General features: G+C 43.2%; 1 protein-coding gene across 3 annotated transcripts; it reads right to left on the reverse strand.

Moving 5' to 3' along the window:
* Positions 1-48,979: 48,979 nt before the first annotated feature.
* Positions 48,980-436,682, reverse strand: PELI2 (pellino E3 ubiquitin protein ligase family member 2). Of its 3 annotated transcripts, XR_003856259.1 has the most exons (8): positions 436,408-436,682; positions 311,121-311,250; positions 276,524-276,565; positions 183,205-183,306; positions 154,891-155,088; positions 150,274-150,462; positions 142,264-143,238; positions 48,980-49,313 (listed from the first exon to the last, which is right to left on the reverse strand). XR_003856259.1 is itself a non-coding variant. In XM_029598250.1 (7 exons), the coding sequence occupies exons 1-7, from the start codon at positions 436,482-436,484 to the stop codon at positions 142,672-142,674; spliced, it is 1,305 nt and encodes a 434-aa protein (XP_029454110.1). In that variant the 5' UTR covers positions 436,485-436,682; the 3' UTR covers positions 140,456-142,671. The 3 variants fall into 3 exon arrangements, 2 of the variants coding, with proteins under 2 accessions (XP_029454110.1, XP_029454111.1); XM_029598250.1 differs by lacking the exon at positions 48,980-49,313 and having other exon boundaries at positions 140,456-143,238; XM_029598251.1 differs by lacking the exons at positions 48,980-49,313; positions 276,524-276,565 and having other exon boundaries at positions 140,456-143,238.
* Between the last annotated feature and the right edge of the window lie 140,034 nt (positions 436,683-576,716).

Consider the following 576,716-nt stretch of genomic DNA (forward strand, 5'->3'; position numbering starts at 1 on the left):
AAAAAAAACCCAAAAACAACACTGCAAATATTACTCCAGACCCTAAATACCAATACACCACCTATTAGGAAAACAGAACAAGCCAGGCTGCTATAGATCACTACAAAGAAACTATATGCTAGTAGAATACTTCACTTCAGTCACAAATGCAGGACACAGATAGACCCTCACCCAAATACAGAAATAAATGATCATAAAATATAAATAGAAATGTGCAGTTGGAAACTGCAACAAGCCAGACTCTGCATATCGTTCAAGAATTGAAAAACAAACATCACCATTTCTCACAAAAACAATAAGCCATGAAATATAAAACATTATCATAATAAAATACTAATAAAAAATAAAATTTCAAAACAGTTGACAAACAGAATAACATCCAATAATAAATAATTCATATTAACATTTTTTACATTTACCAAATCAATACAATATTTCAAAACAGCACACACAACAAATAATTAAAATAGGGCTAAAAATATCCCTCGCTCTCCGTACCTGGGAACTTATGATTTCCAGTCACCCTGAGATTGTTCTTGATTAGTCAGGAAGGAGGATACATAATTTGTCCTCTCTCTCTCTCTCATATACATACTCTCTCTAAAATATACATTAATTTGTTCTCTTTCACAGAGTCCACTCTCATGCATACTTCCTCTAACACACACTCCCTTTCTCACACTCACTAGTTCTCTCTCCCTCACTCTCACACAGACAGGCTCTCTCTCCCTGCTACTCTTAAACACACACACACAAGCTCTCTCTCTTACTCACTGGCACTCATTGTCTCTCACACACACACACACACACACACACAAGCTCTCTCTCTCTCTCTTACTCACTGGTACTCATTGTCTCACACACACACACAAGCTCTCTCTCTCTCTCTCTCTTACTCACTGGTACTCATTGTCTCACACACACACAAGCTCTCTCTCTCTCTCTCTTACTCACTGGTACTCATTGTCACACACACACACACACACACACACACAAGCTCTCTCTCTCTCTCTTACTCACTGGTACTCATTGTCTCACACACACACACAAGCTCTCTCTCTCTCTTACTCACTGGTACTCATTGTCTCACACACACACACACACACACACAAGCTCTCTCGCTCTCTCTCTCTTACTCACTGGTACTCATTGTCTTACACACACACACAAGCTCTCTCTCTCTTACTCACTGGTACTCATTGTCTCACACACACACACACACACACAAGCTCTCTCTCTCTCTTACTCACTGGTACTCTTTTTCTCACACATACACACACAAGCTCGCTCTCTCTCTTACTCGCTGGTACTCATTGTCTCACACACACACAAGCTCTCTCTCTCTCTCTTACTCACTGACACTATCTCCCTCATTCTTCATCGGGGCCTTCGGCACCTCTTCTCCTGTCCTGCCTGTGGTACATAAGAAAAGGCCCATCAGAGCCACTGGCACCTCTCCTACCAACCCACCCGCGGTACACAAGAAAAGGCCCATCAGGGCCACTGGCACCTCTCCTCCTATCCCACACATGGTACACTAGAAAAGGCCATCAGGGCTGCCGGCACCTCCCTTCTTGCCCTTGGATGAGAGGTGCTTGTGGCTCCGATGGGTCTTTTCTGGTGCACTGTGGGTGGGACAGGAGGAGAGGTACTGGAGCCCCCGATGGGCCTTTTCTGGTGTACTCCAGGTAGGGCAAGAGGAGAGGTGCCAGTGGCTGAAGGAGGAGACTCAGGGCATGGGCTTTTGCTGCAGGAGTGTAAGGTAGAGCACACAGGCAATTTCTCAATGGTAGAATAGTGCCACCATAGGTTGTGGAGAGAAACCACAGCTTCTTCAGGCTAGTTACGAGATGTGGATGTCAACGTAGCTGCCACACTGGACTGGAGGGTTAAAATCCAGACAATTTCAGGTCATTTTAGCCCTTCATCTGGCTAGTGACAGCGTGGAAAGTCAGTGGTGCACGGCACACCTTTTTGTAAAGTTGGTGATGTCTGTGCATCACTGTGCACTAGGGACGCTACACCCTTGCTCCCAACCAACAAGCCTTCCCCCCCCCCATGCCTTGCCAGCGTCAGACTGTCCCCAGTCATTTCCTCCCCATCAGCCAGCCAGCTAATTCCCTAGTTAGCCTTCCCCAAGTCCTGCTTGCCAGCACTTCCCAGCTAGCCAGCCAGTTTATAATCATGATCCCTCCTACAGCCAGACAGCCTCTCCCTCCCCAGCCTGTCTCCAGCCTTGGACCCCTCCCTCCCCACCTCAGCCAGACTCCAGCCTTGGAGCCTTCCTTCCTTTCTTTCTTCCCTCCTGTCCCAGCCTTGCACCCCAGCCTTGCACCCTTCCTTTCCTTCCTTTTTTCCTTCCTTCCCTCCCCCCACTTCTTTCCAGACTCAGACCCATCCTTCCCTCCATTTCTCCTTCTCCAGCTTCAGACATTTCCTTCCCTCTCCAGCCAGCCAAAAGCCTCAGAACCGACACCCCCAGTAGCTTCCCCCGTGGTGGGCAGTATCTCCTTCTGTCCTCAAAATGATCACTTCCTGCCTGCAGAGCGTGACTCTCTGCATGCTTGTGCGGCTCTCATGAGGCCTGCAGATCCGCGAGCAAAGCCTCCTGCTGACCTGCGTCTCTCACAAGACCAGCGTGTGAACATACAGAGAGCTGCGCAGAGCCGAGACAACAGCGAGAACTTCTGGGATGGCCTGCCCTGGAGGAAAGGTTGAACGGACCAGGGCCCTGGTGGCCCACCTCGTTTTGACACCTATGGGCAGGGTTGCTAGCTTTCTAGAAATATTACCACTATCCGCCACTTCCTCTGGGAACTCTGACCCCTGCTTACTCCCTTCTTCGGCATTTCAAATCACTGAAAGAGCCAGGCTCTAAGGGGGCCTCTCAATGATTTGACCTGTGCCCTGCCTTGTGCACATATGTGGGGGGGGGGGGGAGGGGAGACAGGGCCGGTGCAAGGGGATTTGGCGCCCTAGGCGAGCCTTCTCCCTTGTGCCCCTCCCCCCCCGGTTGCGCCGCCACCCCCCAGTCTTGGCCCCGATTCCTACCTCATTCTTGATCACGCCTGCTGACTGTGTGGTTTTCTGGGTCGCGAGCAGGTTGGGCACTGCTCGCGTGCCACCAAATCTCCACTCCTCTTTGCCACCACTTGCGGCCCCATATGACTCGCACCCAGTGGCGCACCAAGGGTCTCCGGCGCCCGGGGGCCAATGCATTTGTGTGCCTCTCCAGCACACCCCCCCCCCCTTAATCCTTCTTGTACTAATGTTTAAGGTCACAGAAAATCAGTGGCATCTCTAAACAGAAGAATTTGGGAGGGGTGGGGGGGGGGGGGTAGTCAAAATGACATTTCTTCATCACACCCACCTCTATAGCATGGATCCTGCTTTAAAATTGGTTATAAAAAAAAGTGTTAATAAAAAAGTCCAAAGGGTCTTCTGCGTAATTTTAAAAAGCTGGCCAATTTCACACTTCTAGTAAAACTACTATAAAATTATTTGATAGCCTCATTCAACTAATTACAGAAGCTATAGTTTGGTCTCTGGAAACTGTTACTGATGTAAAACCTGAAGCTTTTGATTGTTTACTTACTGTATAAACTGTTATATGTAAAGCCTGTTGCTAAGTTACTGTTTACTGTAAACCGAGGTGATGTATATCTATACATACCACGGTATATAAAAATCTCCAAATAAATAAATAAATAATTCTATATGGCTATGAGAGTGAAGTCTGGAATATATAGGAAGGGACAGAATGTCAATATAAATCCTGCACCTCCAGTTCTGTAACTCTGTGCATCCACTGAAATTCCCCCAAACAATGGAGCTTGAATGTTTCCCTTACAGCTCATCATACTAAAGATGTTTTCAAATTCTGGTGTCACCTCACAGTAACAGCAGCACAAACACCTTCCACTGCCAGGCACATTGTGAACGAACACAAAACCCCGCAAAAAAGACACTCAAAATCTATACTGCAATCCCATCATAACATAACAGTAATAACACCAAGGACTCAAACAACAATAACCCTACCTGTGAATAAGCAAGGGTAAATATTACACTGGGTCCTAGAATACCAATACACCAACTACTGAGGAAACAAAACAAACCCGATTGCTATAGATCCCTATACAGATACTACATGCTAGCAGAATCTCTCATCATGGTCACACACACAGAGCGGAGACAGACTCTCACCAAATACAGAATACAAAATAAAGGAGCACAAATTAGAAAAATCTGAAATGGAAACCCCAAGAAGCCAGACTCTGTGTATTAATAATGGAAAAACAGAACCACCATTCCTCATAAAACAATAAAATCAAGAAACATAAAGCATCAGTTATAATAGTAAAACCATACTAATAAAAGAATATTTTAAAACTACTGATAAATAGAATTTCTATTAATTAAAATCATATACATTTTTTACAATTTCCCAAACACCAATAAAATATTTCAAAACAGCACATATATCAAATAACATTCAATAATTAAAACTAATAAGGATTTTAAAAAAGCCCCTGCTGTCCATGCATGGAAGCTCTTGATTTCCAGTCAATAACTGTCACATACATACACATTCATGCTCTTATACCCACCATAACCTCTCGCTCTCACAGACACTGACACACACTCAGGTGTAAGACACTCTCTCCCCCAACACACACTCCCCCCCCCCCCCACACACACACTCTTACACCCCTGGATTTTCTCATACACACTCATGCTCTCACTGGCTCCCTCACATACACACAAACACACACACCCAGGCAAGCTCCCAATCATATTCTCACTGACCCCCAGGCAGGCTCCCATTCATTTTCACACCACTCCCTCCCCATCCCCCAGGCATGCACACATTCATTCTCACACACACAGACCCTCAGGCAGGCACCAATTCATTCACACACACACACATGCATCACACACAGGCAGGCACCTATTCTCACACATACAAACCCCGGGAAGACACCCATTCATTCTCATACACAGACACACCCTCAGGCAGGCACCTATGCATTCACACACATACACCCCCAGGCAGCTCCCATTCATACACATGCACACACTAAAGGCAGACCCCCTCTCTTTCTTTTGCCAGCAACCTCAGAGCCTCTCTCATTCCTCTGCTGCCACTGTCACTGCTGCTGCTGCATGGCTATTGGGGAGGCACTGATTGCTGCTACTGGCACTGAAGCCCATTCTGCTGCCTCCTCTGTGCAGGCCCCGTGGGCTTCCACTTCCTCCATGCTGATCTCCTACATTGTGAGATCCGCATAGAGAAAGTGCTGCTCTTGCACATTCCCAAAGATTACATGTGCCAATCAGTAAAAAATAATTTATTTTTTTTTACTTTGCTGTCTGATCTTAGTTTTCTAATCGGTTGGTCACAGGATTTTTTTTCCACCTTTCCTTTTTTTATTTTTTTTTGCCAATTCCTTTTATATTGTCTTTTTTTTCTCTTTCTCTCCGTCTTCTTCCCTCAAAATCAGTCAGGTTCTCATTCTCACATGCTTTCTCTCTCTCACACACACACACACAGGCTCTCACTGTCACATGTTCTCTCTCATACAATCATTCATACACACACACACACAGGCTCTCACTGGCACATGCTGTCTGACTCAGACACACAGGCTCTCTCACTCCCACATGCTGTCTTGCTCAAGCACAGGCTCTCACTGTCACATGAAGTCTCTCTCACACACACACAGAGGCTCTCACATGCTGTCTCTGCAAACATTCAGGTCCTCACTCCCACACACAGTCTCTCAACTCACTCTCACACAAATCTCTCAACTCATCTCATACATGCGCGCACACACACCCCCTCAGCCTCTCTCTCACCTCTGGGCCTCCTCTTCACGGGTTGCCGCAGGATGGGCTCTGCAGCGGCTCTGGTCTTCTCGGGCCGCCCGCAATGTGGGATTCGATGCGGCCCGTAAGCGCTGCTCCTCTTCTGCACGTGGCTGATGCTCCTCCTCCTTCCGGCACGCGGCTGATGCTCCTCCTCCTTTCGGCACACGGTTGATGCTCCTCCCCCTTCCTGCCCGTGCGGCTCCGGCAACATTTTTCTTCCGGGGCGCGGGGCAGGAAGGAGAAGGAGTATTTGCAGGCTTAGAGCGAAGTTTTTTTCCGGGCTGTGGTGACGTGAGGTCCACCATGGCCCTGCCGATCTTCGGCGGCTGTATGAGCCTTCTTATCGGCCACCAGCGGCTCGGCACCCCCTAATGCTATGCGCCCTAGGCGACCGCCTAGTGCTTCCACCGGCCCTGCTAATGACCACATCACCCCAACACTTATTTCACTTCATTGGCTACCAATAAGATATAAAGTCCTATCTATCCTACATAAAATTATATATGAAGAACAAGAAAATTGGCTAAGCCCCTACATACAACTATATACCCCAAGCAGAAACCTTAGAATCAGCAAATAAGGGACTCCTAAAAACACCACCAACGCACTCAAATCAACTCACCTCAACCCAAAAGAGAGCAATCTCCCTTGGTAGCCCAAAACTTTGGAACTCCCTACCAACTAAGCTCAGAACTCAAGAAAACCTAAAAACCTTCAAAAAGGAGTTAAAAATGTGGTTGTTCAACAAAGCATACCAACTCACCCAATGAATACCACAACATCATCGCCCTCCAATCCAACCTCATGAATAAATAAAATTCATCACATCTAGGTTTTCATAAATAAGAAATGAAACAAAAAACTGAACTAAATCCTTACACATTATCCCTTTGCTTAATAACAGTTTGTACTTTGCATCCCTTGTTTAAACCCCCCCCCCCCTTTTCCCTGTAACCTTATTTTGTAAACCATTATGATGGCATTATTTTGACGTTTCCGAATGACGGTATATAAAATTCATTAAATAAATAAAATAAATAAATGATCAAAATGAAACACAGGAAACTCAATAGAGATTGGGTGGGAAGAGTGATGCATGCATCATTTAACTCAAAAAGTCAGTGAGTGTTTATACTAATACATAAAGCCTTACCATTAACTTTTTCATGGATATTTTGTGATCCTGTTGATGGTCATTACATAATTGTTGAGGAGGTACTTTCTGGGGTAGAGATGTTATTTGTTAATGTTTATGGCCCCAATATTAATTTTGGAGATTTCTTCTCAGACCTTTTTGAAAGAATACAAGATTTTAAATACCTTTGCCTTGATCATAGGTGGGAACTGAAACATATGTTTAAATCCTAGATTGGGTAGGTCTCATCCGCCCAGATCATCACCCTAGAAGATTTATAAAATGCCATACAATTGTATAATCTTAGTGAGATGTAGAGGCGGTGGTTCCCCAGTAGTCAGGAATATACATTGTATTCTGCTAGACACTGTACATATAATAGAATATACTTTGTTTTTTGTAGTCAAAATCTTATGGGAAAAATTGAAGATTGTGGTATCCTTGCTTCTTGTCTCTCAGATCACCATCCTATCACAGTCTCAGTGGCGCTACTGGTTGGGGGGAGTGCCAAAAGTAGATGATACCTTAATTTGTCTTTTCGTAAAGATAATGACTTTACTGAGATGGTGAAAGCAACAGCATCATCCAGCTGAAAAGTATGATCTTAGACTTTGTTGGGAGACCTTAAAAATAGTTTTAAAAGTCCAAAATAATTTGCATTGCTAGCTCTAAAAAAAGATATACCTGGAGAGGCATAAGAACTTGTTACAGCATATAAAAAACCTTAAGAACAAATACAAGACTGATTGCTCTATTAAAACATATAAAACCTTGCAATTAGTTAGAGATGAATTAGCTAAAATACAGACTCCACAGATTGAAAAATATCTGCATTTCACTAAAAAGAATTATTAGGAAATAAATCTGGCACCTTGTTAGCCCAAATGATAATTGTTGTGTCTGTGGACCCTTGGACTGAGGCGAGATTGGCTCTACCTACAGAGAAGGTCTCTCTCTATTGATAACTGGAGATGTGGTCTGAGACCAGGTGAAAGTCGTAGGCAGGTGGCGAATAGACTTGTTGAGGTCCAGGCAAGGGTCAGAGACAGGTAGCTGTCAGGTGTACCAGAAGTCCATACAGGGATCAGAGGCAGGCAGCGGTCAGATATACCGAAGTCCAAGCAGATGTCAAACCAGGTATCCATCCAAAAGAAAGAGTGAGGGACAGATAGGCTGAGGCAGGCAGGCAACAGTTGGAACAAGTGGGCAATGAAGAATGACAAGACTGGAATGAAGATTGGAGACAGGTTGGAACAAAGGCAGGAATGCTGGTACACAACATGCACAAATAGAGAGAGCCCTTTATAAGAGGTGTGTGAGGTCATCAGGAGGCATTGCAGGGCTTTTCCCGCCATGGGCCTTTTAAATATAGTGACATCACTATAGCACTTAAGGAGGAGTAAGGTAGGTTGGGACTGACGGAGTCCTGCCATGAGGTGAGTGGCTATCATCTCACCACATCAGAGAGCGATGCCTCGCCACGTGGAGGGCCGGCGGCATTGGGAGCAGTGGAGATAGCCTGGCCAGTGAGTTGAATGTGGTGGTTCGCAGGAGCAGCCCATAGACCACCAAATGCAGTAATAAAAAGAGTCGTAATTCATCTATCTTTGTAAGCACATTGTGTGGACTAGCAGGTAAGCTTCTATGTTAACCACAGTAGATAGTTTATTTAAGGATCATTTTGAATGGTTGTACCTGGAGCTCAGTTTATCTGCTAAAGAAAAAAATTGAAAAATTTCTGGATTCAGTGCATTTGCTACAGATTCTTGATGTAGTGAAAAGTTTGTTTAATGCACCAATTACAGTATTGAAGGTTATGTAGGCTATAAATTCCTTGTTGTTGCAGAAAGGTCCAGGGCCAGATGGATAGATTATTAAAGTCATTTTAAATCTAATTTGTGCAAATTGTTTAATGTTTTGAGTAAACCCCTAGCTTTGATAGCGAATTTATTGGATGCTTTGATTATTCTAAGTCGCTACCCGGGAAGGGAACCTTTAGAGTATAATTCATATGAGCTCATTTCCCTTATTACTACAGATCTAAACATTATGGTAAAAGTTTTGCAGCTCTGTTTGGAGCTTATATTTGCAATTCTGATCAACCTGGACCAGACAGATTTTGTTAAAGGAAGATCTTATATTAATAACACAAGGTGCTTATTTAATATAATTCATTTGGAAAAGAGGCTGAGGGGATTCCTAGGGTGGTTCTTTCATTAACCTTTTAGGATCCTGCTCATTGAAGGAATTATTTCCTGATGCCTCTTTTTACACATCTTAGTTAACTAGACCCAAATATGGTATAAATATGGTATAAAAACATTTGCAAGTAATTAAAAGTATATGAAAAAATGTTCCACTTGTGGAATGTTGGTACCTAAAAGGTTAAATGACAATAAGGCTTTTGATAGGAATTATATGTTTCTTGTGCTTCATCGATTTGGTTCTCCTGAAGAATTTTTGCATTGGGTGACTGCCCTTTATAAGTCCCCCCAAGCTCAAATTATAGCTAATGGGTTGCTTTCTGAATCATTTGCTATCTCTAGGGGTGCATACTAGGAGTTACCACCCAAGAAAAAGTTCTAGGCATCATAGTGGATAATATATTAAAATTGCCCTCTCAGTGTGCTGCAGCGGTCTAAACAGCAATCAGACAGTTAGGAATTATTAGGAAGGGAATGGTGAATAAAACAGAGAATATCATAATGCTTCTGTATCGCTCCATGTTGAGACCGCACTATTCTGGTCACCGCATCTCAAAAAAGATATAGTCGCACTGGAGAAGGTACGAAGAAGGGTGACCAAAATGATAAGGGGTTAGAACAGCTCCCCTATGAGGAAAGGCTAAAGAGGTTAGGGTTGTTCAGCTTGGAGAAGAGACGGCTGAGAGGGGATATGATAGAGGTCTATAAAATCATGAGGACTAGAATGGGTAAATGTGAATCAGTTTTTTACTCTTTCAGATAATAGAAGGACTAAGGGGCAATCCAAGTAGCACATTTAAAATAAATCAGAGAAAATTCTTTTTCACTCAATGCACAATTAAGTTCTGGAATTTGTTGCCAGAGGATGTGGTTAGTGAAGTTAGTGTAGCTGGGTTTAAAAAAGGATTGGATAAGTTCCTAGAGGAGAAGCCATAAATTGCTATTAATCAAGTTGATTTAGGGAATAGCCACTGTTATTACTAGCATCAGTAGCATGGGATATACTTAGTTTTTGGGTACTTGCCAGGTACTTGTAACCTGGATTGGCCACTGTTGGAAACAGGATGCTGGGCTTGATGTACCCTTGGTCTGACCCAGTATGGCATGTTCTTATGTTCTTATGAGGCTGTGTCAAACAAAATTTATAACCTTGTTTTTCTGAAATGTTTGCATTTTACAAATCTTTTAAGGTGTAATGCAAAATTCAAAGTGTGCACGAGTCACGAGCCACCTGCACATGCGCGCCGGATTTTAAAATCCAGCACACATGTGCGAGTAGCCATCAGATTTTATAACATGCATATGTCAGCATGTGCATGTTATCAAATTGGCGCATCCATGTGCACACAATTGCAAAACCTCAATGCTGCTCGCACCCACGGTTTTTTCAACAAGTTATTCTTTTTAGACTCTCACAGTCTTTTGAGGCACCTCTCAAAAGACGCCAGCAAAGACTGAGAGAGTCTAAAAAGAATAACTTGTTGAAAAAACCGTGGGTGCGAGCAGCGTTGAAGTTTTGCAGTTGAGTTTGTGGCAATCACAATAGTAGAAAACCATCGAATATTAGGGGTGTGCATTCGGATTGACCGCATTAGTAAAACGCAACTCATATTTTTTTTTTACTTAAAAAATTGATTCGACATAAACGATCGGATTTCCCACATATCGAACATAGATATGTTCGATATGTGGGAAATCGCGATTGTTGAGCCAAAATAAAAATTTAAACCCCCTCACCCTCCTTAATCCCCCCCCCCCCAGACTTACCACAACTCCCTGGTGATCGAGCGAGGAGTGAGGACGCCATTTCTGCAATCCTTGGCGAGAAGCATGTGACGTCGGCGGCACGTCGAGTGACGCCGGCGTCACGTGATTCCCGGCGAGTTCGCGCCGGACGGCTCGTTCGGCCCAAAAAGAACTTTTGGCCAGCTTGGGGGGGGTCAGGAGGCCCCCCCAAGCTGGCCAAAAGTTCTTTTTGGGCCGAACGAGCCGTCCGGCGCGAACTTGCCGGGAATCACGTGACGCCGCGTCTGAGTGACGCGGCGCCACGTGATTCCCGGCAAGTTCGCGCCGGACGGCTCGTTCGGCCCAAAAAGAACTTTTGGCCAGCTTGGGGGGGCCTCCTGACCCCCCCAAGCTGGCCAAAAGTTCTTTTTGGGCCGAACGAGCCGTCCGGCGCGAACTCGCCGGGAATCACGTGACGCCGCGTCACTCGACGTGCCACCGACGTCACATGCTTCTCGCCAAGGATTGCAGAAATGACGTCCTCACTCCTCGCTCGATCACCAGGGAGTTGTGGTAAGTCTGGGGGGGGATTAAGGAGGGTGAGGGGGTTTAAATTTTTTTTTTGCACATATGTACATATACCCAACTCATTGGATTTTTTTTATGTCCATATTGGCCGCAAGTGGGACCCCCTTTCGGACATAAAAAATATGAACATAAAATTTTGCTCTGCACATCCCTACCGAATATAGTGTGCGATATCTTGTGACAGCTGGATACAACTTACAGTTATAAAATACGTCAGTAAAGACCGAGAAAGTTTTATAGAATAATTTGCCTAAAAAAACGTGGGTCTGAGTGGTGTTGAAGTGATGCGTTGGAGGCAGTGGTAGACACAATACATGAAATGAGATATACGTCATGCAGTGGACCAGTTTCATAGGAACACGTGCTAGATTCTATGAGCTAAGTCGTAAGTCAGGAAGCTTAAAACTATGATGTCCCTAAAGAAGCCCTAGATTTAGGGTGAAACGAGGCTTTCGTTGGACGAACACTTCTGGAACAGACTTGGATAATACATCAGGCTTTCAGGAGTAGAAGAGGATGATTGATAAGATTTAGATTTCTAGCATGAAAACAGAAATAGATGTGTAAAAAAACTGTGCTCTTTGAATGTAATATGCAAACAAGAGTTCATGTGGCTTAAATGCGTAAAAATGTGTATTGGTAGTGCCACAAGGCAAACTTTAAAACTTTGTACATTTTTATGTGATGGATGATTGAGGAATGAGACATGAATGTGATGTGTATGTTTGGAGTGTAGTTATTGAGGGGTAAAGCATGTTTGGGTAATTTTAATGGACACATTGAATATACAAATTTAGGATAGGGTCCCTGCATACAGTTAATGTTTTTGTAAAATTTGAAAATCATTGGAAATAAAAAGATAATATAAGCTTTAGCATGCAGCATGTAACAAAAGTTAAATTTGTTATTTGTTGCTTAATTTGTGCAGGCGTATAGACTGATTTGCCCACAAGCCAATCATGAGTATGTCTCAACAAACATGCCTGATTATATTTTTTTAGGTCTGGGAAAGCTAGCCCACCACATGAATATGGTTGAAACATTTTCTTAAGTGAAAGTCTTTTTTTTTTTTTACCTTGCCATAAAAATCTGCATATGGATTTATAAAACCTCTGTAGATCCCAAATAAATAATACTAAAGAAAGTGTTTGCAGCAAATATATCCATTTAGGCAAGAGTGAGATTTTGAACAACTGGTTGCTCCCTATTAGAGAAAGGGGCAAATTATGCCAGCCAGCGTACACTCTAGGGTTGAAAGCATAGGGACAGTATTTAAAGAGCACAAATAATTCAGATTACTAGCAATATAGATTCCTAAATACTTGATCTTCTCCACTGCCCATTTTAAGGGAAAGACTCTTTTCCATTTCTGTTACACCTTGCCAGTTAAGTCTGGAGCCTCTGATTTATGAAAATTAATTCTCAGGCATGAAGAGGATCCAAACTTGTCAATTAACTTCATTGCTACTGGCAATGAAGTCTCAGGCTTTGACATGAATAGGAATATGTCATCTGTAAACAGATTAATTTTGACGGTACTTCTCTATTGCAATCCCTTTATAATGCTTTGAGGCTTGAAGATTCTGAACCAGAGGTTCAAGGAATAGAATAAAAAGGTGACAAGGGCCAACCTTGTCTAGTTCCACGTAGCAATGAAAATGCCTCCGAAACTATTTATTTTATTTATTTAAAAATTATCAATCAAGTAACTGATAAATCTTTCTAGGCGATGTACAACATTAAAATGATCTATACAATAAAATAATATTCACCAACTAAAATAGCAAATCATTGACCAGTATCTTTGCCTTAGGATTCAGATACAAAAGTTATATTTTATCCTTAACCTGCTCTGAAAACTAAATTTACCAGGAACAAACCATAAATAAGGCCAGGATGCATAGTCAAAGGCCTTCTCTGCATCAATACTGACCACTAAAAGGGCACAGCATCAGCATTTGTCTTTTTTATTGCCTCTAAGAGCCTCCTAACATTGGTAACCGAGTGTCTGTCTCTCACAAAGCCTACTTGATTTTCAGATATCAGCAAAGGAACTACCTCTCCTATTCTCTTTGTCAAACCTTAGCGTGTATTTTAATATCTTGGTTAAGCAAAGATATTGGATGATAAGAACTTGCATCTTCTGGGTCTTTACCCCTTTCGGAGATTAGGGAAATAAATCCTTGATTGGAGAAAGGTCATGACTTTGCCTATTTTGATCCTAAATTATATAAAGTACACAAAGCAGCAGCTACTTTACTCTCAAGCACTTTATAAAATTCCGCTCCAAACCCATCTGGGGCCAGGCATTTTGAAATTTTTGAGTTGCCTAATCACTTGTTGAATCTTTCTGGAACAAAGGTGCACTTACTCTGTAGAAAGCTGAGGCAGGGTCAAATTAAAGAAGTCTTGCTGAGTCAAATTGTCAGGCTCTTTCCTAGCATACAAACCTGCATAAAACATTTTAAATACTTCACCTATTTGTTAATGCAAAGGGACATGTAGCCTCTGGGCATCTTTAATAACTTGTATAAATCTGCATTCATCCTGAGTGTGAACAGTCCTGTCCAGAAGCCTACCTGCTTTAGTCCCATAATGATATCACTTAATAGTATAACCGGTAGATGTAGTGTATTTGGATTTTCAGAAGGCGTTTGACAAAGTCCCTCATGAGAGGCTTCTATGAAAACTAAAAAGTCATGGGATAGGAGGCGATGTCCTTTCATGGATTACAAACTGGTTAAAAGGAAACAGAGTAGGATTAAATGGTCAGTTTTCTCAGTGGAAAAGTGTAAACAGTGGAGTGCCTCAGGGATGTGTACTTGGACCGGTACTTTTCAATATATATATATATAAATGATCTGGAAAGGAATACGAGTGAGGTTATCATATTTGTAAATGATACAAAATTATTCAGACTAGTTAAATCACAAGCAGACTGTGATACATTACAGGAGGATCTTACAAGACTGGAAGATTGGGCATCCAAATGGCAGATGAAATTTAATGTGGACAAGTGCAAGGAGTTGCATATAGGGAAAAATAACCCTTGCTGTACTTACATGATGTTAGGCTCCATATTAGGAGCTACCACCTAGGAAAAAGATCTAGGCATCATAGTGGATAATACTTTAAAATTGTCAGCTCAGTGTGCTGCAGCAGTCAAAAAAGCAAACAGAATGTTAGGAATTATTAGGAAGGGAATGGTTAATAGAACGGAAAATGTCATAATGCCTCTATATCGCTCCATGGTGAGACCGCACCTTGAATACTGTGTACAATTCTGGTCGCCGCATCTTAAAAAAGATATAGTTGCGATGGAAAAGGTACAGAGAAGGGCAACCAAAATGATAAAGGGGATGGAACAGCTCCTCTATGAGGAAAGGCTGAAGAGGTTAGGGCTGTTCAGCTTGGAGAAGAGACGGCTGAGAGGGGATATGATAGAGGTCTTTAAGATTATGAGAGGTCTTGAACGAGTAGATGTGACTCGGTTATTTACACTTTCAAATAATAGAAGGACTAGGGGGCATTCCATGAAGTTAGCAAGTAGCACATTTAAGACTAATCTGAGAAAATTCTTTTTCACTCAACGCACAATAAAGCTCTGGAATTTGTTGCCAGAGGATGTGGTTAGTGCAGTTAGTGTAGCTGGGTTCAAAAAAGGTTTGGATAAGTTCTTGGAGGAGAAGTCCATTAACGGCTATTAATCAAGTTTACTTAGGGAATAGCCACTGCTATTAATTGCATCAGTAGTATGGGTTCTTCTTAGAGTTTGGGTACTTGCCAGGTTCTTGTGGCCTGGTTTGGCCTCTGTTGGAAACAGGATGCTGGGCTGGATGGACCCTTGGTCTGACCCAGCATGGCAATTTCTTATGTTCTTATAGAATTTCGAACCCTTTTATGCAACAGTGCATTAAGCCCAGCACGAGAGACCACATAGGCCTCTTTGTTCCTTACAGATTGATCTGAGGCAAAGCAACTTTTTGTTTTTTTTTAGTTGTTCCTCTAAAGTTAAAATCTGTTTATCTATTTCCTTTCTCCTTTACAAACATAAGCTATCAACTCACCCCTGAGCACCACCTTAACCCGGTACTTTTCTGGGAATCGGCTAACACGATACTCTGCATTCCATTCTTCAGACTCCTCCCATTTCTTATGTAACATGTCTTGAAAAGTTGGGTCTGAATGCAGCTAGGATGGAAACCTCCACCATCTCCACCTGGTTCTCCTGTGGTCTTAATAAAATATCAGCCCAATCTGGCGCATGATCTGAAACTACTAGCACCTAGTGTTTTTGTAAAAAGCTTTTCAGATATCAGGATATTATCTATGTGAGACTAAGTTGAAAGTGCTCTAGAGGTATGAGTGTAGTCTCTGTCCGAAGGGTGTAAAGTTCTCCATATATCAATGAGAGAGAGATGTTTACAGAGAAATGGAATACCCTTGTTCCTATCTGTTCCTCCTATCCCAGCTTTATCTGATCTATCCATTGATGGATCTGCTACACAGTTAAGGTCACCTGCTAACAGAATCAGTGGGTGGTTACCCTCCATATTTTGCTCTAAGATGTTGGAGAAGAACCCATGGTTATAGGTATTAAAGGGCATAGGCACCGCAAAGTTTAAAACAGTCTCCAGCTATTTTCCCTTCCCATACAATATATCTCCCTGCCAGCTCACTCTTAATTTTCATGGTTTTAATTAGTAGCAATTTTCAGAAAAGAATGGCTACTCCTGACTTTCTTGTTCCAGAAGACGCAAAAAAGCAGTGCCCAACCCATTCTTTGTAGCTTTCTGTTCTCCTTATCATCTAAATAGGTTTCTTGAATAAGCGTAATTTTAGCACCATATCTTTTAAGGGCTAACAGCACCTTCTTTCTCTTTATTGGAGACTTCATGCCTCCTACATTCCAAGAAATCACTTCTAAGTTACACATTCAGGAGATCTGTTAATAAGCTGAAGAAAATTTTCAAAACAATATTTATGCTAAATTGATCAGTGTGTTTAAATGTGAAGGTGCTGTCAGTAAAGCATGTGGAAATCCCCAATATAAAATAAGCCATCTGTACATTGTTAGATAAATTCATACAACTAGCATCTATCATCCCCTTTCCCGCTTCTTCTCCCCTTCCCCCGCATCGTTCCTACCTCTAAGAAAATGTCACACTGTCTTAAACCTAAGAACTGGATGACGCTCTCTATTGGGTTCCTAGACCCACGGTCCCCCCTCCAAGAAACAAAAACAACACCTAAAATAATCATACATTAAAGTTGCAATATAACTTGCTCTTCAGAAAATCACAATAGGAACGCACAGATGGATCAGATTTAAAAAAAAACATCTTCTCCCCCCCCACCCCAGAAATAAAAATAATAATACAACCAGCACTTGTCCATTAGTTTCTCAAAACCTGAGAAAACAAACTTTGTGGATTACAATGAACCAAATAAAGACTGCCTAGAAGTCTCTAGAACCAATGGCCCTGTTAAACTTGTATTTGAAATGATTTACAAGAGATTTTAACCCCCAAGAGAGTTCTGAAGACTGAGTTAATTTTCATGTTAAACCATGTCAAATCTCATATATATAAGTACTCCCATACACGTTTGCTTACATATATACACACATTCACATACATCTATACACAAATACATATGTATGCACTCAAACATCCAAACACATGCACACACATATATAGACACTCACATATACAGGTATATGAATTCATACATATTTAACTAAATTATTTCAAACAGCAAAAAAATTAATATTGTTGAGAGAGAAACTCCATTTCAAAGCATTTTCCTTTGAGAAAGATCTGTCTGCCTTTTTTCTCTTATCAGATTTTTGTTATGGTTAGCATCAGTCTCGAGCAAGCACTCAAGGCTTGGCATACCAAGGCTCTCTAGGTAGAAGAGAAGTGAGGTGTGCCCTTGCGGTGGTGAAGACGGTCCAAGTCTTGGCCACTCTGCCGACCTACACGCCACGGGAGACCACAACATTATGGTGGTCTCTGAACAGTCCTCCAACCTTCCCAGCCCTTTTGGACCTGCCATAGGGAGCAGCAGAGGTGGCAGGCCGGACGGAGGTCAGGAAGGCACAGGACTGAAGCAGTCAAAGCAAGGTCTTGGAACTTGGAGCAAGGCACAGGGGAGTTCAGGACAAAGACAGGAACAAGAGGGATGAGCTGGACCCTCAGGCGCCCTACACAGCCCACCGTAAACAGGCAGACCCAATGGGCTGGTCACAGACCACACTATCTCCTACCACCCTACACAGCCAGGAGGCTGGTCGCAGACCACGAGAAGAGCGAGAGAAGCTCAGAAAGTCACTTAGCTCAGGGTAGTGGAAAACTCCTCGGATCCTCCAGAGTTGGAACTAGGCAAGGCAACAGGAATCTGCAGACTCAGAACACAGAAGAAGACTCTCGGAGGCACGGGTCCCACATTCTGGCATCTGGACCAGACACATCAGGAACACTGGAACACACAGGAAGTTCAAAGGAGACATAGCCTAGGTAGACTAGCCCCTTGCCAAAGCAAGGACTGAGAGAACAGGAAGTCCTTTTATAGGACAGGAAACAAGCAACTCCCTGGGAGGAGTTCAGATGGGCCACACCTGGCTGGCCCTATAACTGGAGAGAAGAGCTGCACGCCGACCCCTAGGGAGAAGGGTGGGTCCCAAACCAGGAAGTCCAGGCAAAGACTGAAGCAGGCCTCAGGCAGACCCTGAGGACGTCAAAGGCCTCCCAGGCCATGGAGCAAAACCTGGGCAACAAGATCAGGCGAGGCCCCGGCTTCGGAGCGGCCTCCAGAGAAAGGAGAGAGGCCTCCCATAGCTCCAGCAACGGGAGGAATCGTAACAATTTTCCTTCTTTTAGTGCAAACCTCAGACCAGTCAGGGCTTGCTGGATCTGGGTTTGCAGAGTCCGAGAGTGTGCCCACCAGCTTCATACGATCCTCTAAAATACTGAGGTTTCTACCATCTAGTTGGAAAGTGAGGAAGAAGGGAAATCTCTATCTGTTTCTTATACTTTTTCCCTCAGGATAGTAGTAAGTGGTTTAAAACTGCGCCTTTTTGCTAGAGTATGAAGCAAATTTTCAAGGATATACGTGCGTAGGGGGTTACGCATGCCGGGCCTATTTTCAAAAGACCCAGCAGTGCGCGTAAAGCCCCGGGATGCGTGTATGTCCCAGGGCTTTTCTGAATGGGCGGTCAGTGGGCGGGATGGAGGCGGGGCAGATGGTCCGGGAGCGTGGCGTGGCAGTCCGGGGGCGGTCCTGGAGGTGTGGCCGAGGACTCCGGCACAGCGGCCGGCGCGCACAAGTTACGCCTGCTTCTGGCAGGCGTAACTTCCAAAATAAAAGTACGAGGCGGGTTTCTTTAGGGCTGGGGGGCGGGACAGGGAGGGGAAGGTGGTAGGGGAAGGAAAGTTCCCTCTGAGGCCGCTTGGATTTCGGAGCGGCCTTGGAGGGAACGGGGAAAGCCAGCGGGACTCCCCGAGGGCTCGGCACAAGCAATTTGCACTAGTGTGCACCCCCTGATTTTTTAACATGCATATGGCTGCGCACGCATGTTATAAAATCGGGCATACATTTGTGCGCGCCGAGTTGCGCACACAAATGTAATCCTGCGCGTATGTTTTAAAATCTGCCCCTATATTGGGAGAGGCCTGGAAAAATTCTAATCTGCTGGCCTTTATTCAAGATGAATTCTCTCCCTTTCATGTTACTGATAAGTTTTGGCTTTTTACTGAACAGGTGGAAACATGCTCTGGTAGCGCTAGGTTTTATTAATCATAGTAGCTTCTCATCTCCAAGACCTGGGAGCCCTTTCCAGGTTCAAATTATGGGCGCTTTCTTTCCCCACCCTCTCATAATAGTTAAAGAAATCTAACATTCTTGCATTCCTCTTTCTGGCACTCCTAAGCTTCTGATATTGTCTGAATCATCACGGCGATCCTGAAGCTCTTTCCTTGCCTTTTCTAGAGATTTTATCTGAGAAGAGAATCCAGAAGCAAAGTCAATTTGCTCACTTATGCGCAATTCATTCACGGGAAATGTTCTGATCTCTACCCAATGCTAAAGCAATAATAAAGGACTGGAAAGAAAAAAGTAATAGTAATAAATCCTCCCCATTTTAATAAGGCCAAAAGCTCGATCCAAATGCTTGCGTCCAAGCAAGTGAAAGTCTCAGGAGCTTCCACATATGAAAGGAATATTTACTTTGTAACTCAAGGCAAACAAATTAACAAGAGTACTTGTAAGTCACTTACAAAATGTTTTTATTTCCCCTCTGATAGTCCATCTTCAGTGATTGATTCTAATTAGCAGAGATAACTAAGCAGCTGCTCAGGTTATATTCTGATCTCAGGGGCTTCAGATGCCTGGCACTGAATGACTGAGGTCAAAGAGACTTTACTTTCAGCACCGGGAGACTGAAGAATCCCTCAGATCACAGGAAAAATCATTCCTGCTCGTGGTGATGCCACACCTCCTCTGGGACTGTATTTTAAATGCATTTTCAAAATGTAGAAACATTTGATATACATAATTGTTTTGACCTATGATCATATCAATAGACATAAAGAGGCCAAATGTAAAACATTGCTTGTGCAAAAATGCCCACATATGCATGTAAGTTGGCCGTGTGCAAGCAATGCAGATTTTAAAAAGAGGCAAAATACGTGCAAATGTACCCATGCACACATGAGGAATAAGGGGCGGAAAATGGATGGGGAGCAGGCGTTCCAGAGTGGGGCCAAGCTTACGCGCGTAACTCAGAATTCAAAAATCAAAACCCGCAGCGCGCGCACGCACGCACGCTAGATATCCACATAACTTTACTGCTGCTCCCGATGAGGACCAAGCCTGTAGATCTCATTTTAGGGCTTATAGAACAAGGTGAGGGGTCCAGGTCAACTGGGCAGCATGCAACCTGAAGAACCAGAGAGGGTTTTAAGGCCTCGCTACTAACTGGACAAACTGGTGAACTAACTGGAAAACTGGGAATGTGCCCTCGCATAAGCGTGTTTTAATATTCACTGACATGGTCCTATTGAAGATACACGTGTACTAGCTGTGCTCAAGTGGCTTCTTAAAATTAGGGGCATACTTTGGCACGGTTGGCGCATTTTAACATATACACACGTAAGTACACACACAATTAAAAATGCTAGTGTATTCTCCCTCACATACCGATACATGTATGGGTGCACGCATTTTAAAATTGACCTCTTAGTCTAACATGAAAATCTATGTGGAAATACGTGTATCATATTTATAACGGTCAGTTTTATTTGATAATATTTATTACATGGCTCTGAATTGAAAAGGATCATTTATATTTTGAATGTTATACTGGTGTGTCACCAGTTGTAACAGTTAGAAAGTGACCTTTTATTAAAGTGTCATGAATTAGGTGATTTCTGCTTTTTAGGCAAAATATTTGCTGTAGGATTAAATTTTCCAAAGATCTTAATTTTGTCTAACGACAAAAAAGGTATTATAAATTCATTTTTTTTATTTGAATCTCAAATAGTAGTTTTATTTTACAACTTTTTCAGGTCATCTGTTAGGTTTATGATCCTGAGTTCCTTCCAGATCCTTTCAGCTTCCCCAGTTCATGACCTGCTTATATGCGGTGGTGATAAAAAAATAAAAAAAAAAAAGATTAAGACTGATCTGAAAATGAATGGAGTATAAAACAGGAAATATTATATTGCCTCTATATCATAAGAACATGCCATACTGGGTCAGACCAAGGGTCCATCAAGCCCAGCATCCTGTTTCCAACAGTGGCCAATCCAGGCCATAAGAACCTGGCAAGTACCCAAAAACTTAGTCTATTCCATGTTACCGTTGCCAGTAATAGCAGTGGCTATTTTCTAAGTCAACTTGATTAATAGCAGTTAATGGACTTCTCCAAGAACTTATCCAAACCTTTTTTAAACCCAGCTACACTAACTGCACTAACCACATCCTCTGGCAACAAATTCCAGAGCTTAATTGTGCGCTGAGTGAAAAAGAACTTTCTCTTGTTCCCTGCAGTGCTGCACCTGCAGACGGTCAGACACAGCCTACGCAGAAGCGGCACCGGAATCACTGACACAGCAGCAAAGATGCAGTTCTCGACTTCCAAGCGCTGCAGCCTCGGAAGGCCTGAGTCCACAGCTGCCACACCCTGGGGACAGAGACCCCATTCATTTGCAGGCATGGCATGTTCTTATTTCTACTGTCAGTAAACTTACCGGTGGTTATTAGCCCTGCTTCTATACCAAGCCTTCTGAAAGAAAAGCTTAGAAACATAGGGGGCCATTTTCAAAGGGATCTAGCCGGCTAAGTCAAAGACTCTGACAATTGTCTAGGGCTACAAGGCTAAATTTTAGCTTCCTAGATTCACTAGGCGGTTTAAGTCAGTCACGCTAAGATTTTTTTGGCGGCGGGGGGGGGGGAGGGCGTGGTGGTGGTTGGAGAAGACGTAGCCAGTTAATTCCGAGCCTGCTAATAGCAGCCCTAAATCTCCCCTGCCAAGTTTCTCTCTACTTCCCTGGCTCTCTGTACTTAGACAGCTATATTTAGCAGCTAGCTGGCTAAGTTGAGGTAGCCAAATATGAGCAGGCTAAATCTAGCCAGCTAGATTTTAATCTGATATATTTAGGATGATTTTCAGCCAAAAAGCTGGCCTGGGTTTAAATGAAAATCCTCTCAAATCTAACCGGCCAATATTTGGCCAGCAAAGAGAGGCACTCAGCTATGGCTGGAAATAGAGGCCACAGAAGCTGATAGCAAGTAAAACCCCTTTTGGGCTATTATCACAGCTGTGAGCTGAAGATGGTCCCTCCTTGGCATTTTAGCTGTGAAGTATTCCTCCATATGGGGGAGAGGGGGCAGGGGTTAATGTACTACCATATGATCCCACTGGGGGTATAAGAAGAAAACACTACAATCAGGGTCATGGCAGTAGGATTAAATCTCCTATTAAAACAATCAAAGTCTTGTCTACCCATTTTCCCTAGCTTAATTTAGTTTAGTTTATTGTTTTCTTAATTGCTTTCTAATTTGTAATGAAATTACCCTTTGGATTCCTTATCAGTAAGGCTCTAGTTAACTCCTGGAGCTAGGAAAGACAGGGCAGTGATGAAGGGAGGCATTAGTTGGAGGTAATGAGAGCAGCTCTCTCCCACAGAGACTGGGGCAGTGCTGCTTGATTTTTTGGAGTTAGAGGAAGTGCAGGAGCTCTTGCCTATTTTGGGGTTTGGGACCACCTCTGGATTCAGGAACCACCTGCTTGCACTCCTGGAGAAAATGTTGGGAAGCTGCTTTCCAGCCCTCTCTTGACTGGTAAAGTCTGTCCTTCCAGGTTGCTTTTTTTTGGGGTGGTGGGGGGGGGGGCTCCATTTTTATTATAAGAAGTCTTGCAAGTCCCCTGGTTTTTGGCCTGGAGGAAGATTATGGGAAAGTCTCCCTCTGGGGGGGGAGAGGGGGGCCAGGATAGGGAAGACCTGGAATGATGGTGACCTGTTGCACGTGTTCCTGGTGTTTGGAATCAGTTTTTTTTTGGGGAAAGATGTTTGCTTAGAAGACCTGGGAGGAAGGTTTTGCTGCTTCCAACATCCAAGAGAGCTGCAGTGTTCCTAGAAGGATCCTCTTTCCAGTGAAGAAGCCAGAGAGAAAGAGAGAATGACTGATACATTTTGGAGAATTGGGAATAAGACCAAATATGAGATGTTCTGAGGGCCCCCACCAGGAGTCTTCACCCTGGGGGAAGAGGTAATGTGGGGCGCTCTGCAAAGATTGTTGTACTGCTTTTCATACCAGTTATACAGGGTTTTTTTTCTCCTGCCCAAACAAGAATACCCCCTTTCACTTGGGAACCTTGCTTATCCAATCCCTGGAGGGCAACTGTTTTCCCTTCCCCTGATAAAGAGGTAGATCCTTGCGCCGATAGTAGAAATACTGAGACCTATACACATGCCATCTGTGGTGATAAGAACTGATGTAAACCCTGCCATTTATTCATGCCAGAACTTCTACAGTAAAGTTTATTTTTGAACACTTGTCCAGTGTCTCCTGTGCAGTTATTGGCACTCACATCCCTCAGAGGTGAACAAGAAGGTACACCTCTCCCAGGAAGAAGCTATAGTTTCATCCCTGCTACCCATGGTCTTGGAGAAGAAATTCTCACCCCCACCCCCCACCCCCCAGTAAAAATTAAAAAAAAAACCCAAACATGGGGTCAAAGAGACTTGAGAGAGAGAGTTTGGAGCTGGAATTGGCCCCAAGATATAGAAATTCTTTTATGGCACCATTGGTGTTTAATCATCAGCCAATTAAAGCGATATACAATATATAAAATTAAAAAGAAGTACAGGTGCAGAAAAAGCTAATACTATATCAATATCATTAAAAAAAACATTTTACATTAGAATAAATAGACAAAAGCATAAAAATGAATTAGAAAAATAAAATCTTGTAGTAAAATAAAACAACGGGAGCACAAATAAATTAAACCAAATGATAATTAAAAGAACTGGGTAATTAAACATATCTTAATTTGTTTCCTGATTTTAGGCTTTTGCTCTCAAAACAAACAAATAATGGTAAGCAATTCCATAGCAGAGGTGCCAGATACAAAAAAACTCATCTTGGGGTCCTTTCTAACTTGACCTCCTTGGCTGAGGGCAATCTTAATAGCTCTTTTTCAGGTCGATACAGCAAGGCCGCGTTAGAAAGAGTGCGGCAATGCCGGGCGCACCCTCGTTCCCCGCACGCACAGTCCTGCTCACATACCGCTCGATACTCTATTTAAATTGCTTGCAAATGCAAGCCGCGTCTGCGAAGTGTTAGGCGAAGGGTTAGGCCCGCGCAACCCATTTTACTGTATAGGCGCTTAATACAGTGCCTATACAGTATCCTGGGTGCGCTGGTACCTGTCATTTCAAATGTCATTTCAACTGACATTTGAAATGACAGGCACCAGGAAGTGGATGGTTCCCCCCCTCCCGAAGCAAGGCTCAGGCGAAAATTAAAACAAAAGTGTAAAAAACAAAAGTGTAAAAAAAGTTAACTTACTGGTGGGAGCCGGCGGGCGCGCGTTCGAGGTGGGAGCGAGTTCATCGAGGCGGTAGCCGGCGGGCGCGCGTTCATCCAGGCGCGGCGGGAGCCGGCGGGCGCGCGTTTATCCAGGCGGCAGCGGTGGGAGCCGGCGGGCGCACGTTCATCCGGCGGGCTGTCATTGAGGCGGGAGCCGGCGGGCGGGCATGCTGTCATTGAGGCGGGAGCCGGCGGGCGGGTGATTGCCAGCCCTCTCCCCTCCTCCCGAAGCAAGGCGCGAAAGCAGCCTTGCTCTGGGAGGAGGGGAGACAGGACTGGCAGTGTAAAGCAAAAAAAAAAGTAGCAAGAGCGAGGGGAGAGAGGACGGGCAATCCTACGCTCGGGATGGCCAGTCCCTCTCCCCTCCTCCTGAGGCAAGGCGCGAAAAGCAGCCTTGCTCCGGGAGGAGGGGAGAGAGACTGGCAGTGTGAAGCGACCAAGCGACTTACTTTTTTTTTGCAGCCCTCCGGAGGAGACGGCCATCAGCAGAAACGGATCGCTGCTCCTGGCGAAGATGGACGCCTGCACGGGGAAAAGCGGCCCCTGTGCGTGCAATTGGCCGCTCAAGACGTGACGTTGGCATCACGGCATGTGACGTCACGTCTTGAGCAGCCAATTGCACGCACAGGGGCCGCTTTCACCCGTGCAGGCGTCCATCTTCGCCGGGAGGCAGGGGAGGAGAGCCGCGATTCGTTTCTGCTGATGGCCGTCTCCTCCGGAGGGCTGCAAAAAAAAGTAAGTCGCTTGGTCGCTTCACACCGCCAGTCCTCTCTCCCCTCCTCCCGGAGCAAGGCTGCTTTTCGCGCCTTGCCTCAGGAGGAGGGGGGAGGGACTGGCCATCCCGAGCGTAGGATTGCCCGTCCTCTCCCCCCCTCTCTCTCTTGCAACTTTTTTTTTCGCTTTTTTTTGCTTTTGTTGCTTCGGGAGGAGGGAAGAGGACAGGGGCTGACCCGGAGACCAGCACCCATGGACGCAGCCAGGGCAGGAGAGCGGGGGCTGGGGGAAAGTTTGCCGCCTACCCTTTCCCCTGCCTCTAAAGCAGGGGTAAGGGTAGGCGGTAAGTTAGCAGGTTAAACGCGCGGCAAAACGGCAGGGTAAAATAGCGATAGTCGGGGTGCGCGTTACTGGATGGTAGGGAATAGCTAATTCGATCGTTTACATGCAATATACATGCTGCGTGCGGAAGGGGTTGCCCGGGGATTTTAGGACGCGGTAGGAGTAGGTTAAAGGGGATAGTGTATCGCAGGAAGGGCTAACGCAGCCGGAAAGTGAGTAGAACGCGAGTTAGGAGCGGGGTAAACGCGGCCGCACTTTACTGGATCGGTCTCAGGAATGCAGGGCACAAGTAGGTTGATAACGAATGAGTAAATTTGAAACATAGAAGGAATTCCCAGTGCAAGGCTTTAAAAGTAAGACAGAGAGCCTTAAATTGTATTCGACAAGCCACTGGCAGCTAAAGAAAACCATGCATTTGCTATTGCAGCACTATAAACCTTATTGCAAGGATGTCAAACTGCAATTATGCAGGGCCAAAATCCAGTCTGATTTTCAGGATACTCCTAGTATAAATGCATGATATACATTTACATTCAGTATAGGCAGTGCATGCAAATATATCTTATACATATATATATATATTATGGATATCCTGAAAACCTGACTGGTTTGTGACCCTCCAAGATTGTAGTTTGACACCCCTTCCCTACTAGATTTCTGACTTTACTCATGCTTTCCTACTACTCAGTATTGCGCATGTTTCTTCTATGTCCATATCATCTTTAAATTCAGCTGTTGCTGATAGGATTCTCGTCAGCCATTGCATGCAAGTAAACATTAGCCTCTCCCATATGAAGCTTGCATCTTGATTTAACTGCAGCTGTGAAGTCTAAATGCAGAGAACTGATTTCTCAGCTTTGAGTTTAGGTGAATAGGCTACAGTCCTTATCTCCACACTGAATCCCGGGAACCTCCAATTTGGAATCATTTCTCAATCTTACTTATCCCAAATGATCTATAAACATGCCTGCATACATTTATCAAAAGGTGCCAAGCATTACCTGCACCTTCTATAGGACTCTGCCCTCCCTTTAGTACCACAAATTGAGCACCAAAAATAAAAATGTAGTCACCAGTTGCCTTTTTCCCTGCTAGACAGCTCCACTTTTCATGTTGTGTTCCACAGTATGCAAAGCAAGACAGAGAAGCTCCCAGCAGTCATATAATTCTTGATCATCTTACTGGTCAACTAGACGACGTGAATTGTATGCAAAAATCTTGGCTGAATTCAGTACAGGTTGTACGACAACAGCTGCTGAAATCCCAGCCTCCCCCCACCTCCACAGCAAAAGGATGGATTTATTTTAAGAAAAATCTCTGCTACGCTGCATTTGGTATGTTTCTTGTTAATCCAACTGTACAGCCTCTGGATGAAAGTGCAATACAAATAAAAAAAAAAAAGCAGCCCCAAGCTGTACGCAACAATTGCTTTCACAGTTCATTCCTCTTTCCTCGGATTGCACAGAACGTTGCAATTCTGCTGGGAACTCAGTAATTAATGTGCTGTGCTTCACAACCTTAAGCTTCTGTTGCTACTAGTTGCTATTCCAAATAGTCTCCAGACAAGATCACTATTCTTCTGAAAGCAGCTGAGCAGCAATTGTCATTCAGAGACTAGTGGAAAGGGTAAGGGCGTAGCTCTTTCATACCAACCCCCACCTGCTTGCGAGATAATTTTGGCGGAGTCCATTAAAAAATCTATGTGTCTGGTCAGGATGGTAACTATCACCAAGCAAAGGATTGCATCCTTAACAATTATTCAAAATCAAATTTAAAAATAAAACTCCTCAGATGTGAGTGTCTAGAGAAATAGCATTTATAGCGTTTCCCAAAAATCCAAAAGAAAAATCAAGCATCACCAGAACAAAAGCTCCTGTAAGGCTCTTAGGCCTTTGCCATAAGCCAACATGAACATTTCCAGCAGGAGGTTTGGTAAGAGGAGTATAACTAACAGTGAGCGATGATTGACATGGTCCACACCGTTCCCCGAGACACACCAAGCAAGTGGGTCCCTTTCTCAAAATCTATATAGGTGTCTTCATGAGACACTGGAGGGAGTTTGATGTCCTAGGGGAGTGGGGAGAGGCAGCAAGGATGCTGGCCTGCTCGCTGGACAGGTTTCTCTGTCTCGCTTTTCCAATCGGTAGGCCACTTGCCTTTTCACAGAGACAACGTGGCCCTGTTGTGTTTCCCAGTGGTTTTTTTCCTACTGTTTTGTGGGAATGGGAGAGTTTTCTCTTTGCATTTTTCATTAAGGGAGGAAAGCTCAACCCTCTGCAAATTTTCTGTCCAAAGATCTCTAGTGAGGTGTTAGAAATCCACAGCTGTGAGATGTATTCTATTTTTGCCCATGAGAAGTTGGTGAAGACTCTCAGGCCAATGCAATGTGATATTTAAATGAGCAGTTGCATTAAGAAGGATGCACTAGGGAGAAATTATGCATCCCTAGTGCTCAAAAGCATCTGGCGCCCAGGAGCTGTGGATGTGCGCACGTCAGGAAAACGCTCATATTGAGCACCCATTGTCTCGTCCTGCAGTTGATATAAATTCACAGTATATACACACAATAGCATCACCTGGAGTTTGTATATTGTGTGTGCATATTGTGCATATTCTACTCATCAGTCCCCAGGAGAAGACTCTAGGGATCAGAACGAGCGATCAAAGCTTCGAACTCCACAGCCCCATCTCCCAGAGGCCACGCACCCCTTGCAGCAGAAGAGGACTGGAAAGCTCATCTGCATTTTCTACCCAGCAGCCCCTGGGTTTTGGATATTACAATTCTGCTGCTCCTATCCATGCCCCTGCCCTGCTAATGGCAGTCTTGGATGGCTCTTTTGTTTCACCTGCTCCAAAGCAAGAAGAAGAGAAACAGGTGGTGGTGGCACATGCTCTCCCAATTTTAATTTCTAATGGCTTAAGCCAGCTTCCACTCCCGGCTTTCTGAGGCTAAAAAGTCTCTTTTCAGTTTAGAGACAGGACTGCCTTTTTCACCTCACTGATGCTAATACTGTTATTGTACTTCTCACAGATTGGGCTAGCTCTGCAGCAACAGCCAATCCTCTGCCTTTGCCATTCCCTCCACTCCCTTTTCCTCATAGTGGCATGATGGAATTGGAAGTGGCTACTGGGGGTTTTGATGTTATAATATACTTTATTGATACTGTACCATTAACCAGTATCAGTGTAATACTAACTGAGCATCTCTCTGTCACACACAGTCCAAGTTTACAGACTGAGCTCACTTCAGTGCTTTGCAAGAACTGCCAATTTGCTGAGCGGAGTTTGCAATTTGACAGTGGTACAAACTCAGTTTTTCTAGGGCTATCTTTCAGTGTGTGGGAAAATGACTGTCTCACACACATATACACATTCACATACACGGACTACAAGTGTGACCTGCTGACTGACTCCTTTTGCACACACACACACACACACACAATCTGTCAAAAAAAGAGAATAAATTGAGAAGGCTGGCAAGGCTGCAGTTCTCTTCACTGCAGTCTGTTTGCAGATAACCAGTGTAGTGCACTGTGCAGAGTCAGGCAAATATAAAAAAAAAAATCAATGTTTACTGCTTCTTTACCTGCAATCTGTTACCCTGCCCAAGTGAACAGACAGCAATGCTTTGGTCTCTCTGTTACAGTGAGAGCACTGTGACTGCAACAATGAAGATCAGAAAAAGGCCTTTGTCATTGTCAAAATTCTTCTCTCTCACCTTATTTTTAAAGCTTTTCTTTGACTCTAAGGTAGCTTCTGAAAAGACAAGCTTTCTGTTAAGATGCAGCCTCATTCTACCCTGCTGCCTCCTGCTATGATACCTCCTCACCAGCAGATGACCCTTACAAACTTTGCTCTCAGCCATCAGAACCAGCCTGTGGTGCAGCCTTCTCTCCTCTAGGAGTCCTCAGCAGGCTTCTCCTTCCCGCCTGCACCACGTCCAGCTCCAGCTCTGTTTAGATGTACCTTGCCAGAACCTCCTTGCTGGTACATTGAGCTACTCTTGGCTCTCTGTCCTGGCATCTGTCCCTCATTCTGCTTTGAGGCCTACGAGCCTTTCCTGCCTTGTCTTGCAGCCTTAGGGCCTTCCTGCTCCCAGCCTTGCCCTCTGGGACCCCTTGCTTAGTGGCCTTTGAGCCTCCTAGCATTGCAGCCTTTGGACCTATATGTTCTTTGGTATTTGTGATCCCTGATGGTTTTCACCTTGTCTGCCTTGTCTAGCCCTGTCCCTGTCTGCCTCGTCTTAGTCCTGTCTGTGTCTGGTCTTTTCCTGTTCTGCCCTGTCCCTAGATTCCTGTCTTCAGCCTCCTGGCTGTCCCAATATCCAGCCTTACTCTGTCTCCATCTGCGCCAAGCCCTGCCTGCTTTGTCTGCCTTGTCCAGCCTGCCAAGCCTTGCCTTCAGCCTTGCCTTACACCAGCCGTCTCTAGTCCTGCCTCATCCAAGCCTTGCTGTCAGCCTTGTCTTAGCCAAGCACTACTTCCAGCCAGTGTCTACCCAGCCTGTCCAGTTAAGTCCTACTGGCCCCCAGAACCCAAGGGCTCACCTGCGAGGAAGGCAGAAAACAGATCAAGCTCCTGGCCCTGCTCCTGAGAGTTGATCCCTAAACCCCACTACCTCTAACACTTTCTTTGCAAAATCCAACAGAGAAAATGGTCAGACCTTTCAGTGGGAGGATATCAGCATCATTTGATCCAAATGCCAGCTATAGGATAATTTTAAAAAAGTGCTTCACCCTGATTGGTCCTCCATCCTGTCTACTCATCTACTTATTCCAGCTCAGTTCCAATCTGGCTGTTACCTCACACAAGCATTGGTTGGTTGTTCTAGTTACCAGTCTCAATGCAGCACTCTACAATGGGCCAGAGACTTGAAGGGGGAAACAAAAAAAATAAAACACAAAAATGTGTTTAAAATTGTAGGCATCCTCCATTCAATTTGGGGGTCCACAAAAGAAAAAAATGATCTCTTTCATTTCATTTTACCCATTCATTTCAAATGTGCAAATCCTGATTGTAAATGTCCTTCAAATCAATGTTCTGTAATTGCTAAAACGTGCTTTATAATCTGCCTTGAGGCCACTTGAGGAAAAAGACAGAATATCAAATGTTTATAAAGAAATAATAAATAGAGGACAGACTCTCCACTCTCATGGCTGGTGAATGAGGGCAGCGTGTTCACAGCAACATGAGAGCCAGGAAAAAGCCCTATGGAATGCCTACTGATGCTTCTTCTATCTTCCCCCAGTGATTGGCTCATTGTGCTTTGGAGAACCAATCTGCTGTGGAAGGAGGGGAAGCAGCAGCAGGAACAGCTCAAAAGGGCTTCCTCCGGCTGGGTTATATTTCCCTATATGCATCACCTTGCACTTGTCCGCATTATTGGCCAGATGATTTTAAATCACGTGCGCAGGTAAAAAAACAGGGGTTATGTGCATGGCCGGGCCTTGCACACACTGTGCGCATTTTCAAAGGGGCCCAGCCAAGCGCGTAACCCCCGTTACGCACCGAAGTGCCAACCCAAGATGCCTGGGAAGCACGCACAAGTTACTACTGCTGCAGAGGAGCTGCAACTTGAAAAATCTTTAAAAAAAAAAAAAAAAAAAAAGGTAAGGTAGGGTAGGTTTAGGGGTGGAGAGGAGAGGGGAAGGAAAGTTAGATAGGGGGGTAGGGAACTGGGAAAGGCTGGGATGCGTCACGCGTGAAATCTGCAGAATTCTACCCCCCCTGTGCACGCCGCGCGCACGGCCCAACGACTTTATAACATGTGCGAGCCGGCACGCGCATGTTATAAAATTGGTACATCTATGTGTGTGCACCAGGTAATGCGCGCGCATGGACGCACGCGCTTCTTTAAAAATCTACCCCTATATTTCATCTGCCATATGGTCACCCAATATTCCAGTCTCACAAAGTCCTCCTGCATTTTATCAAAATCCGCAGGCGATTTAACTACTCTGAATAATTTTGTGTCATCTGCAAATGTAATCACCTCACTCATCGCACCCCTTTCCAGATCATTTATAAATATATTAGCCGAATAAACACTTTTGAATATTGACCTCTATTTATTGTAAATTTGGCAATCCAACCATGGTGTATATTTTATAGCAAACAAACAGAGAACATAAGCTGCTATACAATACATATATAAATAGAAACAATACATATATAAATAGAAACAATACATATATAAATAGAAACTTTAAAATCACAATTCAGTATGCGCTCACCTGTTGATGGTGCACCAACATCATATAAACAGAGTCCCCTTATTTTTTTTGTTAAATTCCTGGTAAGTGCAGAATACATCTGGAGTATGAAGAAATACATTTACATATTTTAGCATGCAGTGTCTTGGGCCATAAGAGTGCTCAAAAGCTTTTTAGATAACTCTTAAATACAGTGTAAATCCAAACCAATCTTTAGTTCTTTTATCAGGTGCAACATGTAAAAAATTAAACTGCAGTGCTTACCATTTTCATTTCATTCCACAATCCCTGAAACAGAAAAGCAGAATATACCAAACATGAAGACTGCAAGCCCCCTATTTTAAGTCCCTTCTACTACACTGTAGACCCTATTACCTGTGCCTTTCAGAGAGTGAATATTGTTGATTTTGTTTTCTTTTCAGATAGTCCAAAATGTTTCTAGATCTGCACTTTTATGCCTTCATATTTACATCATCATTAATTATGTCATCACCTTATTTATGTTTGCTCTGTGGGATGAGATCTTGCACACTCCTATGCTTCTCAAGGGGACAGTAGTATGCAATGCAAGTGTGCATCCAGCATTTCCGCCTATTATAGTCTGGCATGTTTTTGTAAATTATCTCTCATCTCAGGCTGACAGAAAGCCTGAAGCAAGTTATTCCACAGCCTTGCCATGTTCACAACCAATTTCCAAGAATCCAGCATTATCTTGGAATTCTTCCAAGAAGGCTGCATTATCAAAATGACAAACAACCAAATGTCTCACTATTATTCTATCATGTTCCATGCTCTTAAATAGGAGAAATTATTAGCAACCTATATGGGGCATGTTGCTTTTCTGCTGGAACCTCTGAATCAGGTAAAGTATAAAATATTACATTTGCAGGTGGTAAAAAACACACTAGAATTGCTCTTCTTTTGTAGTTCATAATCTGAATTTTGACTCCTGCCCAACACTCCAGAAGTGCACATACTGAGAGGCACCTTCCTGTCATGTAAACACTGAAAATGTGATTTGAGATATGATAACGGTTAAAGGAAAATAACTAAAACCCATAAACTTCAGAGGCCTTCTGCAAGCAGAGGTTTCTTCTATTTTGTGACTGTGGGAAAGCATTTGGGGGTTCACTCAACCTTTGGAGCCCATTACCACCAGTTTCTAACTGATTCTATATAATGTGAGTGTAAATAACCACAAAATAGGGATGTGCTTTCTTTTGAAATAAAATGGAAATGAAAATGAAACAAAAACAAATGAAATATTGTTGGCTTCATTTTCAAATTGTTGCAGCCTTTCCCAGGCCCATCCCTCCAACCATTTACCCATCTGTGGATCTAAGTGGTAGGAGCGATCTCTCCCCAGTTGCTCCTGCTCCATGGGGTCTCTGTCTTAAAATAATACCAGCCAGCTCTGAGGCCAGCAGCATTTTGTTGTACAGAGATAGGGAGGTGCATAGATCCCTCTGTACAACAAAATGGTGACCTCCAACTGAGGATCTCTCCTGCCCCTTAGAGATTCTTAGATGGGGGTAAGTGGGTGGGGCGGATCCAGGATTGAGTGGGATTTTGGTGGCAGTGGGGAAGGGGACAGGGTGGTTTCCACCCTTGGAGTGAAATTGGACTAAAAAAATTTAATATGCAACAAATTTCCTTTTTGATTCACATTCCCTTCTTTATTCTTAGGAAATACCACCAGTTACAACATTTTTTGGAAACCCAGGACCTCCAAGTCTTAGCATGTGCCCTAATTTTATCTCAAGTACATTATTGTAACGTCTTGTACTAAGGTCTATTCCTGGCCCAAACTAAACATTTACAACTGTAGCAAGCTACTATAAATCAGGTTCCTTCCCCCAGAGCTTATCATGTGTTGAAGCCTTACAATGTGGACTGAACTGCATCTGGATTCTGAGTGCTGTGTTTTAGACCTGTCAAAAAAGGGTTTTCAACCCTGCAGAGACTGCAAGCTACTGAAGCAATGGTGAAGGAGTATAAAAATGTCAGAAAACCCGTGTGCACTCCTGTGAATGACAAATGTTTTTCAAGAACTAGCACTCACACATTGTTAACAAGTTGGGGAAAGGGCTGTATTGTTTAGCCTGTCCAGAGAATAGCACTAAATAGTCAGCAAAGAAAGAAGCCAAAGGAATGCTGGGAGACCATTTAAGGTAGAAAAGGCACAATTTTGCTGACTGTGTGTGGGGCAGGGATGGCCAGGATTTGGAGCCAGAAGCCAGAAAGAGAGGAGTGCTTCTGGTTGCCCTGCAATTAGTTCTTCTCCTGAAGAGCTAATTATTGAGAGGGAGAGAAAGAAGTCTGTGCTCTGAGGAAATATAGAGACAGACAGCTGTTCTTGTTTCATAGCCGAGACACATGTAAAATCCCAACGAAGGACAGAGCAGTCAGGTGTTAAGAGACAGAGACTGAGTGACCAAGAGACTGTTTTTCCATAGATATCTAGGCCCAGGACCACGTGGCAGGATTAGCATTCTAAAAGACTAAGGGGTAGATTTTAAAAGGTTGCATGCGCACGTCCATGTGGGCACGCTACCTGGCACACACACATGAATGCCTGATTTTATAACGTGTGCGCACTGGCCTGCGCATGTTATAAAATCGGGGGTTGGCATGTGCAAACGGGTGCACAATTGTGCAACTTGCATGTGGCAACACCCACGGCCTTCCCCTGTTCCCTCCCAGGCCGCTCCGATTTCCCAACCCCCTAACCCTCCCGCCCCTAGCCCTAATCTTGACCCCTCCATGGACCTTTGTCCTACCTGTTGCACCTGCCTGCCGGCACACAATCCCCCGGCACAGCAGCAAATGGCCACTGTGCCGGGAGCCTCTGACCCCGCCCCGCCCCTTTTTTGAAGTCCCGAAACATACACGGGTCCCTGGGGCTTTACACGCATCACCAGGTCTTTCTAAAATAGGCCCAGCGCGCATGGGCTTTTTAAAATCTACCCCTATATTAAGTGATCTAAACTTTGCATAGACAGTATCTTAGCAGAAGAGGGAGAAGGTTTATTTCCTGCCTTTTGTCACAAATTCAGTATCTCAACTTAACGGCTTCAGCCTTTCAGCCAAAGTCAAGCATAAACCCTTGCTGCTGGCAGGTACTGGAAAGAAAAACTGGTAGACAGTGGCCTTTCTGCAAGAGACTAAAACCAGGCCCACTTTCTGTGTAGTACCAAGTAAACCATTTGGGGAAGCTCCACAGGAGAGAAAGACCTTTCACACACTACAGTGCTCATCTATTTGCTTTGTCATCTAGCCAGCTTCACCATCAAGAGGGACTTCTTCATTTTCTTGATTGTTTTTTTCACACAATTTTGTGTTTGAGACTGTGTGCACCCTTTTCAAACTGGTGACATTAGGGTGAATCTGTCCCGTCCCCCCCCTTTCTTGAGTACCCAACTTTTCTCTATTAGCGTTCCTTTTTTTTTTCTTTTACTATCCATGAGCATCTTGGTTCCCCCAACTAACAGGCCATACTCAGTGTTTTTTGGCATTGCTTGATTCAAAATAAGAAAACTGCAAGTTTATATTATACTCCATATGATCATGCTTCTCTGCTGCTGCAGAATTCATTGGCTCACAGTTTTATGCAGAAGTAAATGCAAAATTCTGCTTTGATTTTTTGTTCTATTTATAGGGGTTTGCCATTGTATTTATCTGATTTATTAATTCCGTCTTGCCCCTCGATAATACTTCATTCCTAACAGGAGTTGCTGAGGATACTGCCTCCTTGAGCTATAAGATTAGAAATGTCATGTCAGACAACTTTTTCTTTACCAGGCACTAGGGATGTGAATCGTTTTTTGACGATTTAAAATATCGTCCGATATATTTTAAATTGTCAAAAATCGTTAGAGCCGCGATACAATAACAACTCCCCCGATTTATCGTCAAAAAATCGTAAATCGGGGGAAGGGGGAGGGGAAGGGGGAGGGCGGGAAAACCGGCACACTAAAACAACCCTAAAACACACCCCGACCCTTTAAAATAAATCCCCCACCCTCCCGAACCCCCCCCAAAATGCTTTAAATTACCTGGGGTCCAGAGGAAGGGTCCCGTTGTGATCTTTTACGCTCGGTCCTCCGTGCGTTGTAGAAATGGCGCCGGTGCTACCTTTGACCTGTCATATGACAGGTCAAAGGTAGCGCCGGCGCCATTTTGTTTTTTTGTCCCCCGACGTCAGGAGATTAGGAGATCGCTCCTGGACCCCCCCGCTGGACCCCCAGGGACTTTTGGCCAGCTTGGGGGGGCCTCCTGACCCCCACAAGACTTGCCAAAAGTCCAGCGGGGGTCCGGAACGACCTCCTGCAGTCGAATCGTTTTTCCATACAGCGGGTCCGCTGGACCCCGCTGGACTTTTGGCAAGTCTTGTGGGGGTCAGGAGGCCCCCCCAAGCTGGCCAAAAGTCCCTGGGGGTCCAGCGGGGGGGTCCAGGAGCGATCTCCTAATCTCCTGACGTCGGGGGACAAAAAAACAAAATGGCGCCGGCGCTACCTTTGACCTGTCATATGACAGGTCAAAGGTAGCACCGGCGCCATTTCTACAACGCATGGAGGACCGAGAGTAAAAGATCACAACGGGACCCTTCCTCTGGACCTCAGGTAATTTAATGCATTTGGGGGGGGGGTTCGGGAGGGTGGGGGATTTATTTTAAAGGGTCGGGGTGGGTTTTAGGGTTGTTTTAGTGTGCCGGTTTTCCCGCCCCCCCCCCCACTGGACCCAGGTAATTTAAGGCATTGGGGGGGGGGTTCGGGAGGGTGGGGGATTTATTTTTAAGGGTCGGGGTGGGTTTTAGGGATGTTTTAGGTTGCCGGTTTTCGATTTACACAATTTACACGATATTTTAAAAACCCAAACTGCGACGATCCGATTCCCTCCCCCTCCCAGCCGAAATCGATCGTTAAGACGATCGATCACACGATTCACATCTCTACCAGGCACCCACTTTCCAGAATGCATTACTTCTAGACGTATGTTTGGAAGTGAATTACTTGAAATTGAAGAAAGCTGTAAAGGCTTTAGCTATTTAACTGTTAGTGTTTGCTTGCAATTTTTTCACCGTGCTTGACCATGTGTTATAGGGTCAGGCTTGGGCGACTTCTCCTAGGAATTTATGCTGTATCTTGGTGGGAATTATTTTAATGTCTTATTGTTTTTATTCCTTTTCCCCGTTGTATTGGAGAAGGATTTTATTTTTTTGTGTTACATAATGGGTGTATATTTTTGTCTCTTTTTCCTTGATAATTATGTATGTTTTTAATAGTGTTAACTGCTTGGTTTATGTTTATATATGTTTATTAGGTGGTATTCTCCTCAATCCTCCCAGTTAAGGATCAAGGGCCCAGGCAGGAAAGCTTGCATTCTAGGGATGAATGAGTGGCTGCATAGATTGTTTCGACATGAGTGTTTTGACTTCCATGGGATAATATTTCAAGGATTGCTGAGCAAAGATGGGGTGCAGTATCTTTCAACACAGAATGGTAAACCTACTGAGGAGAGCTCTAAACTAGAAGCATCGGGAATGGGTGAATAAAACCCTAATGTAAGTAAATACTCATATAGAAATGGGGGGGGGGGGGGGGGGGGGGGGGGGGAAGCAATATTTGGAAAGCTATATACACTAATGCTCATAGTATGGGAAATAAGATCCCAGATCTAGAGGCAGTCTTAGAAGAAGCTGATTTAGAGGGGGGAAAGCTGACAGTCGCTCAGAAGCACATGGTTCAGAATGATGTATCTTTGAAGAATACTAAGGGGTAGATTAAAAAAAAACAAAACAAAGATGCGCACACATGGATGCGTGATTTTATAACATACATGTGCCGGTGCGCATGTTATCAAATTGTGGGTGGCGTGCACAAGGGTGGGCAGACATACGCAAAAATCACGTGGCGACGCATCGTCTGGCTTCCCCAGTTCCCTTCCAGTCCGATCCAATTAAGGAGTGGACTGGGAGGGAACTTCCCTATCCCTACCCTAACCTCCCTACCCTTCCCCTATCCTACCCACCCCCTATCCCTACCCTAGGTATCCCTATTTTTTTTTAATTATCTTTTGCTCCTCCAAAGGAGCAGTAGCAAGTTGCGAGCACCAGCACCCTGCTGGCGCGCGATCTCCTGGCACAGCGGCAAATGGCCGCTGTATCGGGCGCCCCCAGCCCCTCCCTGCCCCCCTGGACCGCCCCTTTGCCAAGGCCCAGCTCTTGTGCGCTTAACAGAGGTTATGCGCGTGGCTGGGCCCCTTTTAAAATGCGCGCACAAGGCCCGGCCACACGCGTAACCCCTGTCTTTTGCACGCACAGGCCATTAAAAATCAGGCCTTAAGAGAACAGGGAAAATAAGGCATCCCAGTAGAGAGGTTACAATAAATGCGAATGTGGAACAGGTGTCTTTAAGTAAAGTGCAGAAAGATTCCAAATTATCCCTGTCAAACAAAAAACACACTTTGAAATGTCTGTATACAAATACTAGAAGTCTAAAAAATAAAATGGGAGATTTAGAATGCATAGCACTGGATGAAGAGGTAGATATAATTGGCATCTTAGAGACCTGGTAGAAGGATGATAACCAATGGGATACAGCGGGGTCAATTTTAAAAGCAGCATGCGCACATGGACGCACCAATTTTATAACATGCACATGCCGACGCGTGCATGTTATAAAATCCAATGGCCACGCGCACCTTTGCGTGCGGCGCGTGCAGAGGGAGAATTTTCGCAAAATACGTGTGGTGACTCAATCAGGCCTCCCCCAGTTCCCTATCCCCCTATCTAACCTTCCTCCTCTTCCTCTCTTCTCCCCGTCTCCTAAACCTAACCTAACTGTTCCTAAATTTTTTATTTTGGTACTTACTTCTTCTCTGGAGCAGAAGTAATCCCTGTGCGCCAGCCGGCTGCCAGTGAGCACTTCCTCGGCACAGCATTGAATGGCGCTGTCCTGACCTGCCCCACCCAGACCATGCCCCCCCGGCCCTCCTCTTTCTTTGGGACCAGCACTTCTACGCATAACAGGGGTTATGTGCATGGCCGGGCCCATTGTAAAGTGCGCGCATAACAAACAAGGCCCAGCCATGGGCATAACCCCCGTAATTTACATGTGTGGCCCTTTAAAATCAGGCTGTGTAATACCAGGGTACAAATTATATTGAAATGATAGGATGGGTCAAATTGGTTATATGTTAAAGAGAGCCTTGAGTCAAATAGGATAAAAGTTCTGCAGGAAACAAAATGCAATGTTGAATTTTTTTAGATACAAATTCCAGATGAAAAAGGGATTAAAATAGAAGTGGGAATGTTTTATCGTCCACCTGGCCAGAATGAACTAACAGACAATGAAATGCTAAAAGATATTAGGGAAGCTAGCAAAATTAGCAGATTAGTAATAATGGATGATTTCAATTACTCCAGTATTGACTAGGTGAATGTTATATCAGGACATTATAGAGAAGTTCCTAGATGAAATAAATGACTGCTTCACGGAGCAGCTGGTACAAGAACCAACAAGAGAGAAAGCTATTTTCGACCTGGTCTTTATTGGAATACAGGATTTGGTGCGAGAGGTAACAGTGTTGGAGCCCCTAGGCAATAGTGATCACAACATTATCAAATTTGATTTAATAACTGGAGGGAACACTAAAAAAAATCTACTTCAACTATATTCAACTTTCAAAAAGGTGACTGATAAAATGAGGAAAATCGTTAGGAATAAACTGAAAGGAACAAGTGCAAATGTTACGAGTTTAGCTCAGGCATGGATGTTGTTTAAAAATTCTATCTTGGAAGTCCGGACCAGATGTATTCCACGCATTAGAAAAGGTGGAAGGGGACTTGGGGGGGATCCAAGATGACGTCTAGCACTGTGTGTTGGCCATCCCTTCTTTTTTGCTTTTATTTGTTAAATAAATATGCCTCATTCCAGCCACAAATGAAGGGCCAGGGAGAGGGAAGTCTTGGAGGCACCCTAGATGGCCCCCCGATTAGCCCAATGGATGCCCACATGCTATGTGGAATTGTTCAGCCAGGACGACAGTCGCTGGAGGTAGGATGTGAGGAAGAGATGCTCAACCCCCTCCAAGACTCCATAACATCCTTATTGCCGGCCTAACGAATGGCCCCTGTGAATCCCGCAGCTGCAAGTATCATCACACAATGACAGCACTCAATGCGTGCTAATGACGCGGAGTCTGAGATCCATCCCAAGACCGTGGTGCCTGTAACTGCCGCGTTGGAACCTGACCTTGTCAGCATCTCAGGGGAGATCCCCGCTAGAGAACTTTTACAGCTCTATGAAGAAGACTCTTCCCTGGGTAAAGCCGTCTCAGCAGAAATCTTTCAAACAAAGTCCTTTTCTATGGTAAGACCATCTGTTTCTCATTAGAATCATTCTAGGAAGCGATTGTTATTTTTAATACAAATATCACACTTCAGCTAAATCCTGTGGTTAAGAAAGTTAATGACAGAGATTCAAGTTAAATCTCTATAAGAGGAAAGTGTTAAAAATGTTTGGATTTGTGAGACTGTGAAACAAGACTTTGGGAATTTAAATGAGAAAAAATAGTTTTGATGAGAGAAAATCAATTTCTTACAAATAGGCTTGAAAACATAGAGAAGCAAATTCGTGGAAGGAATTTACAGTTAATAGACTTCCCTAAAGCTCCCCTTATATCGGCCAAGGAAATGTGGAAGAGATATGCCTTGGAGAGATATTAAAGCTCCCTGAGCAAACATTATCAACGATTGCAAAGATTTATTATTTACCACCTTTTGAGAGGAAATCTGCAGAGGAACAGAATATTCAGACCCTTTCACCTTTAGAAGTTTTAGAATCATCTGATATTGAGACTTTAATCTTATCTTTCCTACTTGAATAAGATAGAGATTGGATTCTTAGGATGTTTTTCAGACATCATTCAGAACATTTTCTTCATATGAAGGTTCAAGTGTTCCCAAACTTGGCAAAACAAACCCAGAAAAAGAGGAAACAGTTTCTTTTAATGAGACCAAGAGTATTGCAGATAGGTGCTTTTTTTCTTTTAAAATACCGAAGTAAATGTCTCATTAAATACAAAGACGTTTCATATATTTTCTTTAATCCATCTCAACTTTTAAAATTTCTTTCTGATAGAATTTCCTCTGTAAGTGAATTATCTCCTTCTGATGCTGTATAACATCATACTGAGGGATATTTCTTTCATATATATTAGATTCCATTATTGCTAGTATTTCTTGATTTGATTTCTTCTGGAATTGTGCTTGGACCCTTAGATTTTGAAGACTTGGATTTTGGCATTACTGTTAATTACTTTTTTTTTATTTTATTTCTGAAGGTTTATGTAATAGGCTTTTTTGCTATTACTTTGTAATGTCATTTTTTTTTTACTTTTTTTCAAGAATTTCTTGAATGTATTTAACAAAAATTGCAATAAATAAAAAAGAAAAAAATAAAAGGTGGAAGGAAGTCTAAACAACTAGCAGCATGGTTAAAAGGTTAGATAATATAATAATAGCTAAAAGAACATCTTTCAAGAAATGGAAAAGGGACCCAAATAAAGAAAACAGGAAATAGCATAAGCACCTGCAAGTCAAATGCAAAGCATTGATAAGAAAGGCAAAGAGAGAATTTGAAAAGAAGCTTGCTGTGAAAGTAAAAACTCATAATAAAAACTTTTTCAGGTACATTCGAGATAAAAAGCCTGTGAAAGAGTCAGTTGGACCATTAGATGATCATGGCATAAAAGGAGCACTTAGGAATGACAAAAGCCATGGCAGAGACTAAGGGGTAGATTTTTAAAGGGTTACGAGAGTAACCCTTTAAACCCCCCCCTGCGCCCAAGTCCCGGGACGCGCTTATGTCCCAGGGCTCGAAAAAGGGGGCGGGGCAGTCCAGGGATGGGGACGGAGCCTCTAGGCACAGTGGCCATTTGCCGCTGTGCCCAGGATCGCGGGCCGGCCATCGCTGGCACACGCATCTTACGCCTGCCAGAGGCAGGGACTCTCAGCTAATATTTTGAGATGAGCACTCTTTTTGAAATATATTGAATTTTGGATTGGGACTTGCGTGGATGCTTGCCATATGAAATGTTGTTCCCATGATTTATACAACTTGCATTTCATCAGCATACTGGGAAATTCTTATATTTTTACAAAAATTTAAAATTACAAAAAAATTAACAAAATGAAGTGGATTTAAAATAAAGCAAAGTGACCCTGTACCAAATGAGAGTTTGATTGACATACAGACTCTGAAAGTAAGGGTCCTTCAACATTTGATACTTTCACAAATTCCTTCTGTTGAGTATGGCTATTTGATATAATATAAAATATATACCAGTTAAACCATTGATTATTGTTTGTGTTAGCATATAGAGGTTTTCTGGAATACACATTGGGGCAGATTTGCAAAGGCTACGCGTGTAACATACATGCGTAACCCGAGAAAATCTGCCCCTGCTCGCATCGAGCCTAATTTGCATAGGCTCGGCGGCGCGCGCAAGCCCCGGGACGCGCGCATTTCCCAGGGCTTGCAAAAAGGGACGTTCCAGGGGCAGGGCCATGGGCGGGGCGCCGGCCCGGGGGCATGCTGGGGGCAGGACCGAGGCCTCCAGCACAGCCCCTGTGTCAAGGAATGGTGCGCCGGCGCGCACAAGTTACGCCTGCCCAGAGGCAAGCGTAACTTTCGAGATAAAGGTCAGGAGGGGGTTTTAGTTAGAGCTGGAGGTCGGGTTAGATAGGGGAAGGGAGGGGAAGGTGGGGGGTGGAGGAAACGGGGAACGCCATCTAGGGCTCGGCATGCGCAAGGTACACAAATGTGCACCCCCTTGCGTGCGCCGCGTGGCTCTGCGTGCATGTTTTAAAATCGGGCGTAGATTTGTTCGCGCCAGGCTGCGCGAACAAATCTACGCCCTCGCGCTGTTTTTAAAATGTGGCCCATTGTGTAATTTGGGTGGAGTTTTGTAATTTTAAACAATGTCCATGCCTCCTACAAGATTTTAACCTTGTGATTTGCTCCTTTTAGGTTTTTTCTAACAAATTTCCTCATTTAACATAGTCTCTCTATTTATAGATAAATGTTACTGCAGTAATTTTCCTTACTATTTGCCTCCAGTATTATATCAGATTTAATTACATTATGATCACTTGCAGATACAGCACCTTTAATTGTTGCACCAGGTCCTGAATTTCACTGAGAACTAGATCTAACATAGTTCCCCCTCCCATTGGTTCCATGAGAGGGAACTGCTTCATGACGTAGTCATTGATTGCATCTAGGAACTTTACCTCCCCCTTGCATGTCCTGATATGAATAATTGGTGTATCCAAAATGACTTGTGCTTTATTGGGTATTGAAAGTACCATTGTATTTATTATAAATTTGTATGTTGGTGATATTTCTGGATGCACCATGTATTTCAAGTGGTAGTGTTAATTGTATAACCTATTTTATTACTTTGGATAATTATGATAGTGTTCTAGGAATTATGGCAGGGTTTCCCAAACCTGTCCTGGGGGGCCTCACAGGTTTTCAGGATATCCACAATGAATATGCATGAGATACATTTGCATATCATGAAGACTCAGTATATGCAAATTTATCTCATGCATATTCATTGTGGATATCCTGAACCTGGGGGGCCCCCAGGACAGGTTTGGGAAGCCCTGCATTATGGAGTGAATTAAAGAGTTATGAGCATAAAAAATTAGCATATACACATATATGTAGCCTGTACCCCCGCAATCTGTATTTTATGGAAGTCAAAAGTACGTGCATACTTTGTTTCATGCACATACTTACAGTAAACATATAAAAAAGGGGTCAGTCTAGGGGTGTTCTGCAGAGGGGCCAAGAGTTAAGACATGCAAATATATTTGATAACTTATGTAATTATACACCTGCTAATTATCTGTCATAATTGATATTAGATTTATTTATTGTGTATTATTGGCTGGGTGGGATGTCTACATGAACTGGGGGGAGTTCAGGCTGAAGAACCAGGAAGGTCTTGATGATATGGAGAAGGACTGGGTGAACTGGTGGAGCAATTACTAAAATGGTTAATTTCAATTATGCTTGTATGTTTTCAAATATGCTGACGTGTACAAATCAGGTTTTATGAAAATAAATCCTACTTTATTTTTGCATGTAAAATATGTATGCATATATTAAAATAGATAGGAAAATTTTGTATTCAATGTATTAAAAAACTTGCTTTCAATGCATTTCATGTATTCGGGCATAAGCATACATACATGCATGCATATGTTCCAGAGTAAAGATATGTGTATTTTATAATACACATGTATAGGATATACTTGGGTTATAAATACTATCATAGATCTATGCATGGCCACATATGTACATAGTTTGAAAGTTACCCTCTATGCTTTTAATGTACATTGCCTACAGATTTAAGATGGGCAAGCAACAAATAATTAAATAAATAAATAAAACATTGGGATTTGGAGAAGAGAAAGGGCAAATGAAGGTTCCTATGATCAGAAATGCATGTGTAAGAGTAAAGAAGGGAGCTAGTTAAAACCCTGTGCTCCTGCAATGAAATAAAATATACTTATGCTGAATATAATTTCACTACAGCCACTATAAATTACTGTAATTACAATCAGTTATATAGTTATTGCTAAATCATTTGCATATTTTTTTTTTTTGTAGAGGAGAAATATATAATTTTCAAATCCTTTTCCTCCCTCCCATAAAAGTGTTTCTTTTTACAGAGACAATGATTGTGCTGTTTGTTGTGCATGAGTCTTAAAATTTGTATGCTGATGAAAAGGTCATTTGTGCTTTAAATCACGGGTTTATAATCAGTGTGTGCAATGTATCTTTTAATAGCATCTACAGTCTTTAGACGTTATAAGCAGTCTTTCATCCCGAATTCGATCAAAACACTTTCCACTCACAGTAGTTCTGAAACCCACATGCAGCCACCTCTCGGGAGAAGCCTGTTTAGCTTTCTCAGTTCAAGGACACCTTCTGAAGGCTAGAAGGAAGCAAGAACTATTATATTATAATAGTGGCGTGTTTAATCTCCATATATCAGAAATAAGGACTGATTTTAAAAGCCTCTCAATCTGCAAATCTAACCTGTGGATAGAGATCTTCATTTTCAGTTTTTATTTTTTCCTGGGTATTTCAATGTTATAATAAAAAAAAAATCAGTGGAAAAATTACTTTGTTATAACACAGGAAAAAAATCAATGGAAAAGTCAGCTTTCCACTGATTTTTTTTCCTTTTGCTCTTACCTTGAAATTCCTATGCAAAATAAAATCAAATCTGAAAACGAAGGTCCCTACCTGTGAATAACATTCAAGTTCTCTAATATGGAAGTTGTGCTATTAAATGGAAGATTGACAAACAGTGGTTGGATTCTTTTTTTTCATTTTTTTTAGGTTATCTGACCTACTGAATTCAATGAGAGAGAATCTGTCCACATTTCCTATCTATGGTCTGACTTTCAATAGCATCATAGCACTAACAGGGTCTTTTCTGACTTTTATGCAAGAGCGGCTTAAGAGTCACAGTTCAAGATCACTATCGGGCCGATACAGTAAAAACCGCGGGAGAGCCGGCGGTCTGAGGTGAGCTCCCGTGCTCCTGACGCGTGCCCAGGCCACTCTCCTGGGCACGCGATTGAGTATTTAAATGAGGGCCTGCGTTAAAAGGAGGCGCTAGGGACACTAGCACGTCCCTAGCGCCTTTTTGACAGAAGCGGCGGCTGTCAGTGGGTTTGACTGTCGACGCTCAATTTTACCGGCGTCAGTTCTCGAACCCGCTGACAGCCACGGGTTCGGAAAACGGACACCGGCTAAATTAAGCGTCCGTCTTCCAACCCGCGGGCAGATTTAAATTTTTTTTTTTTAATTTTAAATTTTGGGGCCTCCGACTTAATATCGCTATGATATTAAGTCGGAGGGTGTACAGAAAAGCAGTTTTTTCTGCTTTTCTGTACACTTTCCCTGTGCCGGCTGAAATTAACTTCTGCCTTTGGGCAGGCGTTAATTTCTGAAAGTAAAATGTGCGGCTTTGCTGCTTGACTACGGAGTTTCCTCTCCATGATGCCCTGCCTACTGGCTTCATACATTGACGTTGCAGATGTTTTCAGCAAAGAGAAAGCTGAAACCTTGCCCCTACACCAAGAGTATGATTGTCCAATAGACCTGATTCCCAGCATGATGCCTCCCCACTGTCAGCCCCAGAAACTGAAACCATGTCCCTTTTATATCCATGACAACCTAGCCAGGGGTTTCATTAGACCTCTCTCATCACCCGCAGGAGCGGGATTCTTTTTCGTGGGGAAAAAGGATGGCTCCTTGTACCCCATATCTATTACCAAGGACTTAATGCCATTACAAAGAAGAACTGATACTTCCTACCACTTATCACTGAGCTTTTCAATTGGCTCAAAGGGGCCAAGATCTTCATGAAACTGGTCCTGGAGGAGCGTACAATTTGATCCGTATCTGGACGGCAACGAATGGAAAATTGCTTTTAACAAATGGCATGAGCACTAATGGTATTTACTTATGCTTCTTCGAGCTATGTAATGCCCTGCAGTTTTCCAGGCCATGGTGAATGACATATTCCGTTACCTCTCATACTCAGTCATCGTATACTTGGACAACATCTTTGCGTTTTCCAGTAAGCAGTACCCAACATCAAAAACACATATGGCAGGTTCTGCAATGACTCCAGGAACATCAGCTTTATACCAAATCGGAAAAATGCTCTTTTCACCAAGGAAAACTACCCTTTTTAGGGTATATTATTGTTATAATTAGTGAGGTTTGGGTGGACCCTTGGACACTGTGGCAGCTGACCACACCCATGGGGGGAAGTCCTGTGACGGGCCACAGGTCAGGCTCAGCTTAGGACACACAAACACAGAGATTGATCTCTTATTAGACAATGTGATGAAGCCACCAGAGGTGGCAGTAGTGAGCAGCAGAAGTAGCCCGGCTGGGCTAGTATCCCTCAGGCGCTGGAACAGCGACTCCTCCGGTAGCAGTGCTGTAGTGGAAAGAACTCAGAATTATGAGTACAGTGGAATAAGCATAAAGCCCCAGTATGGAGCACTCTAGGATAGGGAGAGCAGGCCCTCGAGGAGCGAGTACCTGATCCCTGAGAGGCTTGAAGGTAATGTACTCACACAGCGGTTCCATGTAGGAGATGGCACTGGGGCTGGAACGGAGGCAGGCCCTCGAGGAGCGAGTACCTGGTTCCAGGGAACAGCTCTGAGGTGAAGATGGTAGTACTTGGTGTTGAAGATAGCGAATCCTTCCAGGCAGAAGAGAAGGTAGGAGCAGGCAGCGAGTCAGGGAACATGGGCCCTCGAGGAGTGAGAACCGGTTTCCTGATAGCAACCTGAAAAGCAAGTGAGGCCCCCGAGGAGCGGGTACCCAGTTAGCGTTAAGAGTCCAATGGAAGATTGGAGAGGCAGAGTAGCTGGGTACGGAGAGCGAATCCCATCCGTAAGATTCCCCCTTTCTAACTTAAAGGCTAGCAAACATCATAGGCTTTAAATATCTGGGCAGTGTGACGTCATCACAGGGGGACGCCCCTGAGGTTCGCGCCAAGTAGGAAATAAGAATGAGGGCCGCGAGGCGTGCGCACCCTAAGTTACCAGTGGAGCATGGCGGGAGGCAGCGCCCAAGCCGGTCCGAGGACACTGGAGAGGATGGCAGGCAGACGCTGCGGCAGCCAGGCGTCCATCCATAGCGAGAGGAGGTGCAAAGAAAGAAAGGTAGGTAGAGTGAAGCTGTTGGGAAGGGACGGTTGCAACAATTATTTCATGAACAGGATTGTGGATGGACCCTGATAAATTGAAGGCCATCCAAGAGTGGCCAAAACCGGTAGGGTTCAAGGCCATCCAATGATTCTTGGGCTTTGCTAACTATTACTGCCAATTTGTTCATGGATACTCCTCACTGGTGGCCCCACTTACAGCTCTAACCAGTAAAGGTGCATATGTCCGTAACTGGACACAGGAAGCAGTGCAGGTTTTTCAACAGCTAAAACAGGAATTCAACAAAGATTCATGTTTACAGCACCTGGACCCAACTCAGCTGCTTATCCTTGAGGTAGATGCTTCCACTTTTGGAGTGGGAGCTGTCCTCTTGAAACTCAGCGATGCTGGTAAACTAGTAACTTGTGCCTACTTCTCAAGAAGTTCTGCCCACTGGGAAAAAACTATATCATCGCAGACTGCAAACTTCTTGTTATCAAACTGGCCCTTGAAGAGTGGCACCATCTCTTGGAGGGAGCCAGACACATGGTGACATCTTTACCGATCATAAGAACCTAGAATATTTAGCGCATGCTCAATGCCTGAACCTACGCCAGGCTAGATGGTCCCTGTTTTTTGGTGGTTCGATTTTGACCTTCATTATCAGAACTGGTGGGTGGATGCCTTATCTAAGTCTTTCAATAGAAAAAGCTCCCAAGACCTGCCTCATCATGTTATTGACCTGACCAAGATCTCTATTGCTGCCGCCACCACCACCATACCTGTGGGGAAGACAGTCATTCTCCAACACCTGCAAGAATGAGTTCTTAGGTGGGCCCATGACTCTCCTTTGGCCAGACACTTGGTTATCCTGCACACTGCAGAACTCCTGACTCATTACTACTGGTGGACAGGCTGGAAACAGGACAAACAATAAGTGGACTCTTGCTTGCTGCGCATATAGGCCAAATGTCCCCAAACCAGACTGTGGAGCTTGCTACAACTGCTACCAGCCCCCGAAGAAACATGGACACATCTGGCCACCGACTTTGTGACCGACCTTCTCTCATCAGGGGGGTAACACCATGATTTGCATAATCGTGGACAGATTCTCCAAGATGGCCCATTTTGTCCCACTGCTATAACTCCCCTCGGCCCTGGAACTGGCTCACTTGTTTGTTCCAACCACAAAAAAAACAAAGTTTTTATAACATTTTATTTTTTACAAAGGTATACTAACACAGAATTTCAATAAAAACATATAAAAGGTTAATCACACAAAAGGATATCTGGATATTTATATATCATTCATACTCCCAAACATGCAACACCAATCACACAAAAACAATCACTCTTACACAATTCCTTAAAAAAACACCCAACATGTTTCGCTTCACAAAAAGCTTCTTTAGGGGACAATTCAATTTGTCATAAGATATCCCATCCAATTTTGCCCATGAATATATACAGACGTACATAGCTTTGAAGAAATCATGAACATATCAAGCTTTCAGGAGGAAGTTGTCTTTCATTGCGAAAAGAAGGATCTCATAAGAAGATCCAATTACAAAGTCCATCAACATGTTTAAAGCTTCCAGAAAAGATCCACATTCTTCTTATAGGGTTACATATAAGGGGGTTATATCCTTTTATCAATCAATCATTAAGAATCTGAAAAAAACAAAAAACAAACCAAAAGTGTTGCCAAACAACGTGGTGTCACACAAATACCATTTACGCAAATTCATGACGCTTAACACATATCACTTTTGAAACCAGCCGTCCTGTCCTGGCCATCAAGATCACCACCCAAGCCATTTTTATTGAAGAAAACACTCAATATGAAGTAGCAGAGATGCCAAGAGGATAAAGAAAACTTTTACATCTCCTTTCTTAGGATACGAGCAGAAAGAAAATGAATGGGAGATGCTGCTAACATCCAAGCTCCCCGATTGGTCCACAAATTTCATTAACAGTTCCCCTCCAAACCCAGGCCCAAAAAACTGGGGAGGGCCCCCCCCCCCCCCCCAGGCTCATGGCCCAAATGGTGGACTCATTGGCCACAGGTTCATGATCTAAGCACCAGATTCTCCCGGCCCCAAGCTGCAGCATTAGGACAAGACACTGCCATTGCACACCAATGAACAGATCCAGGCAACACATACGTTAGCCACGTGTGCAGGTACACGTAGAAATACATACCCTGTCACAAACACGCTGGAGGCGCCCCTCAATGATGTCATCCACCGGCCCCCCTTTGCCTTGGTAACAGGTCCTCAGAGTATCTTCCTCCTTAGTGCTAGTTGCTGCTCTTATTTGTCTCTGCTCCTATGGTGTCCTCCCTGTGTCCTTCTGTGCCTTCCCTGCCTCCTGCTCTCTTATCTGTTGTCTTGCTCTCCTGTCCATCCTGTTCATCTCCTATCTGCTCTTCTGGAGTTGAGCTCGGCCTGTACTTGGACTCCCTGGATTGCTGCCTGCACTTGGCTTGTACCTAGTACCTTCTCCTGCTACCTGCGTCAAACCTTGGCCTGGCTTCTGATTTTACCACCAGCCACCTGTCTTGACCCACAGACAGTACTTGGATTCCACTGTCTTCAGCCTGCCCTGGCCCTTCCTTGGAATGTGACTTGTGCTTCTCAGACTATCCCTGGGACCCACTTAAGCCCTGTCGGCTGTCAGACACCAAGGGCTCAACCTCCGGGGAAGACTGTTGGTATAGGTGAAGCTTCTGTCTGTCCCACCTTGGGGTACATTCACCTACTGCGGCACTTCCTACTGCGGCCCAAGGGTCCACGAAAACTAACATCCTCTGTCAACAAATTCCAGAGCTGAATTATGCGTTGAGTAAAACAAAAATTCTTATTAGTTTTAAATGTATTACCAAGTAACTTCATTGTGTTTCCCCCTAGTCTTTGTACTTTTTGAAAGAGTAAACAATTGATAACGTTTACTTGTTCCATTCCACTCATTTTATAAACCACTATATCTCCCCTCAGCCATCCCTTCTCCAAGCTAAAGAGTCCTAACCTCTTTAGCCTTTCCTCATAGGAGAATTGTTCCATCCCCTTTATCATTTTTGTCACCTTTCTCTTTCCTAATTCTGCTATATCTTTTTTGAGATGTGGTGAGCAGAACTGCACACAATGGGGTAGATTTTAAAAGGTGCGCACACATGTACGCCCGATTTTATAATATGCGTGCGCAGGCGAGCACATGTTATAAAATCAGGGGGGTCGGCGCACGCAAGGGGGTGCACAATTGTGCACCTTGCATGTGCCAAGCCACGCTGCCTTTCCCCGTTCCCTCCCAGGCCACTCCGAAATCAGAGTGGCCTGGGAGGGAACTTCCATTCCCCCTAACCTAAGCTTCCCACCCCTTCCCCTAACTTCCCCCCCCCCCAGCCCTGCTCTAACCCTCCCCAGTGGCCGTTGTGTCGGAGGCCTCTGGTCCTGCGCTTGCCCCGCCCCCAGACCGCCCCTTTTTGCAAGCCCAGGGGCCTTATGCACATCACTGGCCCTTTTTAAAATAGGCCCTGCACGTGTAAATCCTGAGGATTTACGCGTGAGGGCTTTTAAAATCTGGCCCACTACTCAAGTTGAGATTGAACCATGGAGCGATACAGAGACATTAAGATATAATCTGTTTTATTCTCCATTCCTTTTTCTAATCATCTATTTTCTTTCATGGCTGCTGCTGCACGTGGAGGAGAAGATTACAACATTATCAGTTATGACACTAGATCCTTTTCCTGAATGGTGACTCCTAATCTGGCACCTTGCATTGTGTAGTTATAATTTGGGCTACTCTTCCCTAAATGCATCACTTTGCATTTGTCCACATTAAACTTAATTTGCCATTTGCATGCCCAGTCTCCCAGTTTTGCAAGGTCCTCTTGCAATTTCTCACAATTCTCTTGTGATTTAACAACTTTGAATAATTTCGCATCATCAGCAGATTTGATCATCTCACTTGGTCCCATTTCCAGGACATTTAAAAATATAGGGTTAGATTTTAGAAGGGTGCGTGCAGGCGTACATGGGCAAGCGCTACCCGGCGTGCACCCATGTACACCCGATTTTATAACTTGCGCGTGGGCAAGGGGGTGCACAATTGTGTACCTTGCGAGTGCCGAGCCGCGCTGCCTTCCCCGTTCCCTTCCCCCTAGCCTGACCTTCCTCCTTCCCTTAACCTTGCCTCCCCCTAGCCCTACTCTAACCCCCCCGACCCTTGTCTTACCTTTTGCGCCTACCTCTGGGCAGGCGCAAGTTATGCACGCCGGCAGCCTGCCGGCACGCAATCCTCTGACACAGAGGCAATGGCCACTGTCTCAGAGGCCTCTGGCCCTGCCCTACCCCCTGCACCGCCCCTTTTTGCAAACCTCGGGACTTGCACACGTCCCGGGGCTTTACGTGCGTCGCCAAGCCTTTTTAAAATAGGCCCGGCGCGTAGGGTTTTTAAAATCCACCCCATATTGAAAAGCAGAACAGATCCCCGAGGTACTCCACTATTCACCTTTCTCCACTGGGAAAATTTACCATTTAGCCCTATTCTCTGTTTTCTATATTTTAACCAGTTGGTAATCCACAATAGTACACTGTCCCCTATCCCATGACATTTTATTTTCCTAAGATCTCTCTCATGAGGGACTTTATCAAATGCTTTTTGTAAATCAAGATACAGTATATCTTCTTTATCCACATGTTTATTTATGCCCTCAAAATAATTTTCACACATATATATATATATATATATATATATATATAATTTCTACTCAAGCTCTTTTACCTAATTTTTCTGTTAACTATATTTTTACACCTGTGTGATTTCGTAGGGTTGATTTAAAATAAAACATTATACTTTTCCCTAGAAATTAAGAAAAAGCATAGACTTGTTCACTAGACAATTAGTCTAAGCGCACATTTCTCAGAAGTCTGAAAACAATGTGGTCTGATAACAGTCTGAAATATACAGATAGGAAGTACCAGTAGAAAAAGGTTATATGGAACAAATTTCATTTTTAACAAAAATTATAGCAATACCACATTACTTTGAACTTATGGTTCTCAAAAACCTCTGCTGTGACATTGACAGAAAAAAAATAAAGAACATTTAGAAATGGGAACTGTATATCTGCAGAGCAAGAGACAGCTCTAGCAGACAATGTGTATGCGCACAGAATTATAGCCGTGTTACCCATGATCCATATCAGAAAAAGAAACTTTGCCAGCGGGGAGATTTAACAACCAGACAAAAGAGACTCATGACAAAAGAGACTCATGATGCCGAGACCACTGATGCCAGGTGGGGCTGGAACTCAGACAGAAGAGAGATAATAACCTGTGGGAACAGAAAAGATACTAATATTGGGGCAATTGTGGGTAGGATGAAAAAAACAGAACCAACTGTCATGATGCTGAGATGGTAAACAAAGAAAGAAATGTTCTATATAAGCAGCTAACGTGCAGGCAGAAAACTGAAGGAGCTCCAAAGGTGACTGTCAGGTCATTTGTCTCTCCTTCCCAGTACTCTGTCTTATTTTGCATACCAATAAATGCTTCTAACCTGACTGAGTACCAGGAGGCTGAATCAATACAGTGCGTTCAGACAGGCGCACTGTTTAACCCGTGGTTGGATGCAGGTTTTGGACATGCGTTCACAACCCCTTATTATACAAGGGGATTAGCGAGTCCAAAACGCACATCCAAGCCCCCCACGAAACTAATAGTGCTCATCACATGTAAAAGCATGTTGATGAGGCTATTAGCTATTCTCCTGAGATCCAAAGAAACATGTGCGCCGACCTGCACATTTTTATGCTGAAAATTAACACCTGAGTAGCCCAAAAAAGTGTACATAAAAGCTTGTTCATTGTAAGACATATGTTGTCATTGGTTACTACCTGTTGTAATGTAAACCGGAGTGATAAGTAACTCTGTTACCTGAACTTCGGTATAAAAAAAGTTATAAATAAAAATAAAAATAGTATCATGGCAGTACATTAAGTCGGAGGAACCAAAAGGTTTAAAAAAAAAATTTTTTTTTTTGAAAGTGTGCTGATGGTCAGGTTAGGAAAAAGGCTGCTCAAGTATCGAACGTCCATTTTCCTAACCCATGGCTGTGCACAGGTTAGGAAAAGGGACGCTCGTAAAATTGAGCGTCCGTTTTCCTAACCCACTGACAGCCACCTCTCCTGGGCGTCCTCTGCCAAGGAAGCGCTAGGGGCGCACATTTGTCCCTAGCGCCCTGATTTAAATATTCAATTGCACACCCAGGAGGGGGGGGGCCGGACGCACGTTAGGAAAGCTGTTTTCCGCGCTGATTTATTTCATCAGCCCTCAAAAGTCTGTATAAACAAGGGGATAAGCCCTGTAAGAAGCCTTCAGAACTTGTAAAATATTAAAATGGAGAATATTGGGCAAATTTCTCTCTAACAAACATTAAAAAGGAAAATTCTCCAAAGTTACCATAAACAAAATTTATTTTGAAAAGTTTGCAAACTAATTGCCCGATTCACTAAGGGGTAGATTTTCAAAGGGTTATGCGCATAACCCCCGAAAACCTACCCCAAATCCCGCCTGCGCGCGCCGAGCCTATCTTGCACAGGTTGCCAGCACGCGCAAAGCCCTGTAACGCGTGTAAGTCCTGGGGCTTTCCTGGAGGGGCGTGTCGTGGCTAGCGCATCACCGGGGACGTGTCACGGCCGGCACATCATCGGGGGTGTGGCCGCGGCCTCCGGACCAGCCCCCAGACCGGACTGGACCATGGCGTGCCGGCAGCCAGCCAGGCAGGCATAACTTGTGCAACAAAGGTAGAGGGGCGGTGGAAGGACAGATCCCTCCGAGGCCGCTCCGAAATCGGAGCAGCCTCGGAGGGAACGGAGGCAGGCTGCGTGGCTCGGCGCACGCAGGCTGCCAATTTTGGGCAGCCTTGCGTGCGCCGAGCCCGGATTTTAACGGCTACGTGCATATCTATTGAAATCCGGCGTACTTTTCTTTGCGCCTGTGCGCATAGTTTTATAAAATCTGTCCCCAGGGCTTTTCTCCCATTCTGTGTCTATGGGAAAACACTTTGATGAATCAGGCCCTAACAGTCTCATATACTAAGCATTTTTCCCTTAAACCCAGAATGGGAGAAAAGCCTTAATAAATCAGGCCCTAAAATTGTTATAACAAATAAATCTTTGTTTAGTAGAAAAGATATTAAAAGCAACAATAAATGTTAAAAGCAATGGCCATAGATTTATGTTTCAATAACGGATGAGATGCATCTTGCTAAAGGCCTCTTAATAAATGATTAATAGAAAGAATAAATATGCTGCAGCAATTGATATTACAGGGCTTTCTTTAAACAATGATTACAAAAGACATAATCGAGAGAGCTTAAGAACATAAGAAATTGCCATGCTGGGTCAGACCAAGGGTCCATCAAGCCCAGCATCCTGTTTCCAAAAGAGGCCAAACCAGGCCACAAGAACCTGGCAATTACCCAAACACCAAGAAGATCCCATGCTACTGATGCAATTAATATCAGTAGCTATTCCCTAAGTAAACTTGATTAATAGCCGTTAATGGACTTCTCCTCCAAGAACTTATCTGAACCTTTTTTGAACCCAGCTACACTAACTGCACTAACCACATCCTCTGGCAACAAATTCCAGAGCTTTATTGTGCGTTGAGTGAAAAAGAATTTTCTCCGATTAGTCTTAAATGTGCTACTTGCTAACTTCATGGAATGCCCCCTAGTCCTTCTATTATTCGAAAGTGTAAATAACCGAATCACATCTACTCGTGCAAGACCTCTCATGATCTTAAAGACCTCTATCATATCCCCCCTCAGCTGTCTCTTCTCCAAGCTGAACAGCCCTAACCTCTTCAGCCTCTCCTCATAGCTTAGATGCAACAAAACTTTAGATAGCTTATTTCAAAAACTGTTAAAGTATATCCTAGCATAAATTAATATAATTGAGTCTATATGACATCAGATTATATATATTTAAAAAAAATCAAAAGCAACACAAAGTATAATCCTTGATTCTTCCAGTTAATAATATGCAAACTGGAGGCACCAATTAATAATAGTAAAGATTATTATGGATGCCACCCAAGAGAAACTTGGCTTCACGAGACAAGAGAGAACTTTCTCCATTGCAGCTCCACAGTTCTGGAACTCCATACCTACAGAACTGAGGCTCGAGACAAATACTAAAACCTTCAGAGCCAGCTTAAGACCCAGTTGTTTAATTTGGCCTGTGCATGATTATGATGTCTTTAACAATTAATTTAAAGTTGATATGATGAGCAGTTTCCTTTAAAGTCGTTTTTCTTTAATTTATTTTGTCCTTGTACTATTGCAATTGTGTATGTTTTTATTGTAAATAGTCTAGAATCTTGTAGAATTTGGTGATTCATAAATTTTAATAAAAGCTTTATATTGGAACATCAATACTACGATCAGCTTCTTTATTGGTACTTGGAAGACCAGGATATACATAGCATCCAGGCCTTGGAGGTTAATCCTCCTTCCTGCCCCTCCCCCTCCCCCCCAATTTGGAACAGAGAGAAAGACCAGGACTTAGCCCTAGTACTGAATACAGGCCCTCATAAGCAGTTTTAAATTGTAATTATGCCAGCTTACATTTGGCAACTTATTAGTCAACTTATTAGTTGACAAGGTAAATCTTGGTCAACTAATGTTAACTATATTAAAATATTCCTTCCCCATTTGTATTTGTTCATGCCCTTCCACTAGGGATGTGCAGACCAAAAGTTTATGTTCATAAGTCCATAAGTCGAAAGGGGGTCCCATTTGCAGTCAATATGGACATATGGAGAATTCCATAAGTTGAGTCTATGTCCATACGTGCAAATAAAAATTTAAACCCCTCACCCGCCTTAATCCCGCCCCCCCCCCCCCCCCAAGACTTACCAAAACTCCCTGCTGGTCCAGCAGGGTCAGGACGCCATTCCTGAACTCCTTTGCAAGGAGCATGTGACGTCGGCGTCACGTCGGAGTGACGCGGCGTCACGTGATTCCCCTCGGGTTCTCTTCCGGACCCCTCGTTGGGCCCAAAAGGAACTTTTGGCCAGCTTGGAGGGGCCTCCTGACCCCCCCAAGCTGGCCAAAAGTGCCGTTTGGGTCCAACGAGGGGTCCGGGAGCGGAACCGCGATGGACCACGTGACGTCGGCGTCACGTCGGAGTGACGCGGACGTCACGTGATTCCCCACGCGTCCGCTCCCGGACCCTCACGGAACTTTTGGCCAGCTTGGGGAGTTTTGGTAAGTCTTGGGGGGGGGATTAAGGAGGGTGAGGGGTTTAAATTTTTATTTAGATCAACAATCGCGATTTCCAATGTATTCAACATAGCTATGTTGAATACGTTGGAAATCCGATCGTTTACGCCTCATCATTTTTTTAAGTTAAAAAAAAAAAAAATAAGTTGCGTTTTCCATTTAAGTTCAAAACGAATGCACACCCCTACCTTCCACTGAAACAGTGCTGTCTACTGAAAAGCTGGGGACTACTGAATGACTTTGTTACAACACAGGAGAAAAATGCTTTTCTTTTTTTTTTTTTTTTTTTTAGTTATAACATTGAAATTCCCAGGAAAAATAAAATAAAAACTGACAAAGAAGGTCCCTAATCATAATATAGTGAATCCCACAGAAACAGCAATAGTTTGGGTGGAGTGAAATTACTCTTGGCTGGAGCAAGAATAGACTGTTTCCTCATCAGAGAGATAAAAATTTTATATTCTTGTCGAATTGGAGTAAAATTTTATGGGTCCATGGGAGCCACCAGATGAGACAAAAGAAACCCAACTCCAGCTGTAAGAGCCGACTTTTATACCATTTCATATTCTGCTGCTGGTTCTGCTCTGGGGCACATTTTGTCACTGTGCGACAGTAAATTTGTTGTAGGTGACCTTTTGTTGATTCAGAATTGCCTGGTGCTGCTGTACTGCTTTCTCTGTCTCAGATCCCTTTTTATTCTTGTCTGTCTTCATTTTCTTAAGCAGGAAAAACAACCAGGTTACAAGGTTGGTTTTATTTTAAGCATTGTTTTGTTTTGTTTTTTTTTAAAACAAATAAACAAACAGGGAAGGACTAAGTTCCGCCATATTTCATTATGATCCATTTCAACTGAAAATAAACAACTTAATGTAACTTCGCCAGCTGTTGGAAAAGCAGCAACAGACAATGTTGTAGATTTGCTCAGACAGCATTTTTAAACAAATTATAACTTAATGTATTTTGGAGAGAAGATGGACTTGGTTTTAAAGATTTTAATTAAAAAATATCTATCTACAGAGATGCTGCGTTATTTCTGCCTGGCAATTTATCACTGCACAACATGAATTATTTATATAAAGGGCAATAAATATACGAAGCACTTGACTATAATTGCACTGAGGGGTTTCTGCCAGCATAGAGAGAACATCCAAACCAAAAGTCAAATGGTTTGTCAATGTCTCAGCATCTTAAAATGAAATTGCACCCTTATTCACTGCTATTCTATTTAGTTACTAGGACGCAGTGGATCTGATTGGAGGTCATAAAGTTTATAATGCAAATTCATGTTTAAACAGAATTGTTGGTTGAAAGATGGCAAAGATATCGTATGCACTCCTTTTCAAATGTCCATGAATGTGTATTTCATTATTTACAGTGGTCCAGAAAGAAGCCAAGAAAAAAAAAAGGCTCTTGAGGAATTTCAACCAGTTTATCCAGTATTTCACAGGTAAAAAGTTCTTTTCCAGAACCCACCCCCTGACTCAGTCCTAGCTGAACAAGTGTGCTCAAGACTTCTATGATTGATCTATTTACTGGGATCAACAGGGTGCTGGTGAGTTGCCAAGCCCAGTAAAGTGACTGGACCTTGGCTTCAATACAATACTAGTCTCAGTTCCTTCCCTTGAAGAAGAATGTTTCTCCTATCTGCAGTCCTCTCACACATTCCCTATCCATTACAAAGTTATGGGCTATTGTTGAAGTAACAAATAAGTAGGTATTTTGACTTTTGCACCTCAGTGGAACCACTGCATTGCAAGATTTGGCTGGTTCGTTTGGATTGTATCATTGGCCAGCACAGGAAAAGCAGCAGAAGGTATAATAATGCAGGTTTATTGAGGTGATTAAGACCTGCATATACTGCTCAGGTATATGGAAGGCGACCCGGCACGGATGAGCGGGCCACTGGGAATAACCGGGCGCCCACTGCATCTGTGGGGGCACCACCACCACCAGGCCCAGGCTTACCAGACACATGCAGAGGTGGGGATCCCTTCTCTCCACCTTCCACGAGCAACAACTGGCTACTTCTGTCGTGCTGGGGCGTTGCTTCCAAAGTCGCTCCCCCTGGTTGGTCCAGTGTCGGGGCACAGTGACATCATCAGAACGCGCCCGACACCGAGCTGTGCGATTGGCTTGGGGGGGGGGGGGTGACAATGACATCAGCCAAGGGGGAGGGACCAGTGGTTAACTTAAAACCCATCTACTCTCCTTTGTTCAACCTCTTCCTCCTTGACCCCGGCACAGCGCAATTCCCCACCCAACCAACCATAATATCATGGCCCATAGGTAGGTATTTGTATCCCTATGGTAGGCCCACCTAGTAACTCGAGGTGGGGATTAGGTAAGAGTGTAGGGGGTTAGGGGCCACTTTGACATTCTACTTGATACCTACGAACAGAACAGTGGTCTCTTGTGAAGATTTGCTGGCCTTCGGAGTGAGGAAACTCACTCCAAGATGAAATTTGGGCAAGGTTCTCTCAACCTAGCTTACATCAAGCTAGGTTGAGAGAACATTACATCAAGCTAGGTTGAGAGAACATTGCCCAAATCTCATCTTGGAGTGAGTTTCCTCACTCCGAAGGCCAGCAAATCTTCATGAGACCACTGTTCTGTTCGTAGGTATCACGTAGAATGTCAAAGTGGCCCCTAACCCCCTACACTCTTACCTAATCCCCACCTCGAGTTACTAGGTGGGCCTACCATAGGGATACAAATACCTACCTATGGGCCATGATATTATGGTGTCTCTCTCTCTCTCTCTCTCTCTTCAGCTGAAATCGGACTTACGGGAGACATCGCAAATGGCGATGAAACGTTACCGCACGGTCACAGCTGCTATCGCACAGCCTAACGCAATCGAAAGAGGTGTAGTTAAAATCTGCGTTATGGCTGTGCGATAGCTCTTCGCAGGCAGGCTAACCCAGCCCACTCTCCACCCCTAACTCCTCCTATTTTCGGAATTTGCATCGCACCATATGATATGGTGCGATCGCATGCGGTAAACACGTTTTCGCATGCGGTAAGGGCCTATCGCATGCATTAACGGGGCTTTTCACATGCGATAAGCCCTTAACGCATGCGAAAATGCCTTATTGCATTTTGAAAAATGACCCCCCTTGATTGTTCATTGTTATTCTGTTGCAGCAGCAGCGACTGAGTCCTGGAAAGATTATTGTAACACTGAGGGCTGTAAACAAAGCAGGGAGATGCCATTAAGGAAGACAGGGGCCTTGGGGCCACCACTCGACAATTGGCCACTAATGATGAATATTAGGGATGTGAATCGGGCTTCGGACGATTGAAAATATCGTCGATATTTTCAAAATAGTCAGAAATCGGGGGCTCCCCCAAAACGATAGGAAAACCCCATGATATTGATTGGGGGGGTTCTCTTATCGTTTGGGGGGAGGGCAGGAAAAACGGCACATAAAAATAACCCCTAAACCCACCCTGACCCTTTAAAACTAATCCCTTTGCTTCCCCCACACTCCCGACCCCCCCAAAAAACATTTTACAGGTACCTGGTGGTCCAGTGGGGGTCCCGGGAGCGATCTCCCACTCTCGGGCCGTCGGCTGCCACTAATCAAATTGGCGCCAATGGCCTTTGCCCTTACCATGTGACAGGGTATCTGTGCCATTGGCCAGCCCCTGTCACATGGAGGGAGCACTGGATGGCCGGTGCCATCTTTAAAAATGGCAAATCAGACCCAGCAAGCTACAAATTAGTCTCCAACCTCCCATTCTTAGCAAAAATTATCGAAAAAACAGTCAATCAACTTACAGAACACCTTGACGACCATAATATTCTCCAGCCAACACAACATGGCTTCAGAAAATTCTTCAGCACCGAAACCCTCCTCCTCGCCCTCACCGATACCATCCTCAGAGGTCACGACAGAGGCAAATCGTTCCTCCTGATACTTCTTGACATATCAGCCGCCTTTGACACCATCAACCACAGAACACTCCTCACCAGACTTAAAGAAATTGGTCTACGAGACACTACAATCAAATGGTTCAAATCCTACCTCTCAAACAGATCCTACATCGTCAAGGCAAACTCATCTGAATCCTCCCAAGTGCCCCTCACACATGGCGTCCCTCAAGGTTCTTCCCTATCCTCAACCCTCTTCAACATTTACCTCCTCCCACTATGCAAATACCCATCAGACGCAAACCTCACCTACTTCGTCTATGCAGATGACATACAAATATTACTCCCCATAAGCAAGTCCATTGAACTCACCATGGAAAGATGGAACAAACTCAGCTCAAAATTATCCCACCTGCTATCTCAACTATCACTCTGCCTCAACCAAGCTAAAACAGAAATCCTTCACATCCACGATGACCATCCCGCATCTCCCCTCAAGTGCACCCCCCCAAACAACCCAGCAAGCTCAAACAACCCGGGGGTACAAAACATCTCAAGAATCTCACTCACCCCATCCACAAGAAACCTGGGCGTAACAATTGACAGCCAGCTCAACTTTAAACGACACATCTCCAATACAATTAAGGATGGATTCTTCAAGCTCCAAACACTGAAAAAACTCAAACCCCTTCTCCAAGCGCATGATTTCCGAACAGTCCTTCAATCAATTATTTTCTCAAAACTCGACTACTACAACTCCCTCCTCCTTGGCCTCCCAGAAATCCACATCAAACCCCTACAAGTTCTACAAAACGCCGCCGCCAGAATCATCACTAACCACAGAAAATCCTCCCACATCACACCCACTCTCAAAGAACTCCACTGGCTGCCCATCACACAAAGAATCCAATATAAAACCCTCACCCTCATACACAAAAAAATAAAACACAACAAAATGAACTGGCTAAACAATGCAATACAACCATACCCCACACAAAGAAATCTCAGGTCTTCCAACACTGGCCTTCTTTCCATTCCCAATCTCAAAACTGCACACCTCAACACAACCCGCAAACGAGCCATAACAATAGCGGGCCCGACCCTATGGAACTCCCTCTCCCCCCATCTCAGAAATGAACCCTCATCACAAGTCTTTAAAAAACATCTCAAAACATGGCTGTTCTTAAAAGCTTTCCCACCTGACACTTAACCTGCCCGAATGCATCTCTCCCCCCTCCTCTTACCTCCCTACTTCCTATCCTCCCTCCCCCGACCCTCCCCCCCTGCCCACCCTCCCCTCTCTTCCTTCAATCAACCCTGATACCTAAACTATTTTATTATCAAGACATTATGTACATATGTTATATGCCATATTATTTTTTCCATATATTCCTGTTATAATTTTTTCAATGTTATATTTGTTATCATGGTATAATGTAAAATAGGGCACAACTCGCCCTATCCGCTCAGTTACCTGTAAACCGATGTGATATCTCGATTGAATGTCGGTATATAAAAGAAATAAAAATAAATAAATAAAAAATTGCTGCTTGGGCAGAAGGAAATGGAGATATCGGCACCTGCCCTGTGGTTGACATTAGGCAGTGGCGGCAGGACTCTGCGTCTAAATTAGACTCCCTGTTAGGGTAGTCTAATAAATGGCTGCGGCCATTTGCATCCCAGTTATGACTTAGATTTTCATTGTGTGTGTGTGTGTGTGTGTGTGTGATGTTTGGGTGTCCAGCCCAGATGGGAAGAAGTGGGATAGAACACAACGGATGTCTGGCCTGCCCAGTTATTATACAGACACAGAGCAGTGAAATCTTCTTGTAGAATAGCAGGCAAAGATAGATGAAGTGTGCACTCGGCTAAAATATATGGCACTGCCACTTAATTAGCTGGGCCAACAATTCACCTACAGTGATTAGCTATTCAGGGTAGGTATTATCTCTGCTGCCCTACCATATGTTTTTTGTCATATATCAAAGGTCAAACATTGAAAATAAATACAGTCCCTGCTGCAGCAGTGCTGCACAAGCTAAATGGACATTTTATGTATCAGGAAAAAAGTGTAGTTCAAAGAAATCACCACATTAGATTGGAATCTTAGCAAATTGAGCTTTCTTGCTCATTTGCTAAACATATCCATTCTCACATGGAAAGAAAATTGCAAAAAAAAAAAAAAAACCCAACAAAAAAAAAAACCACATGGTAATACTTAGAGATAGTAGCAAGTTAAAATTATTATTTTATGTTAGGAATGGACAACCTTTATTACTGCCTGATGCTGAGATATAAACAAGTACAAAGCTCTGAATTACTAGGAAATAGCATCACATTCATTGAACTTTATCCAGTAGAGAATCTGAGTTCTCATCTTGCTAAAGGGATCCGACGGTCTCTCTCTATTTTTCTGTCATGATCATACTAACTGATCAATGTCTGTCTGTGGCAGTGTTTCCCAACCAGTGTGTTAGGGCACACCGAAGTGCCTTCAGACCTGATCAGGTGTGCCATGGAAAAGACACCATTCCCTATTGCTCAGATCCATGACAGCACATGGACTCTGCCCTCAGAATCCCGAGACACCAGTAGTGGCTCTTGAACATACACAATCATGCATGCCTCTTCCTAGCTCCAGCATGAGCCCCGCAGTGAGGTAATTAATGGGCAGCAGGGCATGGATAGCTGGATCCCACTCTGTGAGGCATGCGTATTGCATACAACACCTCCCCCCTTCCTCCCCCTCAGCCTCTTCTTTTCAGTCTGGGTTTCTGACTTATCCCCAGGCTGAATGAGATGGTGCTGAGTGCTCACTGAGCACTGGATGTGATTTACACTTACAGATGAATTTTCAAAAGTTATGCATGTAAAAATTAGCAGTTATGCATTTAAAATTGCATATACACAAATATATGCTATTTTAGAAACCTCATCATAGACACATAAATCAGGGTCCAGGAGTAAATTTGCACATGCAATAAAGGGGCGGGTAAGGGACGTTCTGGGAAGGGGCCAACATTTACGCAAGTTGCTTTTTTTTTTATAAGCAATTGACGCATGTAAATTTGGCAGCTTACACACGTGTGTATACTCCTGTTCAATATCTGGAGCAAATGATCCTAAATGTCTTAAAAGTGAAATACTGACTGTGCGGGGAATCTGGGTGAACAGCCCGGAGGATCTCGAGGACCCGCAGACGGACTGCTTGCAGATAGAAATAAAATGGACACTTAGTGCCTTTGGGGACAGCAGCAGGGCTCTGTCCCAGCCAGGGGTTACATGTGCTTGCAGGAAAGACCAAGTAGCAAGAACATGGCTTTTCCTTTTTAAAATATTACATTTTGGGATAATTTTGCAATAAATTGGATCTACCTCAGTGGCTGCTTGTACCATATTGTAGAATATTTACCAGACATACAAGTGAAAGAGCCGTGGAGCTTTCAGTTGTATTATAGCAGACAAATTGAACTATTAATGCCACAGATCGGTGTTCCCTCATGTTTGCAGGAATCAATACCAACGAGTTACAGTCAGGTACAATAGGTACTGTATTTCTCTTTCCCCATAGGGCTTTCAAGCAGAGTTGTAGACAAAGCTACACATTTTTTTAAATAAATACGTTTGATTCTGAGTCAACAGAGGGCGAAGTGACTTGCCTAAGCTCACAAGGTGCATCAGTGGAATTTGAACACTGACTTCCCTGTTACTTAACCTGCTGCTCTAAACACCAGGCTAGTCTTTCAATGCTTCAAACTGTACAGTCCTCTTCTTTACAAAAAAAACAAAAAACAAAAAAAACTAGTGCTACAATCCAGTACATTATCTCTATAGAGGAAAATCTGTAACAAAAATATCACACATTTATATAAATATATACTGTGTGCCTGTGTATGTATGTATGTAATGGAGTGCACTGAACCTGTGTGGTCACTAGGTATGACCAGGACAGTGGCCACAGGAAAAGTAAGGTTTGTAAATAGACTAAAATGGAGGATGGGAGAGGAAAAACGTTGATGGATGATATAGTCATATTGGTTTAACACATAGACTTAACTAGACTTCATAAGTTATTCAGTGATAAAGCCTGATCATGCTAGTCAAATCACTATGAAAAAAGTGCCTGAGTGCGCAAAACCTGGATGGATCAATCAACGAGAGCACCAAGCTAGAGTATGCCAGTTTTCAAGAACCGTACATGACAGTTCCAGTGTAAATGAGCAGGAGCTATAGAAGCTTGTGTGAGCCTGGAAGTCAATCAGCAAAAGCCTTCTGACAGCAGTAGAAACCTTGAAAGTCCAGATATACCAGACACTAATGAACAATACAGCAAGATGTCGATCCAAATCAACCACTCAAACTGACTTGAAGGATGAGCTGCTAGAGGAGTTGTTAAGAAGGCTAGCAGACACTGCCTCAGAACACTAGGCATTACAAGTTAAATTGGGAAACAGATGCCCTCTCCCTCAGAGAATCCAACACTTTGGGGGGAAAATCCAAAGCAAGCATGCAAGAATTCCACTATCTGTGCTCGATTCCTTACACCTTCACAGAGCTGCATATCAGGACTTCATTTTGCTAGCATGATTGATTTGATTTGGGCTCTCATGGCAAATAACATCTTGACATGATCCACATATGTGCCACTTAAAATTGACAGAATGAAAGCTATTGACTACTAACATCACAAAGAGAAAAAAAAATGTAAAATGTAGGATAGTTGTGGATAAAAATAAAATGTGAAGGAAGAAGAAATGGGCTCCTTTCTCTGTTTTTTTTCCCCCCTGTTAAAGCAACATACAATAAATTCTGCTTAACAATCTACTTATCTTGAGCTGTTGGAACAGTTCTCTTCATATACACTACATGAGCCTGAGTTGCTAATTATTTATTGTTTCTGCTACATGATGGTCAAGTAGCTTTGGACAGAACATCTGTCTTTAGTATAAATATGTAAAGAAAAGACAAAATACCTCCTTGTTGGGACACCCTGTACCACAAGATATGCCCATGGGGATGCAGAGATGCTGGTATGGCTGTGGCAGCATAGTAGTGAAAGGTTTTGATGGGCCAGAGGCATCACTAAAGGAAAAGAATCCTGAAGATTTTGGGGTTTGTTTGTTTTTTTACTGTCTTTGTCTTGAGGTACTGGGCCAGAGAAGGGGATGCAGACAAGGAATTCTCCCACTCACTGGAGGATCATGTCTGGGTCATGTGCAGAAACGTGACAGAGAGCTGGTTCCGGAGCTTCTTCCATTCTCAGTGTAAGTGGCAGAAATCACTAGTCCATGCTAAAACTGGCTTTACATTTTAGCATGGGTTTTTCTTTGCGCCAGCAATAAAAAAAAATGGGGTCCCCATAGGATGCAGTAAGATAATAGCATACAAATGGCCCACAGGAATGTGTATTCATTTAAAACGAATGTGTAAAATATGAAAAGGGCCGATTTGTTTTTTTTGGAGACCCCAAAATGAATTGGGGACCCCCAAATGAAATGAACCCTATTTGTAATATTCATTTTAAACTTAATGCATCTGGCCTAGGCCTAAAGCAAGAGCCACAGCCTAAGCCCCAGCACAAAGCCAGGGTCTGATCCGGGGCTCACCCCGACGCTGGGTCTCAACTGAGACCCCTGAAATTAAACAAATAATAATAATGAACTTACCTGATCTGTCAGGTAAGTTCATTATTTGTCCATTACCTGCTATTAAGTTGACTTAGAAAATAGTCACTGCTATTACTAGCAACAGTAGCATGGGATAGACTTGGTTTTTGGGTACTTGCCAGGTTCTTATGGCCTGGATTGGCCACTGCTGGAAACAGGATGCTGGGCTTGATGGACCCTTGGTCTGACCCAGTATGGCATGTTCTTATGTTCTTATGTTCTTATATAGGTATCCAAAGAAAGCCAGATCTCTATACCTGAGCCTCAGCCTAGGCCAGAGCCTGGATCTAGGCCCTACGGTGCGACCTTGTCCACAGGCCAGGTCCTGAAGCCGGACCTGAGTCTCAATGCCTGGTACTTGACTTAAGCTTGGCCCAGGCCAGGTCCTGACACCTGGGCTTTGGCCTAAGCCAGAGCCCGGGCCCAGGCCCAATGTGGCGACCTGATCCGGAGGTTGGGTACCATAGAAACATAGAAATGACGGCAGAAGAAGACCAATCGGTCCATCCAGTCTGCCCAGCAAGCTTCACACTTCATTTTTCTCATACTTATCTGTTTCTCTTGGCTCTTAGTAACCTTAGGTTCTATTTCCCTTTCACCCCCACTATTAATGTAGAGAGCAGTGATGGAGCTGCTTCCAAGTGAAATATTAAGTTTGATTAGTTGGGTAAGCGGCAGCATAGCTCTCTGCCGTTGAAGCAGAGAGCAATGCTGGAGCCTAGGCATTGGCTCCAGGCCAAGGCCTAGGCCTTGGCCTGGAGCCCAGACCCAGGTCCAGGCCTGATGCCATGACCCGATCTGAAGGCCGGGTCCCAAATCCAGTGCCTTGGTCTAAACCCAGGCCTGATACTGGGACCCAACCCAGAGGCTGAGTCCCAACACCTGAGCTTCAGACCAGGCCTTGGAGTGCTCCTCTTCATCTTCTTTCTTTGGCTCTTCAAGCCAACTGATGCCATCCTCTGGGGTAAAACCAGAGTTAATTAACTCCGGTACAGTCACCCTAGGATAGTGCCATTTTGATGTATGGTATTGCCATACAATTCCATATATTAAAATTGCACTACCCAGGCATTGGGTCTGTGTCCAGGCTGAGGCCCTGGTGTCAGAACCTGGTCACGGCATCAGGCCTGGGTCTGGGCTCTAGCCTAGGTTGAGGTCAAGGCATCAGGACCAGGCTGGGTCGTGGCATTGGGCCTGGGTCCAAGCTTCAGCCTAGGCTGAGGCCCAGGCATTGGGACCTGGCCTTTGGGCCAGATCATGGCATCAGGCCTGATCCAGATTGAGGCCCTGGCATCAGGACCCAGCCTCTGGGCCAGGTCTCGGTGTCCAGGTTAGGCCAAGCCATTGGCTTTGTGTAGGCTGAGGTCGCATCAACCTATGGTGTCCTTGGCATACCTAAGGCCTCGGCTTTGGCCTGAGCTTAGGTCTTGCTGGCAGATCCTCTCCGGACCAGTTAAGTGGGGGCCAGGGCATCCTGATCCTGGCATTTTTCCAGGTGGGCAGGTGGCAGGGAAGCCTCAGGAGGCCTCGTTTTTGTGTTTTGGTCCTTTTGAGGGTTTTTTGTTTTATTATTATTTGATTCATTTTTGTCACATGAATCAAATGAATGAAACAATCCATAAACCAAAATTTGTGGGGGAAAAACACTCCCAAAAACGAAAAATTTATTTCCCCTGCATATCCCTAATGCCTTATGCGCAAGAAAAAAGTAAGTTAGAAGTAAAAAAAAAACATGCTTTGTTACTCAGAGTCTATTTGCTTGCCTATTAGAACTGCAAATCCATGCTAGCAGTGGAGGGAGGGCCGAGCAAAGCAGCTGGCTGTAGTGGGACCAATCGGCAGACAGTAAAGAAGGGAATAAATGAATATTAAATTGCCATGAGCAGACTCCCATCATCCTTAGAAAAGACAAAGGGCATACTAATTTAGGCAAGACCACCATAAACCAGGTGAGCGCCATATACTTGTGGGGATTCCATCCTGGGTTTTCTCTCCTGCAGTTGAATAGTGGGGAGCTTGTGATGGGGACCTAATGGTAACTTTAGCATGAGGGAGAGTCTCGTGGCTGAAAAAGAAAAACAAGAATGCTTACAGAACACCAGGGAAACAGAGCTCAGTTCCCTTGGGGTTTTAGAGGCCAGTTCACCTAATTTTAAAAATATCAAATAAAATGAGGAGTGGTCACCTGCAGCAGCGGGATGAAATTGGTGAGAGAGACCTTGGTTCGGAATATTTGGAATATTTAAACAGCACTATTTTTTTGTGACATCACAAGAGCAGGGATTTTCTGATGAAGAAACAGTTATAGTTTAGATGGTTGGTGGTAGAAACGGTTGGTTGGGGAAGCTGACAGAAGCTTTGATTATTAGCTCTGTCAGTATGTAAAACTTGTCTAAAATACCAACCTAATAAGGGAGAAACAGTTAAAAACACAAATGCATTCATATTTAGGTGTGATTTAATTTTGGAGTTTTACAACTTGTACTGGAAAAAGGTAAACGTTTACTTAAAAATAAGGGATGCAGGCTCTACTCCTGTTTATTAGGGATGTGAATCGTGTCCTCGATCGTCTTAACGATCGATTTCGGCTGGGAGGGGGAGGGAATCGTATTGTTGCCGTTTGGGGGGGTAAAATATCGTGAAAAATCGTTAAAAATCGTGAAAAATCGAAAAATCGAAAAACCGGCACATTAAAACCCCCTAAAACCCACCCCCGACCCTGTAAATTAAATCCCCCACCCTCCCGAACCCCCCCCAAATAACTTAAATAACCTGCGGGTCCAGCGGCGGTCCGGAACGGCAGCGGTCCGGAACGGGCTCCTGCTCTGAATCTTGTCGTCTTCAGCCGGCGCCATTTTCCAAAATGGCGCCGAAAAATGGCGGCGGCCATAGACGAAAAAGATTGGACGGCAGGAGGTCCTTCCGGACCCCCGCTGGACTTTTGGCAAGTCTCGTGGGGGTCAGGAGGCCCCCCACAAGCTGGCCAAAAGTTCCTGGAGGTCCAGCGGGGGTCAGGGAGCGATTTCCCGCCGCGAATCGTTTTCGTACGGAAAATGGCGCCGGCAGGAGATCGACTGCAGGAGGTCGTTCAGCGAGGCGCCGGAACCCTCGCTGAACGACCTCCTGCAGTCGATCTCCTGCCGGCGCCATTTTTCGTACGGAAAATGGCGCCGGCCATACGCGTATGGCCGGCGCCATTTTCCGTACGAAAACGATTCGCGGCGGGAAATCGCTCCCTGACCCCCGCTGGACCTCCAGGAACTTTTGGCCAGCTTGTGGGGGGCCTCCTGACCCCCACGAGACTTGCCAAAAGTCCAGTGGGGGTCCGGAAGGACCTCCTGCCGTCCAATCTTTTTCGTCTATGGCCGCCGCCATTTTTCGGCGCCATTTTGGAAAATGGCGCCGGCTGAAGACAAGATTCAGAGCAGGAGCCCGTTCCGGACCGCTGCCGTTCCGGACCGCCGCTGGACCCGCAGGTTATTTAAGTTATTTGGGGGGGGTTCGGGAGGGAGGGGGATTTAATTTAAAGGGTCGGGGGTGGGTTTTAGGGGGTTTTAGTGTGCCGGCTCACGATTCTAACGATTTATAACGATAAATCGTTAGAATCTGTATTGTATTGTGTTCCATAACGGTTTAAGACGATATTAAAATTATCGGACGATAATTTTAATCGTCCTAAAACGATTCACATCCCTACTGTTTATTTTTAGACTTTGAGCAAGTAAATTAAGACTGAAAGGATTGTTTTATGAGTGTAAACAAGGAGAACGTGATATGTTTGCCAGGTGCGCTGGCTTACCATAGCCGGCTGCACTCACCTCTGGCTTCCCCCGATGATGCCAAACTGGTGGACTAATTGGTAAATTTGTAAATCTAATTTGTGCACATGTTTTAAAATTGGCCATCCTATGCGAGTAAGCCCCACTTTACTTTCACATGTAAGATATACAAGTGTATAGTTTTAAAACAGATAGGAAAAGTATGCATGTTGAATACATTGATATACATATAGAAACATTGAAATGATGGCAGAAAAGGACCAAATGGTCCATCCAATCTGCCCAGCAAGTTTATGGTATCTGTTGTGCCATGCAAGCTACCCCTATGCTTATCTGTTTCCCAGACCATAAACATCAGGGCTCTCAGTGGTTGCTGTTTAAATCCAATTCCCTGTTACCCCCATGCTTATTAATTTCCCAGACCGTAGAAGTCAGGCCCTCATTGGTTGCTCTTCGAATCCAATTCCCCTTTCCCCCCTGCCATTGACACAGAGAGCCATGATGGAGTTGCATCAACAGTATGAAGGCTTATTGGTTAAGGGTAGTAACCACCGCACCAGCAAGTTACCCCCATGCATTCTTTTCTTCATTTCCATACTCTACCCTTTAGGAATCCAGGGTTTATCCCATGTCCTTTTCATTTTTTTACTGCTTTTTTCTTCACCACCTCCTCCTTAAGGGCATTCCAGGCATCCATCACCCTATTTGTGAAGAAATATTTCCTGAAGTTGGTGCTGAGTCGCCCTCCCTAGAGTTTCATTTCTTGACAGAAAAGGTTAGTCGAATGTGCATCATTAAAACCTTTCAGGTATCTGAAGGTCTGTATTATATCGCCCTTGCACTTCTTTTCTTCCACGGTGTACATACTCAGATCCTTCAGCCTCTCCTCATAGGTCTTTTCATATAGATCCCACACCATTTTGGTCACTCTCCATCCTGTCTTTATCCCTTTTGAGATATGGACTGCAGAACTGAACACATTACTCCAAATGAGACCTCACCAAGGACCTGTACAAGGGCATTATAACCTCTCTTTTTCTTACTGGTTATTCCTCTCTCTATTCAGCCCAGCATTCTTCCGGCTTTAGCTATCGCCTTGTCACATTGCTTTGCCATCTTCATCCCTCCAAGGGGCTATGCTCAAACAAAAGGTAATAGAACCCTTGAAGGAGTGTTTGATACTTGACCTAGTCCTCACCAATGGGTATAATGTCTCTAATGTTTAAGTAGGTGATCACCTGAGTACAAGTGATCATCGGATGGTATGGTTTGATATTGCAAATAAGATACAAAGAAGTCACACGAAGTCTCAGGTTTTGAATTTCAAAAATATGGACTTTAACAAATTGGGGATGTACCTGGAGGAAGAACTAGAAGACTGGGATAAAATGGGCAAGGTGGAACAACAGCGGGCTAAATTAAAAGGAGCTATTACGTAGGTAACAACTCTATATGTTAGAAAAGTAAACAAGAGTACAAGGAAAAATAAACCAATTTGGTTCTCAAAGGAGGTGGCTGCAAAAAAGAGATGTCAATCAATGGTCATCATTTACCGAGATATCCAAGCTGGAGGTGGAACACATGATAAAAAACAAACCCATTCCCACACATAATCAACCCAATACCAACTTTCGAACTTAAGAAAGCAGCTAACACAGTCTCCCATACATTAGCGAAGATCATAAACCCATCCCTAGAAGAAGGATCTATGCCAGATATACTGAAAGGAGCAATTATAAAACCAATAATAAAGAAAAAAAACAGTGACCCCCTGATCCTGAACAACTACCGCCCAGTATCAAATCTTCCCTTAATAGCTAAACTAATAGAAAAAACAGTACAGAAACAACTGGCTGAACACCTGGATGACAATAACATACTATATCCATCTCAACACTGTTTTCGAAAGCACTACAGCACCGAGACACTACTTCTCTCGCTAACAGATAACATTCTAAGAGGTTTTGATAGCGGTAAACACTGCATTCTAATAATGCTAGACTTATCAGCAGCTTTCGACACAGTAAACCATAAAATACTTCTAAATAGACTAAAAGAAATCAGATTACACGGCAAAACAATAAACTGGTTCAGTTCATACCTAAATAACAGGTTTTTCCAAGTTCAGATCAACAACACATTATCAGAAAAAATCAATCTCAAAACAGAAGTACCGCAGGGATCAGCCCGGTCTGCAACCCTCTTTAACATATACATGCTGCCCTTATGCCATCTGCTTGCAGGACTAGGAATCACACATTACGTTTAAGCAGACGATATTCAACTAATTCTATCTATAGAAGACACAGAGAAAACACTAAACCTGGCTTACCTAGACATTATAAGACAACTACTAAACCAAATGGAACTTGTGATTAATATTGATAAAACTGAATTTCTTCACTTAGAACAGAAAAATACCAAAATCAGCCAAACCCTCAATAACAACCAGACAATTGAACTAGCTGAAAAAGTACGAAACCTTGGAATAATAATGGACCCTGAAATCAATCTAAAACAGCACATATCACTGAAAGTAAAGGAAGGCTATGGTAAACTCATGGTACTCAGAAAACTAAAACCACTAACACTAACTAATTTCCAAACAGTTCTACAGGCACTACTTTTCTCCAGCACAGACTATTGTAATGCCCTTCTACTAGGACTCCCAAACACAACATTAAGACCACTTCAAATACTTCAAAACACAGCAGCTAGAATACTAACCGGAAAAAGGAGGAGGGACCATATAACTGAAACCCTGGCAGAACTACATTGGTTACCTATCGAACACAGAATTAAATACAAAACCCTATGTACCATACATAAACTAATACATGATGAGAAATCAGATTGGCTAAACATAGCATTAAGAGTACATGTCCCACACAGAAACCTTCGATCTGCAAATAAAGCACTCTTAATCATTCCTTCAGTAAAAACGGTAAGACTAACCCAAGTGAGAGAAAGGGTCTTATCACTAGCAGGCCCCATACTTTGGAACACAATGCCTCTAGAGATCAGATTGCAAAGAGATCTCAAAACATTTAAGAAAAGTTTAAAAACATGGCTTTTCAAACAAGCATTTTATAAAGAGATGGGAGAATAGAAAATATTTAGAAACAGGCAGAACACCACTGGCACACAGTACTTAGGAGTGTACAGTAGAGTGGTCCACAAAACTCTACATCACTATAAACATAATTGTAACATTTTGAATAGTGAATTTTACCCGTGAACAGTACCTTACTGGTACAATCGGTCATGACCTACTCCACTAAATAATTGTCTTTAATGATATATTGTAACTGAACCTTTAGCGGCACCTGTTAGAATGTACTAATGTACACCCTCACCTACATTAATTTATGTGCCTACATGTAAACCGTTGCAATGGTATTTGACTTAGCGACGGTATAGAAAAGATTTTAAATAAATAAATAAAATAAAGGCAAAAAAGATTAGCATTCAGGAAGTATAAAAGATCTCAACAAGAGGAACACAGGGAAAAATACCTGCTACAACTGAGGGAGAAGAAATAAATCAGAAAAGCTAAAGGTCAAGTAGAAGAAAGGATTGCCAAAGAGATAAAGAGAGGTGACAAAACATTTTTCAGATATATAAGAGAAAGAAGAAAGCCTAAAGTGGTATAGTGAAATTGAAGGTGATGAGGAGCAATGTGTCAAAACAGACAAGGAAATGGCAGAAATATTAAAGAAATACTTCAGTTCACTAAAAAAAGGCTTTGGAGAAGGACAGTTGCTGGTTGACAAGACTGCAGAAGGAATTGGAGGAGACAACTCCTTTTACAGAAAAGTATATATAGGAAGAGCTAGGAAAAATGAAAGTGGACAAGTCTATTGGGCCAGATAAAGAACATCCCAGGATACTATGAGAAATCAGAGATGTCCTGGCGGGTCTGCTAAATGACCTGTTCAATAGATCCCTGGAAACAGGAGTGGTGTTACGAGATTGAAAAGCAGTTATGGTCCCACTTCATAAGAGTGGTAGCGGAGAGGAGGCTGAAAATTACATTCTGGTTAACCTCATCTTGGTGGTAGGAAAATTAATGAAGACGCTGCTGAAAGAAAGGATACTGAACTATCTACAATCCGGTAAGTCGATGGATCCGAGGCAGCATGGATTCACCAAAGGAAGGTCCTGTCAAACAAATCTAATTGACTTTAGGGATGTGAATCATTTTTGGACGATTTAAAATATCGTCCAATATTTTTTAAATCGTCAAAAATCGTTAAAGAGTGCGATACAATAGAAATTCCCCCAATTTATCGTGAAAAATCATCGGGTTTGTGTCCACTAACGTGAGTTATTTGGGGGGAGGGCAGGAAAACCGGCACACCAAAACAACCCCTAAACCCACCCCGACCCTTTAAAACTAATCCCTTAGCTTCCCCCACCCTCCCAAACCCCCCCAAAACATTTTAAAATCACCTGGTAGTTCAGTGGAAGCCCCGGGACCGATCGCCTGCTCTCAGGCCGTCGGCTGCCACTAATAAAAATGGCGCCGATGGCCCAATAAAAAAAACCCACCCCAACCCTTTAAAACTGACCCCTTAGCCTCCCCCACCCTCCCGACCCCCCCCCCCCCCACAAAAGTTTTAAAATTACCTGGTGGTCCAGTGGGGGCGCCGGGAGCGATCTCCCGCTCTCGGGCTGTCGGCTGCCACTAATAAAAATGGCACCGATAGCCCTTTGCCCTTACCATGTGACAGGGTATCCGTGCCATTGGCCGGCCCCTGTCACATGGTAGGAGCACTGGATGACCGGCGCCATCTTTAAAGATGGTGCCGGCCATGCCAGTAAAAATGTTGCTAGCAGTAAATTTTTAATGGTTAGCATAAGGCTCTGGGATAACTGCACAGAGTAGCAGTTGCTACTCTGAAGAGAAACATGGGGTAACCTGCATAGCACAGCAGGTACTACCATAAGAAGGTACCCGTAATGGAGAAGGTTTTCATGGGTAATGATTCAGATGGACTGAATCAAATCACGGTGAACCTAGATGTGGTAGGCCTGATTGACAAACTGAAGAGTAGTAAATCACTTGGACCGGATGGTATACACCCCAGAGTTCTGAAGGAACTAAAAAATGAAATTTCAGACCTATTAGTAAAAATTTGTAACTTATTAAAATCATCCATTGTACCTGAAGACTGGAGGATAGCAAATGTAACCCCAATATTTAAAAAGGGCTCCAGGGGCGATCCGGGAAACTACAGACCGGTTAGCCTGACTTCAGTGCCAGGAAAAATAGTGGAAAGTGTTCTAAACATCAAAATCACAGAACATATAGAAAGACATGGTTTAATGGAACAAAGTCAGCATGGCTTTACCCAGGGCAAGTCTTGCCTCACAAATCTGCTTCACTTTTTTGAAGGAGTTAATAAACATGTGGATAAAGGTGAACCGGTAGATATAGTATACTTGGATTTTCAGAAGGCGTTTGACAAAGTTCCTCATGAGAGGCTTCTAGGAAAAGTAAAAAGTCATGGGATAGGTGGAGATGTCCTTTCGTGGATTGCAAACTGGCTAAAAGACAGGAAACAGAGAGTAGGATTAAATGGGCAATTTTCTCAGTGGAAGGGAGTGGACAGTGGAGTGCCTCAGGGATCTGTATTGGGACCCTTACTGTTCAATATATTTATAAATGATCTGGAAAGAAATACGACGAGTGAGAATCAAATTTGCAGATGACACAAAATTGTTCAGAGTAGTTAAATCACAAGCAGATTGTGATAAATTGCAGGAAGACCTTGTGAGACTGGAAAATTGGGCATCCAAATGGCAGATGAAATTTAATGTGGATAAGTGCAAGGTGATGCATATAGGGAAAAATAACCCATGCTATAATTACACGATGTTGGGTTCCATATTAGGTGCTACAACCCAAGAAAGAGATGTAGGTGTCATAGTGGATAACACATTGAAATCGTCTGTTCAGTGTGCTGCGGCAGTCAAAAAAGCAAACAGAATGTTGGGAATTATTAGAAAAGGAATGATGAATAAAACGGAAAATGTCATATTGCCTCTGTATCGCTCCATGGTGAGGCTGCACCTTGAATTCTGTGTACAATTCTGGTCGCCGCATCTCAAAAAAGATATAATTGCGATGGAGAAGATACAGAGAAGGGCTACCAAAATGATAAGGGGAATGGAACAACTCCCCTATGAGGAAAGACTAAAGAGGTTAGGACTTTTTAGCTTGGAGAAGAGACGACTGAGGGGGGATATGATAGAGGTGTTTAAAATCATGAGAGGTCTAGAACGGGTAGATGTGAATCTGTTATTTACTCTTTCGGATAGTAGAAAGACTAGGGGACACTCCATGAAGGTAGCATGGGGCACATTTAAAACTAATCGGAGAAAGTTCTTTTTTACTCAATGCACAATTAAACTCTGGAATTTGTTGCCAGAGAATGTGGTTCGTGCAGTTAGTGTAGCTGTGTTTAAAAAAGGATTGGATAAGTTCTTGGAGGAGAAGTCCATTACCTGCTATTAAGTTCACTTAGAGAATAGCCACTGCCATTGGCAATGGTTACATGGAATAGACTTAGTTTTTGGGTACTTGCCAGGTTCTTATGGCTTGGATTGGCCACTGTTGGAAACAGGATGCTGGGCTTGATGGACCCTTGGTCTGACCCAGTATGGCATTTTCTTATGTTCTTATAAGCTTGCGGGACTGGATGGACCATTTTGGTCCTTTTCCGCCATCATTTCTATGTTTCTATTTACTATTACCCCGAGATCTCTCTCGGTCTGTGCACATCAGTCTTTCACCCCCCATCACAGACAGCACTTTTGGATTACTGCACCCCAGATGCACAACTTGGCACTTCTTGGCATGGAATCCCAGCTGCCAAATCTTTGACCACTCTCCCAACTTTCTTAAATCTCTTTTCATTCTTTCTACTCCTTCAGCCATGTCCACTCTATTGCAGATCTTAGTTTCATCTGCAAATAACAAATTGTACTTTCTAATTTCTATCCCTCTCAATGTCACTCACAAAGATATTGAATATGGTTTCAATGCATTGCATGTATTTTTGCGGAAGCCTACATATGTGCATGTATTGCATGGTAGAGATATACATATTTTATAAAACATGTATTTCATAAGCATGGGTTATACAATACTTGCATAGTTCTGCTCATGGTCATGCACACACTTGTTTGAAAGTTATCCATTAGGAAGGTATCTTTCAAACAACTCTGCACAGACCTATATATCTGCATATATGGCCGCACAGAGACCTAGGAGAGTATTTTATAACCTACGCATGTGAAGTCCATGCAGATTATAAAATACGCGTTTGTCTACCCCCAAGCATAAGCACGTATTCCATGGTTATGCATGAATACCTGGAATGCTTTGAAAGCGCATATTTCAATGCATTGAAAGTACACACTTTTCCTACCTATTTTAAAAACACACGTATATTTTACACATGAAAAATATTGCCACTTGCTTGCATAAAAGCCAGTTTACATGCAGAAGTCAGTACATTTTAATACATGTGTGCATTGTTGAAGTCGCCATTTGCCGAAACCTCCTCCAATTCACCCCATCCTTCTCCAAGTCATCGAGGCTTCTGCTAGTTCTTCACTCTGAACTCCCTCCAGGTCAACCAGACCTCCTAACCAACCAATAGCAAGCAATAGACTAGCCTAATATCCATTTTGCAAGGTAATTAGCAGGTGTTAAAGTAAGCAAAGTAGACAAATGTACACATTTATTTCTCTCATAAAATAGCAACCTGCATGCACAGCTCTCAGCCCTGCCCTGGAAGAACATAAGAACATAAGAAATTGCCATGCTGGGTCAGACCAAGGGTCCATCAAGTCCAGCATCTAGTTTCCAGAGGCCAAACCAGGCCACAAGAACCTGGCAATTATCCAAACACTAAGAAGATCCCATGCTACTGATGCAATTAATAGCAGTGGCTATTCCCTAAGTAAACTTGATTAATAGCAGTTAATGGACTTCTCCAAGAACTTATCTGAACCTTTTTTTTTAACTCAACTACACTAACTGCACTAACCACATCCTCTGGCAACAAATTCCAGAGCTTTATTGTGCGTTGAGTGAAAGAATTTTCTACGATTAGTCTTAAATGTGCTACTTGCTAACTTCATGGAATGCCCCCTAGTCCTTCTATTATTCAAAAGTGTAAATAACCAAGTCACATTTACTCGTTCAAGACCTTTCATGATCTTAAAGACCTCTATCATATCCCCCCTCAGCCGTCTCTTCTCCAAGCTGAACAGCCCTAACCTCTTCAGCCTTTCCTCATAGGGGAGCTGTTCCATCCCCTTTATCATTTTGGTGGCCCTTCTCGGTACCTTCTCCATCGCAACTATATCTTTTTTGAGATGTGGCGACCAGAATTGTACACAGTAATCAAGGTGCGGTCTCACCATTGAGCAATACAGAGGCATTATGACATTTTCCGTTTTATTAACCATTCCCTTCCTAATAATTCTTAACATTCTATTTGCTTTTTTGACTGCTGCAGCACACTGAGCCGACGATTTTAAAGTATTATCCACTATGATGCCTAGATCTCTTTCCAGGGTGGTAGCTCCACCTCCTAATATGGAACCTAACATCGTGTAACTACAGCAAGTGTTATTTTTCCCTATATGCAACACTTTGCACTTGTCCACATTAAATTTCATCTGCCATTTGGATGCCCAATCTTCCAGTCTTGCAAGGTCCTCCTGTAATGTATCACAGTCTGCTTGTGATTTAACTACTCTGAATAATTTTGTATCATCTGCAAATTTGATAATCTCACTCATATTCCTTTCCAGATCATTTATATATATAGAAAAGCACCGGTCCAAGAACAGATCCCTGAGGCAATCCACTGTTTACCCTTTTCCACTGAGAAAATTGACCATTTAATCCTACTCTCTGTTTCCTGTCTTTTAACCAGTTTGTAATCCACGAAAGGACATCGTCTCCTATCCCATGACTTTTTAGTTTTCGTAGAAGCATGTCATGAGGGACTTTATCAAACACCTTCTGAAAATCCAAATACACTATATCTACCGATTCACCTTTATCCACATGTTTATTAACCCCTTCAAAAAAATGAAGCAGATTTGTTAGGCAAGACTTCCCTTGGGTAAATCCGTGTTGACTGTGTTCCATTAAATCATGTCTTTCTATATGCTCTACTATTTTGATCTTGAGAATAGTTTCCACTATTTTTCCCAGCACTGAAGTTAGGCTCACTGGTCTATAGTTACCCGGATCGCCTCTGGAGCCTTTTTTAAATATTGGGGTTACATTGTACCTGAAGACTGGAGGGTGGCCAATGGATGATTTTAATGATAGGTTACAAAATTTAACTAATAGATCAGAAATTTCATTTTTGAGTTCCTTCAGTACCCTAGGATGCATACCATCCTGTCCAGGAGATTTGCTACTCTTTAGTTTGTCAATCTGGCCTACTACATCTTCCAGGTTCACAGTGATTTCATTCAGTTCGTCTGACTCATCACCCCTGAAAACCATCTCTGGAACTGGTATCTCCCCAAGATCCTCATTAATAAACACGGAAGCAAAGAATTCATTTAGTTTTTCTGCAATGGCCTTATCTTCCCCTAAGAGCCCCTTTAACCCCTTGGTCATCTAATGGTCCAACCGACTCCCTCACAGGTTTCTTGCTTTGGATATATTTTTTAAAGTTTTTATTACGAGTTTTTGCCTCTATGGCCAACTTCATTTCAAATTCTCTCTTCACATGTCTTATCAATGTTTTACACTTAACTTGACAATGCTTATGTTTTATCCTATTTTCTTCAGATGGATCCTTCTTCCAATTTTTGAAGGATGGTTTTTTTGGCTAAAATAGCCTTTTATCACACCTAAATGTGCATGCAAGATCACAAATACATTCTTTTGGTATTTTTAAAACGTCAAGTGCATAAGTACATGCTACTTATGCACATATATTCTAATTTTGTGTGTGTAAATGTTTTGAAACTTCACCCCTGTGTCTGGCATGGACACTTTTTAAAACTCAAACTGTGGCTGTTTAATCAGACATTTAACATTGAAAATAGTCTCCATGCAGTGTTTAATAACTTTACTATGGTTCAGATACTGAAAGGTATAAATATAGGGCAGGGGTAGCCAACTCTGGTCCTTGAGAGCCACAAACAGGGCAGCTTTTCAGGAAATCCATAATGAATATGCAGGAGATAGATTTGCATATATTGGAGGTAGTGCATAGAAATCTCTCTCCTGCATATTCATGGACAATATCCTGAAAACCTAGCCTGTTTGTGGCTCTTGAGAACCAGAGTTGCCCACCCCTGATATAAGGGATTATTAAGAATTGATTACTCGTTATTGTATTTTTATTTTGTTTTATGAAATTATATTTGCTTTTTATGTATTATGAGACATGTTAAATTGATTATAGGCATTTTGTTGTGATTGAGAAATTTTTAAAGTAAAATAAAATATATGCAATAGCCCTAGAAGAGAGAGGCTTGAAACTTCAGGCTGGTTAGCCTTACACCTCAGTGGTGAGTTAATTAATGGAGACTCTGCTTAAGAAAAGGATAGTGAACTATTACAATCTAAGTGGATTCGAGACAACATGGTTTTACCAAAGGAAAGTTCTGTCAACCAAATCTGATTAATTTTTTTTTAGTTGAACGACTAGAGAAATAGATTAAGAAAGAGCACTTGATGTGGTTTGCTTGCATTTCAGCCCACAGAGGAGGCACATGATTAAAATGAGAAGCCTATGAGTGGGTCGCAAGGTGGTGGAATGGATTACAAATTGATTGCTTTACAGAAATCCAGGAGCAGTGGTAAATGGAACCTACTCTGAGGTAAAAACAGTGATAGGAGGAGTGCTCGCTTCTGGGGCCAGTTCTATTCAATAGCTTTGTGAGCAATACTGCTAAGGGGTTAGAAGGTAACATTTATCTTTTTGTGGATGATACATAGATCTGCAATAGAGTGGACATGCTTGAAGAAGAAAAGAGAATAAGAAATGATCTAAGAAATTTCAAGGAGTTATTGAAGGCTTGGCAGCTAAGACTCAATACCAAGAACTGCTGAGTAATGCATTTGGGTTATAGTGGGGTGTGATGAGCATAGACCAGGAGAAAGACCTCAGAGTGATAGTGTCCAATGATCTGAAGGTAGGAAATCAATGTAACAAGGTGGTAGCTAAGTCCATAGGGATGCTGTGTTGCATAGAGAGAGGTATAACCAGCAGGAAAAAGGAGGAGATAATGCCTTTGTAATGTCTTTGATGAGATCTCATCTGGAGTACTATGCTCAGTTCTGGAGACTGTATCTCAAAAAAGGACTGAGACAGAATGGAAGCAGTCCAGAGAAAGACAACCATAATGGCGTGGGGTCTATACGAAAAGCTTATAAAATGAGATTGGTGACCTAAATATATATACCCTGGAGGTGAGGAGAGGAAAGGCAGCAGAGATACGATACAGACTTTAAAATACCTGAATGGTATTAATGATGCACAAGAATTAAACCTTTTCCAATGGAAAAGAACATAAGAAATTGCCATATTGGGTTAGATCAAGGGTCCATCAAGTCCAGCATCCTGTTTCCAACAGTAGCCAATCCAGGTCACAGCAGTGGCTATTCTCTAAGTCAACTTGATTAATATCAGTTAATGTACTTCTCCAATAACTTATCCAAACCTTTTTAAACCCATCAAGCCTCTTGATACCTCCTCACCGTAGTCTGCAGCTGGGGTACATGCTTCCCCTTTCACTATGGCTGCAACTACATCTACTCCATGGCAGTGTACACTTAAAACTCCTGATCTGCAGTCTCCATGTGTGTGTCCTCTTGGAAGATCACTCATTTCCGAAGTCCACCAGCTCTGGCTCATCCTCAGGACTGCGACACTTCCATTTCCATCTCCTCTGTTTCTTCATCAGATTCTCATAGATCTCCTTCCTGTTCCTACCCTATCCCTCCTTCAAACTAGATCTCACCCTTCCTCCCACCATGCCTGGGCTTCTCTTGTCCTCTCAACTGGGCAAAGCCTGGAAAGCTCCTTCCCCACCACAACCCCTATGTCTTCTGGGAGTTGAAGTCCGCCTCCTAGACTGATTTATTTTATATACTGAATCTCCTTCCCAGGTTTTGCTTACAGCCCGCCTTCTTCTATTCACCAGGGGAATATAATGCTCATCACACTATGTTTTAAATTAGGGCCTTTACTCATGATTAAGGATGGGCATTTGGAAGAAACAAAATAGGAAGTGAGACAAAATTTCCTAATTCATTTTGGATCATTTTCAAAATGGAATGAGTTAAATTCCAATGAGATTGCACCAGTCAGGCCTAGGCCCAAAATTGGGCCTTGTCTAGGGAGTAGGCTGAAACCCAAAGCAGGGATCCTGGCCTATATGCCCGAGCATGACTCCAGTGCCTTGACCTAGGCTCAAAGCCTGGTCTCACCTAGCCATAGGCAGTGACCCAAAGGTTCTCGGGCTAAGCTGAGACCTAAGCAAAGGCCCAGGCCACATGCAAGTTATAAAATCCGGGGCCCACATGCACAAGGGGGTGCACACATGTGCACCTTGTGCAAACTGAGCCCAAGGGGAGCCCCAATGGCTTTCCCCGTTCCCTCCAGCCCCCCAACTTTCCCCTCCCTTCCCCTATCTAACCCACCGCCCAGCCCTAACTAAATCCCCCCCCCCCCCCCCCACCTTTGTTGAAAAAGTTACGCCTGCTTGCATGTGCCGGATTCGGCCCTGCCCCGGACCGCCCCCAAATCGCTGCCACACCCCCGGACCACCCATTTTTGAAAGCCCCGGGACATGCGCGCGCCACTGTGCCAATGCAAGATAGGCTCGGCGCGCACAGGGGCAGGCAGGGGCAGCTTTTCGGGGGTTACACGCATAACCCTTTGAAAATCTGCCCCTGTGTGTTTACTCCAAAGAAATTACAATTTCATGCTTAAACCTGGATTGAAGTCATATAGTGCATGATGAATGGGAAATCAAACTGGGGTCTCCAGATTTCCAACTCTATGCCTCAGACATTACACTGGCTCAGCCAACAATTGCAGACAACACATATAACTACTTAATGTGTTGTTCTAATTTAGGGCCTGCATTAAAGCAGATAATGCAATCAGAGCAGGATTAGTGAAGAGCATTCAAATCCACTTTACTGCAATGTATCCTCCCTTAACTATGAAAACTGCATTCTATCTTTATGTGCTGTGTTTGTTCATCTCATCGCTAGCTATCCTCCCTATACTATGAAATCAATGTACACTGTGCATTGCTAACTATATAGGTTTACCTTGTTCAGTTCCCAGTTTTATGTTCTTCTGTCCCCTCTCCCACTCCCAGCCACATGTACTGCAAGTCACATTTTTCTTTGTAATTCACCTTGTGCCTTTCTTAGGATATGGCAGAATATCAAATGAAAATAAACCATGTACCAGTTTCCCTTACTGACAATTGAAAATCTCCTTTATAATTGGAGCTATGGATAAGGAAATCTGAATAAATTATGCATGATGAAAGTGTTAAGAATTTTGCTAACAAAAAATATGGTTAGATATACTACAGCAATACTGTGTGTTACACTTTGCTCTGAATAACTCACTTTACAGATTCAAATACTTAATAAAAGAGTACAATTGATCAAGCGTGGGATCATAGCTATGAAATTGTTCAGTTGAGCTGTTTTAATACTGTATAGTTTTCACATTTAACAAGAATTATAAAATCTGTTCTTGGAATTCCAAAAAGAAAAAGGGAAAATATGTCATACTATTGTTCATTAAGGATGTGCAGCCAGAAATTTTTTTCTTTAGAATTTTTTTTAATTAGTTTACTTAAAATGTTCTTATTCATTACATTTTGTGGAGACATCTGATAGTGACCTGGTTAAACCATCAAAAGTCCTGAGACTTTTCTACAGCGTAAGGTTAAGGTGTTTCCTGATGTGGGGAGGCAGTCTCAGAAGAAGTGTAGACAATTGTTATCGATTAGACAGAAGGTTCAACAACTGAGAGCAATGTTTTTTCTTAAGTTTCCATGTAAATGTTATATTAAATTTAAGGATGGTTTGTTTGTTTTTTTAACCCAGTCATCTTGTTTCTTTAGTAATAATCTTGAGCAATCAAAAATGCTTGTATCATCTATTGTCTCAGCTTAACAAAACATTATCAATGGGGGGGGGGGGGGGGGGGAGGTTGGGGGAAATAGAGGAGCCACTGGTTAAGTATATCTTGGTTTATCTTGTTCTCAATGTTACCACATAACACTGTGGTTCATTGTTTATGCCTTTTTGTATGCTTGCTCCACTTTTGTAAACTAATATAAGTGTAAATTGAAAAAAACAAAAAACATTATCAATGAGCATTACTAACACCAAAGGGTAGCCTTTGGTTATTTTTCTCTTGATTGTAATTACTTCCTAGGGTTGGGTATTAAATCCACTTTACTTTGTGGACTTGGATTGAAATTGAGATATGTTTTTGTTATTTTCAGTTGATATTCTTTTGTGATCATTGTTCTACTCAATTTCTTGTTTTTCTCTTCAAGTTCTTGTCTTGAATGTATGTAAAATATGAGTTAAAAATTCTTATTCATTAAATCTTTGTTTCCATTTAATGTGCACTAAAATAAAACACAAATCTACTGAATGTACATTCCTATTGTTCATGCATGAAATTTGCTAATTTCGAATGGCGTTCAAGCTATAATGTTCAGCAGCAAGCTATAGTGCAGTACATCTGTCATTGACAATGCTAGTCAGGAATCAGAACAAACCTCAGGAGTCTTCTTTGTGCTTCAGTGATTTTATTTAGATCAAGGAGTTAATGTCTTCAAATGGTGAAAAGAGAACCCAACTAAACCTTTCCTTTCACCAATATTAATATGCTATATGGAATCATTGATTTGCTAGCTAAAGCTAATGTTGATGATGCCCAACAACATTAGGACTCCATCCTTATCCCTGGTACATCGTAAGAGACAGTACTCTAATGTTGAAGGGATTGAGAGATTGTTTTCTATGGCTATAAAGTATCTTAAACATATGATTTTATTTCTTTTCTTTTTTTTTTTTTTTTTTACAACCTCCTGTAGACAACTGCAAGAGTTCAAGAGAAGGCCAAGACCCTAGACAAGTGCACCTTAAATAATTATCAACCAAAAGCAACAAATGTCAAGACCACATCATGCAAAACAAAACAAGATATTCTAATATCAAAATGTGTGTAACATGGATAAGATTCACTGATCTCTTTTGCTGGCAGTCTCACCCAAGTAATGGTCACCAGGTGGTTCTCAGTGTCTGTTGAAATAATTTATATGGTCTGAAAAGCCCAGGTGCAACATCTTTGATCATTTTTATTTTGCGCCAATAAAAGTATAACAACCTGCAAAGAATTTCTAAAGGATCACGTAAGGCCATGAAACAGTACGATAAAGTTTAGAGGAGAGAAAACATGCAGTTCCTGTTTTGCATTAAGATTTAATTACAGTAGTAATATTCTCCTCTGAGAGACAGGAAAAAAGTGAATCAGATCCCAAACCTGACTTTTTGGGACACTGAAGGGACCCAAGCAGTTGAAGCCCTCACTAGTCACCATCACTGCCTTATACAGAAGAAAAACAACTTCTGGGAGCAATAGTTTGTTTCAGCTGCATAGCATCTTGGTGCTACAGACAATGAAGAATGAGCTACCCACTACTGTGGAAGAAAATATGATAGAGTCCCCTGATGCAGATTTGACATTCGAAACATGGGCCTATGTCTGGACTTTTTAAAATTATCCAGTACAAGATTTAAAAATTGGGGTTTTAAAGCCACTGAAGTTTGAATCTGAAATTGTGGTTTTACCTCAAAGGACTGTAAGGTAAGCACACTTAAAGACATATTGGCAGTTTTATTTGCAAAAACAAAAAGTTTAAAAATAGTGGTAAGTGTTGAAATTGGTACTTATTATTGATAAAGCAATACAGGTCTAACACCAGTAGTGCTTATTATGATGGTCCATTAATAATATATAGTTCTATAGGTTAAATTAATTTTTGTTTGCTTGTGATTGACAAAAGTTTTCATGACACCCTATTTATCATTTAGATATCAGATTTAGTAATAGCCACATGATTACAGACTACATTTTAATAAAGTAAGAGACATGCATCTCTTCCCTTTAGCCCATAAATTGTGACTTCCATAGTCATCATTCATGACAGACTCCCTTCTAGATTATTGGAGGAATGTATTTACCTTTATGGAAGGAAAGGGCTATGTCTTTCACAGGAATAGATTCTCAGACCATTGTCCTGCTGCCTTTCCTCTTCTTGATGCCGAAATTGTTACAGCTTTTTGTGATTGTCTCACATGGTGTACTACTATTCTTTTTTAATAAAAAGGACAATTTTTCTGTCTAAATGTGCTGATTGGAATTGGAACATAAGTTGAATATAAATTTCACTAGATTCCTCTTAGCTGAGAATGCTTCTTTGATAAAGGCAACAACAAAAGCATTTCCAATATTGCACCATTTATGTAACCTTCTTCCAGGGGTAGCGGAATATCTTTTTGGCATAGCTGGGGGGGGGGGTGGGGGGGGGGGTGGGGTGGAGGGAAACCAAGCTCTGCCCACATTCCCACTGTCAGTTTTTTACTTTACATTTACAGTTTGTTAATCTCTTGCATTCTTTGCATAAATCATATTCATTCTCAGAACAATTAAATGCTTGATGCTAGAAAACCAGACATAGTGGTAAAGGAAAAAATGACAAAGATAGCATTACCACTAGAAATGTCAGTACTAAGTGACTATTTATGATCACAGATCACCCCCAATACATACATCTGCCCCTTTAACATTGGAGGCAGAGTAGGATATTTTCCCCTACACCTCACCATGCAAAAATTCTGTTATCTAAGTAACAGAAAAACAAATTTCCTCCAACACCAGACATTGTGAAATGCAAAATCCTGGAGGAAAAAACAAACAAACAAACCAAACCTCTCAGCACATATGTAGCAAACCTGCCGTACTACAGCAGCACTAAGTCAAGACTCCAAAAGCAGCAACTCTACCTTTGATTAGGGAGTACTGCAAATATTACACCAGACCCTAGAATACCAATACACTTCCTGTTATGAAAACACAATGAACAAGACTGCTGTAGATCCCTACCCAGAAACTACATGCTAGCAGAATACCTCACCTTAGTCACATATGCAAAATGACCCTCAACAGGGGGCATTTGGAGAGAGAAGGTACAGCACAGCAGAGATCTTGCCGGAGGTGAACTCGCCCATTCCCAGTCTATTCAGCTGAGTGGGGGATCCTGATATCAGGATCTGATAATGACCTGGGTGAATAAGATCAGCATGGCAGTGGTATATAGCCAAAACTGCGTGCCAAAGGAGCATGCCCTTTGTACTTTTTTCCCAAAAGATTATAACTGTTTAGAAGTTTCCAATGGGAAGGAAGAGGAAGGGCAAAATTCTATGCTCATCTTCAGTCACCATTCAAGGTCCCATAGATCAACATGTACAAAGGCCGTCAGTGAATACTAGTTTGGACAGAAATAGTGAGGTGGCCCTGGCATCTCCTTGAGTCCAGGTATGAGTTTACTCCGCTGCAGCCACTTTCAGCTAGTACTGTGCCTAAGTCAACCAGCGGGAGAAGTTAGTATCGCTCCATGGTGAGACCGCACCTTGAATACTGTGTACAATTCTGGTCGCCGCATCTCAAAAAAGATATAATTGCGATGGAGAAGGTACAGAGAAGGGCAACCAAAATGATAAAGGGGATGGAACAGCTCCCCTATGAGGAAAAGCTGAAGAGGTTAGGGCTGTTCAGCTTGGAGAAGAGACGGCTGAGGGGGGATATGATAGAGGTCTTTAAGATCATGAGAGGTCTTGAACGAGTAGATGTGACTCGGTTATTTACACTTTCGAATAATAGAAGGACTAGGGGGCATTCCATGAAGTTAGCAAGTAACATTTAAGACTAATCGGAGAAAATTCTTTTTCACTCAATGCACAATAAAGCTCTGGAATTTGTTGCCAGAGGAGGTGGTTAGTGCAGTTAGTGTAGCTGGGTTAGAAAAAGGTTTGGATAAGTTCTTGGAGGAGAAGTCCATTAATGGCTATTAATCAATTATACTTAGGGAATAGCCACTGCTATTAATTGCATCAGTACTCCAACATGAACATGTAAGGGAATAATTGCTTGGTGGTAATCTTGTACGGAGGTGATCCTGTGAGGGTAACCGATTTGCAGTTATCCTCTCGTGGACCTCCGTCTATTATTCTTTTATTAATTTGACCGACATCTTTTTTATTTTTTTGGAATTTTCAATTTTTTAATTTTTACTAAAAATCCCTTCTCCCCTGCTGCTTTTCCGCCCCACTGGTATTTTATTTCATACTTATCAGGACGTCACCTCTGAAATGTCTCATGGGTACGGAGCTGCTTGTCCGACACGGGCCATGTTTCGGCATGGGGTGCCTGCTTCAGGGACTATGGGAGAATGAGCTGTGTCCAATACTGGGTTCACAGCGTGTGGAAAACCTTCAATATATGAAAAAGTTAATCTTGAATAGCAAAAGCCTTCTATAGCCTTTATTGCACATTTAATGACAATACTTAGCCTAAGACCCACCTTGCCTTTAAAAACTTACTGTTGTGCTGCTTTTCTTTGTCGTACGTGGGACGCCTGTAGTGCTTGTCTGGGCGTCAGCTCAGTTCTGACTGTTTATATAGACCTGCCTAAGGAGCCTACCTCCTACTCTCTGTCAGACCGAGGCTATCTCAGATGTAGGGAATTAAAATGATGCTTTGAATTTTCCGGCGGGAACGGACCTGACGGGGAACTGCTTAATTTCGTCTATGTGTTTCTGCCTTATAGAGCGGACCTGGTAGAGAACCGGTGCTCACCACGTCCGTTCAGAAGTTTTTTTTCCTTTTCAGAGGGCGGCATAAATTAAACCAGGGGCGTTTTCCAGGCGGGGCTAGCCACTCTTAATTTTTTCTTTTAGAGGGCGGGTTTGATTCAATAGAGGGCGTCTCACAGGCGGGGCTGACAGCCTAGCCCCGCCTGGAAAACGCCCCTGGTTTAATTTATGCCGCCCTCTGAAAAGGAAAAAAAAAACTTCTGAACGGACGTGGTGAGCACCGGTTCTCTACCAGGTCCGCTCTATAAGGCAGAAACACAGACGAAATTAAGCAGTTCCCCGTCAGGTCCGTTCCCGCCGGAAAATTCAAAGCATCATTTTAATTCCCTACATCTGAGATTACCTCCTACTCTCTGTCAGACCGAGGCTGACTCCTTAGGCAGGTCTATATAAACAGTCAGAATTGAGCTGACGCCCAGACAAGCACTACAGGCGTCCCACGTACGACAAAGAAAAGCAGCACAACAGTAAGTTTTTAAAGGCAAGGTGGGTCTTAGGCTAAGTATTGTCATTAAATGTGCAATAAAGGCTATAGAAGGCTTTTGCTATTCAAGATTAACTTTTTCATATAATGAAGGTTTTCCACACGCTGTGAACCCAGTATTGGACACAGCTCATTCTCCCATAGTCCCTGAAGCAGGCACCCCGTGCCGAAACATGGCCCGTGTCGGACAAGCAGCTCCGTACCCATGAGACATTTCAGAGGTGACGTCCTGATAAGTATGAAATAAAATACCAGTGGGGCGGAAAAGCAGCAGGGGAGAAGGGATTTTTAGTAAAAATTAAAAAATTGAAAATTCCAAAAAAATAAAAAAAGATGTCGGTCAAATTAATAAAAGAATAATAGACGGAGGTCCACGAGAGGATAACTGCAAATCGGTTACCCTCACAGGATCACCTCCGTACAAGATTACCACCAAGCAATTACTCCCTTACATGTTCATGTTGGAGTATTTTTGAAAAGGGAAAGAGGTTGGTTAGTGATTAATTGCATCAGTAGCATGGGATCTTCTTAGTGTTTGGGTAATTGTCAGGTTCTTGTGGCCTGGATTGGCCTCTGTTGGAAACAGGATGCTGGGCTTGATGGACCCTTGGTCTGACCCAGTATGGCAATTTCTTATGTTCTTATGTTCTTAGTTAGTCTCCTGAATGTGCAGGGCAATTCTAGGATCCAATTTAATGGAAATGTATTAAATAATTCTCCTGTCTCTTCATCTAACTCTGTCGCTGTTTTGAGGCCATCATTGACTGTAGAAGAACCATCTTCTTTCTCTTGTTAGAATAAGGAGGTAACTTCTCAACCTTTGCAGGCTTCTTTATCATTTATATTGATGCCTCTTGGATTGTCATGTGATCTCTCTGAAACTGCAATATCACAATGGTGGATATCTGGACAGTAGTCACTAAACTTTAAAAGAAACTATCCAGTTATTCTTCAATTAGCCAAGAATACTGATAGATATCTTGACTTTTATTCCTAATAAATGTACTGTTCTATCTAATCTATACTGTATTATCTACCTAAGCAAAGGAGAGTAACATCATCTGAAGAAGGAGTGATTGACTCTCTAAGGGGGTTATTCATCAAATCGTGTTAGGGTGAGATGCATGTTATAAAAAGATGAGATTTCTACAATGTACTCTTGACCTAGCTTGATGCATACTCTACCTAGCTGCTATCAAACTAGTTCGAGAGTACAATGTACAAATCTCATCTATGTATCTTTCATCACTCCAAATCACATATAATCTTCACTGATTTCTACTGTGCTGTTTGTACCTCTGACTGTGCATGTAAAACTGCCCCCCAAAACCTAGGCCACCACCAAAACCTTACCCCAAGTTACTAGTTGCCTTAGTTAAAGTGGTATAAATAGTTTACTTATATGAAAGCCTTATAAAAATTCTCTCTCCAGCAGCAGCACTTCCAATATGAAAATATAGCAGGTGTGATAAATTTGAGATAGCTGTATAATGCAGTATCAAGCAAATTATCCTAACCACGCCCCCCCCCTTTTTTTTTTTTTTTATTGTGCGAGCTATTTTTTGCAATTTTATAGCAAAATGATGAATCTAGGCCTAAGCGTGGAGAATCCTTCACTCTGATTTTTTGGAATCTTCTTTTGATAACATCTCATTAAGGGATACTTTATTAGTATCCTTTTTGTTGGAACAGGTTAAATTTGGAATTTTCAAAGTTTTACAAAAGTAAAGACAGTCAGCAGTTATATGTATTGCCAGATGTGTGTCTGATAACACAGGGTCATAGGAAGCAATTTTTATAATTGAAACATAAGGTTATTGATTTCGGAGGGTACCTTTTTTCCTAAATCCCATCTTAATATTTTGTTACCTATCAGAGAAATTGGTTTATATTTACTAATCCTATACACCTAGAGACATTTATTAATGATAAAGTTACTAGATAGATAAGTAACAATAAACTACCTGAACCTATGTTGTGTATAACCCCCTCCCCCACACACACTTTATTATGTGGATTATAATGTATTATATAGAGTGGTTTGATTTGAATTATTGCCTTTTTGATTTATATTACACACTATATTTGTTTTTTCTTATTTTCTATTATAAATGATTAAATCCAATAACATTTACATTTAAAAAATGACCTTCAACAAATACAAAATAAGTGATCACAAATTAAAAACAGTAATATGCAGACAAAAACTGGGAGAAGCCAGACTCTACATGCAATGCAGCATTGAAGCATTGGAAAGAGACATGCAATTCCTCCTAAACTAAACTAGACCCAGTCATTGTTCTTGTGGGGACTGAGGGCTATTATGTAACATAACACCCAGTGGCGGATTCCAGATGAAGACTGGCCCGGGGATTTGCCACCCAGGCTGGCCCAGGAGATACCACCTGGCCTGCCGAGCGCGGTTCTGTCACGGCTGTGCTCAGCAGACCACGTGACTAGCGCGACCGGCCCACCAGGGGATGCCCAATCCCCCGATAGGCCAATCCGTCCCTGATAACACCCCTCACAAGAAAAACAGCAAAGTCTTGGCAGCACCCACATAATATGGCATTATGTTGGGAGCACTGAGCCATTTTTGTTTTCTTGTGGGTAAGGTTGGGGGCAGGAAGGAGAGAGAGCAACAAGAGGAATGAGAACAGGGAGAGAGCAAGAGGAGGGTGGGTGGGAGCAGAGAGACTGAAAGGAGAAGAGGGGGTAGGACAAGAGGTGAGAGCAAAAGGGAGTGAAGATGGGAGAGGGATGTGGGGTGCTGAAAGTGAAGGGAAAAAGGGCAGTGACCTACCTATAATATTTGGCACCTGGGGTGAATACTTCCTTTGGCATCCCCATATATAATTTAAATACATCGAAAAATAGAAACATAGAAGTGACAGCAGAAAAGGACCTTATGGCTCATCCAGTCTGCCCAGCAAGCTACCATAGTTATCAGTTTTCCATAACTATCAGTTATTCAGACCGCCAAGGTGAGGGCTCTTGTTGGTTACTGTTTGAGTTTAAATTCCTCCCCCCCCCCCCCCCTCTCACCACCGCCATTGAAGCAGAAAGCAATGTTGGAGTTGCATCAGAAGGGTATCATCAGTTTTTTTGGTTAAGGGTAGTAACAGCCGCATCAAGCAAGTTACCTCCATGCCCACTTATTTTCTCAGACTGTACAGTTCAATGTCCTCATTGGTTGTCATCTGAATCCAATTCCTCTTTTCCCTCTGCTGTTGATGCAACGAGCGATGATGGAACTGCATCACAGTATGAAGGCCTATCTGTTAAGGGTAGTATCGGCCACAACAGCAAGTCACCCCCATGCCTCTTACCTCATTCCCCTCCCCCTTGCCTTTAGGGATCCACAGTGTTTATCCTATGCACTTTTGAAATCTTGCACCATTTTTGTCTTCACCATCTCCTCTGGCAGGGCATTCCAGGTGTCCACCACCCTCTCCATGAAGATTCTGAGTTGTCCCTCCCCCCCAGAGTTTCATTTTGTGACCCCTAGTTCTATTGCATTCTTTCCAGCGGAAAAGGTTTGTTGTTGATCGTGCATCATTAAAATAAAACCTTTCAAGTATCTGAAGGTCTGTATCATATCTCCTCTGCAAATCTTCTCCTCCAGGGAATACGTATTTAGGTCCTTCAACCTCTTCTCCTAAGTCATTTGATGGAAACCTCCCACCATTTTGGTCATCCTTCTCTGGACCACCTCCAACCTGTCTCTGTCCCTTTTGAGATACAGTCTCCAGAACTGAACACAGTACTCCAGATGAAGCCTCACCAAGGACCTGTACAAGGGGATTATCACTTCCTTTTTCTTACTAGATATGCCTCTCTCTATGCAGTCCAGCATTCTTCTAGCTTTAGCTATCGCCTTGTCACATTGCTTCACCATCTTTAGATCGCTAGACACCATCACCCCAAGGCCTCTCTCCTGTTACGAGCACAGCAGCACTTCACCCCCCTTCAGATTACCACATCCCAGATGCATGACTCTACACTTCTTGGCATTAAATCCCAGTTGCCATATCTTTGACCACTCTTCAAGCTTCCTTAAATCACGTCTCATTCTCTCCCTCTTTCCATCTTGTCCACTGCAGATCTTAGTATCACCCACAAATAGAAAAACTTTAGCTTCTATCCCTTCCGCAATGTCGCTCACAAAAACGTTGAACAGAACCAGTCCTAACACCGATCCCTGAGGCACTCCACTTAATATCGTTCTCTCTTCAGATTAGGTTCCATTTACTATCACACGCTGTCTTCTATCCGTCAACCAATTTGTAATCCACACCACCACCTTGGCGCTCATGCCCAAGCTTCTCATTTGGTTCATGAATCTTCTATGTGGGATTATATCAAAGGCTTTACTAAAATCCAAGTTAATCAAATCGTGCACTCTTCCCTGATCCAATTCTTTAGTCACCCAATCAAAGAAATAAATCAGATTCATCTGACAGGACCTTCCCCTGATGAATCTGTGCTGTCACGGATCAAGCAAGTCACCAGATTGTAGGTAGTTCACTATTCTTTCTTTCATCAGAGTCTCCATTAATTTTCCCATCATCAAGACGAGGCTAACCGGCCTGTAATTTCTAGCCTCCTCTCTGCTCCCACTCTTGTGAAACAGGACCACCACTCCCGTTTCCAGGGAGCTATTGAACAGGTCACTCAGCGGACCCCCCAGCATATCTCTGAGCTCCCTCAGTATCCTGGATGAATCTCATTAGGCCCCATGGCTTTGTTCGCTTTCAGTTCTCCTAGCTCTTCCCATACATTCTCTTCCGTAAACAAGGGTTTCGTCAAATCCACCCCCATCTGCAGTCTTGTTGACCAGTGACTATCCTTCTCCAGGGTCTTCTCCTTAGTTAACATCGAACTGAAGTATTTAATATTTTTGCCTTTTGTCTCTCCTTCCACACATTGATCCTTTTCACCTTTCAGTATATTATGTTTGCAGGTAGAATTTCAAATAGTACACTAAGAACAGTACTGTCATAAGCAAATTGTAAATATGAAAAATGCAGGACATTAATTCAATTAACAGGGATTACTGCACATGTACCTAAAATATTGTACAAAAGCTTTAAAAACTACATAGGTCCCTTTTTAATATGTCATTCGGAGACATTCATATCTAAAGATGGGTCCTACATTGTCTCAATAGCTCACATATAGTATTTTTGGATAGCATACAGTGCAATAAAAGCTATCACAGACTGCCAAGAATACAGTTTACCCAAGAGACAAATCTGCTGTATCAAACACCAACTCTCAGGTCTCAAACAGCAGCAACCCTACCCAGGAATGGTCAGTATTTCAAATATTACAACAGGTCCTAGAAGACCAATACATCTCCTATTGAAAACAAAACTATAGAGCCCTACACAGAAATTATACACTAGAAGAATCCCTCACTTTGGTCACACATACAGAACACTGAGGCCTGCTATTGGACAAGTTATCTGGCTAAAGTTATGTGTTTGAATTTAGCCGGGTAGGTTTTTTAGTTATCCGGCTTTGTGTGGAAGTGCCCGGAGCAAGGCAGAGGGTCACTTGCTCCCGGCTGAGAAGAAACAGGTATCGGTGGGGATGGGGAGGGGCAGAGGGATGGAGTGCAGGAGTGACACTTTTTCCTTGTGGGTGGTTGGGTTGGAAGAGAGGCAGGCAGGATGAGATCGTTTGGCAGGTAAAATCGGGATGGGGCCCAGGCTTACAATCCTGGGAAAATAGTTACTATTTAAAAAGGTTTGGTGGGAGTTAGGATACACAATATGACTTGTATTATGCTTTGGGATAGAGGGAGGGAGGGAAAGGGGCAGCTTATATTTTCTTTAGTTTTGTAGATGACAGTGCTACTTAGCCAGATAACTTTTAAGGGTGGAATTTAGTTTCATTTTTCCATTTTACTTTTGGGGGGGAATTTTTCCCCATGAATTTAATTTTGTGAAATGTTTGTTTTGTTTCAAAAAAACAAAAAACAAAAAACACTAAAAAAAAAAACGGGAAAAAAAAAAAAGAAAAAAAAGAAATGGGGCTTCCAGGGCCTTCCGTGTCCCCCACCCATCCCTCCCACCCAGAAAAATGCCAGGACCAGGATCCTACCCGGTCGTCACTTACCCAGTCCGGGGGGGGATGTGCCCCGGGGCCCTGTGTGGAGCCTAGCTGGTCCTGACACCTAGACCCACGCTAAAGCCTCAGCATTGCATGGGCCTAGGCTGCAGTACATCGCCACCACCTCAGCCTAGGCCCGATGCTGTGGCCCGCGCTGAGGCTGGGTCCTGATGTGAGGGCCCAGGCCCAATGCCGTGGCCCTGCCGGGAGCCCAGGACCTGATACCAAAGCCTCGTCCCGGACCCAGGCCTGACGACGAGGCTTGGCCTAGACTCCAGGTGCCAATGCCTGGGCCTTGGCCCAGGCTCCATGCTTCAGAGATCTTCTTTCTTCGCTCTTTGGTCTCTTGATATTTTTCCCAGGGATACTCTCTTTCTGCGAGTGGAATATTAGGCTTCCCAAGGTGAAATGGAATGGATCTCTTATCCTGCACAGAATTCCCCTACCAAATACTTGTGGTTCATAGATTGAATAAAAAATGTTTACAACCTCTCTTTGTCCTGTTTCTGGGAGCCCCAGGTTTCTCCTCTCTCCTCCAGACAGTGTTCTGTCATTCTCTTAGCCTCCTCGTAGAAGTCACTAGGATCCTTCGGATTGAATGATTCAAAATTAATATAAAAAAAGGAAAACATTTTTCTTCTTCACCCCTCTATCACAGGAAGAGTGAACAGAAAACTTCCTCCCAGATAAAATCTCTAGCTACAAAAATACTCACTCAAACACTCAAAGCATTGACTGAGGTCCACTCTCAAACCCAGTGGTTCTCAACCCTGTCCTGGGGACCCCCCCAGCCAGTCGGGTTTTCAGGATATCCACAATGAATATGCATGAGAGAAAATTTGCATACACTGCCTCCATAACATGCAAATTTTCTCTCGTGCATATTCATTGTGGATATCCTGAAAACCCGACTGGCTGGGGGGGTCCCCAGGACAGGGTTGAGAACCACTGCTCTAACCACTGGATGGAAGTCAGAATATGCGGGTTTCTTACTTCTTAACCTACATAGCAAAGGTTTGGGGCCAATTTTATACAGGAATGTCGGTATATAAAAGTTAAAAATAAATAAATAAATACCGGCAAAGCTAGGAAAACTACAAACATAGATCCTCTCACTTCAACGTCCAATTAAAAATGCCTCCAGTGGGGGTGCTGTGGCAAAATGGTACAGCCCTCCACTCCTACGCTGCTTGGTCCTAGCTCTAGGTCAAATTATCTCATGGGATCTTCACCTTTTTTATATGTTATTTTAGTGCAGAGTTCTAGTAGCCCTCTTGGCCTCAGACAAAGATAGATTCTTTGTAGTTTGTGATAGCTTTAATCGGACCAACATAAAAATAATCATTTTTATATTGCAGAAAAGATATGCAGCGGTCTCAATGGATATTTGCCTCTGGCCAACAGAAATTTGCCTTTGTTCAGAATGTTTTGGCAAACCTCCAAATTTCACAATATAGAGGCGACCGAGATCAAAAGGCTATGTTAAGTAGCAACCACACATAGAATATGATGGCTGATAAAGGCAACCAAGCTGTCTAGGCTGCCCATTTTCACATTCTGTTGCAATATCATAAACTATTTGATGGCCAAGTTTATCTGCACTCTCCCACTAACTATTCTCTATAATGGGAAAATAACCACCAACACTGTGGCCACAATAAAATCTTGAATCCATCTTCATTACCTGAGTTACAGAATTTTTTTCACTCACAGTTATTCATTATCTACTAGAAAGGATAGCTACACCACCTCACAATTAATTGTTAAATTGATACTCCCCACAGAGAGCTGGGACACAGTGTCTTTAGAAACCAGGTTGCTGACAGATGTAATTTTGCATTAACTGCTATAATAGCATGCTTGATGATTGTATTGAGACAGCAAATATAAACGAATGTAAGAATACACAAAATGATTAGCTGGAATGTAGATGCTGATCATTTTTTGACAGAGATTCAAGTTTTTGAGCAAATACCAATAAATCACTAATTGATGCAATGTAACAAATTGTTGATCACAGTTTATATTCTCCAGTAAAGTAGCATTGTAGTTTACACAAAGATCACTTGATATAGTATTATCACTGCCATGTAGTTCAGGAGGGGTCCCTAAACTACAGCCAGCTGGTAGGATCCATCCCGCAAAGCTCATTCAGCCGGCCCACGGAAGATTTTTTAACTCATGGCTGGTAGGGAGAAGATGGCTCAAGACCTGGGCCAGTGGAAGACACCGCTGACAGGGAGGCTAGACCCTGCCAGCAGGAGATTGCAGGGACCTAGTATTTGACCCTTTTCTTGTATCTCTCGCCCAGGGATAAAAAACATTTATGGACTTCTCCTTCATGAACTTGTTCAGTCCTCTATTAAACCCCCACTTTGTTGGTTCCATTGACCTTATTCTCCGATTCCATAGCTTGATTGTGTGCCGAGTGAAAAAAATATACTTCCTACAATTTATTTTAAATCTGCCCGTTGCTAGTTTTATATTTGTCCCCTAGTCCTAGTGTTTTAAAGGTTAAATAACTGTTCCCTATTTACCTGTTCCACCCCACTCATGATTTTATTAATCTCAATTACATCCCCTCTCAAGTTATCTCTTCTCTAAGATAGAATCATAATCTGCTTAGCGGTTTTCCATAAGGGAGCTTTTTCTTCCTCTATCATTTTTGTTGCCCTTCAATGTCCACTATGTATGTTTTGTTTTTTTTGAGATGGGGTTACCAGAACTGCGCACAATACTCAAGGCGCCGTCGCACCATGGATCTATACAAATGTATCATGATATTCTCAGTTTTGTTCTCTATTCCTTTCCTAATAATTTCTAACATTCAATTTGCCTTTTTGAACACTACTACACACTGAGCTAAAGATTTCAAGGAGTTGTCTACAAAGACTCAGAGGTCCTTTTCCTGGGTGATGATTCCTGAAACAGAACCTAGCATCATGTACCTGTAGTTGGGATTATTTTTCCTTACATCCAATATTTTGTACTCGTCTACATTAAATTGCATTTGCGATTTAGATGCACTTTCTCCTTTTCTCACAAAGCCCTTCCGTAGTTTTAATGACTCAAAACAATTTTGTGTCTTCTGCAAATTTGATCATCTCACTTGTTCCTTTCTCCATATATGAATTTGCTAAATAGCACAGGTCCCAGTATAGACCCCTGGGCACTCTACTAACAACCTTTCTCCATTTGCAAAATTAACCATTTAGTCCTATTTTGTTTCCTGCCTTTTATTCATTTACCAATTCACAATAGGACACTACCTCTGATCCCATGATCTCCCAGTTTTCTGAGGAATGTCTCATCAGGGACTTTGCCAAATGCCTTCTGAAAATCTAAATACTCTATATCAATTGGCTCACCTTCAAAAATATCTAATAAAGTGGTAAGGCAAGACTTCCCTTTGCAAAACCATGTTAACTCTCCGTCCCTTAAACTAGGTCTTTCTATGAGGTCAGTAACCTCAAAATCTATCAATATTATTCTAGAAATACTATTGGCGTGTTATATGGCACACGCCTGGTCGGATGATTTGCAGTTCCCTTCTTTTCCCAGTATTTCAAATCATCAAAGGTTCAGATATTACCATCTCCTCTCCCCCCTGCTCAAAAAAAAACTCCAAGGGGGTGGGAGGGTGGGTGGACACCTCCTTACCAGCCCTCTTCATGATTTAGCATTCCCCATACAGCCCTTTCCTTGATAAGTTTGGGAACCCCCGCACGACAGCATTTAGTTTATTCTACTTTTCAACACTGAAATAGTAACTAAACCGGTTAGACCCATAGTAGATCATGATCTTGACTAAAAAAGGCATCCTGCATTTAGTGAATCATGTAATCCGATGTCACATGGACATTCCTCCGAGCTGCTCCATGGCATCCAGTCTGTGGTATCTGGGTTCCACTGAATCCTGCCAAGATGCTCCCCCATCACTTAATTTCCCCAGTGATCAATGTTTCTTGGGATCAAGCAAAGCTGCCATCCCAGAAAGCAGCAGATAACTCCAAGCCATGAGAAAAAATGAGCCCCAGCATCTTGTCTTAAAAAAAACACTTGTGCCCAGCGGTAGTTACTGGGCTGAGTGACCGTTACTGCCTTTTTTTTTTTTTTTTTTAAAGATAGCTTCATTATACAATTGCATTTGTCTTGTAAGTACAATTCTGTATTTATTACAAAATTATTTTATAGGTTGCTTTAAGAATTAACTGATAACTTTTGAAAATTGTATTCATATGCAATGCTGTACTAAATTTTTTAAAAATTGTATGACAGATAAATTGCCTGTGGGGATCTGTCTTCCAGCATTAGCAACTACCTCCATTATTCTGCCACCATCATTTTTTATTTATTTATTTTTTTTTTAAACAAAGCTACCAAGCATTTTTATTTTTAAAAGGGGAACTTTCGCATGACATGCACATTTAATGTATTATAAGCTGCTGAGTATATTTGCTACTCTTCTCTTCCCCAGTCAGAATATATAAAACATAACTGCTGCTCCTCCCTTGGTTATCCTATTTATAGACTGAAGGCTGTCCAATTAAAAGAAAAAAGTCTAACAAACCAATTATTCCACAAATAGAATATTAGAAGCCTGGATACCCACTGGGGGTAGTGTATAGAGACAGCCACCTAGACAATGTTTAGATGAAGCAGTTACTGCACATTATGTATGCAATTTCAAGACTGTAAAAGGGTCTAAACTTGGCCCCATCATATCCTAATATTTGTATGCAAGCAGAATTAGATACACAAGATTTCTGGTTATAGCAAGATGATTTCAGTTTGGTTTTGCGATGCTGCTGATTTATTTAAATTTTGTTTTTGAATACTGCTATTCAATGATATCATAGTGGTTTAGAAGAAAACCAAACATAACAGTAAAATTACATAACAGTTAAAACACAAAATACAAATAATACAGAAAATAAAACATCTCTTATGCTCTCTGCTACATCACTGCTCATTATAGAACAGCACCTTCCATTGCAAACTCTTCTTTTTATAGCCAGGTGTTGGTGGTTCGTCTAATTACTGGCCACAATTAGCCAACCTCAGTTAGTGAAAGCACAGCCTCGGAGAAGGAAGATGTCTGTAAGCACCTGTTGCAAATGTGGTTATTTTTAGAGAGTCCTTTTTAGATGTTTCTGGGAACTGTGCAGGTACTAAAAATGCTTATGTGCTGAACCCATGAGAACTGTTAGCCCAAAGTGAGACCAGAAACCTGGGAGTAACACCGGGGTGGTGTGCGCTGCATTGGGATAAACAGAAGGAGGGAGGTGTCTCCGCTCCTGCATTTTTCAAGTTAGGATAAAAGTATGCAGGGCTGTGAGAACAGCAGAGAGCATCGCCTGTTACTTATTTCAGACTTCCGGAGCTGAAACGGATTTATTCTTGGGCCCATTCCATCTGTCATTGGGAACGTAAGATTTAATACCTTTCTAATTATTATTAGTATTATTTGCTTGCAATCACTTCTCCAGTGCTTGCTGTTTACAATTTGTGTTATTATCCTTTTGCTTAGTAAGTGCTCAAATAAACTTTCCAGCTAATAACTGGATCCGGGTGTACTGACTCAGTGTGTGTGTGCGTGCGCGCATGTTTGTTGGTGTATCGTAGAAGCTCCAAGGTATAAAGCCCCTCAGTATCTCCCTCTTTCCTGAGAATTAGGCCCGCGGTAGGGGGGGTTGTGTGTCCAGAACTCAGAACACCAAATAGTGAGGGCAAAAGTAGCACCGGCACCATTTTGAATATTGGCAATACGGCGTGAATGCAGGAGGTCGCTCCCGGACCCCCGCTGGACTTTTGACAAGTCTTGTGGGGGTCAAGAGGCCCCCCCAAGCTGGCCAAAAGTCCCTGGGGGTCCAGCGGGGGTCCAGGAGCGATCTCCTGCACTCGTGACATCGGGTGACAGGAACCAAAATGGCACCGGCGCTACCTTTGCCCTGTCATATGGTAAGGGCAAAGGGCCACCGGCGCCATTTCTATTAACGCAGCCGTGGCCCGAGAGCGGGAGATCGCACCGGGCCCCGGGCCCCGGGCCCCCCCCCCCCCGGACCCCAGGTAATTTAAAACATTTTGTGGGGGTTCGGGAGGGTGGGGGATTTGTTTTAAAGGGTCTGGGTGGGTTTTAGGGTTGTTTTGGTGTGCCGGTTTTCCCGCCCTCCCCCGATTTACGATTTTTTGACGATTTGTTATTGTATCGCGGCTCTAATGATTTTTGACGATTTAAAATATATCTGACGATTGTTTTAAATCGTCAAAAAACGATTCACATCCCTAATAAATATGTAGTCTGGAACCTACCCATGCAGTACTTGTATCATTTATCAATTTATGAATTAGTATGAGTGTCTTATATTTGATTCTCGCTCTAAGCGGGAGCCAGTGTGAATCAGCAAGCACAGGTGTGTGAGATGTGTTTCATGCTCTGAAACGAGCATGAGATGAATTTCATTTCCTTAATGGTATACCTCAGTGGATTTGACACCCCAATTACATTTGCAGGTGACTGTAGCAGATCACGGATTAACTGCCTGGATGTCACCTTGAGTAATAAGAATGGGCATAATGAGACCAGATTGTTCAGCAAAATGACAGATAAGAGCACAGAGCTTCTTCCTTCTATTCTTTAAAAAAAAAAAAAAAAAAGAACTTACCTTTTTCACAGTAATTAAGGGTTAAAAATATTGTCAGTGACCCTGACAAGCTAAGGAGATCATTACACAGTATGGTTGAGAGATTTCTGGAGTAAAAAAAAAATAGACTAAAATTTAGAAAAAGAATCAGCATGGAAACTGTTGAACAACAACGCGCTGTTGGATCAAAGTAGCAGAATTAGAAAAGATAATAGAACAGCATTTGTCTCCAAATATACTCCAACAGCTGTGTCAGGCAGGATGATTATGTTCATATTGGCATTCCATCCTACAAAATATTTCTAAGAATCTCCAGTTGTTTGTGTGCCAGAAAGGATAGTAATTGAGAACTGAAATTGTTGAGACGATGCCTAGGGGGAAAAATGATTTTCTTACCTTTTATAGTATTTTTATAAATTGTAATTTTTAAATAATTTGTATTCCATCTTTCATGGCACATCAAAGCAGGTTACATTCAGGTGCTGTTCTGTATTATCAGATCAGCAAATTACAACATCAGGTATGCACCTAATTTAATTCTATGATTATTTGAAGCTAGAAGTAGTGTGGTATGTTTGTTCCATTACTCTGGACCAGCACCTCTTTCCATTTTATTTCAGCCCTGTCAAAAGGAGGAATGACTGTGGCCCAGCTGAACCTATCCCTCTGTTTTAAAGCCAGAAACAGCTCTTGCTCCAGGGGGAAAAAAATTGAGTCAGAAAGACTATGGGGTAGATTTTAAAAGAGTATGCCCGATTTTATAACAAGCACGCACAATCCTTTGAAAATCCAGCTCTATGGTAGTATATCCCATGCATTATTACACTAGAAAGCCAGGTCTGTCTCAAACTAAACGTCCAGTGTTGTTCAGTTAGACATGTAACTCCAAGTACTCTCATGCATACACACAGCATTAGTTGCAGGAAAGCAGGTCCTTGATGCTACATTAAGGCTAAGGATTCAGGGGAAAAAAACACAGGAGACATATGGGGAAAGGGGATTGGGAAGCCATGACCTTGTCAAGGTAGGAGAATCGGGGTTGCTCACACTTCCCCAAGGTGTGACCCCAAGACTTACAGAACTAGGGCAGGGATATCTCACTACCCCCATATGGAGCAGTCAGGCCCGCCCAGTACCCCATAAAAGATATGTTGGCTGATGTTAATTAAACCACTAGCACCTACATTTTTTAAATTTATATTCCACCTTTCATGACACTTCAAAGCAGATTACATTCAGGCACTGAACTGTATTATCAGATCAGCAAATTACACTGTCAGGTATGTAAGCAATATAATTCTATGATTATTTAGAGTTTGAATTAGTGTTCCAATACACTGTACCAACACGTCTTTCTGATCTATTCCAGCAGCTGCCAAAGCCATCAGGTGGTATAATGGTAGCCAGTGAGATGGGGTTTTGTGATAGCTGGAGCAGAGAGGAGAAACGAGTAAGAGGGATTCTGCAGGATCAGGTGTAACAGAATGAGTGCATCCCCCACCACATAACAATGGCTAGAGAATGAGTGAATTGAAGAGGTTAGGGTAAAGTCTCTGCTAGGGGGATGTGCAGCCAGAAAGTATTCGTTGCATTCGGGATACGTATTCGTCGGGGGGGGGGGGGGGGGGGGCACATGCGTTGCATGCGTACAATGGCGCCCCGATACGTTGATACATGCATTCGTTTTCCAGTTCCCATTAAAGTCAATGGAGGAAGTATTTGCAGCCTATTTTTGGCTGCAGAATTGGGGTTTTCTTATCAATTTTGATGAAACTTTTGGGGAGCAATCATCACAACAACAAAACAGCTCCAAGGTACTTAGACTGTGGCAAAGTAGCACCAAAGTGGCATGAATAGCCCAAGGTACTTTAAGGGGGCAAAGGGGTACCAGGAGTGGCAAGAAGAGTGTTTTAATAGAGGCACAAAGCAGCAGTGAGTGTCAAAAACACACCACAGCTTCAAAAGAGCACTGATAAGAGATGCATGAACCCTCGAAGGCAGCACGACAGGCAAAGCGGCAAGACAAGTGGCATCGACATCCTACAACACAATGAAGGAGGAACATACATAGCAAGCAGAAAGACTAGCACCAACACACTGAGCAACCATGATAGTGGCCAGAACACCACAAGGAGTTGAGTGAGTCATCTGGTGTATGGCAGCAAGGCACAGAGGCAAAGGGTAGATACAGGCTGGCTACACCCGGGGAGAATTCCCTTTCCTTTGTGCAGGAAAGGGCTCCCTAGAATGGGTTCGCCCCTAGAGTGGGGTGTTTCCGTTGGCGTCTAGTGAGATCTCGCTGGTCTTTTAAAATCTTGTAGAGTTAGCAGATATACAAAAGAAAATTTTCAAGGCCGAGGAAGTTACCATGTAAACAGCGGTTCAACATGGGTCACAGGGTAGATACAGGCTGGCTACACCCGGGGAGAGTTCCCTTTCCTTTGAGCCGGGAAGGGCTCCCCAGAATGGGTTGACCCCTAGAGTAGAGCATGAGCCTTCAAAGCAAGGCAACCTGGAGCAGGGTCTCACTGTGAGCATGGTCTCACTGTGTTGTGTTTGCCACAGTCTAAGTACCTTGGAGATCTTTTCTTGTTCTGAACATGGGTCAACAGGTGGTAAGAGATAGGCTGCAACAACAGGAAGAGTTCCCGTTCCTTTGAGCAGGAAAGGGCTTCCTGGAATGGGTTGGCCCATGGAGTGTATAATGGTACAAATTGTTAGGATTTAAGCATTTGCAAACAGATCATGACTTCATAAGCAAGACGGAGGAAGTTCTCTTCTCTGCCCTGAAACTAAAGAAAACTGTTTGTTTTATTTAAGGATCCATGCTCTGAAGGATTACTAGTTTGAATTGCCAGAGACTGAGGTTTCCCTTTGCAATGAGGGTTCAGCCATTAGGACTGGACATAAGGCCTGGATGAACAGGCAAAGCAGTCGAGGACAGAGGTCAATCCCATTTAGGGACATAAGGCCTGGAAGGACAGGCACAGCAATACAGGACAGAGTCAAGCCCATGTAGGAACATAAGGCCTGGACAGACAGACACAGCATTCAAGGGCAGATGTCAAGCCCACATAGGGACATAAGCCCTGGATGATCAGGCAAAGCAATCGAGGTCAAACACTTGTAGGAACATAAGGCCTGAATTGACAGACACAGCATTCGAGGACAGAGGTGTATACCACCTAGGGACATAAGGCCTGGACAGACAGGCACAGCATTCGAGGACAGAGGTGTATCCCACCTAGGGACATAAGGCCTGGACAGACAGGCACAGCATTCGAAGACAGAGGTGTATCCCACCTAGGGACATAAGGCCTGGACTGACAGGCACAGCATTCGAGGACAGAGGTGTATCCCACCTAGGGACATAAGGCCTGGACAGACAGGCACAGCATTTGAGGACAGAGGTGTATCCCACCTAGGGACATAAGGCCTGACTGACAGGCAAAGTAATCAAGGTCAAACACTGGAAGGGACATAAGGCCTGGACGGAAAGGCACAACATTTGAGGACAGAGCCAATCCCACCTAGGGACATAAGGCCTGGATGGACAGGCACAGCAATCAAGGACAGAGGTGAATCCCAAGTAGGGACATAAGGCCTGGACGGACAGGCACAGTAATCAAGGTTAAACACTTGTAGGAACAAGTGGAAAGAGGATACCCAATGGGACAGTGCTATACCAGGGTACAAATTATATCGCAATGACAGAGAGGAGCACTCGGGAGGAGGTGTGGCACTTTATGTCCGGGATGGCATAGAGTCCAACAGGATAAACATCCTGCATGAGACTAAATACAAAATTGAATCTTTATGGGGTCGCCAATCCCTTGTGTGACAGGGAAGACTATAGTGATAGGGGTATACTATCGTCCACCTGGTCAAGATGGTGAGATGGACAGTGAAATGCTAAGAGAAATTAGGGAAGCTAACCAAATTGGTAGTGCAGTAATAATGGGAGACTTCAATTACCCCAATATAGACTGGGTAAATGTATCATCGGATCACTCTAGAGAGATAACGTTCCTGGATGGAATAAATGATAGCTTTATGGAGCAATTGGTTCAGGAACCGATGAGAGAGGGAGCAATTTTAGACCTAATTCTCAGTGGAGCACAGGACTTGGTGAGAGGGTTAACGGTGGTGGAGCTGCTTGGCAATAGTGATCATAATATGATCAAATTTGATTTAATGACTGGAAAGGAACAGTGTGCAAATCCAAGGCTCTCATGCTAAACTTTCAAAAGGGAAACTTTGATAAAATGAGAAAAATGGTTAGAAAAAAACTGAAAGGAGCAGCTACAAAAGTAAAAAATGTCCAAGAGGCGTGGTCATTGTTAAAAAAATACCATTCTAGAAGCACAGTCCAGATGTATTCCACACATTAAGAAAGGTGGAAAGAAGGCAAAACAATTACCGGCATGGTTAAAAGGGGAGGTGAAAGAAGCTATTTTAGCCAAAAGATCTTCATTCAAAAATTGGAAGAAGGATCCAACAGAAGAAAATAGGATAAAGCATAAACATTGGCAAGTTAAAATGTAAGACATTGATAAGGCAGGCTAAGAGAGAATTTGAAAAGAAGTTGGCTGTAGAGGCAAAAACTCACAGTAAAAACTTTTTTAAATATATCCGAAGCAGAAAGCCTGTGAGGGAGTCAGTTGGACCGTTAGATGATCGAGGGGTTAAAGGGGCACTTAGAGAAGATAAGGCCATCGTGGAAAGATTAAATGATTTCTTTGCTTCGGTGTTTACTAAAGAGGATGTTGGGGAGGTACCCGTAATGGAGAAGGTTTTCATGGGTAATGATTCAGATGGACTGAATCAAATCACGGTGAACCTAGAAGATGTGGTAGGCCTGATTGACAAACTGAAGAGTAGGAAATCACCTGGACCGGATGATATACAACTCAGAGTTCTGAAGGAACTAAAAAATGAAATTTCAGACCTATTAGTAAAAATTTGTAACTTATTAAAATCATCCATTGTACCTGAAGACTGGCGGATAGCAAATGTAACCCCAATATTTAAAGAGGGCTCCAGGGGCGATCTGGGAAACTACAGACCGGTTAGCCTGACTTCAGTGCCAGGAAAAATAGTGGAAAGTGTTTTAAACATCAAAATCACAGAACATATAGAAAGACATGGTTTAATGGAACAAAGGCAGCATGGCTTTACCCAGGGCAAGTCTTGCCTCACAAATCTGCTTCACTTTTTTTGAAGGAGTTAATAAACATGTGGATAAAGGTGAACCGGTAGATATAGTATACTTGGATTTTCAGAAGGCGTTTGACAAAGTTCCTCATGAGAGGCTTCTAGGAAAAGTAAAAAGTCATGGGATAGGTGGCGATGTCCTTTCGTGGATTGCAAACTGGCTAAAAGACAGGAAACAGAGAGTAGGATTAAATGGGCAATTTTCTCAGTGGAAGGGAGTGGACAGTGGAGTGCCTCAGGGATCTGTATTGGGACCCTTACTTTTCAATATATTTATAAATGATCTGGAAAGAAATAAGACGAGTGAGATAATCAAATTTGCAGATGACACAAAATTGTTCAGAGTAGTTAAATCACAAGCAGATTGTGATAAATTGCAGGAAGACCTTGTGAGACTGGAAAATTGGGCATCCAAATGGCAGATGAAATTTAATGTGGATAAGTGCAAGGTGATGCATATAGGGAAAAATAACCCATGCTATAATTACACAATGTTGGGTTCCATATTAGGTGCTACAACCCAAGAAAGATCTAGGTGTCATAGTGGATAACACATTGAAGTCATTGGTACAGTGTGCTGCAGCAGTCAAAAAAGCAAACAGAATGTTGGGAATTATTAGAAAGGGAATGGTGAATAAAACGGAAAATGTCATAATGCCTCTGTATCGCTCCATGGTGAGACCGCACCTTGAATACTGTGTACAATTCTGGTCACCGTATCTCAAAAAAGATATATTTGTGATGGAGAAGGTACAGAGAAGGGCTACCAAAATGATAAGGGGAATGGAACAACTCCCCTATGAGGAAAGACTAAAGAGGTTAGGACTTTTCAGCTTGGAGAAGAGACGACTGAGGGGGGATATGATAGAGGTGTTTAAAATCATGAGAGGTCTAGAAGGGGTAGATGTGAATCGGTTATTTTCTCTTTCGGATAGTAGAAAGACTAGGGGGCATTCCATGAAGTTAGCATGGGGCACATTTAAAACTAATCTGAGAAAGTTCTTTTTTACTCAACGCACAATTAAACTCTGGAATTTGTTGCCAGAGGATGTGGTTAGTGCAGTTAATATAGCTTTGTTTAAAAAAGGGATTGGATAAGTTCTTGGAGGAGAAGTCCATTACCTGCTATTAAGTTCACTTAGAGAATAGCCACTGCCATTAGCAATGGTTACATGGAATAGACTTAGTTTTTGGGTACTTGCCAGGTTCTTATGGCCTGGATTGGCCACTGTTGGAAACAGGATGCTGGGCTTGATGGACCCTTGGTCTGACCCAGTATGGCATTTTCTTATGTTCTTAACATAAGGCCTGGACAAACAGGCACAGCAATCGAGGTCAACCCCTTGTAGGAACATAAGGCCTGAATGAACAGGCAAAGCAGTCGAGGACAGAGGTCAAGCCCATGTAGGGACATAAGGCCTGGACGTACAGGCACAGCAATCGAGGTCAAACCCTTGTAGGGATGTACGGTGTACGGCCTGGACAGTAGACAGTCACACATCGTTTCAGGTCAGGCCCTTGTAGGGTCATACGGCCTGGACAGTGGACAGTCAGGCACAGCGTTTCAGGTCAGGTACATGTGCTGCAGTGCTTATATTATCTGGAGCATAGGAGGCAGTTGGAGCTGCTGCAAGATTTTATTCATCTTGCCATTCACAGGGAAAATTTGGAAACCCAAGCAAAGGCAGGTTTACTTTCAAAAACACTAGCATTTCCATCAACTCTGTGCCAGCCTTGAGTGGTGAGGGCTAATGATATCCCGTCATTGAAAAGACACGTTCACTGGGCACACTGGTTGGTGGACATGACAGATATTGCTGAGCCACTTTGGCTAGGTGTGGCCCAGACAGTGGACTTGTGTGCCCAATATGCCAGCGGATCTGTCTGCATGTTCTCTATCGGCTCTGAGAGATACCGTGTCACTGAAAGCTGTGCTGGTGTCTCCTTTGCTTTCTCTCTCGCCTGTCGCACAACAGATGAATCTTTATGGGCAACATGCCTTTGGCATTCTGAAGTGGAGGAGAGGAGGTACTGTCTGTCACTGATACAGTGCTGCTCCTGCTTGGGCTAGCAGCACAACTCTCTGAATTGCCCGCTGTTTCCACCTCTGCTTCACGCCTAATCTGTCTCTGCCTATGGTGCTCCTGTTCACGAACTTTTGCTAACAGCAGGTCCTTCACCAATAAGAGACAATCGTACTGTAGGGAGAGTTTCCCTTTCACACGGGGATCACAGACTGTGGCGAGCATGAATGTGCGGTCTTCTGTTAAAGGCCTTAATCTCTCTTTCACCTGCTGCTGCAAAATGTCCAGACAATGCAGCACCTCAACTGTCATTCCCTCTTCCTGTTTAAAGGCCTCCAAATGTTCATCCAGGAGATTAACTATAGGGATGATGTCAGCCAAGGTGGCACTTCTGGAACTTAGCTCCTCCGTGACATCCTTGAAGGGCTGCAGGATTTTTACCAGCTGACTCATGATACCCTAGGGGATTCTGCACACCTATGTCCATTGTACCAGAAAGTTCATGAAGGGGTGTCTGCAGCTCCTCTCTTTATGGTCCTTTTTCAGCGGTCTGATTTCAGACTCGCTGAAGGAGGACCATAAAGACACCATTTCTGATACCACTAAGGGAATATTGTGAACTCAAGGACTACCATTAAGAAGATGTGGAAAAGATGATTGCCCGCTGAAGCAGGACCGCGTGGTTCGAAACGCGATCGTGTCGGGGCTTTACGATGAGCTAAGTATTGCAGTTTTGCTGATTTCTATGAAGCTATACTTGAAGTGAATTTTCAATTGCAATATTTTTGAGTTCCCGTGGCAATAGGGATTCATTTTAGTCAATTATAAAATCCAAAAAAATAGTTGAAAGATATAATAAATAAAGTAATGTGACATTACCATGGTGGGTCTAATTGATATACAGACTCGTTGCGTATTGGTCCTATAAAACTAACATTCTTTGCATTGAATTGTGTTGATGTGGTGCATTGTAATAATAAGATTGACCAGGAAACCAGTTGTTTAATGTTTTGTACTTGTACTTAAGGTTTCTGGAGTACAGTGTGTTAGGGCCGATTTTGTTGTGAGGATATTCTCTCCCAGTGAAGTTGGTGGATATAAAAACTTGACACTTGACTTCACCCTCCATTACCTCAGGTACAAAACTTACAGGGTCATCCAACAAATCACATTAGGGCATTATCGTGGGCATTAGGGCCCTAATGCCCATGATAATGCCATAATGAATGCACTAAATATTTCATCGTCAAATGCATATACAAATTCAAAAAATATATTCAAGTGGGAGGAGTTTGGGCAGAGTAAATGGAAATGAGGGCTCTAATGTTGCATATGATACCATCATGCATGCTATTACGGGATTTAATGCCAGAAATATCTACCTTTTTTCCTGGTGTTATGCCTGCGATAGCTGTGCATTATGGCTGAAATGGGATTTGCAATATTTTTCGTAAATCCCGTTTCAGAAGGGGAGAGGGAGAGGAAGGGAGGAGAGAGAAAGAGAATCTCTGTGGAGGTTCACTGATTTGTGAACTTTTTATACCACTGTAAGAGGGGGCATTATGAACTCTGGGTGAGCTGGTTTTGGGGGACAGTTTAACATGCACGGTCACCCACATGAACAGCGCAGTTACCATCAGTGAAGATTTAATATGATTTGGAGTGATGAAATGTGAAAGAGTAGATTTGTACCATGTTCTCTCTACTTAGCTTGAATGCAGCTAGGTAGATAGTGCATCTATTTTATGAGCTTCTATAGAGCCAGTCTCTCTCTCTCTTTCTCCAGTAGCAGCTGGGCACTTCTCAGTTTGCGATGTGACCTCAGAGGAAAGGGAAATGTAATTTGCTTCAAAGTAGCTGAAAGGCAAAATCTAAAATAAATCAAAATCCAATCAAACTTTGTCTCAACTACATGACTTGAAAGAGCAGATTCGTTTTGAATTAGTTTGATTTTGTCCTAGGCAATTAAAGTGTAGGTAAGGTATTTACTCTTAAGTTTGCTAGGGATGCTTAGTAAATTTCTTAACATGATGTCACCATGAACACAAGTAAAATTTTATATCCTTAAGTAAATTGCAGTAGATATTTGTGGTTCATATTACCAGCATCTAGTATAATGTGAGTGGTAAGTAAATGGTCAGATGAGGCTCGGTCCTTCATTAGAAAAGATAGCTACGATTGGAGCAGAGCCCACTGGAAGAGTTGTGACAGCTGTTCTGTATTGCAAGTTTGCACCCATTTTAAGCAGAGAGTGGATTTTTTTCTTACTATTAGACAGAAATACATGACATGAAAAAGATATGCATATTTAAAAATCCACACTTCAAAATTAACAAATTTTTGTGCAATTTCCTAGAATAATGCAAGTCTAAAAATGCCAAATTATCATGCTGGCTTTCTGTTTTAATATCAAATATTTCAAATGAATTGTCATTTAAAAAAAATAAAACATTCAGTTTTTAGTCAAAGCTCTTGCATTACAGAGTAGGATGGGCAGAAGAAGTAGAAAGAGTACCACTATGAAAGAGGAGCTATGGTTACAGAACAATATTTATTTATTTTAACATTTTTGTATACCGATAGCCGTTTGCACATCGTACCAGTTTACAAAAAACAGGTGGAAGGCCACAGGAAGTAGGCACAACCTTTACATAGATCGCGTAACAGTAACAATTGAAAAAACCTTTAAGGAACATAGGATAAAAATATTTGATTTAGAGTAATATAAAAGTATGGATGAATATTATAAAAAAATATAACAATACATATTAGATAATGAATAATATAAAGGGATGAAAGTATAACAAATGATAGAATTTAACTTAGAACTGTGTTACAAAAGTAGACAGAATATATTTAAAATAAAAGGATAGATGCTGGCAAAAAAGGGGGGCAGGGGGAAATAGGGGGAGGAAATATGCTTAAGTAAGGAGGAGAGGGAAATGCAGGGGAAGAGGACGTATGTACAAGTAGGGGGAAGAATCTTATGTTTCATTCAGTCTAGGGAAGTAAGAGGGAGTAGTGCTTTAAAGACACAGGAGTGGGATCATGTGACGCTGTGAGGGAGAGCAGATGTGATTCTCCTTCTCGGACTCTCACCCGGCCTATCCAGCCCCATCCTTTACATTTAATATTTTTACAATACCAACAAACCTTGGTATTAAGACGGTGAGCTCTCTCTGTATTAATTGAGAGTAAAATGTCAACCCGTATGGCACGGAAAGATAAAGAAAAAAAGAGAAGGAAAAGGGAAGGCCTGCTGAGATGGCGTCTGATGAAGAGCTGGGGCTGTCTGAATCCCCGGTCCCCACAAACTGGGCAGATATCAAAGCGGCTGTGGTGGAGGCATTAGAACCAGAATTTAAGAAGCTATCCCACCAACTTGGAGACCTCACGGCTTCTATCGCAAGCTATGAAGCCCGATTCGGAGAGTTAGAGCACAGAGTTTCTGAGACAGAAGATGGCCTGCATACTGCACAGACAGAGCTAGCCTCTCTCAAAAAAGCCCTGGCATCCCAAACTGATCGTATTGAAGACCTAGAAAATAGATCCCGACGATCCAATCTTCGCTTTGTGGGATTGCCAGAATCACTTCCTGAGAGGGAATTATCATCTTGGCTGGAAGCCTGGCTCATTAAAGAACTTGCTTTAAATTTGCAGCATGGGCCCCTGAGAGTGGAAAGGGCCCACCGGCTGGGAATTAAAAAACCACAGCAGGACAGACCTAGAGTGGTCATAGCCAAAATATTGAATTATGCCCACAAAGAAGAGATTTTGCGAGCAGCAAGGGGTACTGGAGAACTAAGATATGAGGGTCAGAAGATCCTTATTTTTCAGGATTTTTTAGCGGCCCTCTCAGCCCAACGGCATACCCTGGCACTGTTATGTTCCCAGCTCCATAATCTTGGTCACCGAGCCCTGATTATTTATCCAGCACGAGTTTGAGTCACTACAGCGACCGGCTCCCGCTGGTTCTCCACTGTCGGGGAACTACAGGAGTTTATCAAAACACTTACCGTTTCGGAAGGGACCTCCAGGAAAACAACAAACAACCACAGTGCCTGATCTCCACATGGGCAAGATGGCCGCCAGCATTTCCCTGAGTCGACCTATGCAATGGTAATTAGAAATTCAAAACACAAAAAAAAAAAAGAAGGAGCCCAATTAACATTCTTAATTGTGACCCAGCTGCTCCACATACGACCCTGGGCTTGTTGTTTGTCCCCCGGAGCGCAAGGAGTCTGTTCAGGTAGGAGAAACTATTAAAAAAAAAAACCCCAAAAAAAACCCAAATCAGATGGACGAACACTTAATTGATACGGGGGTGTGCCTCTTGATTGCCCGAGTCCTGCGAGCAAAATCAGTGATAGCCTAACGAGGGGTGACTTGGTTGGGCTCGAGGAAAAAGGACTGCTGAAGACGAGTGGCTCGCACCTCCGTGCACGGTGAATATCGCTTTGATCCTGCCTGCCAGAATCAGCCTTTTAGCGACGATAAGATATCTTGCAATTGCGGGACTGTTCCTGAATTGACTGCGGGGGGAATGCCTGGGTCACTGGCTCCGGTTATGGGGTGCAGGGAAACCCACACATGGACGATACGGGAACCGGTGAAGCCACCTTCCAACTGAAAATGGTTTATATTGTTGTACTTTATGTGTGTTGTTCTTTCAACTTTATATTTCCTGTTTCTTAACTTAGGTGGAATTAATAAGGAAAAATTTCTGGGAAAACTATACCATGACAGAGCTTGTATAAGTTTGGAAGTCAAGCTTGGGGATCGAGTGGGCTGCTTATAGATAGGGGGAGCTCCGCTTGCAACTGGGGAAATGGAAAGAGCAGATAGGATAAGTGTTTTCCAGTTTATTATATTCTATCATATGGCAAGGCGAGTAGGGCTCTGACACCCGATTCAGCAATCGGTGGAGGCATGGGTTTTGCACTGCTCTATACCCAGCTCTGTTTCGCTGGGGATAACAAAAGCTGAACATGATATCATTGTTGGGGAATGTTCTGATCTGGGTGGGCTGGTGACGGGGTGAGAGTTGTAAGTGTTACGTCGTGATCTTGGAATTGGGGTTGATTAGGTTAATGTTTGGGGATTTAGGAATAGAAAGGAATGGGGGGGGGGGTGGTGTGGGAAGGTATTCACAAAAAAGTGCACTTCATGTTCTGATATATTAGATGTCGCACGAGTGGAACCCGCACGGTGGTTCAGGGGAGGGTCCTTGCTGGGACGGCCCTCTTGTTTTTGTTGGGTCATACACACATGGGAAAATTCGATTTTGGGTGTCCGATTATGGTTAAAACAGGACATAGGATAACATCCTGGAATGTCTGTGGCATCCATTCACCGGTTAAAAGACATAAAATCCTGCAGGCTCTAAAACGTAATTCCACAAACCTGGCGTTCCTGCAGGAAACTCACTTATCCGATTTAGAACATTTAAAGCTGCGCCAGGGATGGGTGGGAGAGGTATATTTTGCATCAGCTAGTTCCCGATCCGTGGGAGTAGCGATTTTGATAAAAAAGAATTTCCCTTTGCGGGTGTTGAACGAATTTAAAGATCCTGAGGGGAGGTACCTGATTTTGGAGGCCGAATTACAGCAGACTCCTATGGTGCTGTGCTGAGTTTATGCTCCTAATTCTCAGCAAGCGGGGTTCTACCGCAGACTCCAGCAAGCGCTCCTACCTTATCTAGATAAATATTTAGTAATAGGGGGAGATTTTAATGCCTTAAAAGACCCGGTCTGGGATAGACTGGCGGCTGGTCCGCTGGCTGGACGGCCTAGCAAGGAATTGCAGACCCTAGAGGCAACATTGCATTAAGTGGACTCGTGGCGGACACTGCATCCTTTTGAGAAAAGTTTCTCCCATCTCTCTCGAGCACATGCAACTCAATCTCGCACTGATTACTTTTTTGTAAGCACCTCCTACTTTTCACAAGTTACTGAAGCGGACATTGGTGATGTCCTCATTTCTGACCATGCGCCCATCTGGTTAGATTTGAAGACCAATCAAGTTCCACCAAAAGAGAGGCACTGGAGGGTACCCGTATTTTCTTGCGGAGGATTTGGCTTTTCAGCAGTACATCAGAGAGAGATGGGAGGAATTCGCCACGCTGAATGCACAGCATCTGGGGGACCCAGTTCTTTTCTGGAATACGGCCAAGGTGGTATTGAGAGGCGATATAATTTCATATATAGCTCACTGGAGGAAATCTGCCGATCAGAGATTGCTCCTTCTTAGTGCACAGTTAAAGGGTGTAAGGCAAGATCTTGTAGCGCAACAGTCGGGATCTCGGCGCGCTGCCTATCTGGCTTTGCAAACCACGATCAACTCCCTTTTACACCAAAGGGCCCTTAAAAGTATTCATTATTATAGATATAAATTATATCAATTCGGGAATAAATCAGGGAAGATGCTGGCGAATTTGTGCGCTCCGTGGGTGGCTCACGACATGTTACAGCGTTGCGAACCAATCGAGGGCAGATTGTTAATGATACCCCTGATATTTTAAAGGCCTTTCAAGAATATTACACTGAACTTTATAGGGCTGGGGGTTGGTCTCCTACAAAATGGGAATCGTTTTCTGCCCGTGTTAAGCTGCCCTCCATCACTGTGGCCCAGCAGCGGTGGTTAAATGAGCCGATTCGGGAGGAGGAGGTTAGTAAGGCCATTCGGGCCGCTAAAAAATTGAAGACACCTGGCCCGGATGGATATAGTGCGGAATTCTACCAGTGTTTAATAGAACCCATGAAGGGCCTTCTTCCCTTGGTGTTTCAGAGTTGGATTGCACAGGGCTTCCTTTCCTCTGCTGGGGTAACATGGCACACGTGACCCTAATCCCGAAACCAGGCAAGGATCCGTCGGAACCAACAGCGTATCGTCCCATTTCACTTTTGAATGTAGATCACAAATTCCTGGCCAAAATTCTAGCAGATCGCCTGGGTACCATTTTACCTCACCTCATCCGCCAAGGCCAGGTGGGATTTGTCCAAAAACGTTACGCCCTAACCAATATTAGGAACATAATGGCTGCAATGACATTGTGTGAACGAACTGATATCCCCTTTTTACTGGTCAGCCTAGACGCAGAAAAGGCGTTTGACCGGGTCGAATGGGGATATTTGTTCCAAGTACTCACTGAAATTGGGTTTCAAGGGTTTTTCTTGGAGGCAATTCAGTTGCTGTATTGTGACCCTCAAGCTAGATTGTTAGTTAATGGAGTGTTGTCTTCCCCTATCCCAATACAACGGGGAATGCGTCAAGGTTGTCCGTTATCTCCCCTTTTATTTTTACTGACGCTAGAACCGTTGCTCATAGCGCTGCAGGAAACTCCTTTGATACGAGGGGTGCAGTTTTACTCGGGTGCAACAAAAGAGATTTTTAAATAAGCCGCTTTTGCTGACGACATCTTGGTTTTCCTAACATCCCCAGCCTGCTCTTTACCGACACTACTAGCGCTCTTTAAAGCTTTTGGAGAGTTTTACGGACTCAGCATCAATTGGGATAAATCAGAGGCGTTGGGCTATCCTGCCACCTTGCGGGCGGGTTGGCAGGATCCATTTCCATTACACTGGGCCGAATCTGTGCTTAAATACTTGGGAGTTTATCTCTCTACAGATTTGCGATCCATTTACTCTCTTAATATTACCCGATTATTGAACTTGACGAAGGACAAACTAAGTCAATGGAGGGGGCTTCCGTTATCTTTGGGAGGGCACATTAACTTATTTAAATTAATTATCCTACCTAAATGGCTCTACGTGATACAGAATCTTCCGTTTTCCTTTAACCGGAAGGATATGGGGACTCTGGACAAATTACTTCGAACCTTCATATGGAAGGGGAAGAAAGCCCGTATCCCCCTGCGTTGGTTAAAAGTGAAATGGGGTGCGGGTGGTATGGGAGTACCGGATCTGACCAGTTATGTGGTGGCGGCAAATTCACGCCTGGTCCGAGATTGGATCTCGGGAGACTCTACCTTTCTTAACCTCGTGGCGGAGCAAACGTTGGTATACCCCATGGATATACGATTTATACTAATGTGTCCTAATAGGGAACTGACCTACGACATTAAACGAAACCCCCTTATAGTGCCTCTCCGACAAGCCTGGCAACATCTGACAAAATATCTTGGCCTTCCTGAATGTAATGCGTTTCTGATGCCTATTGGGGGTAATCCACATTTTACTCCAGGATCTCAGAATAGGGTGTTCCGGGAATGGCAGCAGAAAGGTATAACTATGTTGGGTCATGTCCCGGATGAATCCGGAGTCCTCTTTACTTTTGAGACCCTCCAAACTTTATATGGATTGCCGGATACTCATTTATTTGGTTACCTGCAGATCCGTCATTACTTTACCTCACTTCCTGCTTCTTGTAAGGTTCTGGGCCACCTCCAGGCTCTTGAGCGGTTTTTTCAGTTGGGTAAATCCCATGGCCCCTCACTTTCAGCATATTATCAGGTACTTACTACAAGTTTTGCCCCTGAAGCTTGTACTCACGCGACGGAGCGCTGGAATAGGGATGGGCTGTTTCAGGTACCTCCTGGTGTTTTTAAGGCTTCGATGCGAATGTCTATAACTGTCACCAGTAGTATGTATTATAGAGAAATGCAAGTCAAGCTTTTATATCGAGCATATATTACACCACAAATTGCCTTTCATGCGCACCTTGTGCAGAATGCATCCTGTCCAAAATGTTCATGTATTAAGGGGACTTTATCCCATGTTTTCTGGGAATGCCCGGGAATTCATTCGTATTGGGTGAAGATTGTACACTATCTGAGTGGGTTGTTGGATGTGAAATTGCCTATGTCCCCATATATGATCTTATTTGATTGTATCCCCCCGACCCTTGATTAAGGGCCAGGAACCTCGATGGTTTCTTCGCAAAGCCTTTGTGGTAGGGAAAAAAATTGTTCTATTTAATTGGAAGGAAATGACGAATCCCTCTTTCTGGATGTGGCGAATACATCTCCATCGCCTGATGCAACTTGAAAGCTTATCTTCCAAGACGGACCCGCAAAGGCGAAGACGCTTTCTTCGTATTTGGCAGGGCTATATCCAGGCCTTACCACATCGAGCTCGAAGTTTGATTCTTAACTGCTGAATGGACCAATAGACAAGACAGTAACCACTCGTGTGTTCATAACTGCGATATTAATTGACAAGAACTGGGACTTGTATAAGGGGGGTGGGTAATGGGGAAACCTCCAGAATATTCTGTTACTGTGGTTTGGAGTTGGGATATAGAAGAAACTACGTATCGCTAACTCCCGATGTATTGTTGAAACTTTTCCATAATAAAAATTATTTACAACAAAAGACACAGGAGTGGATTAATGGGGGGTTGAGATTATAGACTGTTTAGGTGAAGGCCTGTTGGAACAGCCATGTTTTTAGTTTTTTTTTTAAATTTGGGTGTGAAGACTTCTGTGCGGAGGTCATGAGCCATGGAGTTCCACAGGATTGGACCAGATAATGAAAATGCTCTTTTCATTGTGGAGGAAAGTTTAGTGGATTTATGGGAGGGGAGGTGTAGGGTACCTTGGTGGATGGTGTGAGTAGGTCTGTGGGAGGTGTGGAGTAGGAGGGGTGGTTTAAGCTAGTGTGTGTTTTCATTAATTATAGATTTGTGTATGAGGGATAAGGATTTGTACTGTATTCTTGAATTGATAGGTAGCCAGGTGTAATGTGGTCTCTTTTACGGGTGTTAGTTAGGACTCTGGCAGTGGCGTTCTGCAGGAGTTGTAGGGGCTTGGTGGTGGTGGAGGGGAGGCCGAGGAGCAGAGAGTTACAATAGTCGATTTTGGAAAAAATAATGGATTGGAGCACTGTGCGAAAGTCAGAGAAGTGTAGTAGAGGTCTGAGTTTCTTAACCGTGTGTAGTTTGTAATAGCAATCTTTTAGGATGGCTTTAATGAATGGTTTTAAAGAAAGTTGGTTGTCGATGGTGATTCTGAGGTTTCGAGTGTGTGGGGGAAATGTAATGAGGAGTGGGGGTTTGGCAGAGGGGGTGTGGTTGGTGGAGATAATGAGAAGTTCAGTTTTGTGGAGGTTAAGAGCAAGGTTCATGTCTGTAAGGAGATGATTGATCGAAGTAAGGCATGGGTCCCATGATTGCAGGGCTTTTTGAAGAGAGTCTGTGAAAGGGATGAGAATTTGAACATCATTTGCATAAATAAAATGGACGATTCCCAGGTTTGTGACGAGTTTGGCTAGGGGAAGCATGTAGATGTTGAACAGAGTGGAGGATAATGAGGAGCCTTGGGGGACACCCCGGTTGAGGTTGATAGGATTGGATTCGTGATTACCTAGGGTGACCATGTAGTGTCTATTTTGTAGATAAGATTGTAGCCAGGATAGTGCAGTTCCCGTGATGCCGATGCTCATGAGAAGATTTATTAGGATGTCATGGTTAACAGTATTGAATGCGGCTGAAATGTTTAACATGGCCAGAAGATAGGAATTGCCGCTGTCAACCCCTTTGATGAGTGCGTCAGTGATAGGAGTAGGGTTTCTGTGCTCAGGTGTTTTTGAAAGTCAAATTGTGATGGGGAGAGGATTTTATGTTGGTCAAGATAATCAGTAAGGTGGGAGTTGACTAGTCTTTCTAGTACCTTGGAAAGAAATGGTAGATTAGATTAGAGATGGGTCTAAAGTTGGAGAGGATTGAGGGATCAAGGTTGGGTTTTTTTGAGTATTGGTTTGACTATTGACTGTTTCAAAATGGATGGAACGGTGCCTTGTTCTAAGGAGCAATTTAATATATCTGATAGAGGTTTGGCAATTACCTTAGGGATGGACAGGAGGAGTTTAGGTGGAATGGTTTCCGCTGGGTGCGAGGAGGGTTTCATCTTCTTTAGGATATTTTCTATTTCTAGGGAAGATGTGGATTCTAGTGATGAGAGTGAGGTGGTGGGTTTAGTGAGATGAAAATTGGTATTATTGGAGTTCTGGGGGGCTAGGTCATCGCATTGGTTTTTGGTTCCTGCGTTTGGTGAATGAGAGGTTTGGTGAAGTTGGTGACAATAGCAAAGAGAGCCTTAGCGTTATATTGGAGGTTGTGTATTTTTTGGGCATAGTAGTCTCGTTTCGTTCATTGAATGGAAATCCTGTAGTTGTGCATCTGAAGGCAGTAAGATGCTTTCGTAGTCGGAGTGGGATGCTTACGCCATTGTCTTTCAGAGTTTCTGAGGAGATTCTTCTGTGATTTAAGTTCCAGGGAATATCAAGGTTTTTTGTTGGTTTGGGCAGGGTTGATGGTTTTTGAGGAGGTGGGGCAAATTTGGTTGGCGATGTTGATGACTTTGAACCAGGAAGAGATGGTGTTGTCAGCTGTTGTGAGATCAATTCAGTTAGGGATGTTGATGCAGGCTGGTATGAGGTTGTCTGTCGAGCAAGTTTTCTGGTATTTGAAAGTGTGCATTTGTGGTGGGGGCGGGGGGCGGGTATGCAGTTTGTTTTAAGGAGAGGGTAGTTTTTATGATGGTGTGGTTGGACCAGGGCACAGGGGTGCAGGTAGGGGAGTCTATGAGATGGAGGTCAGAGTTAATGAAAATGAGGTTGAGAGTATGGCCTGCATTGTGTGTGGGAGAGTGAATGATCTGAGTAAAGCCCATGGCTTCAAGGGAGGAAATGAAGGCTTCACAGGCTGTAGATTGTGGGTGTGAATCAACATGAAGATTAAAGTCACCAAGAAGAATAGTGGGGAGGTCGGGGGTTAGGGAATTGATGAAAAATTCAATTAGAGGAGAGGGGTCACTCTGTAGGAGCCCTGGGGGAGTGTATATGAGGCAGAGTTGGAGGAAATTTGATTTGAAAAAGCCAACTTCATATTTAGAGGGTGTGTTGACCTCTTGGGAAATTAATTTCAGTTCTTTTTTCACAGCGAGGAGGCTGCCTCCTCCTCTTTTCGAGGTATGGAGATAATAGGGATGTAATCATTTTTCTGACGATTGAAAATATCGTACCCCCTTGGTCATGCACCTTCGGCTCGTGACACCCCAGGTCAGCACTCACATTTAAATCCTTCTGCGATCGCGTGTCTGAAGTCAGCAGGAGCGGGATCAGAGGCAGAGCAGAGAGGAGGAGTAAAGCTGCAAAAACACGGTCGTAGGATCGAGTTATGGCGATGAGGCAGCTCGGAGGGGCTCAGGGACCCCGATGGGTCAATGGCGCTGGCTGCACTGAACCAGAGGATCGAGCGGTCACGGCAATGAGGACGACGCCCCAGGTCAGCACTCACATTTAAATCCTTCTGCGGTCGCATGTCTGAAGTCAGCAGGGGGCGGGATCAGAAGCCGAGCAGAGAGGAGTAAAGCCGCAAAATATCGTATGATATTTTCAAAGTCATCATAAATCGGGGGCTCCCTGAAACAGATAGGAAAACCCCACAAAATTGTTCGTGGGGTTCTCTTATCGTTTTGGGGGGAGGGCAGGAAAAACGGCATACAAAAACAACCCCTAAACCCACTCTGACCCTTTAAAACAGCTCCCTTAGCTTCCCCCACCCTCCCGACCCCCCCAAAACATTTTAAAATTACCTGGTGGTCCAGCAGGGGTCCCGGAAGCAATCTCCCACTCTCGGGCAGTCGGCTGCCACTAATAAAAATGGCGCCGATGGGCCTTTGACCTTACCATGTGACAGGGTATCCGTGCCATTGGCCGGCCCCTGTCACATGGTAGGAGCACTGGATGGCCTGTCCCCTCATAAGCTCCCTCTCTGAAACCCACTCAAGCATCCTGTGCACTCTCCCTCTTACCAAGCTGTCTCTCGCACGCCCCCACACCCCCTCTCCTCTCTCACCGGCATCCCCCTCTCCTCATATAGGCTCCCTCTCTCTGAAACCCACACTCCAGCATCCCCCCACCCACCCTCTCTTACCTCTCATGCTCTCTCTCTCACACCCTCCCCACCCCCTCAGCAACCATGCTCTCTGTCACCCCCCTCTCTCACACACATTCTCTCTCACTGACATGCTGCGGGACCTGTGCCGTTCGTGGCGAAGATGAAGGCCTGGCGCTCCGTTTGCGGCACACAGGGGCCTTCCATTTTCGCCTTGAGCAGAAAATAGTAGCGGAGACCCCCAGCATGCTGCGAATGGAGCGCGTCCTACGGCACATGCTCCGTTCGCAGCAAAGATGAAGGCCCAGGCACGCCAATTGTGGCACACGGGGGCCTTCCCTTTTTGGCACGAATGGTGGCCGGGCCTTCATCCTCACTGCGGAGTGTACCGCGGGACGCGCTCTGTTTGCGGCATGCCAGGGTCTCCTCTGCTATTTTCTGTCTGTCCCGCGATGGCCGCTGTCCTTCGTACCTCTGGCATATTTGAGTCTCCGAGGCAGCCAGGGAGCCGCCTGCGCCATTTATCGGCGGGCTGGGGAACACGCATGAGTACTGACACTACCAAGCCTGATATATTATGGATTATTCAATGCATAATTAAACTCTGGAATTCATTGCCAGAGGATGTGGTGAAAGCTCCAGGGTGGCCCATGGAAAAGTAGCCCGCCTCCAATCCACTGGTATTGGAGGCGGGCTACTTTTCCATGGGCCACCCTGTATTAGTGTAGCTGAGTTCAAAAAAAGGTTTTGACAGGTGGAGTTGTAGAAATCCACTGCTTATCTCAGGGATAAGCAGATTGGAATCTAACCAAACTCTTGGGATCCTGCCAAATACTTGTGACCTAGATTGGCTACTGTTGGTTACATGATACTGGACTTGATGGACCCTTGGTCTGACCAAATATGGCAAGTTTTATGTTCTTATGAACCTACTCAGTTTACTGTCGGGTGGGGGGAAAGGGCAGGAGAGAGCCCCTTGGAGTTGCTTGCTGAGAAGAGGTTGAAGAGGGAGACCATGTCTGGCCCTTTTGTTACTTTGAAATGTTGGGAAAAGGGTGAGGCAGGGGGCAGGGCTCCCAGGGGTGTGGCAGATTTTACTAATTATACTATTTTTAGATTTCTCCAAAGTTGGTAACCCTGCCCCAGCTCAGCAACCTTGCCTTCCCCTTTACCAATATATGTCCACCTAGGAAAGTAGAAAAGGGAGAGGGTGACTGGATGGTGGCATGTTGTGTAGGGTACTCGCTTTTTTACTTGCCCTCCCCCCCCCCCATGCATGCTCTCTCCTTCCTTTGCCTTTCTGATCCTTTCCTCACCCCTTTTTTCCCCCCTACTCACGCCTCTCTTGCAACACGCCAGGTTCATGTAAGGAAAACAACCCCCACCTCTGGAGACCCTAATTCAGGGACAGACACTTAGACTAGACTTGGGAGTTATGAGGATGTCTGCACACTAGGCCTCAAAGCCCACATTCGTAGGAGAGGATATCCATGCCCCCGTTGCCCCAGCTCTGCAGAGATGGCAGTGGTTGAGAGCTCCAGAACCTCCATCATCATCTGGCTTTCCCTGGCAGGCGCCACCCACAGCTCCGTTGCGCCAGTGCTTTCCTCCCCGAGGCCTGCACTGCCCTCCACAATGGCCAAAAATCACCTTATAGCTGTGTTGTAGGCTCGCTCACCCCCCCCCCCCCCCATCTTCAGCTCAAGTACCTCCAACCTGCACAAGCAGCAGTAACACCAGCAATGCAAAGCATAGCCAAATCAGTGGTGGCCTTGCCCCGGGCATGCCCCACCCACACCGCTCTGATGCGCTGCCACTTGTGCTTCTGTCTTCAAGCATTTGAGCTGGCGGTGGCAGTGGAATGGGTTGTTGCTGCTGCCGCCACTGCAGGCCAAATGAAACTCCTGTCGTCACTGCTACAGGCCGGGTCAAGCTCAGTCTTTCATTGCTACCAAGGGCTGGATGAAATTTGGCCAAGGGCTTCCTCCAGCCCTCAGGCCACAGTCTGTAGACCCCTGAGGTAGATGTGGATGGAAGGGGTTTAGAATCAGACTGATGGGTTCCACCTTGTTAAACACACACTTGTCTATGAAACTTAAAACATTCTGTGAAGAGTTAGGATGTTTCAGACAAGTGGATGTTAACAGGGTTGAATCCACCAATCGGAATCTAATCCCCTTCCATTTACACCTATAATAGGTACTCAACATAAGCTCTTCAAACACTTCAAATATAAGTGCTTCTTTTAAAGAAACATATCACACTTCTTCCAGTTTACATCGATGCTTCTTAGCATGTGCAGTTAACTCAGCAGAGAAATTAATTTTGCCTGGCTGGTCCACCGACTCATTGGCACTAATGTGCAATGCCAGACAGGAAATCCGGATTCAATTTCCAAGCCCATCTCCTTGGGCAATTGCTGGGTGCCACAGTCCCAATGGAAGTGGCTTCTGATTGAGTTAGAACCCCACAGGAATAGGAGGAACAGAATCAAGAAAAAAAAAAAAAGCTATTTACGTGTGCATAAAAACCCAATGGAATTTTAAAGAGAGAATTTCTATTTTTAACACATTTTTCTCTGTTAGTTCTTGAACTATTTATGCACTATGCAGTGGTTTCATTTGTGCTATTTATGAGAACCAGTGAATTATAGTTAAGGAATGACTCCATGTTCCTTTAAAGCAAGTTTAACTATATTTACATTTTAGTCAATAGCTGATTGTATGTTCTTTGTTAAACTGTATATAAGAGGTAAGCCAATTAGGGTTGCCAGCCGGCTCCAGTCCTGCTTTTACGCCTCTGCATGCAGGTACTTAGAGTCTTGCTTTTCTTAGGCAAGGGTCAAGTATAAATTACAACATATGGGTAATTTACAGGTATTGTTCATACATGAACAAACATAGAAACAGGTATATATTGTATTTCCAACAATATTTATTCCTTTATTACAAACATATCATTAAAAGCATTTACATATTTCACATCCACTCATACCACATTCATTCACCAACAACAATGCAATTCAATAATATTTATTGCACATATCCCTACATGCTAAAATATACAATGTTTATTTCACTTTTATATAATAACCAACAATTTCCTATTTAATCTGATTTTTTCATATGAACACATTTTATCAAAATCTTCCCTACTGCTATACAAAATTGATCCTGTTTTTCTAAGTTTACCCTATTTAACAAAGTTCCCTCCTAATTTTTCTTTATTCTTCAAAAACTCCCAACAAGAGACTCCTGTTCCACCCGATGGTTTCCTCAGGGGATCACAATATAACAATTATTTTTTCTTTCACTTTTAGGGAACATCCAATCAACCGATAGCCTCTGTTGTTCTTTGTGCACATACAGGGAACATTCAACTTCACTTCTTAATTGAACTGTCAATTTTCATCAACCTATTCTTTTCAACATCAACAAACTAATCACTATTAAACCCTTTAAAACATTTTACATATACCATATTTATATTAATATCCATTTTTTCAAAACACAATTTACCTAGTCGCCATTATTTATAATATCACTGCTACACGTTTCCAATATTTATTTCAAAAACAAACAGGACCATATAATAAATCAACACACTCACCTTTTTTAACTTCTGTTATCTTTTATATGCATCCTTTACAGCTCCTCTATTGCATGTTTTTAACTAACATCAGTTCATCACCTCTCTTCTTCCATCACCAAACCACATTTCCGTCAATTATAACAATTCTTCAACCCAACATCATTAACTACTCAAAAACATTTGCACAACCACGTATGTCATCAACAAACACATTCTTCTGTCAGCTCTTGCTCTTTTCTTTGAAAAATACGTACTAACCTTAATGATTTTAACACAAGCTTCCACTAACGCCCAACTGCTTTACCTTTCCACAACGCCACGGCTGCGCATTCAGTGGAAGTGGAATGGAACATGTTTATTTAGCATTGGATAAGGTAGAGTATATTGGATCAGGATTTAGAAGGAACCGTGTTCATTTAAGCAGTACATAGGGAGTAATACGTGACACATGGGTGACATATGAAAGGGGAGTTTCCGCGGGGAGATTTAAATAAAGGAAGTATTGAATAAGCAGCCGCGGCGTTGTGTAAAGGTAAAGCAGTTGGGCGTTAGTGGAAGCTTGTGTTTAGTTAGTTAGGTTAGTACGTATTTTTCAAAGAAAAGAGCAAGAGCTGACAGAAGAATGTGTTTGTTGATGACATACGTGGTTGTGCAAATGTTTGAGTAGTTAATGATGTTGGGTTGAAGAATCGTTATAATCGACAAATGTGGTTTGGTGATGGAAGAAGAGAGGTGATGAACTGATGTTAGTTAAAAACATGCAATAGAGGAGCTGTAAAGGATGCATATAAAAGATAACAGAAGTTAAAAAAGGTGAGTGTGTTGATTTATTATATGGTCCTGTTTGTTTTTGAAATAAATATTGGAAACGTGTAGCAGTGATATTATAAATAATGGCGACTAGGTAAATTGTGTTTTGAAAAAATGGATATTAATATAAATATGGTATATGTAAAATGTTTTAAAGGGTTTAATAGTGATTAGTTTATGTTGATGTTGAAAAGAATAGGTTGATGAAAATTGACAGTTCAATTAAGAAGTGAAGTTGGATGTTCCCTGTATGTGCACAAAGAACAACAGAGGCTATCGGTTGATTGAATGTTCCCTAAAAGTGAAAGAAAAAATAATTGTTATATTGTGATCCCTTGAGGAAACCATCGGGTGGAACAGGAGTCTCTTGTCGGGAGTTTTTGAAGAATAAAGAAAAATTAGGAGGGAACTTTGTTAAATAGGGTAAACTTAGAAAAACAGGATCAATTTTGTATAGCAGTAGGGAAGATTTTGATAAAATGTGTGTTCATATGAAAAAATCAGGTTAAATAGGAAATCGTTGGTTATTATATAAAAGTGAAAAACATTGCATTTTTAGCATGTAGGGATATGTGCAATAAATATTATTGAATTGCATTGTTATTGGTGAATGAATGTGGTATGAGTGGATATGAAATATGTAAATGCTTTTAATGATATGTTTGTAATAAAGGAATAAATATTGCTGGAAATAGAAATATGTTTTTTCTTAGGCAATGCAATAGGGAAATCAGAACAAGTCCCTGCATGCAGTGGGGTAAAACCAGGACTGGATCAACCTATCCTGAAAATCTGGAGCCAGTTGGTAACCCTACAGCCAAGTGAAATACTGGGCAGTATTTTGGGATTTGATCCTTGGTTTTATCTGGATAGTTTTCACAACCCTGAATAGGACTTTGTTGAAACAGCCATTTCTCACATATTTTAACAGCAGCTAGAATCTCTGCACTAGACTGACCCAATTTCTTTGTGAAGTGCTTCAGATTTAAGCTTTTTAACTTCATTTTTAGTATGTACCTTTTGCACAATGTATAAAATCCAACATGCATAGCAAATTTTTTTTAAAGTTAATTGGAATACACACAAATGTACACTGATATTGCGTGTACCAAACACTTTCTTGGCATGACTAAAAACAACACATGGACAACTATTAAAGGTTATTTTTACTTATTTTGCTTTTGTTCAGATGTGAACCAGTATGTTACCACCCAGGTAGAGAGTCCATCAAGCTAGGTGGAGAGAACATTGCACCAATCTCATCTTTGGGTGAGTTTCCTCTCTCCGAAGGTAATCAAATCTTCACAAGAGACCACTGTTCTGTTCATACGTCTCATGTCAAAGAGGCCCCTAACCCCCTACACTAATACTAAACCTCACCTCGAGTTACTAGGTGGGTCTCCCATAGGGATATAAATACCTATCTAGGGAGAGGGCATTATGGCTAGTCTCTCTCTCTCTCTCTCTCTCTCGATGGCTAGGCTGGTGCTCCAGCAGCTGCAATCCTACTGAAACAGGCCTTTCAGGAGACGTCGCGAAATGCACTAACACCGTAATGCAAGCTATCGCACGGCTTAACACTACTGAAAAAGGTGTAGCTAAAATCAGCGTTAAGTCAGAGCGATAGGACTTCGCAAACTGGTAAACCCAGCCCACTCCTCTTTTTTGGATTTGCATCGCACCATATGATATGGTGCTATCGCATGCGTTAAAGGCATTTTCGCATACAATAAGCCCTTAACGCATGCAAAAACACCTTAGCGCATTTTGATAAATGACCCCCTATGTTTGCACATCTGTTTCTTCCATAGGTTCCTAAATGTAAGTAAACTGTAGAAATAGACATGTCATGTTCTATCAATCCGTGTGATGCTCTCTCTCTCGATATCCCTTCCATCATGTGTTTGAAAGTCAGAATCCAAATCTGTGCCATCTTCCATAGGGTAAACGGTCTACTGGACAGTATAAAAATGCATCTAGCGTAGAGTAACCCATCATTGGCCTTTTTTTTCATCTACTCAATGGATTTAATATATACTAATTGATCCACAGAAAGGAACAGTAATTCTTAATAGAAAAACCACAACAGCATCCTGAAAATTGCTTTTATTTAGCAGTGATGTTACATCACAAGAAGTCAGTTGGCATTGGAAGCACAAAAATAATCCATTATTGACAGGTAAAGAAATAGTGAGGTGATGTCTGCAACTGAATAAATATTGAAAGATTTGTGCTGAGCAAATTACTTTCCCTGCAGTGACTTATCCCACGGATGAAAGTATAAAATTAAAAAAAAAAAAACCCACCAGTGAAAACTGTTGAAAAGTATTCAATTAAAAATCTGTATAAACAGTACTGCAAGATTTCAAGGGTCTAATCACATTTAAAAGCATACTGCTTTTGATGTTTTCTGAGAAAAAGCTTCTATTTCACAAGATAGAAGAACATAAATCATTCTACATGGTGTTTAGTCTGGCCTTACAAATCTTCAGAAAATTGTGACAGACATTACAATTCTATTAGAGGTCCTGTAAACACTGTCACTCCCAGAGCGCAGAATTTCCATGTGGATATATGAGAAAGGTTATAATATATCTTTCCTACATGGAATCTCTTGGAAACAAGTATGAGTATAACATAACCAGATAGATTAACATGAGCTGAAATGGTCCAAAATATGCACGGCACTGAACATTTGTAACACATTTGTGCATCCAACCATAGTTCAAATACAAAATGGCAATTAGATATTTAAGGAGAATGTGCTCAACTACAAAATGTAGTTGTTTGTATTTAGCTCACACCTTAAAATGTTTATTTTCATCTCAATTAAAATGTGACTCATTGCTTATGGCAAATTACCTTCTGTCTCCCCAGTCAATCACACTTCACTTCTAGAAACCCCAAACAGCCACTTGGTTTTACGATTTAACATACCAACTTTGCACCACAAATAAAACAAAAAGTAACTTTGCTTTTCAGAAGAAGTGGAAGGAGTGCAACATGTACATTTACATTTCACAGCTGTTGGCATGAGTTGTACAGAGTGCAGAAAAGTAGTTGGAAGCTGAAGATACAGTGGTCACCAAACAGTGGTCACCAAACAAACAAAAAAAAAGTAGAGAGATTTCATGAGCAAAGGTTGTGGTTCAGTTATTAATCGAGGACTTTTGTATACTTATACAAAATATTCATTCATTTATATTTCACTGCCATTTATATTACTAGTGTGAGGCAGATTTATCAAATTTATGGAGAAGAATGTTCCATATTTGGTTGTTTGAATCACCTCTGCAATTCATATGAACTCTGTAGTTACTCCTATTTTGCACTTCCAGCGGGAGAGTACAAAATAGTCCAACAGGCTCTGACTCTAGGCTGTTATGTATATCACAAACAGAATATGTATAAACCAAGAGTAAATGCACCAAAAATCACTTAATATACAATTTTAACAATATTTGAATAAATATTCAAAAATACAAAACAATTGCATATCTACATTTGTTATATATAATCTAAAGTATCTAATACCAAATTTATACCCACCCAAATCTCAAATACAAAGAATTCCTTTTTTTTTTTTTTTTTTTAATAAAACACAGAAAACACTACTGAGGGCCCAATACACATAAAAACAAACTAAACACATAACAAAAAAAACAAACCAACCAAAAAACATCACAGAAAAAAATCCAAACACCAAATGCACAACAAACAAAAATGCACACACTATTAAAATACAATCAAAGCCCACAGCAAGTATCAAGCATATCTTCAAACTTCTAAATCTTTTTCCATATGACCAATACCAAAATCCAAAAAGCAAGATCTTCAGTCACAGCCTGTTTTTATAAATGTCCACATGGAAAACACCACAAACCACGTTTATGCAACTATCATCTTCTTCCTATCCATAGTCTACAAAGGATGGTTAGTGATTGGTATAACAATCTTCAGTAAGATGTTTGTTACATAACTAACTTCAGCTCAGCATTCAATGCATAGTCCACAGAAGAATAACAAATGCCTACTACCTAGTACAATGTTTAGTGCATAGGACAAGTAGTTCTTATAAATGCCTGCACTTACATGTTTCACCTCACAGCTTCTTCAGAGGCAGTTATTACACCCCTTAACAATGTCTTCATCAAAACAGTATAGAACGCCAAGCAACATTCATCATTACACAAACATCACTATCTTAACTGCTACAGCTCCAGTTAAGATGGTGATGTTTGCAATTGTTTTGTTTTTTTGAATGTTTATTAACATTGTTTAAATTATATATTAAATGGTTTTTGATGCATTTATTCTTGGTTTATATAGGTTACATATATTTGTATCTTTGAAACCATTATATTGTAATGTTTATTCAAATACATTTATGAAACCATGTTTCCAACTGGGTGAATTCCCAAGACATCTGCTTTAGTGCAAGACATCTTTCCTAAAAATCCACTTTAAATGAATTAAGAACCATTTTGAGTCTTCTATCATACTTTAAAATCATGGCTCTCCTTCATCCTAACTTTGTTGGTTCTGGGTTTTTTTTTTTTTTTTATAATATATAAAATTTTCTGAAACCTCTTGTCTTTATCTTGACTAGACTGTAAGTGCCACAGAGTGGAGACGGTCTCTTATATGTGTACCTGTATAGCAGTGCATATGTTTAGTAGAGCAACTGAAATGTTTAGTAGTAGTATTGGCTCATCTTTGTGATTCTTAGTTCAGGATACCACAGTTGTGCTATGACGCTATCAATCAGGCAGCAGAACACTGCTAGATGCCAGAGATTCTCCCTGAATTTTTGCTGTTTATATTTTTTTCTGTTTTAAAAAAAAGAGGACTCTTTTGCCAACCAGCTGAGTAGACATAAGCAAAGAATTGCAATGAGGAGTGCCATTATAATAATTCGTCAATACACCCAAAACACATTTTTACATCAATGATAGCATAAGTTATCATAATAAATGTCCACAAAGGTTTGCTCAGGTGTTAACTCCAGTGGTATATCAAGCATCAAATCTACTATAATAAACAGTAATAAATAAAGACATCAGAATTTTGCCACAGACAGTATGCAGAACTTCTTATGCCGTTATGTATGATTAATGGCAGAATTTAATCATTTGGTCTTCATAATGTGCAATGCCTTTTACATGGTTTGTTCTTTTTTTTGGATTTTTATTTTATTATATTTATTTATAAAAACATCTTAACAATACTGAGAGAAACAAAGTCAAATTTAAAGTGCTTGGACTCTATGAGGTATGCATAATCATTTATCTTAAATGGAATCTTTATCCTAGATGCGATGGTAGTGGATGTTAGTGATGACCATCCCCAACTTTACATAAGAAAAAAGTAGCTTACTTTTTGCAATCAATTAAACATGTGTGGATTATTCTCCTGCGGGCACCACACTTGCCTCCCAGCTTGACTTAAGTAAAAGTTATTGCATTGTAATACTTAATCATCTGAAAGCACACAACAATTTATCTATTAAGTCTGCTCTTATGACAACTCTGAAGACATTCATCAATAGATCATATATCATTACTAAGGTTTTGTTGAAAGTCTGTACTCAGTAATGAGACTATTCTATTCTAGTTTTTTTGATAGAAGAAACCGGCAAGGACATGTCAGCTCAACGTTATTGAACCATTGCAGACCTGCAGTGATGAGAGGTTGGGTAGGCTTCATGCCTGCCCGGCCAGGATAATATGGTGCCAGGCTCGCTGGCGCAAGCCTGGCAGGCGCTGTGCAGGGGGAGGGTAGCCTCTAGGTGGCTGGCTGGCCACCCGGACTCCTCGTGTTCCTTGCTGCGCCGGGATTGTGTGGTTCTTTTGAACCACACCGTGGTGGGAGTTGATTGGCTCCAGAGGGGATGATCTGGAAGAGGGGATGATCTGGAAGAGGGTTTACCTGCCTTCCCGGGTCAGTCCCTCTTTTCGGCTGGGCATCTGGTGCTGCATCGCGGTTTTTTCAGGTGCAGGGGGAACCTTTTTCCTTCTTGCAGTTTTTTCGGCGGTTTTCTCTTTTTTGCAGGCTTGGCGGTGGTAGTTCGGGGTGGTGGTCATGCCAGCGACATATAGGGTGGAGCGATGGTATCCGAAGAGGCCGCGATGGCATCGGGAGAGGCTGAGGGCATGGTACCTGATGAGCGCATTGGCGATGTGGCAGTGGAGGCAGTCGGGCCGGTGGTGAGTTCCGGGGCAGGAGCATCAAGGGGCCACGTTTCCTGTTCTTAGGGGTGTGGGGGGGGGGGGGGGGCAGCAAAGCTGCGTTGGTGGGGAGGGCGGGCGCCTCTGTGGCCTTCCTGCCTGATGAGGCACGATCAGGTCCCAGCCCTTCCTCCTTGTCTCACGATGGTTCACAGCAGCCGGCAGCTCCGGTGCTTGTGCACACAGAGCTGTCCGGTGCTGCAATGGTTAGAGCTGCAGCTGCTGAGGATGTGCTGCCTCCCCCGTTACCTGAGCCCAGAGGTGGGCCTGTTACTGGGCAGGTAGGTGCCAGGGACAAGTCAGTAGGGGACTGGGGTGGCGCCAGTGGTCGGGTCCCTGTTGTTGGGCCTCCTGGGTGGGCCCCCTCTGGTTCCCCCGGGGTGGGTTCTCCTGGGGCTCTGGGGCATAATCCGGCTCCTGGTACAGCTGCTGATTGATGGAATGCTAGCAGAGGTGCAGGATGGGGTTGGGTCCTGGGGATCCTTCGTCATCTTGGTTCGGCGGTCCGTCGGGATGGTTCCCTGCTCCTTCCATCTCCCCTTGGGGCGTCAATTCTGGTCCATGGAGGGGTGCGCAGGCCTCTGCCCCTTCGGGTAGTGGACCCTGGGGTTGGCCTTACTTCTTTGAGGGGCCACGGGCAAATCCGGGTGGTTTTGGGTCTGTTGGGCCCGTGGCTGCTGCTTCTTCTGTTTCCACATGCAGGCTAGTCTGACTGCTCGCACTTCTAGGCGGTTGATGTTCCATCCCACCTCTTCTGCGTTCCACTGCCCTTGGGCGGTTAGCTCCTCGCAATGTGCTCCCCATCCTCGTAGACTGGCATCTGTGGTGAGTAGAGTCCAGGTTGGGGAGGATAGTCTTGATCCATGGCTCATGTGCCTGGCCTGCAGCCACCACCGTAGCTGGGTCCGAACTCTGCCCGGGACTGATAGACGTACGGTGTAGTTCTGGGACTGTGGGCTCCACCGTGATAGGAGTGAGCGCTGTAGGGGCCTCATGTGGGCTCGCACCCATGGCACAACTTCCAGTGTGGATGCCATCAGCCCGAGGACTTGCAGGTAATCCCATGCTGTGGGACGAGGATCGTCCAGCAAGGTTTGTAGCTGGTTCAACAATTTTGATCTCCTTGTGGGGGTCAGGCTGATCTTGTCCTCTTTGGTGTCGAATTGGACTCCTAGGTACTCCAGCGACTGAGGGCTGTAGGGAGCTTTTGTTTGTGTTGACTACCCATCCTAGGCTTTCCAGTAGAGTTATGACTCTGCTGGTTGCTTGGCGGCTTTCCTCCGGTGACTTTGCTCTGATCAGCCAATCGTCCAGGTAGGGGTGAACAAGGATTCCTTCCTTCCTCAGTGTTGCCGCCGCCACCACCACTATTACCTTGGTGAACGTCCGGGGTGCTGTGGCTAACCCGAAGGGTAGTGCCCGGAACTGGTAGTGACGGTTCAGGACTTTGAAACGTAGGTAGCGCTGATGTTCCTGATGAATGGGGATGTGCAGATAGGCCTCCGAAAGATCCAGGGATGTGAGAAACTCTCCTGGTTGTATCACCCTTATAACGGATCGTAGGGTTTCCATGCGGAAGCGAGGGATCCTGAGTTGGCGGTTGACCGACTTGAGATCTAGGATGGGCCTGAATGTTCCCTCTTTCTTGGGAACAATAAAATAAATGGAATAATGGCCAGTATTTATTTCCTGTGGAGGTATTGGGGTTATGACCTCGAGTGCCAGTAGCCTGGATAGTGTAGCTTCCACTGCCGCCCTCTTGGAGGGGTCATGGCAGGGGGACTCCACGTACTTGTCCGGAGGGGTTCGCCGGAAATCCAGGTAGTACCCCTCCCGAATGATGCCTAGGACCCACTTGTCAAAGGTTATCTCGACCCATCTGTGGTAGAATAGGGCTAATCTGCCCCCTATGGCTTCTTCCCTTGGATGGGTCGGCTGAATTTCATTGTGTGGTGCGGCTGGGGCCCGTACCCGAGCTGGCTCCCCTCTTGTTGTGCTTGGTCCGAAAGGACTGGTTCCTGCCCGTAGGGCAGGGCGCTTGATAGTTGTTCCTGTAAGGATTGAAGCGCTGCAAACTTCTGCCCCTGGAGAACCTGGGGAAGGGACGCTGATTTCTCTTTGTCTTTTCTTCTGGCAGTCACGGCAATGGGGACTCGCCCCATTTGTCGGCCAGTTTCTCTAGTTCGCTGCCGAACAGGAGGGATCCTTTGAAGGGCATCCTTGTGAGGTGCGTTTTGGAAGATGCGTCGGCCGACCAGCTTCAGAGCCAGAGTTGTCTCCTGGCAGCCACCGCAGAGGACACTCCTCTGGCCGCTGTGCGCACTAGGTCGGAGGCAGCTTCCGCTAGGAATGAAGCCACTGGTTCCATGTCTTCTCCCAGGGTGGTGTTTCTGGTTTGTGATAGGCAGGCACGTGTCACCACGGTACAGCAGGCTGCAATTTATAGAGACATAGCGGCGACGTCAAATGATTGTTTGAGGATGGACTCCAGATGTTGGTCATGTGCATCTTTGAGCGCAGCTCCTCCCTCCCACTGGGATAGTGGTGCGCCTAGAGACCGCTCAGACCATAGCATCCACTCTTGGGCATGCAAGAAGATCTTTGGTTGCTGGGTCCAGGGGGTACAGGGCCGCCAAGGCTCGTCCCCCTTTGAATGCAGACTCCGGAGCATTCCATTCCAGGTCAATCAGCTGTTGTGCTGTTTGTAACAGAGGGAAATGGCGAGAAGTCTGTCAGACCCTCCAGCAGGGGGTTCGGTTTTGGTTCCCCCGAAGTACCTGGGCCCAGGATAGCGAGCTCCGTCAGACATTGATTGACCAGGTCCGCGAGCTCGTCCTTTGTGAAGAAGCGTCTCATGGTTCAGTGAGGCTCTGTCCCCGGGGGAGCTCCCCTTCTTCTAGGGGTTCGGCTTCTTCCTCAGAGGTGTCAGAGTCCCTGTAGGTGGGGCTTCTGGATAAAGGGAGCCTGTGCCTAGGTCTTGAGGGGCCTGGAGCATGTGGGTCCTCCGGTGGAGCATGTGGTTGGACAGCCAGAGGTTCAGTTTGCATTTGAACAAAAGGCGTGAATCCCCTTGAAAAACTCTACCCATGATATGGACGCTGGATCAAAGCCGAGGGGCGCTGGTTCCTTGGGGGTCCCTGTCTGTGGGGGGGCTCCCCCTGGCTAGGTCCGGGGTGCCCCCTGAGTAGGTGGGACTGGCCCTGAGCTGGATCTCCCAGGGCCTCCTCGCACTGCATTGTACGGCTCTGATGTGGCATGCCGGGCAGAGGCCTTGCGCTTTAATTTCTGTTCCTGGGGGTGCCATGGACGTTGGCATGTAAATCTTATGCACTCCGGTGCGCTTAGATAGAGCGTGTAAGTTGTGCGCGTGGCTGTGCCGTAGATATGTGCTCGGCTATGTGCGCGCAAGTTATGCGCGCCTAAGTGCTTTGCGCGCTCGGAGGCGAACGGCACGGCGAGTAGGCCAAGATGGCAACGGCGAGCACATGGGCAATATGGCGACCCCCTCGGAGATTCTCCACATGGGCAGACTCTTGGAATAGCCGGGGCCTGGCCCTGCTAGGGCGGATCAACCCTGTGGCACTGGTCCCGGTCGGCGACCTGTGCTCATCCTCGACCCTCGGAGACCGGATTTGAGTAGAAGATTTCTACCTTACCTTGTCTTCGGCGCTTCCCGGTTTCGTCCCGGGTGGTCTCTGGCTGCGGGGGGAAGAGGGCAAATACCTTCACCGCCGCGCTCGAGGGTGCACCCGCTGCCTCTCAGCCGCGCCCGAAGGATCGGGGGCTAGGTCCTCGCCGCGATTCGGCCGCCGGACCGAGGCTCACCTCCGAGGGACCACGGAAATCACCTCGGGAATCTCAACTGGGGGAGGGACCCGAGGGTATCACCGCAGGAGAGCAGGGCTCGTCTTCAGGTAGGTTTTCTTCTTTCAATTTGATCTAACGCTTGAGAGAGTGCAGATAGTCCCTAATGCTATGGAGACGGAAAATACTGAAGAGCTGCACTTCCTGCAGGGGTATATGTACTAGGGGCTGACGTCAGATTGAAATCTGATCCGTCTCCAACTGCTAGCAGAAGTACACTATACCCATTGGTCCTGAGTCCATCTGCTACACCCTAGGAAAATCTATTTAATTTTCATCTACAGCAATATTCAAACTGAGGTCACCAAAAAATGTGTTCCTTTATCTCTCAGGACTATATAACAATAAAAGGACCATTTGACAAGCTTGTTTTTATGTTTTGATTATATTGATGGCACTTACCAGACTGTATGTTACTGGTTGACCTTTTTTTTTTTTTTTAAGAAGCTTCATGCTTAAAGTTTAGAAAATGAATATGTGTTTCTAGTATATCAAAGATTCACGTGTATACTAGGATTTAATGAACTTGCCCTCTTTTCCAGAAATCTGGAGAACACAAGATAAAAAAAAGTCAGGATCCATTCAGTCCCTGTATGAGAAATAATTTTTAATGCATCTTGGAATTTATTACAAAAACTGGCAATGATCATTGGACACTTAAAATAATCACTCAGATCCTTGATAAGAAATGGTTATTTCGAAATGCTGTACCAGTGTCAGGGATGGTCCTCACTAAAATCCAGTACCATCGCAGCTAGGATAAAGATTCCATTTAAGATAAGTCCAAGCACCTTGTGAAGGACTCTAAACACTTTAAATCTGACTAAGTTTTAATGAGGATTCAGTTAAGAGTTTATTTGCAATAGTTTAAAAAAAAAAATCTTTGGTCTTTATTTATAACTATTTATTGCCGTACATTTAGGATGCTTGAAATTTGTGAGTGATTACATTTGATACAGCATGTTATTTATACTTCACTCAACACTTGCCTCCTTTTTAACCCTAATAACTCCATAGTAGGGTATTAGCTGCTTTGTGTGTGAATAGAGGGGAAAGAATGTATAGGAAACAACCTGAGAAATATTTTTCTTCAAACTGAACACCAATGCCTTGTTTTAGATATGTACTAAAATGCTTTCCCCTTGATTCTCTTGAAACAAGCAGGGTAATTTTAAAATTGTACACATACGCCCAAATTTTAAAAAGCCTGCGCACACAAAAATCGGGGGTTGTGTGCATGGCTGGGCCTTGTGCTCGCTGCACGCATTTCAGAATGTGCCCAGCCACGTGTGTAACCCTGATACGCGCACAAGTGCCGGGCCTGCTGAAAGGGGCAGGCCAAGGGGCAGAGTGTGGGCCGGGGCAGCGCCATAAGACCCTGTCTCTGGGAAGTGCCAGCCGGCATGCAGAGTTTACTTCTGCTCCGGAGGAGCAGTAAGTACATTTTTAAAAATGGGGATAGGTAGGGTTAGTTCAGCTTTGATAATTACCCCCCCCCCCCAAAAAAAATATTCTGCAAGCAATGTATTCAATACCTTAAGCAGTGCCCTCAAGTGCAGCTGCGACTTTAGACTGGAACACAGTTTTAGGAAGTGAGCAAGAGAAGTTCTGTCTAAAGTAGGCTTATCACTCAAATAATAAAAGGTACATTAAAGAAGCACATTTGCTGTAAAACTACTTTCACTGATGCCTCTTTTTTCAGTAGTACTTGGTTTGTATTATTTAAGCTGGATTTAATTAAAGTAGATATGGGACAAAAAAGCAAAAAAAATTAATTTACTGCTTCATTGATGCTGTGCCTGCTTCAGTGAAATGTTGTCAAGCAAGTGTAATTTGATGTACAATAATTTCCACTTTAACCAGAATACTCAAAAATAGAGGTAGGGGGATTATATAATACCTTACTACCACTTGATGCAACATCATGAAAAAAGGGGGCCTGCCACCTAAAGACCAGTGATTCTGAATGGCTTTTAGAGGTACGCAACCCTTCCCTCCCAATTCCACCTTCAGTTCACTAAAACCCAACTTTTAGTATCCGGAATGGTATAACTGAACCTACCAAAATATACTACTGTGTTCAAAGCAGCAAGAACAGAAAAGTTGAGAATTTACTCCTGAAGCAAAGTAAAATTTGTGAAAATTGTCTACAGCGCCCACCTTTTCCGGAAAAAAAATGAGCAAGAAACAAATATGAAATGTTTAACTGAAGAAAAACATGAAGATTAACACTGCTACCAAAGCCTTCATTATAAATTACTGGTATATTTTTTGTATTAGGATTTTTTTTTTTTTAATGCTTATAAATCTACCTCATGTATTTATGGCTTTTTCTTCCACTTCTAGTAATTCAAACTAGTCAGTATGGCAGGCTAAGCTGAGGCACAAAGGTACCATATCTTTATAATTAAAAACAGAGTAATAGCAGTACTAAATCCTAACTGTATGAAATTAAAAAGTTCTATCTTGCGCTTGGACCAAAAACCGAAGAGCTGAATACTAACTCCTCGGTTTAGTCAGCCCTCGTTCTAAGACACTATACAGTGAAAACGACATTATGAAATGCAGTATCCAATCCATGATGCGAGCTGAAAAAAAAAAAAAAAAAAAAAAAGACAGAGTAGCATAACACCTACGCACAGAGGGGCGGATTTTCAGAGCCCTGCTCGCCTAAATCCGCCCAAAACCGGGCGGATTTAGGCGAGCAGGGCCCTGCGCGCCGGTAGGCCTATTTTACATAGGCCTACCGGCGCGCGCAGAGCCCCGGGACTCGCGTAAGTCCCGGGGTTTTCGGAGGGGGCATGTCGGGGGGCGTGCCCGAACCGTGCGGCGTTTTTGGGGCGTGTCGGGAGCATTCCGGGGGCGGACCCGGGGCGTGGCTACGCCCTCCGGACCCGCCCCCAGGTCGCGTCCCGGCGCGCAGGAGGCCCGCTGACGCGCGGGGATTTACGCCTCCCTCTGGGAGGCGTAAATCCCCCGACAAAGGTAAGGTGGGGGCTTAGACAGGGCCGGGTGGGTGGGTTAGGTAGGGGAAGGTGAGGGGAGGGCAAAAGGAAGTTCCCTCCGAGGCCGCTCCGATTTCGGAGCGGCCTCGGAGGGAACAGGGGTAGGCTGCGCGGCTCGGCGCGCGCCGGCTATACAAAATCGATAGCCTTGCGCGCGCCAATCCAAGTTTTTAGCAGATACGCGCGGCTCTGCGCGTATCTACTAAAATCCAGCGTACTTTTGTTTGCGCCTGGAGCGCAAACAAAAGTAGGCCTATTCGCGGAGTCTGAAAATCCGCCCCAGAGCGCGCGCTTCGTTGGTTTTCAATCATTCTCAAATGGCCTAGCACGGCAACTCGTAACCGCCCCCACCACCCCCAATTTAATGGAGTACATTATTGCTGATCTTTGCCTTTTTTTTTTTTTTTTTTTTTTTTTTTTACTATGTGCAAGTGTTAATACTTTTTTTTAAAATCTAATATAATTGGGTTGAAAAATGCCAATTATGAATCCCGACAGAAAAAAAATGAATACCGTGGACTCGAACACTCTTATAAAGCCATTCTCAAAGTATGGAGAGACCGGGGGTTTTATACGGCAAAAAGATATTAAAACAGCAGCAGCAGACAAAAGTAACCTTCTGTCGCCAGCGGCAAAGAACACAAAATGTTTATAAGGTTACCTATAAAACTATTTACAGCCAAAGTAGGAACAGGTCAATTCACGTATATACACAATATATTAAAATCATATAAATTAGATATTTATACAAAGAGCGCACATGTAGCAAAAAAACTCTTATCAAAGTAACGTACTTTGCGTTCTTTTCTCGCTCAGAAGTTCTTGCCTCGAACACTTCATGCTTTTACTTCTCTCCCAAAGTTTTTTTTGGTCAGGGATAGATGGATACTTCAGATACCAAGTGCAGGCAGATATATCTGAAAGTCCTGCACATTAATGGCACCAGCAGTCCAGGTGTTCTGCCTTAAATGATCATTTAGCAAATTCTTTGCTGCACGCACAGCTTAAATCCATCTACTGTTGATGTGCTAATGTGTTCAGCCATCCTAACCAGCAGCTCTGAATTTCATTGACGGGGCAAATAATTTTAAAGTTAAATTACTTCTATGTTGTAACTGAAAGCAAGAGATAGCAACAAGCTGAAAACGGAACGCACACCGTAGCGATGACAACTGAGGGTGATTTTTTTTTTTTTAAACAGCAACTTGACTTACCTGTAAAGTTAAAAGTATTTAAAGGTGATGAAAAGTGGTTTGTTCTAATTCCCTTTTTGAGAGCTAGATTGATTTTTTAGACTGGGCCAGTTGTGATCCAAATAATCCAGACTGATAGGACCCTGTCCATGTACGTTCTGGGATGGCGAAGGGCGGGGGGGCTCAATCCAGCTGCTTGCAGCAGTGCTTCAGAGTTAAATTTAAATGGGAAGCTAGTTCTATATAGTGGACTGCCAGCTGGAGTGCAAATATAATCCTTTCCTGCGATTACTGTGAGAAAAAAAAACACACTTTGGGTTCAAAGAACACGGTGGAGAATAGGGAATGCTGGAAGCAGCACTGCTGGAAGCAAGGTTGGGACTGCCCCCGTTACACTCCATGCCACTAACTGCTGGGCAGTGCAAAAGAATCGTTTTAATGATCTGATAAAAATCAGATCAAGGAACAGACTCAAAGCCACAAAAAAAAAAAAAAAAGGCAGGTATCTGTCCTCATCCCCCCTCCACCCAGCAAAAATTTCAAATAATGGCTCACCTTTTTTAATTAGATGATATAATCTAAACACTGGGAGTAAAAAGTAAAGTGAAGCCAGACGAAAAACATATACCTATGCTCTCCCCCCCCTGCACCAGCGATAGGGCCTCTGTTGGGCACTTTTGTGTTTTAATTGCGACATCATGCAAGTTGGGCAATAGAAACCCTACTGCGCTACACAGAATGAAAAAGCGAAAGGATAAATAAAATGTATCCCAACTTTTGTGGGGTCTTAAACCCCACCAAATGAGTGTGTGTGATGCAGGTGCCAGTACCGGTGCACTAAAACACTGGCATGAAATAAAATAAGCAAGAAACATACATTCAATTCTACATGAAGGTCGCTGGCTGTCTACCAGAAAATTGTCATTCATTTATCCAATTAATATGGTATCTATGAACAGACATTTCCAATGCCCACAGTGTTTTTATCTCCTTGAGAAAATATTCACCTCTATTATGTTGCAAAGTTTTCAATACAAGATTACGTTCTTAAAGTTTCTTCGACATCTGCAAAATGTTATTAAAAAGGAAAGATTAGAAGAATATCTTTCATTAGAAAATTTCAACATTTTTAAAAAAGAAATGAACACGTTAAGACTTTTCTTCCCAATCACAAGTCCACAGTAAAAGCAATTTTACCAATGCCACACACATCAGTGAAAATGCTGCCGCTATGTGTGCAGCATTACTGAGATCTCTCAGGTCCTAGATATCTGCCAACAATGTATCCTGCTCTCCCTGAACTTCCCCATTAATAACATTATAAAAAAAAAAAAAAAAAATTAAATCTAGAGTTAGTGGCAAATACTTCACAGTAATTTTAACAAAACATCATCAAGGTCTTGTTATTAATAGCATCAGTCAACTGGGCCTTGGAAAATGAGTTTAATACAGTTTTCTTCCCCAGACAGCTGTGCTGCACAGAAAGGGCAGGCCGCATGAAATGCATGAGTACCATGAGGCAACGGGATCTGGGACCAGTACTTAGCAGACTTCTCTGAGCAAACATGTCCACACGGACTGAAAGCATGGGTTGGAGGACCAGCATCCACGTAAAATCCTGCTTCACAACCTAGCCAGAGAGGCACATAAGGCCCTACTGTTCTACACATTGGGCACTCGCGCTCATTGGCTTCCGTGTCACTGCGATGTCCCCAGTTGTGATAGCCATGTACATGGCCGCAGCTGAGGTAAGCCCAAGGTTGCTTCTCTTCTACTACATCCTTGCGGTTAATGCTGGGAAAGGCTAAAGTGTTCAGCCCAACAGGGCACTGAGGCCTTGCTGCATTAATTTCCTGTCGCAGAGCTTCTATGTGTTTCTGAGTCGGAGTGTGAAATAGGCCATCTGCCGTTCTCCATAGAAGAGTGGCACCACACAGATCAACCAGAGATCCGTCCTGTAGAATGTTGGTCTCATTCTCCACCTTCAGATTGGAAAGAGACACACAAAGCTAGCCATCAGTAATTGCTTCTTGTACAGTGAAAATGAAAATCCAATCAATAATTAAATCATTCAAAGTACTGTTTGTTTATTCCTACAATAACCTTCCCAACAGTATCACAAAGCACTAGATTCTGTAACATTATTCATATCCCAGTTCAAATTATACTCTAGACAAGCCGTTAAGCCCGTTAAAACGGGCTACATCCCTCTGTCTCTCACCTCCCCCTCTTTCTCTCTCCCCTCACTCTTCACCACCCCCTCCCTCACCCACTCCTCCCCACCCTCCCTCTCCTATCACTCAGTCCCTCTCCCCTCTCTCCCTCTCACTCACTCAGTCCCACTCACTCTCACTCAGTCCCCACTCCCTCTGTCCTCTCCCTCAGTCCCACTCCCTCCCTCCTCTCTCTCCCTCAGTCCCACTCCCTCCCTCAGTCCCTCCCCCCCACTCAGTCACTCCCTCCCCCCTCCCTCTCACTCAGTCCCACTCACTCTCCCTCTCTCTCCCAGTCCCACTCCCTCCCTCTCTCTCCCAGTCCCACTCACTCTCCCTCTCTCTCCCAGTCCCACTCCCTCCCTCTCTCTCCCAGTCCCACTCACTCTCCCTCTCTCTCCCAGTCCCACTCCCTCCCTCTCTCTCCCAGTCCCACTCCCTCCCAGTCCCACTCACTCCCTCTCTCTCCCAGTCCCACTCCCTCTCCCTCAGTCCCACTCCCTCCCTCTCTCTCCCAGTCCCACTCCCTCCCTCAGTCCCCCCCTCTCCTCTCTCCCACTCCCTCCCTCAGTCCCCCCTCTCCCTCCCTCCCAGTCCCTCCCTCCCACTCAGTCCCCTCCCTCCCTCTCTCTCTCTTCTCCCTCCCTCGCTACCGCCCGCTACCGCCGTCGCCGCCCGCTGCCGGTACCGCCGCCCGCTGCTGCCACTGGACGCCGCCATTTTTTTTTCTTTCTGAAGCTGCCTCAGAGCGACGTGCTCGCCCGCACATGCGCGGTAGAGCTGGTCTCTACTGCGCATTTGCGGGCCGTCGGTCACAGGCCATTTATAAGGTAGATTCTGTGAAAAGACAGATTTCTCCAAACAAGCCCAGAGATCTGCTGAAACACAGATTTAGCTTCCTGATGGTGAAAATGGATTTTTGAGCTTGGAGGAGTTGAATCGTAACATGCTTTAGAATGGGGAAGGGAAAAAATGACCTAGTTTGCTTTCAGAGTGGCTGGGATTGGTCTCTCTGAGAAGGCTGATCCCTTAGGTTGCAGAAAATGTCTGAGAAATAGTGTGTGAGAAAAAAAGCTTATTCAATCAGGCTCTAAACATGGAAAGGATAAAAATAAAATATCAGAGAGATACCATTACAAAAAAATAAACAAACCATGTCTTAAGCTTACAAAAATTATTGTGACTTTCCCACCATAATACATATTTACCTCCATTAACAGATACAAATGTTGCAGAATATAATTTGTTTTTCCAGTATTCAGTTTTGGCAGTATACCAATTTCATCCAGGATATAGCACAGAAGTTAGTGTTTCGATTATCAAGGATGAATATTGTAACATCTATTGTACTCAAGAGTTCTTTTTTTAAACATTAGGACACTCCAAGTCCATGGACTCTACCTTTGTTACTTGTGCATGTTGGGTTTGTAGGGAAAAGTATGTGCGAAGATTTCAAAATCAAATTTTCATTTCCCTCTACCTTCCCCATCTCTTAGAACAGCAGGTTTGCTTACTGTAAATAGTGTTCTCTGAATACAGCAGGATAAATTAGCCCTGATATATGGGTGATGTCATTCGATGACACTGGACGAACCCATCTCTTTAGCTCAATAGAGCTTTAGCTGAGCATGTGTGGGAGTTCCCGCGAGCCCTTCAGTTGATATTAGAGCTAAACCTAGTTAGGCAGTCAACTTTACAGAGTGGGTATTAAGTATGGCTAATTCATCCTGCTGTCTATGGAGAGAACAGTTTACGGTGAGTACACTTGCTTCCTCCTTCAACAAGCAGAGCTAAATAATTCATGACACATAGGGCGTCCCAAGTTGAGGGTTGCAGTAGAGCATTTATTGGAAAGCAACCCAGACCCCACTGTGGAGGGTAGACTACTGGTGAACAGACTATATCAAACTGCTTGTCCACAAATTCTCTCTTCTGGATAGTCTGTCCAGACAGATGTACAGATCACCAAGTCACAGCTTTACAGATGACTGCTATGGAGACAGCTTTCAGGAGAGCACAATAAAGCTCTGGAATTTGTTGCCAGAGGATGTGGTTAGTGTAGTTAGTATAGCTGGGTTCAAAAAAGGTTTGGATAAGTTCTTGGAGGAGAAGTCCATTAATGGCTATTAATCAAGTTTACTTAGGGAATAGCCATTGCTATTAATTGCATCAGTAGCATGGGATCTTCTTGGTGTTTGGATAACTGCCAGGTTCTTGTGGCCTGGTTTGGCCTCTGTTGGAAACAGGATGCTGGGCTTGATGGACCCTTGGTCTGACCCAGCATGGCAATTCCTGATAAGCCTGACAATGTAGTAGAAGTCTGTTTCAGTAATATGGCATGGCTCTCTCACAGAGGAACGAATGAAAGGCCTGTCTTCAATGTACGTAGCACAATTTTGGTGAAAAATAGAGACCACTTGAGGAGAAATTCAAGATGTGTGTGATGCACCCCTCTATTATGAAGGGAGTGCAGTTGCTAACTCATCTAGTCAAAGAGATTGCGACTAGATATGTCACCCTCTCGGAAAGATACTTCAAGAGGACAACTTTAGCAGTTTGATTATGAGGTCGCGTAACACAGGTGGTTTTGAAAATGGGGGATTTAAGTGCTAGCAAAACTTCTATAAACTGTAATATCCAATAATGAAGTGACAGCAGAATTTTGTGTACTTGGGAGAAGCATACTGCTGCAGCAGTAAGGCACCAGCCTCACTGATAAAGCACTGAGACTTACTGGTGAAAGGGGAAGCAAGTACTGTTGCAGATCATTGGTAAAACAGGTGAAGGGAGACAGAGGGCCCACCTGGTACCCGGGTGAAAATATCTGCCATCTAAATCCGTACTCCTCTGTAGCATTCTCATCAAACAGAAGATGCTTAGGAAAGAGAAAACTCCTTTGCTATCAGGTTGAGCAAGGGAAGGTTCATAAGGTATGATGACCTTTCTTCCTTGTGGTAAGAGTTGAGTACTCAACTCTCGGAAGAATTGGCAGGAAAATAAACTACCAGATGAGATATGAGATAAGAGAACACCTTGAGTGTTCATGCTATGACAATTAAGAAAAGCCAGTCCAAACCTAAGAACTTTAAGAGTTCTTGCCACTAACTGCAGTTGTGGAACACACAGACAGCAGTTATGCCTTCCACATTAGCCAAAAGAGGACTTGATTCCATCCTTCAGAGTGAATACAGATCTCCTCAACTATTCAGCCTTCTCGATGCTTTTCAATGTAAAAAGGATGAAGGATGAGAGCCCGAAAAGATACTCTGTCTGTTAGGTTGGAAGACCCTGTGAAGGTGATCTGCTAATGAGTCAGAGACTCTGAGAAGTCTGTTTCATGAAGGGAAGTCTTGCAACCAAGAGCTCATACCTAACCTGCTGAAGTTTTTGGCAGAGTGTCACGGACACTGTGTCTCCTTACTTGCTTTCATAGACTACCATTTGATTATTGATTTGGTTCAACCATCCCAGTCCTTGGGTGAGATGGGAGAGTACCTCTAGTGCAAACCAGAATAGTTCACAGTTCCAAGAAGTTTATCTGGAAAATGCTTGTTCTGTAATAGACTATGGCCCCTGAAGGGAAGGAACTGTTGACACCAGATATGGGATAAACCTGAAGAGGGAAACATTCCCCAGACTAAAAGATTTATCCCAACATGAAGGGACATGTTCCGCATCAAGGAATCAATATATAGTGTAACAGATGTAATATGAGTAAATTCAGTGAGAGCTGATGGGCAGCTCTCAGGTTTAGGGGCATAAGGGGGCTACAAGCCCTGCTGCCGCCATATACCTACAGTACCTGAATGTAATCTGCTTTTGAATGGCTGAAGAGTGGAATAAAAATAAAATATAATATAGCTCAAAAAAAGTATCAGACTCGATCTGATGGGAAGAATGTATTTTCCTTCACCTAAGCTACTCACATCAAAGTAATAACTTTAAGGACTGAGGGCTGAAAGAGTTTAATAGATCTGGATATCAGCCATCTGTTTAGGCATGAGCAGATACTCTAAGCGTACTACTAGTATCAGTAAAACTAGTGAAGACCTTTAAAGCAACCAAAAAGCCAGTTGGCAGCACTCCATCGGTTTCTGATCATTCATCCAATTCTCTGTTTTGAAAAAACATGTCATGGAGGAGTAACTTCTCCTGAAACAAGGCTCTCAACAGCCTTTGTAAAATGGAGACAGAACTCAAATGCTCTGTATCCTTAAAGATAAGTATAGCAAGAGTATCACCATGTGCCACACTCTTTGGGAGGCCCAAGCTCAAACACTTGTTTGCGAAAGAGCGACCTTCTCTCAGGGCATTTGGGGTGGTCTGAATGGGAGACCAAGCCTTGATGCGCTAGAAGATGGAGGAAGCATTAATGGCAACTACAGTCTGTAACCTTGAGGACTCAACGGTCCTTGGTGATTTTTCTGCAATCGTTCAAGGAACAGAGGAAGAGTAATCTCCATGGATACAAATAGATGTCCTCAGTGACCCTTCAAAATCTGGAGTCAGGTTTTGCTTCTTAGTCTCTGAAATGGAATCTCATCGGAGACAGATATATATGTCTGCTGTCTATTGTCATGCAAGCATCAGACCCATATGAGGCTGACGAGTTACCATATGAACATGCCACAGAGGGTTCTCAAGGACTTATCCTCCAATATCTTTTGAAGAGAGAAGAGACTTTTTCTCCACTACAATGTCTATCATACTACGATGGGCTACGGTGGTCAGTGAACCACTGGAGCATCAGGATCATTAATATTTTGAAAAAAAAAAAAAACTCTGCCGAATGACTCCAACTACTTTCATCCAGAATTCTGGCAGGAGAGATCTGACAGGGATGAGAGTTCCTTTGATCAGAAAAAAAAAAATGGGGCTCCTTAGTACTTAAGGTTAGGTGGATCATGGCTCCGAATAAGATGGTAAGTGAAGTGGGAACTTTGCTGTTGACGGAGGAAGAAAAAAGGGGACTCTCTTGGAAATCTATCATTTTGTAATATCTTTGGCTCTTTGAATGAGGGTACCCCAAATGTAGAATATCAAGCAGATAGCACCGATTGGTCTCCGTATACACATATTCCCCACTGGAATGGAGCTCCCTTCTACTGTGATGGACCTGCGCACTTTTCTTGAACAAGATCTTCTTGAAACATTTGTTCTGGGCTCTACTGAAGAGACCTCATCTGGACTACTTGTGTAAGGAAATGGGCTTCACCATCTTCTGATGTAGAGAGGAACTCTCAAATTGGGAACCACAACTTCTGTGCCAGCAGCTGGAGTACTTTGCACAGACAATGCAGAGCACATTGAGAGCATCAATGAAGCAGGGGCAACAAGTGCGCCGATGGTACAGATACATAGATAGCACAGTTGCATCGAGTATGCCAATATTAGAGATGCACTGATGGTGCAGATACATCAATGACACAAGAGCATCAAGAGAACAGATAGTACAGAAGCACAAATGCAACCATATGCTGTACACCAAAGTTACATATGCCCCACTGGTGCAGATGTATTGATGCTTTTGAGTCGACTGTGCATCAGCAATGCAGATACACAGATGTAGAAGCATTGAGTGGACAGAGATCAATGTACAAATGATATAGAGCACCATGAGCCATTGGTGCAGATGTTAGCGAGTTGATAGAGATGTAGATGCATTGATGGTGAGGATGCATCAATGATGCAAAAGCATCAATTGCATCGATGCATCAATGGAGCAGAGGCATTGATGCAGATGTGCCAATAGTGCCAATGCATCAATGATGCATATGGATTGATGGTGCCAAAGGCACCAATGCACAGAGTTGGTGCGGAGGGAGCGATCATGTTGGGACATTCCTGCATAGACTGTGCTTTCTGCTCAATGGTGCTGAACATTCCTGCATCAATAGTGCATTCTTTGTTGATAGCACCAGATGTTCCTTCATCGCAGCACTTGTGCAAACTGTGCTGGACATTCCTATGTCAATAGTGGCAGGCAATCCTACTTTGGAAGGCACTGGTCAATGATATATTTCTTCTCTGCTTAACTCCAAGACTACAATGAATCCAGAATCTGGTGCTGTAGGAAGAGAAAACCTTGTGCGAGGAGCTCTTGCTCAACTCAAAAGTATGGCAGGAGAGTGTGTCAGATACAAATTCAAGACCTGTGGAAAAGAAAACAGTTTTATTGATTTTCTTTTTTTTTTAACCACATTAAACATTAGTGTAGGGGAGCTGCCTAGGCAGTGATAAAAGTGTGAAAAAACAGAGGCCTTCTGACCAATATACAACACAGTTTCATGAGAGGGAGAGGGTACATGTCCATGCTACAGCACAGATAAAAAGAGACAGAGGCTGGAGAGGCAACGGGTTTGCAGGAACTCCTGCACATGCTCAGAAGCAAAAGCTCTACTGTGCTGAAGAGGTGGGCCCATCTGGTGCTGTCAAATGATGTCACCCATGGGTCATGGCTAATCCAGCTGTTTGTTGATGGAGAAACACCTTTTCCCTGCAGGTAAAAGTTAATGCACTATGAAATAGCGTCCATGCTTTTACCCAATACGAAGGCTAGGCAATTTTCAGAAGCCTGTTTTATATAGGTAGATATGTATTTACTGGCTAAAAACACTTTGAAAATTGCTCTCTGCTCTAATTTGTTATAAAGCAATATAATTCATAAACAGTTTCATTTGCTACAGTCCTACTGCATCTGATCCTCTGATAGAAATTAAGAGAATTAAGAATGCTATATAATGTGTACAATACAAGTTTTGCTTTTAATAGGCTTTCAGACACACCAAACTAATTTTGGCTTACCAGTTTACCCCTTTGTTGAGCTGATCTGGTTTCCCGTAGAGTGTAAACATCACCACAGACTGAGATTTCCCGCCATACTCCGGGTCTAGACTCCTCTGTAAATCCTCCTTTTGGATGCATCACCAAAACACCATTGGTTGTTAATCCATCCATGTGACCATCAGGATTCTTCCATTTAGCTGCTTTTTCCTATGATCATAGAATACCACTGGTCAGAAATGTGCTCTAAACCCAACATTAAGAACAATGCAACCATTAACATCATCTATTCATCAGACATGTATACTGTGATCAAAGTAATTTCACTACCAAATTCAAAATGTAAAGCTTACAAACATTTCTGCTATAGTGCCATTCTCTCTGAAACATAACAAATAGGAGGCACCATGTATTGCTGTAAAAGGCTCCCTTTCAATTTAATTTTTAAAGATTTTGCAGTGGGCTTGAGGGCAGATCTTGTCTACATCGTATCCAGAGGTCAACACCCAGGGCAAAATCTATCTGATGCATATGGGGCAATTTCCCCATCGTGTACAGAAGCAGATAAAATTTGTTCTCAAGTGGCTAAAGATAAATCTCAGCTCACAGTGATAGTCTAATGTTAGATGCATTCCAAACAGAGAAAAATCTAGTAGAAACTGGCTTAAAAATAATTGGGTATTAGGGGTGGGAAGAAGTAAAGAAGTGGTTTTATTTTTAGTTTCATATTTGTTTTTTCCCCCATGAATTTCATTTTATGTAATGTTCATTTTAATTATTTAAAAAACAGAACACACACATTTAAAACAAACAAAACAAACAAGGCCTCCCGTCCTCACCATCCATCACCTGAAAAATTGCTAGGGCCAGGATCCTCCCCAGTCCTTGCTTTCCCAGTCCGGGGGGGAGGGGGGGGGGGGGAAATCAGAAGAGAAGGCCTAGGTACAGGCCGAAGCAGTAGGTCACTGAGACATCGGCCTAGGCCCTTAGCTTGGACCAGGCTTCAAGGCCAGATCCTAATTCCAGGGCCTAGGATGGGTCCTGATTCTGTGGCCTCAGTCCAAACCCAGGCCCTGAGGCCGGGTCCCAGTGCCTGGGCGGATGCCGTCATTTCAACTAAGAAGAAAGAAGACATTAGGTGCTACTACCCAAGAAAGAGATCTAGGTGTCATAGTGGATAACACATTGAAATAGTCGGTTCAGTGGGCTGCGGCAGTCAAAAAAGCAAACAGAATGTTGGGAATTATTAGAAAGGGAATGGCGAATAAAACGGAAAATGTCATAATGCCTCTGTATCGCTCCATGGTGAGACCGCACCTTGAATACTGTGTACAATTCTGGTCGCTGCATCTCAAAAAAGATATAATTGCGATGGAGAAGGTACAGAGAAGGGCTACCAAAATGATAAGGGGAATGGAACAGCTCCCCTATGAGGAAAGACTAAAGAGGTTAGGACATTTCAGCTTGGAGAAGAGACGGCTGAGGGGGGATATGATAGAGATGATTAAAATCATGAGAGGTCTAGAACGGGTAGATGTGAATCTGTTATTTACTCTTTCGGATAGTAGAAAGACTAGGGGGCACTCCATGAAGTTAGCATGGGGCACATTTAAAACTAATCGGAGAAAGTTCTTTTTCACTCAACGCACAATTAAACTCTGGAATTTGTTGCCAGAGGATGTGGTTAGTGCAGTTAGTGTAGCTGTGTTTAAAAAAGGATTGGATAAGTTCTTGGAGGAGAAGTCCATTACCTGCTATTAAGTTCACTTAGAGAATAGACACTGCCATTAGCAATGGTAACATGGAATAGACTTAGTGTTACCTCTCCCTGACGCTGGCGTATCTTGCAGCACAGCCCTGCGCGAATCGGGGCTTGGCCACGCCCCCTTATGACGTCAGACGCTGACGGGAGTCGGACAGCGCGGGAGATTTGCCTTTTTATTGACAGCCTTTCTTCCTTTCTCCTTGCTTCGGCAACAAGTACGTTGAGGAGTTTCTCTGTTGGTTTGTTCCTGCCGCTTGCTGCCTGCTTGACCTGGACTGCCTTCTTTATTACCCTGTTTGCTGCCTGCCCTGACCTGGACTGTCTCTGGTTACCCTGTTTGCCGCCTGCCTCTGGATAGTTGCTTTGGTTCCTGTTGCTTGCTGCCTGCCCTGACCTGGACTGTCTCTGGATTATCCTGTTTGCTGCCTGCCTCTGGATAGCTGCTTGGGTTCCTGCTGTTCGCTGCCTGCCCTGACCTGGACTGTCTCTGGATTACCCTGTTTGTGGCCTACCGCTGGACTACTCTTCTGGGTTCCTGTCATCGCTACTGGTTTACCTGGATAACCTGGAGTATCCTACCCGATGACACGCTGCAAGTTTCCAGTTCCAAGTGCCTCATCTACTCAAGGTAAGCGGTCACCGACCCTGGTTCCACGAACCAGCATAACACTTAGTTTTTGGGTACTTGCCAGTTTCTTATGGCCTGGATTGGCCATTGTTGGAAACAGGATGCTGCTGGGCTTGATGGACCCTTGGTCTGACCCAGTATGGCATTTTCTTATGTTCTTAAGACAACCGAAAAGGACTTCCAGCATTGGGCCTAGCAGAGGCCCCAATGTCTGGATCTGGTCTCTAGACCGGGCCCCGGCCTAGACCTAGGCCCAGGCATCAAAACCCAGCTTGGGTCTGGGTCAAGGCCCTGGCATTGGGATCTGTTGTCAGGAGTATGCCTGGGCTGTGACATTGGATCCACAGTGGAGCAGGTAAGTGAGGACAGTTTTTTGGGTCTCAGCCAAGGCTCCAGCATTGCACTTGGGCCTCGACCTATTCCCTAGGCAAGGCCCCTTGGCAATGTCGGCATTTTTTTTTTTTCCAAAACCGAAACATGAAAACCAATGAAATTTTGTTGGATTTTCAATCATTTCATTTTGAGATCGAAATGAAACGAAATAGGAAATTTCATCTCATTTACTATTTCGTTTCTCCCAAATGCCCATCCCTATTGGATAATGCAGTTTGTAGTCACCAAGCATTTGCCCATGAGTAGAGATTTTTCAGATAATTACTGATCATAACAACCTGCAATCAAGAAATTAGTGTAGAAAATTAGCATAGAAAATGTTCAGTATGATCAGGGATGGATCCATTTTTGTTTTGATTCTTTTACTTGAACGATCACACAAAAAAAATGTATTAGAAACCCTGTACACATCGCAGATTTGTGAGCCTTCATTCTACTTCTAATTTTGTATTTCTTTGCTGTAGTTTACACAAGCTTTGCAATACCAATTCAATGTAAGCAGAATAAAAATTTAGCTCTGTAAACCAAGTTAATACTTAAAGCTACCCATGTGGTTGATTCCTGAAAAATTGTCCTTTTCTATAAAACATTTGGGAAACTGAACATCTTAACTAAGATAGAGATTAGCCTACTTTTTCCAGCATGGGTTTAGTCTTAGACATGTTTACTGGTACATAACTTAAATTTTAAAACAAATCATAAACATTTATTGGAAAATGCAGTTAAACAAACATGGAAGTAAGCCATGCAGAGGGAAGCCAGTTTAGCTGCTGTATCCCTAGCGTTGGAAGCTCTGGATGAAGGGCCGGTGGAGACTGCACAACAAGTGAATAGATCTGCTGTTGTGACACTGGATCAAGTTGTATTATCTCCAGCTACCTCTGACATGGCCCCCTTCTCCAGCAGCTCTTCTATGATTTTGGAAAGACCTGCAGTATTGTTGGGCTTAAAACAAATCCATAGCTTCTCATCTTAAATGTTGCTATGATCAACAGGGGAAAGATATTGCTGCAGTCAAGAGGAACATTCCTAGAGAAGGAGGTTTGTAAAGCACGAGCCGTACAAAATTGACTGCAAGCCCTGATGCAGCTACTTAGCGAAACCTTGGCAATGTCGCCATTTTTGTGAAAAGTTAGAAACAGAGGCAACCAAACAGAAGTTCTAAAGAGAAGTGCTTTTTACACTCTCGGCCACTTTATGATATTAAAAAGTTATCTTGATTTGAAATACATGCAAAGATACCAGTCAGAGATCTCAACTTGATTTCAAGATAAATAGATTTTTTTCACATAAAAGTTCTATATATCACTGCTGTTTTCAATGAAATTTCAAATTGGTGAATTTTAAAAAATTAAACTTTTGGAAATATCAAGAAATATAATTAAAAATGTAAAGAGTTTTTTTTAGACCCATGATTGCAACAACTGGTTTTGGATTTGTCATTGTTGCTACTTCCAGTACTGAGGTCTTTTCCTCTCTGCCAAAAAAAAAAAGAAGCTCTCTTTTTTTCTTTAGAGGTTTATTGTAAACATTTTAAAGAAATGCAATAATTGAAATATGCAGAAGCAGCATATAATGTACACTAAATTTTTTTGTTGCTTATTTGTATTTACTAGTGTTTTCCCTAAGGTCGTTGATTTATTTGAACCACTAGAAACCAGAACCAGTTCGCATCAGTGAATCAAGCCATTTAATACTGGACTGGCAAAAGCAATTAATAAACACACTATGAAAAAAAAATCTTTACTCAAATGTGTAATCAGAGGTGCTCAGTAATGTGCAAGTGTACAAATTGAGCAAGACTTACTCACCAAATCCAAGTAATAGTTTTTTTCTAGCAATTTATACTTACCCCAAGAAAAATGTTTTTAGAAGAGTCAAATCCTGCTGCAAAAATTTGTGCGGTGTATGGTGGATTCCTATCACAGACAATTCTACATGCAAATCTGGATATGGTACTTTGTGTTATCTGGGTTTCATCGTTGTTCTGACTGCCGGAAATTGTATCCGTTACTACGAAGTCTATAGGGCTCTCTGTGGATCTTCCAATCTGAAAGAAAGAATTAGCAGAGTTTCTGACACCATCATCTTTGAAAATAGTGCTATTTTGGTAAAATTTACAAGTATCAATGCCTTGGTCAGATTACATATATTATTCTTGCTACAACAAAAGTAAAGGTTAAGGCTATGAGTTAGTTACTTCAACAGCACAAATTTACAGAGCTGCAAGGAGGAAAATGATTTTGCAGTTTTTGAGCTCCAAAAAGAGTCTGCTAGAATTATTAGTCCCAAGCTACATTGCTAGTGGAACTTAAACAGCCCATTTAGCTTTCAAAGAGAAAGGAAATCTGGCTGCCTAGCAAATGCGCTGTCATTATATGCCACACATTATAAACAAGCAAATGCTTCTGGCAAAAAGCAAGCGAAGGAAAAATCAGAAATGCACTTTTTTTTTTTTAAACTACTTTTCACATTCATTTTTCTACCTCTTTTGCTTTGTGTTTATATGAATAATGGCTCCATGACTTGTTAACCAAAACAAAGAAAAGCATCATACAGCAGTGCTGGCATGTCACCAATCAGAGAATCACACATGACTGATCTTTGGCAGTCATACAATCAATACTATCATGAAGAAGTTGGAACTAGATTATATACTGATCCTTGAAGAAAGGGAAGCTGTACTGATGCTTTTGTTCTGACTAGAAAAGAAAACCTCGAAAATTAAAAAAAAGCTATTCATTTTAGTAATAAATAGTTGTGCAAGATTTATGCTACAGATTTACGGCCAAAGGCTACTTTCTCACAGCTGTTCGAGAGAAGTCAGTTTCAGAAGTCATAAAGTTGAATGTAGTTCAAGCCAATATAATCACATAATTGTAGGGGCAATGCCGAAGGGGTGATCACCATTCGTTCCATGGAAAGCTCTCACGCAACAGGGCCTGACTTAGTAAGCTTTTCTCCTCAGACACAGAATGGGAGAAAAGCCTTAGTAAATGTGTCCCATTACGGCTTACTTAAAAAAAAAAAAAAAAAAAAAAAAAAAAAGGCTTCTCCGTTCCGTTCATGGCACTTTCCAATTAGAACTGTAGTAAACCTAGGGGGAGGCAGGATCCAAGCTGCAGCTGGAGGAGCTGTGTGCTGTGCTGCTCCAAACGCCCACTAAACCTTTTTCTATTTTTACAGAAATTTCCTCATCGTGGCTTCATGGGGGGAAACAGTGAGACTCTGGCTCCCCCCCCCCACTCCTGTTTCTCCTGTGCTTCATGGGCTGAATGCAGATGGATTAACAGAAACATGGGGGTGAACCCGCATGGAGCTGCAGTTACTACCTTGGGAAGCTTGCTGGGCAGACTGGATGGACCATTTTGGTCTTTTTCTGCAGACATTACTATGTTACTATAACTGTCTTCTCTACTAAGAGCACTGGTTGCCCAACCTGGTCTCAAGGTGGCACCTGCTGCCAAGTGTGTGACAGTGCCTCAGAAGTGCTGTCTCTTTTCTTCCTTTGGAATTTGAGCCGTACTCCATAGGAGCTGCTGAAGCCTTTCCATATTGGAGACCAGCAGAAGACAGGGTGAGAATTTATTTATTATTCACATCTATGAGTTATCCAATCAAAACAAAATGCCCACAGTGATGTACAATAAATAAAAATAGAGACAATATTACCACAAAATACATCAAGATACAATAAAACAAGTATAAATACAATTAGGCATAAATACAACCTAAGAACAAAATAATGTCACCCTTGGAGCCACTGAGAAGCCAAAGGGGAGCACCTTGTATTTGTATTGCATTTCCTTCACCATGAATATGAGGAACATCTGATAGGCAGAATGGATGGGAATGTGCATATAAGCATCTTTCAGATTCAGAGAACACATTCAAGCTCTCAGTTGAATGAAATTAAGAATTCTCTGAAGGTAGTTTGCCTTGAACCTTCAATCCTCCTGACTTCCTTGGGATTAAGAAATACTGGGGTTAGAACCATATCCACACTCTTGGGAAGGGACAGGTTTGACAGATTTCTGCTGAAGGAAGGACTCTACTTCCAGCTGCAGTGGAGCAGAACGAGGAGGGTCACAGCTAAATATAAGCCCTACTCCAAAAATAAGCCCTAGTTATAGGTGGTACCAGCGCGGCGCAGTTGCACCCCAAGTAATGCCCGACCCCCCACCCCAAGACTTACCGAAATTCCCTGGGGGGTTGTAAAAAAAAAAAAAACCAAAAAAAACCACAAAAAAAACAAAAAAAACCCAAAATCAGCTTGCCACGGGAAATTTCGTTTTCGCTTTTGACAGCCCATTGCTCCTACCATGTGACAGAGGCTGGCCAATGGCACCGATAGCCTGTCACATGAAAAGGGCAAAGGGCCATCGTTGCCATTTTGATTACTGGCAGCTGACAGCCCGAGAGCAGGAGATCGCTCCTGGGACCCCCGCTGGACTACCAGTGAATTCTGGCAAGTTTTGGGGGGGGTCACAATGAATTAAATTTGGAGGGTTGGGGTGGGTTTAGGGTTTATTTATTTATTTTACCCCCCTCTGCCCCCCAGTCTGCCCCCCCCCCCCCCAGGTTTCGGGCTTCGTTTCGGGGGGGCAAATGAAATAAAATTGGCCCAAACCGCGGGAAAATGAAATTTCCTGCGGCGGGCCAAAAATTGAATCTGATTGGTGAATGAAAGGAGGCGGGCTTAGCCTTGTCCTCATTCACCAATCATGGAAAAATATAAGACATCCCTGAAAATAAGCCCCAATCTTTTTTTCGGAGCAAAAATTAAATATAAGAACTGTCTTATTTTCGGAGAAACACTGTAGCTGCCGCTCTGCAGGTTACCCCCGAGCCTTATGTTAAGAGAAGTAATATTAACATTCAAAACCAAGCGACTGTCAAATCCATAATTAAATTACTGCAAGCAACATTTTTTCCCCAGAGTGAGCAGCCTTCCTGATAATTCAGACATTGCTGTTTGAATATGCTTTCCTTTTGGACTTGGCCATAGAGGAAATCCTGCGCTTTTCCCCTAATGTCTGTATATCAGTACCCCAGTCTGTAAAAGTCAGGGTCCAGCATTGGCTCTTGTCTGAATCCAATTCCCCCCACCCACCATTGAAGTGGAGAGAGAATCTTACAGTCGCATAAAGGCTAATTGGCTAAGGGAATGTTCAGTTTGGAGAAGACACAACTGAGGGGTCTACAAAATCATGAAAGGACTTGAACAAGTTAATGTAAATCGGTTATTTACTCTCTCAGATAATAGAAGGACCAGGAGGCACTCCATGAAGCTAGAAAGTAGCACATTTAAAACAAATCAAAGAAAATCCTTTTTCACTCAGCACATCGTTAAACTCTGGAATTCACTGCCAGAAGATGTAGTTACAGAAGCCAGTGTAACTGGGTTTTAAAAAGCTTTGGATAAGTTCCTAGAGGATAAATTCATAAACTATTACGGTAATTAATAAGCAATAGTAGCTCGTGATCTATCTAATGTTTGGGTACTTGCCAGGTATTTGAGACTTGGATTGGCCACTGTTGGAAACAGGATGCTGGGCTTGATGGACCCTAAGTCTGACCCAGTATGGCATTTCTTATGTTCTTATGTTATGGGTAGCAATCCCCATGCCTTCTGTCAGGGGTGGTGCTACAACTCCTTGCAGGTTACGCCCCATGCCCCCTTTTCTTCATTCCACCTCCAGTCTTTAGGGAGCCATAGTGTTTATCCTATGCCTTTCTGAATTTGTTTACTGTTTTCATCACCGCCTCTTCCAGCAGAGAATTCCAGGCACCCACCATCATAAGAACATAAGAAAATGCCATACTGGGTCAGACCAAGGGTCCATCAAGCCCAGCATCCTGTTTCCAACAGTGGCCAATCCAGGCCATAAGAATCTGGCAAGTACCCAAAAACTAAGTCTATTCCATGTAACCATTGCTAATGGCAGTGGCTATTCTCGCTGGGGTAGATTTACAAACACGGCGCGTTCGTGTACTTTTGTTGGCGCTCCAGGCGCAAACAAAAGTATGCGGGATTTTAGTAGATACGCGCGTAGCCGCGCGTATCCGCTAAAATCCGGGATCGGCGCGTGCAAGGCTATCGATTCTGTATAGCCGGCACGCGCCGAGCCGCGCAGCCTACCTCCGTTCCCTCCGAGGCCGCTCCGAAATCGGAGCGGCCTCGGATCGGGCCCGCCCCCGACACGCCCCCTCTGAAAACCCCGGGACTTACGCGAGTCCCGGGGCTCTGCGCGTGCCGGTAGGCCTATGTAAAAATAGGCGCACTGGCGCGCAGGGCCCTGCTCGCCTAAATCCGCCCGGATTTAGGCGAGCAGGGCTCTTAAAATCCGCCCCTAAGTGAACTTAATAGCAGGTAATGGACTTCTCCTCCAAGAACTTATCCAATCCTTTTTTAAACACAGCTATACTAACTGCACGAACCACATTCTCTGGCAACAAATTCCTGAGTTTAATTGTGCGTTGAGTAAAAAAGAACTTTCTCCGATTAGTTTTAAATGTGCCCCATGCTAACTTCATGGAGTGCCCCCTAGTCTTTCTACTATCCGAAAGAGTAAATAACCGATTTACATCTACCCGTTCTAGACCTCTCATGATTTTAAACACCTCTATCATATCCCCCCTCAGTCGTCTTCTCCAAGCTGAAAAGTCCTAACCTCTTTAGTCTTTCCTCATAGGGGAGTTGTTCCATTCCCCTTATCATTTTGGTAGCCCTTCTCTGTACCTTCTCCATCGCAATTATATCTTTTTTGAGATGCGGCGACCAGAATTGTACACAGTATTCAAGGTGCGGTCTTACCATGGAGCGATACAGAGGCATTATGACATTTTCCGTTTTATTCATCATTCGTTTTCTAATAATTCCCAACATTGTTTGCTTTTTTGACTGCCGCAGCACACTGCACCGACGATTTCAATGTGTTATCCACTATGACACCTAGATCTCTTTCTTGGGTTGTAGCACCTAATATGGAACCCAACAATGTGTAATTATAGCATGGGTTATTTTTCCCTATATGTATCACCTTGCACTTATCCACATTAAATTTAATCTGCCATTTGGATGCCCAATTTTCCAGTCTCACAAGGTCTTCCTGCAATTTATCACAATCTGCTTGTGATTTAACTACTCTGAACAATTTTGTGTCATCTGCAAATTTGATTATCTCACTCGTCGTATTTCTTTCCAGATCATTTATAAATATATTAAACAATAAGGGTCCCAATACAGATCCCTGAGGCACTCCACTGTCCACTCCCTTCCACTGAGAAAATTGCCCATTCAATCCTACTCTGTTTCCTGTCTTTTAGCCAGTTTGCAATCCACGAAAGGACATTGCCACCTATCCCATGAATTTTTACTTTTCCTAGAAGCCTCTCATGAGGAACTTTGTCAAACGCCTTCTGAAAATCCAAGTATACTATATCTACCGGTTCACCTTTATCCACATGTTTATTAACTCCTTCAAAAAAGTGAAGCAGATTTGTGAGGCAAGACTTGCCCTGGGTAAAGCCATGCTGACTTTGTTCCATTAAACCATGTCTTTCTATATGTTCTGTGATTTTGATGTTTAGAACACTTTCCACTATTTTTCCTGGCACTGAAGTCAGGCTAACCGGTCTGTAGTTTCCCGGATCGCCCCTGGAGCCCTTTTTAAATATTGGGGTTACATTTGCTATCCTCCAGTCTTCAGGTACAATGGATGATTTTAATGATAAGTTACAAATTTTTACTAATAGGTCTGAAATTTCATTTTTTAGCTCCTTCAGAACTCTGGGGTGTATACCATCCGGTCCAGGTGATTTACTACTCTTCAGTTTGTCAATCAGGCCTACCACATCTTCTAGGTTCACCGTGATTTGATTCAGTCCATCTGAATCATTACCCATGAAAACCTTCTCCATTACGGGTACCTCCCCAACATCCTCTTCAGTAAGCACCGAAGCAAAGAAATCATTTAATCTTTCCTCGATGGCCTTATCTTCTCTAAGTGCCCCTTTAATCCCTCGATCATCTAACGGTCCAACTGACTCCCTCACAGGCTTTCTGCTTCGGATATATTTAAAAAAGTTTTTACTGTGAGTTTTTGCCTCTACAGTCAACTTCTTTTCAAATTCTCTCTTAGCCTGTCTTATCAATGTCTTACATTTAACTTGCCAATTTTTATGCTTTATCCTATTTTCTTCTTTTGGATCTTTCTTCCAATTTTTGAATGAAGATCTTTTGGCTAAAATAGCTTCTTTCACCTCCCCTTTTAACCATGCCGGTAATCGTTTTGCCTTCTTTCCACCTTTCTTAATGTGTGGAATACATCTGGACTGTGCTTCTAGAATGGTATTTTTTAACAATGACCACGCCTCTTGGACATTTTTTACTTTGTAGCTGTTCCTTTCAGTTTTTTTCTAACAATTTTTCTCATTTTATCAAAGTTTCCCTTTTGAAAGTTTAGCACGAGAGCCTTGGATTTGCACACTGTTCCTTTTCCAGTCATTAAATCAAATTTGATCATATTATGATCACTATTGCCAAGCGGCCCCACCACCGTTACCCTCTCTCACCAAGTCCTGTGCTCCACTGAGAATTAGATCTAAAATTGCTCCCTCTCTCCTCGGTTCCTGAACCAATTGCTCCATAAAGCTATCATTTATTCCATCCAGGAACGTTATCTCTCTAGCGTGACCCGATGATACATTTACCCAGTCTATATTGGGGTAATTGAAGTCTCCCATTATTACTGCACTACCAATTTGGTTAGCTTCCCTAATTTCTCTTAGCATTTCACTGTCCATCTCACCATCTTGACCAGGTGGACGGTAGTATACCCCTATCACTGTAGTCTTCCCTGACACACAAGGGATTTCTACCCATAAAGATTCAATTTTGTATTTAGTCTCATGCAGGATGTTTATCCTGTTGGACTCTATGCCATCCCGGACATAAAGCGCCACACCTCCTCCCGACTGCTCCTCTCTGTCATTGCGATATAATTTGTACCCCGGTATAGCACTGTCCCATTGGTTATCCTCTTTCCACCATGTCTCTGAGATGCCAATTAAGTCTATGTCATCATTTACTGCTATACATTCTAATTCTCCCATCTTACTTCTTAGACTTCTGGCATTAGCATACAAACATTTCAAAGTTTGTTTTTTGTTTGTATTTTTATTCTGCTTTTTAATTGATAGGGATAAGTTAGAATTTTTTAGCTCAGGTGAGTCTACTTGGCACTTGGACTACTTTTCTAATTATTGGAACCTCACTGTCGGGATGCCCTAATTCTAATGCATCATTAGTATCCTTTAAAGGTACCTCTCTCCGAACCATGCACGCTGTAAAGAAATATTTCCAGATGTTGGCTGTGAGTCGTCCCTCCTGGAGTTTCATATCGAGATCCCTAGTTCTACTGTTTGCTTTCCAACAGAAAAGATTTGAGGATCGTGCATCATTAAGACCTTTCAGATATCTGAAGGTATGTTTGTCTCCTCTGTACCTCCTCGCTTCTAAGGTATACATATTCAGATTTTTCAGCCTCTCTTCCTAAGTCTTCAAATACAGACCCCACACAATTTTTGGTCACCCTTCTCTGGACCTTCTCCATCTTGTCTCTATCCTTTTTGAGATATGGGATCCAGAACTGAACAAAGAACTCTAGGTGAGGTTTCACCAAGGATCTGTACAAGGGCATTATCACCTCCTTTTTCTTACTAGTTATTCCTTCTTTCTATGCAGCCCAGCATTCTTCTGGCTTTAGTCACATTGCTTTGTAACCTTCAGATCACCAGTACATCACCCACAGTCCCTCACCTAGTCCATACACATTAGTCTTTCACCCCCATCACATACAGCTCTTTGGAGTACCACACCATAGATGCATGACATTGAACTTCACGGCATTGAATTCCAGCTGCCAAGTCTTTGACCACTCTTTAAGCTCTCTTAAGTCATTTTTATTCACTCCACTCCTTCAGGTGTGTCCATTCTGTTACAGATCTTATATCATCTGCAAATAGATAAATTTTACCTTCTACCCCTTACTCAATGTCACTCAAAGATATTGAAAAGAACAGGTTCAATAACAAATCCCTGTGGCACTCCCCTTAACACCATTCTCTCTTCATAGTAGGTTCCATTTACCATTACACACTTTCTGTCAGTCAACCAGTTTGTAATCCATTCCACAGCCTTGGCACTGAGTCCCAAGCTTCTCATTTTATTCAAGAACCTATTCAGGACTTATCAAAAGCTTTGCTGAAATCCAAGTAAAGCACATCAAGTGCTCTTTCTTGATCCAAATCTCTAGTCACCCAATCAAAAAAGTTAATCAGATTTGTCCGACAGGACCTTCCCATGGTGAATCCATCCTGGTTTGGATCCAACAACCCAGTAGTTTGTAGACAGTTCACTATTCTTTGCTTCTCCAGCATCTCCATTAATTTTTCCACCACTGAGGTGAGGCTATCTGGCCTGTAGTTTCCAGCCTCCTCTGTTACCACTCTTGTGAAGCAGGACCACCACAGCTCTTCTACACTTGGCACCACTCCCATTTCCAAGAAACTATTGAACAGGTCTTTCAGCAGACCCACCAGCACATCTCTGAGCACCCTCAGTATCCTGGGATGTACCTCATCCGGTCCCATGTCCTTGTCCATTTTCAGTTTTCCTAGCTCTTCCCAAACATTCTCTTCTGTAAACGACGTTTTGTCTACTCCACCCTCATAAGAATGGTCTTGTCACCCAGCAATGGTCCTTTTCCATGGTCTTAAGTGAATGAGGAATTGAAGTATTTGTTTAAAGTTCCTGCCATTTCTTCAACTCTCTCCATACACTGTGCTGTCATCTTAATTTCACCAGATTACTTCGGGCCATCCTTCTTTCTCTGACATCTCTGAAAAATGTTTAGTCACCTTGCTTTACCTCTTTGGCAATCCTCCATGCCGCTTGACCTTTTTGCTTTCCTGTTTTCTTTCTTAGTCTCCTCATTTTCACCAGGTATTTTTCCCTGCATTCTTTTTTGGGATCCTTTATGCTTCTTGAATGCTATTCTTTTTGCCTTTATTCACCCACCTCCTTTGAGAATCAGATCGGTTTCTTTTTACTCTCACTTTTGTTTACTTTTCTAACATATAGATTTACCTTTATAATAGCTCCTTTTAATTTGGCCCATTGTTGTTCCACCTCACCCATTTTCTCCCAATCTCCTAGTTCTTCCTTCAGGAACATCCCCTTTTTCACAAAGTCAGTATTTTTTAAGTTCATAACTCGAGTCTTCGTGTGACTTCTCTATATCTTATTTGCAATATCAAACCATTCATTCGGATGATCACTGATATGATCACATATGCGGACATTAGAAACATTATCTCTATTTTTGAGGAGTAGGTCAAGTATCACACCCTCCCTTCTTGGGTTCCATTACCATTTGTTTGAGCAGAGCCCCCTGAAAGGCATCCACTATCTTTCTATATCTTGTAGATTCTGCAGAAAGGATACTCTAATCTACATCAGGCAGATTAAAATCTCCAAGTGACAATTCTCCCTTCTTTCCTACCTTACGGACATCTTCGACCAGATTTCTGTCCAGCTCTTCTGTCTGAATTGAGGCCCTTATACAACATCAATGTAAATGAAAGAACATAAGAACATAAGAAGAACATAAGAACATGCCAATACTGGGTCAGACCAAGGGTCCCTCAAGCCCAGCATCCTGATTCCAACAGCGGCCAATCCAGGCCATAAGAACCCGGCAAGCACCCAAAAACTAAGTCTATTCCATGCTACTGTTAGTAATAGCAGTGGCTATTTTCTAAGTCAACTTAATAGCAGGTAATGGACTTCTCCAAGAACTTAGCCAATCCTTTTTTAAACACAGCTACACTAACTGCACTAACCACATCCTCTGGCAACAAATTCCAGAGTTTAATTGTGTGTTGAGTGAAAAAGAACTTTCTACGATTAGTTTTAAATGTGCCACATGCTAACTTCAAGGAATGCCCCCTAGTCCTATTATCCGAAAGAGTAAATAACCAATTCACATTTACCTGTTCTAGACCTCATGATTTTAAACACCTCTATCATATCCCCCCTCAGCCATCTCTTCTCCAAGCTGAAAAGTCCTAACCTCTTTAGTCTTTCCTCATAGGGGAGCTGTTCTATTCCCTTTATCATTTTGGTCACCCTTCTCTGTACCTTCTCCATCACAACTATATCTTTTTTTAGATGTGGCGACCAGAATTGTACACACGGTCTCACCATGGAATGATACAGAGGTATTATGACATTTCCCGTTTATTCACCGTTCCCTTTCTAATAATTCCCAACATTCTGTTTGCTTTTTTGAACCAATGATTTCAATGTTATCCACTATGACGCCTAGATCTCTTTCTTGTGTGGTAGCTCCTAATATGAAACCTAACATTGTGTAACTATAACATATATATGTTATAGTTACACAATGTTAGGTTTCACAATGCTATATGTATCACCTTGCAATTATCCACATTAAATTTCATCTGCTATCTGGATGCCCAATTTTCCAGTCTCAGAAGGTCTTCCTGCAATTTGTCACAGTCTGCTTGTGATTTAACTACTCTGAACAATTTTATATCATCTGCAAATTTGATTACCTCACTTGTCGTATTTCTTTCCAGATCATTTATAAATATATTGAAAAGTTCGGGTCCCAATACAGATCCCTGAGGCACTCCACTGGCCACTCCCTTCCACTGAGAAAATTGTCCATTTAATCCTACCTCTGTTTCCTGTCTTTTAGCCAGTTTTTGATCCACGAAAGGACATCACCAGTAATCTGGTGAAATTAAGATGACGTTTTACTTTTCCTAGAAGCCTCTCATGAGGAACTTTGTCAAACTTCTTCTGAAAATCCAAATATACTACATCTACCGGTTCGCCTTTATCTACATGAAGGAGTTTATTAACTCCTTCAAAAAAGTGAAGCAGATTTGTGAAGCAAGACTTGCCCTGGGTAAAGCCATGCTGACTTTGTTCCATTAAACCATGTCTTTCTATATGTTCTGTGATTTTGAATTTTAAAACACTTTCCACTATTTTTCCTGGCACTGAAGTCAGGCTAACTGGTCTGTAGTTTCCTGGATCACCCCTGGAGTCCTTTTTAAATATTGGGGTTACATTAGCCATCCTCCAGTCTTCAGGTACAATGGATGATCTAAATGATAGCTTACAAATTTTTACTAATAGGTCTGAAATTTCATTTTTTAGTTCCTTCAGAACCCTGGGGTGTATACCATCCGGTCCAGGTGATTTACTACTCTTCAGTTTGTCACAGGCCTACCACATCTTCTAGGTTCACTGTGATTTGTTTCAGTCCATCTGAATCACCACCCAAGAAAACCTTCTCTGATATGGGTATCTCCCCAACATCCTCTTTAGTAAACACTGAAGCAAAAAAAAATCATTTAATCTTTCCGCGATAGCCTTATCTTCTCTAATTGCCTCTTTAACCCCTCCATCATCTAACTGTCCCAACTGACTCCCTCACAGGCTTTCTGCTTTGGATATATTTTAAAAAGTTTTTACTGTGAGTTTTTGCCTCTACGGCCAACTTCTTTTCAAATTCTCTCTTAGCCTGTCTTACATTTAACTTGCCAACGTTTATGCATTATCCTATTTTCTTCTGTTGGATCCTTCTTCCAATTTCTGAATGAAGATCTTTTGGTTAAAATTGCTTCTTTCACCTCCCCTTTTAACTATGCCGGTGATTGTTTTGCCTTCCTTCCACCTTTTTTTTAATGTGTAGAATACATCTGGACTGTGCTTCTAGGATTTTTTTTATTTATTTATTTATTTATTTATTTTTTAACAATGACCATGCCTCTTGCACACTTTTTACTCTTGTAGCTGCTCCTCTCAGTTTTTTTCTAACTATTTTTCTCATTTTCTCAAAGTTCCCCTTTTGAAAGTTTAGCACGAGAGCCGTGGATTTGCTTACTGTCCCCCTTCCAGACATTAATTCAAATTTGATCATATTATGATCATTATTGCCAATAGTCCATCGGAGATGGACTATTGTGGATGTCATCACAACACCAAAATGTGGTGGTGACAGTTCCCTGTTAAACTACAGGGAACAACGTTGGATTTTCAAGCTGGCTACTGAATTTCCATTAGGCATGAACAACACTATAGAATGGATGTCTGATTTAAAGCGCCTTTGTTGGAGGACTTTCACAGGCCCTTCATGTCTACAGCAATTTCTGATTGGTCGGTTTACAAGTCAGTATTACACTTAAAAACGTAAGGTTTTAAAATAGCGGTTCCATTCTCAGACACCATAGCCACAATATTGTTGCAGGAAAAATGTAGTTTGCAAAGTCATGTATGTATTTTAGTAAGATTTTAAAAAAAATGTTTCAAACTTGTGGATATTTTAACAATGTTTTTCTTGATTCCAGATAAAACATCCACTAGCTCCTGACGAAGTTTATACGAAACACACGCTGTGTTGGGCGGGTGAGCGTGCAGAGAATTTAAAATCCTTGCTGCTGCACTACTAACAAGTGTCTAATTTCACCATTGTGGCGTTTAAATTGATTTAAGAATAAGCATAAGCAAAAAAAATCTAAAAAGAATTTTAAAACATTTCAAAAAATATACTGTGACAAACCCCATGATTATATATACTTGAGCGGCTTCACTGTATCACTTCAGTAACGATACATGTTATCATAATAAGTGAATGCACAGCAACGTTTTGATGTTTTAAGCTTTCAGCTCAAACATGAGAGTTTTGTCATTTTTCTAATAATTTATTGGCACTTTTTAATGTGGCTCCACTTTGATATTATTTACTACATTTATAACCAGTTTTTGTTTTTGATTGGATATAGTTTTTGACATAATGAGATACTACTCCCATTTTCCTATCCTCTCTTAAGTTTTAGCCTGGGATGTCTGTTTCCCAATCATGAGACTCAGGAAACCATGTCTCCATAACAGCGATGATGCCCAAATCTGCCTCCACCATTAGGACCTGCACATCTGGGATTTTATTGCCCAGATGATGAGCAATTGTGGTCATAACTTTCCAACTTTTCTTGCTTGGTTTGCTGCTCTTCCTAGTCACTTCTGCTTTTTTGAGCAAACGTTTTTTTATTTTCTCCTCCCACTTCCTGTATTACTTGGAGATGACATGCCAATTTCACTGGCTACTTCCTGCCACCCCTGCCCCTCTAGTTTAAATGCCTGATGAGGTATGATCTGAATTTCTCGTTTTGCATCCTCTTTCCTGCCAAGGACAAATCCTTACCATATAACCTCTTACTGCTCCATACACGGCCCCAACCTCCAATGTATCCAAAACAACTTTCTTTACACCATTTTTTGAGTTATACATTGAAGTTATCTATATGACACAGCCTTTCCTTCCCCATTCCATAAACAGGTAATACTTCTGAAAAGGCAATAGTCTTTGCCACGTGTCTAATCTTCTTCCCTAGATTTTGAAAATCCTCCTTTGCTTCAAGGATAACCATTTCTAGCAAAGTCACTGGTCCCCAGAAGGATGATAACATTGATATTAGAGTCTCCACTTTCTTCTGTAATTGCATTGACTATCTGGTTGGTATTCCTACTGGCTGAGGATTCTAGAGGGCATTTAACTCTTGTATCCCCATCAAAAGGATTTCACAAATTGGTTCCTCTGATGACAGTCTCCCAGGAGAAGCAGCTGCCTTTTATGACATTAAGGGTGGCGAACACGTGCGCACGCTACCCGGCGCGCGCACATGTACACCCGATTTTATAACTTACACGCACAAGCTATAAAATCAGGGGTCAGCGTGTGCAAGGGGTGCACAATTGTGCACCTTGCGTGCGTCAAGCCACTCTGCCTTCCCCCATTCCCTCCCCCCTAACCTGACCTTCCCACCCATTCCCCTTACCTTTTCTCCCCCTAGCCCTACACTCTAACCCCCCCCCCCCCCCCCAATTTTTATTTTACCTTTTGCATCTGGGCAGGCGCAAGTTGCGCGCGCTGGCTGCCTGCCGGCACGCAATCCTCCAACACATCGGCAATGGCCACTCTGTCAGAGGCCTCTAGCCCTGCCCCGGGCCTTTTTTAAGTCGGCCCGGCGCACGTAACCCTTTAAAAAGCGGGCCCTTAATGTTTAAGGGTTTCTGAGTGGTACATGCCTTTCAGACATCACTTTTTCCTAGTGCTGGAACTTCTTCAATATCCAATGAGGAAAAGGTATTTTGTAAGGGTAATTGTGGGGAGAGTGGGTGTCTCTTCATCAGATGTCTTATTCTGTCAGAGCCCACTGTAATCCATTTATTCCTATGTTTCTGAATCCTGGATGTCTGACTACTCAGTGGGAGTGGGGATGCATATTCAGGGTGCTGCACAGTTTGGGAAATTGGGTGTTAAATAGTCAAGTCTTGTTCTACCAGAGCCCACTGTATATTATTTATTCTTGGATTTCTGAATCCACTGTGGGAGATTTTATTTATTTACAGATTTTTCTATACTGCCTAAAACAGAAACTGTGCTAAATGGTGAACAAAACAAATAGGTAATACAATATGTTATAAATACATCAATACAGTAGACAAAACAAAATATGACATGTATAAACTAAAAGGAAAGCATCAAAAAAAGCCTATTCAAAGTAATGCACTTTCAACTGTTTTCTGAAAAATTTGTAATCACTGAGGTTTCACAGTTCTATGGCTAGCTAATTCCACAGAGTGGGACCAGAAACTGTAAAAGCCCTGGTGCAGATTGTCCAGAGGTAGGAGAGATAGGGAGAGATATTCTGGATGTTGCAAGAAAAGGAAGGGCTTTTTTTAAAAACTGAACAATTACTCTTTCAAATGAGTCGCCTGCTGTTTCTTTGCAGACAGCTGAAAGTAAATTAGACAAACCTTAAGTCTCCAAATGGTAGGCCTTGGGACATAATCACCACAAATGTTACACTGAATAAAAGACATTTTGCTAATAATGACTATCATACAAGATGGTACATAGGTTAAGTGAATAATATAATTCCTAAATACCAAAGTCCTTGGAAGAACTATTTAAGAATAAAAAACCCTGGAGGTGGTGGGAACAACCAACTTTTGTAGATACCAGCCCTTTCAAAAAATTTACAAACTCAGGGGGGTATTTACTAAAGGCACTCTCTCATTTTGTATCTAAAATGCTTAGTAAATAAACACTAGCAAGAATAAAAAAAAACACTATAAGACTAGGACAAATGTATAGAAATTTAAAACCATGCAAAAACACAAATGCAGAAGAAAATCGATCTATATTATGGTTAATAAATTAAAATTCAACTTATATGGCCACAAGCTCAATGGATGTGTGTGTGTAACAATTGCAGCATGGATTAATTGTCCTTACTCAGAGCCACCATCTCTTGAACTCTGTCACTGAATAAGTTGTCCCCTATTGAGAGCACAGCTGCAAGATGAACATACACATCCTCTCAGAGACCACTTGCTCACAAGCGTGGAAGCTTTCAGGCACTTATGGAAGCAGCTTCATATATGGAACAGATAAGGTACTTTTCACATTCCTTAACATCTTTCACGGCTTGCTGGAAGTCCACCTGCTCTGAATCTAATGGGTACAGTCAAGGGATTTAGCTTCTGGATGCATTTGTGCAAATAAGGCACCATGTAGAGCTAAGTGAGCTACAATCCGGGTGCTCAGCATACATCCATCACTTCAGGTTCTTCCCAGGAGGCATGCTAGCATGATCATGAATGTGCTCAACACAGAGTGATGTGGCAACTGGACTATCCCAAATCCCAGGATGGCCTGAATCTATACTTCAGGTTCAATTTCCAGACTACCAGAAGACAAAGAGGCATCTGCCACATCCCTCATCGGAAGGTCTTAGAGGAGACTATGAACTGGGCAAGCCGCAGAATCCTTGGGGTGTTGGAGGAACTGAAAGAGCCCGTAGAAATTTGTTCTTGGGTACTTTTCTAACATTGATGGACAGCGTCTTTGCCATCTTAACTAAAAACATGTAATAGCAGAGATTCTCTGGAAGGGAGGCATGCTGAGGTAAATCTGGTAGGGAATCAGATGGTATTCCCCATGGAATCCTCTTCATCTCTGTACCACAGGGGGAAAAACTGCCCTGACCCTAATTCGAAGGTATCAACCGAGGTAGAGACCTTTGCTGGTCTAGTGGGGAAAGGCCTGGAAGGAACTCATGAGTGGAAGAACTCACTTCTTCCCCTTCTGATTCATGAAGGGAATCCCCTAGAGAAGGAGAATCCATTACTTCATGATGATGCTGTGGGCTGCTGCAAAGAGTGTGCTAATTATGTCTTAGAAGGCAAGCTCTGCACCAAAAAAGAGATAGCACTCTGGTTGACTCTGGGTTCAGGTACAATAAACGGCTACACGCCATGGGAATCTTCTGCGCCATTAAGGATGATGGTACCTGTGCCAATGAGACTATGTCCCACCTCTGCATTGAGAAGGGGCCTGCTCTGACAGAACCCTACTCCAATGGTGCCAACCTCTTCTTTGGGTCTGGGGGGGATGGCCCATGAAGGGTCTCTAAGCGGCACCATGGAGGTGCCGCTTATGGGTCAGGCAGTTCTTATAGGACCTGTTCTTACAGGACCGTGAAGGGAAGCTTCCCATATTGATTTCTTGTGCCAAGAATACAACAGTTTGCTCCTCAACAACGAGAGGCTCTGCTGTTCGGTCTCATGCCAAGGCTTTTGGCTCTTATCCACCTATGCCTCCTTACGGCTTCCATCTTCCAGGCATGGTATTGCTGGGCCCTGGAGATATCAGACCACAGCTATAGCAGTTGGATCAGTGGTCTGAGCCCAAACAGCAATAGCAGGAGTGCATGTCTGAGAGAGACATCCAGCACCCACAGATGCAGGCTTCTTGGCCTTCATGTTTTTATCTTCTGATTTTCGATTTATGTTTAGAACCTAAAAAAGTTCTGTTTCATGGGCTACAGAGACAGAAAAATTAGGAAAGCAATGAGGCAAACAGGAGCACAAAGCCCAAAAAGTAGAAAAAATTCTAAGCGAGCTAAGAGTCAGACTGGGATTATTTGTGTGGAAGTTCGGATGAAGGCAGACTGGGGGGCTAACGAGGCTCTGTGTGCAGGCAGGAACTTGCGCATGCTCAGTAAAATCACTGAGTTCTGATATCTCGGTGGATGTTGGTGCTGTTGGATGACATCACTCATGTGCAATGGCTAATTAATACCTGCTTGTCGAGGGAGAACCACTAGTTACTCCTGGAGGAATTCTGAACACAAAATTTTAAAATTCAGTGCAAACAAAAATTCTATTTACCATATTTAAAATTCTGCATGCTACATTTATCAAAAAAGAATGCAAATACTGTCTTTGAGCAGTAATTAATTTAAAACTTCAAAAGAGAAAAAGGTTCTTACTCAAGGATGCAAAATGTTTAAGGTTTTGGTGCAGAACTCTTGCAGGAGTACAGTAATACTTTATCATACCTAGGGCTTCTGGGTTTTGAGGATTTTACTTTAGCAATCTACAAACTCTTAAGGGAAGCTCTGAGCTGTAGGCAGTGCTAACTACTTGCAGCTGCCAATATTGGAGCAATACAGTGGTGTCTGTAGTTATCACTAGAAATGTCAACAGTTAAAAGAAGTGCTGCCTGCAGCTGCTCTTGGAGTGTGCCAATGGCCAATTGAAAAACCCTGAAATCCAGAAACCCTAGCAGTAAAGTAGTACAAACTCTCCCTCCCTCACTCCAGCTCATCTCTTCCCAACACTCTCTCCCACTCCAGTCTGCCCCTCCCTTAGTTCATCCCCTCAAACACACTGCTCTTCTCCCTTCACTACAGTTCATCCCTTCCACACTGCCCCTCCCCCTAGTCCATCCCCCCAACATCCACCACAACACTCTCTTCCCCAGTTTGTCTCCCAATAATCTCTCCTTCCCCCCCCCCCCCCCCCCAGCTTCTCTCTACTCCAAAAGGTCCCTTCTTCCTATACTCTCTCCTCTCCCCCAATGTCTCACATCAAACCCATCCTCCCATTTTCTAAACCCATCTCTCTCAGATGTCAACCTCCAGCTAATCTGACACAGCTCTTTTCCTGTAGGGTGTGGTTCTCACCATAAAATGAGGTGCCTGAACTCTCTCGCGTTGTTCTCAAAGCTCGCAAAAACACTGCGGGAGTTCAGGCAACGCACTTCTCACATTGGTGCATGAGGAATATGGCAGCAGCTCCTCAGCCTCCTGTGGGCACGCTGGCTCTCTCTGCTCTCAGTGGCTTTGGAGGGTCAAATTCTGCACAAACTGTGCATTGTGCAGTCGTGCAGAACTCCCACAGGAGTAACTAGTGCACAGAGAATAGTTGCTCAATCCTTCTCTTCTTGCCTTGACATGCCGGTCAATAATTGACATTTTTTCTCAGCTCACAACCTGCTATATTTAACGATGTGAGCCATAACAAAGAAAACACTTCAAAGAGTGCCAGTCCCTTCGATTAACGTAGCTACTCAGAGCCCTCATGCAATTTTGTCACATGATATCTAGCACAAAAGGTGAACAGTGAATAGCTAATTTTCACCTCAGAAATGAAATCAAATTCTAGATAAAAATCAAAGCAGAAAGGATAAGTCCAAACAATTTGCTTGTTTTAAATAAACTAAAATATTTAAGTAGTATTCTTTATAAAGCTGCAAGGTTTATGACTATTCCCTGGGCTCTACCTTACCACTTTTTTTTTTTTTTTTTTTTTAATTACGAAGGGGACTCTGATTAGACAAATAACCACTTTAAAAAAAATTACGTTTTAGAATATATGAAATGCCATGCTGGGTCAGACCAAGGCAGGGATGGTGCATGGGTGTTAGGCGTCTTAGACCAATCTCAGAGCCTGGCACCCTGCCCCACTCCCCACGCAGACACACAATTAAAACTTTTTTTTTTTTTTTTAATATTGTTTTATTCCAGAGTGTTGTGGATTGTTTATAAGGATGAAAGTTCCAGCATGAGATAAGACAATATCTTAATGTACATGTCTCTTGGGTTTTGAATAATCACCCTCAACATATAACAAAAAAAAAAAAAAAATCCCAAACCACCCACAGATTCACCTAATTTGGATGAATGGCTAATTACAAGTTGTTTTCTTTAAATGTAATGGCACAATTAAAACATTTTACATTTATAGCAGATTTTACAAGAAAAATGACATCTTGAGATAAAAATATTACTTACAACGATATGTTAATATTTACATGACTTCTGTGTTGCCCACCAGAAAATCTTGCAAAAAAGACATTAGTAAGTCATACAGTATTAGGTCTATGGTAATGCACGTTAGTTGTGAGCTTGGCCCTCAGAAAGCCAAGAGTAAATGGAATTACAATTACAATGCAGTAAACCTCCCAAACCGGGTGCACTTTTTTTTTTTTTTAATGCGTACACAATCACCTCTCTTGGGCGCCCGATGCAATAAGCAAATGAGCTGCTGCGCTAATAAAGGACGATAAATTGTGCATCCCTGGCGTGTCCATGGCATGGGGCGCCCAGGAGACGTGGCTGTGCATGGGCTAATAAAACGGACGCTCAATTCAATGCGTGTCCGTTTTTTCTGCGGCAGCTATTTTACCGGCACAATACGCACGCACACGGCCGAATTTTAAATGCTCAACGCGCGTAAAACTTGGCACTTACGCGCCTTCCCCATTTCCTTAAGGGAAATGGGAAAGGCCCTGATTACTCTCCTTAATTGGATTTAAGGAGAGTAATCGGGGCCTTCCCCAGTTCTCATTCCAATTACTCTCCTTAATTGGAATGGAACGAGAGGGAACTGGGGAAGGCCCCGATTGCGTCGCTGTGGACTTTGCAAAAATACTCACCCCTCCCCCTTGTGCACGCGGATTATAAAATCTGGCGCACATAGGTGCACGGCCAACAGACTTTATAACGTGCGCTCCGGCACATGCATGTTATATAATTGGCGTGTCTTAAAATCTACCCCACAATATACACGGCCCGGAGCATGCATATTGTGTGCCCCGAAATTTTTTTTTTTATGTTAAGACTTTTTTTTTAAAAACATTTTTTGCATAGCGCGGCTTTCTGTGGTTCCTCCTACTTAGTATCACAATGGTATTAAGTAGGAGGAAGCACAGAAAATCAGTTTTTTTTTTTGTTTTTAAGTTGAGTCCTTGACATGCGGGAACACTATGCCTGCTCCATGCATGTGTAAAACTTTACAGGTTGAAAAGTGTGCCTTGGGTGTATGGGGATTTTTTTGCATTGCAGGGTAATAGCGGATAGCCTCATCTTCATGGTATTTATATGTGATGAGCGCTATTAGCTATGCCTTTGTTTGGACACGCGTTTTGGACACACTGATCCCCTTATTGCATTAGGGGTTATGGATGCGCATCCAAAACGCGTGTCCAACCGCTTGTTAAGCTGTGTGCTAGGTTGGGTGCACTTTATTGCATCGGCCTGTAAATGCCAGAGCTCAGACAGTAACGATACTACTAATGAAAAGGCAATGCTGCAAATATTACACCAGACCTTAACACACCAGTACATCTTGTATTACGAAAACAGAACAAGCCTGGCTGCTATGCATCCCTACACGGAAACACGCTAGCAGAATATGCCTCACCTCAGTCACACATGCAGGCTACAGACAGACCCTCACAAATACAGAACAATGAGTAGGGATGTGTATTCGTTTTTTTTTTTTAAGGCCATTTGTTTCGGCAGTTGGGCGCATATCTTGCGATCGGCATGCGCACAAAACCGCTGATATGCGTGCATGTGGGTGCCTACCCGAACGTGCGAGCATAATCAGTTTTGTGAGCGTACCTATTGATCGGGAGATATGCGCACCACGGCCGAAATGAATAAAACACATGGCTTAACGAATGCGCATCCCTAATAATGAGACCATAAAGTATAAATAGAAATATGCAGACAAAACCTGAACTGGAAACCACAAAAAGCCAGACTCTGTATACAGCGCAACAATGGAAAAACAAACATCTCCATTCCTCAAAGAGCATCAAACAGTAAAATCAAGAAATATAAGTCACAATGGCAAAATCATGCTAATAAAAATAATATTTCAAAACAGCTGACAAACAGAACTTAAAATTAAAAACTCAATTTTCCAATTACCAATAAAATATTTCAATACAACAGACACATCAGGTAACATCCGATAATTAAAACTAAAAAGGTTATAACTAATCACCCTCCTCTTCATACCTAGGAACTTTTGATATCCAGATGCCTTGAGATAGTCAAGGATTAGCAGTGTGGTGAGAGGTCCCGCCCACAAACTCTCCTCTCTGATCCACACACCCACATGCTCTCTCCACACATTTATTTATTTACTTTTATATACCGGTGTTCGATTTTACATATCACATCGGTTTACATTTAAACAAAATTTGCAGGAACTTATGCGTTACCTTTGTCAAATACATTAAACATTTAAATATGGGGATTGTTAACAAGGGATATAAAAGAACATGGGGAATGGCTAACACTACGGGATGCACAAAGGGATGCACAAAGGGGAGTGCGCCTCTTTGTCGCGCCCCTTCAGCGCGCGATGCCTGGTGTTCTGGTGCCGTTTAACGTCCGTCACAATCCTCAGTGACATCAGAGGGGGTGGGTCTCCCAATCAAGGATAACACACCGCCCCCTCCCTTCTCAGTTCTAGATGGATTCTTTCACCTTTTTTTTCTGTCTTTCTCATCACTGTTAGTTAGTTCAGGGAGCCCGGTGGTGATGGTGTGTGGCATCCCTGTGCGCAGGCACCCGGTGTTCTGGCGCCGTTTAACATCCATCACAGTCCTCAGTGACATCAGAGGGGGCGGGTCTCCCAATCGAGGATCACACACCGCCCCTCCCTTCTCACATATACACAAGCTCTTTCATCTACTCACTTCCTTCCTGCCTCCCCATCCCGAAGCACATGGGACTCTTGCTCTTTTTTCCCCCGAATCGTGGGGGGGGGGGGGGATACTGATGCTCTGTGCCTCCTGCTCCAGGCCGTAGGGGCTGCAGGTGCTCTGCTTCTTGTTCCTGCCAGCATGCAGCCTTCCTCTTGATTGCCTGGGTGTGGTCGCTCCTACACCTCTCTTGACTGTGCATGGCCCTGCTGCTCCTGATGGCGGTTCAGCTGCTTGTCCTCATCTAATCGCTGATGAGGCTGCTGACAGGTTTCTTACTCCTCATTGCGGTGCCTGCCGATGCTTTATCATGCTCCCAATGGAGACAGTATCTCATCCTTCCAGTTTGCAGGCCCATTAAACCACTTTCTCTTCAGGGCCACCATGGGCTTCCATCCCTGAACGTTTGGCACTCTAGGTGGCCACCTAGTTTGCCTAGTACTTCCCACTGGCCCTGGACCAAGGTCCATCAAGCCCATAATCCTGTCTTGACAGTGGCCACGCCAGGTCTCAAGTACCTGGAAGATCCTATAAAGAAGATCTATTCCCAGTTACTCACTCCCAGGGATAGCAATAGCGCTGTTTAATCTACTTGGCTATTAATGTTTTATGGATTTTTCCTCCAGGAACTTCAAACCTTTTAAAACAGCAATGCTAGTCGTCTTGACCACATCTACTAGCTACAGATGCCACAGCTTGCTTGCATGCTGAATGAAAAAGTACTTTCTACGATTTGTTTTACATCTTCTGGTTGGTAATTTCATGACGTGTCTTCCTTTAGTTACCTATTCCACCTCACTCAATTTTATAAACTTCTATCATGTTCCCCTTTCAGCCATCTCTTTTCCACATAAAGAGACCTAACCTGCAGATCCCCTCATCACAGGAGAGCTGTTCTATTCCCTTTATCATTTTTGTCATCCTCATCTGCACCTTTCCTAGGTCCACTATGTCCATTTTTGAAATGGGGAGACCAGAACTGCACACAATGCTCGATACAGAGGCAATATGATATTTTCTATTTTATTCTCAATTTCTTTTCAGATCATTCCTAATATTCTGTTTGCTTTTTTGTTTTTGGCTGTCAGTGTACAGTCTAGAACAGTGCTTCTCAACCGGTGTGTTGCGTGCTACTGGTCTCCCGCTGCTCTTCCCCCCTCTTCCTTCACAGAGTCAGAGGGACAGTCTTCCAATGCTGCTATTGCCGCCCGGGCTATCAGCACGTACATGCCGGGATGGGAACGGCAGCAGTGTCATTGGAAGCTGGCAACTGCGGCTGGGTCTTTTCTTCTTCCCGCACCTGCCCCGGAACAGGAAGTGATGTGCAGTGGGGTGCGCGGGAATAAGAAAGAGCCATGCTGCACGAAAAAGTAGCAGCGGCCCCAAGCAGTAGCGTGGGCACGAAGCAAAATCAGAAGCAGCCAGAAATCTGTACAGGAGACAGCAGAATTAGCCTCCCATGGCTGATGGGATTCTTCTTTCTTGGCCTGTGGGGGCTAGAGGAGGAGGCTGCTGCAGCTACCATTTGTGCTTGCGGGGGGGGGGGGGGGCAGGAAATGAGAGAGAGAGCCTGTCTAAGTGAGAGAAGCTGGTCAGAGAGGTGATGTGTGTATATAGGAGAGACAATGGAAGTGACTGGTCAGGGAGAGGACTGGAGTGTGTGTGTGTGAGAGGGAAAGTGATTGTGGGAATGAGAAGCCTGTGCACGTGGCGTGAGCTAGCATAGGAGTAAGAAACCTGGGTGTGAAGCCTGTATATGTAAGACAGAATATGGGAGTGGGAAGAGTATGTGTGTGTGTGTGTATGGGAGTGGGAAGAGTGTGAGAGAGAGTGTGAGAGAGCGGTCAGGAGATGATTGGTGTGTGAGAGACAGAAACTGGTACGCAAGTGTGACTGGTGTGTGTGTGTGAGAGAGAAAGTGATTATGGGAATGAGAAGCCTGTGCATGTGGCGTGAGCTAGCATAGGAGTAAGAAACCTGGGTGTGTGAAGCCTGTATATGTAAGATAGAACATGGGCGTGGGAAGTCTGTGTGAGTGTGTGCATGAGAAAGAGACTGATGTATGTGTGTAAGAGACAGACTGGTCGGGAGATGATTGGTGTGTGAAAGACAGAAACTGGGCATGGGGGTATAGCTGGTATGTGTGTGTGCGAGAAAGACAGAGAGACTGGTCGTGGACCCTAAGGAAGAGGACCATGAGTACAGAGCTTCAGCCACTACTGCTTCTGGTGTGTGCTACTGGCCTGCATGGAAGAGGAGTAGGAGAACTGCTGGAGGGGGTTAGTAAAGGTGGCTTTTTAAGTTTATTTTTCTTGATTGACTGCCATTTTAATTACTGAATATTATGTGATGTGGCTGCTGTTTTGAAATATTTTATTGGTGTTTGGAGAATTTTAAATAATTTTTATGAGTTTTTAATTGTTGGATATTGTTCTGTTCATAGTTGTGAAACATTTATTCTGTTTATTAGTATAGTTATACAATTATTTCTGTGTTGGGATCTATAGCTGCTTGGCTAGTTCTGTTTTCCTAATAGGAGGTGTATTGGTGTTTAGGGCCTGATTTAATATTTGTAGTGTTGCCTTTTCATAGGTAGGGTTGCTCCTATTTGAGTGTATTCCATAATACAAGTGTAACTGTGCAGACTAGTTTATGCGCATTACTGCAGATCCTGGGAGTATGTTAGGTCGGTTCTGTGTATGTGACCAAGGTGAGATATTTTACTGTATCAGTCTTATTTGTTGTATTATCTCAAGAGGACATGCATTAGTGATAAACTGCTGTCTTTTCATAAGTAGGGCTATTGAGCCTGGGAGCTGGAGTCTGTGTTGCTGTTACTGAGATGACACTAGACTCAGAATATATTTTTTGTAAGGTGAGTTGTACGGGGAATGTCGTAATTCTGCTTTACATCCATAATTGTGGGTCAGGGGGTTCCTGTGGATGCAAACTGTATTTTTACATTCAGCCCTATTATGGTCATGTGTTCAGTGTATCATGCATGTGAGAACCATCTGTCATGTGTGACCCGACAGAAGAAAGGTTGAGAACCACTGGTCTAGAAGAACTCCAAGGTCTTTTTCCTAGGTGATGACTTCCAATGCAGAACCCAATAATGTGTACCTATAGTGGGGATTTTTTTCTTTATGGGCATCACATTGCACTCTTCCAGATGCCCAGTCTCCTAGTCTCACAAGGTCCTTCTGAAGTTCCTTGCAATCTGCTGTTTTGACAGAATTATTTTGTCTCATCTGCAGATTTGATCACCTCACTTTCGTTCCCTTTTCCAGATCATTTATGAATGTTCAACAGCACAGATCCCAGTACTGGTCCCTGTAGTACTTCCCTAATAACCTAGCTCCATTTGGAAAACTGACCATTTAGTCCAGGGGTCGGGAACCCATGGCTCGCGAGCCAGATATGGCTCTTTTGAGGGCTGCATCTGGCTCGCAGACAAGTGTCGCCACACTTTCCAGTCCCCCGCTGACCCAGCTGCTCCCCGGTCCTCCTCCGCCCGGGCTTAAAATGCTGTCAGCCCGGGCAGAATGCGGCATGACAGCTGGAGTCAGCAGCACCGGCGTGCTCTCTTCTTCCTGCCCCCCCCCCCCCCCCGCGGTCCGGAAGAGGAAGTGGAGAGCATCGGGTGCGTGCGTGATGAAAAGAAGACTGCAGCGCGGCTCGGAGGAAAATGAAGAGCTTCAACCATGGCCGATGGGACTCCGCCTCCGCGAGGGCTGAAAATGAAGGAGGTTAGCGTTGGGAGGAGGCTGCTGCTGCCACGAGTTCCCGGGGTGGGGGAGAGAGTGTGAATGAGCGAGCAAGCATGTGTGTTTGAGATCCTGTGTGTGCGAGTGAGAGATTGCATGTATGTGAACGATTGAAAGCCTGTATATGTGAAAGAGAGTATGTCTGTGATTGAGAGCCTGCCTGTGAGAGAGCATGAATGTAAGTTTACCACTGGGAACCTGTATGTGTAAGTTTGTGATTGAAAACCTGTTTATGTGAAAGTATGTGTGTATGATTGAGATCCTTTGTGTGTGAGAGAAATCATGTGTATGTATGATTAAGAGCCTGTGTGTATAAGTAAGAGAGAGATCATGTGTGTCTGTGTGTGATTGAGAGCTGGTTTAGGTGATGGAGCATGTGAGTATGTGATTGAGAGCCTGTGTGTAAATGAGAGAAAGAGAGGACATGTTTGTAAGCATGTGAATGAGAGTCTGTGTGTGAGAGAAAAAGACAGCATGTATTTATGTGATTGAAAGCCTGTGTGTGTGTGTGTGTGGTGAAAAGATAGACAGCATGTGTGTAAATGTGTAATTAAGAGCCTATATAAGTGAGAGAGAAAAAACATGTGTATATGTGAGTACTGAGAGCATGTGTGTATAGGTGTGTCATTGAGAGCCAGTGTGAGAGAGAGCGCTGGTATGTGACAGAAAGGAGAAAGTTCCAAGCAAACCACCCCGCCTCCTGCTAATTCAGAACAATCTCAGGACACCTGGATATCAAACGTTCCCAGGTATGCAGAGCAAAAAAATTTTTGTATCATTTTTCATTACTGGGTCTTTGTGTCTGCTATTTTGAAATATTTTGTTGGTATCTGGAAATGTTTTATATGAGTTTTTAATTATTGGATATTCCACTCATCAGCTGTTTCGAAATATGCTCTTTTTGTTAGTACAGTTTTACTGCTGATTTTATATTTCTTGATTTGTTTTATAAGGATGGGTGATGTTTCTTTTTTCCTTTGTTACACTGCATACAGAGACTCTGGCTTGTTGCAGTTTCCAATTCAGTTTTTTCTGCATGCTTCTAGTTATGCGTTTTGGTCTCTTTATTCTTTGTTAGGTGAGGGTCAGCACATGTGATTCAGGTGAGGTTTTCTGCTGGCGTGTAGTTTCTGTGTAGGACTCTATAGCAGCCTGACTTGGTCCGTTTTCCTAATAGGAGATGTATTGGTGTCTTAAGGCCTGGTGTAATATTTTCAGAGACTTATTGTACTTTAAAAGTGTGATCTTACATAAAATGCACACATTTACTTGTATTTAGTTTTAAACATATTGTATGGCTCTCATGGAATTACATTTTAAAGTATGTGGCGTTTATGGCTCTCAGCCAAAAAGGTTCCTGACCCCTGATTTAGTCCTACCCTCTGTTTCCTGTCTTTTAACCAGTTACCAGGTTACCATAGGACACTCTCTTATCCTATAATCTGATAATTTACTGAGGAATCCCGGAATGTGCAAGAGATAAAATGTGCATGCCCTGGAGGCAGTGCATGCAGATTTACCTCATGCATATTCATTGTGGATATCCTGAAAACCCGACTGGCTGGGGGTCCTCCAGGTCATGTTTGGCAACCAATGCACTATATCAACAGCTCATGGTTATCAACACTATTTATACCTTGAAAACAAAATCTAAAAAGATTGCTAAGACTTCCCCCTTTTGCTAAAAAAGCATGTTGACTCTCCCCCATTAAGCCATGTTTATCTACATGGCAGTGATACTGTTTTTAAGAAGAGCGTCTATCATTTTTTCTGGCACAGACATCAGGCTCACCATCTATAGTTTGCTGGATTACCCCTGGAGCCTTTTAAAAATTGGTGACATATTGGCTACCCTCCGGTCTTCATTTATTATGGTTGTTTTAAGTGATAGGATACAGATTAGCAGCAACAGGTGTGCAATTTCATGTCTGAGCTCTCTTAGGACTCTGGGATAGATGCCATCCAGTTCTGGAGATTTTTTTCTTACATTAAAGGCTCACTTGGAGTCTGTGGCTTAACCTCCAAAGACTGTGCATCTAACATCTGGTTGCTTTAGGAAATGTCACAGAGAAGTCCCACCTTGTTAAAAATATTAAACTAAAGCTACTATAATGCACAGATGTCTCATTTGCAGAGATGTTTAGTGCATATTAAACAGGCATGACTGAAGGTCAAATGGAAACAGTGTACTTGGAAAAGTAGAGTTAAAAAAACAAACCGCCTCTTATCACAATGCATTTTTTAATAACTCCTGGCTTAAGCAAAATTATCCAACCTGCATAAAACTAAGCAAAGATTAACCTTTGATAGTGTATGTTTTTGACATGTGCATATAGATATTCTGAACTCTAAACATATGGAGGCAAGAGCTACTACAACATACTGATGTATGTTCATACCATCACTATGATAACTAACCAATAAACACACAAGATGTGAATACCGTACCTGAAACATATCTGTGTCTTTATCGTGTGTATATTCCACCACAACTGTCTGACTTCTGGACAACGTGTAAGAGATACTGTGCTGACCTTTACAGCTGACTGCCTGTAATGAAAAGATAAAACATTTAAGGCTTAGCTTGCATAAGCCTACTCAAAATATAAAATTATTCACATACAATAAGCATGAATTGTGGATTTGAACCATATTTTTCTTATATGGAAATATACAGTGCATAGACATGATCCCTTCATAGCATCATATGCAAAAATCCATTAGCCACGTCTAAATTAGAACAAGAAGAACTGAAAACCGTCAAATGAGAAAGGTCTAGGAGTGATCGTCTCTCAGGCAATGAAAGTAGCTATTCAATGTAACAAAGTAAGTGGAAAAGCCAATGGTGTACGGTGTTTGCAAAGTGGAGGTATTATCAGCAGGAAAAAGGAGATATACTTTGCTGTGTTCAGTTCTAGAGGCTCTATGTTAAGGACTCAGACAAGAAGGAAATAGTTTAGAAAAGAGCTACTCCAATGATAAATAGCCTGCAACCACAAATCCTACAAAGAAAGGCTCAAGGCACTTAAAATACACTCACTGGAGGAAATAAGGGATGAAGGAGTATTCCCAACCTTCAGAAGGCAATTTCCAAACAGTATGTTCTGGAACAAAGTCCATGGGTACTTTCTATCTGTGGAATTTTCAGCAATTTTCAAAGAGAAAAGTATGCACATAGTTTACTTTGAAACATGTACCTGCGGATTTATGTGCAAGTACTTTTTCCAGTGGAAAATAAAATGTTATTTTCTTCCTTTGGCCTAAACACACCACTGAGAACGCTGCCTCTAAAGCAGCGTTCTCTAACCGTTTCAAGCCCTAGGTACACCTACACTAATAGAAATGTTCTGTGGTACACCAGCCTCCATAGGGTAGGAAACGCAGACACAGAGGAGATTTCTATGGTCAAAAGAAAAGCCAGGGAAGCACTGAAAGCCCATCAGCCTTGCTTCCAAATTTTAAAGCAAAGGAAGAGACAGTAGAGACACCCAAGAACTCATCCCAATGGGCCAGTTCCCTCTACTGTGGAGCAGGTAGCTGACTCAGTTACCTTGGCTGCTGCATTTGGATGCCAGAGCTCCTCCCAACAATCAGAGTCCATCACATCCAGTGCTCAGTGCATGCTCTCCTTGTCTCACCCAGCCTGGGGATTAGACAGAGGCTGGAAGGACTAGAAGGAGGTGCTGTGTGCACTATGCGACACACAAAGCGGGCTCAGCTATCTATGCACTACACAGAGCCCATTACTTACCATACTTCCAGGGCTCATGCTGTAGCTAGGAGAAAGAGGCATGCACAATTACACATGCTCTCAGAGCCACCGCTGGTGACTTGTTGTGTGGTGCTGGTGTCAACACGGGATATTTCTAGAGCTGCGACTGTCTTTTTGCACCCTTTCCAAGCATTACAGATTGGACCTGCATCTCCAGATGCTGCTTTCTTTGGGGTGGCATGTTGCAAGAAAGTTTTTTAGGTGCCCTCCTAGTTTAGGGTGACTTGGGTACAATTCCATCCATCTGGACTAGTCTGGTGGATAAGGAAGGGAAAATTGATTATTACCTGCTAATTCCTCAGGTCTTAACAGACCAGTTCAGAATCCAGCACTTTTTAATCTGAAGACTGATCTTTCTGGGCATATAGAGGCATTCAGAGGTCCATATTCAGCATCAATTAGCCAGAAAAGTTTTGACTTCTCTGGCTAAAGTGGCAATAGCAAAATGTGTGCCCGGGATCAGAGGTTGCCACTCAACTGGTTATTTATCTGGTTAAGTGGCAAGTGGGGTGAGGGCTTAACTGGGAAGAACTGAGTTAGCCAGATAAGTTATCTGGCTAAGTCTGATTAGGACAGATCTGTAGGGCAAAGTTAGCTGGATAGATTTATCTGGCTAACTTTAGGTTAGCTGGGTCTATTCAATGGCATACCTGTGTCACTAAAAACACAGGCTAAGTTAGTTGGATAGGTTTATCTGGCTAATTAGCAAAGCCACAAAGCGGCTGAATATGGATCTCTCAGGGTTTGATTCTTTGTGGGGTTTTTTTTTTTTTTTTTTTAAGTGTTGGCATCTCCTCAGTTGGAGGGGTGGCAGGGCCTGGCTTTGGGTTTCATTTTTCTCCTGCTTGACATGGGAGGTTGCTTTAGCTTTGTTACAGGTTTACTGGGAGATTGCAGGTGGCACAGTAATGAGTACAGAGTACAAATAAAGCTTTTGTTCTGTCTCCTTTTGCTAGTGGGGGAGAAAAGTCATCAGTCTGGACTTGTCTGGTAGGACTCCAGGAAAGAAAATAAGCAGGTAAGAAACAATCCTCCCTTCCCAGGATAAAAAGCATGCAAGCAACAATGTCAAAGAACTCTGTTGTATAACATACTCAATTCTTACAATTTCACACTAGTTTCACAGTGCAATTTGCACAAGGTTTTGCTTGCACAACGTTTTCTATTGAATTTTTATCCCTTCCAGAAGCTGCAGAAGATTAAATCCATGGGGCGGGGGAATGGGCTATTTCAGAATTGTGCAAACTATCTGGAAAGTATTATTCACTTTTTTGGCACCAATTATCTAGGCCTTTATCATTTCTGTTTTTGCTCAAATCTCTAGTAGACCTCTCTTTTTCTACTAATACCATCACCCTTTCATGTTACACTTTTATTTGTAATAAATGTTATGTACTTTCTATTAGGGCCACACGTAAAAATCTGCTTATGAGACCACTGTACTTACATATGTATCGATTTGATACCGCCCTAAAATTTAGATGCGGGTCACAATAGAAGAACACCCAATTTATTTGATTGGTTGGGAAGGGAGGAGGTAGATAAACAGTTTTAAAAAAAAAATTTTTTTAAGTACTTATTTTTTATCTAAGCAAATAAAGTTAGCAGAAAATAAATTTATTGATTTTGTTAAATTTTTAATCCCAACTGAATTGAGCTTTAAATATTTTTTCTACTGTCATTATGTTGTTTCTCTTACAACAGAATTTCACATAGCTCTCAATTACACCAAATGATCACGTCTACTCAAGTTGTCCTTTGTGCAATGTGTAAGGTCAGTTTTCCCAGAGTCTCTGCTAACTAAGCAAATGTCATGAATCAACACACCTCAAATACCCTCTCATGTCCAGATACAAATTTTAGCAACAACTAATGAAGAGGGAATTCATTAGGAGATAATGCTGCACTGAGAATAATTAAGGATCAGAGGCAACTCCAGTAATGAACAACCACACTATTAATGCCAGTTCTGAAGGTCATTAATACAATTATATCCAATGTTGATTAAAATAATTAACAAATCGTTCTTCCATGGCTGCTAATTTTGAGTAAGTGATGCCTTTTTTTTTGTACCATACCATCTCAATCAAAACAGAAGTTTTCCTTACTGTCAACATCTGTTTATTAACTCCTACAGCGGAGGGGGCATGTGAGTTGCTCAGGAAAGTTGAGGCCAGAAGCTTTATAACTGGAAAATATAGCATTTTCCGTCTTCCACTTCCTCGCCCTGCTGCAGTGCTTCCATCTAGCAATTCATGGTCCGAAGTACACACCTCACACATGTTTGTCATTTTGTTATTTATCGGCTCTGATGAGGGAGGAATTTCTTTCATAGTGGTCTATGTCAATTATTCCTACTCACCGATTTGTGTGTCTAACGTTTGTCATTGCACCATAGGACATTTCTCTATACTTCACAGGAGCCTATAATGTTAGAAGTCTTTCTTTACCCTTAACAGATTTGAAATCACTTTACTGAGACCTTGAATCTCAGGCTGCTCCTCTCAATCTCCACGCTATTACTGTCAGAAAGTGCGGATTGTGATGAAAAATGATGCCTTGTTTTAATGATGTTTGGAACTTCTGGTAATCTGACAACTTCTTCCACCTTCAGATGGAACATCTCTGGAATCGAAGACAGTTTCAACAGTTCTGCTTCGTGAGCAGAAATCTTTTCTATACTTTGTTAGAAATGGAAATATTTCCACTAAAAAATATTCTTGTTTCATTAAATTAATTTGTAGCAATTAATGGATGTCAATACAATATTAGGCAAGCTTGCCAATTTCAAAATTGTTAATATTTTCAGATGATTATCCATAGGAAAGAGTGTAAGAAATATCAATGCATTTTTTTTTATTGGTTTGTAAAAAGGAAGGTAAATATACTAATATGATAATTCAAACCAGAAAATCAAGTTAAAAATTCACCTGACTATGCAGGTCAAATCAAAACTAAAACTATTTCATCTGAAACTGCAAGTGAAAGCAAAATCAAAACTAAAACAGATTCATTTTTGTTTCACACAGGAAACACTCAGAGCAGTGTCTCACTTCTGAAAATGTTTGTATAAGATCTCTTAGCTTATAACGTAAGTATATAAGATGTGCCAGGCTGGGTCAGACCAAAGATCCATCAATTCTAGCATCCTCTCTCCCACCATGGCCAATCCAGATCACATGTACCTGGCAGATCCCAAAGAGTAGATCTATTTCTTGTTCTTCATTCCCAAGGATAAACAGGGGGCTTTCCAAAGTTTACCTGGCTAATGATGGTTTATGGACCTTTGATACAGGAACTTGTTTAAGCCTCTTTTAAACACAACTATACTAAATTCCCTGACCACATCCTCTGGCAACAAATATTTTTTTATGCTTTTGGTTTGAAGTAAAGCAGAGTTGCTTACTGTCAACAAGTGTTCTCCTAGGACAGCAGGATGTTAGTTTTCAGACACGGGTGATATCATCGGATGCAGCCTGGCACGGAAAACTTATGTCAAAGTTTCTGGAACTCTGACTGTGCATACCCAGCATGCCCTAACCCACGCGTCCACGTGGGGGTCTCCGCTTCAGTCTCATAACAACAGCATTACGATAAAAGTAAAATAAATAGGAGAAACTCAACTCTGCAGGGTGGCAGGTGGGTTTCATGAGAACTAACATCCTGCTGTCCTAGGAGACAGGTATGCAACTCTGCTTTCTCCTAGGACAGGCAGGATGGTAGTCCTTACTCATGGGCGAATCCCTAGCTCCAGGCTACTCCCCAACACAAAAAGGGACCAACATGCATGGACCCTCGGCAGGGAGAGTTGGGTTCTATACCTCAAAGTGATTCTGAAGGACAAACAGGCTGAAACTATCATGTCGGCCATCCCTATCCAGACAGTGGTGAGATGCAGTCTTCTGCTTCTCCCTCTCTTGCTCCCAAGTGTCTGGGTCCATTCTGGCAGGGAGAAGGATACACCTCCAGTGCCCTAAGCACATGGGATGGGAGGGCCCACCTCCACTCTCAGCACCAGCAGGAACTCTCTATTGGAAGAACAGACAGGACAACTGGAGTTGGTGCTCACAATAAACCTTTACTGCAACAAAAACACTGGGAAGTCCATTTAAAAAATAAAATAAATGTCCAACAGTCTTTAAAAAAAAAAGCCATAAACACACAAAGTCCAGAGTCCCTGTTACAAATTGATGTTTTCTGAGGCAGTGTCTCTAGGAGGTAGGGTCAACTTTACTACCCACACTCGTGGGCGACGAAGTGGGCTATACAGGCAAAAAGGCCAGATCTCAGCCTCTCTGCTGGTAATCCAAACTCCTGGGACCTTTAAGGACAAAGTCCCAAAAATCTCTATAGTTCCCCCTCTTCTCCTTCTGGCAGGGCAGGGGCTTGGTGGCGCACCCCCTATCACAAACCTGGAGAGAAAAAACAAAAAACAGCAGCAGCTCTTGTCTCACTACAAAACCACTTTAGTGAACAGAAAGGTGATACAACACCTCAGGCATGGGTGTGGGGTCCCGCCTGATTTAAAACAGGTCAAAACACAGCGCCTCAAATTCAAAACTCCTCCTCTTCCTGTCCCTTTAGGGCACAGGTCTGGGGGAGGGGAGGGGAAGGCTCTACAAAATGGAATCTCATAACTTCTCTCCCCCCTCTCCAAATTTCAACTCCAAAAACCACACACTGCCCATGCTCAGCCCCAATATAAAGGGCAAAGCTGACCAATCCCAGGCTTTGGGAGAAAGCCATGCAGAGATGGGCTTAAAACATCCGGTCCCTTAAAGTTGGTCAAAAAGGGAAACCCACCAACACATTGGTAAGGGATCAGGTGTCCCTTTCACAGCGACTGACTTTATTAAAAAAAAAAAAAAAAATTTCCAGTGTGGCCGGCAAAGTTAAAGGGCTCCAAAGTTTAATCGTATTAACCATTCTGAAATGCTCAAGTGAACAGCATGCAAGGGAAAGGCAAATTCAAGAGGTCAAAAACAGAACAATATATTCCCTCAACATTCCTCAATAATTATAAAATCTTCAATAAATGTGGAAACAAGAGCTATACACCTTGTAAAACGACTGAGTTTGAATACTGCATTGTAAAAATTATTTGCAGTCCGGTATTACAAAGCAGCTATTCATGTAATATAATTGTAGTTTGAAAACCATGTACAGGATGTTCTGTGCTCCCTGAATAATAAAGCAGAAAGGCTACATTTTAATACACAGCATCTATAGTATATGACTCCCCACAGGAAATCAATACTTTATTATGCATATGCCCAAGCAGTACTAGCTATGAGTATACACAAAAAAACCCCAAAAAACGTAGGCCATCTGATCTCACAGCTCACAAAACAGAAGCTGAAGTATGTGAAGCACAGTATGAAAATGTTAGAGATTGCCAAAGGTATATTCCAAACTTCTTTTCCAAAAAGGAAACAGGTGTTGTAGAACACCTTCTTGACCAAATATTGGCATTCAGTTCAACTACTCTATAAAACCACTTTCAGGGAAAACTGTAGAAGATGCAGGTTCAGGCTACTTGCCAGGTCCCACTGCCCAGGCAGTGTTGGAGTCATCCAGTACACATGACCTGGCATAAATAGGGTTGCTGAAATACGCAAACAACTCGTACATAAGCATAGATAGAATTCTAAAAGGCATGAACCTGCTCTGTTTACAATAGAGAACTGTTTCAATGAAAATCTACAAGACAAAATACCACCCAAACTCTGGAGAAACGCTATATTCAGGTGCACCATTACAAATTTTTAAAAAGGCAAGTTTGCGTACCTGTATACATGGTTTTCTGTAGACAGCAGGATGAATTAGCTAAGTTGCGCGGGTGACATCATACAACGGTGCTGAACAGACCCATCAGAAAAAGGTTTCCTGAGTATGTGTGGTGGATCCTGTGAGTGCGCTGCCTTATGAACCACATGCAATTTCAGAGCTTAGCATGCTTTACCGAGATAGTTGTCTCTCCAGAAAGTTGGGTAAGAAATAAGCATGGCTAATTCATCCTACTGTTTACAGAGAGCCCCGTTTCTAGGTAAGCAAACTTGCTTTCTCCATTCATAAATAGGGCCGAAATAGCCATGGCCAAGCTGAGGGTCGCACAATGGCGCACATACTGAACGAGCAACCTGACCCCACTGGTGAAGAGCAAACTACTGGGAGAACAGGCTGCACCAAAATGCTTCCCCAAAACTACTGTCATCACTTGACATGCTGTCCATACACTAGTGGAACGTGAAAGGTATGCGTAGACAACCAAGTCGCAGCTTTGCAGATATTTTCAATCAAGATGGTCCATAGGCCAGCCACACTGAAGTTGCCATGGCTCTCATCTGATAAGCCTTTTTCACATCTGATTTGTAGCCCATCTAGCACAGGAGTGAGCTAACCTTTTGTGCTGCGGTCCCTCTTCCATCCATGTAGTTGGATGGGCTCCCTCAAGTTAGGTTACTGCTCTTGCCAAACAATTTGCTCTTGAATCAGTTGCCAAACGACCAGGACACCATACTGCTCAGCAGTGGCTCAAAGCCCCCATTTTGTTTCTCTTCAAATTTCTGAAAGGAGCAGTACACACACATATACACAAAACATGGACAGAAAGGTAGACACACAAAGACATGCAGACTGCTCATACCTAGACAGAAAGATACAGAGAGACAAACACCCCTCCTAACTCTTCCAACCATAACAGACCCAGACACAGCGAGACACAGGCAGACAGAACACAGCATACTAGACAGACACACTCCATCTGAATTGGCCACATAAATAGGGTTGGAACATATTTAGGTGCCAGACAAAAATTTAGAAGCTGAGCAAACCTCCATCCTACCCTGTGCAACACTTTTTTTTTTTTTTTTTTACCATTTTTACTATTTGTTCCTGTTTTCCTCTTTATTTTCGTTAGTTTACTTATCTGTTTTTTTTTTATATTTTGTTTAGTAAAAAAAAAAAGTTAACACGTTTTACCTTTATTCTCCCTCTAATTCCCTTCCCCCATCTCATACCTCTCGCTGCCCATTCCCCTCTCCTATTTTACCACTTCTATTCCCACCAGGTGGGCAGCGGCTACAATCTCTCTCCTGGGTACAGATCCAGAGGCAGCAGGAACTCCTCTCTGGGCTGGAGTCTGAAGGTAACAACTTGACCTTGGTTCTGGAATACTATAGCAAGCCAGCCTCCCCCCCCCCCCATGTCTGGACCCAGCAAGGTGGAAGTGTTTCTTTCCCAAGCTTCATCACAGTGGAAGCAGCTCTTCTCCCAGGCCCGTTGAAAGAGATGCATGGGGAAGCTGAGACGTGCTTACAACCTCTCCTCTGAGCTTGCAATGAATCTGTAGCACAGATTGAACAATGCAGCCATTTTTTTTCTTCCTTGATAAGCCAGCTGGCATGCCCGCCTTGCCATTTGTGCAGCCCTTATCTAGCACATAAAAATACACGATACAGTCTGCTAGCCAATTTGACAGTGTTCTTTTGACAACTGCCACTCCTAGTTTATTAGGATCAAAAGACACAAACAACTGAGAAGCTTTTCAGTGAGGCTGAGTCCAACTTAAATAGTAGGCCAAGACTCTCATAGTCCAAAGAATGAAGAGCCTTCTCGCTTTCATGAGCAGGTGGCCTTGGGAAAAAATTAGGAACAATAATTGCGTAAGGGAATTAAGGTGAGTGTGAAGGACCACTCTGCTGTGGAAGAACTGGAGATAAACTGGGTAAGACACGGCAGCTTGCAATTCGCTGACCCACTGAGCACATGTGACAGCAACTAGAAACAGCACCTTCCACATGAGGAACTTTAAGGGAGCTAACTCCAGAGTTTCAAATGGAGGCTTCGTAAGCGGAGTTAAGATCCCAAGGCACTAGAGCTTTAGAGTGCCACAATCCTTTCATAAATTTGGAGTCCAAAGAATGAATGGATATTGGAACACCTTCTACATGGCACTCTGTAATGGAATTAAGGTGCATTTTCACAGAGGATGCATTAAATCTTGAGGAAAGGGAAAACTAGCAGAGCAGGTCCCTGGGCCACAGAGCCAGTCTGGTACAGGCTGAAAATCTCTTCCATTCAAAGCCATTGGCCTTCTCAAGCAAAGGTTTCCTGGCAGAGGTTAAGATATCTTTCACTTCTTTAGGAAGAAGCAGAGAGGAAAATACCATTTGTTCAACATTAATACTATGAGGGCTAGAGAGGACAGGATGGTAGAGAGGTCTGTCCCAAGTGATGAGTGATGGAGACATCCCTAGAGGAAATCAGAGGCCATTTGGACAACTGAAGGAAGGGAACCAAACTTGTCTTGGCCATACCGGTGCAATGAAAATCATTCTTGCATGATCCTGAAACACTTTCTGGATTGTCTTGGCAATTAATGGGCTTGGGACAGGCATCTAGAAGATCAGTATCTCAGTATGGTAGAAAAGCATCAGGAGCTGAGCTAAACTCACTTGGAAGCATGGAGCAAAACCTTTTGATTTTTCTGTTGCACTTTATTGCTAACAGGTCTATTGTCTGTCGACCCCCAGAGATTGAACTAATTGTATGCTCCTTGTTGATTCAGCTGAGGTAACCCAGAGTGTTTTGGGATCCTGAAATGTATGTAGCTTATAAATGAAATCTGTTGCGGATAGCTCATATTCAGCTCCTAAGAGCCTCTCAACATAGAGCAATGGCGCCTATTCCCCCTTTCTCATTTACATAGAAACATGGGAACCTGACTGTTTTAATTAAGATTCTCTTTCCTGTTAGAAGATGAGAGAAAGCTTCAATGTGTACCGAATAACATATAGTACTAGAAGATTGATCTTAAGATGACTCTCTGCCAAAAACCATGTCCCCCAGCAAACTGTTCCAGCATAAGCTTCCCACCCCCCTGGTGAAAGTGTTGAAGGAGAGAGTCAAATGATGAGTTAGTGCTTGTACAGAGAGTCCCACATCCAGAACCAACAGTTCAACCACCACCAAAGAACAAACCACCTCAGACATTACCCTGATGTGGCAGACCAATGGTTAATGCAACTGGTCCCATTGACTGAAGGCCCCACAGTACGTCTCTCATATGCAACCAAGTCAATGAGATGACATGGACTGCTGCTGCCATGTGTCCCAGGATGTCAGATGACTAGGACCGATTTTATTGGAGACTGATCCTGCTGCAGGAGGGCTTTAATCAGCCCCCTTACACTAAGGCCCTTTTGCCTGGGGGGAAACACTTGATTGCAAACTGAATCTATCCATGCTCCTATGAATGGAATCCTCTGGACATAGGTGAGGCTCAATTCGAAAAATTGATCAGGAATCCCAGGGGCTGAAGGAATCAGATTATTTTCTCCAGGGAATCCAACACCCCTGATTGGGAAGACCCCCTTCACCAATCACTGGCGAATAACCTTGGAGCTGTAGACAAGCTGAAAGGAATAACATGTCCCAGTAATGAGACCCCTCCACTACAAACCTGAGGTATCTCCAGTGTGAATGATGATATAAGCAAAGGCATCCTTGAGATCAAGCACGCCTATCCAACCTCTTAATGAATGGAAGGATCATATGAAGGGAGCTCATCTGAAGAACATGCCATAATGAGTCAGACCAAAGATTCATCAAGCCCAGTATTCTGTTTCCAACAATGGCCAGTCCTGGTCACAAGAACATAAGAAATTGCCATGCTGGGTCAGACCAAGGGTCCATCAAGCCCAGCATCCTGTTTCTAACAGAGGCCAAACCAGGCCACAAGAACCTGGCAATTACCCAAACACTAAGAAGATCCCATGCTACTGATGCAATTAATAGCAGTGGCTATTCCCTAAGTAAACTTGATTAATAGCCGTTAATGGACTTCTCCAAGAACTTATCCAAACCTTTTTTGAACCCAGCTACACTAATTGCACTAACCACATCCTCTGGCAACAAATTCCAGAGCTTTATTGTGCATTGAGTGAAAAAGAATTTTCTCTGATTAGTCTTAAATGTGCTACTTGCTAACTTCATGGAATGCCCCCTAGTCCTATTATTCAAAAGTGTAAATAACAGATTCACATCTACTCTTTTGTGGAAGGATCCCAAAAAGTTGATAGATTCCAAGATAACCAGTGGATTTCCTCAAGTCCACCTTAATGGCTTATGGAGTTTTCTTCCAGGAACTTGTACAAACATTTTTAAACCTAGCTACACTAACAGCTTTTATCATATTCTCCAGCAACAATTCCAGAGTTGAATAAAAAACTGATTAAAAAAAAAAAAAAGTTCTCCTGTTTGTCTTAAATGTATTATTACCTTGTAACTTCATTGCATGTCCCCTAGTCTTTTTACTTTCTGAAAGAATAAAACAACTCATTTATGTTTCAGTTCCACAACACTTATTTTATAGACTTAATTCATATCTCCCCTTAACCATCTCTTCTCCAAGCTAAAAAGTCAACCTCTATCCTCTTCTCATAGGGGAATCACTCCATCCCCTTTAACATTTTGGTCACCCTTCTCAGTAATTTTTCTATTTCTGCCATAATGTTTTTCTGCTATAATGTTTTATGATTATGCTATTTAATTAATCTATGATTTTATCTCTCTTAACAGCTAATTTATTCTTTTACCCTACATAGTTTTTAGCTGTTACTATTTATGATCATTGTATTTCTAATCTTTTTATCATGTGTAAACCGATGTGAAGGCTTGTCTGATGTGTCGGTATATAAAAAACCAATAAACTAAAACTAAACTATAACAATTTTGAGAAATGCACACAATATTCAAGGTGTGGTCAAACTTTGGAGCAATACAGAAACATTATGATATTCTCTGTTTTATTCTCCATTCATTTCCTAATAATTTCTAACATTCTATTTCCTTTCTTGGCTGCCGCTGTACAATGAGCAGAAGATTTCAACATATTATCCTCTAGATCTTTTTCCTGGGAGGTAACTCATGTAGAACTGTGCATTGTTTAGCTATAATTTGGGTTGCTCTTCCCTATATACATCACTTTGCATTTGCCCACATTAAATGTCATCTGCTATTTGGATACCCAGCCTTGCAAGGTCCTCTTGCAATTTCTCACAATCCTCTTGTAACTTAACAATTTTGGCTGATTCAAAATTATTCAATTTGATTACCTTTTTGTTCCCATCTCTAGGTCATTTATAAATATATTACAAATTAGTGGCCCCAATACATATCCCTTGGGAACTCCACTATTCACCTTCCTCCATTGAGAAAACTGACCATTTAGCCCTTCTCTGTTTTCAATCTTTTAACCAGTTCTCAATCCACAACAGGATCATTGCCTCCTGTGCCATGACTTTAATTTCCTCAAATCCCTTATGAGGTACTTTGCCAAACTCTTTCTGAAAATCCAAATATACTGTATCAACTGGCTCACCTGTATCCACGTTTATTCACACCTTAAAAAAAATAAATAAAAAATGTAGCACATTGGTTAGGCAAGACTTCCCTTGGTTAAACCCATGTTGGCTTTGTCCTATTAAACTATGGACTCTCTATATGTTCATTTATTTTGTTCTTTATAATAGTTTCAACCATTTTTCTTGGACTGTCAGGCTCACCACTCTGTACTTTCCTGGATTACCTCATAACCCTTTTTAGAAACAGGCATTATGTTAGCCACACTCTAATCTTCAGGTACTGTAGCTGTTTTTAATGATAGTTTACTACTCATGCATCTGTAGTTTGTTCATTTTTTGGAATTCCGATGAGGTCCCAATCCCCTGGTTTTCTTGGGAATGAAGTAAGGGGAATAAAATCTCTGGCCTTGTGCCTGGGGAGAAACCAACTTTACTGCTGAAAGAGCGATTCCATTTCCAGTCAAAGATGGGCCAGTTGAAACTGATCTGAAAACCACTGGGTCAAGGGGAGATTAGAGAAACTCAAGTGATATCCACACTCCACTACTCTCAAGACCCAATAATCCTTGGTGATCTTTTCCACTAAGTCAAATGATTAAATCCCACCCAGAGGTGGTGGTGGGTCTGACTTGGCACATCAAGATCTAGGCCCCAGGTTTCACCTACTGCTGCTGTGAGGTTTTGGGTTCATACCTTTCACTTTGCTGGCCTCCGGCAGGAAGCTGTTATTGTATGGAGGGGTGATAGAGGATTCTGTAAGACTGGAAGGTATATTTCTGGAAGAATGCTAATCTGTAAGAGAAATATTGGCACCTGGAAACAGGGAGCTGGTCATCCCCTCCCATAGATACAAACTGAAGAGTAGTCTAATACTCCTTAAGCTGTGCTACATTAACCTCAAATAAGTTATTCTCATACAAGGGACATCTGCAAGTCGATCAGAGAAGTCCTAGTAATGGTGTCTGAAAGCTTCATAGACTAAGCAAACAAAAGCCGTTCACACTCCTCTTTGCTTTCCTCTACCACCTTATAAACTGTGGCCTGTTCAGAGTCTAGGGATTCTGCAAAAGGTTTCATCTTAATACATTCTTGAAAGTACTGCACAATGTATAACTGATATACTGTTTTATGAAAGCTCAGCATGGAGCTTTGAAAAACCCTCTTCCCAAACATATTCATCAGCTTTGGGTCTTTAGCTGGAGGGGCGCGGAGAGATTTCCCTAGTTTTTTTTGGCTCTCTTGAGAGCTGACTCCACCACTATTGAATGATGAAGATGCTGTACCCCACCAAAACCAGGAGCTTGCTGCACACCTTGTACTTCGGGTTGAGTTTCCTGGCTACCGGCAAGCAAATGGTGGTGTTCTGCCACATCCTGGACTGAAGATCCTAGAGCAATCAGCATACAGGAATTGCTGGCAAGTTTGCCGGGGACTGCAGAAGATCAAAAGCATGCACCTAGATCTGCTTCATTCCTGACATTGATGTTTAATGCCTTTGACAAATTGACCAGGAACAGCAGAGATCCTAGGGTGGTGTAGTCTTGAAAGGAATGTGCCCAGGAGGGAAGCTGATCTAACCAAAGCTCCCTCATCTTCCAACTCTGCGTAGAACTCCTCAACTGTAGATGAAGGCTTGCCAAACTATTGAGGGATAAACCCTATGGCCAGCACCTCTTATATAGGTCTATGCGCCTTGGAATGGAGCTGGTTGGAGGCCCTATTTATGGGAATTTTTCCACTCATTTTAGGTAGAAGAGGCTCCCGGCATCCCATGTCTTTAGGAGCCAAAAAGGCAAATAAATTCTTCACCAAATCAGCAAGCTGATCTGCTAGCAGCTGTACTCTCTGGACCAGAACTGGAGAAAACCCAAATAGGCTCCTCTCCCACCTGCCGCAGTAGACCTTTAATTCTTGGCTCCATTAAAAAATATTGGGCTCCAGAGCACTCCCCCAACCTAGACAGGCTCCACAGCCAGGCCTCTGACATCTGTGCCAGTAAAATCCTGTCTGGCATCTTCCATGGGGATCATGGATGAAATTGGTGTTGGCATTTCAAGAATGCACAGTCCATGCAGAGACTACCAATAGGGTTCTGAATGAACTAGGATCCAAGAAGAAAAGGTGATCAGACACCATGGGGACCTTCTGTGCCATCAAAGCTGAAGAAACTTGTGCCAGCATGGCCCCAATGGATGTCAGTGCTGATGAATGGCCCACAGTCTCAGGGCCATGAAGTTTCTTCTTCCTCGGCTCAGATGACCTTAGTCTCTGGGATGAATCCCATTTAGGTGCCTAATTCCGCGCCTCTTCCAGCATAAAGAGTTTCTGCGTTTTTCTTGATCCTATGCTTGCAACAAATCCAGGATCCGGCACCACAGGAGGGGGAGCTTTTTCTGTGGAGACTTTGCTAGACTCAGCAAGGCAAAGCTGGAGGAAGTTTCACCCCAGAAAGTGAACGGCTCCTACGCCTGGACTCATGGGAATGTTTCTCCTTGAGAATCCTTTGGAACCCTTGCATCTTCCAGGCCTGTGATTACAGAGCACTGGGAGTCAGACCACAGTTATAACAATTTGCCATCTCATGGCCCAAACATTTGTAGACTTCAGGAGCACCTGCAATTGACTTCAGCACCTGCAGACACAGGGCTTGAAAGCACTGATGACTGGCTTCTTTATGGAACCCTCTTCCAGGCATCTCAAGAGACTAAAAAAAAAACAAACCAAAAACTTTTTTTGTAGCAGGAGTGATTTTGAGGGGTTGCCAAGGTAGTGAGAGATTAAAAAATAAAACTGCAACGAGGAAGATAAGAATCTAATAAAAAAAAATTTTCACAAGAGGGCCACATATTTGTACAAAACTGAGTGGCTCAAAGACAGCACTTGTGCTGGAGCCACTGTGCATTCTTAGCAAACATTTTACTGAACTCAGAAAGAAGGGTCCTTTTGGTGCTCCAGGTTGACTTCACCCATGTGTCATGGCTAATTCACCTCTGCTTGTTGACAAAGAAAAAATATATTACAAATATTCTTAATACAAGTACATTTCTACCATACAAAAACAGTTTTATACTTCATTAAACACACTGATACTTAAAATGTACATAATTTTTCAGATCTAAAGTACTCTACTGTAATTGAAATTGTGTGAAAATTGAGACCATGCTTGTTCTGGAAAATTAATATTTACAGATAATGGAAGTTCCCTTTTCCAAATATAGTAGCAAAGTAAATAAGGCAGCTAAAGACCAAAATGGCCCATCCAGTCTGCACAGAGATGGAACAGAAAGTGTTTTTTTTTAAGTGCTTAAAAATGTTTGGATCATAAGACATTTTTCTAGATTTTAAAAAACAGCTAAATCCCATGATTTATTTATTTTTATAATTTTTTCTTTATTGAGCTTTTCAATTATATACATATGAAAAGTAAAGGCAAAACTTGAAATGCAGAATACACATACATCAAGCAACAAAAACTAATAAAACTACTGCATACAAGAACTCAATAATAGAGTGGGGGAAGGCAAATAATACAAAGAAATGACAAAACCTTTGGGGACAGGAAAAAAATAAATATAGGTCCTAAATTTAAGTAGCTATAAGTGGACTTATTTGAGGTGAGTTTATCAAGCAAAAAAAGCCTCAAGATAGAAGGGGTCAGAAAATATAAATTTCTTGCCTTGAAAAGTAATGAAACATTTACAAGGAAACTTTAAAAAGAAAGTGGCCCCAATGGCCAAAATTCTACTTTTCAAGGTCATGAAATGTTTCCTTTGAACCTGTGTAGGTCTAGAGACATCAGGAAAAATAAATGTTTTTTGACCACAAAACAATACATCTTTATTCCAAAGGAATTTCTTAAACACTAAATCTTTATCCTTTTTCAAAGAGAAGGAAACAAATAGGGGTACATTTTCAAAGGTATGTGCGGGCGTTCATGTGCGCGTGCTACCTGCTGCACACACATGGACGCCCGATTTTATAACATGCGAGCACAGGTTATAAAAATCAGGGGTCGGTGCGTGCAAGAAGGTGCACAATTGTGCATCTTGCGCGCGCCTTCGCCCGCGGCCTTCCCCCGTTACCTTCCCCTAACCCCCTCCTTTAACTTACCTTTTGTGCCTGCTCCGGGCAGGTACAATTTGCATGCGCCAGCAGCCTGCTGGCACGTGATCCTTCGACACAGTGGCAAATGGCCCCTGGGCCGGAGGCCTCTGGTCCCGCCCCACCCCTTTTCGAAGCTCCGGGACTTAGACGCGTCCCAAGGCTTTACACGTGTCACCGGGCCTTTACAAAATAGGTCTGGCGCACGTAGGGCTTTTAAAATCCGACCCATAATATTGCCCTTTTATTTATTATATCAACTGATTCTTCTAAAAAAAAAGTAGATATTCCTGGACTGATATTATCACCATCTTCTCTCTGTAACTCGTTCATTTTACTAGCTTGATTTGAAAAATAAAAAATTTTAGATATACAAGAAATATCATCATACGCCAATACTTCTTTAAAAAATGTTTTAAATATTTCATAAGCTGATAATCGCGTATAAGGAAAATTAACAAAATGTAAATTTTTTAACCTAATCAGATTTTCAATCTTCTCAATCTCGATATGCAAGGCCAAACTATCTTTAATATACATATTTTCAGCATTTTGTAATCCCTGCACTTTAGAAGACAACAAACTAACATATTTGTAACTCAGAAATGTTTTTACTTTGCTCTTCAATTGAAGACCTATTAGTATTTACCAAGGAAGAAAGATGTGAATTGACTTGAGTAACATTAGAGTCCAATTTAGCTATCATCCTCCTCAAATCACCTAGTTTCTTCAACAGTTAATTCAAGTCTTCCAATGTCAGAAGAACCGCCGTTATTAATCATAGGAAACTGATTAAAGAAGACTCTACCCGAGGCAACACAAGGGGAGACTCACACTCATTGTCACTAGGAATTGATGGATCAATAGCAAAAGGCGTCACTTGGGATGGAATTCCAGGAGGAGAAGGACCGTTGCCAGGACTCAAGGAGACAGTAGAGGTGCCCCCAACGCAGTCCTCTTATAGGCATTACATTCACTCTGCTGATATGGGCGTCCATTGGGCCACAAGAGGTAACAATCTTTGCTTTCCTTTTCTTACCCATTTCAGATGGTATCCGCAAGGATAGGAAAAAAGGCAAATAGATTCCCCGGACAAGCAGACAAAGTCGTGCGCCCATTTGGTGCGCACCAGTGGCGGCGATGTGCCACTGAGCCGGTCAATTTAAAGGGCCAGCGGCCACTTAGATGTCAGCGGCCGCCCTTTCAGGTGGAGCAAGGAAGGCAATCAGGCTCGGGCTCGACTGCTCGGGCAAGCACAGTAGCCAGAAAGAGCCCTCTAGTTCAGCCAAACAGTAGGGAAGATCTCACCAGCAGGGAAGATCTCACCAGGAACTTTATATTCAAAGTGCTCTCTACTGTATGTGAAGCTGAGCTGGCAATTTCTACTTTTTAAACCAGTATTCATTTTATCAAAATACATGGTATGCTTGCCATATACTGCTGCATAATGCCACAAAGAAACTTATAGTGAAAGTTCTACCACTGCTTTGTTTGCTGTCAAATCAGTTTCTTCCATTATTAATCTGGAATTTACTCTGACCTTTGTGATTCCAAAAAGTTCCCATCACAGCCATTTCTTAAGTCTGCCAAGTACAATCAATTAATATTATATTTCTGTACCATGAAAATAAGGTAGAAGAATATTTAACAAAATACTTGCATACCAGTCAAAATGTTTAAGAACCAGGAAAATAATTTTTCCCCCTATACCTTTTTTTTTGGGGGGGGGGGGGCCTAGATTTTTGTTTTTGTCTGATTTTTTGTTTCCTTTTTATTTTTTTTTTGTTCTCTTTCTTTCTGTGTAGTCCACAAGCAGAGAGGGCAGCATCTCCTCTAGGCCCCAGGCTGGCAGATAAAAATACTTACATGGATAAAAATAAACTTGATTTGAATATACTTCAGTATACGTTTTCTTCTTACACTAGGATGTAGAGAAAAAAAAAAGAAACCAACCACTGACCAAAATGACTGACTCTATACAAATGTGGGAATGTAATACAGTTTAAGGCAAAAATAGCAGACTGACCCACATCAAAGCAGCTGATAACATTAAGTACAGTTCTCTTGCAACCTTTAGCAAACAACATTGTCATGGAAACCTCATTGTCATGCCGGCCTGGAGGGATCCTGTATCAATCAAAATGAGTCACAAACTCAAAATCTCTCCTGCATCCCGTTCTGCCATGTTAAGATATGCATTAGCACTTGCTCACAAACAGACTTTAAAATCAAAAGTACATCTTTCAGGTCGAGAAAATTCAACAGTCAGAGACTGATACTCATGTTTAAGTGCTTTACCATTTATTAAAAATCCAATAATAGCAGGGGTGTGCGGAGTACAGCAAAGACTTAAGAGGAGCACATGCGAAAAACACTGAGCAGGCAAAACATTAGTTGGAATACATATTTTTCTGGTAAGTATGCAGACAAAAATGCATAAAGAGTGGCACAACTCATACCCATGAAAACAATTTAACATATGCATATTACGTAATAAGCTAATCAAACTGCTTTTTTTTTCCCCCAGCCCTGCAGGTCATCCTGCTGTTTTGGACTTAGATTTCAATCAGTGCCAGAAGCTGGGATCTGGTGCCAGGACATTTCATTCACAACTACTGGCAAATGGCTCCTCCTATTTGATGTCCACTGCCAACTTATTTTAGTCCAGTCATTGACACGCCGGTTCTTGGCTGGGGGCCATGCACCATCAATTGTGAGCCCTAAAGCCAGTCACTGGGTATTGCCATTGTATCTCTGCAGCACCCTCAGCCCTGGGAGCCAAAGCCCTGAGCTGGCTCTCACGCCCAGGGTCCTCTGAAGGGCAGTGTGCAGCACCACTACTGAGCCATTGGCCAGGCCAACCCAGTGAAAACTCTCTTTTGACATTAATGTCAGTCAAGCTCCTCCGACCCCTCAGATTTTAATAACTAAAGAAATGAACAATCATCCCCTCATCCCCAACAATGATCCTAGAAAAACATAATTGCTCATCATACTTTTAAATATTACTATTTTAAATGAATAAATGATGGTGTCATCTTGGTAACAGCAACACACTGATAAGCACATTGTGAAATACAAAACGCTAAAAAACCCCCCACAAAAACCCCCACACTCAGAATCGATACAGCAAATCCGCTATACCTTAACAGCACTAACTGACAGGACTTAAAACAGCAATAACGTTCTATGAAGAGGCAGTGCTACAAATATTTCAACAGGCACCAGAACACCAAAATACCTCCCATTAAGAAAACAAAACAAAATGGATTGCTAAAGATCGCTACACAGAAATTTTATATTAGCAGAATACATCAACTTGGTCATAAACACAAAATATGGACCTATCCTCAAATAGAAAATAGAGGACTACAAATTAGAACAAGAAACATGCATTAAAGGGTGGTTATGGTAGGGAATCGGGTACTAGCCTGCATATGTTTTAATATATTTTGGGGAGGGGCATGGAAGGGCTTGGGTCTGCAGGTTCAAGATTTTATTTTTGTTTGTTTTTTTTAATTTACCCCATTATATTCTAAATATATAGCTGGGTAAAGGTTAAACTTATCTGTGTAAACCTTCCTGGTTATTTTTAGAATATAGCTGGATAGGTTTAAAATTATCTGCAAATCTATTTAGTGGGAGACTAGTCCTGCTGAATATCTATCATAAGCTAACTGCCCAACTTAGCTGGATCACGTGTGCTGCTTTTCTGAATATTGACCATGAAAGTCTTTCCATGAAGTAGACGTGAACAACTGGCAATGACGACGTCTAGGGGGTAAGCAACCCACAGTGGCAAACGAGATCTCATTCAACATTATCAGAAATTAGAGTGCAAGACACCTATACATTTAATTTACGTAATTTTAGATACTACAAAAAAAAAAAAGTCTTATATACAAAAATCTGTTTCATGAGCAAGTGAACGAAGTAATATTTTTCTTTCAGGCTTTGTGTTATTTTTCGAAAATAAAAAAAAAAAAGAAGGTAAATTGCCATGCTGTAAGCTCTCTCCATTTCCACATATACTATTCCTTCATTAAAGTATATGTCTGAGCAACCTAAACTGTTTGAAATAAGCCAAATCATTCTATAAACAGAGGTAAATTGCCAAGTAAGCTAACTTTAATAAAACTATCCTGGAAAGTACTGTGTCCAATTTTAGGCCCCACAGATCAAGAAAAATGTGGAAAATATGTGCTCAAATAAAGATCAGTAAGTAATTTAAGACATTTTTCTTCTATGATCTGCAGTGTTCATCATAAACAGATACTTCACCCTAAAAACAAAAGCCTAAAATTACTAATGTAAGGATGTACTACCAAAGTTTTTTACCATAGCAACATTCACAAATTCTCATCTTTCATACAGATGTTCTCAAATTGTTGAGCAATATTTGCTCAAAACCTCAGTAAGTTTTCCTAAGAGTTTCTTCTGGGCTGACCAGACTTTTCTTTAAAGTTGGAGATAAAAGAACATTTATAAACCTATTCAGAAAAAGCAGAGCTGCTTACCTGTAACAGGTGTTCTCCGAGGACAGCAAGATGTCAGTCCTCACACATGGGTGATGACATCTGATGGAGCCCAGCATAGAAAAACTATCAAAGTTTCTAGAACTTTGATTGAGCCTCACTGGGCATGCTCACAGCATGGCATTATACCATGCATCCAAGTGGGGTCCCTTCAGTCTCCTTTTAGCAAAGAAGAAAAATAAGGAGAAGAACCCAAATCCATGGGGAAGTGGGTGGGTGTTGTAAGGACTGACTTTGTGCTGTCCTCGGAGAACACCTGTTACAGGTAAGCATCTCTGTTTTCTCAGAGGACAAGCAGGATGGCAGTCTTCACACATGGGTCATCCTGCCTTCCCCCCCTCAACACTAAAGGGGGAACAACAAAATTGGGCAGCCCAAGTGGGAAAGAGTTGGGTTCTACACACAAATTCTGAAGGTCAGATTGGCCAAACCTGCTGTCACATCAGCCATCCGTGTCCAGACAATATGATGTGAATGGAGTGGAGAAACATACCCATTGCAGCCTTGCAGATCTTTCTGGGGGACTGATTGCATTGATTCTGCCATGGCTTGGGCAAAATAAGCCTTGACATGGCCCACCATATTCAATTCTACTTGAGCATAACAGAAGGAGATGAAATCTGCTAGCCAACTGGAGGCTGTCTGTTTGGCAACGGTGATTCCCAGCTTGCTTGGATTAAAAGAAACAAAAACGTTCAGTGGACTTTCATTTCAGTGTGTTCCAGGTAGGTCAAGGCTCTTTTGTCGTCCAAACTGCAGTGCAACTTCAATATATACCAAGCTGATGTCTGTTGACTGTTTTCAATTTCCTCTGCTATAGCCATCAGGGCAGCCGCCCTTTGATCCCTTTGGTCTGGGATGGGATGGAATCCCCCTTTCTTTGGAATCAGGAAATACTTGAATCCCCACCCTCTCTGCCTTGATGGAACAGGCTCAACTGCCTTGGCAGTCAAGAAGGACGAGAGCTCCTTTTGAAGCAGTTCCTGATTTTGTGACTGACCCCAGAAGGTCCTCTGGCACAGATTCAGGGGTCCTGGCCATGCTCTCTGCATTCCAGTCAAAACTCTTGTCCCAGGAGTTGACTGGTTTGCCATCTGGGGCTTAGGCATCCTCTACTGCCTTGGACAGGTGCGAGGGGATGGAGAATAGTGCCTTCTCGGGAAGAAGTGTTTCCTCTACCCCAACCTTTAGTAATTCCTGGATGAGAAGGACGGGTCTGGAGTGGCTGTGGAGGGTTTTTGAAGCATTGCACAATGATCATGTATCTGTGCCACCACATTCTTAACCCTATCTCTGAAAAGATTCTCTCCAGTACACAGAATGTCAGCAAGTTTTTCCTGCACCTCAAAACCAAGATCGGAGCCTCACAACAAGGCAAGTCTGTGAGAGCCTCTATCCATACAGCAGATACTCTCAATGCTGCTTCAAACACATCTTAGGTCGAGCAGACCCCAAGTTTTCCACATTCCAGCTCTTTGTCTACCAGTACTGGAGGGCATCTTGCCATTTTTGAGGAAGCTGCTTAGCCACTCTCTGCACTGGCTCATGAAGAACAGGTAGGCCGCTATGCAGGCAATAGGCATAACCTCCCGAAAAACATTTCTCCCGAACAGAATCCATGGATCTAGGATATCTCCCCTGGGGGCACAGAGGAATGGGTTCTATTGGCCTATTTGACAGTGAATTCAATGACCACATATTTTTGTGGCAGCTGATACTTGCCAATTCCAGGAGATTTCTGGACAAATACTGTTTTACCTTCTTATTTATGCGAGTCACTATGAGGGGGTTCTCCCATACCCTCATCATGACTTCCTGCAGTATCTCGAACTGGTACTGCTACAATCTCCTTTGAACTAGAAAATGGCCAACATTTTGTTCCTGTACTCTTCCTCAAATGGAATGGTCTCCGCAATTGCCCTTACAAATCCTGTGTAATGTGCTGCCGACGCAGTGGCCATGCTGTGGCTGGCGACCCCTCACCTCCACGCCGCCATACTGCTCCTGTCCTGTGCTACATGCCGCGCACGCATGGGAAACCTCTCTGTTGGCGCACATGGAGGATGTCGTGCAGCTGGGTATTTAAGCACCAGCAGCGCTCCAGATGCCTCAGCATCAGGTCCTCCTGCAGCCTTGCAATGCATGTTGCTCTATTTTGCCCTGTGTCTTGTCTCTCTGCCTTGTGCATTGTCTGTCTTAGCCACATTTCCTTGCCTGCCGTGCTCATTGTTCCCTTACCTGTGCCTTCTGGACCCTGCCTTGCCTCCCTTGTCCAGGTCCCTCTGTCTCATCTTGGCTCTTCTGGCCTGATTCTCCAGTACTGACTTCTACTTGGATCCTGGCTTCACTCCTGATCTCTGCATATCCTGACTCTTGGGCTAGACTTGGATACTGTCTGCTCGCTGCCAGCCCTGGCCACTGCCCATACTTTTAGGTCATACGATTGCTCCCTACAGGACTTTTGCTTAAGCCCTGCCGGTCCCTGGAACCCAAAGGCTTAACTTGCAGGGAAGGGGAGCTGGTATAGGTGAAGCTCCTGCTCTAGTCCCAGTAACAGCGAGTCGATCAGCTGTGGCCTGGGCCTAACAGGTTCACCTGCTAAGGTGCGCCAAACATGCCACACCTTAAGGGCTCACAACCGTGGCATTCTGTGAAGGAGAGATCTTCCAGCAGAGACCCTTTTTCTGTTGGAGAGGAGACCCATAGACATTTCTTCCTCAGAAATGTCTCTGTAGTCATAGTCATACCCCTGTGAGTACAGTCACTCCGACTCACTGTGAATGCCCGGCAAGGGCTCTCTCTGTGCTCTGTCCTCAGCCAGTGGGTCACGGATTGAAGCTGTGTAGGCCTGGACCCTGAGGAGCTCCAGTGTTTAGGGGGAAGCTTCTTTTTCTAAGGAACCAGAGATCAATAATGGGTTGGCTGCCATCAATGCCCCTCTGGGCAGCAGGGAAGGAGCGGGCATAGACACCAGTGACTATATCGCTGTAGTGCTGTTGAGTGCCTGAAGGGAATTTAGCAGCAGCTTGTAAGGGTCTGTAAGTGTACACTGCAACTTGTTTTGCTGATACCCTTCCCCCTCTGTCTGGGGCAGAAAATGTTACAGAAACTTATCACTTATTTTACCTTATATATAATACGAAAAGCCCAGGGATTTACAAAATACCATTTGTCTCAGATCAGAAATTTTATTTTAAGGCATTTAGATTTACTCCAAGGAATAATACTAACAATTTAGCAATCCCTGACAAGGAATTAATATTAAAATTAGAGTTTAGCAGATTAGGAACTAACGTAACACCTCATATTAGCTTAGACTTGCATGGAATATGCTAAAACGCTTAGTTAACTATCCCAAGACCAGACTCAGGAGAAAACCTCAATCTCATCATTCTGAAGATTATCTTCGTCTCTGAGCTATGAAAAAAGCTCGAGGTAATAAAGTTTCTCTGTCACTGGAAGCACATGCTGGTGTTTCAGCACCTTGTTGATCTTGGAGAGGACTTGTCTAATCCTGGGAGAGGAACAAGGCAAGTTCAGCTCTGGCTATGAAGTAACAGGGCTGAAGGCTTCTCCTATGTGTAGTGCTCTCCAGGACACTGGATCTCAATCAGTTGGGTTGAGGGAAGGGCAGAGATCAGCGACTCCATTGTCTTGGTGGTATGAATGGATCTTGATGACCAAGCCCTAATTCCCTGCCTCTTTAAGAGCCAGAATATGCAATATTCAGTGGGCTTAATTCATATGAAAGTGGGCATACAAATAGAGGCGTGATTGTTCTTTTTCACTTTGACAGCTTGATACCCTCCCCCTCCCCCAGAGTCATCCATGTGCAGTATGACAGGCAGCTCACCAGGGAGCCGACCTGGGTCTTCTGAGGACTGGAGGGGCTTAGTTGCTAGGTACTTCTGAAGATCTGTTTTCCCACACACATGCAGGGCTTGCATAGTCTTGAATCCTCTGATTGCAGAGAGAAAAAAAAAAAAAAAAAAAAAAAGACTTCTTTCTTCCAAGGGGCCCATGCAAACAGTGTACCCTGGCAGATCAGATAAAAGCCAGTCAAGTACTGTTGCCTATGTCAGAAAACTTAATCATCCCTGTATCTATCTGCTCTGATAGATACTTTGCTGCATGAATAGTAGTGAAAATTAGGGATTCTCTCTACAAACTTGAGGACCATCTATGCTGTCCTTGGTGCAGCATAGCCCCACATTGCCTTTTTCATGGCTTGCTGAACTCTTTTTCCTGCTCCTCCTTGAAAACTGCTGATACCAACAACTGGGAGGCAGTAGATATGGCCAGATCCTCACTGGAACCAAGAAGTTGATTGCTGGCTGACACCAGGACCAGTGGAGATTATTAAGAACGTCCAGCATTCTTAGATGAGCTGTCCTCACCCTGGGGCAATTTTGGAGGATCTTCAGCTGAAGCCTGACCATACCCACTCCTGGAATCAATAGGGACAGATGCTGATGCTTCTTCAGTTTCCCTTGATGCTCAGCATGTGTCTTCCTCAATGCTGTGATCGAAGATGAAGAACCAACTTCTTTCTTTAATAAGGAGGAGCTGGAGGATAGTTCTCTCAGATTCCTACCAGCCACTGGTTCCCCTGATGCTGATGGCTCAGCTGCCACTGGTGCTGCTCCAGGCTCCTTGAATGTTGATGCCTCTGATTCATTGGACCACTGGAGCCTAAACAGACATTCCATGCGTTCCAACGGGACCACCGTCTTTTTGGAGCCATCTCTTTGCACGTGCGGCACTCCAGGATGTCATGCAATGCCCCCAGGCATAGGCTACATCTATCATGTGGATCCATGATAGACAAGGTCCTGCTGCACAGAGGACAAAACTGGAATCCTGAAGACATACCGGAACCAAAGGGACCAAAACTCAAATTCGATGGCAGCGGATTGATGGGTATTGATGTTCCCACCTCACCGGGGAACAGTGAATGGAAACTTAGAAAAATGCCAAAAAAATTACTTGGGGAGCTACAAGGGAGAGAATTTGGATGAAAAACACACACTAAGAGAGAAAAAAAAAAAAAGAGGCTCAAACCACAACCTACAGGCTCCATAGAAAAAGACTGAAGGGACCCTGCATGGGTGCATGGTATAAATTCATGCCATGAGCATGCTCAGTAAGGATCAATCATAGTTATAGAAACTTTGACATAGTTTTGCCATCGGATGTCATCCATATGTGAGAACTGTCATCCTGCTTGTCCTCGGGGTGGGGAGGAGGGCAAGACTACTACTCCAAATTGGACTGATCAGTGAACAAATTAAAAAACATAACGGTATTGTATGTCTGATTATACTCTAATACTCTGTGCATCTATTCCACAAGAAACCGATTGTTAACAGATGGCATCTATCACAAATTTTCCACATGAATAGTTTAAATAATTATTTACTGCACTATCATTTCTACCTGTCTTGCATGACTAAGAACACTTATTTATTACAGCACCTGAGTTCACGTCCTAGTCTCTAAAAAGCCCCAAGGATAATAGCATCAATTATATATATATTTTTCTTAAATAAGACCAGGTGTCTCAAAGTTGCATTAATTTTAATTTATCAGCAAGGCAACAGAAACTGAAAACATTCTGCACTACTAGTGTATGTCAAGGCAGAATTCATTACTGAATGAAAGTGGTTTCTCATAACACAAGTATATTGTGTCATGAGAAGCACAAATCAAAATAGTTCTAACATCAAGAACAAGTCAAAATTCATATTCAGAGAATACTATAGTGAGACATTAACCTCCGCCTCTGAATCTTGAACCTCGACGGCCCTAAAATAAAATGTTAGCTTCTACCCTTCCCACTAGTTGTCAGTAACTCAGCCACACAAGAGACCAATGGTTTTGTTTCTTTCAGAAAGTTTACAGTGGCCTCTACTGTGAAAAATGCACTATGAACAAAATCTGTAGCATTTAAATTACCAGCACATAAAGCAGACATGCTTACCTGTAACAGGTGTTCTCCAAGGACAGCAGGATGTTAGTCTTCACACAAGGTGACATCATCAGATGGAGCCCAGCATGAAACTTTGATCTCAAAGAATCTAGAACATTCAAATATGCCCTACTGAGCATGTGCAGCTGTAGTCATTACCCTGCCCCCTACGCAGAGTCCCTCCGTCCATGATATAGCTAATACATGGAGAAACCAACTGCCAGGGGAGGCGGGTGGGTTTCGTGAGGACTAACATCCTGCTGTCCTTGGAGAACACCTGTTACAGGTGAGCAACTCTGCTTTCTCCGAGGACAAGCAGGATGGTAGTCCTCGCACATGGGTGAATCCCTAGCTATAGGCTGTCCGAGCAGGACAAAGTAGGGAACTGCACAGTGTAGAAGCACTACCTGTCTCCCTTTTGCCTGTGAGGCAGCCGATCCACAAGGGGTCCAGGCTGGAGAAAGTTGGGTTCTACAAAGAAAAACCATAGAAATGACAGACAAAACCCTCATGCATAGCAGGGGCACCTAAAGCAGGGGAGTGATGCAAGTGCCAGCAAGAAACATATTCTGCATCATGGAAAACATTACAAGCAGGGTTTTGGATCAGTAAGCCCTGAAAGTATGTTTAGAACCTCCTGGGTACAGGAAAAAGTCTAGGGATATAAATAAGAGAAAGACTCTTGGATGAAGACAGCACAGTTTCCTTCAGTGTTAGAAGACAACCGAAAACCCAATTTGGGGCCAAGAACTCCCCAGAAAGAAAATGTGGTCCACTGACATCCGAAGGACTAATGTCTCTGCAGAAGAGTGCCCATGTGTGACTGATAGGCACAATGGGCAGCAAAGCCCAAGCAATGCTTGGAGAATAACCAACAAGCAGGGCCTGAGACAGACCCTATGTGCCAAGGCACCAGACCTAGCTGACTTTGCAGAACAGAGTCAAGAGTTTCAGGGGATGAATGACAACCACTGAATAAGATCGCTAGCCCAACTCCTGAGCAGGGAAAGAAGTTAGGTTTGAAGCTCACCTACACTGCACCCTGTCAAGGGCACGGCTATCTGTCCTGTCCACAGGAGCAGGAAGGCACTTTGGGCAACCTAGTGAAGTGAGAAAAGCTAAGGGCAGTATTGACCAGAGCTTGGTGAAAATATAGGGAGAATGTGGTGTATCTTTCACTGCAGGTATACACTAAGATATACCATGAATGCCTTAACCTTTCCTCCCATCCCCCAAGATTCCAATTGGAAGTCGGAGGGAGCGAGAACAGAAGGAGGCAGATTGCTCGACTGCATCCCAACTCCAAGCAAATAACTCACTGCCAATTCCAGTAGGGAGTTACCCACCGAGACAGAGCCCTCTGACTGATTGAAACAGCTGAAACTGAGAGCGAATTATCTAGGGAAGAAATCCAGAAATACTCCAAGAGACCGGAAGCTGGGGTGCTGCAAATGCAAACCCCTGTTGAACTGGATTTCTTCACCAGCCTGGAAACTCTAAGGGTACCAAGGGAGGGCCAGGGCGATCTCGGAACAGATTGCCAAGCACCTGGCTTAGGTATTAATATCTCAGCCATGATAGCAAATACTTCCCCCAAGGAAGCACACAGCCTAGTAATGGAACAATCGTTGCATATACCAGGACTCTCCTGTCCGCAGACAGGGTTATCTTCAAAATGGGGAAGTACAGCTTGCAAGCCACTGCAACCAAGAGCAGCACATCTGTTGTGGGGTTAGTCATCCCCCAACTCCCTCAGCCATGGATATGATGATAGAATGAAAGGCATACTCACCAAATAGAACCTTCCTCACTAAGAGAGGGTCCCACAGGCAAGAATGACTAGCTATAGTGGCCCATTGAGCTCTGCAGATATCAAGGTGACTCCTGAATGGGAGAAATTCTTAAGGTTTACCTGGGAGCTACTCTGGAAAGGCTCCCTTGCAAAATAGACCTGTGCCTTAGAACGACTAAAGGAGAGAACTACTGCTAGACCGGCTCTCGAAGCTCATGAGGAACTGACAACAATCACCAGTTAGAAGCGGAGACATTCCTTCCCCGGGAATGGAGAACGAGGGATACCCCTTGTAGGGTGAACAATCAGGTGTCAAGAGAAGAACCCAATCAAAACTCCCCTTCCTGAAGGGAGAGGATTAATGGGAATTGGGGCCTCCAGATCCCAAAAACCTTACAACTCTCCAATTGAGAGTTGAGTTACAATCACTGATCACTGAGGTTCAGAAGCGACCAATATATCACTGGCAGCTATCCTCAGAAGGGGTAGGCCACTACAGTAAATAAATGGAGGAGCTCCAGCAAAAACAGTGCAATGACCTCTGCTGGTTGTGGGTGAAATTCATGGTGTCGCTCCCCCAGTACCTGAGAACCTCTAAGAGGCTGGACACAGCCCTTGAAACTGTGTCGGGAATGGCTCACCTTAGTTTCCCTCATGGAACTACAGTAGCAAACTCCATGGCAATCAATGGTGTCCATGGAGCCCTGCGGTATGTCCTGCGGCATCCGACCACATCCACTGGTGCCCACAGTGGTGACAATGCACGTAGGGCCCATAGCGCCATCACGTTTACCAATGAAGGGTCACATCAAAGGCACCGAATAATGTGCCACCCAGAGCTTAGCTGGCACTTCACAATCAGACTGCCTGGTGACACTGAAAGCCCGTGATGCCCGAAGGCATCAATGGACCAGCAGTGTCAAGGAAGCCAGGGGCACCAGCAGGCAGAGGCTCTGCAGTCCTAACACAGCTCACTGATGCCCAAAGAAACCGATGACTGCCAGTGCCAGCAACTGTTCCCCTCGGCTTACCTATTTGTAGAGGGTGTCTATGCCACAAGCACAATGGCGTCTCTTGTGAGCGGCCACAGCTGACAATAGCCTCGCTAGTGCATGAATTCAGGCGGGGCCTCCAATATCCCCCAATCCCAATGGCTATGCACCTTGACTGCATTGAGGGTGACCATGTATGTATCTCGATGGAATAGAGGGCATCGGTGGCACCGAGGCAACAAGGGCACCGAAGGGAACCATGGTGCTTGATGGCAGACCTGGTCCAGGCGCTACAGGTCTGTGCCGTTACTCTACCACATCGAGGCACAAGGCGTTGATGAATCTGGTGCATCGAGACTCCTCGTCTACTGATGCCTACAACACAAAAGGCCCTTACGGTATCAAGGGCGATCATGCACTTCAATGACATTGAGGGCTGTCCTGGCAGCTCGATGGCGTCAAGGGTGACCATGGTGCTCAATGGCAATCCTAGTCTCTGATGCAGTCCTGACATTGATGCGTCGGATCAACTGTGCACTGGTCACAGTTGTGCATGGGCAACCATTACTAAGCATGGCACTGAAGGTGTGGCAGCAAGCTGCTTGCCCAGGCTCCTGCTCACCCACTCTCCCACGGAGACTGCACTGCCATCACTGGCAAGGAGAGAAGGCTACATCATCCAGGGCTCCTGCCTATGGAGGCTAGTTCCTTTGAATATGGGGGAAGATGAGCTCTCTCCCCTCACAGGAACGTATGGTCCTCAAACTCTTCACTGACTTCCATCGATGTCGATAGATAGGTGAAACATGGAACTCTTGCCCGGGTAGAACTCAGGCAAGTCCCCAAGCTCAGCAGCCTACACGGATCACCCACAGACTGCAGTCAGTCAGTCCTGCCTGCACCAGACAAAAGGTACAAAAACAGACGGAGCAGAGAGAGGACACATACTAAACTGCAGGTTCAGTTTTTATTTATTATTTTTTTGAAAAAGGGAAGAAAAAGACTGCCAGACTGCACAGTGACTAAGGTCCGCCATGCGGCTGGTAGGTAGAGGAGAGAGGAAAAAAGGGAATAAGAAATAAAACTACTGTAAGTTAAAAGAAATAAAACAGCTGCAGCTCTAGAAAAATCACTTACAAGACTGAGTTAGAGGGCAAAGCTTAATACTATGAGCACACGGCTCCCGTGACCACATGGCTCCGGGGGGGTGGGGGGGGGGGGGGGGGGGGAGACTGAGGGGCTCTGCCTAGGGGGCAGGGTGATGACTACTACTGCACATGCTCCGTAGGGCATGTTTGAAAGTTCTAGATTCTTTGAGATCAAAAGTTTCATGCCGGGCACCATCCGATGATGTCACCCATGTGTGAGGACTACCATCCTGCTTCTCCTCTGAGAACAGCTTTCCCATGGAAAGAAAGTCTCTTGTTATGCCAATGCATCCAAGAATAGACTGGCTCAATGAGTTGCCAATTCTGACAAAATATTCCTACTGGCTGTACAGTGCCAGAAGTCTTGATATGCAAAATCTAAAGCTTTTTTTTTCCCCTGTTTTTGTTCCATTTCCCTATTCTAATTAATCCATTTCAGCAACTGTCCTGTGGCAGGGAAGCACTGACTGAGGCTCCTTCTGGAACCCAGCACAAGTACGTTCTTGAGACAGCTAGCAGAGGCCACTCTTGACCAGGGCTTCACAAATCTACCCTGGTTAGATAGGGGTATAGGGGAGTTTTCAGGATTTCCATAATGAATATATAGGAGATAAATATGCATATACTGGAGGCCTAGCCTACGCAAACATTTCTTGCACCTTCATTGTGGATATCCCAAAAGCCTGGCTGGTCACCAGGTCAAATTTGGAACGCTCTACTCTTGAACGGCTGGTGCTCTCCTTGACTGAACCTCCTGATGCACTAGCGGCCCCCAAAACGGGCACGGAGAATTTGGCGGGACATCCAGTAGATTTAATTGCTACCCTTGACCGATGATGGACAGAACCCACTGGTCCAAGATTATACTGGGCCACCGATTCACAAAGAACCATAGCCTGCCCCCAAACGGGAGGATGGGGTCCAGCGTCTCAGGTACAGGATGCTGGCTTATGCTCCCTACAATACAGTCAAAACTCCATCCTGGGATTTGTCTGGGGTGCCAGTTGGGCCTTGGGAGCTCACGGCTGCCTGGGACAGCCGCAGGAGCTCACCCTTTGCGAACGGGTGCGAGGAGCTGGAGGATAGTACTTCCTCTGGCAGTAGAAAGACCTCCTCTGACCATGTGTCAGAGCTCCTGGCTGAGAAGGGCGGGTCCGACATGCTGGCGGAGAGATGCTGGAGGGTTTCATTGTGATCCTGCAACTGGGTCACAGTTTCCCTCACCTTGTCTCTGAAGAGATTCTCTCCTGAGGTAAGCGAGTCTTTCCTGTACCTCCGGTCAGAGATCAGAGGCCCGCAGCCATGCCATTCTGCAGGCACATATTCCTGCTGCAGAGACCCTCGCTACCGTCTCAAAAACATCGTAGTTGGAATGCACCTCGAGTTTTTCACACTCCAGGCCCTGATGCACCAGCATCAGAAAGATGTCTTGCTGCTGTTGAGGCAGCCATTTCGCCACCTCCTGCATCTGCTTCCAGAGGTTGAGAGAGTATTGGCTCATGTAGAGCTGGTAGGAGGCAATGCGGTCATTGAATATAGTCCCCCTAAAATACTTTTCTCCCAAGAGCGTCCATCGCTCTGTGATCCTTCCCTGGGGCACCAAGGAATGGTTTCGAGAGCGCTTGGCCCTCTTGAGAACGGATTCGACTACTACCGATTGGTGTGCCAGCTGATGCTTTTCAAATCTGGTAGCCTGCTGGACGAGGTAAACCCCGTTCGCCTTTTTATTCACAGGAGGAACTGTGAGGGGGTGCTCACAAATCCTCAACAGCATCTCCTTAAAGATGTCGTGTAACGAGACCGCCACAATCTCTTTAGGAGCCTCCACAAACTGAAGGATTTCCAGCATCTTTTGCCTGGTATCCTCCTACATAATCAACTGAAACTGGATGGCCTCTGCCATCACCCTTACAAAACCTGCAAAGGTCAGGTCCCTCAAGCGACGACCTCCTTTGTTCCTCTGGAGGAGACAGTTCTTTAAGTAAGACCCTCCGAGTCCTCTGAGGAGGATTCTGCAGTGTCATCCTCCCAGGGGTCACAAGGGGCCTCATCCTCGCTATAATCCACAGGGCATGGGTCCCTGGGTGTTTGGCCTTCGTCCAGAGGCCTAGGTACCGGTGCTGGCCCCAGCAAAGGTGGATGGGGGGCTGTAGGCCTCTGTGCCCCTGCTGGCTCAAAGGAGCTTCCTTGAGAAGGAACCGGCAATGGCACCACATCGGTCAGGGGAAGTATCCATGCCCCGAGCATCAATGGCCTCATAGGAACAGGCGCCAACTGGGTCAGTAACACACTGATGAGCACGCTGAGATGCTCCAGAAGAGGTTCCAGTAGGGAAAGCATGGGCATCAATCCCATCTCATCCACAGACTCGATGCCCGGGTTTGGCCCGCAGGCCTTAGTTTGCCCACTCCTGTTCTAGAATATCTGAAGGATTGACCAAAACAGAGAGCTATAAGACCTTTATCATCTCCATTAAAATTATTCCTGAGACTATGGAAGAATTATTGAAGTGTTTCCGAATATATTTACTCTTCACAATGTTGTCCATAATTTGTCTTTTATTAAAAAAGATCTCGGAGGGGTCACGTGGGGTGATGTGCTGAAGAGGACGCGTTTCCCTTCGGCTCCGAGCTCCCCGCCTGCGAATTACCGGCTACACTCGACATAACGGCGATATAAACACTTCTTCACTCATCTCAGACGATAGCCCATGTCTATCGTCAAATATATGAAAAAAACTCCGCAACCCATGGCGTCCCGGAGTGCTCGCAAAGACAAGGAGAAAGACAGCGGGAAAACCAGCGAGCACAAGATGGCGGCGGTGGCAGGGGAAACAGAGGGGGAAGCTACGGGATCAAGCGCGATTACTGCAGAGACGCTCAGGGACATCGTCGCCTCCACCCTCGATGACAAATTAGCGGGGATCCTTGAAAAACTTACCGGCATGAGCGAAGCCCTGGTAGAGCTGGGTCCCCGACTAGACCACGTGGAAAATCGGGTCCTCGCAGTTGAAACGGACATGGAAACCACCACGCAGCAGCTCCAGAAACAAGCGACGGAACTCAAAGAGTGCCAGGAAAAATTAGACGACCTGGAAAACAGGTCAAGGCGCGCCAATCTGCGTTTCCTCGGCATTCCCGAATCAGTGAACGACAACGGGCTGGGTGAGTTTATTGAATCATGGCTCCCAGATGCGGTGGGTCTCCCCGAGCTCAAGGGGCTTCTGATTGTAGAAAGGGCCCACAGGGTGGGTCCGAGAAGATCGACCGACCCGCGTCCTCGTATAGCAATTGCAAAATTTCTAAACTATGCTCAAACAAAAGATCTGGGTGGCATCGCGTCAGAACAAGGAACTAACTTATAATAATTCCAAGATCAGACTTACGCAGGACTATTCTGCCCGCGTGTCTCAGCTCCGGCGGCAGTTTTCCCACATTTGTTCACAATTAGTGGAGCAAAACATCAAATTTGCACTCCAATACCCCGCCACGCTAAAAGTTTGGAAGGATGGATCAGCGCGCACTTTTACATCACCGGGGGAGGCTGCGGATTCTCTGAAGCTCCGGGCCGCTTGACTGCAGGTGGGGCAGGCCCGAGTCCACAGGTGGTAGCGTCTGTACTCGTGTTGCGATTATGGGCCTTCTGACTGTTGGGGCGGCCTAGCCACAGCAGGAGCAGTAACCTGGGTTCGGGTGGCCCAGGCTTGCTCATGGGACGCTATAACTTTGCCTTATGAAGATCGGGACATTCCCTCTCTGTGTTCTCGGGTCAACCGCCGTCACAGATTTTAATGCCAAGGCAACGCCATCCTGCCTGCCCCACTACTCGAGGTCACTACTCGAGGTGGCTATCCGAACTTACTGGGAAGGAGTCCTTCACGCGACCGTTTTGCTTGTGGCCCTCTGGGACCGGGACTCCTGATAGACACTAGGCTGCGGCGGGGAGCCGGATCATCCTGACACTGACCCCTGATCTCTCCCTTTTCTGACTAGGGGGAGACTTATTGTCTATAATGTGTTTTGGGGTGGGTTTGTTGGTGGGGGGGAGGGATGGGAAGGGGGGGTTTCGGGGAATAACCGGGAATAGGATTCGCGTAGTTTCTTGGGATAGAATGGCTAGGGAGTTGAGGGCTGATCTAGGTGACAGCATGGGAGGCACTGGTATCTTTGGGGGAGGTTGGAGGCTGGGCACCTCTCCCGGAGGTTTTTCTCATATACAGGCCTGGTTACTACGAGAAAGGGGCATCACATGAATAAACTGGTTACTTGGAATGTCCATGGCCTGGGAACGCCAATCAAGCGTAAGAAAATTTTGAACAATTTTAAGAAACTAGGTACCGAAATTGCATGCCTACAGGAGACGCACCTGAATGCAGGGGAAAGTCAAAAATTAAAACGTGATTGGGTTGGGGACTGTGTCTATGCCCCTGCGCAAGGGCGTAAAGCAGGAGTAGCAATCCTGATTCAAAAATCAGCAGATTTTACGCTAAAACACTCAGTTGCAGACCCGGACGGCAGGTACATACTGGCCATAGGCAAATGGAAAGGCGTAGATGTCACGATCTGCAATATATATGCACCTAATAGCTCAGCACTGGATTTCTTTAAGAAGCTGCTTAACATAATTCTCATTCACACTGAGGGATTGCTCATAGTTGCAGGGGATTTTAACTGCGCACATGACACGAGTCTGGACAGGGACCCAGCGAGTTCACCCGCACATAACACTGTAACAAATGGCGTGGACTTCTTGTGCCACAACTTGGACCTCCTTGACATTTGGAGGATTTTCCACCCCACAGAAAGAGACTATACATTCTTTTCACACCCACATGGGTCACACTCCAGAATAGACTACATCCTTACAGCCAGACTTCTCTTCCCTAATGCTCAAAAGGCCACAATTGAAAACCCTGTCATATCTGATCATTCACCAGTGACTGTGACGTTCCGGCTGGACAGAGGTACAAAAGGGGACACCCCGTGGAAATTTCCACACAGGCTAGCTTTAGATCCAGATTTCCAATCTTTTCTTAAAGACAAATGGAGAAGTTTCCAGGAATTTAATCATCAGCATAGAGACACACCGCATCTATTCTGGGAAACCGGGAAGGTTGTCCTCCGGGGCGACATAATAGCATATCTTTGCGCCAGACGGAAAAGAACTAACGCCAAAATCTTGGATCTGGAAACCCACCTAAGAATGGCAAGGACTCAATGGATCTCCGACCCGACCGAAAGCAATAAAAAACACTACTTTCGCATCTTGGAGCAATTGAATACTTTATTGCATGCCAGATCCTTCCATGAACTACAGGCTGCTAACCATAATTTTTTTAGATTTGGCAACAAAATTGGCCGGCCTCTCGCAAACCTAGTGAAGGGCGCCCGGAAAAGAACATTCATCCACAAAATGAAGACCGATTCTGGACAGATGGTTACGGCGGCGGTAGATATGGGGAACGTGTTTCGGAGTTTCTACGAATCTCTCTATGCCGATGACTTGCACCCGTCCCCGACTCAGGAACAAGAATTTTTTTCAGATATTGTCCTTCCCCTGCTGACCGACTCTCAACAGGAGTTTTTAAATCAGCCTATTCAAACCTATGAAGTTCTTCGAGCCATCAAGGGAGTAGCTAAAGGCAAAGCGCCGGGCCCAGACGGATATTCATATGATTTTTTTAAAATACTTCAAGATCTCATTACGGTTCCACTAACCGAATACTACCGGGCGGGGTTGGAGAACCAAAAATTCCCGACAGAATTTAACAGTGCGACGATCACCGTCCTCCCAAAGGAGGGGAAAGACCCCTGTCTCCCGGCTTCCTACAGACCCATATCACTTCTTAACTGCGACCTCAAGATCCTGGCTAAGGTCCTGGCGGACCGCCTAAACAACTTCTTACCATCTCTCATCTCCGACCATCAAGTGGGCTTTGTTCCGGGCAGAAGGGCAACAAGCCATGTTCTGAAATTGCTGACGGCCATGACCTTCTCGCAACAAGCAGCCATCCCATCTCTAGCCGTCGGATTTGACTCCGAGAAAGCATTCGACCGAGTGTCCTGGCAGTATCTTTTCTCGGTTCTTAACCGATATGGATTCAATGGAGCCTTTCTCAACTACATTGCTCTATTATATGATCACCCATCTTCCAGAATTCTCATTAACGGTCAACAGTCGGAGAGATTCTCCTTGCAGAGAGGGGTGAGACAAGGTTGCCCTCTGTCCCCTCTGCTGTATATCCTGTCCATCGATCCTCTACTGTGGAAAATTAACGACCACCCCAACATCTGTGGGTTCCAGAAAGGAAAGCTAGCCTTCAAAATCGCAGCCTTCGCGGATGACGTCTTAGTCTTCCTCACAAAACCGTACATATCCCTGCCAACTCTTCTGGACATCCAATCCCACTTTGGAGCCTTTGCCGGCCTAAAAATTAACAGGGATAAATCCGAAGCCTTGGACATATGCAATATGCTGCGATCCTCTTGGCACGACACGTTCCCTTTGAAATGGGCAGGAGACCAACTGAAATATTTGGGGATCTACATCCCCTCCGATCTGGATAACCTATACCGCTTGAATGTCCAGCCGAAGATAAAACAAATGACGGCACTACTGGCAAAATGGGCTTCCCTGCCCTTGTCTTTACGTGGAAGGGTCCACCTGTACCAAATGGTACTCTTACCCAAATGGATGTATATCCTCCAAATGCTCCCGGTGTGGCTAACGAGGCAGGACCGTCGAGTGATAAATAAAACCCTTTCGAGCTTTCTGTGGGGAGGGAAAAAAGCTAGGATTTCACTCTGTTCTCTTCAATTACCTGAGGGTGAAGGAGGTCTTGGCTGCCCTAATATTTTCTCCTACAATATCGCCTGTAACCTTCGCTTTCTCACGGACTGTGTTTTTGGAACGTCGTTTTTCATCCCTCAGGCCTACCTTCGGGAGTGGTATGGGGTTCCTTCCTTGAATGGACTATTGCATGCACAACCAGAAACAATTCCCAGAGAACTCAGATCCCACTTCTTTTTACAGTCGTGCCGGCACACATGGAAACATCTATGTAAGAGGTCCGGGTTCCGTTACACTACGACACCCTTGCTTAGTATAACAGACAACACACGATTCACGCCGGGTCAGGGGACCTCAGTATTCTCTCGATGGCGGGATCAAGGTTTAACGTATTTATTTCATATGGCACAGAGGGACATGGGAGTAGTTCATAGTTTCCAGGATCTCCAGAGCCTGTACAAACTTCAAAACTCCGACTTCTTTGCTTACCTGCAACTGCGCCACTTCATCGACTCGATCAGTATAGAATCACCCATGTGGCTGAAAAATCAACAGCTTACGAACTTACTGACTTCTACCACTAAGAAAGGTCCATCCATCTCTGGTTTCTACAAAGCTCTACTAGAGAACCCTGACCTGGAGGCTCTCACCAAACTTTACCAGAACTGGAAAGTCTGGCCGGAAAGTCTGGCGTTCACACTGTCCTTTCAGGAATTCAAAGCCACCTTTGCTAGCATTCGCCATATTACCACTAACGAACTTTACCGTGAAACCCAATATAAGTTTTTGTGGCGAGGGTTTATACCACCAGTTATGGCATTCAAGTATAACCTGTGTTCCTCTCCCAACTGTTTGAAATGTGGCGACACCCCGGGGTCTCTCACCCATTGTTTTTGGGACTGCCCGAAGGTTATGCAGTTCTGGCAGGAGGTGATGCACTTCTGTAAACAGCTATGGGGCTCTTCTACTCCACTTAACCCTAATATATGGCTATTTGGCTCCACCCCAGCGGACATTACAATAGACGATAGCCACCTAACCTTTATCTCGAAAGCAGCCTTAGTTGGTAAAAAGATAATCTTAACTGACTGGATGTCAGAGCGCCTTCCGCACCTAGATCATTGGTTCCAGAGAATGCTGAACTTGGGAATACACGAATATCAAATTGCCAACAACTCCACAGCTAGATGTAGAATGACAATGCACGAGATCTGGGATCCTTTCTTCTCATACTTAAGGCCCAAAACAAATGTGATATAGTTCCCTCAAGTATCTTACATACAAAAATGCCTCCATGCTATACTATGATTTATGTCTTCTTCCCACTAGTACAGGCACTAGACCCGGTTGGGGGGGGGGGGGGGGGGGGGGGGGGGGGAAGGGAGGAAAAAGGAAAAAGGGAATAGGGTATAGCGACTGGCTAATATATGATTACTAGCTGGTGCATCACTGAACAGACTGGTTAGATTTCAGGTTTATACCCTCTCTATGAAGTATCTACTGGACTGTCGTGATATTGAACCTTCCTGTTCATGGCTTTTCGCCTCCATGTTTCTATGTTAACTCGTGTTTATACCTGTTGAGACTCATACCGTGTATACTGTGTTATGTTTTGGTGGCTTTGATATACCATAATTATATTTGTACGGTTTATTTGCTGTACCACTATTTCACAATAAAAATGTTTATAAAAAAAAAAAAAAAAGATCTCGAATCATGCTTTATCTCGGAGTCTACCTCAAAACACAAAAATGCCTTCAAGAAAGTATTCACATGCTTTAGATGTATAGGATTTTTTTTTTTATTCACAAGTGGACTGTATATACCTTAGTCACACTTCTGGTAGCATTCCTGTAGTGCTACCAGGGTCAATGGAAAAAAAATTATTTCCCCGTAAAAAAAAAAAAAAATAAATAAATAAATCTCAGAAGAATCCTGCTGCACATTTATAATCTCAAAAATCTGTCAGTAGCAAAAGCACTTAAAGCTGAAGTTTGAAAAGTTGCACAAAAAAAAAACAAAACAAAAAACCAGCATATACATGTATAAATTATCGGACTTGCGTGCGTGGCTGGGCCCTGTGCATGCCGCACACATTTTCAAAAGGGCTTGGCCACATGCCTAAATCCTGATATGTGCACAACTGCTGAGCCCTAAAAAAAAGGGTCATTAGCCGTTGTCCCGGGGAAGCACATGCTGGTAGCCAGCTGGCGCTCGGAGATTACTTCAACTGTGAAGTTGAAGTAAAGTAGAAAAACAAAATAAACCTAATAGTTAGATAGCAGTGGCTATTTTCTAAGTCAACTTAATTAATGGTGTAGCAATTTTCAGAAACCATTTACCCACAAAAATTGCACTTATGCCAGTAAATCCTTTGGGCAATTCAATGGCATATATTGTAGAAATTTTTAAAAGCCCACTTACACAAGTAAAGCCCATATACACATGTAAAGCCCATTTTTAAGCATGAAAATGCTTTTGAAAATCAGGCCCTATAATATTAAGAAGCAACATTTATGGATCCAAAGTTGTTCTGCTCTAAGCAACTACACTGAACGGTCCCCACCACACTATATTCTAGAAACTAAAATCACACAAGTCAAAGGAATTTCCATATTCCACACAATGTGGGACCAATGGAGCAGTAGTCCAGAGATCTTTCAAACATTTCTGAGTATTCTATAATTCTGATGTTAACAAGATGAGTAGCCCTACGTAGAACATTATTATTACCAGGATAACAAATAGCATATACAACAAAAGAAAAGTAACAGGTAGTAATAAATCTCAACCTTACTGACATATTACAAGCTGGTACATAAAGCATATAGTGTGCACAGATTGTACACACCGTACAAGAATCACAAGAGTTTATATCCATTGATAGACAAAGGAATGTGGAAAGGATTACTAACCCCTTCCTTTGAAAAAATTCAGTGCATCTGTTAAAATGGATTCCTGCTGGTGCAGAAGACCCAGCAATTAAAACTTTCCAGCTATTAGTCACCAAGGATATTGATCATATAGCTTCTTTCTCTGAGAACTTTTTGTAATTTCAGCAAGGATGAATATTAGACTCTCTCTGAATTACAGCATTCATTTCATATAGTTATTAAACCTGCTGACAACAGTGGGAACTGCCAATCTTATGAAGTTGAGGTTATTCAACAACTTGCATATTCCAAGTGCTATTTATCTTTGTTACATGACCTTAACATCTTCATTAACGCCAAAGTAGATTCGGCCCTTGCCTGTTGTTTTCAAACACCTAAGGAGGCAACATTTTGAAGAAGCCTAAGATTCCAGTTTTTTTTTGTTTTTTTTTTTTTAATGTACTACCCAAGATCCCCAAAAGATTGGCTAATCATACTGGCTGATTGATAGTTTCTCTTTTAGAGTTGTTATGCAAATTCATTGATTCACAAGATGATAGCTCAACATGGACAACTACATTTGGATACATTACATTAGACAGAAGAATTCTATACTAACATCCTGCAACATACCACTGAGATAGCTATCCCAATTCTTGGATCAACGACCATATCTTCATCGTATTTCTACTTTTTTTCTAACACGCCTCATGGAAATAGCCAACTCAAAGTTGTTTTGCCTTTAATCAATGTCATTACTAACACAGCACTCATGGGGGCCACATGGCCCCTAATCTTGCTATTTATACATGGTGACCAACATGTGGTGATTTGGAAATGCTATATTGATGTGTCGCCAAGCACAAGCAGATGTGTTGCCACACTTCCAGGTCCCCCGCTGGCCCAGCTGCTGCTCCAGCAAAATCTTCCTCCGCCCGGGCAGAATGTGGCAGAGCGAAGTCAGCAGCATGGTCTCTTCTTCCTGCCCACCCCCCCCCCCCCCCTAGCCTGGAAGAGGAAGTGAAGTGAAATGCAGTGGCCACATGCGTGGGAAGAAGAGACCTTGTTAGGTCAAGTCTCTGCAGAATTGGCCCGAAGAAAAGCAGCGCCAACCCGGAGCAAATAGGACTCCTTTCTTCAGGCCGCGAGGGCTGGAAGAGGCTGCCACTACTTCAGTGGGGAGTGAGTGAGCTCTGTGTGTGTGAGTGAGAGACAGCATGTATGTAATTGTGTGATTAAGTGCCTATGTAAATGAGCGAGAGCATGTGTGTAATTGTGTATAATTGTATGACTGAGCACCTATAAGTGAGCGAGAGAGCATGTGTGTGCTTGAGAGAAAGGAGAGAGGGGGGCAGAGGTTAAGACCAGGCAAATGGGGACAGAGACAGAGGTCAAGGGGGACTCACATCTCCACACCTCCGGCTAGCTGACTTGCCAGATAAGTGCAGCATTAAGACTTATTCGGCTGCATAGCTGTGAAGCTATTTAGCTGCATAAGTGCCCCTTTAAGATTTATCTGGGTGAGTGAAATTTGCATTTGAGCTTTTTTTTTTTTTTTTACATTCTATGCAATTTATAACCCATGCATTTCATATATGAGCAGGGCATAAAGTACAGATGTAGATTTTTCCAGGCCCATATACACACATGTATGGGTGCACATGCAGTTGTTTTAAAGTTATCTTCCCTCTGGTTCCCCAGGAAATGAAAGGTACATAGAGAAACAGAAAAATAGAAAATATGACAGATAAGGCTCATACACAGAGGTGAAAAAATATTTAGGAAACTTGGATGCCATGTAAGAATTCTTAGGATTAGGGAAGTCTTCTTCAACTTTATTTTGCACAGTATTTTTATTGCAAGCATTTTTAGGTTTTTACTTGTGCTTTTTTTTTCCTCTCTCCTTCCCTCCCAGGTAGTGGCTCCTCTTTCACCCAGACTGCAATAGCAGCAGTTCTCCTCATGCCACAACTTCAGCCCTTCCATCTAGGTCAGTGGCTGGCACCACATTTTCAGCATCCAGGGATTGTCTAGTCCCACTCATAATGCCCATCTATTCTGCCCAGTTTGCTCCCTGGTACAGTGTATTAGACCATAGCTGGTATCTTGCTTTCCTTTCACAATTTTTGTAACTAGGAATCCATCTTTTCTTGAGTTTCGGGACTCTTTTTGCCTCCACTATTTGAACTAGGAGGCTTTTCCATGCTGCAACCATCCTTTCAATGAAGAAATATTTTCTCATGTTACGCCCAATTCTACCCTCTTGGGGCTCTTGTATCTTGACCTCTAGTTTAGGTTTTTCCTTCCACTGAAAAAGGTTTATTTTTTGCTGCATTTATATCCCCCTTGAGATATATCTTTTTTTAATGTCCATCACATCTCCCTCCCGCTCTGCTCTCCTCTAGGCCACAGTTTCTGAAACTTTTCAAGCCCAAAGCATGCCCACATTAACAAGAATGTGAGGCACTCCAAACTCTGAGCATGTAGTGAGGACATGGAGAGGATTCATATGACCAAAACAAGAGCTAGGGAAGGACTGAAAGCCCCATCAGTCTCTTTTCCAAAGGGTGAGAGGGGGCAGAGACACACATGGGCCCATCACAACACAGCAGTGTTCCAGTGGCTTTTAAAATTAACCAGCATGCTTGTGTTGGGAAGGGGGATCTGGCAGCTCTTCCACACTAACAGCTTTTAGCAGATCAGGCTTCACATAGAGAGATATATTACATACACACGCACATATAGATATATTGAGAGAGAGAGAGAGAGAGAGAGAGAGAGAGAGATGCACACAGACACACAACATGCAGATAACTGCTGCTGGTTTTGTACTCTATTACATACCAATGAATGCCACCCCCCACCCCCCATTTCTATGGTTCCCCTGGCACTGAAGGATGAAGTAAGTACACATTGTATTTGGGGATTACCCACAGTTTCAGTATGCTTTTCAGTAATACTTCCTTGGACTTCAATCCCAATTTGGCCCCAATGTTATGTAGACAGGGGTCTCTCCTCTCCTGCTGCTCTCTTCTTCACTCTCTCCGCTGTCTTTTAGCCTGGGCACATCTCCCACCTGTCTCAGCTCCTAGCCCTGCAGATGCTCCTGCTCCTGGCTGCCTTTGCACTCCTGCTGCTTTCCTACGCTCAGCTTCTCACCACTCACAAGACTCCTCCCCTCTACTCTGTCTCCCTAGTTCCTTGCCATGAGCAAACCTCCCCACACCTTATTTATTTATAGGCATTTCTATCCTGCTAATGAAAACAGCTTGTTCTCAGCAAGAAACATTAAAAAAAAAAAAATCAATATACATAAATAATTACAAATATAAATCATTAAACCCAGAACAAAAAAAAACACAAAAAACAAAAAACTTATTTGGATTTATTACCTGCCTTTTTAAATAAGAAATTCACTCAAGGTAGTGTACAACCTATGAGGATGGTAACATTCAGTAAGATCAGTAGCTGAAGTTCACAATAGAAGAATAAAAACAATGAAAGAAATACAACATAGCGCGGCCTTGCATTAAAATCTCAGGATATACTCCAATTCCAGGTCTCTCAATATACTGGTGCAGATGGCAGAGGTCTGTGCAGTGTGGACAGCCAGCTCAGTTACTTTGGATGCTTCCAGAGGCGATGCATGTGGCTGCCATTGCTCTGCTTCTGCCACTGCTCCGTGCATGTTCTCCCTCTCTCACTTAGCCTGGGCATAAAAGACAGAATGGAAGAAACTAAAGGAGATGGCACAGGAAGAGGAAGTGGTGCTGGGCGCAATGTGTATGAGGCACAAACAAGAGCCAGCTCTCCACTGGGCAGAAGCCAGTTGGTCCACCGCCACAGATAGCTTTAATGCGGATTGATGCTTCTTAAATTGGAGACACCATTACTTCAACTTTGTACCAAATAAGTTGTCCCCTATACCTTGGTACATCTGTGAGAATCATGCACATCCTCTCGAGAACACCTGCTTGTAACCACATGAGCCTTCGGGCTCCTATGGAAACGGCTGAAGTTCTGGCTTCATAGATGGAAGTTGTAAATGCAACTGGTGCAGAGCACATCAGAGCCAGCCACCTCTACAACAGGTGCAGCAGCTGTGGTGCTGGGTTTCTTTTTACCTCTACTAGCAACCCTGAGTGAGAATGAGCCAATCTGGGTTTCCAGACAGGATGTGTCTTCCCCACTTCTGGTGCAGAGGGCTCCTCAGACAGCAGAAGCCCAATTATTAATCCTAGTGAATAATTTGTCTCTTTGGATGGCCTTGTAGGACCTATTTCCATGCCATAGTGTCCACCATAGGACTCTTGGATTTACACACCCAAGCGCTCCACTCCACCACCACCGATGGTGTCTTGATCTGCTCTACAGAGTATGACAACTGCTCCTTAGAATGAGCTCCATGACTGTGCTCTGGTCACCCTCTGAGCTGTATAAAATAAATGGATTTTCCATGCCATAAATGATGATGGGATCTGAACCAATGAGACCATATCTCTCAGCGTCAAAGAGGGGCTAGCAGAGTCCTGTACAGACTGTCCTGATCTTCACGTCAGCTTCGAGGGGATGGCCATGAAGGAGGGCCTTTGGGTTACTAAGGCACACTTCTTGGCACCTCTTCTAGTACCATAGGCTTCTGCAACAAACACAATCCCTAACCGGAGGTGGATCTGGGAGCCAGTGCCGTTGGAAAGCAGAGTTGCTTACCTATAACAGGTGCTCTCCTAGGACAGCAGGATGTTAGTCCTCACATGTGGGTGACATCAGGGGCAGATTGGCCTATCGGGGGATAGGGCATCCCCCAGTGGGCCGATTGCTCCAGTCACATGGTCTGCCGTGCATGACTGTGAGAGCCGCGCTCGGCAGACCACATGATGTGTCCTGGGTAGCGAATACCTGGGCCGGTCCGACGTCGTGAGTCCACTGCTGGGTAACATCAGATGGAGCCTGGCATGGAAATCTTTTGTCAAAGTTTCTAGAACTTTGACTAAGCACACTGAGCATGCACAGCATGCCACTATTCACGAGTCCATGTGGGGACCCTCTTCAGTCTCATAATACAGAATCATGAAAAATGAAAATAAACCCAGGAGAAACCCAACCCCGCGGGGAGGCAGGTGTGTTTTATGGGGACTCACATCCTGCTTGGAAGACTTTTTGCCAGAGGACTGTGGGTTGGAAGTGCTAGCTCAAAGACGCTGCAGGGCTCATGATGATCTTTCAGCTGTGCTACAGCCTCTCTAATTTTATTCCTGAAGAGATCCTCCCTGGTGCAAGCCAAGTGCACGATATGGTCCTGCACCTCCGTCCAGAGGCTCATAGCCAGGCCATATGACGACACCTCAAAGACGTCATATGTGCACCTCACCATGTTTTTCACATTCAAAACCCTCCTGCACAACCTGCAAGAAATCATCCTGCAGTTGAGGAAGGCGGTCCACAAGTTCCTGAACTTGCTTCCAGAGGTTTCTGGAATACTGGCTTATATACATCTGGAAGAAGGCAATGTGAGCTGCCAACATGAAGCCCTGGAAAACCTTGCATCCCAGGGCATCTAGGGCCCTGTGTTTATGTCCTGGAGGAGCCGAGGCATGGGTATGGGACCTCTTAGCCTTTTTTTTTTTTTTTTTAAGGCGGACTTGTGAGGAAGCAGACACTGCTCAAAACCAGTGGTGGGCTGAACAAGGCACGTAGCATTGGTTTTTCGGTTAACCAGAGGACCTGAAACGGGTGCTTCCAGAGTCAGGCAAACATTTCCTTGAACTTGTCGTGGACCAGAACTGCGACCAGTACCTTAGGAGCATCCACGAATTGAAGGACCTCCAGCATCTTGTGCCTGGAGTCTTCCTCCATCAGGAGCTGGAAGTGCACAGGCTCCGCCATGGCACGGACAAACCTGCAAATGTCAGGTCCGCTTGAGGTGAGCAGCACCTATCCTCCAGCAGGGCTGACTCAGAAGGGAGATCCACAGAGATCCCCAAAGGCACGCAAGGCTTTGCTGGCACCGGGGGCATCGATGGTGTCGATGGACCCGGAAGGTCAGTGCATGGCGGGCATGGAGGGGACTGTGGAGGAAGAACCACTGGCCCTCCCTCATTCGAAGTATCAGCAATGGAAATGGTTTCTGATCACGGCCGCACCAGTGTCCCCCATGGCTTCGAGGGCTCCCTGACCATCGGCATGGGTCGCATCGGTAGTGCACCGAGGAGCAAATCCAACCACTCCAGCAATGGTGCCAACACAGATGGCGCAGACTCCTATGGTGGCGGTGGCCCCAAGGGGCCGGCAACGCAATGCCTTATAGGGCTCATCCGTCCATCCGCCAACTGCACTCTAATTCGTCCTCTAATGCTGCAGATAATAAGACAACTTGACGAGGAGGTAGAACCTGGTCTCTCCTCGGGGCCCGGCACTGGAACCAGTAGGGACCACCTCGGGCCCACAGCCTTGATGAAGGTCGATGCCTCGTCACTATGGGGCCGCTTCAGGGGCATCTTGGATGAAGCTGGCGCCTTCCCAAGCTTGGAGTCATGGGAGGAAGATGACAGGACTGTGCTTCCTCACTTTCCCATGATGCTCAGCCCGGTTTTTCCCCAGTGCGATGGAGAGAAACTGGACCTAGAATGGGAAGAAATAGACATGGGCCGATCCCCAGCACCTAACTCAATCTGAGGAACCGGTAGAGAAGATGGCAGGACAGGACTGGTACTTACAGGGTCCTCCTTGCCCCTAGGAGTCAATGCCCTCGATGCTGAGGTCGAGGGCTCAGACTTACTGGGAAAAAAAAAAAAAAAAAAAAGAGACTGACAAGCGGTCGATGGCCAGCGGCCACCGGGAGATGGCACTGTCAGTGATCGACTGCAAAGAAAGGGGACTTACCGCAACCCCTTCTAAGGGCCTGAGATTGATCGAGGGACCCAGTGAGAAAAAAGATAACCGAGAGGCAACTTGATTGAAAGTTTTTCCAAAGAAAAAAATTGCGAGCTCCAAATCTGCGAGACGAACGCCCTGCGGAAAAAAAGAGACTAAAGAGGGACCCTGCATGGACACTGTATAGTGGCATGCTCAGTGTGCTTAGTCAAAGCACTAGAAACTTTGACAGACTTTTCCTGTGCCAGGCTCCATCTGATGATGTCACCCACATGTGAGGACTACCATCCTGCTTGTCCTAGGAGAAGAGAGTTTTCCCATGCTTGCAGGAACAAGAAAGGGAATATTCCCATCTCAACTTCTTGCATCTAAAGTTCTCCCAACTTCTCTCTCCTAGATGAAGAACAGATCTGCTGCTGAGCCTGCACCTTAAGACCTTAAAAATAACCCTCACTACTACAAATTTTTCCCTTAACTTCTTATTCTTATGACAAATAACAAAAACGATTATTATAATTGGCTGCTAGAAGATACTAAAATATTAAACAATTTTTGTTAGGCCACATCAGTGCTAGCTTGCACTTGTTTAAACCATCTGCCTTATATATAATCATGTCATATTGTCCTGAAATATTTCAGTTCAACTTTTTATAAATTTTTCTTTTATGCAATTAAAATATTTCAATCACCATAACATAGAAACAGAAATGATGGCAGAAAAAGACCAATCGGCCCATCCAGTCTGCCCAGCAAGCTCCCACACTTATTTTCCCATACTTAGCTGTTTCACTGACCACCAAGTTCAGGGCCCTTGTTGGTAACTGTTTGATTCAAATTTCCTGCCACCCCCTGCCATTGATGCAGAGAGTAATGTTGGAGTTGCATCAAAGGTGAACATAAGGCTTAATGGTTAAGGGTAGTTACCGCCGCATCAAGCAAGTTACCCCGATGCTTGTTTACCCAGACTGCATAGATCAATGCCTTGAGGATTTACATTCAGACAACATCCAACATTTCCACATTTTCCCCTGCTGTTGAAACAGACAGCAACGCTATATATGCCATTCAAAGTGATGGATCAGGCTTAATTGGTTTAGGGTAGTAACCACCGCAATAAGCAAGCTACCCCCACGCTTATTTGTTTACCCAGACTGTGTAGTTCAGTCCTTGTTGATTGTTGTCTGAATGCTCTCCTTTTTTTTTCCCAATTTCCCCTTGCCGTTGAAGCAGAGAGCAATGTTGGAGTTGCATTAACTGTGTGAAGGCTTATTGAGTAAGGGTAGTAATCACCAGGTAGTAGCCTCCATTCCAGCAAGCCACCCCCATGGCTCTTCTCTTCATTCCCATCCTCTAACCTTTATGGATCCACAGTGTTTATCCCATGCCTCACTGAAATCCTTCACGGTTTTAGTCTTCACCACTTCCCGACATTGGTTCTGAGTCTTCTTCCCTGGATTTTCAAATCGTGACCCCTAGTTCTGATTTTTTTCCCAACGGAAAAGGTTTGTTGTTGACCATGGATCATTAAAACCTTTCATGTATCTGAAAGTCTATCATATCACCCCTGCTCCTCCTCTCCTCCAGGGTATACACATTTAGGTTTTTTATTTATTTATTTAGAATTTTTCTATACCGACATTCTTGAACAAAAGAACATCCACCTTTTTGGTTGTCCTTCTCTGGACCGCCTCCATCCTGACTCTGTCCCTTTGGACATACGGTCTCCAGAAATGAACACAGTACTCCACGTGAGGCCTCACCAAGGCCCTGTACAAGGGGATCATCACGTCCTCTCTCTTACTAGATATTCCTCTCTCTATGCAGCCCAGCATTCTTCTGGCTTTAGCTATTGCCTTGTCACATTGTTTCGCCGACTTCAGATTGTTAGACACTATCACCCCAAGGTCTCTCTCCCTACTCCATGCACATCAGCCCTCCACCCCCCATCAAATACAGTTCTTTCGGATTTCCACACCCCATATATGCATGACTCTGCACTTCTTGGCATTGAATCTCAGCTGCCATATCTTCGACCACTCTTCCATCTTCCTTAAATCCCATCTCATTCTCTCCACTCCTTCCGGCGTGTCAACTCTGTTGCAGATCTTAGTATCACCTGCAATCTGCAAAATGACAGATCTTACCTTCTATCCCGTCCGCACAAAGATATTGAACAGGACCGGTCCCAACACCAATCCATGCGGCACTCCGCTTAACACCGCTCTCTCTTCAGAGTAAGTTCCATTTACCATCACACATTGTCTTCTGTCCGTCAACCAGTTTGCAATCCAGGCCACCACCTCGGCACTCACTCCTAAGCTTCTCATTTTATTCACAAGCCTCCTGTGCAGAACCGTATCAATAGCTTTGTTGAAATCCAAGTAGCTGACATTGAGTGCTCTTCCTTGATCCAATCCCCTAGTCACCCAATCAAAAAAGTCAATCAGATTTGTCTGACAGGACCTTCCCCTGGTGAATCCATGCTGCCTCTGGTCCAGCAATTCTTCTGATTATAGATAGTTCACTATTCTTTCTTTCAGCAGCGACTCCATTACTTTTCCCCGAGGTGAGGCTAGCTTGCCTGTAGTTTTCAGCCTCCTCTCTGCTCCCATTCTTGTGAAGCGGGACCACCACAGGTCTTCTCCAATCACGCGGCACCACTCCCGTTTCTAGGGATCTATTGAACAGGTCACACAGCGGACCCACCAGCACATCTCTGCGTTCCCTCAGTATCCTGAGATGAACCTCATCAAGCCCCATGGCTTTGACCACTTTCAGTTTTCCTAACTCTTCCCATACATTCTCTTCTGTAAATGGAGTTTCATCTACTCCACTCCCCTCCAGTTTCTTGTTAACTAGCGACAGTCCTTCTCCAGGGTCCTCTTTAGTGAACATTAAACTGAAGTATTCGTTTAATATTTCAGCAATTTCTTCATCTCTCTCCACACATTGATCATTTTCACCTTTCAATTTCACTATACCACTTTGGACTTTTCTCCTTTCTCTGATGTATCTGAAAAATGTTTTGTTACCTCACTTTACCTCTTGGCAATCCTTTCTTCTGCTTGACTTTTTGCTGTCTTGATTACTTTGTCTCCCTCAGTTCCACCAGATATTCTTCTTTGTGCTCCTCCCGTTGGGATCCTTTATATTTCTTAAATGCTGTTCTTTTAGCTTTTATTTTATCAGCCACCTCCTTTGAGAACCAGATAGAAAAGTAAAGAAAAGCAAGAGAAAAATGAAACCTAACAGATTAGTTGCCTTGGTAATTGCTCCTTTTAGTTTGGCCCACTGTTCCACATATCTCATTCTCCCAGCCTTCTAATTCTTCCTCCAGGTATTTTCCCATTTCATCAAAGTCTGTGTTTTTGAACTGCAAAACTCGGGTCTTCATGCGACTTCTCCGTATCCTATTTGTGATATGAAACCATACTGTTTGATGATCATAACCCAATGTGATCATAAAACTTATCTAGACACAATAGTGTGTATGTGATTGAGTACTCATAAAACTTGCAACACCGGAAGATGAAATACAATGCCAACCATCTCGTCCATCTTTTTGGTAATTTGTCAATAAGAATAAGCAGTTGAGGGAAGAATTTGTAGCGGTGGCCTGAGGGACATTCTATTACAGCAGTACAGTTGGAGTTGTCATGGTATCTGGGCCCAAGCAACAACATATACAGTAGGAAGCATATTTGTAATGCTCACCTGCTGCCCACAAATTCAGACTTTGAAGCTGCTTACCACAGGCTTCTTCATAATGTGATTTTTTTTAAAACTTAAAATGGCCTGTTTGAGGGACTGCCAATGCAGTGGTAGAAAAATTAAGTAATGTAGCAGATGAGGACACTTGGTCTCCAAAAAACAAATTTCAAAAAAGAAACTGTCACATCCATATGGTAGCTCTAACAAAGAAAGACTGAGGGGCTCACAAGGCAGTGCGAGCATGGGATCTCCTGCATATGCTCAGTAAAGACTTTTGTAAGTTCTGGGAGCTAGGTCCATGTCAGCACTTTTGGATGACATCACCCACATGTAATGTCTAATTCAAACCCGCTTGTCAGAGAAACATTGCTCTAAGCTATATATTGTTATGTCTGATCTCCTGGGGTTTTGACTTCTGATGCTGATTTATGAACCAGCTCTACCATGTGTACACCCTTTCAGGGCATGGCTTCCAGAATTAGAAACAATACTCCAGATAAGGTCTCATCAACAACCTGTACAAAAGCATCATCTACTCCTTTCTTTTGATTATGCCTCTCCCTATATTTCTTAGCATTCCTCGAGCTCTAGCCATTGACTTGTCACACTGTTTCACTACCTTGAGACCATCACATATAGGGGTAGATTTTTAAAAATTTACACGCGCCAGGCTTATTTTAGAAAGGCCTGGCGACATGCGTAAAGCCCCGGGACGCACATATGTCCTGGGGCTTTGAAAAGGGGTGGGACGGGGACAGAGGCCTCCGGCACAGCGTCCATTTGCCATTGTGTTGGAGGATTGCATGCCGGCAGGCTGCCGGTGCGCGCAACAGGTAAAATAAAGGTTGGGAGGGTTTAGGATAGGGCTAGATGGCAGGAGGGTTAGGGGAAGGGGGAAGGGAGGTTAGGTTAGGGGGTTGAGAAGTTCCCTCTGAGGCTGCTCCGAAATCAGAGCGACCTGGGTGGGAACTGGGAAAGGCCGCGGGCGTTGGCCCTCGCAAGTTGCACAATTGTGCACACCCCCTTGCGTGCACCGACCCCCATTTTATAACATGCATGCACGCGCGCCAGGTAGTGCGCGCACATGGACTCCCACGTGCCACTTTATAAAATCTACCCCATAATCATCTGGAAGTCTCTCTCGTTTGACATACATCTGTATCTCACCCCCTCAAATCACATATTGCTCCCTTGGATTTGTGCAGGCCAAATGTATAACGCTAAACCTTTCTGCATGGAAATATAGCTGACAAGCACTAAACTACTACTCAAATTTTCTTATATTGTGCCTAATTCTGTCTATTCCCTCAGGGTATCCATTTCTTTGTTGATCTTAGTGTCTTCTGCAAAAAAATAAATATATATTTTTTTATATTAACCCCTCTGCAATATCACTCAAAGATACTGTAAAAAAAAAAAACCCCAAAAAAAAAACACACAACTGGCTCTAGGACAGGTCCTTAAGGTTCTCCATTAATCCCTTTTTTTTTTTTGTAAATGTGTTACCACACATGTAGTCACGGCTCATTGCTTAATGCAAAAAAAAAAAACAAAAAACCCAAAACAAATTCAATGTGCTATTCAACTGATATGTGAACAATTCAGTAGTTTGTTCATGGTTTCAAATAATTAAACCCAGGCTCATTTATTTCATTGAAACATCACCAACTATACAAAAACTCTACAAGTAAGCAAAAGCAGATTACCTCAAATGAACAGTGCCCCAAGCTGTGTTTATTTTTACCTAAATGCCAAGTTACAGCAGTTTCCAATCAGGAAAGGCTCCTGGGTTGTGGAAATGGCACAGTCATTATCCTATGTCGTCAAGGAGGAAGACACATGTCAAACAGTAAGACAAATGCAGAAATTCTTTTTATTTTGAGCCACCACTGGCCAAACTAATTACCCACCAACCATAACTGTCCATCAACTTTTTAGAATATTATTCATGTCTTAGATAATTGTCAGAAATGCATCAAGTAAAATCAGGAGATAATGTCCCTTTTCAGCAAGAAAATTTATCTAATTCTAATTAAATATATATGCTCTTCTCTCAATAATATATGGTTTACTTAGGCCAAATATATTTTATACAATTATAATTTACATTCAGTTTAAAAAGCATAACTGGAAGGGTATGACATTAATCCAAACACTTTTCAGGATAGCCAACTGATAAGGGATATATTTAACTAAATGAGGTGACGAGTTGAGATTCTGCAAAAATATGCAAAACACTAACCAGCTCAGTCTTTGTGCATCTAACCCAACAGCTTCACTGAATTTACCAGCTGACCTATTCACCCCCAAACTCTAGCAAGAAATGCTAGCAATGAAATATTTTGGAGAGCTAAGCTACATACGTGCCATATATGTTCCACTTGTAAGCACTGCTGACCTTTATTTATTTATTTTTATAAGTTTTCCCTAAAATCATTTGCTTCTTGAGGAAAACAAGTGGCTTAAACATTTTGTCAAGCTGCAATTTCACAAAGCCGGTCCCCTCAAAGAATGCAGAGTATGGTCGGTCACTACAAGTAAAACCCAGGGCTCTAAAATTAAGCCAGCTGTTCCAGCCAGCATCTGTGGTCCATTTCAAACCACCAAGTGTTCTCATAATATCGTTCCACACTATGCTTTCCAAGAAAAACAAAAAAAACAAAAAGATTGTTTTGTTCTTGGAAAAGCTGTAACAGATGGACTTGCTATAAATGTCCTCGATCCAAATAACACAAATACAAATAACAGGTAAGAAAGAAGCAGGCAGCAGTGTGGCACATCAGGGACAAGGATATCTGAAAGGTTTTAATGATGCACAATAGTCCGACCTTTTCCACTGGAAAGAAATCAATAGAACTAGGGGTCATGAAATGAAACTCCAGGACTCAGAACCAATATCAGGAAATATTTCTTCACAGAGAGGGTGGTGGATGCCCTTTCGGAGGAGGAGGTGAAGAAGAAAACAGTGAAGGAATTCAAAGGGGCATGGGATAAACACTGTGGATCCCTAAAGGCTAGAGGATGGAATTAAAGAAAAATAAGAGTTCATGGGGGGTAACTTGCTGGTGTGGCAGTTGCTACTCTTAACAATTAAGCCTTGATACTGTTAATGCAGCTCCATTACTGCTCTGTGCTTCAACGGCAGTGGGAAAAGTGGAATTGGATTCAGACAGCAACCAATGAGGGACCCGACTTTTACGGTTTGGGGAACAAATAATCAAGAGGGTAACTTGCTGATGTGGCTTTTACTACCCTTAATCACTAATAGGATCATTCATCAAAATGCGTTATGGCATTAGCGCCCACGATAATGGCATAATGCATGCAATAATTGCGGTACCGCATGGCGCACACGCAAATTTGTGAAAGGGGCGAAATTGTGGAAGGGTTTGGGCGGGATTAATGAACATGAGGGCATTATCGCAACGCTGGAAATTACCACACTTTTTTTTTCCTGGTGTTGATCTGTGCAATAAGCCCGAAATAGCCATAACGCAGTTTTCACTAAAGACTGCAAATTGTATGTCGGCCATGTCAAGAGATTGAGAGAGATTGAGACCTTCACAGTATTCAACTAGTTATATTGCTATAAGAGGGCCAGCTAATAACTCGAGGTAAGGTTTTGGTGGTGGGTTAGGGTTTTGGGGCCAGTTTGACATGCAGAGTGAGATGTACGAACAGCGCAGTACACCTTGGTGAAGATTTGACGTCATTTGCTACACCAATAGCTCTTAATCCAGATGTAACCTCAGTTTTTGAAGTCTTCACTCCTATAGAAATAACCGCCAGTTCTTATTTACTTAACCCTATTCTGTAGACGTAAACTTTTCATGAAGACTGTAATCTGTAAACACCTGTATTTATTATAAGAATTTGTATTTACTATTTATATTTATTATTTAGCCATTAACATTGTTCTGTTACCACTTGGTACTATTTCTCTCCTTTACCTCAAACTCTAAGTTCCTACTAAGTTAGCCATGTTATTTATACCCAATTGTTGGATGTAATTGTATATTTGTTTAATTGTTCAATCTGTTTGATGTAATTTTCTGTTCCTTGTTCTGTGTAAACCGAAGTGGTATGCACAAGTGCATGAACTCCGGTATATAAAAGCCTTTAAATAAATTTGGAGTAAGGAAAGTCTCAAAGATGAGATTTCTACAATGTTCTCTCGCCCTACTTTCATGGTACCCCGTTATCCACTCTAAACCCTGGGTTTAGAGTGGATATCACCTTTGGGTTTGTTGGGACACTGGTAAAATTTATCAGCAAGCTTGGCTGCTGCACAAGCCGCATATCATCAATACAAACTCACCGCAAGTGATTAAAAGACTGGACAGTTCTTTATTATATTATTTATTGATATATGCTGCATCAGACTGGCGTGCTGATGCAGCATATATCAAAAATTTAAATAGACATTTAAAATCATTTTTTTGGTAAGAGACCAATCTTGCAATTTTTTGGCACGGTTCCTCCTTGATTTGGTGACCCTGTTATCATAGCCATGCCCCTTTTCCTTATCGCGGGCTTTAGTCATGTGAAATTTGTAGCATTTTGATGAATCTAGGCCTAAGCCTGATACTTTTGATGCAACTCCAACATTGCTCTCTGCTTTCATGGCAACGGTTAAGGGAAATAGGATTCAAACAGCATCTGAGGGCCCTGACTTTTACAGTCTGGTAAACTGACAAGTATCAGGATAACCTGTTGGTTACTCCTGGGGGAATTCTGCGCAAAAAAAAAAATTTACAATTCGGCACAAAAACTGAAAATTCTGCAAACTTTATATTGGTCCAAATAACACAATTTACATGACAGTTTAAGTAATTAACTTTTCTGTAATAATTTAAAATGTATTACTTAAAGTTGCAGAATTTTAAATATTTTGAGCAGAATTTTCCTAGAAATTCACTGTAAGAGTGTCCCTTCCACATGCACACCCCCTCATACAGGCTCCCTCACTCTCTCGCAAACACACACATCCCCTCATACAGGGCCCTTTCTCTTGCATACACACCCACACAAGCTCTTTTTCTCAGTCACACATACATCCTCACACAGGCTATGTCTTCTCTCTCACCCAGCCCGTCACACAGGCTCTGTCTCACACATAGAAAATCCCTTCACACAGGCTAGCACCCTCACATACACACGAGCTCCCAGTCTCTCACACACACACACTCCTTCACAATCTCCTCATATAGGCTCCCTCTCTGAAACACACACTCAAGCATCCCCCCCCCCCCCCCCGACTCCCCTTCTTACCAACCAAGCTGTCTTTCACCCTCCCCCACATTCTCTCTCACCGGCATCCCCCTCCCCTCATATAGACTCCCTCTCTCTGAAACCCACACTTGAGCATCCTCCCCACCCACCCTCTCTTACCTCCCATGCTCTCACCCTCCCCACCCTCTCTCTTATCAACCATGCTCTCTGCCACCCTCCCCTCTCACACCCTCCTGCTCTCTCTCACCCTCCCCTCTGACATTCTCTCACCGGCATGCCGTGGGATGCTCTCCGTTCGCGGCGAAGATGAAGGCCTGGCTCACCGTTCGCAGCGAAAAGGGAAGACCCTGTGTGCCACGGGACACACTCCATTCGCAGCAAAGATGAAGACCCTGCGCGCCGTTCGCGGCACACGGGGGCCCTTCCCTTTTCGCCGTGAACAGCGCACCGGGCCTTCATCTTCGCCGCGAACGGAGCCCGTCCTGTGTACCGCGGGACGAGCTCCATTCGCGGCATGCCAGGGTCTCCTCTATTTTCTGCACAGAATTTGGCAATTCTGAGCAGGGGGGAATTCCGTGCGAATTTTGCATTCTGCAGTAGCGCAGAATTCCCCCAGGAGTAGATAGTGCAGCGGCACAGTGCAGCAGCTGCTGGGCAGACTGGGTGGATCATTTGGTCCTTTTCTGCTGTCATTTCTATGTTTATGTATTTATGCACAGATTTCAATGTGAAATCCAGGAACGCTCGTGTCCTCACCCAGGCAACACCCTGCTCCCATTTTTTTGGAACTTTTCATTTGGGCGTGCAGCAGGAGATACGCGTACTTGGGCAGCTTTTAAAATCCGCTCGGTGCATGCCAACCCAACATATTTGCAGATCTCCAGATTTTGGCACGCATCAGGCTTTTAAAATTCACTTTTATGTGTTTTGTGTGCACAACTATGTTAGGAGTACAACTTATGCTCCCAACTCATGTTTTGTGCACACACTTGCAGAAGCATAACTTTAGTACACAGAAATTGTGCTTTGCGCAATTTTGTGTGTATAAATATGCACAGAAAAACGCTGCATACATAAAACTTGTTTTATGTGTGCAAGTTGTATTTTATGCATGCTAAGTCTGTCTATGCACATTTTTGGATTAGTATATATATATATATATATATATATATATATATATATATTTATTTTTTTACACTCCCGATGCATTAGCATACTATTATCTTACTGCATCAAGAGTTAAATTAGTTTTAGTTTGTGTTAACTGTGCCTGAAATTCAGGGCACAGTTTAACACACAGTTTATTACATTGGCTCCTCTATGTTGAAAGAAGAGGAAAGGGAGGCTGAGGAATGATACACAAAAGTCTGGAGATCAGGTTTATGATTATTCTAATAGGTAAAGAGGGACGCTGTATGCCAAGAGAGACCATCTGTGGGGGCTGCAGGGATATCACTAGGAACAGTTCATCCTATTATAAACCAAACTTCTAAAATTTGAATACATGCACACGTGGATCACAGTTTGTCTTTTGACTGATTAACAAATACATGAGACATCAACAGATTTAGCCAATCAGCAGAAAGATCTACCCTGATGAAAATTAAATGTATTCAAATGGTATGTAGATATTTTACATTTCCAAAACTGTTCTCAAATTTTCACTTCCTTCTGGTAATGACTTCAAGCCTTCTCTACCCCCCTCCATGATAGAAACAGCATAAAACCAAAAGACAACTCAATTTATAACAGCTCAGAAAAGTCCTGTTCTACCTTTTTTTTTTTTTTTTTTTTTTTAAGATGCTGCTAGTCTTTTCTGACAGCTCAAGCTGTGTGAATTTCACTACATTGATCGTTGTCCCATCCCAAGGCAGCTTGTGCTAAACAGGGACCAGGGCGGGGAGAACCTATTCCTCACTTGAAATGTCAATGAGCATCTTTTATGAATAAATGGTCACTTTTTTGAGAAAGGACTCTCTGAATTTGTATGCCACTCCTCCTGGACCTTTTTGAAAGAACACATTTGTTTGATGTGTGTATTTACCACTTTCCCTTGTCTGGTTTTTTGTTTTTTAGTAGATGAGAAACAGAATTCTGAATAATTTCCAAGATTAATTACTAAATATCTAAAAGTACACAAAAGGGTCTTAAATAGAATTATGACATTGGACACAAAAATATTTCTAAAGTATATATATTAAAAATGGTCTTTAATCTGTTAGATCTCTACAAAATCTGCTCACATTTAATGCAGCAAAGTTCATGAAAATATATTTGGGTTTTTTTTTTTTAAACCTCAAGCTCAGGCTGCATCTTCTGGTTTGAAGGTCTTTTAGATTCTGACAATCTTTTTTTTTTTTTTTTGCATATCACGTAACAATCTGCCTTCAAATCATACTGCCAACTGTATGCCCACGATGTTCACCTGCCAGTTCATCACGGCACTTCCAGCCTATCTGACAAAAGGGTGGCAATAGCAGAACTGTAAATTTATGAAAACTGTGAGGAAGCAGGAAAAGGTGAATGGAAAAATAGTCTTATTAAAGCCTCATTAATGGATAAAGGCGTCAAATTATAATTTGTTATATTATTTATTTTATTTATTTGTTTTATGCGTGTGCTTTTCTATACCAAAGTTTGGGGCGTGCCTTCACTCCGGTTTACATTTATAATACTTTAGGTAATGAGGGGCAGGGGGGCCGAAACGGGGGGCGGTCCTGCACTAGCCGGCAGCGATCGCACCGCCATGGTGCGATTGCTGCCGGTTTCGCACCCAATAGCTCCACCATAGAAGGTGTAGCTATTGGGTGCGAAATAGGACGCGAAAAGGCCCTTACCTTTTTGTCATCCGCGGCGTCTTCGCGGAGTCGGCCCCAGTGACGCCCCGACTCCTCCTCTTCTGGGGCAGACTCCGCCCCCATCTTGGTATCGCACGCGATAAGGGACTTTTCACGTGCGAAACGTCCCTTATTGCATGCGATCCGCCTGGTAAATGACCCTGTTTGTTAACCTACAACTTTACTAACAGTTTGTTTACGTTTAACATTTCTAACAGTAACATTGTCACAAGTAACATCAATTAACTTTTCTATCAGTTACATTGTCATTAGTAATATAACAATTAACACTGATTTTATTATAATAAATTTGTGATTTAGTTCTATTACAGTTCATAACATGCATTAATAAATACATATTGTTGAGTAATACTCTTGCTAGTATGGCATGGTTATAATGTATGTGTTTATAGATACAGATTGTTAAAGAGTATTCTTGTATGCAATCATGGTATAGATTGTTAATGAGTGATGTTGCTAAAAGAGGCATGGATATGATGTTTATATTTTGTTGCTCGTGGTTTAAGTGATATTAGATTCTTATCTTCTTGATTAAGGTTTACCGTTGCTAACATTCTAATATTAAGTTCTCCCAAGCTATTTTATGATTATCACCATGTTAACTAATCCTTAGAAAAGACCCCAAAATGAACCAAATGCCTGGTCTTTTCTATGTTACCTCTTCCTGCTGACCTTTATTATAGCAGATGTAAGGTGCATTAGGACACAGGCTTGTCCTAGCCATCTGGTTTCATCTTTCATGGCATTTAGCTGTGAAATAATGACCAGCTCATCATCACTTGGATCCAGGTAACCCAGAACACTTCAGAAGTTTAATACAGAGTCAGTTTTGCTACAGTTGTATTATTGATTTTATAGTGCAAAATTCACACACATTTTATTTACTTAAAAAAAAAAAAAGAGTTTCTGGGCTTTATTCACGAAAGCTTTTCTTCTGAATCAGCTTAATGAATCAGGCCTTGGTTTGTGAAATCAAAATTCAAGTGACAACTTTTTTTTTTTTTAAATCAAAATATTAGACACACTACAGCAAGGCTTTTGTTTTTTTTTTCCTCTCAGAAGCACAAGTTACCTATGGATCAGATGCATTGCAGAGTTTCCACCCTATTGTGTCTATAGGAAAATGTCTGTTAAATTGGAGTGCAACATGCTATGCAAAGGATTAAGTATTCTGCAGCTGCACAAGTATCCTTTGGCTAAAGTGCTGTATGGCGCCCTTCAGTAATAAACCAAAGGAGCTTCTCCAAAACTGAATCTTTACTACTTTATTTTATTATATATCTACTAAGCCTACATATTTCATAGCTTTTTCTTACATTGTGTACTAACTTTAGAGGTTTCCAAGTGAGACCTACAGTGCTGATATAATCCACTTAAAAAATAAAATCAAATGTTCTCTTAATTTTTTGACAAGTTTCCATTAACTTTGTCTACAAACCTTGGATCAGCAACAGACATACTAATGGATAGACTACACAGCATTGTAAAATGACAAAGACAAGGTACTGCTACAAGTACAAACATGACAAATGGTTTTAATTCCGTTCTGTTGTCAAACATTCATTTCATCAGTTACAAAATGTGCAACAGATCAGGAGGAGGTCATTGTTCTGCTGTTTGACACAGACAAGGGACTGAAACCAAGGGGTTAAAAAAAAAAAAAGAAAGTGTAATGCTCAGCAGCAAATGTTATTCGGCAAAAAATCACCCCACATAGCAATATAATAATTTCAGGTACAGCTATATTAAACCTAACCTTTTTATTGCAAATACATTGGAAATACTATATTTTCTTTACAGCATGTGCTGTCACTTGAAAATATAATAAAGCTGAAACATTAAATGTATTACATTTTAGACTTGCTGGTTTATAATTTAATAAAAAATGTTTAATGTGGGCAGTTTTAAAATTGTGCAAAGTGCTAGGCAGATGTGTCACTAAATATGTCACTTGTTATTTAATTGTATTTCAACAAGTTTTCAATAAGTAATTGATGTCAACTTCTATAAAGCAAATTTGTTTTATTATGTAGTAAAGATTGGAACTTTAATACAATTGTGAACCAATCTGTTATGCACAGTTGTGATTGATGATATGAATGTTTTAGATTTGTTGATAAGCGATATATAAACATAATAAAATAAAAAAAAGCTAAAGCATAATATAAGAAGTGCCATGCTTGGTCAGACTAAGGTCCATCGTGCTTAGTATCCTCTCTCCAACAGTGCTCAAGCTAGGTCACAAGTACCCATCACATCCCAAAAAAGTAGACCTGATTCCTCTTACTCACTACCAGATATAGCAAAGGCTCTCTAGTCTACCTGGCTAATAATGTTTTATGGACTTTTCCTTCAGAAACTTGTCCAAACTTCTTTTAAACCCTCCTATGCTAACTACCTTGACTAAGTCTTCTGGCAACAGATTCCACAGCTTCATTGTAAGTTGAATGTCCTACAAATTTGTTTTAAATCATTTGTTTTAAATCATGTTCATGGCATGTCCTTTATTTACCTGTTCCATCCCACCCACAATTTTATAAACTTCTACTATGTCCCCCTCTCAGCCATCTCTTCTCTAAGTTGAAGAGCCAGATTGCAGTCTCACTGCAACATCTCCTATTCTTCGGCTCTTGATGAAAGCTTTTAAGTTGTAAGAGCTCTAATTCAGCATTCTCTACACCAGTGGTTCTCAACAGGTGTGTCGGGGCACACTAGTGTGTTGTAATGTCCCGGGAGGTGTGTTGCAGAGCCAGAAGACTATTTATCTTTCCTCATCAGTCTAAGCAGGAGTTGGCTGACTTCGCTTACTGGGCATGACAGGAAGTTGCTCTTGCTTCCTTCTCCTTCCTGGCCAGTGGGAAGTTGTTCCCTCCTCCTTCAACCAGATCAGTATGTGACATCACCAGCTCCTGTTCATATGGGCCCAGCAGGACACCAACTTTATCTTCCTCCACCTGGCCTGGCAGTGAGGTTGCTGATGCTCTGTTCACCCCATGGGACCTGGATGTGAAAGCAGGATCATAAGGGACAAAGGTGCGTGCTCTATAGATCCGTTGCTGCTGCCTCATCTTCAGCTCCTCAGTGCTTCTTGCCCTCATCTGCCGCTGATAAAGAGGGAGGGAGACTCTGGTTTGGACTGAAATCTTTTCTGCTGGCTGGGAGCTAGGAGGAGAGAGAAATGTACTGTGCAGGAAGGCATGGGAAGATAGGGAGTCAGGAGTCTGCTGGTTAGGAAGGGGTGGGGGAAAGGAGCCTGGGGTTTCTGGGTAGGGAGAGGTGGAAGAGGGAGGGGCTGGGGGCTGCTGGGAAGGGAAGAGGTGGAAGTGGAAGTGGAGAGAGAGATTAGGTGTTGGGCTGCTGCTGGGTTGGGGGAGAGGGAAGTGGAGAGTGGAGGATGCTGAGCAGGAAGGGGTAGGAAAGAGGTGGACAGAAGTATTCTGGGTAGGGAAGAGAAGAGGGAAGGGCAGAAAGAGTTGAACAAGGGAGATAGGGAGCATGGGGAAGAGGATGTGGGGTAGGGTGTTGGGAATGTTGGACAGGGATATGAACATATGAAGGGATGATTGAGTAGTTGGGAGAAGCGAGACGTGAGGGGGACATGGAGGGGCGTGACTGGGTACAAGAGCCATATTATGTCAGTTTTGAGAGTATGCATTTCTTCTCTTTGAACTTTGCTTGGTGTAGGAGGAAATATATTTTTGGTTTCTAGTCTCCAATTTTGCACTGCATGCAGAAAGTGGCCTTGCGGTTTCCATTCCAGGTTTTGTTTCCACATTTGTAATTTATGGGTTTTTTTCTATATTTGGTGAAGGCAGGTCTGTCTGTGTTCTGTATGTGTGAATGAGATGAGGTACTTTACTAGCATGTAAGGATTTGTATCAGTCTTATTTGTTGTATTTTCTCAATATGATATTGCACTGGTGGTGAACTGCTGCCTTTTCATGGGTAGGGCTATTGCTGTTTCATTTCTTGGAGTTAGTGCTGCTGAGGTATGGCAGGTTTGATAGACATGTACAGAATGGGGTTTGTTTGTATTATTTTACAATGCACCTGGTAGTAGAGGGAGTTTGTGATGCTGTTACTGAGATGACACCAGAATCAGAATATCATTTTTGTATGGTGAGTTGTACAGGGAAATGTCTTAGTTCTGTTCTGCACCCATTGTTAGGAAGCAGAGGACTCCTGTGGATGCAGAGCATATGCTTATATTAAGCCCCATGATGATCATGTGTTCAGTGTGTCATGCATGTGAGCATCATTTCTAAGGTGTGTCCTGATAGAAAAAAAGGTTGAGAATCACTGCTCTACACTAGTGTCACCACTCTGGTACCATGAAATCTGAACAGTAGTACTGGGCCTCTATGAGGGAGTATAAAGAAAGCAAAGTTGCTTACTTGTAACAGCTGTTCTCCTAGGACAGCAGGATGTTAGTCCTTACACATGGGTGACATCATCAGATGGAGCCCAGCATTGAACTTTGATCTCAAAGATTCTAGAGCTTTCAGCATGCCCTACTGAGCATGTGCAGCTGTAGTGATAACCCTGCCCCCTAGGCAGAGCCCCTCAGTCCATGATATAGCTAATTCAAAGAGAAATCAACTCCCAGGGGAGGCGGGTGGGTTTTGTGAGGACTAACATCCTGCTGTCCTAGGAAAACACCTGTAACAGGTAAGCAACTTTGCTTTCTCCTAGGACAAGCAGGATGGTAATTCTCACATGGGTGAATACATAGCTCCAGGCTGATCGAACAAGACAAGGCGATAAACCGCACAGTGCTGGAGCACTACCTCCCTCCTTTGCCTGTGAGGCAGCCGTCCCACCAGGGGTGCAAGCTGGAGAAGAGTTGTGTTCTACCAAGAAAGACACACAAACACTCATACGTAGTAGGGATGCCTGAGGCAGGGGAGTGATGCAAGTGCAAGCAGAAGCAACTATGCATCATGGAAACAGTACAAGTAGGGTTTCTGACAAACAGTGGATCTAGATCCTCCTGGATATAGGAAAGACGCAGAGATGTAAATAAGAGACTAGGACGAAAATCGCACAGTTTCCACTGGTGTGAAACAAACGAAAAACAAACTGGGGTCCGAGGGCCTTCCAGAAAGACTGCCAAAAGAAACCCACGCCATACTTGGAAGAACAAGTAGTTCACCATGGCAGGCCCTGGGACGGACATTGTGTGCCAAAGCATCAGACAGTTGACCGCACAGGACAGCATAAAGGGTTTCAGGGAATGAGAATAATCCCCGAAATAGATCTGTAGCTCAAAGCTCCTGGAAGGGAGATAAAATAGCCTGAAGCTCACTCAAGAACACCTGCCAGAACTGGTTCAGCTATGCTGTCACAGGATAGCAGGGGAGCCAGCAGGCCCTTTGGGCAACCCAAAGAATGAGAGTTTCTCTCCCTGCAGGTATATGGAAAGATATCCTGGGCGCCTTAGCTTCCTCTCCCTTCACCCCGACATACCAATCGGAAGTCGGGAGGAACGAAGAATAAAAGGAGGCAGACCAGCGAACCAACGGGGCAAGTACAATTCACCCTGTTGGGTATCAACCCCGAGCGAATAATTCACTGCTGAAGACAGCAGGGTGTATCCCACTAAGATGGAGCCCTCAGTCTTCTTGAAATAGCAGAAACTGAGAGCAATTGCCCCTGGGGAGAAGCCCCGAAGGCTCTACCAGGAGATGGGAAGTCAGGGAGTCACATGCGCCCAACTCTAGCAGAACCTGATTTTATTACCAGCCTGCAAGCCCAGAGGGCATCAGGGTAGGTCCATGGCGATCTCGGAATAGATTACAAGCCATCTGGCTGCGGTATCACTACTCCAGCCATAAGGGTATATACTTCCCCTCTTAAGGGAGCATATGGCCCAGCAATGGAAATGCTGCATGAACCAGGACTGCTCTGTCCGCAAATAGGGTGATCATAAAATAAGGGGAAGAACAGCTTGCACACTACCTTTAGCAGAGTGCAATGCCCCTCCTGTTGGGACTGGGCCCTCAATTCCCTCAGTCATGGACATGACAAAAGGGGAAAGGCACGATCGCCTAGCTGATGGCTGAAACCCTCCTCACAGAGAAGGGTCCCCCCAGGCAAGGATGACTGACGATAGTGATCCTTGAGGAAGATGGCCACAGAGTCCAGTAAAGACTAAGGTAACTCCCAAACCGGGGGAAACCTGGAGGGTCATTGGGGGCAACATTGGACAGACTCCCTCGAGAATAGACTTGCCACACCTCAAACATACAAGGGAGAATGCTACACTAGACTATTCTTGGGGCTGGTGCCCGTCAAGAGTAGTGACATCCCTCATCCGGGAGCGAAAACAAAGGATACCCCTCGAAGAGGTGCACAGTGGGACATCCAGAGGGGAACCCAAAAGTGTTCTCCCAGAACTCGGAGGAATCTCCTCTTTCAAGGGGGACAGGAAAGCCTCAGGATTGGGGCCTCCCAATCCTGATAGACTGAGCGACTCCCTGAAGGAGAGTAGATGTGCAATCACAGACCACAGAGGCGCTGAAGCAACTAAGCCACCACAGGCCACCAGCCTCTGATAAGGGAGGTCGCCACTGAAATCCCCAGAGGGGTCCCAGCTGAAGATGGTCCAATGACAGTCAGCCCTGGCCTCCAAGGAGATGCACCGATGTAGAGGATCGGGGCCACAGATCAGAGAAATATTTCTCAGGGATAGAGCCTCAGGGACTATTCCACAAGAACATGGTAGAGGGCGAAAGACATAGGTCTCTGCTGAGAAAGGAGAGGATGCTCTAGCCCCTCTCATGATGTCCACTCACCTCAAGATCAGACCAGGAGTGCAGTCCTAGGTCAGTCTTGCAGCTGTGGAACACAACCTGTTGTGACCGCCAGGAGGGAACAAGCACGTACACAAATGCCCAGGCGACAGATGGTAACTGGAAGCCCTAAGCTGAGAAAATAGGCTAGGCGGAAATCATGCAGTGGTAACCCATCCACAAATGGCGGCACATCCATGATCCTGAGCGCTGTGCTTGTGGGAGAAACCCCACACCCCAGCGAGGGCCGAGACCCATGTGCCAGAGTCAGTGGTTACATGTCACCCCACAACCAAACAGACAGTATTAATGACGCCTCCTACACCACTGCTCCTCAGTACTACGCGATGTGGACTGACGCAGAGGCCAAGACCAGGCCGAAAGATGGCAGACCTCTAGTATGGCTGAGGAGGAGTGCACAGCCAAGGAGAATGCCACCTGCCAGCATCCGTGGTCCTTGGAACAGATGCTTCATCTGTCCCAACCACGCCAGCTGCACGTCAATGCTACAGTAACTCCAGCGGAGTGGAGAGGTGAATGTGATGGCAGCTTCCCCAGCACCACTGGTGCCCTGGGTAAGGTATGATGGAGGGTGACGGCCTATGGCATCGCCCCCTCCAATAGCAGAAAATGCTCTGAGAGGCAGGCTATTGAGCTGTGTCAGAACCGGCTCACCTGCGAGTCCCACCGGGAACCACTGCAGCAAAGTCCCTGACAAGTGCAGGTGCTTATGGAGGACTGCGGACATGTCCTATGATCTATAAGCAGTTGGCCGGTAAATAACGCCATTCCGGGCGCCCCAGATGCCCATGGGCGTTGATCGCCCAGGGGCCCTGATACCCGAAGGTAGGACCAATGAAGCCATGGACAGGTCATCGATGTCAAAAGGAACTGATGATTGCCAGTGCTGACAATTCCCCTCAGTTCACCAATTCGTCCAGTGGGGTTGAGGCTGTGAACTTGATGGCCTCGCAAGCAGTATGGCTGACTAGAACCTCGCTAGTGACCATTAATATTGATGGTATGCCCATTTTGGCAGGGCCTCCAACCCTGGGATCATCAGCTGGAGGGACAGCTCTGAGCCTTCCAGTAATCTGCAGTGGACACCACACAGGAGCCCCAAGGGCACCAGGCCACTGCAGACAGGTGCACCAGGGTGTCAAGTAAATGGCTACCCCTGTGCTTGATCCACAAGATGCCAAGAGCTTTTGCCCCAGCCCGCCCTCCCAAGGGCTGCTGGGTCATGCAGAGCTTCAGAGAGCCCTGGTGGTCGACAGCCACAGCGGTGACAAGGACACTCAATGGTGGATCTGGTACTTGGTCAGTGGGGGCTCAATGTAGCCAAGGAGGTAATGAGAGGCATTAAGGGTCTGAAGGCCTCTCTGGTGGCCCCACATCTCAATAGCCTTAAGGGCATCAGTGGAATCGGGGCAGTACCGCTTTGCGTTGGCATTGAGGCAATGCTGGCAATGAGGTCGTGCACCTAGACCTATTGGGGGGCCCCGGTATTCAGGAAACACCCTCCTCAGTGGCGAGAGCTGCCGCAGTATAGATTTTATGCCCTTAATAGTATCAGGGGCCTGTCACCATTTCGACCTTGCCAGTCCCTAGGTTGGCCATGCACACACCTTAATGGATCCAGGCATCGATGGCGTTGAGGGCCCCGCTGGCATTGACAGCATAGCGGCATCGATGGCACTGTGGTCACCACAGCACCAAGTGCTGCGAAGGTACCAAGGGCACCGTGCCGAGGGATAGAGGCAAAAGCACTATGACATTGAGTGCAGCAAAGGTACCATGACACTGAGGCCTTGAGTGCATCGAAGGCACTGTGGTCACTGAATGCGCTGCAGTGCGGCACCAAGAACAGAGTCATCGAGGGTACTGTATCATTGAGTGCACAGCACCACGGCACCCTCGATACCCAAACTGGTGCAGTGAGACTCCAGTTCCACAGATGCTGACGGTGTCAAGGGGTCCATGGTACCAGAGGATGGGTCCTGTCCCCGAAGCAGACCCGACATCGATGCACTGGTCACAGCTGTTCACAGGCAACCCTTTATGGGCGCCACTCACCCTCTCTCCAGGAAGATTGCATTGCCAAGCCTGGCAAGCAGGAGGGGAGGCAATGTCATCCAGGGCTCTCCTCCCCACAGGAATGGCATGGTCCTCGGATCCTTCCACCGATGCCAAATGATCGGTGAACTACCATGGAACTCCAGCCTGGGTAGAACTCAGGCGAGTCCCCAGGCTCAGCGGCCTAGACTGATCACTGACAGACTGCATATATATTCCAGTCCTATCAGCAGTGTGGAAAAAAAGAAAAAAACTGTCATAGCACAGAGAGGACACAAGTAAAAAAAAGCTGCAGGAGCAGTGGTTTTTTTTTTTTGGTTTTTTTTTTATAACAGACTGTCAGGCTGCACCAGGGGAACCCGCCATGAGGCCAGTAGACAGCTGAAAAAGAAAGAAAGAAAAGCTGCAGTTCTAGAGAAAATCACTTACAAAATTGTAAGAAGACAGCAAGGCTGAATACCATGAAAAACATTTTCTAATAACAAAAGAGCATGAGCACCACAACTGCGAGATGAGAGCTCCGCGGAAAAGAAGAGACTGAGGGACTCTGTCTAGGGGGCAGGGTTATCACTACAGCTGCACATGCTCAGCAGGGCATGCAGAAAGCTCTAGAATCTTTGAGATCAAAGTTCTGTGCTAGGCTCCATCTGATGATGTCACCCATGTGCGAGGACTACCATCCTGCTTGTCCTAGGAAAAAACTCCTTCAGACTACCTTAAAGGACTGGGTACAGCTGTCTCGCCCAGTCCTCCTCAAGACAGAGACCTGCAGGGAATCCTGAGTGAAGGGATGTGCCGGTCACTAAAGAATATCTCAGGGCCTAGAGTGGTTAGACAAGCCCCAGGAAGCAGAGAGAGACATACCATGTGCCAGGACCTGTTATATTTAAAAGGTGAGCTGCACTACATATTTTGATCTGAAGTTAAGGTGAATTGCACTGAGCTGCACTAAATGGTTTTGACCTGAAGCTAAGGTGAACCACACCGCATGTTTTGAGACTTAAAGTTAAGTTGTGCTGCCCCTTTTGTTTTTTCTGTGTGTTTTTTCACGGTAAAGTGCACTGAAGGAACAGCCGGAATCTGTATCCTTTTTCCTTTGACTGTTCTCACCCCCACGCTCAAGTTACCACAGCCTCCTATTCAGGAGGTGTGCCCATGGAGACAATCCTTATTCAGAATGTTTATCTAAGACTTTTTTTTTTTTTTTTTTTTTTTTAATTTGAGCTTCTCCTTTCCGAAATGTCCAGCTAGTCAGAAACAAGAAGTGGCTCATTTTCATGTAGATCTCCTGTCCATTTGCCAACACCTGGCAAGAGAAAAACTGGTGCCAGATCTTCAGGGTCCTTAGACAGAACACTGGAGAAGGTGGGCAATAGGCTTTAAGTAGCTGGGCAATCTACTTTTCACATACAGAGTCAAGAGGTAACAATGAATGAAATAAAAAAATTAAAAAAAACAAAACCCCCAAACTGCTAAAATGACGTATTTAATTATATAGTTAACTGTATGTATTGAATTATGTCAATGTACACCGTTGTGATGGTCAAACGACTGATGTAACGGTATATAAAACCAAATAAACTATAAAATGTCATTTAAATTTCCATTAAATAAACCAACTTGCAACCATGGGGGGGGGGGGGGGGGAGGGAGTCAACTGCATGAGAGAAAAAAATTGCCTTTTCCTCTCTAAAATGGTATTAAGACTCCAGCTTCACTGCACTTGCCTTGCAGATCGAAAAGAGATGTCACAGTAAACTGTTTTAATCACAGTAAATAAACAATGTGAAAATCCTTCTAACCCTGGCATATGAGAACAAGACGATTATAAAAAGCGTTGCTCATTAGCAGTCTGCTATTCTGAGAAACATTAGAAGTGTGTCACTGGAACTGCCCACATCAATCTCATTTTAGATTTTCCGCTGCCTTCCAGAGCAAAACATTTTATGAGCTGTTACACTTTGAAAAGAAGGCGTGAAACATCGTTAGTTTCCAGAAGAATACAAATATTTAGAATTTGCCACTTTCAGTTAGAAAGTCTGGCCATGTCAAAGTTATAGATCTAAGTCGGCAAAGCCTGCAGAGGCGCATCTTCAGGAATGCTGTCTAACACAGGTTTGTAGAAGGCGGCGATGGGCTGCCTACATTACATATTGACTCCATACTTATTGCAGCCATAGGGGGAGCAGCTTGGAAGGCATGCATGCTTGTGTGTGTTTATGCACGGTGGCCTTAGGGAGGATTATGGTGCTTAAGGGAAGGAACTATAGATAATGAGGAAGGTTGCCAAAGGCACCATTTCAAAATATACCTTCTCCCCCAGCCCTCCCCGGTGTGTGGTCCACAGCAAAAGCAAAGCACTATTAAGGAATGTGCATGCTTTTTACCTGAATAGGTAAAATGCAATGGGTACTTGTCAGGTTCTTATGGTCTGGATTGGCCACTGTTGGAAACAGGATGCTGGGCTTGGTGGACCCTTGGTCTGACCCAGTATGGCATGTTCTTATGTTCTTAATGAGTCCATTTTTGGTTCGTTCCCCAAGATGGAAGGAGGAAGCCATACTCCTTCAGAGAAAGAATTCTGCTAGTTCTTATGAAGCCAAAGCCATAACTGAGAAAATGTGAAACACAGAGGAACTTCTCCATTCGATGCCAGTTCTCCATACAGGAACTTCTCTGTATTCGATGCCAAAGCCCTCTTCAGCTATGTAGCCAACCTCACACAATTAAACCAACCAGAGATTGCACATGACCAAGCTCAATCGAAAGCGGAAGAATTAGCTCTATTCTTCAGCAACAAAATCAACACTCTTCTATCTCAGCTCCCCACTAACCCCACTGTGCCACTAACCACTCCTCAACCCTCAATCAACTACACCCAGCTAGAAGAACTTGACACAACTTCATCCATGGAGATCCAAGGAATTCTAAGGAAAATGAAACCTTCCTCCCACCCTTCAGACCACATCCCAGCCAAACTACTACTATCAATTCCGGATTCGATCTCCAAAACCCTGGCAGATATCATAAATTGTTCCCTCTCACAAGGACTCTACCCTGACAACCTTAAACTAGCATCACTCAAACCCCTTCTCAAAAAACCAAATCTTGACCCAAACGATCCTAACAATTTTAGACCGATAGCCAACCTCCCCTTCATAGCCAAGATAATGGAAAAATTGGTAAACTCTCGACTCTCAAACTTCCTTGAAGACAATAACCTACTATTCCCATCTCAATACGGATTCCGTAAAACCTTAAGCACGGAAGCCCTCCTCATCTCTATGACCGACCACATCATCTTAGGCTTAGACAAAGGACAATCCTTCCTTCTGATCCTACTCGACCTTTCATCTGCATTTGACACGGTCAATCACGCTCTTCTCATCAACCAACTAACAGCCATAGGTATCTCTGGCACTGCCCTATCTTGGTTTAGAACCTTCCTCAGCAACAGAGGATATAAGGTTAAGATTCATAATAAAGAATCCTCTCTTCACCCCGCGTCAGTAGGAGTCCCTCAGGGCTCGTCCCTGTCTCCAACCTTGTTTAACATTTATCTGTTACCCTTATGTGAACTTCTCTCTGACCTCAATCTCAAACACTTCCTCTACGCTGACGATATTCAGGTACTGATCCCCATCAAGGAGTCACTCGCAAAAACACTATCTCACTGGGAAACCTGCCTCCAAAATATCAAACAGCTTCTCACAAGTCTCAACCTGATACTAAATTCATCAAAAACGGAACTTCTAATCATCACACCAGAAAACAGCTCCCTCACACACACTCATCCAACCTTACCAAACACCACACAAGTGAGAGACCTAGGAGTTCTAATTGATAATCACCTAAACCTGAAAGCGAACATCAACAAAACCACTAGAGACTGCTTTTATAAGCTCCAAGTGCTGAAAAGAATACGACCTCTCTTCCACACACATGACTTTAGAACAATTCTACAATCAATCATTTTCGCAAAGCTGGACTATTGTAACACCATCATGCTTGGTCTACCTTCATCACACACCAAACCTTTACAAATGGTCCAAAATGCCTCCGCCCGTATACTCACTAACACCAGGAGAAGAGAACACATAACCCCTATCCTGATGGGCCTCCACTGGCTACCCATCCACTTCAGAATAATCTACAAGGCCATTCTCACCATTTTCAAAAACATCCATCAATTAGCCCCAATCGACCTCCATATCCCCCTCCGATTACACCACTCAACAAGACCGACAAGAGATGCTTACAAAGGTTCACTTCAAGTTCCTCCAGCCAAAACGACCAGACACATCACGCTCAGAGATCGGGCCTTCTCCACAGCCGGTCCAACTTTATGGAACTCCATTCCCCCGGATCTCAGAATGGAACTCAGCATCTCAACATTCAAGAAAAGACTCAAGACGTGGCTGTTCACGCAGGCCTTTCCTAACTCAAACATTACTTAACTCCCTTAAATCATCAATCATTAATAGCCACCTCTTATAATGTTTTTGTATATATATATATATATCTGATCTTCATTTTCCTTCTTACCCCAAGTTATTGATTCCCTGTTACATGTAACTGCTTTTCTGCACCATTGTTCAAATTGTAAAGTCTATTTGAGTTTCACCCCTGTTTCTTGTGAACCAGCATGATGGGACTACCGTCTTGAATGTTGGTATATAAAAAAACTTAAATAAAATAAATAAATAAATAAATAAATGACAAGTACATGAGATTTTTAGTAACATATCTTTATAGAGGGCAATTTTTAAAGCCATTTACTCAGATAAATTGAGTTGTCTGGAAATGTTCCCCCCCCCCCCCTCCATAGTGTTGAGAGGGTGTGGCTCAGTAGGTGCTCTCTCCCATACCCAGTGGCAACATAGATAAGTACAAGAGTTTTGGTGCCTTGTTGAGCTATTACTGGGGCTGGTTTCACTCTGTTGCCATCACTTCGCCTTTTGGGAATCTGGGACTCCACTGACCTTTTCCAATTAGAAGAGACTTCCCGTCACATTTTATTCACAGTGCTAGATTCTCAGTTGCTCGTTTCTGAAAGACGAAACCTCAGGTGGGACACCAAACGCAGGTAAGCGGCAGAAGCAGCAGTAGTGGACAAGTTAACGATTGGTCTCAAAAAACATTTGGACAAATGTGAAAAGATTTGGGGCCATTTCTGGACTTACAGAGAAAGGGATAAGATGTGTTCACTGTTATTATAGTTAAAATATATTCAATAAGTGTGCTGAACTGTATACTAAAGTTTGTATTGTTAGCGGTTTCAAATAAAAAAAAAAAAAAAAAGTTAAAAAAAAAAAATTTCCCAGAGATTCACCGTGTTTAAGTTGAAAGAGCAAAATGTGCTCTATTCTGCACCACCCCAGCTGCCCACACAGATAGCAGGTACAAAGTAGTTTCTCTTTCAAAAATTCCCTGCAAGCACGCACGATAAAAAGTACCCATGTTCTTTGTAACTTCGTGAGCTATTTAAACATTGACCACACAGTCTGCACAACTGTGGTGGCAATGAATCATTACCATAGCTTCCTCTAAGCTGAGGGCATGAGTGATCACTCGTACATTTCGGAGCATCGCTCACAGGTTTTACATGGTTGCTCACATGCTTATTGTCTTTGTGCTATGTACAGAAATTCAATGCTAATACTGGTGCTCTAAAATTACTAATTTAAAAAAATTGTTCATCAACATGAAAAAAAAAATGTGCACACACCTAATCACTCTTTGGGGGGGGGGGGGGGGGGGGGACACATTGATCACTGCCATTAACTTATCCAGTTATGAGATGATATTCCATTCTTTCCGGCATGCTCTCAACATGAAAAGCATTCAAGTCGATCAAGGGGTCAGTACGCAACGGAAGGTTTGCCATTAGATTGAGGTTCTATTGAAATGCATCAAATACAACGACATTCTTTGAAATAAGAGTTAATCACCACCAGCTTTATTTGGTCTTCTTTAGACCAATAAAACCCAGCATGTAGTTACCAATATAGTGCTTGCTGATTAAGCCAGAAAGCAGAAGCAACTGTCACTAGTGCATGGCATGACTCTGCCTCTGCTCTGGGTCATTTTATGTCTCAGGAAACCAGCATAGCAGAAAAGTTAGATATGAACACCAGAGGACAAAACATGATCAATATTAATCCATACATCATTAATATTCTGAGCAATTCATTGTTTCCAGAAATTACTAGTCTTAGACTTTTCACAGGAAGCTACTCTATATAACTGATAAAATTGCTTCAACTGTAAAATATGTATACAGCAAAATAAAAAGATCTATGCAGCTGAAGAAAATGCAAGCTAGATAACTGTAAAGAAGGTTCTCCATAAACAGCAAGATAAATTAGCCATAACTCATCGGTATCGTCAGACAGTGCCAAACAGACCCATCTCTCTAGCTCAGTAAAACACTTTCACTACTGAGCATGCTGAGTTCACGCTCGTGCTGTCTGCTGAGCTCCTGACAGGCCCGGTGCCACCGAGTGTGCAAACCGTGTAATAGCACATCTGGGGGGGGGGATAATAATAGGAGCAGGAAGAGGCCCATGCTAACGCACGTGGGCCTGATCCCACCGGCGTTGGAAGAAGCAGGAGGCCCATGCAGCCACTGGTGGCGGAAGAAGCAGGTGGCCAGAGCAGAAGACGAAGCCCATCCTGCAGCTCCTCATGTGCTGGCCCTACAGTAATTCAACACTCATGGTACTAGCACTTCCTGTATTCTCATCTCGCGATGCACGAGAATACAGGAAGTACTAGTACCACGATGTCGAATTACTGCAGGGTCAGCATGCAAGAGGAGCTGCTAAATGACTGCTCTACTCAATGAAGAAGGTATAGGCTGGGGGCAGCAATGGAGAAGGAATGATCTGTGGACCCTGACTGCTGGGGTGAGAGGGAAAGGGAGTGTGAATTTTTATTAAACCAATTCTGAAAAAGAGAAACAGTGATCCAAACGTCTTAAGTAACTATAGACCTGTCTCAAACCTGCCTATGATCGTGAAATTAATAAAAAAGCAATACAAAAGCAACTAGCAGAATATCTAGACAACAACAATATACTTTACCCATCTCAACATGGCTTCAGAAAACACTATAGCACCGAAACATTACTAATATCTCTAACAGATAACGTACTACGCGGATTTGATAGCGGAAAACAATTCATCTTGATACTACTAGATCTGTCCGCAGCATTTGACACAGTAAACCACAACATACTATTAACAAGACTGGAAGAAATTGGATTACAAAAAAAAACAATTTAATGGTTCACATCCTATCTTACAAATAGATCCTATCAGGTACAGATAAAAAAAAAACACCATATCCGACAAGATCAACCTAAAAACAGGAGTCCCCCAGGGATCAGCACTCTCGGTGACTAACATCTACATGCTCCCCCTCTGCCACCTACTAGCAGGGCTAGGTATCTTGCACTTCATATATGCTGATGACATTCAACTAATTCTACCAGTTGAAGAATCAATTGAGAAAACACTGAATTTTGCAATGTTGTACCTAGACTTAATAAAACAACTATTAAACCAAATGGAACTAGTAATTAACATTGAAAAAACTGAATTTATACACCTTGAACAAAAAAACATTGTAAAAATTCAAAATCCCAAACTTAAAAATAATAAAACAGTGGAGTTAAGGGATAAGGCTAGAAATCTAGGGGTAATTATAGACATGGAACTTAGCCTTAAGCAACACATATCATTAAAAGTAAGAGAAGGCTACACCAAACTAATGGTCCTTAGGAGACTAAAACCCTTACTAACTCAAACACACTTTTGTACAGTACTACAAGCACTAATATTTGCTAGCACGGACTACTGTAACACACTTTTCCTAGGATTACCATACACCACTATCAGACCACTGCAAATACTACAGAACTCTGCTGCCAGAATACTTACTGGAAAAGGCAGAAGAGATCATATCACCCAAACACTTGCAGATTTACACTGGCTCCCAATAGAACAAAGAGTGCAATACAAAACACTATGCACAATTCATAAACTAATAAATGACGAACATGCTGACTGGCTAAACACTGCACTACGTCTGCATATCCCTCAAAGAAATCTCAGGTCTGCCAATAAAGCACTACTAACCATACCCTCAGTCAAAACAGAAAAGTTGACATAAGTTAGAGAGAGAGCACTATCCTTAGCAGGGCCATTGCTATGGAACACATTACCACTAGAGCTAAGACTAAATGAAAGAACTGAAACTTTTCAAAAAAAGCCTAAAAACTTGGCTCTACAAAAAAGCATTTCACAGTGAGGGCGCTGAACAACAACAATATACAAGCGAATGTCACCTATATAAAAAACTGAACTGAATATATTATTTTAGTCATAATTAAATATTAAATTAAAACAGTATTCACATATGATTATCTCATTAATCAGACAAATAGTAACCCCAATCCACTTATCATTTAGAATATATTATTGAACTATGTAACTGTATAATATTGGCACCCTATGGATAACTTAGAAACCGACCAAACCTATTTGTGCCTATATGTAAACCGTTGTGATGGTACACCGAGTGACGATATAGAAAAGCTTTTAAATAAAATTTTAGTTTTATTTTTCAGGTGTTATTTAATGTGTGTGCTGTTTTGCAGTATTTTATTGGTGTTTGACATAAAAACTCACATACATTTTTTTTAAATTATTCAATCTTGTCATCTTTTTTGGATTATTATTAGTATCTTTTTACTGATATGATTATGTATTTATTTTATTTCTTGATTTTGTTTAATGTTTGAGGAATGGTGATTTATTTTTCTTTTAATTGTTGCATTGCATAGAGAGAGTCTGGTTTCTTGTGGTTTCCAGTTCAGATTTTGTCACGTTTATATTTCTCCTTTATGGTTGCCCTATTCTTTATTTGGTGAGGGTCTGTTTATGCTCTGCTTATGTGACTGAGGTATTCTCCTAATAGGAAGTGTATTAGTGTTTTAGAGCTTTCGGAGGGTCAAGCCCAAACACGTTACAATAGGCCTAATACCATATGGGTTCCAAGTGTGTTTTTGCAGGGATTTCTGGTTGGCATCACAGCAGTGCATGTAAATATAAAGTAAGATATTTTTACCTCAGAATACTATATCTTTCATGTAAAATATCATTATAAATGCAAAACTCCTAAATGTGTGTGGAGCAGTGTTTTGCAGGGCTATAAAAGGTTTGACTAGGGCACCTAATACCCTTGCATCAGTCATGGGTTCTTGGGGGGGGGGGGGGGGGGGTCAATTTTTAAAGTTAGTGTTACTGGAGGGAACTGGGACTTTTCTAAGTGGGCCCAGGACAGACAATGAATGAATGAACAGGGGGGGGGGGGGGGGAAGGGGGGGCCCTTTTACAGTTCAATGAATGTAGGTCTTTCTCCCCTTCATGTGACAAAGATTTTGGAAGTGTCATGGGTAAAACAATGGCTAGATTCAAATGAAGTACTGAAACCACTTTTGAAAGAAACTTAGGTACATGGGGAGCACCATCCTGTTGTGGAAAAAATTGTAGATATGGAGAGTAATGAACCATGGCTTGTAGCTCAGACTCTTTTAGTCAAAGTGATGGAGACTAGAAAGCCCATTTTCCAGGTAAGAAACAAAAAAAACAACCCAGCTGCAATGGTTTATAAAGAGGCTTCATCAGTTGAGCCAAGATGACATTGAGATCCTATGACATATGTGGCTTTGCAACCAGTCTTGCATGCCCATAAACCCTTCAGGAACTTAGATACCAGAGAATGGATGGAGATCAGCTTTCCATCCACTCGAGGGTGGTAACAGCAATGACACTGACATTTATTTTGACCAAGATACACTGAGGCTCAAAGAGTAAAGGGAGAACAAGTACTGAAGATGATCTTTCAGGGAACAGATGGAAGGTTCAAAGCCTACATGACACCAGGAGGAAAAATACTTCATTTGAAACTGTATAACTGTCTGATAGATGACTTCCTGGCCGAAATCACGATGTCCTCAACCTCCTTACATAGTGACAATAATAAGACTATCTAGCGCTCAATATCTATGTCAGTGAGCTGAGGGAGGGTAGGTTCAGGACAATCTTCTTCCTGAGTAGAGCTGGATCAGATCCCAGAGGGATAAGAGGATGGTGGTTCTGATGAGGTACAAGAACTACACATGTCTGGACCAAACTGGAGCAATGACACTGTTCTTGCCATAAACAGAAACAGAGGAAAGGTATATAGCAGATCTACATCCCATTTGAGTACAAATTCATTCAGAATGCATCTGCATTTGTCAACTTTCCTGTTGTCTTCTGACTTGATTGATGGGTGATCCCTGAGGTCGAACAGTCACACCCCAGTCTAGGAGGTTGATAAACCCTAAGATGATTTGCCAGCACGTTGGAGATTCTGGAGAGTTAAACTGCTTGGAGAAAAGCTCCTCGATTGCTAACTCACTCAAATTTTCTGAGATTCCTGGGAGAGGGACCAGGACCCTCCTTGCTTGTTTACACAAAATATTGCCACTTGGTTGTCAGTTTGGATCAGAATTCATTTTTCCTGAAGGAGATGCAAGAATACTATCATACGCATGGCAAACTGTTCGTAGCTTCAAGAGGTTAATCTGAAAAAGACATTCCATCACCCACAAGATCTCCTGAGTTTGGAAGGGTCTATATATGCATGCCTCACCTCCTGATGAGGTAGAATTTGTAGAGGATCAACTATCTCCAGGATCTGTGGATCTAATCAAAGAAGAGATGTTTTCATCTCTATGGTAACCTTCATGTGGTGCAACAAGGGCTGGAGCAGCTGATCCCACTAGGCTTGGCAGTCCCAATTGGTAACTTTCAAGTTGAGGTGCATCATGGGCACCACATACACGACTGCCACCATGTGCCCAAGGACAACCAGGATTGCACGGGCTGGGACCTGACCCCACTGTAGTAAGTTCTGAATCAGTACTCAGACACAGGATGTTCAATCTGATAGAAGGAATGCTTTTTCCTCCCATGAGTCTGTTCTCATAATAAGCTTGATTCTCTGGGTAGGAACAAGTTTCGACTTGGCAAAGTCAATTACAAACCCTAGCGACTGAAGGAGCTGGATTGTCTTCTGCAGGGAGCCCAATACCTCTACCTGGGAAGGTTCTGTCACCAGCCAGTTATAGAGGTAAGAAAAGACAAATCCCCTGATGTCAAAGGTGTGCTACTGCTGCCACTAGGCATTTTGTAAACACCTTTGGGGCCATAAAAGCCCAAAGGGAAGAACCTTGTATTGGTAGTGAGAGAGGAATCCAACACAAACCTGACATATTACCAATAAGAGTGATAGATATGTGAGAATATCCATCTTTTAGATCCAGGGTGCACATCCATCTCCTGTCTGGATTTTTTTTTTCTACTATGTGCATTGTACTTTGCCTAGCACAGTCTGCCTGCTATAGACAGATAATAAATATTTTAATAAATAAATGAAAGGCAGGATGATGTAGAGGGAGTTTATTTTGAACTTCTTCAGTAACAGGCTCTTGTGTTCAGGCTTTGTAAATACAGAATGGGTCTCAATCCCCCTGACATCTTGAAGATAAGGAAATAGTAGGAGTAGAACCCCTTGCCATGGTCTTTGGGAGAGACAAGTTTTATCACTGGCTGGTTAAGAAGAGACTCCATCTCAAGAAAGAGCTGAGTTAAGTGAGACTAATCCAGATTTAAGGCTAAACATTGATGCAACACAAGGAGATAGGAGAAGTGCAAACAGTATCCAGTCTCCACAATTTTGATGACCCAATGGGGTCTTTGGAGACTTTCCATCACCTCTACCAGATGGGTCAATGTCTGATGATCAAAATCAAAAACTCAGACCGGACTTAGGCTGGGCCTGCTGTGGTGCTTTAGGTTGATGTCTTTCATGCAAATGTCATTGAGCTGGAAGCTGCTGCTGTGGAAACACAGGTGGACTGCAATACCATTGGATCTAGCAGAAGGGGCATCTCTGGAAAAAGGAACGTTTATAAGTGAAGTAAAGAATCTAGGAGGAAAAAAAGCAAGTCAGCCCCTATTCATAAGGGCAGTTTCTCTGAACTGGTCCCCGAACATGGAAAGTCAGCCAGTTTTTCATGAACATCCTCATATAGATTACTGGCTCTCAACAGGTCATCTGGCATGCTCCAATTGCTGCAGATGATCTTGCTGCAGTGTCAAATGACTTATACGCTGACCAGAGAAGATGACACTCACATTCTTCTGCATCCACAGGAGGGCATTCTAAGAGCTTTCCTGCTCCATATCAACAGCCTCTATAAGAGGCTTAAAGTTATCGATGCAGATGTGTAAGTATTGTATCATGTAAGGCTTAAGTAATCGTATTTAGCCCTTCTCTTCCTGTTTCCCTCTTGTTTTTTGTTTGTCTTTTTTTTCACCACAGTTATACTCCTGTTATTACTGATTCTAGGAACCTCTCCCTGGTCACCCTTTTTGACCTTTACTATCACTATTCATGGCAATCCCCTGTTTGATGTAACCCTTGGTTCGATGTAAACCGATGTGATATGTCTTTTCATGAACGTCGGCATAGAAAAGTTCTAAATAAATAAAATGTAAAATTGATAGGCAGCAATGTGGGCATTGAGCTCTAGAGATTTTCTTCAAGTCATCCAACAAGCTAAAGTCCTTCCCTGGGGGGGGGGGGGGGGGGGGTATTGAAAAAAATCCTGGTCTTTTTAGCCCATTTTGATACAAACTCTACCACCAGACTTGTGCACACCAAATCCGGGGAGATGGTTGACCCGATATTTGAGGTCCGGTTTCCTGGCTACTGGGGGGGGGGGGGGGGGGGCGGGGGAGTGTGGACTTGAGGCTGGATTATCGCACAGTCTCATTTGCAGATCTCACAGAATAGAATGAATCTGTATCACTGCAGGCTCAGCTGTTTCCAAAATACACAGTATCCTAAAGATCTCTGCATGGAGATCCTTGTCCCTTCAGATGTTGACTCCAAACACCTTACCCAATTTATTCAGGAATTTAGAGTACGAGAGGTCTTCCAGAGAAGAAGAATGCTCTGGTTGGTCAGGTAAGGGGTCTGAGGAGATTCCTGTATGCCCTTCCTCCAGAATCCAGGAATGGAAGTACATTAGCCCATGACCCCAATGAAGACAAAGGTGATCAGATGGAATCCTTGGTCATCTCTGAGGGAAATACTCCGGGGCATATCTAGAGAGTGGAATCCCATACACCATCCTTGCACTGGCTGGATGCCTCTGTAAGAGGCACAGTTAGGTGAAGGCTAGATCCTGCCACTGGGACCTCTGATGGAAGCTCCCGAGGCATGCAGGCAAGAGAGACTTCCTCTTGAGGGAGCAAATTCAACATTTTGGACAAGAGGTTGAAGATTGCCTGCTTGCGAAAAGAAAGTCTTCACCAATTTAGCAACCTGGTCTATGTGCCCTTTGTCCTGGAGTTAGGGAAGAGTCATCCTTATGAGACAAGTGTACTGGAGTTTCTCCTTGGTTAACTGCGCTCACAGTGCAAAGAGACAAGAGACACAATGAAGCATATCAGATCCAGAGGCTCCAGAGAAAGCCCACAGATTGATGGAAGGGAAGCAGCTCCAGGAGGCCCAGGGTTTGGACCAAGGAGGCAAGATTGAGACAAGGTGACAATAAGGAGTGTCCTCCAGTTACTCCCAAGGTTTGCTCCTTCATTAAATGCATTGAAACACCGGGGACCAGTGCACTGAATGCATTGAGAACCAGTGCACCTGTGTCAATAGTGCTGAGGCCTGAAAGGTGTACAGAAAAGCAGTATCTTCTGCTTTTCTGTACACTTTTTCAGAACATAAATAATAGCCTCAACATGCATTTGCATGTTATGAATGCTATTAGTTTCGGGGGGGGGGGGGGGGGGGGGGGGGGGGGGGGGGGGGGGGGGGGGGGATTGGGCACGTTTTCAACGCACTAAACCCCTTACAGTATAAGGGGTAGTGGACGCGTGTCGAAAAAATGCATCCAACTGAGTGTTAGAGTGCTCAGCCAAGCGCACTTTACAGTATTGGCCTGTTAGATTGCTGTTTTGCTGAATTTCCGAGTACTGAAAATACTAAGCTTACTTAGAACGCTTGGAGACCAAGATAAATGTCCTTTTAGATTTAGTGGCAAGTTCCATCTCTATTTCTTTATAGTATGCTGGAAGTTATTCTTTCAGTCTAAACACTTTCTAAACCATTTCTGTACTGCCTGGAGAGCAATGAAAGAATCAGACTATCAGCAATTTTTTTGTGAATTGAACAAACTGAACCATAAATCAAAAGCTCTCACACTGAAAATGTCATGTTTTTGTAAAATACATTTAAAGCCTTCCGTATTGCTTGAGCTGAATGTTGACAGATTCTTATAAAAGTTTTGTACTGAACTGCACTACATTTTCTCAGATAATATACATTAAAAAGACAAAAGTATGGACAATTTCTAATCTATGAATAGATGCAATTTGGCAGTAGACTTGTTTGGCTTTCCTTTCTTACAGTGGTCAGACATTATCCAATTACTTTCTAACTGCTTCTGATCTCCAGGGAGCTTGAGAGAATACTTATTTGCTTGGTGGACTTGACTTCAATTTATCATAGCTTGTCCAAAGCAATTGCTGAGCTTTTTAGGATTGTTTCGCACTGTCATCTCTTTCCTTATTTTTACCTTTAACTTTTAGGGCTATGATGTATTTTGAAAAAAAAAAAATCAATTGATATCTTTTTAAAGGGCCCTATTTTTCTTTTGTTTTTTTTTTTTTTTTTTTTTTTTTTAGAGAAACTGTGCATCTGCACTCCCTTGCAGAACAATAAAGGAAAAAATAGTGCAAGTTGAACCTGGAATAAGCCTGTGATCTGGAGCTTCTCTTTGTTGGTCTGTTTTGTCTTAACCACCGTGCAGATGACACAGATTCTTTCTACTCCTCCATACATTTATAATTTTTCGAGCAAGCCTGTATATTGTGCAGTCACAACTATACTGCTTCCTGGAATAGGTTTCTGCTACAAAAAGAGATTACAAAGTAAGGTTCTAATCTGTGTCCAGAGGAGAGTGAGATTAACCATTAGTAATCCTCTTCCTGTCTATAATCATGCATTTTTGTTCCCAAATATAGAAACCTGATTGAACTTTTTTTTATAAAGCATGAAATGGGTAATGAATTTCATATATTTAGTTTGTATAGTGTTAGAGAAGGAGACAAAAGAAAATTGGGAGTGGCATCACAAAAAGAAAGGAAACGTTTACCTAATGAGTAGCAGAAAGATGGTAGAAAAATTAGGAAGGGTTGCCAAACAGATGTGAAAAAAGATGGCAAGAGGTTGAAGTTACCCTGGGTGTCTGAAAAGGAGGAAGACAGCAAGAAAGTAAGAGTTGCTGACCTGTAATATGTTCTGAGGAAAACAGGATATCAGCCCTCACCAGTGAGGGGGGGGGGGGGGGGGGGGTGATGCCATCTGACAGAGCCCAGGTCTGTGTTGACTGCATAGCTTCCTCAGCTTTTTCCATGCTCTACTAAGCAAGAGGGCTATCCCATGTCACACCCCTCAGTGCAGTATAGAGCTTTAAAGGAGAAGCCAATTCCTAGGGGAGATGAGTGGGTTCTGCGAGGACATGCAGTCCTCACAGGGGGGGGGGGCAAATCCCCAACTACGGGCTGCTCTGAATCTTAAAAAAGGGAAAATAACAGTAACAGTGCCAACTGGAAAAAATGTTATCGGCAACAGGCCATTTTTACATTTTTGTGTATAAATTAAAAAAAATGGGCGCTAAAGAAAATGGAGTGCGTTTAAACCTCAGAGACACCTTTCAGGACAGATGACCAAATCTGCTGTCATGTTGGGAGTCCCTATCCAAGCAGTAATGGGATGTGAATGTGTTGAGGGAACTCCACATAGCAGCCTACCAAATCTCTTCCAGGGAGGCTGATCTCAGGTGGGCCACTAAGGCCCTAGCACTAAGAGCCCTAACGTGCCCTTCCAAAGTTAAGTTTGCCTGGGCATAACAAAGATGCAGTCTACTGGTGTGTTTAGTTACAGCCATCCTAGTTCTATTTGGGTCAAAATAAACAAAAAGCTGGGTGGACTGTAAGGGCTTCAGTCTGCTCCAAGTAGAAAGCTAAGGCTCTTTTGCACTCCAAACTGTGCAAGGCTTGATCACTTTTATGGATATGTAGCCTGGGAAAAAATGTTGGAAGGACGACTGACTGGTTAAGGTAGAAGTTCAACACTACCTTAGTTATGAACTTGGGATACATGCACAGAACTACTCCATTATTGAAAAACTTGGTATCAAAGATACAAAAGGGAGGAAAGTCCACACTCCATGTGCAATAAAAGATACAGAAGAGTGCAGAGACTGTAATCGCCCTTTAAACTGAATAAACATCTGCTTACAAATCAATTATGATTCTCATTTGTAATCGGGGGAACTCCTGCATCTTTAAAACATTCATATATTACAGTTCAAAAGATATCTTGTTTCTTTATAGTGAATGAGCTACAGCCTTTTTGGTGAAACATGGTGTCCGTGTCGGGGGACACTTTTGAACTGTAATATATGAATGTTTTAAAGATTCAGGAGTTCCTTCGATTAAAAATGAGAATCATAATTGATTTGTAAGCACATCTTTATTCAATTGAAAAGGATGATTACAGTCTCCACACTTCTGTATCTTTTATAAAACTTTGTATCAGACAGATAAATCACCAGGGCCTGAAGCCCAGTGACTCTGGGTGCCAAAGTGACCATAAAAAAATGACCTAGGTCAGGAAATACGGCTCACACGAGTCCAATGGCTCAAAAGGAGCTTTTGCTAGTTATGTCAATATCACTGAGCTCCCAAGGGACAGTGGGAGGCTTGATAGGAGGCTTCAACAGAAACATCCCCACATGAACCTGACAAAGGCTGTACAGAGATGAATTTACCTGCTACATGGTGGTGAACCCCAAGAGTTAGTCTTGAGACTGAACTTAGATGTAGAAGATAGTCAAGCAGTTTTTGTGGGGAGCACATCCTAAGGCAAACCTGTTCCACTTGAAATCTTAAAAACTTCCTTGTGGAATTCTAGAAGCCACAAGAACAAGAAAGACAGCAGGCAGATTCAAGGAATCAAATACTATCCTCAACATCCAGGCTGTGAGGGCAAGGAACCTGATGTTTGGTTGAGTAATGCTCCTTGGTTCTGCGTGATGAATGTGGGGGGAATTTCCCAACTGGATTGGTTCCCTGATGGATAGCTCCTGAAGGAGTGGGAATGAAACCTGTCTTGGTCAATAGAGTACGTCTGAGTTTTAGAAGAGTTTTTGTCACTACAGGAATTGGAGCATTCGTATACAGATGATTGTGTCTCCAATGAAGGAACAAGGTGTCCAAAGTTAGCTTGTCTTTTGACCCTCTTTTCAAACACTGAGAAACCACCTTGTTTAGAGGAGACAAACAGATCCATCATGGGTGTATCCCACTTATGGAATATCAATTTAGTAACCTCTATGTCCAAGGACAACTCATGTGGTTCCAGGTACCAACTAATTTGTCTACTAGGGTATTCTCCTTGCCTGGCAGATATGTGGTTCTAAGGATCATCCCCTGAAAGACGGCCCAAGTTCCACATTCTGATTGCTTCCCAATACAGAAGGTAGGAATATTTTCTTCCCTGCTTGTTCAGGTATTTATTTAAAATAATCTATTTACCTCACACTTCTAACATGTGGTTTACAAAAAAATGTTACATATCTAAAGTATAAACATTTTAAGAAACCAAAGCAGACATACAGAATTGATTGAATAAATAGGTCACTATGGATATACAAGGTCAAGACTTCAGTTCAGGGTATGAAGACAATAGGTACTTCCCCTAAATACCTGCTGAAATCAGGTAGAATATGGCTACCTGACTGCCTGGACTAGGACAATTTTGTTGACCAACTAATCTCTAAAATTCTTTAGAGCATTTAGGATTGTTCTTGCATCCAGAAAATGTATTTGATGAAGTTTTTCCTGAGCTGACCAAAAGCCCTGAGTGTGAAGCCCTTCTACATGATTTCCCTACCTCAGGTTGGATGCGTTCAATTGTCAGGAAAATTTGAATAGGAGGAATTTGGCTGAACTTGCAACCAACCTTGAACTGTTGGCGACGCAAATGCTTTCTTTTAATCATGGGTGGCTTGTAGCCAGTGGGATTGTATGGTTCACTGGGTTTGTTTCGTGTTGACATATGCGGAGGGTGCACATTCTCAACAAGCCCTATGCTGATGGCTGCTGACTCTTAATTCTTCCACTGCAGACACATCAAGATAATGATTCTCTTTTGTAAGAAAGGTTTCTTCCTGACTAATGTCTAGTAGAATTCCTACAATCTTCAAATGATGGGCTCAGATTGCATTTAGGGTAATTTATCACAAAGCCTAGTAACTAACACCCACACACATTTGCTCATTGATTCTTTGGTATCTTCCTGAGTAGTGCTCTTGAATAACCAAGTAAGTTTTTACTGCCAGTTCTTATGGACTCTCCTTTACACCTATGGACTGGACAATTACAATCATAAGAATCACAGAATCACATATATGTGAATGATATTTTAATGCTGTAGAACAATTCAAAATATTGTCTATTGTTTAGTCTTATCTTTCTCCTGTTTGTTCTTGATTTTTAAATATTTTCTGAATGATTTGTTAATCACCTGATAAAAACCCTCCTAAGCAATGTACAACATATCAGAACATAAGAAAATGCCATGCTGGGTCAGACCAAGGGTCCATCAAGCCCAGCATCCTGTTTCCAACAGAGGCCAAACCAGGCCACAAGAACCTGTCAAGTACCCAAACACCAAGAAGATCCCATGCTACTGATGTAATTAATAGCAGTGGCTATTCCCTAACAGGCCGATTCAGTAAAGTCCACGGGAGAGCAGGCGAATGCCCACTCTCCCGGCGCGCGCACAGGCCACTCGCTTGTGTGCGCGATTCTGTATTTAAATTAGGTGGTGCGGTAGAAACGGGCAAAAGGAGGCGCTAGGGACACTAGCATGTCCCTAACGCCTCCTTTTGACCTAGAGTGGTGGCTGCCAGCGGGTTTGACAGCGACGCTCAATTTTGCCGGCATTGGTTCTCTAGCCCACTGACAGCCACGGGCTTGGAAACCGGCAAAATTGAGCGTCCGGTTTTTGGCCTGACAGCTGCCGGCCCATTTTAAATTTTTTTTTTTTACTCTTCGGGACCTCAGACAATATCGCCATGATATTAAGTTGGAGTGTGCACAGAAAAGCAGTTTTTACTGCTTTTCTGTGTACTTTCCCAGTGCTGGCAGAAACTGGCGCTAATTTCTTAAAGTAAAATGTGCAGCTTGGCTGCACATTTTACTTTCTGTATCGCACGGGCATACCTAATAGGGCCATCAACATGCATTTGCATGTTGAGGGCGCTATTAGGTGCCGCGGGTTGGACGCGCGTTTTCCACCCCTTACTGAATAAGGGGTAAGGGAAAACGCGCATCCAAGGGCAGGTTAACAGTGCGCTCCGGAGCGCACTGTACTGTATCGGCCTGTAAGTAAACTTGATTAATAGCAGTTAATGGACTTCTCCTTCAAGAACTTATCCAAACCTTTTTTGAACCCAGCTACACTAACTGCACTAACCACATCCTCTGGCAACAGATTCCAGAGCTTAATTGTGCGTTGAGTGAAAAATAATTTTCTCTGATTAGTCTTAAATGTGCTACTTGCTAACTTCATGGAATGCCCCCTAGTCCTATTATCCGAAAGTGTAAATAACCGCTTCCCATCTACTCGTTCAAGACCTCATGATTTTAAAGACCTCTTATTATACAGCTTAAATAAAACATATCATAAACAAACAGAAATAGAAACATAATCTAAAATTAGCAAAGACCCAGATCTTCAAGTAAAATAAACAAACACTCAAACATTGCTCATCAACCAAGTTTTTAACAATTTCTGAAATCTTAAAAAGGTTTCTCTTCCCTCAAAGCCACTGGGTGTCCATTCCATAAATTTGGAATAGTGGAAGAAAAAGATCTAGGGGCAGATTTTCAAAGGGTTACGCACATAACTCCCGAAAAGATGCCGCTTCCACCTCCCCCTGCGCGCGCAGAGCCTATCTTGCATAGGCTTGGTGGTGCGCGCAAGTCCTGGGGCTTTCCTGGGGGGCGTGGCTGTGGCCTCTGGACTGGAACATGGCGCACTAGCAGGCGTAACTTGTAAAATAAAGGTAGGGGAGAATTAGTTAGGGCTGGGGGGTGGGCCGGAAGGAAAGTTGCCTCTGAGGCCGCTCCAATTTCGGAGCGGCCTCTGAGGGAACGGAGGATGGCTGCACGGCTTGGCGCGTGCAGGCTGCCAATTTTGCGCAGCCTTTGCGCGTGACAACCCTGTATTTTATAACATGCACGCGGCAGCGCATGCATGTTATAAAATCGGGAGTAGATTTGTTCGCGCCGGGTTGAGCGTGCTAAAGGTTGCTGAAAAAGACAGGTACATGCCTTACATGGCAGCTTCTTAGCATGACTCCACTTTCATTATAACATGTTTAAAAGAGACAACTTTTGATGGATATTATATAAAGCCTAATTACTTTATGGCCTCATGTTAACAGGAAGGTTAAAGAGGCTGATGCATGTTCTCTTTTAGGAAAGGAATAGAATTTTTTAAAAAATATTTTAAACTTCTTGAATTAAATAGTTGATAAAACTTCCTATAAAAGTGTTTAACATTTTATTTTAAATCTAAGTAATCTGTTGAAATTAAAAATTCATCAGAAAAGTCACCAACAATCCAAGGACATGAAGGTAAAGTCTTACACTGTTTCACTATTTCACACACGGAAGAATTTGTAGAGACGTTTGTTTCCAGTTTTTATTTTAATTTCTCTGGGAATTTGAATACTATAAGAAAAAAAACAAAAAAGAAAATAAGTGCTAGAATGTCTTTTCCACTAATTTTCCCTCCAATTATAAAACAGTGATTTTACTACTGACTTTTTTTTTTGTAATTATACCATTGAAATTCCCAGGGCAAATAAAATAAAAACTGAAAATGAAGGTCCCTAAGCTTTTGCTAAAGTATATTGTAACAGACTGCCTTAACGTTCCCTGTTTTCAAGAACTCAGACACTGCACTATTTAACAGCCTATGGGCTAGATTTTAAAAGCCCTGCGCGTGTAAATCCTCCCGGATTTACGCTCGCAGGGCACTCGCGCGCCGGTGCGCCTATTTTGCATAGGCCGCTGGCACGCACAAAGCCCCGGGATGCGCGCGCAAGTCCCAGGGCTTCGTAAAAGGGGCGGGAGAGGGGTCCCGAGTCCCCCAGCACTGCGGCCTGTGCCTGGGGATGGCGAGGCGGCAGGCGTTACTTGCCCAACAAAGGTAGGGGGGATTTAGGTAGGGCCGGGGGGTGGCGGAAGGAAAGTTCCCTCCGAGGCCGCTTCGAAATCGGAGCGGCCTTGGAGGGAACGGAGGCAGGATGCGCGGCTCTGCGCACGCAGGCTGCCGATTTTGCGCAGCCTTGCGCGCGCCAACACCGGATTTTATAAGATACGCGTGTATCTTATAAAATCCGGCATACTTTTAAAGATCTACCTCTATGGATACAATTTTTTTTTTTTTTTTAAGTTTTTAAAAAAAAACATTTTCCAGCTATAATATCAGGCTAAGCATGCACTAGGAATTTTTTTTTCTGGTATCTGCTGGACATCATGATGGGCCTATAACCACACAAGAAATCCCCTGATTGGTTCTAGAAAGCGGTCAGAGGCCAACTGGTAATACAACCGCCTGATGTGCCTTGAAGGTATTCAGGCACCACAAATGTGCCCCGGAGTTTAACATAACCAGCTTTCATATGTGCTATATTGAAGCATTACAGGAGAAACAGAATTAAGAGCCTGATTCACTAAGGGCCGGATTTTTAAAAGGTGAGATGCGCTGGGCCTATTTTAAAAAGGCCCGGCAACACGTGTAAAGCCCAGGGACGCATGTAAGTCTTGGGGCTTGCAAAAAGGGGCGGAGTGTGGGTGGTCCAGGGGCAGGGGCAGGGCCAGAGGCTCCAGGCACAGTGGCCATTTGCCTCTGTGCTTGGGATTGCGTGCCAGCAGTTGGCTGGCGCGCACAACTTACTTCAGCCCCAGGGCTGAAGTAAGTTTAGAAACAAAAAAAAGAAAAAAAGGTAGGGGGGAAAGGGCGGGGAAGAAGGGAAGTTCCCTCCGAGGCCGCTCCGATTTCGAGCAGCCTGGAAGGGAACGGGAGAAGGCAGTGCGGCTCGGTGCAAGCTTGGCACGCGAAGGTGCACAATTGTGCACCCCCTTGCGCGTGCCAACCCCGGATTTTATAACATGCATGCGCATGTAATAAAATCGGGCGTACATGTGTGCGCGCCAGGTAGCACGCGCACTCCTTTTTAAAATCTACCCCCAAGACTTTTCGCCCACTCTGAGTCTATGAAAAGAGAGCTTAGTGTGGCTCTAAGCGGCCCTGGAATTCCAGCACAAATGTAATTTTAAAGAAATACCTAAGAAAAAAAAAAAAGAGGTGAGATGGCAGTTATAAATAATTAGAAACATTCCATCAAACAAGTAAACAAAAAAAAAAACCCCACACTGGTACACCCCAGGGAATTTTTACACAGCAAAGATTACAATTCTGCAAAATTCATTTTTTTTTATTTTTAATTTACACAATATATTAAATAGAAGAGTATTTGAATATTCTTAGAAGAGATCAGGCTTGTACCAGATCTCACCTTTGGGAAGTGACTAAAAACCTGGCGATTGTAGCAGCTTTTGGCTCACAGCCTGACCCAGGATCTCCTGCCTAGATCTCTGATCCACAGGCTTAGTCCCAAAGGGATCATATGAACTGCACACCTGCTGAATCCGACTGTAATCAGATTACTTATATTATATCTTTGTTATAAAGGGCATTGCTTCTTATGCTCCCTCATTATAATCCTATTTAGGTTTTGTTATACGGGTGCTTATAATGGTACCACCATTGCTATAGCTTGAAAATTATAATCTTATGAGCCTAATTTTGATGTAGCACAATTTGAGCTCTTTTGTTTGGAGTCCAACACAAATAATAATATGTTTCTCATCTCAAATTTATTAACCACCTCTTCCAAGACGCTAGAAAGCGGTGTACAAAGTGCACGCAATGTAATAGAGCTTAGATTGTTCTCCCTACTTTTTCCTCCCACCGTGAAGGCCAGACCCCAATACTTTCTCTCCCCCAGGTCAGACCCCCATCATTTTTCTCTCTCCCTTACACCAAGCTGAATCCAGCCATTCTGTTTCCCCTCTTCCCTCTCTGCGCTGCTGTTGCCTCTGCGTTGGCTCCTGCCCTCACAGGCCACTAACTACCTCTCTCCATCCAGCCCGCATGGGCCAATGCCAATTCCCATTTTCACTCGCACAGGCCAGCATCTCCTTCCTGCTTCCTACCTACACGCTGGGTAATTATGTAAATTAGCATGATTACGCATGCTATGAGCAATTATGCACAAGACTGCATAATTCCCAGGAGTGTAATCTGTAAGTGTGTTAACTACAGAATGGAGTCTTGTAACTGCTTGAAAAATGTAAGTATAGCTCTGGCTGTTAACATTACATTTTGCTTTATCTGTAACTAAACAAATAGGGTTATTGGGATTTTTACATCGTAAGGAAAATAATTCACACTAAAACACCAAAGACTTGTGAAAGAACACTTAATTTGACACTAACAGTAATAAGGGAAGCACTTTTATTTTTTCTGAAAGTCAAAACAAAATCTGTGCACTCAGACTTTTCCTTAGCAATGAAATGGGAGACTGGGGCTCACCCCTCCATCCCCTTGTACTGGGACAGATCATCTAACAGTTTCCCTATCTACCTACCTTACACATCCAGACCACTGAGATACTTCCTGCCCAAGATATTTCACAGAACTGGGGATCACCAGTAAATTCAGATTTGGGAAGCAAGAATCAAAGCAAAATAGGTTAAAAAATGTGCTAACAGAGAAACAATCTGGCTATTAGTGCAAAAAAGAGACCCTTGAAGCCAGGTGAAGAAATTCTAGGTTATTACAAACCAACAGACACAAAAGTAATGGCACTCATGTCATTTGGCTAGACATTCAGAACGTTTTGCTTACTCAGCTTTCTAAATTTAGGAGACCAGTCACAGATCTAACATTTTAAACCCATTAAGATGTGAAAAGCTCACTTTCATGTGTTTCTGTTAAAAGGCTTTGGGCACTGTCCAGTCTTGCTTGTTCCCACCAACGGCAGAGCTAAACCTGCTGTGGTCGAAGCCTGGAGGAAAGATGCAGAAGAGTGGGGGCAGCAGTTTCAGCAGCTGCAATGAACCCAGAAGTAAGAAGTTGGGTCGCAGTACTGCTGAAGCTGCTGCACTTGGGAGGAGGCCAGAAAGAGAGAAGGGCAGAAAAGCGGCGGAGAGGACTTCTCAGAGCTCCCACCATCGCTGATGAAGTGCAGTGGGATTTTTAGACCTGCAGAAAACCCAGCAGAACAGACTGCCCCATGTGAAAGAGGCATACAATTTATATGCTGGCCCAGGGGAAAAACAAAGACTTGGGGTCTTCCAGCAAAGAAGATAAACAAACTGCCAGTGCTCCCATTCTGGGGTGGTGGGGGAAAGGGGAGAACTAAATGAAGTGAAGAGAAGGGGCAGAGAAAAGAGGAATCAAAATCTGGCTATTCGGCCAAGCATCCCCCTGAACTCTAGGCATCTGCTCTTAAGTGTGAGATCAGTGTACACTGTGTGTTGCTACCTACACAATTTTCCATTATGTCCTCGCCTTCCTCCCCCCCCAATTGTCATAAATCCCAACACATGTACCTTCAATTCACTTCCTTCTTCATAATCTGCCTTGTGCCTTTCCTAGGAAAAGGAGGAATATGAAATTGAAATAATGCAGGGAAAGGAATAAGACAGAAGATAAAGATTCCTGAGGGTGTGTCAGGTTCACAATATCTGCAAAATCTGACTGCCACACCCCAGGGTGCCCTGGCCCCTGCCTTCCCCAGCATTTAAAATCATCAAAACACTGGCACACATGTCCCCCCCTCAAGCTCCTGCCCCATCTTCCTCCTTTGGCCCTCTCGATTTCAGATATCCTATGAGGGCCCTTCTCCTGAAAAGTTTGGGAACTCCTGCTGTAGAGGATAGGTCTTTGCCAACTAGCAGGCATGATTATGGAAAAGAAGGTAGCATTCACTTGATACAACTATAAAAAAGTGTTCCATTCTTGCTTGAATAAAGCTTACATAATAGATTATGCAGTTTCCTTAGCGCTAAGTGCCAGATAAATTAGTTACAAGATTAAGAGTTTGCAAACAGAACAGATGTTTCATCTGACACAGTTATTAAAGAGCTATTCAACTTCCTGGATTCAAAGTCAGCAAGACTGAAATGTTTTGGAAAAGATTTATATATATATATATTTTGGGGGTTTTTTTATGGTTAGCATGGTCAAACTTGATAGAAAAAGTTAAAGAAAATAAAAATTAGTACAAAACATTTTATTGGCTTTGAAACAATTGAAAAAAAACTCAGTTATGTCACTAATCAATATAAAAATGACACTAATTAACTTCCATGAGTTATAAACCATGCACTTAAACACTTCCGTCCTTCTGACTCTGGATGATGGGCATTTTCTTTGCTAATCGCACAGGGTGAAAAATTCCCAGCCATTCACTTTTTTCGTAAGTGTTAAGTAATGCTGTCAACTGCAACTGATACCCTTTCCAGGTGCAACTCCTTCAACCAGCAACGTTACACTTCCTGCCAGTCTGTACGTGCATCACCTGTTGACGCAGAACAATCGTCCAGTTTCTAGGAAGGAGATCCCCGTCCCACATGCCTCCCCCCCCCTCAGCCTAAGCGGTGGTCTGCTGGCATGTAAACACGGGATCCATGTACCGCAGAGCATTCGTTTGACCAGCTCCCGGCAAAGCGTCTAGCGGTCCTATCGGAGATCCACCAGTGTTGGTGATGTCTTTAGACAGAAGTTTTTGGGGCCTGCTGGGGTTTCAAGCTGAATATGGAAGGGGGGGGGGGGGGAGGCAAGCCAAAGTAACGTTTGCATACATCATACCACACCTCTCACAGTGTGGCCCCCTAACTTTAAACTGGCTACAAAAAAGATGCAATAAGACGACCCAAGGTCCTTCTGTGCAAATAAAAAAAAAATAATAAAAAAGCCAGTTTCAACCTCCCAGTAAAACTACCATTAAAATTATTTGATAGCCTCGTTCAACCAATTCTTCTGTGTGGATATGAGAGTGAAGTCTTCAGACTATACTGGAAGGGACAGAATCTCAGTGTAAATCCTACACTTCCAGTTCTCTAACACACTGGATCCACAGAAATCCCCTCCCCCCCCCCCCCCCCCCAAAAACAGACCTAGGATATTGACCCTTGCAACTCACCATACAAAAAAAATATATCTATCTATGTTCAAATTCTGTTGTCACCTCAGTAACAGCAACACAAGCACCTTCTACTGCTATTTTTAGTCCTGTGGGAATTGTGTCCTACCGTGGAGCACAGATTTCCCCTCCTGCGCAGTTGCGCAGAATTTGGTAGGCCCCCTGCGTGCTGCGAGCAGGACGTCGGGGCCTGTTCCATCTTTGCTGCGATTAGAGGCTGCGCTGCTCGCGGCAAAGAAGGAGCAGGCCTCGGCGAGAGTGAGTGAGTGAGTGTGTGTACAATAAGGCTGCGAGCCTGGTTGGTGAGGCCTGGTGATGCACGTAAGACCCGGGAAGGGGGCAGGATGGTCCAGGGCGGGGTTAGAGGCTCCTGGCACAGCAGCCATTTGCCGCTGTGCTGGCGCGAGCAACTTACTTCAGCCCCAAGGCTGAAGTAAGTTTTGAAACAAGAAAAAAAAAGAAAAAAGTAGAGGCGGGGGAAGGGCGGGAGGGGTAGGGAACAGGGGAAGGCAGTGCGGCTCGGCGCATGCAAGGTGCACAATTGTGCACCCCTTTGCGCGCGCACGCCAACCCCCAATTTGATAGCTTGCGCGTGCAAGTTATAAAATCGAGCGTATACCTTTTAAAATCTACCCCTATGTTTGGGGGGTGAGCAAGAGAGGGAGCCAGTATGAGGGGGTGTGTATCTATACACTAGAGAGGAAGCCTAGGTGTATGTGAGAGACAGAAGGAGCCTGTGTGAGGGGCAGTATTGAGAGAGGGGTCAAACTCTGGAAGTGGAGTTAAGAGTGGAAGGGGTTGAGCCTAGAGGGGGAGGGGAGAGATAGAGGCAGGTGGTGGCGTTGGAGCCTGAGAGGGAAAAGTGAAAGGTGACTGGCCAGGGGAGTAGGGAGAGAGGATGGAAGGGACATTCTTACAGTGAATTTCTAGGAAAATTCTGCTCAAAATATTTTAAACTCTGCATCTTTTATGTAACAACTTTTCTGTATTACATTTTAAATGACTGAAAGACTATCATGTATATTGGGTTATTTTGACCCAATATAAAGTATGCAGAATTTTGCAGAGTTTTACATTTTTGTGCAGATAATTTTAAATGTTTTTGTGCAGAATTCCCCCAGGAGTATATTTTGTGAAATAATTCTGCAAAAAAAAAAAAAAAAAAAATTCAGATCCTATATAGCAAATCTGCCATACCTTAACAGCACTAACTCTCAGAACAAAAACAGCAACAACCCTTTGAAAAGGCAGCACTGTAGACATTACACAGGCCCAGAACACCAATGCACCTCTTACTGGGTAAAGAGAACAAGCTGGATTGCTTCAGCTCTCTGCACAGGAACTGCCCACTATCAGAATCCCTCACTTTGATCATGCATACAGAATACAGACAGACCCGATCCAAACAGAGAATAAAGGACCAAAAATAAGCAGCAGAAACTGAAAAGGAAAGCCCAAGAAGCTAGACTGAGCAGTTCAATTACTGGAGAAAAAAAAAAACAAAACTAAACCATACATTGCTTCCTGTGCTTTGCAAAATACAAAACCAGAAGAGATGCACATGTCCCAGTGCTGAGAGATTGCAATCTGTACAAACTGAAAACGTGTTTATTTCTTTTCTACCTTTATCTGGGTATATAAGTACTAATTAGCCCTCTGGGGATAGAGAAATACCTACAGTACCTGAATGCCTGTATATAAAATAATAAGTTGGTTCATTTTCCTGGTACTGATCCTCTACAGCTCCTCTTTCTTTTCCCCCATTTCACCTCATCCCAAGTCCCGTTTTCACACTCACACCCCCTTTACAGGCCTATTTTTTCCCTCTCTCAGTCCTTCCCCTACAGAGGCTCGTCTCCCCTTCTCACCCCCTCCATCCCTATAAAGGATCTTACCTCCCCCTCAACTCCTCCCTTCTTCCAAAGGCTCTTCCACTCCCCTCCATCGACTCTTCCCCACTTCTCCCTCCCATTTCACTCCTTCCCTTGGCTATTTCTCCCACCACCCTTCCCTTCCAAGGCTCTTCCCCGCTTCTCACCTCCCCCAGCCCCCTCTATCTCCCTCAGTTGTCCACCAGTTTCTCTCTTCCAAGTCCCATAAGTCCCCCTCACCAACTTCTTTCCTCTTCCCCAGCCCCATCAATTTCTCTCCACCCCCTCTGCAAGCCCTACAAATTCCCCATCAGTTTCTCTCCTCCACCAGTCCCACCCCCCAGCCTTACTACTGCATTCCTCTGGCCAGCAACCACTTGTCTGCAAGCTCGTGCTGCTGTTCCCCACCACTCCTCTTGGTCTTGCTGGCTGAGTGTGTACACTCCAAGGTCACAGGCGGAACTCCCTGTAGGTCGATCTCGCTCATCATGAAAAACGTGCCAGCTGGCGAGTTTTCACATCCTCACCCAGGCAGCACAGACAGAGGGGTGATGGGAATAAGCAGCTCCTATTGCTCCTCTGGCTGGGTCAGGGTTAGGAGTCATGCAGTGTGAGTGGTCACTCACCTTAGATAGAACAGCGGTCGGCTGCTAGCACATGTGATCTCCCCCGTTGCTGCCAGGCCAGCCTGAGGTAGGAGCTGTGAGATTGCACTGCTCCTACCATGAGACCAGCCCGGCGGCAGCAGGACAGCAAGTCATTTGTGCAGTGTGCTGCGGCAGTCAAAAAAGCAAACAATGTTGGGAATTATTAGAAAAGGAATGATGAATAAAACGGAAAATGTCATAATGCCTCTATCGCTCCATGGTGAGACCGCACCTTGAATACTGTGTACAATTCTGGTCGCCACATCTCAAAAAAGATATAATTGCAATGGAGAAGGTACAGAGAAGGGCTACCAAAATGATAAGGGGAATGGAACAACTCCCCTATGAGGAAAGACTAAAGAGGTTAGGACTTTTCAGCTTGGAGAAGAGACGACTGAGGGGGGATATGATAGAGGTGTTTAAAATCATGAGAGGTCTAGAACGGGTAGATGTGAATCGGTTGTTTGCTCTTTCAGATAGTAGAAGGACTAGGGTGCACTCCATGAAGTTAGCATGGGGCACATTTAAAACTAATCGGAGAAAGTTCTTTTTTACTCAACGCACAATTAAACTCTGGAATTTGTTGCCAGAGAATGTGGTTCGTGCAGTTAGTATAGCTGTGTTTAAAAAAGGATTGGATAAATTCTTGGAGGAGAAGTCCATTACCTGCTATTAAGTTCACTTAGAGAATAGCCACTGCCATTAGCAATGGTTACATGGAATAGACTTAGTTTTTGGGTACTTGCCAGGTTCTTATGGCCTGGATTGGCCACTGTTGGAAACAGGATGCTGGGCTTGATGGACCCTTGGTCTGACCCAGTATGGCATGTTCTTATGTTCTTATGTTCTTCAGCTGCAGGCTCATGGGAGTAGGTGAAGGGGCAGAGAGGAGGATACTGGTGGGTCAGACTGCACGTCGCCTCTGGCAGGGATTTGGGTTAACCTTGCCCAATCCAATATCTAAAACTGGGGCAGCAACCATTTTTTGGGGTGGCACTCGCCGCCCTTCAACAATGCCTAGGAACCGCGGGGGAACTGTGACTAGACTGGGCAAAAACTCGGAGGATCAAAAAGGACTGAATTAGACTACTGCAGACTGCTCCCTGAGTAAATCTGTAAGTCACTGGACCCAGAAGGAAGCACCTTTTCATACAGAGCCCTCCACCCTCTACCGTGCATGCCTTCATTTGTCCTTCCCCGCCCCCAGCCCATCTGTGTGTTCCAGCAGAGCTTTACAGGACATCCTGGCCTGGATACTAAGTGTCCTGAAGAAGCTGCAGCCTGTCAGCCACCAGTTCTATTGCTCATGGAAAATTGAATGTGTGCTTTGTGTTTTAGCTCATGTGTATAACACTATTAAAAGAGCAATTTACCTCTAATTATGGAGCCTACTTTATGCCAGACATTCTTGGCACTATCATCAGACTCTGCTGGGCTTTGTCAGGGATCAGCATGCTGCAAGAACTTCCACAATAAGTTCCAACTAATAAATCGGGGAAACAATGGGATTATGAGGCTCAAAACTGACTTAAGGGTCAAGGTTATTTCCCTTAACAATAATATACCCCAAAAAAGCATGTCAACCTGGAACCTAAATTACTAGAGCCACAAGACCCTACACACCCTGCTCCAATTTCCCTCAAGCTAAAGAGCCAGTATGCAGTCCTGGAAGTAGAGGAGGAAAATCCATCCCACGATGAAGAGGGACCGGAGGAGGAGAAACAAACTTGCAAATGCTAAAAACTTGTAAGCTCAACAACTATTGCATCTAGGAGGTGGAGGATAATAGCAGTGGATGACTCTTCTGAGGAGCACGGAGACATCCATCTACCACAAGTCATATTACAGGAGGTGTGCTGTCTGCCAGATGCCAACATCCAAGACATTATAGAGAGACTAGCTGTTAAGCCCGTAACAACGGGCTACATTAAAAAAATTTTCGGTCCATTTCCTTCCCCCTCCCCCCCCCAGCTCATTCACAACCCCTTCGGATGGCGCAGACGGAAGATCTCTGGGGGAAGTCCCTCCCTCCCTTGTGCGCCGCCCGCCACTACTGCTCCTTCCAGCGCCATTTTTGTTACAGGCAAGCTCTGACCGACATGCTCGCCCGCGCATACGCGGTAGAGCTGCTCTCTACTGCACATTTGCGGCATTGTCTGTCAAGCTTCATTTATCTAGTAGATTGCTGAGAATCAAGCTTATTGACTACTATCCAATGCTGCTCCTTCACATTGGGTGCATCTAAAGTGACTTCGCTGCTCTGGGAGAGAGATCTAGTAGTCTCCTCAGGCTTCCCATAAAGGATAAAGGCCCAGGCAGGAAGATCACATTTTGGAAATAAATGAATGGCTGAGTAGCTAGGGGTGACAAGAGCATTTCAGTTTCCTGGACCATGGGATGATGCTTTAGGGATTGCTGAGCAGAGATAGGATCTGCCTGAGGAAGAAGGGCTGCAGCAAGTTCCAGAACAGACTGGCAAACTTACTAAGGATCGGCTGGCACGGGTGGGCAAAGCCCTAAGGTAAGTAAAAGAATCTGGGTAAATAAATCTTTGAGCACTTTTGGAGAAATGGAAAGAAAGGACAACATCTGGCCAGCTGTGTAGTATAGTAAATAAAGTACCAAATCTAGAAACGGACACGGAATAGGCTGACGGATACAGTGGGGGGAGTCACACGGATGTGGTACACAGAGAACGTGACTGAGATATAGCTATTCCAGGCTATAATCTATTCAGGAAGGAAAGGACAGGAAGAAAGGAGGAAAAGTGGTACTGTTTATAAAAAAAAATATTTAACGCAACAGAACTGCAAGGCTCATTTATTTATAAGCATTTTATATTCTGCCTTTTCCTAAGAGCAGGCCCAAGGTGGATTACATAAAGGCATAAGGCATTGAGTACAAAAGTAATAGATACAGATATTAGATAGATTTAAGTAATTAGACAAGAAATGGGGTGCATTAGGTAGGTGCACTGGGTATAAGTCGCGTACACCTAGTTAAGAAATAATAAAACACCAGTTGGATAGATATAGCCTGGATGTGGATGAGCCTTGTTGGATTTGCAGTCTGTTTCTACTTAACAGCCTAAGGGAAGCCCTGGCTAAACAGCCAAGCTTACGAGGTAAGGAGGATTGTAAGTTCCATGGGGTAGGGACAGTCTGTCTGTAGAGCATATGTCTAGCAGCACTTTAGAAATGATTATTAGCAATAGTAACAAGCAAGAAGCACGTGCTATTGCTAAACGATTTCAGTCTGCTTGAGATTATTGGGACATTTGGCTGTTGTGTCGAATAAAAGCAGAGAGGACCCTGAACTGTAAGCAAGAACTACAGTTTCGGCAAATGGTAACAGATCCAACATGGGAAGGTGCGATCCTGAGTTTCTGATGTCATAATGGGAGATCACCTGGAATCTAGTGATCACTGGATGGTGCGGTTCAAGCAAGTGAGCTTCAGGAAAACTAACTTTGGTAAGAGAGAGAAAGAGGAAGGACTCATTAACTGGACAGGATATGCTAGGGAATGTAGACTAGCAGTGAGAAAAACTGAAAGAAGATATTTTAAAGGATAACGATACTGTAACCTGCCGCAGATGCAGTCGCCATGCTGTGGTCAGTGTCTCCTTACCTCCTTGGTGTCATGCTGCCTCCACCGTTGCAGACTCCCTGGCCTCCCACGGATGAATGCGCATGCATGCAGCACGCTAACATAGGTCCCTCGGTGGGAAACCTCTCTGCGGCGCTGATGGATGACATCATTCCTGGCTACTTAAACCCCCACCGTACATCAAACCAATGCCTCAGCAACAAGTCCACCTGCCTTGCAGTGTGTTTTACTACTCCCGTTCCTTGTCTCGCTGTTCTTGTGCCTCCTTGGTCGTTCCTGTCCCTGCCTGTATTCTTGCCTTGCCTGGTTTGTGCCCTGGTCTTGCCCTCCGTGCCTGTTCCCTTCTGTCCTCCTTGTCCCAGGTCTCGGAGGTCTCCTCAGTGTCTCATCCTTGTTCATCTTGTCTGCCTTGGCCAGACTTCCTAGTTCTAACCCCTGCCTGGATTCTGACTCTTCTCTGATTTGCTGCCTGCCCAGACTTTTGGCCTGGACCCAGACTCAGGTCTTCTCGCTGCCTGCTTGGACCCTTGGACTGGACCCAGATATTCTCTGCTCATTGCCTGCCCTGACCACCATCTCTACTTGGACTCTCTGACTACTCTTTGAGGGACCCTCACCTAAGCCTTGCCAGCTCCTGGAGTCCAAAGGCTCAACCTGCGGGAAATAGGGCTGGAACAGGTGAAGCTCCAGCTCCTGGCCCAGCAAGACCGTGTCCACCAGCTGTTGGCATGGACCTAGTGGGCTCGCCTACCAGGCTGCGTCAACCATGCCACAGCCTAAGGACTCACACCTGTTGACCCTGACAAATACTTTTTGTTTAGGTACATAAATGAAGGGAAAGAGTTAAAAAGAAGCTACTGTAAGTTTCTAAAAAAAAAAAAAGTGGCAGAAAAAGGTAAGGGATTAAAAAGTTTAGCATTTATAAACTGTAATATCACAGAAAGAGGAAGACAGCCAAAAACATCTGGAGAAGTTAAGAAAAGCAGGGAAAGCAGTCAGGAAAGTGAAAGAGCAAATGGAAGGAAAATATAGCTAATACTGTAAAACAGGGCAACAAGATTTCTTTTTTCTTTTTTAAAGATACACTAGCAACAGCAGGAAGTACAAAAATGGGATTATAAAACTCAAAAGGTGACGGGAGAAATATGTAGAGGCTGACTAGGAGAAAGCAAAATGGCTTAACAAAATATTTCTGACCCACGTTCAGAGGAAGAGTTTGGACTAGGGTCACAGATAACCGCCACAAACAGAAACGGAAGGGGGATAGAAAATCAATTTTCAGAAATCTGTATTCACAAGGAGTATAGATAAAGCAATAGGAAGACTGGGCATCCAAGAATTTAAGGTAGTTCTGGCAGCTCTACTGTCTGAATCTTTTAATGCTTCTTTAAAATTAGGAGTGGCTGCAAATGACTGGAGAGAAGCAGTAGTGGTTCCTTCTTCACAAAAGTGGAAGGAGGAATTTGAGAACTACAGGCCAGTTAGGCTGACCTTGGTGGCAAGTAAATTAATGGAAGGATAATGAAGTTTCTGGAATCTAATATATACAAGAAAACATGGCGACAAGCATAGATCTCAGAGGGCTAGAAAGGGCTATAAAGCTGAGCAGGGCATGTGGATGGAAGGACCGGATGTGATGTGTGGTCTTCATCTGCCCTCATAGTCTGTTTCTATGCCACAGGCTATCCAAACTGCAGCTCTAAAACCCTAGTGAGCCAGCTCTCCCACGCAGCTTCGGAAGCTAAACAAAAAAGTCCTGTAACTGTTCAAAACATTTGAATTGCTCAGTTTCCTGCATCTCATTTAGCTAAAAACCTATATATGGCAGTTAAAAAGCTTTTTCCAGTTCTGAAGAAGCACCTAACTTTTGAGATATCTGCTTCCAGCCTCATTTAACTTCTGTTGCTTTTCATTTAATGAAGGCATTGTACCTCAAAAACTCAAAAGGTGACGAGAGAAATATGTAAGAGGCTGACGAGGAGAAAGCAAAATGACTACAATTATCTTGAGCTGGTCCGATAAGTTTGCCATCTTTGGTAGATTTAGTACAGGTTTGATCACACTTAAAATACACAGGTATGAACACCACAGAAATGTGAACTATGTATGCGTGGTTTGCCAAAACTCATTTACAGAGAGAGATTTGGAATCACATAGCATTTCACAGCCCTATTTCATTCAGCAATCCTGTTTTCTGGCAGGGAACTTACTTATCCGCTACATGTATGTGATAAGTGCTGATGATATCCTGAATTCCTGCTCCAGCTATTCCAAGCAGTACATTCACAATCAGTGTGCTATAAAAACAGAAAGCGCTGTTTGTAGCTAGGTTTCTAAGTGCAAAGTGTTTATATAAACAGAAGTACAAGTACACTATACCAAAAAAGAAAAAAAAGTGGCAAAAAAATCATAGAAGCCTGCATACAGTACAGGGCAATCTGACAGTTTACAGAACACTGATAAACACAGGCCAGAAAAAGCAGCGATAGTTGTGGCAACAAGACATCCAAAAGCGTCCACTCGCTGGATTATTTTAGGTCAGACACGGTGACAGAAAACCACCAAGCTTCGAAACTTGGAAGCAGTCAACCACACAGTACAGCAGAAGATGGGAAAGTATTCTGAGAGAAATAATTAAAGCATGGCCCTGCCATGTCCCTTTCACTTTTTGGAAAAGTTATAAACTTTTTCTCTTTTTTCTTTTTTATAAAAACTTCCTACAAAGTTTTGTTTCATGTTCTTTCAAAAGGGAAGGACTTCCCAAAACACAGCCGCCATACTTTACCAGTCAAGTACACATTTTCAAAGTTAAAAAAAAAAAAAAAAAAAAAAATCAGATCTGAACCTTTAAAGAGCTTGGATTTCTTTACCATCAGTATTCGGTTAACACTCATCTTAGGGCAAGAGACCAAGTATTAACTCTGCACTCTCATCATCAGTACCACAACAGATTGTTTGTTTACTAACTTCTTTAACTTCTATATACCAAATCTCCTTGCACAAAGCTATTTAAAGGGTCTAATGTTTTATTGTTAGCTGCCAAGAGCTGACTATTGAGTGGGTTATACATTTTTAAATAAATAAATTGAATACAGGTTTTTTTTCCCCATTTTGTGTCTATGGAAGGAATGCTTAGTATATAAGGCCCTAAATCTGCAGATAACTTTAGCTGGATGTGAAGTGTAGATGGTATTATTCAGAGTATTTAAATCCTAAGAACATCTTTCATAAAAAGGTTTTGGTTTTGCATCCTTCCAAAAAAATGAGATTATTGCTTTGCATTTTACTTCAGATTGTTGAACTAAAACTCCAGTACTGCTTGGAATAATGTTATTGGAAAAGCACCAGCTTGCAAACTTTCTCCAAACTGTGTAATGTTTTAATAGTTGATCTTTTTTTTCTCTAACAGTCTTGATAAAACTTCTGGAAAATGCCTTTGTATTTAACATTTTCCTCTCAATTTCCATGCCATTAGAGTCAGTAAAAATGGGTTGAAATGAAGAACTGTCCCTTGAGAGAGCAGATCATATATCACATTTAGATGCAACAATTTGGCATATATCCAAAGCAATGCAAAATCATGTTTTGTCCTCCTCTCCAATATCCATCCCTTCTTGTGAGCACTCAAAAAGAACCCTTATCCACTCAGTCATTGCCTCTTTCATACTATAACATGTTCCTCAATGGACTCCCATTAAATCAGCTCTCGCCACTTCAGTTCATCCAACCACAGCTGCAAAGCTCAACTTTCATCATCATTACTATGACCACATAACCCCTCTTCTGAAATCACTACATTAGCTCTCCATCTGCTTCCGCATAAAATTCAAGCTTCTTGTATTCAGTCTCTTCATTCTAGTCCTCATTACTTGTCCTCTCCCAGTTCACCCTACACTATCCCTCCTGAACACCATGCCTTACATAAGTCGCTAATATCTGTGCCCTTCTCCCCCATCACCAAATCCCAGCTTTGTACCTTCCAACTTAACTGGAATTACGACTCCCTCCCTGGCCACACTGAAACCCCACCTAAAAACTTCATCTTTTGACATTTCTTTGAATCCTTAACCTGCCTCTCTCCAATCAATTCCTTTGTTCAACTAATACATGGCTGCCATAATTCATGTGAGTCATGACCAAATGGTGGGCTCCGCAGCACAGAAAGTGCCTCTTGTAGGCGTCTCTGCTGTAGTGATGGCTACAGTAATGGCAATAGGGATAGAAGTCCTTTTCCTTCCTAACTGGAGGAGTTCTGGTGTACGTTCTCTTTAAAGTTCTATCTATTATGGCTTATCCATCTGTTAAAAGCATAAAGGGGAAGAAGAAGAGATCAAAAGTCACTGAGCTTGGCTGCAAAGGCATCAGATAAATATGAGAGAAAATCTGCCAAGTTGTGGGGTCCTGTTGGGCAGTTTTTACCTCCTTCCAGCAGAGGGCCTTGGTGGGCCTCTTGGACACTCTGGTTGGTTCTACTGGTTCTGTGGCCCACACTTTCAGCTGGTGGCCATCTTGTTCCTGCCTAGACAGTTATATTCCAGGTTCACAGTCAATACTTCACCAGAGCTTGGTCTCCTTAGTCTGTCACTTGGACCTGTATTTCATGTTGCTCCTAGATTGATTTGTATATTGAGACCTGCAGTGGTCCTGCCCTGCTGCTGTGGGCGTCTTCATGACATCAGGCTTGGGTTCTCCATTGTCATAGTGTGTGCCTTATGTTTGCTGTTCCTATCCAAGTTCTGCTGGCCATCAGCACATGAAGGATCAACCTAAGGGAAAGGTGGCCAGTGCAGACAGAAGACATCCTACTCTTGCTTTAGTTAGAACCAACTACTCTTATCTATTTACTGCCCAAACAGACATTCCAACTATACTGTCTACAATAACTATGTTTACAGGTAACTCACTTCAACTAGCAATGGTTATTCCTGTATCCCACGTCCTTGAACCCTCACCAACCCTCTGTCTTCCTCAGACTTTAAAAGGCAAAATACCCAGATTCAGTAAAGTATCCTATCCTCAATGTCCATCTGTCCTCAAAATCTGGCAACTAGATTGTAAGTCCCACAGAACAGGGATGATGTCTATGTATTTGTACAGTGCTGCCTATGTTTTGTATTATGTTTAAAAGTTGGCCAAGGGTTAGACTGAGGTCTGTCAAGCCAGCATCCTGTTTCCAACAGTGGCCAATCCATGGTACAAGTGCCTAGCAAACACACCTGTGGTATGATGGCCCATGGAAGAAAAATGTATAACATTTGATTCTCAAGTGCGAGCTAAGGCATTTCTTGCTATATTCAAATATGTCAGCAGGCACTAGGAGTATCTCCAAGTTTTATTTTGAAAAATTGACAAAACTATTATTGGATTCCTCCACTTTTTGACCTACTAATTGGAAAACTTCTGTTTCCAACTCCTACTCTCCTAGTTATAACCTGATGGCAGCTCAGCTGATCAGCAAATGTTTTCAGTTTGCTACTATGTGAACAGCAGTTAAAGCTTTGAAGGTGGAGTTATAGGCAGGCGAAAAACCTTGTTGATGCAAACAAAACAAAAAACTACAATGTTACCCAGTTACTAGGAAGCGCGAGGAAAACATCTGTCTAGTAACATACTAAAATAGTAACACAGATAATGGCAGAAAAATATCAGTAGGTAGATTCCATCTGCCTAATTATTGCGGTTAGATTTGTTCTGATTAACTAGTTTTCACTTGAAACTGCAAAGGAAAATTTTTTTGACGTGAGACTGGTTTTTCTATGAAAACGTCTGAGCTGATTTCTTTCTAAAGTCCTTTGGTGAAAGTCTAATGAGCTAAGCAGAGACTTTAGGCTGAAAAGCATTCTTTCAGCTAGATTTTTAATCTTTTCAAGCTGAAAACCATTTTTTTTTTTTTAAATTTTGCATGACATTACCCAACCCCTCCAATCAACGAGTGAAAGGCTGAGGCAGGACGCAGTGGTAATGGGAAGGTCACTGGGAACCTTAGTAAGAGATAATGCACAGCTAATACTGGAGGAGCCATCACGCTCGCAACCCACAATGCACACCCCACAATGTACACTAGGGTGAACATGTCAGAATAATGAATAATTTTTTAGTGGACAAAATACTTCCATCTTAATATTTTAGAAATACTGAGCATAAGGTACTGAGTTGGCAAGGCATACAATCATGCAGTGGTTCTTGATTTCAGTTTTCATGACCTCAAACGCGTTGAGATTTCAGGATAGCAATGAATATGCATGATATTACATATGCATAGTTAGGTTCCTTTGAAAATCCAACCCATTTGGGTGTCACAGATCTCAGAGGGCAGAACTATGTCACTATTACAGCCTATTTTCCCCAAATAGAGGCTTGAGAATTTAGCATTGCAGGATTCCAATGTCAAACTAAAAACTGCATTAGAGCTAAGAGTAGCTCCTCAGGCTGTGATGGTACAAGGCAAGCAGCATTTTTCACATTTTTAGTAATAATCCCCTTGGTTTTAGAGTTTACATTGCCAAATAAAGACTTATCTCTCTCTTAGCACCTTCCACTCACAGCACCAATGGTGATAGCAGGTTATTAGCCTGCAATAGATGTCGACACTACAGGGACTACTGTTTAATAAATATTTAATAGGAGGCAGTAAAATGTTTTACACTATCATCCATACGACTCACATGAAAGACGACTCCTGTTTTGTAAGCAGAATGAAATGCATGAAACTGCAGTCAAAAACAAAAAAGATCTAATTAACAGATTTCACTTAAAGTGGGCAGTTAAAAAGAATCTAGCAGTAATTAAGTCTAGCATTAATGTATTCACGAGTTTCCAGCACGCTAAAAAATAAATAATGCCAGTAATTTAAATACTTAAGAGTACACAAGATAGTTTACTACATTAAATAAAGTCTATAACACTATGCAGAAAAATACACACACTCGCTATTTCGCTTGCTCTTTACCTGTCTCAGAGGTGTTAAGTTATATGAGAACAGAGTGACAAGGAATGGGCATGCCACTAAACTAGCCCTTGCCTTCATTTCAGTAATAATGTAATCTTTTTTGGCCTGATGGTTTCCTCCTGCTCCTTTGCGACTCCACTTAAACGGGAAGCAACCTCCACTAGGCTATTGCACTATAAAGGACTTAATTTTGCAACCTCTACTCTCCCCACCTAGTCAGTCTAGCCATTTGAGCAACACAGTCCTTTGGCCAGGGGCCACACCCCATTGCTCCCCTCCCCCCCCCCAAGTCTGGCCGCCAGGTGTCACTATCATACAATGGAGGCTTAACCCCCATCCCTCCCTGCCAAGGACAGTGAATGCTGCCTCCATGGCATCTCCAAGCAACATTCTTCTTACAAAATGTTCAAATACAGATTTTTAAATAGCCGCACTGGAGAAAACTCTGAGCAAGCTGACGCTTTTTTTGGTAGACCAACATAAAAATGATTCAGAGATGATGCGGTGCGTGAGCTTTCCAGGATACCGTTCTATTCATCTCGGGATAAATGTTTACATCAGTACAAAAAAAAAAAAACTATCACAACCTGCAATGAAGCAGGTTGCTCAAGGACATTGTCAGCATCCTAAGGAGGGTGACACAGAAAAAGGAAATGTGCCTGGAAATGCTGTCACAAGCTTAGCAGGTCAAAGCCAAATACAAAGACTTTAGCAGATGTGCAAGACGGCATTTGGAAAAAATCAATCATAAGACCCTCATTTACATTTACACCCAAAACCATGTTCGACAGCTTCTTTTTACTCACATCTACAAGCAGTCAACTTGTTTCAAATGTATTTTGTCTTTTTTTTAATTTTTAAGGGATTTTTTCCAATTATTATGCTGAAAAAGAAATACTTGTAAAAAAGCAGCAGGAAGATTAAAACTATCATGACAATTATGATAAGTAGACAGGTGAGAAGACATCTGAATACAGAGAAAGCTAGGCAGGATAAACAGACAGACAAAGACTAAGTCATCTGTGTGCACTTCCCCTATAATGTTTGGGAAATGCTACTCAGACTATACTCATCCCAGTGAGAGAAACTGAAACCTAACCCTTTGCATTAAACTCTCGCATGCTCTCAGTTTAGAGATTCACTAAATACATAGGGGCCGATGCAATACAGTGCGCTCAGCTGAGCGCACTGTATAACCCGCAGTTATACAGTTATACCCGCAGTTATACAGTGTTGTATAGGCGCTAACCAAACCCCTTATGCAATAAGGGGATTAGCGCCTCTACAACACACGTCCAATGCGGAGTGAATCTAATAACACTCATCACATACAAATGCATGTGAAAGAGGCTATTAGGCATTCACTCATGATGCAAAAAAAAAAAAAAGAAATGTGCATCTGGATGCACATTTAGCAATCAGAAAACACCTGCCTGGAGCAGGCGTTAATAGCTGAGCATTCTTAAAACCAATACAGAAAAGCAGAAAAAACTGCTTTTCTGTACTGCCTCTTACTTAATATCGTTGCAATATTAAGTAGGAGGAAAAAAACTAAACAAATTTTAAAGAAAAACAAAAAAAATAAAAATAAAAAAACATACCAGCAGTCGGGTGCAGGAAACGGATGCTCAACTGACAAGCGTCCGTTTCCTGAACCCCGGCTGTGCGGTGTTTAGGAAAACAGCTGCTGATAAACTCAGCGTCAATTTTCCTAACCGGCGGACTGCTGACGCTGACCGGATTCTGGTTAGCAAGGAGACGCCAGGGGCGCGCGCAAGCAACCCTAGCACCTCCTTGCCAACGTGACCCCCTAATTTAAACATTGCAAAAGGGTATTTCCCAATCGGGGGCATCTACAGAGCAGGTGGACCTTAGCCCACGCATACCTCCGTGTAAACGTTTTCCCTGCCCAGAGAAGACGATCGTTCTGGACATAAAGAGGGCGATTTTCAAAGAGCCGCCGACATGCATAAACCCTAGTTTGTGAACATAAATGGAGTTAAAATCGGGGGGGGGGGGGGGGGGGGGGTGGGAAGTATGCATGGGACATAGATTTTGCACATACATGTCTGGCCTGCCCTCTGAACGCCTCTTGCTAGTCTGGTGACACGTGTGTGCAAAATCCATGTCCCATGCATACTCCCCACCCCCCAGAGAGTTTTAACTCCATTTATGTTCACAAACTAGGGTTTTTGCATGTCGGCTCTTTTTTGAAAATCGCCCTCTTTATGTCCAGAACGATAGTCTTCTCTGACCCACTTTCTACATACATTTTAAAGTTGTGTGTACATTGCAAAAGGGTTTCCCAGCATTTTTAGGGCTGTTTTGGGTTCAGCTCTTTCAGGCCAATACAGCACTGTTAACCCGCGATTGGACGTGCGTTTTGGACACTCTAGCTTTACCCCTTACTGAACAAAACGCGCGTCCAATCCCCCCCGAACCTAATAGCGCCCGCAACATGCAAATGCATGTTGATGGCCCTATTAGGTATTCCTGTGCGATTCAGAAAGCAAAATGTGCAGCCAAGCCGCACATTTTGCTTTCAGAAATTAGCGCCTACCCAGAGCTAATTTCTGCCGGCACCGGGAAAGAACTGCTTTTCCGTGCAACCTCAGACTTAATTTCATGGCGATAAGTCGGAGGTCCCGAAAGTTAAAAAAAAAGTTTAAAAAAAAAAAACACATTTGAAATAGGCCCACGGCTCGAAAACCGGATGCCCAATTTTGCCAGAGTCTGGTTTCCGAACCCGTGGCTGTCAGCAGGCACGAGAACTGATGCCGGCAAAATTGAGCGGCTGTCAAACCCGCTGACAGCCGCCGCTCCCGTCCGAAAAGAGGCGCTAGGGACGTGCTAGTGTCCCTAGCGCCTCTTTTTACCGCTGGGCCTAATTTAAATACATTTATTTACTGAATCGCGCGCACAGATCACTCTCCTGTGCGCGCGCCGGGGCTCTCCCATGAATTTACTGTATCGGCCGGTTTGTCGAGGGCACAAAGGACAGCACTCTCATTGACAAGACCCAGCAGGAAGAAGAATTGCCACTGAAGATACAAGGAGTTACTGACATACTCTCAGCCTAAAGTTTTTCTATCTCTTAATGAGAGAAAAGAACACACGAGAGAAAAGAACCTACAACGCAGCAAACATTTGGGTCACATTTTCTTGAACTGCATTTCTATAGTATTTGTATGATGCATAAATGCATATATTTACTGTGTTTGACTGAATTATGCTACAAGTTTAAGTAAACACAGTCACGATGAAAAGAAGGTTTAAACAGCACAGCCTTGGCTCATAATTACATACAAGCAAGAACCATCCTTACTGACTTAAAAAAAAAAATCAAAGCACATCGCAATTAGCTTATCATACTAATCAAATATGAGACAAAGATGGGGCTGGTGCAGTGACCCAGCTGTCGTAATTCAGACCCAAGCTCAAATCATGATCTGCCGTCTCCTCGGACCAGCCAGGGCTGGGCACACTGAAGAGGAAGCTTTCGTAGCCCCTGGGAGGGAAAGGGGGAATCCTAGCCAGTGTGCACTGGTTAGTCAGTGGGCCATTCGCACTGGGCTTTGATGAGAGCCACGGTCCAGGTATCCGAGCCGAGGGTTCATCGCTGTGATGGACAGGCTGGAAAGGACGGAAATTGGAGGGACAGGGGCTGGAGAGTGGAGAGATGCCAGGGGGGACAAGACAAAATGGGGGAAAAAAAAAAAATAATTCCAAGCAGCTGTGACTGAAGGCTCCTGGCACCAGAAGTTCTAGGTTTCTCTACAACATTACTGAAATCCAACCCTTCCTTTCTGAACATGCTAAGTATTTGAACCACTCTCTCATCACTTCCCACTTACACTACTGCAACCTGCTCTTCACAGGGCTCCCACTGAACCATCTCTCCACTGCAGTCTGCTCCAAATTCAGCTGTGCAAATTTTCTTACTCCCATGTCGTTGCAACCAGGGGTAGAAAAATGCTTAGGAAACTTGTGTGCCAGCCAAAGTTCTTTTTTCTGCTTTTGAAAATTTTTTTTGTTGCCGTCTTACTTCTCTTGCAACCTTCCCCCTCCCAGCCTCTCACCCACTTCCTTCCTTCTGCTGTCTGGTGGCTAGCTGCTGCTCCTTGAAAGGGGCTCAGGCCTTTTTTTTTTTTTTTCTCAGCCCTGCATATAATCCCCCTTCTGCTTCTCCATATAGAGTAGATTTAAGTTTCTTGCACTCACCTACAAGTGCATTCACTCTTCAGGTCTTCCTTACTTCTATCTTCTCCCCCTACATCCTTCCTCCCAAATTTTATTCATTGGGCAAGTTGCTGTCGCGAGTGTCCTCTTCCATAGCAAGCTCCGGACTCTGCTCTCTCCCCACTGCTGAACCAAATGCTTAGAGCAGCCTTCCTGAGTTCGTGCATCATGCTTCCTCTCTTACCATATTGAAATCCCACCTAAAAAAGCTACTTTTACTATATTGATTTTACAACTTAAGCCATGATCGTGGCTTTCTTGATTTTAACCATTCTTAAATAAAGTTCCTCTTCTCTCCATGTCTCTCCTGATGAGACTGTAAACTGCGCAATACAAGGCCTGTCTCTTATGTGTATGCTGCATACCTCTTGTAACACTACATAAATAACAGTAGAAGCAGGAGTTGCTCAAGCTAGAAGCCCATTATTCAGCAGCAGGGAAGCTGCCATTTTGTAATACTATTAATAATAATAAAGTACCGAACATTAATTAGTTGTCCATGTACAGAAGCTCTGAGAATGTACTTCTTTGCCCATAAAATGATTGTTCAAGATTAATTCATTTCAGTGCCAGCAACCTTTTTGAGGTCAGTTTCCATGAAGTGTCAAAGATCTAAAATTACCAAGTGGGCAGATGCCAATATCAGTAGGAATTCATTTTCTAATGGGGTTTGTGGCTCTGAGAATAATATGTATTAATGCAAGTCTTCCACTGAATTATATTTTAATTCTGTAGACAGGTGCTTTTAAAACCAGGAAAACCTTTGGAATTATAAACTCTAATACCTACATTTAGAATGACACAGCACAAGCTACTAATTATGACAATTTATTTATTTATCCTTTTAATACTTGGGATAATACCAGCGAGTTTTGGGGAGAATTAACTATTGGGGTATATTCTTTAGTGTGTGTGTGCTTGCATTAAATAGCTAGTCAAAGGCAGGCAAAAGCCAAGAGTTTGTGTGTTTGTATTTCCCTCCCTCCTCTGGCTCATCTTTTGATTTATAGGCAGGACACTTTCAATTACAAAAAAAAAAAAAAAAAAAATCAGCCTTTTAACTTGAACTCAATATTGCCCCAGGCCTTATCAAGAGTTTAATCATCCCCTTTTAGGTCACTACCAGATAAACAGTGAATACACTAATACATTTAAAGGATTCTAATTATACGCATTCCAACTCCCACAACAACCTAAATAAAATTAAGATGAAGGCAGCAGTCCAGCAGCAAGAGGGGGGAGCCTTCCAGTCTTCTGCATTGAGTGTCACATTACGATTTTTTTACCTGCCAGTGAGAAGTTGTATGCGTACACCTCCTGTCTCAGAACGAATCCGATCTCTGAAGGCTAGAGTAGCAGACCTGGAGGAGCTGAGGCTGACAGAGGTGTATCAATGAGACCTTTAGGGACATAGTAGCCAAGTCCCAACTCCAGTCTGGCAGCCCTGGTGCTGCCTTAGAGGAGGAAGATCTCCTGGTCAGAAAGTACCAACCTAGTGCAACAGGAAATAATCCTGTAGCAAGGACCTGCTCTCCAGGTGATGCGCTGTCCTCTGAGGATGCGCTCCCAGGGCTACTGCCTAGGAGGGAAGGATCAAGTCAGCCATCATAGTTCGTGAATAGATTATTAGGAATGTAGATAGCTGGGTGGCTGGTGGGCATGATGATCACTTAATAAAATGCCTACCCGATGCGAAGGTGGCAGACCTCAAGTGTCACCTAAATAGGATTTTAGACAGTGCTGGTGAGGAGCAGACTGCCATGGTATATGTGGGCACCAACAATATAGGAAAATGTGGGAGGGAGGTTCTAGAAGCAAAATTTAGGCTCTTGGGTAGAAAGCTGAAATCCAGAAACTCCAGGGTACCATTCTCTTAAATGCTCCCTATTCCATGTGCAGGTCCCCAGAGTCTCAATGCGTAGATGAGATGATGGTGCAAGGAAGACTGTTTCAATTTTGTAAGAAACTGGGGAAGCTTTTGGGGAAGGGGGAGTCTTTTCTGAGGGGATGGGCTCCATTTTAACCAGGGTGGAGCCAGGCTGCTAGCACTAACCTTTAAACTAACTGTCAGCTTTCCCCTTTAGAACAAAGGGGAAAGCTGACAGTCGCTCAGCAGCGCATGGTTCGGAGAGAGGTATCTTCGAAGGATTCTAATGAAGTATTAGAGTTAGGGCATCCCGACAGTGAGGTTCCAATAATAAGAAAAGTAGTCCAAGTGCCTATAATTAAAAAAACTCACCTGGGCTAAAAGATTCCAATTTAGCCCTGACAATTGAAAAGCAGAATGTAAATACAAACAAAAAACACACTTTGAAATGTTTGTATGCTAATGCCAGAAGTCTAGGAAGTAAGATGGGAGAATTAGAGTGTACAGCAGTGAATGACAGACTTAATTGGCATCTCAGAGACATTATGGGAGGAGGATAACCAATGGGAGAGTGCTATACCAGGGTACAAATTAGATCGCAATGATAGAGAGGAGCAAGTTAGTGGCAGGGTGGTGCTTTATGTCCAGGATGGCATATAATCCAACAGGATAAAGATCCTGCAAGAAACTAAATGTACAACTGAATCTTTATGGAAAGAAATCCCTTGTGTGAGGGGGAAAAAGGAGTATAGTGATAAGAGTATACTACCATCCACCTGGCCAAAATGACGAGACTGACAGTGAAATGCTAAGAGATATAAAGGGAAGCTAATCAAACTGGTAGTGCAGTAATAATGGGAGATTTCAATTACCCCAATAGTGACTGGGTAAATGTAACATCAGGACATGCTAGAGAAATAAAGTTCCTGGATGGAATAAAATGACAGTTTTATGGAGCAATTGGTTCAGGAACTACAAGAGAGGGAGCAATTTTAGATCTAATTCTCAGTGGAGCACAGGATTTGGTGAGAGGTAATGTGGTGTGGCCGCTTGGCAATAATGATTATAACATGATCAAATCTGAATTAATGACTGGAAGGAGGACAGTAAGTAAATCCAAGGCTCTAGCACTAAATTTTCAAAAGGGAAACTTTGATAAAATGAGAAAAAGTTAAATAAATGAAAGGTGCAGCTGTAAAAGGTTAAATGTGCAACAGGCGTGGACACGTAAAAAATACCAACCTAGAAGAGCACTCTAGATTTATTCCATGCATTACAAAAAAGTGGAAGGAAGGCAGGCAAATGATTCCCGGCATGGTTAAAAGGGGAGGTGAAAGAAGCTATTTTAGCAAAAAAGATCTTCATTCAAAAATTGGAAGAAGGATCCAGCAGAAGAAAATAAGATAAAGCATAAGCATTGGCAAGTTAAATGTAAGACATTGATAAGACAGGCTAAGAGAGAAATTGAAAAGAAGCTGATTGAAGAGGCAAAACTCATAATAAAAACTTTTTAAATATATCCAAAGCAGAAAGCCTGCAAGGAAGTCAGTTGGACGGTTAGATGATAGAGGGGTTAAAAGGGCACTTAAAAGGTAGATTTTAAGACCTATACGCGGGCGTCCATGTGCGCACGGTTCCCGGTGCGCGCACATGGACGTGCCGATTTTATATGCACGTCAATGCACGCATGTTATAAAATCCGCTACCCGTGCGCACCAGTGCCATCTCGCATGCGTAAGTGGGGGGGAATTTAGTAGGTGCGCACAGCGATGGAATAGGCCTTTTCCCAGTTCCCTTCCAGTCCACTCCAGTAAAGGAGCGGACAGAGGAAACTTCCTAAACCCCCTACCTAACCTGCCTCCCTTTTATCTTACCTGCCCCAAGCCCTAAAACCCCGCTGTCTACCCTAGATGTTTTGTTTTAAAACTTACCTGCAGCAGGTTATGTATCCCTCAGATCCCAGCATGCGCTTGTGCAGGACTGTACCTTAATGGTGCTGTCCCGGCCCACCCAGGCCCCACCCATTCCCTGCCCTCAGTATGCCCCTTTTTCATCTTACAAAGTTTCTTCACGTAGCGGGAGATACGCATGTCACTACGGGCCTCTGAAGATCCGCGTGTATTTCCCAGATTTCACAAGCATAGAGCTTTTAAAATTCGCCCTCTAGGGAAGATAAGGCCATCGTAGAAAAACTAAAATTCTTTGCTTCAGTGTTTACTGAAGTGAATGTTGGAGAGATACCTGTTCTGGAGACTATTCAGATGAACTGAATCATTACTGTCAACCTGAAAGATGTAGTAGGCCAAACTGACAAACTGAAGAGTAGTAAATCACCTGGACTGGATGGTATATACCCAGGGTTCTGAAAACTCAAAAATTAAGTTTCAGTCATATTACAATTAATTTGTAACCTATCATTAAAATTGGAGAAATTACTTACCTGATAATTTTGTTTTCCTTAGTGTAGACAGATGGACTCAGGACCAATGGGTATAGTGTGCTCCTGATAGCAGTTGGAGACGAATCAGATTTCAATTTGACATCAGCCCTAGTAGATATACCCCTGCGAGACACCATGCTCTTCAGTATTCTCTTCAAAAAGCAATTGTGGATATGTGTGTGACTGAATAACTCGATTAACTTTGTTAACTTGATTAACTTGCGTAACTGATTAACTTGAACTGGTTGATGTGGTTATAGCTGGAGACTGCCAGTGCACTCAACCGAGAAACGCCGACACCCAGTAGGTATGGGTGTCCTAATTAGAGGGAAGCTTGGCTTACCCGTGTTTGTCTTGCTCTCGGGGATTGTCCCCAGAGGTTTCCGTGATTGTCGGCAGCCGTGGGCGGGATACCGAGTCCATCTGTCTACACTAAGGAAAACGAAAATATCAGGTAAATAATTTCTCCATTTCCTAGTGTGTGTAACAGATGGACTCAGGACCAATGGGATGGACAAAAGCTACTCCCGAATCAGGCGGGAGGCTGCCTGTGGCCCACTTAGTACTGCCCTTGCGAATGCTGTGTCCTCCCGAGCCTGAACATCCAGGCGGAACAGCCTAGAGAAGGTATGAATGGAGGACCATGTCGCCGCCAGACAGATCTCGGCAGGTGACAGGATCTTGGTTTCCGCCCAAGACACTGCCTGGGCTCTAGTGGAATGGGCCTTGACTTGTAGAGGTGGAGGATTGCCTACCTCTATGTAGGCCACCTTGATAACTTCTTTCATCCAGCAGGTTAGGGTTGCCCGTGAGACTGCTTCCCCTTGTTTCTTCCCGCTGTGAAGGACGAAGAGGTAGTCTGTCTTTCGTATGGATTCTGACTTTTCCAGGTATCTGATTAGAAGTCTGCCAATGTTAAGATGGCAAAGGCGGTGAGATTCCTCAGAGTCGTTATGCTCATCTGGCGATGGTAGCGAGATGGTTTGGTTTAGATGGAAGTGAGAAACCATTTTTGGTAGGAAGGAGGGGACTGTACGTAGCTGTATGGATCCCGGTTTGAACCTGAGGAACGGTTCTCGACAGGACAGTGCTTGAAGCTCGGAGATGAGACGGGCCGAACAGACTGCCACTAGAAATGCAGTCTTCAAAGTTAGTAGTCTGAGTGACAAGCCGCGGGTGGGTCTGAAGGACCTGCTAGGAAATCTAAGACTAGATTGAGATTCCATGAGGGTACTGGCCACTTTAGGGGTGGTCGGATCTGCTTGACCCCTTTCAGGAAGCAGGCGATGTCCGGGTGAGAGGCTAGGCTGTGCCCTCCACCTTGGCTCTGTAGCAGGCCAACGCGGCCACCTGTACTTTGATGGAGTTGAGAGACAACCCCTTCTGTAGGCCGTTCTGCAGGAATTCCAGGATCATGGGGATTTTGACTGTCTGTGGGAGGATGTTGCGGTCTTCACACCAGGCTTTGAATATTCTCCATATTCGTATGTAGATTAGAGATGTGGAAAACTTGTGTGCTTGGAATAGAGTGTCAATCACCGCCCCCCGAGTATCTGCTCTTCTTCAGGTGTGTCCTCTCAATGGCTAGACCGTAAGAGAGAATAGAGTTGGGTCTTCGTGGAGGATCAGGCCTTGTTGGACCAGATCCCTGTGTGGAGGTAGAGGGAGAGGGCACCCTGTCAGTAGTCTTCGCATGTCTGCGTACCACTACCTTCTTGGCCAGTCTGGGGCCACTAGAAATACTGGTCCCCTGTGGTGTTCTATCCTGCGGAGGATCCCGCCCAGTAGCGGCCATGGGGGGGGGGGGGAAGAAGCGTATAGTAGGACTTCCTGTGGCCAGACCTGGATGAGGTCATCGATCCCTTGGGATTGTGAGTCCCGTCTGCGATTGAAGAAGTTGGGAACTTGAGCATTGGACCTGGTTGCCAGGAGGTCCATGGCTGGTGTTCCCCAGAGGTTTACTATCAACTGGAAGGCTGTGGCCGAAAGCCTCCATTCTCCTGGGTCTAGACTTTCTCTGCTGAGGTAGTCCGCAGTGATGTGTCTTTCCCACGATGTGGGCGGCTGAGATTTCCTGTAGGTTTGATTCCACCCACTCCATTAGGGGTTCTATTTCCAGAGACACCTGTTGGCTTCTGGTTCCTCCATGTCGGTTGATGTAGGCCACTGTTGTGGCGTTGTCCAACATGACTGACCGATTCGCCCAGGAGTCTGTGACTGAACTGTAGGCAGGCTAGCCTGACTGCCCATGCTTCCAGTTGGTTGATGTTCCATCTCGACTCTTCCTTGTCCCATTGCCCCTGGGCGGTCAGTTCTTGGCAGTGGGCTCCCCACCCTCGTAGACTCGCATCCGTGGTGAGCAGGATCCAGGTTGGCGGGGGAAAGTCTTACTCCCTTGCTCAGGTGGTCTTGTAGCCACCAATGTAGCTGGGTTCGAACTTCCTCCGGGAGCTGTAGTCAAACGGAGTAGTTCTTGGACATCCGATTCCATCGTGATAGCATGTGCGCACTTGCCCATGGGACCACTACCAGTGTGGATGACATGAGGCCGTTGACTTGGAGGTAGTCCCACACCTTGGGGCAAAGACTGATTAACAGGTTTCGTAACTGGTTCATCAGCTTTGTTCTCCTTGTAGGAGTCAGAACAACCTTGTCTCGTCTGGTGTCGAACCTGACTCCCAGGTATTCCAGAGATTGGGAGGGCTGCAGACAGCTCTTGTTTGTGTTGACCACCCACCTGAGGTTCTCCAGTAGAGTTTTGACTCTGTTGGCTGCCTGATGGCTTTCCTCTGGGAATTTTGCTCTGATCAGTCAATTGTCCCGATATGGGTGTACGAGGATTCCTTTTTCCTCAGTGTCACCAAGCACTACAACCATGATTTTGGTGAATGTTCAGGGGGCTGTGGCTAGCCCAAAGAGTAGTGCCCGGAACTGGTAGTGGTGGTCCAGGATCACGAAGTGTAGAAAATGCTGATGCTTGTGGTGGACTGGGATGTGCAGATAGGCTTCTGACAGATCCAGGGATATGAGGAATTCTCCCGGCTGTATCGCTCTTATGACCGAGCGTAGGGTTTCCATGTGGAAGCGAGGGACCTTCAGGTGATGGTTGACCAACCTGAGATCCAGGATGGGTCAGAACGTACCCTCTTTCTTGGGGACGATAAAATAGATGGAATAGTGCCCAGTATTTTGTTGTTGCATGGGCACCGGTGTTATGGCCTTTAAGGCGATCAATTTGGTCAGCGTGGTTTCCACTGCCCTCCTTTTGGAGAGATCGTGAAAGGGAGATTTCACAAATTTGTCCGGAGGAATGTTGTGGAAGTCCAGATAATATCCCTCTCGAATGATGGTTAGGACCCACTTGTCCGAAGTTCTCGACCCATCTTCGGTAGAATAGGGCAAGCCTGCCCCCTATGGCTTCTTCCTGTGGATGGGCCGGCTGATTTTCATTGTGGGGTGCGGCTAGGGCCTGGGCCAGATCCGGCTCCCCTTCTGTTGTGTTTGTTCCAAAAGAACTGGCCCCTGCCTGCAGGGCGAGATGCTTGATATGTATTTTTGTATGGTTTGAAGCACTGTGATCCCCTGCCCTTAGATATTCAGGGGGGGCGCTGGCTTCTCTTGTTCTTGTCCTCCGGTAGCCACGGTACTGGGGGATTTGCCCCATTTGTCCGCTAACTTTTCCAGTTCGCTTCCGAACAGGAGGGTACCCTTAAAGGGCATTCTCGTGAGTTTCATCTTGGAAGTCATGTCAGCTGACCAGCTTCGGAGCCAGAGGTGCCTTCTGGCCACCACCACGGACTAGATGCCTCTGGCTGCAGTGCGCACCAGGTTGGAGGTCGCATCCGTGAGGAATGATACCCCTGGTTCTAGTGCTTCAACGGGTGTGGTGGCATAATTGATCTTTGATAAACAGGCGCGTCACCATGGCGCAGCAGGCCACGGTCTGTAGCGACATAGCTGATACATCGAATGACTGAGGATGGATTCCAGATGTCTGTCCTGGGCATCCTTGAGTGCCGCTCCTCCCTCGACTGGGATGGTGGTGCGCTTAGTGACCACGCAGGCCATGGCATCCACTTTGGGGAATGCCAGGAGATCTTTTGCCGCGGGGTCCAGGGAGTACATGGCTACCAAGGTCCGCCCCCCCCCCCTTTGAACGTGGCCTCCAGAGAGTCCCATTCCAGGTCAATCAGCTGTTGGACAGCTTGCAGCAAAGGGAAATGGCGGAAGGCCTGACTGAGTCCCTCGAGGAGGGGGTTCATCTTCAGTTCCCCTGTAGCACTTGTGCCCGGGATAGCGAGCTCTTTCAAGCTGTCCGCCACGAGGTCTGAAATCTCGTCTCTGGCGAAGAACTGCTTCATGGTTTGGTAAGGTTCCGTTCCTGGAGGGATTTCTCCTTCCTCCAGGAAGTCTATCCTCAGAGGTGTTCGTGTCCCCAAAGCTGGGGCTTTTGGGCGGGCGAGGTACTTCTCTGGGTTTAGAGGGTCCCGGGATGTCAGGGTCCTCTGGGGGAGGATGTGGCTGCGTCATTGTAGGCACCAGTTGCACGTGGACGAAGTTATGTAGGCCATTGAAGAATTCTACCCAGGAGAAAGATGCTGGGTTTAAATTGAGAGGCACTACGTCCCTGGAAAGCCCCATTTGAAGGAGGCTCCCGCTAGTAGTAGCAAGGTCCGGTGTACTGTTGGTGGAACCGGATCCCCGTATTGGCTGGGGAGGGCCTTGGGCTGGATCACCCAGGGCCTTCTCACACTGTATACACAAGGCCATGGCCTCTTCGTGCTGTGCTGCTCTAATGTGGTCCTTAAGTTTCTTGTCCGGTGGTGCCATGGTTTGTGTGCGAAGGGAACTCCTGTTTGTGCATTCAAGTGTATGCCAGGAGGCTGAGATATGCGCTCTGAGTGCGCCAAAGTTGAGCATGTAGGTCCAGATGCACACGCAGAGAGATGGATGCGCCGCTCTGCGCATGGGGTTTTTACTTATGCGCCCGGCACAGTTGGGTGCGCAGCTGTGCGCCTGGTGTCCTTGTGCACGCACAGGTGATTTTGTGCACCTGGCTCACCTCTGTGCGCACAGAATGAATCTGCAGACAGGGCAGCGAACAAATGGAAATGGTGAAGGTGACCACGCGGGCAATATGGCAGGAGGGCCCTCGTATTGAACCGGGGTCTAGCCCTGAAAGGACTAATCAACCCGGTAGTACTTATTTTATTTAACACTTTTTTATACCGACCTTCATAGTATTAACCATATCGGATCGGTTTACATAAAACAAGGGTATAACTGAAGCAATAAATAAAAGTAACTAACAAGAGAAGTGCATAAGGTAAAGTTACATTTAACATGGAGTAAAAACTTGGGAAGCTTAAAAGCTGGAAGAGAAGAAAAGGCAGAAGGTAATTAAAAGATGCATAATACAAAAAGTAATTTGGGTTAGAGCATAAGATGCTTTAACCAGTGAGTGCCAGAGTTCTTCGTTAGAACTGTTGGAGGACCTCAATCTTCTACGTCCAAGTGAGGGAAAAAGATGACTAAGGATTGTCTGGGGGATCATCGACTGGCTACTTGTGCAGCTATTCAAGCTTCGGAGACTGGAGACTTAAGGAGTTTTCTACCTTACCTTGTCTCGGCGTTTCCCGATCTCGTTCGGGGGGGGGGGGGGGGGGGGGGGGGGAGGGGAGGGTAGAGGGAAAATACCTTCACCGCCGCACTCTAATTTGCACCCGCTGCCTCTCAGCCACACCCGATGTCTGGGGCTAAGTCCACGCGGGAACCGGCTGCCGGACAAAGGCCTACCTCTGAGAGATTGCGGAAATCACCTCAGGAATCTCGACTGGGGGAGGGACCTGTGGGTATCACCCCAGGAGAGCGGGGCTCGTCTGTAGAGGTAAGTTTTCTTCTTCGTTTTGGATTTCTTTAGTTAGAATACTCTAATGCTGTGCAAGCATGTATAGAGTCCCGAACTGCTATGGAGACAGAAAATACAGAAGAGCATGGCATCTCGCAGGGGTATATGTACTGGGGCTGACGTCAGATTGAAATCTGATCCATCTCCAACTGCTATCAGGAGCACACTATACCCATTGGTCCCGAGTCCATCTGCTACATGCTAGGAAACATCCGTTGAACCTGAAGATTGGAAGGTGGCCAATGTAACCCAGATATTTAAAAGGGCTCCAGAGGTGATCTGGGAAACTATAGACTGGTGAGCCTGACTTAGAGCTGGGAAAAATTGTGGAAACTTATGAAGAATAAAATTACAGAACATGTAGATAGACATGGTTTGATGGGACATAGCCAGCATGGATTTACGGAAGTCTTACCTCACAAATCTGCTACATTTTTTTGAAGGGGTGAATAACATGTGGACAAAGGTGAACCAGTAGATTTGATGTACTTTGATTTTCAGAAGGCATTCAAAGTTCCTCATGAGAGGCTTCTAGGAAAACTAAAAATTCATGGATAGGAGGCAATGTCCTTTTGTGGATTTCAAACTGGTTAAAATTCAGGAAACAGTAGGATTTAATGATCTGTTTTCTCAGTGGAAAAAGATAAATAGTGGAGTGCCTCAGGGATCTGTATTTGGATCAGTGCTTTTTAATATATTTATAAATGATCTGGAAAGGAATACGATGAGTGAGGTAACAAATTTGCCTATGACACAAAATTATGCAGAATAGTTAAATCTTAAACAAATTGTGATAAACTGCAAGAGTACCTTGTGAGGCTACAAGATTGGGCATCCAGATGGCAAATGAAATTTAATGTGGACAAGTGCAAGATGATGCATATAGGAAAAAGTAACCCTTGCTATAGTTACATGGTTAGATTCAATATTAGGAGTTACCACCCAGGAAAAAGAGCTAAGCATCGTAGTGGATAATACATTGAAACTGTTGGCTCAGTGTGCTGTGGTGGTCAAAAAAGCAAACAAAATGTTATGAATTTTTAGGAAGAGAATGGAAAAATGATGGATGTCACAATGCCTCTGTCACTCCATGGTGAGACCGCACCTTGAATACTGGGTACAATTCTGGTCGCCACATCTCAAAAAAGATAGTTACACTGGAGAAAGTACAGAGAAGGGCAACCAAAATGATAAAGGGCATGGAAAGGCAGCCCTATAATGGAAAGGCTAAAGAGGTTAGGGCTGTTCAGAATAGGTAAAATGTAAATCAGTTATCTACTCTCTCAGACAATAAAAGGACTAAGATAGCAAGTAGCTATTTTAAAACAAATTTGAGAAAATTCTTTCACAGAACGCATAATTAAGCTCTGGAATTCACTGCCAGAGGATGTGGTTACAGCAGTTAGTGTAAAAAAATGTTTTGATAAGTTCCTAGAGGAGTATTCGATAAACTGCTATTAATCAATAAGGAATAGTAGCTTGGGATCTATTTAATGTCTGGGTACTTGCCAGGTACTTGGATTAGCCAATGTTGGAAACAGGATGCTGAGCTTGATGGACCCTTGGTCTGTCCCAGTATGGCATGTCTTATGTTCTTATTTTATTTATTTATAAAAATGTATTAATCGCCTTCCAATTTTTTACAATAAAAATTTCCTAAGTGATGTACATATGAAGCATGGATAGCAGAAGTGGCAGCTGCTGGTAGGTGAGCAGGATTTGAGAGTATTAATTTGCCGGGGGAAAAGGGTGTATTTAAAACTTGTGAAAAAAATAAGAGTATTACAATTTATTCTGTGCCTATAAAGTGTGCTGAAGAAAATGTTTATTTATTCTTATATTCCACAAACTCAGATACAATCATTCAACGTGGATCACAAAATATGCATAAGCAAAAAAACAAACTCAAATATAGATACAATAAAATACATACATAATCCAAATTTACAACAATGAAATCAAGAAAATAGAGGATTAAAGCATGTGTTAAGAATCTGCAAAAGTAAATACTTTTGCTGTGGGAAGGCTTGAGTCTTGTTTCCTGTTGAAGTAATCCGTGTGATTTTCTCAGCCACCCTCATCTTCCACCATCCCAGTCACAGTTTCATATATAAATTATCACCCAAAGTAGGTTAGTAGGGACATTTTTCACAATGAGAGTCAATTAGGGATTTACATCAACAAATAAGTAATTAACCCTGACTCTAAATTTATTGTAGTCCTACAGCAGGTCCTTGACAAACATTAAAATTTATTCCCTTAAAATTTGTTGGGGTATTTTAGACTGAATTGACTGATATCACTAGATCCATACTGTATGAAAAATACCTTAACCTTCAGACAAAAATAAGTGTCCATACATCACACAGTCTTAAAAAAAATTTCCTTCTAGACTGATATCATATATGGACATTTGTCTCTGAGGGTTATTAAGGTATTTTTCATATGGTATTTTGACAAGGAGACACTTCACATCTGCATTTCTTTGGATATTTTTTTGATCACTTGGGTGTTTTTTTTGGGAGTAATGATTAAATATTGTTTCCAAGTGCTATTATAGCAGTATAAGGTCTTGAATATGAACCAGCTTTTTCACCCATTTTTTTGAAAAATATTTTTGGTAAAATTTCATTTAGATTTTTTTTTTTATGACAGTTTATAAACTTGGTGGTAGTTTTGTTTTTCCCTTTGTATGATCAAATACCACAATGAACCATATACTTGCATGAAGAGATTCACATGCATGTGTTCTGCCTTCCATCTCTGAGAAAGCCATAACTTTGATTGTAGTTTGGAGTAGTAATAAGCAAGGGCCATAGAAAACTGGAGAAATTGATGGCATTGAACAACAGAACTGGAACTACTTCAAAAGACTAGCAATAAGAAAATACCAATGTCCTAACAGTAATTAAAGTAATTAAACTCACCCTGCTGTCCTCTCTTGAAAACAGAGGTGGGAGGGGGGTTGGGTTGTTTTTTTTTGTTTAAAAAAACAAAGTTCAATCTTTGAACTACCAAGTAGTGAGCAGAAAATTATAAGGTGTCTCCAGGTACAGATCTATGAAATCTGAAGGCAAAAAAAAAGAAAAGGTTTTTCCCTGATGTATGGGCGAAATACTAGACTACCTCACTTGGCACTATAAAATCTCAGATTAATCTTATTCTGGCTGAACTGGATTTTCACCCTAATTTTGTAGCTCAACAAGCAGATTTTTGCTTTGCCTCCACCCATTTGTATCCCTGCTGGTACTGTTTCGGATCCTTGTTTCTCCCTACATCCCTCCTCCCTCGCTGGCCTAGGAGACTGAGCAGCTCATCATACTTCTGTCTACCAAAATAAACCCCAATATTTATGCTGACAAATATATTTTGTACAGATTTTCTTCTATTTTTGTTGTAACAAACACTGGTAAATTCCCAAATATAAGCTAAAGAGCCTTGTATATAAAATGAACAAACAGCCTCCATTCTAAGCTCTGCTCTACCCATCTTTACTCCGCTTCCTGCAAAGCACACCAAATTCAGCTGAGCACGTTTCTACGATTGTAGTTATAACGAAGGAAATACATTCTGGCCCAATTACAAGTTGAGGATTTTTGGGTTATTTTGCATGTTCACAACTCATCGTATTTGAATCACAGCCAAAGCGCTGTCCCCTCTCCAAACCTGCCACAGACCTTTCTGCAGCTCTTCCCCTCCATTCCTCCCCAGTCAATCCCCAGCTCCATCAGTCCATTGCTCCAACAATTAAGTTACTCTTCCACTCTGGCTGCTGGGATGTTCCTCCAGGAAGTAGCTCAGTTGGAGCCAGCCTGGAAGGTTGCAGCTACCTTCCTGAGTCCAGCAAGAGAGACGGCAGTGTCCTACCAGTTACTGGTGGCAGAGACCTCAGTTCCTTCAGAACCAGCATCCCTTCCGAGCCCGATTAAGGGGGAGCAGCATCCTGCTCATCCCAGGTCAATCAGAGCTGGAAGGAAGGATGCAGAGGCCTATCCAGGTCCAGCAGGAGCGACCCACCTGGCTCTGGCAGAAGAGGCTGTAGATTAAAAAGGGAGGAGTGTGGAAGAATGCAGCTGCATGCCCGAGCCCAGCAAGATGCAGCAGTGCCTTGCCCAGCCCTGGTGGAAGTGACCACAGTTAAACTGAAACCAGCAGGAGAGGACGCAGCAGCCCACCCGAGCCTGGGTCGGCAGGCTGCAGCTAAAGCTGGACCAGCATGAGATGTGGCTGCCCCAAATTGTTTCAACTACAGAGGCCCAAATATAAGGGGCTTTTCTTGAATATGCACATCGGACTTTGCACACAGAAAACAGGGAAGAGATTTGCAGGACATTTAACATAGGTTTCATCCTCGGGAAATGAATATAAGGATGCTGGTTACTATCTTTTCCACTGACGGAACAAGACCACCAAAAGAATTAACACAAAAAAAATGCCACATAGTAATTTATTTCTGGAAGAAATAAGGCCAATTTTCAGCCAATATCTGGCTAGCCAAATTAGCCAGGCAAACTTATACAAGCTTGCTATCTTATCCAAATAGCTGCCCTAGATTTATCCAGATAAGGAGCTCCACCCCGTAGCACCACACCCACTTATCCGACTGACTGCCTCTCATACCATATGAACCATAGGGGCTGATGGCCGAATTGGCTGTAATGGGATTTTATGAAGCGTTGACAAATAAGTACCAATACATTTAAATGTGTATAGCATTATTATAAAAAGTTTATACATAGGGTCAAATTTCAACACAAAGGAACAGGGGTTGGTCCCATGGCTCAGACTGCAGTGCAGTCCAGCGCAGCATGGGATTCAGTCCCCGGGGCCGGTCAGGCCTCGGCATATCACAGACGGGGGGGTTGTTCAGGCTCAGGAGGGAGAAAGGCAGGGAACGCGACAGCCATTTCAATGCCAGCTTTTACCAGACAAGGAGTGGCTTTGAGCCAGTGTGAGTGCCTGTGCCTTGCCGCTCGGGGCGAGAGGAAGAGAAATAAAGAAGAAAACTCAACGAACCCGCTTATCCATGTGCAGGAACTTAACCTTACAGTGTCGAGTTTACAAACAAGTCTACAAATGCATGAGCACAGTTTCATACCCTCTGCCTAAACCTTTTCCCAAACTGTACCCATGAGGAAGTTCTGACCTATGCAGAATTTTGTCTTACAAAAAATTGCACATTTTTGCTCCCTGAAAGGCACAAAAGATTCAGTGGAATGGCTTATTCTCAATTTATGAAATTGTATCTCTGTATTTTGTAAACGCTTTGGGGCTAAGGGGCAGCATAGGAATCCAAGATCAGATGATATTAGAACACGCGAGCAACGCAGCTCATTTAAACCACATTGTGTTTTTTTGAGTGTGTACCAAAGACAATAAAATTATAGGAAGGAAAAGAGGTTAAAGGAGGAAAGTCTGCCACCTAGTTTTAAAGAGCAACTTTAAAAACTTCTCATTCCCTGTCAGAAAATACCTTGGATGCCTGGGGTGTTGATATCACATGCACGGTGCTGGGTTTGACTCCATTTGCCTTGGGTCGCTTGTATAATGCAAACCTGCTTTTCCTGCGCCCTCTGTCACCATTCGGGAGAGAGCCATTGTACCTGGGTGGAGAAAAAAAAAACCAAAAAATAGAGAATGACTACAAAATTTCCAAAACCATATGCATTTGAGGTCAAAAGTGAAAGGTTCATTCCTAAAAAAAATCCTTCCCCTAAAATCAGTTTTGCCATTTCCACAAAACAGGAATCACTTTTGAAAATATTACATTGAGAATTTGCTTCTTAATGAACTCAGTTTCTAATAACTGACCTTAAAAGGCCCAAAACTGCCTGCTTTTATCAGCTAAACAGATTTCAGGACAGAACATTAAACTGCTAATGATGGTAGAGGAAATTAAGGGGGAAAAAAAGAAAAAACACATTATACAAAAGGGGTTTTTCATGTATGGGTAACTGAACATTCTGGTGTGTGTGTCATATTTATATGGCTACGTTTCTCCTAAAACAAACAAAGTCAATACAGAATCCTGTTCCTAAAATCAAAAGGACAAAAACACCTGCTCCCCTTTCGAACAATTCTAATTTAGAAACACCGCTATACCCTAGACAGGTCCTAGCTTGTCGTGACAGTCTCTGCTGGTTTCACTATCAAAAGAAAAGAATTCCCATAATACATGTGAAAATCTACCGTGGACAAGAAAATCAACAAAATATCTCAATTGTCATGCTAGGTCCCTGGGCCACTGCAAAAATAAGTCTAACGAACATCTCAGATACAGAATTCCAGTACACCTGGACGAGATGTACACCAACTACTGTGCTTTCCATCTCCATGAAAACGAAGGGGGGTTGATCCACCTGCAACGTTTCCAGCCTCCACTGGGCAAACAGCGAAAACAAACAGGGCTGGGTAGACAACACTTCATAAATCTTGGGTTAAATGACAGGTGCAAATCTATTTCAACTTCACTCAATGACCATAATCAGCCAATGTAGTTCAAAAACACACACTCACGATTCACAAAGGCTTTTTCCCCTTTTTGGCAGCACTGATTGCAAGGAAAAGTTGTTTTTAGTGAAAGTACTGCAGGGACACAGGACTGGAGGCATTCAGAGGGACAGCCTGGAAGACCAAATATACCAGAGCTTCAGGGGGAGGGGGTAGTGGCTGAGACTGCTTGGTTCAGGACAAATAGGGGGTTGGGTGTATTAGGAGTCCTCTGGTTGGGCAGGTGGTGTGGGCATGGGGGGGAAGAAATAAACTAGTTTGAATATTCACAGGAGGATATTTGAAAAACCTTATATTGAAGCTCTAAGAATGGTAGCTATTTATGGGGTTTATCCCTTGATGTTTTCAAGCAACTACAGAGCTTAGGAAAAATTGAAGTTGTTTTAAAAAAAAAAAAAAGGAAAGAAGAATGTAACACTTAGAGCTTTAGAGAAGCAGCATTTATTTTATGGCCCGCACATAGCTGGCAGCTTTACAGCATTTTATATTCTGCTCTGTGCCAGGAAAATTCCATCATGCAAAATGAAAAAAAAAAATACACGACACTTTGTTCAAAACAATCACTGCTGCATGACAGATGCGTGTCTGCCAAAATGTCAAACAACTTCCAGGTGCACTAACATAACAGCCAGCCTGAAATCATGGAACAGGTTAACAGTGAATGTTTTATTTACACTCTCAGATGGTCCCAGGACCAGGGGGACACTCAGTAAAATGTCACAGCAAATTTAAAACAAATTTAAGAAAAAAATATTTTCTTCTACTCAGTATGTGATTACGCTATGGAACTTGTCAGAGAGCGGCAGTTAAGGCCAGAATTTAACAGTTTAAAAAAAAAAAAAAAAAAAAAGAGTTTGCATACATTTCTGGGAGGACAGATATATAAATTGTTAGCCAGATGGACTTTAGTATCTCCACATTCTGGCAGAGAACCACGTTGGCACAGGTTACGTATTGCAGGAGCTTAATTTGTGTATTTGTTGCCATGCCAGATGGTTATATTACCATTTTGAAACACACCTTGGGACTTCATGTGAAGATGTTGGTTTGAAGAAATCGCATTGAAAGAAAGTATTTCTGTAATTTGTTGATGGACTCTCCCCCTGAAGAAGCCAATTTTTTTACTGGCGAAACAAGAGCTCTGTTGTGGTTCATTTATTTGAACTATTTTTGCAGCTTCAAGAACAATGGTTTTCTGGCTTTTATACATTTGGTAAAAAGTAACTGTCTCGCACAGGGCTTCCCAAACCTATCCTGGGGACCCCACAGCCAGTCGGGTTTTCAGGTTATCCACAATGAATATGCATGAGAAATTTGCATATACTGAGTCTCCATGATAGGCAAATTTATCTCATGCATATTTATTGTGGATATCCTCAAACCCAGACTGGCTGTGGGGTCCCCAGGACAGGTTTGGGATGCTCTGGTCTAGTGGACATTTGTTTGCAACTTAGTAGGAATATCAGTCACATTATTTTTAAATAAAAGGTTGAGTTTGAGTGATTTAACAGTTTAGTAATGATTACTTTTTATATACTACATTTTTGAAATATCACCAAGTGTATGTATGTTCGAACCAGCTATTTTCCCCACTCATTTTTATATAATTGTATTATCTTCAATTGGTTTTTGTGCAAGATATGAGGTATAGGTAAACCCTGGTTTATTTACATAGAGAGCGACATGAAACAGACTTTAATATTTGGATTTGTTGGAGACAAGGACAGCATCAGAATTCGAGGGAGAGCATGGGACAAATACAGAGGATCTCCGATGGTCAGAAGGGGCTATAAAAGCTGAGCAGGAGATGCGGATGGATAGGCTGGATGGGTTGTGTAGTCCTCTGCTGACCTGCTCTAGATTTCTGCCTAACATGTACTGCAAGTTAAAGTTATAAGAAGTGACATGCTGTGTCAGACCAAGAGTCCATCAAGCTCAGCATCCAGTCTCCCAGAGTGCCCAGCAGATCCATTCCTTTTGGCTCGGCTCTACGAATAAAGTGGTGGCTTTTTCCAATCTTCTAACCTAATAATTCTTTATGGACTTTTCCTCCAGGAACTTGTCCAAACCTTTTATAAATCCAGTTATGCTAAATGCCTTGACCAAATCATTCAGCAATAAATTCAACAGCTTAATTGGGGGCTGAGTGAAAAAATAAATGCTTTTCACTAAAGCCAAATCTCTGAGGTTGACTAGATTTCTTCATATTGAATGGGGGGCCTTCTTTAACTAGATATAATATTGCCATTATTATAACCAACTTACTCCTCTGACTGGAATTAAAAGCAGACATAGCACTGATATATTGGATATTGAGACTACACTGGATGAAAACTGTTGCTTCTGAGACAACTGATGAACACATGGAACGCATCATACTGACAGACACTTCTTTTCTCAGAGTCAGAATTTTTGTGTATTATGTTTTGAATACAAGATGGATTGTATGTTAGTTTAGATAAATATTGATTAAGGAGGTTTGCATTATAAGCAGATCTAAAATTAGTGTTATGGGAACGGATAACAATCCTGAAGCATATGGGGCAATGCAAGATTTGACTGAAGGATATATCAAAATACAAAACCAATAAAATACCAACGATCAGTGAAATGAAAGCATTGCCGAACCATGTTCTGCTGAGCAACTGTGCTTCCTGCACCTCCCCCCCCCACCCCCCCAATCATCTAGTTTAAAAATTGTTCTATCTTCTTTATAAAGGCAAATGCAGGCAGCCCGGTGACACCCTGGTTAAGGTGGAAACCATGCTTTTGGAAAAGCCACCCCTTCCCCAAAACGTTACCCAGTTCCTAACAAACCTAAAGTCCTCTTCCCTGCATCATTGTAGGGAACTCTGCCTGCCTCTGGGGTCCTGTGTGTTGAACAGGGAATATTTCTGAGACTGCTACCCTAGAGTTTCTAGATTTCAGCTTTCTATCTAAAATCCTAACTTTGGCTTCCAGAACCTCCCTCCTATGTCACTTGTATCCACATGTACCAAGATAACCAGCTCCTCCCCAGCATTATCTATAATCCTATTTAGGAGATGTGTGAGGTCTGCCAACTTTGCACTAGGCAGGCAAGTTGCCATGTGATCATCACATCCACCAGTCACCCAGCTGTCTACATTCCTAATGATCAAATCACCAAATACAACAGCCATCCTCACCCTTCCCTCCCGGGCACGTACCCCTGGAGACACATCCTTGGTGCGAGAAGATACTGCATCACCTTGAGGGCAGATCTCAGCTACAGATTGCTTCTTGCAAAGCAAGGCGATGCTGTCCTTCCAGGTGACCTTTCCCCTCCAAGGCAACACAGGGGCTGCCACAGTGGAGGTGGGACTTCTCTGCTATGTTCATGACGTTCTCCTCTATATACCTGTCTCTTAGCAAATCCAGGTCTGCCACTCTAGCCTCCAGAGTTCAGGCTCATTCTGAGGGCTAGCAGCTCTCTGCACCAAATGCACACATACAACCTCTCATCAACTGGTAGAAAGTAATACATGTGGCACTCTGTGCAAAAGACTGGATAGCCCCCCACTCATTTTATAGGCATCTATCATATCTCCCCTCGGCTGTCCAAGATGAACACCCTTATCCTCTTTAGCCTTTCCCTCATAAGGGAATCGTTCCATCCCCTTTATCATTTTGGTCACCCTTCTCTGTACCTTTTCTAATTCTGCTATATCTTTTTTGAGATGCGGTGACCAGAACTGCACACAATACTCATAGAAACTTAGTACTGATGGAAGAAAAGGAGCAAGTGGTCCATCCAGTCTGCCCAGCAAGTTTTTTATGGTAGTATCTGCCTTGCTGTGCAGGGTATCCCCATGTTTCTCTTAAGGGTAGCAATTGCTGCTCCATGCAGGTTATTCTATAAAAAATTTACTTCTAGCAACATTTTTACTGGGTAATGAGCCTTCTTGAAAATTCAGACAATGCTGACATGTTTTGCTTATGGACTTGGCCTTAGAAGCAGTCCTGTGCTTTTTCCCTTATGTCTGCATATCAGTACCCGAGACCGTAAAAGTCAGGGCCTGTATTGGTTGTCCTCTGAATCCAATTCCTCTTCTACTCATCCCCCACCCCACCGCCAAAGTAGAGAGCAATGTTGTAATTCAAAAGCATCAAAGCTTATTGGTTAAAGGTAGTAAATCGCTGCTCCGTGCAGATTAACCCCGTGCAGTTACTCCCATGCTTCTCAGGTCCCTGAACCGTAAAAGTCTGGGCCCTCGGTTGTTGTCTGAGCTGAGCTTCCATGCCCAAGACTTCCGCCTCTCCATGCCCAAGACTTCCGCCTAGTCTTGCAGACAACCATCCTTTCGAAATTAGACTACTGTAACTCACTGCTCATAGGCCTCCCATTCTCTACCATCAAACCCCTACAAACCCTTCAGAATGCTATGGCACGAATCACCAATACTCGTAAAAGAGAACATATCACCCCTATACTAAAGGATCTGCATTGGCTACCCATCCTTTTCCGCTGCCAATATAAAACCCTCACCATCCTCCACAATGCGCTTCACAAAAACAACGCCGCTTGGCTTAAGTCTATGCCTCACTTCCATGCCTCTAAGCGCCCTGTGAGATCAGTACTTGCAGGCACCCTTCATACGCCACCCCTCAAAACTGCTCGCCTTACCACAACCAGAGAAAGAGCCTTCACCATTGCGGGACCTAACCTCTGGAATTCACTCCCCACCCACCTACGCCTTGAACCATCCCTGCACGCCTTCAAAAAAGGAATCAAGACATGGCTCTTTAGACAGGCCTACTCTGAAGCCAATCAAACTTAGTCCTTCTGCCTCTATCCCCAAGTATTCTCCCCCTCCACTGCCCCCTTTCTGCCTGCACTAAAATGTCTTTAAACTGATGTGATGTAAAGTTATTATTATAAGTTTTTCAATTTACCTTTGTATATAATTTTTTGAAAGTTACCTGAGTTACCATGGTTGCCTCTCTCTTCTCGCCTTCTGCCCTATCTTTTCTTCCTCTCTCCTATTTTCCCGCCCCCTCTTCCCCTTTTTCTTTTATCTGCACCTCTTCCCCTCTCCTCGTTCTTTGTAAACCGGTATGATGTGCCTCATGAACATCGGTATATTAAAAGTTCTTAAATAAATAAAATAAATAAATTTTCTTCCCTGCCATTGAAGCAGAGAGCATTGTTGCAATTATATCAAAAGCATCAAAGCTTATTGGTTATGGGTAGTAACTGGCGCACTAGCAAGTTATCCCCATGCACCCTTTTCTTCATTTCCATCCTCTAGCCTTTAGGGATCCACAGTGTTTATCCCATGCTATTTTGAATTAGACTGTTTTTATCTTCACCAAAAGGGTATTCCAGGCATCCATCACCCTCTCTGTGAAGAAATATTTTCTGGTGTTGGCTTTGAGTTTCATTTCGTGACCCCTAGTTTTACTGATTTCTTTCCAATGGAAAAGGTTTGACGTTCGTGCATCATTAAAACCTTTCAGATATCTGAAGTTCTGTACCATACCTTCCCTTGCATCTCCTCTCTTCCAGGGTATTTAGATTCTTCAGCCTCTCTTCATAACTCTTCCGATACTGCCCCACACTATTTTGGTCACCCTTCTCTGGATCACTTCCATCCTGTTTTTATCCTTTTTGAGATATGGTCTCCAGAACTGAACAGAGTACTTCAGGTGAGACCTCACCAAGAATCTGTAACATGTACATTATCACCTTTTTCTTACTGATTATTCCTCTCTCTATCCAGCCTAGCATACTTCTGGCTTTAGCTATCACCTTGTCATTACTTCGCTGCCTTCAGATTGCCAGCCACCATCACCCCAATATTCCTCTCTTGGTCCGTGCACATCAGTCTTTCACCCCGCCCCCCATCGCATACAGCTCTTTTGGATTACCGCATTCCAGATGCGTGACTGTACTTCTTGGCATTGAATCCCAGGTTGCCAAATCTTCAACCACTCTTCAAGCTTTCATAAATCACTTTTCATTCTCTTTGCTCTTTCAGGCGTGTTCACTCTATTGCAGATCTTAGTATCATCTGCAAATAGATAAACTTTACCTTCTATCCCTTCTGCAATGTCGCTCACAAAGATAGTGAACAACATAGCCAATCCCAATACCAATCCTTGTGGAACTCCACTTAACACCGTTTTCACTTCAGAGCAGGTTCCATTTACTATTACCTGCGGTCTCCAATCAGTCAAACAATTTATAATCCAATCTACCACCTCGGCACAGACTCCAGCTTCTCACTAGTCACAAGCTTTTTTTTTTCATAATAATTTTCATTGAAAAGTGGCAAAACAAAATTCAAGAAACACTATTGTAAGTACAAGAAAACAATTTCACTAATAGTCAGCCACTGAACATTTTCTTATTTTCTTTGTAGCCTATCAAATCACATCCCAATGAATACCACCCCAATATCGTGTTCATTTCCCTCAGATACACCTTCGTTCCCAACCACAAGAAAAAATGCTCATTCACCTACATACTTACACCCTCATTCCAACCATCGACACATCAGAAACTCATCTATTGAGAGTCCCCTTACCAGTCACAAAATCACCTTTAGTAATTACCCAATGGCTATGAATACAGCAGCAGGATTCCCTCCAGACGGGTACCAAATGTTAACAGTTGATAGACTGACAAGGAGCACAACAAACATTTAAAGCACGTAAAGCACTTAATGGTGCATGGGGCTGCACATCCTGGGGCAATTAGTTATGAACGGAATAGAGTAACCCATTTTTCCAAGATGGGTTTTCCACAACGTTGATATTTGATCGTAGAATCCTTTTCCAAATTTCTATCCAGTGGTTAAGAGATTGAATGTTTAGTCATTTTCACATCCAGCTATTCTATTTGCATAGTTTGCGCCATCTTATCCACCCACAAAGCAGAAGTGTGATTGACCTCTCCTATCCAGTTTACCAAAATGCATTTACAGGCCAGAGGCAGTGATGTGTGCACAAAGTTTGCTGCATCAAACAAAAGTTTAACAGAGCCAGAGAATCTCCCCAGTAGTACCGTCTTTCCAGCGCCACATTGGTACAGTTAAAAACTATGCCCAGCACTGCGTCCTAAAAATCCAATTTAGTGCACGTGAAGAATCAATATAGCAGAGCTCCAGGTTCGGCTTTACACTTTGCACACGATCAGACAGCATGATGGAGTATTTTGAATTGCAATTCTCTTAGACCTGAGTCCTTGAGAAAGAAATAAACTTCTTTAAAACATAGTTTAAGGGCATCAGTTGAAATCTCCTCAGAGAGTAGCGTGGACCAATACTGACTAAGCACTTCCATAAATTGTGTCCAACAATGATTTTACACATTTTGTACAGCACAGTGTGGGGGAGGAGGAGGAAGAGGATGATGATGATACCGGTAAAGTCTTCCAAGCGGGATTGTATCGAAAGCTTTGCTGAAATCTAAGTAGATCACAGAGCACTCTTCCTCAATACAATTCTCTAGTCACCCAATCATTAAAAAAAACCAAAAAAAACCCAATCATATTTGTCTGACAGGACTTTCCCCTGATGAATCCTTGCTGCCTTGGATCCAGCAACTTACTGGATTGTAGATAGTTTAACTATTCTTTTTCAGCAGAGTTTCCATTAATTTTCCCACCACTGAGTTGAGGCTAGCCAGGCTGTAGTTTCCAGCCTCCTCTCTGCCACCACTCTTGGGAAGCAGGACCACAACTGCTCTTCTCCAATCTCGCAGCACCACTCCCGTTTCCAGGGATCTATCGAACAGGTCTTTCAGTGGATCTACCAGGACATTTCTGAGCTCCCATATTCTAGGATGTACCTCATCCAGCGCCATGGCCTTCTCCACTTTCAGTTTTTCTAGCATTTCCCATACATTCTCTTCTGAAAAAGGAGTTGTCTACCCCATTCCCATCTATGGTCTTGTCAACCAGCAATGGTCCTTCCCCAGGGTCTTCTTTAAATACTTCAGTTCTGTGTTCTCTAATTTTTAAAGTGCAATTAATTGAAACCAATTATCATGATTAGGTGGCATGTCTGGAAATCAGGGTATAGGCTATTTCATTTAAACAAGAACAGATCTGTGATGTTCCCATCTATTCCTGATGTTACAGTGGAGGAAACTGCTTGTCTTCTCTCTCTTCCAAACTCAGTTGTTCCTCTGACCCTGTCCCCACTCAATTCCTCAGCTCTATCTCCACTGCAGTCATCCCTTATAATCTGTTACATCCTCAGTCTATCACTCTCCGCTGCTACTGTTCCTGCTGCCTTCAAAACATGCTGTAATCATACCACTCCTTAAAAACCCCCTCACTGGATCCTACCTGCCCTGCAAACTATCGTCCCATCTCCTTTTTTCCTCCAAACTACTTGAACGTGCTGTTGACCACAGCTGTCTTGACTTTTATCTCTCAAGCCATTCTTGATCCACGCCAGTCTAAATTTTCACCTTCTACATTCAACTGAAACAGCCCTTACCAAAGTTTCCAATGACCTGTTTATGGCTAAAGCCAAAAGGTCTTTACTTTGTCCTTTTCATCCTTAAATTGTCTACTGTTTTTTTTTTTTTTGACACTGTTGATCACCACCTACTCCTTGATACTCTGTCCTCGCTTGGATTTCTGGGCTCTGATTTATCTTGGTTCTCTTTTTACCTCTCCCATCACATTTTAGTGTTTCCTCTGGTGGTTCCTCCTCTATTGCCATTCCACTAGCAATTGGTGAGCCTCAGGGCTCTGTCCTGAGTCCCTCTTTTCTCACCATATACTAATTCCCTTGGTGCTCCGATTTCCTCTCATGGCTTTCAATACCAATTTTATGCTGATGACTCCCAGATCTCCCTCTTTACCCCAGAAATTTCATCAGAAATCCATAAGAACATGCCATACTGGGTCAGACCAAGGGTCCATCAGGCCCAGCATCCTGTTTCCAACAGTGGCCAATCCAGGCCATAAGAACCTGGCAAGTACCCAAAAACTAAATCTATTTCATGCTACTGTTGCTAGTAATAGCAGTGGCTATTTTTTAAGACAACTTAATTACTAGCAGGTAATGGACTTCTCCTCCAAGAACTTATCTAAGCCTTTTTTAAACACAGCTACACTAACTGCACTAACCACAACCTCTGGCAACAAATTCCAGAGTTTAATTGTGCGTTGAGTGAAAAAGAACTTTCTCCGATTAGTTTTAAATGTGCCACATGCTAACTTCATGGAGTGCCCCCTAGTCTTTCTATTATCCGAAAGAGTAAATAACAGAGTCACATCTACCTGTTCTAGACCTCATGATTTTAAACACCTCTTATCATATCCCCCCTCAGCTGTCTCTTCTCCAAGCTGAAAAGTCCTAACCTCTTTAGTCTTTCCTCATAGGGGAGCTGTTCCATTCCCTTTATCATTTTGGTCGCCCTTCTCTGTACCTTCTCCATCACAACTTTATCTTTTTTGAGATGCGACGACCAGAATTTTACACAGTATTCAAGGTGCAGTCCCAGATCTCGGCCTGCTTGTCTGACAATGCTGCCTGGATGTCCTGCCGCCACCTTAAACTCAACATGGCCAAGACAGAGCTCCTTATCTTCCCCCCCAAGCCCACCTTCCCTCTTCCTGTTTCTGTGGATAACAGTCATCATTCCTGTCCCATCAGCCCGTAACCTCAAAGTCCTCCTCAACTCCTCTCTCTCCTTCTCTATGCATATCCAAAACACTGCTAAAATGAGTTTCTTTATAAAACTGAAAAATCTGTCCTTTCCTTTCTGAACACACTATCAGAACCCTTATCCACTCGCTCATTTCCTCCTGCTTAGACTATTGCAATCTGCTCCTCACAGGTCTCCCGGCAAAGCATCTCTCTGCACTACAATTTGTCCTAAATTTAGCTGCATGACTTTAATATGGGCAGCCAGGACTGACGCTTCTGCCCCAAGCCCGCCCTCTTACAACCAATAATTCACAGACACTGATTTGGGAGTCAACAGGCCGCAGCTTTATTAAACAACCCAGAGCCTGAGCCAGGCAAATGTATACATCTTGAATTCCCCATTTCTCCCATCCGCCACAAGTCAGCAAGATGGGCAACCCAGGCTATCCCAGCCTGAAAACATGTAAACCCAGGCTGTCCCAGCCTGCCAGGGACGCTCCCCAGGCTGTCCCAGCCTGCATGAAGCTCCGCCCCTTTATCACATCCCCCCCGACTCCCGCCGCCATCAAGCAAGGAGTTGAATAAGTCGACCCCCGCCCCCATTCAGCAAGGAGCCGTACCAGCCACAACTGCACCCAGTTTGGCTATGGACCACTGACCTGCCCCCATTCAGATCTGCCACCAGTTACCACAACATAACTGCCCACCAATCGGCTCGGGCTACCCACTACTCCACCCACAAGAGCTGCAACAAGGCCCCAAACAAAAAACAGTAACAAGGACGGGCAGGTGGGATGCAGCGCCAGATGCCCAGCTGTGAAGAAGGGCAGACCTGAGGGATTCACCTAATCCCTCAACCGGCTCCTCCCCTCCCCCTTTGCTAACACCTCGGGAGCAATCAGCTCCCTCCACAATGTGGTTCAAAGAACCACCCAATCCTGGTGCAGCAAACTGCACGTGGGCCCAGGTGACCGTCCTGTCACCTTGAGGCTCCCCTCCCCCAGCACGGCGGCGGCCAGGCTTGCATCAGCAAGCCTGGCGCCATATTATCCTGGCCGGGCAGGCATGAAGCCTGCCCGACCTCTCAATGTTTCACCAACGTTGCTACACTCACATAACCCCTCTTCTAAAGTCACTGCATCAGCTCTCTATCTGCTCCCGCATACAGTTCAAGCTCCTCTTTCTCACCTACAAATGTCTTTATGCTGCAGCACCTCACTACCTCTTCCTCTCATCTCTCTCTACATCCCTCCTCATGCACTCCGCTCAGATAAGTCACTCCTATCTGTGCCCTTCTCCTCTACTGCCAATTCCCAACTCAGTGCGTTCCACCTGGCTGTGCCATGTGCTTGGAATAGTCTTCCTGAAGTGAGAGTCATGCTTCCTCTCTTGCCATTTATTAAATCCCAGCTAAAGACCCACCTTTTTGAAACTGCTTTTAAAATCTTATGCCCAATTGTCTCCTTTTAGTCTTGTTAACTAACATTTTCTTTTTAACCATTTTCTTACTTTATGAAATAACCCAAGTCTCTTGTCCTGTTTGTCTTTCTAGATTATAAGTGCTGTCGAGCAGGGACTGTCTTCTTGTATGTTTGTACAGTGCTTTCCTATAAATCTGTGCTTCTAAGGCAATTACTTCAAACGACAATCTCCTCTCAGGGATTCACATTGCAAGAAGATTAACAAATTTGCTTTTTAGCTAACCTCCCTTCGCGTTTCTAATAACTCTTCCCTTTAACTCCTTTTCACCCTGTTTGTTCACGTAGAACATGACCACGTGATTGTCCGTTTGTACTAAGACAGATTTTGTTGGCCTTTAGCAGTGTTCATAACGGCCCATAATTCCAGTAGACCGATGTGCAACCTCTTCTCCTGGAGAAACCAAGGGCCTGGGCACAAAGCCCTTGTAGGTAAATTTCCCAGCCCAGATTGGAAACATCTGTGGTTAGGAGAATTTGGAAGGATAGACAAAGTTGAATTGGTATGGGAGAGCCACTAAGACAGAGTCTCAGTTCTTCCTTAACCCAGATGCTTTCCTGAAGTCCAAGTACCTTTGTTTCGCTGGAATGTTAGGGTCTACTGGGCTTTTCTCATGCTATGGGAGTTGCATAAATTGTAGAAGCCATAAGGATAAGCATCCTCAACATGGACATACTGATGTCTGACTTTGAATCACTCCTTTCACCATTGGCACTACTGATATTATTATTGATCAGGAGATAAGAGACAGCTTGAGTCATGTGTAGCATGAGTTCCTATAAACTTCAATTGAGGTGTCATGTTCAGATTGGATTTAAAATAATGACTACAGCACACAGATAGTAATCTGCCCAGATTCCTTTGCTCCTGCCTGACATAAGCTCAGAATTAGCTAATTGTTGAGCAGGGAATCAAATTAACTCCTAGTTTGTGTAGTTATGACAGAACAACTGCAAGAATACCTTCAGTGATAAGGCTAGGCCTAAAAGCAGTACATAGTACTGGATATGCTCTTTCCCTATTACAAATCTAAGATACATCCTAGTCATTGGAAGTATTTCTATATGGGTACAGGCATCCTTTAAAACCTGAGAACACAGCCAATCCTTTGTTTAGAAGTGGGTATAAGAGTCCTAGGTAACCAACTTGAACTTTTCTCTCTTCAAAAATGTGTTTGAGGCTGTTAGGTCAATGAAGACTTGGAAGTCTCCTGCCTTTCTGGGGATCAGAAATTACCTGCAGTAAAATCTCTGTGCTCCATCCTGAGGCCAAACAAATACATATGCTCCGGCCAGCAAGAGGGAAGCAATTTTCAACCTGAGCGAGTTTGGCCAGGTAATTTGGAAGGATTCATAATAATCTGTAGCCTTCCCCCCATGATCTGGAGGACCTAGTTGTAAGGTTACAATGGCACAGTAGTTTTGAAAAATCTCAAACTCCCTCCCAAAGGAAGGCTTCAGGAATGGAGATTAGGATCTTGACTATTTCTTCTGGATCCCATCAAAAACTGGACCTCTGGTTTTGATTGAGTAGCAGTATAGGGTTTTGAACTCTTGGCTGTGATGGAGACAAAGCTTTGCTACCTGGGACAAATTTCTTTTGAGAGTTAAAACTGCTTCCAATGTGGTCCACTGTACCACATTTGAGATGTCAAAGGTGGTTCAGAGATGGCAGGAGATAAATTCTGATGTGTAGAATGGTGGTCTTTCATGAGCTCCACTACTTCCTCGACTACCTCTGAAGAGATGGTATGTCCACAAGCCCTTCCTGCAGCCTGAGGGCTTGCAGATGTCAGAAGCTCTCAAAGCTGTATCAAATACATTATACGTTATATGGACCAGATGCTTTTCACATTCTTCATAGACAGCCATCAAATGACAAACTTCTTGAAAGAGAAACTCACTGAATTCCTAGGCCCCCTTCCAAGACTGCATGCAAATATTCCTGCATGTGGATTTAAAGAATAAAATTATGTAGGACTATAAACAACCTTCTCATTCTGTTTTATCCGAAAACAGTCTAATCCGAGACACGCATCCAAGGGGCACAGAGGTACGAGTTCTTAACCCTCTTCAGAGTAGATTTCATTGCCACACCCTAGTGCCGTAACTAAGACTTGCCAAATCCCTCAGCTGCCTGGACCAATACTTTGTGTGTCTGTCTTATATTTTTGTTTACATTTGTTAACTTATTTTTGTGCATTCAAGTGGACTAACAGCAGCCAAACTACTTCTTACCAACAGGAAGAAGTATAGTGTGTAGGTCTCCCACAGTCTTCCATACCTCCTAAGAGAGTGGACTGAAAACTGGATTCCCCTAAACAGTTGGTGAAATTATTTGGAAGGATGAGAAGTGGCCTGGACTCACTTTCAACTTAAAACTCAAAGGGATGGCCTTGGTCATCTTTAGGACAAAATCAGAAGTAAAGTTTTGTAGGTGTACACCTGTTTCTGGTCTGACAGAAATACTAAATTTCAAGACTTGAGACTACAACTCTGAGAACATTGGTCTGGCTGGCCACTTCTGACCAAACGTAAGGCCAAAGTCCTCTGAGGCCTAAAACTTGGTTCTTTGGGCTCTGCGGCAGAGTGAGATTGAGGGTCAGTAGAGGTTCTCTCTTCCAAACCTCTGACTCTGCCTTGGTATGGAAACAAGCGAAGGACATGGAATCTGTATTAGTACCAAGAGGTTCCACAACAAAGGAGAGAAGGATCACACAACACACCATGAAGCCTAGGTGCTTGACACCAGGACATCAACATGACTGATATGTCATGCTAATGCTCTAGTAATCCTATCTAATGCCGCTTCAAAAAGTACTGATAATAGCAATTGAGTCAGTCTTATAGGTGAGTGAATGTCCTCAACAGTTCTCCAGAGATCACTCTAAGGCCCCCAAGCGGCAGCATCCATACACAGGACAGCTTGTGATGATCAGTAGTGAACACCTTTTGTTTGAACTTGGAACAGAACTTGAAGCCATTGGCTTGCTTCGTGGAGACAGAGGAAAATCAACAGGGCAAAATAAAGATTTTCCTCTTATTAGAGGCTAGTCCAGTATGAAGAAAAATTCAACCAGCCTGCTGGAGGTTACCACTTTGAAGGAAACAAAACCTGGGCCAACTCAACAGAATCACTAATTTAAGTGATTAAAAGCTTAAACAAAACACCTTACTGGGGTAATTGTAAGTTTCAAAAGAAAGGCTGAAGAAAACAAAATGTCTCTCTCAAGCTCTGTGGGGCCACAAGAAGAAACATCCAGTGATCTTGGCAGATAAAAACAAAGGGGAATGAGGGAGCTGCTGCAATACAAGAACTACTGGGCATGAGCAGTGAAAAGCTTTTGCCTTTTCCGGAAGGTTCTGAAAGAATCTATCCCTTCAGGACAGAGTATAGTCACGTGACTCATTTGTGTGGCTCAATGAACTTATCTTCAGGGAATATAATACATAAAGCATCAAATACCAGAATAATCAGGGCCGAGGCCATTCTGGATACGTTTTGTTTTTTTTTCAAATAAAGAAATTTCCAGGTAATAGGAGTTTTCTGATAAAAGAGTTTTAGATAATATAGACACACGCCACTTATAAGAGCATGTAGGAGTCATTTTCTTCAGTCTGTCATTTGTTTTAGACTAAAGCTTCACTGAAAGAGAGACAATGATATGTTGGTTTCATGACTTCCTAAGTTGCCATTATAGTTTGCCACTGAATGACTATCCAGTTACAATAATAGCTCCTACCAGGTTTTGATGGCTGCATACTTTCATCTCTAATTGTCATTTATATGCTATCATTTTCCATAATCATTTAAATGGACCATTCACTAACCAAGGAAGGGCTGGGCCTTATGGTATGTTTTCTCTTTGATATAAATAAGCCTCGCAACAAGTGTACCAACTAGCATAAAAATAGTTACATTGTAATACATGAAGAAAAAAAAAAGACAGCATGGTATAAAGATAAAGCTAAATTAAAGTGTGAATTCAGATGGGGTTTGGGGGCTTTTTCCTTCCAAATGCTTGTGTTAGACTTGATTTCTGATTGTTATATTTATCCTTAGCCATGCGGTTTTTTTTTGTTTGTTTTTAAAACAAAAAAAACACACACAAAAAAGTCTCATATGAACTAAAGATAACCAGAAGCAGCAATGGAAGCAAAATTTAACTTACACTAGAAAAATAACCTCTTCTAGAAACATAAGTAGAATTAGAAGTACACTAAGGGGTAGATTTTCAAACTTGCGTGTGCACATGGACATGCGATTTTATAACATGCGTTCGCATGTTATAAAATCGAGAGAGCGCGAGCGAGAGCACCACCAGAGACTGAGGATGAAGTAAGAGACAACAGCCGGTGTGGATTGGACATTAGACGCAAACATTTATTTAGGACGGCACAGACGTGGAAATCTCAGCCTTCTTCCCTTTGAAAAGCAGGCCAATGCTTTGCTTTTTTCTAAAAATCTAAATTATTTTGTGACTACCATTTTCTTTGTGTGACTGTAAGAATCAAAAAAAGAAAATAAAGCATAAGAGAAAAGCGTGTCAATTTTCAAAACTGTGTGGGTAAACACCTGTAAAGCAACATGAAAAGGACCCTTTTGAAAATTATCTTCCCCACCAGTGAGGGCAAGAGTACCCGTGCTGTGACCAACATACACAGGGAAAAAAGGAGCAGGGCAAGAACATGCTGGGATTTAATTTGCATCTCCTTCAAAGCACATTGAAAGCACTGGTGTCCCAGTGCCAGCCTGAGTTTTCAAAAACAAGACTCTGCGGAGATAGAAAATCAGCACCGGTACCTGTAGATATGCAGACAGGCCACACTGCGATGCCAACCTGGAGCTTTCTGAACTTGCTGTCTTTTCCCCTTTGCAGTTGGGAGTGAGTGAGTGAGTGAACTTTTGGTTTTAGCCTTCAATTACGAGGGCAAACTTTTAAATAGCTTGAGAAATCCCCCCTCCCCCGGTTTAGGTCAGTAAGCATTATTTAATGTTAAGTTTTATACATTCTGAAAGATTCTGCAGTGCGTTATCGTTTATTTCTTCTGTTATGCCATGCAGAAGTTAAAGAGAAGCGCGTAAAGAGCATATCCAGTACTATGTACTGCTTTTAGGCCTAGCCTTATCACTGAAGGTATTCTTGCAGTTGTTCTGTCATTACTACACAAGCTAGGAGTTCATATGATTTCCTGCTCAGACAATTAGCTAATTCTCAGGCAGATACAGAGACAGAGCGCACTGTTAGCTGGCATTTGGATGCGTGTTTGATGCGCTAGCTTTACCCCTTTTTCAGTAAGGGGTAATAGCGTGTCCAAAACGCGCATCCAACCCCCCCGAACCTAATAGCACCCGCAACATGCAAATGCATGTTGATGGCCCTATTAGTCATTCCCGCGCGATACAGTAACAAAAATGTGCAGCCAAGCCGCACATTTTACTTTCAGAAATTAGCGCCTACCCAAAGGTAGGCGCTAATTTCTCCAGGCACCAGGAAAGTGCACAGAAAAGCAGTAAAAACTGCTTTTCTGTGCACCCTCTGACTTAATATCATGGCGATATTAAGTCAGAGGTCCCGAAAGTAAAAAAAAAAAAAAAAAAAAAAAAAAATGTTTTTGAAATAGGCCTGCGGCTTGAAAACCGGATGCTCAATTTTGCCGGCGTCTGGTTTCCGAACCCATGGCTGTCAGCAGGCTCAAGAACCGACGCCAGCAAAATTGAGCGTCTGCTGTCAAACCCGCTGACAGCCGCTGCTCCTGTCCGAAAAGAGGCGCTAGGGACGCGCTAGTATCCCTAGCGCCTCTTTACCACCGGGCCTAATTTAAATAAATTTATTTACTGTATCGTGCGCACTCGCCCGCTCTCCTGTATTTTTTACTGTATTGGCCCGAGTTTAAGTATCTTCCTCTGATAGCCAACAGGGCTACAAGAGTCCACAGCAACACGTATGCTGGAGAGGCACCAGAGATTATATATAAGTCCCTTGTTCAGGGAACCCATAATTTTTCCACCTTTGAATAAGACCTCATGGGGTACAATACTTGATTTATTCAAATCAAAGTACTTTTTTTTTTTTTTTACTAACTAAAGTTTAGTCTGCCCTGACCTTTAGCCAGACAATGGTATGTACACACATACTTAAGAACATTTTACTTTGTCTGCAACAAGTTTCATGGCTTTACTTGTTCTGTCACAAATTCATGCTGCAATCTTTTTCTTTCAGAATACAGCAAAACCAAGTTAAAAGAATCTGACCTTAGGGAGATAACTGTATTCATTAGGATGTTGCAAATATACTAATAAAACTCTCATCACTGCCTCTTAATTAACTTCAGTATTGCCTTCACATTCACCAAAAGCAAAATTAATTTCAACTTCAATCATTTCACATTCATTTGAAGAAAAGACTGCTGCAGCTCAACAAAAAAATAAAATAAAAACCAGCAAGAAAAGGAACAGTAGGCTAGTTACCTCAGCAACTATTAGATTATATTCTATGGGGTGAATTTTCAAAATGTTAACATAATTGTAATTTTTATGCATGTATGTTGTAAACAGTTTTGATCAAATTTACTTTTGTAAAGGCGTATATAAACAATTTTTAAATAAATAAATAAGCATATATGCACTTAAGTAGCATCTATTCACGTATTCCGTATTTATAAAAGTTGAAGATATGTACGCATTTTCACTTTTATATACGAGTACCTGCATGTGAAAGATGAGCTGTCTAGGAGCATTGCCACACATAAAATTCTATTTTATAAGACACTTGCACGCATATATTTGCCAACTCGCATATTTTTATAACTGCTAATCATCCGGCATAAATGATAAACGTTTATTATGTGGATGTTCAGGCTGAAGAACCAGAATGACCTAGAAGAGGACTGGGTGAACTGGTAAACTAATTGGTGAAATGGTTAATTTTGTTTACATTCATGTTTTAAAATTGGACAACTTACACGCATAAAATATACATATATATACATATATATATATATACATATATATATATATATTTAAAATAGGCAGGAAAAGTACACACGTTCAATGGCTTAATATACTTGGTTTCTATGCATTGCATGTAATCCTAAACATGCATATCTTGCAGGGTAGAGACTTGCAAATTTTATAAAAATGCATGCATATCATTCACACGGGTTTTAAAATACTTGGGTAGATGTGCTTGCAGGCTAGGGAGTTCGCACAACACTAGTGACACATTCTCTACTACCCAGAAGGTTCCTATTTGTACCATGAGAAAAAAACACCACAGACATGCCAATGCCCTGAAACAGTGATATCAGTTTGGACCTGAAAAACGTTTAGCTCCTAAACTATTATCACCTTATTCACCAGTGCATAAAACTTGCTCCTAAAGATGAGATAACAGTTCTCTTTTCTACATGCAGACTTGGCCTGCATTAAAATTGTTGTTTGCATTCAAATGGATGCCAAATGCACACTAATGAACAGATGTTTAAACAATGAGTTTGCCAAATTCAATTTTTTCCAGCTGTTCACAAAAAAACAAAAACTGATACAGTTGGAAATAATTTTTCTTCATGTTCTTTTGGGGAGTTTTTATTTATTTATCTGTGGCTGAAGGAGAACCTTGTACACCATCAAGCCAATCAGATTACCCACGAGGCATCTCCTCTCTCGTCTACTGTAGGAGGAAGGGTTAGGGAGGCCCTCTTGCTGTGTTACACCTTCTCACCACCCAATGTTTTTAAACTATATTAAGCTAGGAACTGCATTTTTATTAGAAACAATTTTTTTTATAGCTAATTACTTAGCAAACAGAGTAAAAACGCCTCCAGTTTAAGGTGTGATAACTTTGCTCAAAACAGGCAGGATTTTTGTCCTAACTTTATTGTCCTTTAAGTGCATCAGACTGATGTCAGCTGTAATACTAGTTTAACCCAGTAAATAATAGCACAAACAAGTCTATAGGCATCTAGGCAGAAAGTCTTAACCTTTGACTAGGCCAGGGTTAAAAAAAAACTGGATACACCATCGCCTGCCCCACGCTTGATAAAGGAGATTGCAATATCTTTTATTCTGCCAAGTTCATATCATCCTTTCACAAGATAAAAGATGGCTAACCACACAAGGCTTTGCAAATCTGCACAAGTAGTCATAAAATACTATGAAAACCCCAGACCAGGCAAAAAACAACAATGAATAAAAAATATACCAAAACAGTTTATTTCTTCTAAACTCTGAAAAACATTGCAGCTGTTAATAAAAATTTGACAAACTACAGCATTTTTTTTTAATTACCTGCCTTTACAAATCAAGAGCTTAAAGGTGAGTTACAAATTCAGGTGCAGTAGTATTTCTCTGCTTCACAGGGCAATCTACTTTGTACTTGAGGCAATAGAGAATGAAGTGACTTGCAGAAGGTCACAAGTAGCATCTGTAGAAGCAAAATTTGAACCCTAGCTTTCCTCATGCTCAGTCCACCCTCTGCAATGTACATCAATTTAACAGCAAAACTTGTGCAAAGCAATACACTACCAAGGATTTTGTATTCATTATTTTAAAAAAGCCTTAAAGGAAGGCTAGGAGTTTGCATAATACTACTGAGACAGATGCTGTCTACAAGTATTCTCCTGCTGCTATAAGCCAAATATAAAGCTAGTTTGCATACCATAAACTGTTTTCCGAAGCCAGCAGGATAAGTTAGCCATGACTTGGGTGATGTCATACAGCAGCACCGAATGAACCTTTCTCCAAGCTAATAGAGCTTTTGCTCAACCAAGCATGTCAAGGAATTCCTGCTTGGGCGCTATCTCGTGTGTCCCATCTATTGATCGGAGGGCTAAATCTAAGCTAGCTAGTCAACTCTCCAGGGAGGTAGGTATTTAGCAAGGCTAATTCATCCTATCTATAGAAAACACAGTTTACAATATGGAAACCTTGTGTTATTCCCCATTGATAAGCAGGCCTGAATTAGCCAATATATGAGGAGATTCCCAAGCTGAAGGCTACAGCAGAGTTTTCTGAAAAAGTAATCTAGACCCCACCAAGCAGAGTGGACTACTTCGTTATGCAAAACTGCCTGTCTGAATTCACTATCATATTTGATAGATTGTACATACAGTAATGGGACAAAGATATGTACTGGCAACCATGTTCAAGCTTTTTAGATGTCTTCAATAGGTATAGTTCGTAATGAGTACTAATGCAACCATAGCTCGAACTTGAACCTTGATAGAGTCTGATCTGGATGCCTACTAGGAAGCCAGCCATAGGGGGCAGCAAAGAGCAGCCCATGTGGGGCTGCGAGCAGAGCCCATTCCACTCACGGCCGAGAGGAGTAAAGACTCGGCAGGCCACAAGCAGCGCCTGTTTGTGCACGTGAATCACTAACACAAAATATCCAAATTAGGGCCCACAGTAAAAAGAGGCGCTAAGGACACTAGCGTGTCCCTGGCGCCTCTTTTTTTTTGACAGGAGCGGCGGCTGTCAGCATTGACAGCCGACACTCAATTTTGCTGGCGTCTGTTCTCAAACCCGCTGACAGCCACAGGTTCGGAAACCGGACGCCGGCAAAATTGAGCATCCGGCTTTCAACCTGCGATCCGATTTTACTTTTTTTTTTTTTATATACTTTGGGACCTCAGACTTAATATCGCCATGATATTAAGTCGGCGGGTGTACAGAAGAGCAGTTTTTACTGCTTTTCTGTGCACTTTCCCGGTGCCAGCAGAAATTAACGCCTACCTTTGGGTAGGCGCTAATTTCTGAAAGTAAAGTGTGCGGCTTGACTGCACATTTTACTTAGTGAATCGCGTGGAAATAACTAATAGGGCCATCAACATGCATTTGCATGCTGCGGGCGCAATTAGTTTCGGGGGGGGGGGGGAAGAGGGGAGCGTTTGACGCGCTATTACCCCTTATTGAATAAGGGGTAAAGCTAGCGCATCGAAAACGCCCGTCCAAATGCGGGTTAACAGTGTGCTCCGCCGGAGTGCACTGTACTGTATCGGCCTGAATGTGCTATACAGTCTGACAGCCAATTGGACAATGTTTGTTTGGCCACTACGTTGCCTAGTCTGTTAGGATCGTAAGAGACAAAGAGCTACAAAGCCCGACAATGTGGCTGAATTCTTCTTTTGTAATAAGCCAAGGCCCTTTTACAGTCTACGGTGTGGAAGGCTTTTTCACCTTTATGTGCATGTGGTCTTTGGAAGAATATAGAGAACACGATGGTTTGATTAATTTGGAAAGATGATACTACATTTGGTAGGAATTTTAGATAGTATGAAGCACTACTTTATTATGGGAGAACTACATGTAGGGTGAATAACAAACTAGAGCTTGAAGTTCACCGACCCTTCTGGCTGATGTTACTACCAAGAATATTACTACTTTCCATATTAGGAACTTGAGAGAAGTGGACTCCAGTGGTTCAATTGGTTGTATTATGAGTTGTGCCAGAACCACATTTAGATCCCATGAACATGATATTTTGAGCTGGAGGTTTAATCTGCCATAAACCTTTCATAAATTTGGACACTAACAGATGAGTAGAGAATGTAAACCTATTTGAGTATGTTAAGTAGCTATAGTGCCAAGATGTACTCTCACTGATGAAGTGCTAAGACCTGAAGCAAGAAGAGATAGCAAATAGTTAAGTAACTCTTTGAGTTTGCATGAAAGCGGGTCCAAGGAACTGTATTGACACTATGCAGAAAACCTTTTCCATTTAAAGCTATAGGCTTAAAGGGTCACATGATGTGATGAGGAGGTAAGAACATGTTCTACAATCCTTATTTATTGTGATAGCTGACCTTTATATACTACCACTTCAAAAAGAATTGACAGAGACCCAAGAATTGGTTGGTGTGAGTACAACTAGATCAAGGATGGCTGCAAAAACAATCAGGAAAGATAAAAGCAAAGTGGTGGTGAATAAGAAGGTAGATGGAGTCTGTAATCCTTCACCGGGATCGGAGAAATCGGGAGAGGTTGCCACTACTATAATGGCTGCGATAGAGGAGCAACTGGGAAAAATACATTCACACTGAGGATTTGCAGATAACACAAAATGCATTTCAGAGGTAGAAACTCACTTAACAGAAGTTGATAAGCATGTGGACATTCTGGAGCACAAGCTGGTGGCGGTAATGTTAATAGTGGCAAAAAAATAAATAAATAAAAATTTAAAAAGCTAAAAATTTAGGATTTGGAAAATCACTACAGGAGGCGGCATCTTAGGTTTATTGGGTTGCCAGAAACAATCGGAGACTAAGGGCTGCTGGTTAAGTTGGAGTCTTAGTTGCCAGAGGCGTTGGGATTATCGGGATCATATGACACCTGAGGGGAACCATGTGCACTGGTTTGGTACACATGGTTCCCCTCAAGGCAGGCCTCAGTTATAGCAAAGATGAAATTGAGAAAATATCAACTGGTGAGGAACCTGAAATATGATGGGCATGATGTGCTAAACTTCCCCTGACTTCTCAGCAGTGGTGTCAACATGTCAAAGCTTTTGTTTCAAGCTGCACAAAACTGGTTGAACAGCAAATAAGATTTGTGCTTCAATTTTCTGCCAGGTTGAAGGTAACCCATAATAACAAGGCTCATGTTTTCAACTCAGTCTGAGACACAAGCTATTGTGCAATCTTTACCTACTATTCTAGAGTCGCATTTGGAAGAGGCAGCAGAATCAAGGAGTCAGCGGCAATAGCCCGAAATAGCAAACATGGCGCTGACAATGAAGCAGTTGTAAGGAGCATAGATTGTATTTATATTCCATTCTTCTCATCAGAGGGCTTACAAATGCACAGCACTACCTGAGATAGACCTTACAAGAGACCAGTTATTCTACTTGGTATCACATCAATTATTTGGAACTGAGAGCATGAAAAAAGAACTTTTTTTTTTTTTTTTAAATCATAAAATATTATGGTTAATCAGGGAATAGTGTCCTAACAGTTCACATTCTTGGAGCTCATGTTTGAGCTAGTTATATGCTTAGTTATTACAGGGATGTGGGTGAAATTTGAGGAGGGGGAGGAAAGATGGATATATGGCAGGTGAGATGTGAAAGTATTCCTAGACTATGGGCTAGGGCAGATACTCAATATGGTCGTCTCTTGTGCAGAAAAAAAAATGGGGCTTAGACTGGCGAGCCTCAACTGCTACAGTAATAATTAATGCTAATGCTGTTTCCTATTCTCAGGTAGTTGAAAGAGTATTGCTAAAGTTAAGTTTAACAGTGGGTTCTTTAGGAATGTATTAGCTTTGTAGTCTATTACACAAACTATGAGAATCACACTCACTATTGTCTTCTGTGAAACAATGAAAAGATATTTTCTGTATAATATGTACTCAACAGGTGCTTATAAGAACACCTGAACCAAATAACAGAACAGAATATATACATTATCATCAGCACAATAAGCAAGAGCAATTTTCTCAACTTACTCGGGCGGATTTTAAAAGGATTACGCATGTAACAGCGAAAACCCGCTCCTGCGCGCGCTGAGCCTATTTTGCATAGGCCCGGCAACGCGCGCAAGCCCCGGGACATGCATATGTCCCAGGGCTTGAAAAAAAAGGAGCGGGGCCATTTGCCGCTGTGCCTGGGATCGTGGGTCGGCTATAGGCCGGCGCGCGCAACCTACACCTGCCCAAAGGCAGGTGCAACTTATAAGATAAAGGTAAGGGGGGCTTTAGGTAGGGCTGGGGGGGGGGGGGGGGGAACGGAAGAAGGCTGCGCGGCTTGGCGCGCACACAAGTTGCACAATTGTGCACCCCCTTGCGCACCCCGACCCTGGATTTTATAACATGCGTGCGATTGCGGGCGCATGTTATAAAATTGGGTGTACATTTGTGCGCGCCAGGTTGCGTGCACAAATGTACACCCGCGCATACCTCTTAAAATCCGGCCCATAGGGTATAATTATATACAAAAGCCTAGTGGAAGCTATCACCTTTTCCTGATAAAGAGTCTCCAGTCTTCCCAAAAGATGAGTCAGCTAAGCAAGTTCTCTGAGTTCTGGAGATCTCTATTGGTTTAAGATTTGTTGTGCTATCTGCTCACTGTCAACTCTCTCTGCAAGGAACCTGACTGCCAGAGGGTATGCTGTGGTTATATTCCCTTTAATACACATGCTCAAAAGGGATTTCTATGTTTAACTTGCCTGAAATAGTACCAAGCTATTGATAAAAAGCTTACTGCGTATGTTCTCTAAGATGGTGGATTTATTTGTCTTTTACTGCTTCACCATAGTGTGACCACCAGTTTTGTGCTTTCCCTAAAACTAAACATTCTGTTCTGGGCAGCTGCCAGATGCTTCGGCACTCAGTCTCTGCCGAAACAATTTGTGCTGTAATAAAGTAATTCTTAATATTCTAGCTGGCTTAAACCAAGTAGCAGTCTTATGTTTTTAATTAAGTCATATCTTCATTTTATGCTGGGTGACCTTGAAGCTTACAGGCTTCATGTTAGAGAGAAGGAGGGCTGGGGGGGGGGAACTATAAGATTTGCCAGGCCGTTTCTAGCAAAGGGAGTGAAATAGTGGAAAGAAGGGGAGGGTGAAGTTGTGAGTGTGTGCTGACCCTGTACATTATCTAAGTTGTACTTTCTGTAATATTGGGGGGAGGGGGGGCCATGAAGCAAGAACAGTTTCTTAAGACTACATACAATTATAACTATACGACAGTATTTTTCTCATAAAGAACAAAATTACACACTACTACAGATGTGTCATCAGGAATATTGCTGGACTGGGTTGCGTATCTAAGAGGTATAAGGTATTAGAAGCTCTGTAAAGGTGGGGGGTACATGTGGCTATGATTCAAGAAACACACATGGATAAGATAGAACATCAGAAATTGTGATGGCAATGGGTGGGGAAAGTATTTTCATCCCATTCAGGTATCCACAAAGTGGGAGTGGCAATTCTCATAGGGAAAAATATTCCATTTTAAGACACTAAAGTGACTGTGGACATGGAGGGGAGATACTTGGTGGAAGAGGGGCTTTTATTTGGATACCAGCTAGTGTTTTGTAATGCTTATGCCCCCAATAATTATGAGCACCTATTTTTTGTAGAACTAGATTGCTCTCATACACAAATGTTACTGTAATATTGGGTAGAGATTTGAATTGTGTTCATGATCACCAACTGGATCAATCTAGTATTATGTCCAGGTGTGTACTTTCCCCAAAGCAAGGGGATTGGTTATCTCTGTAATAGCTTTGATTTAGTGGATGCCTGGAGGGCTCTCCATCATCATCGTCAAGGGCACATAACACGCAATCCCATATAGAATACATTTTAATCTGCAGTGAGGCCTTCTCTAAAGTATCAGGAGGCTAAAAACGGGCCTCTGGTCATCTCGGATCATGCTCTGGTGTGGGTAGATAAAGAGGGCTACCATCCAATGCGGGTGGAGTATTCATGGAGACATCCAAAATATTTATTTAAAGATCTGAGTTTCAGAGAATATTTGGAGAAAAGTTGGGATGCCTTTTTAAACTCATAATGCCCAACCTCAAGATTAGCCCATTTTGTTTTGGGGAAACTGCTAAGGCAGTGCTGTGAGGGGATATATCATAATATTTGGGGGTTAGGACAAAGGCGATTTCCACAGCTATTCTGCTTTTAGTAAGCAATTGAGGATGGACAAAAAAACATTACGAGCGGCTTGCTAGTCAGAACAGAGATACATTTTTTTGCAATGCAGACTGCCCTAAATCAACAGGCAAAAAAGGAAATAATGTATTATAAGTGCAAGTTTTATCAACATGGCACTAAAGTGGGTAGATCCCTTGCAAGTTTGATAAAAAAAAAATTGGGAGGGCCAAAAATGTATAACCATGATGTGAAATAACTCGGGAGCCTTGATGAACTCCAGTAGGGATATTTCTGCAGTGTTTAAGGATTACTATCAGGCGCTATACACCGCTACACCAGGAACTATATTAGACATCCGCAGTCATTCTATAGCTCTCCCGAAAATTACTGAGGAACAATTAGTGAAGTTAAATCAACCCCTACAGCAGCAAGAGGTCCAACGGGGAATCCTAGATGCAAAATTATTGAAGGTATCTGGGCCAGATGGCTTCTCAGATGAATTTTATAAAATCTTGATGCATAAGATTGCTACACCATTGCTACAGATGTTTACTGACTTAATTGATTTGGAACATTTCACCTTCGTAAGAAATACAGCGATTATCACAATTTTGCCAAAGGCAGGCAAAGACCCCATGCTTCCTATAGGCCCATTTCTTTTACATTTTGAAATAAAATTGGCAAAACTTATGGTAAATTGAAATGCAAAGATTTTGCCTGTAGTGATAGGAGACAACCAAGTAGGTTTTGTAAAAGATCACTATTATGTAATGAATGTGCAGAAAAGACTCTTTGGAATGCAGTAAATGGCACCCAAATCCCATCATTAAGTTTGGACACCGAGAAGGCATTTGCTAGGCTTGAGTAGGTTTTAAGTTTGAACATTACAGGCCTTTGGGATAGAGGGATGGGTCAAGGTAATATGGACATTACATCTGCATGTGCTAGTGAATGGGATTTGTTTGGAGGATTTCTACTTGGGATGTGGGACCAGGCAAGGATGTCTATCTCCATTGCTTTTCATTATGGCATTAGAGCCTTTATTGGTAAAAATTTGTGGAAATGTTTGTATAAAAGGAATCCCTAAAAGAGTGCCAGATTTGAACTCAAACTGGTAGTCTTCACAGACGATATCCATGTACATATAGCGGATCCAGCAACCTCTTTACAAGCTTTAACAAAGGAGTTTCATACATGGACAATTAGCTGGTTTGAATTTAAATTTTGACAAGTCTGAGGCACTGCCTATATCAGAGAAAATATGATTGGAGTGGGAGAGAGAGCTTCCAATGCATTAGAAAAAAAAATGTTAATTTATCTAGAAATAATGATACATACCAATCTGATACAGATATATACAGTCAATCTTGAAAAGTGGATTAATTCTACTAAAAATTTAGTAGAAACTTGGAAGTATCTCCCACTTTCCTTACAAGGAAAGGTCAGGCTAATTCAGATGATACATTTTACATAAATAGTTATATGTTTCTCAAACGATCCCTTGTTATCTGTTGAGGAAGGATCAGGCCAGGCTGGAAAAGCTCCCAAGTCAGTTTCTCTGGAAAAAATGCAAAACCAAGAAGAACCCTGGCTAAATTAATGGGAAAATGAGAGGGGGGGGGGGGGGGGGGGGGAGTATGGGACTGGATGATTTGAGATTATATAGTATTGCTTGTAACCTACACCATGACACTGATTGGTTACTAGGGACCTCTTTATAGAGATTGAAAGAGCCTTTCTATATCCTTAGGCCCCAGGGTATATTTTGCATTCACTTATAGTAATTCTCCCTGTAAATTGTAGGACAAGCCCCTTAGTAATTCAATTGATTAAATAGTGAACACAGGTATGTCTAGGTTTTAATTTGTTACCTGTACTAGGAAATAAATATTTTTCACTTAGAATGCAGAATTGTGTATTCAGCATCTGGGCAGAAAAGGGATTAAGAATACGGTCGCAATTTTTAAATGAGGATGGGGTTTTAAGATCTTCAGGATTTACTAACATAATATGGGCTAGACCGTCAGACTTTTTTTTTTTTGGCATATTTACAAGTTAAGATACTACATTTGTTCATTGGGAGTAATAAATTGGGGACATGAATACAGGGAATTACTGTCTGATTGGTTTGACAGAGTACCCAGGACGACAAACAGTTTCCTCTTGGTACTGAACTCTGTTGAAAAGATCAATCAAGAGTTATGAATTCAGAACAGTATTCCAAACTCTAATATTTGCTAATACAGACTATTGTAACATGCTGTTAGGAATCCCAGCTAATCCATTAAGATCTGTACAACTATTACAAAATGCCAGTGCATGGATATTAACAGGTAATAAAAAAAAAAATACAACCATATTACCCCAATTCTGATCTCACAACACTGGTTACCTATTAAATTTAGAATTCATTATAAATTACTATGTATAATACATAAAATTATTAACTCAAACAATTCAGATTGGTTAAGTACTTCAATGAACTTTTATACCCTGCAAATGGATTTACCATCAACAAATAAAGGCCTCCTAAACATGCCATCATTACAATCTGCACACTTGATTGAAGTACGTGAGGGCCATTTCTGAGGCTGGGCCAAAATTGTGGAACTCATTACCACATAAGCAGAGATTACAAAATGATCTGAGGCTATTTAAAAAAAGAACTCAAAACTTGGCTTTTCAAATTGGCCTATGATAGCAGCAATTAAAATCAACGATCAGGGCCAGCAGTTTTGTTTATTTTTATCTGCTGGAAGAGGAAATGGCATTCAATAGTTTGAGATATCAGATTAAGTCACCCAGATGTATTGTATACATTTTTTTATATTAGGTTTTTAGTTATGATTATGTTGATGCATCTTAATTTGTTGTGAATCGCCATGATGGTACGGAGTGACTGTATATAAATAAAATATCCAGCAGAAATGGGAACAAGATCTAGGAATAGATTTGGCAGGAGTCCCATATATACACACAAAGTTAAGAAAATGTGAAATAATAGCACATCAAAAACTTATGTTGTATCTAATGTAAATCTGCTTTTTTAAATAAAAAATTTCATGCATGACATATGTATGAAATGTAAAGTTGTTTTGGGCACCCTAGGACACTAATTTGGGGGTTGTAAATGATTACACAATTTTGGAAATACTTAGGAGTCGATTTTCAAAGGAGTGTGCAGCATGTGTGCAGCTATTTTATAATGCACGTGTTGAGAGGGCTCACAAGGCAACACCCATGTGGGAATTCCTGCACATGCTCAGTAGAGCAGAAGTCTGTTTGGTGCCAGATGAAATCACCCTCATGTCATGGCTAAGTCAACTGTGCTTAACAGAAAAAAAAATAGTTTCCATCTGGAGTACTGTGTTCAGTTCTGGATACTGTATCTCAAAGGAGACAGACAGGATGTAGGTAGTTCAGAGAAGGGCGAACAAAATGGTGGGTGGTCTCCATCGAATGACTTATGAGGAGAGGTTGAAGAACCTGAATATGTACACCCTGGAGGAGAGGAGGAGCAGGGGAGCTATGATACAGACCTTCACATACTTGAAAGGCTTTAATGATCCATGGTTGTCAACAACCCTTTTCCACTGGAAACAATTTAGTAGAACTTGGGGTCACAATTTGAAACTCCAGAGCGAAAGACTTAGAACCAATGTCAGGAAATATTTCTTCACTGAGAGGGTGGTGGATGCCTGGGATGCCCTAGACTAAAACTGTGAAGGATTTCAAAGAAGCATGGGAGAAACAATGTGGATCCCTAAAAGGCTAGAGGATGGGAACAAATAAAAAAGCTAAACCGGCACGAAGTGGCAGTTACTACTTTGGAAAGCTTGCTGGGCAAACTAGATGGACCATTTTGGTCTTTTCTGCCATCATTATTATTAAAATAGCTGATGCTATCATCCAACCATTATATCTAGTCATTTTAAAGTGGCTGGATTTAGAACACATGTATTCTCAGTGACAACCAAAGTGATCTCTATATACAGGGCTTTGTCATATGGACAAATGATTGGAGTGAATACATGATACCCCATCATTTAGTATTTCAACAATATGACAGAGTTAGATAATTACAGATCCTACACCTTATCCAATAATCAAAATGTACCCCCACAACTGTCTCATAGTTCAAAAATCCTCCAGGCTCCAACTTAGTCCTAACAGCTTGATTCACATACATCTCCATCCTTTCCTGCTGTTTCTCTGCATGGCTACCTAACAACTTTACTTCTGGATAATAAAGTCTAAGAAGAAAGCAGGCTCTGAAGAACAGTAGAGGAAAAAGGAAATGAAGAGGAAAAAGCAGGGTTTCCTTCATATTAGAGCTCAGTTTTAACCAGTGATTAAGGCAGTCTGAATAGGCCTCAGTAATCAGATTGCACCACAGGGGTTCCAAGCACTGATCCTCTCCATCTGCCAGGGCCAGTTTGGTGTAGGCACAGCAATTTATCTCATCTATGTGTGCTGACAAGATTGTAAGTTGCACAGCAGAGGAACTGTCTCTTATGTGTATCTGTATAATGCTGAGTATGTCCAGAAATCTGTTTCCTGCAGCAGATGTTTCAAGATTTTTCAGCAAGAGATAGTAAATTCTGAGACAGATTTTTCAAACTTGTGTGGCAAATTTGAATAAAGTTTCATGTGTTTCACTATGAATTTTTTTTTTTTTTTTTTTTTTTTACTGAAAACCTCATATAAGACAGAACTATACACAAATCAAAATTTACCATGTATTAAAAAAATAGTCTGTAACATCTTTACTTAACTGTGAAATATACTTTTGTTTTGAATTTATATATAGTGCCAGCATCCTTTTTATGTTTTTTTGAGAAAGCAGTTATCTGTGTGAGTATATGAGCTTCTGTATTTATTTTATTTATTTATTTATGGTTTTTATATACCGGGAGTTCTTGTATACAATACATATCACTCCGGTTCACAGGTAACAGTAAAAACTACTGCCGGATGGCAGTTTACATGTAACAAATCTTGGAACAAATCAAGCAATTGATCTATAATAAAGAAAACAAACTAAGCTCAACTTTAAGCATATAAATAAGGCAAATAATAATAATGAATAAATAAGGCAGAGAACAATACATTAAAACCAAAGAACAGGGGTTGTTTTTTATCTTCTAGTTCTTAGCTCTCTGGGAATGCTTGCAGGAAGAGCCAAGTCTTATTTATTTATTTATTTTTAATTTTTATATACCGAAGTTCTTGTGGGAATTACAAATCACTCCGGTTTACATAAAACGATGAACTGCCCAACAGCGGATGGGGGCTTTACATAGAACTGTAGAACATAAGGAACAATAAAACCGGATGTCAATTTAACATAGTAATAATAAATATAATATAATATAATATGTACATACAATTTAACTATTTAACGTAGTAGAGATGACCTGTCAAATCTACCATATAGATACAATAAGAGTAATATAGTGAACTTATGGATTCAAAAATTGATTGAGCAGTTGTGGAGTCCTGATAGTAGGAATTGGTGAGATGTCGATAATTTAGGGATACTATTATTTAGGAAGTCCTCTTGTCTAAGTATCATTGAGAATCTGGGAAGGCTTGTTGGAAAAGCCAGGTCTTCAGTCTTTTTTTGAACTCTTGATGACTGGGTTCTAGTCTTAGATCTGGGGGGAGAGCGTTCCACTGGTGGGGTCTAGCTGAAGATAATGCTCGTTTGCTCAATGCTGATTTTACTTGTGGGACATGCAGTGTTCCTTTGTATGCGCTTCTAATTGGTCTGGAAGATGTATGCGGTTGAAGTTGAGTGCTTAGCATGATAGGAGCCAGATTGTATATTGCTTTGTGTACTATTGTGAGTATCTTATAGAGTATCCTATATTTGATGGGAAGCCAATGTAAGTTATGAAGGATTGGGGTGATATGGTCTTTTTTGTTAGAACTTGTGAGGATTCTAGCAGTGGAATTCTGTACCATCTGTAATGGTTTGATGGTGTTGAAGGGTAGACCTAGCAGAAGGGAGTTGCAATAGTCGAGCTTTGATAGTATGATGGATTGCAGTACGAGCCTGAAGTCCGAGAAGTAGAGGAGGGGTTTAAGTTTTTTAAGGACTTGCAGTTTGTAAAAGCAGTCCTTAGTGGTAGTGTTTACGAACTTTTTTAGGTTTTTTAAAAAAAAAAAAAAGTCTTGAGTTTTGCCTTAAAAGTAGTATGGCACGGCTCAAGGCGGAGGTCTGGTGGTAGAGAATTCCAGAGAGACGGGCCCGCAGTGGATAGGGCGCGTTTTCTCAGGGAGGATTTTGCGGGCTGGGTAATCAATCTGTTTTGGTATGCACTTCTAGTCGGTTTATCAGAAGTATGTAGTTGCAGCTTGAATGTTAAGTTGAGTGGGGAAATGCTATGTAGGGCCTTGTGAATCATCATGCTGCTTTTGAACTGTATCCTGTATTTAATGGGGAGCCAGTGGAGGTGCTGGAGGATCGGGGTGATGTGGTCTTTTTTTTTTTGTGTTGGTGAGGATTCTTGCTGTGGCATTTAGGACCATCTGGAGGGGTTTGGTGGAGCAGGCGGGGAGTCCCAGCAGAAGTGAATTGCAATAGTCTAGTTTCGGGAGAATGATGGCTTGGAGTACTGTGCGGAAATCTCTGTAGCGTAGAAGAGGCTTTAATTTCTTTAAAACTTGTAACTTAAAGAAGCATTCTTTAGTAGTGTTGTTAACTAATTTATTGAGGCTGAATCTGTCATCTAGGATTACACCCAGATCTCTGACTTGCGGTGAGGTGGTGTATCCTGAGGAGTCTGGAGAATTGCTGGAGGAAGGCAGGGTAGATTTTTCCGGTGCTATTATAAGGATTTCCGTTTTGTTGGTATTTAGAACCAGGTTGAGGCTGGTTAGAAGATCATTGATGGTTGAGAGGCAATTATTCCAGTAGGCCATGGTCTTGTGTAAGGTATCCGTTATGGGGATGAGAATTTGTATGTCATCCGCGTATAGGAAATGGGTAAGCTTGAGGTTAGTGAGAAGGTGACAGAGTGGGAGAAGATATATGTTGAAAAGGGTGGGGGAGAGTGAGGATCCTTGTGGTACCCCCATTTTGGCTTGGATGGGATGAGATTCCTTGTTTATTTTGACTCTGTATGTTCTGTTCTCTAGGAAGGATTTAAACCAGTTGAACGCTGCTCCTGTGATGCCGATTTCTGTTAGTCGTTGTAGTAGGCTAGAATGATTCACGGTGACAAACGCCGCTGACAGGTCCAGAAGTGCGAGAAGGCAAGGTTGTCCTTTTTCAAGATTGAAGATAATGGTGTCCGCTAGAGTGGCTAATAGCGATTCGGTGTTCTTTTTCTTCCGGAATCCAAATTGGTTATTGGTGAGGATATTGTTGTCATCAAGGAATTCAGAGAGTTGTCGGTTAACCACTTTCTCCATAATTTTGGCTAACATAGGAAGGTTTGCTATAGGTCTGTAGTTAGCAGGATCTGTGGTGGGAAGGTTGGGTTTTTTGAGGAGAGGTTTGAGCATTGCAGACTTGAGTTGGTTGGGACCTTGGCCTTGGGCGAGAGAGCGGTTAATGATATCTGCTAGTGGCTTGGCAATGATGTCAGGGATAGAACTCAGCAGGTTTGATGGGATATGGTCTAGCAGGTGAGAAGACTGTTTTATCTTCTTAAGAATGTTTGCTATTTCAAAGGTGGACGTGGGTTCGAGAGATGTAAGCTCTGCTGTGTATGTGTTGGGTTGAAAAATGGGGGCTATAGATGCTTGCGAGCTGTGGTTGCTTTTGAAGCTTGTGTGCGGGGTTGTCCCTTTGAGAGGGGCTACGAGTGTGGTGATTTTGTTGTCAAAGTAGTTGGCTAGTTCATTGGCTTTTTTAAGAGCTTGGTCATCGGGGATGCTCGGTCCAGGAGGTTTGGTGAGGGCTGAGACATAGGCGAAGAGGGCTCTTGAGTCAAATGAGAAGTGGTGTATTTTTTTGGAGAAGAATTCTTTCTTTGTTTTGTTGATTTTGTTTCTGTATGTGTTAAGGCATGATTTGTAGTTGAGGAGGGTAGTTTTAGTTGGGTTGTTTCGCCATTGGTTTTCCTTGCCTCTAAGCTCGTGTTTGCATGACTTTAGCTCTGTAGTGAACCAAGGTTTCCTGTTGTCTTTGTCCGGGTTGATGGACTTTGTTTTCATGGGACACACCTGATCGGCGACCTTGTTAGTGATGTTGAGCCATGATGATGTAGCTGAGTTGGTGTCCGTAAGGTCCAGATTCATTAGTTCCTTGGTCAGGTGTTTGCTGAGGTGATCTCCTGAGCACTGTTTTCTAACCGAAATGGTGATTGTTTGAGTTGTATGGGGAGGAGGCTCCGAGATCTCTAACATAGATGCGATGATTCTGTGGTCAGACCAAGGTACCGTGGTACAGGTAGGGGTGGTGTGAGATGAAAGACCTTCGTTTATAAAGATAAGGTCTAAGGTGTGACCCGCTTTGTGGGTGGGTTCTTTTACAATTTGTCTGAAGCCCATATGGTTGAGGGAGGAGAGAAGAGTTTTACAGTTGGAGGAGTGAGGTTGGACATCCACATGGAGGTTGAAGTCTCCCATCAAGATGGCTGATTTTCCGGAGTTCAAGTGTTTTGCTGTTAGCTCTATGATTGGGGAAGGGTTTGATTCAAGAAGTCCGGGGGGAGCGTAGATTAGTGCAATAATCAGATGTTTAGAGTTGAATAGCGCGAATTCTATGTTTGCTATTGAATTGGATGTCTGCAATGTCAGGCCTAGTGATTTCTTGGCTGCTAGGAGAAGGCCTCCTCCTCTTTTTTACATCTGGATATGGATAGTATATCGTAGGTCTGGATAGGAAGCTGGTTGATTAGGGCTATGTCGGTGGGTTTTAACCAGGTTTCTGTGATAGCGCAGATATCAGGTTTTGAGTCAGATAAGAAGTCATTGAGTATGGTGGTTTTCTTGGATATGGATTGCGCGTTGAACAGTGTGAGTGAAAGAAGAGCCAGGCCGAGACATTGGGTTATGGGTGTCAGCATGATGGGCCTGATTCTCTGCTGGCGGTTATGGTGGGGTGTAGGGAGCTTAGGAGCTCTCCACCTTTGGTTGTAGATGATGGGGATAGTAAGTGGGTGCATGGTGGAAGGATGAGTGGGTGTGTAGACAGATGATTGGAGTACCCTCTAGGCTAGAGGTATTAGGAAGAGGGTGGAAGTCTCCGGTGGATCGGTCACTGTGGGCACGTCAAGGGCTAGAAGGTTAGGTCTGCTGTTAGGGCACTGCTTTCTATAACGGAATAGACTGTCGGGCTTACCTTGAAAGCCGACTGGGATGGAGACCTGGCTTCTGGGCTGCTCTGCTCGGCTGCACTAAGGGGCGCACAAAGGGGCCAGCCCCTTTGTCGTGCTCCTTCGGCGTGCAACGCCTAGACGCCGCGGTGGATTTAAAGGGCTCCTGGCCCTGCTGCTATTGGCGGCTGGATTTGTCTGCGGATTGGCTGCTTCCAGCCCGGAGGAGGGCTGAGGGAGGCGCCTTGGGTCACGGGTCGGTGCCTCGTGGTCGGCGCGGGGGGCTGCCAGGGGCAAGGGTGCGATCAAGGCCTTACCCCGGTGGGTCTCGGCGCCGGCTGTATGGAGGCTGCATTCAGAATAGTAGTTTATCATGCTGAAATTGTCTCTTATTTAGTTTTCTATACTGGTATTCGAAACATATCGGTTTACAAAGAAAACAAATACAATAAAATCCATCAGTATAAAAATAAAATAGAGTATACACATCACACAAAAAATGTTCATAGAAAATTTAATAAAATACAAAATCAAGGCTCAATAAAATACTAAAAGAAAGCAAGAAAAAAAAATTAATCTGGGAAGGCTTGCTGAAATAGCCTGGTCTTTAATTTCTTTTTAAATGCTTGAGGGTTTACCTCTGCTCTCAATTCTGTTGATATGGAGTTCCATAATTTTGGCCCTGCCAAAGAAAGTGCTTGCTCTGACTATTTAAATGCGCCAGTTTGGGGGACAGTATTGATAGTAATCCTTTATTTGATAATGCACATTTTTGTGGCATATGAAAGTATAATACAGAATTAAACCATTCGATTCTTTTGTTGTATAATGTTTTATGTATTAGTGCTAGAATTTTGAGCTGTATTCGGAAAGGAATTGGTAACCAGTGAAGTTTTCAGAATGGGGGTAATATGATCAAATTTTGTGTTTGTGAGAATTCTGGCAGCTGTATTTTGCAGGATCTGAAGGGGTCTGGTAGTGGATGCCGGGAGGCCTAGAAATAATGCATTGAAATAGTCTAATTTTGGGAAAAGCAGTGCTTGTAAAACTGTTCTAAAATCGTTATGATGCAAAAGTGGTCTGAGTTTAAGTACATGCAGCTTAAAGAAGCTATCTTTAGAGGAAATTTTTAAAATTGAGTTCTGAATCTAAAATTGCTCCTAAGTTTTTTGCATGATATTCTGCCCAACCATAGGACAGGAACAGCTGCAGACTTCTAAAACACATCCAGATCTTTGTCAACTTTGTATGATTGGCCCATATATGTGTATATGAAAACCCTTTGTATAAAGATGAAATTCTGTGAAAAGGACATCCATCCAGGAATTATAATCAAATTTTTCTTTGACTGGAATTAAGAGATCTTTGGGGGATCAGACACCTACTGCTTGCTCTGTCCACTGTAACCTCAGCCCTCCCTACTTGTTCCCTTCAGGACAGAAAGGGGAAACAGGAGGAGAGGGGCTACATTAGGAACCAGGGTGGTTCTGCTCTTCCCTGAGTCTCCAGACTCAGACTCACCCCCTCCCTCTCTTGTTCCCTGCAAGCTGTCTGGAATGGGAGGACTAGAACAGGAAGCAGAGAACTGAGACAGAACAGCCTCTGAATCAACCCTGCAGAGACAACAATAATTAGTATAATGGGTATACTGTCACTCAAAATTGATATCAGCCAATCAGCAATCCCTTCTAGTCTAAGCCCCACCCATTCCCACCCCAGACTCCACCCACACCATAGAAGTGAATGGGTGTAGCACCTCCCAAGCCCCACCCTCACAGCAGTGAATGGAGTACCCCCCTCCCATGCTCCACCCTAAGTCACAACACTCCTGCTCAAAACACACCCCCATCCCCAAACCACACCCCTTGTTACCGGAAATGACCCTTGACCACATTTTGATGTCATCACCAGAAGTCCAATCCACCCCCAAAACATACACCCCCTAGAACGTCATTGGAAATGGCCCTGTCGCTTTTAATGAAGACAAAATTAATGGACCCTATCTGCTTTTTTTTTGATGACCTCACCAGAAGTCCAAATAATTGCTACTGGGGGAGGTGACAGAGCCAGAAACAGGACTTTGAGCCTAGATTTTTAAAAAGGTTACTAGCTGTGACATAGCAGGAAGCTCTCTCTTTCTTTCCCCCTCCCCTCAGTGTAAATATGCATGCGTACACAGCCTGGCTGGCATACAGAGTGAAATGTTATTAGCTGTGATACAAGAGGAAGCTCGCTCTTTCCCACGTTCCTCCTCCCCCCTCAGTGTAGATACACATGCCCAATGTCCGCACCAGGCAGCTATGCAAAGTAAAATGTGAGCAGATCCTTTTGTAGTATACAAAAAGGATGATTAATAGCAGGGTGTGGGGGTTGGGGGAATTAGAAACTCAGGCATACAAAAGTTAAGACAAAAAAAACAAAAACTCAAGCCTTGTTTTAATACAGACCATTGCAACCATGCACAAGCAGCTATTAAATACAAATGTATTATGACCCAGGCACTGTAGGAAGTCTTGGTGGAATAAATCCTGTTTTTCAGGCTGCTGAAACATGTTTTCTAGTCACTTTTTCATTACAAGTAATTGAATGACTTACAGATTAAGATGCTTATTTGTTCCACAGACCCGCTAGGACATTTTAAAGCAAACAAAATCATTATGTCAAATGTGGTTACACAATGGCAGGTTGATCTGGTCGACCTGACCACCTTGTCTGGTTATAACAGCAGCTACAAATACATATTGATGGCAATAGATATCTTGTCAAAATATGCATGGGTTGTGAGACTAAAGACAAAGTCAGGCCGTGAAGTAGCCAACGCATTTGAAAATATATTTAACAGTGGCCATATTCCCAATAAAATACACAAGGGTAAAGAGTTTTTAAATAGCTCTGTGAAAAATATGGCTGTATGTGACTTAGTTTGCATAGGCATGCCCGGGCTTGTACAAGCGGCTGTAGAAATACACATATGCTAGAAGTCATGTGGGAACATATAGAAAGACCATAACTGCTCGTGAAAGGCTGTAGCTTAGCACTTCTGAAACTAAAATAATGGATTTGTATGAGACGCCTAAACAGTTGGAAATGGAAAGCAACCAACAGCCAAAACTAAAGAGGTACTGTAAACACCACTTCATCTTGGACCTTGATGCTGAAACAGAAGTTGACCCACCAGTGCACACGCCACATGTGAACGATGGCAGGAAACGAAAAGCAGATAAAATGACAGAGTCAAAGGAGCTCCCATTGGGACAAAAGCTTTTTGATTCACAGGATCCAGCCTCTGACTATGACAACACGATGGATTCTACAACTATGGAGCTACACAAAGTCGCATTAGATGCTGAAGCAGATTATTTGCCAGAAAAATTTGAAGGGATAGAGGTAAGAAAAATCTCTCCCTGTGATTAAGCAGTTTAGGGCAGCGATTCTCAATCAGTGAGTTGCGACACACCAGTATGTCACCAAGCAGCGGCAGGTGTGTTGTGCGCTACTGGTCTCCCGCTGCTCTTCCCTCCTCTTCCTTCACAGAGTGAGAGACGGACAGTCTTCCACTGCTGCTGCCCGGGCTATCAGCACGTTCAAGCCCGGATAGGAACGGCAGCAGTGTCATTGGAAGCTGATAACTGCGGCTAGGCCTTTTCTTCTTCCCGCACCTGCCCCGGAACAGGAAGTGATGTGCAGTGGGGTGCGCGGGAATAAGAAAGTATATATATAAGAATAAGTATATATATAAGAATAAGAAAGTATAGCCACCTTTCAAAATGTTATTTATACTTATATTTCAATATCTAATCTTCTTTTCCCTTCTCATTCCAAGTTATTGTTGTCCTTGTTATATGTAACTGCTCTTTTGCACTTTTGTTAAATGGTAAAGTTTCACCCCTGTTTCTTGTGAACCAGCATGATGGGACCACTGTCTTGAATGTTGGTATATAAAAAACTTAAATAAATAAATAAAATAAATAAAAGAAAGCCATGTTGCACAAAAAAAGTAGCGGCGGCCCCGAAGCAAAATCAGAAGCAGCCAGAAAATCAGTACAGAAGACAGCGGAATTAGCCTCCCGTAGCAGATGGGATTCTTCTTTCTTGGCCTGTGGGGGCTAGAGGAGGAGGCTGCTGCAGCTACCATTTGTGCTCGGGGGGGGGGGGGGGGGGGCACAGGAAGTGAGAGAGACAGCCAACCTGTGTCTCACAGACAGCTCACCTGCTGTGAGAGAATGTGTGTGTCATTGAGAGTGTGTATGTGTAACTGTGATTGAGAGCCTCTGTGTAAGTGAGAGCATTTGATTAAGATCATCTATGTAAGTGTGAGAGAGCATGTGTGTGATTGAGAGACACTGGTCAGAGGTGATGTGTGTACACAGGAGAGACAATGGAAGTGGCTGGTCAGGGAGATTGGAGTAGAAACTGGTAGGTGAGTGACTGGAGTGTGTGTGTGTGAGTGAAAGAAAGTGATTATGGGAATAAGAAGCCTGTGCATGTGGTGAGAACCAGCACAAGAATGAGAAAACTGGATGTGTGAGACTCACTCCCATGCTGTGTGAAGCCTGTGTGCATGAGAAAGAGACAGCCACTACTGCTTCTGGTGTGTGCTACTGGCCTGCACGGAAGAGTAGGAGAGCTGCTGGAGGGGAAATAGTAAAGTTAGCTTTAAGTTTATTTTTCTTGATTGACTGCCCTTTTAATTACTGAATATTATGTGATGTGGCTGCTGTGTTGAAATATTTTATTGGTGTTCAGAGAATTTTAAATAATTTGGATATTATTCTGTTCATAGTTGTGAAACAGATATTCTGCTTATTAGTATAGTTATACAATTATTTGTGTTGGGAGCTATAGCTGCTTGGCTAGTTCTGTTTTCCTAATAGGAGGTGTATTAGTGTTTAGAGCCTGATTTAATATTTGTAGTATTGCCTTTTCATAGATATGGAATACACTCCAACAGAAGGAACCCTAATACAGGTGTAACTGTGTGGATTAGTTTGTGCATTACTGCAAATCCTCAGCGTATGTTACGTCAGTTCTGTGTGTGACCAAGGTGAGGTATTTTACTAACATGCAAGCATTTGTATCAGTCTTATTTGTTGTATTTTCTCAAGAGGACATGCATTGGTGATAAACTGCTGTCTTTTCATAAGTAGGACTATTGAGCCTGATAGAAGGAGTTTGAGTTGCTGTTACTGAGATGTCACCAGAACATCTTTTTTGTAGGGTGAGTTGTACAGGGACTATCATAATTCTGCTTTACATCCATAATTGTGGGTCAGGGTGGTTCCTGTGGATGCAAACTGTACTTTTACATCTAGCCCCGTGACAGTCATGTGATCAGGTGTGTCCCAACAGAAAAAAAGGTTGAGGACCACTGGTTTAGGGGTTGGAAGATTGCTGTAATAGAGGCCTTTTTTAGAAGAGGTTTTTATTTTCATGTTAACACCATGTTTTATTGAAAAATCAAGGATCTTCACAGACAGAACAATATGGAGACACCAGTTATCAACTTGTCCTGTCTGTGCTGTTTCTGTCCAAGCATCAGGGAGCCATCTGATACAGAGAGTAATCAAAACAACAATTAAAAAAAATTTAAAAAAAAAAAAGTTCAGACCAGAAGATGCTCATGATTTCATGAGTGGACTGGGATAGGGGTGCCGAAGCCCCCACCGGTTCATGGTCTTTTTCGAAAAATCACATTTAAATCAATGATATATATGGCCTAACAAACCTGCTTCATTTTTTTGAAGGGGTTAATAAACATGTGGATAAAAGTGAACCGGTAGATGTAGTGTATTTGGATTTTCAGAAGGCATTTGACAAAGTCCCTCATGAGAGGCTTCTACGAAAACTAAAAAGTCATGGGATAGGAGGCGATGTCCTTTCGTGGATTACAAACTGGTTAAAAGACAGGAAACACAGAGTAGGATTAAAAGGTCAATTTTCTCAGTGGAAAAGGGTGGACAGTGGAGTGCCTCAGGGATCTGTACTTGGACCGGTGCTTTTCAATATATATATATATAAATGATCTGGAAAGGAATACGACGAGTGAGGTATCAAATTTGCAGATGATACAAAATTATTCAGAGTAGTTAAATCACAAGCAGACTGTGATACATTACAGGAGGACCTTGCAAGACTGGAAGATTGGGCATCCAAATGGCAGATTAAATTTAATGTGGACAAATGCAAGGTGTTGCATATAGGGAAAAATAACCCTTGCTGTAGTTACACGATGTTAGGTTCCATATTAGGAGCTACCACCCAAGAAAGAGATCTAGGCGTCATAGTAGATAATACATTGAAATAGTCAGCTCAGCGTGCCGCAGCAGTCAAAAAAGCAAATAGAATGTTAGGAATTATTAGGAAGGGAATGGTTAATAAAAAACGGAAAATGTCATAATGCCTCTATATCGCTCCATGGTGAGACCACACCTTGAATACTGTGTACAGTTCTGGTCGCCGTATCTCAAAAAAGATATAGTTGCAATGGAGAAGGTACAGAGAAGGGCAACCAAAATGATAAAGGGGATGGAACAGCTCCCCTATGAGGAAAAGCTGAAGAGGTTGGGGCTTTTCAGCTTGGAGAAGAGACGGCTGAGGGGGGGATATGATAGAGGTCTTTAAGATCATGAGAGGTCTTGAACGAGTAGATGTGACTCTGTTATTTACACTTTCAAATAATAGAAGGACTAGGGGGCATTCCTTGAAGTTAGCAAGTAGCACATTTAAGACTAATTGGAGAAAATTATTTCACTCAACGCACAATAAAGCTCTGGAATTTGTTGCCAGAGGATGTGGTTAGTGCAGTTAGTGTAGCTGGGTTCAAAAAAGGTTTGGATAAATTCTTGGAAGAGAAGTCCATTAACTGCTATTGATCAAGTTCCATTAACTGCTATTGATCAAGTCCATTAACTGCTATTGATCCAGAATGCCATCGCCAGGGTCATCACCAACTCAAGGAAAGCTGATCACATTACCCCAATACTCAAAGAACTCCACTGGCTCCCCATCGCATCCCGAATTCTCTTCAAAATTCTAACCATAGTGCACAAGTCCATCCACTCGCACAATTCCAATTGGTTGGATGAACCCTTTCGTCCTATACGCACTGAACGACCCACTCGCACTGTCAAAGGCACCCTCTCCATTCCCCCTTTGAAAAAAGCCCACCTCTCCTCTACTAGGGACCGTGCACTATCCATTGCAGGCCCTAAACAATGGAACACCCTCCCTACCACTCTCAGGCTAGAGCCATGTTACGCCAAGTTCAGAAAAAAACTTAAAACATGGCTCTTCCGACAAGCCTACCCTGATTAAGTACACCGACTTCTGCAAGTATCTTGCCTACGCCTTGTATATTCCTGTAAATAGTCCGTTGCAGTTTTTATTTATTGCTTTAATTCCTCCACCTCCTGCTCTTTGTATACTCCTCCTTGTTCGCCCTCCCTGTTCATTGTAATTTCTACCTTTAAAGTTACATTGTAAACCCGGTATGATGTATGCATACTAATACCGGTATATAAAAGTTTTTAAATAAATAAATAAATAAGTTTACTTAGGGAATAGCCACTGCTATTGATTGCATCAGTAGCATGGGATCTTCTTGGTGTTTGGGTAATTGCCAGGTTCTTGTGGCCTGGCTTGGCCTCTGTTGGAAACAGGATGCTGGGCTTGATGGACCCTTGGTCTGACCCAGCATGGCAATTTCTTATGTTCTTATTCTTATAAAATGCTTGACTGGTGGTATTCGGCATGACTGTTTTGGTTGTGTTATAGATGACCCAAGTAAATAAAAAAAAAAAAAAAAAAGTCAAAATAATGACTATTTGAATCTGGTCATTTACCTTATACATAGTGTGGAAAGTGCTCTAAGTCCTGTAGAAAAACTAAACAGTATGCTCAGGCCGAAGCTGAGATTTTAATGATGATATATAAATACCATCATCTCTGGGAGAAAGCACCAGTCATTTTTTAAAACTGTATAATAACACACAATGGTTGTGTTATTAGTATTTTTTCTTGTCTGCAATTTCAGGAAGGCATACTGAACATGGAATACCATGTGAAGTGGAAAGAAGTGAACATGAATATTTAATACATTTTGCCATGTGTATAAAATGGTTAACAAATAAAAGGCATTATAAACTAACAACTGTGTCATGTGTGTTTTAAGGGTCTGTGGAATGTTTTGGGAGACAAAGGACATCCCCCACACACAGCATGTATGGCAAGCAATCCTTATGGCTTTACTAAGTCTCATTGATGACCATGCTCAGACTGTAAAATGGTTGATGCAGCAACCAATGCATGAACTAAGGGAATGGACATTTTAAGGACCTGGGGTGAGGGCAGATGTCTGGACTTTAGATTATCCATTCACAGATCTTATCAGGGAGAAACAATATGAAGGCTTTGGAGGAAAACAAAGGCTCTGGTTGATAATGATAATCCACTCAAGAAAACTAACTTCACTATAATGGGGAGAGGGTGGGGCTGCTGTAGGCATTACAGTTTGGGGCAGCCAGTTTTGTGATACAATACAAAATACTTTTGAGGATTGCTGTGGGTTTCACCTCTACAGGGAAAGAAGGAACACCCAACAACTATTAAATCACAGAAAAGGCTTACCAGGCTGCAGTTTGTTAAATGCCCCAAGGCTTAAAGAGACATTGATAATTCACTCAAAAAGGTCTGTAAATGATAATCCACCCAAGGAAACTAATTTATACTATGAGGGGCTGGCTGTAGATACAAGTGCCCATAGCATGACAGAGGGGTCAGATGGTTTCATAATACAATACACAATTTATTATTTTTTAGGATTGTTGTGGGTTACTCGCTTTGGGGGGGGGGGGGGGGGGATAAAGGTATATCCAGTGACCAGAAAGGTTCACCAGTCTGCAGATTGTAAAGTCTGAAACAGAAATTGATCCTTCAAACAACGAGGCAGAATGCAAAGTTTATGAAAAAATTTTAAGTACTAAACGGCGGCAACAAAGAAAATTAAAATGTGAGTAATGGTTTTGTTGTAGCTTTTATTTTTAAATATTATTTTAAAACCATTATAAAAGAAAAAAGGTGGCAGGTTTTTTTTTTTGTTTTTTTTATTATTAGACCAAGAAAATGTATCAAAACCGGATACATCATTCAGCACAGACCAGCCGCCAATTTATAGTGAGACACCTAAAGAAAAAATGAAAAGGCCTCAGAGTTTTTCTGAGAGCAAGCCAAACAAAAATAAGTAAACATTTATACATCTATACAAGCAAGCTTCCAAATCACTCAGGTGTGTGAATGAAAATGATATTGCCTTTTGTTTTCACATGTCAGACCAAGAACTGAACATGCCAACAAAATTTCGAGAACCACTTTACAAAAAGCCTGAAGATTAACTGAAAAAATACTTACTAAGTCACAAAATTCTTCTTAAGATATTGTAAATAGGAATAAAATGTGACCTCATGTTATTTTCTCGGTCTAAGAGTTAAAAAATATTTCACAACCGGATACATGTTTGAACACAGACCAGCAACCAGGATGTAGCAAGACTTCAAAAGAAAATACTAAAAGGCCACACAACTTTTCTGAGAGCTAATCAAATGAAGGTAAGTAAATATAGGTTTTACAAAGTTACAAAATTCTTAAAATATAAAAAAGGCATAAAATGTGTGACCCCCCCGTTATTTTTATTTTTAGACTGAGAAAATGTTAAAGGGGAAAATTTCCAAAAGACAAGACAGCAAGATGGTCACAGAGAGGGAACCACTGCAAGAAATATCCAGTTGGTCACCCACAAATCGTTTGAGATTTGGCCCCCCCTCTCAGACAATTTTGGATTTGTTAAAGCCAAAGTGTACCCTCCATGAAAGCTCTTTTCCCCTGTATTTCCTGTCCATGTGGGTGGTAAGCTCAAGTTTCCCATGTCAAACATGTGTTGACAACCGGCAGCAGGAAACATGCACCCACATGGATGAGGAGAGACACCCCCCCCCTCTTAGGGACATGGTGCACTGTGGAGATAAAGGTGGCTATTGCAAAAGGGTATGTGATTGCAGAAATATATGAAATATGGCACTTTGATTGTAAATCTGACACTTTTTCGAATACATAAAAATGCATCTTCATCAAAAACAGGAAGCCTCTGGTTACCTTCAGTGGTGTACTAATATAGAAGAACAAAATTATACATACATACATACATACTAAGCTTTTCTTAAAATTCTTTGTGGGGGAACTCTGGCCAAAGAACAAATCTGCCAGTTACAAGTATTGTGAGAGATCCAGACGATCTCTGTAAGTATTTGTTTTCACCTGAATTTGAGGTTTCATTGTGTGACTGATGAAACAGCATGTATGACATGGAATCACTCAAAAGACCGCAGCATGTTGGCAGGAAATACAGACATCTTAATTGCCTGTTTTACAACAGCTTATGCTCATTTAAAACTGTACAATCTACTTGACCGTTTACAAGAATGCATGATACAGACTCTGATATTTATGAATCGTGAGGGTGTCACGACTTTGGGAGATTTATTTAGGTGAGCTAATGAGCAAGCTACCTGCAGATGAGCATGTGACAGAGCTTGCATCAGCTGAGCCCAAAACAAATGGCTGCAAACTGTCAAACGGAAAGACCTGTATGAAAGTGAAAGGCATTATATTATATATATTGTACTTGTATATAGTCAAGGCAAAACAAGCAGAACTGTAGCTTTAAATACCAAATATATGGTGCTCTTTAAGAATCCTAGAGATAAGCTGCAAATCTCTCTTTTAGCCATATAGACTTACACCAGTAAGTCACGTTTCTTTTCAGAAGGCTTTGAAGGTGCCACCAGAAAACTACACAGATCTCTCATTTTGGATTTAAATGCTATGACACCGGAGGTTTACAGACTGAGGACAAAACATCTTTCCACCAGATTGAACCATGGTGTACTGTGAAAAAAAACACATGCCCCCCATAAAAAATAAAAGTGAATATGTTCACTCTCCCCACATATTTGTTTTGTGTGTCTCAGACACCCTATCTGCTCGTGTAAAAAAGGAACCTGGCCCTTTTAAAACTTTTAATTCAAGCCTCTCCCAGTGGAGAAAAGCTATCCTAAACACTGCTTCTAATGATTTAGTGGGGGCCATAGTGAGAATTGCACTAAACACTCTGAAAGGTAATATTCCTTTATCACAACAGCAGATAAGACTGCTTTTACAGATTACAGGTTCTAAAACGACTTAAACCTCTCTTATTCTTCCACGACTTCAGGACAGTCCTCCAAGCGCTACTGTTCGCCAAAATAGACTACTGCAGCGCACTTCTACTAGGACTTCCCAAATCCTCTACTAAACCTCTGCAGATGATTCAAAATGCGGCAGCAAGATTGTTAACCAGTACCAGCCGCTACGATCACATATCACCAATTCTCAGGAAACTAAACTGGTTACCAGTAAATTACAGAATTCTATACAAATCGATTACCTTAATCCATAAAACCATCCATCATCAACTTCAACTTGACCTGGAAATACCTTTCAAACTCTACTCTTCTATCAGACCAACTAGAGACATTTACAAAGGCACTCTTAATGTTCCCCCTACTAAAGCCACACGCCTCGCTATAACCAAAGACAGAGCCTTTTCGATAGCAGGCCCATCGATCTGGAACAGTATCCCATCAAACCTCAGACTGGAGCCATGCCTTTTATCTTTCAGAAAAAGTCTTAAAACCTGGCTCTTTCAACAAGCCTTCCCTGAACCACCAGACAATCACTAGTTGGCCTTCATTCCTACCCGGTCTGGCACTCCGTTTCTCAAAGAAAAAATAAATGGACTCTGAGACATTCAGGTTAAAGCACCGTCCTTAAGTTTTTAACTTGTACACTCTATGGTAAATTTTTTACCGGCCTATCTTCTTTCCAGCTTGTTACAAGCTTCCAAGTTCGCTCCCCCTGTTGATTGTAACTTTGACTTATTCCTACTTGTTATCTTTCGTTTACGTGAATCTGTTACTCTAGTTTTTCCCTTTGTTAAATTGTAAACCGATCTGATATGGTAAATTTACTATGAAGGTCGGTATAAAAAAAAACTGATAAATAAATAAATAAATAAGAGTCTTGAAAAGGAAAGGTCAAGCCATAAGGAATCTGGGTGAGAAAAGGGTACCACTCAAAAAGAAAAAGAAGCTGGTGAAACAACTGGAAGGTTTTATCAGGTCCCTGCTAAGTTTTGTATAGCTGATCACAGGCCTTTTGACCTAACTAATGCAGTCCACAGAAAAAATGTATTTAGTGCCCAAGTCAACAACTCGATCGTTTTGAGAAGTCCTTCAGTTCTAGAGGAAATTATTAGAACCACCACGACTCAAAGACTAGATGAAGAAATGAAAGGCTTCAAAGTTCTGGTATGGTAATGTCCGAATATGAAAAGGCCAAGCGTTATTCAGAAGTCATATAGCGTTGTCTGGTGGTTAACAGACAGAGAAATGGAAAAAGAAAAAAGAAATCTGTATCTACTGGTGCAGGATGATACAGCAATGGCAGCATTTCTAGAGCACACTAACCCCCCAGAACTCATCCTGCAGAAAAGTGTTACACAGCATCAGCATGCACTACTTAAAAAATGCAGAAGTACTGCTCAATAAACTATCAAAGAAAAAGGGCATTGCCTCCTGGGAGAGTAATGGGACTTTTGTATACAAAGGAAAACCTACAAGTGGCTCTAACCTATTACACTTGGTTCGTTATGCTACACAGACCCAAGCTGTTTCACAGTGGAGGATACCCCAAGTTTGGAGAGAGTTTATCAAAACCCTGGAAGAACTAAAAATATGCCCTCCATGGTCATGGGTAACCCATCCAACAGGGATCTGCTGGCACGACTCAAGGAAAATCCTTCTGCAACAACTGCTGAAATGTTCACAAAGACAGTCAAGCGCAAAGATCTCCTTCCCCATAAAAAGCATAAACTGCTTGACACATACAAATGGCTGAATGTGTAATGATATCTTTTCAATAACTGTTTAAAAAAAAAAAAAAAAGCGGCTATGGACATTTAGTTCATTTTTAAAAAACCTTAAAGAGAGAGGAATGCATGTATTTAGGAGTAGCATAACATTCTTGGTATGGAACACACATCTGGGTGTCGTGAAACAGATAGCAAAAGGATCTAAACCTATATTGTTTTCTCTGTTTTGGGGTTTTGTTTTGGTTTTGTTTTTTGGTTGTTTTTTTTTTTACAAAAGTCTAATACCATTTTGTCATTTTGCTACGGTTCTTCAGAATACAGTTTTTAAATAGTCAAAAGTCAACCCTTTACAGTGTTGATGTAGGAAACACACAGTGATAACCACAGGCTGTGGCTAGCGGATGTTCCAATTGCCTGTTGTGGTATAAAACAGCCTTACAATGTTTATTGAAAAAGTTAATAGTGTTAGTTTATTCTTCCCTATCAGGTTGTTGCCCATAGGAGTCAAAAAATTTGCATATGCCATTTTCAGTCACATAGATTGCTAACCAGTGCTCTCCAGGAAGGTCATGGGGTGGGTATTTATTACTAAGCATGCAGGTTTTCTTTCTATTTGTACATCTGGCAGCCAGTTGTTGGGCAGTACATCTAAAAAAGATTTTGTAGCATATGGGTCCTCCTTTAAAATAATGAACATCGTTCAGATCTTCGGTATCATAGGAAATCAAAAAGAACATTCCTTCTGTGTTAATCACATTGTCAAAAATGATTTCAGCCCGCAAATTACCAGTTTTAAATCAATTAGTAGTGGTTTGTGGACTCCTGGTCTGGTGATAGGTCAAAGGCCTATGTAAAACTCATAACAATCAAGCAATAATACACTGTCTTTCAAATGTTTACCTGTCACTTGAACCAGCTGCATGTATTCTCTGACAGCATCCATTCTCAAAATCTGGTTGGAAAGGCTTCCCAGGAACTTGCTCACCATCCATATACAGCACAGCAAAATTAATATCGCAATGTTTAACATTGAAAAGGTTTTTCGTGTATTTAAAAGCTTTTGTATACCGCTTATACATGATGTGGTGATCTAGGTGGCTTTCAGGCAAGAACATACATAATAGATAAAACAGAATCATAACATTAAGATACGAGAGGAATTAAAAACAGGAAATAAAGATACAATCAAGTATAAGTGTTAAAATAAGAATAGTAATGTTTAAATTAACTAAATAAGCAACAGTATGATTGGAAGGAGGATTATGGAGGCATTATTCCGTATTGTTAAGCTCAAAAGCACTAGAACATAAGTTTTTAATTTTTTCTTAAATTTTCAGGTTGGTTATGAGTGAGTGTAATCAGAATTGAATTCCAGAGCAGGGGACCAGCTACTGAGAAGGCATGTTTTCTACTGATTTTTAGTCTGGCAATTTTGACTGTTGGGACCTCAAGGAGAGTTTTATTGATTGCTCTTAAGTGACGTTGAGGCTGGTAAAGACGTAGAGAAGAACATAACCAGATGGAGGATGGATTATGAATTAAGTTGAAAATTAGCATTAGAATTTTATTATTGGATACATTGCTTAATTGGTAACCAATGAAGGCTGAGGAGAACGGAAGAAATATGTTTTCATTTTGGTATGTTAGGAGGCGAGCTGCAGAGTTTTGTATAAGTGAAGTGGGCAGACTGTTGATTCTGGGAGTCCAATACATAAAGAATTACAGTAGTCTAGACTTGAAAGAATGAGGGTTCGAAGCACCATTCTGAAGTCTGCTGGAAAGAGAAGAGGTTTAAGTCTTTAGAAGATTCAATTTTTAAAATGGAAGGCTACATGTTTGGATATGTTCTCTATCATGGATAGTTTGGACTCATCGATAATGTCTAAATTCCGGGCATGAGCTACTATGGGAATTGTGTGATTATCAAATGTAAGATGCGATGGGGGACTGCATGGAGAATAGGGTATGGTGGACAGGTGTATTCATTCAGTTTTTGCAGAGTTTAGCTTCAATATGTTGTAAGACAGCCAGGTTTTTATAGTGTCTAAGTAGAGTGTAATTAATGAGAAAGTGAGTCCAAGAAGAGGTATATGGAATAAGTAACTGTATATAGTCTGCATAGATCTTGAAATCTATGCCTAAACCAGACAGTGGTAGAAGACTATATTAAATAACATTGCAGACAGGGATGAACCTTGAGGGACTCCAGTAGTGGTGGTATACCCGTCAGATTGGTAAGAGTCTAAGTTAATTTGTTGAGGATGGTTGGATATGAAAGAATTGAACCACTGAAGGAGTGTGTCTTGAAGACCTATAAATTGTAGACTGGCAAGAAGTAATTCATGATTTAAAGGTGTCAAAAGCTACAGTGAGGTCAAGGAGAATGCTGAAGTCTGTGTTGGCATCAAAGCCACGAATAAATGTAGAGTCTCTGTGCTGTGCCCTTTACGGAAACCATGTTGATTTGGGTGTAAGATATTGTTATCTGTGATTTATTCGGTTAGTTGATGAAGGACGGTAGATTCAATTACTTTGGCCAGAGTTGACAGTGAGGCTATAGAAGGTTCACTGTATCCAATATCGGATTTTTTTTTTTTTTTAGGTACAGGTGAGAGGTTTGTTTGAGAATGTTGGGAAGTGTTCCCGTGTTGAGAGTTAAATTAGCTAATTGCACTATGATCTGAAAGATAAAATCTCAACTGTCCATCAGGAGTTGACCTGGCAAGGATCGTACGATGAATTTTAAACTTTCAAAAACTGGTAAGCAAACATGATATCAGAGGCGTCAGTTTCAGAGAAAGTGGACCATGAGCAAGATTGGAGGCAAGTTGATTTTTGGAATTAGCAAGTGTATAAATTCTAAGGAGATTGAGTATTTTTTTCTTGAAAATGATGGGCAATTTTATTACATAGATCATGCGAGATATTGTTTTGTGGAGTGGTTTTGAGATGTTAAAGATTTTATATCATCAAATAAGGTTTTTGGATTACCATTGGCCATTTTTATTTTATTTGCATAATAGGATTTTTTTTCAAGGTCAATTTCTTTTGTATTTTTGAGTGAATGACAGGCAGTTTTACTTTCTGGAGTTGGGTTCTTGCACCAGCAATGTTCAAGGCATCTTAATGTGGCTTTCATTCTTCATAGGGTTAGTGAGAATCAGGAAGAACTAGGTTTGGATCTGACAGTACATAGCTTTTTTTGTGCTACTGAATCTAGGGATTTGATTATTGAAGAATTCCAAATACTAGTGGCTTGATCATTTCCAAGGGTCATGGGGAGATTTGGAAGCAAAGCTTTTTCAAAAGTTTCAGGGTCGATAAGCTTTCTTTTATAAGTTTTTTTGGGACTGACAGAGATATTAAGCAAGTTGCTCTTGAGTTCACCACTTGCATACATTAGGAAGTGGTCAGACCAAGGGACCCGCAGGGATATTACAGTTAAGTCTAGTTGGGCAGTGTTATAGAAGACTAGGTCTTCTATAGGGTGTGATTTTCATGTGAAGGCATATCCAATAGTTGTTCCCAGTCTAATCCAGACATGACATCAAGTAGTGAAGAAACAGCACTTGAGGGAGGTTTTAGGTTAAAGTGTACATTGAAATCTCCAGCTATTATTGTTTTAGATCAGGGCTTCCCAAACCTGTCCTGAGGACCCCATAGCCAGTCTGGTTTTCAGGATTTCCACAATGAATATGCATGAGATAATTTTTCAAATCATGGAGACTCAGAATATGCAAATGTATCTCATGCATATTCATTGTGGAAATCCTGAAAACCCAAATGGCTATGGGATCCCCAGGATAGATTTGGGAAGCCCCGTTTTAGATAAGTCAGATTATAGATTCTAAGTGGAGACAGACTGTTAGTGAGTAAACTAGGGGGGCAGTGTACAATGCAAAGGTTTGTAATAATTGTGGAAACGAGCATAAGTTCATAAGAGTAGCTCACTGGTAAAGTTTTCCTGCAGGGAAGCTTTAACAATCAGTAAACCTCTTCTGCGACTGGCGTGAGGTTCTGAAAAGGGAACGTAGCCTGGGGGCATATGGTATTTAAGATTACATCATCATATTCAAAAAGCCACGTTTTGGTAATCATAAATGTCTGGTGATTGAGAAGAGAATAGATCATAGATAATTGGTATCTTTCTTACGGAATGCATGTTACAAATTAGAAGCAATCATTAATGTAGAAGCCTTAAAGATGGGTATGATAGTAATTAAAGATAATTTACCAGTTATGGGAGTCTTTGGCAATAGTTGATAAGATCACCATATTTACCATTACCCATAATAGGAATGTACTTGAGAGATAGTGTAAAGAAATGGTAGTAAGTTACAGATAGGTGGGAGGTTTAATAGGGAGAGAGATTGCAATGAAATTAGAAAGAAAGAAAGTCCTAAGATAGTGCTAAGTAACAAAAAAGCAGCAGTCACAGGGGTGGGTGAAAGGGCACACAAAGGAGCATGCCCCTTTATCACGCTCCTTCGGCACACGGCGCCTCCAACCTTGTACTCTGTCTCTTATGCTGGCGCCCAGATGACGTCACTGAGGGGGTGGGGCGGAAGCAACCCACAGAGCACTTGGGCCTGCAGGATGGTCTTCGCAGCAACAAGCAAGACAGCAGACAGGTCAGTGTAATTACCACTGAAAGCATAGTTATCCACAAACCCCAATACGATAAGTTTGGGTAACTGATCCAAAAAGAGGTTTTCCTAGTTAGTCACATGTGCTCCAGCAGATATGCTAAAGACTTTCAGCCCTATGCTGTCCACAGCATTTTTGGCATCAGCTTTCAGTAGAGCTTCTGCATGCCCCAAACGCATTCTCAGGGACACTAATTCTCCTTACAAAGAGTTTGTAGTGCTCATTGGCATCACTGCTCATTAAATAAAATATATCTTTGTTCCGCATTAGTTTAATTTTCACATCCATGCCATTTATGAACAGCTTTTCTTGAAAAATACAGATCCCTATGTAAATGCCCCAGTAGCTCTACTTTATGGCTAGGTGCTGTAAAATAAGTCTTTCGGTAAAACAGACATCACGGGTCCCCAATTCTCTCGTGGTTTCCGACTGTCTTTATAAAACAGACCACTTGTAAAATGTGTTTTGAGAGGACCTTCACCATAATTGAGAAGCAGCGCTATGAGGGCTCTGTAAGGGTAGCAGTTATTGCTCTGACTAATGAGCATCTCAGAGTGACATCCAGCTCTTTTAAGAACATAAGAAAATGCCATACTGGGTCAGACCAAGGGTCCATCAAGCCCAGCATCCTGTTTCCAACAGTGGCCAATCCAGGCCATAAGAACCTGGCAAGTACCCAAAAACTAAGTCTATTCCATGTAACCATTGTAATGGCAGTAGCTATTCTCTAAGTGAACTTAATAGCAGGTAATGGACTTCTCCTCCAAGAACTTATCCAATCCTTTTTTAAACACAGCTATACTAACTGCACGAACCACATTCTCTGGCAACAAATTCCAGAGTTTAATTGTGCGTTGAGTAAAAAAGAACTTTCTCCGATTAGTTTTAAATGTGCCCCATGCTAACTTCATGGCGTGCCCCCTAGTCTTTCTACTATCCGAAAGAGTAAATAACCGATTCACATCTACCCGTTCTAGACCTCTCATGATTTTAAACACCTCTATCATATCCCCCCTCAGTCGTCTTCTCCAAGCTGAAAAGTCCTAACCTCTTTAGTCTTTCCTCATAGGGGAGTTGTTCAATTCCCTTTATCATTTTGGTAGCCCTTCTCTGTACCTTCTCCATCGCAATTATATCTTTTTTGAGATGCGGCGACCAGAATTGTACACAGTATTCAAGGTGCAGTCTCACCATGGAGCGATACAGAGGCATTATGACATTTTCCGTTTTATTCATCATTCCTTTTCTAATAATTCCCAACATTCTGTTTGCTTTTTTGACTGCCGCAGCACACTGCACCGACGATTTCAATGTGTTATCCACTATGACACCTAGATCTCTTTCTTGGGTTGTAGCACCTAATATGGAACCCAACATTGTGTAATTATAGCATGGGTTATTTTTCCCTATATGCATCACCTTGCACTTATCCACATTAAATTTCATCTGCCATTTGGATGCCCAATTTTCCAGTCTCACAAGGTCTTCCTGCAATTTATCACAATCTGCTTGTGATTTAACTACTCTGAACAATTTTGTGTCATCTGCAAATTTGATTATCTCACTCGTCGTATTTCTTTCCAGATCATTTATAAATATATTGAACAGTAAGGGTCCCAATACAGATCCCTGAGGCACTCCACTGTCCACTCCCTTCCACTGAGAAAATTGCCCATTTAATCCTACTCTCTGTTTCCTGTCTTTTAGCCAGTTTGCAATCCACGAAAGGACATCGCCACCTATCCCATGACTTTTTACTTTTCCTAGAAGCCTCTCATGAGGAACTTTGTCAAACGCCTTCTGAAAATCCAAGTATACTATATCTACCGGTTCACCTTCATCCACATGTTTATTAACTCCTTCAAAAAAGTGAAGCAGATTTGTGAGGCAAGACTTGCCCTGGGTAAAGCCATGCTGACTTTGTTCCATTAAACCATGTCTTTCTATATGTTCTGTGATTTTGATGTTTAGAACACTTTCCACTATTTTTCCTGGCACTGAAGTCAGGCTAACCGGTCTGTAGTTTCCCGGATCGCCCCTGGAGCCCTTTTTAAATATTGGGGTTACATTTGCTATCCTCCAGTCTTCAGGTACAATGGATGATTTTAATGATAAGTTACAAATTTTTACTAATAGGTCTGAAATTTCATTTTTTAGTTCCTTCAGAACTCTGGGGTGTATACCATCCGGTCCAGGTGATTTACTACTCTTCAGTTTGTCAATCAGGCCTACCACATCTTCTAGGTTCACCGTGATTTGATTCAGTCCATCTGAATCATTACCCATGAAAACCTTCTCCATTACGGGTACCTCCCCAACATCCTCTTCAGTAAACACCGAAGCAAAGAAATCATTTAATCTTTCCGCGATGGCCTTATCTTCTCTAAGTGCCCCTTTAACCCCTCGATCATCTAACGGTCCAACTGATTCCCTCACAGGCTTTCTGCTTCGGATATATTTTAAAAAGTTTTTACTGTGAGTTTTTGCCTCTACAGCCAACTTCTTTTCAAATTCTCTCTTAGCCTGTCTTATCAGTGTCTTACATTTAACTTGCCAATGTTTATGCTTTATCCTATTTTCTTCTGTTGGATCCTTCTTCCAATTTTTGAATGAAGATCTTTTGGCTAAAATAGCTTCTTTCACCTCCCCTTTTAACCATGCCGGTAATCGTTTTGCCTTCTTTCCACCTTTCTTAATGTGTGGAATACATCTGGACTGTGCTTCTAGAATGGTATTTTTTAACAATGACCACGCCTCTTGGACATTTTTTACTTTTGTTGCTGCTCCTTTCAGTTTTTTTCTAACAATTTTTCTCATTTTATCAAAATTTCCCTTTTGAAAGTTTAGCACGAGAGCCTTGGATTTGCACACTGTTCCTTTTCCAGTCATTAAATCAAATTTGATCATATTATGATCACTATTGCCAAGCGGCCCCACCACCGTTACCTCTCTCACCAAGTCCTGTGCTCCACTGAGAATTAGATCTAAAATTGCTCCCTCTCTCGTCGGTTCCTGAACCAATTGCTCCATAAAGCTATCATTTATTCCATCCAGGAACGTTATCTCTCTAGCGTGACCCGATGATACATTTACCCAGTCAATATTGGGGTAATTGAAGTCTCCCATTATTACTGCACTACCAATTTGGTTAGCTTCCCTAATTTCTCTTAGCATTTCACTGTACATCTCACCATCTTGACCAGGTGGACGGTAGTATACCCCTATCACTGTAGTCTTCCCTGACACACAAGGGATTTCTACCCATAAAGATTCAATTTTGTATTTAGTCTCATGCAGGATGTTTATCCTGTTGGACTCTATGCCATCTCGGACTTAAAGCGCCACACCTCCTCCCAACTGCTCCTCTGTCATTGCGATATAATTTGTACCCCGGTATAGCACTGTCCCATTGGTTATCCTCTTTCCACCATGTCTCTGAGATGCCAATTAAGTCTATGTCATCATTTACTGCTATACATTCTAATTCTCCCATCTTACTTCTTAGACTTCTGGCATTAGCATACAAACATTTCAAAGTTTGTTTTTTGTTTGTATTTTTATTCTGCTTTTTAATTGATAGGGATAAGTTAGAATTTTTTAGGTCAGGTGAGTTTTTAGTTACAGGCACTTGGACTACTTTTCTAATTATTGGAACCTCACTGTCAGGATGCCCTAATTCTAATGCATCATTAGTATCCTTTAAAGATACCTCTTTTCTTTTTATTAAAAATAGAGACCACCAGATAGGGGCCAAAGCAGTGCTCATGAACTGTCAAGATCTGCCCCATCTTTTTTCACAATTTTACAGGTCAGGTACCACAATGTGTTTAGATCCAGGTAATCCTTGCCATATAAAAAGTCTAAAGGGGCTGTTTCTGACAAGGCAGAAAATGGTGGAATTTCCACATAAATACTTTTTTCTTTGCGTGGGAGCTAGTTGAAACAGATCCAATTCTGATTTCAAGCATTCTTCAGACCTCTGCTGTTCAAATGCCATAGAACTTTAGAATATATCTTGCTTCCTGCTGGAGAAGTTTCTCTTCGTAGACTTGTGGTTAGGCTTCTGAGACTTGGCTCATTTGGGCTTCTTTCTTTTAAAAAGGTACAGGAGGCCCCTGTTGGTTGGTTCTCTCTTTTAACAGCTCTTCTAATCACCATTAATCCTGACTGCTCAGTGTAGTCATTCATTTTATTCAAAATGGCAGTTGGTGCAGCCCATACATCTTTGGTGGTTTTTTGCTGCACTTTTCACATGAGATTTAACAATCTCAAAACCCTTCTCAAAAGCAGAATTGCTTTTCTAAAGAGTCTATGAAACACCACCTATCCCCACACCATACATGACCAGAGCCCCGTAATACCCCAAAAGCCTGTGCTGCATAGTTTCTGTATGTGCTGGGGTCACCACAGTCTTTAACCACAACCATTTTAAAAAACAGCTTTCCAGGGTCGCAGGTGTAGCTTAAGGATCACCTTCCCATAACCAAATGAGACGTGTTAGTTCTAGTCTGTCTTTATTTCAAATGTTATGGTGTCAATGCTTGTTCATAGGGACATAATGCAGCTTATCATAAGTGAAAGTTTTAAACGCATCCTTAACCCTTTCAGCAGGAACACCATGAAATAGCTGCACAAAATGGTCTCCTACCAGCTGGTGCTCTACAATATCTGTGTACAGGTATAGGATATTAAACCCACATGTGATACCTGTTGGAAATAGCAAGCGCCGTGTATTCGTTTTAGCTTCTAGCCCCAAAATGGTTACTAAATCACCCTCTGTGGAAATAACTGTGTTGACTGCCAATTTTAATTTGATTGTTCAGGTATTGGGGGGTTATAAATGATCCTCAGTGGTAAAGTTTTAAAGAGGCTATTCATAACCTGGTTCATTTGGTCCACTAAAACTTTGAATAGTTGCATAATGCCCTCTTCCTACAAAGTGATGCGCCATGCTTCCTTCTCCCGAGGTGACAAATGTATTTATGATCTTCTTTAACATTATCCCATGTGTGCAAGTACTGTATTTCCATCAGCCCTACTTCCCATGGGCCCTGTAGGTCCAAAAGCCTAGCTAACTATCTTAAAATTAGAACTGGAATTTTGTGGACATATCCTCCCAGAGGCATTACTAGGCAGCAATATGTAAAATCCCCCTTCATTCATTTTTACATTACAAGGCCTTTTCAAATCAAATGTCTTGAATCTCTGATGCCTTTATTCAACTGTTAAGTTTTTCAGGCCAACCCTGCCAAGTCACAACACTGAATGGTCTTTCCTCTCCCTTTTAGCTGTAGAACCTTATCAATGTGTTATATTCTATTGTTTCAAGGGTTGACTTTCAGTAATTCTTCAGGATAAAAAGAACCTTGAATGGCTTCCTCACCATAATCTTGTTTACTGTTGTCTGCCCCCTGTTTACAACATCCATTATTATAAATACCTCATCAGTCCATGTTTGTTTGTAACCTTTTTCAAATTTCCTTTTAGTCTGACAGTAACACTATCCCCATTTTTAAAAGGGAGTTTAGCAAGTTCATGTCTGTTGTTATCACTATAGAATACTTTCCAGAACTGCACACATTTTGAGGCTGTTACATTGACAGAGCTGGCCTGTATTGTTCTGTGAAAGCTGTGGTTATAACTATTCACAAAAGCCTGCAGTACATCTTCATATTGAAAAAAAAAGTGTTGTGTGATGTAAAGTAGCGCCACATTTTGGATTTTAAGGTCCTGTTAAATCTTTGCACAACCACTGCCTTAACATCATTAATCACAAAATGATGAACATCTGTTTTAACAAATTCTTCACAGAGCTATTTAAAAAAAAAAAAAAAACCCCAAAAAGCTCTATACCCTTGTCTGTTTGTATTTTATTGGGAATACGGCCACCATTAAATATATTTTCAAATGGCTTGGCCACTTCACAGCCTGTTCTTAGGCTCACAACCCATGCATATTTTGACAAGATATCTATCATGTCAATATGTATGTGTAGGCCACTGTTATAACCGGACAAGGCGGTCAGGTCGACCAGATCAGCCTGCCATTGTGCATCCACAACTAAACACAATGATTTTGTATCTTTTAAAATGTGTGCTATCAGGTCTGTGTAATGAATAAGTATCATGATCTGTAAGTCATTCAAGTTACTTGTTTTCTGGTCACTTTTTCATTACACGTTTTAGCAGCCTGAAAAAGGATTTATTTCGCCTGGGTCATAATAAATTTTATTTAATAGCTGCTTGTGCGTGGTTGCAGTGGTCTGTATTAAAACAAAAACTCAGACCTTGCTTTATTAACTTTTGCATGCCTGAGTTTCTAATACCCAACCCCCACATCTTGCTATTAATCATCCTTTTTATATACTACAAAAGGATCTGCTCACATTTCACTTTCCACGTCTGCCTGGCAGAGTTATTGGGCATGTGTATCTACATTGAGGTGGAAAGGAGGGAAGTGGGAAAGAGAGCTTCCTGCTGTGATCACAGCTAATAGCCTGTCTGGCATATAGAGTGAAATGTTATTTGGCATGCATATTTACACTGAGGGGGAAGAAGGAAGGGGGAAAGCTTCCTGTACAACACACCTAGTAACTTAAATCCAGGGTCAGAAAAAGTCCTGATTCCGGCTTGGTCACCACCCCCAGCAGCAATTATTTGGACTTCCACAGAGGTCATGAAAAAGCAGACAAGGTCCATTGTCATTAAAAGCAAGGAGGGCCATTTCTGATGATGTTCTGGTGGGGAAGGGGGCTGGATTTCTGGTGGTGTCATCAAAAGGCTGATTGTGTGGTGGGCTGTAAATTATGCAGCACCAGGCTAATTATATGGTTTCTTACAGAAGTCTGGAGACAATGGAAATAAGTAGTAATGCACTCTGGCACATGAACGAAGGAAAAATGGCTCTCAGTATGATAGCAGCCATAACTGGCCAAGAAGTGATACTGAGGGTGTACCTTGAAGGAGGAACCCCTTCCAGTATTCAGGCTGGGAAAGGTCCCTTGAGCCACTCACATATTTAGTGAAGGCCTCATGCTGTCATTTGCTGGCCCTAAAGCAGGCAGTAAGGAAGAGGGAGAGCAGACAGGAGCAAAACTTCATTTATGACTGGGAGCAAGGGCAGATGACATTGTTAATGCCCTGCAGTCCACATTGCTGTCTATTTGGGAGAGGTAAAATTGGAGTAAGATGAAGTAAGAAAGAAGCAATAAACCAGCAAAAGGAAGGAATGGATAGAGAAAAGAAACCAAGGAGAGGTGTGGGAATGAAAGGTGGAAGGATGGAGAAAGATGAGGGTCAGAGGAATAAGAATTGAAGGTAAGAGATGAGGACAATACAGGAGTGAAGGAAAAAAAGGAAGAATGTGTGAAAGAGGTGAGAGAATGGAAGCTTCTGGTAAACATCCAGAAGTGAGATAAATGGAAACAAATGAAAAGGAAAAACAAAATAAAATGAATAAAAAGGAAATGGGTCACAGAAGAGATGGAAATCACCAAAAAAAAGTCAGTAGGATAGAGAAAAATAAAAGAAAGGCTAAGCTAACAGAATGGGTAAGAGGAAGAACATTTAGAAACCAAAGTGGAAAGGAAATGGAGAAAAATTGAAAATAAAGAAAAATGAAGTTAAAATTAAGATATGAAAAGTTGAGAAAGATCAAAAGAAACAAGAAAAAAAACAGAGGAAGATGTTAAAGAAAACAAGATTACGAAATCAGTTTGAAATTAAGTCTCACTTATTCAATAAAATATCTAAAGTCATTTAAGAAAATAGACAGGTTCAAGAAATTGTACTCAAATTGTCAATGGTAGGATTAGGGCAGTTTTCTGGAAGGAGGGTGGCGGGGACATGTCATATGCTTAAAGTCACCCTCTTAAAAAATTGTTCCTTGGCAGTTCTGTTGAGGCATGGGCGACAAGTTCCAGCCTGAGCAGGAGACTTGAAGTGCCACAGAGAAGACCTACCCTATATGCTGGGGAGGAAGGGAAGGTCGCTGTGGCCAGTGCATGGATCCCTGCCAGAGGACCAGGTGTCTCATGTGAAGGGAGTGCATTATATTAAAGGAACTTCAACTAAGCTTTGACTTGGTTTAACATGCTTAAAAGAGAGATTTGGCAAACAGGTAAAACAATCCTATTATTTTACCAAAGCAAGCTGTTAATCAGCTGTTCTTTTGTTTCACACCAAAAAATTAACTCGAAGAACTATGACTGGGCCCACAAGGACCCACCCCGGATGCTGCTCTTTCATAGTTACATAATAAACATAATTCTGACTATATGTCTAAAGTTATGAACAGGGTACTCTGGGCTCAAAAAATTCCACGCTTCTGCTTAATCAAGTGAAAACTGAGTGGTGTAAAACATTTTTCTAATCAGGCCAAGAGAATGTCTGCAGCCAGGCACACCCACCTTGCCAGCTACTGTGAAAAACTGCTTTCCTTCCCCTATCATGAGGCAGTAAGAACAAAGGTCAGCTCTTCACGTCAAGAATTGCTTATGAATATACATATAAATGTAAATTTGGGAACTGTATGAATATGAGTGTGCTTTACCTCTATCATTGGTCATAGTGAGTTCATACTTCTGCAGGACAGGCTAGCCTTCTCTCTGATTATTCTTTTAGGTAATTATGTGAACAGATGACCTCTGGGGCAGGGGAATATATCTCTGGTATGAAAGGTCTGTATGGGAGTGAAGGATTCTAAGGAGATTTAAGATGGTAGAAGTTCAAAAGGAGGATATCCTTTGAGGCCTGCTGATTCTGCCAATCCCATAGGGCCTCTCTTTTATAATGGATGCAGATGTGCTAAAGGATTACTCCTAGGCACTAAGGCCTAGTGACTTATCAAGAGTACTGGGAGGAAGAATGGACATTTCCTGATTACTAAAACAATTCCCTCCCAGGAAAGTTTCAGCTGATGGACTCAGGGGTATAAGTGAGCAAATCATGGATTGTCTTCTTTCATGTGTGGGGATTACTAGAGCTGTTACGTTCTAATGCTGTGCGGCTGTAGAAATTTGGATCTGTCTTCCCGAAGGCTGTGGATTTTTCTGCAACAGCATCTTGTGACTTTTTTTTTTTTTTTTTTTTTGCAATTTCTGCTAATTGTTACTGCTGATGCCCCATAAGAAGAAGAGTTAAGGACAATAGGACAGGACATCCCAAACTTATAGCTAATGTGACCCCATTTTAGCACTTGAAGCTTCACATGACCCCAAAGGATTACCAAAACAAAGTTACCATGGGTGCAGTCCTCCAATAATCCTTCCTTCTCACACTACAGCTGAAACCCTCTCTCAACCTCCTGTCACTCCATCCCAGCTCACCTCCTCCCCCTCTTACATCCCCTAGCTGATCTGTCATTCCCCACAGCTACTCCCTCTGCAATTTATCCATCCCTCAAGCCCCTTCTGCATCTCATCCTTCCCTTCAAAATAGACTTTTCCCCAAACATTCCCCTGGTAGGGTCAGCAGCATCATTTTCCTTTGGGTGCTGTGCCAAAATGTGGATGACAACTGTTGGGCGAGAGGGCAGGCTAATGACAGAAGCAGCATTTTTCCCTTGATTAGGTTCAGTGGTGGGTATGATGTGGATTAAACTAACCCTTAGAGCCAGCAACTGAGATAAACTCCTTTATTAAAACACAAACCTATAATATAACATATCTTACAGAGAAAAAAAAAAAGAGTTACCATACAGTAGACAGGATCAGTTCTGAGAGATGAATTACTGATACCAGGCATTAAAAAGGGTTCATACCTCTAAAACCAATGATTACATTTGTTTTCAGAACATTTATGTAATTGATAAATAGGAAAAAAAAGGAAAAATATGGGGGGGGGGGGGTGGGAGACAAATTGATGTCAAATGTATATATTAGTGACGATCTATATCCTCAATCCTGTGAAGATCCTTAACTTTTCAATTATACATAGAAACATTAGCTTTCAAAAAAAATACTCCACTTAGAGAGGGTCTGACTTCATTTAAATTTAATCAAACATTTGCAAGGAAACAAAAGAACAAAACAAAAAAAAAAATCTAGCTCCAAGACCCACTGCTTCATCTGAAGAAGTCTTCTCCTCTGAAATCCCAAAAAAAAAAAAAAAAAAGTTATCTTTTGCCCAAAGAAAAGCAAATCTTGATTCTTCAGAAGTCCTCAGCACCAAGCTTTTAACTTATGAACCAATGTGACCAAAGAAGCAAGCTCACCATTAGATTGCAGAAAATACCACAATGGTCTCCATTCCCTTCTCTCCACATTCTTATTCCTAGAGGTTTTTAGAATGTAGAAAGTCTTAGAGACAGACGACAACTCAGGGGGAAACCAAGTTCTCCAATAGGTGCTTTCTTAAAAAGATTCTGAGGTGACGACAGCCTGGTTTGGAGGAAATTCCGATTCCTTGCTGCTTTCTCCATCTATTCAGTTTGTTATGGCCTACTAAATTGATCTTTACAACAGCTACATTGGATTGAAGAGCTGACATCTGACCTCCCAATGTCCGATTTATTTTCGTGTTCCAGTAACTTCTAGTCATAGCTCTCAAACTTGCAAGCAGGTCCCGTAGTAAATGCACTAAATTGAGGCGTAGTGCTGGAAAAGCATACCTTCAGTCTGTTATTATGGGCAAGATCTGCTCAAGGCATACAACCCCTCCCCAGCATCTGATGGAAGATATACTGCCTTACTATAATCAATCATAAGGCGGTTTACAATATTATTCAACTAAACAGTTTACAGTGTCAAGTATGTTAATCCTTAAAAGCCTTCCCCACAACCTTGCACCTTTATACTTCTGTAGCGATACCCCTCCTTCTGCATATCTCCCATCCCTTATCTCCCCAAAATAATAGCATTCAACATCTCTTTATCCTCTTAACACCGATCCTCCACAGACTGCTGCTCTAGCCATGCAATTAAAAGCAGAAGACCCCAAACTTGGCGGCCACGGCCCAAATTAGTTTTTCAGGGTTTCTCCAATGAATATACACAAGATCTTTTTACATCGAATGGCAGTGCATGCAAACAGATGCCATGCATATTAATTGTGGAAATCCTGAAAGCCATCTGAGTTGTGGCTTCCCCCACCAAAGACTATGTTTAGGGGAACTCTGAATTAAATACACTAACACTAAAGCAGCCCAATCCCTTTTAACACATCTAGCTTCTCACCACACATTTATAAAAAAAAAAGAAAAAGTTCACATCTTGTTGCAGAACACCAAAACAAGCTAGCATCAGTCCAGTGCTTTCACAAAGTCAGGCTTTGACAATTTATGGAATTCCAGACAAGACTCTAGCCTCATCTCCAATGGGAGGCTATTCCACAAAGATGGACTACATATGAATACAGAATTTCTGGTGGTGATCAATCTTGCTTCTGATATAGATGGCATGCTCAGTTCCAGCTCAGATGGTTGTAACTTTCTAGGAACGTTATTAGTCAACATTTCTATAAATACATTTTAATGCAGTAGATAGCTTGAATTTAATACTCTGGCCTACTGGCAACCTTGCCTCTGAGTTTCCATTAGCATCTTCTAATACAAGCCTCACTCTGCATTTTGCACTCTTCCACCAGCTACAAGACCTTCAGATTGGCCAGATGAAAAAAAAAAAAAACCCACCTCATTTTTCTCTATCCAACTCCTCACCACTTCAGTCAAACATCAATGCCAGTGATAAGCAAGCAGCCAAGCTGTGATAGAGGACCATACTCCAGAGCTCAGTAGAACATTTCACTCACTGATAATTAGCTGCAAATACTCCCACTGGGTCCCTGCACCAGCTCTGAACTGTAATTGTGCTGTAGAGCAATGTTATCTATTGGTCATCAAACTGGCATTAAAGGCTGCACTGGGTAAGTTACACTGGTAATTTAGTGTCCTCTTCCTCATGGTTATGATAAAATGCAAACTGAAAATGTAAGCTATTAAAAGAAACATGCAGTTGATAGCATACCCCTTCAGCAAACATTAGAGTATAGGGGAATTAACATTAAAAAAAATTACTTAAAACAAAGAAAGCTACCTCCCCATTTACTTAAAAGATAGATAACGTTTTACTGCAAGTGAAAGGAATATTCTAAGCATTCAATAACCCCACCATAAAACATTAGTGATGCCATATGCTGTGTACCAGATCATCTCCAGTTAGAGTGGTATAGCGTGACTTAATTGGTCTTAATCTCACATCTGAAAAATTGCAATTTGAACTAGTCAGGCGTATTCAATAAACATGCTACAGATGTTTCTCTGATTACAGCCTTTAGCTTTCTGAAGTCAAATCAGTTAGATTCTAAGTCCTCCCCTAGAGACAAAAAGATGCAAATATAAATTTTGTAAATGGAGTTGAGTTCTATTTTCCTACCGTTCAGGCCATTCTTTTAGAGGTCCTACCAAGAGGCACAGATTATAAAACACACACACACACTTAAAGGGAAGCAAAGCATCTCTAGAACAAAAACAAAAGATTTGATAAAGCAGGTCAGACCAGAGGTCCATCAAATTCAGAATCCTGTTTCCAACAGTGGCCAATCCAGGTCACAAGTACATGGCAGGATCCCAAAAGGTCCCTGCTGCTTATCCCAGGGATAAGCAGTGAATTTCTTACAGGAAAATTGGCCAAATTTTTTAAACCCAGCTACACCAATAGGTTTCACCACATCCTCCGGCAACAAATGTGAACTTAGTTGAGTAAAAAACAAAAACTTTTATCCGATTTAAATGTATTACCTAATAATTTCATTGTGTGCCCCCCTAGTCTGTACTTTTTGAAAGAGTAAACAATTGCTGTGTTGACCCATTCCACTCATTTTACAGAACTCCATCATGTCTCCCCTTTAGCCCTCTTCTCCAAGCTGAAGAGCCCTAACCTCTTTAGCTTTATTTCAGAGGAATTTTTCCATCCCCTTTATCGTTTGGTCACCCTTTTCTGTACCTTTTCTAAAATTTTGCTTTCTTGAGATGCAAGGACCAAAATTGCACACAATATTCGAGGCGAAGACCATGGAGCAATAAACACATTATGATGATATTCATTTTATTCTCCAAATCTTTCCTAAAAATTCCTAGCATTCTTGACCGTCACCACACACTGAGCAGAGGATTTTAAGATGTTATCCACGATGATGCCTAGATCCTTTTCCTGGATGATGAGTCCCAATGTGGAACCTTGCATTGCTTTTCCCTACAAGAATCACTTAGATGGCATTTAATGTTAGCGCAATTTGGATGCCCAGTCTCCCAATTTCTCACAATCCTCTTGTGATTTAACAACTTTAGATTTGCTGATGCAAAGTTATTCAATCACATCATTCCTTCACATTTCTAGGTCATTTATAAATAAATTAAAAAGCTGTGGTTCCAGTACAGAACCCGGAGGCTTGCCACTATTCACCTTTTTCCATTGAGAAAGTTGACCATTTAGTCCTGCTCCGTTTTCTTTTAACCAGTTCTCAATCTACAGTAGAACACTGCCTCCTATCCCATGACTATCAAATGCTTTCTGAAAATCTAGGTACACTATGGGGTAGATTTTAAAACCCCTGCGCACGTAAATCCTCCCAGATTTACTCGTGCGCCTATTTTGCATAGGCCACCGGCGCGCATAAGTCCCGGGGCGTGGCGACTGTTCAAGGGCGGGCCAGGAGGGCAGTCCTGAGTCCCCCGGCACTGCGGCCTGTGCCGGGGCGGCTCGCGCAAGTTACGCCTACTTCAAGCAGGCGTAATTTGCCCAAAGGGGGGGGGGGGATGCGGAGGGAACGTAGGCAGGCTGTGCAGCTCGGCGTGTGCAGGCTGCCGATTTTGCGCAGCCTTGCGCGCGCTGACTCCGCATTTTATAAGATACGCGCGTATCTTATAAAATCTGGTGTACTTTTGTTCGCGCCAGTGGCGCGAACAAAAGTACACGCACGCATATGTTTTGAAGATCTACCTCTATATCAACTGGCTCACCTTTATCCAAGTGTTTATGCATGCCTTCAAATAAAATAAATAATATATATAGCCAATTGATGAGGTTAAGACTCCCCTTGGCCCCATTAAACTATGACTTTTCTATATTAAGTATTTGTTTTCTTTATAATAGTTCCAAAACATTTTGCCTGGTATGGACATGGGGCTCACTGATCTGTACTTTCCTGGGACACCCTTGGAATCTTTTTAAAAATTGGCATTTTGTTTGCCATCTTCTAATCTTCAGGTACTGTAGCTTTTTGAAAAGTTAGTACCAGCAGCCTGGTTCCACCCTGGTTACAGTGCAACCCATAGTTTCAGAAAAGGCAGCCCCTTCCCCAAAATGTTGCTCAGTTCCTAATATAAAACCCTCCTCCCTACCCCATCTACCATCCACGCAATGAGACTCGGGAGCTCTGCCTGCCTCTGGAATCCTGTGTGGAACAGGGAACATTTCTGAGACCACCCTGTAGGTTCTAGATTTCAGCTTTCTACCTAAAATCCTAAGTTTCCAGAGCCTCCCTCCTGCACCTTCCTATGTCATTCATGTCCCAACAGCCAGCTCCTCCCCAACACAGTCTAATCCCATCTACTAAATACATGAAGTCTCACCTTTGCACCAAGAAGGCAACTTGCCATGTGAGTCTCACGTTCACAAGTCACTCAGCTATCTATATTCCTAATGATCGAATCACCAACTAAAATGGCCATCCTCACCCTTCTCTCCCAGGCATCTACCCCTGGAGAGACATCCTTGGTGCGAGTGGATACTGCATCACCTTGAGGCCATGTCCCTGCTACAAGACTGCTTCCTGCCACACCAAGGTAATGCTGTTTTTTTCCAGGTGACCTTTCCCCTCCAAGGCAGCATAGGGACTGCCAGAGCGGAGATGGAAGTGCTCTGTGTCACCTCGATATCAGTCTTAGCTCCTCCAGGTCTGCCACTCTAGCCTCCAGAGATTGGACTTGTTCTGAGGGCAAGCAGCTCTTTGCACCAAATGCACACATACAACCTCTCATCGACTCGTAGAAAGTCATCCATGTGGCACTCTGTGCAAAATACTGTATAGCCCACCTCTTGCTGGACTATTGTCCTCATCTTAATCTGCTTAAGTTGTTAACTATTTAAAATTTCTAGTCTATTAGTGTGCATATCAATGATCCTCAACTACAGTTTTTCTACTTACAGCTATCTGCTTATATGCCTTATTGATTCCTGTTTTGAAATATTTACCTGTTGTATCAATTCTGTTGAAGCAAGTTTATAGGAGGTGGTGGTCTCTTTATTCTGTGTTTTGAGTGTGTGTGTGTTCTGCAAGTGTGACTGAAGTGAAGGATTCTGCTAGCATGTAGTCTCCGTGTAGGGATCTGTAGGAAGATACCCAATATGTAAGCAACAAAATATGGATATTGACCTCATAGGGATACAAACTATAAAAGATGGATATCAACAGGCAAAGAAACATGGTCTCCACAGAACAAAAATAAACTAAGAACTTTGGCCAGCTTATCAAGATCTGCTTGTTGACTATAAACTCTTGTAAACAGCTAAAGCAGCATGGAGGACAACTTAATACTGAAGACAGCCTGTCCAAGGACAGACCAGACAGGGCTGTGACCCCCACCCAGGAACGAAAGGGAGAAAATGCTGACATGGCAAGACAGTGCTGGTCAAGATGTGGCAGGACCACCACCCTCCCGAGAGAGATTGGGGGGGCAACCTGCAATGCAGAAATGACACCGTCCGCCCACCACATGATTACATATGAACTTTATGCCAGCTAATGCCTATGCAAGTATAAGGGTAAACAAGGGGGAGAGAGAAAAAAAAAAAAAAAAAAAGGAGGGAGCAAAAGGAGTCTGACGACACAAAAGGTAACCCCTGCCCCCTCCCCTGCAGTGAAGGAGGACCTGGAGTGTTCAGGAGACTGATGAGAGGGAAGCCCTGCCACAAAGTCGGGGACAACCCAGAGCGTAGAGATACTTCTTCAGCCAGCGAGCACCAGAAACCAGGAAGCACACCTGTCCCCTCGGGACAGTCCAAGATCTCCAGCCAGAGACTGTTTAGAGATAAACGGAGGCCTCTCCTAATACTGGGTGGGACTAGCCAGTTACCTGTATTAATACTTTATGCATGTTAAGGTATATAGCATGTTTCAAGCCACTAATGTTGAAGACAGACATTTTAGTACAAACTGAAGCTCAGCAGCAAGGAAGTTAGAGATATGTACTGTTTATTTTCTTCCAAATGCTAATTTTGCAGAGTCTGACAAATAAAGTAACTCTGTGGATAAACATGTTGTCTTGTATAGATCTAGGAGGCAATAGAGACAACTGTCTGTAGCACTGCCAGCCCCTATAGGTGTGGGGGAGGGGGACTGGAGATGCACTGTAGCAGACAGATTCTCATAGCCCTCATCATATACTGATCAATAACAGCTAGGATTGTTCTCCGTTTGCTAGTAGGATGTATAGTGGTGTTTTAGGGCTTGGTGTAATATTTGCAGCATTGCTTTTTCCTAGGCAAGGTTGCTATGGATTAAGTGTTGACAGTTAATGCTGTTTTTGCTATGAGAGGCTTTCTATATTGTAATTGTATTTCAGTTTACTTGTGGCTTTGAGTGCCAAGCCCACACCAGACACACACTTAAATAGGCCTAATACCATATGGGTTCCAAGTCTCTCATAGCAGGGTTTTCTGGTTGGTATATAATATGTAGATTATATTTACATGCACTGTTGGGTGATATTTTTACTTCAGAAAAGTATACTTTGAATGAGACAGTGAGTGAGGCCAGCATGTGTGTATAAAGGAAAGGGAGGTCAAGACTGGGGCCAAGGAGTGGTGCTGAATGTTTGCCCAATACCCTTGCACCAGTACTGTGTTCCAGATGGCTAACATACATTCATAACATACACATTCAAACAATACGTAAAACAGAAAATATACACAAAACCATAAAAAATTTAAATTTAAAAAGAAAAAAGTTATTTGCCCTTTCAAATACTACTAAAAACAAAGGAGACACTCAAAAATAATTACCAGCAGATTTAACAAAGACATACAAAGTTTTTCCACTCGGCACAAATCATGCTGTAATTTACCACCAGCAGAGAGGGTCAAGGCAACTAACTTACAGGCCGATACAGTGCGCTCCACCAGAGCGCACTGTTAACCCACTAAGTTAGAGCCTACCCAAAGGTAGGCATTAATTTCTGCCGGCACCAGGAAAGTGCACAGAAAAGCAGTAGAAACTGCTTTTCTGTACACCCTCCGACTTAATATCATGGCGATATTAAGTTGAGGTACCAAAAATTAAAAATAATTAATAAATAAAAATGTAAAATTGGCCCATGACTCGCGAGTCAAAAACCAGATGCTCAATTTTGCCGACGTCCGATTTCCAAACCTGTGGCTGTCAACGGGTTTGAGAACCGACGCCGGCAAAATTGAATGTCTGCTGTCAAACTCGCTGACAGCCACCTCTCCTGTCAAAAATAAAAAAAAAAAGAGGCACTAGGGATGTGCTTGTGTCCCTAGTGCCTCTTTTTACCACGGGCCCTCATTTAAATACTGAATCACGCGCACAGGAGAGTGGCCTGCCCGCTCTCCCGTGACTTTTACTGAATAGGCCCTGAAAGTGAGGTTTAAAGGTTTGAACCATTGCCTGGAGGAAAAGTCCATAAACAGTTATTAGCCAGGTAAACTTGAGCAAGCTATTGCTTTATCACTGGAGCAGCAAGAAACAGATCTACTTTTTGGGATCTACCAAGTACTTGTGACATGAAGTGGCCACAGTCAGAGACAGGATGCTGGGCTCGGTGGACCTCGGCCTGATCCAGCAGGACATCTCTTTATGTTCCTCTGAAGCATGCCTCATGCGATATTTTCACACTATGTTGCTGTGAGACAGCATTCTAAATAAGCCCATTTTCACATCAGTTAGGTTGAAAAGCTGCTCACCACTCGCTGTGGAGTCTTTAGTTCTTTTCAACAGAAAAATAATGAGCAAATTTTTCAGATACAATCTGACCTACATTTGCAAGAATTAGAATACAGTGGTTATGAACGAGACAGCATACACAAGACTACCTTACTTTTTCTTCTTATTCATTCAACATAGGCTCCAAGATTCACATAGCCATTGTTTTCAAAAAAAGGACATAACTGCCATTCTTATGATATTACAAAGGCAAGACAGACTCCTTTTTAATGATCCCTATAACAAGACTCCATGCACATTAACCCTATGGCTTTCTTCTTTTCAGTCAACTACAGGTGGCATTGTGTACTCCTGCTTTTCAACACAGTTGTAACAGTCTGTCTGATCCACTGAAAATGTCTGCAATATTAAAAACGTATCAATTACAAATCTGAGGGTCGCATTATCCGCTCATACAGCTGAGCAGTCTTTTACATATGCAGAAGGGTTTCTGATACGCACAGCATAGAAATTAGATTGGGGTGGGGGAGCGATATACATCTGTCTCCACTGTAAAACAAAATAGGAGCTCATGTTCTCTCTGGTTAATTATGGTGTATTTACATAGAGGTAACACCTTATACTTAATGGAGTTCAAACTGGGAACCTTATGAATTTAAGGCAATAAGACATTTCTTAGGCTTTGTCCAGCACCTGAGGCAAGTCTAAAAGTAGGGATTTTTCTTGATGGTCCATATGCTAAGCTACATCAATGATCTCACCTTACGTTCTTAACCATACTTGTAACTATAGAAAGAAAAAGATTATAGCACCAAGAGGAAAGGAAAACAAAAAAAAACACTACACCCTACGACAGGGGTCGGGAACCTTTATGGCTGAGAGCCATGAACGCCACATATTTTAAAATGTAATTCCGTGAGAGCCATACAAGACCTACCAAATTAATTTACTACAACCCCCCCTCCTGACCCCCCCCCCCCAAGACCTGCCAAAAGTCCCTGGTGGTCCAGGAGTGGTCTGGGAGCGATCTCCTGGACTTGGGCTGTCGGCTGCCAGTAGTCAAAATGGCGCCGACGGCCCTTTGCCCTCATATGTCACTGGGGTCGACCAATGGCGGTGGTGACATAGTGAGGGCAAAGGGCCGTCGGCGCCATTTTGACTACTGGCAGCCGACAGCCCAAATCCAGAAGATTGCTCCTGGACCACTCCTGGACCCCCGCTGGACCTCCAGGGACTTTTGGCAGGTCTGGGGGGGGGGGGGGGGGGTTGTAGTAAATTAATTTGAGGTCTTGGGGGCCATCAGGAGGGTGGGAGGTTTTGTTAAGATTTTCACTTTATTAAAGATTTGTCTGCGAGCCAGATGCAGCCATCAAAAGAGCCACATCTGGCTCGTGAGCCATAGGTTCCCTACCCCTGCCCTACGACCATATCTAGTTCCATAACTTGTTTCTTTTTAAAAAGCACTGCTTTTCGCACTCAAAAGTTAACTGCCAAACTGAAGCTCAGTTTGTAATAAAGTGCCAGCTGTTCATATTTAAAGTTCAGGTAAGAATGTTTACAGTCTAGGAATCTATATAACCCCCCCCCCCCCCCAAAAAAAAACACCACACATACAAAGGTTGACAATAGTTCATGTCTAAGGACAAAAAATAGTTATAAGTGACCTATGTTCCAAAAACATTTCATTGCCATCCAAAGCAATGGTGGAAAAAAAAAAAAAAATCTACACACAACTGTTTGGTTTAGAAGTTTTGTTTTTTTTAAACCAATTTCAGAAGCCACCAGCTATGAGTAAGCAACTTTTCCTTCTCTGAAATTGAGTGAATTACCCATCATACATGGGACGCCCCAGCTAAGGTGGTATTCCAACAACAAAACAAAACCCAAGTTAATTCTCTTTGGAAGAGTCAAAATTCCATTTTTTTTTCCTTGTAAAACAGGAAGGCAGCCCTAAATCATAATGGAGCCTAGGGGAGCTGAACCTGGGCTCTAACTCTCAAATACAGCGAGACCAAACTGCCTGAATCTGCTATCACAGCAGGACATAGGCAGTAGAATGCCTTTTTGGACTGGGGGTCATGCAAATTGCGAGAAGAGAATATCATGCGCTCTTACATACATTCTTTGTAGAGGAAGGGACTGGGGGAGGGGAAGCAAAGAAAGGCCTGCCCTCACAAGAAAAGTGAAGATTCAGTGGCTCTAACATAAGCCAGCACTTTTCCCTGGACACGAGATACAAAAAATTAGATCAACTATTAGGGATCTGCCAGGTACTTCTGACCCAAACTGGCCACTGAGACAGGATGCTGGGCTCCATGGACCTTGGTCTGACCCAGCATGGCCCTTATGTTCTTAATACTACAAACAACCAGGCCTTGCTTCTCTGCCCTCAGCCACTCTATTTTCTTTCTGCTCTCTGTCTTTTCCTCTACCTTCCATCCCCACTCCAGCCTTTGCTCCCTAGCTCTCCCAGTCCTCCCTATATTTAAAAAAAAAAAAAAAAAAAAAGACACACCCCACACTCTTCCAACACCCTCTAACCCCCCTCATTTCAGAAGCGTTCAGCAGCAGAGGCAGTGCAGGTTGGGGCAGTGGCAACAGTAGCAGTAAAAGGCAAGTTTGGCAGTCACAGCAAGAGAGGGCCAGTTGGGCACACACAATGGCAAGAACTAAAGGAAAGGAAGACCTGTGTGGCAGCAGCAAGGAAGGGTGGATCCAGCAGCCATAAGACAAGGCAGGTCAATTGGCAACATCTGAAGACCTGGGTCCAGGCTGGCAGCAAAGAGGGCCTAGATATGCAGATGTTCCTTGCAGTTTTGCCTGCAGCATGAGCAAGCTGTACAGAAGAGGGGGAGGGAGGGTCAGAGTACTCACCCAGGTAGCAGGAGGGGTTTATGGGGGCAGGGAGGAGTTGCTGATGAATGCTTTTTGCTTGCTGGCCCAATGGCCCCTGCGGCCCACCCCATTTCAATGTCTGTGTGTCCATATTCAAAAACAATAATGAGATGTGTGGACTTCCTCACTGCAGCCTTGCAAATTTCTTCTATAGAAAGAAAATCTGAGCCATAGCCAGGGCGATCAGGACAAATGCCCACCCGTGCTGCCAAACGTGGGGAGAGCCACCAGCGCACTGTTTTGTTGCCATAATTTCAGCATCAGAGGCAAGCTCCCTTTGTGTGTCATTTAGAAGGGGACCCAGTAAGGTCAGAGAATCTTCCCCATCCCATTATGTAGATCTTAGATGAGCAACCAACTCAGCCATGGCTCTCTAACATTATAAGCCTTGACATGCCCTTCTAGCATTAGACCTGCTTGGGCACAAGTGAAGGATATGCTGTTGGTATCCAGCTGGATACGGTTCTCTGACAGAAATCTGTTTTGCCCTAACAAACCTAAAACCTGGACTGACCTTCTGTGCTCTTTAGTCCACTCCAAAAAGAAGATACTAACTAGATCTCTTGCAATGCAGAGTATGCACGACTAGTTCAACTTTACTGGCATGGGGCCTTGGAAAAAACATTGGAAGGACAACTGACTGATTAATGTGGACGTCAATCACAGTCTTAGGGAGGAACTTAGGATGCGTGTAATGTTAAGCTTATACATCGCCTTCCCCACACCCAGAGTGTGACCCAAAGTGGTTTACAACTAAAATACAAATCAAATACAACATATTACATCAATAATATACAGTTATTTGGGAAAAGTTTGAGAGAAAATTAATGTTATTGTGGGGACAAATATTCTTATCCCAACTGTGTTTGTTAAATTGTTGGGTTGAAAAGGAATTAGCAAAAATCTGATAAATAGCTGTGTCTCATCTGTTGCAAGTTGGACGTTTGACAATTGCATATTTTTGGAAAGCCTCACCACAAATTTCTGTTTGGCGTAATAAATGTTGTGGAGTTGGCTATTTCAGAATGTGTCACCTTTGTCTTAAAATGTTATGTGAAGAAAGTTTTGGAAGTGGCATATTTTAAATTAGAATAGGACAATGATCTCTGTACAAATGTACAGAGATGTATCTAGATGCAACTTTTTTTTTCTCACTTTTAACTGGATAAGCTATGCAATGTCAGATTGTCTGTCTTGTTTCTGTTGTAAAAGAGTTGAAAAAAAAATTAGTCCTCAAAATCTAAAATACATCTCTAAATGCATTAATACATAACAGTCTAGAACCATAACTCAGATCACCTCCCTCACTGGGCAGTGATAAGGTTATACAGAATTCAGACCAAATCTGAAAAGGAGATCATCCTATCTGAACCAAAGAAAACGCAAGACAGACAGCAAAGCATCATGGAAATTCTATTTGTGCTGAAACTGAGAAGTACAGGGCTTGCAAGAGAAATGCATAGGTTGTAAAACCTATTCTGGTATGGGAGCCAGTTTGTTTATTGTTAGCTCTGCAGAAACAAATGGGCTTTGATACTGATTGCAGGATGTTTATCTCTAATGTTATTTTCAGACTATGCAGGTCTCTATGCCAACATAAGCTCTTCACTTTTATAAACAAAAAAAGTGTGAAACTCCCAATCAGAGAGAGCTGTGGTTGGCCCTCATCTATATACATTGACTGTGTATGCATCATGTAGAAGGATTGCTACAATGTAAGTGAAACAAAGGAACTAGGGTGTTCCACCATCCGAGAGTATGCCATCCAAGAGTTCTCCCCAATCAGACTACACCACACGGGACCAGAAGCAGTCTACCTGCACATCAGCCTGATCATTGGGACAAAGACGCTTCTCCCGTTGCCCGTGCTAAGCTGCTGTTCCTCCATACTAGCACCTGAACACCACAGATGCAGATGCTTTCAAACAGAAACAATCCCTTTCCTTCAGATGCATTTGCCAGTATGGTAAGAAAACAAACTTAAATTAAGAGGTCTGAAGTTACCTTTATTTTGATTGCCCAATCTTGGTGAACACTGTTCTGATTGGTATTACACTAATTCAGGCAAGAACCCTGGGGGACACCAATCTGCCACTCTATTTAACATTTATCTACTTCCTGTCACTTGCTAGCAGGTTTGGGAATAAAGTTTGAAAATCTATGCAGACACCAAAGGTGCAGTAGCAATGCTGCTTTCCCAGGCTCCTGCTCACCTTCTCTCACAAGGAGACTGCACTCACAGGCAAGCAGGAGGGGAGGGTACATCATCCAGGGATCCTGCCCGTGGAGGCTAATTCCTTTGAATGCGGGGAGGATGAGCTCTCCTCACCACAGGAACAGCGTGGTCCTTGGGTCTCTTCATTGTACGAACCTCCATTGATGCCGATCGATCGGTGAAATGACTTGGAACTCCTACCCAGATAGAACTCAGGCGAGTCCCTAGGCTCAGCGGCCTACACAGATCACCCATGGACTGCATTCTTTCAGTCCTGCCAGCACCTGACAAAAAGGTACAAACAGACAGCAAGGAGGACGACAAATTCTGCATCTGCACTTTAGAAAGGGTTAGTATTAGACTCTGCCAGGCTGCACAGTGACTAAGGCTTGCCATACGGCTAACAGACATTGAAAAGGGGGGGAAAAAGGAAAAAAAAAACCCACAACTGGAAAGCTACCATAAGATAAAGAAAAGTGACAACTGCAGCTCTAGGGGAAAAAAAAAAAAAATCATGAGGAGAAAGCAAGACTGAATACTGTGATACAGCTCTCATGACCCCACATGGCTCCGAGGGGGGTTACAGCTGCCTATGCTCAGTAGGGCTTGTTTGAAAGTTCTAGAATCTTTGAGATCAAAGTTCCAGATTGAGCTCCATCCGATGTCACCCATGTGTGAGGACTGCCATCCCTGCTTGTTCTCGGAGAAAAACTATTTTGTGAACTCTATATACAATTGTTTCATGTGAATGTACTTATGTTCACCTTGTTGTCCCGATTGTTGTGTATTTTGGAGGTTGGTTCAATAAAAAAGTTAAAACTGGCAAAAGAAAAAAAAAAAGCTTGAAGTCACATATAAGGAAACCAACAGATAACAGATGTGGTATTTGGAAAAAAGTTCGGTAAACTATATTTAACTCATCCAAGTAGGGCATTGCTGAGGTAAGTCACTACACAGCAGAGACGTGACAGAAGAAGAATTCTGTCTCTTGCCAGTATGGACCAGACCTGCCCTGGTAAAAATAATTCTTTGATAAAGTATGCACTTCATATGTGCAATCTTGGTTTATGTTTATATTCGCTCATCTGTTGTCTTCTTTCACAGTTTTCCTATGCCTACAGAATTGCTGGAGAAATGCTTCTGCTTTTTTCTTCAAGCAAAAGGGATACTGGAAGAAGGAGGCATCACAGATGCTCCCTCCCAAGAAGCTAGACACTGATCTGCTGAACCAGCAAGTGATAGTGTACTCTCTACAGGCTACAGCAAGTGTAGACAAATCCAGTCTTTGAGGGCCACAAACAGGTCTGGATTTTTTTAAGACATCCACAATGAATATGCAAGAGATATTTGCATGCACTGCTTCCATTATATACAAACATCTCATGCAAATTTAGCATGGATATCCTGATCACCAGACATGCCTTGCAGCACCTAATACCAGAGTTGCTCCCTCTGGTCTAGAGTAGCAACAGTAAGAATTAGCAGGTACAAGACATTCCTCTTCTACTTTAAATGATACTACATAATTGCTTTGGATTCAACAAAAGTAGCAGGTAAAGCAGGAGGCATAGGGAGAGAAGAAAGAGGAAGGAGAGAAGAAAAATAAAAAAAGAACTGATAGTGACAGCAGACAAGAAAAACCCACAAAAACAAAAAACGACCAGCAACAAGGCCAGAGAATGAAAAAAAATAAAATAAAATAGATGCCGCACCAAAAAATAAAACCAGATATATTAAGGGTCAGAAATCTTTGCCTGATAAAGATTATTAACTCATCTATATGAATCGCTTTCCAATGTTTACAATAAAACGTTTCAAAGCAATGTTTGTAAAATATCCTGACCCCCAATTCAAAGTCTCTGACCTGGACATATCCTCTACATACAATTTACAGTACATTGGAAACAGCAGAATTTGTAGGCAAGTTTAGTTTCCTTCAGTACATAGTTTTTTTTCCTTTGAAGGACATGCCTGCCAGTCCTAGACTTTTGTACTGGGTCCAAATTATTTTGGGGTAAGAAAGAATAAACACACATTCTTTACACTATTTTGAGAATAGATGGACTATTCTTACCAGAATATGAATATTATTTTTGTATGGGCAAGTTGTAAGGGGAAGTGTCTTATTTCTGCTCTGCATCTTTTGTTGGGGATGTTTTTGTGAACGCAGAGTACATTTACAGAACTGGAGGTGCTTGGTTTATACTGAGATTCTGTTCCTGGTTTAAACAGAGTTAACAGAAAAAGCCCAACAGGTCCATCCAGTCTGCCCAGCTGTGGCCATTTACACTGATCTAGCTAAGGATATATGCCAACTGTCATTCATACAAGTTCAACTGCCTGTAGGGTATCGCTTCTTATACAAGTCAGCTTGGTCATCTTTCCTCTGAGAAAGATCTGTTGGAAGACCAAGCAGTCCTCAAGGATCATTTGGCCAATCTGATTCTGTGCATGTGCATTGTGGATATCCTGAAAATCATGCATATGCAATGTGGACATCCTGAAAACCAGATGGCCAGCTAGTCCTAGAGAACCAGGGTGAGAAATATTGCTCTACCATTCTGGGTAGATGAGCAGGGATTCTAAAATTCCTCAATAAGGAAATATTTGGGTTACCTGTTTGAGTCCTACTAGACTAGTCTTCACTAGTGGAGTTTTCTGTCTTTCGGCTGATGAAGATAGTACATACCTTTTTCTTGTAACATCATACCCGACTATAAGGGAGGTGTGGATTTAGGCAGTTGCCAATAGCCTTCTGTCAGAGCAATGGTGTTAAAGGGAATACAAATTTCATGGAAAATGGTTGGTGATTTGAGGCAATAAAGGGAACTCAAGTCACTGGTAAGTAGGAACAGAGTTCAAGAGTGAAACAGAATCTAACTGCATGCCAGCAGCCATGATATTTCTGGGAGCATCCTGGACTAGTCTAACAGGACTCAAGGAAAGGAAGTTAACAGGTAACCCAAATGTCTCCCTCCTTATCTTCCTGCTAGACCAGTCCTTACTAGTGAAAGTTGCCCATACTGAAACTAGACCAGGAGGGAGGAGGACAGGGCTGCTCTGAGGCCCCTGATCCAAATTCAGCATCTGCCTTCACTTGAGCATCCAGCTTATAATATTTAATGAAGAAATGCAAGGTCAACCAAGTAGCTGTCTTACAGATTTCTGGGGATGCTAAAAAGAGACCTTTGTCATGAGTATGCCTGGGCCCTAGTGAAATGCACACTGAGCATCATAGGTGCTCGTCGACCCTTCAATAAATAAGCCAACATGATCACCTCTCTAACCCATCTGACCAATATAAGCCTTGGAAGCAGCCTTCCCTTTCCTAATGCTACCATATAGCACATGCAGCCTGTGATGAATGTTTAAGATGGAGCCTGCTATCCTTACCTTGTCATTTGCTACTGCTGAAGGGACATCAGCTGATTCAGATGAAAAGGCAAAATTTGGGGCAAAAAGGATGGAACTGGCTGAAAAATAAACTGGAAGAGAAGATCTGACAAGGATTTTTGCAAGAGAGCTTGTAATTCTGAAATAAGTTTAGCGGGATGGATAGTTCAACTGCCTGCAGGGTATTACTTCTTATACAATTCAGCTTGGTCATCTTTCCTCTTTGAGAAACAAACACTGTTGGAAGACCACATCTTTAGAGAGACATACATACATTTGTAAAGTATCACTGGTTCAAAGAGTGGGACCACTAGAAAACTGAGGACCATATTAAGATCCCATTGAGAAGTCACAGGTCTAAAGGGAGGGCAAATATGCTTCACTTCCTGTAAAAAGCACACTACCTCCAAATACACGGCTACCAAGATCCCCTTAACTGGACCCCTGAGCCAGGATATAGCCACCACCTGAGCCTTCAGGGAATTAAGTACTTAGGCCTTTCTGAAGAAGTCCAAGATACATGAGATGTCTGCTTGGTACAGGGAGACCTCAGTGTTCCCCCCCCCAAAAAGAGGCTGTGGTAACTTGGGGTAGGTCACAGCCAGAGGAATAAAGGAGGCAGACTTTGGTTGTTTTCTTATATACAATTTTTTTGTGTGTTTTGTGCTGTAAATTAAAAAGTTCACCTTACAGTGCTGGCAACAGTCAAACTCAAACGTTACTAGTCATGATATCTGCTGGCTTCCTGCCTGCTTTCCGGGGCCTCCCTAACCCTTCTGGGCCTAGACTCCTTATACTGTGGGGTAAGGAGGAGAGCCTCCTTCCACCCAGAATCCCTTGCAGGGCTGGATCTTGAGGACCAGACCAGATCATCATGCCCACACTTAAAGTGTTCTGAGGGAATTTCCTGTAGACTCCCTTACAGGAGGCACCATATCCAAATGTATGCCACACAGGAAGAGTGCTTCCATGCCTTTAGTGTGGTTGTGATAAATGCCCAGGCTAGCCTTTTCAAGGGTCAGGCCATAAGAAAGTGGTGCCAGGTTTTCCATCAGTACTGGGCCCTCCAACAACAAACTGCACTCCTTGGGGAGATGAAAGGGGGCCCTGGACAGCAGCCTCATCAGGTCTGCACATCAGGGTTTCCTCAGTCAATCAGGGGACATTAGAATTAATGTAGATGAGTGGTGCCCCTTTTCAGTATTTTGCCTATGAGGGGCCAGTGTGGGAAGATATAAAGGAGTCTTTCAGCCAAGGCATGATTAAGGCTATCTAACCCACTGAAGGCTACTTCTTTCCTCCAACTGAAAAACTTGTCTGCTTTGGCCATGGCACCAGATCTAAAGGTGATCACCATGAGGCCCAAGAGCCATATCTTGGGTGCCTTTTGGGATTGGAAGGCTTGTACATGGGAAACAAGCTTGGGTCCCTCTTCTGTGTCGGGGAAGCTCATCCTTCCATTATACTGAACTGTGCTTCTAAAAACTCTTAAGGTGCAAATGAGGCATAAACTGTTCTTTGCACAGTTTATCATCCAGCCTACCTAACTAGAAGCTAGACCACTGTGGCTGATGCTAGCTTGTTCTCCTGAAAGGACTTGGGCTTAAAATGAGCCAACCATCCAGATAAGGGCACACCATTATGCCTGGTCTGTTGAAAACTGCCACCATCATCACACCTCAGAGCTGTAACCAACCAAAAAGGCAGATATCTACATTGAATTTCCTAGGACACAGAAGCAAAGGAGACTCTGGTGAGTCTCCTGAATAGGCCTCCACAAGGTTCAGGGATAAGAGGAATTCTCCTTTCCTTACTGCTACAATGACAGAATGCAGGGTTTGCATTTGGAAATGGGGCACCCACTACACCTGTTGCCGCCTTATAGATCCAGGATAGAGTGGAAAAGCCCATCCTTCTATAGAACCACAAAATGGACTGAATACCTTCCTTAACCCTAGGACTCCGACAGAACCAGACCATGGCTTCCAGATTTTGAGCCTCTAAAGTAGTCCTTATCTTCTGTTTGACAGGCAAGTTGCAAGGAAGACCATAAAAATGTATTGGGAACAGGGATCATTAGAGAACCTGAAATAAGCCCTAAGTTTGTGTCAGCCCAACAGAAGAGGATCCCAAGCTAGTTTCCCCTTGTACAAGCCTTCCAATCCCAAGAGGCGCCCAGGATATGGGGACTATCTTCGGCTCCTGGGCCTCATGGTGATCACCTTTAGATCTGGTGCCATGGGCCAGGGCTCGCATGCATCCGCTGTAGTGGTCCCTACTGATGCGATCATGCCATGTGTTCCAAAATGGAGGCTTGACTATGTCCCTCCTGGTGGGGGGAAAAAAAAAAAATCCAGCACAGCAGTTCTTACATGGCTAACTGCAGAGACTACTGGCAATTACCCAAGTCCATACCTCCATTACAGCTAGGGATGATATCACAGGAAATAGGTATGTGTCTCCATCAGCCAGAAAACAGGAAATCCCACTAGTAAAGTACAGGTCTAGCAGGAAGATAAAAAAAAAATTGTGTTTGCTAAATGGGGGCCAGAAGAAGGAGTTCCTGATGAAAATATTTCTTCCTAAGTAAATGCACACACTCCTAATACTACCCTGGTGCTACCCTCTCTCCTCTATGCCAAACCCACTCAGGTGCAGTCCTGCATATTCTCTGCCAGGAGCCCCCCCCCCCCCACACCCTTTTACTTTCTCTAATGCCCAGTCTCTCTCCCCCACCAGTCCTCTGATATCTCACTTTTCTCTCTGGCCTGCATGGGGGCCCAAAGATGCCATCTAACCCTCTCCCCCTAGGTGCAGCTTTGTTTCAGGGACACCCACAGCCCTCTAGATCCCTTCTCCCCCCCAGCCCCCAAATCATCCTCTTCCTCTCAGATGTCTCTCCCTCCAGGCCTAGATAAGGGCACAACACTCCCTCTCCCTAATCCCACTGGGCTTCAATAAAAGGCCACAGCCACCGCCTCCTGCGCATGACACTTGTTTCCTCCTCCTGGGTCCCTGATCAGGAAGATGCCTCAGCTGCCTCCACTCTCTCCCCAAACTCCAACTGGTGTCAAGAATGCTACCACTTCCCATCTAGGGTGAAGATGCTAGCAACCTGCTCCTCCCGGCTGAGAAAAAAAAAAACTCACTCACCCAGACAAGTGGGTGCATCAATTTTCAAATCTTTCAACTGCCATACACTCCCATACTTATACCAACATTTCCCATGCCATTTATACAACAACTTTTCAAACTCGTTACTACAGACCTCCGTCCCAAGTATGCTTAAATTCTGTTACTTTAATGGTTTTCACCACCTCAACTGATAGCCTATGCCAGGTACATACCACTCGCTCGGTAAAGTAATATTTTACCATGTTCTTTTAGCCTTCCTACCTAGAGCTTCATATTAATTACCCCTCTTGTTGTTTAGCTTCTGCAGCTCTAACACTAAATTTTAAAAAGGGAAACTTTGATAAAATGAGGAAAATAGTTAGAAAAAAAACTGAAAGGTGCAGCTGCAAAGGTTAAGAGTGTTCAACAGGCTTGGACATTGTTTAAAAATACAATCCTAGAGGCGCAGTCCATATGTATTCCATGCATTAAGAAAGGTGGAAGGAAGGCAAAACGATTACCGTCATGGTTAAAAGGTGAGGTGAAAGAGGCTATTTTAGCCAAAAAACATCCTTCAAATATTGGAAGAAGGATCCATCTGAAGAAAATAGGATAAAACATAAGCATTGTCAAGGTAAGTGTAAAACATTGATAAGACAGGCGAAGAGAGAATTTGAAATGAAGTTGGCCTAGAGGCAAAAACTCATAATAAAAAAACTTAATATATCCAAAGCAAGAAACCTGTGAGGGAGTCGGTTGGACCATTAGATGACAGAGGGGTTAAAGGGGCTCTTAGGGAAGATAAGGCCATTGCAGAAAGACTAAATTAATTCTTTGCCTCTGTGTTTACTAATGAGGATGTTGGGGAGATACCATTTCCAGAGATGGTTTTCAGGGGTGATGAGTCAGATGAACTGAACGAAATCTCTGAACCTGGAAGATGTAGTAGGCCAGATTGACAAACTAAAGAGTAGCAAATCACCTGGACCGGATGGTATGCATCCTAGGGTTCTGAAGGAACTAAAACATGAAATTTCTCATCTATTAGTTAAAATTTGTAACCTATCATTAAAATCATCCATTTTACCTGAAGACTGGAGGGTGGCCAATGTAACCCCAATATTTAAAAAAGGCTCCAGGGGCGATCCAGGTAACTATAGACCAGTGAGCCCAACTTCAGTGCCGGGCAAAATAGTGGAAACTATTCTCAAGATCAAAATCGTAGAGCATAGAAAGACATGATTTAATGGGACACAGTCAACATGAATTTACCCAAGGGAAGTCTTGCCTAACAAATCTGCTTCATTTTTTTGAAGGGGTTAATAAACATGTGGATAAAGGTGAACCGGTAGATGTAGTATATTTGGATTTTCAGAAGGTGTTTGACAAAGTCCCTCATGAGAGGCTTCTATGAAAACTAAAAAGTAATGGGATAGGAGGCGATGTCCTTTCGTGGATTACAAACTGGTGAAGACAGGAAACAGAGTAGGATTAAATGGTCAATTTTCTCAGTGGAAAAGGGTAAACTGTGGAGTGCCTCAGGGATCTGTACTTGGACCGGTGCTTTTCAATATATATATATATAAAATGATCTGGAAAGGAATACGACGAGTGAGGTTATCAAATTAGCGGATGATACAAAATTATTCAGAGTAGTTAAATCACAAGCAGACTGTGATACATTACAGGAGGACCTTGCAAGACTGGAAGATTGAGCATCCAAATGGCAGATGAAATTTAATGTGGACAAGTGCAAGGTGATGCATATAGGGAAAAATAACCCTTGCTGTAGTTACATGATGTTAGGTTACATATTAGGAGCTACCACCCAGGAAAGAGATCTAGGCATCATAGTGGATAATAATTTAAAACTGTCGGCTCAGTGTGCTGCAGCAGTCAAAAAAGCAAAGAGAATGTTAGGAATTATTAGGAAGGGAATGGTTAATAGAACGGAAAATGTCATAATGCCTCTGTATCGCTCCATGGTGAGACTGCACCTTGAATACTGTGTACAATTCTGGTCGCCGCATCTCAAAAAAGATATAGTTGCGATTGAGAAGGTACAGAGAAGGGCAACCAAAATGATAAAGGGTATGAACAGCTCCCCTATGAGGAAAGGCTGAAGGGGTTAGGGCTGTTCAGCTTGGAGAAGAGACGGCTGAGGGGGGATAGGATAGAGGTCTTTAATATCATGAGAGGTCTTGAACGAGTAGATGTGACTGTTATTTACACTTTCGAATAATAGAAGGACTAGGGGGGGCATTCCATGAAGTTAGCAAGTAGCACATTTAAGACTAATTGGAGAAAATTCTTTTTCACTCAATGCACAATAAAGCTCTGGAATTTGTTGCCAGAGGATGTGGTTAGTGCAGTTAGTGTAGCTGGGTTCAAAAAAGGTTTGGATAAGTTCTTGGAGGAGAAGTCCATTAATGGCTATTAATCAATTATACTTAGGGAATAGCCACTGCTATTAATTTCATCAGTAGCATGGGTTCTTCTTAGTGTTTGGGTAATTGCCAGGTTCTTGTGACCTGGTTTTGGCCTCTGTTGGAAACAGGATGCTGGGCTTGATGGACCCTTGGTCTGACCCAGCATGGCAATTTCTTATGTTACTCATATGGCCATTATACCAAGAAAAACCACTGAACCAAGAAAACTTCAGTTTTGGGCAAATAAATGTAGGGTAGGAGATGAATGCTGCTCAGCAGTGTATAAGGAGCATCAAAATGCCTTTTTGATTAGAGGACCCAAGCCAACCAAGCTCTATCCTCTTCCCACCCACCCAGCTCCCACGCTGATCAGCAGCAAGAGGGAGAGCAGTGTCTCCGGCTGTTTTCTGGCCCACGTGGCTGTACAGTTCAAATCAGCAGTCAGGCCCAGAGTCACAGAGGTGGAGGATATGGCTATCCTGCTGCCTGCTTATCCTTGCCCTAGATCTCCCACAGCAGTTCTACTATTTGGTTACATTTTAGTCTTTGCCATGGACCCTATTCTGATGGCTGTGACACGAGTAGTTGGCAAAAACAAACTCCTTTCCTTAAGAGTCACTTCTATTCTGAATGATCACCACCATAATTAAGCTTTTAATTACAGAACCATTTATATGAAAATTGACTAAACATTTGCCCTCACTCCCCACCCTTTTTGTTTTGTTCATCCTTCTACCCTACCAAGTAACCTTCCACTGAATTTCCCTTAATTACCTTCCCTTGTTAATCAGTTCCAGGCCACATGAGCCTACTTTATGAATTCCAGAGCCTTGCAGTGATAGGAAAATGCAGGGCTACACTCCGAGGTCACAAAATGTTACATTTCCTGCCTAAAATTCAACCTCTGCATCAAGCCTAATGAAGATAGAAAATACCCTGCAAAGCTGGTTTTCTGGTCCGTTACCATGTCATTCCCCTAGGACAGTGGTTCTCAACTTTTCTCCCCCCATTGCCACATGCTCGAGGGCGTGACACTGCACACTACATGCCACAGCTGAATTTAAAACGAGAGACTTATTTTACTGTTAATGTTAGCAATGGCACGAAAGATAACAGCTTGTAAATATAAAGAATAGTTTATTGAAATTATAGTTTTTACATTTTAATCTTTGCTTATTTTATCAGAGAAAAAGTAGGACCGATGTGCTGCACAGAGTTCCTGGATACAGGGTTGAAGGGTAGAAAGAGGAAAAAAAAAAAAACCTCATGCAACTCACCATCAAAATATTTTGACCCATTCTGGAGTTCATAAAGAGGAGAAATAGGACATTTCTCCATTCAACTCACCATACAAAAAAAATATATATATTCAAATTCTGTAATCACCTCCACAAAGGTGACCCGGACTCCCTCCACTGCCAAACCCTTTGTGAAATAACAAACCTGCAAGAGACACTCAGAAGCTATATATAAAGATAATGTGCATTCCTAAACATTGACATATTCCAATCACTAAAAACCGAAGAAAGCTTTTTTCTATTCTAATTGGGGTGACCAAGAATAGTTTCCACTTTCTTTAGGCTGGTCTTAAATCTTTTCATACAGTGGAGTTGTGTGTGGTGGTTAGCGGTGGGCTATAAATAGGGACCTTCATTGTCATTTTTCCAGAAGAAAAAAAAAAAAGTTGAAAAAATGAAGCAGTTTTCCAGGTAAAAAAAAAAATATGAGTTTAATATTTTATGATCCACCAAAATAAAGTAGATTCCAATTACTCAGCAGCGTCCCCACCTCTATCTGCATCCCCCTCTCTCTCCCCCCACCATCCTTCCTGGTGGCTGCTCCAGGCTTTGCCGCCTCTTGCCTTCAGCAGAAGGCTTACTCCCATGATCTCTGCAGGGCCAGGGAGCGCTCCAGGAAGTGCTTCTGGAGGACACCGCCTGTTTGTGGCACCAAATAGCAGATACTTTGCCTGCTTGTGGGGGTGAGGAGACAGGACTTGGAACACTGCGTGGACAGGTCGGGAGGGTGACTGGGGCTTGACATGCAGTATATGTATGCCCACACTGGCTTCCAGCAAAGGCTGCATCTGCAGCAGCTTTTTATTCACCCTCATTTTAGGACCATCAGCAGTTTAAACAGATTACCACTTTGGGAAAAAGAATCCAGGAATTTATCTGTTAAAAAAAAACCAAAAAAAAAAACAGACGACTGAAAACAAAGGGATTCTAGCTATAAGCCAGGGTTCAAATCCCACTTGTGCTCTTTGTAAGATTTTGGGCAGGTCATTTAACCTTCCATTGCCTCAGAAACCTTGGGGGATCTATTTACTAAAAGGTTTGCTCCCACTGTGTCAATGGAAAAATGCTCAGTAAATGAGGCCCTTATAACTCCTGTGCCTGGTTATAAAAGGTGCCTCGAGCTGGGATTTAGAAAGACAAGTAATTAAAAATGAATCCATATCTTCTCCATTCCTTCCCCACATTTGTCAGACATTGATCTTTCAACTTTTTCCTCAGTTTCTCTCTTCTGTCCCCTCCTAGTTGAATTCCCCCTCTCCTTCCACTTTTCAAGTTCTCTTTAAACCTCTCAGCTACCTATCAACTAATAGTCTATTCCATTCCCCCCTCTCACCACTTCTCCAGCCTTCTATTCCCCTTCTTTCACCCACTTCCTAGTTCCATTTCCATTCTCTGTATCTACCCCAACTCATTTCCTCACCAGCCCCCTCTCCTTTGTCATTCACCCCCTTTCTTGTCTCTTAACCCTTCCCCCTCCCTCCAGGCCCTCTGCAGTTTCACCCCACCCCACCTTTCTATACCCTGTTTCATACACCCCAGCCCATCTGACATATCCTTACGTATAATGTACATCCACTTAGTGCCCACTCTCCCCTAATCAGGGGTCCCTATTCCCCAGTCCCCATCCAATCAGTGAGTTTTCCCCCCATCCCTACATTCTCAATCCAGCAAGCCATTTTTGGTGGGACGAGGCACTTGTCAACCTGGCTCCACCTCTTCCAATAGCAAAACCACAGCCATCAGGCCCATCTTACTCATGGACCCCAAGGCTTACCCACTCTCAATAGCCCCCCTAAAAAAAAAAAAAACCTCACCTTCTCCACATGACAGAGCTAACAAGAGGAAGGGGGGGAAAAAAAAAAAAAGGGAGGGATGTGCCTTAAGCCATCTCCTCCTCTCTTGTGGTTAGCAATTGCAACCATAGGGAAGGGAGCAAGACCTCGCATTTCTGTACCAGGCTAGTAGCAGTACTGATCATGGCCACAGGGGGGAGCAGGATACAGCATTTCCAACCTGAGTTTGTGGTGAAGGTGACCTTAGTGGCAGCATAGGATGTGATGACAGCATAACAAACATTTTCACCTTAAAGCTGGCAGTGGCAGCGATAGCTATGGTGGGAGAAAAAAAAAAAAAGAAAGAGCAAGTACCTACACGCTCCTCAGCCAGCAGTCACATGTGGCTGTTATAGAAAGCTTAGACTTGCTGTCTTTCAAATTTTGGCAACATACCTCACAGCTCTTGGTGACACCGATTGAGAACTGCTGCCCTAGGACATAAAGACACTGCCATATTGGATCGTATCGAGGTCCATCAAACCTAGTATCCTAACTACAGTTTGGATTACTTTTCCCCTATGTGCATCACTTTGCACTTGTACACAGTAAAATGTCACCTGCCATTTGGATGCCCAGTCTCATGTCTCAAAGTCTTTTCTGCAGTTTCTCACACAGTCTGCTTATGATTTAAGCATTCAGAATAAAATTTTACATCTACAGATTTGATCGCCTCAGTCATTGATCCCTTTTCTACATCTTTTATAAATATATTTTAAAAAGCACTGGTGCCTGTGCAGATCCCTGGGGCACTCCACTGTTTACCTTCCACCATGGTGAAAACTGACCCATTTCCAACCATTTTATATTCCGCTTTTATTCAGACAGGACTCAAAGCAGATTACAATAAATTAGTATGGCTTAATAAATCCGTATCAGAGCAGACACTCTAAGCTGACAACGGTCCTATTCAGTTTCCTCTCTTATCTAGTTCACAATAGGTCATTACCTCATATCCCATGACTAATTCTCAGGAGTCTGCCATGAGGGGCTTTGTCAAACACCTTCTAAAAATCCAGAGACACCATATATCCAGTCTCACCATTATTCGCATGTTGATTAACCCTTTCAAAAAAAAAAAAAAAAAAGTAGTAGATTGGCAAGGCAAGACTTCTCTTGAGTAAATCCATGCTGGCTGTGTTGCATGAAGCCATATCTTTTTATATGTTCTGTGATTTTGTTCTTTACAATAGTTTGTACAATTTTTCCTGGCACGAAAATTAGGTTCACTGGTCCATAGTTTTCTGGATCACACCTGTAGCCCTTTTAAAAAAAAGTCAGTGTAACATTGGGCCATCCTCCAATCTTCAGGTACAATTGCTAGTTTTAATAAGTTACAAACTGCTACTAATCAATCTCAAATCAATTCTCATTTACTTTGCCAATCTGCCCTACCACATCTTTCAAGTTCACTATGATTTGCTTCAATTCCATCAAATCACCACCAACACAGCTCCCCAATCAAAGAATTCGTTTATTTTTTCCCCACAATGGCCTTGCCTTCACTAAGTGCCCCTCTCTTTTACCCTTTGAACCTCTAATGACCCAAACGACTCTCACTGGTTCCTAATTCAGATGTATTTGAAAGAGGTTTTAATTTTAATTATTGCTTCTACAGATAGCTTCTTTTCAAATCCTCTAACCACCTTATCAATGTTTTGTATCTAACTAGCCAATTTTCATACTTTTTCCTGGTGACAGAAAGACACCACAGGTCTACTGATGAGAGGATGGAAATAAAAAAAAAAAAAAAAAGAAAGAAAATGGGGTAACCCAATTTAATTTTAGGTGTAACATTCATGCATGGAAGTAACTCCCACCCTTAGCAGAAGGCAAGGGGGGTAACTTGCATGGAGCTGCACTTACTACCAAAAGCAACTTGCTGGGCAGACTGGACGGACAGTTTGGTCTTTTATATACTGCCATTTACTATGTTCTTCAGTTGGATCCCCTTTCCATTTTTTCAAAATTTGTTTGGGCTAAAATAGCATTTCACCTCACAACCTTGCAGGCAGTTGTTTGTATTAAACACATTTAAAAAACAAAAAAAAACAGCAGGAAAACCAATTGGTCTAGGCTTCCATCAAGAACATATGGAATGTGTACAGCTGAAAAGAATTAAATACAATTCTTTTATCATGAGACTAGGTTCAAAGCTTTTTGTGCCAAGACCGCTTAAAAAGTCAGAGATCAACTGTAAGAAAGAGAAAAAAGTGGACAGTAGTCTTATAATAAAAAGGGTCCTTATGGCATGAAATACTTTCAAAATTTTATTTTATTTAAAAAAAAACTTATACCATTGTGTATTCTATCAGTTTACATATATTTTATATTTTCTAATTACATTTTAATACAATATAAAATAAAAAGGAAGAAATTATAAATAAAACTAAAAACAATAAGACATCAAATTAACAATGGAAAGCCTGGTAAAAAATGTAAAAAAGTTAATATAAATATAAAACAAAACTAAAAAAATGACCTGCTTCCTTTTAAAAAAAAAGTCAAGACATCATTAGAAATTGGTCTAATTCTCACATTTATCAGAAACAATTAATCCAACAGACAGCTCAGTCATATCATTAGCAACCTTCAAAAGCTTTAGCCATGTTTTAAGATTTTTTTTTTTTTTTTTTTTTTTTTTTAAAGATTTAAAATCAGCCTGCAATCTCAAGTCAGGTGGAAAAGAGTTCCATACCTTTGCCCTGCAATTGAAATAGCTCTCTTAATTCACTTAAAATGAGCCGATCGAATGACCTTCACAACAAAATGCAGTATAACTATAGATAAAATGATCCATTTCTTGCAGAAACATTGAGTTTTTAAGAGGGGAAAACCACATCCTGAAGGAAAAAAAAAAATGGCACCTGTATGTCTACAAACGCATACAAAGGCAGGAGCTAAAAGTCCATTTATAGGAAATTTCAGCTGCAACATTCTGACTTGCAAAACATTTAAGACGCCACAAGAACCCATATGCATACCCAACACAACGTTACAAGCCCTACAGTAAAAAAAAAAAAAAAAAGCAACTTGTATGCCACGATAGCTCCAGTTCATCCACTGAGAATGAACACTGCAAGTGGTTACACTAGCAGGAAAGCCAGTTTTATCAGGCAGCAGCGGCCATTCCTCCTAGGCAAACACACAGGATTCTGCTGGAGCCAGAGATTACAGCTAGAGGACATGAAGGATACAGAGATGAGCGCAGTCTAATGGGCACTGGGGGGATGGGACAGTAATGTATTTTACTCTTTTGCTGCTGCACCCACCTGCCTCCAGTCCAGTAATACTCATGTTCCCACACACCAACCCTTAAGTCTAACACTCAAAATAAAATGGCACAGAACAGGCAGCACAAGACTATTTTGTTTTTCACTACAGGATTTTTTTTTTTTTTTTTTTTTTTTTTTAATAAAGCTTCCCATCTAGGTGCAAAGTCCATGAGTACCTTGTATGCGCGCAACATTTTTCTCGCTTCCACCCAAAATACATGCCATAACGAAAGGGTGTCCCAACTCCGGTCCTCAAGGGTCACAATCAGTCGGGTTTTCAGGACAACCCTAATGAAAATGCACAAGATGAATTTACATGCGTACTGCCTCAGGTGGATGCAAGTCTTCTCATGCCTATTTGTTAGGGATAGCCTGAAAAACCAGGCTGGTTCACAGCCCTTGAGGACAGGAGTTGGACACTCCTGCCGCAATGCCTCCCCTTAAAAGTGGGTAAATCCAAAGCACACGCATTGTGAAACTGCGAGCAGACTGAGCCACTTAGGGGGGGGGGGGGGGGGGAGACAGTTTGCAGACAGCACTCGTTACCCAGGTAAATGTCTTTGAAAATGGTTTTCCTGATGTTTGTCCTAACCAGCGATGAAGTACAGACCAACTCCTAAGTGCCCGCCCTACTTCACCTTCATAATCAAATTGCCTAGTGAGGCAAGTATTCCATTTCAGCTTGTCAAATCAAAATGCTGGTTATTTTCTGGGGTAATGAAGAGAAGCCCAGAAAAAAAGGCTTCTAAAAAGAAAAAGGTCTTCATTCAAACAGAATTGAACAGTTTGCCTTCCCCGGTGTTCAGATTTCATTCAAACCTCATTCCATAGACAAACAGCAAGTGCCTCTGATGAACAGACATGCTGCAAGCACGCCCTTAAATTCACCCAAATAATGTACACACTCGCGCCTGAAATATGCTCACAGGCAACAAAAACGCAGCAGTGAGACTCCGTGTGGTTAGTTTTCTAGCACTTGATTCACTCAGATTCAAGCATTAGAATGTTTTCTGGGTAAAAAAAGAAAAAAGTTTTTTTTTTATCATCTCAGGTGCTCAAATCTTATTAAAAAGCTCAAAGGCCCTTCTTATATTTGGGCCAAAAAAAAAAAATTGATTATGTGCAATTTTAGACCAATCTTAACAATGCACTAGCAGCCTCATTACAACCTGCATGATCCATATTATCCCTTCCCCAAAACGAAGTCTGTCTTAATATCAACATCAAGAACTGGGTAAAGTAGTTTGAGCATGCTCCAACCATGACGTTAAAGGCCAAGAAGCTAAAAATGCTCTCTTACATTTCAACCACCACACAGAAATGTGTGGTGGTTGAAATACACAGATCAATTCCATAAGAAGCAAAACGAGAGAAAAGGACAAATATGAATATATTTACAATGAAAAACCTATTGTATTTATAAAGTAACAAAGAATGCTATACAAGAGATAGGGAAGCGCTATGTAAGGCGAAATAAGGAGGAACAAAATAAGTAAATAAATAACTCTTCCTCACTGCATGCTTTGCACAGTAAAAATAGGTTTTCAGGAGGCCGAATGTGCACTCAATAGCTACCATGGTGATATATGCAGGGACAAAGATAACGGGGTAACAGACAGGGCACCACTGGATACCCATCAGCCAGCAAAACCACCTACTATATTCACATCACACAAGGATTCCTTCTTTTCTACTGCTGGCCAGAATTATTACATCCAGAGGATCCCAACTGGATGCATCATACAGAGGACACTGCCTTCAAACAAGATCGCCATGGTCAGATGCAGGAAGCTTGGGTCACCACACATTCAGCACCTGGGTTCTGCATGCAGCAAGGATGCGAGTTAAATATATTTGCATTAGTTAAGTGCAGTGTTAGCTAATGCTGTAAGCCAGTCTGTCTGAATGAGTCCCAATTGCCAACGTGGAAGTGCAGTATATTTTACTCTCTACAGTCCTGGAGATCCACCCAGGTATGTGCGCTGCATGTTTTAAGTAAATGCAAATCTGTAAGAGGGGTTTGCCTGCCTGTAGAAAATATGCAGCATACAGGTGTGACTGAGGCAGTGTAAGACAAATGGAGTACAGCTATGACTGCAAGCACAACTAACCTATTTCCCCAAATATTTGCCCACTAAATGAAGAAGAGGAAGAAGTGGCAGCGGTGACCATTGTACTCCTCACTACTCTCCACCTCTATGTAGCTAAACCAGGTTATACTTCGGTGCTCTTCGCTCTAGGGATAATGCTCCATAATGGCAAAAAGAAAAAATGTGACATGATCCTGATACTGGCTGATAGGCAGCCTCCTCACCAGCAGAGGTCCTCATGGAGCCACCCTCTCTCCTATGCTAGCCATCTCTTTATTTAAACTTTTACATTTTTATCAATTACTTACATCATGGAACAGGAAAATATGTAGAACACCACAAACTATAAAGAAATAATTTGCAATCTTTTCTGTTACATATTCCATAATTGGGGGAGACTGAGGAAAATACTATCATTAGTCACAAAAATAAAGGAGAAAGGAGTATGGAATTTTTTTATTTTTTTTTACTGACTATCATCCTTTCACGCCTCAGCTTGGCTTTTATCTGATAGAAATGTTTCTAAATGAGTTGGATCTGTAAAACAAAAATCTTTTACCTCTATAATTTATAGAACATAAACAAGGAAATTTCAGGAAAAATGTGGCTCCAACTGCAAGAACTCGATTTTTCAAAGACAAAAAGTACTGTCTTCTTGCCTGGGTAGGCCTCGCCACATCTGGGAATATATGTACTTTATGCCCACAAATCATATTTAGATCTAAAGAACATTTTAAATAATTTCTCTTTATCTTGTTCAGCTATAAAAAAAAAAAAAAAAAAAAAAGAGTTGCTCTATTAATTATATCCCTCAAGGAAAGTAGACACTCCCAGAGTGGATGGGGCCTCCCCATTCTCATTTTGCCCTCCAGTAACACTGGTTGGCTTTTTTATCAAATAATAAATCTTGGAAATTCTGGGGATATCCTCATCCGAATATAATAAAAACTCTTAGAAATTTTTTAAAGATCTCCCACAGAGATAACAATCACGTTATAGGGAAATTTATTATTCTCATATTCTTAGATCTTAAAAGATTCTCTATTTGTTCAATTTCTTTATGCATCATTATACTACCCCTTATAAACACATTCTCTGAGGATTGTATTAATTGTATCCTATTTGTTAAAGCCAACAAATCTTTCTCCTGTTTCTCTACTTTCTTCACTTGTTCAATCATACTTCTATAGTATTAATAGCTGTCACAAGGATCACCAGACCCATCAGAGAGGCTTACAGAGAATCTCTACATGTACCACACCCCAAAACTGCTCAACATATAACCTTTAGATACTGGGCCTTCTCTACAGCAGGACCACCGCTATGGAACTCCATCCCACCGGATCTTCGACAGGAACCGTGCCTGCTAACTTTCAGAAAAAGGCTTAAAGACGTGGTTGTTCAAGCAAGCCTTTCCAGACAACAACTAATCCCTAATTCTCTGACAACAACAGTCAGACATTCTTAGAACACTAATCTATTGTAAATAATTGCTCTTCTGTTAAATTCCTCTCGCCTTTTTCTCCTTCTCCCAGTTTAAACATCCCTGTTTTATTGTAACTTAAGAGTTTCTCCGCACTGGTTACTGTTCTATGTTATTTTCATTTTACACCCCTTGTTAAATGTAAACCAGCATGATGTGAACTCTTCTCACGAATGCCGGTATATAAAAACACTAAATAAATAAAATAAGTGATTCATTCATCTTAATTATATTATTGTCCAACTTAGAAATCATTCTACCTAGATCAGCTAGAGTGACATTATCCAGAATAACCATCGGACTAATACCTCCTTCTAAAGAAACTGGGAGCCTTAAATGTACTTCACGAGTACCAGATATGATAACATTATCTGTCCCATGGGATATGGTTTGTTGATTCAAACCTATATCCCCCTGAGTGGCTCCTACCAGTTCGAGATGTTTCAATGGATGTTACTGCTGTCAGCTGTGGTGGGGCAGTTGGTCCTTCTCTAGGACTAAGGGATGTCAATGACAAACCTCCTGAAATGTCCTCTTGTGGCGTTCTCCAACACTCTGACGACGTGCTGGTCCATCGGGCCGATGCGATGTTGCTGCACTGGAGAGGAGGTGGTAAATTTTGCCTTCTGTTTCTTACCCATGAAGAAATACAATTTTCAAACACAAAATTTTCTCGCCGGCCTAAGCCAGACCAAGCCATGCGCCCCTTCGGAGCGCGTGGCTTAGGCAGCGCGCCAGCGGGATGCCATGCTAGCCATCTCCTTGATGCTCCCAGGATGCAGCAGGGCTAGCCCTTTTTAACCCTGCCTCTCCTACAACTTGGTGCCTCTTCATCAAGTCACCTCAGCCTTTTGCACTGGCCCTTCATGCCTTGCTTCTGCGTGAACCCAGAGGCCTTTGGGCCTACTAGTTTCATTCTGCCTTCCCTTGTGGCCTGCTTAGGCCTTCTTGTCTGGTCTTATATGTACCTTGCATTGGTCCCCTGTTAGCCTGTCTCTGTATATTCCTTGTGCTATTCCTGTAGCCCTGTCCATTCCTAGTCTTGTCCTGCCTGATCTCTCCTGTGGCCCCTGCTCCCTGTAGGCCTTCAGTTCCAGCCCTCGACTCCCTCATCTGCCTTACCTCCTGTGCCTATCCTTTTGTGGCCTTGCTTTGCCTTCCCTGTCAGCATTCCTAGGACTGATCTCATTGATGATCTGGACCGTCTCCTCTGACCTTGACCTTGCTTATTCACTACCTGCTCTGACCTCCTGCGTGGACAATAACTTCGTATGCATTTTAACATCATAGGTTAGGAATAAAAAATATCCACCTTCCCTTACAGACATGCCCTCTTAAAATTTAGAAAAAAAAAAATTGAATGCATTCTTAAGTTGTTGTAGCAATGTCTCCTTGTTTACAGATAAGTAGCTGGTGGAAAGTGACAGCACTACCTACAGAGACTAGCATTGTGTGCTCTGTTCACTGGCAGCACCAGCTCTGAATGTCCAGTCACTCACCTATGCATCTGGTTGAGGTTGGAATTTGATTTGAGAATCATCCCTGCTACTGGCAAGTGAAAAGTAACAAGAACTAAACAAAATGGATCTTCAAAGTTTATAAACTGAATTTTGGATTCTTTTACAGACACATATACCTTAAACCTTTTTGTTTTGATTATATTTAAATTTTCCTTTCAAGTTTCTCTGAAAGGTTGCAATGTAGCCACTCTCACCTTTGTGGTGCAGCCCCATTCAGGCATGACACAGGCATGTGTACACTTACAGCACATCAGAACGTAACAGGTTAAGCATATCAATGTAGGTTTTTCAGCCTAATAAAAGTAGGACTCTGAAATGCAATTAAAATGGTAGAGAGACTTGAAGTTATAGCATGGCTTGCATAATTTAGAACGGTCCTTTGAAGATACTCTAGTTAGTTATTTTTGGAGGCATAATGTAAGCTTACTAGCCTTAAGAACTCTGTTTTGATGTGACCAGCTGAAATCCATGCTCTGTTTCTGTAATCTCTCTTTTTGATTTGTCTAGTGGGAGTGATGCACTCCTGTGGTCTGGAGTCAGGAGGTCCTTTTTCTTTTAACTCTCAAGCCAAAAGATGAATTGTTGTAACCCAATGAAAAGATGTGTATGTATGCCTTACTGCATCCTATCTTCAGCAAGCTTGAGTGTTTATTTGCATCGTAATAGAGAGATGAGCCTGCTGTTTATAAAATGGGTTAATAAATTGTCTTCTAGTTGACATACTGCTGAATGTTGGCATCACCCACACAGATCTGGGCTTTGATCTGCTGAGCTGCACATGACCAAGAATCAATCCCAACAGTAGGGCCTCTAAGAAGCAGTCATAAAAAAAATATATATAAATGTATTCCAACCTTGGTGGGGACAAGGTTACTTGGAAACATCTTTGCTTTATAGCTAGAATCTCTCCACTTCACCTCCTCCCATATTTCACAATAAACACTCCTCTGGAGCTTGATTCAATTCATATGTTGTTATCAAGCTGCCCAAAGGAAGAAAACCGCAGTACAGAAAAACCAGCTGGAAACGTACTCTGGCAGCGTGCACTGAAGTAGACACACACTTCATAGCATGTCCGAGGGGGAAACTCAACCCAGCAAAAAAAGTCTCCACAGGCACATTTTGGTTGAGTCCAAAGTATCCTTTTAGTGTCCCATTGTTGCAAGAGTCTCCCAGAAAAAAAAAAAAAAAAGTTTTTCCAATCAAATTGGTTCTTCCAGAGCCTCCCTGACACATGGTCACAGAAGGACAGACAGACATGGCAATTTTAAGAGGCATTTCATTTTGGTACAAAAATTGCCAAAAGAGAGCAAACTCCTGAAAAACAAAATATGAAAAAAAGGCTGGGAAGTTGCATCATATGCAGATATGGGTCCACTCTTTCCCACTGGTCCTGTCCAAGAGCAGGTCTGTTTTGAACAAAGTAAATGAGTAACACCCAAAAAAAAAAAAAATAGTATATGAAAGTTCAAATATGATGAAGCTAAAGCAAAAAAGGACAAAAAAAAAAAAAAAAAAGGTAAAGGATCAGATTCAGACCTCATCTTACCAGTATAGGCTAGTAAAATCTGAAGCATGGAAGCACAAGTACATGGAGCAGGTGTCAGCAACTTCTGGCACAGCAGAGTAGCAATGCTGAATAGAAGCTTAGCAGACACTCCAGCTGTGCTGCCGATTCAAACAGAAAGCCCTGAGCTGGCGACAGACTCCCCCCCCTTCCCTCGTGCTGGCAGCAGAAGTCACATTGAACCCATCATCATCATCTCCTAGCGCAGAGCTGGAAGCACGGTTCCCAAGCCTGGCCCCGTGTCAGCAGAGGACATTGGGTTAAACGCAACTCCTGCTGCCAGCTCAGGGCTTCCTGCTTTCATTGGCCGAAGAGGGGAGGAGGCCGCAGGGCTGCTCAGTGGAGTTCAACCTGCTGGTGGCTGAAGTGAAGAGAATCTGGGAAACACGGATGGGAGAGCACCGAGGACAAGCATCGGGTGTGTTTGCTTGCATGTGGGGAGAGTGAGCAAGTGTGGGTGGGTGTGTCTGTGTGCATGAGATTGCACGTGGGGGAGAAAGAATGAGAGCGAGCATGTGTGCGTGCGTTGGAGAGTTTATCTGCACCCTTCCCCGCCCACCTAATGTATTTTTCACTCCATAAGGCGCACCTAGGATTCAGAGGGGGGGGAATTTAAAAAGGTGTGCTAAACCGGCTCTGTTCCTGGGTGACTGAGCATCTTATGGAGCAGATTAGGGGTGTGCATAAAATTTGGTTTTGGCCCCCATTTTGGTCCACTCCCCAGATCAGAAAACTTATTGTTCTCTTTCTCTTGGGGGGGGGGGGGGGACGGGGACAGGGACACCCCATCCCAACCCTTGAAAATTTAATTAACTACAACCCCCCAAAGACTTGCCAAAAGTCCCTGGTGGTCCAGGAGCGATCTCCTACACTTGGGCTGTCAGTAATCAAAATGGCGCTGATGGCCCTTTGCCATTACTGTCACAGGGGCTACTGGTGCCATTGGTCGGCCCCTGTCCCGCCATTTTGATTACTGGCAGCCGATGGCCCGAGTGCAGGAGATCGCTCCTGGACCCCCCGGGACTTTTGGCAAGTCTTGGAGGTTGTAGGTTTTTTGTTTTTTTTAATTCGCTCCATAAGGCACACAGACATTTTCCCCCCACTTTTGGGGGGGGGAAAAAAAAGTATATCTTATTATGTCTTATGTAGCAAAAAAATACTGTGAGATTGTCAAATTACTGTAAGTAGAAATCATGTTCCCAAGTATGGAAAGTAAGGGGGGGGTTTTTTATCCTTACAAGTTTTAATTGTTTGACCTGTTGCTGTTTCCAGTCTAATTTTGTCAGCATGTTTCCATTCATACTTTATGGTCACTTTATTCTGTATTTGGTGAGGCTCTGCATGTGTGACCGAGGAGATATATTCTAATAGCGTGTAGTTTCTGTGTAGGGATCTATAGCAGGCTGGCTTGGTCTGTTTTCCTAACAGGGGGCGTACTGGTGAGGAAGAGAGACAAACATTTCTCTTCGTTTTACAAATTTCGTTTTTACGTAAGGAAAAACATGTCAGTTTCAATTTTTACATTAATGTCAATTAAAACATTCAAGAGTAATGTGAAAAGAATCTGGCAGATTAGGATGCTGACCGGCTTCTGACATTAGACCACCAGGCATTACCTACCCCCAATTTCATTCTTGGCACCTCACTTCAAAGAGACTGCCTACCCCTGATGTAGAGAAAGAACAGCAAGTCCTTACATGTCAAAACTTAAGTTTATAAGCCTGAAAAATGGTACCACTTAAATCAGCTACACTCTTGTTTTGCTTCTGTGTGCTATCCAGTGCTTCAAAACTCTGTACAAGCGGTAACAATGCAATTCTCGACACTGCTCTCCTAAACCAGTTAAGCAAATCTACTGTCTCACGTTATCGAACATAAGAAGTGCCATAACGAGCCAAAGTAATGGTCCATCAAGCTCTGTGACCTGTCTCAGACAATGGCCAATCCAATCCAGGTTACTCACTCCCTGAAAAAAAAAAAAAAGCAGCAAATCCCAAATCTGCCTGTTTAATAATCACTAATGGACTTGTCCAAACCTTTCTAAAGCCCTGCTATACTGCTAAGCCTCGACCACAGGCTCCTGCAGAAACGCCACAACTTTAATTCTACATCGTCCTAGTACTACTGGAAAGGGTAAACAGGGACGTGGATTCGTTCTCTGCAGGATTAGGAAATAAATGCACATTAACATTGCATTTTCATGTGTGTGCGCGCTATTCCCAACTACATTTAGGCCACACAAAAAAAAAAAAAAGCAGATACAGAGTCCACAGCAATTTTCAAAGGGAAAAGTACCTTTGAGGAATGGGGGGGTTTTTTTGTTTTTTTATAAATTATCCCCTCTATTTCTTAGTAGGAAGAAACAGATTCTTGACACTGTTTCTGGAAAGAGCTGTGGAGAGTCAAGGTGGCAATCCATGACATTTTGAGACCCAACCCCCATGGCTCAATGGCAATACTGCAAGCTGTCACACAGGTGACCTGGGTTCGACGCCCCAGCCTCTGGCTCTTAGGTAGCTCAAGCAGAGGATGCTGCAGAAGCAACGTGGATAACCTAATCATCGCATAAAACCACACTCAGTGTGCACACATCAGGTCCTGGAGTGAGCCGCAGTCTGCGGCCCCTGGCCAAGAGCAGTTACAGAGATGGCTAGGCTAGCAAGAGAAAGGAAAAAAAGCAGGGAAAATCCCAGATAGATGTGAATGAACACTCATGGTATTTTACACCCAGGTCAGACTGAGCTGGAAGCCCAAAGCAGCAGCAGGAAGACACTGCCTCACTCCCCCCCCCACCACCACCCAAAAAATAAAAAAAAAAAAAAAACCTACACATACCACATTGTTATACCTTACAATTGCTTTATTATCTGTCTTAACAGAGAGTGCCACCATGTTTATTTAAACAGATTGCCTGCTTTTTCTAAACACCCAAAAGCGTGCCTTTTGAATTAAATCCTGGAAGATGGAGCTCCCTCACTGGGATTACAAAGAGCGTCTAGACACTTGGGAACATACAACAGGAGACTATTCACAACCACATGAACTTATTGCTTTGAAGGCCATTTCGACCTAAGTCAATTTGCATGCATAATGTGGTTTTGGGTTTTTTGGGTTTTTTTTTTTTTTTAATTGAAGAGCACATTGAGCATGTAAAACTAAAGAAACAAGGGGTTGACTAAATGAGATGAGTCACATCGCTTACATTATATTCACAAGAATACAAATTCTGCCTACATTAAAAAAAGTGTATTTGCAGTAGTGCAAACATTTACTATATACTTACTCTATCCCTATAAGGAGAGCAGTATATGGTAGGCCATCACCGCACTGCTACAGAGAAAGTCTTACTACAGACTAGCCACAGCCTGCTATTAAAAATGTCCTCGTGTCATTAAAGTCACTTTCTGAAATGAAACGCTTTGCTTGCAGCCGTTCTAGATTTCCAGGCCTAACTGTTGAGTGAGTGTTCCAGTTACAATCCCTCTCTTACTTGTTCAGTAAGAATTGGATTTTTTTTTTTTATCCAAGGCTTTGGTCTCCCAGCTCATGACAGAAGAATGGGGTCAAGAACAGGGAAAGCAGTTTGAACTTTTGCAATAACTCTGCAGATGTAAGTGCCCTTAAGTGTGTGACCAACTGATTCTGAAACAGCAAGCACACACAGATGGACAAACATGGAACGCAAGTCACATCCTAACTTTTAGCAGAGAAGAGACCCTTTTCTCCAACAATTTGATTCTCAGGAAAGGATTTGAATTTTGGATTTAAATTTGAAAAATGGGCCATTTAAGAATGCAGCTTCTCTTTCTGGACAATTTTCATTCCATTCCAAAAGCAGGGTAATATATGTGCGCACACACACACCTAAAAAAAAATAAAATAAATAAAATAAAATAGATTTGGCCTATTTGATCTGCCCAGCACAGCTATGCAGAATCCTGGCTCTCAGCTATAGGAGCATTGACCACTTGTAGAATATCGCTCCTTATCCAAGTCCATTTTTGTTTTGTTTCTCGTAGATTCTCCACTATTTTATCTCCCAGATTTATAGTCCGCAATTTGCAGAACACCAAAAGATAATTGCAACCAACATACAACAATAAATACATACAACCACCATTAATTAAAAGCATCGAAGAACAAAAAAAGGTTAAGTTATTTCAGAATTTCATATAAACCAGATATGAAGGTTCCTTAGGTATAGTATTCCAAAAGTTCAGCACCCAATACAGAAGAAAAAAAAAAAAAAAAAGACTTTAGACCTGGTCCCAATTAACCTTACAGATGCAATAGATGGAATGGTTAATAAATGCTGAGAGGCAGGGCACAGTGGGCGAGCAGGCACATAAGAAATTATCTTTTTCTTTAAACAGAAAGACTCAGAATACAAAGACTTACGCACTAAGGTTAACAACTTAAACCTCACCCTCTGCCTGACTGGCAGCCAATGCAATTTTATCAAGAAAAGGAGAAATACCATCACCCTCCTTTAAATTAAACATTAACCTTATGCAATCTTGACAAAGCATAAAAGATCCCATACTTAATCCGACACCCAGCTCTCCCCACATGTTTTACAGCTAAACTTTGTAACAACCTAAACTGTTGCCAAAGCAAAGGACACTATTGCACCCAACTTCTGGTCTCCTAGGTCCCCATGGCCATCACCAACCTGGCTGGTGTTTAAGGAACTGCAACCTGCTGATAACACTATGGGGTAACTGGGCTGTTACGTCCTGCTTCCTTTATCTGCCGTCTTGTTTTCTCCTTATAAAATACTCTGGGCATTTCCTAGTTTCAAAGTGGCATTTCAAGGATTCTCGTGAGTGGAATTGTGAAGTTTCACTTTGGAAGGGGAAAAAAAAAAAAAAAAAAAGTACTGAAAATGGAGCCCATTATTTGTGCTTCCTTCTTATTCCAAAACTCATTTCCTGAGAGAACTTAACTGTGCTCCCTTATTAAAATTAAGCCAAAGCTATTTAAAAAAAAAAAGTGTCCCGTTTTATAGAGAAGTGTAGTACTTATTTAACAAAGGTCCGAGAGGATGGCCAGTGGGCTGTGCTGAGCAAATCCACAGATAAGCAGACAAGACCCTGAAATTAACAGGGCAACCGTAGGAGCTGCCATATCATGTGTGGAGATATCCAGCAGAGCTACACTGTTTGGAAAGAATGCTGGGGCCCAGCATATCCCCGCTTCCTCTTCTTTTCATCATACTCCAGACCACCAACCGAGTGCTCGTTTTCCTCTTTTGGGGGAAAAAAAAAAAATAGGCTTCATCTAAAGCAGCAAAGAGCTCTGTACACTCAACACAGGGTTGCCTATGGGACATACGCAAAGTCCAAACACAGACTGCACTACATGTGTTTCTGGTCACGCTTCATTTGTGTACAACTAGAGAAGAAAATGGATTAAAAAAAAAAGCCTTGGATCAGATCCCAATTATAGAAAACTGGTGTAGCCATTAAAAAAAGTTGCAAACACAATGACCTTTTCCCTTAAACTAAAATTAAATGCAGACAGTAGAAATTGTGTAAAATGGAGCTGCACAAAAATCTTACTTGAACTACACTGTTGATGTAGCAACACTATGAATTCAATTATATAACCTAGGCCTCTCTCTTCCATAATTAACTATTTCTGCAGTTTTTGTTGTCTCTCTCCATCTTGATAGGATTATTAACATCTGTTACATCTCTAAGTATGTAAATAAAACTACAACTTCTCAGACCATCCAAGTCAATACGGCAGGTTAATGGTGGTTGGGTACCACCTGGAAAGGCCATAGGAGGCTGGATGTTCGGCCAATAGCCACACTAGTGTTATACAATGTTTTGGTTACTACAAAACTTTGTGGTTAGACATGAGGAATGAAAGGCTATTTGGTATGAACTAAATAGGGGATTACATGATATCACATTTCTATATTTACCAGATGGGTCTGCACTCTTAGGATTATCATTATTTCTGCATAGTCTAAATCCAGTTGATTACTACTGCTTATATGTTGCCTGCCAGACAGATGCAGCTGATATCCAAGTTTGTAAACTGGTAGACCAACCCGGCTACTGCCCTTTTTGTTTTCATCCTTACCCTCAAACTGTAGCCTGCTGGTACAAAACTGGCAATCCCCATGGCCCATCCCTAGGCCAGGGGTGGGCAAATCTGGTCCTTCAGGGTTACCAATTGATCAAGTTATCATATCCCTAATTAATATGCATGAGAGAATGCCTCATCTATATGCAAAATATCTCATGCATATTGTGATGGGCATTATATACTTTTTGAGAGATTAACTGGAGGAACTGGCCTAGAGGGAAAGCCTGGGAAAAGTTTCCAGAGCAGAGGAAAAAAGTCAGAACAAGAAGGAAACTACAACTTCCAGAAGGTATAGGGGCTCTGGAGAGGAAGATTGAGGAAGCTTCCAGGTCTTTAATCACCTGGGGGGGGGGGGGGGGGGCCATTAGCCAGGGAGAGTACCCAGATGGAACAAAAACCAGGAGAAAGTCTACCAGAACCAGAGGCAATTTCAGATGAGGAAAAAACAAAGAACCAGTGTTGGAATCCTACCACAAGTGGTGGTAAAAATATGGAATTTGGGAACTCCTAAGGAGAAATTACTACTTACCTGATAATTTTGTTTGCCTTAGTGTAGACAGATGGACTCGGGACCAGTGGGTTATGCACCACTGCCAGCAGATGAAGACTGAGCAAGCTGACGTCACAGTATATATATTGCAGTGACAGCCACCCGCTGTCTGAATAGACAAAAAAAAAAAAAAACCTGATTAAAATCAGTCAACCATTACTGTACTCAACCAACATGAAACAATGAACTCAGGTAATGAGTGTGTGTACCCCAATCTAGGGATTGGTTGAACACTTACAGTAATCCCTAGAATACATGTCCTCCTGAGAGGACAAGTAGACCAATCATTCGGCAGCCAAGGGCGGGAAGCTGAGCCCATCTGCCTACACTAAGGAAAAGGAAATCATGTAAGTAGTTATGTTTCCTTTCCTAGCATGTAGACGGATGACTCGGGACCCGACTAGGGTGGGAGGCTGCCCACTGTCCAATGAACACCGCACATGCAAAGGCTGCACATCCAGATGTTAATACCTGGAAAAAGTGTTTAAGGAGGACCATGTTGCATCTCAGCAAGTGTCAATGGGAGACAACAATCTAACCTCTGCCCATGACACTGCCTGAGCCCCAGTTGAATGAGCCCTAACCTGAATCAGCAACAGCTTTTCGGCCTCCACATGTGTCCGGGACTACCTCCTTAATCCAATGAGCTATTGTAGCCCGCGAACCTGGTTCGCCCTGCTTCCTTCCACCATGAAGGACAAACAGGTGATGTCTTTTGGAAAGGTTTAGAAACCTCCAGATACCACATGACATGTCTCTTGACATCCAAAGGATGCAACAGGCAATACTTTTCCACATCTTTCCCCTTATCCAATGACGGCAAGGAAGTGGACAGATTTAAGTGAAAATCAAAGACCACTTTAGGCAAGAAAGAACAGTACACAGATGGATCACTCCTGGAGTCACCTTAAGGAACAGCTCTCAGCAAGACAAGGCCTGCAGCTCGGAAATTTGGCACACTGAACATATTGCCACCAGGAATACTGTCTTCAAGGTCAATAGCCGCAAGGAAAGGCTATGCAGTGATGGAAACATAGGACCCACCAAGAAATCCAACAGCAGGTTAAGACTCTACAAGGGAACCAGTAACCATAAGAGAGGACAAAGATGATTTACTCTCTTCAGGAAACGAGCCACATCAGGATGAGACAATAAGGATTCACCATTGACTTGGCCTCTGAAATATGCAAGAGCTGCAACCTGTACCTTCAAGAAATTAAGGGTCAAGCCCTTATTTTAATCCATCCTGCAAAAGTTGCAAAATCTTCCCTGAATGAGGAAGGACACCTCAATCCTCACATAAAGCCTCAAACACTCGCCAAACCCACACAGATTAGAGAAGTGGAGAGCTTCCAAGCATGTAGCAAGGTGCCAATCACCACAGAAGAAAAAAAAAAAAAGATACGCTTCAGAGTCCTTTTAAGGGCCATACCATAAGAAAAATAAAATAGGATCTTCATGAAGGACAGGTCCCTGCTGCAACAGATTCTTGTGTGGCAGAAGACGAAGGGGATATTATAATGAGTCTCCACAGATCTGAAGACCATGCATGGTCTTATGGGCCAATCCAGTGCCACCAGAGCACCATTCCCCCCGTGGCCTTCGAACCTGCAAACTATTTTGCCCAACAGGGGCTCACGGGGGGGAGGGAATCATACAGCAATTGTCTTCTGGCCATATTTGTATGAGTGCATCAATACCCAAGGACTCCAAATATCTCCTGTGGCTGAAGAAAATAGAGGAACCTTTGCATTGCGAGAAGTCACCAACAAGTCTAGGATCAGAAGGCCCCAGCAATCTATCACATGAAATGCCTCGTCCAACAACATCCATTCTCCCTGGTCCAGACTCTCCTGGCTGAAAAAGTCTGCTCATGTTGTCTTTTCCTGCAATGTGAGAGGCCGAGATCACCTGAAGATGCCCTTCTGCCCATTCCATAATCTGGTCTATTTCCAGCAACACTTGCTGGCTCTTGCTTATATCAGTCAGCAGGGAGGGACCCACTGTCATTGTGATGTCCAACATTATTCGGACCGATTGACCCTGCAAGTCTGTCCCTGAATTGTAAGCATGCCAACTGGACCACCTGGGCTTCCAAGTGATTGATGTTCCTAAGACCCTGTGTTCCAATGCCCTCGAGTTGTTAGTTCCTGACTGTGCACTCCCCAACCCTGGAGACTCTTCTGTCGTGAGAAACAATCAGTCCAGCAACGTCAGGGAGGCTCCCTTTCTCAGACAAACCTCCTGCAACCACCACTGCAGGTGAGAGCAGATTTTTGTCAGCAAGTGGAGCCAAAACAAATAATCCTGTGATCATGGGTTCCAACCAGACAGCAGGAAGTTCTGAAGGAGACATATCTGCCCTCACTCATGGCACCACTTCCAAGGTTGCTGCCAAACCGAGCACCTGAAGATAGGACCACACTGTCGGAAATACAGAGTTCACCAAAAGATGGACCCAAGGAGAGCTTGGGTCCATCTTTTGGTGAACTCCTGAACTTGGGTCCATCTTTTCCTGCTAGAAGTTTTCCAGCTTCTAGCAGGAAAACTTTGCCCTGCCTCATGTTGAAATTTTTACTGTCTATTTTATATATCTTTCACATTTTAATATTTATTGATTTATGTTCTTTTGTTCAATAATATGTTGATTGTTTAATGTAACACTGCACGTTATCTGTTTAATACTCTGTCTATTGTTTAATGTAACGCCTTACTGGCGACAGTTTTGTTCTATGGAAACAGACTTGATTTGATATGTATATCGAGAATGTCGGTATATAAAAACTCTAAATAAATAAATAAATGTTGAGCCAAACACCCATATACTCCAACATCTGAGATGTTGGAAGACTGATCTTGGCTAGGTTTACCACTCAACCAAGCTCCTGCAACAAGGATATCACTTTGTAGGTCACCAGGCAGCTCTCTTGCAGAGACTTGGCTCAAATAAGCCAGTCGTCCAAATACAGATGTACTAGGATCCCATCCTCTCTCTCAACTCCGCTGCTGCCGCCACCACCACCACAACCTTGGAAAACTTTCTGGGAATGGTGGCTAGACCAAAAGACAGTTTGAAACTGATAATGGCTCCCCAGCACTACGAAATGCAGAAAATGTTGGTACTCCAACCAGATGGGAATATGAAGCTGGGCCTCAGACAAATCCCAAGAGGTAAGATATTCCCCTGACTGCATGGCCATTATCACCAAGCATAAGGCTTCCATGCGAAGATGAGTCACCCACAAATGACTTGCCTCCTTTGATATCCAGAATAGAACAAAAGCATCCCTCCTTGGGAACAACAAAATAAATGGAATATCGCCCCATACTTTCCTGAGATGGAGGCACTGGGATCACAGCCCTCAGACTGAGGAGCCTTGACAAGGTAGACTCCACTGCCTGCTTTTTCTGCAGAGAATGGCAAGGAAACACCATGAACACATCCTGAGGAACACTGCAAAATTCCAATGTTTATCTTTCTCATATCACCTCCAGGACCCAGTGATCCGATGTGATTTCAACCCACCTCTGATAAGAGATGCCCCCCTAACTCTTGGCTCCGGGGGTGGGTCAGCAAACCTTCATTGTGAGGCTCGGCATTCACCCCAAGCCCAGGCCTCTTGGGTTGTCTGGGACAACCTGCTGAAAGGCAGAGGTCTCTGAAAGACTGACCTCCTGTAGGGGCAAAACCGCTTGGAACCCCGAAGACAACCCCAACCCTTCATACCAAAAGGGGCACTGCAACTGCTCCTTATCCTCTGGCAATCAAGGAACTGGGGATTCACCCCACTTATTTGCTAGTTTCTCCAACTCTCTCCTGATCAAGCGGGAATCTTTAAACGGCAGCTTCATAAGATTAGCTTTAGAGGTTGCATCGGCTGACCAATTTCGCAGCCATAATTGACATCTAGCCACTATTACTGAAGCCACTCCCCTAGCTGAGATACGGACCAAAATTGCAATCTGCATCTGCTAAAAAGGCAGTGGCAGCAGATTCCATAAATGCTCTGGAATTCACCACAGAATCAACCTCCTGGGAGAAAAGCAGACAAGAGTAAGCCACCAGGCCACAACAGAAAGTTATCTGCATCATCACTGCCACTGCTTCAAATGCTTGCTTGAGAATGGCCTCAATGCTCCTATCATGCACATCCTTCAAGGCCGCTCCTCCCTCCATGGGAATAGTCGTCCACTTAGAGATAGCACTGACCAGAGCATCCATCTTCAGAAAACACAAATGCTCTCTCACCACTGGATCCAAGCCATCCATAGTCAGACCCCTTTTGAAATTCACCTCTGGAGCATCCCATTTCAAGATCAATCAACTCTTGAATGGCTGCCATAACGGGGGGGGGGGGGGGGGGGGGGGGGAAAGCAGCTTTACGCAAGGAAACCAAGATGCGATTCTTCTTTGGTGCAGACATGGAATCTGCCCCAGGTACACCCAGCATCTTCAATGTCTAGGAAATCAAGGCCGGCATTTCATCTCTATGAAAGAACCACAATATGGTGCGATATGGTTCCAGTTCCGGAGAAATTTCCCCATCCTCCAGGGAGTCAGGATATGCCTAATCAGTGCCATCCGGATTCCATCTGGAATACCTGCAGCCAACCAAAGCATGCTTCGGCACTTAAACATGGGACAAGAAGAGGGAGGGGCCACCAGCTGAGGATACAACCTGCAATTCCTGAAAGAACTCTACCCAAGAAAAAGGCAGAAGGATCCAGGCCAAAATCAGAAGGCACTGGAGTGGGGCTCACTGAGCTGCCATCTCCTGAGGAGGAACCAGTCAGAGGAGTTCCAAGGTCTGATGTACCTCCAAACAAATATTTAACTAAACCATCATCTGGCTGGGAAGGACCAGGCTTAGCAAAATCAGAGGCAGACAATCCTCCGAGCCTCTAAAGCAGTGTTAACACATGTTGGTAGAGGGCACTTCAGGCTGAGATACCCAAATATGATAGGCAACACAGAGAGAAAGGGTACTTAGGTTTCTTGTTCACTGGCACCATCAGTACGGCAGTTGACTGAGAATATGTGTCCTTAACCTGTTTTCCAAGCACTATAGGCTGGAAAAATGAGTGCAGGGAAGATCAGGTTGTGGCTCTGCAAATTTCTACTGAGGAGACTGATGATGCCTCTGCCCAGGATGGCACTTGTACCCTCGCAGAGTGTGTGTGGACACCATGGGTGCTTGCCTACCATGATGTAGCCTAAAAGATTGCTTCTGTAATCCACCTGGCTATTGTGGACTTAGAGGCTGTCTCTCTCCTTCATGGTCTCCCAGACAGCATGAACAGCCTGCCAGACTTCCCGAAAGAGTTTGTTAACTTTAAGTATCTTAATATCACACAGCATACATCCAAGTATGTGTATACCGATGTCCTTCCCTTTATATCGCTCCCTCCTAAATGCAGGTAGTGACACTGCCTGTGTGGAAGGGAGACACTACCTTTGGGAGGAATGAGGGCACAGGTCAGAAAATGGCTGAATGAATAGTTAAGGGCTCTCTGCACGAGAGAGACTACAATTCTGAAGTGAGTCTGGCAAAACAGGTTGCTACCAGAAAGGTAGTTTTTAGTGCCAGATCCTTAATAGATGCTTGCTTCAAACGGTTAAAAAAAAAAAGTGCTCCTACCAGTGTTTTAAAGATTCCACTGAGGAAAAACTGATCTGAAGGGAGTTTGTACACATTTCATCCCTTTTAAAAAAAGGGCATCACATCTGGATGTGCTACCACCTGGGCACCTTTAATGTTGACTCAGCAAATGAAGTGCTAAGCTTTTATCCAGGCCATTCTGTAAGAAGTCTAGGATTCATGGGATTTCCAACTTCCATGGGGAATTTCATACTCTCGGCAGTAAGCAAACAACTTCCATACTCTAATGTAGGCTTAATGCGATTGAACTCTTATGTGCTTTCAGCATAGCTGTCATGGCTTCTTGGGAATAACCCCTGCCTCGCAACCGTGCCCTTTCAAGGGCCAGACCGTAAGACAAAATAGAAATGGGTCGCCACAGCAATCCTTGTTTTTTTGGGTCCCTACTAGGAGCCTACCAAGGCTTCCTTGGCCAATTCAAGGCCACCAGTATCACCTCAGAGGTGATCTTCTATCCTCTTTACCACATTGTCAGATGCCAAGGTAGGAATATATGTAGGAGCCTGACCTTTAGCCAAAATCAAATTAAGGCTTCTATCCCGCTGGACTCGACTCATTCCACCAACTGAAGAACCTGACTACTTTGGTGTTCGCTCAAGCTGCCATCAAGTCCACCACAGAGGTCCCTATTGTCCCACTATCATCTGGAAGGCCTGGTGGCTGGGTTTACATTCTCCTGGGTCCAGCCCATTTCTGTAGAGAAAGTCTCCTTTAACATTTTCTCTTCCCACAATGTGAGATGCTAACTAGAACAGATTCCTCTCCACCCTCTTGAGTATTCACTTACTTCATCCACAAACCTGCGACTGCGACTGCAACTGCCCCCCGCTTGCTCATGTATGCAACTGCAGTGACACTGTAAGGGGACAAACTGCCTTCCCCTTTATTCTTGGCAGGAAGGCCTGCAGTGCTAACTTGATGGCCTTACTCTAGTCTGTTTACTGGCCAACAAGCTTCCTTCTCTGATCAGCTCCCTTGGGCTAAATGGCCCTGGCAACGAGCTCCCAACCCAATCATGCTGGCATTCATAGTTAGGACAACCCAATCGACCAGCTCTAGGTCTACCCCTTTTATGAGGTTGGAGGTATTTAAGCCACCAATCTAGGCTCTCCATCTCCCATGAGACCCATAGGTGACAGTCAATCCCAAGAGGCTGAAAGCCAATGAGCTAGCAGCAACTACTGAAATGGATACATATGCACCCTGGCCCAGAACACTACATCTGAAGCAGCTATCATTAGTCCCAATAGTTGGATATAATCCAATACCTTGGAGTAATCTAGGGTGAGAAGAACCCCTACTTTATTTTTTATGACCCTCTTGTGTGTGAGTCAAAGATCACACCCAAGAACTAATTGGCACAGAATGTTCTAAATTGCTCTTTGTATAGTTCACTACACAATCTAGTTTCTCTAGAAGTAAGACTACCATGGCTGAAGTCTGCGAGTTATCCTGAGCAAATTTTGCTCTGATGAGCCAAATGAGGCTGTATTATCATCCCCTGCTTGTGTACAGCCACCAACACCACTGCCATGATCTTGGGAAAGGTCCTCAGGGAAGATGCAAGCCCAAATGGTAAAGTCTAACGGAAAGTAATGGCCTAGGTTGTAAAAACAAAAATAAATGTGTTTTTAATTTGAAAGGGTCTGATGGGTATATGGGAGGTAGGCCTCTGTCAGATCCAATGACGCCAAAAACTCCTTTTCTTACTGCCACCATGACCAGGCGGAGGGTGTCCCGAGATATTTGTTGACTCCATTTAAGTCCAAGACAGGACAAAAGGCACCGTTCTTTGGAGCTACAAAATAAATCAAATTTGTTCCTTGGCTTCTTTTCTAGGAAGACAGTAGGACTATGATCTCAGAGTCCTGTAAATTTTGCAGGGGGAAATCATAACTGCCTTTGGAACTGGGAAGGCACAAGTGGGCATGTACCCCCTTAAAAGTATATCCAGGATCCACTGGCCCATAGAAATCTGGGTCCATTCTGCATAAAACCATGATAGGCACCTGAGGGACCCACTGGATACCCTTGTGGAGTGTAACTGCTATTTGTGGCTGCAGGTAGATCTCCCCTAGGTCTCTTGGCCCCCCCACAAATGGACTGGGATTTACCCCCTTGCCCCATGTGAGGCTGCCAGCCCCAACACCTTACTCTTGTATTGGTACTTGAAATCCTGCCGTGTAAGCCTCTGTCCTCCAGGAGTTTTGGATACACCAAATCCTTTACTAAAATTATTCTAAGTCTTCTCTGAATTGTAGTCCTCCTCTAAAAGAGGTGTTTACAGAGACATAACTCGGATGCCAAGTCCACTGCCCAGTTACGGAGCCAGAGGAATCTCTTGGTTGCAATCCCAGAGGTGACAGAGGATAACCTAATCAGGTCATAAATTGTGTCTGCCACCTCCAGGCATGCAGTTTTATTTTTTAACAAAAAAAAAAAAAAATTATAACCTGCTGATCTACAATTCAGTGAGTAACCATGTTGCATACATAAAACATTAAGACATACAAAGTCCATCATGTCAAAATGTTTGAGAAAAATAAAGTACTAAATAAAACAAAAGCCATTTAAAAATTGGGTAATTTCTAAAAGAATTACTTTATAAACATCCAAAATAAAGGATTGCCTATAACAGTACTGATGGCAGAAAAAGACCAAATGGTGCATTCAGACAGCCCAGCAAGTTGCTTATGGAAGTAACAGCCGTTCCCATACAGGTTACCCCCAACACTTATGTTAAGGGTAGTAATATTAAACAAAAAAGTGAGCACTGTCAAACCTATATCAAAATTACTATCAACATTTTTACAGGGTCAGCAGCCTTCCTGATAATTCAGACAATGCTGTTTGAATGTGCTATGCTTATGGACCTGGCTGTAGAAACAGTCCTGCTATTTTTCACTAAATGTCTGCATATCAGTACCCCAGACCGTAAAACATAGAAATATAGAAATGACGGCAGAAAAAGACCAATTGGCCCATCCAGCCTGCCCAGCAAGCTCCCACATATTTTCCAATACTTAGCTGTTTCACCAACCACCAAGTTCAGGGCCCTTGTTGGTAACTGATTCAAATTTCCTGCCACTGATGCAGAGAGTAATGTTGGAGTTGCATCAAAGATGAACATAAGGCTTAATGGTTACGGGTAGTAACTGCCTCATCAAGCAAGTTACCAGATGCTTGTTTATCCAGACTGAACAGATCAATGCCTTGTTGGATGTTGTCTGAATGCAAATCCTCTTTTCCACATTTTCCCCTGCCGTTGAAGCAGAGAGCAATGTTGGCATTGCATTAACCTTGTGAAGGCTTATTGAGTAAGGGTAGTAATCACTAGTTAGTAGCCTCCATTCCAGCAAGCCACCCCCATGGCTTCTCTCTTCATTCCCATCCTCTATCCTTTATGGATCCACAGTGTTTAGCCCATGCCCCTTTGAAATCCTTCTCAGTTTTAGTCTTCACCACTTCTTCCGGAAGGGCATTCCAAGCGTCCTGACTTTTCCCCCCACCGAAGCAGAGCACAATGTTGCTGTTGTATCAAAATCATGAAACGGATTGGTTAAGGGTAGTAACCCCCATGCACCCTTTAGAGATCCACAGGGTTTATCCCATGACTTTTTGAATTTGTTTACTGTTTTTGTCTTCACTGCCTCTTCTGGAAGGGCATTTCAAGCATCCACCACACTCTTCATGAAGAAATTTCCTGATGTTGGTTCTGAGTCATCCCCTCTGGATTTTCATTTTGTGATCCCCAATTCTACTGCTTGCTTTCCAATAGAAGAGGTTTGAGGATCATGCATCATTAAAATCTTTCAGGTATCAAGGTCTGCATCATATCTCCCCGGAAAAATCGTGGAAACTTATGAAGAATAAAATTACAGAACATGTAGATAAACATGGCTTGATGGGACACAGCCAACATGGATTTACCCAAGGAAGTCTTGCTTTGCAAATTTCCTTCATTTTTTTTGAAGGGGAGAATAAACCTGTGGACAAAGGTGAACCAGTAGATGTGGTGTATGTGGATTTTCAGAAGGCGTTAGACAAAGACCCACATGAAAGGCTTCTAAGGAAACTAAAAAAAAAAAAAAAAAGGTTGTGGGATAGGAGGTGATGTCCTTTTGTGGATTGCAAGTTGATTAAAAGACAGGAAACAGTAGGATTAAATGGTCCGTTCTCAGTGGAAAAGAGTAAACAGTGTGGTGCCTCAGGGATCCAAACTTGGACAGGTGCTTTTTAATATATTTATAAATGATCTGGAAAGGGTACAATGAGTGAGGTAATCAAATTTGTGGGTGACACAAAATTATGCAGAGTAGTTAAATCTCAAGCGGAGGACCTTGCGAAACTGGAAGATTGAATGGCAGATGAAATTTAAGTGTGGACAAGTACAAAGTGATGCACATAGGGAAAAATAACCCTTGCTGTAGTTACACACGGGCCGATACAGTACCGTGCGCTCTGATGGAGCACACTGTTAACCCTCTATTGGACGCACATTTGACGTGCTACCGTTACCCCTTATTCAGTAAGGGGCTGAAAACGTGCGTCCAACCCCCCGAACCTAATAGCGCCCGCAACATTGCTTTCAGAAATTAGCGCCTACCCAAAGGTAGGCGCTAATTTCTTCAGGCACCGGGAAAGTGCACAGAAAAGCAGTTTTTACTGCTTTTCTGTGCACCCTCCAACTTAATATCATGGCGATATTAAGTCGGAGGTCCCAAAAGTTTCCAAAAGTAAAAAAAATAATAATAATAATAATTTGAAGTCAGCCCGCGGCTGTCTGGTTGAAAACCGGACGCTCAATTTTGCTGGCTTCAGGTTTCCGAGCCCGTGGCTGTCAGCGGACTCGAGAACAGATGCCGGCAAAATTTAGTGTTGGCTGTCAAACCTGCTGACAGCCGCCGCTCCAGTCCAAAAGGAGGCGCTAGGGGCACGCTAGTGTCCCTAGCACCTCCTTTTGCCTGTTTTTACCGCTGGGCCTAATTTGAATAGTGATTCGCGCGCGCAGGAGAGTGGCCTGTGCACGCGGACTTTACTGTATCGGCCCGACAGTTAGGTTCTATCTTAGGAGTTAGCACTCAGGAAAGAGATCTAGACGTCAGTGGATAATACATTGAAATTGTCAGCCCAGAGTGCTGTGGTGATCAAAAAAAGCAAACAGAATGTTAGGAATTATTAGGAAGGGAACAGCAAATAAAACTGAGAATGTCATAATGCCTCTGTATCGCTCCATGGTGAGACCGCACCTTGAATACTGTGTACAATTCTGGTCACTGCATTTCAAAAATGATATAGCTGCACTGGAGAAAGTGCAGAGAAGGACGACCAAAATGACAAGGAGCATGGAACGGCTGCCCTATGAGGTAAGGTTAAAGTTAGGGCTGTTCAGTTTAGAGACACGACAGAGGGGATATGATAGAAGTCTACAAAATCATGAAAGGAATTAAACTGATTTACATTAACTTGTCCACTCTCTCAGATAATAGAAGGACCAGGAGGCACTCCATGAAGTTAGCAAGTAGCTCATTTAAAACAAATTGAAGAAAATTCTTTCACTCAGCGCATAGTTAAGCTCTGGAATTCATTGCCAGAGGATGTGGTTGCAGCAGTTAGTGTAACTGGGTTTAAAAAGGTTTGGATAAGTTCCTAGAGGAAAAATCCATAAACTGCCATTACGGTAATTAATAAGTAATAGTAGCTTGAGAGTTATCTAATGTTTGGGTACTTGTGACTTGAAATTGGCCACTGTTGGAAACAGGATGCTGGGCTTGAAGGACCCTTGGTCTGACCCAGTATGGCATGTTCTTATGGCTCTGGTGATTTCTATACCTCCCTTGGATTTCTACACTTCAGATGTAGAACTGCAGTTTTTAGCTACCAAGCATTAGATCACTTCTCAAGCATTTTTAAAAAACAGTTTCTCACTGTCCACTCCCTCCTAACCCCACTGCAATATCAATCACAAAAGGTACTGAACAGAGCCAGCAAGGGAGAGGATGGCCTGGCAAGCCCTGCAGTCCATGTGTGTGACAGACTCACCTCCCGTGGCTTCTCCATTATCATGGTGCAAAGGCAGAAGGCACAAGGTGGTGCCTGTTAACAGTTACAATCTTGATAGTTTAAACAGGTCCTAAAACTACGTTTTGTTTACGTTTTGCTCATACCTTTTTTGTTAGTAGCTCAAGGCAAGACATGTTCAGGTACAGTAGGGTATTTCCCTGTTCCCAGAGGGCAGATTTACTAAATGTTCTCTTCCATTCTGTGTCTAAGGGGAAAATGATTCGTAAATGAGGATTTGGTGAATGAAGTAATTTGCCAAAGGTCACAAGGAACATCAGCAGGATCTAAACCTGTTTCTCAGCCTCTTCCTCTAACCACGAAGCTACTCCTTAAATCCCACAACAGGTTTAGATCCCTAGTTAAAACGCCCCACCCTTTATAATAATTCCTTAAACTTTTATATGGAAAAAAAAAAAAAAAAGTGGCACCCAGAGTCACCTCATGCTGTTGAAACAGAAGAGCCTTCCTGCAAAGCTAAATAGACCCGGCCACATCAAGAAAAGTGTTTACTGATCTGTCAAAAAAAAAAATAATAATCCTAAATCGAAAGGATAATCTAAGCAGCCAATTTTTTTTTTTTTTTAGCAGAAAAGTTGACGATCAATAATGTAGCTCTCATAACCTCTTCTACTGGCCTTTCTAAAAAGGCTGACAAACCTAAGCAATCAGGTGAAGAAATGGTGTCCAGAACTCCTTCTTCTGGGTTTTTACTCATGTTTCCCTTTAGAAAAGGGAATAAAATTGTTAAGACCCTTCCCGGTTGGACAGTTTTCTGCAAAATAAGTTAACTGTGGCCGAAAACTTCTAATTTCCTTGTGTGAGGTCCATTAGTGGGATGAGTCAGATGGATAGGTCTGGTGCTGTCTTTCACAACTATTGGGGGGGGGGGGGGGGGGGATTTGATTTTTTAAGTATTTTGTTACATCTTTTTCGTCTTTGGCCCTCCCCGATTACTGTGGGCTTAGCTTCCGACCGTAATATGTGCAATTTGTATAACTTGAAAGGTTTGCTTAATATTGCCGTAGAAATATATATATTTCTTCATTTCTTAAAGCTTTCTTGATTTGCAATCTTCTGTGAATCTGGAATGCAAATGAAAATAAATTTAAAGAAATCCCACCTATTACTGCCACCTCCCCCTTTCATTCCCATCTATCGGATGTCTTCAATCAGATCTCTGGCCACTTCTTCCATCTGTGCTGTAGGTCTGCAGCCCACACAGGTATAAACAGAAATGTCACCTCCTCTTTCCAAGATAACACACAGCATCTCCTCTTTTCCACCATGCTCCCTGCCATTTCAGTTGCCCTGATATTTTTCTCCCACCCCTAACCTTCCTGAACAGATTATATCCTAGTACAGCCATTTCCTAGTCAGGGAACTCACTGAGCCACATCTCCATGACAGCAATATTATCCAGCTGCTTCTACCTTTAAGGCTCAGATCTGCAATTTTATTGCCTACATCAGGGGGGTTCTCAACCCAGTCCTCCACACGCACTCGATTTGGTTTTTGGGCTACTCACAATGAATAAAGTTTGGATGCATTGCCCCCACTGTAATAGAAAATCTCTCCTGCATGTTCATTGCGAGTATGCCTGAAAACCAAACTGGCTGGGCAGATCCCAAGGACAGGGTCGAAACCCCCTGGCCTAGGCTATGACCACAAGCCTTCCAGATATTTCTTCTTGCCTGGTCTACACTCCATATAGCAGAGGTGCTCAAACTGCAACCCATGTGCCAAAATCAGCCAACAGGACCATTTATTCCAGGCCGCTCAACGTTTGAAAACGTGATTTTAATCTAAATTTTATCATCCATCCACTGTAGCTACACTGCTGTCCCTGACAAAAAGGACAGACGTCACCCTTGCCAATCCAGTCCTCTGTAGTTGATGTACCTGGGACAGCTGCAAAGCTACAGGATCCTCATTTCCCTGCACACTCTGCTCTTCTGCCTCCTCAATCGAGTGCAGGTCAATGACATGTGCTCCCTCCTCAGCCACCAAACCTGCAACCTGGTACCCAGCCTCAAGAAGAAAAAATAAGTGCCAGGACAGTCACAAAGCTATGGCATCCTTGTTTCTGTGTTCTCTGCTCTTCTACTGCAGCTGAATTTAATAGGACCCCAAAAATAAATTTAAAAAAAAATCCAGTTAGATCTTCAAGCTTTACAATGCTTGCAAAAAAAAAAAAAAAAAAACCCCAAAAAAACCTGCTCAGATTTTTTTTTTTTTAAATTCAGAACAAAAAAAAAAAAAAGTCATTGTACTCACCCAAAAACCTCCAAAAGCTAAGATTTGCAATGCTTGCCACAGCACTGACGGCTTTTCACAGGAGCTATCCCCCTCTGCTCGACCAGAGGTAGGAAGGGACCCCGCCACTGGTACAAAATGTTTACCCACCCCATCACATAGCCTCATACCTGTTCCGCTTTGTCAACCCTGCTGCTCAAGAGTAGCCTGGAGATGCTCACTATTTTTATAGTGCTAGTGATGGGTTTTATTCCAGAAAACCCCTCCCTTGAAGGAGATTCTTTAAAAATGTGTTCCTAGCATTTTACAAGGTCAGCATCCTCTGGAGAATAGCCTGGGGTTAGGCACACACATTTGTACAAAAAGAGCATTCACCAGCTGTTCAAGAAACTGTAGAAAGAATTATGCGGCCATGTTGGTCATAAGAACTTTAACTGGATAAAGCCCACATTAAATTTTAAAGGCCAAGCTGCAATCACTGCTGTTAGTAAAAGGTGTTAAATTAATGTATTGTAAAAAGAACTCCGCCGGTACGCTTCTGTACACATAGCGGCTAGAAGTTCTTAGCCTTTATCAGTTCAATATGCCAGCTTCTAAGCCATTTTTTTTAAATACTCTGAAGTTGCTCCACTGAAGCACTAGAAGCAGCTGTTTGACAGAGCTCTGCCACATCTTGTGATAGTACCAAGAGTTATTTGCAGGTTCTGCTTACCAGAACTGGGGGGAAAAAAAAAAAACAAAAAAAAAACAGACAGAGACATCCTATAGAAACATGAATTTCCACAGAATAAAAAGGGAGAGAGTTTAGACGATTTACGCTCCTGACCAAAGGCTTTTATTCTGCTTCTCCATTTAAGAAGTCAGCTCATCTTGTATGGGCCAATATGATGACCTCACTTCTGGGTCCGAGAGCACATTCCCATACCTCTAAACTTTCATTTATTCAATATTCTGCTTTTTGGCACTTCAAAGTAGATTACGTTCAAGTACTGTAGGTATTTCCCTATCCCCAGAAGGCTTATAATCTAAGGGGTGATGCAATAAATCAGGTGCGCAGTGTTGAGCACCCGCTTTCTTAATGCATGCCCTGCGCCTCTCCTGGACCCGAGATTGAATATTTAAATGAGGGGGGGGTCGCGCTGCCAAGGAGGCAGTAGGAACAGGATGTGTGCCCCTAGCACCTCCTCAGCAGAAGGCGCCCAGGTGTGGTCGACTGTCAGCGGGTTAGGAAAATGGAGGCACAATTTTACGAGTATCAGTTCTCCTAACCAGTGCACAGCCACGAGTTAGGAAAACAGACACTCGTTAACTGTGCATCCCTTTTCCTAACCTGACCACCAGCACACTTTTTTTTTTTAAACTTTTTGGCTCCTCCGACTTAATATCACCACAACTTAATAGTGCCAATATTAAGTCACCAAAAGGGTTGCTCAGAGCAGGCGTTAATTTCTGAGCATAAAAACGTGTGGATCAGGCACTTTTTCCCCCCATCTTGGGAGAATAGCTAATAGCCTCATCAACATGAACGCTATTAATTTCATGGGGGGAAGGGGGGGGTGGATGCACTAATACCCTTATAGCATATGGGGTTGTGGATGACCATCCAACCACAGGTTGAACAGGGCGCTCTGTTGAGCGCACTGTACTGCATTCGCCCCAAAAGTTTGTATCTGCGGCAATGGAGGGTAAAACGACCTGTCCAAAGTCACAAGGCGTGGCTGCGGGGTTTGAACCTGGGTTTTGCTGGTTCATAGCCGGCTGCTCCTCCAATCTTTCAATAGTGTGATTATCCCCAAGTTCCCAGAAGAATCTGCAGCCTCAAGCGTTCCCAGTCACAATTTTCAAAATAAGAATAAGCTATTTAAGAGTCTCACATGCTGTTATTTGATTTCTATTTGGCTTTTCAGGCACTTCAAAACAGATTACTGCCTAACAATGCCTCAGCACTACCATCATTTACCATGGTTGTCATTATCTTGAATTGGGCCTATTCACCAATAAATGCACATTGGTGCGCATCACACCTTAGTAAATAGACTTCCTAATGCTTCACGGCCGCTTCCTATTCCTCGTGATCATGCTCCTCCTCCCAGCACCATTTCTGTTTCTTCTCTCCCTCGACCCCAATGATGTGGAATTAATTTACCTCTCCATGTACAGCGAATGACCACTGCCACCCCACATCCCATGTAATGGAGAGGAAAATGCTTTGTAACCATGGGCCTACAGGCATATATTTTTCAAAAGGAAAACTCCTAAGGGATTTCCAGGTCTGCACCAAAATGAACTCCCCACATACAGGCTGATATAGTAAAGTCCGTGGGAGAGCGGGCGAACGCATGGGCCACTCGCCGGTGCGTGCGATTCAGTATTTAAATTAGGCCCGGCGGTAAAAACAGGCAAAAGAAGACGCTAGGGACACTTTCCCGGTGCTGGCAGAAATTAGCACCTACCTTTGGGTAATTTCTTAAAGTAAAACGTGTGGCTTGGCTGCACATTTTACTTTCTGAATCGCGCGCGCATACCTAATAGGGCCATCAACATGCATGCATTTGCATGTTGAGGGCGCTATTAGGTGCCACGCGTTTTCCTCCCCTTACTGAATAAGGGGTAAGGGAAAACGCGCGTCCAAGAGCAGGCTAACAGTGCGCTCCGTCTGAAAGCACTGTACTGTATCAGCCTGATAATGTCTGCTGGCCCCACCTCTTTGTAGCATGGGTTAAAACGTACCCATATGGTTACTTGCAGAGGGTGGGCAATTTTCTGCTCCCCAATTTTAACCAGATAATGACTGGTTACCAAGGTAAAACAAGATATGCACATTTTTATTTTCCTCCCTGGGTTCAGTAAAAAGATACAGGCACATGTGTGTGCTTGAGGTTTAGTACAGGTGGTCAGATTTCAGGTCTGACACCGTGAAGAAGCCAGAGACTCCCTGCCAAGAGGTCCGAGAGTGTGTGTGTGTGAGGAGGGTCCCACCAGAGTGTCATGTAGGCAAATTAGGGAAGAACATGAGAACGTGCCCCTCAAAACGTGCAAACAGCAGAGAACTGGGGGGGAGGGAAGGTGAAGAGAAGGGTTCCCTCACAGTTCAGTGCTGAAGAGCAGAGACCCGAGAGGCATGCTGAGACATCTCTTAAGAGCCTGCGGATATCACTTCTGGGCAGAAGTAACACGTTCTCTCTCCACCAAGGATCAGGAACCAACTCTCTGCCACAGGCCAAACGAATACATGCTGCAGGGGTTACATGTGCCCTACCACTGGTTTAGTAGAAAGGGGACAAGCAAGGTGTGTAGGTGATACAAAATGTACTAGTCCAGTAGAAGGGCGATTAAGCTTTTGATACACTCCAACATAATTCTCGATCACAAAAAACGTATTAAAAATTAGTCCAATAGCAAGGTATCACCTACAATATAGGTAATACTCTGCTATTGGACTAATTGTTGAAATTTCGACATATTTAAAAGCAGATCTAACACAAAACCAGACAACTGATGTTTAATCAGAGAGAGACTTACCTTCTCTGAAATGGGCAGAGCTACTCCCTGCACACAAGTTTCTATAATGCACCCTGGAGCATAAGAAAGTTATTCAACTGTTTTGTGGAACACTATTTAGGATTTTTATATACTGCTTTTCGGCACTTCAAAGTGTACATCAAAGCGGATTACATTCAGGTACTGTAGGTATTTTTCCCTATCCCCAGAGGGCTTACAATCTAATTTTGTACCTAAGGCAACGGAGGGTTAAGTGACTTGCCCAAGGTCATAAGGAGGGACAGCAGGATTTGAACCCTGGCTCATAGCCCACTAACTACTCATCCACTTTGTCTCTGAAGGTGCAGAAGAGACAGATGTCTTACATCTTGAGTTATCAAGTCAAAATCATAAGTACTAAAGAACAGGAATTGGTTATTTTGCTATTTATAGGGAACCCTAAACCAGAGCACTGTATAACAGGCCACATACGGGTACAATGCTTACTCCAAGGAAAGCTTACAAGCCAACTTTACTTACTACTATGGCAACTACACCAGTTTTAGCTTACACACTCTTAACAGATACAAGACCACGCCAAACAGCATTGCCTAGAAGAGTTATGTGCTTCCAACTGTAAATAAAGGCAGCTGCAATGCAAATCCATTTATACAGCCTAATAAAACAGAACATTATATGCTGACTCTACAGTGCATAAAACCATTTCTACTTTACAAGAAAAAAAAAAAAGCTACACAAGTTTCTTTACCAAAACTACCCACCATTTCCTACCCTCATACACCTTTTTCTTTTGTTATTAAGAGCATGACATGGATTTTCCAATCTGAAGAAGTGCTAAAACAGCTTTGCCACAAGCCAAACCTCTCAAGCGGCAATAGCCATGGAGGTCATTGACTATCTGAACTATATGCCACAACTTCTGAATATCTATTTATGGCACTTTCAAATAAGTGCTAATTTAGTTTAAATCATAATCAAAACATTTTTGTGCAGTGTATTACAGGTAAAAACAAAAAAGCACTCATAATGCTCCTAACCAAAAGCTTCTAAAACTGAAGACAGACAAGGTAAAGCATGAAAAGTAGTTTTTCGTTATAAGAGGCACAAAAAGCTCTGACATCCAGATTAAAACAGGGTATACAGGTATTAAAACTAACAAATGATAACGGAGAAGAGGAACTTTGAATCCTAGCCTTCAGTCAGAATAATTTCACATTTTAACTTTATGTGCAATAAAAAAAAAAAAAAAAATTACTCCAGCTCCTAAACTCAAATCACAAGATTACCAAGAAAACAAATCAATATCTATTTTTACAGTATTTTTTACAGCCCAGCATCCAACACTCCACTTATTATGAGGCCAGACAGCTCCCTAGGAAGGGTTTCAGTTCTAACAGCAGGACATGAACATAATACCTGGAGGATTACTTAAAAGCACAACATCAAGCTGAGAAAATAAACAATACTCGCAGATAACTCAAATAGATTAAGCGAGTATTTAATTGCTGGAGCATAATGAACATAATTACTAGCTTCAATCTGAAGGGTTTTTTGTTTTTTTTTCCTTTTTGCAAAGCCCTCTATTCCTTAGCACACACTGTGGCTTTCTTCTCTAGCTGCTGGCTAACCTCATCCCCAGCTGTAATGGCAGATGGACACGAGGCTCGCTGCAGGCCCCAAGCGCAGCACCGGGCCACCGGCTCCAGATTACAGGGGCCAGACACACGATGCAAGGCTGGGAAGAGCCCAGCGACAGCCTTCCACCCCGCGAAGGAAAGTTTTTTTTCGCCAAGAGAAGCCCAAGCACAAAGCCTCTCGCATCCACTGGGAAAGCTCTCCCTAGCCCCAACTTTCAGATGAACCGCGGCCGTCCTCCTTTTAGCACCGGTCAAATATTGACCTTCCCCCCCCCCCCAAGAAGTGATTTGGCGAATTTACCCCCAGAACATGCTTTTTTTTTTAATGGAGGTACTACAAGTTCTGCCGAAGACTCCCAGTCTTTGCAGAGAGACAGCAGCACGCCGAACAGGATCCAGGCAGAACAAAGCCCCCGCGCCGCCGCCACATCTGTCCTGCAGTTGCAGCCCTCTCCCCAGCCACGGCCGCCCCCCGCCCCTCGGAGGCAGCCCCATTTCTGACCCCGGAGGCTGACATTTACACAGGCATCTGTTTCTCCCATTTACAAACAGGCTGCCTGAGGAGGGGGTGGGGGAGAAGGCGGGTAAAGTCTGGCTCTAGAGGTAAAAGCCAAACATCAATCGCCCAGCAGGCCACCGAATATAAAGATTCGGTGTGTGTGTAAAGACGATCTTTAAAAAACAAACAAACCACATTACAGAGGAAGCCAGCCAGCGAGCAGCCAAGCAGAAGAAATAATCCGAAGTAAGCCAAAGACACAAGCTCTCAACTCTCGGCGTTCAGGCTGCGCGATTTCATAATAAGAGCAGCCCTCGGCCGGTCTTCCTCTTCTTCTACAACGGGGAGGGGAAGGGGGCGGCAAAGTAGGGGAGCAGCTCCACACTCACCCCAGCACCACCAGCTCGCCGTACTTCACGGACTCTTTATTGGGGGCGCAGTGCTCCTCCTGGCTCGGGGAAAACATGGAGAATAACCAGCCACTGCTCTCCCGGCAACTTAAATCCTTCCCCCGTCTCTCGCTCGGGCTGTCTCGGGCGTCACACGTCCATCCAGGGAAACAAACAAACAACCAACCAAACGAAGGACCTGAGGGCACGATCCAGCCGCCCTCCCCCCCCCCAGCCCTGCTTCCTCCACGCTCGCAGCTTCCCGATCGCGCTCCTCTCCCACACTGAGAGCGTCCCGGCCAGACACTGCCGACTTAAAGGAACCTGGCAGCTAGGCGGCGCGAAGCTCCCAAATGGCTGGGCCCGAGGCGGGGGGAGGCGCCGCCTCCTCCCGCCACCGAGCGCATAGCACCCTTGCAACAAACTGGGAGCCCACGTTCCTACTGAAAGGCAACAACAAGTACACCTAGTGTTGTTCGCTTTGCCAGAGTTTGTCTACTCGGAAGGTACATTTTAGTGTTCATTTAAAAAGTGTAACCCCCGTTGTGCCCTCATTGGAAGCGTCCTTTCTGTTATGTAAACATAGAGTAAAATGGAAAAGGGAGTTCTTAAAGACACAGGTCTATTTTTGTACAGACAGTCTTGTCAGGCATAGGATGGGAAAGCATTGTTTGCCTAAGCATCCTATTTTCAGCTTTGCTTTACTTATTCACGGTGTTCTTTTACTGCTGGTTTGCTTTAAGTTTACTTGTTGCTCAAAGGCAGAGTACACTTTATATTTGCTTTATTTGTCACGGTATGTCTTTGCTTATTTGTGTTATGTTTTTATATTGTAAACCACATTGGGCAAATGATGTAGACAGCAGTATTTAAGATTTTAAAATAAATAAATGAATAAAATACTACAGTTCTGCCGTAGACCCTCTAGCAAGGGATTAGGCTATCAACATAATGGGACAAGAACAGATACACTGGAAATAAAATATTGTTCATGCACATTGTGACGTCTGATGTTGATTGGTGATGCTCCAGGCCTGGCCTTGCTCTGATTTCAGGATAGACAATATTGGCCAGTGTTCCCAACCCTCTCCTGGAGACTCACCTATCCAGTTGAATTTTCAGGATTGTCACAATGAATATGCATGAGATAGATTTGCATATGCTGGGTTTCCAATGTATGCAAATCTATCTCAAGCATATTCATTATGGATATCCTGAAAACCTGACTTCAGGAGATGGTTAGGAAACACTGACATAGGCAATTGCCTAGGGTGTGAAATTTTGAATGTGCCAAATATCCAAGCCAAAGAAGAGCTACGTCTGCTTGCTTGGTCATGTGCCAGCACAGCTTCAAAAGAGTGCCACTGTGACACTTTGCCTATGAGTGCCAAAATCTTAAATACTACCCTCCTCCAGGCTGTTTGGTATATGCATAAAATGAGAATGATTGGCAGCTTCTTAGCTCTGGATCCAAGATATTCTTGTAAAACGAAAGCCATGACCATTCCAATTAAGTATATTTATTAGAGATGTGAATCGTGTGATCAATCGTCTTAACGATCGATTTCGGCTGGGAGGGGGAGGGAATCGGATCGTCGCAGTTTGGGTTTTTTAAATATCGTGTAAAATCGTGTAAATCGTGTAAATCGAAAACCGGCACACTAAAACATCCCTAAAACCCACCCTGACCCTTTAAAATAAATCCCCCACCCTCCCGAACCCCCCCAAAATGCCTTAAATTACCTGGGGTCCAGTGGGGGGAGGGGAAGGGGGAGGGCGGGAAAACCGGCACACTAAAACAACCCTAAAACCCACCCCGACCCTTTAAAATAAATCCCCCACCCTCCCGAACCCCCCCAAAATGCCTTAAATTACCTGGGGTCCAGAGGAAGGGTCCCGGTGTGATCTTTTACTCTCGGACCTCCGTGCGTTGTAGAAATGACACCGGCGCTACCTTTGACCAGGGCAAAGGTAGCGCCGGCGCCATTTTGTTTTTTTGTCCCCCGACGTCAGGAGCGTAGGAGATCACTCCCGGACCCCCGCTGGACCCCCAGGGACTTTTGGCCAGCTTGGGGGGGCCTCCTGACCCCCACAAGACTTGCCAAAAGTCCAGCGGGGGTCCGGAACGACCTCCTGCAGTCGAATCGTTTTTCCATACGGAAAAACGATTCACGGTAGGAGATCGCTCCCAGACCCCCGCTGGACCCCCAGGGACTTTTGGCCAGCTTGGGGGGGCCTCCTGACCCCCACAAGACTTGCCAAAAGTCCAGCGGGGGTCCGGAACGACCTCCTGCAGTCGAATCGTGTTGCTGTACGGCCGGCGCCATTTTGCCGCAAAATGGCGCAAAATGGTCCGGGAGCGATGTCCTACGCTCCTGACGTCGGGGGGACAAAAAAACAAAATGGCGCCGGCGCTACCTTTGCCCTGTCATATGACAGGTCAAAGGTAGCGCCGGCGCCATTTCTACAACGCACGGAGGTCCGAGAGTAAAAGATCACACCGGGACCCTTCCTCTGGACCCCAGGTAATTTAAGGCATTTTGGGGGGGTTCGGGAGGGTGGGGGATTTATTTTAGAGGGTCGGGGTGGGTTTTAGGGTTGTTTTAGTGTGCCGGTTTTCCCGCCCTCCCCCTTTCCCCTCCCCCTTCCCCCGATTTACGATTTATTGACGATAAATTGGGGGAATTGTTATTGTATCGCGGCTCTAACGATTTTTGACGATTTAAAATATATCGGACGATATTTTAAATCATCAAAAAACGATTCACATCCCTAATATTTATTACCTTCATAACAGTATTATTCAAACTAGCCAATGCTGTCTTTGGGCCATGATTTGCAAATCAGCTTGCCTCAATGTTGTCTTTGTATGCACACATGTACAACAGACAACACTGAGTCCTTCTGCAACATTTTCTACCTCAAAATTAAGATCCTTAGGTTTTCTCAACTTACATTTTTCATTTGTTTTGTGCAGTGACCGTATATTTCAATTTTGTTACAGAATTTTTTTTTCATCAGAAAACCTGGACAGTTAAATAGTTATTGTAAAGTCACTGGGTCTTATTCAAAAGGACCCTGCCCCTACTGTGTACCTATGGAAAATTTCTTTATTGAATAAAGCCTGTAGTCTCTATATTACAATACAACTAATCAGTCATCTAGCAAACTCTGGGTAAAGAGGGAAGCTTAACAGAAGAAGGAGAGTCTATTCAAAAGATGGCTTGCCCCAAAACTCTACTATTTATTATAATAATTTGCAAAGTTTGTGGCATATTTCTATGGAACTAGCAGAATACTACACCTTTTTATAAAGACATGTAAAGGTATATTTCATGGGTTCAGCATAGTTTTTGTCATTATGTATTTCATGCCAAGCCAGGGTCAGGTGGGGGGAAGAGAAGTGGAGCAGTGCTCCAAGCATGAGGCATACACTGGATCTCCAATGTATACACTGGATCTCCAATGTATACAAATCTATCACATCCATTTTGGAGGGTGAGAGAGAAGGAGAAAGGAAGGAAGCAGCCTTTACTATCAGCTGCTGGCTACATGCGTATCTTATAAAATCCAGCATACTTTTGTTCGCGCCTGGTGCGCGAACAAAAGTACGTGCTTGTGTAAATTTATAAAATCTACCCCAATATGTAGAAACTAAAACCCTCCAATTTGATTGATATGTTTTGGGGAGGTTAAAGATGCTATGTCTGGGTTGAAGTTTTGATTTATTTGAAGTTGTTTCAGAACCAAACCATGTTATTTCGTTGTATGCAATAATATTGTTATTGTATCATTTTGAAAATTGATAAATAAAGAATTAAAAAAAAAAAATCTATCACAACCATTTTTATTGTGGATATCCTAACAACCTGACTGGTTAAATGTGCCTCTAGGAGAGAGTTAGGAAATACTGCTGATGTATTTGTTGCCAGAGAACGTGGTCAACCATTAAGGGAACTCCCCAATGTATGGTGATGTGCGGTGGCTATGTGTGAGACAGCCACTGTGTGATTGTCTCATTGAGAAGCTCCCGTGTTTATTCTTCAAATACTTTATTCTTCATTATTTCTTTTTTTTCTTTTTGCTTTTATGTGCTTAGTTGTTGTCCTCTCCCTGGCGGATAACCCGACCCATGTGAAGAATAAAGTATTTGAAGAATAAACCCGGGAGGTTCTCAATGAGCGGCTCCGACCACACAGAAGTGATAGGACTCAGTCCGGGAACTAAAGAAACGATAAGTACCAACTGAAAAGCGGAAGCGCTTAGGGAGGGTCGGGTTATCCGCCAGGGAGAGGACACAACTAAGCACATAAAAGCAAAAAGAAAGAAAGAAAAAGAAATAATGAAGAATAAAGTATTTGAAGAATAAACACGGGAGCTTCTCAATGAGACAATCACACAGTGGTTGTCTCACACGTAACCACCGCACATCACCACACATTGGGGAGCTCCCTTAATGGTTGGTTGTTATTTATTCTTGAAGAAAAAGGAAACGAGGTTTGGTTGTTGATAAGAGAACATGGTCAAGGCAACTAGCATAATGGAGATTGAAAGATGTTTGGACGAGTTCCTGGAGAAAAAGTCCAGAACACATTTATTAGGCAGGTAGATTAAAAAAGCTATTACTATCCCTGGGAGTGAGCAACAGGAATCAGATCATCGTTATGGGATTTTCCAGGTTCTTGAGACCTGAATTGGCCGCTGTCGGAGACAGGATGCTGGGTTCAATGGACCTTGGTCTGACCCAGCATGACAATTCTTATGTATCTATGTTATGTTCTTTTCTTATGTTTCTTCTCTATCTGCTGGCTCACCTAAAGGGATTGAGACGGCACGGCAAGGCCGCATCCCCAGCTCTAATGTCAAAGGGACTGAAAACTCTCTATAGGCCCCAAGCACAGCACTGGGCCACCTGCTCCAGCTAACGGCAATCAGACACATGAGGCAAGGCTAGGAAGAGCCCAGCGACAGTCTTCCACCCTGAAAAAGAAGGTTGCTTCACCAAGAGAAGCCCAAGCACAAAGCCTCTCGCATCCTTTGGGAAAGCTCTCCCTAGCCCCAACTTTCAGATGAAACTCTGGCTGCCCTCATTTTAGCACAAACCAAAGGATGACTTTTTTGTAGAAATGATTTTGAGGATTTCCTCTCGGAATGTTGTTTTTTTTTTTTTAACAAAATGAGGTACAAGTTCTGCTGAAGGCTCCCAGTCTTTGCAGAGAGATAGCAGCACGCTGAACAGCATCCAGGAAGAACAAAGCCCCCGTTGCTGCCACCACATCTGTCCTGTAGCTCTTTGCCCAGCCAGGGCCCCCTCGGAGTAAGCCCCATTTCTGACCCAAGAGGCTAACATTTACACAGGCATCTGTTTCTTCCATTTACAAATAAGCTGCCTAGGGATGAGAAGGAGGTTAAAGACTGGCTCAGGAGGTAAAAAAGCAAACATCAGTCTCTGGGCTTTGTGATCCCAGGATAGCCAAAGGCCACCCATGGGGTATAAAGAATCAGTGTGTAAACAACAATTTAAAACAACATGATAGAGGAAGCCAGTGAGTGAGCAACCAACATCCATCAAATCTTTGAGAAAAAGCAGAAAAGAAAAGCAGAAGTAACTCAAAGACACCAGGTCTCACAACTCTGAATAGTGTTCAGACAAAGAGAATTCATTATAAAAGTAAAGCCGAGCCGGTTTTGGTCCTCTTCTACAGCAGGGAAGGGAAGGGAGGGAAGAGGTAGCAGTCTGGGGAGCAGCTCCCTGTTAACCATAGCACCACCAGCTCACTATATTTCACGAGCTCTTCACTGGGGGCACAGTGCTCCTACTGTCTCGGGGAAAACATGAATAACCAGTCACTGCCCTCCCAGCAACTTAAATCTCTCTCAGGTGTCATAGTTCCGGCCAGGAAAACAAAGAGTCAAAGGAAGGACCTGAGGGCAGGGGCATGTCAATGCCACATATTTTCCACTCATGTCAAAGGGACAGTTGGTTCTCTGCAGGCCCCCAAGTGCAGTATTGTCCCCACCCCCTTTCAGATTATAGGGGCAGAACACAGGAAGAAGGCCTATCCAGCCAGAGCCTTGGCAGCGTAATTCGCAACCCTCCTGCAAGAAGTGGGGAGAGAAGGGAAGGGAGGGGTGAAGGCAGCTTTAAAAGTAGGATAATTGGGAGATAGGGCAATAGGATCTAACAGGAGGAGTCCCAGGGATATTAAAAGGTGTCAGCAGAGGGGGAGGGAGGATAGTAAAGGCTGGAGAGCAGCATGCAAGCATGCAATTTTAAATTCCTGCTTCAGCTCGTCTTTAAGTGTAACCCCTGCTTCGTCGGGGGTCACCTTCAGTTGCTGCAGGGTGGTGAGCAACTCTTCTGCAGCCCTGGAACAGACCAAAAAAAAAAAACAGAATTCAACCAGTAGGGAACCAGCAAACGCTGGGAGGCCCAAGGGGAGACTCGCCCTCTTTCAAAACAAAAAACCAGAGGTCCACACCAGATTTGTTGTTCCAAAATAGATAGAAAACGTATTTAAAGTACACAAGAAAAAACAAATGCAGAACAGAACAACAGTAGGAAAAGAAAAAACAGCTTTAGTAGCACAAGTCCAGCACAGAAAGCTTTCACTTCCAGTGTCCACAGGGAAGTCATAGATGTTAGAGTTTCTCGTTACTTCAAAATGTATCCTCTTGTCAGGGGCTTCCCCAGTCCAATCCCACCAAAGATCCTTATGCCTCAGGATCTTAGACGCAGCACTGGATTCTCCTCTCCCGTCCCAAGTTGTGGGCTCCCCATGGCAGAGCAGTAAAATCCCAGACTACTGAGGGATTTTCTTTCCCCTTTGAAACCTTCTTGGGAATCTGCTCACTCACTCACCAAGGCTGCAGGTCTCAGCCTCAGCCTCCTCCTTCTCAGCATCTCCTCCCCAGTGCTTGTGGAAGAACCCTTTTAACTCCCTCCCAAGTCATCTCCTTTTGGGAGAAGAAGCTCCTCCTCACTGATCTTTATGCACACCTCTGGAAAGGTCCTCGTCTTAACCGGTACACCATTACGCTTTATAGTAAGGCCTGAGCTGCCTTGCACAAGAAAATCTTAACATCAGTGCTATAGCCATAACCGTCCAGGGCAAAATTCAGACAACAAACCCTTTGTGGTGTGTCCTGTGAGAGGATGCCTGCCCAAAGGAAATAAGGAGTCCTTTCTTATCTGTTTGCCAGAGGTCCAGCTGGGAACCGGCAGGAAGCAAGGAGCGTTCACTCTGGGTGTTCCATCAAGGTACGGGCCACCCAGGCATCGCTCAAAATGCACAAGGAGCGCAGGAGGACCAGTTCAGCGGCAGCAAGGAGACGCGAAGACAGCACGCAGCCCAGATTAGAACAGGGGAAGCAGGAGAGAAGATTGAGCTACAGTGCAGCAGTTGCAAAGCAGTTGGACATTATGTACAAGGGGTGCAAAAAGTAATCCTCATTAGGAAATTGCCTAACAGGAGCTGGAAGAATGAGCTTTTTTGCATGTTGCACATGAGTTTATGGAGTCAGAGCAGGGCAGCATAGGCCGGAAAGAGTGGGCTGTTTTCTTACCACCTGAAATTACAGTTTCAGAACAGGGCATAAGAGTCTGTGGAATGGCGAAGACTGCGATGTAAAAAATAAAAAAGAGAGAGGCACAGGACAGTGAGGGATCAGAGGGAGAGAGATCAGAAAGGGTGACACAGGACAGCGAGGGACCAGAGAGGGACACAGAATGGCAAAAAAACAGAGATAGACTTGGGGTGCAGCGGAGATGCAACACAGAGGAACCCATGCTGGCCCAGAGCTCATGTGGAAAGCGGAAACAGAGCTGTGTGATTATGTGGTACACACACGCACCCTGAGGGAGGGGTGAACAGAGTATATCTACTTCTAGGATGATAGTCTTCTTTTAAAAGAACATGCTGGAGAACCTTGTTAACTGCAAAGTTTTATAGACTTGATAATTATATCAGGAAATAAATGCATGAGTAAAGATATAGATGAATTAGTAGTAAACTGAAGTAGCATGGGGAACTAGACCGGTAGAGAGATTTGTAAAGGACCATGAGCAGTTCATGCTAAGAGCTTCGCTATCATATGATTAAGCAGATAATCTTAATTTGCTAGTAGTAAGGGTGTATGATAGAAGAAGTTGTTTTAGATATAAAGGGTATGCTAATGGGATCGGCTCTCCAGCAATAACAAACTGCATTTTATACTAAAATGAACCCTGACTAGTAACAAATTTATCAGATCGGTGCTGCTGGAAGAATTTGATAATATTGAGCACCATGTGGGGGCAGAGAGAGAGGCTGTAGGTGTATGTTTGTGTGTATAGACAGATAAGTAACCTATTTTATGTGCTGCATACATACTTTATAGATCAAGGATGAGATTTTAATTAACTTTTCAATAATCTTGCCTCTAAGTTTGTATCCTTCTGCAGTTAAATAACAACTTAAATGGTGAACCATACAGTGCAGGAGAGAGGATATTTCAGTGAAATTTTAGCTAAACTTGCAAGAAGTTGTAGTTTGATGTTATGGTTTGACTTAAAGGTAGGTGAAAGTATGAAAATATTTGCAGTTCTAAAGCGTATAAAGGAGGATAATGTAATTTATAATAGCAATAGTCCTTCAGTGACTTAACTGAAGAAAACATTTGCACTTCTAAGCATTGGTCATTTCGTTGAAAGAGCTGACTATTAGTGCCTTGTTTCAGTAACAATGGACAGGCAGAGAGTCAGAATCAGTGGGAGGAAAAAAGCTGAGACTACGCAATCCTCAAATACATGAAATGCAGGAATGTTGAGGTGGGGGTGGGCTCACACTTTAACTGTCAATCTCAAATCTACAAAGCAGGCAATCGAGGTAAGCCAAGGGTTAATGGGGGATGCATGAGGAGCTAACACATTTTTATATACAATGATGAAACCGGGCTATCCAGTTAGAAAGGGCCAAGCTGCAGGTAACCTTTTGAAGCCTCATGCAAGAAAACACGTGCCGTTTTACATATTACAGATTTCTTAGGCTGGGAGGAAGCTAACAAATTACTGCTGGAGAGCAAGTCAAAATAAGGGGTTAAGTAGAAAGAAAAGAAATAAACAAAAAGGAAATACAGTAAGGACTTGATGTATTAAAGGGTTTTTTCCACTTTGTGATTATGGGAAAAATGTGCTTTCCACATAGACCCAGTGAGGCAGTCAGGATATGTCAGTGATTGCCTAAGCATTGGAACATAAGCAGCTTGATAAAAGGAACACACTAGGATCCCAAATTATGGGTAACTTTACTTTACACATAAAAAAATCTTGAAATTATTTGGTAGGGTATATAATATAAAGTGAGGGAGATTATGTTAAATTAGCCACTCCCTCCCAAATGACCTGCTGGTATACGAAAGCAAGATAAACAATAGTGCAGCTACACTATTGAATAGGGCTAACTGTTTGACTAAACAAGTTATAACAATTAATGCTGAATGTTGGAGGAGAGCCAGAGAGAGAGACTCTAAGGCTTGTATATAAGTAAACTATTTATACCACTGTAAGAGGGGCAACCAGTAACTCAGGGTGAGGTTATGGTGGTAACCGAGGTTTTGGGGGGAAAGTTTTTTGCATGCACAATCAGAGGTACGAACAGCACAGTACACATCAGTGAAGATTATATGGGATTTGGGATGATGACAAGTACACAAATATGAGATTTGTACATTGTACTCTTGACCTAGCTTGATAGCAGCTAGGTAGAGAGGACATCAAGCTAGGTCGAGAGTACATTGTGCAAATCTCATCTTTTTATACCTTTCATCACTCCAAATCACATAAAATCTTTACTGATGTCTACTGTGCTGTTCGTACTTCGAACTATGCATATAAAACTGCTCCCCAAAACTTAGGCCACCATCAAAACCTCACCCCGAGTTCAGAATGGCCCCTCTTACAGTGGTATAAAAAGTTGACTAATATGTACACTTTCTTAGAGGCTCCATCTCCTCTCTCCTCAAAACAGCATTTGTAATAAATATCACAAATCTCCAACACCCAGAAAAAAGGTATAGTTATTTCTAGCAATAGTGTGCATTACACTATCACATGCAATGCTAAATACCCCTCACTTTCATAAACTCTTCCCTTTTGACTACATTTTTTAAATTTGCATATGCATTATGGCATTATCGCAGGTGTTAGGGCCCTAACGCCCACGATTATACCCTAATGCAATTTGATAAATGACCCTGTTAGCTGGCTAACATAACTCCTCCCTGAAATGCCCCCAGAATGCTCCTAAGTTAACCAGCTAAAATATAGCCAGATAAGTGTCCAAATATTAATTTAGCTGGATAACTTCTTAGTTATCCAGCTAAATGCTTCTGATTATGGACCTCAGAAAAAGTAAGTTGTGGATGCTGGTTTGAAGTAAATATATAGAGAGAGGTGCAAGGATGGAAATGTAGCTATGCAGTGAGACAAAGGAGCTTAGAAAAGTTACACTAAGACAAAGTCAGGTGCTTATAGGCCATCCAAAAGTTGCTTGTAAAATCAGGATAGGCCTTTCATAAGGAATAAATAGGGTCATCTCTTGCAAAATAAAACAAAGCTTCAGGAGTGATATGAAGTTTGGCAGGACTTCTTATCCAGCTGAAATGAAAGAGCAAGGTGGTGGAATCGATGGACATCCAGTACAGAATTGTATTCATGGTGAGTACTCAGCTGGCTGTTAAGTGGGGAGGCCCACTATGAATTACCCAACACTGGATCAATCTGAGTCTTGGTAAAGTTGTGTGCTGATTCGACATTTCATTTTCTATGGTCTCACTTCAGGTTCCAGGTGCTGAAAGTGGAAATACTATGATCCCACAATGGCTTGGGAAACTGGGGTCTCAGGAGGAGCAGAAGCCCTACATCTCTAGCTGAGAAATACCAAGGTTGCTGTCAGGCATCTGGCAGAATGTCATGGCCTCATTTAGCAGAAAAAGTCACCAAAACTTTAGTCCTTTTAAAACAAAAGAAAGTTTATAGTGTACAGGTTGAGAGTCATTTAGTAGAAATTAGCTTATTTGCTAAACTATGGGGAAATAAATGCATTGATTCTCCACTGAATAAGAGAACTTTGGAGGGCTGGAGTGAGCAAGAAGCCCTTTGGTCTGATGGCATAAGATCAGGTATGCCCACTTTAGTGTAGGATTTTCTTAGCAGCTCCACAAGATTTACTATGGAGTTTTTGTTGAGGTCAAACTGGGTAGGGTTGCATTTTCATTAATGTTTGCAGTTTGAGGTTAAATTACTGAATTGTGGCAGTTTCAGCATTGCAAAGAAACACGGGCGAGCAAGAGAGCTGCCGCATAGCAAAGCAGCAGTGTTTGGCTGTCTAGAGAGGGAATGCAGTGGGATCAATTTAGGCTCGTAATTTTGTAGCAAGCCTGAAAGCTGTCAAGGCCAGGTATTTGCAGCAGCAATGATATCGTGACTAGTAAAAGACTGGCTGGACTGGGGGGGGGGGGGGGGGCATGAGAACTAAATTATGTTTACTCAGACCATGGTTTGGACAAGGGGCCATGTTAACAAAAGTATGCTTATGTAGACTATGATATGGGTGGTCTGGGGAAGGCCACAACACCAGGCCACTTTAGCTAAAATATGTTTTCTCAGACCCCAGCAACCTTCCCAGACTACAGATGATGGGCCATGTTAACTCTCCATTCATTCAGACCACAGTAGGGACGGTGTGGGGAAGGCCACAGAGAACGGGCCATGCTAACTATATATTTATTGAGACTACAGTTGGGGGTGTTCTGGGGAAGGCCACAAAAAGAGGGTCTATGTTAGGTAAAATGCATTTACTCAGACCATGGTAAGTGATGGTCTGGGCAAGACCACGAAAAGGCCACGGTAGAGAAGGCTGCCAGCCCAGCCGGGGGAAACAGTAGGGCAGAGGCATACAGCATGGAGTGTGGCTGCTGCCACGTTGCCTGGGGTTAGCTGCATTCATGGAGCAGAATGTGGTTGACCTGCCAGCATTCACACGGTGCAATACTGGGGGAGGGCACAGCCTCACTAGCAAGCTAATCGGGCTCATCAGGGTTATTGCTAATTCCACCACAATTTACGGGATCATATGGAGAGAGGTGAGGAGTGTGAAGTGTTAGCATTGGATCACTAACAAGAAGCTTAACAAAGGCATATTGTGGCATATCATTACAGCGCGCACAGGCCAGGGCAGACAGCATTCACCTTTCAGAGGAAGGCAGGATCGCACATTTTATCGCTATAAACACAGTCACACCTACTGTATATATTTACCAAACGGCCAGAGAAACTGCTGGACTTTCAATTCCAAAAGTCGGGGAGCTGGGACCAAGTATGGAGTCACTGGTGGTCCCTCCTGTGGAGACCCCTCACTGGCACAGAGAGGAGAGGCACTTGATCAGAGATGGTTCAGGAGCCACTGGACCTGAGGGAGAGCTGCGCTGCTGTTGGTCACATTTACCAAGGTTCAGTAGATTTATTCAGATTGTCGCAGGGGTGGTCTGGAGAAGGCTGGGAGAAAAGTAGCCATGTTAAAGTGAGGCAGAGACATGCAGCACAGAGTGGCTGTTGCCACATGGCGTTAGCAACAGCGTCCGTGGCAGGGAATGCTGCGGGGCAGCCACCTCACTAATCTGATTAGATGTTAACTGCTGTAACATATAAAGCTGTAGCCATTTTCATCCACTCAATAAAGGTGATTCAAAGACAAGTGCATGGGTGCATGTTGTTATTCAAAGCATGAATGAGTAGGGGGAAACGGGAGGAGGGGCAAGATGCCTAGAAGCAGAACGGCATGCCTAAGTTAAGATGCCATTACAAATCTTACCCCAAATTACCAGATACTAGTATATACACATACAGAACATTAAAACCCCTAAAAAGTCCCAGATACAATAATCTCATCCCTACAAGGGACCCTTGTTTTGCTGTAAAAAAAAAAAAAAAAAGCTTCCTCAGGGGTCTACAGTGTTACATTAACATGCTCACAATACATCAACATAACACAGCAAATGCCACAGATTATGAAATGTCGGTAAGGGTGTGTGCCGTTGTCCCAGAGCAGATAAGATCATCAAGTTATCTTTTTAAATTACGGCTCAGGATGTAATTCAGTAGATGGTAAACCTAAACGATTTAGCACGACTTCCATAACTTGATATCATTAAGTAAAAAACAAAACACCCCATATAGATGTATTTATCTCAGTCATCTTAAACATTGCGCAATAATCTAAATAGGCTAGAATCTTACCCCATAGTTCAGCACTGTAATAGGTGTTATAGGTGGTGTGTGACTGGCGTTGCATGAACACGGACATTTAAGTTTCCCATCTACTGAATTACATCTTGAGCTGTAATTTAAAAAGATAACTTGATGATCTTATCTGCTCTGGGACAACGTCACACACCCTTTCCTACATTTGATAATCTGTGCATTTGCTGTATTATGTTGATGTATTATGAGCATGTTAATGTAACAATGTAGTCCCCTGAGGAAGCTATTTTTACAGCAAAACAAGAGTCCCTTATAGGGGTGAAATTATTGTATTTGGGACTTTTTAGGGGTTTTTGTTGCGCGCCCTGGCCACGCTGGTGCCACGACTGGGCCTGCTTACCTCAGGCTCCCCTCCACGGGCTCCGCTCTGTCCTCCCTAGCTGCAGCAGCCAGCTCTCGATGTCCTCAGCGCCTGCCTCAAATGCCTCTGTCGTCACAGGCCTCTCTAAGGAGCTCCCGCAGGGACTGATACCTGGAACTGACCTCTGCTTGCCACTGACAACGCTCGGACTGATACCGGGAACTGACCTTTGCTTTGGCTGACCACCCTCGGATGGATACCCTGGCTTTGACACTCTCCTTGCTTCTCCTGTGACCACCAGGCCTGCCTGTTCTGATGCTACCCGTGGCCTTCTACAAGCTAGACCACTAGGCGCTGCCTATCCTGACCAGAGGACCTTCAGTTCCTGTTCCATTCCAGTGGTCTCCGGTACACTCTGTTCCGGTCTAGCTCATCTGTTTTCCACTAGCCACGCACCTTTGCTCTTGGTGGGCACACCTCTCCAGGAGACCCTCAGAGGCCCACCTAAGCCCAGGCGGTCCGGGTATCCAAGGGCTCAACCCACGGAGCTCCCAGACTGTTATTGGTGAAGCTCCAGCTAGCCTCTGTCTCCTCGTGTGCTCCGCCTCCTGGTGGCAGGCGCCCTCTGGGAACCCTCAGAGGGCCGTACCAATCCTGCACCAAGCCAAGTTCAGCGGGGGTTCCGGACCGCCGCTGAACGACCTCCTGCAGTCGATCTCCTGCCGGCGCCATTTTCCGTACAAAAACGATTCGCGGCAAGAAATCGCTCCCGGAACCCCGCTGGACTCCCAGGAAAATTTTGGCCAGCTTGGGGGGGCCTCCTGACCCCCACAAGACTTGCCAAAAGCCCAGCGGGGGTCCGGAACGACCTCCTGCGTCGAATCGTTTTTGTCTATGGCCGCCGCCATATTGCGGCGGCCATTTTGAAAAATGGCGCCGGCTGAAGACAACACGATTCTATTGAGGGGGCCGTTCCGGTCCGCCGCCGTTCTAGACCACCGCCGGATCCCCAGGTAATTTAAAGCATTTGGGGGGGGGTTCGGGAGGGTGGGGGATTTAATTTAAAGGGTCGGGGTGGGTTTTAGGGGGGTTTAGTGTGCCGGCTCACGATTTTAACGATTTTTCACGATAGTTTACACACCCAAATGGCAACAATACGATTCCCTCCCCCTCCCAGCCGAAATCGATCGTTAAGACGATCGAGGACACGATTCACATCTCTATTACCTATCACCACCCCATAGTGAAGGGGGTAAGTAGGGGGAGGGAGGAGAAGGGATAGGGACCATGGTGGCCCCTCATCTCCACAAAAAGGAGAAGCTCTTGATCAGGGCTGCTCAGGTGTCTGTGCTGGTGCTGGCCATGTTTACCAAGGTTCTATACGTTTACTTAGCTCACGGGGAGATGATCTAGGGAAGGCTGCAAACACAATGGCTATGCTGAGGCAGAGGCATACAGCACAGGGCTGCTGCCGCTGCCACATGGCCATAACAGCAGCAGTCACGGCTCGGAATGCTGCTGGACAGCCACCTCACTGGTTTGCTTAGTTGTTAGTTATAGGCTTATTGTGGTCTGTTTTGGCTAATTTTAATTGCTGTCTATTATGCCTTCCTCATGCCAGTGAGGGTGCTAATAAAATGGTTTTGTGTAACTGCTGAAAGCAATAAAAGCTGTGACTGTTTTCATCCACTCAGTGAAGGTGATTCAAAGTCAAGTGCACAGGTGCACAGTATTAATTGAGAGCATGAATGGGTAGGGGGCTGGGGGCCGGGGGAGGAGCGTCAAGATACCCTGATGTGAAAGGGATGGAATGCCTCACTTATGTGACAGCCTTCACCCTGCCAAGGAAAGATTCATTACCAAGAGAAGGCCACGCACAAAGCCTTTCCCCTCAACTGGGAAACCTCTCCCTGGCACAGCTTTCAGGTGGAGCTCTGGCTGCCTTCATTTTAAGGCAGGCCAAACAACTACATTTTTGCAAAGGGGGTTTACTTTCTACCCAGAAAGTTTATTGTTGGTTTTTTTGGTAAACAAAATGAGGTACATGTTTTGATTAAGAATCCAAGTCTTTGCAGAGAGGCAGCAGCATGCTGAACAGGATTCATTTGCTGGCAGCTAGCATGGATGTTACACCTTTTCATGTTAAAGTCTATGGTAGTGCCAAGGCCATACTATTGAGGCAACGTTTCAGTGTGTTCCCAGTAAAATTTATTACATAGGATGTTAAGTGGAGATTTTAATATGCACATAAAATGTATGGCGTCATATGCTAACACTTTTGAAGCACTTATTTTATTGCATAGTCTTCTATGTGTTATACATGGACATTAGGGATGTGAATCGGATCCGATATCGGATCCGATTCACATCCGATATCGGATCCGATTCACATCTATAGAGATGTGAATCGGAACCAGAATCGGATCCGATATCGGATCCGATTCACATCCCTAATGGACATAGCTTTAGCAATTTTAGCTCTAAAATCCCAGAATGCTACTTACAAGAAAGTTTAATCTTATTCCTTCAGTTCTGCTTTGCTGAAAATGCAAGCATTAATTCCTGATGACTTGAGAAAAAACACTATACTTGTTCATTCAAATGCATCATTGTGGTACTAAGAACTTAAGAATATAAGATTTGCCATACCAGGTTAGACCAAAGGGCCATCAAGTCCAGTATACCGTTTCTAAGTACCTTGCAGATCCCAAAAGGTAAATAGATTCAATGTTGCTTATCCCCAATGCTTGCTTATTTCCAAGTCCACCGCAATGATGGTTTATGGACATTTTCTCCAGGAACTTGTCCAAAACCTTTTTAAACCAGCCGGATTTACGCGCGAAGGGCTTTTAAAATCTGCCCCTATGTGCATTACTTTGCACTTGTCCACTTTAAATGTCATCTGCCATTTGTGTGCCCAATCTCTTAGTCTTGCAAGGTCCTCTTGCAATTTCTCACAAGCCTCTTGTGAATTAATAACTTTGAATAATTTTGTGTGACCTGCAAATTTGATCATTTCACTCATTGTTCCCATTTCCAAGTTATTTATAAATAGGTTAAAAAGCAGTGGTCCCAGAACAGATCCCTAGGGCACTCCACTAGTCACCTTTCTCCATTGAGAAACTGACCATTTAGCCCTGCTTTCTGTTTTCTATCTTTTAATCAGTTCCCAATCCACATCAGGACATTGCCGCATAACCATTGATTATTTTAACTTCCTCTCATGAGGGACTTTGTCAAATGCTTTCTGGAAATCCAATTACACTATATCAACTGGCTCAAGTTTATCCATGCCTTCAAAAGATGTAGCAGATTGTTTTGTTTTTATATTCTGCTTTTTGATACTTCAAAGCAGATTACATTCAGGTACAAGAGGTATTTCCTTACCTTCAGAGGGCTTGCAATCTAATTTTCTACTTGAGACAAGGAACGGTAAAGTAACTTGCCCATTGGCCACAAGGAGCAACAGTGGGATTTGAAGCCTGGATTGTAGCCCACTGCTCTAACCACTAGGCTACTTCCCTTGGCTAACTCCATGTTGGTTTTGCCTATTAAACTATGACTATCTCTACTTGATCAGTAATTTTGTTCTTTATTTCTTTTGATTAACAAATAGTTTTCAGGTTTACAAATATTACTGTCATACTTTCTGGATATCTCAGCAAGTAAACATTATTTTTTTATTTATATTCTGCTTTTTCAGGCACTTCAAAAACAGATTACATTCAGGTTCTGTAAGTACAGTATTTCCCTATCCCCAGAGGGCTTACAGTCAAAAGGGGGGATTTACTATACTGCAATGTTTTACCATTGAGGAGCACAATGTCATGGAGGGGATGTCCCATGATATTTTGCCCCTCCCTGGAAAAATTTTGCAGTGTATCACCACGTTAATTTTATCATGGAAAAACTCAGAGGGAACTTTCCTTCGCCCTCCCCCCACCTTCCCCTCCCTTCCCCTCCCTTCCCCTACCTAACCCCCCCCCCCCACCCCCGGCCCTATCTAAACCCCCCCCCCCCACCTTTGTCGGCAAAGTTACGCCTGTTGAAAACAGGCGTAACTTTGCGTGCGCCGGCCGGCAGCCCCGCTCCGTGTTCCGGTCCCGGGGGCTGGTCCGGAGGCTGCGGCCACGCCCCCGGAACACCACCGGGCCGAAACCACGCCCACGTCGCCGCCCCCGAAATGCCACGTCACGTGCGTTGCTGCCCCCAAAATGCCGCGTCACTCCAGCCATGCCCCCGACACGCCCCTTTTAGAAAGCCCTGGGACTTACGCGCGTCCCAGGGCTTTACGCGCGCCAGCGGCCTATGCAAAATAGGTGCGCCGGCTCGCGTGTGCCCTGCATCCAGAGTGCCCTGCGCGCATAAATCCAGAAGGATTTATGCGCGCAGGGCTTTTAAAATCCGCCCCTAAGGGTATTAGCGCGTACAAAACACATATCCAAACCAGCGCATAGTTATTAGTGTTCATCACATGCAAATGCCATGTTGATGAGGCTATTAGCTAGTAAAAACTTATGGGGGATGTAAGAGAGGAGTTGGGGGATGGGATGAAGAGGGAATGGGATGAGAAGGAGGGAATGCCAAAGGATTCACTTGGGAGTTATATAAAGAGCTTGGGAGTGAGTGAGAGAGGACCAGCTGGAGGGATGCATAAAGGGTTGGAGGTAGAGAGAGAGAGTAGGAATGGGTTAGAGATGTGCAACCGGAAAATTTTCTTTTTTTTCGGTTCATTTCATTTTTGTTATTCATTCTGGTTTTTGTTTTGTTCTACAGCACACTAATTCACTAAAAAATTAGTGCGCACTAAACACAAAAATGAACAAGATGAATTCGCATCCCAAGAATGGGCTGGGAAGGTAAGAGGAGTTAGGGGGTGTGAGAGGGGATCAGCTGGAGTGCGTGGAGACTGACAGTAAAGTGATTAGCACCCCTGCTAATTTGTTTTAGTCACCATCTGGGGTCACATGAATTTTCTAGAGCTAAAAACGGGGTCACATTGAATAAACGTTTGGGAAGCTCTGCTGTAAGGGTTAGAATCTCAGGAAAAAAGAAAATTGCACCCAAAATATTTCAAATCGCATCACACAAACCAAACTTTTTTTGTTGTAGGAGGAAAAGACTTCAGATGCCAAATCTGTGAAGCCTCACCGGCTTGGTAAAGGGCAAAATCACAAGTCAGAAAAACCTCCTGGTTTTTTTATATTTATGTGAATCCTACCCACTTATTACTTGTTAATTATACCAAAGTGATTCCTTAGAAATGAATTTACAAATCTCTGGAAGCCAGTGTTATCATTGCAAAAAGAGTTATCATTGTTAAATAACTTGTACATTTTAAATGTCTTCCAAACTCAAGATACTTAGCTTCTGTGGTATTAGGCAGCTCTTATAAGATGAAAATCTTTCTCCGCATCAAACTTTCATGTTGAAAAAAAACTCCGACCTGGCCAGTATTTGAATCTCTACAACATGCACACCATCTTGCCTATTCTGTTTGCCATGGAAAAACTACTTTGAAGGTACCAATTCACTGCACAGTTCTGTCCATTGTAGCTAACTGTAGTTAACTGCATTGTGTTGTCAAAATGAAGCAGCCTATACAGTCCCATTGTCTTGAAGCTTCTTATCTCAGTTCCCTCTTGAACTTGGAGTGCTAGCAACTGCATATGACCAATTTACTTATTAATGGTTTATTTAATCAGTTTTAAATTCTTAATTTTGTAAATTCATATCATAGTCTATCAATATGGGCTGATAAGAAACTCTTTTCATATCCTATTTCAATGCAGTCATAGTGACTCCATTTGAAACAGATTTCTATAAAAAAAAAAAATAATTTCTGATTTCTTTGTCTACGAAGTTGAATAAAAAAAGTTTGCTGAGGCTTGAATTCCACTGAAATATCCATAACATTTACTTAAAGTGGCGAATAAGGGGCCGTGCATGCATTAGGTGATAACAGTGGAATAAATGGGAAAGCTGAACAGTTTCCTTTAATTAAAGAAAATGAAGGTGGCTGCATGGTAGGGAGATGTGTTAATGATGAGAGTAAGTGCTTAAGTTAAAGTAATCAATGTTATCTATGGAAAAAAAAACACCCCTGGAAAATAGCTTGCTGATAAAGCAACACATTATTTTGAGTATTGCAAGAACAAACCATCTGTTGTTCTCCTCCTGCAGTATAATAATTCCATAAATTAATATTTGGAAGTGTTTACTAAATTCTAGAACATGCAGCAATAAGGGCCTGCATCTGTATCCTGCACATGATATCTTCCAGGGGACCATCTCTATGTATAGGGACCGTAATTTTCAGTTTTATGTTATTTTACTTTTTCAGGAATTTATATTGTTATTACAACAAGAGCAAGAATGATCTTTATCTTTTGAAAAATGATGAGTCATTTCTTTCCACTGATTTCTCCTGTTATTGTTCTTGTTGCAATGTAACATTGATAAAATCCTAGGTAAAATGAAATAAAAACTGAAAACAAAGGTCCCCTATCTATGTAGTAAGTTTCAGACTAACTTAGGCAGTGAGGTGTGATGACGTCTCTGTATGACCACTTTATAAAAACTATTTATTTAGTGCTACGGATTGAAAATCTACTAAAACAGTCAACTTCAATGTCTAGTCTAGCACACACTTAAAACTAGAATTATGGCAACAATATGGCATAGATAGGGAGCTTTTTTGTTTTTATTTTATTTTATCCAGGAATTTATCAGTGTGTTTATTACAACAAGGACAATAACAGGATAACTCAGTGGAAAGAAATGACTCATCATTTTTCAAGGTAAATATTATTCTTGCTCTTGTTGTAATAAACCCTGATCAATTCCTGGGAAAAATAAATAAAACAGTAAACAAAGAACCGTAGGCATAGAAATTAACCATTATAACCATTAACTATTTTCATTTTTAATCTTTTATACTTTAAAACAAAATTCTGCAACAGAATTTTTAGGAAAATGATATACATTTTTTTTTATTTACATGCATTTATCCAAAACAAGAAAATTCTTCTTTTATTGAAATAATAGATGAGGCCAAAAGGAATGGAAGCTTCCTTATATAGTCAAGCTTGACAAGTTTCCTGTTGATAAACAATGTCTCACATTTGCACTGCTTTTTCCCTCCAGCTGTAGCCAGAAACTTGGTGGCCTGGCCTCCACCAATACCTCTTGGAGTTGCTGCTAAGCATCTGTATTGACCCATTCAGATTCATTATGAAAGGCCCCAGTTCTAAATTCCCTTTGAGCTCGGACAGGAAAGAGGTAGTAGAGGGAGGGGTTGCAACATTTTGGAACGGTTCCTCCACTGAGGCTGCTGGAATGGCCAGTTCCCTGCAGTTTATAAAAGCAGCTTGGCTCATTGCAATATGTGGCAATCTTTGGTCAGCAGCTGGAGGTGCTGGCGGGTATGTTTGACTTAAAGTTTGTCCCCTTGTTTTGGCACTAGGCCTCACAGCCTAGAATCCTGCCTGTAATAGAAGGGAGGCAAGTGCTCCTCTAGAACTGACCTTGGGGGTTATTTATAGGCTTTTTGGATTCTGTTTTGGGGATATTCTTCTATGACAGCCCTGGTACCAGGGCTGGTGGATTTCGGGGAGTCCCTGGCTAGGTTAGATCAGAAGGTAGGGAAGAGTCTACTGCTCTCCATCCCAACACAAAGTGGTCCAGAACAGAGCCACCTCTCTGCAGAAGGATTTCCACTTTTGACCTTTATGTGGGGTTATTGTCTTGTGTTTGGGGAGGTTTGTGGCCACCCTTCCTGCTGTAAGGTGGAGAAGATCAGAAAAGCTGCTAGTCTCTGCTGCCTGGGACATTTCACCTAAGAGATCTTTTTCATCCTGAGAGAAAGAACTGTGAGTAAGAACTTTTGATACATTTGAGGACATCTGTTTGGAGTCTTCAACCTGGAGAGAAGTAAAATTGGGAGACTATGCAAAGACTGAGATGTTATATTTTTGTCTGCTAGTATTTTCTTGGAAGGGGATTTTTTTCCGTCCATCTGGGATACCCTTGTACTTGTCCAGTCCATGGAGAGTGAGCATTTTTCCTGGCCCAGCTTCCGAGAGACCCTTGCACAAATAGAGTAACGATTGGAGACCTGTGATCTCCATCTTTTGTGCCAAGAACTGATGTGAACTGTGTCATTTTACCATTTAAGAACTTTTTCCAGTAAAGAATGATTTTGGCTAATCAGACGGAGTCTCCAGAGTATTTTGTTGGCTCTCACATCTCTTAATGGTGAAACGGAACTGACCCCTCCCCAGGACAGGGTCACCCCTGCCACCTTGGGCCTTGGAGCATTTATTCCTTCCCCACATACTGGAAAAGAACCCTGTCCCGCGGCCCTAAAATATCTGTAGTGGTAGCGAAGTTGAGAAATGGCCATGGGACCCTCCTTTACCCCTGCTTTCCTGGCTCATTACACGGCATTTCCTTCAGACCTTCCAATATGAAACCAGCCAATGCTATTATTAGGACACATGGAAATGCGTAGGACTCGGTTGTCAAGGAAAGTTTCTCCTATTTTGTATTTACAGCCGAGGTCCCTAGTTTCCTGCAGCAGCTCGCGGTAGTTTCTGTGTTAAGAATTAGAATTTGCAGCAATTCTGCAAGACATTTGCATCATTTTGCATATTACATAACGTAAATGTATAGTTGCACAATAAAAACAATTTCTTTTAGGAGTTTAATGGGTAGGGGGAATCGGAAGCAGGGACGTGGGGAAGGAGAGGTCGGGGCTCATAGTGATGGAAAGAGGAGGGTGAGAGAGCATTAGGGATGGGGAGAAGAGAGAGATGGAGGCAGGAGGGAGGACTGGGTTAGGGGATGGAGGAGGAGAGAAGACTGAGGCTAGGAAGAGGAGAAAAGTAGGGGAGCGAGGTTCTGGGATCTTAGGGGGGAATCCATGGAGGGAAGGGTTCCTCTTCCTTATATTTCCATTCTGGTCCTCTTTTTCCATTCCTCCCCTCCCCTCTCCCACAGCCCTTTTTTCCCAACCTTCCCCCCCCGTTCCAGTTGCAGATATGCATACACCCATATTCCCCCAGCCCCTCTTTTACACATACACACAGACCAATTCCTCAAGTCTCTTTTACGCAAACCTCCATCATCTCAATCCCTCTTTCACAAACCTCTAGCTCCGGCCTCTTTTTCACACAACTTCCCCTGCTCCTAAGGATGGATTTTTTCACCCACCCCTCCTAGGCTCTGATCCAGTGCCAGTGCCATGCTGCACTGTTGCTGCCATTCCCACCGCGGCAAACTTCCAAGATAAGCACAGAACCCCTGGACCTCGACTCCAACAGCACTGAGTATGAGGACTAAGCCCCTGCTCGTGTGCCCTGCCTCCCCCACAAAAGCCCAGAGGAGGTGGGGGCCTGTGAGCACAGGCTAAGTCCCTGCTCTCACTGAGCTTGGGGGATGACTGCTGGATCCAAGGTCTAGGAGAGGAGGCAATGTAAGCAGGATGGGTGCCTTCCAAGGTCCAGGGCAGAACTGCAGGGTGGCAGGGAGCAGGACATTTGCCAGCCCCCCCCCCCCCCCCCCCCCCCCCCAAATTTTGCCACCCTTGGCGCAAATCCAGGTCTACCTACCTCACTTTCACAACTTCAATTTCCCAGCGCCTCTTTCATATCCTGTCAGGATGAAAAGAAAAGAATAGATGCCTGCAGTCTGAAATTAATCCTTTATTGAAGTGGAGACACAAGGGTAGCCCGACTCTGGCCGAGTTTCGCCGTCACAAAACGGCTGCCTCAGGGGCTTAAATCAATCTTCTTGAGTTCATCAATCATAATAAATGAAAGATGATCGTATAGATCACAATGTGATCTCTTATACTGCTCCGTCTTGCAACATTCACAAACATCGATGTTTGTGAATGTTGCAAGACGGAGCAGTATAAGAGATCACATTGTGATCTATACGATCATCTTTCATTTATTATGATTGATGAACTCAAGAAGATTGATTTAAGCCCCTGAGGCAGCCGTTTTGTGACGGCGAAACTCGGCCAGAGTCGGGCTACCCTTGTGTCTCCACTTCAATAAAGGATTAATTTCAGACTGCAGGCATCTATTCTTTTCTTTTCATCCTGACGGCTGTTATAGATCGCCTTCCTTTGTGCTTTTTGGGTCTTTCATATCCTGTCCTCTTTCACAGCCCATCTCTTTCTCCATACGAAACTCATTCCCTAGCTTTTTCACAACCTCCCCCCATCTCTCAGCTCCTCTTTTATCATACCTTCCCATCCTTTCAGTGCTGATCAGATGGTGGGAGGAGGACTAGAGCAGCTGCTTTCAGGCTGCATCCATCCTTCTGACTGCTGCTTTGAACAGCGTGACTGTAAGCTTTTACCTCACGTTCAAAGCAGCAATTGCCCCCAAAAGATGCAGAAGAGAGGAGAATGTGGCCTGGCTTGTTCTCCTCCTCCTGCTGTCACTTGGTGCTGGGGGGAGGGAATCGATTAAGGAAGAGGAAAATGAAATGCACTGCCTGACAGCCTCTGGCCCTCTTCCTCACACCGACCTGGCTCGGTTCCCCTGTCTCTTGTGGTGATTCCGTGGGAAGGGTTGGATTTTGTGGCCCTACCTGTGGCTGCGGGATTACAGAAGACCAGAGCCCACTTTGACAGTAGAGCTCGAGGATTAATGGAAGATTCAATTTTACATAAAGAAGATGCAATTATCGATATGGGTTGCCTATTATATGGAAAATGTGCCTTTTTTTGTCTGTAGGGTTTGTTTTTTTTTTTTACATAGCTTTATTGCGTTTAACATATAACAAACAAAAAATAACGTAGTAGGCCTTACCATATAGAAAAACACATCATCAGGCAAGGCACCTTCCAATCAATGACCCCTGTCCCCTGATTACGTGCTTCTCTTACATCCTCCCTCTTCCCACATCCTCCCACCCTTCCCCTTCTCCTCCCCTTCTCCTTCCCCCCTCAGCCCCACTATCCCTACAACCATCCGCAATAAGTTCCCATCTCCCCACCCCCCAACTGCTGGAGCTCTGTGCTTACATCAATACTTCCGCAGGAGCAACATAAATGTGGCTGCTTGAAATGAGTGTATATAGCTTTATTACATTGTAGTGCACCGCACCCATAAAATGCGCTTTAAACAAAATAAAAAAAAGGTTATTAGCTCGCCACATTTTTGCTGTGGTCAGTATGCCGAGTGCTCTTCTCCGGCCACTCAGCGAACCTGCCGAGGGAGTGTCGCGAAGGGGCTCGGTGCCAGGGGAAATCAGAAGTACACGAGTTAAAAAAAAACAACAACCCTTGAGCACCCAAAGGTGTACAGTTTTACTGCCAGTCCAACACGCTGAGCCACGTTGAAATCGGTGCTTTAAATTTAGTGCTTCGGCAAGGTGCCAGATTGAGAGCTTTTGGAAACTGAATCCCTCTCTGCTTATTCACAGAGCAGGCGGACCAAGGAATTGCTGCAGTGCAAGCTTCACTTTATTGCCTTGCCAGATATGCCTCAATCCAGTCTCAAGGGGGTGAGTGCACGCTTTATAATCCTTTAGAGATTTAGGCGGGTAGTTCTTGCCCACTGCTCTGCTAGTTGCAATCTGCTGAGCAGTTTTTCAAACTTCAGAGCATGTCACGCTTGGCTCTGACGCTGGGAAAGATTCCTGCTCATAGCGATGGGAGATCCTCTGAAAAATCAAATTACTAAGTCATGGGATGCAGATGGGGAAAAGGCAAAGCAGGAAGGCCTGTAACTGGAGCTAGCGTCTCCATGTGTGGCTTTGAGCACAGTGATGTTAGGTTTCAGAGCAGAGTATCAACACTGGTCCTCTCTACTCTAGTGCTGAGGACATGCACAAGATTCAGCAACCCCAGAGGTATTGACGGGATGGCCAGGAGTGCTGATTTATACAGGACGCTCCGGTGTCTTTCTGGGTTTTTTTTGTTTTTTTTTAAGACATTGCCCTATGTCTTGCTTAAGTCAGACGAGGGACACCTAATTGTCCTGCTTTGCAATTTGGCTGTATATCATGATAAAATAAATTTGACTGAATTTCATAGATGACATAAATGGGAAGAACCAGGATTTTAAAAAAGACAGTACAGATAGTGTGGGATATCATCACCTCCCTGTGCCTTCCCCTTCTTACATTTTCCCTTCTGCTCTCTTTCCTCCTCCCTTCTGTTCCTTCCAGGTTTCTCTATCTCTCCTTACAGGTTACATAAGAACATAAGAACATAAGAAAATGCCATACTGGGTCAGATCAAGGGTCCATCAAGCCCAGCATCCTGTTTCCAACAGTGACCAATCCAGGCCACAAGAACCTGGCACGTACCCAAAAACTAAGTCTGTTCCATGTAACCATTGCTAATGGCAGTGGCTAGTCTTTCTACTATCCGAAAGAGTAAATAACCGATTCACATCTACCCGTTCTAGACCTCTCATGATTTTAAACAACTCTATCATATCCCCCCCTCAGTCGTCTCTTCTCCAAGCTGAAAAGTCCTAACCTCTTTAGTCTTTCCTCATAGGGGAGTTGTTCCATTCCTCTTATCATTTTGGTAGCCCTTCTCTGTACCTTCTCCATCGCAATTATATCTTTTTTGAGATGCGGCGACCAGACACAGTATTCAAGGTGTGGTCTCACCATGGAACGATACAGAGGCATTATGACATTTTCCGTTTTATTCACCATTCCTTTTCTAATAATTCCCAACATTCTTTTTGCTTTTTTGACTGCCGCAGCACACTGTACCGACAATTTGAATGTGTTATCCACTATGACACCTAGATCTCTTTCTTGGGTTGTAGCACCTAATATAGAACCCAACATTGTGTAATTATAGCATGGGTTATTTTTCCCTATATGCATCATCTTGCACTTATCCACATTAAATTTCATCTGCCATTTGGATGCCCAATTTTCCAGTCTCACAAGGTCTTCCTGCAATTTATCACAATCTGCTTGTGATTTAACTACTCTGAACAATTTTGTGTCATCTGCAAATTTGATTATCTCACTCGTCGTATTTCTTTCCAGATCATTTATAAATATATTGAACAGTAAGGGTCCCAATACAGATCCCTGAGGCACTCCACTGTCTACTCCCTTCCACTGAGAAAATTGTCCATTTAATCCTACTCTGTTTCCTGTCTTTTAGCCAGTTTGTAATCCACGAAAGGACATCGCCACCTATCCCATGACTTTTTACTTTTCCTAGAAGCCTCTCATGAGGAACTTTGTCAAACGCCTTCTGAAAATCCAAGTATACTATATCTACCGGTTCACCTTTATCCACATGTTTATTAACTCCTTCAAAAAAGTGTAGCAGATTTGTGAGGCAAGACTTGCCCTGGGTAAAGCCATGCTGACTTTGTTCTATCTCCTTCCAAGGTTTTTCTCATTCTCCCCCTCAGGCATCTCTCCATCTCCCATTCCCTTTAAATTCACTTCCTTCTTCCCCTCTGAATGGATCCTGTCCATCTCTTCCAATCCCCACCTGGGTCTTCTTCATCTTCTTCATCTTCTCCTATTCTGGGATTCTTCTTTATCTTTCCTCTGCTTTCCTTCAGGTTCTTCTCCATTTCTCCCCTACCCCATCTTCCCAGGCTCATCTTCATCTCCTCCCCTTTTCCTCCAGGTTCCCTTCAGTTTCTTGCAGTGTAGTACTGTGGACAGAATAGTGGCAAGGCGGGGACATGGTGATCATGTGTTCCCTCCACCATCATCTGCCTTTCCCCATGTGCGCTGTTCCTTTAAAATCAGAAAACACAGGGGAGAAAGAAAGGGGGGTGACTGGGAGTGTCTGCTCTCTGTGTCTCCATGCCAGCACTGCTGCTGATGTGACTGCCAGGAATGAGGTAGAAGACCGGCCTTTTAAATGTGGTAATGTCTGGTACAGCTTTTATCAAGGGGATGCCCTGTATTCTGGGGAAATGTCAGTGGTCATCCTAGGAATCGCCCACATTTGTTACCCTAGCCACTCAATCTACTCGTATAACTTACGGCCATATTGCAAAATGGTGCTGCCTCAAGGCTGGCCAGTGCCATTTTGAAAACAGGACTCAGTGGGACAGAAGTGACTGGGGATAGCTTCTGCGCCATTCCTTCTGCTTCTTGTACTTGTGAATCATGACTGGGCCCGAGGAGTGTGTGTGTGTGGGGGGGGGGGGGGGGGATATTAGAAGGCTCAGGGTGACAGAATTCATTTTTTTTTTTACTTTGATGGCGCTTAGGAGGAAGGAACTCAGCCTCTATCCTTTTGTTTTATTTTTCCTTTCTGTTTTTTTTTTCTCTTTGCTGCTTATTTTGGTTCAACTAAATGAAACAAGCCAAAATTAATATCAAACAAAACAAAAAAACAAATGGAAACCCCCCCCCCAAAAACAAACAAAGCAAATATTTTTGGTGCCCAGCCCTAATAGTCAGGCTCTGAATGTCTATAATCCCTGTACTAATACGCTGCTAATCACTAGATGTGCAGGGAGCTGGAGACAATTATCAGAATCCTGACCTCAACCCAATTATACCCTAACCTAAACATTATATTAAGTAATTATTTAGAGAACTAATAATGCTTTTTTTTTTTTTTTTTTTTTTTTTAAGGTAATGAAACCGGAAACACTAATAATCTCCTTTCTCATGGAACAAAATCCTTCTGAATATTATAGCCACATGACTAGCAACTGAGAAAACTGGTATTTGAATTATTTTCCTAGCTGCTGCTACCTAACACTAGGTTTTTGTTGGTCTGACCTAAATTAATTTAGCAACTCCTGTTGTATTTACCCCCCTTTCACTCTTCCTTTCCTCTTATCACTTTGTGCCAGTCACTCCTGATTCCCCAGCTGGCAGGGAGCTAAAAGAGGAACCTGGGAGGCTGAACTTGGCTGCACTTATCCTTTCCCCCCTTTGTGGGGGAAAGGATAAGTGGCACAGAATTAGTGCCACAGGACCCCCTGCTGAAAATATTTGTTTCCTCCCATATCTTGCTTTGATTTCTGCTTTGCACAGTTTGCAGTGGAGGGCCTTGGACAGACATTGTTGGATGAAACAGTACAATTAATGTATGCGCCATGCAGCAGCTAACGGCGTCCCCTTTCTGTGCTCGCTTTGTCTCTCTCCCCCTCTTCCCACTGATATCTCTGATGGATGGATCAATAGGGACTTGGATGCTTAAGGGTTTTATCTCAGTCACAGTCTTTCCCGGTTTCCCTCCCCCTTTGCCCACAGGACATGACTGGCACTGTGAAAACCAATGAAACAAAGCTTGTTTTTATTGTTTTCAAATGCACCACTGTTGGAAGAAACATCACCAGCAAAACAGTGGGAAGCACAAAAGGACAGCTGTACTTTATTAAAAAAAAAAAAAAAAATTTTTAAAGCAACTTTGTTCAAAATTGTTTTCTGATTATTCTGGTACTTACACACTTATGTCATTGTTATCTCCCATAGCCTAAATGCAGTGTTTTAACTGAGTGAACAATGCTTTGTCACAGATGAAAGCAGGCAGAACGAATCAACTGTACAATAATAATGTTTGTGCTCTGCCTTGGGTAAGACCGGGCTTATCCAACCACACACACTGTTCATTTCACTTGAAGATTTTAATTAAATTAACATATTTCACATTTAGAACTGTAACTTTATAATTGTGATGGCTTGCAAACTAGTTGTGGTACTATTCTTCATCTGTTGAGAAATATCACCCTTTTGCCATTTGCAGCTCTTTAGTCACTTGGGGATGGCTGGATTCCTGTCCAGCAAGCTGATAGGGATAGAACAATGAGTAGATAAAGTAAGCATGACTTAGTGATGCCACAGGCCACGGAGTAGCTGATTTGGAATCCGCAAGCTACAAATATCCACAAACCAACCAGGTTGATGCCGGCAAGTTGGTGATGGCTGGTGCTGTCCAGCAAGACAACAGGGACCTGAGTGACCAGATGCTTGGACAACAGCCTGACTAATTTTGGTAGTGGGTTAGATTATTACAAAGCTTCATGGTAAAACTGGGGCAGGGAGTGGTGGGGCTATGTGTTGGATCTTAATAGACACCCAGTTCTGTTACCATTAAGGTCAGGCTGAATCTTTAGCAAGAGTATAAATTAGTGAATGGGGGAAGTTTCCATTAAAATGCAGCCCCTCCCTTTAAGGGGTCAGGAATGGCCGATGCCCTTCAGAGGTTTTTTAAACAGCCTGTGACGGAGTGTACTGACAACTCCCTCATTCTACCTTAAGGAGCCTGGTTCAGGTTTCTAGCCCAGTCCTCCTTAAGGCAGAATGCCGCAAGGGATTCTCTTCACCTACCATAAGAATCCAGGGCTAGAAAGCTTGAGGGGGCCCCAGGGAGCTGGTAGAACCTCCGGTTATATAAGTATGAAGTATATTTACCTGATAGTTGTTCCTGAGGCAAGGTGAGTTACTATTTGGGTTTCTGTAATTGTGAAGCACTGTAAATAAATACTTGCTCCAGAACTGGACTAGTCAAGTCTCATGATGGTCCTAGACTGTTCCCAAGGCACAGCAGGCCTGAATATGCTACACATGGTTTCAGTGCGGGGATTTTTTTTTTTTGCTTAAGCAGGAAGCACAAGTAAATAAACCATACCTCCCAGAAAAAAACAACCCCTCCTTGCAGAGTTTTCTTTCCTGGGGCCTTTGGACTTCATATTCTATTACAGCAGGCCAAGGGGGCTAACCATACTTGGACAGTCAGGGGTCAAGTAGTAAGCTAGGGCCAGACAGGCCAACAGATATTTTTGTTTTCTCAGTCTCGTGTGAGTTATCCATTTGGGAGCTGGCCCCAAAGGGAGATAAAATGGAGCAAGTAACCCAGGTTCCTGGCCACGGGTCATCAACAGCTGCATAAAGCTTTGCAAACACAAATAGACAAACAGCAGTAGCTGCAAGCCCAATTAACACATCAAAGTGTAGTCTTAATTCGGCTAGCCGAGGCCCTGCAATCAGCTCTGTCTAGAATATCTCAGACACCCTTCTGTTTTAAGATGAAGGCAGGAAAGCACCCAGAGGTCTTTATAAAACTTTTTGAATGGACCACCCACATGTTGGCCTGGCTGTAGACCAGGCCAACATAACGAATTTGCTCACCTGCAGTTGATCCTTGTGAGACCGGAGTCCCACAAAGATCAACACTATCAGCCACACTATTTAATATCTACCTTCTCCCACTATGTCAACTCCTTACTAGCCTCGGCATCACTTATCTTATTTACGCCGATGACATTCAACTTCTCATACCGGTAACTGACACTCTCGATAAAGCCTTCAATCTCGCTGCCTCATACCTTAATAACATAAAAAATCTCCTAAACCAATTGAAACTCTGTCTCAACATGGACAAGATGGAATACATACTCATCCAAAGAAAAACTCCCACAAATATCTCAAACAACTCCATGCAAATAAATAATACTAACATCAAACTCAATGACAAAGTGAAGGACCTAGGAATCTGAATAGACACAGAACTGAATCTTAAAAAACACGTATCAGCAAAGGTCAAAGAAGGCTTTAACAAATTAATGATACTGAAATGCCTAAAACCACTGCTAAATCATTCTGATTTCCGAACCATTCTACAATCCTTTTTCTTCTCAAGCTTCGACTATTGTAACTCTCTGATGTCAGGTCTACCCAAATCTACCACCCGACCTCTCCAAATCCTTCAGAATGCAGCAGCTAGAGTTCTATCCAGAAAAAAGAAAACAGACCACATCATACCTGTCTTAAAATCACTTCACTGGCTTCCCAAAGACAAACGGATAGAATTCAAAACACTATCCATACTCCACAAAACATACACGGGAATGAAGTCAAATGGACCAACGACGATATACATATACAAATATCATGGCGCAACACAAGATCTACAAATAAGGCATTATTAGAAATTCCCACAGTTGCAGCAGTCAAACTTACTACAGTACGCGGAAGAGCATTCTCAATAGCAGGGCCGACCCTCTGGAATACACTCCCTGAAAATCTAAGACTACAAAGTATCATCAAAATGTTCAAAAAACTCCTCAAAACCTGGTTATTCCAACAAACCTACAAAGAAGGCATCGGATAAGCTAAACAAACTGATTAAGGATGTGAATCGGGCTTCGGATGATTGAAAATATCGTTGATATTTTCAAAATCGTCAGAAATCGGGGGCTCCCCCAAAATGATAGGAAAACCCCACGATATTATTCATGGGGGTTCTCTTATCGTTTTGGGGGAGGGCGGGAAAAACGGCACACAAAAATAACCCCTAAACCCACCCCGACCCTTTAAAACTAATCCCTTAGCTTCCCCCACCCTCCTGACCCCCCCCCCCAAAACTTTTTACAGGTACCTGGTGGTCCAGTGGGGGTCCCAGGAGCGATCTCCCGCTCCCGGGCCGTCGGTTGCCACTAATCAAATTGGCGCCGATGACCCTTTGCCCTTACCATGTGACAGGGTATCCATGCCATTGGCCAGCCCCTGTCACATGGTAGGAGCACTGGATGGCTCGCGCCATTTTTAAAGATGGCGCCGGCCATCCAGTGCTCCCTCCATATGACAGGGGCCGGCCAATGGCATGGATACCCTGTCACATGGTAAGGGCAAAGGCCATCGGCGCCATTTTTATTAGTGGAAGTCGACGCCCGAGAGCGGGAGATCGCTCCTGGGACCCCCACTGGACCACCAGGTACCTGTAAAAAGTTTTGGGGCGGTCGGGAGGGTGGGGTAAGCTGGACGAAAAAAAAAAACACGATGTGAATCGGAACCGGAATCCGAACCGATTCCGGTTCCGATTCACATCTCTAAAACTGATACCACACATCACACACTTAATCACTATCCTGTTAAATAAGCCTATCCAACATTTCATATAGTTAACCAATGTTCATTAAATCTCCTGTAAACTGCTTCTAATTCTTAATACTTCTCTAAATGGTTTATAATTCTCTATTACTTCTTCCAAACTTTGTAATCCCACAATGCATCTGACATGTATACTATTGTTTTTACTCACAATTTATATCCTATTTACGTTCAATCACAAATTGTATCCTATTTACGCTCGTTTCATTGTACCTGTTTTCTGTTACATGTACTGTTGTTTCTCTTGTAAACCATTGTGAAGGCCAGCTCCAAACAACGGTATATAAAAACACTTAATTAATCAAATAAATAAATAAATAAATAAATAAATAAAATAAGTGGCTTTCCAGACAGCCAATCCAGATGGGAGGGCTTTCTATGAGGACATCAAGGCTGTTATACTACAGAGAGCAGGGTACTCCCCAGAACATAACCGGCAATAATTCTGGTGAGCGGCTCTACAGCCTACAGAGAGCCCCAGAAACCTCTTTAACCAATTGGAAGATGCCTGTTATGGCCGCCAGCCGCAGCGGTCCGTGACCGGGACCAGTCACTCACCTGTAGCGTCGGGCTCCCCTTGGAATACCCAGGGAGCCAGCAGCCACCGCTGATGTCTTCTTCGTGGCTATGGCCGCTTCCAAGATGGCCGCCTCTTCCTCCTTGCTGACTCCACCCCTGCTGGATCTCCTAGAGCTGCACGCGCAGCTGCTAGGGTAATTTAAAGGGACCAGTACAGGAAATGGTCATGGCTCCTCTCTAGGACTCCTTCCTGGTCTCCTGTATTTAAGGCAAGGTCTGCTCCTCAGACCTTGCCTTGGTATCTTGGCTCTTGGTCCTGTGAGTTCCTGTGCTTCGAGTTCTTGGTCCGCCGCCTGTTCGTCTGGTTCCTGTTCCTCTTGGTCCTTGTTCCTGATTCTCCTCTCGTTGGACAGATTCCTCTGGCTTCGACCCCTGGACCGGCTTCCGATCATTCCTCTGGCTTCGACCCCTGGACCGACTTCCAACCATTCTTCTGGCTTAGACCCTTGGACTGGCTTCCGACCATCCTCCAGATATCTACACTTGAATTGACTTCAACCTGCTGGAGGCGCCAGCTATCCGGATTACATGACCTGCAGGAGGTGCCTGCACCCAGATCTTCTTTGGTCTCCAGGGAGTCTCCTAAGTCGCAGCGGCTGGGTTCCTATGGGCTCCTCCTGGGGGAATCGCGAGCTTCCAGGGCGAAGTCTTCATTCCACGTCTACATCATCAGGCCTCGCCTTCTGACGGTAGGGACCTAAGAGGGTTTACTCTCCTAGGTAGCGCCAACTCTACCTCGGACCTAGGGTCCACTGCCAGATCAGTAACAATGCCAGTTGGAAGTGGCTTTAGTCGGAGCTAAGGTCAGGACTAGAAGTAGCTCAACAGATACTTCTGGAGCAGTTCCTAGACAATCTAGACTGGCCCATGCAAATTGGGTCTGCCAACACACTGGACTCACCTTGGAGAGAGCCCTGGAAGTGGCAGAAGCCTTCTATCCAGGCACAGTCAATGCCCACCGGCAAAAGAGGCTTAGAGAGGCAACTCTTAACCATTCCCTGGCCTGGGACAGAGGATAGAGGACCTTAGCAATGAACCTCTGAGGAAGGGGGCCCGGCCTCCATACCCGCTTTTTAGATGCCAGTCTCATCCACATGTTTTAACTGTAGACAGAAAGGACACTTGGCAAAGGACTGTCGGAATGGCCGAACTGTGTTTATGGATGTTAACTTGGTGAGCCAGCCAATGCCTGAGGAAGAAATACACATATTATAAAACAACGCTCTGAAGCAGCGACAACCCACAACTACAAAAACAAAGGGGGAATCCATAGAGATAGGAACAATCCAGAAACGGGGCCTTGCAGACCCTCTCTTTTGTGCTCTTTGTATGGAGAATGGGCATGAAGAAGACCACTGTCCATAGAGGCAGCCAGTAACCAAAGACTATTTAAGTGAACCTGGTAGGGCAGAAACCCGACTAGCCCTACTGGAGTGTTCTTTCTATAAAACAGAAGGTCATGCAAAGGAAGAATGTCCTTGGCTTGATAATCTGGAATGTGTTTGCAAGTTAGCAGAATAATGAGAGAAGAAGCAAAGAACGGGGAGAGAACCCAGGAATGTTAATGATACGTGGGAACATGCTAGGGATCACAAATTGTCAAAACTCCAAAGCTGCAATTTTGTGGGTGTCCCATGTGCATGACTTAAGGACTTTACAAACCAGGTGAAACAGGAAGGAGCCTCTATCCAGGCCTTGCTAGATTCTGGTTGTAGCAAAACGCTCATTCACCAGGACTTACTATTTCAAGGATACATTAACTATAAGAAAATGGAGACATTGACATGCATACATGGGTAATTTATTTATTTTAAAGATTTTCTATACCGCATATACAAATTATAGGTCTAAGCGGTTTACAAAATATAACTCACATAATCAAGTTTTAACAAATAAAAACATTAATAGAATTAAAAAAAAAGTATTATTACATAAAATTAAAAGCAGACATGCAATAGAACAGCATAAAAATCAAATAAAAAGCCTTCATGCCTGATGATCAGTAAACACTAGTGAACATAGATAAGTTTTTACAACCTTTTAAAATTCTCTTGTATTTGTAAGTAGTCGAATTGAATTTGGTAATGAGTTCCGTAATATAGGGCCTGCTATGGAGAAGGCACGTTTTCGGGTTAGATGTAGCCTGGCGGTTTTGATATTTGGAACCTGCATTGATGGATTGTAAGTGGTACGGAGGTTGATATAGATGTAAGGAGGAACATAACCATACAGTCGATGCGCTGTGTGTTAAATTATGGTTGATGGATACCAGTATCTTGTATTGAATATGTTGACATATTGCTAATCAGTGAATTTGTTGTAAAATTGGAGTAATTTGTTCTCTATGGTTTGTATTGGTGAGTAAATGGGCTGCAGTGTCTGGACTAATTGAAGGGGATGTAGTATATGGTCAGGGAGGCGTAAATAAAGTGAGTTGCAATAATCGAAACCAGTCAGTATTAAAGCTTGTAGTACGGAGTAGAAATCTTTCGGATATAGGAAGGGTTTTGGTAGTCATGGATAGATTGGAGTCTAAAATAACACCTAGGTTACCTGCCCGTCTAGAAATGGGGATAGTTGAACAGAAGTGTTCAATTTCCCATGCCCTTTTGATGACCACCATAGGATAAGCCATGTTAGAAGTGGCTGTCCTCCAAAGCTTCCGTACCCAGTAGTCCTGGGTCAAAATTATCTCCATTTTGCAATCTTATAGAGACAACTCATGAGTATTAGAGACAATACAGCTGGAGGTGGGAGGCACTTGTGAGTGCCAGCAAGTGTCCTGGGCACATCTGGATGCTTGACTTGACAAGGCTGAGCTGAGGGGGAGGGTATGTGATGGAGTGTACCAACAACTCTCTCATTCTACCTTAAGGAGTCTGGTTCAGGTTCATAACCCAGTCCTTCTTAAGGCAGAATGCCACAAGGGATTCTGGGTGAAGGGAAGTTCACCCAGGCCTAGAAAGCTTGAGGGGGCTCCAAGGAGCTGGTAGGAACTCCAATATCCGTATGGAGTATGTTTACCTGATGCAAGGTGAGCTACTGTTTCTCTTTACTATTTCTCTTCACTTCTTTAAGCAGTCATTGCCAGATAGAACATGACCCAGTGGGTATGCTCCATGATTTCCACATTTGTGTTGTGTACTTTTTCCTGATGTGTTACATTTTATGTACTCAATGGTCTTATTTTATTGTAACTGTACATTATTATTTATTTTGTTTTAAATTATTGCTGTACTCTATTATGAGTTATCCACTGAGAGCTGTGGATTAGCAAAATACAAATCTTCAAAATAAATAAATATTTTCATTTCTGTAATTGTGAAGCACTATAAATAAATACTTGCATCAGAACTGGTATGGTCAAGCCTTGTGGTGTTCCTGAACTGTTCCTGAGGCCACAGCAGACCCCAAAACGCTACACAGCCCTCTCCAGAAACTCTAGAGATAATCCCTTATGCTTTGCTAGCAATTACAAGATAGTGAGGAGTTTTCTTGTGTTGAATTTTTCAGGTCCAGTCAGAGGAAGGAGCCAGGCAAACTCTGCCTGGGGAGACTGACCAGGGTCAGAAAGATTTTCCTTATCCAGTCCACTCACTGGCTGGTCAGGATTTCCCTCTGAGTTGTTTTTCGGGCTTTACAATTTTAATGGTAGGAGCCTTGTGAGAGACCCTGCACACTATCTGAACTCAGGGAATGGGGAACCCAATTTCAGGGGCTGTGTAAGTTAGGGAAGACCTGCCCTTCCATATTCTCAATGAGCCACCACAATGAGCCACCACAATGACCCACCACAAGGAGGAACTTTGGGGTTAACTTCTGTTGAAGGGGAAAAGGACTTACGTTTTGAGATCTGGAAGGAAGGTTTTGACTGCCCCTTCCATCCTGTTTGGAGCACAGACAGCTGCCTACTTCTTGAGATCCCGCCCATCAGGAATCCAGCAGGAGTGAGAGACCAGAGAAATATCAGACAAGCTGCTAACCATGAGTAATAGAAATTATTAGTCACTGAGGACACCCATCCGGCGTCTTCACCCTCTGGACTTTCTGTGTAAGGATGGTGATTAACCTTTTTTGCCAGTTCTGGAGGGGTTTTCCTGCTCACACAAGGATCCCCTATCCAAATGGCAACTTCACTCTTCTATGCCCTGGAGGGTGGATGTTTCCCTGCCCTGGTACCAGATACTCCAGCACAAACAGGCCGATTCAGTAAAGTCCGCGGGAGAGCGAACGAACGCCCGCTCTCCCGGTGCGCGGACCGGCCACTCACCGGTGTGCACAATTCAGTATTTAAATTAGGTGGTGCGGTAGAAACAGGCAAAAGGAGGCGCTAGGGACACTAGCGCGTCCATAGTGCCTCCTTTTAGCCCAGAGCGGCGGCTGTCAGTGGGTTTGACAGCCGACGCTCAATTTTGCCGGCGTCGGTTCTCGAGCCCACTGACAGCCATGGGCTCAGAAACCGGACGCTGGCAAAATTGAGCGTCCGGTTTTCGACCCGACAGCCGCTGGCCCATTTAAAAAATTTTTTTTAAACTTTTTTTACCCTTCGGGACCTCCGACTTAATATCACCAGGCCACTCTCCTGTGCATGCGATACAGTATTTTAATTTATTAAAATTAGAGTCGGCGGTAAAAAGAGGCGCTAGGGACACTAGCGCATCCCTAGTGCCTCCTTTTTGACAGGAGCAGCGGCTGTCAGCGGTTTTGACAGCCGATGCTCAATTTTTCTGGCGTCGGTTCTCGAGCCCGCTGACAGCCACAGGTTCGGAAACTGGACACCGGCAAAACTGAGCGTCTGGTTTTCGACCCGCGAGCTGCGGGCCCATTTAAAATTTTTTTTTTTTTTACATTTTTTAACTTTCGGGACCTCCGACTTAATATTGCCATGATATTAAGTCAGAGGGTGCACAGAAAAGCAGTTTTTACTGCTTTTCTGTGCACTTCCCCGACGCTGGCAGAAATTAACGCCTACCTTTGGGTAGGTGCTAATTTCTTAAAGTAAAATGTGCGGCTTGGCTGCACATTTTACTTACTGTATCACGCGGGAATAACTAATAAGGCCATCAACATGCATTTGCATGTTGCGGGCGCTATTAGGTTCGGGGGGGTTGGACGCGTGTTTTGGATGCTCTATTACCCCTTACTGAATAAGGGGAAAAGCTAGCATGTCCAAAACGTGTGTCCAAATGCCGGCTAACAACGGAGCGCACTGTACTGTATCGGCCCGTAAGTTAGCAGGGAAAGATTACAGTTGTGATGGTTTGGGGAAAATGGCTAAAGTTGGAAGCGTATGCTGGGTGGAGATTTGTGACTGCAGAAAGTCATAATAGTAGAGTGAATTAAAGGAAAGTATAGTTTTGTCTCATCCCCTATTTCTTTTCTATCTAGTTCACACTTTATTCTTCAGGGAGAAATAGCACCAACCAAATAAGAGCAGCAAAACAGAAGTTTATATGGTGCATTACAGGGTCAATCATCTGACTGCAACTCTATTGATCATTTTTCCCAATACTAAAAATGTATTGAAATCTATGCAACTTTGACTAGTGCTATCCAAACTCTTTCCTGTCACTTTTCGTTTTTGTTTGTTTCACCCATACAAAATAAAATTGCAACTAAGAAAATAATAGTAAAGGCAAAGTCATAACTTTACACTGTTTGTTGCTCTTACTTCAATAATTCACACTTATGTTTTTAATATTTTATTCTGTACAGTGAAAGGGCCCATCCCTTTAACAATCTAATGGCGTAAACAGTGTCTTTAGCATAGAGCTTCTCATATGCGATTTTGTAGCCATAGGCTACATAGAGGAATTCCTATTCATGGGGAGGAGTAATCTTATATGAAAACCTGTCAACTTGACTGTAGCAGCTTCACAGCTAGACTTTGTCACATTACTCTGTTTACTGAATATGCACTCTACCCTATTAATAACTCCAAACCCAGTATTGGACACAGTAGGCAGAAAAAAATCTTAAATGCAAATTCTATCAGCAGGTTTGGAGTATTTAACATATGCTGTCTTTTGTTACCACTAGCAGGATTAAAATTAGATATCATCTGCCTGCCAAAAATCCCTGGAATAAACGTCTCATAAACTATTAATACAGAGATTTATCTTGGCAAATAACCACAAGCCCACAAAGCTGTTTTTAATTTTCTATAGGATGGATGAATGGGTTTGTTCACTCAGCTAGTCTAGTAAAATGTGTTAAGTAAAACATAGTGTTAACGAATGTCAAGCACACATTAACACATGTTAAAAAACCCAGTTTTAACATAGGTTAATATATTTTTAGGCTTAACACAATTGTACATTAGTTTGCATTAATGTTGATGCAGAATTCATGTGGACTAACATGATAAAAAATATTAATGAGGTACGTTGCACACAAATGCATGTGTAGCTCCCATCCCGATCTGGTCCTAGGTGTGAGGGCACATGGAGAGAGTCACGGACCATGCAAGGCCCCTTGACTCCCAGGGTTCCAGCATGGGGGAAAAAATAGCGTCTTTTCAGCTCTTAGGTTTTGCTCTCACAGGACTTTTCCTGCTCACCATTCCACTCTCAAAGAAGACAGGATCCACACCAGTGCTGTTGTTCAAAATTTAAAACTTCTTTATTGGACTGATCTTGGCAGGGTAAATAAAGTTCAAACCCAGTACCACAACTCCAAAGTTGCACCACAGAAACCAAAGTCCAAAGTTACAAAAATTAAATTCACCTCTCCACCCAAAACAGGTCAGCTGTTCTGGATGGGTACCCATTATACTATGGGCCCTCCCAGTACCTGTTTGGTAGCTGTAATCTTTTCTCCAAAGTCTTTTTCTCTTTCTCTCTGTTCTTTGGAGTTTCAAACTGATTGTAGGTGACTCAGTGTCTTACTCTGGTTGACTTTCCCAAGCAGGATGCCTTTCCTCTGGTACCTACCAGTACACTGGTCCACACACCCTCCAGGGAAATTATTCTCTCCTTACAGCTCCCAACTTCTCTCTGGTAGACTTCCCAGCCAGTTTGCCTTTCCTCTGGCACCTCCCAGGGCACTGTTACATTTGGCAGTCCGCAGGCTAATCCCGCAGACTGCTGCACTCACTGCTCCAGCAGGAACTGCCCTTCCAGCTTCCGACACGGTATGCTCTCCGCCGGCACACTGTAGGACTCTGTCACCAAACCATGCGGCAGGACGCCATCATCCTCAGCTGGCCCTGCTCTTACTAGGTGTGCACGTGCCTGATGACGCTTTACTTAAAGGGCTCACAGCCGTAAAAGGCTTGAGGCACTCTCTGATGACATCACCACTTCGACCTATAAAAGGCCTCTCCTGACACTGCTCCAGCATCTCGGCAACAGGTTTTCTTATTTGCTAGTAGTGCATGTTCTCATAGCATCTCCTGTCTTTGGTCCCAATGCTCATTGTCTTTGTTCTTCAATTCCAGTGTTCCTTGTCTTTGTTCTTTAGTTCAGGTGGTCTTTGTCTTCATACTTTAGTTTCAGCATTCCATGACTGCCACTAACCTTTGCCTGCTTTGGATAGGCCTCACCTATGCCTACTCTGACCCAGTGACCTCGATGAATCTCACCACCATCAGCAGAGGCCCCCACCTAAGACCTGCTGGCTCCGGCACCTGAAGTCTCAACTCAAGGGGAATGTGGGCTGGTAAAGGCGAAGCTCCAGTTGTGCCTTTGCTTCATCCAGGTCCACCAGCCGACGATGGGGACCTGCAGAGCTTCTCCCTGTAGGTTGTGTCAATCCTGCCTCGTCTAAGGGTCCATGAACTCAACAGACACTTGCCCCCAGCTCTTCAGGACCCACTTTACTCTCCAGTCTTCTGGACTTTCAGGAACTCTTATCCGAGAATCCTTCTCCTCAAACGCATCTGTAAAGGGAAAGACCCCTGGTGCTCCATATCACAAACAAGACTTCAGCTCTTGGAATCTCTATTTCCTTTTTGCCCTCCTGTATCACATGGGAGCAGGGGATTTATACACTCACATCACGCGTGCCAGTGTGGAGTGATATATCTCCTTGACACACTAACACTGTGCTGACATCACAGGCAGACAAGCTCTAGTAAGACCTTTGTCATGCTGAGGGCACTCAGACCAGCTGAAGCCACAGACTGCATGTTTGTAAGGGAAAGGGACATTTTCCTAGTTGCAGAAAATGGACACCCTCCTACATTGAAAACTAGCTCATTATGTTAGAGTGGATTTATTACAAATTGCATAAAGCTACAAATTTGTGCTAACCCACCAGTACAGTTAAGAGTTTTTGTTAGCCTCTCAGGGCAAATCTAAGGCCTGATATGAGTTATGATGCACACCTTCTGTCACCCCTAACAGAGTCAGACCCCTCTGGGCCGCTCACCCTCCCCCCCACCCAGCAAACAGGCTTCTTCAGGCCACTCATCCTCCCCCTTTCCCCACTCTGCCCCAGCAGAATGATAATTCAAACCACTCATCCTCCCCTTCCCCCTTGGCAGAAGCACCTTCCCTCCCCAATCCTGGACTGCCCAAACCCCGTCTCTCATTCAGGCTGGGTCACACCCCAACTATTCTACCAGTTGCTGTACTATTTGAAAGGGACACATGAGTACTTGCAGAAAATGTTTAGAGGAAGGGTGTGGGCATAACACAAAGCAATGGAGATGTTCAAAAACAAAATTATAGCAAAAGTTACAAAAACAATCCATCATTAAAATCCAGGGAGGGGGGCAAGTGATGTCCTTTGCCCCCTGTGAGCACCAAGGAGAAAGCAGAAGAAAAGAACACGCCACCATTCAAAACAGCACTATCTGACTTCACGCAATTTTTTGCAATAAAGTACATAGATAACGTACACAAATATTTATTGTTTAATTTGACAAACTTGTGGATATGGCTGTGTGATTTGAATAATAGGTCTGACCCTGGCACCTAGGGCCTGATTTACTAAAGGCTTTTATATCTCTGGGAGAAAACAGCTTAGAAAATCAGGCCCTTGGAATTTAAAATATAAATTTAAAATAGAATATAGAATTGTGTTGCTACTCCTCCTCCAAGCAATATTTACGTTCAGTTGTGCTTATCACTTAATACAGAAAAAAACACTCCATGCAGAGTGGGATACAAGCACAACCAATTATTTTGTACACTTTTTATGTTACAAAAAGTTTTTATTATTATTCTAATGATCCCTCAATACAAATAAAAATTTAGAAAAAGTTACATAAGAACATAAGAACATAAGAAAATGCCATACTGGGTCAGACCAAGGGTCCATCAAGCCCAGCATCCTGTTTCCAACAGTGGCCAATCCAGACCATACACATTATATCCACTTAGAGTATTATTATCTTATACCCTCATCACTGTAAACATACCTTTAACACATTATTTAAAAAGACTTATTTTCTCACTCACTCCCCCATACATACTCATTCATACTAACAACTCAATCATAAAAATACCCAAGCTTAAACCACTAATGGAACAAACGCTTTCATGAAAATGAATACTCAAAATACATATATTAGCCTTCAGTAGTTCATCTATTGACTTAGTACTGTTATGTTCGGGTTTTTCGTGTGCCCTTGGGCCTTAGCCTGACCCCAGACAAGTCCAGGACCGAACCGAGGGTTGGTGGCGTATCCCAGCATGGCGGAGACAAGGTCTACCCTCTGCCAGCCTGCATGCTCCCGGAGCCAACAAGAAGATGTTGTTAATTGAACAGTCCTCCGACCATTCCCAGCCCTTTCGGACCTGCTGCAGGGAGCAGCACAGATGGCAGGCCGGACAAAGGACGAGGGCAGACAAGTGCTGAAGCTTGGCAGATGGAAGCTCCGGTTATAGAAGTCATCTGAGAGTAGTGAAGATGAAGTCTCCAGGCAAGAGAAATGTCTGAGGCAAGGATAATTCTTACGGACCTTGGGAAATGCAGACAAGACGAAAAGGACTTGGAATACTTGGACGAAGACAGGTGAGCACTGTTCCTCAGGGCGCTCTACACAGCCCACTACTCAGGGCGGACCCAACGGACTGGTCACGGACCACCCTGTCCTCTACGTGCCCTACGCAGCCCAAGGAGGCTGGTCACGGACCACGCGGGAGCGGGGCAGGCTCAGGAACGGAATCCAGCTGGCAGCGGCTCCAGTGACCGGAAACAGGAACTGGACGGAACGGATTTACCCTCAGAGAGGCCACCTAGAGAACTCTGAGAGCTGGAACATTGCAGGAACAGATATCAGGAAGATCAGGTACGTAAAGGACCTCTAGCCATCGAGGACATCAGGACTTCAGGAACATCCGGAGGGCAGAGACAGAGGACCTTAGGAACATCAAGACATCAGAGACCTGGACGAGGACCTCAGGAGACGAAGACATGGAACAAGAACCAACAAGACTTGGAGCTCCAATGAAGAACATGAAAACCTGACGGAGCGCTGGAAGATAGGAACTTCCAGGAGAGAAGTAACTCCGATGCAAGGCAAAGGTGGAATGCAGGAGCAGCCCTTTTATAGGGCTGGCACAGGAAACAGTCTCTAGGTGGGGCCCAGGGCATATCCGGCTGTGGGCCTTTAAATCTTGAAGAGAGGCGCGGCCGCGCACCTAAGGACATAAGCAGGAAGCTGTGCAGGACCGTGGACAGCAGCCCTGCACCGACGTTGGTGTGGAGAAGCAGGGATGGGCTGAGGAGCAGGCCCTGACGTCAGCAGCGGCTCCCACTGCTGCAGGAGGATCCGAGGGCGGCTCCAGCCGCCAGGCAAGCCCAAGGACTGCGGCTTCCAGCTGCGAAGATGAGCACTGAGTTTGGGGCAGCTCCAGCCGCGAAGAAGGCGAAGAAGTCCACGGCTCCGGCCGCGGTGAAGCAGGACATGATGGGTGGCCTCCAGGCCGCAAGAGGCCAACTGAGTCCGCGGCTCCGGCCGCGCAGAAGGCCCAACGTCAGCGGTTCCATGCTGCGATGATGAAGGCAGCAGCAAGGTGAGGGACCTGCTCGCGGGAGAAGCCTGTGGCAGGATTCATAACAATTACAATATATGCTGCGCAATATAATCCTATTGTATGTAATCTTTACAATATATCCCTAATATATTTCCTTCATTACAACGTATTCCTTACAATGTGTTCCCTGATAACAATGTTCTTAACAAGATATCCCTAGATCCCAACAAGGCCCTTGTTTCTCCTGATTGGCATCTTCAGGGGAATTCAATTGTTGAAATAGGTTGTTGACACGAATCTCACTTATCAACAGGAACCACTCTTCACTATTCCTTCTATTGTAAATTGTTGACACGACTCTCACTTATAAACAGGAACCACTCTAAAGATAAATCAATCTAGAAAGACTTTTTAATCAAACCCACAAATTCACTTCTATATCCCCCTACTTATTTAAAAAATTAAAAAAAATTTTTTAAAATAGTGCTTACATTCGCTATTCCTTCTATTGTATACAAATCCACTGCTCACAGTCTTTTAAGATCTCTTTAACAGCTCCACTATCCTATCTCTCCACGACTGTTAAAGCAAAACAAATTGAAACCATTTATTAGTTTGTAAATTTGTATATTACTACATATCCTATCCATTATTCATACCTACTTCAAACCAATTTATATCTTTATAGAATGAAGGGAACAGCCCACCGGCAAATCTTTCACTATACAACCGCCACCCAGCAATATACAACCGTATCCTAAGAATGTTCTCTTAGACTGTATCACCCCTATTACTAACAAATATCCACCTGAGCCACACGAATCACAAATTCATCACCTTCCACTTTTTCATTTCAAAATCTCTCCCTGCTTGTCATCACAGTAATACAACCTTTGTTCATGGACCTCAGTTCAAAACTTTCAAACCCATCACCCAATTCTCTTGCCTACAAAATTTATTTATTTATTTATTTAAAGTTTTTGTATACCAACATTCGTTAAGAAAACATCACATCGGTTTCCATACAACATGAAAATAGCCAACAGGGCTTTACAGTGTAAAATAAAAAGTATTTACCTACTCAACTGCTGTTAAACACTACTTAGTTCCATTCACATATATCAAATTTAGAAAATCACATAACAAATTCTACCGCAATACTTCAGCTTGCTACAGCTTCCGATATCTGCCATTCTTCATATGAAGACGCTCACCGAATTCAAAATGAGGTAATGTTCCTACTCCAACCACACCTTAAATCCATCTACGTGGTTTTCAAAACTAACCAATGGAAAAAGCTACCCTAACCCAATCATTCACTTCATTGGATCAACCATACTCTCATCCCTAATACTAAGACAGCCCTTTAAACAAATTAAGGAACAGTAGCCCTTTAAACATGGCTACCCTGATTCCTCTGACTCACCTCCTACATGAACGCCTCCCATTTGATCATTGAATTAAGACCCTGCAGTGCCAATGTTTTCCATTGAAAAATAAATTTTTGTTCATATTGTCTTAACACATGTAAGATGTTTCCTCCTCGAGGGCATGGTAACTGTCTCAATACACAAAATTTAAGTTGGTCAATGGAATGTCCATAATCATGCCAATGTTTAACAAGAGGTGCTTCCATTTTATTTGTCCGGATACAACTCTTGTGTTGAATTATTCATGTTTGTATAGGTAAAATTGTGTGTCCAAATTATAACTTGGAACACAGACACATTATTGCATAAATAACATGGCGGGAACTACAATCAAAATGACCTTTAAAAAAATATTGAAATGGGATCAGTTCATGAGTAAATGACTGGCCAACCAGAACGTGTTTGCAAACTGAGCATTTACTACAGCAATATTGTCCTAACTCAACATCAGAAACTTCCTCATTAGATATTGACGAAACAAGTAGGTCTCTCAAATTACGCCCCCTGGTGCGTGCAAAAATTGGTCTCCTCTGTAATGATTTATGAAGGGTGAGAATCTGCCAATGTTGTAAAATGATATTTTGTATTTGATGAGTTTTGATGAAAATGGTAGGACACAAACCAATTGGTTTGTCTCAGACCGCTGATGAGTTTAGAGCAGAAGTTCACGATTTGCATAAAGCCCAGGCTTGTAGGCCTTTTTCACTATCTTCTTGGGATATCCCCCTTATTAAGAACCTATCACTCATCTTAGTGGCTTGTCTCCTGTTCTCCACAGTATTATCACACAATCTCTGCAAGCATAAGAACTGTCTCCTCTGGGATATTAGCTCATAAATTGAGCAGATGAAAACTTTGATAGTGTAATAAATGATTTCTGTCTGTGGATTTAGAAAAAATTGTGGTCCCCAATCTGTGTTGATCTCTAAACACCCAAAGATCTAAAAAAGGTATGGCCCATCTATTATAACTGATTGTAAATTGGGATCTAATGTATTCAACCATGTTGAAAATACCTGTAAAGTGTCTTCTGCCCCTGTCCAAACAAGAAAATATCGTCAATAAATCGAGTCCATATCTGAATACTCTGCCAATAATCCGATGGATAGATAAAAGCTTCTTCGAAGTCTGTTACATAAAGACATGCCAACGACAGGGCCATCATAGCCCCCATCACTGTCCCTTCAATTTGCTGGTAAAATTGATTTTTATATTTGAAGACATGTTTTGACAATGCTATACACTCCAACTCCGTAATGAAACAAGCTTTATTCTCTGAGATATCATGTGAAAGAAGGACCTTCTTTACAAAATCTAACGAAGCTTCTTGAGGGACGTTAGTATAAGGGATGTTACATCTGCTGTGACCAAAAACACTGTGTCACTCACCTCTTCAACAGATTGAAGTTTAGATATGAAGTCAGATGAATCCCTAATATACGACCTACCTAACTTTACCAATGGATTTAAATATGTATCAACATGTTTGGATAGGGGATCCAAAACAGACTGAATACCTGATACAATTGTTCCATTAGTGGTTTAAGCTTGGGTATTTTTATGATTAAGTTGTTAGTATGAATGAGTATGTATGGGGGAGTGAGTGAGAAAATAAGTCTTTTTAAATAATGTGTTAAAGGTATGTTTACAGTGATAAGGGTATGATAATAATACGCTAAGTGGATATAATGTGTAACTTTTTCTAAATTTATATTTGTATTGAAGGATCATTAGAATAATAATAAAAACTTTTTGTAACATAAAAAGTGTACAAAATAATTGGTTTGTGCTTGTATTCCACTCTGCATGGAGTGTTTTTTTTCTGTATATATAAAATCAGATGACACTTTCTCTAAACCAGAAATATAGACATGACTTGTCATCAGCCCCTGCAACAGGAATGTGCACCTTACTGTTGCAGTATTTCTAAGTTACAAAGCTATGCTTTTCATTGAATTATTAACTAAACCCACCTGAGGAAAAGGAAAGAGCCAGACTGTACTTATGAGCTCCTCTGGGAGCAAAGCACAGCCCACAGTTCACTGTCTTCTGTTCCAGGCAACTATTTATGTATGAAGTCTATGAATCAGCTGACATCATGTCTCAGCCCAGATCTGGGTAACCTTCTTAACTTTTTTGAACTACACTAGAACTTGAAGTGTTGCTGTTTATATGAGCAAGCAGATTAATTCCAAAGCTATTAAAGAAAAGACTGCCAGTGCCATTCTACCTCTCGGTTAAGTCCATTAGGTGGTTCAAAAAATACCCCTTTATATTCTTTTTGGCACATTGCTGCATCTGGAATTGCAGCAAGCTTATATTTCTCTGTAAGACTACCTCAAACATTACAAACATTGTGCTTTTGTTCTAGCGGATTGTTGGATAAATTCATATACTGAATATAATACATATTCATTTAGTTTACATTTCCTTTATCTGCCAGCTATGAACAGTTGGAGACAAGAATACAAAGTTCTTGATTGATCATTATTGTCTACATGTCTGGCATACTGCCAGACCCAGAATTTACACCTTGGGATTCTTACGGGCCACTCTGCCTTCCTGCCATTTTGCAGACTCTACACCTTGGGGTGTTCTTGCCACTGTGGGTGGCTGCTTTGCACCTCTCGTGGTGTCTTGGGGCCTTCATACTATTCTTTATGCTGCTTTGTCTCTCTATCAGTGCCTGTTTTTTTTTTTTATGCCACCTTTGCTGCTTTGTTCCTCCTTCATGGTGCCTTAGGATGTTCATGTCACTCTTGTTGCCACTTTGCACCTCTTGTTTTGCCTGTTGGGGTTCATGCCAGTGTTATCAGTACCCTCTTTTGAAGCCTTGATGCTGTTTTGCTCCTCTGACGGTGCCTTGGAAAACTCCTGCCAATAATGGCACCATGTTGTTCCTTATGCTATCCATGCCTCTTTGTCACAGTCTTGGTGCCTTACAGTTCGCTTTCCCCCCCTTATGATATCGTCTAACCACAAGTTTAGAATTGATTAGAAAACCCATATTTTGAAGCTTAAAATAGACTGCATTCGGAAAACAAATTAAATAGATGAAACAAACAAAGAAAACACTTTTTTTTTTTTCATCCGAAATGAATGGAGGTGACCTACAAAATTTATAAACGAACTGAAATACAAGTTTTACCTCTGCACATGCCTAATAGCAACTCCACCATAAACACAGAACACATGAACCAAATGTTTCTTACTCACTATATAGTTCTTATCCTTTATAGATGAAATACTACAAGTACTCTCCAACTCTCTACTTCAGTAGAAAAGACTCCTCACAGTTCTCGCAATGCTCGCATCACATATAGAGCCCTCATTATACTTCCACTTGCAAGGTGTATAATTTATCTCTTTACATAATGCAACCTGGTATCCTTCCCAGATAGGCTCCAGATTCCTTCTTAAGGTATTTGCAAGGGATTCCCTGGCATCCCAAGCTTACACCCAGAATGATATCTCAGTGATATGTCGGTATATAAATTAAAAAAAAAAAAAGATGAACCACTGAACTTTGTGGTCTTCCCCTGATGGTGGGATCTCAGGACATTCCTCAATCTTCTGGACTAAATCCTGATCCCTTATTTATAGAATTTCCCCATGGGAACAAACACTCCTCCAGTCCTGGGTCTTTCCCCTTTAGAGGAAAGGATCCTTCTTAGCCCTCTCCTTGAGGAGAGGTACTCTGGGCAACGCAGCCTTCTAATGAGTCCCCTCAATCTCCTCCCGCCAAACATTTGAACATAGACTTTTATGGGTCTCAGAAAATGCTCCCTAGAGGATTCTCCTACCTACATTTCTCAAAGGGGATACTAGGTAAATCACTCAAGTCACCCAACCAGACCTTCTCATTAGTTTATATACAGAAAAAGGTTAAGCAACTTCCAAACACCAATTAACAGAAAATCTGGAACGCAGGATCCTCTCACGATTCCTTAAGAACATAGTCTCTCACCTCTTCTAAGAATTCCAAGACATATGAAGTTATTTTACATATCATTCAAACAATCACCAAAACCCCAAGTAGGAATTATGGGACTCCCCTACCCACACTCTCTTCCAATAGCCATATATATTGACATAGTTTAGAGGCCTATCATTCCTTGATAAACAAAACCACTCTTCTTTATTAATTGTGTTCCCAGAAAGATGTGGGATGTAATTAACACTGTGATTCTAGGCATCTGCCAACCCAGTGAATGCTGATTCATCACTCAGATATTTTTTAAATGGCATCTCTACTTCACACCAAATGTAAAGCCTGGTATAAAATAATGCTATAAGTAAGAAAGGCCTACTAATTTTACCTGGAAATTGTATTCTTGCCTTACAAATATTACACAGTGTTAACCTGGTTATGAAGAATGAATGTCCTGGATACTTTTGTTTAAATGGATACAAGAGAATTGCACCTTTGACTTGAGGCCATTTTTAAACAACGGTTGTACATGCCTTTTGCCTGAATCAAAACTCAAATATTTACAGTAAAACAAAATGTGAAGTGGTTTTGAATTGCTCATCTGCCAAAAGAGATATTTACTGTGCATTTAAAGACTTGAATAGCAAGGAAAATTCTTGGGTTTCACATCCTCAAAGTCGATGACACTATCTAATACTGATAATAGGAGCTACCCTATGCTGCTCAGTTACTGCCCTTAAATACTTCAGAAGCTATCCAGCGCAGGGAGAGACATTTTGTATCATGCTATTTGAAAATGAGAGGTTGAATTATATAAAAAAAAATATAAGACTCATACTAATATGTGACAAAATACCTAATTTGATTAATTTCACCAATATTCTGCCTTGAGATATAAAAAGATAGACATGACATCCCATCCTTTTAACAAAGTGTTATTCTCATTGAATGGGTACCAAAGGTCACCCTCTATCTATATGAGATTGATGACAATGGCAGTGTTACATTTGTCACATGATTTGGCAGTGTGGTGTTCCATTCACTTTAGTGTTAATGAGAATTCTTAAGTATACAAAACACCGTACTCTGGTGAGACGCTGAAAGAATCGGAGATTTACTTCTTTCCCAAGCAGCACCCAGCAGCAGCAGCAGCAGCAGAACTGTAAAAATAGCAAAGCTTGTTGGATGGCTTCCCAGTTTGAAGGCCACAGTAGTACAAGGCTGATTTAATCATGTTTTTAATGAAATGCAATCCTGAATGCATCAGTGTTGCCAAAACAGGCTTGAAAAACTAAGTCAGCAGACAGAACATACAGAACCAGCAAGGCAACCCTTTTACTTTCAGGATTTTTGTTTTTTTTACATTTTGAGACAAATAACCATTTTGATTTTTGTTACGCACCATGATGAAGTTCAATAAATTGGGGCGCTGCTATGCTGTCCATTCTCATAAATCTGTGTTAGCACATCGTGCTACATCTAAAATATGAACAGGACAAACAGGTTAAGAGAGATCTTAAGTGTCCGCAGTGCACCATTTTCCTGTTTAAGTGGGAACACAAAGATAAGTATATGCTACTATTTTACAAACTGTGCATTTCATTACACATGTATATTTGTAATGCAAGGATGCATAGTTTCTGTAAACTTTTCATAAAATTACACACACACACATGTATTTTACGTGTGTAATAATTAAAACAATGCAGGTATAATAACCCAGAATTAAATGCAGAGGCAGATATTTTAGAAAGAATGCACTTCATTCTGCTTCAGAAAATACTCACTTACGTATGTACTTGGAATCACCAGTTTATCCAGACCACCAGTTCATCTAGACCCTCCAACACCTCACCCTGAGCCCTCACCAGTTCACCAAGATCTCCCACCCAAAAACTTCAGACAAAAAACAAGTGTGATTTCAACCATGTGACTCAATTAGCAGGGGTGAAAATGTGCAGACAAGTTCGGTAATGCATGCACGTAGATCTTGTGCATAATAGCAATTTTGTTTATGCCTACAAACCTTGCCACAGAACATCCCTAAGGCTTTTTCTTTTATTCTATGCTCATATTTACACACTAAGCTGCAAGTATTGCACATATTCTTGAGGCATGTAAAATAGCGTATATGTGCGTACGTGCTACGTACATGCATATATGCTAATTTTACATGCACAACCCCCACGTAACTTTGCAAACCACCTCCTGAAAACAGAGGGAGGTCCATATTCAGTCATTATGCAGCTCGGCTAATTACCGGCACAGCCGCTGAATATATATATATATATATATATATATATATATATCTACAAATTTTGTATTCATATTTGTAATCTGGTCGTACTTCTGTACGATGTATGTATTTTAGCTTATGTTTGAGTTTTATGTTCTAATTTTATGTATGTTTACCATGTACATCACTTAGGGCTTAGGAATAAACAATTAATATATTTTATTAAAATAAAATACAAATCTATCAGCTACCTTAAAGTTAGCCAGATAAGTTTATCTGGCTAACTTTAGGACAGGTCTACAGGCTGACCAGAGTTATCTGGATAAATATTTCTGAATATGGACTGCAGGATGATTAAAAATCAAAGGTAGCCATATTTATTTAAAAAAAAAAACCAAAACAAAAAACAACAACCTATACAAGAAACTAAGGGGCCAATTTTCAAAGATTTTAGCCATTTTGAAAATTTGCTAGGGCTTAATTCCTAAATATAGGCTCCTAGTTTCATTAGGCTCCCAAATTTAGGATTTTAAAAAGTGGGTGGCTATGGGGGCAGAGTTAGGGTGGGGAAACAAAGTTAGGAGCTTAGCATTGATTTTCAGAACAAGGCACCTAATATAGGCCTGGATTTTCTAAGGTCTGTGACCTTAGAAAATCCGGCAGTAATGGGGGGTGGGGGGGGGGGGCGAAGCAGGGGGCGGGCCGGCTTTCGTACCCAATAGCACCACCGTGAAAGGTGGTGCTATTGGGCACAATACTGGCGGCGATAAGGAGTTTTACCTTTTGCTGTCAGCGAAGTTGTCGCGGAGTCCGCCCCGAGGCCGCCCCAACTCCTCCCCTTCCGGTGCGGACTCCGCCCCGACTCCGCCCCAATTTAGATATCACACGCGAAAAGTCTCTTTTCGCTTGCAATACCTTTGGAAAATGACCCTCATAGGGACTTAAATTTAGGAGCTAAGAGGCCAAAAAATTCAGTACGTCATTTAGTGGACAAGTTATCTGGCTAGAATATTCCGCAAGATAAACGTCCCACTTAATATACTTGCTTAAAGTTATCCAGCTACATGTAGCAGGATAACTTTAAAACCTAACTGGCTATGCTTGAATATAGCCGGTTAGATTTTGAAATAATCTGGTCTTGTGTGGCCAGATAACTAGCTACTTAACCGGATATCTTTAAAGATATCCGGTTAAGTAGAGAACTGTAAAAGTAAAAAAATATATATATGTAAAGAGGCCTGTGGCCTGTTTCTTTTGATCCTGGGGTGAAAATATTAATGAGGTCCTGTAGGTCTTCCATCTGCCCCCCCAAACCCAATAAAATATATTTAAATGCTCTGGGCTATTTGAAGAAATTGTAAATTTTCCTCTCCCCTCCGGACTCTCCCACCCACCTCTTAAAATATGGCCAGTCAAGCCCCTCCGCCATCCCCCCAGTCATCAAAGTCCATGCTGGGAGTGGGGTATGACCTTTCCCGCTCACAGTGCTCCAGTGCTGAGCCTGTCAGATTCAGCACCGGAAGCGTACGTTACGCACTACTTATGCTTCCAGCGTTGAATCTGACAGACTGGAGCACCAGGAGCAGGTAAGGTCATTCCTCACTCGCAGCACGGAATTTGACGACTTGGGGAGATGGAGGAGGGGTCCTCGGTATCTGGGGGTGGGTGGGCTTGACTGGTCGTATTTTAAGCCATAGATGGGTGGGATGGTCTGGGAGGGGGGGAGGAAGAGGAAAATATATGATTTCTTTAAGTAGCTAATAGGGTTGGTGGGCCCAGGGCACTTAATATAATGTATTGGGCTTGGGGGGTGGGCAGATGGAAGGCCGAAAGGGCCTAATTTATACTTTTGCCATGGGATCAAAAGAAATGGGCTACAGATCCCTTTGCATGTATATATTTTTTCCTTTTCCAGATCTCTACTTAACCAGGTATCTTTGAAGATAGCCGTTTAAGTAGGTAGTTATCTGGACACACAAGGCTGGATAATTTTAGACCTGCTCAGAAGCCCAAAACGCCCCTTTTTATATCTGTCTACATTATAGCCAAATAAGTAGTTATCTGGCTATAATTTAGACAGATAAGTGGCTGAATATGCCACATTTGCCATTTAGATGGATAATTTGTGATTTATTCATCTAAATGCTTTTGAATATTGACTTCTAAGCTTTTTTTTTTTTACTATCTGCCCCTAAGTGTAGTGGATGCAGCAAGATAAAAAAGAAATAAGGTCAACAGCAAGATGTAAAAAGTCAAGAAGAAGAGCAGCTTATATTATGTGGTCTCTGAAATATTGCTTTAAATGCCTGGAAATGTAATGCATCTTTTCTCCAGCTGGGTAACATTTCCTAGAAACACCAAATGCAAGCAAATAATTACGGTATTTTCAGGCATCTACCTGAAAAAGCAAGCATCAAAACTTACATGGATTTTGTAGCAACTACTATTGTTTACAGAAGGACTAAGCTGACATACATGTTAGTTCAATATAGCTTCATTATTCTCAGTCCTGACTGTAGTTCAGGTGAAGTTAGCTGTGCATAAGAACATAAGAAATGCCATTCTAGGTCAGACCAAGGTTCATTGAGCCTAAAATCCTGTCTCCAACAGTGACTAATCTAGTTTGCAAGTATCTGGCAGATCCCAAAAAGTAGATCTATTTCTTCCTACTCACTCCCAGGGTTAGCAATAGCTTTCTTTAGTCTACCTAGCTAATAAATGTGTTATGGACTTTTCCTCCAAGAACTTGTCTAAACCTCTTTAAGACCCTGCTGTGGTAGTCACCTTAACCATGTACTCTGACAGCAGACTGCACAGTGTAATTGTATGCTGAGGGACTATGTACTTCCTACCATTTCTTTTAAATCTGCTGGTTGCTAGTTTCATGGAGTGTCCCCTTGTTTTAGTACTATTTGAAAGCATGAATAATCATTCTTTATGTACCCATTTCATCCTATTCATGATTTTATACACTTCTATTATGTCTCCTCTCAGCCATCTGTTTTCGAAGCTGAAGAACCCTAATCTATGTAGCCTCTCCATCATAGGGAGCCGTTCCATTAACCCTTCATCATTTTGTGGCCCTCCTCTGCACCTTTTCTAGTTCTGCTATGTCTTATTTGAGATGAGACAACTAGAACTGCACACAATACCCATGGTGCGGTCACACAGAGACAATATGATATTTTCTATTTTATTCTCCATTCCTTTTCGGATCACTCCTAACATTCTATTTACTGTTTTGACCACTGCCGCGCTCTGAGCAGAGGTTTCAAAGTACTGTCCACAAGAACTCCATAGTCCTTTTCCTGGGTGGTGAAGGCTTCCTGGGATAGTTGTGTTCTCTTTAAACACATATTGTCACTAACAATAATTATTCCTGTGATTTAATCATTTTATAAAGGCTTCTTCAAAGAGAAGGCACACAACTAACTCCTATTTAAAGCCAAGCTAATTATAGCAACATTCCCAAAATGTAAGTGCCATATGGAGTCTACAGTTTCTGTGCTGTTTTTTCTCCAAAGGAGAGAACACGGAAGGCATAATAATAATTACTTTAGGTCTGAATTAAACACTGGGCTCTGCAAGTACATCTTGCACTGATGGAGATATGCAAGGGTTGAATCAGGGTCATACACAGTAGGAGGAACTGGAAGCAGAAAAAAAACCAGGTATCAGAAGCAGTACATAGCAGATCAAGTGACTGCGACCATACAGAGAAATAAGAATCCAATCTGGTTCACAAAGGAGATGGCTGATGGAAAAAAAGCAAAAAAAGCTGCTTTTAAGAAATATAAAGAATCCCAAAAAGTGGAACACAGGGAGGATTATATGGCGAAACTGAGGGAGATGAAAAAAGTAATCAAACATGCAAAGTCAGGCAGAGGAAAGGATTGCCAAGGAGATAAAGCGAGGTGACAAAACATTTTTCAGATATATCAGAGAAAGGAGAAAAATACATAGTGGTATAGTGAAATTGAAAGGGGATAAGGATCAATGGGTGGAGAGAGATGATGAATTAGCAGAAATATTAAACAAATACTTCAGTTCAGTGTTCACAAAAGAAGACCTTGGAGAAGGACCGTCATTTGTTATCAAGACTGTAGAAGGGAGTGGAGTAGACGAAACTCCATTTACGGAAGATAATGTATGGGAAGAGCTAAGAAAACTGAAAGTGGACAAAGCCATGGGGCCTGATGAGGTTCACCCCAAAATACTGAGGGAACTCAGAGATGTGCTGGCGGGTCCACTGTGTGACCTGTTCATAGATCTTTGGAAAAGGGTGTAGTGCCTAGTGACTGGAGAAGAGCGGCGGTGGTCCCGCTTCACAAGAGTGGGAGCAGAGAAGAGGCTGGAAACTACAGGTCGGTTAGCAGCACCTCGGTGGTGGGAAAATTAATGGAGAATCTGCTGAAGGAAAGGATAGTGAACTATCTACAATCCGGTGGGTTGCTTGATCAGAAGCAGCATGGATTCACCAGAGGAAGGTCCTGTCAAATGAATCTAATGATTTCTTTGATGGGGTGACTAGAGAACTGGATCAAAGAAGAGCGCTCGATGTAATTTACTTGTATTTTAGTAAAGCTTTTGATACAGTCCCACACAGAAGACTCATCAACAAAATGAGAAGCTTGGGAGTCAGCTCCAAGGTGTTGGTGTGGATTACAAACTGGTTGATGGATAGAAGACAGCATGTGACGGTAAATGGAACCTACTCTGAAGAGAGAATGGTGTTAAGTGGAGTACCTGTTCTGGATCTGCTAAGGAGTTAGCGCAGTCTGTTATCGCTCACCCCACCAAGAGGGCGGAGTTAGTGATCTGTTAGTGATCACCCCATCAGGAGGGCGGAGTTAGCTATCTAGTGTACTACGCTACAGAGATAGCAATCTATTACGCTTCCGCTACGGAGTAGCAATCTGTTATACATATGGCTGCTGGCAATTCCCATAGAAGGAGGAGTTAGTAATCTGTTAGATATCTGCTAAGGAATTAGCAAACTGTAATGGGTCCGCCAAGGAGATAGCAGTCTGTACCAATCTGCTATGGAGTTAGTAATCTGTTCAATGCTGCTCCTCCAAGGGAAAGAGCTAGCAATATATAATACTCTGTAAGCGGGGTTAATGATCTGTAGTGGTTGGCTCCTACGAAGTGGCAGTCTGTATGATACTGCTAGTAGTGCAAGGAATAACCACTTAGAAGAAATGGTGAATCCCTGGGCCGATGGCAGATGGCAGCACCCCCAGGAGGAGATCCTGAGAGGAACCACCGGCTAGGCGGGAATATGAAACAAACACAGATAGCTCTTTATTAGGCTGGAAGTTGAACCACCAGAGGTGGCAGTAGTGAGTCGATGTGTCCGGCAGGGCTGAAGTCCTTCAGATACTGGAATTATGATCTCTGGGTTGCTGAGCTGTAGAGAGAGACTATAAGTAGTGATTAGACAGGGTATGCTGGATACATAACCAGTAGAAGATGGTACACTCACAATTGTAGATATCTGTAATGGTCTCTTATGCAACAGAGAGTCTTCAGTACACTCAGGAACAGGAGCCGTAGGCGAGCAATGGTTCCTATAGGCAGTCTGTAATAAGAACTCACAATAGCGGTGTATGGAATAGCTTCTAGAATAGAAGAGAGTCTGTAAAGGATTTTAGGAACATGGGCCCGTGTGGAGCGAGCACCGGGTTCCTATCTGCAATTTGCAAATATAACTCACGATCTCCGTACCTGCGATACGTCTTAGACAGAAGGGAGTCTTCAGAGATATAGGAATATAGGCCCTCGTGGAGCGAGTACCGATTCCTATCTGCAATAGAACTCACAGTGTTCATGTCTGCGATCGCTTCCAGGCAGTGAGGAGTCTTCTGAGTATTCAGGGACATAGGCCCTCGAGGGGCGAGTACCGGATCCCGTCTTAGCAATCTGAAATCAAGAAGAAAGAGAACAGAGCCCCCGAGGAGCGGGTACTCCTGGTAAGTTTGAAAAGGCCGAGCAGTGGAGAAAGATTTCCCCTAGCTGACTTGGATCATTGTTGCAAGTAGCGTGGACTGCCGAAGCAAGTCCTGTTGGAGTTCCTTGCAAACAAAGTCCTTTTAAATTGAAAATGGATGACATCACTACAGGGGGATGCCCCCGAGGTTCGCGCCCTTGCTGGTACAAAATCTGGAGTGCGCGCGTGCGCGCGCCCTTACATTATCAGCAACATGGCAGATCCGTAGCGTCAAGCCAGCCTGGGGATTCCTGGACGAAGAGGCAGGGAGAAGTCATGGCAGCATCTGTCCGTCTGAGCTGAAGGGAGTCGCCACAAAGGTAGAGAGGGTGGAGCGAAAGCGAGAATAGGCACAAACACAATAGTACCACAGGGATTGGTGTTGGGGCCGGTTCTGTTCAACATTTTCATGAGCAACATTGCGGAAGGGATAGAAGGTAAAGTTTGTCTATTTGCGGATGATACTAAGATCTATAACAGAGTGGACACGCCGGAAGGAGTACAGAGAATGAGACAGGATTTAAGGAAGCTGGAAGAGTTGTCGAAGATGTGGCAGCTGGGATTCAATGCCAAAAAAATACAGAGTCATGCATCTGGGGTGTGGTAATCCAAAAGAACTATATGTGTTGAGGGGTGAAGGGCTGATGTGCATGGAGCAGGAGAGAGACCTGAAGTCGACAAAGCAGTGTGACACGGTGATAGCCAAAGCCAGAAGAATGTTGGGCTGCATAGAGAGAGGAATATCTAGTAAGAAAAGGGAAGTGATAATCCCCTTATACAGATCCTTGGTGAGGCCTCACCTGGAGTACTGTGTTCAGTTCTGGAGACCGTATCTCAAAGGAGACAGAGACAGGATGGAGGCAGTCCAGAGAAGGGCAACTAAAATGGTGGGTGGTCTCCATCGAATGACTCATGAGGAGAGATTGAAGAACCTGAATATGTATACCCTGGAGGAGAGGAGGAGCAGGGTAATATGATACAGACCTTCAGATATTTGAAAGATTTTAATGATCCATGGTCATCAACAAACCTTTTCCAATGGAAACAATTTAGAAGAACTAGGGGTCATGATTTGAAACTCCAGGGAGGAAGACTTAGAACCAATGTCAGGAAATATTTCTTCACGGAGAGGGTGGTGGATGTCTGGAATGCTCTTCCAGAGGAAGTGGTAAAGACTAAAACTGTGAAGGATTTCAAAGGAGCATAGGAAAAACACTGTGGATCCCTAAAAGGCTAGAGGATGGGAATAAATAAAAAAGCTTAACTGGCAAGAGAAGTTATTTATTGCTTTTGACTCATTTGATAACTTTTGAAGGGGCCTCTCCTCATTTTGGAACATACCCTGTAGACCCAATATAATGCAGCTCAACATAACACAAGATCGCTTATAACTAAGTCAAAGGTTGGCTCCCAATTTCAAATTTGATAGATTTTCAGCACCACTTAGCCGGATAAGTACAGGCTTATCCAGTTATGTGACTGCAGATTTTTAATTGATATAACATGGGCTCATTTATAATGTGGTCCAAATTTTTGGACCCCCATCACCCGCATTATATCGGCTCCACATTATTTCAGATAAAAATGATTGACATGGTTTTAAAAACTGTAGCTCTCATTTTAAAATAAGTTTGGCATTGGCGCAGAATCTAAATCTTTCAGATTTAGCTGGTTGTTAATACAAACAAAAAATGTACTTTGAAATATATGTATGCCAATGCCAGAAGTCTAAAAAGCAAGATGAGAGAGTTAAAGTGTATAGCACTAAATGAAGATGCAGATATAATTGGCACCTCAGAGACCTGGTGGAAGGAGGATATCCAATGGGACAGTGCTATACTAGGGTACAAATTATATCACAATGATAGGATGATAGGCAGAAGCAACTGGGTAGGTGGGGGGGGGGGGTGCTTTATGCTCAGGATGGCAAGAGACTAAATGCACAGTAAAATCTTTAGGGATAGAAATCACATGTGTGTTGTGGTAGACTATAGCGATAATAATATATTACCATCCACCTGGCCAAAATGATAAGATGGATGATGAAATGCTAAGAGAAATTAGGGAAGCTAACCAATTCGGCAGCACAGTAATAATAGAAGATTTCAATTACCCCAGTATTGACTGGGTAAATATAACATCAGCACATGCTAGAGAGGTAAAATTCCTGGATGGAATAAATGACTGCTTATGGAGCAATTGGTTCAGGAATTGACAAGAGAGGGAACCATTTTAGATTTAATTCTTGGTGAAACGTAGGATTTGGTGAGAGAGGTAATGGTGATGGGGCCACTTGACAATAGTGATCATAACATGATCAGATTTGAATTCATGACTGGAAAGGGACAATAAGTAAATCTACAGCTCTAGTACTAACCCTTCAAAAGGGAGACTTTGATAAAATGAGGAAAATAGAAAAATACTGAAAGGTGCAGTTACAAAGGACAACAGGTATGGACGTTGTTTAAAAATACCATCTTAGAAGTGCAGTTCAGATGTATTCCATGCATTAAGAAAGGGGGAAGAAAGGCTAAACAACTGCCTGTTGTGATTCCTCCCGTGGCTGAAGCCACAGGAGTCCTCTTACCTGCCTGCTGCTCTCCTGATGCTCTGGTTCCCACGGCCCGGGACTGCCATCATGCCGGCACGGCAGGTGCTGAGCCGGGGTTTTCCTCCATGGCCCGGAGGCTGTCGCTGACATCTGCTCCTCCGCGGCCTGGAGGCCGCAGTCCCTGGACTCAATTGTGGCATGGAGCCACTCCCGGAGGCCTTCTTGCGGCTGGATGCCGCCTCCCTCAACGGGACCTGCTCTGAGGCCTAACTCCTCCTCCTGCAGGGCAGCGGCAGGGATGCCGCTGTCCAAGGTCCTGGACTTCCTCTTCCTGCTCCTCCTAGGGGGCAGGCCCACGGCCCTCTTCCTCTTTTAAGAACATAAGAACATAAGAAAATGCCATACTGGGTCAGACCAAGGGTCCATCAAGCCCAGCATCCTGTTTCCAACAGTGGCCAATCCAGGCCATAAGAACCTGGCAAGTACCCAAAAACTAAGTCCATTCCATGTTACCATTGCTAATGGCAGTGGCTATTATCTAAGTGAACTTAATAGCAGGTAATGGACTTCTCCTCCAAGAACTTATCCAATCTTTTTTTAAACACAGCTATACTAACTGCACTAACCACATCCTCTGGCAACAAATTCCAGAGTTTAATTGTGTGTTGAGTGAAAAAGAACTTTCTCCGATTAGTTTTAAATGTGCCACATGCTAACTTCATGGAGTGCCCCCTAGTCTTTCTACTATCCGAAAGAGTAAAAAAATGATTCACATCTACCCATTCTAGACCTCTCATGATTTGAAACACCTCTATCATATCCCCCTTCAGCTGTCTCTTCTCCAAGCTGAAAAGTCCTAACCTCTTTAGTCTTTCCTCATAGGGGAGCTGTTCCATTCCCCTTATCATTTTGGTAGCCCTTCTCTGTACCTTCTCCATCGCAATTATATCTTTTTTGAGATGTGGCAACCAGAACTGTACACAGTATTCAAGGTGCGGTCTCACCATGGAGCGATACAGAGGCATTATGACATTTTCCGTTTTATTCACCATTCCCTTTCTAATAATTCCCAACATTCTGTTTGCTTTTTTGACTGCCGCAGCACACTGAACAGACGATTTCAATGTGTTATCCACTATGACACCTAGATCTCTTTCTTGGGTTGTAGCACCTAATATGGAACCCAACATTTAGTACAGCCTATTCGTGTTAGTCCAATATACATTTACTGTTACTGCAATTAGTTGAGTTAAGAATATCTAATATTTATTTATTTAACATATTTATTTAACATTTATTTATTTAACATTTTTTTATATATCGTCACTCAGAGTCCATCGAAATGGTTCTCAACAGATTAAAAACAATTTGTAAGAAACTAGCATACATTATAAAACCTAAAACTAGCATACATTACAAATCCTAAAACGAATCCATTAACATAAAAATTTCCTAACCTTACATATAAATGTTCCTAAAAACATAGCTCCATTCATGTCCTAAAAACACTTCAAATTCTACTCCATTGTATAAAACATATCTAAAATTAGTTCAAACAACTGCTGATAAAATTAAATATATAACCTATCGTAAAATTCTAAAATTATAAATACTCAAAAGCCTTCTATTAGATATTCTGAACTCAACTAATTGCAGTAACAGGAAATGTATATTGGACTAACACGAATAGGCTGTACCAAAAATCCAAGTCTTAAGCTCACGTTTGAACTTTTTAAAATTTGACTCTAGCCTCAGGGAAGCTGGAAGTGAATTCCAAATTCCTGGACCAACCAACGATAACGCTCTTTCCCTCACCTGGTTGAGACGTGCTGACTGAATAGCTGGTAAAGTCAGCAAACCCTTATTTTCTGAACGCATATTTCTCTGTGGGACATTTAATTTTATGGCTGCATTCAGCCAATCTACCTGGTCAGCGAAGATCAGTTTATGCAGAATACATATAGCTTTGAATTTGATTCGGGAATCGATCGGCAGCCAGTGTAATTTAATTAGAATGGGCGTAATATGTTCTTTTTCTTTACTCCGGTTAAGATTCTGGCTGTTGTATTCTGCAATACTTGCAATGGACGGATTGTAGATGCCAGTAATCCCAGCAAGAGGGAGTTACAGTAATCTAAGCTCCCAAACACAAGTGCCTGCAGCACTGTGTGAAAATCATTTGTTTCTAATAATGGTTTCAGCCTTCTGAGCATTAGCAGTTTCACATAGCCCTCTCTCACCTTTGCTGAAATATGTTTTTTGAATGTAAATTCCAGATCAATTATAAAACCTAAGTCCCTAATTGATTCTGAAAATTTTAAAATAATGTTGTCGTGAAGCTGTATCTGGTTTATATCTCTAGAGGAAATCTTTCTCTCAAGTATAATAATCTCAGTTTTTCAACATTGAGTACAAGTCTCAGCTGGTCAAGCACCTGTTTAATAGCCTTCAAATATATTGATAGAAGTTTGCATGTATCCTCTACTGAATTTTCTATTGGTAATAAAATTTGAATGTCATCTGCGTACAAAAAATACTTCAATCCAAGACCAGACAGTAGCCGACAAATTGGCAACATGTATATGTTGAACGGGGGGGCGACACTGTGGATCCCTGTGGGACACCTGTATTTAAATCCATTTTATTGGAACATGTATTGTTCACTTGTACTTGGAAAAAACGGTTTGTTAAAAAAGATTCAAACTATTTTAATACTATTCCAGATATTCCTATTTCAGTTAATCTCGCAATTAAAAATTGATGATTAACGGTATCGAAAGCCGCCAATAGATCCAATAAAATAAATAAATATGCTTTCCCATGGTCCATCCCTCTTAATACAGTATCAGAAAGTGATAACAGCAAGGTCTCAGTACTAAAATGGCGTCTAAAACCGAATTGAGAAGGAAATAAAATGTCATTAGATTCCAGATTTTAGTTTAATTGTTTCAGCACTGTTTTTTCAACTAACTTGGCCAAAAAGGAGAGATTAGATACCAGACGATATTTGTTCAAAATTGAAGGATCCAGGTTCTTTTTTTTTAAGAATAGGATGCACTATTGCGCCCTTGAGGTTTGAAGGAAGAGTTCCTTCAGTGGTGGTGGGTAGTGCATTATGAAGAGCTTTGCAAGCTCCAAGGCTGAAGGTATGCCAGGAAGCACCGCGAAGTGTGCCATCTTGCTAAACCGATCCACTGTCACCCAAATGGTGTTCATTCCTCTGGAAGTGGGTAAATCAACTACAAAGTCAGTAGCGATGTGCGACCAGAGCCATTCTGGAACTGGCAGTGGTTGCATCTGACCTCATGGTTGTCCAGAAGCGGGTTTGTTCTTGGCACAATTGGAGCAGGATGCCACGTAGGAATAGGTATCCTTTTTGATAATAGGCCGCCAATACAGCTTCTGTATCTTGAACAGGGTACGGCGTTGGCCAGGATAGCCAGCCAGCTTGGAACCATGCACACAAAAGAGCACTTTCTTCCTGAGTCTTTTAGGATCAATTGTTTTACCAGCGGGTACAGACTGGGTGGGTGCCAAGAGGATCTTCCTTGGGTCAATTATGTGCTGTGGCTCATCAGGTACATCCTCTGAATGAAAAGAGCTGACAGAGTGTCTGCTCTGGTGTTTCTATCTCCCGGGCGGAACTTCAGCACAAAATCGAAATGATTAAAAAATAAGGACCATCTAGCCTGTCTATAATTCAGACGTTGTGCGTGATGGAGATACTCTAGATTTTTATGATCCGTGAATACGGTTATTTGATGTTGAGCGCCTTCGAGCCAAGGCCGCCATTCCTCGAATGCAAGCTTTATTGCCAAGAGCTCTTTATCGCCGATCCCATAGGTTTTCTCAGCTGGAGAAAATCTTCGTGAGAAGAAGGAACAGGGATGTAAGGCTTTTGAGTCTCCCGATTGGCTCAACACAGCCCCTACACCCACATCTGAAGCATCAACGTCGACGATAAAGGGCTTGTTGGGGTCTGGATGCCGCAAGCACGGTTCTGTGGAGAAGGCAGTCTTCAATTTCTCGAACGCGGAAATGGCCTCCGCTGACTATTTTGAAGCGTTGGCACCCTTGCGAGTCATCGCAGTCAAGGGTACGCTTAAAGAAGAATAGTTCTTTATAAAGCTTCAATAGTAGTTGGTGAACCCCAGGAATCTCCTTAAAGCCTTCAGGCTGGTAGGTTGGGAAACATTCTTGATACTTTCAAGTTTGTGAGGGTCCATTTGGAAGCCTTCTTTCAACACTATGTAGCCTAGAAAAGGCACTGAGTCTTTGTGAAATTCACACGTAGAGAGTTTGGCATATAGCCAGTGTTCGCGAAGACGGTGGAGTACTTGCTTGACATCTGCAATGTGGGTGTCCAAATCCTGGGAGAAGATTAATATGTCATCCAGGTAGACCACAACATTCTTGTACAGCAGATCCCACAAGATGTTGTTCATCATATTTTGGAAAATGGTGGGTGCATTGCACAACCCGAACAGCATTACTAGATACTCGAAGTGGCCGTCTCGCGTGTTGAAGGCTGTTTTCCATTCATCGCCGCTCCGAATGCGAATGAGTTTGTAGGCCCCCTTCAGGTCGAGCTTTGAAAATATCTTGGCCCCTTGCAGCCGGTCAAACAGCTCCGAGATTAACAGCAAGGGGTAACGGGCTTTGATCGTGATTTCGTTTAGACCTCGGTAATCGATACATAGACATAGGGTACCATCCTTCTTCCCCACAAAGAAAAAGCCTGTGCCGGCTGGTGACTTTGATGGTCTGATAAAGCCCTTCTGGAGATTTTCTTCAATGTATTCCGACATTTCTTTATTCTCAATGGCTGAGAGAGAGTACACCCGTCCTTTCGGTGGTTCAGCATTGGGCTTCAGTCTTATGGCACAGTCATAGGGCCTATGTGGAGGAAGAATATCAGCTGCTTCTTTGGAAAATACATCCCCGAAGGATGCATATTGGGGTGGCAGTCCTGGCATCACTGGAGTCGTAGGCATGCAAATGATAGGCGAGATTTCCTTAAGGCACCTCCTGTGACATTCTGGGCCCCAGCAGGAGAGATCCAAGGATGCCCAGTCAAATTAGGGTTGATGCACTTGCAACCAGTGTAACCCCAGGATGATAGGATGCATGGCCCTTTCCAGTACAAAGAAGGAGAGCGATTCCGTATGGAGAGCTCCGGTGCGGAGAGTAACTGGTACGGTTTGGCAAGTCACGTTGCCCGGTAAGGGCTCTCCATGAATGGAGGATAACAGTAGTGGATCTTTCAACTTGATGAGGGGAATCCTCAAGTATTCCACTAGATGTCTGAGAATGAAGTTGCCTCCTGCCCCTGAATCCACCAGGGCAGGAGTCTGAACTGTGACTGGTCCGTAGGTCAAGGAGACTGGGAGAGAGTGCGGAGGAGAGGGCGTAGTGAGGCTTGAGAACAGTTCTCCTGCAGGACTTAGGCCCGTCCATTTTCTGGACGAATGGAGCATGTAGAGACATCGTGGCTGGGCTGACCACAGTACATAAGAACATAAGAAATTGCCATGCTGGGTCAGAGCAAGGGTCCATAAAGCCCAGCATCCTGTTTCCAACAGAGGCCAAAACCAGGCCACAAGAACCTGGCAATTACCCAAACACTAAGAAGATCCCATGCTACTGATGCAATCAATAGCAGTGGCTATTCCCTAAGTAAAATTGATTAATAGCCATTAATGGACTTCTCCTCCAAGAACTTATCCAAACCTTTTTTTAACCCAGCTACACTAACTGAATTAATCACATCCTCTGGCAACAAATTCCAGAGCTTTATTGTGCATTGAGTGAAAAAGAATTTTCTCCGATTAGTCTTAAATATGCTACTTGCTAACTTCATGGAATGCCCCCTAGTCCTTCTATTATTCGAAAGTGAAAATAACCGAGTCACATCTACTCGTTCAAGACCTCTCATGATCTTAAAGACCTCTATCATATCTCCCCTCAGCCGTCTCTTCTCGAAGCTGCAAAGGCCATGCCTCTTCCAAAGTCGTCTCTCTTTGGAAGTCAAACGTCCATGACCAAGTTGCATCGGTTCATCTTTATCAGCAGCAGGGATTACTGGAACAATCCGAGGTGCAGGTATAGCACTAGCCTGTTTCAACCCAGGTAACACCTTAGGCCAGAGTTCCTTCATCTTGTCCCAAAGTCAGTGATCAATCTGAGTGGCCAAGGCTACTAATTCGTCCAGCGAGTCAGGTGTTTCATGAGCAGCCAGCTCGTCCTTTAAATGGTTATCCAGGCCTCTGAAAAAGAGAGTCTTGAGACATTTGGGGTCCCAGCAGAGTTCCGCCGCAAGAGTTTTAAACTCTATGGCAAATTCAGCCAATGATCTGTTGCCTTGCTTCAATTCAACTAAAGCAGAACCAGCGACAGAAGTTCGAGCAGGGTCATCGAAAACGGATTTAAATAAGTCCATAAATCCTTCTATGTCCTGCAAAATGGGGTCCTTGCGTTCCCACAAAGTAGATGCCCAAGACAAAGCCCTACCATCCAGGTATGAAAGGATGTAGATAGTCTTGGAGAGAGCCGTAGGAAATAAAGATGGCTGTAAGGCAAAATGCATGCAGCACTGGTTTAAAAACCCCCGGGTCTTCTGGATTTCTCCGGAAAAACGAATTGGAGCCACCAATGATACAGCAGTCTTTAAAGTTACCTCCTGTAACTGACCTTCATGGTTGGAAGCTGTGCCTTGAACCTTCTGTGTGTGTAGCTGATAAAACGCTAAAGTAAGTTTCTCCAAGGCGTCTTGCTGCTCCAAAATGCACCGGGCCAGGCCCGGTATGGCCTGCAAAGCATTAAGCTGTGCCGGATCCATGGAGTTAGCAATCTGTTATTATTTGTGATAATTGTGGGTGGATCCTTGGGCTGGTGGCAGATGACCACGCCCCCGGGGGAAGATCCCGAGAGGGGCCACCGGTCAGGCTCAGAGTTGGGAGACAGACACACACTAGATCTTTTATTAAACTGTATAGTGAACCACCAGAGGTGGCAGTAGTGAGCTGGAAGAGCCCAGCTGGGCTGTAGTCCCTTAGGCACTGGAACAGCAATCCCAGGAAGGCTGAGCTGTAGAGAAACTGAATATACTGAGTAGGCAGAGTATGTAGAGTTCAGGAACAGAACCTTGATGGTAACCTTGATGGTAACACTGACACAATAGTCTCTTGAAGCAGCCCAGAGGCTGGAATGAAGTAGGCCCTCGAGGAGCGAGTACCTGGTTCCAGGAAAAGCTCTGAAAGAGAGATGGTAACTCACTGGTGTTGTAGGCAGCAGTGACTTCTTGGCAGAAGTAGTATTCGGTAGCAGGTCTGGGAACGTGGGGCCATGAGGAGCGAGTACCAGTTCCAGACTGCGACCTGAAAAGCAAGAGAGAGAGTGAGGCCCCCGAGGAGCAGGTACCCCTGGTAAAGTCCAAGGAGGCAGAGTAGCAAGGTATGCATTGCAAAGAGCGAATCCTATCTGCAGCGATACCTGGAGGAAGCCCTTGCTAACTCGAATAACTAGCAAAAATGAAGACCTTAAGTATCTGGTGAGGATGACGTCATCTCAGGGGGACGCCCCTGAGGTTCACGCCACAGCTGGTACTTGAGTTGGGGCCGCGCCACGCACGCATCCTTAGGCTTCAGGAGAACATGGCGGAAGGCAGTGTCTAGCCAGTCCGGGAACGCCAGAGGAGGTCGGCAAGATGACGCCACGGCAGCCAAACTTCCATCAACCAAAGAGGGAGTCACAAAAGAGGTAAGGTGGGCGGAGTGGAGACGTCGGGCAGCGACAGTCGCAACAATGAGTAATAGTAATCCATATCTTCTTGAATCTTCCTCTGGGCCTTTTCCCCCTTCATCTGCATTTTCAGTTCCACCTGTATCTTTTATATCCTCCTTAACTTGCAAGTATTCATGAAAAATACATGTTCACATCTTATTTTCACAAACACTTATAGACTTCTCAAACAAGAGAAACTACACACACACACACACACACACACACTTATATATATATATATATATATATATATATATACAATCACTTTATCACTCATAAAGTGATCCCTACACAATACTGGATTAATGAACAATGAAACAGCTTGCCATACCTCTCTCCTCTCATTTTTGGTTGGGAAAAAAACAAGTCCTACATTATAGCTGTCTAGGAAAATTGGGTGGAAAGTTATTTCTTTCTGCTTTTTGCTCTTTTATGTTTATGCAAAACCATTTAAAACATATGTCAAAAGTTTTCAAAGGTTTCTTAGACATTCTTTTTGTATTTCCTCAGTACTGCTTAAAATATCCTTCAACCTGCCAATTCACTGATACAGAACACATGTTGCCTAAGTGTAGCAAAGAAAGAAAATGAAACAGTATTGCATAACCATTGAACTGATTGCGGAAAACTTGTGGCTTTAAGGGGCCAATATACTTAGTCATGTTCAAATCATCCGATAATGTGTTATCGGCCAATTTTAACACACAGGTATTTCCCTGAAAATCCCACATTAAACATCCAATGTACTAATGTATATTAAACCCAGGATAGTGTAGCAGTTAATACCAATGTGTCACCGCCACAGGTAATGCATCAATATTACCAGTCACGGTAATGTGCAATCCAAAGGGGGTCATGTTGGCTCCACATCCCTTGGCTGAAAAAAGTTATGTGGTCGGTAGTCCCCCAAACTCTTTCCCCTTTCTCTCCTCTCCTGGCATCCAAGTATGACCCCCCAACAGTTGTCCCATCAATTCCAAAATTCAAAATAGTGCCAACTGACATTACACAGTCTTTTCCCCTGCATGTGGGAATACAGATAAATTTGTAGATTTCATCAACATGATCTTAAACTGGGCTGTAGCATTATTACATATGAACATACCTTGCAATTTTTGGTTTCCTGTCACCCTAAGTTTGTCGTGGATTATGGGGAGGGGAGATGGCATTCTACACAAAGTTTCTCCTTTCTGTCTCTCATACACACACAAGCTCCCTCTCTCACATATGTTCTCACGTGTTCTTTCACATAAATACTTGCTCCCTCTCTCACATATGCTCTCACATGCTTCCTCTCACATAAGCTCTCAATGATATACAAGGATGGATTTAGGAAGTTGCTGGCCCTTAAAATTTTTGCTGCAATCATTCAGCAGAGCTGGAAGGCAGCAAATCTTAGCAAGCCTGTTGCCCCTAAATGTTTGCTGCCCTAGGCACAAGCATAATAAGTGCTTATTGACAAATCCAGAGCTGCAGCAGTGCGTGGCTCAGAGAGAGGTATCTTCAAAGGATACTGAAAAGTCAGGGGTATTAGAGCATTCCAATAGGGAGGTTCCAATAAAAGTAGCCCATGTGTCTATACCTGCTTTGGGCACTTCCAGCATTTGTCATAGCAGAACAGTGCTGGAAAAGACAGGAGCACTAAGAGATTACCTTGCTTCCAGCTGGTTTATTGGGGTTGGGTCTAGGGGGTAACTAGTATCGTGAGCGTAGGTGGGGAGAGGGTGGGGAAGGGGGCCGGCAGGGAGCCTTGGATTAAAAAATACCAAACAAGGAAGGAGGAGGTTGGGGTAATCTAAGACCCAACCCCGGATAGATTTTACTATATGGGAGAGAGGTTTGGAGGAGTTGGCAGGGCTCAGTTTGTTGGGGCCAATTTGAACATAATGTGCTGGGGTATGGGCATCAGGCCACTGGCCCACAAATTATTTTTTACATTTTTATTGTGGTACTTAACCAGATATCTTTGGAGGTATCCACTTAAGTAGAGAATTATCTGGCCACACAAGGCTAGATAACTGTAGGCCTGCTTTGAAGCAGATCTAAAGATGTTATCCAGCTAATTTCCACTTAGAAGCACTAAGTCATAATGTTTTTTCTGTGGGAGGGGTCCCATTATCGTGGGGGGTGTTAGGACCAGCTTTTTCTGTGCCCGGAGCAGATATTCAGTTATGTGACAGGGGCAAGGTCAGGTCGGCACCATTTTGAATAATGGCAACGACCAGGCTCAGAACTAGGGGATGTCCTGGTCCCCATCACAAAAGCGTCTTCTCCTTTTAAAGATTTGGGGGGGGGGGGAGTGCTTGGGGATGCAGGAGGATGGGGATTTCCTCCTAAACCCTAATGATTTTTTTAGATACATTTGGGAGAGGGGGGCACTATACCACCAATGAAGTTACATCACTACTGAGGTGGGAGGAAAGAGGGTAGGTCATGGTGCATGTTTTGGGAAAGGGGGTGGTGAGTACAACTTATTTTGAGAAGACAGGGGCCGTTGCTTCACGTGAAGTAAATTTTATTATTTATTTTTTTTTACTTTGAGGTGTAGGGGCCGCCTCAAGTTGCGGCACCGGGTTGAGTCGGGGGTCAGGCTTGACCCCTGCTCAACTCTTATTTTTTGCCACGGCTCTTTGTTTTTTTCTTTGCATGGCTCTTTAAATGTAACCCAGGAGCCTCTGGACCTGCAATAGGGTCTCAGGGCTCCTGCATTACATTTAACTATTCCCCAAGAGATCTTGTTGTTTTTTCTGGCTGACCACTTTCTTAGTTGGCCGCGATAAAATGTTTACATGAAATTGCCTATTAATGACCTTGTTTGCATGCATTTGCATTATTTGTGAATGCAAATCACATGCAAAGTGGGTCATTGTAATAGGGCAGGGCCATGCAAAATATTGTGTATATTGCACCATTGTTTAATACTTGATGCATCACCCAGTTAGTCAGAAAAAGTTTATATTTGGCTAAGTTAGCTGCATAACTAAACCCCTCCCAGAAGTGCCCCGGAACACCTCTTTTTTATTTAGCCAGATTGGTGTCTGAAAATGGCAAAACCTACCATTTAGACAGATAATTTGTGAGTTATCAGTCTAAATGACTTTTGAATATAAGAACATGCCATACTGGGTCAGACCAAGGGTCCATCAAGCCCAGCATCCTGTTTCCAACAGTGGCCAAGCCAGGCCATAAGAACCTGGCAACTACCCAAACACTAAGTCTATTCTATGCTACTGTTGCTAGTAATAGCAGTGGCTATTTTCTAAGTCAACTTAATTAATAGCAGGTAATGGACTTCTCCTCCAAGAACTTATCCAATCCTTTTTTAAACACAGCTACACTAACTGCATTAACCACATCCTCTGGCAACAAATTCCAGAGTTTAATTGTGCATTGAGTGAAAAAGTACTTTCTCCGATTAGTTTTAAATGTGCCACATGCTAACTTCATGGAGTGCCCCCTAGCCCTTCTATTATCCGAAAGAGTAAATAACCGATTCACATCTACCCGTTCTAGACCTCTCATGATTTTAAACACCTCTATCATATACCCCCTCAGCCGTCTCTTCTCCAAGCTGAAAAGTCCTAACCTCTTTAGCCTTTCCACACAGGGGAGCTGTTCCATTCCCTTTATCATTTTGATCGCCCTTCTCTGTACCTTCTCCATCACAACTATATCTTTTTTGAGATGTGGTGGCCAGAATTGTACACAGTATTCAAGGTGTGGTCTCACCATGGAGCGATACAGAGGCATTATGACCCTTATATGCCCACCCTTATATGCCCACTTCAGTATATTAAATAACATGGGAGATTCTAGGATTCCAAACTTTCCATGTATATGATAAACTGAAATGAAAATGTGCTCATGTTTCCAGTGTGAAATCTCCTCAGCTGTACCTGTGCCATCCTTACGCGTAACAGAAAGATTGTTTGTAGCTAATAATAAGACATGAAAGAGATTTCTCCTGCCTTTTTTCCTTCTCTCTCAGACAGTGGATTTTGTACTTCCCTGTAACCTTCATATTCTCTATCTCAAAACTCAGCCTCTACCTGGGGAAAGAGAAACAAACTTATTTGCTTATGTTCTTTGTCAAAATTGTTTAGCGATACAGAAACACCCAATTCTAAATATTTGCGAAGTGCCACAAGGAGACTGAGTTTTTCCATTCACCAGGGAAGACGTGAAGGCAGCAGAAGAGGGACGATTAAGCATATGAAGCCATCTGTAAGGGATGTAATGACTGCTATAATTATTTTTAATCAGACTGAAGATTCCCATGGTACTACCAGGCAGCCAACATTTAAAAGCAATTGTTTTGACTCTGACTGCTCAGTGCTATTTACACAAATAGGCTTGCTGTGCTCCCTTGATATTTAGCTCTGACTCCCTGTTTATTCCCTTCCGTCGCACAAATTATTATTATCTTGACATTTATACAGTGCCCTAAACTAGGGCACGTTACAACAAAATACATACAGGTCAAGAGAGCTCTGGCCTAAAAAAACTAACATTCCAAGGGCCAAATTTTAAAAGGGTTGCTCATGCTATAAAGCCCATATGCGCGAGTTTCTGGGCTGCATGCGCGCGACGCATATTTTAAAAGATGGAAATTACGCGCATATGTGTATGTGTGCACGAATAAAAAACATGGCGGAAAAGAGGTGGCCTTGGGGGCGGGGCATGGATGTTCTGGGACAGGGCTAGGAACGATGCGTGTAACTCTGTATTTTAAAACTGGAGGCCGCAGCGTACACTGGCTTGTTATTTGTGTAACTTTACTGCTGCTCCTGATGAGGAGCAAGTCTGCAGATCTTGTGCTTTTGGGCTTTCACAACAGGGTGAGGGATCTGGGTCAACTGGGGAGGGGGGGGGGAGTGCAGGATGAAGAACCAGAGGGGTCTGTATGACCTCGAGGTAGACTGGGCAAGCTGGTTGACTAATTGGAAAAACTGGGAATGTCCCTCGTATGCACATGTTTTAAAATCCACTTACATATGTGTGTTAGAGCCAGAAAAGTTCTATGGAAGAAGATACACGAAGCAGGTATGCTCGAGTAACCTAGGAGCATACTTATGTGTGCTAGCATATATTAAATCCTACGTGCGTCAATGTGTGCATGATTTAAAATTCCAGTATAGGTTCACTTGCACACTCATATGTGTGCCTATGGGTGTCCGCAGGCTCGTTTTAAAATTAGCCTCTAAATGTGTACCTGAGGCAATGGGAGTTTTCTGGGGACTATTTATTAATGTGCATAAAAAGTGCACTACCAGGTGTGCCTTAATGTATATACTAAAGGGTATTAAGCCCTTAGAGCAGTGGTTCTCAACCTTTCTAATGCCGTGACCCCGCAATACAGTTCCTCATGTTGCGGTGACCCCTCGCCCCGCCCTCGCCCCGTGAGGGTGGGGTGAGGGCGGGGCTTTGGTCATATGGGGGCGGGGTTATGGATGGGGTTGGATTTTAGTGCACACTTATCATTTAATTATGACATTTATAATGTGAATGTAACTCAACTCACCATAGGTTCTCACATGCATGGCACACTGACCCATGATCGTCACGGGGCTAGATGTAAAAGTACAGTTTGTATCCACAGGAACCCCCCTGACCCACAATAATGGATGTAAAGCAGAATTATGACATTCCCCATACAACTCACCCTACAAAAAAGATATTCTGGTTCTAGTGACATCTCAGTAACAGCAACTCAAACTCCTTCTATTTCCAGGCTCAATAGCCCTACTTATGAAAAGACAGCAGTTTACCACCAATGCATGTCCTCTGAGAAAACACAACAAATAAGACCGATACAAACGCTTACATGCTAGCAAAATATCTCATCTCGGTAACAGACACAGAACCGACCTAACATACTCCCAGGATCTGTAGTAATGCACATAAACTAATCCGCACACAGTTACACCTGTATTATGGAATACACTCAAACAGGAGCAACCCTATCTATGAAAAGGCAACACTACAAATATTAAATCAGGTCCTAAAAACCAATACACCTCTTATTAGGAAAACAGAACTAGCAAGCAGCTATAGATCCCCACACAGAAATAATTGTAAAACTATACTATACTAATAAGCAGAATAAATGTTTCAAAACAGCTATGAACATCCAACAATTAAAAACGCATAAAAACTATTAAACATTCTCCAAACACCAATAAAATATTTCAAAAAAGCAGACATCACACAATTAAAATGGCAGTCAAGAAAAATAAACTTAAAAAGCCACCTTTACTTACCCCCTCCAGCAGCTCTCCTACTCCCCTTCCCTGCAGGCCGTGGCACTCACCAGAAGCAGCAGTAGAAGCTAAGCTCTATACTTATGGTCCTCTTCCTTAGTGCCCATGTCTCTCACACACACACACACCATACCAGTCATGCCCCCATGACCAGTTTCTGTCTCTCACACACCAATCATCTCCCAAACAGTCTTTGGCACACACACACCAGTCACCTTCCTGAACAGTTTCTCTCATGCCATACACACACACACACACACACACACAGGCTTCCCACTCCCGTGTTCTACTTACATATACGGGCTTCTCACTCTCATAATCACTTTCTCACACACACACACACCAGTCACCTTCCTGAACAGTTTCTCTCATGCCATACACACACACACACACACAGGCTTCCCACTCCCGTGTTCTACTTACATATATGGGCTTCTCACTCTCATAATCACTTTCTCTGTCTCTCTCTCTCTCTCTCACACACACACACTCACTCACTCACCAGTCTCTCACTCCCATGCTTGTTCTCTCCACATGCACAGGCTTCTCATTCCCATAATCACTTTCTCTCTGTTACACACACACCAGACTCTCTCATTTCCATGCTCACTCTCCACGTGCACAGGCTTCTCATTCCCTGAATCACATTCTCTCACATTCACACACACACACCAGTCTTTTTCTCTCACACACACCATCACCTTACCAAGCAGTCTCTCTCTCTCATGCATGCACACTCACCCTGGTTTCTCACTCCCATGCTTTCTTTCACCCCCACAACACCAGGCTTCTTACGCCCATGCTTTCTCACATACCCAGACTTCTCCCTTCCATGCTTTTTCTCTCTCTCACACACACACATCAGTCACCTCCCTGACTAATGTCTCACACTCTCACACACACATCAGTCATCTCCCTGAGCAATCACTTTCATTGTCTCTCACATACACACACACACATCAGCTCTCTGACCAGTCAATCACACACAGGCTGGCTGGCTGCTTCTCTCTCTTTCTCTCACTCACTTCCTCTTCTCCCCCGAGCACAAATGGGAGCTGCAGCAGCCTCGCTGGCCAAGAAAGAAGAATCCCATCGGCCGCGGGAGGCTCGTGCTGCTCTCTCCTTTCTCCATTACCGGCTGCTTCAACTGCTCGGGGGCCGATGCTGCAGCCGCCGCTGCTACTTTTTCGCGCGGCGCGGCTCTCTCTCCTTCCCGCGCACCACGATTCACTTCCTGTTCCGGGTCACGGGAGGGGGGGGGCAGGCGCAGGAAGAAGAAAAGGCCCAGCCGCGGGTGCAGAGCTTCTTCTAGCGCCGCTGCCGTTCCCGCTGGGCTTGAACGTGCTGACAGCCCGGCGGCAACGGCAGCGGGAGAGACCGGGAGCGCACGACCCCTGCGTTTTGGGTGTTCGACCCCAGCCGGGGTCGCGACCCATAGGTTGAGAACCGCTGCCTTAGAGCCTAACATTCAAAGGCTTACACAGTCTTTAGGTGCCTAAAAAAATGGACTTAGGTACCTATATCTAATTTTCAACTGTAGTTATTTAAGCACCCTAAATAGAATATCTACAGGATGCCACTGAGTGTCAAAATTACATCCAAGTAATGTAATGGTACCTGAATGTATCTGCTTTAAGTGGCGTAAGGCGTAATATACAATAAATAAATAAACGTGTATTTTTTTTGGTATCTCTCCAAACTGAAATTTAAGAGGTGTTATAATGCTTTGCGCATAAAAGTATGTGCCTTGGTGTGGATATTAATGCAAAAACCTAACTACACCTCCCTGAAGAATAATAAGAAGTTTGCCTTAATGCTTCTGTATTTAGATGCTTGCATTGTGAATATTGGTACTGAACTATTTTTCATAGTTTGCATCTCATTACTGATATCCAGAAGGAGAATAATTAATTATCTCCATTTTCAGAACAGAGTCAAAGCCTGCCTTTGTAGCCAGGCTTTTGGATCTGGTTAATACTTTGAAAGGAAATGTTCATGGAAGGATTGCAGTGGTCACGTTATTCTGTGAGCACTGCAGGCATAACAGGAGGGGCAGCAAGATTTATGCTGGCACAGATGGAGTATATTGTGGATTTTACTGCATGTATCTGACATTATCTTGTACTTTTTTATCGTTTGTAATCTGCTTTGAGGATTAAGGAAATAATAAAAAATAAAATTAAATAAATTAGCACAGAATTTGCCTTAACCCTAACACAAGCCAATCTTTTACGATAGGTAATGCTGGCATTTAACATACATTAATGTTTGTTTTACCACTAATGCATATTAGTACATTTGCTCCTAAATAATAACAATAGAGCTGGGACACTAAAAATGTGAGCATGATATGCATGACCTACGTGATTCCCAGGTTTTGCAATCTTAGAAACAGTTATTGTCAGTGGCAATGCAAATGCACCTAAGGTAATTAGAATAAATAGCCCCTTTCCATTGACATAAAAGCCTTGGAAAGCAGCCGCAGAGGTGGGCCCAGGCCAGAAACAACTAGAAAATTGGCAGCAAGACAAAAAGTGCAGTTGCTCCATGACTTAATAGAAGCCAACTTATTTTTGTGGTTTACATTTTTTTTTTTTTAAATTAAAAACATATACTTGTTAGCAGAGCTTTACACCTTTGTAATTTCATGATAGTTTCCTAAGCAGGTAAGATAATTGCAGTGTTTTTAAGGAGTAATTTTCAATGAAACCATATAGCAGTAAAGTCTGCGTATACATCGTACACGTAGACTTTACTGAGTATTTTCAAAGCAAACAACTCGTGAAACAAACACTAAAGAGCTTAGTATGGACATTGGCCTTTCTCACCCATTATCAGGTTTAGGCTCTTTCAAATTGCAAAGTTTTACAGTCTCATCACCTTTTGTCATTCCCCCTTCCCTTTATTGTAGGCAGCCAAAGACCTAAATGATTCTGTATTTAAACCCACCTGAGCTGATGAAGAGAGCTTAACTCTCAAAAGATCATCACAGATGTAGTAAGTTAGTCCAGTAAAAAGATCTCGCCTATAACTTGTTTGTTGACCCCTAATTCCAAAATACTCTGGTTGATGGCCGCAACATACTTGTGTACTTTTTAAAAACAAAACATATGCTCCTATGTGATAACTCAGCCTCCAACTCTGCTCCCCACCCAGAATGCCTCTGCACAGTGCGTGTAAAAGTCCACATGAAACTGGATTATGTGCACAATTTTATGTGCCACTGAGCCTGGATCACGCACATTAAACCCAGTTTTCTGCAAGTAAAAGACTTGAAATATCACTCCCCTTAACGCTAAATTCAGCAGATAAATACAGCTACAGTACCACACTCCATTCCTATGCCCAAAATGATATATTTTTCTTGTACTTCCCTAAAGAAAAGGCATATATGCTGAGTCTGTAAACACCTGAAATGTTTTAAATAAATATTCATAATTAAATGAATGCAGTGGGAGAATTATGGGAATTTTGTTGTGATAGAAACTGATAATTGTAGGAACGTATACGCAGCTCTGAAAAGAAAATCAAACAGCACACGGAGAGTTCCTTCCCTGACAGCGAGCAAGCCACATCCGCCAGCAAGAGGGGAATTCGTTCTCCACACAGCCAGGCAGAAACATATGGGGGTGGGGAGGAGGGAGAATAAGGAGAGGGAGAGGCAGGCTTGGGAGTGAAGAACAGAAAGAGAGAGAAAGATGGACTGGGAATGAAGGAGTAAGCGGAGAGGGAGGGACAGGCGTTGGAAGGAAAAAGAAACCAGGTGGATAAGAACTTAGGGGAAAAGAGTGAGAAGAAAAGGAAGAGCAAATGTTTTGCCCAGTCATGACCCTTGCTGCCCCTCAGTTTTACCCTCCAAGATGTTCTGAAGGGTAGAGGGGTATGGCTTACGTGCTCCATATAACTACAGCCCCGTTCTCTTTCTTCCACCCCAGCGCAAGCTTTATGGGATCTTCCAGGTTCATTTTGGACCCTACATGCTATGTACATAGAGGCACTGAAATAAGATGTTTCCGCAGAGGCACTTTTGTGGTTTTTTTTTCTACCTCATGTTAAACAACACAAATATTCATGGACCTGGTTCTTCTGAGGAAGAATGGAATATAGTCAGAACCGGAGTCTGAAATCTACATCTTTCAGCTGCATAAAAGGCAGGGGAGGATAAATCAATCTGTATAAAAGCATGACTAAAGCTCAATAGAGTCTGAAGGTATAAAAATAAACTCAATAAAATGCTTATATGCTAGCACTGTGAAAAGCGGGCACCAGGAAATTAAAAGAGCTGCCTGTGTTGGTCTGATCATTGATGTGTTGCAGTCTCCGCTCTGAGGAAGCCATGGTTGGACTTTGCATGATAATGTTTCTTGCATTAAGCAGGCCTTGCATGATAAGGAAACCTTATTCTTTAGAGTAGGAGTCTGCTAGTTTCATTCTCTGAATTTTCATTTCTGCGACAGTGCCCTGTGTCCTTCTTCTTTCCTCTCCCAGCCCCCAAAATCCATCATTGGCTATCAAAACAACAAATCAGATCTGAGGCTTAGGTTCATAGCAAGCAGAGGTTTTACAGATTTCACTTTCCTATTTGTTTTCTGGCCAACAAGCAAGTGAGTCTCAAGTAATGGCAAACAGAAAATAAAATCTTATTTCAGGAACTTATCTCTGGGGGGGGAAATGTATTCTTTTCTCTCACACTGGATTCTTGACTAAAGTTATCTGCACTGACAGAGAAACCCTCTGACCTTAGCCCTGTAAATTTAGATTCTGGCTTTATTCAACAAGGATTATTTTCAACTGGCATGGAATGGGGGCAGGGGGGGGGGATGTCATTTTTCAACAAGGCCTTATGGGGCAATTTTCAAATTGTCCACCTTGGTGCAAAAGCCATGAGTACTTTTTACCTGTGGACTTTGCACCAAATTTCAAAGGGAAAATATATGCATATTTCCACTTTGAAATTTGCCATGGGTGCAGAGTGACTGCTTGCAGACTTCTCAGTGAGTGCGGGCAGGCATGGGAAATATGTAAGTCAGTGACTTAAGAGCATCCTCCCTCTGGGCCCGATGCAATGCAGTGCGCTCAGCCAAGCGCACTGTTTAACCCGCTGTCGGACGCGGGTTAAATAGGCGCTAATCCACCCCCTAATGCAATAGTGGGATTAGCGCCTATTTAACGTGCGTCCCACGTGGAGTGAATGGGATAGCGCTCATCACATGCAAATGCATGTGAATGAGCCTATTACTCATTCACTCCGAATGCAAAGATAAATGGGCGGCCGTTTTCATTACTGGCAGACAGGCTGGTTATGAAAATCGAGGCCGAGTTTACCGGCGTCGGTCATCTTAACCGGCAGCCGTGGCGGGTCGCGTTAGGAAGGAGGCGCTAAGGTCGTGCAAGCAACCCTAGCACCTCCTTCCTAGCGTGACCCCCTAATTTCCATATTGCAAGGCGCCCCCCCTTGCGGGCGCCATGCGTGCATTAAAAAAAACTGGGCGCTGAAAGGTCAGCACCCGCTTTCAGCGCACATAATTGCATCGGCCCCTCTGATAGCTAAGGCCTAATTTATTTATTTTTTTTTTTACAGTTGAAACATGAAAAGGGTCTCTACAACTTCTTTTTTTAAGTTTGAAAGAGGAAATGGTTCATAAAAGAAACTGACCAAATACACTTTTGAAAGGCAGAAGAGGCAGGTAACCAGCCCTTGTTTATGGCTAGGTGACTGTGGCAATGCTGGCAACTCAGGCCTTTCCTTTGGCTATGGGAAATTCCAGGGGGGAGAGGAAGAGAGATTGTTGTGCTTTTCAGTTTTATATAAATTTATGGAGAAGGAAGTGTCTTATTGGATAGAAGCCAGGGCTGTGCCATTGGCTGGAGATCAGTGCCACTCTGATGACCTTACATTATCAGGGAATGGGATATTATAATTAAATCATCACTGGGATCCTATCAGACAATATCAAAGTGAAAACTGGGGAATGGTAGACTTTTGTCTCAGAGCCAAGGACTAGTAAGAAATGGTGTGCATCACTTAGTTAAGCGATACATTTCCTATTCATCCCTGTAACCAGTAACAGACAAGTAATCGAGTATTAATGAGATTTATTAACCAATCACAGCTGTCTCTTTGAAGTCTTGGATGAAAACAGATGAGCTTTCTTTGCTGAAGAGAGAGGCAGAGGAAGACAACAGAAGTAAGGGATGGATCAATAAGGTGAAATGTTACTACAGCCTGCTTTTGGCTGCTGAAAACAAAAGAAAATAAGTTTCTTTGTGCAAGATGTTTTTAATGAATTTAACCTAGCAAGAAATCATTCATCTAGAGTAGAGATGATGTTCTTAGTTCAGGCAACTTGAATTCAAAGTAAGCTCTGGCTGTTTTTTTGACAGCAATAGTTGAGTAAAGTAATTTTTAGATAACTGCTGGTTTTATTTTATTTCCAGTTAGCAGAACTGTACTAGGACAGTTTAATACATTTTATAATTATTATGAAACTGAGTTATAGGGAATAATTAGAAGAACTGTAGTGATTTTTTTCAGAATAGCTAGGGAAATTTTATTTCATTTTTGGTAAGAGTAGGTTGTTTTTCCATGAGTCAATATGAGTCAATACAGAGTGCACCAAAGTCATTGTGGAGTCTCCAAGCATCTAGCAGCTGTGTCATCATCCAAGGACTGCAGAGAAATCCAGCTAAAGCATTCAGCAAACACGTGAGATTGATCTGAGAAATCTTATACTAATTACTGGCTGGAATTTCACTGAGGACTTGAGGGACTCACTTTAAACTTGACTGAGCTGAGAACCGAAAGGGGATTAATGGCTTCTTTCTTATAATTTGCCAAAAGCTAATTTTTCCACCCTCTCCTATGAAATAACTCCCCTTTACTGTAAAAGCATGCATTTTTGTACCGTACAGAGTTTAGGAGTCTAAATGTGTAATGTAAAAGTGAATGTATTGGTTCGCTTGCATTACTTGTGGCAGTAATTTGTATCCATGCCAGCCCCTCCTCCCTACCTCTGGGAAACATTGGGCTCTGTCGGCACATTCCGCATGCCCATTCTAAATTCCTCAGCTGAAAAGAGGGATTATTTATGTAACCCCACTCTGCGAAGGGACCACTGACAAATTATTGGCCATTGTAAATTGGTAGCATCGTTCCTTAGGCTAGCCACAGTGATCAAGGGTGAACTGCCAGTGATCTCTCTCTCTCTCTCTTGTATGGGTATTAGTAGAAAAGGATGGTTGGGGTGGGAGGTGGGTTACACACTGTATTTTGTGTTAGGTCTATGCAGGCCCCGCCCTAGAATACGGCTAAAATTACATGCATCACAGCAGAACCCGTGCACTTTTAGCCAAATTAAAGGAAGACAATATATCCGCTAAACGGTTTTGGAAATTGCTCTAACAGCCCACATAAACTCAGCACATCAGTTACTCCAGTTTTCAAAGTGAACTCATGCGCATATGTTCACTTTGAAAATTGTCCCATCAAACCTACCCACACACAAGTGCACCTGCTAACTCCTGCCAGGAAATTTGCAAACATACTTGTCAGTCCAAGCCCCTCCCCCCATCTCCACCGCCAGGAATGCCTCTGCTCAGTCCAGGCACAAGCAAGACATAAGCGCATAGGTATTGGGCAAGCAATTTTGCAATACGTCATTTCCACGGGTAAAGCACTGTTTTACTCACGGAAATGCCTCTGAAAATGACCCTCCCCATGTTCTCATTTGCTATACGAGATGACTCGCCATAAAAACATTGCATAGAACCTACTGATCTGGATATGAAAGAAAATCTAATAACACTTAGTTAAGTTGCTGCTGTGTATATTTAGAAAGGAGAACATATTCAAAGGGGCCTGCCCATCATAAGAAGGTGCAACGGGTAACCATATCAGACTATCTTAAGAGGCAGTCAGGAGTCAGAAATCCAGCTGCTTTACAGAATAAAAGCCCAGGGCAAAGAGGAACCAGGAGCAGTAGGTCCAGAGCAGAGACCTGAGGAGTCGCTGGGGGGTGGAGGGAGACTAGCAGCAACCCCCTCCCCCCAGGCAGCTGTGCTAGACACACTGCAAACAAACAGATCCTGGAATAAGGGCTAGCAGCTGGTAAACAGACAAAGCTGAAAAAGTAATATTGATTGGCCAGTAGGGCCATAGGGCCCATGAGGTAAGTTAACATTCCTTTTTAATTCTTTTTTGTTGCTTTATTGCTGAGGCCATGCTTCTGCAGAGAAGAGAAACCCTCACTTGATTCAAGACTTGCAGTCTTTTGCCAAAGGGGACAACGCCATATCTTCCAGTCTCAGACTGTTGGCCAACAGACCTTAGCACAGTATTTTTATATCAGAAACTGAACAAGATTTGGCCTGAGGGCATGGAGCAGTGGTTCTCAACCCAGTGCTCAAAGGCACACCCAGCCGGTTGGGTATTATGAAGGTCCTCATTTAACACATGCTTAATTGTGGTGGTGTGCGGCATTTAAAACAGTTAACTTTAAATGCTCTTGATGTTTGTTGTATTCAATTTTTGCATTTGATATAAGTAACCCTGTTTTTATATGGTAATTTGCAATTATGAACTTTTCCTCCAGTATCTTGTCTGAATGTTTTTTTTTAAATCCAGCTATGCTAACTGCCTTTAAAACATCTTGCAGCAATGAATTCCAGAGCTTAATTGTGCATTGAGTAAAAGTATTTTCTCAGATATTTTTTTAAATGTGCTACTTAGTAACTTCATGGCGTGTCCCCTTTTCTTTTTAGGTTTTGAAAGAGTAAACACCTGATTAGCATTTACGGGTCCCAATCCACTCATGATTTTATAGACCTCTAACATATCTGCCCTCAGCCATCTCTTCTCCGAACTTTAGAGCATTAACCTTCTTAGCCTTTCCTCATATGGAAACAGATCCATTCCCTTTATTATTTATTCGCCCCTATCTGAATCTTTTCCATTTCCACTATAACTTTTTTTAGATTTGGCAACCAGAATTGCACACAGTACTCTACATGCGATCTCACCATGGAGCGATACAGAGGTATTATGATATTCTCCATTTCTTTCTGTCACGGCCGCGCAGGTCGATTTGAAGGTACCCCTAGGCAGGGGTATGTGGGGATCAGGAGCAGGCAGGTCAAGTATGAGGTCGTCTGCAAGAGTCAGGAGCAGGCAGATCAGACGCAGGTCTTCTGCCTGACCCGCATTCCTGAAACTTGAGTTCTGCTCACTCTCATGCTGATACAGTACAGTGTGCTCCAGCGGAGCACACTGTACTGTGCGTTTGGACGCACGTTTTCGACGCGCTAGCTTTACCTCTTATTCAGGCTTTGCAGTTCTGTACACTGCTTTTCTGTACACCCTCCGACTTAATATCATGGCAACATTAAGTCAGAGGTCCCAAAAGTTAAAAATAATTAAAAAAAAAAATTTTAAATCGGCCCGCAGCTCACGGGTTGAAAACTGGATGCTCAATTTTGCCGGCGTCCGGTTTCCAAACCCGTGGCTGTCAGCGGGTTTGAGAACCGACGCCGGCAAAATTGAGCGTCAGCTGTCAAACCTGCTGACAGCCGACGCTCCTGTCAAAAAAGAGGCACTAGGGACGTGCTAGTGTCCCTAGCGCCTCTTTTTACCGTGGGCCCTAATTTGATTTTTTTTTTTTTTACTGAATCCCATGACTTTTACTGTATCGGCCTGTCTGAGATTAGTAGGGGTGGGGTTGGGGGTGGGGGTTAGGCGGGCTGTACAGACTTTCCCTTCCTCCACCCCATCTCCCCTGCCAAGCAAGTACTTTCTTCTTCATTTATGCTATCAGATAATAAAATAGTTTCCAACCTTTGGTGTCTCTGGCTTGATTTTCTGGCTCTTCCTTTTTTTTTCTCATTCTCTGTCCTTATCTCTATTCCTTTGTTTTCTGTCTCTCTCTGGTGACCTTCATTTATCTTTTTTGTTTCAGTTCTCTCTCTGTCTCTCCTTTCCTTTTTTTTATCTCTTTTCTTCAGCAGCAGATAGTTTAATACTTTCTGTTCCTTTTCTATCCCCTTTTCCTACTTTTTTCCTAATCATCCTACCTGCTCTGCTTTCACCGTTCTTCCTCCCATTTCTCCTGCACTCCCTCCTCCATTCCTCATCCCCTTCCTTCTGTATTATCACCCTGAATTCCTTCCCCCAACCCAGGGTCCTCTTTCTCCATCTCAGGCCATCCTTGATGTTTATACCCCTTTCTCTTCCTCCCCTCCATCCCCCCTCCTTTATCCCCTGTTCCCTTGCTCTCGAATTTCCCTAATTCAATCCTCTCTCCTCATATATTGCCTTCTCCCTCCCCTATATTGCGCTCCCATCTGTATCCCAACTCCTTTCTCTTCCACCCACACTCTTGCTCTTACCACCCTCTCCTCACCCACCATACATATTATTGTTCTCCCTTTGCCTTTGCCTTCCCTCCTTCAACTTTTGATCTCTTCTCTGGCTGGCTCTTCTCACTCCCCCCCCCCCCCCCCCCCCACACACACTTCCACATTTTTGTCCCTCCTTTTGTTTGCCCCTCTCTTTTCCCATCTTTACTTCCCATTCTGGTTCCCTCCACATTCTTACTCCCCAACTCTACACACACGCACACGTTTCCTCCTCTCTCTGGGCCCCCCCCCAACGAACACTCACACATTTTCTCCTCCTTGTATCACTCACTATCACACGGTGGGTACAGTTTCTCTTGCCATCTGTTTACGCAGGACTAGCAATGCTTCCCCGCCTCTCACTGCTGATTGGCTCTAGCTATCGCAATGAATCAATTAGCAGCCAGAGGACGAGAACTGGCAGCAGAGCTTCCTCCTGCCTCGGACTTCATCCTAATGCCCGCCATCTCCTCAGCACAGACTGAGGAAAGAGGCTGTAGCTGAGCAGAGATGGAGATTTCTAGGACCTCGTAGATCCTGGGTGCTCTCCCGGAGACCCAGCGGCAGGTCTCTAACCTCTGAGTCTCTGGGTCAAATCGGAGAGTTCCCAGGTATGCTGACCAGCTACCTTCCCTTCAGGTTGGGCCCTTTGATACTGGAGGCTGGCAGGTCTTATAGGGGGGGTGGTACACAGGGTCAGGGACAGGGCACCCACTGGAACCAGCAGGCAGCAAGATGCAAGGGACGGGAAGGTGCCCTGGCCACAGTAAACACAAACAGGGGTGAGCATCGACAAGACAAGGACGGACAAGTAAGCACAAGACAGAGTAGGTCCAGACACCAAACAAGAATCTAGAAAAAACACAGAACAACAATAGATTGCACAAGGGAACCACAAGGACAAGGGAAGTCTTAACAGGACAGGAGCAAGGCTAGGATCATGCAGGCAAGGAAGGCCACTGGGAGGCCTAACAGAGGACAGAGTAAAGCTAGGAACAGACAGGCAAAGGCCACCGGGAGGCCTAACACAAGACAGAGCAAATAACCAGACAAGGCGTACAAGAACAAGGAGTCCTAGAGCAGGGATGCTACTCAAAGAATACATGAATAAGCGGCCACAAGCAGAGAAGAGACTCCTCGCTGAGGTGAGGAGTAACCTGTGAGGGAGGGTTTTATAGAATTGGCCTTACTGCATCATGCAGCCTTCAAGGCGGAGGCTAGAGTGGATCCAAGCATGGCCCAGTGAGGGCCCCTGCTGGCAGAGTGGCCGCCTAGCAACCAGTATCATTACAGTTTCCTAAAAATTCCTAACAATGGGCCTAATTTTTTAAGCATTTTTCCCATAGTCACAGAACAGGAGAAAAGCTTTATTAAATCTGGCCCATGCAAGAGTATTTGGCACCCTAAGCGAACTTTGGTCTAGCACCCCCTCCCCCAACTCACCTCCAGCACAGCGCTTCCTCTTATCAGCTGCAATAGCTACAGCACAGCATTCCTTTCTGTGGCAGTATTGCCTCTGGCACAGCACCTCTTTGGGCATCATGCTGGCAGGATTTTGCTGCCTCCAAAATTTTGGCATTTTAGGCAACCACCTAGTTTGCCTACTGGAAGCACCAGACCTGGGCCCATTTTTTGGGTTTTGTTTTTTTTTTTTTTACTGCCCCCACACACTGAGCCAAGGATTTCAAATTATTGTCCATGATTATGCCTAGAGCCTTTTCCTGGGTGGTGACTCCTAGGATGGAACCTAATATCATGGAACCCGACCATCCTGACAGTTACTATTAAGCCCTGGGAAATACTAGCTAGAGTAAGTTAGTGGATGGGGGGAGGACCCATTCAAATTCAGTCCCTCCCTTTGAAGGGTGCTCTCTCCTGAGAGTCTGGAGGCAGTCCCATATAAGTTCTGGAAAGCTAGGAGGTGGATAAGCGCTTACCTTTTGTTGTAATTTCAGGCCCAATCAGAGGGAACAGGATAACCCGGCCTGGGAATCCTGACCAGGGTCAAGAGAGTGGTTCTGGCAGTCTACTCCCTTGCTGATTTGGATACCCCCTCAGGGTTGTTTTTGGGATTTTGAGTTTGTATTAGCAGGAACCTTGCTGGACACCTGGGCCTATCCTGGGTTCAGGGAACGGGGAACCCTGCATTCAGAGCGCCCAGGGATAGGGAAGACCCTGCCTATCTGAGGTGGTGACCCGCTGCAAGGGATAACTCTGATGTTATCTCTGGTTAAGGGAAATACTATTGAGTTAGACATCCAGGACAAAGGTTGTTGGCTGTCCCTTTCTATCTGCAGGGGAGTAGAGTAAGAAAACTTGTTTCCAGGGAGCCCCCATTGGGGTCCCAAAGAGAATCAGAGACTGAAATAAATCTAAAAAAGTGGAAGAACCTACTGTGAGTAACAGAACTGTAAAGATTCCAGAGGACGCCCATGAGGAGTCTTCAGCCCCTGGGGAGAGAGAAAAGTTTACTCTCTGTGCGAGGACAGGAGTTTTGGACATCTGTGGAAGGGGTTTTCCTGACCAGCTTAAAGGTTACTCTTCCCATCGGGACTACCATTTTCCTAATCCAGGAGGGTGTTAGGATCCCTTGCCTATTGATAGAGGTGAATTCTGTAATCAAGAGAAGAGAGACTGTGGTGCTGTAAATATATTTATTATGCCCTCTGCAACTATTTCATTTAGTAAACTTAAATTTGGACACTAATCCAGTATGTCCAGTGTATTCATTTGGCATTAAAGCACTCACATAGAAGAGAAGTGACCCCTCTCCCAGGGATAGATATAAAGATGTTAAGCAACTCCTGCACTGGGCCCTGAAAGGACACTTTCCCCCCCAATCAGAGGGATCTGAACCCCAGGGAAAGAGGAACAGAGAAGAGCTAGTCAGGGTTCTGCTCCAAAGAATTTACAACTATTTTTATGGCCCTAACCATGTAGGACACACACACTGGGGTGGGATTATAATCGTGTGACTATATGTGACATGGCTTTACCTGTCACTAAAGTTTTACTTTATTTTTCTAGTATAGTAGGAGTGGGATATTTTGGGGGATCCTGCCTTTGACTTATCTCCACCTCTTTGTGGGAGGCTGTAGGGGACTATAAAAATCCTTCCAAGCATGTGATTTGGGTCATTGCTATCCCCCAGATGGACTGACCAGGAAGAGAGAGAGGGGTTCTCTATGGCAGTGGAGGCGAGCAAGGGAGCAGAGTTGGAGTTTGAGGACTTTCACTATCTTTTGGACTTCTATTGGAGCCAGTTCCTACAGAAGGGATTCCCTCCAGTATCTGGATGGACTGGATGTGATCATTTGTTTGCCTATACTGAAGGAGTAAATCAAGAGGTGAAAAACTGAGATTTTTACATTCGAGTAGGAGTAGCTGGATTGTTTTGAAGTTGAAAGTCCAGTTTTTGGACTGAGGGAATTTTTCAATCTTTATCCGGCCTTTCTAAATGCTGGAATTGTAATGGTGATATCCTATCCGCCGAGGAGAAGGATTGATGGATAAGAAAGCTAGTGCAAGGAGGAGAGGCATGGATTGGATATAGGGAAATTATTAGGAACCCCGGCCGTGTAGAACCGCAACTGGGTTCCCTTACCTGCGCCAGTCGGAGGCCTGGCTCAGCTCTCTCCGTCGCCACTCCTCACCGCCGACTCCACCCACAGCCTGCTCTTGTGGCACCCCGATTGCCACCGACTCCAGCACCTCATGGCCACCTCTCTAGACACAAGTGCGCCGAATCTCAGGATTTAAAGGGCCAGCGATGGGAAAGTTCCCCGCGGCCCGGGCTGATGACGTCAGGCTAGGCGGGTATTTAAACCCTTCCTTTCTGCTTCCACTTCACCTCAGCAATGGGTCCTGCTCTTCTGAATTGTCTGCGTTCCTGATCCCAGCATTCCTGACTCTGCCTTGCCCTGTTCCTGATTCCTGGTTCCAGCGTCCCTGTTCCTTGTCTCCAGGTCCTGCCTTGCTTCTCGTCCCTTTTGGTTGGTTTCTCGGTCCTGACTCCTTGCCTAGTATTCAACTCTGCTTGACCTCTGCCTGTCCTGACTCCTTGCCTGGTATTCAACTCTGCTTGATCTCTGCCTGCCCTGACTTCTGTTCCTTTCCTGGATCTTCTGTTAGCCGCCTGCCTCGACCCCTGGATTCATCCGATGCTGCCTCAGCCCTCGTCTTCTGGTTCCAAACTTGGGAAGACCCGTGCCTAAGTCCTGCTGACCCTGGTACCCAAGGGCTCAACCTGCGGGGAGCGAGGGTTGATATAGTTGAAGGTCCAGTTGGGTCTTCTCTCCCAGTTACCGAACCACACACTATCTTAGCGCTTCACATAGGTAGTTTATCGTGACGTGCGTTAAAGTTTTCGCACCCTGCAATACTTGTACTTTGCTACTTGTGAAGTGCCCAGCAGGCATTTTCTTACTTTTGGGGAGAGAGGAAGAGAGAGAGACTATTTATATCACTATAGGAGGGCCAGCTAGTAACGCAAGGTGAGGTTGTGGTGGTGGTATAGAGTTTTGGGGCCAGTTTTACATGCAGAGTGAAACGTACGCACAGCACAGTAGACCTCGGTGAAGATTTGATGTCATTTGGAGTGAGGAAAGTCAGACTAAGATTAGATTACTTCAATGTTCTCTCGCCCTAGCTTGACAGTACCCTGGTAGAGAGTCCATCAAGCTAGGGTGAGAGAACATTGTAGAAATCTCTGTTTTGGGGGGGTGGGGGGCTGCAGAAGAGATAAATTAATATTTTTAGCAGGGAGAGGGGGGCTGGAAGCCTTGGCTGGCGGCATTCATTTCTTGAACTTTAGTGTGCTTTTTAAAGATTGGGGCCCATTTTGTTTTTTGGTGAGTGGGGTGGGGCGGTTGACACCAGAGTCATAGCTAGGCCATATGGCACCTATGGCCAAGTACAAAAGTGCACGTTCACCCTGAACACAACATACAGCACCACGAGCTGGGAGAGTTTGTTAAATGCAGAGGGCTTTAATTTTTATTTTCACCAAGTAGTTTCCCCCTGCTTCTTTGTGCTTCTAGCTCAATTGGAACCAGTAGGATCCTGGCACCATAAGCCTTCATTCAAAAACTGAATTGGAAACTCTGAGAAGCCAGTTGTTGCATGTCGAGAAATTTATTTATTTATGAATTTCATTTCTGTTTCTTTGAAATAAAAACAAATGTATTTCCTCCTGTATTGTGCAAAATAAAATATAAGCCTCACATTCCCAAAATTGGCATATTCCATTCACTAAACCGAATATAAAATGCTTTTTTCTACCCTTGCTGGCTGGACATTTTATTTTTCTAATCACTTTGGTCCTATCTGGAAAACAGAACAAGCCAGGCTGCCATAGATCCCTAAACAAAAACTACATGCTAGAAGAATACCTTACCTTTATCATATGTACAGAAAAAAAACAGGCCCTCACCAAATTTTAAAGAAAGAAACCATAAAGTATAAAAAGAAATATGCAGACAAAAACTGAACTGGAAACTAGAACAAGCCAGATTCTGTATGCAGTGCAACGATGTAAAAACAGAACCTCATAAAGCATCAAACAATAAAATCAAGAAATATAAATAATCAATCATAATAGGTAACTATACCATTACATAGAATAAATATTTCAAAACAGCAGACAAATAAAACATTCAATAATTAGAAACTCATCTGAAAATATTCCAAATGGCAATAAAATATTCCAAATCATTAGATACAGCAAATAACACCCAATAAATTAAAACTAATGAGGATATTAAAAAATACCCCACTCTCCATACCTGGAACTTTTGATTTCCAAATGCAGTCATATACACATATGCATGCTGTGTCTCTCATGCTTAGTCACACACAGTCTGTCTCACGCTCAGTCACACACACACACACACACACACACGCTGTCCCTCATGATCAGTCATGCACATACACACATGCAGGCTGTCTCAAGCTCAGTCATATACACACACATGCTGTCATATATATGCACACATGTTGTCTCATGCTCAATTATATACACACACACACGCTGTCTCATGCTCAGTCATACACATACACATGCTCTTTCACTTGTTTCCTCCTCTGGAAGAACAAAGGGCAGCAGCAGTCTCCTTCTGCAGCCCAGGCAGCCACTAAACTCTTCTTTTTTTGCTTCTAGACTCCGGCCCCTGCTGCTCCTGCTTATGAGTGTGAGGAGGGGGGGGGGAGACCGATGCAGCTGCTTTCCGCCCCTACGCTCCTTCTGACTGCTGAAGTGAGAAAGAGGGTTGGGAGGCCTCAGGCCAGTGCTGCTGCTTTGAGCTCCACGGTGCCGCCTCTTTCAGCCTCGTAAGCCGCGCTCCTCTTGACCGCTGGGGAGGGAGGCCGATGCTGCTGGTGTGGCTCCGCAGCAGCGCTTCTTCTTACCGCTAGGGCAGGGAGTGTGGAAGGCCGATACTGTTTGTTGCAATTCCACCAGGCTGCACCTTCTCACTGCTTGGGTGGGGGAGGGGAAGGCCAATGTTTCTGCTTTTGACTGGACCGGGGCTCTGCTTCTGACTGCAGGGGGGGACGGGGGGCCCTCCAATACAGGCCCAGCAGTTCTGGCTGAAAAGCTGTGTATCAGGTGGAGGGCCGCCATCTCTCTCTTCCGCTAAACCGTGAGAGAGAGAGAGATGGTGCCCCTTGGTAGCGGCGCCTATGGCTGAGGCTATGATCTATGAATGTCTCTTGAGAACCGTTGTGATCTCTTTATTAGGAATGACGGCATATAAAATCCTCAAATGAATAAATAAATAAATAGGTCGTAGGCTAGCCACGGCTCTTTACTTAAAGGCACCTGGGCTGTTCTTTCCATTATTGGATCCTCTCTGTCGGGACGCTCTGACTTCCCTGTTTTGTTAGTATCTTTCAAAGATACCACCCTCCAAACCATGTGTTAGTGAGCAATTGTCGGCCTTCCCCCATGTTCTCATGTAAAAGCTGCTCTGTCTCTGATCTCAAATACAGAATAAATAAAACAGAAGGAGCACTTCTGTGAAGGAACAGATGTGTCAGGGTCAGACCTGGATAATAATAATAAAGGGGATGGACTGGCTCCCCTATGATGAGAGGACATGGTCAAGGTGACTAGCAGAGCGGGGTTTAAAAGAGGTTTGGACAAGTTCCTGGACAGAAAGACCATAAAACATTATTAGCCACTGGTAGACTAGAGAAAGTCATTGCTATGCCTGGAAGTGATTAACAAGAAATGGATCTACTTTTTGGGATCTTCTGGGTACTTGTGATCCAGTCTGGCCACTGTTAAAGACAGGATGCTGAGCTTGATGGACTTTGCTCTGACTCAGAATGGTACTTCTTATGTTCTTATGTAACAGATAGAAAAAAAACAGTCTATTTGAGGAACTTGAGGGGTCATTTACTAAAGGTTTCTCCCATTTTGTGTATATGGGAAAAATACATAGGGGCCGATGCAATATTAAATGCGGAAAGCGGACGCTGACTTTTCAGCGCCCGCTTTCTTAACGCGTGCATGATGCCTGCAGGGGGGGGTTGCATGCAATAAACAAATTAGGGGGTCGCACTAGCAAGGAGGTGCTAGGGTCGCCTTTTTTTTAACTCAGTGGTCACTTTTTTTTAACTCAATGCGCTCAGCTATTAATGCCTGCTCCAGGCAGACGTTAATAGCTGAGAGATAAATGTGCATCTGAGACGCACATTTATTTTTTTACATTTGGAGTGAATGAGTAATAGCCTCATTCACATGCATTTGCATGTGATGAGCGCTATCCCATTCACTCCGCGTCGGACAAGCATTAAATAGGCACTAATCCCCCTATTGCATTAGGGGGTGGATTAGAGCCTATTTAACCCGCGTCTGACTGCGGGTTATACAAGGATGTATATCGGAAGATATTTTCAAACTCGTCAGAATTCGGGGGCCCCCGAACCCGATAGGAAAACCCCATGAATTTTTTCAAATGGGGTTCTCTTATCGTTTTGGGGGGGGGGGGCGGGAAGAATGGGCACTTAAAAATAAACCCCAAACCCACCCCGACCCTTTAAATTGAATTCTTTCGCATCCTCCCCCCCAAAATTTTTAAAGTACCTGGTGGTCCAGCGGGGATCGCATCCCCCCCCCCCCAAAATTTTTAAAGTACCTGGTGGTCCAGCGGGGATCCCGGGAGCGATCTCCCGCTCTCAGGCCGTCGGCTGCCACTGATCAAAATGGCGCCGATGGCCCTTTGCCCTTAGCATGTGACAGGGTATCCGTGCCATTGGCTGGCCCCTGTCACATGGTAGGAGCAATGGATGGCACTCCCGGGACCCCCGCTGGACCACCAGGTAGTTTAAAAATTTTGGGGGGGTATGCGAAAGAATTAAATTTAAAGGGTCGGGGTGTCTTTTTTTTTTGTTTTCGGCACGACACAGCCGATTAAAACGGGTAAGAATCGCGGGAACGAAGATTTCCCGCGGTTTTACCCAAACTCGATACCGGAAACAAGTCCGGTACCGATTCACATCCCTTACAGTGCACTCGGCTGAGCGCACTGTATTGCATCGGCCCCATAGTAAATAAAGCCCAGGGCAAGTAAGGAACTCCAACTGCAGGGCAATCTGCCAACACTCTCTTCATATCTACTCTTATAACTCTGCTCTCAGAAGAGTTTTAAGAGCAATTTGAAAATACAAGATTTTGGATCAACTATGTTATGTTCATGAGGCAGAAGAAAAGGACTATAGTAGTCCCAAGAGCTTGTTCTTTAAAACATTCACTAGTCAAATCAAGGTATTAGCCATACCCATCTGTTTGGTTGGTTTTCTTTTTATAACTGTTTTTTTCGGTAAGCTGTGATGGAATTTCCCTTTCTGCATATTAAAAAGGCAGAAGGAAAGCCCTAGCATAGTTTTAAGTCATCTGTAGCAAACGTTCATCTCTGCTGATTTATAATCTACCAGTTCAAATTACATCAGGCCTCTTATAGTCAATTCCATGTGTAAAGATTAGCACCTTAGGGGCCATTGAATTGTTAATGGAAAATATGCCTCAAAAACAGTTTTAAGTTGGCAATGTTTCTTAATTTTTGGGAAATTTAACGTTACAGAAGAGGAGAACAAGCATCCAGTTGCTGGCCAATGGGATGAGGAGGGACCAGGACAGGCTTCAGCCTTATTTTGAATTCCTACTAAATTCAACTAGTCCCTACAAATTTCTTCTGCTCCAGGACAGACTGTTTTCTCTGTGATTTGTCTTTTCCTATCGCATGGACTTCCGGTTTGATCCACAGCAGGATTTACTTTTAATTTTCTTCATTCAGTACATAAGACATGATTTTTGTGTCTCAGAAACATGATTTACTATGTCACTCACCAATAATGCATCATCCCCCTCAATAATAGCTACCACAATATGCAGGGGGAAGTTACAACATGGATCCAATTGGCTGGGGTAGTGGGGATCAAACCTGCAGTGATGGGTGTTCAAGGCCCAGTGATCTTGCACTGGAGCCACAGGGACTTGGGTGCAGCAGGAATCTTATAGAACTAATGAAGCTAAAACAGTGTTAGGGCGACACCCCTGGAGGCTCCTTACTGAACCAGCATTAGGTATGTCCCAAACTGAGGGCTGTATATAAGGAGCCCTAGCCTGACACACTTTTACTGCTCCAACAGTCCTCATAAAGTTTGCTTTATGATATCCCATTGCCTGCCTGGCCTTTTTTCTTGTGTGTCCCTGGTGTGTATTGTATTCTGCTGTCTGCTTCCATCCAGATCTTCAGCTCCACTTCTGGGTCGTACTCTAATTCCTGTTTCACTCCACCTAGTAAGTTATTGCGGCCGCTTGCAACCAAGGTCCTGACCTACAGAGAATGGCAGCTGCTTCAGGCAGATGACATTGGCTCTGGATCAGCTGGTCTCTCTAAGATATGCCCCTGCCCAGGAGCTATACCTTCTCTCGGTCCTTAGCAGAGTGGGCTGTGATAGCTTGGACCAGTCCAAACAGATACCTGTCTAGGGCAATCTCTTGCAGACCCGAAAGACCTCATGGAGGCAGTAGAAGGGATACAGGCTCAGTCTCTTTCCCTTCAGCCGAGGGTGGACTCTCTCCAGGACCTTACCACCAGTCAAGGTGAGCAAACCTGGCCAGATTTTTCACCTCCAGGGCCTCGATTGCCGCTTTCTGAAACGGTTGGTGGCAATAGGAGTGAGCTGCAGGGATTCCTGTGTCGATACAAATTATGGTTTCATCTACATTCGTTCTCATATCCATCAGAACCGCTCAAGGTGGGGTTTATGATTAGCCTGCTCCCAAAGAAAGCCCTGGTGTTGGTAACTCCATTTCTGAAATGAGATGCTCCAGTCCTGAACTAAGCAGACTCATTTGTGTCTGCCCTCTCCCAGGCTTATGGTGAACCAGGTTGTGTTCAGCTGGTGGAAGGTAAGATCTTGGGTGCCACCAGGGGTGGTGAAGCATGACTGAATACACCATGGATCTTAATCAGTTAGTGAATGATCTGAACTGAAATGATCTGGCCCTGAATGCTAATTTCCAGTGGGTCTAGTAGCCCACATCAAGGATGAATTTGCCTGCCTAGAACCCCTAGCCAACCTAAAAGCCTTGCTTACTTTGATGGTAACTTGCAAACAACTCTGCGCAGTCCCATATACATGCATATAAGACCACACGGAGATCAGCTACGATATTTTATAACCTGCATGTATCAGGTACATGCAGATTACAAAATACATGTATGTCTACCCCGTAACATACTCGTATATGTTTCCGTACTCACGAAAGACTCTGGAACCACTCATTAAAACAGACTTTACGAAATAACAGCCTGCAAATTTCTTTGTATAACCTGCTCGCAACAATCATGAAGCAAACAAAAATTAAATATTAATGTTTAAGTCCATGCCAACTGCATATCTGATACCCATTGTAGCACTAACTATTTCTTTTTTTTTTCTTTATCAAAATATATTCCAAGTACAGAAAGAAAATGTGGAAAGTTTTAGCTCTGCATCTAGGCTAATTACATCTGAAGAATGTCTTTTTGTGAAATGTAGTGCTGTCAGGGATACAAGCTAAATCCACAACATTGGACACCTCACCATCCAGTTCAATGACGTTTCACGAGTGCGCCATCTCCATGGAATTCTCATAATCATATTCTCTAATCAACAGCTTATCTTGGACTTGTATTCTTCCTCAAAACAGCTCTTTTTCTCTCTAGTTAGAGCCTGGCATCTAGAGACAGATAAAAGGAGAGGATGAATCACAGGAACTGAGAAATAGACCTCAAAGTTAACAGTGCCACAATCTTGGGACTGAAAAGGACTTGAGGCATATAGACTCAGAGGAAAACGTGTGCCGATTAGATAGAGTGTCCCTACTTATGGTTTCCCAGAGAGGAGGTTTAAAACATGTCAGCTTTCAATCTGCTTGAGTACTCTCTGAGAATATCTGGTGGTGCTCAGCTAACCCAGGAATTTGCTCCGGAACTATCTCTATCTTTCTTTTTTCTTGAGTAACATTACTATATTGTTTACATTGCATGGGTCATTTTGTGAACATAAATGCTGACAAATCATAGACTAGTGAATCTCCAAAGAGGCACTTACAACCCATTATACTGACACTCAAGAGAAACCCCTCCCTGGTGAAAATAAGTGAAACCAAACTGATGCTCACATTCACCTATCTGGTAACTGAAGAGGTTAGAGGTTTATGGCACTTGAGCACAAAAACATTTTCCCCTACCGTCAGATGAAAATCTTAACAACTATAATTGTGAGACATTTTGCCATTTAAAAAAAGCAGAACTTGATTGTCAGACTTCTTTAGAAAAGGGAGTTGATAGTATTCGTTTATAGTAATGGTGTTTCTTCTGAGCTGAAATGCTACTTAAATGTGTGTTAGGAGAATGATACATTCTGAAGCTTCCCAATATTGAATGGTTCTAATGAGGTTTGTCTATTGTGTTGTACCTACTAAATGGGTTCTTTTTTTTTATACACCTGATAGTTCCACCTTGCACTTTTTTCTTCTAGCTCAGTTAAAACCAGTGCTGGAATTCTGGCACCATGCGCCTTCATTTGCAACTACCCAAGTATTCTCCCCCTATTTTAATAGATTAACCCCTTACCCCCACAACTATCACCAGCACCCCAATCCTAGTCTGCGCATTACAGTAGCTGTTCTGAGGCCGGGAGCCTCCAGAACCCTGTATCATGGCTCTAAATTTGGCCATGATAAGGTCCATATTCAGAGGCATTTAGCCAGATAACTCGCAAGTAATGCCGATCTTTCAATATCTCCCCCACTTATCTGGCTAAACTTTAGCTGGTTATCTTATTATCCGGCTAAAGTGTAACCCTGAGCGTAGAAAGGGAGGTAATAAATGTTTTTTAAATAAATAAATAAATAAATTACACCAGGCCCTAAAACACTACTATACATCCTATTAGGAAAACAGAACAAACCAAATGACACATTAGCAGAATACTTCACCTCAATCACACATGTAGAACACAGATAGAAACTCGCCATATATAGAATAAAGTGACCACAAAGTATAAATGGAAAAGTACAGACATAAACTGAACTGGAAACTGCAACAAGTCAGTCTCACTATGTAGTGAATGTAAGGAAAAACTAAAGCATTATCCTTCCTCAGAAAACATCAAACAATAAAATCAAGAAATATAAAGCATCAATCATAATAGTGAAAATACTAATAAAAATAATTAATATTTCAAAACAGCAGATGAACAGAATAACATCCAATATTTTTTAAAAGTTCACAAACATCAATACAATATTTCAAAACTGCACACACATCAAATAATACCCGATTAATTAAAATCAATAAGGATTAAAAAAAAAATCACTCGCTCTCCATATCTGGGTACTTTTGACTTCCAGTCAACCTGAGATTGTGGTGGAGTAGTGGGAGGGGAAGGGAGGTGCACGCACTTTCTCCTATCTCTTATACACATATATTCATCCTCATGCTCACACTGGCACACATAAACACTCTTTTAAAACTCACCCACACTCACAGACACACAACAGCTGGTTGGCTCCCTCTCTCTCAGGCTCACACACACACTGGCTTACTCTATCTTGGGCACATGCACGCTGGCTCTCTCCCTCTCTTCCACACACACATATACTGGCTCCATTCCCTCTCCTCCATACACACAGTGGCTCTGCTCCCTTTCCTCCACACAGTCGTGGAACACACCAGAATTGTTTCCTTAGCTTATTTATTCTAGGTTTTTTCCTATCATGTTACAATAGCTTTTTCCCTATCTTGCAACAGCATCATGCTCATCCTGACAAAAGATATCATGCTGGCATCTATGGAGTATGATCCTCTTACATTAGAAAAATGAAGTAAGAATAAATCCAACTGGTGACTATGTTATAAGTCATAATGCCCAAGTCACTGATATTCATTCTGGTTGTTTTCAGATATACAGTAGCCTCTACAAATGATATTTTTTACTTCAAAACTGCAATTTCCCAAATTATGATTTGTAGGTTACTATTTTCATTTCCTGGATGATACATCTGATTTTAGGTTTGGTCTGGTTAGAGCAGCCTTGGGTGCTTTCCACTGGAGTCTCTCCTCCAGCTTAGCTGATAAATCAGAGAGCACAGGCTTCTTTTCTCCTACAGGGAACTGTTAGGTTTCCCGAATGGAAACTGGCGATCGATTTGGAACATGAAACCTTACCTGTTCCTGTCTATGCTTGGGAAGATGTAGTATCAGATCTAGAAGTCTTCAGACCTCTCCATCCCTATGCAACTGGCTGCTGTAGCACTTTCATTTAATCCTGAATTTCATCATATTGGGGCAGATATTAAAAAAAAAGCCAAGCTCTTAAATTTAGGCCTCTAAATTAGATCCTTAAGGGGGTCATTTTCTAAAGGGATCGCACGCGAAAAGGGACGATGCCTAGATGGGGCGGAGTCCACTCCGGAAGGGGAGGAGTCGGGGCAGACTCCATGATGACTTCGCTGACGGCGAAAGGTAAGAATCCTTATCGCCGCCGGTGGCGCTATTGGGTGCGAAAGCCGGCAGCGATAACACCGTGTTGGTGCGATTGCTGCCGGCTTTCGCAGGCCCACCCCCTGGTATCGCGTGATTCACTATTCTCTGCGAGAATAGTGAATCCAGGCCTAAGTTGGCACCTATTTTCAGCTGAAAATTCACATAAATTCAGGTTCCTAAAAGTTAGGCCCCTAAATTTAGAGCTATTTATTTGCCTAGATTTAGGATCTTAAATTAGGTGCCCAGTTCTAAAAATCAGTGCTAATTTCCTAACTTAGGGCCTCATTTACTAAACATTTTTTCCATAGACATAGAATGGAAGAAAAGCCTTAGTAAATAGATCCCTTTGTTTCCCCGCCCTAACTCTGACCCCATAGCTACCCATTTTTTAGGATCCTAAATTTGGGAGCCTAATGAAACTAGAAGCCAAACTTTACATACTCAACCTCAGTCAATTTTCAAAAGGGCTAATTTAGAGGCCTAACTCCAAATGTCAGAAGCCTAAAATCTTTGAAAATTGGCCCTCATAATATTTACTATTAGGTCATATACAGTTAGGTCATTTCACCCAACAAGATCTTAATACAATTTACAATTGCAGCCTGGAGGCCTGTAATGTACGTTTAGCCCATGCAGTGCATTGCAGGTAATTTTCAAAGGGAAGCCACCTGCTCTGAGACATTTTTGAAAACTAGCAGCAGGATAAAACTGTCAGCATCTTTTGCACTTCTTACCTGCATGGGGGGGGGGGGGCCAAGAGCAGGTAAAATAGCAAACGGACCTTTGAAAATCAAATATACCTGGCCTGTTTGACTCCTCTGACCTGAACACACTCACGAGAATGCCTCTTTCAAGCCTGGCTAGGAGACTACATGCTGTGGAAGCCCGCATGTACTCGCAGCTGGGCAGAGGAAGCAATTATCTCAAGCCAAGTTATTTTACCTGGATACATGACTTTGAAAATTGTCCTCACAGGTGGTAATTTTCAAAGCCGTTTACACATATAAAAATGCCGTGCTGTATGAAAATGGCTCATTAGAAAATGCGGCCGGTGTGTGTCCTTTGCAGAAAATGTGTGCGTAACTCGATTTCACATCTACGTTTGTAACCCCCTTTTCGATGGCCGTCCGGAATGCAGACGCTCATGGCTGTCCCCGGGGACATTTTCTCCCATCTCTCTCTCTCTTGTCTCATACCAAACGCTTCCCTGGGGTGCCAGGGTTCTTTCTGGCGAGGGAGAGGATTTAATCTGTGGGGACCCAGGCTCTCAGGGGTGGGCACCAACACACGGTCTCTCGGTCCTTCTGCTCAGCTGTGCTCACTGTTTGGATGTCCTGGCTATAGGGCACCTCTACCGTTTTAAAGAAGACGCTGGCCAGACATAATGGAGTGTTCCAAGATGAAGTTACTGCAACCAAAAATATTTCAGATCCAATTGGAAAGAAAATTTCTCCGGCTGATCTTCTCACAAAAAACTGAACAGTCAAAAAGTATTTCTTTTCTCGGTTTTATCAGCTGAGTCCGTGTCCCTAAGGGTGACAAGCAGTAGGCAAAGACCCAAGACCCTTTAGTAGTACAGGGTGGCCCATGGAAAAGTAGCCTACCTCATGGCACTGGTATTGGAGGTGGGCTACTTTTCCATGAGCCACCCTGGCCTGTAGAATGTGGGCTCCTAGTGGGGACTGGGATCTCCTTATCTCTCTCTGATGTTAAAACTGGACCTCTGGTTCTAGACAGTCCAAACAATGTCCCAAAATCTCTCCTCCTTCTCAGGGCAAGGACTTGGTAGCAGAATATCTCTCCCAACACAACAGAAACAAAAACGTCTCAGTATTCACAGACTGGTTCTCTCTTCCTCTCTCAGGACACTGCTGTCTCTACTTAGCTGGATAGAAAGAATCACTACACCTCATCCTGATCTTCCACAGCCAGGGGGGGAAATCCTCCTGGGTAGGACCAGGATCCAAACAAAACCCCTCTTCTTAAAAACATAGACCTCTCTCAAAAACCCCTCTGTCACTCTCTTCCAAACCTGGGGACACTGCCAAGGGAAAATGTTTCTTCCCCTGGATCAGGCTAAATTGGGGAGCACTGCAACACTGTCCTGCTTCTCAAAGCTCCAACACAAAAAAAACCCCACACTGTTCCTTATGCATGGCTGCTTTTAGGGAGCTAACTGTCCAATCCAGGCAAGCTTCTTGGGAGATGCCGGTAAGGGACGGTCAGCAAACTACCCTTCCTACCTAAAATCCTATCTCAGGGCTTAAGGTGCGGTCAATTTAGCTAGTGGGGATCTAGAGGATCCCTACACTTTTGTGCATTCAAAAATGAGGTGTTCCGGGGAGCTGAGTTTTGATTTACATGCGTGCTTTCAGTTTTAAAAAGTGGGCATCTAAATCCTGCCTGCTAGGAGGAGCCCTCAGTGGGCTGCACTCAATCCTGTTCTAGCCTCCACCTTGAAGACTGAATGATGTGGCAAGGCCAGTCCCATAAAAACCCTCCCTGATTCTTAGACTGGGGCTTTATCATCGAGTCACCTTGGCTCCTTGCTCTGGCCAACCTTGCACTTATTGGTGCTTCCTGTGTGGTCTTCTTGCCTTGCCTTGGCCTTGTTCCCAGTTTAGGCCTTCTTGCCTTGTTATCTTGTTCCTATTTTGTTTGTTTTCATGTGGGTCTCCCAGTGGTCCTCCTGTTACCTGTGGGCCTCCTGGTGGCTCTCCTTGTTTTTGTATTTCTTGCCATTGTCCTTCCTAGGTCTCCCGGTTGTTTAGCTTGTCCATTGCTCTGTTCCTGTTCTGTCTGAGCCTCCCAGTAGCCCTCCTTGTCTATGTATTACTTGCCTTTGCTTCATCTAGGCCTTCCAGAAGCCTATCTTGTTTCTGTGTTCCTTATCTTGTCCAGGCCTTCCAGTGGCCTATCTAGCCTGTCTGTATCCTGCCTTGCACCCCCATTCCAGTTTCACCCTTATTCCTGCCTGTGTGTGTTACCTTGTTGCTGCCAGTGTGTTCCTAGCCTTGCCTCTCCACCCAACCTTGGTTCCCTGTCCTGTTTTACCTTGTCTCCCAGTCAACGTTCCTTCGACTGATTTTTTTGTTACTGACCTGGACTGACTTCTGACCTTGCTGTTCCATATCTCCGCCTGTTTTGACGTCTGCCCGGACCACGATTGTTTGATCTCTGCCTACTTCGACCCCTGCCTGGACACGACTCTGATTGAACTCTGCCAGCCCTGACCCTTGCCTGTTCTTTGACTCCACCTGAATGCTACCTGACCAGATCACAGCCTGCCTTGTCCCTGCCAGAAAAGTCCTGTCAGCCACCAGAACCTGCAGGCCCAACCCAAAAGGGAGGTGGCTGGACAGGGAGAAGACCCTTGAGTCCTGAACCACTCCTGTTGGGGATTACCTTGTACTGGCCTGCCCAGCCCTATCATCCACATCCACATGTCAGAAGCAGGTGCAACTTTGTACAGGGAATTTTTGCATGTACTGTCCAAGAATTTTCAAACTGAAAGTATTTGCATATTTTTGCTTTGAAAATTTGTGAATAGTCTGCAGGTAAAAAGTAACCACAGATGTTCCAATTTTTGAAAAATGACCTCCATGAGGGCAATATTCAAACTGCCCACAGAACTGCATAGTCCACAGATACTGTTCACCTGTGGATTTGCAGCAATTTTCAGAAAAAAAAAGTACCTGCACAACATTGTACCTCCTTTTTGTGCAGATACCTTTTTTTGAGTAAACCTGGTGAATACTTTAAAAAAATGCATGCATTTTTTCAATCCCCACCCTACTCTGCCCTTGGGAACATCACTGTCAGGTGCTGAGTGGCTTCCTTACAAAGGACGACAAGGACAGAGTCTGGAAGAGGCCAGGGGTCTTGGTAAGCAGTAGCTCAGAAAGAAGCTCACAATGCACAGCACCCAGGTGGTGTCTTCATTCGACACTGTTATGACCGTCAGTCGCAGACTGCTGCGACCGCTCTTACTCACATCATGTGCTGCCGACCTCTCTTCCTTGGGTGAACTCGCGGCTGTGGCTAGTTGCTTCCAACGCATGTTGCCCTGTTCTGGGACTCCACATGGCGGCAAGGACGCCACTGACAGCCATGTCTCCTCCATGAGCCTTCCTAGGCTCATGCGCTACTCGGCCCTCCTTTAAGGACACCAGGGCGGGAACCTCAGGGGCATCTCCTCCTGATGACATCACTAGCCCCGGACTCTTAAGCACCACTGGGGCCTGGCTCTAATCAACTTGGCAATGAGTTCCATCATTGCTGATTCCTGCTGCTGTCTCCTCGGACCGTGGTTCCCATTTCCTGCACTTCCTGGTGTGAGACACTCTTCGGGAACCCGCTTCTCGGGGGCTCTCTCCTGTCTCTGGCTATTCGCTCCTCGGAAGGTCCTGTACCTCAGAAGCCTTGCCTGCCAGCTTCCCCGCTCCTCGGGGTCGCTCCTGGAACTACACTGCCTCTTGGAGACTCAGCGTTGGTTTACCCCGCTCTGCGGGCCATTGCCTTTCTACTTCAGCGAATGTGCCCCGCTTCCCCACTCCTCGGGGCAGCGCTTTGTGTACTTCAGTGACTGTTCCGCGCTTCCCCATTCCTCAGGGCAGTGCCCTGATTCACTTCAGAGACTGTGCTCACACTTCCCCGCTCCTCGGGGTAGTGCCTATGTGCATTGCCAGAGACTCCATTGGGGGCTTCCCCACTCCTCAGGTAAGCCTACGTCATTTCTCCTCTGCTGACTCACCACATGGCTCTGCTCCTCGGCATTGTCCTCTCGGCACTCCTCCAATACTCTAGCATTCTCCGCTCCTCGGGACCTGCTCTGCACTCCACCACAGTGAGTTTCTGCTCTCTGGGCTGTGTGATCTGCTGCTACAGACCTTGCCTCCCAACGGTCAGGTCCAGTGGGGCTCCTCCCCGTGGGCGGTACCAACTTTCACCTCGGGCCAAGGGCCCACTAAGCCACGGATCCTAACAGACACCACAGCTGTTCCCCACCGCATGAGCCTGCCAGTGCAGGCTGTACCTGGGACTTTTGATGGTCTGTGGAATTTGAGGGCACAGTCAGGTTAAGGCTTGGGCCTAGGAGTGGATCAGGAATCCGGCATGGATCCAAAGTCAGGCATGGATCAGGAATCAGTCGCATTTCCATAGACAAGGCCTCAGAAGACTGGAGCAGCAAGAGTGTGTCAAGCAGGGTATCCTTATATACAGCTTCGAATCAGGGAACACACCCATGGCTGGTCTAATCAGGAGCTTCCAGAGGCTACCAGGTAGATTACCAAGGTATTTTGAGCTCAGTTGGTCTTGTGGATAATCTTGAAGGTCTCCACCCCTGCTATTCCTCACAACCTACCCCAAATGTAAAAAGCATATTTTCATTGGTAAAGCACTGTTACACCCAAGGAAATGGCTTTGAAATTTTCCCAAGCTTCCAAATTGGCAAAATGTTATAAATTATAATTGCTTTTACTCCAATTCCATATTAGTAAATGGAGATAGAGCAACTTGCTCGGTTCAGTCAGGACATTCATGAGCCAAGATTGTGGGTCTCACAAAACTAAACTCTCGATTCTTCCACATATACTGGGAGTGTCTCCAACTCTATATTTAAAAAAATACATTTCTTAATATTTTCAAATATGAATTCTAGTATCGCTTTTCACTTGAATGCTGTTAAGAACTGATGTGTTCTCCGTGCGGAGTTAGCAATCTGATGTGGATCCGCTGTGATCTCCATGAGGAGATAGCAATCTGATGCCAAAGCTCTGTAGAGAAAGCTGGGAGTTAGCAATCTGTCAGAAAGCTCTGTTGTTAAAGCTGGTATTTAGCAATCTGTAGTTATTTAGAGTAGTTGTGGGTGGATCCTTGGACCAGTGGCAGGTGACCACGCCCTCGGGGGAAATCCCGAAAGGGACCACTGGTCAGGCTTAGTGTAGGAGACAGACACACACTAGTTCTTTTATTAGACAATATGGTAAACCACCAGAGGTGGCAGTAGTGAGCTGGAAGCGCCCGGCTGGGCTGTAGTCCCTCAGGTATTGGAACAGCGATCCCAGGGTGGCTGAGCTGTAGAGAAACTAAAACAGTGAGTAGGCAGTATATGCAGAGTTCTGGAACAAGTCCTTGATGGTAACACTCACACAATAGTCTCTAAAGGCAGCCCAGGAGATGGTATACATTAGGCCCTCGAGGAGTGAGTACCTGTACCCAGGGAAAGCTCCGAGAGATAGATGGAAACTCACAATGTTGTAAACAGCGATGACTTCTTAGCAGAAGTGGTATTCATGAGCAAGTCCGGGACGTGGGCCCTCGAGGAGCGAGTACTGGTTCCGGACAGTAACCTGCAAAGAAAAAGAGAAAGCAAGGCCCCCGAGGAGCGGGTACCTCTAGTGAAGTCTGAGGAGGCAGAGTAGCTAGGGTTGCGGAGAGCGAATCCCATCCGCAGCGACCAGGAGGAAGCTAGGTAACCAATCCCTTGTTAACTCATCTTATTAGCGAAAACTGAGACCTTAAATTTCTGGAGCTGGTGACGTCATCTCAGGGGGACGCCCCTGAGGTTCGCGCCAATGCTGGTACATCAGTCGGCCACGCGTGCGCGCCCCTAGGCATTTGGTCAACATGATGGCTTGCAGCGTCGAGCCGGTCCGGGAACGCCGGAGGAGGATGACCTGGAGATGCCGCAGCAGCTAACCTTCCATCAACCCTGAAGGGAGTCACCAACGAGGTCAGGTGGGCGGAGCAGAGACGTCAAGCAGCGACGGACACAACAAGAACATAAGAACATGCCATACTGAGTCAGACCAAGGGTCCATCAAGCCCAGCATCCTGTTTCCAATGGTGGCCAATCCAAGTCACAAGTACCTGGCAATTACCCAAACACTAAGAAGATCCCATGCTACTGATGTCAGTAATAGCAGTGGCTATTCCCTTAGGGGTAGATTTTCAAACCGCGCGATTTGGCCTACTTTTGCTGGCGCATCAGGCGCAAGCAAAAGTACGCTGGATTTTAGTAGATACGCGCGGAGCCGCGCGTATCCGCTAAAATCCGGGATCGGCGCCGAGCCGCGCAGCCTACCTCCGTTCCCTCCCCTCACCTTCCCCTCCCTTCCCCTACCTAACCCACCCGCCCGGCCCTGTCTAAACCCCTCACCTACCTTTGTCGGGGGATTTACGCCTCCCGGAGGGAGAAGTAAATCCCCGCGCGCCAGCGGGCTGCTAGCTCACCGGGACGCGACCTGGGGGCGGGTACGGAGGGCGCGGCCACGCCCCCGGACCGCCCCAGGCCATAACCACGCCCCCGGACCCGCCCCCAAAACGCTGCCAACACGCCCCCTAAACGCCGCGACGACCGGGCTCGCTCCCCCGACACGCCTCCGACACGCCCCCCTCTGAGAACCCCGGGACTTACGCGAGTCCTGGGGTCTGCGCACGCCGATGAGCCTATGCAAAATAGGCTCACCGGCGCGCAGGGCCCTGCTCGCCTAAATCCGCCCGGATTTGGGCGGATTTAGGCGAGCAGGGCTCTTAAAATCCGCCCCTAAGTCAACTTGATTAATAGCAGTTAATGGACTTCTCCAAGAACTTATCCAAACCTTTTTTAAACCCAGCTTCACTAACTGCACTAACCACATCATCTGGCAACAAATTCCAGAGCTTAATTGTGCGTAGAGAATTTTCTCCTATTGGTTTTAAATGTGCTACTTGCTAACTACATGGAATACCCCCTAGTCCTTCTATTATCAGAAAGAGTAAATAATTGATTCACATCTACCTATTCTAGGCTTCTCATTATTTTAAAGACCTCTATCATAGCCCCCCTCAGCCGTCTCTTCTCCAACTGAACAGCCCTAACCTCTTTAGCCTTTCCACATAGGGGAGCTGTTCCATACCCTTTACCATTTTGGTCACCCTTCTCTGGCTTCTCCAGTCGCAACTATATCATTTTGGTCGCCCTTCTCGTGGCTTCTCCAGTGCAACTATATCTTTTTTGAGATGCGATGACCAGAATTGTACCCAGTACTCAAAGTGCGGTCTCACCATGGAACGATACAGAGGCATTATGACATTTTCCGTTTTATTCACCATTCCCTTCCTAATAATTCCTAACATTCTGTTTGCTTATTTTTTGACTGCTTCAGCACACTGAGCTGACGATTTTAAAGTATTATCCACTATGAAGCCTAGATCTTTTTCCTGGGTGGTAACTCCTAATATGGAACCTAACATTGTGTAACTAAAGCATGGGTTATTTTTCCCTATGTGCAACACCTTGCACTTGTCCACATTAAATTTTATCTGACATTTGGATGCCCAATCTTCCAGTCTCGCAAGGTCCTCCTGCAATTTATCACAATCCGCTTGTGATTTAACTACTCTGAATAATTTTGTATCATCTGCAAATTTGATTACCTTACTTGTCGTATTTCTTTCCAGATCATTTGTAAATATATTGAAAAGCATTGGTCCAAGTACAGATCCCTGAGGCACTCCACTGCCCACTCCCTTCCACAAAGAAACTTGACCATTTAATCCTACTCTGTTTCCTGTCTTTTAACCAGTTTGTAATCCACGAAAGGACATCGCCTCCTATCCTATGACTTTTTAGTTTTCTTAGAAACCTCTCAGGAGGGACTTTGTCAAATGTCTTCTGAAAATCCAAATACACTACATCTACCGGTTCACCTTTATCCACATGTTTATTAATCCCTTCAAAAAAATGAAGCAGATTTGTGAGGCAAGACTTCCCTTGGGTACATCCATGTTGACTGTATTCCATTAAATCATGTCTTTCTATATGCTCTATAATTTTGATTTTTAGAATAGTTTTCACTAGTTTTCCCAACATTGAAGTCAGGCTCATTGGTCTATAGTTTCCCGAATTGCCCCTGGAGCCATTTTAAATATTGGGGTTATATTGGCCACCCTCCATTCTTCAGGTACAATGGATGATTTTAATGATAGATGACAAATTATAATTTATAGATCAGAAATTTCATTTTTGAGTTCCACATTTAATGGAAATCAATATACTGACCTTATTCTGACAACCGTGCATGCCTGTGAAAGTTCCCCATGATCTGGAAAGTTAACTCAAGTCAGGTGAAATAAGAGCATGGATAATCAAGGCTACATGTATTCCAGCTCTTGTAAAATCATGAGAAGTTCAGCAGTGTGGTTTGTCCAAGAGTGCTATTGGCCTTGAACTGATCACATTACCAATATCACTACACCATATGCATCTAAAGAAAGAACCTAAATGGGCCTTGGTTGAATTGAACAAGTTTGTGGTGTAAACTTGACTAATTTCTGGCAGTGCTCCCTTTTAGGAATGTGCATTCATTCCAAATTAAATGAAAAATTCAACAAAATACCCTTGTTTTGTTTCAATTGCAAACAAAATGAAAACAAATCCTTCTGAAATTCTGATTTTTTTTTTTCATTTCTTTCATTTCAGGAAATAGAGCACAAACACAATTTAAAAAAAGTGCAAAAGAGAACACCTGGTGAAACAAAATTAGGCTGGAAAACCCACAAAATGAAATAAAATGAGTTTTCGGCCTGCATACCCTAGTACTTTTTTAATTGGACCAACAAAAGACGATGCAGTTCAAGAAGGGGCTTATATGGACTTGACAATTCATGTACAACAACATCTTTTTGTTGGTACAATGGAACAAAGGTACTGCCTTCTGTACAAAGATTTATTTATTTATTTATTTTTAATTTTTATATACCGGAATTCCTGTATGCAATACAAATCAGTCCGGTTTACAAGTAACGAAAAGGTTGCCCTGGTCTGGTAGATTAGACTGGGGTTTTTTACATAGAACATAGAACAATAACAATCAACTATTGAACATTATTACAAGGAACAGTGAAAGTAACAATAGTATTTAACAAACATATAATATTATTATAACATTATTCGTGTTCACATTTTACAAGGAACTTTGGTAGCGTAAATAGTCTGCAAGTAATCGGTTAAATAATATAATATGAAAAGGATGACTTAAATAAATAGATATTGTGAATAATCAAGTCCGTGTATGAAATTGAGTGTCAATGTGTTTGTGACACCTTGCAATGGTTGGATCTGAAAGACAGGAGGAGGTGCCTAGTTTCACTCTGGGAGTTGGAATGCTTGCCTGAAGAGCCAGGTTTTTAACCTTTTTTTGAACTCTGGTAGATTGGGTTCGAGATACCAGTGTGTACCACATACTTGTTCCATTCTACCATTTTGTTTCTCCGTTTCGTGTGTCGGCTTCTGCCGTGTACTGCACTTTTTTGTATATTTACATTTACCAATTAAAGAGGCAGCACAGACAAATTGAGTGGGCATTTACTTTCCCTTTTACCATCGCCTTAAAGAGGTAAAAAGAAGTAAAATCCTCAACAGCAGCCGAATGGCAGCGGCGAGAGCACAACATGAAGCCATTTTCAGAGTTGTTGCAATTCTTTGTAAGCTCTGAAAATACTGATTTGAATTGTGCTAGACTGAATTTATAGAAACTGAGCTTAGATAGATATATATATGCACGGATTTGATTTGAGCTCCTTTAAGTGACATAGCCTTAGGACTACTTTTTCTAGCCTGAATAATGCTTAATTTATTTCTCTTCTTGACTCCCCTTAAAATTTCGGTTTTTTTTCTAAATTCCAACAGGGTCATGTCATATAGCAACTTTATAAGTGCAATAACCTAAACCATGGTATGCATTAAATAATTTGACATACTTATTGGGTGTGAAGGGCTCCAAGACCAAAGCCCACCCAGAGCAAGCGTAAAAAATCATTCAACCTGAGATGTACTGAGTTATTGCCTCCATAAATCATTGTCTGCTCATTATGTTTCACAGATTTACAGTTAGGCGTTTTCCTTTAATATATAATTTCTGCAGTTGCGGCAGTCACAAAACAGCACAACCAGTTTCAGCACTAGCAGCTCTTTTCAGTGGCGGAAACCCTTTGGTTGGGATTCTTTCAACATTCATGCCAGCTCGATGGGACAGAACAAAGAAGCACACGCTAGGCTTTGTGTCATGACTATAGAAACGGAAAGGCCATTAGCTTTGACACACGTGCCCAGGAAACAGGGAAGGCAGGAACAAAACAGATTAAAATCTGGAAATCTCCACAGTAGCCTTTTCAAATGAGGACGTAGATCTCGCTGGTTATTACTAGCATCAACATGCGTTAAGTTTAGAGGCTGGCTGGGTTTCTTTTCATTTGTGAATGGGCAGGAGACTCACAGCTGTAATCAAATTCATATATATAGATATATAAAAACCTACTTTCTTGGCAAGAGCTGTCTAGAGGGCCTTGAAAACTGTTAACAACTGCAGAGCTCATCAGTAGAATTTTCTGCCTTTGGGTAAATGCCTTGCAAGATCCAGCATGAAATAAATTGCACTATTCATTATTGACTATCAAGTCTCATGCAATTATTCTGCACAGACCCAAATAAAATGGCACTTGTTTTTAAAGCATGTTCCAACAGGAGGTTGATAAAGAAAAAAAAAGACTTAATTTTGTGTCTGCAGTGTGGTGCCAGCAAACTGACTGACACATGGGAACTAATATTTACTTGACAAGATGACTTGAATTTAGAAAGCAGAACACTTGCCCTTTGTGCAGTATGGTGGGGCAATTAGTGTAGAAGAACTCAGTGTGTTTGATCATAGAGATATTAACAATCTCTTTACCGTGGGCTTGATTTAACAGAATTCAGGATTTCAGAACATTTTTCTGCAATAATTATTCAACAGGTTTGGCAAATATAATTAATTGTATCCTATGTTTAAAAATTGCAGCTCAGTTGCAATCTGTGTCTAAGGAAAGCTCTGTAAACCCCCATATTTAGGTTTTGAGACCCCCCCCCCCCCCCCCAACACTCACACAGACATATACAGACATTGAATGATGTACTACATCAGTGACTCACAACCTTTTTTGTGTCGTGAGCCACCTGGCACAGGGTTCATTTTGTCGTGGCACAGCACCCCCTTCCCAATCACCATCTTCTCTTCCTTGTCACCCCACCTCTGGCATCAACATCAACTTCCATCTCCCTCTAGCTATCATCACTCTCCCTTTCCTTTTCTCCCACCCCTGGCACCATCACCTTCTCTTCCTTCAACCTCCTAGCACCATCACCTTATACTCTCTTCTTTCTTTCCTCTTCCCCACCACCCTGGCATCATCACCTTCCTTTTCCTCTCCCTCCACTCCCCTAGCATCATCACCTTCTTTTCCTCCTCCCCCCCACCCCCGACATCATCACTTTCTCTTCCTTTCTCTCTCCCCCCACATCTGTCATCATCATCATCACATCACCTTCTATTCCCTTTCTCCTGACATCACCTTGTTTCCTTCCCTCTCTCCCTCCACCCGCTGGCATTATCACTGCTTTTTCTTCTTTCTCCCTCCACCCCTTGGCAACATCATCACCTTCTCTTCCCTCGCTCCTGGCATCATTACCACCTTCCTTCTTCCCCAACTCCTCTCCCTCCATCACCTGGCATCATCATCATCATCATCACTTTCTCTTCCCTTTCCTCCCCTCTCTCGCCACCTTTCTGGCATCATCACCACCTTCTCTTCCGTCTTCCGGGGCATCATCACTTTCTCCCTCCACCCCCTGGAATCGTCCCCACTTTCTCTTCACTCTCCCCTGGCATCATCACCTTCTTCCCTTCCCTCTCCTTCTACCCCCTGTTATGTCATCACCCTCCTTGTCCAGCCACCTAGCCTCTCTAGCCCTTGTTATCATCAAGTTCCCTCTTTCCACCCTCTGCCATCATTACCTTTTCTCTCCTCACCTCCTTAGCATCATTGCCTTCCCTTCCCTCTCCCCCTTTCCCTCTCCCCACACTCCTTGGCACATTTAGCTATTCTTCCTCCCCTGCCCCCTCCCCCACCCCCGGAGCCAGCTGCTGCTGCTTCTGCCTCTGCAATAGTAATAACAGGAGGCCAGCAGGTCTGGCAAGAGAGAGCTAGCAGAGAGGGAAACAAACAGCAGCAGCAGACAATCGCTGCTCTCCGACGCCCTCTGCTGGCAGGAGGATATCCTGCAGGCCAGGAAGGGAGAAAAAACAGAAGACTGTCGGCACCTCGTCTTTTCATACCCGCCTCTTCTCATGGCCCACCTGCATGTCAGTCACGGCACCCTAGATGGGAAGCACTGAATTACATATTACTTTCTATACAATCTGAATAACCTCATCATCCTTTTCCCAGATATGTAGAATGGCTCTCCTGACATCATCAACACCTGTGAGGCGATGAAGGAAGTGCAATAAGCATGCTGTTGCCATGACGTCAACTTGAATTAAAAGCAAAAATCCAACAATCTTCGCTCACACTGCCTCATTTAAATATGCCTGAAAGCACTTACATGTTCCAATACCACAGGAATTATTTTGGGGGAAAGAAACAATAAAATAACATTTGAATTATAGTTTCTTGTTTTATTTTTGTTTCTTTTTGTTTTTAATAAGCATGCATTCTTTCATCCCCTTTGAATATTTTGCTTTGCCCTACTACTACTACTACTATTGCTACTTCTTCTCCACATTTATATAGTTACAAGGTGTACACAGCCCTGTACAGGTACTCACTGACTTATCGGTAACACTATATCTATAATGTTTTTCTCATCTCTGAATCTTCCTTGCTAGAACCATGAGCTCATGGATGTTGGAACTAGGGCTGTTGGGGGCAAGCTTCCATTATTCACAGGTCATAAACCCTGCACTCCCACTATAAAAATTGTTCCAACTACCTTGCCTGTGCTTAAACAGCAGAAAGCATAGTAACCATACCGCCCACCCCTCCTTTTCCAGCTGGGCAGGAATAACAGCCCAGCAGCTTGTGCAGTTCAGTCTATGCCATGCCCAAAGCTTTGCCCTCTGTCACTGCCCCATCTGCACCCTTCCAGCTATTACTCTGTTAGAGGCATTTGTATTTGGATGATTAGATCTCTGAGGGTATGTAGATAAATAATTACATGTCTCAGGGTTCAGTTCAGGTCAGGAGTCAGCAAGGCAGACTATCAGATGAAGAAAAATAGGCTAAAAATGAACCCTAATTACAAAACGACACATCACTATTCTGCATAATTGCTGCATATGATGGGTGGGTAGTAATCAGAAGCAGGTGTTTATCAAAAGGTCTGGGAGGGGAAACTGCCTGTTCTAGTGTTTAATGACCTGACTCAGAGCCAGAGCTAGGCATTTCAGTATCCAGGGCAGCCCCCTTTCCCTTCTGTTCTTATCCTAATCCCTGCTCCTGCGCTCTCTTTATCCCCTCCATTCTGAATCTCAGTCCTCTTTCCCTCTCTTCTACCCCCACCTTCTCATAAAACCCAGATGGTAGGAGGAGAGCTGCCCTCTTCCTGGCCTTTCATCCACTGCCATCACAGGCTTGCATTTCAGCCATTTTTCTTGCACTCAAAGGCTATACAACCTGGGCAGCTTCCCCCTTACCAGATCCATCCCAGGCACTACTTATGACTCAGAGCGGACCACCTTTCGGGACAGAGGCGATGAATCAGAATTGGTTTTGATTGAAGTAAACTCTGTTTTAAAATTGCATCACACTTCTTCCATGTCATTTTGTTGTTAGCCAAATTAAATAACCTTGAATGCCACCTACAGATATTTTTGCCCATGGCTTTGACATGTGGTCCATAAATGGGATTTTTTTTTGCTCAAATGCATTTCAAACGGGCCTGAGGTAAAATTCAATGACTACAGTACTGTATATACAATCTTTTTATTTCCCTCAGCATTATATTTTCAGTTGCTGAGAACGGCAAATAAGTGTTCATCAGTGAATGAGGTTTACTGTTCTTATTAGGTCTGCCTGTGTGTACTGCATTGTAGTAATATCCAGACATGGACCACATTTCCAGGACACTCAAAGGAAGTGCTACAAAAAGTACCACTTTTTTACTTCATGAAAATAAATCAGAGTATAAACACCATCCAAACCTGGATTTATGCACAGGCCTACTCAGCCTGTTCCCTCCACCCACTGCCCTGCAATCTTGCCCTGCCTGCTACTGCTGCCACTGCCCCAAACACTGCCCTTGCCCCTCCCCCTGGACCTTCGTTTCCTCGCTCCAGAGGTGATCTTATAAGAAAATAAAGCTTGGGGACTCTCAGGCCCTGCCCCCTCTGGGCTTCTGTTCAAGGGGTAGGGCCTCTGAGTGTAGGCTTAGCTGCTGCACTTACTTTACTGTGAGGAATGTCAGAGCCCTGGAGCCAGGAGGTGAGGTTCAAGGTTCAAGGTCCAAGAGCGGGAATAGTGCTGCAGCAGAATTCTAGAAGATGCTGGGGAGGGGAGAAGACAGCATGACACTAATACTGAATCCATGCCTGTGGTCAGTGGTGGTCCAGATCCATCCATGGCACCAACATCATAAGAAGTATTCTTAAGTAAACATGATCTGTTAGGAATGAGTGTCACAGGAAGATCTTTAGGGGTCCAGATACGAGTGATTCACGACATTCTGGTTACACTCACTTCAACAGAGAAAATAAAGGAGCACTGGGTATGTAACAAGCACATAAAGCACTTTAATAATTAGTAGAGTTAAATCTGGGTCCAACCAAAACAGAGAATAATAATTACAGCACAAATATGTATTGCGTGTTTATGTATCATTACCAGTTGTCCAGAACCCTTCGAAGCAGCATAGATGCTATGAACAAATGCCTTTTAAGGTCTAAACAATAAGGGACTTATTTATGCAAAGATTTCGTGCTAAAAGGAAAAAAAAAAAAACCCTTAAAGGTCAGATTCTATGGTTCTTAAGGCCTTGATGTTCTGATTCCATAAAGAATGAGGATCCTTGCTCTTCGCTTTGAATAAGAAGCCTCCAAAGTCACAGCAATATTTCTCTTGTCTCCAATACATCCTTGTGACAAATTCTGCACAGAAAGGGCAGATTATCATCAATTACACACTTCTTTTTTGTTGCTAAGCAGTTGGGTGTCAGAGCTCCATACATCTAATGTGCGCAGAGGTTCAGAACATCTGTTCTTGTGGCGCTGAACCACCTCAGCTCACAGCCACCTCTCTGGAGGCAAAAAAAAATCATCCAGTGCCCTTCAAAAATTGCCAGATATCACCACATCAAAGACAAAACCACATGTGGTAATAATTTTAGTGAGTCAGAAAGCCATAAACTACAAAACACATCTCCTTACTTAATGCCCTGACCCTAACGTGCAGAAAGTGTAGAGACCATTCTCTTAATTCAAAGACACGATTCTAATAATCTCCAAGACCGTATTTTTTTTAAAGTCTTTGATCACGCTTCAAATTATGTATTTCACTCACGAATGTGAGCTAAAAGAACGTCCCCACAGCTTTACGGCACAAAACAGGAGAATGTTCCTGGTAAACTGAAGATGGTTATTTCACAGGAAACAAACTGAACGTTCAGGGGGCATTTTTCACACTGCCCACATCACTGCAAAGTCCACAGATGCTTTTTACCCACAGATGTTTGCATCAGTTTTCCAAATGAAAGTACAAGTGCCTATGGTAAAAGTACCCAGAGAGACTTGTGTCTGCTTTGTTTGCCTGTACATTTTTCCAACTCAGACAACATGCCTAATTTTGGAAATACAAAACTAAATGTGTTGCTGCAATCCCAGCCTTACCCTGGCCCCTGGGAACGCTTCCGCTCAGTTCTGGTAAATACATACACATTGTATTTTACAACATGCATGCTTGCTTTTATCTTCAAGGATGGCGGGTAATTTTCAAAAAGCCCCTTAACCTGGGTAAATGACTTTTGGCAATTGCCCTTTGAAAGGTTATGTACTCATACTGATTGCCAGCTGGCTAGATTTTAATGCTACATATTAGGTCGCTATTCAAAAGCCATTTAGACGATTAACTGAAAGGTTATCTGTTTAAATGGCTAAACCAGAATATTTAAAGACTTAACTAGTTAACAGGCTAGAATTTAGCCAGATAAGTCAAGTCCAATATTCAGAATTAGCCAAATAATCTATCTGATTGTGCCTCTGACCCGTCCTAAAGTTAGCCAGATAAACATAGTTGGCTAACTTGAAGATAGCCAGGTTTTATCGGCGGTGCAACTGTTCCACTGAATATACCCTGCTAGTTAGCCAGATAGGTTTATCTGGCTAACTAGCCAAGCTGCTCAGTAGCTGAATATTGCCCCCAAATGTGTTTATATGGATGATCATTTTCTAGTTCAGTAGCAATCTGAGGCATGTTATCAACATTTAACATGTTTAAAATTAGAGGTGGGGAATCTGGTCCTTGGTGCTGGTTTGACTTAGCTCAGTGTTCATTGAATGAGGATAAATCAGGGAAGAACCAATTCAGCCTTAATATCAGACTTCATTCTTTGGCAGGCAGGCAGGCCAGCTTTCTTTGGCACATCATAGACCATGAGCTTCATTCACTTAAATTCCTTTTGTCAACCGGAGGCTGAATAGTGGAAAAAGCCCATCAAGCAGCTATTGCAAAAGGAGATATTAGGGAGATGTTTATAAGAAATATATATATATATATCCCCTGAGCGCTCAGGATATGCAGCAGCCATAGATATTCCATTAACACCTTCCACTTTGCTCACAAAGACTTAGGGCCAGATGTAATAAAGAAATTTTTCTATTTCACTAAGGTTTTTTTTTCCTGTTCTCTGTCTGTGGAAAACAGCATTGAGAAATCAGGCCCAAATTCATATCCTCAGGATTGGAAAATATGAATACATTTTCAAAGAATTAAGTGCATAAAATTAGCATATATGCACACTTGTAGCTTGTATTCACGTACATGGTATTTTATAAACATCAAAAGTATGTGCTTATTTTTGATTATGCGCTCACATTTACCTGCCCAAAAAAGGGGTGGTCTAGGAATGTTCTGGGGCGAAACTTAGAGGTACATGCGAAAGTTACTATTTTATAAACAAACTATGTGGATACATTAGGCAACCTATTTGAACAGTTTTACATACACTAATTAGCATAATTGATATCAGGTGTGTCTGTTGCCTGCTATTTTTGGGTAGGAGTTTCGGGTGAATTGGAGGGGGGGGGGCATTCAGGGTGATATACCAGGAGGGTCTTGGTGACCTGGAGATGGAGTGAGTGAACTGGCAGAGGCATCTGTAAATCGGTGATTTCAAGTATGCGTACATATTTTAATATATACCTACTTCCATGTATAAATCAGGGTTTTACATGTATGTGTTATTTTTTTGTGCATAAAATATATGTGCATATGTTTATAAAAAAAGATAATGTTTACTATTGCATTGCAAAATATCCGCTTATATTGAAACATACAGTAAGTGTGTATTTTGGGACGTGGGCATACATATATTTTATAATCTGTGCAGACTAATACATGCCGATTATAAAATGCTATAGTAGATCTCTGCATGCACATACATGCGTGTATGTGGGGCCATTTAGAGTTGTTTGAAAGTTATCTTTTTAGCATATAGGTTCTTAATCATTCAAAAATATATGTGGTAGCCTTCAGACCTGAATATATTTACTCCTGGTCAAGTCTGGTGAAAGTCCAGATTAGGGTATATATATATATATATATACCAAATTACAAAAAAGAACCCTAATGAACCATTTTATATGCCAAAACGTTTTGGCATAAAAAACACAATTGTCATAATAAAGTTCATACAAAAAATACCAAAATTACCAAAAATGTTTTTTTTCAAAATGTTTCCATAAACTGTACAATCACAAAGTATGACTGCGGACATTTTAACTTAAATGAAACTGTCTAGAAGTGTCGTAGTTCACATGTTAACAGCTGATGAATGATGGCAGAGGATGAACCCACAGCTTATGACGTGGAAAAACCAGATGTTGTAAATACAGTAATATTATGTATCAGGTGCTGACAACAAAGGAGAATAATGACTGTCTGATTGAGGAAGATTCCTCAGCGTTGGAAACAAAGATACAAATATTCAAAGGAAACCCCGACAAAGCTCTTTTTGTTTCGCCCAATGAGGCTTCATCAGGGGGTGTATGATTTAACAAATACATTTTCACAGCGTCTGCATATCAAATGCTCTAAATCCCACTGTCAGAATGAATGCTATACACAATAACACAAATTTTTAAATATTATCGGAGCCTTCTTCTCACTGTTAAAATGTGCGGGAACCCAAACCGTTCTGTCTATCTTTCCCACCAGGCAGTCTACTAGCTAACTGCAGTCTATCATTTTATTCCCTGACTATATAACAAAACTAATAGAGACTATTTTCTGGAGCACTCTTGCCCACATGTTATTATGTGCACATGTATGTGGATCTCTCTCTCTCTCTCTCTCTCTCTCTCTCTATATATATATATATATATATATTCCTGTGAGGATCCCCTCAAAGCCTTTGACATGTACTGACAATTTCATGTGAATAGGATATGCTATCTACACAACACCTCAAATGTTATTTGCATACACACCACACACACATGCTGATCTCATTAGTCCTCTTCACTTTGAACGTATACCCAAAAGATGAAGGTCAGTGCAAACCTGCAGATTTCTATGCTTTGTGAAACAGTATGTAGTGCACTGCAAATAGAAGACACACTGCTAGGGCTGGTACTGATTCTAGAGCGTTAAGAGTGCTTGATTGGTGGCATACCAGGAGAAAGAAAGTGTCCAAAGAAATATCCTTTAAAATAGGAGACTATACTGTTGGGAATCCCGGCCGCGGACCGCCACAGCCAGGTCCCCCTACCTCAACCGGCAGACGCCGGCTTCTGCCTTCCTCCGCGGTTCCGTCAGGTAGGCCGCTCCAGGCCTCTGCTGTGGCGTTCTCCCCATGAGGGAGATGCCGCTGACTGCTTCCTGGGCTCCTCCCCCTTTGTTATGACCGTCAGTCGCAGACGGCTATGACTGCATGTACTTACTTACTGCACTGTTCTCCTGCCCTCCCTGGGGCTGCTCGTGGCTCGGGCCAGCTTTCACCGCCATGTTCCCCAGGACTCCTCATGGCGGCCTGGACGTCGCCACCATCTTTCTCGACTTTGGGCCTTCCTAGGCGCGTGTGCGAGCACCACGGGGCCCTCCTTTCAAGCCTCCTTGGCGGGAACCTCGGGGGCGTCTCCAGTTGATGACATCATCAGACCGGTGTATTTAAACTCCACCTTTGCCCTCAGCTAGCCGACTTGGCAACAAGTTCCGTACTTCTTCGACTACTGCTTCATGTTCCTGAGACTACACTTCATGCCTTGGATTGAACCCTGTCTGGTACCTGCTCCTCGGGGGCCAGTGCATGCACCGGGGACTCGCTCTCCTTGCCTATCCCGCTCCTCGGGCTGGCTCCGTGTCTCCTGGCTTCTAACCTGCAAGGTCTCCCGTTCCTCGGGACTACCTCTGGAGCACTTCTACTATTCGTGAGTTCTATTAGGGGACTTCCCCACTCCTCGGGGTTGCGCCCACATCCTGAACAGGACTGGCCGCACTTCCCGCTCCCTGGGACCGCGCCTTCATATTACAGTGATTGCCAGAGCTTCCCCACTCCTCGGGGTAATGCTCTCCAGCTTCCCTGGGACTTGTGTGCTTCCCCGCTCCTCGGGGTTGCACCTACGAATGACATTGGGACTGCCTACACTTCCCCGCTCCTTGGGGCAGTGCTACGTCATCACTAGAGGCTCAGCTCGGGCTTCCCTGTCCTGTGGGCTGGCCTACAGCATTACATCATCATCCTGCGCTATGCAGCTCCTCCCTTCGGGGTTGCCCTCTGGAGTACTTCCTGATTGGTCAAGTTTCACGCCCCCTGCTCTGCAGTCTGTCTGGCATCCCTTCCCTCAGGGTCCCTGCCCAGGCATTGCCTCCAGTCTACTCTCACGGGGGTCCTCTCCTGGTGCTGCGGGATCTCTCTGTTGCCTCACCCAGAGCTCTCCGCTGTCTCTGACCTCGCCTCCCGATGGTGCAGACCTGTGGGGGTCCTTCCCGCAGGGAGTAACAACTTGCACCTCGGTTCAAGGGCCCACATACCCAGAAACCATAACACCCTTAGGTGCATGCGCGCAGCCTAGCTGGGGATTTAAAGGGGCCGTGGCGGGAAACCTCGGCCCAGCCCCCAGCACTGACATCATCAACTGGGGCTATTTAAGCCCACTTCCTGCTTCTCTTCCTTGCCTTGGCAACAGGTCAGCTTGTGACAGTAGCTAGTTGCTTGTCCCTGCGTTCCAGTCTCTGTTCCTGTGTTCCTGCTTGTTTCTGCCTCCATTCCTGTGTTCCAGCTTGTTCCAGTGGTTGTTCCTGAGTTCCTGTGTTCCTGCTCCCGTGGTCCCGCTCCTCCTTCTGTTCCTGCCTTCGGTTGTCTCCTCGGCTCTGACTTCGGCTTGGTATCCTGATTCTTCTGTTTTCTGCCCGTCCTGACCTCTGGCATGTTCTCTGGCTCCTGCTTGTCTTCTGCCTGCCCCGACATCTGGCCTGGTTTACCGTGTTGCATTGCTGCTGCCCGCCTCGACTCCCGGACCGTCTCCATTCTTCTGGATCTCCGCCAGCTTCGACTCGGACTGTCTACTGAACTTTCCTTCACCAGGAGACCTCCGCCTAAGTCCTGCCAGCCCCGGCACCCAAGGGCTCAACCTGCGGGGAACGAGGGCTGGTAAAGGTGAAGCTCCTGTCTGGTCTCCTGGTCCTGGACCGCCTCCCGGCTACAAGAGTCACTAGAGGGCCTTCCCTCGGTGGATCCATAGCTCTCAAGCCAGCTTCAAGGGTCCACAGTTCTAACATATACAGTATGTTGATTCTATGATTATGACTAGAAATCAAACAAGGAAAAATATCCAATAAATCCACAAGTAATGAACAATTACAAAAAAAATAATAAAGTGGATCATCACAAGGTCATGGATCTTTTTCTTAAAATTTTGTTTTTAGGATTTTCAGCATTTTGCAGATAGTGTGATGCATGGTTCATTTATGAAAGCATGCAGAAAACATAAAAGTACAAGATTGAATAGATCCCGCATTGATAAATCCCAGTGGTTCATTTATCAGCGACTTATATAAAATAACACCAGCTTGCAAAAATCTTCAATAAACTGTCTGAGTCACAATTTTATTTGCAAAATAGCGAAAGAAACCTAAGAAAATGTTAAAAAAAAGGAGCCATGATTATAATTTGGCAATCTACTTCATGAATGTAATTGTGAATGGAATTCTATCATCATATGAATGTTCCAAAAAAGACCTTGTGGTGATCACTTTATTATTTTCAATAACGATTCTAATGTTATATCACTTTGAAAGCAAGATCACTGTAAAAAAAACAAAACATGAGCTGGGATTTATCTCATAGCCAGATGGAACATGAAGAAGCAGAGAAAAATAGTTATTTTATTTTCTGAAACAAGATACTGCCCCATGCAACACAGTTGCCACCTGTATATTATGCTATAGAAAAAATGCTCAGTAGCTGTTTGTTTCACAATGTTTCATGATAACTGGGAAACTTGTGAGGCAATGCAGATAAGACAACAGGCATTCTAATTTATTAGTTTCTTAACAAAGGCAGTGATTCTGCAATCACTTCCCCTGCCTTTCCTAATACATTGTGAATCATGCTGAAATGATATTTCTGAGCCTAAAGTATGTGAAAAGCAGCAAAGTGACCTAGCTCTCCTCCCTAATGTACGTAGACATACTTAGGAGATAATGTAATGGGGTTTGAGACAAGACAAAGAGGAGAGTTCTGGGAAATATTAAAAGTGACTAACTTGGACCATGTGCACTGCCCTGAAGAGGGCCTAGGTTTGATTCTCAGGCCAGGCTTTAGCTTCACAGGTCAGCCAGGGCAGAAGAGGCGGGGAGAGGGAATCTCAGTTATCGCTCAACACCTAATGGCCAAACCTGACACCCATAGTTCCAGAGGAAGCTATGAACTGTGGGTCCTAGTCAAGAACTGTCCCTGTGATGCCTGGATTAAGTTGTGAGGGGATATAAATAGGGTGGTTGTGAATGAAAACTCATGGCCCAACAGAGGCTGATTCTGATTGAGCTAAAAACTCAAAGTACCAGGAGAAAACTACCAATCCAAATATATTTTTGCTATATTTCTTTTCATTTCTGTTTACAATTTTACATGCCTTATCAGTCTCAAAGAGATTGCCCAAAGTAGTAAAAAAAAAAAAAAAACCAATACATAAGAAACAGCAATAAAATACATTTCACAGTTAGTAAAATGTATTTCATCATTAACATATTCAAAATACATACTGCTAAAAATTCCAATCTATTTCCATAACTCAGGGAGGGGAGATGTGTGATTGGGTCTTTTAGGGAGAGCTTACCAGCCTCCTGGGTCACAGCAACGGCTGAACTTTAGAAGTAAGGGGGAAGACAGAAGACTGGCGGATGATTAGTTAAATGTGAAAATTCACAGAGCCCAAGACCAGTAGTCTTATAGTGATCCTAGTGATCAAGAGGTGCTCAGTTTTCCTCTCCTCAGTAACTGGTTTCTGGACAGTGTGCAGGACAACCAGCTGCCCCTAGCAGGGCAAGAAAGATTGAATGTGGGGGTTAAGCAGGACCACATAGACTGGATGTGGCAGGGCCTGCTTAGGGAGCTCCATTTCAATCACAATAGATACAGATGTGGTGTCAGCATCTGATGTGAAGCACATGGGCAAAAATGACATGAAGTGTGGTCATGATTATGCTGAGTTATAGTGTGTGAAATAAAACCTCTTGGCTTTCAAGCACATAAACAATTTGTGGTTATGATGCCTTCTATGATGGTAAATCAGAATTCTTTAATTAAGCCAGTATAATATTGCTGCCTTACTTACAGATCTTAAAGTATTTTTAGAGGAAAATGTCATCTTTTTTCTTTATTATATAGCTCACATGAAAAATAAATTTTCCAGTGAAACAATTGAGTGAGATCACTTCTGTTTTGCTTTCCCATTAGTTTCCAAATTATATTGCATATCATGCTTTTTGACATAGTTCTGTAATAACATAACCAAGACGAGTTAAATATTTACATGCAGTTTTTCTAATTTGAGCAGTTTCTGTCTACTAAGTTTCACATTATCTTTGCCTTCCAATGGAAATTAACTCATAAAACTGGAAAATGCCTTTAGTTCTTTCTTGTCAAATTGGTCAATTGCAAATGTTTAGCAAGTCATTTTTTTAACCTGCAAGTCCATCTCACAGTCCATAGCTAAATATTGTCTGCTTAGTATCATGGAGTCAAGGCCAGTTATTAAAGTCTAGAGGTAGCACAAGATAAGAAATACCATGCTGTGTCAGAACAAGGTTCATCAAGCCCAGCATCCTATCTCCGACAATGGCCAATCCAGGTCACTCGTACTTGGCAGATCCCAAAGAGTAGAGCTATTTTTCGTTACTTCCTCCCAGGGAGAACAATGGCTTTCTCTAGTCTGCCTGGATACTATTGTTTTATGAACTTTACCTCCAGGAGCTGGCCCAAACCTCCTGTAAACCCCACTATGCTAGTCATCTTGACCACATCCTCTGGCAACAGATTACACAGATTGATTGTCCACTGAGGGGGAAAGTACTTTTATGATTTGTTTTACATTTGTGGGTTATTAGTTGCATAGAATGTCCCCTTGTTTTATTATTATTTGAAAGGGTGAATAACCATCCTTTATTTATCCGTTCCATGCCACTCGTGATTTTATAAACTTCTATTGTGTCAGTCATAGCTTTTCCAAGCTGAAGAGGCCTAACCTGTGTAACCTCTCATCATTCCATCCCCTTTATCACTTGTATTACTTTCCTCTGCACCTTTACTAGATCTGCTATGTAATTTTTTAGATGGGACATGCAGAACTGCACACAATATACAAGGTGTAGTGACACCATGAATTAAAAAAAGAAGCAATATGATATTTTCCATTTTACTCTCCATTCCTTGTTGGATCATTCCTAACATTCTATTTATATATTTTTTTAAATTTTTATTTATGCCAATTTACATTAATCTCAAGAGCATTCTTGAACTGGAAAAATTATGAGAGCAGAATAATACATACTATACAAAGCAATAAAATATAACAACAAGCAATCAATTTGTTTCAATCTCTCTAAATTAAAGTCCTCAATCTGGGGGAGTTGATCAAACACAACCTAAAAGAAAATTCTTTTCATTAAAAAAGAAAATGCACAGATATATAACAGTGACATTATATATTCTATGAGGGACTAGAAGTATCTAAACTGGGCACTGTGGGTGCTATAGGAGTTTTCCCCACTAAGAATTGGGTTAACTGAGGTGGATCAGAAAAAACATAGGTATTATCTAAATATTTGACCATACACTTGCATGGAAATTTCAGGAAATAACTCCCCCCCAACTATCAAGACCTATGGTCTCAGTAAGAGGAATCTTTATCTCCTCCTCTGGGTCTCACGCGAGACATCACATGGTAGGAGCACTGGATGTCCGGCGCCATCTTTACTCATCAGCCCATATTATACTATGGGCTGATGGCCGGCGCCATGTTTAAAGATGGCGCCGGCCTTCTTTACTCATCAGCCCATATTATACTATGGGCTGATGAGTAAAGATGGCCGGCGCCATCTTTAAAGATGGCGCCGGCCATCCAGTGCTCCTACCATGTGACAGGGGCCGGCCAATGGCACGGATACCCTGTCACATGGTAAGGGCAAAGGGGCATCGGCGCCATTTTTTTTTTTTTTTTTAGAACAGGTGATACCTGGGAAATCTTTCCCCGAGGCCCCCCTGGATCTCTCCTCTCCCCGAGGCCCCCCTGGATCTCTTCCCGAGGTCTCCCGAGGCCCCCCTGGACCACCAGGTAACTTTAAAAGGTTTTGGGGGGGTCGGGAGGGGGGGCGATTTAAAGGGTCGGATGGGTTTTGTTTTTTTTTGTGGCGCGGGCCTCTGTAAAAAAAAAATAGCGATGGGTCGGGTCGGGTCGATTTAAGGGGTCGGATGGGTTTTTTTGTTTTTTTTGAGGCGTGGGCCTCCGTAAAAAAATAATTAGCGATGGGTCGGGTCGGGTCGGGAGGGAGGGGGTCGATTTAAAGGGTTGGATGTGTTTTTGTTTTTTTTTTGCGGCGCGGGCCTCCGTAAAAAAATAATTAGCGATGGGTCAGGTCGGGAGGTCGATTTAAAGGGTCAGATGTGTTTTTTGGGTTTTTTTTTGCAGTGCGGGCCTCCTAAAAAAATGTGAATTGGAATCGGAAACGATTCCAATTCACATATCTTATCGATCAGATTCGCGCCCCCCCCCCCCCCCCCCCCCCCCCCCCGCAGCCGAATCTGATCGTTAAGACGATCTGGCACACGATTCATATCTCTACTCTCTATCTAGCTACTTTGTCTTTGTCAGAAGTCTTTGAGCTAGGGAGGGGTACCAGACAGGGGTGTCCCTTGTCCCCATTGCTTTTTGTTCTCGCTTTGGAGCCCCTTGCAATTAAAGTATGCGCTATGCCTTCCTTCTAGGGAATTCAGATTAAACATAAGGAAATAAAGTTGATTCTGTTTGCAGAAGGGAGGGGAAGGTGGGGGGGGGGGGGAAAGGAAAGTTCCCTCTGAGGCCGCTCCGATTTTGGAGTGGCCTCAGAGGGAACGGGGGAATCCAGCTGGTCTCCCTGAGGGCTCGGCGCACACAAGGTGCACCCCCTTGCGCGAGCCGAGCCCTTGGGGAAACCAGCTGGCTTAACCCGTTCCCTCCGAGGCTGCTGCAAAATCGGAGTGGCCTCAGAGGGAACTTTCCTTTCCCCCCCACCTTCCCCTCCCTTCCCCTACCTGTCCCACTCCCAGCCTGGACCCCCCCCCCCCCCCCAATACCTTTATTTCAGAAGTTACGCCTGCCAGCCAACTGCCGGTGCACGATCCCCCGGCCCAGTGGCAGTGGAGAGGCCTCTGGCCACACCCCCTCCCCGCCCATGCCCTGCCCCCTGACCGCCCACGCCAAATCAAAAGGGCCTGGGTAGTGCGCACAAATGTACCCCGCGCACATATGTTTTAAAATCCGGCCCTAAGTATATCAGTTCTAGGGATAGTGTTTCTTGCTCTGTCCTTTGACTGAACGCTGATTGCTGTGTTTATTGTCATGATGTTTGCTTGTTGGCTCAAATAAAGAGATTTAAAAAAAAAAAAAAAGATGTTGTGTCTTCAGTTGTTATGCTCTATGAATCGGGAATGGAATACTGCTACCACTATATCTCGAGCCATATTGCCTCACTTTCAGGAAAATATTAAGGCGTAGCTCTTTGACCACACCTTCCCTAAGAGCCCCCTTGGCAGAGATATTCAGTCTTTCGGGCCTACCTCCCAGAATCAAGTTATACGCCCTGGTCTCTCAGTGTTTTCCATTGTAAATGTGATTCAGCTGTGATTGTAAATGATTTTTGACCCAATGGACTTTTGTGACCTGCCTTGAGGTCACTCATGGAGAAAGGCAGGACATCAAGAAGCCAATGTTCAGCGGGCCGTTCGGTGGACGAGCTATCTGGCTAAAGTTAGCTGAATAACCTGTCCTGCATATTCAGCAGGATAAACGCCCCCGCTGAATATACTTGCTTAAAGTTATTCGGCCACGTGTAGCCAGCTAACTCTGAAACCTAACTGGCTTTGTTTGAACATAACTGGTTATGTTTTTTAACTTCTCCGGCCTTGTATGGCTGGATAACTTGCCGCTCATCCGGATTATCTTTAAGTAAGTAGCGCTGTATCAGCATTAAAAAAAGGAAAGAAATCAAAAGGGCCTGATGCTCCCATCCTCCTGTAAATCATATTATAAATTGAAACGTCTGGCCCAGCGCCCTTCAAATACATTAATGCCGTCTGTCCTCCCCACCCCAACACGCTCCTTTTTCCCCATTCTCACTTTAAAAATTGCTATTGCGACCCCCCTCCCCTGGACTTTGAAACCACTGCCTCCCTTAGTCTTCAAGTATTTGTTAGCCACCCCCCCCCCCGAAACTATCATCTCTCCCACCCATACCCCCCCCCATCCCATCCCACCGCACCTCATCCCTGCTGGGAGCAGGGGTCTCGGTCACCACTCCTGGTGCCTCTGGCAGCGATGATTTTTTTTTTGTCACCAGGGGAAGGGGGGGATGGGGTGGTGGTTCGGGGGGGGGGTGGGGAGGCCTAACAAATACTTGGTGATTCAGAGGGGGAGGTGGTTCCAAAGTCCGGGGAGGGGGGACACAATATACATTTCTAAAGTGAAAATAGGAAAAGGGTGTGGGGGAGGGGGAGGGACAGTGCTAATGTATTTGAGGAGCGCTGGGCCAGACATTACAATTTACATAATTTACACGAGGATGGAAGCCCCGGGCTCTTTGATTTTTGTCCTCTTTTAAAATACTCACTTTTAAAAGATATCCGGATAAGCAGCAAATTATCTGGCCACCAAGTGCACCAAATAGTCGGCTAGGTTAGCCGGATATCTCAGCCTCTCTCCAGAATGCCCCTGAAACGTCTCTTTTTTTTCTGGCCGTATAACTATTTATCCAGCTAGGATTTAGCTGGAAAATGGCTGAATATGCCACATTTGCTCTTTAGATGGGTAACCCGAGTTATCCGTCTAAATAGGTTTTGAATATGGGCCTCCCTGTGTCTATAAATTAAAGTCCATGGATAAAAGTACTTTGTAACCACTGCAAAACTAAAGTGCATTTGAAATTTGGTGCAAAGTCCACAAGTCAAAAGTACCTGTGGACTTTGCAGCAGGGCGGACAGTTTCAAAATTGCCCATACAGGAAACTTTTGAAGACTCAGTTGCCACTGAATGAAATATTATTGCTTGTTGGATAGAGATGAAAAGCACTGAAACTTAGCAGAGCAAGAAATCTGTTACATTATGTCTGGTTGCAGCAACGAAAGCAATACTAATGCAATGGATTAAAAAAAACACCCACCAGCCATAATTCTCTGTTCCTCAATTATAATAAACTTATTAGAAATGGAGAGAATTGATCTTTGAAATGTGACCATGCTGAAAATAAATATTGTACTATTATTGTGTGGAGTAATTTCATCAATTGGCTCCCTAAAGAAGCAAAACAGATGCCACATAATATATTCTCAGAGGCTGAATGGAGAGGAAATTGATAAATGAAGCGAAGTTCAGATGATGAATGGATGGGATGAATGAGATATCCTGTTAATTTACTATATTGTGTTTTTGTTTCATTCATTGTTAAATAAAAAAATACACACTAGCACGATGTAATAGATGATCATTAGGTTTTACAAGAGTCTTTGCTAGCAGACAGAAAGCACTGACACCCACATTTTTTAAATTTGTAAATGAATTGGTTTGCATTGATACTGGTTTGCATTGATACTGATACGTTTGCATTAAACGTGGTTTAAATCTACAGATATAGCTTTAATTAATCAACTACCTACTCAGACATACGACTTTTTCTCAATCCCACGACAGAAAAAAAGGGGTGGGGGCATTCTCTTAGCAGCTAAGAAAGATCTTAGATTCACTCATCACCCAATCAAATCTGACTCGAAATTGGAAACAGGTCTCTTCAAATCAGACTCACTACAAATCCTTCTAATATATGCCCCTCCAGGACTTCTAGAAATGGACCCATCACCCTTCCTAGAAATCTTAGCATCTTATCTAAAACCAGACTTCCCAACGATAATCCTAGGAGATTTCAACTTGCACGTTGATAACCCCACACTCTCAGCCAGCTGCGAAACCATTCTTACAGCCATGTCTGCAATGGGATTCAAACAAATAATCAATGAACCTACCCACAAGGCAGGTCACACACTGGACCTTATCTTTGTTAACTCAGGTATAACACATTCAGTACATCCCACTTACAAAAAAGTTCCCTGGTCAGACCACTCTTTAATCTCCACCACCTTCTCAATGACCCAAATGAACAAAAATCATGCCCCTCAACACTCATTTCTCTACAGAAAAGTATGCGCCTCTGATGAATTCAGCAATCATCTAATCACGGAACTTTCACACATGGACTTCACATCACCCAATGCAGCCGTTAATTCCTGGTCCTCCATAACAGAAACCGTGGCAAACAAACTATGTCCGTGGATAACTAAAAAAGTCAAACAAGGTGCGTCAAAAAGGCAGCCATGGTTTACAAATGAACTTAAAAACCTCAAACTTGACCTGTGTCAAAAAGAAAGTAAATGGCGTAAAGCCCCTTCCCCCTCCACACTTTCTACATACAAACTCGCCCTCCAATCATACAAGAGCTCCACTTTAAAAACAAAAAGGGACTTCTATGCACACAAGATTCATAACATTATATTCGATTCCAAAGCGCTATTCACATTTGTCTCCAATCTAACTCAGGCAAACCCTCCTGACATACCACCTAACCAAGCTCAAACAAAAGCTGATGAGCTGGCATTCTTCTTCAGTAAGAAAATCACGAACCTACTAACACAATTAAAGCATAATACCGGCACACCAACCAGCAATTACATTCTTCATAATAAAGACATCTCCCTCCAATCTCTTGAACTCACCTCTTCCTCAGAGATTCAAACACTTCTTAAGAAAATGAAACCCTCATCGCATCCACTAGACCAGATTCCGTCTAAATTACTACTGCTAATCCCGGACACCATAACCAAAACCCTAGCAGACATTATAAACTGCTCATTCATCCAGGGTTTCTACCCAGACGACCTCAAAATAGCATCCATCAAACCGCTACTTAAGAAGCCTAACTTGGACCCCAAAGATCCTAACAACTTCCGTCCAATCTCAAATCTGCCTTTCATTGCCAAGGTGATGGAGAAACTAGTTAACACACAACTAGCAGATTACATAGAAGAACACAAAATTCTATTCCCCACTCAATTCGGTTTTAGAAAAGCATCAAGCACCGAATCCCTTCTCATCTCACTGACTGACTACATTATTTTGGGCCTTGATAAAGGACAGGCCTTCCTACTGATCTTATTGGATCTATCGGCAGCGTTCGATACTGTGAACCATGCCATACTACTAAATCAACTAGCGAACATCGGTATTGCAGGATCAGCACTAACATGGTTCAAAACATTCCTAGAAAACAGAGGTTTCAAAGTTAAAATCCACAACAAAGAATCCTCCAGATACCCATCATCACAAGGAGTTCCTCAGGGTTCCTCTCTCTCACCAACACTTTTCAACTTATACCTTCTCCCGCTTTGCCAACTGCTAAACAAATTGAACCTAAAACACTTCATATTTGCCGACGACGTCCAGATTGTGATCCCCATCAAAGAATCCATCACTAAAGCGCTAGAACTTTGGGAAAATTGCTTTCAAGAAATTAACGAGCTCTTATCCAGCTTAAATCTAATCCTTAACCAATCAAAAAGTGAATTCATTCTAATCACTCCAGATAATTGCAAAATCACTACAAACCCGCCAGCCAACTTGCAAACCTCAAAAGTAAGAGATTTAGGAGTCTCCATAGACAACCGGCTAAATTTGAAATCGTTTATCAACCAAACAACCAAAGACTGCTTCCACAAACTGCACGTATTAAAAAGAATAAAACCCCTATTTCACTTCCATGATTATAGAACAGTGCTCCAAGCAATAATATTTGCGAAAATTGATTACTGCAACTCGATCCTACTAGGCCTCCCATCATCACATACTAAACCGCTCCAAATGATACAGAACACCGCAGCAAGAATTCTAACAAACAAAAGAAGAAGAGATCACATTACACCAGTCCTTAAAGACCTACACTGGTTACCAATCCACTACAGAATAATTCATAAATCCCTCACCACAATCTACAAGAATATCCATGGACTGGCTCCACTCCATCTACAAATAGCTCTTAAAAAACACTCCTCCAACAGACCCATCAGAGAAGCATATAGAGAATATCTACAGGTACCACACAATACCACCCAACATATAACATTGAGAGATCGGGCCTTCTCCACAGCAGGTCCCCCACTGTGGAACTCCATCCCCCTAGAACTAAGACAGGAACCATGTCTTCCAACCTTCAGGAAAAGACTGAAAACAAAACATGGCTGTTCATGAAAGCATTTCCGGACCCTTAAAGATTCACTACCATCAAATGCAGAATTACTGAACATTTCCTATTAAACTGAAACAGTCACTATCTACCAATCATTACAATGTTTTACTTCTTGTTAAACCTTTTATCTTTCCTCTAACTCTAAGAAGAGTTGAGGGCCTTCAGAGTGAGGAAACTCAGCCAAAGATGAGATTTGTGCAATGTTCTCTCAGCCTAACTTGATGTTACCCAGGTAGCGAGTCCATTGCACAAATCTCATCTTTGGGTGAGTTTCCTCACTCTGAAGGACATCAAATCTTCACAGGAGAGCACTGTGCTGTTTGTACGTCTTACTTTGAATGTCAAAGTGGCCCCTTACCCCTACACTAATACCTAAACCTCACCTCGAGTTACTAGGTGGGCTTCCCATAGAGATATAAATACCTATCTAGTGGGTAGGTGTTACAGTTATTGGCTAGTCTCTCTCTCTCTCTCTCTCTCTCTCTCTCTCTCTCTCTCTCTCTCTCAAGCCAATAAAAATGGTCCACCCAGTGACATATGTAGGAAATATAACAATTCTGAAAAGGTTAGCATTGGTATTAGTGCACTTTGCAATAAACTGCCTATTACCATAAAACATGCCCCTTTTCCTATCAAATGCAATATTTTTCACATTTTGATAAGTCCAGACCTAAGTAGCACCTCCCCCATCTGCCCACTAGACATCCAGTTATTAACTTCTCTGGATAAGTCGCTACTTAACTGAGTAAGTCAAGCTGAATATCAGCCTCTTTATATTTAGCTTATGTCTTTTCATAGGGAGCTCAAAGCAAGTAATATTCAGTAGATATATCCCTATCCCCAGAGGGATTACAATATAATATACTGCAGTATAAAAATAACCCAATAAAAATAGTTATATTAAAAAAAACCCTCCCATAAATTCCAAAACTTATTTTTAAACCATCATTTCATTTAGTAATTTCCACCATCTCCTTTAGGATTCCAGCTGTGTTGCTTTACTACATTGTGGACTTTCATTCTCAACTTCCTGGATCCATCCTCCCTCTTCCTGTTGAAGCCAGACATTGCAGTTGCAGTCCCTGGCCAAGGGCCACAGACTGTGACTACCTCCGGAAGCTGGTGCTCATGCACTCCGAGTCTGGCTGCTAGAGGCCACCATTTGTACAAAGGCCAAGTCTCTCTCCACCCACCTCAGGGTTATGAATGCTGCCTCTGCTGCATAACCAGCTCCACCTGGCTCGAGGAGTACAAGACAGGCCCGATTCCCCTGCACAACAACACACTGCTGATGAGCCATTAGACCACCCTCTGGAAAATGTTGCTAAAATGAAAAGATGCCATTGGCCCCTGTATAAGAGTTGGAACATGAACGCAACTGAAAACTAATAAGTGCTAACAACAAATTCATGTGGTATACAGAAGCTGTTTGGATGTCACCACCAGGAAAATAGTCATTAATTTTATGATTACTCCACGTGGTCATCACCTGCAGATGTGCACGCTTCTTCCTTTCTTTGAATCGCTGATGCTTCATGAGGTAGCGAACATTAATAAGACAGAGAATGCTTAAGGGAGTGCAAATACTTTAAGCTGGCTCAGTAAAAATTCCAATCACCTATGAGCCACATTTATTTATTTATTTATTTATTTTATCTATCTGATTTTTATATTTCGAGTTTTGGCACTTCAGGTACTGTAAGTATTTCCCTGTCCCCCGAGGGCTCACAATCTATGTTTGTACCTGAGGCAATGGAGCGTAAAATGACTTGCCCAAGGAGCAGCAGTGGAATGTCAGTAATGTGATTCCTGGCATTGTCCACCTACACTGTTATATATATAAAAGAAAAAGCAAATATATGGCACTGATTTCCTCAGCGCCTCTGCCAGGAGGCTGGGGGAGTTTACATATTCATGTGCTGGAGGTAGTTCCCGGGAGCCCCCAGTTACATTTTATGAAAGCAGCGTATTATCCAGAGCTGCACAGTTGCCGAAAGTCCCTTGATAAAACAATTGGTAGTGGCAAAAGCCCCTTGATAAGAAATTGGTAGCGCATCACCCAGTTTACCTCAGGAAAAGCAGGCGACAACCACGGAACCTGGAAAAGTGCCACAAGTGCACATTTCTGCTTGCCTGTAGCTCTTTTAAAGCAGAAGCAAAAGCCTAGTGCACCAAGGGATAAATGAGGCTTGTTCGTGCTAATCAAAGGGCCGTTTTACAAGCCTTCTTTATGCTGAATTCTCAACATTCTCCTGCCTACTTTCTTAGACGCCCACCAGGAAATGAGAGCAGCTTCCCAGTCCAGCTCTAAGAACCCACTGGGATTACAGACATTCCCTGCCACTGAGCAGTCCCCAGAAATTCATTTCATATTAAATACAGCAGATCCAATTAAAAGGAGCCAATCATTATTTGTAATGGTTTCTCTAGGCTGTAGGTTTAACAGGAACACAGATCTATATCTCTTAATTATGGAAGCTGGATCTTGTTGGTGGTTGAGTAGCTGTAAAATCTTTTGGTTTGGACTGCTTCAGTATAGCACAGTTCTCATTTAACTCTCCCACAAATAAGATGGAAATCCATGCCCTCTGATCTTAACTTTTACTCAGATGCATTCAGAACTCACATGGAATGCATTACCAATCCGTTCGTGGGAGAGTTAGATGAGGAGTGTGATGCCATTTGGGTTTACTTCTGTCTTTAATCTGCAACAAAGAAATTAGTTAATGAACATTTTTCTCTGGCGTCAAAATGAAGCATACTTTGATTTCTTGGCAAATATTGTACTTTAAATAAGTTTTCCATCCAAATTAAATTAAGAAAAATCACCACATTCAGAGGTCAATGAACTAAAGTGCATCAGGGTTAAGACAAGCATTAATGCACATTAAATGTACGACAACACAAATTAACATTTGTGATAGTAATAACACTTTAGTGCATTAGTCCCATCTCCATTAGCACGGTCATAATGCGGACTAATTCAACAAATAGTTAAATGAGCTCATTTAGATGCAAAAATATATTAATCAGCTCATTTGAAGTTACCACAGATTATCACAATTTGCACTAACAAATTTGCATTAATATTGCCATTAGCCCAATCAACTACACTTCTGAGAGGTGTATGTATATCTTTGCATTAATGTCGATGTTAATGTGAACATATTAGGTAAGCCAAAAACTTGTTTATCATGCATGATATACTAAAAGCTTTGAGGTTGATATCCAAAAAGGCCTAGGTGCCTCAGTACGCATACATTTCTTAATGCTGGGATCCACATAATTTATACACCTATTTGATGAAAGTATGCACATATAGGGCCGGATTTTAGTACCTACGCGCGAGCGTAGATTTGTGCGCGCAACCTGGCGTGCACAAATCTACGCCCGATTTTATAACATGCGCACGCAGCCGTGTGCATGTTATAAAATCTTGCGTCGGTGTGCGCAAGGGGGTGCACACTTATGCACCTTGCGCATGCAGAGCCCTAGGGGAGCCCTGATGGCTTTCCCTGTTCCCTCCGAGGCCGCTCCGAACAATCAATAATCAATCGGAGCGGCCTCGGAGGGAACTTTCCTTCCGCCCCCCACCTTCCCCTCCCTTCCCCTACCTAACCTGCCCCCCAGCCCTACCTAAAAAAAACCCCCCATACCTTTGTTATGCAAGTTGCGCCTGCCTCTGGGCAGGCATAGGTTGCGCGCGCTGGCCAAGTGCCGGCACACGATCCCCCGGCCTAGAGGCCCTATGGAGGCCTCTGACCACGCCCCCGCCACCACCCTTTTTTTCAAGCCCCAGGACATATGCGCGTCCCGGGGTTTGCGCGCATCGCCGGGCCTATGCAAAATAGGCTCGGCATGCGTAGGGCTTTTAAAATCGGCCCCACACTTTACACATTAAATAATTGTTCCCAAAGGTTATGAATGGAAAAAGGTGTCTTATAAAGCTGGCTGATGTATGTGAATATCTTGCTTATAAAAATGCTTGTGTGCACATGTACAAGTACCAGTCTGATGAGGCATACACTACTTGACCAAATCCTTCACCAATTCTCCCGCTTGCTACAGGCCTCCTACCCAAAAACTGCAGATAAAAAAGAAGTCCGTTTAAATTTCCGTGGCTTAATTAGAAGGCGTACAAGCATGCGCGCATGTTTGATGACATATGTGCATAAGCCGTTTATAAAATATGTAAATGTGTGTGTGGACTTTTCAACTCCATCCCAGAACTCCCTCAAAATGCCCTCTCTGAACTTTTCTGCATGCAACCACAGCACACCCCCTCCCTTCTGAAAATGTGCTTACCATCCACAGAGGCTACTTAAGCGCATACAATGCTGATTTTACTTGCATAATCCCCGTGTAAGTCTTTGAAAATTACCACCTAGGTCTTTAGAAGATGTATCCATTTTGCATTACACAAGAAAACAGATTTACATTTTATTAAAATGGCAAAATTGGTTATTTTGGATTTTACTTTAACACCATTAGTATGTAAAATTACAGGTTTCCCCTGAAAATACCTCCTAGGTATAGTCATCCCTATCATTACTGTGCTGCAGAGAGTACAAGCATCCTCAATTGGCATACAATTTTCTGTCAATTATGACTAGTCTTGCCAGAGAAAGCTCTTCCAAGACAGCTACTGAGAACGTAGATTGTTATCCTGAGTGCATCCTGTATAAATCAGCCTGCCCTAATTTGCAGTAAAATAAATGTCAGGAAAAATTTCTTATCATAACTTCTAAGCATTTACTTTCAGATGATGAAATGGTTCTGAAATGGTTCTTTTTTTATGATCTTTCTCTAAAATACATAAGTCCTTTGCTTCCCTGCAACCTGTTTAATAGCATTATTTGCATTTGCAGCAGTAAGTAATAACTGGCTCTGTTTTTCTTTAGGATAGGCTCAGCCAGTCCTGGTTTTACCACATGGCATGCCAGAACATGTAGTTCTGATTTCTCTAAGAAAACAAAGTGCTACAAGTCCAAACTTGCAGTAAGGTAAGGCCAGTACTGGAAACCCTGTTCTTTAAAGAAAAATGAAGACTTTTAACAAAAACTTATAAGGGTACAAGTTCAAAAGCCATTTGATATTTAATATATTTATATACCGTTATTCGAATAGACATCATAGCGGTTTACATAAACTGAGGAGAAATACAATAAACAGGGAAGGGGAAAGGGGACAGCAAGTAAGAGAAAAGCTCTGAGAAAGTGAACTGATCTAGATGGCTGGTCGGATGAGAGGAAACAGGGGGGATTGTCAAGCCATGAGAGATTATGGTTGTAGAGAGATTTGTGAATGATAGTGAGGGTTTTGTGTATAATACAGGCTGGGATGGGGAGCCAGTGCAGTTCCTTAAGAATGGGGGTGATGTGGTCAGTTTTACGGGTATTAGTCAGGACTCTCGCCATGGCATTCTGTAATATTTGGAGGGGCTTGATGGTAGTGTAGAGGAGGCCTAGGAGTAAGGAGTTGCAATAATCCAATTTTGAGAGTAGCGTCGCTTGTAAGACTGTATGGAAATCTTGTACATGAAGCATGGGTTTAAGTTTTTTTAGAATGTGGAGCTTGAAAAAGCCTTCTCTTAAAATGGTGTTAATGTGCTTTTTAAAGTTGAATTGATTGTCGATAGAGACCTCAAGATCTCGCACATGAGATGGGAAGGAGTCAGCGGAGAGATTGGGGTCGTGGTAATTGAGTAGTGAGGGATTCTGATGATTAGAAATAAGGAGGAGTTCGGTTTTGGATGTATTGAGGGCCAGATGGAGGTTGGTGAGAAGAGTATTTATGGAGGGGAGGCAGCTTTCCCAAAACTTGAGGGTTTTGGAAAGGGATTCTTTAATCGGGATGATGATTTGGACGTCATCCGCATATAGAAAGAATTTGAGGCCGAGGTCAGAGCTATCGATAATTAGTGTGAGTTAACACCAAGGTATCTCCACTAAATATATATGAGGACTTTACTCTCTAAGAAAAAAATATTTTTGAGGTCTTTGCTCATTTTGTAAACTGAGATATGAAAAGTTTCCTTTGATGAGATTTGGAAAGGTGGCAGAAATGACCAGCGAGCTTGAGGGCTCTTCAGACCTCAGACAGTATCCTATGCATCACTTTCCCCAATGGATGAGTTCTTTCTGGACCAGTCAATTTGTGGCTAGTGTCTCCATAGGCAGGGCAGGCCCAAGATGACTGGATTCACGGTTCTTGGAAGATCATGGAAGGTGATGAGCTCCTGTTGCACAAAATCCCCCCAGGCACTGGAATCCACTAAAGCTGGGTGGTAAAGCATAGTGGAGGTTGTCCAAGGGAAACAAACAGAAGGAACTGGGGAGACAGGGTAGTCAGACTGAGGGTAACTTGCTTCGAGGCCTCTGGGCATGGTGCCATTCCCTATTTCTCTGAGCGAGCACTGAGCTATTAGGTGACCCAGAACTCCACAATAAAGACAGAGACCTAGTTGAAGGCTTCGAGTCCTCTTTTCACTGGAGAGATGGGACTGACTTAACTACATGGACTCTTCTGGTGAAACCCCCAGAGATGAAATGGGAAGAGATGATATTCTGGAGGAACTCTTTTGTGCCAAGCATGCTTCTCGGGCACATTCCTGGAGTTGTTTAACAATTTCCCCTGTGAAATCAATGAGCCTCTTGAGAGTGGTGGGAAGCTCCCATGCACGAGTTCATCCTCAATTTTGGAGGATAAAACTATTTCCCTGCCAGTTCAGTTCTGTGGCCAGAGTTCGGAACTCGATGGCAAAATATATTAATACTCAATTTCCATGGTGCAAGTGCAGGAGATCAGAGCCTATCGTGAGCAACAGCCAGGTTCATCAACGACATGTTTGAAGGCCAAGAGAAGGGGATCTGAGCACGCCCATAAGAAGGAAGCCGAGGCCAGGGCCTTACCATCAAGGAGAGAGAGAATGAATGTTACCTCTGTGATGTCATCTGGGAATAGTGCCACCTCAAGGGAGAAATGCTTATGGCATTGGTTGAGGAATCCCCACACTGTTCTGGATCCCTGGCATACCTAGGTGGTGCTGTGTGTGAGGTGGCCATGTGTCATAGAACACTCTACACACAATCTGGTAAAGCAAAACTTAGTTTACTAAATGTTGTAAATATATGGATAATAAATCAGCAAAGTAATATCAACATTGAATACAGTATCACAGTAAGTTGTTCATAAATCAATACAGGTAAATAGGAGACAGACGGAAATAAAGATAAAACATTAATCAAAGGACAACAAAGAACACAAAAGAAAAGAACACCTCCCTTATATGTTCTCCTTGAATATAAGCCAGTGTTCATAAAAACCTGGAAGACCCAGGCCCAGGGACTCTGAAAAAGAACAATTCGCTCTCTGTTCCTTTCAATTCATCAAACTAAAATAAGCATATGTAATGCCTTATATACCCCTCTGTTTTAATTTGCACTTTACCCAGGAAGGCTTTTCAGTACTAGTCTTTTGATCTCCCATTTGGTAAAAGACACCAAATCTTTTACCTTATTATCAGCTCATTGGTATCGGTATTAGTCTTTAGCATTTGATCTTCCCAGGAATCCAGGAGCATGACATGGAGACACAGGAGCTATACACAACAGGAACTGGAGATAGGAATGAAGATTACAGGAAGCAGGAAGCAGGAACACAGTAGCAAAGTACTTCTCAGATGAGGCACTGGAGGAAGGTTTGAAGAGGCCTTTAATAGGCCCAGGATAGTGACCTCATCAGAAGGGGCCACTGGGCTTCTCTGCCTTGGTCCTTTAAAATCCATCCCAGAGGAATTAGGAGCGTAAATATTAACAATCAATAAAAAGAGATTATGAATTTTTGCAATAATCGCAATCCATCACTGACTTGATAAAGAATCTGTAACTGAAGCTTTTTGTGAAACAAAATGGCCGCACCCCTTTTTCTGAAGGATGTCGCCATAAACACCACCTGTCCCACCCAGTCTTTCCTAAGTTTAAGAGACTCAGAAGGGGATAGGTGATTCTCTCATAGAAAAACAAGATCAGTAAAGAATTAGAATATGTCAGCACCTTTTCATGCTTAATACAGTGAGTAAGACCATTCATATTCAAAGAGTAAACTTTTAGCTCAGTGGCCATGACATATTGAGAAGATCATTGAAGAAACAAAAATAGAAAAATAGTGATACATTCTTAAATAACTTTGTATTATAAAAAGATTATGAAAGAACAAAAAATTGCTGCTCACAAACATCATTAAAATCAGCAAACAATAGGTACTCTAGTAAGAAAATGCTTGAACATTGATGAGAAAAGAAGGGAAAAAATACCAGAAAAAATAGAGCAAATCAGAGAGAAAAAGAGAAAAAACTTGCTGCGTCATTAGTCCCAAGATATGGAGAAAGTAGGGTCAAGTGTGCTATAAAAAAGGCAGCTCAATCTCCCGCATCCATGAAACTTTTAAATGCAATATAAAACTGCATAAAGAGAAATATAACAACGGTATTTTGGCAAGTGAACAGGCAAAAAAGAACGGCATATGAAAAGAATCCACAAGATGCTATAAAGCATGCATCAAAAGCACATAGCAAGTCCAGTGCAATTGGAAAGAAAAAACATTCTATGTAGAAATACTTCAAATAAAAAAAAAAAAGAGCCCCCAAAAATAATCAGAGAATATCAACGATGATAAAAACATTCAATCATGTTGAATGACCTTGGGCGAAATAATCAGTCATCAGATCACCAACTCCGATGTCAGTGAAAGACTGTTAAGATAGGATTGAAAATCCTCAGGAGAGTCATAAGTCTTGGTAACACTGCGGTATGTAACCCGCATCCAGGCAGGGTAGATAAGGACATATTAGGGTACATTTTATAAAGCTACACGCGCGTGTACTTTTGTTCACACCTCAGGCGCGAACAAAAGTACACTGGATTTCAATAGATATGCGCATAGCTGCGCATATCTGTTAAAATCCAGGGTCGGCGCGTGCAAGGCTGCCCAAAATCGGCAGCCTGAGCGCGCCGAGCCGCACAGCCTGCCTCCGTTCCCTCCGAGACCGCTCCGAAATTGGAGCTGCATCAGAGGGAACTTTTCTTCCACCCACCCGCACCTTCCCCTCCCTTCCCCCACCTAACCCCCTCCCCCCCCCCGGGGAAGAGGCAAAGGCCCAACTGGAGCTTTGCTATACTAGCCCACGTTCCACTTGGGTTGAGCCTTTGGGTACCAGGGCTAGCAGGTCTTAGGTTGGGGCCTCTGCTGAAGATCTGAAGATCTAAAGCTGAAGCTGGGGCAAGCAGGCAAAGTCAAAGACAAGCTTGGATCAAGGCTGGCGGCATTCAAGTAATGTCCAGTAGTCAGGCAGTGGTGGGTGGTGTTCAAGAGAAGTCCAGGAAGCAAGCGGAGGTCAATACTGGGTATCCATCCAAGGGAAGTCAGGATGGATAGTCAGGGCAGAAAGATGAGGAGCAACACAGAAGGCAAGGAACACAGAAGAACTGAAGACTGATCACAGGAACTGACAAACAAGATGATAACCATAAGAACTGAGGAACAAGATACTGAAACTGAAGAATGGAATGAAGACCAGGAACTGAAGGCAGGAACACAGGCAGGGAATGCCGAGGCAACTCACACTACAATAGCTGTAGGAGACCTGTTGCTGAGGCGAGGAGGAGATGCTGCATT

The sequence above is a fragment of the Rhinatrema bivittatum genome, chromosome 4 (genome assembly GCF_901001135.1).
Source record: "Rhinatrema bivittatum chromosome 4, aRhiBiv1.1, whole genome shotgun sequence".
NCBI classification, from domain to species: Eukaryota; Metazoa; Chordata; class Amphibia; order Gymnophiona; family Rhinatrematidae; genus Rhinatrema; species Rhinatrema bivittatum.

What these genes read in the sequence shown, in the direction of transcription:
- PELI2 (XM_029598250.1), bottom strand. Translation starts at nt 436,484, where the DNA reads ATGTTTTCCCCGAGCCAGGAGGAGCACTGCGCCCCCAATAAAGAGTCC. An exon ending in GGCGAGCTGGTGGTGCTGGG is followed by an intron (nt 311,251 to 436,407) that starts GTGAGTGTGGAG and finishes TTCTCCACCCAG; the next exon opens with GTACAATGGCTCTCTCCCGA. An exon ending in AAGACACAGATATGTTTCAG is followed by an intron (nt 155,089 to 183,204) that starts GTACGGTATTCA and finishes TCTTTCTTTCAG; the next exon opens with ATTGGAAGATCCACAGAGAG.